Here is a 576,716-nt window from a genome sequence, read left to right on the forward strand (position 1 = left end):
TATCTTCTGCTAGCTTTTGAATTTGTTTGCTCTTGCTTCTCTAGTTCTTTTAATTGTGATGTTAGGGTGTTGATTTTAGATCTTTCCCACTTTCTCTTGTGGGCATTTAGTGCTATAAATTTCCCTCTAAACACTGCTTTAGCTGTGTCCCAGAGATTCTGGTTGTGTCTTTGTTCTCATTGGCTTCAAAGAACTTATTTATTTCTGCCTTAATTTCATTTTTTTACCCAGTAGTCATTCAGGAGCAGGTTGTTCAGTTTCCATGTAGTTGTGTGGTTTTGAGTGAGTTTCTTAATCCTGAGTTCTAATTTGATTGCACTGTGGTCTGAGAGACAGTTTGTTATGATTTCCATTCTTTTGCATTTGATGAAGAGTGTTTTACTTTCAATTATGTGGTCGATCTTAGAATAAGTGCTATGTGGTGCTGAGAAGAATGTATATTCTGTTGATTTGGAGTGGAGAGTTCTGTAGATGTCTATTAGGTCTGCTTGGTCCAGAGCTGAGTTCAATTACTGGATATCCTTGTTAATTTTCTGTCTCATTGATCTGTCCAATATTGACAGTGGGATATTAAAGTCTCCCACTATTATTGTGTGGGAGTCTAAATCTCTTTGTAGGTCTATAAGAACTTGCTTTATGTATCTGGGTGCTCCTGTGTTGGGTGCATATATATTTGGGATAGTTAGCTCTTCTTGTTGCATTGATCCCTTTACCATTATGTAATGCCCTTCTTTGTCTTGTTAGATCTTTGTTGGTTTAACGTCTGTTTTAACAGAGACTAGGATTACAACCCCTGCTTTTTTATTTTTGCTTTCCATTTGCTTGGTAAATCTTCCTCCATCCCTTTATTTAGAGCCTATGTGTGTCTTTGCATGTGAGATGACTTTCCTGAATATGTGTGTCTTTGCATGTGAGATGAATTTCCTGAATACAGCACACTGATGGGTCTTGACTCTTTATCCAATTTGCCAGTCTGTGCCTTTTAATTGGGGGCATTTAGCCCATTTACATTTAAGGTTAATACTGTTATGTGTGAATTTGATCCTGTCATTATGATGCTAGCTGGTTATTTTGCCCATTAGTTGATGCAGTTTCTTCATAGTGTCAATGGTCTTTACATTTTGCTTTGTTTTTGCAGTGGCTGGTACCATTTTTTCCTTTCCATATTTAGTGCTTCCTTCAGGAGCTCTTGTAAGGCAGGCCTGGTGGTGACAAAATCCCTTAGCATTTGCTTGTCTTTGAAGGATTTTATTTCTCCTTCCCTTATGAAGCTTAGTTTGGCTGGAAATGAAATTCTGGCTTGAAAATTCTTTTCTTTAAGAATGTTGAATATTGGTCCCCACTTTCTTCTGGCTTGTAGGCTTTCTTCTTTTATTTATTTATTTTTTTGAGGTGGAGTCCCGCTCTGTCGTCCAGGCTGGAGTGCAGTGGCGTGATCTCGGCTCACTGCAAACTCTGCCTCCCAGGTTCACGCCATTCTCCTTCCTCAGCCTTCCTAGTAGCTGGGACTACAGGCGCCCGCCACCACACCCAGCTAATTTTTTACATTTTTAGTAGAGACAGGATTTCACCACATTAGCCAGGATGGTCTCGATCTCCTGACCTGGTGATCTGCCTGCCTCCGCCTCCCAAAGTGCTGAGATTACAGGTGTGAGCCACCACACCCAGCCCTGGCTTGTAGGTTTTCTGCAGAGAGATCCGCTGTTAGTCTGATGAGCTTCCCTTTGTGGGTAACCCAACCTTTCTCTCTGGCTGCCCTTAACATGTTTTTCCTTCATTTCAACCTTGGTGAATCTGATGATTATGTGTCTTGGGGTTGCTCTTCTCTAGGAGTATCTTTGTGGTGTTCTCTGTATTTCCTGAATTTGAATATTGGCCTGTCTTGCTAGGTTGGGGAAGTTCTCCTGGATAATATCTTGAAATGTGTTTTCCAACTTGATTCCTTTATCCCCGTCACTTTCAGGTACACCAATCAAATGTAGGTATGGTCTTTTCACACAGTCCCATATTTCTTGGAGGCTTTGTTTGTTCCTTTAGATTCTTTTTTCTCTAATCTTGTCTTCATGTTTTATTTCATTGAGTTGATCTGCAATCTCTGATATCCTTTCATCCACTTGATTGATTTGGCTGTTGTTACTTGCATATGTTTCATGAAGGTCTCGTTCTGTGTTTTTCAGCTCCATCAGTTCACTTATGTTCTTCACTAAACTGTTTATTCTAGTTAGCAATTCCTCTAACCTTTTATCAAGGTCCTTAGCTTTCTTGCATTGTCTTAGAACATGCTCCTTTAGCTTGAAGGAATTTGTTATTACCTACCTTATGAAGCCTATTTCTGTCCATTTGTTCAACTCATTCTTCATCCAGTTTTGTTCTCTTGCTGGCAAGGAGTTGTGATCTTTTGGAGGAGAAGAGGTATTCTGGTTTTTGGCATGAATTTTCAGCCTTTTTGCTCTGGTTTTTCCTCATCTTCGTGGATTTATCTTCCTTTGGTCTCTGCCGTTGGTGACCTTCGGATGGAGTTTTTGCATGGTCGTCCTTTTTGTTGATGTTGATGCTATTGCTTTCTGTTTGTTAGTTTTCCTTCTAACAGTCAGGCTCCTCTGCTGCAGGTCTGCTGGAGTTTGCTGGGGTTCCACTCCTGACCCTGTTTGCCTAGGTATCACCAGCGGAGGCAGCAGAACAGAAAAGATTGCTGCCTGCTCCTTCCTCTGGAAGCTTTGTCCCAGAGGGGCACCCACCAAATGTCAGCTGGAGTTCTCCTCTATGACGTGTCTGTTGACCCCTGCTGGGAGGTGTCTTCCCGTCAGGAGGCACAGGGGTCAGGGACCCACTTAAGGAGGCAGTCTGTCGCTTAGCAGAGCTCCAGTGCTGTGCTGGGAGATCTGCTGCTCTCTTCAGAGCCAGCAAGCAGGAACATTTAAGTCTGCTGAAGCTGCAGCTACAGCCGCCCCTTTCCCCAGGTGCTCTGTCCCAGGGAGATGGGAGTTTTATCTATAAGCCCCTGACTGGGGCTGCTGTCTTTCTTTCAGAGATGCCCTACCCAGAGAGGAGGACTCTAGAGAAGCAGTCTGGCTACAGAGGCTTTGTGGAGCTGTGGTGGGCTCTGCCTAGTCTGAACTTCCTAGTGGCTTTGTTTACACTGTGAGGGGAAAACTGCCTACTTAAGCCTCAGTGATGGCAGACTCTCCTCCCCCAACCAAGCTGGAGCCTCCCAGGTTGATTTCAGACTGCTGTGCTAGCAGTGAGAATTTCAAGTCAGTGGATCTTAGCTTGCTGGGCTCTGTGGGGATGGGATCTGCTGAGCTAGACCACTTGGCTCGCTGGCTTCAGCCTCCTTTCCAGGGGAGTGAACAGTTCTGTCTCACTGGTGTTCCAGGTGCCACTGGGGTATGAAAAAAACCTCCTGCAGCTAGCTCAGTGTCTGCCCAAATGGCTGCCCAGTTTTGAAACCCAGGGCCCTGGTGGCGTAGGCACCAGAGGGAAGCTCCTTGTCTGCAGGCTGTGAAGACTGTGGGAAAAGTGTAGTGTCTGGGCCAGTGTGCTCCATTCTTCATGGCACAATCCTTCACAGCTTCCCTTGGCTAGGGGATGGAGTTCCCTGACCCTTTGTGCTTCCTGGGCGAGGCAACGCCCCACCCTGCTTCAGCTTGTTCTCCATGGGCTGCACCCACTGTCTAACCAGTCCCAATGAGATAAGCCAGGTACCTCAGTTGGAAATGCAGAAATCACCCACCTTCTGCATTGATCTCACTGGGAGCTGCAGACTGGAGCTGTTCCTATTTGGCCATCTTGTCCAGGAATGGTTCCACAACTGTATTTTGAAAGAGGAATTATTATTCTTAAATTATAGATGAGGAAATAAGACATCTGGTCTTAGATCTTAGATGACTGCACAGAGGTGAAGCTTTGGAAATGCAAATGGCAGATAAGAAAAAGCATGGGCTGAGCTGGTGTCATTCTTTAAATTCTGTCAAAAAGAAAAGAATTGGCAGGAATAAAGTTAAGAGCTGGCCTTCGTTCAGATGGCTGTTAGGGAGAATTCCCTCCCTTCCTCCAAATTCCATGGTGGAATGGTAACAGAGATTCTCAGGATGCCCAGGAGACCCAGGATATGGTGTGGTGGAGGGCGGGGTTAGGCAGCTAGAGCTCAGCATATGCCCACAGGAAGAGTGTTTATGTGGGGAAGGAGGAATGGCTGGGAGTTGATGGAGGGGAATTGCTGTTCTAACCTCCTACCTTCTCACTGGTTCCAGGACAGGGCCCAGCTCTGTTCATGAGAACAATTCCAGGGATACTCAAGTAGCCAAGCACTGGCAGCATTCTGGGTACCTCCTAGTACCAGTTGGTGGGCTCCTGGCCCCAGCCAGGGCAGTGTGAGACAGCTTTGCACACTCTTTGAACAGCTAACAAATAGCTCAGGGCCAATTTTTTGCTGGGTACAACTCAGCTACTAAAACTTTCCTGCTTCCTGACTTTTAAATAGTAATTTGCAGAGGGATAAGTAGGGATACACACAAGAAAAAAGAGCGTCTGATGAGGTTGCCACCAAAATATGCAGTCTTTTGCTCATACAATGTAGCCCAGGCATGATCTTTGTTGGTTCTGTTAGTTGAATTGTTACATTTGAACTTAGTATTGAAGTGTTTCACAAATATCATAAAACTCAGCAGGCCCAATAAATACCAGAGGAGAAGGTGTGGAATACACCAACACAAAGGGATGTTTTATTAGGATTAAAAAAAGTTAACTCAGAAAAAATAATTAAAAGTGGATATTTTTGGCATGACAGATACTTCGTGTGCTTATGGAAATGAACCATTGGACTGTTGCAATGATTCTGGAGGTCAGAGAAAATTGTGCAACATGCAAAGCATGCAGTATGGCAGCAATGACCAGGAAAATTTATGAATAAGAAAAGGACCAAATGGAGCTCAGGAGATGGGTGGGAGTTTTTGCAGGACTCAGCGAAATGGAATGGCTACATTCCGTGAGCCCATGGTAGTACGTTGGTTGAAAGACAATGTGAATGGAATAGCTCACCTGTTACATTTCTAGGATCTTCAGTATTTTTACAGTGTGTACAAACTGCTGTACTTCATAAAAAGAAAGTCTGATATAATGTGCAGGTAAGCAAGAAGAAGTATCTACTGATATATTTGTGAAAGGGTACTCTCACCTTCTTTTGGAAATATAAACTGAGGTTGCCGGTTAAACCATCATTGGTTAAGGATAACAAACATTTTGGAGACTAGTATATTCTTTGGGGGTTTTTTTGTGGGGGAGGGGTGGGGAGGGCTTGGGTCATGAGTTCTCAAACCTTAGGGACACATAAAGCATTCTCGGGGCCTGACTCAGGTAGAGGGATGCTGAGCTGTGATATGAGCCCTTTGTCACCTAGACCCCAACTCGAGTTTGAGAAGAACCAAGTATCATATTTACAAAGTGAACTTACAACCCAGAGTCTGGCCCTAATCCTGCACTTGCAGCTGGGACTTCAGGCAAGTTATCTACCTTTCTTTGACTCCTTTTAGTCAGCTATAAAATGGTACACTCCAAGGACATCGGAATCTGAAGAGAGCAGTGATGTTGCAAGGGTCTGTCCTTAGAGAAGGACGTTTGGGGAGCTGGTTCCACTCTGGGCGCCCCTGTTCTAGGTGGGGCTTGCTTTTTCTATTTGGCTCAGCCTCTTGGCACTGCCAATAAAGTTATGACTTTGTTCTTTTTATTTTTTTTGTACATGCCTGTGAATAAGACTTTCGTTCTCTCTGATTCATTTTTAAGAGACTCTGACCAAATTCAATAGGCATGTCTTAGTTATGATTTTGTTAATTACTTCTTACCATCTATCACTTGCATTACACATCTGATGGCCTTCATATTTCCAAGACAGCAATTACTTCAACAAATGGGTGGAAATAACCAGTTTTCTCCTTCTGCCTCTCATAGAAGTCATTTTCACTCACTTTTAGAGGAGGATTAATGAGGTCTAACTAATTTTCTTTTGCCAAAGTTACTATGATTAGCAGACTTTCCTCATTGAAGGAGTCCATGGATGATCTATAGCTTTCTACAAATGTATGAAGAACAAACTCATTGTTCCAGCCCATAGAGTGATTTGATTTCATTTATTTCTCAAGATCTGAGGTGGATTTTTTCTGAAGGAAAAGGGTAGATATTCCAAAAGTGGTTTAAAACCTTTAGATCCTTCAGAGTATTGGCTGACTCATGTTGATGGCTTGAACCAGCCTGGCATATTTCATAAACTACCAGAGGAAATTAACATGACAAGTTATTTTTTGGTGAAGAGCAAGACACATTGGCCTTTAATCAAATAGACAGCACTTTCATCTATGTTTTTGAGAGCTTCACATTACTTTAGCACAGCCTCTCAGTACAATAAGCAAATTACATTTTTCTATGCACGTAAACTCGAATACCAATGATGTGATTAGCAATTGCACTTCTTTTATATGTATATATATATATATATATATATTTTATTATACTTTAAGTTCTAGGGTACATGTGCACAACGTGCAGGTTTGTTACATATGTATACATGTGCCATGTTGGTGTGCTGCACCCATTAACTCATCATTTACATTAGGTATATCTCCTAATGCTATCCCTCCCCACTCCCCACCACCCTACAACAGGCCCTGGTGTGTGTGTGATGTTCCTCTTCCTGTGTCCAAGTGTTCCCATTGTTCAATTCCCACCTATGAGTGAGAACATGTGGTGTTTGGTTTTTTGGCCTTGCGATAGATTGCTGAGAATGACGGTTTCCAGCTTCATCCATGTCCCTACAAAGGACATGAACTCATCATTTTTTATGGCTTCATAGTATTCCAAGCAACTGCACTTCTAATTAGAACTTTAAGTCTGTGACAAGCACGGGTTTCTCCTTAACCTAAGAGAACGTTTCTATACTGTATTTTTAGCTTCTGAAATGCATTGAAACTAAATCTGCAATAGTGTGACTTGTGCCCACAATATAGCCCTTCCTTTTGGTGTTAATTTGAGAGTAGATCAAAGAGCCTATGTTAACACCGTCAATGCAGAAAAATGACAAGTCTCAATCATTTTAGGACATTTATTTGCCAAAGTTAAGGAGGCACATCGGGGAGACAGGTCTATTCCTTTCTCCGAAGATGATTTTGAGGGCTCCAAATTTAAAGGGGAAATGTGTGGCATATGAAGTACAGAGTTTTCAGGTAGGAGGGGGTAGGGAAAAATAGTCCTTCCTGCCTTTGTCTGGCTTAGTGAATCTGCATTTTTTTTTTTTTTTTTTTTTTTGAGATGGAATCTCGCTCTGTTGCCCAGGCTGGAATGTAGTGGCGCGATCTCAGCTCACTGCAACTTCTGCCTCCTGGGTTCAAGCGTGAATTTGCATTTTTTTTTTTTTTTTACATAAGATACCATGAACAAAATGGGTCAGGGAAACAATCAGATATGTATTTGTGTCTGGTGGGCCAGGGCGACTGCACCTGCAAAGGTAAGCTATCAATTTCTATTACCATAGTAAAATTTTAATAGAAACAAATTAGGGCAAATATCTTGCAGCTCACTGGAATTTCCTTGTAGACAAAATATGGCGGAGGCATGCAGCTTTTCATCTTGTAGCCATCTTATTTAGGAACCAAAAGGGGGAGGCAGGTTTGGCCACCCAGTTCCCAGCTCAACTTTTCCCTTTGGCTTAATGAGTTTGGGGAGTTTTTTCACAACACTTACATGCAGCCTATATCCACCTGCCGCTCTTGGCTGCAGTCTCTGTTCCCCAAATTCTCTAAGCCAATATCTTGTGAGGGCATTATTCAGCAGCAGCTTCAGGCCCACTGAGCCAGATCCTGTATTACCCATATAATCCCTGCATCTCGGCAGCTGAATGCCATGGCTAACCTGACCATTCTGGCCATGATGGACTGGAACAGAAATCAGATATTTATCCTATCACAAGCAGCTATGGGTGGAGAAAACTGAAATAAAGTTAGAGTAGCAACCAACAATCAGGCAGAACTTTGTGGGTGCTTGGGGAGCTGATTCTGCTCTTGCTGCCCCTGTTCTAGGTTTGTCTACTTGGCTCTGCCTCTTGGCACCTCCAGTGAGGTGCTTTTTTCTGGATTCTGTTCTTTCTTCTGGCTTCTAACTCTCTGCCTCGTCACTGCATGTGTGCCCTCTCCTGGCTTTCACTCTTGCTCAGCACCTTCTCAGTCCAGGGATGGCAGGTTGTAGCCACCTGCTGCCTCCTCCAGATTCATCCAACTTGGGTCCTGTTTTTGATGCAGTCCCTAAAGCACCAGCTGAAAGCCAAGGCAAACCCCCGGCAGCTCACCTCCTGTCCTGACCAGCTCTTGATGTGTGTTTTACTCAGATGGCTACATTCTAGTCTCTCTCTTTCCAGCCTCTTGGCAACATTTGCCTGGCCATGTGGTCCTTTTCCCTTATCCACATTCAGATTGTGCTCCACTGGATGGGAACACTCCCAAATCCCACCAGAGTTTGCAAGCTTGTTTTGGAAATCACTCAATGGTCCTTCATGCAATTCTTGCTGTCATGAGTCCTTGCCGTTTGGTCAGTCTCCTTAGTTTCCGTCCAGATTCAGCTGTATGTTTGTTTCTGCTGATGTATGATGTTCAGGTCTCTGGGTATCTCACTTGGGAAGGCATTCAAGATGTGACAAGTCTCATTATTCCAAGGCAGTGCCTCATGGCAATAGATTTCCACTGAAGATTGGCAATGATCAGTAACCAGAAGGTTCCCTCAGCATCTCCTTTCCTGAAAGGTCTTGTTCAGAGAAAGTATGTACACTTGAGGCAGAAAGTTAACATCAAACAGAGTGAGTTGGCCAACCCTCTCAGTTTGTTTTGCAGAGAAGTCAGGGCTTGATTTGATGGTTTTTCTGATATATCCAGAGAATAGGTAGGAGGATGAGCTGGAATGACTGACCAAAACAAATACCTTATGGATCATCTCACACCAATCCTACGTTTGTTTGTTTTGTTTTGTTTTGTTTTTTGAGACGGAGTCTCGCTCTGTTGTTCAGGTTGGAGTGCAGTGGCACGATCTCTGCTCACTGCAACCTCTGCCTCCAAGGTTCAAGCAATTCTCCTGCCTCAGCCTCCAGAGCAGCTGGGACTACAGGCACATGCCACCACACCCAGCTAATTATTGTATTTTTAGTAGAGATGTGGTTTCACTATGTTAGCCAGGCTGGTCTTGAACTCCTGACCTCGTGATCCACCTGCCCCAGTCTCCCAAAATGTTGGGATTACAGGCGTGAGCCACCGTACCCGGCCCAATCCTACATTTTATAGACTAGAAAGGTAAGGCTTAGAGAAGGTCTTTCCCAGAGTCTCAGAGTTGGTGGCAGAAATGAAACTAGAACTCTGGTGCCTGAGCTTTTTGTAAACAATGGCGGGAGGTCAGGGGGATACCTTGAAGGTCACCTCCAGGCATCATGCAAACTGGTGGCCTGTCCCCCGTCTAGGTGACACAAGAAAGGTAAGTTTTCAACTTATCTTCTTTATATGAGTATCAAGTGGAATGTCTAAAGAAATGTCAGAAAACTCACACTTTTCCTTCTTCCTGAAGCCCTGGTTTTGCCTGAATTCTACTTTCCCATCCTCCTTCTGTTCCTATCCTCTCCCACCGCAATCTAGAACCTTTGCTGAGCTACAACAGTTTTGCAGAAGCCAGCCCTCTCCTCCCTGCCAGGAAGGGGCCAGTCCTCTCCCCTACCCAGGAAGTAGAACTCACATAGTGCCTTAATATCGGGAACATTATCATCATTTGATATGCCAATGTGACAATGGGCGGTTTGCCAATCTTGTCATTTTAGAAGCAAATTGGCTTAAGTAATTACCTAAAACATCCCCTTCCAAGGGATGTTTTTTACTCCACATAGGAGACAATATCTGTCATTTCCAACTGTGAGAAACAGAAAATATTTTCCCTACTAAGTGAAATGAGGGATGTTTTTGAGGCCTTTGTGGGCCCTCTGTTTAAATAAAGCTCTTTTTTAACATAAAAATTCAGTGCACACTCACAGGATCTCAGTGTTTTCAAATATTCAATTTAAACTCCCTGTTATTTACATTCTCCATCCTAACAACCATTATTATACCAGAGTTTTCCCTGCAGTGAGCATTCATCCATTGCGGGGCTGGTGTTATTACCGGAGCAATTCTCTTCACTGTGCTGTGTTCCAAAGCCCTATCCCCATTGTTCCCTTTGTCCCATCCAGCACCAAGTGGGTGTTCTCCACAACAGCAGACAAAGATTTCACATTTTTCAATAGTGGGTAGATTTAAATGGAATTGATCGGAAGGGACGGGAGCCTGGAAGCCACCCCGGCACTGTGCTCGGGGATGGAGAAGGCTCCATTTCCCTTGCCCTGCTCCCAATTGCAGCTTCTGATGTGAGAAGAGACAGCCCCAGCCTCTTCTCTTTCTCATACAGACATTTGTTAGCATGCCTCCAACCAGGCTAAGGGATGCTGCCTCATTTTTCAAAGAACTCTCTGGCATGTACTGTTTCTCTCTGGCTCAGGGGCCAGGAGGTAGAAGAAGAACATTCTGTTTGGGCTGTACTCACAGAGGCCAGTGGTGATGACTGACTCCTATTAATGATTAGTGGCTACACATCTGTGGGTTTTTTTATTTTGTTTTTTTAATTTTGTTTTCAATTGATACATAATAGTTGTACATATTTATGGGATACAGTGTGGTGTTTTGATACACGTGTACATTGTGTAAAAATCAAATCAGGGTAATTAGCATATCCATCACCTCAAACATTTATAATTTCTTTGTGGTGAGAATATTTAACAGTCCCCTCTTCTAGCTATTTTGAAACATGCAATACAAAATTGTTAACCATAGTCACCTTAATGTGGATAGAACACCAGGACTTATTCCTCCTGTCTAGCTGTGACTGTGCACCCACTGACTAATCTTTCCCTATTCCCCCTTCCTCCGACCATCTCCATACTCTGGTAACCATCATTCTACTCTCTATTTCTATGAGGTTAAATTCTTTAAATTCCACATGTAAATGAGATCCTATGGGGTATTTTTGTTTCTGTGCCTGGCTTATTGCACATAACAAAACATCCTCTGGGTTCATCCATGTTGTTGCAAATGACAGAATTTCATTCTTTTTTATGGCTGAATAGTATTCCATTATGTACATATGGACATACCTCGGATATACTGTCAGTTCATTCCAGACCATCACAATAAAGCAAGTCACACTTGCTTTATTGGTTTCTTGGTTTCTGAGTGCATATAAAAGTTATGTTTGCACTATACTGTGGTCTATTAAGTGTGCCATAACATTATGTCTAAACAAATGTACATATCTTAATTAAAAATACTTCATTACTAAAAAATGCTGACACGAAGACACAAAGTGAGCACATGCTATTGGAAAAAAATGGTGCTGATAGACTTGCTCTACACAGGGTTGACACAAACCTTTAATTTATAAAAATCACAGTATCTGCAAAGTACAATAAAGTGAAGTGAAATACAATGAGGTATGCCTGTATATCACATGGTTTTTCATCCATTCATTCATTGATAGACATTTAGGTTGATTCCTTCTCTTGGCTACTGTGGATAGTGCTGCAGTAAATGGGGGTACAGGCATCTCTTTGACATATAATTTCAAATCCTTTGAGTATATAGTCAGTAATAGGATGGCTGGGTCATATTTCAAATCTTTTGAGTATATTATATAGTCAGTAATGGGATGGCTGGGTCATATGGTAATTCTATTTTTAATCTTTTGAGGATCCTACATACTGTTTACCATAATGGCTGTACTAATTTACATTCCTAGCAACAGTATATAAGCGTTCCCCTTTCTCCACATCCACACCAGCATTTGTTATTTTTTGTCTTTTTGATGATAGTCATTCTAACTACAGTGAGATGACATTTTATTGTGGTTTTGACTTGTATTTCCCTAGTATTTAATGGTATTGAACATTTTTTCATGTACTTGTTAGCCATCTGTAAGTCTTCTTTTAAGAGCTATCTATCCAGACATTGCGCCCTTTTTTTTTTTTTTTTTTTTTGAGACGGAGTCTTGCTCTGTTGCCTAGGCTGGAGTGCAGTGGCATGATCTCGGCTCACTGCAAGCTCCACCTCCTGGGTTCATGCCATTCTCCTGCCTCAGCCTCCCGAGTAGCTGGGACCACAGGCGCCCACCACCATGCCCAGCTAATTTTTTCTATTTTGTAGTAGAGACGGAGTTTCACTGTGTTAACCAGGATGGTCTCAATCTCCTCACCTCGTGATCCACCCGCCTCAGCCTCCCAAAGTGCTGGGATTACAGGTGCGAGCCACCATGCCTGGCCTGTGCCCATTTTTAAATTACATTGTTTTTCTGCTATTGAGTTGAGTTCTTTATATATTCTGAATATTAGCTTCTTGTTAGAGCATAGTTTGCAAATATTTTCTCCTATTTTGTAGGTTGTATTTTCACCTTCAGTAGTTGATTGTTTTATTTGCTGTGCAAAAGATTTTTAGTTTGATGTAATCCCATTTGTCAATGTTCACCTTTATGACTGTACTTTTGGGGTCTTATGCAAAAAATCTTTGCCTATACCAGTATCATGATGTGTTTCCTCTGTGTTTTCTTCTAATTGTTTTATCATTCCAGGCCCTATATTTAACTCTTTAATTTTGAGTTGATGTTTGTGTATTGTGAGAAAAAAGGGGTCTACCTTCATTATTCTGCATATGAATATCAAATTTTTCTAGCACTATTTATTAAAGACAATATTCTTTCTCTATTGTGTGTTTTTGGCATCTTTGTCAAAAATCAGTTGGCTGTAAGTGTGTGGATTTATTTCTGGGTTCTCTATTCTGTTGCATTGATCTATGTGTCTATTTTTATGCCAATTCCATGATGTTTTGATTACTATAGCTTTGTAGTATATTTTGAAGTCAGGTACTGACTTCATATTGCTGTGAAAAATGTCATTGGTATTGTGATAGGGATTGCATTGAATCTGTAGATTGCTTTGGGTAGTATGAACATTTTAACAATATTAATACTTTTAATCAATGAGTGTGGGCTATCGTTCCATTAAGTTGTGTCTTTTCAATTTCTTTTGCCAGTGTTTTATAGTTTTAGTGTAGAAATCTTTCATCTCCTTAGTTAAACTTACATCTATGTATTTTTTGTAACTATTGCAAATAGGATTGTTTTCTTGTTTCCTCCTTTAGATAGTTCGCTATTAAGGTATAAAATGCTACTGCTTTTTCTATGTCGATTTTGTATCCTGCAACTTTACTGAATTTGTGTATCAGTTTTGAATTTTTAGTGGAGTCTTTAGTGTTTATATATATATATATATATATATATATATATATATATATATATATTAGTGTTTTCTATATAGATATACAATATTATGTCATCTGCCAACGGGGACAATTTAACTTCTTTCTTTCCAATTTGGATGTCCTTTATTTCTCTTACCAAATTGCTCTGGCAAGGACTTCCAGTACTATCTTGAATAAGAGTAGTGAGGGTTGGCATCCTTGTCTTGTTTCAGATTTTAGAGAAAAAGATTTCAACATTTTTCCATTCAGTGTGATATTAGCTGTGGGTTTGTCATATATGACCTTAATTGTGTTGAGATACATTCCTTCTATGTCTAATTTGTTCAGCGTTTTATTGACACTTCATAACTATATATATTTATGGGGTACAGTGTGATATTTCAATACATCTATACATTGTGTAATCATCAAATGAGAATAATTAACACATCCATCATCTCATACATTTATCATTTCTTTGTGGTAAGAACATTCAGAATCCTCTTTTCCAGATATTTTGAAATATGCAATAAATTATTGTTAACTGTATTCACCCTGCTGTGCAACAGAACACCATAGCTACATGTGCATGGTTCTGACAACACTTAGGCTGCAGAATACTCTGTCACTGTGGCTGGGATGAGAACTTTCCTTCTGCTCCCTGTAACCTACATATTGATTTGATCTTGAAGTCAATGTTCTTTTTTTAAATTGTTTTAATTATTTAAATTGCTTTACATATTTGGTTACAGAACTAAGGCAACTCTGTCACTGTAAACTGAAACCAGGGACATATTGGACAATTGCACATCCGCAATAATGAAAAGTAAATGAGTCAGAAACCATATTATATGAGAGGCCAGTGGAGATGGCATCAGAGTAAAAGCTAAGGGCACAGGGTAAAATTCCAGAAACACCCTGGACACATTTGGAAGTTGATGCTAGTATAATATTCCAGACAAAATCATTGCAAATTTCATTTACTGATGCAGGCAGCATCAGTGCTATCCTCGTGTGCTCTTTTCAAATTCACTTTTCTGAGTTGTTTTAATTCACATTCTTAAATACTGAAATTAACTTAAAGCAGGCTGTACTACTTTGTTATACTGTATGGCAGTAAAAATGCACAGTCACTTTCTTTAATATTCCATTGATTTCAAATATACTAGGCAGTAACTGGGACCATTAGATCCATCTCCCCCTAGTTTTACCTTAAAAAGTTGGGGCTGGAGAAATAAAAGTAACTTGCTTTACAAAGTTCCAAGTTTCTCTACTGGGGGAACATGGCTAAAACCACTGTCTCCTAAATTTCAGTTCCCTTTTTGTGACTGCATTTTGATGCTCCCAATTCATAGGCAGAGTTTCAAATTACATTCATTTTTAATTCTGTGAACGATTTATTTAATCCATTCAGATACCTGAACCAATGAAGCTGGTTTTTTTTATAAAAAAGTGTGCAGACCATATAAACTCATGCTTCCATTGTTTTTCTCTACTTGTTGGACTGTCAGTATCCTGTCCACAGTTGATGAGAAGACTCCTAGCATGAAAAAGGTTGGAAGCTTAGTAATTGCTGGCATAAAAGAGCTAACCAGAACAGAACTCACCTCTGCAGGGGAAAATTAGTAGCACACCTTATCAAGATTGAGGGGGCTGGTGAAATAAACACAACTTCCATTTAGGGACCAGGCTCCAGGAAAAGGGACTTAGGAGTAGAGTGCTAGACAGAGCAGTCATCACTTGGGGCACATGTTGAGGACTGTACAAGGAGACCAAAGCCAGATACGTGAATACGTAGCAGTGTGAATAGCACAGGAACCCCAGGTTCTAGGTAGAAGGGCAACAGTATATTCCCAGACCTCTCTCATTGCCAAGCAGGGCTCTCATTGGCTCAGGGACTTCCTAAACCTATCATGCTTCGCACAGAACTAAGCAGAAATAAGTAGGCTCCAACCCACAGGAATTCACTGTCCACCCCCCATCATGAGGATTCTGTCTACACACCAACCACATGCCTGCTTCTCTGGTATTCATGACGTGAAGAACTCCTTGAATCACAGGGCAAATTTCTGAACAAAGACAGCATTCTAATCAGTCAACAGTAAAAAAAAAATCAGGGTGTCAAGCTGCAGACATATTTGGAAGACTGGGTTGTTGGAGCTTCATGTCCGTTTGTAGTGAGCCAGCCTTCTGGAATTTGGGGCTAACGTGTAGAAAGCTGATTTATGCAGTGAGTTAGGCTCAAACTCACTGAGTTTATGACTCAGCAATGTCTATCTGACATTTATTACCACTCAAACAGACTGGTGGTCATAAATCCAGCTTCATGTTTAGTTAAATGGCTCCTATCATGAGACAAAAGAACAAAGGGGAGACATCCACAGCTGTGTTATTCATCCTGCACCTCACTAAAGAACAGGAATGTCAAAATAAATAGGCCGTGCTGTAGTCGATTTATATTTATATGCATATATGCATGTATGCTGCATACAAATACTATATAAGAACTTATGTTGAACTCTGCTCTTCCTGTGGGAAAATGTTGCAAAGCAGCATGTCTTTTCCTTCTGTGCTGGAGTAAAATTGATCTCAGGCCCTCCTCGCCATCTGCTCCCAGACACCAAGAGATGGTAGCTTACATAAAGAGGTAGGAGAAGGGCTTGTAACTGGCCCATCTCCTTACTTGAATATTCTTCAGCCACATGCAAGGGTGAGGTCCTCATACTGATTAAAAGCCTGACTGGCTGATGGCAGAGAGGCATGAGGCTTGAGGGGTAGGAGGGGATGCTGGCAGAGATACATGAGTGAAGATGAGGGGAAGGAGAAAACAGGTGCCTTTTGGGAACTCACACTGACAACTTCTGGAATACTTTGAGTTTTGCCTTTCTGGGGAGCTATTTGCTACAAGAGTTATACTAGAGCTGATCCTCTCCTTCATAAGTTTCTATTTCATGGCATATTTTTAACAACTAGAATGTTCAAAATAAGGGAGACGGATAACACGGTCTCAAAGATCTCTTCCAGCTCTCCATTTAATGGTTCTGTATTAGACTGCACAGTTATTAGCTAGTTTGATGGTGGAGAAGAGAAGAAGAAATGCATGTAGTAAGTTTGCTTCCTCTTTACGACTCAAGAAGAAATTCTATTATCCCCACTTTAGATATTAGGTAACTGAAGCTTGCCCGAGATCTCAAGGCCAATGAATGGCAGAATCATATTCTAAATATAGGTTTTCAAACTCCTGTACCATTTCCTCTATAAGAACATTCTTTGAAACTTTATATTCAATAATTAATTACTTAATATGTAAATATATGATAAACATAATATAATGATCCTTTTACTACTTGTTATAAACTGGATAACTAGAGTTTAGCACAGAAATGGGTTTTATTATTGGTTTTTCCCTTTTAGGGGTACCCATCTCAATTCTCAGAGAAAGTTGGCTAAAGAAGATAATTTCAAAAGAAAAAGGATATATTTGCCTCAAATCGCAGCAATAAGTCAGAGAGTATCAGTCATTTCCTACAAGTGGGGGCTGTATTCCTTCTTGCACTGCACATCTACAGAGAAGAGACCCTAAAGTAACGAAGATGTGTTACTAAGTATAAATGGAGAAAGACTGAGTCAATTCCACATAAAGAAAGCTTCGCCATGCATAAGGAAGATGGGCAGTTTTTGAACTCACGAGTGACTAGAAAAATAAAAGCTCAAGCACTTAGTTCATTTACAATTCAACACTATCAAAGAAATAAATGGTTGATACAAATCCCCAGGGGGAACATCATTTTATTACACACCCCCATAGGTGGCTTTTAAAGGGTACTTGATTAGGTTTCATCACAATTAAACTCTCTACACCTAAAGGACACCAAAACATGGTAGCTTATATAAAGATGTAGGAGATGGGCTTGTAATTGGCCTTCAATTAAGTGGTAAAGAAGGGGATAATGAAGAAAGAAGCTTATAGACATATAACTAGTTGAACGTGGAAACCTGTTGGCTTTCAAAAAAATACATCTCCAAAATGGCAAATATCTTCCATATACCGATTGTATTGTCCTGTTACCAGTCACCTTTTTAATAGCAATGTGCTCTGGTTAAACCAAAGAGTGGTGGAAAAAAGGACTAAACACCCCAACGTTCTGAAAATGGGGTCCTTAGAGCCAATCAATATGAAAGCCACCAAGTGGATCTAACAAGTGACAAGAAGAATTGATTCACAAGAAGGATGACAAACTTAAACCATGTATGGATGGCCCTAAAGCCAACAGTGGATGCCCTCCGAATGGGGACAGCTGAGGGTAGGAGCTTTGGTTTCACGGCAGGGTGTGCTGACTCTGAGGCTCTGAGGATAGGGGCTGCTGTAGAATGCCTTCCTTGCATAGTGACTGTCCGTGATTCCATTATTCTCAAAATCAGCCAAAAATATTATAATTTTGAAAAATAGAGAAATATTCCGGCTTCTCTGCTTACACATATCTAGTATTAATGAGTTCCTTGGAACTAATATCAGGGAAACAAATCATATCCCCTGATTATGAGATTCTTAGAGACTATTTACAGTCAGAGTAGTGGATTAATGGGATATGAGGTTGACTCAACATGGTAATTCTTTGAATTATCAACAGTAAAATCATTAGCACTAATGTTATTCACCCTGATTAACACCCTATCCAACAATAAAGACAATTTCAAGAAATATGAGGATTTTAAAAAATTGATCTCAAAGTAGACCCCTTGGCCACTGACTTGGTAACCCCAAGGAAAACTCATATTGCTAATTTTGGATGGTCTTAGTGTCAGACACTTAATTGAGCAACAATTCAAGTGGAAAATGTGCTGAGAATTCTCAAAAGAGAGCTGTGAGTAAGGATACAAAAGGGAATCCATTATTGTGTGTACCTTTTCTCATTTTTCTTTAATTAAAAAAATAAAATGTACCAGTCAGATGTGCTACATCACACATTACCTCAACTCTCTGAAGTTGGAGCATCCCTACCTCTCACTGAACCTACTGACCCCCTGAAGGATGAGGGAACTTTAGCCTGGATTTCAAACAACCACCGTTAACTCAAGTTTGACACTGTACAGTAGTTTCACGGTATCCCAGAAACAATGTAAGCCGCTATGGGTGGCTGGTGGTGGGAGACAGGTAAAATTGGATTTTTTTCCCTTTGCTCATATAATCTGAAGACTATAGAATGTAGTTTTTAAAGGTCAGAACGAATTGCTAATTAAGTGGAGGCATTTGAAATTAGCAAATAAAATTGCTACTCAGAATAGTGACTAAGGAGTAATTAATCATAAGGGGAAAATGGAAGCGCAGTTCAGCCAGCAGTAAAATCATCTTTTAACTAGTTACCATAGAGCCTTCAGATGGTGTTACTAAGAAACTGTTAGATATTAATTTCATTCTTTTCTCTTTAGGCTATATCATTTAAAAAAATAGTACTCAACATTTTTCTATGAAGACACAAATCAAGTTGGTCTGCACAGTCTCTCTTGCAGGTATTTAGAAATATGTGGACTAGCTATGATTTCCCTTTACCTTTCACTCAACATTGGAATGAAGTAAGGATTACATTATCATAGTCTTCACTTTAAATCCAGTCTACTTTTTATATAACTCATTGATGAATCTTGGCATTTTAATTATTAGAACACAGAATTACTTAATATACTCCTCAAACCAATGCTGAGACTCCCTCCTTTCCTTCTTTTAAAATACTTTTTTAGTTTGTTTGTTTGTTTGTTTGTTTTGAGACAGAGTCTTGCTCTGTCACACAGGCTGAAGTACAATGGCGCAACCTCGGTTCACTGCAACCTCGGTTCACTGCAACCTCCGCATCCTGGATTCAAGCGATTCTCCTGCCTCTGCCTCTGGAGCAGCTGGGATTAAAGGCATGCACCACTACAGCCAGTTAGTTTTTGTATTTTTAGTGGAGATGGGGTTTCACCATGTTGATCATGCTAGTCTTGAACTCCTGACCTAAAGAGATCTGCCAGCCTCAGCCTCCCAAAGTACGGGGATTACAGGCGTGAGCCACTGCGCCCAGTCAAAAATGCCTTCTAAAAACATTTTGGTTTGGTTTCCAGGTGCTTTTTGTTTCCCTAGGTGCTATATCTGCCAGTCTTGGGTTAGATGCTCTCAACCCATGCTAGGATTCCATTTCACATCAAAATTTTTATATCTTAAATTTAAAGCCAAATTTACAAACATGAATATTACAATCAAATATTCAGACAGTTGATTTGACATGCACATCTTAAACTAGAAAACAAATTAAGGCAGGATTTATACAGAGATCCATATTTTTAAGCACTTGATATTTATTAATTAGCGAATCCACACCAGAATCCTATGAGGTAGCCTAGCTTGTCTTTATTATAAATAAATTAGGTAGAAGCCAGAAAAAAAAAAAAAAGGCTATCTCCACAATAATATGTTGATTGGACCCTCCTTATTCTGGTCACAAAAGAAAAACAGTTCCTCATATAAGTGGGTCAAGTGAACAATGAATATTTTGTTTGGATGGAATATAGAGAGAGTATAGTTATTTTATTACCTGGCAGTTTAAAAAGGTAATTTTCTTAGTGGGGCTTTAATATTCTGTGTTCACACTGACTTGTCAGAAATTTCCGACTCAAAATATCAGCTTTGGAAGAGTTAGAATGCCCCCACACTCCACCCCCAGCCCCAACCAGAAGGCTCAAATTTTCCTATGGGAGTTTTAGTATTTTTCATGTATCTTAAATTTTTCATCCTTTGGTCTGGTTGACCTAATAAACTCATGTCAATAAAAAAGTGTAAAGACTCTTTCAGTTCCAATTTATGCTTATATATGTCGTCTAACAGGCAAGTGAAACACAAATCCTATTTGTCTTTGTAGTCAAGCAATTGCGGATGAGAGTTTTATTACTACCTTTATCAGCCAAAGGAATCACTGTAGTCCCCTTTACTTAGCAGATTACTTTATGACTATATTTATTAGTTCACTGGGCTTGGAGACTAAATTTAATGAAGACTCATTAATTTGGGTTTCACTACCGTGGCGTTTGTGGCCTCTGGCACAGGTGCTAGCCTGAAGCTTACCTCTGTACTGACGGAGAAAAACTTTTTGCAAAGTAAATTAACTGCATGACCAAGACTATAGGAGTGTTTTATCTTCTTAAGAAGACAATTTCAACCACGTAACCACTAACCTTTTAAATACAAATAATTTTACTCTGATATAGTATAAGGAGTCCATTAAGCTTGTGTGTTATGTTAATTTTGAATAATTTTTCCCTCACTGCAGCAAAACTTTAAATGGGCAGTATTTGGTTAGTTTAGTTAACATTATTATAAAAACTCTGGAACAGTAAAAATACTTTAAATATTGATAATTTGAATAGCTTCACTCTTTCAAATATATGGGTTCTTTCCTAGGTCCTTTTAATTAACATTTTACAGAAAATCACTTGACTCATGTTCTCAGCTGGCCCGGAGTCTCTGCTGGGACCACGTGTCAGCAGCTCCGGGTGGACTGGACGTAAGACAGGGACACACCTGGGTCTGTGTGGGTCTCTTTCCTCTCCTTCAGAATTGATTTGGTTATTTGAAAACATTTACCTTCCATCCCACTCCCATCCACTCATAAAAAAATGGGAAGGTAAGATATGACTTAGCTGAACAAACACAACCACAGCAAACCAAACAGAAAAGACAACCACAAACAGCTAGCTTCCCAAGTAGGAATCTTTCCATTCCAGAATTCCCAAAATATAAACAACATTAGCAGCCCCTTCCTGCCTAAAACTAAATATGTCATCTCCAGGGTACACTAGAATGATAATTTCCACTATCTGCATGGGCAAAAATAAAGAAATTTGAAAACAAACAAACACACAAAACCTCTGGCAGGGTATTCACTTGCATTTGACAGGTTGCCAAGGAGCAATGGTATTTAGATGAGGAATTCTGAAATAATCTGATTATTATGGCCGGAAGATTATCTATAAAGGGTTTGGCATAGCCTCTCTGTAAAGTAAAAGAAATCTATGTTCATAGACTTTTCTATATTAGGTTATTTTAAATACACACACACACACACACACACACACACACACAGCACTTTAGGGCATAAGCTCACTCACTAAACCCAAACTGAAACAGTGTTTTGTTGTTGCTGCTGTTTTTACTCGGACAATGCTTATTTTACAGCGGAATTGACAAATAAAGCCTTATTTTACACATCCGAAGAAACACCATCACAGGAGGTTTGTAGGTCGGCTGTGTGCTTTCCAAAACAGCAAAATAGATTCTTCCCATCCAACCCCCTTTCCTCTTGTAGAGTAGGGTGTGGCTCGTGGGGCTTCGTCTCTCTGCAGGCACAGAAACTGGCAGACCTGGTCCCTCCTGAGCGGGCCCTGCTCAAGGGAATGGTGCCAGATTTTGAACACAGGTAAACAGGCTCCTTCATAACAACACTGTGCATTTCTGTGTCATTTTGTTTATTGCTCACTGAGTTGTTGCCACCTCAGCTCTTGGTGGAAAACAGTGGGTGTCCAGAAATTGCTGACACAAGAAGATGGATTGCCTATGGTCGTTAGGGACACAGGGCAGCCCCAGCCAGATCCCAGCTGGTCCATGCAGGGCATCGTCAGTAGAAGCTCAACGTCCCACTTCGTAACCAGGCTACAAGACACCAAGTCCGGTCACCATGGAAAAGAATTAAACCTAGAGAAAGAGCCTCATGATCTGCACTCAGACGCTCCCCATCAGAAAGGAACTGTTTTCTTTATCGGTCATGCTCTTTCCAGAGTGACTGAGTCTTGGCTCAGCAGTAGGACTTCAGTGAGAAACAGAAGAAATAGGGGACCCCGCCTAGCCCAAGGCCGCCATTTCTTCAGAATTTTCTCACTTCTTTCCAAACGATCAGTATCCCCCAATTAAAGCCCACAGTTCAGGCCAAACATCATAAAAAAAAATACTTGTTTATTTCCATCTCATTCTGGGGTTTATAATTCTTCTTTTGGATGCTTTTGGGGAAAAAAATTCACCAAGGTCAAGGGCTGTGAAGACGTTTTTGCCTAAGAAGATCATCATGCAGGCAGACTAATTCTTTTCCTAAGCTATTATTTGGCAACTTGCAAGGAGGACTTGGCTTAACCTTGAGAAACTGTTCTTTGAATGATCAGGAAAAAAGATGAGAATTCTTCCTTTATTTACTCCCTTCGTCTTCATTGTTCAGATGGTAAACCTGGCTCCTGTGCTTGGAGAACGGAGAAAACGACTGGTATTTATTTGTCCATTTGGTATTTTCCACTAATAGTGATCTGTTCCAGTTCTGTGCATGTCACCCTCAACTGTGTCCAACATGATGAGAAAAGAATGTATATTTCTGGATAGAGGTGGTTTACATCACACTCATTGAGGATTTAACAGAATAATTATGCTCTGAGGAAATCTAGAATAAATTGGAAATTTAAATTTTTCCACTTTCAGTTTGAATAATGCTCCAACTGTTTGCTATAGGATTATAATTTAGAACATGTGCTAAATATGTTATCAGGAAAGAATTTAAAAATCCATCCAAATATCATAACTTACCCCAAAATTAAAAAAAGGAAAAAGAAAAAAGAAACCTCATTCATTTCCAAAAATCAAGATCAGTCGTATGTGAATCTGTGAATCCTTATAAGAAATGTTTATTGTTCAAGAAAGAAGCCTCCTCTGGTGGTTGATAAGCAATTCTCCACGGCAGAGAAATGCTAATGTTTTGTTCTTATGTCTTGATTGATGCTTTCACTACTTATTCTTCAGGCTATAAGACAGAAGGAAACACAGTGTTACCTTCTTTCATAATTACAAATTCCAACACCTCTTTCTCCCCCCCACCCCCTGTCTCTCTTCTACTTCTCATATTACCTTAACCATCAAATTCAAATGCATCTGAATTTGTAAAGTTAATCTTTCAGGTTCTAAATAACCTGTATATATAAAATATCTCCATTACTAATGCCATCTCCACATACGTACAAGAAAATGTATAGCTCTACATTGTCAATCCAGACACTAAATTCATTCCAAATGTTTTTAAATAAAAATAATGAATTGATTTTTATTTATGGCATGCTGCATACACCCATCTTTAAGTTTCAGGTATAACTACATGCAGAACCCTCTTGTTGAAAGTGGAGAGCAACATTACAGTGGCTAAATTTCAAATTAATATAAGCCTCGTTGTCCACTCATTCAGAATTTTCTCTGTTAGAAGAATAGAAAAAAAAAATTGTTTCTGGGCCAGGTGCAGTGGCTCATGCCTGTAATCCCAACACTTTGGGAGGTAGAGGTGGGCAGATCACGAGGTCAGGATATCAAGACTATCCTGGCCAACATGGTGAAACCCCGTCTCTACTAAAAATACAAAAATTAGCTGGGCATGGTAGCATGCCTGTAGTCCCAGCTACTCAGGAGGCTGAAGCAGGAGAATCGCTTGAACCTGATGCAGTGAGCCGAGATCGTGCCACTGCACTCCAGCCTGGCAACAGAGGGAGACTCCATGTCAAAAAAAAAAAAAAAATTCTTTCTGGCCTTACTTGCAAAAAGTATTGATTTAATCAAATTGAGAGCCAATTTTTGAAGGATTTTTAGTTTTGTTTTTTTCTTTATGACAACAAGATACTACCTCTTACAACATGCCTACTACGAGTCATGAATTTTACATTTACTTTACATTTTAATTTAATCCACAGACCACTTTTACTATGTGTGCCATTTCCACCCCTTTTAAAGGTGAGAACACTGAGGTTTCACTTGGCTAAATTAATGGCACAAGATCAAACAGCTGTTAAGCAGTGGAACTTGAACCCTGGAAAAACTCATAAGCAGGAGGTGAGAGAGCTTGTTGACATCTTCTGCCGGGGATTTCTCGCATGCTGCTGAAGAAGTGCTCCAGCTGAAAGGAAGCTGCTGGAAAAGCATCTTCTAGTGGTGGCTGTTTCCCTTAAAGAATATTTTAGAGGGAAGGGTGGCAAAAGTGTTAGAGCAGGTTAGACTCTTTTCACAGGTTTTCCCATCTTCCTTCGCTAAGGTCCAAATGTCTCACTGGCAGTCTGGTAAATGAAAATTCAAAAGCTACAAAAGAAAATTCTATCACTCACCTAGAAACACAGAGCATATGTTGAAATTTCATTTTCCAAAAACAGTGCTGTCATAGAATATTCTTAGGATCTGAATAAGAATTTGAACATTGTTGGTATAATGTAGACTAAAAAAATTGAGACTATATGCATATTTTTAAAAATAGCTTTGAAATGTTTGAAATTTTGCCTTAGCATGACCCTGGTAGCTATAGCCACTTTTTAGTAGTTGTTATAAAAATTAAAATCCTGTTTTAGAATCTCATACTCTGCTACCATCCGGTCATGACCTAAAGAAATTCAACAGTCCTTGTCATCTTCAAAAATTAATGTGACATAAGGGTTGAAAGTTCTCACTGAGCAAATAAGTATAATTTCATTTTTATAAACTGCAAAGATGAACACTTTTGAGATTAAAAAGAGTTTGAAGGACAGCATCTTCACGTAACAGTAAGAAGACCAAATATTCACAGCTAAACAGTCTTTAGTCATGATTACATAGTTAGAGAAAATCAGATGAAAGGGTTTTTTTTTTAAACTTATAGTAAAAGTGGTATATTAAGAACTTAATCCCATAATGAGGAAAAATATCACATTCTTCCTTTTTATAGTCATTGTAATTATTCAGATCCTTTCTGAATACATAGAAATAATGACAAATTAAAATGTCTTTCAGTTCCCTATAGCTTTTGTAATTATTCATCCATTACTGTTATTTTTGCTGGAAAGGCTACTTCATATTTTAGTCAGCATCCCATTTGATACAAAAGAACACGGAAAATTTCACTGCTATTAATAAACACGCAGCCATCCAATCCAAGAAGAAAATTCTTTTTCATCTGAGAGATAAGCTGCATAATTCATGTATTTTCAGAAATTTCTTTAAATAGAAAATTGAAGAAAGGCATAGGGAAAAAAATTCATCACATAGCTTCCATTTGTGGCGAAGGGCAGTCTTTGTTCTCTGACAGCCTTAAATATGATTCCATCTGAAGAGAGAATTTCAATTGCGCCATATACATACCAGTCATAGTCAGATAGCTCATCTTCTTTTTGACATATATGAAACCACAAACATGATGAAAACATGGCCTCAGTTTCACATTTGCACATTTGCTACCTTTTTTTTTTTTTTTTTTTTTTTGAGACTGAGTCACGCTTTGTCGCCCAGGCTGGAGTGCAGTGGCACAATCTCAGCTCACTGCAACCTCTGCCTCCCAGGTTCAAGCAATTCTCCTGCTTCAGCCTCCCAAGTAGCTGGGATTACAGCCACGTGCTACCACACCTGGCTAATTTTTGTATTTTTAGTAGATACAGGGTTTTGCCATGTTGGCCATGCTGGTCTCAAACTCCTGACCTCAGGTGATCCACCCAACTCAGCCTCCCAAAGCGCTGGGATTACAGGTGTGAGCCACTGCGTCCGGCCCACATTTGCTACCTTTCTAAAACTAATGTAACTGAGTGTTAATAGGGACTTTTCATGGGGTCTCAGGAAGCAGTTAGAAAAATGTTGGGCAATTTGGAATGGGTACCTCTGCCTTCCCAAAAGAGAAGTGTCCCTGTCAGGGAATGTGGCGCGACATAGAACTTCTGTGATGTTCAGCCCCTATTGAAGTCTGGGCCACACGGGGCATGTGGCAGCCTTCTAGCACAAGCCAGATGAGAATCACATCTGTAGGAACAGCCATGTCCAAAAGCTTCCGCTTCTTCCACCACTAGTCTTTCCCCTTATTCTCATCCTGAAGGTCCAGGATAGGGGGATTCTCTGACCTGGTTTTGAGACAGAAATCTTAAGATAGACTAGTAACAACCATTGAAAATGGTCTCACCTTGGCCAGGTGTGGTGGCTCACGCCTGTAATCCCAGCACTTTGGGAGGCTGAGGCAGGCGGATCATGAGGTCAAGAGATCGAGACCATCCTGGCCAACATGGTGAAACCCTGTCTCTACTAAAAATACAAAAATTAGCTGGGCATGGTGGCATGCTCCTGTAGTCCTAGCTATTTGGGAGGCTGAGGCAGGAGAATTGCTTGAACCCAGGAGGCAGAAGTTGCAGTGAGCTGAGATTTTGCCACTGCACTCCAGCCTGGCGACTGAGCAAGACTCTGTCTCAAAAAAAAAAAAAAATGACCAGATATGTACACAATCTTCCTGAGATATTAACAATATGGAGGAAGAAAGAAGAAAGCACTTTGACCATGTGAGTTTGAAGGTGGTAGCTAGAGAAATATATAATGATTAATTGGTCCCACACTGAATGTAAACTGTTCAATAAGCCAGTGAAAAAACAGAGCAGAACATCCTTAGCCATGATGAAGCCTAATTTCTGATAGCCAGGTAGCAAGCTTATAGTGACAAGGAAAAGGCAGTCATGGGCCATGGTTTACATGAAATGATACGGCCAGAGTTTGTTAGGAGAGGAGGAGTCATGTCTAAGGCATTTTTCACAAAAATGTTGCTGAACAGTCATGACTTGGAACTTGTTCAGCCTATTGCCTGAGAACTGAATGACATCCAAGGACATAACACTTTGGGCCCATAAATTAAAATAGTGCATTGATAAACCAAATGAAGTTATATTTCCAAAATTGAACATTTCCTAATTTCTATTCTTGTATTTCCTAACTTGGCCAATAAATATTCAAGACAAAAGTGCAGCGTTTTCCCTGGCCAGTTCCTTTTTCTCCATCAGCCCATAATCAATCAATCCCAAATCTTATTGGTCTCCTACTTCTCTCTTAAATGTCCCATTTCCTCTGCATCCCCTGCCCCATGTCCTACTCCTGGTCTGTGGCATTGCACTAGTTTTCTATCTGGGATGTTTGCAGTCAGCTCTGCAGCCTCATCACACTGGTGTTGCAATGCCTCACTGGGTTCCCAGCACCTTCTGAGAAAATAAAAATGTCTTAATATGACACATAAAGGTCACTGTAATGTCACTGGCATCTTCTTCTCCATTCCTGTCTTTTACTCATTATTCCTTGCGATTACTCCACCTATCTGGATCACAGAAAATCAGGTGAGGCTCCTCTACGTGCTGGCTCTCACATGTTGCCATGGTTGGTGCAGGCAGTTCCTTCTGCTTGGAAACTCATCCCCCACCTCTCTGCTTGCCCAGCCTCTCCTATCCCCCTTGGTGGAAACCTGCTTCTTCCAGATCGTGTTTCCTGAATTTACCCTGACACAACAAAATGTATTTGGAATATTTTGAGCAACCACCTGGGAGTGGAGAACAAAACTTTAAGAAAATGCCCAAGCTACAGAAGGAAACTGCTGTGCTTAAGACAAGGGGCACAAGGTGTCTTGCTTCTGAAAAGGGTGAATGTCAGCGGGATGAGGGGGTTTGGAGAAAAAAAAAAAGAGAAGAGAAAGAGAATATGAGAGAAGGGGAAGAGGCCTAGAGAGAATAGAATCAGGAAGATGGCTTTGTTCTCTGCATGTTGATAGCTCTGTATGACAACCAAATCTTCAATACAGTCATCTAGACAAATAAAATACTTCCAAAGTGGTAATTTGTATTGGAAGCCTATGTAGTCTGATTGATATGGGGAGTGGGAAAAAGAAGCACTCAAATGTACAGGGGAGAAAGATGAAGAGAGATCATTAAGATGTTGGGAATCAAAAGTGGAGGCAGGACTTTGGACCCTAACAGGTTATAGACTTTTTTGGGTAGTCCTAAGCCCATTCAGGACGACTGAAAGTAGAATGGGGTTCAGTTGACACCTCTGAGATCTGATGAACATAACAATTTATCCAAAACCTTCTTGAAAAAAACAAATCACAAATGTTTTAACCCATGGAATAAAGAAATAATTTAAGAAAACTCAGGCTAATTCAGAGAAAAGTCAGGTATTGGGAACATTCAAGAAATTGGGAACATTCGAAAGTATAGCACTTTTAAAATGAATTCAACTCTTCTGCTTCCTAATACATATACACTAGCAAAATTGATAAGAACGATTTGTAATTGACTTACCAAAACACCTAAGAAAACAAGCCTCCTCTGCTTATATAGAATTTGCATTGTTTATATGCAAATGACCACTCCTGATGTGCTTCAGAACAGTTTATTCCCTTAAGAAGGCAAATATTCTCTTTATAATCTTGTTTACACTATTCATTTGCTTTGCAAAACGTTTTTCATAAAATCACAAATTAATGAAATGTTAGAGCCAGAAGGGATCCCAGAGATTATCTAGGGAGGTCGAACATCATCATTTTACAGATGAGGAAACTTGCTAGAACTCCTAATACACACACATCCTCCTCATTCCTGAGATCCACAACATCACAACCTGACCTCCATTATTTGGGTGACTCCATTCCCTTCTACTTTGGGGGTTCTGGCTACAGCTGAGGCAGAGCAAGGGGTCTGCAAAGTGCTAGGCTTTGGGCATCATCAGGACCCTGTAACCAAAAAATAAAATTCTAAGAAACCCTCCCCATAACCATTAGAATGGACTTCCTGCTCAGCCAGGGCTCTTTTAAAATTTAACCTAAGAAACTGTTTCAGGCCATGATGGGAAATAGGAGTCGGACTTGCCTCATTATACCTCTCCAGCATGAACATCAATACAGACTTTAAGTCTGATAAGAAACACTTTGCAACCTATTTTCTCGGGAGCCTACTATCTGAAGGCTTCCTCTGCAAATAAAAACTTGTGCCTCTGCAACCCTTTGTTTTAACCCAGACATTCCTTTCTGTTAATCCCAGGTCTTTAGACAAACTCAACCAATTGTCAACCAAAAAATGTTTACATTTACCTATAGCCTGGAAGCCTCCGAACCCCGCTTCTAGTTGTCCCACCTTTCTGGACTAAACCAATGTACTTTTTAAATGTATTTGATTGATGTCTCTTGCCTCCCTAAAATGTGTATAAAACCAAGCTACACCCCGACCACCTTAAGCACATGTTCTCAGGACCTCCTGAAGGCTGCATCGCGGGCCATAGTAACTCATATTTGGCTAAGAATACATCTATTTAAATATTTTACAGAGTTTAACTCTTTTTGTCGACGACAACATATTAGCCTCCTCATCTGAAGTGAGAGAGTTCAGTACCCCTCTTCTATTCACTTACAGAACTCGAAATCTGGTTAATCCTTGTTTGTTTCCAACCCCTAGCTCCTGCATTCTCTCCCCTAATCTTTCCTGACTCCCCTTTTCCTCTCGCCCCTTTCTAATTAGAACTTTCTTTTATTGTTTCCTTTATTGCATTTTTCTTTCTCTTTTTTTTTGTTTTTTGAGACAGAGTCTTCCTTTGTCATCCAGGCTGGAGTGGTGCAGTGGCACCATCTCAGCTCACTGCAACCTCTGCCTCCTGGGTTCGAGCGATTCTCCTGCCTCAGCTTCCCAAGTAGCTGGGATTACAGGCACCCGCCACCACACCTGGCTAATTTTTGTAGTTTTAGTACAGACGGGGGTTCACCATGTTAGCCAGGCTGGTCTTGATCTCCTGACCTCGTGATCCACCCGCCTTGGCCTCCCAAAGTGCTGGGATTACAGGGATGAGCCACCACAACCGGCCTTTTATTGCATTTTTCTAAGTGCTTTTCTTTATTGTTTCAGTAGCCATGTCACATTGCAATATTTTATGTACTGTCTGTGTCCTCTTCAAGGAAGCCTGGGGACTGTGTCTCTCTATTTGTGTATTTTCAATGCTTGCTACACATTAAAGGCCTGACACACATTAAAACATAATCTTTTGTAAATAAACACATGAGGAAAATCAGAAAAGGAATCACTTGGCACATTGGGAAGAAGCCTCACTCCCAGATCCTCACATTTCTCCTTGACTGTCCTATCCTGGGCAAGTCCATTCCCATCCTGCATTTTCAGATAAGAAAAACAATTAGGTGTTGAAAGCATCTATATCTCTATTCTTATCTCCTCCTACTATTCTTGTAATGTATTCAAAGGGCTTGTGATTGAAAGTTAGGTTTTAAGCTTGATTTTAAACTTCCATACCAATTGTTACTAGTTGGATGTTCATGTACATGGTTATTAATTTCATTTAGCCTCAGTTTATTCATCTATAAAACAAAGACATCGATAATATCTTCCTCCTAGGAATGTCATGAAGATTAAATGATATAATGTAGATGAATGTGACCAGTAACCACTAAACATTTAGAAATGCTTGTTTCCTTACTCTTAGTTACTTGAAAGAAAAATTTCTGATGTAGCTCTTGTACAATAGAGTTTGTCAGGTCTTTTTTCCAAGTTCTTGAGGTGGAGGTCTAAGCCCTTGGGATTTCCCAAATGATAGCAGTATCTTTGTAATTCATGGTGGAACTTGACAGCTTATGCTAATGAGGTGACTCATAGTGAGTCCCTAGATAGATTCAGGATGAAGTCTGGCCATGCTGGAAAGATAAACTGTGTGATCAGAGGGTTGAGGCCAAATAATAGTAGCCCAACCTTTAGGGAGGAGAGGCTGGACAATGAGTTCAGTCACATGACCAATACTTCAGTCATACCTAAGTAATGAAAGCATAATAAAACTCTGGACACCAAAGCTCAGTTGAGTGAACACATCAGCGTGATGAGGGAGTATTGTGTCTTGATAAGACAGCTGAGTGCAAAGAGGTTCCCAGGAAAACTCCAACCAGCCTGTGCACTGGGGTGGAGCCTCAGGAAGTTGGCACCCTTTGCAGTGGACAAGGAGCCTGGCCCCTCCTCTTCCTGTGTGGAACCTGGGATTCAAGCTGCGGGCAGGAAGTGCACCAGCAGGGACTCTGGCTTGTGAAGGGTCCCTCCTTCCCTTTTTTCCCTTTTCACCCAATAAAATCCTGTCTTACTCACCTTTTAAATTGTCTGCAAGCCTAAATTTTTGTGGCCATGTGACAAGGACCCCATCTTTAGCTGAACTAAAGAAAAGTCCCACAACCCTGATTTCACAAGAAGAGGACAAACAAGCTCCAAATTTGGGACCCTCCTAGACCTTCTTATATACATCTTGTCATTTGGTTGGTCCTGATTTGTAGCCTTCATAATAAAACTGTAATTGCAAGTCTAGCTCTCTCCCGAGTTCTGACATTCCTTCTAGGTATTAAACCTGAGGGAGTAATGGGAACCCCAAATTTGTAGCCAATTGGTCAGAAGTGCAGGCATCCTGGGACCCTCAGAGCTTGCAGCTGACATCTGAAGTGAGGGCGGTCTTGCTGAAGTCTGTGCCCTTAAGTTGTGAAGTCTGCACTAACTCTAGGTAGTTAGCGTCAGAATTGCATTGCAATATTGCAGTAGCAAACCTCTCTGATTCTGATTCTGTTTCTGTTTTTTAGTATACAGAGCTCAATCCCACTCCACGTTGGCAGGTACAGAGAGCATCCAAGATGCCAGGCCAGGAATTTCTCTGCAGGGGAGCATATGGCAGATGCAGTTCAATATGTGCCCAAGAGTGAGGTTTACTATCAAATGCCCAACTTCAAATTCCAGTTCTGGCACGTAGCAGCTCTGTAGCTCTTGCCTCAGTTTCCTGAACTATAAAATGGGTATAATATAATAACACACAGACCTCACAGGGCTGCTTTGAAGATTAAATGAATTAATATATGGAAGTATTACATACCTGGTACATATGGAGCAACAAATAAATGTGATCTATTATTTATTATTTATTATTATTTATTTGCTACATGAGCCTCGGTTTTAGGCTAAGTCAATTACTAAGTTATATAATTGGCAGAAACAGAGACAGGGGACTGAAGTCAGATATACCTTCTAGAAGCCAAGAGTAGCCCTGGTTTTACCTGTTCAAGGGCAAGCAAAGGATCATGGGACGTGGTGGGATGTGGCAAAAAGATGGTAGAAGTGGGGGAATGTTAATATTTGATTTCACAATTCTCCCCTCAACAAAGGGTATAATGGTCTAGTCTACACTGCCCACTTAGGTACCCAGTAGCCATGTGTGGCTATTTAAATATAAAATAATTAAAATTAAATACAATTTAAAATTCAGTTCCTCAGTCACACTAGCCACTTTCAAGTATTAGCAATCGAGTCTGGCCAGTGGCTACTGTGTTATAAAGTAGATACAAAACATGTCGCTCACCACGGAACATTCCACTGGACAGTTCTGGGCTAGTGTCACTGAAAGTGTCTGAAATCAGATATGTTTTGAAATGCAAATCAATCCACTGATTTTTCCCAAATAGAAAATAAAATGAAAAAAATAACAGGTGAATTTGAGAGAGAAACGAGCCACTGCTATGTTGTAATAATTTGTGTCTCTCTCTCAAACACTGCAGTGCCTCGAAGTGCAGGGAGCAGGGGAAGGGAAAATGTCGGACTCCCCTTTAGCTCATGAGCACGTCTCCTGGGGTACACATTCTGTGAAAATCTAGAGTCCCACAGTGCCAGCAATTACTACTATGTTCAGGTCAGCCACTGGCAGGAGTGGAAAGTTACTCTCCAAAGCTGGCCCTCGGGCAGAGTGGGACTGAAGGATGGAGAGGCAGAGCAGCAGGTGCAAGGGATGAGTTGGCAGAAGTATGTTTTGTTGGGGGGAGGAATGTGTGGTGGAGAGGCCGGAGGGGAGGGAAGGACTGGGAACAGAAGTGGTGAAGTTTGAAAAGAAGCACTGTATGTGGTAGGTTGCTGAGAAGGAGAATGGGAAGTAGTGTGGAATGGGATGCAGCCCTGCTTGCAGAAGGAACATGCCAGGCTGAGATGGAGAAAAAGAAGTTGGGAAGCTGATGGAGAAGACCAGGGAGGCTGTACTCATGTGTGGGCCACCGAGGGGTCAGGGAGGACCCTGGCTGGCCTATGAGCGGTAGAAAAAGCAGTAATATGATCATCCGATTTTTAATTTAATTTTGTTTTATTTATTTATTTATTTATTTATTTTTAGAGACAGGATCTCACTCTGTCACCCAGGCTGGAGTGCAGTGGTGTGATCATAGCTCACTGCAGTCTCAAACTCCTGGGCTCAAGTGATCCTCCCACCTCAGGCTCTGGAGTAGCTGGGACTACACGTACATGCCACCACTCCCAGCTAAGTGTTTTATTTTTTGTAGATACGGTGTGGCACTATGTTGCCCAGGCTGGTCTCCAACTCCTGGCCTCAACTGATCCACCCGCTTCTGCCTCTCAAAGTGCTGGAATTATACGCATGAACCAGTGTGCCTGACCTCATACAATTTTTATAACAAATTATTTGATAATAATTATACTATCGGGACAATGCTGAAACAACATTATGTAACAGAATAAGTGAACTGTGGAAAAGAATGAAATGATGATCAATCAACACAATGGATTTATCACTAAATGGCTGCATTGGAAATGTCACTTCATCTCCACAAGCCTCAATTTCTTCATCTATTCAATGAAGAATTGGACCAGGCCATTCCCTAAGTTCCTTTCACCTCCACCAGGCTGAATGCCTGTGGCCTGGCCAACGTCATTGCAGCAGAGATGGGCTCACGCCTCTAACGTCACTCAGCTCCAAGTTCAGCAGTTTCTGTCAGTCCTGTCTAAAATGAACACAAATTCCAAAATGACAAATCCACAGATAGAGTGAATTCTATGCTAACTTTTTTTTTTTCTCCTTCAGGCTCAGAGTTTACGTGCCATCCAGCACCCAGCTACAAACACAGCCAAACCTTTCAGCAGACGTCCATATCCATTACTGAAAGCTGTCAGCACATTCTGCAGACAGGGCCAAACTGTAACTTATAAACGTGCTGATAGGCCACGGAAGAGGATAGAGAAAGCCAGCACATGCTTGCGGAGGCTCTGGGAGACTGTGGTCTGGTGTGGCAACCCCCAGGGCATCCAGGTCTGGACGAATACAAAGCAAAGCCCATACTGCAAAGGCAGCGATGGGTGTAGCGTCTGCTGTAGTCAAACTCAATGTTGTAGAAACAGTTCAGCCACGTCTGGGAATTATCTTAGTCAAAATCCACCCTGATCCCCCACCCCAAATAACGATATCCTCCAAATTGTTCCAGCAGGACATCGAGGATATGGAATGGGACACAGTGCTGTGGAGTGTGGTCCTGCTGGTGCCACTCAGCACCGTCTAAATCATGGAACCTAGAGCAGATGACTTCACCTCTATGAGCCTCAGTTCCCTAATCTCTAAATTAAGAAGACACTGGCCGTATAGGCCTTTGGTGAGGAATAAATGAGTGAAAGGAAGCCCTTTATAAATGGTAAAGTAGTCGTAAAGCTATTCAGGTAGAAATCATTAGAATTATAACTTTATATCATCATATGACCTTACCACCCCTTAAAGACTATTTTATACATTTTAACTGAGATAAGGTAGAGGGAACAACATTAGCCAACCAAAGCATTATCGATGATTTGCTTATATGATGAATACTATCATCATGGACTTCCAAGTGTCCAGGGAATTGAATTTAATATATTGAAGCTACTGGAAACAAGACATGTCAAGCTGGGTGTTGGAAATTTCACCCTATGCAGTCAAAAACTGCAAAAAATGTTGAAGCCAGTGGTGGAGAGGGAAGGGCAGTCAGGGAAGGGGATGCCACAGGGAGGTGCACATGTGTGGGAGGGGCCAACTGAGTCTATTTTCAACCTCACAACTCTGCCCTGGCCAGCACTAATGAACTTAGTGATTGAGCTGGGATTTTCAAGCAAAGGGCTGAAGGTGCCATCTGGCTTTTTTGTGCTGCTTATAGTAAACTGTAAGAGTGATAAATTGAAGGAAGAATTGTTAAACATGAAGGAACCAAGACCTGATAATTTTGAAAAGTCTCAATCTCTCTGGACAGCAAAATATGCTAGAATTAAGAAATGGCTTTTGAGTACTTTCAGGAAAACATGGTATAGACATATAGCCACAGGTAAGACTACATAACTACTGGTTAAGACTTCAAAAAGATCAAAGGATCAGCGTGTTATTCTGTCTCACAAAGAGCCTTTTAAAGAGATGAAAGGTGTGTCTTACCGATTGTCTCAATGGAACAGTCGGACGACTAGGAAGCATCAAGACATGATCTCTCAGGCTTCTGAGCAGACCCCAAAGGTGGAGAAGGGCTTTTCTTGGAGAGAATTGTGGGTATAACTTTTTTTCTAGTACAGTAAACTCAAATAAGATTCACAGAAATCCCACAATATTTTTTAGTTAATGTCACCAGCAGAAACACTGTCGTTTTGTACCAAAAGTAGCAGAGACAGTGCAAAATGAAAAAAAAGGTTAGTAGACCCCAGGAATTCTAATGGGAAGTAGCAAGTCAAGTAAACTAATCAGTTACAAACAAGCTCTAGTTTTCATGAAAAAGGATGACTCAGAGGATGGACCAAGGTAGCAGCTTCTGAAATTGCCTTCAAAGGTCCCTGAATCCTGGGATCCATGTCCTGGTATAATCCCCTCTCCTTGAGTGTAGGCTGGGTCTGATGACCAGTTTCTAACAAATAGCATATGAATCGTATTATTATTTCCAAGATTAGGTTATAAAATACTGTGTTTTCCATCTTGTTCCTCTTTTGCCCTCTTGCTTGTTTACTGTGATCATTGTGAGTTGCTGTATGTTGTGAGCTTCTCATGCCTAGAGATGCCCCTGGCCTGGAGTTCAACAGGAACTGAGACCCTCATTCCAACAACCCACAAGGAACCAAATCTTTGTGGATTTTTTCAAGCAACTGCGCGAGTGAGGTTGAGAGCAGACTCCCCCCTAGTTGAGCCTTAAGATGATGATGGCCTTGATTGAAGCCTCAGGAGAAGCTCAGAACTAGAGACCAGAACCCAGTTACACTATGCTAGGCCATTCCTGAATTCTGGACCCATAGGAACTGTGAGATAATAAATGTTGTTGTTTGAAGCCACTAAGTTTTTGAGTGATTTGTTAAGCAACAATTGATAACTAATAGTCAGTGTTATGGTAGAATTATGCTCCCCCCAAAAATTATATGTTGAAGTCCTAACACTCAGTGTCTCAGAATGCAACCTTATTTGGAAATAATCATTGTAGATATAATTAGTTAAGATGAATGGTACTAGAGTAGGGTGACTCCTAACCCAATATGACTGGTGTCCTTATGAAAAGGACAAATTTGGGCATAGAAGAGCATGTACAAGAAGAAAGCCATGTGAAGACTGGAGTTCTGCTGCCACAAGCCAAAGGTCTACCAGAAGTCAGGAGAAAGGCCTCAACAGACCCTTCTCTTGCACCTTCAGAGGGAGCACAACCTTGCATATGCCTTGATCTTGAACTTCTAGCTTCCAGAATTGCGAGAGAATCCATTTCTGTTGTTTACGTCACTCATTTTTGGTACTTTGTTATGGCAGCCCTAGGAATTGAGACAGTCAATAAAAAGGAAGAAAGGTGTGATACCAAGCAGGAAAAAAGTAACCAAGGAACAATTTGCTCTAATCCTAGCAGTCCTCTGAAATGCTGACCCCCTCACCCTGAAGCCCAGTAAAAAAAAAAAAAAAAAGTCTATATGTTTATCCCTATTCAAACACCATCAGCATCAGGCTGTTCTGATCACAAAGGAAGTTACGGAGCCAGTGTAATGAGTGTCCCAGGTGGGCAGGTCTCTCCTTCACACAGCCCACAAAAGTAAGAGTAGCTGGAGGAAAACAACGCAAAGCAAACCACAAGGCACAGTAAAAAGAAAAGCAAATTTAAGAAAATCCACATGAATCTCATCTTCAATATGAATTTTCTTTTTAAAAAAGAGGAAGGAAAATTTGACTCCCTCCTGTGTAAATTAATTTACAGCACTAGCTGACCTATTTAAAGAAACCACAGGGTGAATCACTTGAACAAAAAAAAAAAAAAAAGAAAATCATCTTCAAATGCATCCCTTACATAACTCTAGGTTCTATGGAGACGTACCAGAGCTCAACTCTGAATGTGACTGAGTGGGATTCGAGGTGTTAGGATCCATCATTTCTCAAACTCTATGTTCACTTTCAATTAATAGACAAAAAGAAATTGATTATGGAAAATTTGGGGCTGAAAAACAGTCACTCTGATTAAAATTCATGCTGACTGCTCTCATCCAATGCAGGCAAGTCCTGGTGGGAAGAAAATCCTTTTTGTTGACTTTGTTAATACTCAAGAAGAAAGACAGAAGAAATGAATTACATTCCAATGGTCCTCACAGGAAAGTGCCAGTTCCTGAGGCAGCATAATTATCTGCTTCCAGCTGATGACCTTTCCTCCCTGGTGACAGACACAGAAAGGGAAGGGAGAAAGGCCCTCCAGAGCTCGGTGTGAGCTGCAAATGCCAGGAAATCACTCTGCTCCTAACCAGTTGCTGTAGAAATGTAGTTTATGTGTGGTACATAAAGCTGCGATGGATTGTGGCTCCTACTGCCTCTGCCAGTTCCTCTGAACATAGATTCAGACACATCCCACCACCAGCGCCTGATCTTAGTAGAGTAGATTTTTAGAAGAATTGAACATAAACACACACACTCACGCACACACACACAGCAAACTTTCATGGCAACAATATGGAAATGCAATCATGATAAAGAGTGACATTTCTTAAGGTGCATCATTTGCAATATTTTGATTAACTCCCATTTCGGAATGGCAAAGCAGCTTATGTTAATAAACATAGAACTCCAATTAGACATCTGTGCATGCAATCTAAATGGAACTCTTAGCGGGCTTGCGTGTGTCACCAGTTTTCCCACAGTCTGTGTGCGGGCAACCCAGCCTGGGAGCCAGGAAGAAGGTGTTCAGTGATCTCATGAACGGCTGCTGGGGTTAGCCTGCAAATCCCGCTGTTTTGTTGATGGTGTTTGTTTCCTCTCTAGACCTCTGACATGGGTCTCTCACAATCTGACTCCCTGATCTAAAATCCAGAGTTTTGAAAGCAGCAGCTCGCTGTTAAGAAGCCTCATCTTCATTCTATGAAAGCATTTCACTGTTTGGAAATGAAGGAAGCCACAGCATGAAGGATAGGGCGTGGACCTTGGGGCCAGACAGATTTGAATTTGAATTTTAACCTTGCAATTTATGAATCATGTGACTTGGGCAAATTACTTAAGCTTTCTCAGCCCAATCCCTTTACACATGAATGGGAATGTTAATATTTACCCCTCACACAGATTTAGAGCTGGGCACTCTTTTATTTTATTTTTTAAAAATTATACTTTAAGTTCTGGGTGCATGTGCAGAACGTGCAGGTTTGTTACCTTACACATGCCACGGTGGTTTGCTGCACCCATCAACCTGTCATCTACATTAGGTATTTCTCTTAATCACTTTTAATGTGCCGAAAATACAGCAGAAAATCAAAGTGGCAAAAACCCACACTTTATATTTAATATGGAGAGACTCACGATGAATGAAAATAAATACATTATATAGGACATTGGAAAATGATAAGGGCTGTGAAGAAAAACAAAGCAGGAGAAGTGTTATGAAGGATGCGGAAGCAGGAATTTGCAATTTTAAGTAGGGTGATCTGGGACGGCCTCACTGGGAAATGACCATTTGGCATGTGGTTGTCAGGGGAAGAGCTGGCAGAAGGACTAGCAAGTGCAAAGCTCTGAAGCCAGAGTTCCACGGAGGTCTTCAAGGGGCACCTAAGAAATCCATGTGGCTGGAGCCCAGGGAAGAAGGGTGAGAAGTTGGAAGGAATGCAAAGAGATAATCAAACATTTAGGTGTAGGAAGGACCCTTCAGGCCATGACACAAGATCACACTTTTATGCTGAACAAGATGGAAAACCATTTGTTTATTTTGAACCACAGAGTGGGTGGTTTGATCATTAAAGATTTAGTGCATTAAAAGAAGATTAAAAAAAAACAGAGAAGGAGGAGGAAGAAGAGGAAGGATATAAAGCATATAGCTATCTCCTGGCATAGATAGGTGATTTTTAAAATGCTATTTTGAAAGCTTCTTCACATTCCACAGAATCACAACAATCTTTCATTCTCTTCTTCATTCCCCCAAGACTGTGATTTATGCATAGAAGTTTTGTTGGAAATGTTTATGTTGCCTGAATTAATGTCATGAAATTTAAACAATAGAAATGAAATTTAAAGCCAAAGTATGTTATTTTCTTAGAGATTCTGATGATTTCTGTGGGTGAGTTCTGCATGGCTGAGTCAAGAAAGTCAGATAATGTCTCACCATCGCTCATAAGAGGTCCAGAGATAAGGGGGTTCTTGAACAATGTGTGCAGATTCACTCCACACATCTGCTTGAAATGCAGTAATAGAGTCTTAAAACAAAACAAAACAAAACAATAAAAGAGAGAAAGACAAAGACAGGAATGAGGCTGATAGAATTCTTTGTCCATTTGGTGAAAAACTTGTTTTGGAATCTTGTGATCTTGTAGGCATTACATCAATTTATGGCCGTTCTTCTCTTTACTGACTTCTGCTAAGCTGACAAAGGTCAAAGGAGATGCCAAGATTCAAGAGAAGCAAGCTAACCAATACCATTTGCTATGGTCTAAATGTCTGTACTCCCACCCACAGAATTCATATGTTGAAACGTAATCCCCAGCTGAATAATATTAAGAGGTGGAGCCTTTGGGAGGTGATGAGGTCATGAGGCCTCCACCCTCATGAATATGGAGGCCTTATAAACCAGGCTTAAAGGAACCCTTTTGCCCCTTCTGCCATGTAAGGACCCAACAAGAAGCTGCCATCTATAAGGAATGGGCCCTCACCAGACACTGAACCTGTTGCCACCTTGAACTTGGACTTCCCAGCCTCCAGAACCATGAGAGATACATTTCTGTTCTTTATAAATTACCCAGTCTGAGGTATTTTGTTATGGCAGCTAGAACAGACTAAGACACCCTCCCTTTACAAGATTTGAGGTTGTTGACTGACTCCACTAGGGGTGCTAAAAACAGCTCCTGAGAAAGAAAGGCTTACAACTCCCAAGTTTGCATTTCAAGCCTTGAATTATCTTTTGGCTGCTGGATAAATCAGTATCTGAGAGGCCTAAAATGCTTCACTGTCCAAATCTTAACTAGTTTTCCCCCAAACCAGTGTCGCTTCATGCAATCTTTTGATGAGAGAATGGCTCCTATCTAGTGTCCAAGCCAGAAACCAGGTAATCAGAGATTCCTCACACACAACTGGTGATCCAGTGATGTTAATTCTACTTTTCAAATACTTTTTTAGCTTCCACATTTCCACTGTCACTGCTATAGTTCAAAACATACTCTGTTCCAACTCATCTCCCTGCTTCTTATCACATCTTCTAATATGTCCACTAACTGATTTATTTGAAGGAAAAAAAAACTAATTGAGTCCTTCCCTACTTAAAATTTGCCAATTTCTCTTCATTGCCTAAATTCCTTAGATTTATACACTAGACTCTGATCTGACTACTGATCATATCAGAGTCTAATGTACTGAGAATTTCTTTGACATTATTTCTCAATATTCTCCCTTTTTGTCTTCTTGTTTCTCCAACCAAAGGGCACCTTATAATCCTGCCATATTGAGCTTGTCATTCTCCTAAAACTCACCAAACTGCTTTAAACAAATTCTTTGCCAATTTCCCTCTCAGCCTGGAGTATCAACTCAGGGTGACTGTGGTAGCCCTGAGAGTGTGTCTCACAGTACTTTCCCTATGGGGAGTAGTCAATCAAGGTTCCAACTCCTGAGTTGTGATGGGTTCTCTTGGGCCACTCCCAGACCATGAATGCAGCAGGGATTTTAAAGCAGACCCCTTCTGGAAACCAGAGGGCTCCTCTGAAGAGAAACATTGGCTCCACCTCCCAAAGGCCCTGCTTTCTGAGATTGCACAGTGTCCAGGATGCTTCCACCTGACCATCCTTCCCTCTGTCTTCCACTAAGGCTTAGAATAGTGGTCTAACAGCTCTCCCAGTTCCTCCTAGATCCTTCCACATTTCTCTCACAGGTGTTTTCCATAATAAAATTCCTGCATGTTTAATTCTGTCTTGGAATCTGCTTCTCAGAGGAACAGGTCACACACTAACACAATGACCATCTGTCAAGGCCTACTGATATGGTTTGGCTCTGTGTCTCCACCCAAATCTCACCTTGAATTGTAATCCTCATATTCCCCACATGTCAAGGGTGGGACCAGCTGAAGGTAATTGGATCATGAGGGTGGTTTCCCTCATGCTGTTCTCGTGACAGTGAGTGAGTCTCACGAGATCTGATGGTTTTATAAGCATCTGGCATTTCCCCTGCTTGGGGTCACTCCATCCTGCTGCCCTGTGAGGAAGGTGCCTGCTTCCCCTTTGCCTTCCACCATGATTGTAAGTTTCCTGAGGCCTCCCCAGCAATGCAGAATTATGAGTCAATTCAACCTCTTTCCTTTATAAATTACCCAGTTTCAAGTATTTCTTCACAGCAGCATGAGAACAGACTAATATACCTACTTTTTAGTCGACAGGTTTCTCCTCTGGAAAATAGCTTATTTCCTGCAGGTAAAACAATATATAATAGGAGAATATCATATAGACTTTAACTATATAACAGAACCACTAATATTAGGTTTGTACATTTTCATGTCCCTACTATATCCCACCTGAAATGCCATTGTATCTATTATGCTTCATTTGTTTATTATAGTGATGTTGTCTCATACAACATCTCTGTATCCACAAAAGTGAGCAGAGTGGCTGGCCTACAATCCATAATGGTTCTTTAGTGACTAGGAAAGTACTTAGCACATAGTAGATAATAAATACATGCTAAAAGAGTTAATGTTTATAGAATTAATGAATGAATTAATGTTTACTGAATACATGGATGAATGAATGGCACACAAGCCTGGGGGACAGGGGTAGAAATCAAAGAACCCAGAAAAACATAAGGGCAAAAGAGAAAATATTTTCTTTCCTTGAAGGAAGAACAGAAAATGAGTAAATTCTAATCAGTAAGGATCATGAGAAAGATATCACGTTGTTCTATTAAACTTTCAATTAAATATATCATCATCAATCAAGGCTTTAACATTTTGCAATTGTGTTATGCTTGACTACTGTAGTGGTTACATGGTTATTAGTTTTCATATAGTAGACGATGTATTAGTGTAGTCTGGATGATCAAGAAAGGTAGATGATTTGTGTTGGGGAAGATTCAACCATACCTCTGAGCGGGACAGATCTGAATTTGCAGGACAAACTCCAAAAAGAAAATCACCACTCTTACTTTAAGCATTGTTACAATAAACCTCTGTCGTCGAGACCAAGGTATTTTTCATGAAACAAGATGGGCTCGCTGCTTACCTAATACTAGTCTCTCACTTAGGTAGATGCTATATTTTAAGAAATGTGATTTAATCCATGATATATCTGCACTTGTAATTTCTCATTTTCAGAAATGAAAGTTGTGGCATGATAAAGTTTGAAAACTTAGATTCAAATCTCAGTTTTTCTCCTTGCAGTGAGACACATAAGCTCCCAGAGCACTAATTTCTTATCAAAGAAGAAGAGTACTAAAACTTCCCATACAGCGTGTGTGAGGATTGAATGAGATCATAAATGTGCACGCCTTAAGAACTGTGTCTGACACAAAATCGCTGCTCAACAAATGCCGGCTGAATCAGCAGCCAGGGCCATAATGGCATCTAATGCATTTTAAATGTCTGAGATGAATTTACAACATGGTATGTCTTCAGGATTAAAATCTACTTGGAAAGATTTCTCATAATAGCCCTCTCTTCTCTTGCTGGATCCATTTACTCTTTGGGCACTATTCCCAACTCCAGTTCTGAGTGAGCTCTCTTTTGCAGGTTTTGAGAAATGTACCCAATGTACACCCTTTAGGTCATCTTGCCACCAATCAAGCTGCTACTATTGCTTTTCACAGGGCTTAGTCCACCTTCAGGTCTCACAGTTAGCCCTCCCTAAACACACGCAGTCATAAAGCTATGCTCTGAGCACCAAATTCTGCATCTTTTCCCCAGTTGGTCCCCTTCCCTTATTCCTACTATCCAAGTCTTTATGTCCTCTCCCTCTTTCTCATACCAAACTCTGTGTACTGCAAAGGACTGGATAAGCCATTTGTGTTAAGGAGACTTCAATACATTTAACTAACATTTACTGAACTCCTACTTGTGCCAGGCATTGTGTTCTGTTTTGCCAGAGACATTATATTTTAAAGGAGACAGTGTATGAAAACACATATATAAACATAAGCCAAACTCTACTGGGAGAACTTGAGACCCAGGGAGATGAGTGGAGAAGGATGAGTCTCCTATATTAAGTGTGTCATCAGCACAGGCAACTACACACTCTGCAGATGACCAAAAGGCCACACGGGGCCTCTTTAACTTTGACTATAGCGCAATGTAGTAGTGTTAAAAATACATCCACAGATTATTTCACACTCTTCCCTTCAAGAGGAGGAGCCTAATCTTCACCCCACCTCCCGTCGCTGTGGCTGAACTTAACTTGCTTCTAACAAATAGAAAAAAATGTAGTAGCCACTTATGCCTAGTGTTCCATTATTGGAAAGCTAAGCACGTGGGAGTTATTTATATCCTGCTGCTCAAGGTCATCGCCAAGGACTGATTGTAAAAATTCAAAAAATTGTAACCTCAGGCATAAATGGGTTAAAGGTGTGTGACTTTGGAGATATGGTCATAAAATGAACTGTGTCCGCTCCTTATTCTTTCTCTTGGACTGGCCACCCTGGAAAATGTTAGCTTCCATCCTAGGAGGAAAGAGCCATGGAACAGAGGCCTCCTGCCCACAGCCGTGTGAGTGCAACACCTTGGAAGCAAATCCTGCAGCCCCACTCAAACCTTCAGATGACTGTAGCCCCAGACTACATTCTGACATCATTCCTGATTCACAGTAACTATGAGGCAATAAATATTTGTTGTTTCAAGCTACCGAGTTTTCGGGTAATTTCTTATACAGCCCTGGATGGCTAATAGAAAACTTGAACATTCTGATGTTTTGAAGTTCATTAAAAGTAGAGGGTGGCATACTGCATTTCAGCTAGCTTCTGAATTTCTTGTGCCATCAGCTTTGAGACCTAAAAATGCCAAAAAAATTTTTCAACACTATGGTTGACTGTCATCCCAGGATAGGAATGTCTATCTGGGCAACAGGTGGCTGTGAGGACCAAAATAGTCGCACCTGGCATCCAGACAGAATTTCATGCCTGATATCATTTCATCCTTACAATAATTCCACTGGAGAAGTAGGAAAAATTACTATTCTCCATTGTATAGATGATACTAAGTGATCACCTAAGGTTGCATAGATAATGAATGATATGGATGGCATGAGAATTCAGAATTCCTGAATTTCAAACCAACATGATTCCATCTCTATTACACTTTCTAGATCAATCTCTTCCTAAACCAAAGACTGTTAGATGATAGGGAGAGGAAAGAAAGAAATTTACCAATTATTCATTCTGTGCCAAGGAGCACACCAGGTACTTTATATTTATTTCATTTAATCATCACATCCAATGATACAGCTCTTGATAACATCAGTTTACAGATGAGGACTCTCAAGGGTGAAAGAAATTAACAAGAGCATTTTCATGGCCACTCATGCCACTTAAGGGTACAGGTATTATACATATACATGTCTTGTCATGTCATATCATATCATATCATAGCATATCAAAGTCACCACAGTCTGGTTTTAGTATTTCTGTCCCTTTTTAGTTTTTGTAGTTATAAGCTGACACGTTATAAGGTGACATTATCCCTAAATACTTTTTTGGGGGTCACTTAAAGTTTTTTGTGTTTGGGTAAAAAGCAAGGATAGAACAGATTTCAAATACAACCTCAATCAAACCACCACCTTCAAGATTACCACCAACTTCTGCTTCTGCTTTTGATAACTACAAACCAACCATTGTTTTTTTAAGACAAACAAAAATTAACTAAAGAGTTAATTAACTAAGTTAATTAGTTAATTAACTACTAATTGGTTAATTAACTAAGTACTTAATTAACTAAGTACTGGGAATACACTGCGAAAAAACTAGATATAAACTTCTGTCCTCACAGAATTTGTCTGAAAATGTTAAGCAATCATAAACATGTGGAAATCAAGCAAAAACCTTTGGGAAAAATGTCATTCTGTCTCATACCACTTTCTCATTCATCCCAGTTGGGTCATCAATAGCATTTTTATCTATGAATAAAATATTTAAAATATCCGTATTGGTCTTTCATCAACTACTTCTCAAATACTTCTTTTCTCATTTCTAAATTTAATTGATGCATAGTATTTTACATATTTATGGAGTATAAGTGATATATTGTTACACACATAGAATGTGTGAAGATCAAGCCAGCATATTTGGGATATCTATCACCTTGAGTATTTATCATTTCTATGTGTTGGTAATATTTAAAGTCCTCTATTCTAGCCACTTTGAAATAAACAACACATTGTTGCTAACTATAGTCACCTTACTGTTATCAGATACCAGAATTTATTTCTTCCATCTGACTGTATTTTGTGTCCATTAATCAATTTCTCTTAATTCCACCTCCTCACCTATACCCACACCCACACATCCTTCCCAGCCTCTGGTATCTATCATTCTACTCTCTATCTCCATGAGATTAACTTTTATACCTCCTACACATGAGTGAGAACATGTGATGTTTGCCTTTCTGTGCCTGGCTTATTTTACTTAACATAATGAGTTCCATCAATGTTGCTGCAAATGGCATGATTTCTTTCTTTTTATATGGCCAAATAATATTCCATTGTGTATATACTACATTTTCTTTATCCTTTCATCCATTGATGGACACTTAGGTTAATTCCATATATTTGCGATTGCGAATACTGCCACAATAAACATGTGAGTGCAGGTATCCCTTGGATATACTGATGTATTTTCCTTTGGATGAACACTCAGTAGTGAGATTTCTAGATCATATGGTAGTTCTATTTTTAGTTTACAAATACTTCTTAATCACCATCTCAGATATACTCCACAGTCTTCAAGATTAACAACCACCATCACGAAAATAGCAGGTAACATTTAGTAAAAGCTGGCTCAGGCTAAGCACTTGTCCTCAGATTTGTGATAATGATCTTCAATTCTCATAGTCCCATGAAACAGGAAGTGGAATTCCCATTTTGTAAATAAAGAAACTGAAACTCACAGAGGATAAGCTACTTTCTCAATGTCACACAGCTAATGAGTTGTAGTGGCAACACATAACTACAATGTCAGAGTCCATACTGTCTCTTTTACGGTCTCTACTCCTCTTGTGACTGATCATTCCTTCATCACTGATGAGATTGATCATTTACAGCATGAATTCCCCCAGCCTCCTTCACTAGATGAATAATAGACTATGGTCTCTTCTATTCTTCCCCAAATCTCAGAGTGGGTCCCTCCTCCTACTCACAGACAGGATTCTCCCATTCTATTTAACACTTAACACACTGCAATTTGTTTTCTCTCCCAACCACTCAACCGACTGCCTTGGCTAAGGTCATCAAAACAGCCCACTTCTAGACTATGCAGATGGTATTTGGACTTTATCTTACCATATTTCTCCTTTGCGTTTGACTGCCAATGGTCCCCCACCTTAAAACTCTGCCCTCTATTCTGAGATACCAGTCACATGGTTCTCCTACTTCTATAGCAATTCCTTTTTCATCTCCTTCCTCCCACACTTACATTTTGTTGTTTTTTAGGGTTTATCCTTGCTTGCCTCTCTCCTTACCCTATATCCTTTTTTCTACCTAGCACCCATGCTCATGGTTTTAACTACCGCTAGATGAGAATTCTCAAATCTTGTATTTCCACCCTTAACTTATTGTGTGCTTCTCCCAACACTCTTGTTCAGTTTTTTACTTAAAAAGTTCTTCTTAATAATTCATAGACTTCTCAAATTTAACATGAATACAATTCAACTCATGATTTTTCTCATTCTCTCAAACGAGCATTTCCTCCTTTATTGGAGTGATACCTCCATCATCAATCCAATTTTTCAATATGAAATCTGGGATTGTTTTATACAACTGTCTTTTACTCATCCCTCTCTCCAACTTAACAGTGTTGTTAATGTCTTAGATAAATCTCTTGTCCCGTTCTCCACCCAGTCCTACAACCACTCTCCTGAGTAAGAAGCACATCACATCCTGCCTGGACTACCTAAATAGTTTCTTAAATGTTATTTCTGTTCCTAGATTTTTCCTTCTTAAACCAACTTCCCACCTGCTGAATTAAAATCACTTCCATGTGACTGCACCACATGTAGAATACTTTAATTGATACAAAATATTTTACGTATCTATGGGGTACATGTGAGTATTTTGTTAGATGTGTAAAATGTGTAATGATCAGGTCAGAGTACTTGGGATATCTATCACCTTGAGTTTTTATCATTTCTATTTGTTAGGACTACTTAAGTCCTTTCTTCTAGCTGCTTTGAAATATAGAACACATTGTTGCTAACTGTAGTCACTCTCCTTTGCTAATGAGTATTAGGGCTTATTTGTTTTATCTAACTGGATGTTAGTACCCACTAAGCAACTCTCTTTAACCCCCACTCCCACCTACAAACTCTTCTCAGACACTGATACCTATCATTCTACCCTCTACCTCCATGAGATCAATTTTTTTTAGCTCCCATACATGAGTGAGAACATGAGGCATCAGTATTTCTGTGCCTGTCTGATCTCACTTAACATAATGACCTCAAGTTTCACCCAAAGGAAAAGAAATGTATATTTCAAAAGGATACCTGCACTCTCATGTTTATTGCAACACTATTTACAATAGCAATGATATGGAATCAACCTAAATGTCCATTGACCAATGAATATATGGTATATATACACAATAGAATACTCTTCAGCCATAAAAAGAATATAATAGTTAATTTAAAATACCATTTAGGTTCTTAATCTAGCTCCTACTCCTACTCTAGCTCCTACCTCCTGCTAATGTCTCAGGCTTATGTCTTTCCTCTCTGCATTCCAGGGTTTTTTCTAGTACTATTTTAAAGATTTGTAGTTCCCTGAAGATATCATGCAAGTGTCCGTCTTAAACATATAAATCAGCCTTTACTTATGGTCCTGAACCAACCTCTTTACTCTTCCTGTATATCTGTCCATTCTTCAACAACTCAAGTCAAGTACCAGCTCTTCAAGTTCTCCTCACAGGTGAGGTTGGTAGCCCCTCTTTTATATTCCCATAGCACTCTCTGCTTTTTCTTAACAAGGCATTTCCCACCTTATAATAACATCCCCTCTCTCTGGCTGTCTCTTCCCAACATTAGAGTGCAGTGCCTGCCCTCTGTGTGCTGGTCCCTTCTAAACCCTGGAGATGCAGCTGTGAACAAGACCCAGAAAAGCCATACACCTCTGCAGCTTTTACTCTATTTGTAAAAGAAGAGATAGATGATAGATGGATAGATGAATGGATGGATGGATAGACTGATTGATTGATAGATTGATATGATAAAAAGATGGGAATATAATGGGGGTTAACTGCTAGGTAGAGACAAAATAGGATGATGTGACAGAGAACACTGAGGTGAAATTTGAGCTGAGCTTGGGTTGACAAGAAGGGGCTAGTCATGTGATGACTGGGGGCAGTGCACATCAGAAAGCAATTCCACCTAGAGCAGGAAACGCCAGTTAGGCAGGAAAAAGTGTGGCTACCTGAAAATCAGAAAGAAGGCCGGCCAGGCTGCCATGGGTGTGGTGGGGAGGAGAGATTTGCCTGAGCCAAGGCAGGGAGGTAGGTTGATATTGGATTACACAGGGCTCTGGGAGCCAGCACGAAGAGTCCGAATCCTCTTCTGAGTACAATGGGAAGCTGTCAGTGGATTGCCAGCGGAGGGGACTATGATCTGGATGATATTTTCCAATGTTCACTCTGGCTGCTGTGAGGAATGGCACATAGAAAGGCAAATGTCCCCACAGGGAGCTAGTTAGGAAGCTGTCGTGGGCAGCCCATCAAAGAGAGAGACTGGAGGCTTGGACAAGGGACTAGCAGGGGAAAGGGAGAAAAGGGGGCAGATTTGAGGCGTGTGGAGGTGGAGTCACAGAACTGGCTTATGGACAGATGTGGAAATGGAGGGGAAGGAAGGAACTGCCATTATCTTCAAGATTTCTGCCTTGAGAAACTGGATAAAAATAGTGCTATTTAGAAATAAGGGGAGATTTGGGGAGAAGGAGGTAGAAGATCATTGGCTGACATCAAGTATTCTCTTTATGACCATGTGAAGTTTGAGATGCCTGCTGCACATCTAAATTGAGAGTCTTGAGTCCCATGTGAGAACTAAAAATAAAATCCTAAGGCCCCCAACTGACTGAACGGGCTCCCGCTTCTTGGCCGAGGGGACCCCAGAGATCCCAGCCACGACAGGATGAGAGGTCAGATATGCCTCATTAGGCCCACGCCCTTTTGTGTTTTAGACACGACAGCCAACCAACATAAGACTGACAGAACAGAGGGGCCATAAGACTGACAGAACAGACTCTTTGTGGCAATAAGATACCAAATCATAAACAGGACCTAAGGCCATGCCAGAAAAGGGTTAAGCCTCGCACCCCTGCACTTAAAGAATAAACTAATAAACTATGTTTTAACTGCCACAGGTTTGTCTTTTTCTTCAGCAGCTAACAAGCACTGGCTTTGAGACAAGCAGTGTTGAAACAATTGCAGCTCGCCCACCACCAGACACTGACTAACTGAGTCCTCCTGTTCTACAACCATAACTATAGCTTTGATTGCACAATAGAATGATTTCTGTAACTTTCTCCTGATAAAAGACCACTGACTGTGAACTGGTTCTGGCTGGCTTTACAGAGGCTGTGCACTGAGTGCCTTCATGTCCCTGCTTCACCTCTTCACATACAGGGCCTAATTATAATACTTAAATGTTAAGTCTCCACCTCAAAGCGAACATGGGACACATGTAACATGCATGTTTGTTCAGTATGCATGCATCATACTGAACCCCTTCATGAATATGCATTCCTCCTCCTAACATAACCTAACCCCTTCATGAATATTCATACCTCCTCCTATAACCTGTTAAATATGTGTACTTGGCCAACTTGTTTAGCACAAATCCTTGTGCCTCCCTCCCCTCCTGTGAACTGCCTGCTTTTTGGCCTCTGCTAGAGGCAATGCTTCCCAACCTGTCAGAATGCCCATCTTGTAGGTTGTAACCCTTTATAAAAAATAAAGTCTCCCTTCAAAATTTATAAATGATATAATTTTTCAGTTGACTCAGTGGATAGGGCAGAGTTGTAGATATAGAACTGAAGGCACACACACACAAATACACACAACCACACAAACAAACACAAAAACACACACACATGCGAATACACATAATTACAGAAACACACAGATATACACAACCACATAAGTACACACAAATACAAACACACGTTTGTGAAATTAGATTAGAGCTTTTCCTGAGTATGTTAATAGAAAAAAATAGATGACCCAGAAATAATCCCTATGGCCCCTTTGGGATCAAACTTATGCAATAATCTTCCTCAGGCAGAAACCGCAGAGGAGATACTGGGGCTGGGCAAAGACTCCATGTCAGGTGTAATTTTTGTGCATTTTTGCTCCCTGAGGTCTGTTCCACTCTCCCACTAATTCCTGTCCTAATGACAGTTTGTCCATGGCTTCCTGCCACTGTCAATACCTGTGCCTCTAATACACTTCTAGCTCAAGCTAGTCACACAGTGCCAAGTGATTTCCTTTTGAATTATCTTCCATAATCTTGTCAAACTTTATATATATATATATATATAAAATTTGACCAAGGGAAATTGTACATTTTATCTTAACTCATTGTCCTGAACAAATTATGTAAATAATAACACCGCCAATTATAGACAGTCTATTTTCCATTAAAGCTCTGTAGTAAATTCCTATGCCACAGTACCAGCAGAAATATATTTTTTCATTTTATTCATCAATGCTTTTTCTTGGAAAACAAATAATCATATCTTTCCCCTCAAAGTAATCTCAGAATGCAGATGAAGCTATGAATTCTCCAGGTGATATTTCAATGCTTTAGCCTCCTGGGTACAAGTCATCCTAGATATATATTAAACATTTACTGTGAAAGTTTTGAGATTCAAAATGGAGTCACTTGTGTCTTGTGTCACTTGTCAAACTCCGGCAAAATAAAGACAGAGAAGATCATGGTGGGAGGGCTGTCCTAATAGATTTGCCTGATAATATGAATGATCACAAGGACAGCCAGCCACTTATGCAAAAACACTTGCCTGACACACTATTTCACAAACTCAATCCAAAGAAACAGCTGCTATGACTTCGAGACTACAAGTTTTACCTAGAAATGCCCCCACTGTCACTCATCAGAGCTTGCCAGATCCTGAAAGACATCGCCAGCCAATGAACTTTCAAAATAACCTGTATAATCTACTCTTTCCCCAATTAAACCCTAACCTTTTCCTCTGTTCTCTGGACATGCAGGAGGCCACCCTGGTCTTTATGTATGTCTCGCATTGCAATCCTATTTCTTGTATATTAGTCCCCAAAAAACCCTTTTACTTAGTAGAGATTTACCTCTCCATATTTTCTATGTTGGCACTACACATATGATTCTAGAATATTTTCATTAAAATCATACAGTTCTGTTTAAAGAAAAGATCGTCTTTGATTTATAAGCTTTTCTGTGTACTGTGCAAAGAGACTTCTGTGCAAAGAGATTCAGTGTCATTTGTTAATAAAATAAGCTCATTTTTCTGACAAAAATGGAAACATCTTAAGTTACTATATCTTTAATTTTTTTTTTCAAAGAAGGACAAGAAAACTCAGCACTTTTAATGCTGTGGTCTTTCATTTGACATTTAACTATCCTGCTGTGTAGTGTTACTTGGCAGCTTTAGAGGGTACTCTGGTGGTTTTACAGTGTACTAACATGGCCAGCCTGCACAGCGTTTCTTATAATTCCCTTAGCTATATGTTTCTGGTTTTCACTCTCAGAAGGTCAGGGCTCACAGCTTCCACATGTAAGCACCAGGTTCTCCTGCAGAACTACCACTTTATTGAGGTTGAAGGTGGAGAGAACTAACTCGGGTTTCAGTCTGTCCTTAGAGGTCCCAGCTGGTGCTCAGGGTCTGAGTAGCACTTTCTCTTCCCCACCCAAAATCTCTCCTCCAACAGTCTGTCTTCCAGGCTCCAAGCACCAGCATTAGAGAGGGTGCTGAACCAGCTCTCACAAAGGCTCAGTGCAAGCTTGTTCAACCCCCAGCCCACAGGCTGCATGCGGCTCAGGATGGCTTTGAATGTGGCCCAATACAAATTCGTAAACTTTCTCAAAACATTATGAGAGTTTTTTGCAATTTTTTTAGCTCATCAGCTATCATTAGTGTTCGTGTATTTTATGTATGGCCCAAGACAATTTTTCTTCTTCCAATATGGCCCAGGGAAGCTAAAAGATTGGACACCCTTGGTAAGGTCTAATCCCTGTTATAAATCCATGTGTGAGTGTATGTCTGTGTGTAAGAGAGAAAAAGAGAGGGAGAGACAGACACACACCTCCTAGTGGTCTTGCTTCTCTGACTGAAGTCAGTCAGGTGCAATGCCTAGGGCACGGTTCTTTCTCTCTGCACCTTTCTCTACTTTGGACGATACGTCTTCTCCCTGGCTTTAACTTGTACCCATTTAGCTGACTTCAAAATGTCCATTCAAAGTCTGGTTCAAGTCTTCATATCAGGTCTGCTTTCCAAGAACCTGTAGGACATTCCTGCTCAGGCAAAACACCATTCCATCAAAAGCACTGTGTCTAAAACTTAACTCCCTCACTCCCGGCCAGATTCTGTCAGAATTTCTCCCATCTCCTAAGCTGAAGACAGGTAGGCACCTTAGGCCATCCTCTCAGAAATCCCATCATCAATGATTATCAGTGGTTCCTCAGAGTTCTAGGGATCAGCAGGGGCCAGGGAGGAAGTTCACTGGGTAGCACTTTTGACCCAACATGTCTAATTCCAAAAAAGACTACTTTTATGAAATTCCACCTGCTACTTATTTTAAAAGAGGGTTCTGCTGTTATAATTTGAGTTCTTATGCAAACCCCTTCCCCTATGCATAGCAAACAGCTACACATCACCCTCCATCCTCCTGGGTGCTGTCATCAATGGGGCTGCTGGGGCACTCTCCCTCATACAGGGGCACACTGGTAAGGAACTCCCCCTCTTTCTTTCTACCCCAGCCATTGTGGTAATCATGGTCTAGAAACTTCTACAAAACTCCCCAGGCAAACAATGACAACCCCTCCTGATTGACAAGCCATCTGTCAATCCTCTTTCTACTTGACTCTTTCTGGCATTTAATCAGTTTGTTCTACACCTTCCTTCTTGAAATGTTTTTTTCTCCCTTGACTTCTGAAGCACTAATCTGTCCTGTTCTCCTACTTAGAAAAGAAATACAAAATATATCATTATGAGAAAAAGTGTTGACTTCTCTTCCTTTGTCACGACGTGTGTGTGCACACATGTGTGCAGTGTAAACATATGTGTGTTTATTCCTCAAGTTCCTCTTACTGTACACACTCACCTTGAGTGAACTCATCTACTCCCATATCAGACACTTCAACCAGCTCCTGTGACCCTAAGCATCCTGAATCTGAATCTTCAGCCCTCATTTGTTTCTTGAACTCCAGAGCCATAAACCTCAATGCCCACCGGCATCTTCATCTGAATGTTCTTAGGCCCCTCAAACTCATTCCACCTCAAACTGAAATCATTCTCATTCCCCAGCCCAGGTTCATCTCATCCAGGCAGCTTTCTCTCATTACTCATGTCTGCATCATCTCTCCCTTCTCTCAAGTCCTTAAATGGTATATAAAGTCAGTCTCAAATATATTAGCATTTAAATGTTCTTTGATTATTTTCGTCTATTAATTTGGTCTCCTCAGTTAAACAATAGGTTTATTGCAGGCAGGAACCACACTGTTTGCTGGTGCTATATCCTTGCGGTATCTGACACTTAGCTAGACACAGAGTAAATACACAGAGCAGAACTGAATCTCTCTCAAGTATTAGGTCTCTAGCAAAAGTGGAACATGCTAGGAAACCATAAATATATCTGCTGTCTAAATCCAAAGGTAACAGATGCAATTCATCTTCTTTGAGCACTACTAGTAGAAGAAACAATTTTGAAATGAAAAAACAGATAAGAACATGAAATGTTCTGAACTAGACTTTAAAATTTGAATTACAATGATATCTTATGAAATTATTCCACATGCATGATTCTGCTTGACTTGATAAGGTATCTCTCTCCACCTCCAACTCTCTTTTTAGACCCATGAATTTTGTGACAGAGGGTAAAGGATATGATTTATTTGACCACAGTGGCTCTGTCCTTAAAGGCAGCTGTTCCTTGACTCTGAAAACTAGTCCAGAAACTGGGGTGATGCTGGTAGGCTGTGAGGGAGCAGGAGGGCCTCTTAGTTTCCTCCAGCCCCTACCCTTGCTCCCCATGGCAGGTCTCCTACAGGGGAAACCAATGAGTTTCCACCCAGTGGCTGAGGAAAGGGATGTCCTTTCACTTTCTCATCCCAGGCTCCCTCGGATTGTCAGAGACCACACATCTAATCTCCACCAGCCTTTTCTGAATAAATATGATCATGAAATTACTTATTTTTGGTCTGTCCTCCAAAAAGAGAAAATACGTGAATGAGGTCAAGTAGTTCCAGAATACTTGAAATATTTGCTTTATGAACACTAAGCTGGAGAACGCAAAGAAATCCTCATGGACAAACTTACCATGGTAAGGGAGTCCAGGAATGTGTTCATGTAGGAGACAATATTTAACTCACTGAGTTTTGTATTGATCACTTCTCTTTTTATAAGTCGAGAGTATATTGAAGCAGGTGTTATTTCTACAGGATTGCCCAACCCTGGACCCTAAAAGGCCAAGATTTTCATTGCTGATGCCAGCTTCCTCTTTCTGCCTTCTCTCCCCCTGTCAATGACACTCTATATTTCAGTCTCGGGCCACCCCCCTCTAAACTCACAGATAAGATTTTAGTATTTGTCATTTGCACATCTCACTGTGCAATTATCCCTGCCTGCAAAGTAGACAAAAGTAAAGTTTTCCTCTGTGGAAAAAATGTTGACAGTTACCTAGCAGGTGTGTATAGGGGAGAACATATCACTTTGAGAAAAGGAAGCAATTTATTGAAATCACATCATAAGGCAGGGCCACTGTTGCAGCCTGTTCCACTGTCTCATGGGAATGGAGAAATTACTCACATTAGTAGAGTACATTTTGGAATGATATTCATGATATTCATTGATTTTAGTCATTCAAATTATGTGTTGGCTTCAACCCTAATTAAACAGTTGAGAAAAGAAAGACCATTAATTGTTGAGCATCCATTGTGGGCACAGGATGAGATATTTTAATCAGAAGACACAGGAATAATCTTACTTCAAGGTTAAAAGAAAAATTACCTGCACGGATAGTAAAAAATCTGCTTTAGAACATTAAAGCAGTTCTTGTTAACAAAATCTGACATCCAGTCTTACTCTTTTATCTGTACACTGTCTTATTGGAGCTGCTCATTTGCTACCAATTCCTTAAATGACACTAGAGCAAGTGTTATTAGGGAGAAAGAATAATCAAAGTAATTTTCAACAGAGATTGGACAGATTGATGTCTCTAATCATCATTCTTTGATCACAAATGTCATTTGCTCTTAACATAAGTTTTAAACCCTGGTTTCTTCCCTTACTTAATAGCAATGAAATATTCTATCAGGTGTTACAAAATTCAAATCCTCATATATAAGTGATGAGGGCTTTTCAGAGAATGCCCAGAAAATATGAGTTTCTAAGTGACAAAAGTAATTTCCTTGGGTAAGTCCTTAGAAGTCAAAGCTTCTATATCAACTCATTCAACACAACAGCAAGTGCTGGTTTGGTGCCACCATCTTTTTTTTTTTTTTTTTTTTTTTGAGATGAAGTTTTGTTCTTGTTGCCCTGGCTGGAGTGCAGTGGGGCGATCACTGCAACCCCCGCCTCCCAGATTCAAGCAATTCTCCTGCCTAAGGCTCATGAGTAACTGGGGTTACAGACATCCGCCACCACGCCCAGCTAATTTTTTGTATTTTTAGTACAGATGGGATTTCACCATGTTGGCCAGGCTGGTCTCGAACTCCTGTCTTCAGGTGATCTACACTCCTCGGCCTACCAAAGTGCTGGGATTACATGTGTGAACCACCACGCCTGGTCATTGCCACCATCTTTTTCATATCTGACATCCCTCCTAGATCCTAAGCCTGCCTTCTTTCCCAACTCAGGTTCCAGGCTACCTTTTTTTTTTTTTTTAATAAGAGCTCCTCAGAGAACCTACATTGCCAGTGATAACTTGGGCTTGGAAGAACTGCAGGTCCATGTTGGTGCCCAGTCACCCAACACCACACTCCTGACAGCTGCTAATAGGACTCCAGGACCTTCACCACTGTGAAGGCCCCCAGCACTCTCTCCTGTGATTTCAATGAGTTCAAGAATTTGGGTGACTTTTCTGGAATCATAGCGCTTTAGGGTTTAGGCGTTTTAAAAATTACCTGAGCATTTTAAGGACAAGAAATCAATTTATTTACTTGTCATTTACTATGTGATTCAGAGCCTAGCACAGAGTGGGTGGGTCACTTAATAAATATTTGCTAAACTATTGACCAAATCAAGGAAAGTTCTGATGTTCCTCCGCCGTGACACACTATCTCACTGAAAACCTCCAGATCGTGAGTGAACCAGATTTCATCCACAGAAATAAACTCTCTAGATTCACTCCAGAAATATCACTTGCATGCTCCAAAAGGTTGACTAGTTATTTTATACTGGGTTTCTTTAGAGTAACTTGGAAATGAAAGCTGCCTCTCCAATGTGCACATAGAATGAAGAGCATTGCCCAGATCTTTTTTTAACTTGTGCTGATGTTTTCCGGACATGTGGGTGTGAGAGAACCTGACCTCCTTCCTATTACCTTTAGAAGGGGTGCAGCAGAGGGTGGTCATTCAATTTCCAGGCTGGGATGACTTTCTCAAATTACACTGTGACCTGATCTCTCCTTTCCATGGGAGGTGCATTTTTACTTTCAGGACTCTCACGGGATGTGGAATACAGAAATGATGACATCTGGTTCCAAGACTAAGAAATAGAAACCTGTATGACTTCCAAACCTTCTGGTATGGAGGATACTGAAAAATCTGAAGCTCCCCCCTACTCAGTTGCCTTGAATAGGAATTATACTGACCAAAAGCTAGATTTAAAATGAGAAACTTTAACATACCCAGTTAGACCCACCTACACAGAGACTTAAAGTGTCCATTCCAATACAGATACTAAGGGACAACTAGGTGCTAATTTAGTAAGCTATCTGGCCATGACATCTGAGTTATCTAGTAAGCTTATGTGATTTAGCAGTGGAAAGTTGTCAGAAAACAGAATGTATTATTTGAACTTTATCCATGTCCCAGGAAATAAAACCAGAGGTCTGAAACTCATCTATTTAAGGCATTTATAAGATCTTTTTGTTAGAATATAAATCAGTTCAGTGGTGATGGTTTTAGAAATCAAAAAGAGTAAAGTGCACATGTTATCCTGTTGGGTGTCTTTAGAAGGAAAGGCACTTACATAAGGAAGAGAAAAGACAGATATATCTCTGGAGAGTACAATAGCACCAGAGGCCGTAGATAGAACTTTGAACTAATTGTGTCCTAGAGCTTGAAATAACACCAACATTTCTGAAAGCGAACTTTATAGATTTTGATTTGTATTTGACTACTCGGCATGAAATGGACTGAGATTTTTCTGTTACTCTAAAAGCTAAAGAAAAATACATGGTTCCTATTTGCTGTTAAGGACTATTGCAGGTAATACATATTACTATTGATATTTATATAAGTTTATATTCTGAATGAGGTATAGATTCTGGTTACATCTGGCTATTCTTAACACAATATAGAATGGTCTAGATAACATTAACTCAAAAAAGAAGAAAAGCCAGGCATGGTGGCTCACTCCTGTAATCCCAGCACTCTGGGAGGCTCAAGCGGGCAGGTCACCTGAGGTCAGGAGTTCAAGACCAACCTCACCAACATGGTGAAACCCTGTCCCTACTAAAAATACAAAAATTAGCTACTCCAGAGGCTGAGGCAGGGGAATCACTTGAACCCCCCTGGGAGGCGGAGGTTGCAGTGAGCCAAGATCATGCCACTGCACTCCAGCCTGGGGGACAGAGCAAGACTGTCTCAAAAAAAAAAAAAAGAAAGAACAAAAAAAAACCCCAAAACTCTTTAAAATGTTTATCACTAAATAATTACCTAAATAACAGTGTTTAACACTTAAAGAGATGTCTCTGTCATGCATAGACATCATTTGTTTTTTGAAAAAATCCTTCCAACTCTGGAAAATATAGCATTTATCAAATGTCATCACTCAGATTTAATCAGTGAATATTGAGATTAGCCAGAATATACTATCAGTGGTAGCATAAAGATTCCTGAGTAGGCAGTGTATATATGTTTAATAATAAAATGAAAAATGCAAATGGGAAGAAAAATAACCTTCCTAAAATCAAAATGGTAAAGAAATTCCACGTAGAGAATCCCACAGACCACTGGGAGAATGATTTAGGAAATTCATCCAGGAAAATAGTTTCATTTATTTTATTTATTGTCAAGGTTAATACTCCATGGTCTCCAGAGAATAATGTGCTAATTGTACATGACTGACAAAATGAACTTGGTCATTTTGTCAAAGAGCTAGAGGAAGTGGGAGTCTGAGTGAGAAATTAGGGTGTAATGGCCACATATAATTGAGAGCATTCAGCAAACATTTCTTCCGAGAGTGCAGGACTGAATATCAAGCTTGAAACTGTTGTATAAAACGAGGCAGAAGACCACAAGAAACTCAGAATGAGAATCGTCTTTCGAGACCTTTCCTGGATCACTTCTTCTATCCCGCAGCTTCACTGAGATCCACTGGGGTTCTAAACCCTGAGCAGGCCGGAACTTTGTGAGAATCCAGAAACCCCAACCTTGGGCAAGAAACTAGCCATGCAAGGAAAAATTCTGGGCATTTTCATAATTTTGGGATAGAAGTATTGAGGGTTACACCTCAACATTCATCTACCCGTTCCTCGGGGCCCATTTAGTACTTATTATTATTATTGTTGTTGCTTTTGTTCTTAAAACTCAATCCTCACTATAGTCAGTTTGGGTAGGTACTTTTTATAACTATTACATTTCACAGATATGGAAACTAAGCCATAATGAGGTATTTAAGTATCTGTTCAAGGTCACAGAATTAGTAGATAGGTTCAGGACTGAACCCAGCCAGTCTCATTCCCAATACACATTACTGCACCCAGTCCACAATAACCTTTCTTGATGGCTCCAGGCAGATGCAGTTACTTCTTCCCCTGAATTCTACCCATGTTTTGCACCTCTTTTACTCACCATATCATATGTTGACGTTAACTGTAATCACTACTTGTTGCATCCCCTCAACTAGATTATTAATTGTTAAAAGGTACAATCATCTCTATAATCACTTTGCATTGCCCCTAGGGCCTGTTTTAATGTCCCAAACACAGTCAGTACTCAACGGATTTTGATTATGGGATTAAATTAAATGGGATGGGGGAGCTGATTTGTCCAATAATTCACACCACCACTCCAGCTACAAAATGAAAATCCCAGCCAAAATGAGCTCTTATCCTCCACCCCAAAGAGAAGTGATAAATAACTGATTCAGGAACACAATCAAGGACATGTCCATTCCCAACTTACCTTCTCTCCCTACTTCCCCAGCAAAATCTAATTAAATAAAGTGACATTTCTCATTTACTTAATTCAATTGCCGGGTATTCCACAATCCACAACTTCTAAGAGATCAGAGAAATGTTGGCTAAACTCAAAATTCTACTAAAGTTTTTGTAAAAATCAACGTCAGCTATAGATAGTTTACAAATGGACATATTTTAATTTCTTATAAAATTTGGTGAAATGTATGAGAAGGCACTACACTAACTTACAGAAGACCCAGAATGAGGGTAAGTCCAGCAGCCTGGGCTGCTCAGAGGAGAAGCCAGGATCTCCTTTAGAACCTTCTTGACTCCCTCTTACCCATCCCTGTTTGCCTGAGAAGTCATTAGAGTTTATGCTCTGTATTCATAGCAGGAAATAAAGTGAAAATAAGCTCCTTTCTTCACTTTCTCCCTGTAAAACCGACTTTATCCCTTCTGCCCCAAGTCATAGCCACCTGAACAGCCCTATTGCCTTTAACGTAAGAACAGGAAAAAGAGGCCTCCACAATGTTGTTCTTTGTAGTAGGCCTAGCTGGACCCAACTGCAGGGTGGGTCAGCTTCTAGGCCACCGTGCAGTAAAGAAGAAAGCACTGGAGAAAAAAGATTTTACAGACAACCTTCTGCCAGCTGGAAAATAGAAAAACACTAAAGAAACGTCGGTTAAACTTTAAGGTCATAATATTAGAGATTGTTGGAATTGATTGGAACCTTGACTACTCTGTATTCCAACCCCTCACATTTCAAATGAAGACAGTAAAACTCAGTGAGGGAACTTGTTTTGTTCAAATCCACAAAGGAAAAGAAAGAACTAATGACACGTGTAATTAATGTGAACAACTCTCAAAAACATTATGTTGAGCAGAAGCAGCCAGACAAAAAAGAAAGCATGCCATATTATTCCATTAAGTTCTAGAATAGACAAGACTAGACTACAGTGATAGAAATCAGATAATGGTTAGCTGTGATGGGGGTAGGAAATTGGGCAAAAAGGGGTCCAAGAGAACCTTTGGTGGTTATGAAAATGTTCTACATCTTGATTGGGCTGATGGTTGCATGGTGTAGATGACTGTCAAAACCCATCAAATTGTATAACTGAAATCTGTGCATAGCACTGTATTCAACTGCAGCTTAATCGGTTTATTTAAAAGTAACTTGTGGGGCCACGTGCAGTGGCTCATGCCTATAATTCCAGCACTGTGGGAGGTCGAGGCAGGAGGATTGCTTGAGACAAGGAGTTTGAGACCAGCCCGGGCCACACAGCAAAACCCCGTCTCTACTAAAAATACAAAAAGTTAGCCAGGTGTGCTGATGTGCGCCTGAAGTCCCAGCTACTCCAGAGGCTGAGGTGGGAGGATCATTTAAGTCCAGGAAGTGGAGGTTGCAGTGAGCTGAGATGGAACCACTGCACTCTAGCCTGGGCAACAGAGAGCAACCTTGTCTCCAAAACAACAAAGAACAACAACGACAGAAAACAAACAAACAAACAAACAAAAAAACCTTGTGAAGTTTTTAAAGCCACTCAGGATCTCAGGATTTGAGAGACAGGGCTGACCCTGGGACTCTGGCCATCTGCTTCCCAGGCCAGGTCTATAAGGCTCCACCACTCTCCTTCCAGTTCTTTTCTTTCTTGATGCAAATAAACTTCTCAGAACCACATCGGGTAATGACCTTGCACCCCTGGAGATTGGTACTGGAGGACTAATCTGAAGCAGCATCGTAAGAACATGAGAGGTATTCTGTGGGGTTCACAATTAAAGCTGAGACATTAAATCATCAGCTCGGAACCATTCTGGAGGCAATCATGACTCATGCAAATTTCAAGCAAGACAAAATAATGATTATAGGTCCCCCAAGAAGGAAGCAGGGAGGAAATGAATGAGCTAAACAATATTAAGTGTCATCGGTAATTCTAGAGGTGATATGAAAGAATGAACATGCTCCCCATTTAGTTCTTTTCAAGTCGGCAAAACACCTCATCTAGTCACATACTGTAATTATAATGTATCCCTAGGTACAGCCTGTATAGCAAAAGCATGCAAGTGCAACTTAGAAAAATAGAGCTGCTAAAATTGCCTATGTATTAGTGCTGTAGATATAGAGATACATATACAGTCTTTTTCGGCATCTCTGAAATTCTCTCTGAAAGCTACTGCCTTTTCCATGTGAGAAGTTAGAGCCTGTTTCTTCTGAGGCCTTCCTCATAGAATGGAGGGCTCTTAACAATAGTGGATTTCAATGTTCTACCAATTAAAGACAGGGCTAGGTAGAAAGCAGCCTTTGGCCCAAAGGCTGTGACACAGCCTCATTCCTGTCGTTGTCACAGTGATGCTGATTATCCAGATAGTCCTTAGCTAGAAAGACTTGATGACACACCACAAGTCTTACTTTCAGGGAGAAGAGCTATTTTTTACATTCAGAATTATAAAATGGGGCAAGCAAAGAATTAGCCATGGGTTCCAGATTTCACCCTTTATTCAGAGCTTTACTATCAGCTTACAAATGATTATCAGCTGAAGAGAAATAACTTTACATTCTTTGGAAAAGGATAGCTCTATTTTCAATATTTTCTTATGGCCTGTTATCTCAAAATTTTACTGGTGATACATATTTTGTATTTTTCAGAAAAAAATGCTTTCTCATGAAAAGCACAATATCGAAGTCTCAGGTTTCTTGGTTATTGGGTTTCTTGGTTAATATCAGTAAACTACATTGAAAATTCTACAAAGAATATTAATATGTTTAGCTTTTGAAATCCATGCATGACTTATGATTTGTTTGATTGTTTTCAAAGAGAACATCTTCTCAGGATTTTAAGCTGCTTTTATTCTTTTATTAAATATAGAAGGTTCTTTGTGGTTCATGTATCTTACAAAAGTGTCTTATTTATTACTGTGCGACCCTCAGCTAACTAACTAGTATGCTGAATGTGGGAAGCGAATTCCAAAATATTGAAAACAAAGATACTCCATCCCTGAAAATGAGTCTGAACATTCATTCAAGTACTTCCCAAATAAATGAGTATAATGGGGAAATAAATAATACGAGGCTTTTGTCATGAGGATTCATACCAGTTAGAAAAAAACCTCAGAGAAACAAATGGATATCACGTGTTAAGGCCTCTTCTCAAAGGAAGAAGCAGATTTAGAAATTACTACTAATTTTTGGTCAGTCTAATTTATTATCTTAGACACTTGTATCTCATTTTCAACCAACTGAAGTATCAAAGTAAGTAATGACAACTTTCATATCCTTTATTTCTAGGTAACATCATGTCCTGAGGCCTGGAGTGTTCCCTAAGCTCAAATTTAAGTATATTAATGGGGAATTGTTCATTAATCTATGGTACATACTCACAGTGCGTTTACATTTTATTTTAATCATTTGTACTAATTGACAAACTATATCCCCTGGAAGCTCTGAAAAGTCTACTAATAGGCAATTGCTTTAAATATTGCCATGAGCATTTGCATTTCCAAACCTTTAATCTCATCAGATAGTTAATATTTCTCCTGTTGTTTAACAATGGAGAGAAATTTGACTGCCATTATGCTGTTTACAGCTTTTGCCCCAAAATGTAAAAGACCGTGTCTGGTTACTACCAGCAAAGAGCAATCTGACAATTACAGTTTGATTAGTTATCATAATAGTAGTAGTAATAAAGGCATATGACCTGACTTTTGCCTCTGCTAACAATTACTTTTAGGGCCTTGGAAAAGTCATTTAACTTCTCTGAGACTCAATTTTCTAACCTATAACCTGAAGATAAGAACATCTGGCCAACTACAAGAATGCTGTGCATTTTAGATATGTTAGTACTTTCAGAACAATAAAATTTGTTGCTTTACTCCAGAGGCTCACAAGTTACACTCCAGTTATCCATGGTGGCATCATCTCTATCATCATCATCACCAGGGCAGGCATTGTAAGCAGTGGCTTAGTAAAATGTGTCTAAAGGGTTGCCTAAAATGTATCATAATGTGGGTAGTTTACAGCAGAAATTCATTCTCTCCATAAGAGAAGAATTAGTCACAACCTCTGGAGTCCAGAAGTGTGAAATCAAGGTGTCAGCTTCATCACTCTCTCTCCAAAGGCTCTAGGAGTGAATCCTTCCTTGACTCTTCCAGTTCCTGGTGATTCCTTGGTTTGTGGAAACATAACTCCAATTTCTGCCTTCATCTGCACTTAGCCTTCTTCTCTGTGTATCCAAATCTCCCTTTCCTTTCTCTTTTAAAGTCACCAGGCATTGGATTTAAGGCTTACTGTAGATTTCGGATGATTTCATCTTGAGAATCTTAACTGATAACATCTGCAAAGACCCTATTTACATATAAGGCCATATTCTGAGGCTCTGAGGGGATCCTGAATTTTGGAAAGACATTATTCAACCCACTATACATACAAAGTGCTAGCTCCAATAAAATGGCAAAGGCTATCTGGAAATCTGTTTTGAGAACAATTTTAAAGCTATAGTTAGGATGAGCTGGAAAGAGTGCCAGGATCATGAGCAAGGGCATGGAAAGTGGACCCATATTTGTTGTGTTCTTGTCATCACTAATCACTAATCCATGAAGGAACTTAAGATTGAGAAAAGATTTGTCAGTGTACAAGGCCACTGAGTGGCAAAGTCACAAGAGGATTAAAATCTCCTGACTCACAATTCAGTGCTCTTTACACCACACAGTTTAATAATCTTTTTTCTTACCAACACTTCTTTAGATATTATTAGTAAAAATATAAATCTGATACCTCTATAATCACTGGCACCTGAATACTTATGTTTATTTAATTGGTCAGATTGCAATAGTTAAGTACATTTGGCTGACTTACATTTTCAACTATGGTAGAGTTAAGTATTATCACACTAACCTTCCATCTGAAAACAAAATAAATTCTGGATATTATTAAATTTAAAGGAAAAAATATTTGAAATCCTTAAAAGCTTTGAAGAGTTAGTGTAGTTGATGTTGGTGTACACTAATATCAGAAAGGGTATACTTTAAGGAAAAAATAATACTAGGGAAAAAGAAAAACATTTGATAATGAATAAAAGTTGATACAAAGGGCCAAATGAATGGAAATAAATTTTTAAAATTTATATTTGTAAGTATCTAATAATATACTTTGACTATATAAAACCAAAAAATATACAGAAAAAGGGATACATAGGCAAATCCATATTTATAGTTAAAGGTTTTCAACGCCTGTTTCTCCTGGGTAGAATATGCAGACAGAATATAAGTAAGGAGACAACAGCAAGATGGCTGACTAGTGGTGCCTGGCATTTGTTCCTCCCACAAAAAAAGAACCAAAATAAAAAATAAACAACTAAAATTTGATTGGAGTGTCTGAAAGAGAGTGTTGATGTACAGCAAAAAATTGGCAAAATCCTTGTGGAGCACAAAAGTCCAGCATAGAGAGGGGAATGAGGCACCCACCTCTGCTACCCTGTCTTCTCCATCACGTTTGACTCAGAGCCAAGAAGGACTTTCCCATGTGGAGAAAAGATAGGCAGAAGTACCCTCGCCAGCCCACATTGTCACTGCAGACACCTGTAGTTCTTACTACAGGGGAATCCCAAAGTCCTCACAAGTCCTGAGCCCAGTTTGAGGAGATGCTTAGAATTCTTGTGGCTACATTACTCCAAAAGTAGGAGCCCACATTGTTTACTGATCATAACCCCATGATCTAAGCTGCTGCAGCATGGCATTATTTTGAAATCAAAGTCACTGCTGGAGTGTGACCTGTTCTGGGGAGCTGATAGCCACTGTGCCTTTCTAGACTTGGGACTCTGCTGTTGTTTCACCAAGCTCACATGAGTGGCTGCAACATGACCACCCTGGCTGCTCAAGGCTGAGGCTCAGAAATGGCCATGACTCTAATTTTGAGAGCAGGGAAGTCAACCCCAGGCTGTCCAAGCCAAACAGCTCAGCAAACCTGCCCCCAGATAGTCTTCCCTAGCACCACTGGCTGGAGAAACAGCCTGTCAGACATGTCCCTGAATTGCTGAGCCACTGTATGCTATGCGCCCAGCCAGAGAAACACAATTGTGGACCCACCCCAAGAAGATACAGCCCTGAGAAGCCCAAGCCACCAAACCCCTATGCCTTGGGCTAGAGAAACAGCTTGAAAGCTTCATCCCAAGAGAATCAGTCTCAGAGCCAGCTGACCCACCAAGTGTATGGCCATGTCCCCAGACTGAGAACCAGTTCACTAAGCTCACCTTCAGCAAAGCCACACCACTGCCCCCACAAACTCCCACAGCTGAGGCCACTGAGGCATTTACAACATCACTACTGTTAATTACAGCTGGAGAAACTATACAGAGACCATACTACTGTGTTTACCTAGAATCAAAGTCAGTACACTCTATTCTACTGAGACTCTGGGATCCATCTACAGGAAAAAGTCTTTTCTATGAAAGCTATTCCATAAAATTGGAAGAGGTGACTATTCTACTGAATGCACAGTTATCAATGTAGAGACATAAAAAACATGAAAAGTGAAGGAAACATGACACCTCCAAAGGATCATAATTCCTCAGTAATAAAGGCATAAAAAAGGAAATTACAAAATGCCAGAAAAGGAATTCAAAATAAAAATATTAAGGAAATTCAGTGAGATACAAGAGAATACAGATAGACAATTCAACAAAATTGGAAAAACAATTCATTATCAGAATGAGAAATTCAACAAAAAGTTAGATATCTCAAAAAAGATAACCAAACAAATCTTGGCAATGACAAATTCAATGAATAAAATAAAAAGTACCATCAAGAACATAAAAAAACCAGACTAGCTCAAGCAGAAGAAATAATTTCTAAGCTTGAATATACACCTTTTGAAATAACTTAGGCAGACAAAATAGAAAAATAATAAAGAATAAAAAAGATGAAGAAAGCCTGAAAACATATGGGAAACCATAACACAAATATTTGTGCTATGGGAGTTCAAGAAGGAGTAGAGATGGGAAAATGTGTAGAAAACTTATTTAGTGAAATAACAGCTAAAAATTTATCAAACCTACCGAGATACATAAACAACCACATAAACACAGCTCAAAAGTTCCCAAGTAGATTAAACCCAAAAAGGTCCTCCCTGAGGCATATTACGGTCAAACTGTCAAAAGTCAAAGACAAAGAGAGAATTCTAAAAACAACAAGAGAAAAGCATCAGGTCACATGTAAGGGAATCTCCATCAGACTAACAACCGATTTATTAGCAGAAACCTCACAGGCCAGGAGAGAATGGGATGACATATTTAAGGGCTGAAAGGAAAAAAAAAAAAAAACTGTCAGTCAAGAATACTATACCCTGGAAGGCTATTCTTCAGAAATGAAGTTCCCAAACAAGCAAAAACTGAAGAAATTAATCATCACCAGACCAGCCTTACAAAAAATGTTTAAGGAAGTCCTACATCTAGAAATAAAAGAAGAATAACTACCATTATAAAAATATGTGAAAGTATCTCACTGGTGGGACAGATAAACAAAAGAGAAAGGTAAAGGAATCAAACCTTATCACTACGAAAAACCACCAAACTGCAAAGATAAACAATAAATCCAAAACCTAAAAATATAACTACCATATGTTCCAGTAATTCCACTACTGGGTATGTATCCAAAGGAAAGAAAGTCAGTGTATTTAAGAAATGGTGGCTGGGTGTGGTGGCTCACACCTGTAATCCCAGCACTTTGGGAGGCTGAGGCGGGCAGATCACCTGAGGTCAGGAGTTCAAGACCAGCCTGGCCAACATGGTGAAACCCTGTATCTACTAAAAATACAAAAATTAGCCAGGCATTATGGTGGATGCCTGTAATCTCAGCTACCTGGGAGGCTGAGACAGGAGAATCGCTTGAACACAGGAGGCAGAAGTTGCAGTGAGCCGAGACTGTGCCATTGCACTCCAGCCTGGGGAACAAGAGTGAAACTCCATCTCAAAAAAGAAAAAAAAAAGATGTCTGTGCTCCCATTTCTGTTGTAGCAGTATTCACAAGAGCCAAAATATGGAATCAACCTAAGTGTCCATCAATAGATGAATGGATAGGGAAAATGTCATCTATATAAAGACATATAATACTATTTAGCCATTAAAAAGAATGAACTCTTTCTATTCATGGAAGCATGGATAAGCCAGGAGGACATTATGTTAAGTGAAATAGCCTGGCACAAAAAGAAGATCCACATCTTCTCACTCATATGAAAGCTAAAAGAGCTGATCTCATAGAAGTAGAGTCAAATCGTGGTTACTAGAGGCTGAGAAGAATAGTGGGAGAGGGGAGAGGAAAATATTGGTTAATAGATACAAAATTCCACCTAGATAAAAGAAACAAGTTTTAGTGTTCTACAAAAATGTATTGCATATTTGCAAATAGCTAGAAGAGAGGATTGTAAATGTTCTCAATATAAAGAAATGATAAATTTTTGAAGTGATGAATTTGCTAATTATAAATATATATCAAAATATCACACTAGGTCCCATAAATATGTACAATTATGTATCAATTATAAACAATAATAGATTTTAATTATTATTTAATTTAGTAATTAATTTTAACAATGAAATTATTAAATAATCAAATTTATTCTAGTATCCCAAAACAATAAATTCTTAGGAATAAATCTAAATAAAGATGTTTAAGACCTCTACAAAGAACTCTAGAAAACACTATTGAAAGAATTAAAGAAGATATAAACAAACGCTGGTATATACCATGATTATGGATTAGAAAACTCAGTATTTTGAAGGATTTTTTGAGGAAGTTGACAAGCTGATTTTAAAAATTATAGGGAAACGCAAAGAGGAAAGAACAGTGAAGACAGTCTTGAATAAGAAGATACAATTAGAAGATTTACACTATCAGATATCAAGACACTATAAAATTATAGGAAATAAGTAATGTGACATTAGCATAAAAAAAGAAATATAACACTGAGACAGAATATAGAGACAGACACACACGTACACATGTATGTAAATCACCTGATTTACAAAAAATGTCTATGATGGTCTTTTCAGTAAATAGTATTGGATTAATTGGTATCTGTATGGAAAAAAATCATGAAACTCAATCTCTCCCTCACACTATGCATAAAATTAACACTAGGTGGATCAAAGACCTATATTTGTAAGGAAAAACAACATAATATCATAGGAGATTATCTTATCGACCTCAGGATAAGCAGAGAATTCTTAAATAGCACTCAAAAAAATTTAACCATAAAAAAAGACTGATAAATTAGACTTCCTTAAAAATTAGACACTTCTACAACTTACTAAAAAAAAATTGATTTTTATAAACAGACAAAAGAATTGAACAAACATTTATCATTTATTCTCTCTCTCCTCTCTCTCTCTCTTTCAATCTCAATCTTGATCACAAGCATGCCCGCACATGATATGCAAATTAGGTCTAATGGCAGATAAAACAGGCATGTGAAACAGGACAGTGTAATTATTTTCTTCACAAAGAGAGCAGCTTTGTTCTTTTGAGTTAGAAATGAATAACATCTTATTTATAGGAAAGAAGGCAGCACTATAAGAGATGTTCCCTTCTGAAGTCTTGTGTATTTAAATCACTTCAAGGAAGTGGAACCCTCTTTTCAAAATGCACATACTACTCTCTATTGGCTCCCATTCCAAGCCTAAGTTCGTGTTAACTGAATGACATGGAGTAAGTGGAGACATAAGTCAGACACCACTGTGATCAGTGCTGGCTCTGCCATCTGCTTTCAGGGTGATAGTGGGCAAGTCACTTTACCTCTCTAAGCATTAGTTTTCTCATGTAAGATAACAGGTCAATAATATTAATATTTATCTCAAGGGTAGTTAAGGGAATTAAATGAGATAATAGATGTGAAAATACCTAGCACAGATTCTAGCCCATGAAGTTATATATGTACAGAATAGAGAAGAGAGACATTTTTCTGAATCTGGAGGTACTATCTGTATTAGTTATTTAAATAATTCATACCATTTAAAGTCATTGTTTATCTTTTTCTATGTATTGAGTGATGAATACATGCTCCCAAAAAGTTATCTTTTATTGTTGCAGGTATTTGTGTGTCTGTCTGCACATCAGATACAGGTTAATTCAAATGTGTATGGTGCCTGTAACAAAATGTTACTTAGAGAAATGATGAAAACAGCTTGGGGGGATGAGCAGTATCCGATAATTAATACAAGAACTCTAGTATTCCATAACAAATCAAGGAAAATCTTCTTTTTGAAGAATTATTCCAGTAAGAGTCCTCTGGGCGGACCAGAGTAATGCAAGCCATGGAACTGGCTTTGACTCACAAGGCAGAATATTGAGAAGAAAACTGAGAGTCAGTAACTAACTTTGGGTTTAAATTTTCTCACCTGAGCTAGACTCCCTGTGATGTACATCTTTGCAATATCTTTGCAAAACAATTTCTTTGCTTGTAATGCTCCATTTCATACTCCTGCTTAGAAAACTGTTACTCATCTTTTGAAATCACATATTCATTTAATCAAAAAAGTGTATAAAGACCCAATAACATATCTGATGCTGTGCTAGGAAACAAGGATATTGTGTTGAGCAAAATCAGACCATAACCTCATCCTTATGCACCAGCCTCTGCACTAGTGTCCCCTAAAGCTTGCCCTGGATTGCTCCCTCCCCCATGCTTAAAGCTCCGGGTGCACACGTGGCATTAGAGAACAATCTATGGGTTTACACAGCTGTTTCCTCAGCCTGGCAGGGGGAAGAGGAAGGACTCAATGTATTCATCTTTTTTTTTTTTTTTTTTTTGAGACGAAGTCCTGCTTTGTCACCCAGGCTGGAGTGCAGTGGCCTGATCTTGGTTCACTGCAATCTCCACCTCCCAGGTTCAAGAGATTCTCCTGCCTCAGCCTCCTGAGTAGCTAGGACTACAGGCACGTGCCACCACGCCTGGCTCATTTTTTGTATTTTTAGTAGAGACGGGGTTTCACCGTGTTGGCCAGGATGGTCTCTATCTGCTGACCTCCTGATCCGCCCACCTCAGCCTCCCAAAATGCTGGGACTACAGGCATGAGCCACCGCACCCGGCCTATTCATCTTTTCTTCCCTAGTGCACAGCTTGGAGTATGAGACATAGTGGGCTCTCGACAAATGTTTGTTAAATTAACATTCATAATTCATGAGGTCTTGATACAGTCCAATATGTTAAATGATCCTCCTAATGAATATTACAGAAATGAAAACAATTATGCTCAGGAAAATTACAACTTTTTGAGACATTCTTTGCTTTTTTCATATTTTATTAGCATTTTATTAACAGTCCTAGCAGCTGGTTTAAAAATGTCCAGTGGTTTTTAAAGAGCTGCATAGTATAAATATAGGTGAAATGGTGCCTGGTGAGACTTTCTCAGTTTAAAATTATGAGAATATTTGAAAAAAATGGAATAAGTTTCCATTCACTTGGAAATAGTGAATGTCATTGTATATAAATGTCATTGTATAATAGTGAATAGTCATTGTATATAAATGACTTAATATCCTGGGGGATTTGTTATGTTTCTATAATAATCAACAATATTCATCCAGAAAGGGAAAGTGGTAGAAGACATTCATAGAATTTGTCATCAAAGTTTGGTACATCCTACAAATAAGAATAATATTATTGATTTTAAAACACTTAGCATAGATTTTAATATGTCCTAATTTCATAAAAGTATGCTAAACTGTCCTTGAAAAAATGAAAAAAAGAGATTCTTATTACTCATGCCAAATAAAGGGAAGAAGCCATTCTTCAAGTAAGCATAAATATCATGTGAACTTTGAAGCAAAAGAGATGTAATTTCCACTCTACTTATTTAGAAATAGATGAAATGTTGAGCCTTTAGTCATCTTACTAAAAATTACATCGAAGAAACTGAAGAGTGAAAGCACAAAAGTACCTACTTGGTCTGGTGTTTAGATCCTTTCAGATGGGCATGATACTGTTCTATTGAGTTTAGGGAGACACTGCAGATGGTACATCTGTAATTGCGCCTCAGACCTGTGGACAACAGACAGACCTGGTTAGCTGCATCCAGTCGTCAACCACCTGAAATGAATCCTAGCATCTCCAGAAGTTCAGGGACACAGTGTCGGAGATAACTCCTGATCTACCCCACCAACACTTCAACCCTTCCTTGCAGAGCACAGCCAACAGGTCTCTTAGCAGAAGTGTAATTATGAATATGTTAGAAGCAGCTTATTTCATTTCTGGAAGGCTTAAATTATTAGAGCATCCTTCTTTGAATTGAGGTAAGGTGTTCCTGGGCATTTTATACTCAAACAGAGATGCATTCTATTTTTCTCTAGATCATATAGACATAATACACTGTCATCTCTGCAGTGAAATTTGAGACTCCAGAGAAAAACTCTATCCTAATTCCTTTCCACTCTACTCCAATGACAGCATTGAAAATTCAACTTTAGACATCACTCATTTAGGTGTTTCTTCTAGGATTATTTTATAAAATGTAAATACCAGGAGGAGAATAATACATCAATCTGGTTCATGTGAAGTCTTACGTTCCACCAGAATTTAGAAGGCAATCTATTCATTCACTTTTTCATTCATTTAATTAATTCACTAATACAGTATCAACTTTGGGCCAGGTACTAGGGATTCCAAGATGGATAAGATGCTCTTTGCTTTCAGAAGTTTAGTAAAAATCTTGACTGATCTAGAGCCAATTTATGTTAGAAAACAGCTTTAACCAAATAGCCTTAAACATTTGCCGCAGAGCTGAGACCCATAATGAAACATATTCCTTCAGCTAGTATGTCCCTTCAGAATAGAGAGAAAAGTAAAGTTGGTCATGATCTGAAACTTTGGATTTTAATTCTGACTCCGGTCATTTCTAGTTTTGTGATCTGGAGGAAGTCATGAAATTTCTAGCCTCAGTTTCTCCATCTACAAGACGAAGACAAGGCTGATCACATCACCAGGTGTTGTAAGAACTAGGTGAATAAGATATTACAATGGCCCGTAATCCCAATGATTTGGGAGGCCGAGGCAGGAGGATAGCTTAAAGCCAGGAGTTCAAGACCAACCTGAGCCACATGGCAATATCTGGTCTCAAAAAAAATATTTTTAAAAGTCAGGCATGGTGGCACACACCTGTAGTCCTAGCTACTCAGGAGGCTGAGAGCCCAGTTCAAGATCACAGTGAGGTATGACAGTGCTACTGCCTGCCTGGATGACAGCCTGGATGACAGAGTGAGGCCTTGTCTCAAAAAAAAAAAGTGACATATATATACAACAATGTTTAGCAAATGAGTACAAAATTCTGTTCTAGCATTGTAAATGCCAGGACTGAAAGCTGTAGCATTTGTTTTTATCAATGCATAGTATTTAATTTTAACAGGCAAAGTTATTCCTCTTTTCCTGAAAAGAAAATAATGCACTATGCTGGGATAGCTTTGCAACTTGCTACCTGGGTAACTTTATGCAAATTATTTGACCCTTCTGGACTTCTGTTTTCTTACAGTATTGTGGGGAGGGCTGAGTGAGATCTGGCATGTATGTGAGAGTGCCCAGCACATAACAAGTGATCAATACGGGCTTGCTATTTTTACTATTTTGAAGAGATGTTAACATGGAAACACTTTCTGTTTGAGTGTCCAGTTGAAGCCCTACTGGGAAGTCCTAGACACAGATGATAACTATACCCACATTACCAAAATGAGGTAAGAGAGCATCAGTGCAGAACGTCCAGGGGAAGTGGTCACGAACCCGTGCTGACCACTCACCACCAGTACGAAGAAGAGACTGAAGAAGAAAGAAAGAAATGGGTAGAGACTTTCTTAAGAGAGAGCTATATTGTACCGTGAGTTCCATGTGGGACCGTGGAGTTCTCCCTCACCTTAAGCCTGTGGAGAAGGGATTGCACAGAACTACCTAGAGGGCTTGAGGAGTACCTTCTTGTTGCTTGGGAAGTGGTAGATTGGACTCTGTCATCACCTGCAAGATCCAAATGGCTAGAGACTGTGGTTTGTTATCTTCCCTGGTGGCAAAGTATAAAAGGTGACAGAATTGGGCATGGCCTGTGTTCTCAGAGCTTGTCAGAAGAAAGGATATGTGAAAGCTTCTCACAGACTGTGTGTACCCTGTATGAAAGAAGCTGATTTGATGACTTCTTAGATACTACCCAAAAGGGCTGCCTGAAGTTGAGGGCAATGATACTTCAGCAAAAAGATGCTGAAAGTGTTCACCTGGCTAATCTAGGTGCTTAAAGTGATACCAGAGGAGCTACTTAGCCCGTATTAAGTAATGACAAGTCTGTGAAAAAGTCATGAAATTGTAAACCAAAAAGTATCTGAGACAGGTCTCAATCAATTTCAATTTAGATAGTTTATTTTGCCAAATTTAAGCACGCATCTCTGACACAGCCTCAGGAGGTCCTGAGGACATGTGCCCAAAGTGGTCAGGGTACAGCTTGCTCCTATGCATTTTAGGGAGCCACGAGGCATCAATCAATATGTGTAAGATGTACCTTGTTTGGTTTGGTAAGGTGGGACAACTTGAGGCGGGGACTTCCAGGTCATGAGTAGACAAGAGACAAAAGGCTGCATTCTTTTGAGTCCTTGATCGGCCTCCCACTAAATACAGAATTTAGTCTGGCTCAGCAAATGTGCATTTTTACATCAACAGTAGGGTAGAGGAAACAATCATATATGCATTTGTCTCAGGTGAGCCTCAGATGGATGACTTTGAATTCTGTCTGCCCTTTGTCCACGAGGAATTTCCTTGAAGGCAAATTGTGAGGGAGGTGTGTAGCTTTTGAAATTTGTAGCTATCATATTTAGGAAGAAAATGGGAGGCAGGTTTCCCAGCTTGACATTTCGCTTGGCTTAGTGATTTTGGGGTCCTGAGTTTATTTTCCTTTCACAAAAGCATCCTGAGGAGAATCAATTCGCACTTCCTGCCCAGTCAAGCAGTATCCATGCTAGCTTTGCACAGGACCTACCAAGTAAACTTCCATTTCCCTTGCTAGTCTTCCACCTGTGTCCCTCAGCCCTGGAGGAGCCAGAGCAATGTACTGAGGGCAAAGAAGAAAAGCAAAAGCTCCAGGCAGAACAAAGAGAGAAGCCTCCCACACCCTCTTTTCCCGTGTTAAGTGGACAGCGCCAAGCAGGACTGAGCTGGAGGAGGGGACAATTAACTTTTAATAAATTTTGGAAATATTTAAAAATTACTGCTCTATCATGGATGTATTAATTAAGGAATACAGAATTTATGTATTTACAAGTAGCAAAGGACTCTACTACTTAAAAATAAGTGAAAATTCGTGAAACTTGCCCTAGTTTCTATCTAAAAGTTTGGAAAAAATAACCCCACAAAGACAATTTGAATGAACTAATGGAGGAAAGAAATAAAGTTTTTTATTTTTTTTTGACATGGAGTCTCGCCCTGTCACCCAGGCTGGAGTGCGAGTGACATGATGTCAGCTCACTGCAACCTCCGCCTCCCGAGTTCAAGCAATTCTCCTGCCTCAGCCTCCCAAGTAGCTGGGATTACAGGCAAGTGTCACCATGCCCGGCTAATTTTTATATTTTTAGTAGAGACGGAGTTTCACCATGTTGGCCAGGCTGGTCTCAAACGCCAGATCTCAAGTGATCCACCCACCTTGGCCTCCCAAAGTGCTGGGATTACAGGCGTGAGCCACTGCACCAGGCCTAAAGTTACTTTCCGATTGCATCAAATCCAATGAGTCCTGCTCCCTGAATGTCAGTGTCCTTAGAACTGCCCACATCTACAATCTGAACAAAGAGTAGAGTTTCCTGGAGGCGTTCACATTATTATGGCCCAGTGAGCATTTCAGAGAGACCTCTTTGAAATGTATATAGTAAGCTAGGTGGGTTGGCATGAGAGCTAGCTTTGTTTTTGTTTTTGTTTCAATCACATAATCAGGTACTGACTCACCTGATTGTTCAATTAAGAGTCCATTTAATTATGAGAAAAGAACAATGAAACCACAAATATCTGGGATGTTCTTAGGAAGCAGCCTAAGAGACTGACAACTTTTCAGGTACAAACTGCCAGTTCAGAGATAAAACAGACAAATCTTGAAACCTATTTTCTCAAGCAGTGACTCCCAAACGTCAGAGTGTGGATGCATCCTCCAGTGATCATGATAAAATCTAGATTCCCAGGCAAAACTTCGGGAGATTCTGATACTCTAAGCTTTGGTTTGGGGCTTGGAAATGTACAAGAAGTTTCAGATCATAACCCCCAATCTCACCATACACCTGCACTTTACAAAGAATACTCCCATAAAAATCATACTCCTTTTGGGAACTTAAATTTGTCAGAACAATACTGGACCTTTAAAAAAAAAGCTATTCCATAAAAAAGTGCTATAGTTATACTGACTTTCCATTTCACAGGGATTCATGATTCAGTAAGATTATTACGGTCCCCAAACCCAGAGGCTATAACTTATCACTACCAGTGTGTGAGTTTTTAAATGCTTATCCAGGTCTGACCCATTCTCCTCTTCTAAGCATGGAATCAGAATACTAAAACCAGCTTCAGGGTTTATTTCTTCCAGAGTTCTCCATTAATCTTGTCATAATAAATATTAACTACTATTTATATGGGTCTTCTTCAGGCTACAGGCTAATCAAAGTTCTCATAACAAATAGAGGTTCAGCTTGCAATAGGCATAAATATTTATGTTTAAAAATGGGCATTTTTAAGAACTCCAACAAATCTAAAACATATTCTGATCTGTTGCTTTCCATAACAGTTCTCACGCTCTGCAGCCAGAGGCGTGGGCAGGAAATATTTGGCACTTTATTGCGATGCAAACTACAGGGATTATAAATTGGAAAGGCAGTGCATATAAACAAGAACAAAGACAGAGAAGGGGCAGAGGAGTCCTCCCCCACGCATGACACAGTGTCCTTGGTGGGAACTGTGCTTTATTAATGCACAGTTGAAATCCTAATTACTTTGGTATTATATGAGTCTTCTTTTCCTTAGAGAACCAGAACATCTTATTAAACCAAAAAATGCTAACTTCCTTGTTCAATTCATTTTCAGCGCAACACCATATTAAGAGTATCCTAAAATTTCTGCCGACCTAAAGGCTATTTCTGCAGGATTGCCTAATATGTGTTAGAAAAACATAGTTCCTACCTGCAAGGACCTGTCAGACAATCCAGTTGGAGACAGAAAACAGATATAGAAGTAGCAACAATTCAAGGTAGACCATTAAAAGTATTACAATGAGGATGAAGTGAAATGTTACAGGAGCTAGAGGAGAGGAGATTGTTTCTAACTCAGAGGATCTGGAAAAGCTCCTTGAAGATGCATCACTTTTGTATTTATATTTCCTAGCACAGTGTTTGTTAAACATATGGTCCTGGAGACTTCAGCAGCACATGACTACTCAATATGTCTTTTCAAGTCTAGCAAAGCTAGAAGTCCCTATGACTTCAATTGTATCCATTCTACATTAGAGACATATCATTGAGCCTTTATTACTGTGTGAGATATTTTGCTGAATGCTATGAATATGGGAGAGAATAAGACAGAGTACATTTTCTTATAGAGCTAATCAGGGAAAAAGACAAGAAACAAGTAAACAAATTAAAAAATATAATTAAAGGTTGTGAAAGTGTTGCACAGTATATAAGCAGGATCATGAGGAAGAAAGTAAGTGGGAAGAAGAGTGATTTGGGATAGTATGGTCAACAGAGTTCTCGGAGAAGTGTGAAATGGAACCAGACAATGCTGATTAGCCTGAGACGTGAAGAGGAGGGTAAAGAGCTATCCAGGGGTAGCAAGCAGCAAGCATAGAGGCCCAGAGTGGAAATGGGCCTGAACTGCTCAAGGAACAAAAAGTGATAAAAGAAAAAAAAAAAAGGAAAAACAAACAGAAAACACCTGTTCACTCAGAATTCTATTTCTAGCAAAAATTTCTGTCAAAATTGAAGGTAGGCTAAGAATATTCTCAAGGAACAAAAATAAAATGAATAGTTTGTCAGCAAACCAGTACTACAGAAATGCTATATAGAGGTCTTCTGGTGGAGGGGAAATGCAACCAGACTCAGACTATGGGGAAAAAAAAGAAAAATCTCAGAAATTATTAATATGTGGGTATCTATCTTTTAAAATTCCTCTTGATTTATTTGAAAGAAGCAAACAATTTAAGCAAAAATTAAAACACTGTATTGTGTATTATGCTGTTTATAATGTACAGGCATGTAAAATCTATGACAATAGCAGCACAAGAATGGCTCGGAGTAGAACAATATTGTTGAAAGACTATTATATTTTATATGAAATGGAGCAGTGATAATTTAAGGTTGTACACTGTAATCTCTTAGAGCAACAAATAAGCAAATACAAAGAAAGAAAGCTAAAAAATATAGAGAAAATAAAATGGAATAATAAAAAGTATTAGATTAAGCCAAAATAAGGCAGAAAAGAAGGAATAGCAAAACAGAAAATGGAAGAAACAAATAGAAAACAGATAGCAAAATTATGGAGCTAAAGTCAACCATATTAATATTTACATTACATATAAATGAATTAAATAGTCAAAAGGCCAAAACTATCAGACTAGACAAAAAGGAAGATCAAATATACACTGAATTCAAAGGATGCACTTCAAACACTTATAGGTTGAAAGTAAAAGGATAGAAAAAGACATCCTATGAAAATAAGTTCAAGAAAGTAGAAGTGTCTGTATTAATATTAGACAAAATAGATGTCATGACAAGATGTTTTTACCAGAGATTAAGAAAATATTTTATAATGATAAAAGAAGAAATTCATCAGGAGAACCTAATAGTTCTAAATACAATTTAGCCAATAACAAAGCTTAAGAGTGCCTTCCAATGCACATCAATAATAACATTGACTATATATTTAAATGTAAAAACCAAAACTATAAAAACATAAAAACAAGAAATATCTTCTAGAAAAATATAAAATAATATCTTCATGAAATTAGAACAGGCACAGATTTCTTAGGAAACAAAAAGTATTGACTCTTACAAAGTGACAAATTAGATTTTATAAAAAGCAAAAGCTTCTGTCTGTAAAAGAGACCATTAGGAAAACAAAAAGATAAGACAGTGCTGGGGGAAAAATATTTGTAACACATGTATCTGATACAGAACTTGTATCCAGAATATATAATTAACTCCTACAACTCAATAATAAAAATACAATCTAATTTTTTTAAAGGGCAAAATAATTTATTACATGTATCATAAAAGAAGACATAAAAATGACCAATAAGCACATGAAAAGTTTCTCAACATCATGTGTCATCAGGGAAATACAAATTAAAAGAACAATTAAATACTATTGCATACCCACCATGAATGCTAACATCAAATTAAAACAATACCAGATGTAAATGACCATATGGAACAACTAGAATTTGACACATTCTTGAGGGGATTGCAAAATGGAACAAATAATTTGGAAAATGGATTGATAGTACTTAATAAAGTTAAACATATATCTACCTTATGACAAGAAATGTCTAGCAGTAGAAATTCTACTCCTAGATATTTACCTAAAAGGAGCAAATACTTAGTGTTAAAAAAAGATTTTTACAAGAATGTTTCTAGCAACTTTATTCACAATAGCCAAAACCTCAAAACAACCCCAATGCCCATCAACACAAGAATTGATCGTAACACTCAAAGAAATATTTACATATGTTCTGCATTATAATGTTCACTAAAGCTGGAACTATTTTGAAAGATGATTAATAATACAAAGGTAGAAACAATAAGGTCTTTGTTTTTGTGTAATTTCTTTCTCTTCCACTTCTGATACATCCATTAATCAAACTGTCTTGTACATGGATTTGTTATCTTTGAGCAGAAGGAAAATAGCTAATACTGATATATGCCATATATAAGCACTGATGTGCTTACTTTACCCCATTTTCCCATTTACTCATTTACTCTTTGCAACACTCTGGGGTAGATACTATTGTTATACCGATTTAACAGAGAGGAAACTGAGGTATGCAGACTTACTCAAAACCATCTAGCTAGTGGGAGACAGAGTTGGGTTTTGAACCCACACATTCTGGCTGTAGAGTCTATACTCCTCCCACTGTGAATATTGCCTCCTATGACATGGACTAGAAGTAGAATCAAGGAAGTATGAAAAGCTCTTTCAATATCATCTGGTCTGGTATTCTCATATCTGCCCACCTGACAAGTGAGAATCATGTAGGAGTTGTTAAAAACACAAATTCTAGCCTTATCCTAGATGATTATGATTCAGTAAATCTACATTGGGACCTAGAAATCTATATATTTTTAAAGCTTAAAGGTTTGAAGAAACCATTGGTCCCTCCAGACTCCATAGGGTTTGTAGGAATTTGTTAAATCGTTGACAAGCAGAATTGATCTTTGTAACTGCGCTAATACCATTGGTGACATGAAACATCTTACACTTAGAGACCTTCCTTCCTTCTTCCTTCTTCCTTCTTCCTTTCCTTTCTTTCTTTCTTTCTTTCTTTCTTTCTTTTTCTTTCTTTCTTTCCTTTCTTTCTTTTCTTTTTCTTTGTCTTTCCTTTCTTTTTTATTTCCTTCCCTTCCTTTCTTCTTTCTTTCCTTTCTTCCTCTCTCTCCCGTCCTCTTCCCCTTCCCCTTCCCTTCCCTTCTCTTCCCTTCTTCCTCCCTCCCTCCCTCCCTCACTCCCTTCCTTCCTTCCTTCTTCCCTCCTTCCCTCCCTCCCTTCCTTCCTTCCTTCCTTCCTTCCTTCCTTCCTTCCTTCCTTCCTTCCTTCCCTCCCTTCCTTTTTAGATGAGGACTTGCTCTGCACCCAGGATAGAATACAGTGGCATGATTGTAGTTCACTGCAGCCTCGAACTCCAGGGCTCAAGCATGACTCCTCCCTCAGCCTCCTTAGTATTCTGCTGGGACCACAGGCATGCACTACCATGCCTTGCTAATTTTTTTTTATTTTTTATTTTTGTTGAAACAGAGTCTTTCTATGTTGTCCAGGCAGTTCTCAAACTCCTGGGCTCAAGCAATCCTTCCACCTTAGCCTCCCAAAGTGCTGGGATTACAGATGTGAGCCACCATATCTGGCCTAAATACTTTCTTAAATACAGCTGAATTCTATCCACTGGCCTAAATTCTGCTTGTGTGGGTCCCTAGCATAAGTGTATTCTCATCTCTTTAAATACATCAAATACTTGAGAGTTATCATCTCCCCTAAGGTTTTGTTTACCAGGCTGAAAATCAAACGGCTCTTTTACAGTGTTCTCATTGGAATATGCATTCAAGCTTCCTGCATCACCTCCAGGCCATTTTAGACAGCACGTCCTCTTTGTTGATAATTTTCTTAAACTACAACTGTCAAACTGAGGGCCAAGTCCCTACTATGGTCTCATCAGTGCAAAGTAGAGAAGGACAGTCACAGATCTTGTGCACTATTACTTCTATCAATACTTTTAAAGCTTTCAGTATAAGTGTGTGTGTGTGTGTGTGTGAGTCTTGAGACACGAATCAACAGTCATATTGAACCTGCTATCAATCAATTCCCTTAAGACTTTTCTACACACATTTCTGCTAAGCCACATCTTTATTTTCTCTTTCTGTTTGATTACTTAGATATTAACGTTTGTCCCCATTAGGTTCCATCTCAATGAGTTCTACCTATTCCTCTAGGGATAGCAAATATAATTCAGCTCATGTGTCAATTATGATTGGTTGGTTGTAACTGTCTAGAGTGCTCTGAAAACACTATGAGGCTTCACCCCAGCTGATAGGGAGAGGTTTCTATCATCTATTAGCCTCATCTGTTTGTGGTGAGGAGTGGGGTGCTAGTGGCTGACTCTTCATGTCTGTGTCTTTCAAGCTCCAGCCTATCAACATATATTGTAGAAAATTCAGGGCAAGGAAGGTGCTGGTGGACCAGGGAGTCATTAACACTTAGGTGGCGTCTAAAACCGCAGGGATGGTCAGATCATGTATGAAGGTGGTGTAGGTAAAGAGAAGGAAGTTCCAGAGTGTGAAAGAGCAGTTAGTACAGTGACACTTGGTGTGGAATCATTGCTAATCTGCTGTCTCACCTTCATGCATGGGGCAAGGCCAAGCCCATAGGTACCTCCAGCTCCCACTGCATCTCCACCCTCAAGGTTGCTGAATCCTGGGCCAGATGTGTGTGCAGGAACCAGGTGCAAGGACCCAATCTATCCTGCAGGTCGGTCACCCATGTGACTGAGGCTGGGGACACTAAGACAGAGTCACAGCCTCCAGTTTGTCCTCCTGGGCTCCAGTTTCCCCCTCCCCACCCCAGTACCATTTCTCTTTGCTCCTTCCTGCCTCACCTCCCTTATTCTTCTAGCAGGCCCATCAAAAGATGCAGAAAAAACAGCCTTACAAAGACTGCCTCACCAGCTCCCATAATTGCATGAGGTCTAATCCTTATCATAAAGGTCTTATTCTGTATCATTCGTAGTGGTTTATTCTTCTCATCAAACCCTGGTATGGAATTTGGTGGTATCAAGGAAGCCAAGAGAAGAAAGCTTTCCTAAGAGGATGAAAGGGTTGTTATTATCACAGTTAATCCTCAAAACCACCTTACGAATACTATGAGCTCTTTTTACAGATGAGAAAACCATGGTTCAAAGACATTAAAGTCAGAACTAGTAAGCAGAAAAGCCAGATCTGAAAATATTTATTTCCTATTTCAAAATTAATTACCTTAATTACTGCACTAGGTCTTTTATGGAAAAAAAAAAATAGAGGGAGGGAAAATAGAAGAACCCTGTTTCTTTTGTTTGTTTGTTTTAAAACACCTAATTTTGAAACTGTTATGTGAAATAGATGAAGCATGGCTGCTCTAGTTGAAATGGGGGGTAGGGGTGTGGAACATCAGTTAGTTTCCCATCAAATTTTAAGCACAGCTCTTAGGGTGTCCCAAGTAAGGAACCTCAGGGACAAACCCATTGGGAAATCACAACAGTTTGCCATGCCATTCCCATAAGGATAATATTAGGAATGGGGGCGCATCCAATCTTACACTTGCACAGTGAAAACAGCTCTTCCCTCTGAGTTCAATCTAAGAAAACTCACCAATATCAGGGTTTGACACAGCCCTAGTTAAAGAGCCTGTATTACTCTATTACTCCATACTACCGTCATTCCAAAGTACAGGATGTTTAAATGTTTAGCCTTCTGAATTCATCTCACTGCCTGCAGGCATGGACTGCAGGGTACCAAACAGTCGATTAAACAAAGAACACACAATTTCTAAAACAATTATTTCTCTATTTAAATAGTATATATGCAAAGCTTTGAAAATTTAATTGGGAAGCAAATGGCTTTGCATCTTCAAAAGTTGTTTCCAAACAAACGAAATCTAAAGCTAGGGAATAAATTTATTCTCAGTCATTAAAAGACAATTTTAGCCATATTGGATGCCTGACCCAAGAAAGGGCTGGAAAATTGTCACCCTACAGTGAAGATTCAGATGGGACACAGTAGATCATTCTAAATATTTAAAGAGCTTGTTTATTGGAAGATGGTTTAGATGTATTCTATACAGCAGAGGGAAGATGATAGATTTTAACATTTGAGCAAATCATCTTCAGACAACCTTGATTTTGGTCTTGGACGTGGTCACTATGGCAAACTGCAAGAAACCTAAGGAATTAAGCTGTTTTTTTGTTTTGTTTTTTGTGCTCTGAATTGAACGTTAAGAAAACATAAATAAATAGATCTACTCTGAAGCAATCTATTCCTTTGAAGTGTACTCAAAGTGACTTTTAACCACATATTAAATAACAATACATGGGAGAAATATCTTTTTGTTGGTCTGGGTTTTGATGTGATGCAAATGAAAATTCATAGATACGAAATGTGTTTTTTCTTTCCTTCCCATGCCGGTGCCATAGATCTCGTCGGATATAGGGAAGCACTAACACAGCAGGGCAATTTTTTATGTAAAGTGTTTTCATAAAATTCATTTTTTCTAGAACACAATTGTTAATTCAGCTTCCTTTATGCCTGAAGTGGATTGGGCTTCTAACATGGATTTGTGGATTATGGTATCAAGATACACAGTGGGTTGGATTAAAGCTCAAACAGTTGCTTGTTACTATCTGGGGTGGTAGAAAGCGGTATGTATGCAGGGCACAATGAACAAGTCTAGAGGCACGCTTCTTCCCTTCCCTCTGCTTTGCAGTGGCATCTCTTCCAGGCTATTTCTCATTTCTTCCCAAATGTTGGGGATTGTTGGCCTCTATGATTTCCCTGAGTAAGCATCAATAGTGATAGGTGACAACTGTCGAAGGATTGTGATACTTGCCTTTTAGCTACATCAGCTGAAAGTCCTAATGTGTCTTCACCAACCTCCACTTTAGAGCTTTACCTGCCACCTGGCCAATGAAAGGGCCCAGGGAAGTGGATGCAGCATTGGTGGTGATTTTCCAGACTCAACTAGGACTCGACGTTGAGTCGTTAAAAGAAGATGCTAATTGTCAATATCTCCTGTTAACATGTTTTATTAAAACCAGATTACACTCTTTCTCTCTTACCCTCTCTGCCATTCACATACAAGCCAGCTGTTGGGTACCTGCGTCTAATCTTCGGTGTCCTTCTAGCTCTTAGATCTTCATTCTCCCCTGCTTGGAGACACATCGCTTACAGCAGGTCTTTATCTTTTTTCAGCAGCCAGACTGCCAAATGTTGGGTTAAGTCCTGGTTGTCTGCTGCATCTCTGCAGTATTGGCCTTTTAAATTAGAAAGTCTTCAACACCAGAAGAAAACACCTTTAAAGATGAAATTTCAGGTGTGGCCAGTTAGGTTGGAGAGAGTTTCATAGACAGTGGCCCCCGAGGCACCAAAGCCAGATGGCTGCTTGCTTCTCCTTTCCCCTCCGCCAGCCTGACACTGACACCCTGACACCTGACAGCCCCACTGCCACTTTCATGGAAGATTTTCGTGGGACACATGACGGGGCCTCCCAGTTTAATACAGTTATCTCAGTGGCCTTATCTATTTATAGAAACATACCTGACCTCATTTGATTTACAAGGTAACAGAGAATAACAGAACTCACAAATTATAGATAAGAGAAAGTGTTGATATGTAGAAAACAAAAACATTCTATAAAGCCTAGAAATGACTCTAACTCAAAAATTTCCAAATATATTGAGGCCTGAAGAGACAGAAGAAATGAAGGAATAACATACCTACAGATCATTTTCATTGAGAGGAGCTCCCTAATTTCTCCTTTTTCATTCTATATGTGTTTGTAACCCTTATGTGTCTCTGTTTCCTAAAATGGAGATAATAATTGTACCTACTCAAAGAGTTAATATGAAAATTAAATGAGTTAATATAGGCAAACAACTTTGAAAAAGCCCAAACAGCTCAATCAGTGTAAACTATGATTATTTTTAATCAAGATGGTTCTTTGCTTTGGACAAAAATAAAGACCTAACTCGTGAGTGGGACATTTTGTAACAATTTAATATTCTGGAAGGAACACTCATTTTTGGCATCCTCAGGCATGTTCAAATTATTCTGGCAGGCTGCCTTCTCTACAGATGCTATTTATACCCATCTTTTTTGACAGGTCAAATGCTTCCTTATATACTAATCATCCTATATTTTCTTGGCATATATTTGAATGGAAAATTATCTCGAGTCTTCGTTCTTAAACATTTTTTGAAAACATGGAAGATACAACATTACACGAACATCTTCTAAGAAAGCTGTTGACACAGTGGATCTCAATATATTTTCCCTGCTTTGTTCTTAAATTGAGTGATTGAGGTTATTAAATGGGTAATTAGTTAAGTTCATAAACCAGATAAAAAGAAAAAGCAAAAGGATATATTGAAAATCGTGTAATTGCACGTTTTTTATTTTTAAGGAGAGCACTCCAGGATCCATCTGAAGCCTTGCTTTTCCTTTCTATCAACAACCTCTGCGAACAATGCCATTTGTGCTCTAGGGTTGTTTTGAACTCTGAGGAGGCAGTGGCTTTGGGGAGAGTAGCAATACCTTTCCAACTGTTCAGACTGATCTCCCAGTAGACTCTGATGCACCCAAATAGAAAAAGTATACACACATACATACACGTGTATAAATGTATACAAACACACACACATATATATATGTGTGTATATATGTATACACACCACACAGTGATATGTTGCTTTATGATAGGGATATGTTCTGAGAAATGCATGATAAGGGAATTTTGTTGTGTGAACATCAGAGTGTACTTACATAAACCTACATGGTATAGCTTACCTACACACTTAGGCTATAAGGTATGGCCTATTGCTCTTAGGCTACAAAAATATACAGATGCTACTGTAGTGAATTCTGTAGGCCATTATTATGCAATGGTAAGTATTTGTGTATCTAAACATACCTAAGCACAGAAAAGGTACAGTAAAAATATAGCATAAAAATAAGAATGGTACACTTGTATAGGGCACTTCTCATGAATGGAGCTTACAAGACTGGAAGTTGCTTAGGGTGAGTCAGTGACTGAGTGGTAAGTATTTATGTAAAAAGTACTATAAAACCGCAATGTAAGGCTGGGCACGGTGGCTCACTCCTGTAATCCCAGCACTTTGGGAGGCCGAGGCAGGCAGATCACCTAAGGTCAGGAGTTCAAGACCAGCCTGGTCAACATGGTGAAACCCCATCTCTACTAAAAATACAAAAATTAGCCAGGCATGGTGGTGGGCGCCTGTAATCCCAGCTACTAAGGAGGTTGAGGCAGGAGAATCACTTGAACCCAGGAGAGGGAGGTTGCAGTGTTGCAGTGAGCCAAGATCGTGCCATTGCAGTCCAGTCTGGGTGACAAGACCAAAACTCTGTCTCAAAAAAACAAAACAAAACAAAAAAAACCCCACAATATAAGATAAGAAATAGTACATTGTATGGGGCACCTACTGTAATTGAAGCTTGCAGGTCTAGAAGTTGCTCTGGGTGAGTCAGTAAGTGAGTGATGAGTGAATGGGAAGGCCTAGAACATAACTGTACACTACTGCAGACTTTATAAACACTGTACGCTTAGGCTACGCTAAATTTATAAAAACTATTTTTGCTTCAATAATAAATCAACTTCAGCTTACTTTAATTTTCTTCATAAACTTTATTTTTTGACTCTTTTGTAATAACAGCTTAAAACACAAATGCATTGCACAGCTGTACAAAAACATTTTATTTCCTTATATTCTTATTCTATAAGATTTTCTATTTTTGAAATTTTTGATTTTTAAAAAATTTATAAACTTTTTTTGTGAAAAATGAGGACATAAACACGCACATCAGCCTCGGCCTACATGAGGTCAGGATCATCAGGACATCACTAGGTGACAGGAATTTTTCAGCTCCATTATAATTTTGTGAGAACACCATCATATATGTGATTCATTGTTGACAAAACCTTGTTATGTGGTGCATGACTGTATATGTCTATATTCATTCAGTTCTCACTATTATCTACAGATTCATATTTGTGAATTTGTCTACTTGCTAAAATGTATTTGTAACCCCCAAATCAATAGAGTTGCCCATGTGCAAGTAGCCAGTTGAGGCTGAATGAGACAACCTCCGTCTCCCTGTTCCAACTCTCCCACAGAGAGGACGAAGGCCATAGGCACAGCATAGGGCAGTGCATAAAGTTCTAGCTCTGGGGCCAGTTGACTGGGATTTGAATCTCAACTCCGGCTCCTGCTAATAAGGTGGCTCCAGGCAACTCACTTATGGCTTCTGAGCCTCATTTTCTCTTTTGTAAATAAAGAAAATCCAGAATGAGTTGTTTTTAGGATTTAAGATTATAATCTATGTGAGATATGGGGATGGATGGATGGATGGATAAATAGATGTACATATTTCTTGTAGGAGCAATGTTTTCAGTATTGGCTTATTCAGTGTCTCAGGGCAAGATGACTATAGAAGATAACTACTATGAATAAGGAGAATTTAGTGCATGTATACACTCAATACGAAAGGTCAAGACAATGTGAGGACTTGCAGGCCACTTGATGACTTTGGCTTTTGATCAGAGTCATTGGACTGGAATATTATGAATAGGATTACTCTAACTCTTGTGTTGACAATTGTCTAGTGGAGGTGAGAAGAGCAGAAGGAGAGAGACTGGTGTGCAGGCCACTTGCAATAACTCAGATTGGAAAATTGGGCCTGGGCTTGCTGCTTCCCCTGTCTGATCCTGGATCTGTGTGGGGGTCGCCCTCAGCTCCTTCCGGGATTCCTTGAATGTCACCTTTGTGAAGCCTTTCTTGAGTGCTCCAGCTAAACTGCAAACCTCAACCCCAGGCCCTGTTTTATCTTATCCTTCTCCACAGCATTTAGCAATAGGTAATATATTACATATTTTACTTTTTAATTTTTTTCTGAAATGCTGCATTGAACCTAACATTCAAAAGGCAGATTTTTCTTTTGTCTTTTGGTAACTCATATCTCTGAGTTCAGAGGAGTGCTTGATACATATAGGTGCTCAAAAAATGTTTTCATGGATGAATAGATGAACAAATGAAATTATATAAACATTAAAAGGTAATGTGGATAAACTGAACTCTGAAGGAATGCTTAATCTTTAGAGAAGTATCCAAATGATTCTTTTTCTTTAACCTGGATGGAAAAATTTATCAAGCTATTATTTGAATTTCATGACAATTTAAAACCAATGCTTATGGATGAGAGAGGAACATTTAAGAGTAACTATAATGTGTCTCTTCATCCCATCAAGACAGTAATATGCCTTTTCCAAAAGGGGATGTTTGAAGGGGCAAAGACTATGTGCATTTTTAAAGCTCCCTGAATTTTTTTTATAGGATTATACCACAATTCAGAAAAAAGAGCACACTTAATTTAATGTTTCTTTTTCATACGTCAATATGTGAGTGATATGCTTTCTTTGAACATGAAAGTAATGCACAATGTGTATATATATATTTTGTTTGTTTGTTTGCTTTTTACTTTAAGTTCCAGGATACATGTGCAGAATGTGCAGGTTTGTTACATAGGTATGCATATGCCATGGTGGTTTACTGCACCTATCAATCCACCATCTAGGTTTAAGCCCCACATGCATTAGATATTTGTCCTAATGCTCTCGCTTCCCTCACCCCCACCCCCTGACAGGCCCCAGTGTGTGTTGTTCCCCACCCTGTGTCCCTGTATTCTCATTGTTCAACTGTCACTTATGAGTGAGAACATGTGGTGTTTGGTCTTCTGTTCCTGTGTTAGTTTGCTGAGAATGATGGTTTCCAGTTTCATCCATTTCCCTGCAAAGGACATGATCTCATTCTTTTTATATAGCTGCATAGTATTCCATGGTGTATGTGTGCCATATTTTCTTTATCCAATCTATCATTGATGGGTATTTGGGTTGGTTCCAAGTCTTTGCTCTTGTGAATAGTGCTGCAATAAACATACGTTGCACAATGTATATTTTTAAAGGGTATAATGAATTTATTTTGGAATTCTATGTCAACATGCATAAGAAAATAAATAAAATATTAGTCCTAGAATTCAATGAGATAAAGTCCCAACAGCTAGAAAGTACTTCCTTAATGTTCCAAATGCAGTTTTTAGATGTAGTTATCACCATAGATTTGGATTGTTACGGGGTTTTCCTGATCAGCCAGTACGAATGTCTGCTATTTAATGAATTATTACAATTTGGGGTGGTGGAGGAGGAGTTTGACTGCAAAATAGTTAATTCAATAAGAGAAATAGACACAGAAAAATCAATCATAAGTTTTAAATATAAGATTTTCTGAACTCTTAAATGCCTGACATTGACCTTTAGTCTAATGCCTGACATTGACCCCTATTCTAAAATACTTCACAATTGAAATCTTAAGGTACTACACATTCCCTTATTGTAATTTCTCTCTCCTCCATCTCTCTGTTTTCCTCATTACACTTTAGTCATCTAACACTCTGCCCTCCTATACTACTTGGTTATAGGCCCCTGGGGAATAAGAAATGTCTGATTCATTTATATAGTTCCAACATAGGATCTGACACATAGTAGGTATTCAATTTTGATCTATAATTTAGGTTAATTAGTAGGAATCTCATTGTCAAATACATCACACATATGTACACACACATACATATGTATACACAGCACATATATATGTGTGTGTGTATATATATGTGTGTGTGTGTGTAGACATAAACGTTTTTCCATACTGACTTCCAGAAAGTTGAAGAGCTATATTTCCCAGATAAAATTGGAAAACTTGACCAAAGAAGGGTTTTTTTAGTATTTAAGGGGTCTTCTCCATGAAAAGTTAAGTTTCTCCTCCCCTTGGTAAAAATAGAGGAACACATTACCTGATGAAATACCATCTTAAGGAAATGTCAGCTTCCCTTCAACCTGACAGCTAAAGTTTAACAAGAGCTGCGGAAGCAGATGGCCTTGCTGTCCTACGTGTGGCTTTCTTCCCCACGGCTATGCCTAAAGGCAGGTGGGAGAGTGGGCTGAAGACATCTGGATGGGAGACACACGAGGGAGGGGTCTGCCTGAACATATGCTGTGTAAGGAGAGTGGTGGGAGGCATAGGGGGGCCCCCGCCCCTCCTCCCAGTGAGTCCTCGGTCCCAGCACCGGTCCCTTCTGTTATCTTTCCTTACCACGCACAGTGCCTGAGTCACCCTTTGGGTTCCTTAGACTGATTATCTCCTTTCATCAAGCAGAGTGTGGGACTCCCCTTGGTCCTGATCTACTCGAGCTAGCACAGTCTCATGTGTTGCCATGCTTGCATGTCCCTGTTCGAACTAAAAACTGCTTCAAACAACAATGTCATCTCAAGACAGGCATCTTTCTATCTAACCCCACATGCAAGAGCGCTGCTCCCTGTGCTGCTCACTAAATGGCTGTTTAATTAAACATGTGTGTGTATACATGTATTGGGGCTATTTAGTGGACTGCAGAGGAGGGAGAAAGGTGTTTTTTTGTTTGTTTGTTTGTTTTTGCTTTACTTCCATAAACTGGATATCCCAATCTGCAACTTCTCCAACACCCATTATTCCTCCCAGGACAAAAGTCAACAGATAAGCAAAGCAAAATATCTCTTGCAATCAGATATTCTGTTATTCTGACCTCCATTCTGGCATGAGCCATGCTGACTCTACCAAGATAAAAATGGGCAAACTAAAGCATTCCTACACCACTTCATACAGGGTGTGGCCAGGCTCCTGCCTGGATTCCAGCCCACATAGCCTTCTTACTCCTTCTCTGCTGAGCCAACCTTCCCTTCACCACATGCTCAGCCTCGCCTTTGACAGTCTCTGGGCTGTCCTAATCTCAAGAAGAGGAAGTGAGGAAGTTCTAATTCTATGCCCCAGGACAGAGCAGTGAGTCACACTTGCTATAATCTGATCTTGCTAGGGTGTCACAGTCCTAATAACAGGCCTTCTGAAGGGCTCCAACGGTCTAGAGTGCCAAACTCCAGTTCCTCCATGAGTATGCAGATCAGATTCCTGACTTAGTCCTGATACCAGGGCCTTTGTCCAGGAGAAGCACTCATTTCCTCATGTCAGCCCACACTGCCATCCCCATCCCTTCCCAGCTGTCCACAGACAGACTAGCAAGCTGCTGCATCCTACTCTTAATTAATAGGAACCCACTGGGCAGAAAATAAGCAACTTTTGTCCCTCTAGCCCAATGGGTTAGGAAAAACATCTGCTGTTCCATCCACACCTGAACTCTTAACTGCCAGGCATATGTCATAGACTGATAGCAAGCAGTATAAGACTCACCTCCATCCCATCAACTTGAAAATGAGACTCACTTTTAGCACCCCATTGCTTGAATATTTTCAGCTGTTGAAAGAATACAATGTAAGAGATTCAAATAGAAATGAAAAACTTTATTCAGTTGATGCATCATCAGGAACACTGGAGACCAGGTGACTCCTGGTAGTGGAAACAGGGTCAGGATTTTACAGGGTAGGGGAAAGTCCAGTATGTGTCTTTGTAATTTTGACCTAGGCAGCATTTTTTTTTCCACTTTAACAGAAACTGCAGTCCAGGGTACTAATACCCATCAAAATAATCTTTTGAAATAAGTGATTTATTTTGGTTTAAAAGGTCTTCAAAGTTCACAGGTAAAGAGGCTGATAGCCAAAAGAAGGAAGGAAGGAAGGAGGAAAGAAAGGAAGGAAGGAAGGAAGGAAGGAAGGAAGGAAGGAAGGAAGGAAGGAAGGGAGGAAGAAAGGAAAGAAAGAAAGAAAGAAAGAAAGAGAGAAAGAAAGAAAGAGAAAGAGAAAGAAAGAGGGAGAAAGGGGAAGGGGGAGTGAGAAAGAAAGAAAGAAGAAAGAAAGAAAGAAAGAAAGAAAGAAAGAAAGAAAGAAAGAAAGAAAGAAAGAAAGAAAGAAAGAAAGAGAAAGAAAGAAAGAAAGAAAGAAAGAAAGAAAGAAAGAAAGAAAGAAAGAAAGAAAGAAAGAAAGAAAGAAAAGAAAGAAAGAAAGAAAGAAAGAGAAAGCAGGCAGGCAGGCAGGCAAAGGTAGAAGGCAAGGGAGAGACTAGGGACCCTATAAGGTGTGTTTTATTCCTCTTACATCGTCAATGCTTCTCAAAATATCTTTGGTACAGGCAACAGATGTTTTTGTTTTTATTGACTTTTAATTTTTTCAGTAGGGTTTTGGAGAACAGGTGGTGTTTGGTTACATGAATAAATTCTTTAGTGGTGGTTTCTGAAATTTTGGTGCACCCATCACCCAATAAGTGTACACTCTACCCAATGTGTATTCTCCTTCTCCCCCTTCTGCCCTTTCCCTTGAGTCTCCAAAGTACATTGTATCATTCTTATGCCTTTGTGTCCTCATAGCCTAGCTCTCACTTAGGAGTGAGAACATATGATGCTTGGTTTTCCATTCCTGAATTACTTCACTTAGAATAATGTCCTGCAATTCCATCCAGGTTGCGCGAATGCCATTATTTTGTTCGTTTTTATGGCTGAGTAGTATTATGTGTGTGTATACATATATATCACGTTTTCTTTATCCACTCGATTGATAGGCACTTGGGCTGGTTCCGTATTTTTGCAAGTGTGAATTGTGCTACTATAAACATGCATGTGCAAGAATCTTTTTCGTATAATAACTTCTTTTCCTCTGGGTAGATTCCCAAGTAGTGGGAATGCTGGCTGGATCAAATGGTAGATCTACTTTTAATTCTTTAAGGAATCTCCACACTGTTGCTCCATAATGGTTGTATTAGTTTACATTCACACCAAAGGGTGTAAAAGTGTTCCCTTTTCACCACATCCATGCCAATCACTATATTTTTTTTATTTTTTGATTATGGCCATTCTTACAGGAGTAAAGTGATATTGCTTTGTAGTTTTGATTTGCATTTCCCTGATAATTAGTGATGTTGAGCATTTTTCATATGTTTTTTGGCCATTTTTATGTCTTCTTTTGAGAATTGTCTATTTATGTCCTTAGCCCACTTTTTGATGATGGGATTATTTGGGGATTTTTGTGTTTTTGTTTTTGTTATGCTTTGTTTTGTTTTTTGCTGATTTGTTTGAGTTCCTTGTAGATTCTGGACATTAGTCCTTCGTCAGATGCATAGTGTGCGAAGATTTTCTCTCACTCTGTGGGTTGTCTGTTTACTCTGCTGATTATTTCTTTAGCTGTGCAGAAGTTTTTAGTTTAATTAAGTCCCATCCATTTATCTTTGTTTTTGTCACATTTGCTTTTGGGTTCTTGGTCATGAACTCTTTGTCCAAGCCAATGTCTGGAAGAGTTTATCTCATGTTATCTTCTAGAATTGTTATGGTTTCAGGTCTTAGATTTAAGTCTTTGATCCATCTTGAGTGAAATTTTGTACTACTCAAGTACAAAATTGTGAGAGATGAGGATCCAGTTTTATTCTTCCACACATGTCTTGCCAATTATCCCAGCACCATTTGTTGAATAGAGTGTCCTTTTCCCACTTCATGTTTTTGTTTGCTTTGGCAAAGATCAGTTGGCTGTGAATATTTGGCTTTATTTCTGAGTTCTCTATTCTGTTCCATTGGTCTATGTGCCTATTTTTACACCAGTACCATTCTGTTTTGGTGACCATAGTCTTATATTATACTTTGAAGTCAGGTAATGTGATGTCTCCAGATTTGTTCTTTTTGCTTAGTCTTGCTTTGGCTATGCGGACTCTTTTTTTGGTTCTGTATGAGTTTTAGGATTGCTTTTTCCAGTTCTGTGAAGAATGATGATGGTATTTTGAAGGAAATTACATTGAATTTGTAGATTGCTTTTGTCAGTAATGTCATTTTCACAATACTGATTCTACCTATTCGTGAGCATGGGATAGGTGTTTCCATTTGTTTGTGTTGTCTATAATTTCTTTCAGCAGTGTTTTGTTTGTTTATTTGTTTGTTTTGTTTTGTTTTGAGATGGAGTCTCACTCTGTTGCCCAGGCTGGAGTGCAGTGGTGCAATCTTGGCTCACTGCTAGCTCCACCTCCAGAGTTCACGCCATTCTCCTGCCTCAGCCTCCCAAGTAGCTGGGACTACAGGTGCCTGCCACCATGTCCAGCTAATTTTTTTTGTATTTTTAGTAGAGATGGGGTTTTACTGTGTTAGCCAGGATGGTCTCAATCTCCTGATCTCGTGATCTGCCCACCTTGGCCTCTCAATCAGCAGTGTTTTGTAGTTTTCCTTGTAGATGTCTTTCATCTCCTTGATTAGGTCTATTTCTAAGTATTTTAATTAATTTTTTTGCAGCTATTGTGAAAGGCATTGAGTTATTGATTTGATTCTCAGCTTGGTTGCTTTTGGCGTATAGCAGTGCTACTGATTTGTGTACATTGATTTTGTATCCTGAAACTTTACTGAATTCATTTATCAGATCTAGGAGCTTTTGGATGAGTCTTTAGGGTTTTCTAGGTATACAATCCTATCGTCAGTGAACAGTGACAGTTTGACTTCCTCTTTACTAATTTGGTTGCCCTTTATTTCTTTATCTTGTCTCACTGCTCTGGCTAGGACTTCTAGTACTATGTTAAATAGAAGTGGTGAAAGTGGGCATCCTTGTCTTGTTCCAGTTCCCAGGGAGAATGCTTTCAACTTTTCCCCATTCAGTATAATGTTGGCTGTGGGTTTGTCATGGACAACTTTTATTACCTTAAGGTATGTCCCTTCTATGCTGATTTTGCTGAGGGTTTTGATCATAAAGTGATGCTGGATTTTGTCAAATGCTTTTTCTGTATCTATTGAGATGATCATATGATTTTTGTTTTTACTTCTGTTTATCTGCTGTATCACATTTATTAGCTTGCATATGTCGAACCATCCCTGCATTCCAGGTATGAAACTCACTTGATCATGGTGGATAATTTTTTTGATATGCTGTTGGATTTGGTTAGCTGGTATTTTTTTGAGGATTTTTGCATCTATTTTCAACAGAGATATTAATCCGTAGTTTTTGTTGTTGTTGTTATGTCCTTTCTTGGCTTTGCTATCAGGGTGATACTGGCCTCATAGAACGATTTAGAAAGGATTTCCTCCTTCTCTATCTTTTGGAGTAGTGTCAGTAAGGTTGGTATCAATTCTTCTATGAATGTCTAATAGAATTCAGCTGTGAATCCATCTGGTCTTGGACATATCTTTGTTGGCTATTTGTTTATTACCACTTCAGGCTCACTGCTTGTCATTGGTCTGTTCAGAGTTTAATTTCTTACTTGTTTAATCTAGGAGGGCACATTTGTATGCATAAATGTGCTCATAGTAGCCCTGAATAATCTTTTGTATTTCTGTGGTATCAGTTGTGATATCTCCCGTTTTGTTTCTAATTAAGCTTATTTGGAACTTCTCTCTTATTTTCTTGGTTAATCTCACTAATGCTTTATCAATTTTGTCTTTTCAAACAACCAGCTTTTTGTTTCATTTATCTTTTGTATTGTTTTCCGTTTGTTTCAATTTCATTTAGTTCTGTGCTGACCTTTGTTATTTCTTTTCTTTGCTGGGTTTGGGTCTGGTTTGTTCTTGTTTCTCTAGTTCCTTGAGGTGTGACCTTAGATTGTCTATTTGTGCTCTTTCAGACTTTTTGATGTAGGCAGTTAATGCTAGAAACTTTCCTCTTAGCACCACTTTTGCTGTATCCCAGAGGTTTTGATATGTTGTGTCACTATTATCACTCAGTTTAAAAAATTATTTAATTTTTATCTTGATTTCATTGTGAACTCAATGATCATTCAGGAGCAGGCTATTTAATTTTCATGTATTTGTATGGTTTTGAGAGTTCCTTTTGGAATTAATTTCCAATTTTATTCCACAGTGGCCTGAGAGAGTACTTATAATTTTGATTTTCCTCAATTTATTTAGACTTGTATGGTGTATCTTGGAGAATGTTCCATGTGCTGATGAATAGAATGTATATTCTACAGTTGTTGGGTAGAATGTTCTGTAAATATCTGTTAAGTCCATTTGTTCTAGGGTATAGTTTAAATCCACTGTTTCTTTGTTGACTTTCTGTCTTGATAACCTGTCAAGTGCTGTCAGTGGAGTATTGAAATTTCCCATTATTATTGTGTTGCTGTCTATCTCATTTCTTAGATCTAGTAGTAATTGTTTTGTAGATTTAGGAGCTCCAGTGTTAGGTGCATATATAGCATACATATTAAGGATTGTGATATTTTCCTGTTGGACTAGTACTTTTATCATTATACAATGTCCCTCTTTGTCTTTTTAAACTGTTTTTGCTTTAAAGTCTGTTTTGTCTGATATAAGAATAACTACTTCTGTCACTTTTGGTGTCCATTTGCATGGAATATCTTTTTCCACCCCTTTACCTTCAGTTTATGTGAGTCCTTATGTGTGTTCGATTAGTCTCTTGAAGACAGTGGATACTTGGTTGGTGAATTCTTACTCATTCCACCATTCTGTATTTTTTAGTGGAGCATTTAGGCCATTTACATTCAACATTAGTATTGAGATGAGAGGTACTATTCTCTTCATCATGCTAGTTGTTTCCTGAATACTTTGTTTTTTCCTTTATTGTTTTATTGTTTTATAGGTCTTGTGAAATTTATGTTGTAAGGAGGTTCTATTCTGGTGTATTTTGAGGATTTCTTTCAAGATTTAAAGCTCCTTTTAGCAGTTCTTGTAGAGCTGGCTTGGTAGTGGTGAATTCTTTCAGTATTTGTTTGTCTGAAAAAAAATGTATCTCCTCTTCATTTATGAAGCTTAGTTTCACTGGATATAAAATTCTTGGCTGATAATTATTTTGTTTAAGGAGGCTAAAGATAGGACCCCAGTGCCTTCTGGCATGCAGGGTTTCTGCTGAAAAATCTGCTGTTAATCTATTAGGTTTTCCTTTACAGGTTACCTGATGTTTTTGCCTCATGGCTCTTAGGATTCTTTCATTCGTCTTGACTTTAGATAACCTGATGACTATGTGCCTAAGTGATTATCTTTTTGCAGTGAATTTCCCGGGTGTTGTTTGAGCTTCTTGTATTTGAATGTCTAGACCTCCAGCAAGGCCAGGGAAGTGTTCCTTGATTATTCCAGGGAATTGTTGCTTGATTATTCCCTCAAATATGTTTCCCAAACTTTTAGATTTCTCTTCTTCATAGGGAACACCAATAATTCTTATGTTTGGTCATCTAACATAATCCCAGACTTCTTGGAGGCTTTGTTCATTTTTTTAAAAATCCTTTTTTCTTTGTCTTTGTTGGATTGGGTTAATTTGAAAACTTTGTCTTCAAGCTCAGAAGTTCTTTCTTCTACTTGTTCAATTCTATTGTTGAGAGTTTCCAGTGTATTTTACATTTTTCCAACATGTCCTTTATTTCCAGAAGGTGTGATTGTTTTTTATTTATGCTTTCTATTTCTCTGAAGATTTTTTCTTTCATATCTTGTATCTTTTTTTTTTTTTTTTTTTTTTTTTGAGATGGAGTCTCACTCTGTTGCCCAGGCTGGAGTGCAGTGGCACGATCTCGGCTCACTGCAAGCTCCGCCTCCTGGGTTCACGCCATTCTCCTGCCTCAGCCTCCTGAGTAGCTGGGACTACAGGTGCCCGCCACCACCCCTGGCTAATTTTTTGTATTTTTAAATACACGGTGAGACGGGGTTTCACCGTGTTAGCCAGGATGGTCTCGATCTCCTGACCTCGTGATCTGCCCACTCAGCCTCCCAAAGTACTGGGATTACAGGCATGAGCCACGGTGCCTGGCCTATATCTTGTATCCTTTTTAAAATTATTTCTTTGAGTTGGTATTCACCTTTCTCTGGTGCCTCCCTGAGTATCTTAATAATTGACCTTCTGAATCATTTTTCTGGCAATTTGGAGATTTTTTTCTTGGCTTGGATCCAAGCCAAATGTGATTTCTTGGGGATGTTAAAGCACCTTGTTTAGTCATATTACCAGAATTGTTTTTCTGGTTCCTTCTCATTTGGGTAGACTATGTCCAAGGGAAGATCTCCAGTTCAAGGGGTGCTATTCAGATTCCTTTTGCCCACAGAGTGCTCCCTTGATGTGGTGCTCTCCCCATTCCCCTAGTGATGTGACTTTCTGAGAGCCAAACTGCAGTGATTGTTATTTCTCTCCTAGATCTAGTCACCCAGCAGAGCTACTGGGCTCTGGGCTAGTACTGGGGTGTGTCTGCAAAGAGTCCTGGGATGTGATTTCTCTTCAGGTCTCTCAGCCATGGATACCAGCACCCGCTCCAGTGGAGGCAGCAGGGGAGTGAAGTGGATTCTGTGGGGGTCCTTGGTTGTGTTTTTTTTTAATGTGTTGGTCTTATGTTGGTTGGCCTTCAGCCAGGAGGTGACTCTTTCAAGAGAGCATCAGTTGTGGTAGTATAGGGAGGATACAAGCTTGTCCTAGGGTTGTCTGGGTAAGTATTCAGGTTTCTCAGGCAGTGGGCAGGGCCATGAAGTTCCCAAGAGATTATGTCCTTTGTCTTTGGCTATCAGGGAGGGTAAAGAAAGACCATCAGATGGGGGCAGGATTAGGCATGTCTGAGCTCAGACTCTTCTTGGGCAAGCCTTGCTGTAGCTGCTGTTGGAGATGAGGTGTGTTTCTCAAGCCCATGGGAGTTATGTTCCTAGGGGAAATATGGCTGCCTCTGCTGCATCATCTAGGTCAATGGAAAATGGGGGAAAGCTGGCAGTGACAGGCCTCACTCAGCTTCCACACAGCCAGAAAGGCCAGTCTCATTCCCACTGTGGCCTCCCAACAGCATTGAGTTTATTTCCAGGCAGCTAGTGAGCAGGGCTGAGAATAAGTCCCATGCTACAAGCCTCCCTGCTGAGAAAGCAGGTGGGGTTTTCAGGTTTCATGCCTCCCCACCTGCCACGGTTTTTGTGCTGGTATCTTTGCTCCATCCCCCAGATTCTGTCCAGGAAACTTCGTGTTCAGTCAGAATTGTTACAGAGTTCGGCTGGAAGTTTCCTTCTCCCTGATGTCCTTCCTCAGCTCCACTGGCAGTCCTCCCCAAGGATCCCTGTGAGACAAAGTCAGAAATGGCCTCCCTGGGGACTGAGAGTGCCCACAGCGTTCTTTCTGCTGCTTCCTTTACCCCTATATTTCACTCGGCTCTCTCAATTTGTCTCAGCTCCAGGTAAGATTAAATCCTCCCATGATCTGGACCATCAGTTTCCCCAGTAAGGATGTGTGTTCAGGGGCAGACTTTCCCCCTTTCACACTTCAGGCACTCACAGTTTTACAGCTGTCTCACAGTGGCAAGTTGTTACCTTCAAAGGGTCTGTGGATTCTCTTGGCTTTCCTGGTATGTTCCTGCGGTAGTTCTTGGAGTGAAAATTCACAATGTGAGTGTCCACACACTGCTTTGTCTGTCCGAGTGGGAGCTGCAAGTTAGTCCTGCCTCCTATCTGCCATTTTCTGTCATCAGCAACTTTTAATTTTCAATACATTGCAGACCATACTTTAGCAAAATTCTATAAAAAGTAAATTAGTAGGAAAATATAATAAAAACAAAAGCTTATAAAATGTAAGACCCAAATTTTATCGTCAGATTCAACAGAATTAATATTACTCTATAAAGTATGGGAAAAAGTCTCTGAATGATTACTCTTGATGTCTGTACTTGTGTCTTTGCAGATGAGTGAAAATCAGTTCTCAGACCAGCATTGGTCTATGAGCTACTGTTTCAATCCACTGGAGTTTCTTCATTGCCTGCAGACTTCAAAAGCAGGCTCCCTCTACCCATTGTCCCCTGGTGCACTCCACCACTTCACCTTGAGCATCCTGAGGGCTGGCAGTATGTTTTTCTGGATAGCAACATGCTGACTAGTGCCTGAAGGCTCTCCATTTTCTCCCTTTCAATAAGAATTTACTTGTCAAACCCACAGTTAGGCTCTAATATTGGCCAAGCTGTCTTACCATCAGTCATTTGAACTTAGCCAAAGCCCATATATGCCTCATATGACAAAATAGTAAGGTAAGATTTTTTTTTTCTGGATTCTTCTCAATTTTCTTCTTACCTATTCTCACTTTCTTGATTTCTTGATGGAAAACTGATCCAGGGCTCTTTGCTGTATCACTGCTGTAAATTCTTATAGCTTTGAACCTTGGCTTTCCCCCAGTTTTAAGTTCTGTTGTTTACTTAGTTTCTTTTGAGGAGATACTCTGTGTTCCACCTGAGCCCACACAACCGCAGTGCAGCAAGGATGCAAGTCACAGAATTTGCTGTCAGTGAATGCACATTGCACCAGATTCAGGTCTCAGCCCTTTATTCTGTCCTGATATAAAACAGTGCCAAGGTAAGACAGCATCTTTGATCTTTACAATTGTTAGAAGATTAAATAAATGTCCTGCAATTGTAACAGATTCTAATTGGTGAATGCTACATAGTTTATTTCAATAATATAAACAAATAAAAATATCCTCTAATAATTCCAGTCTTTGAAAACAAACAAAACTACAAAGAATCCACAAATAGGTCCCCACTGATTACCAAATCCGGAATGTGAAAAGCTTTCGTTTATATAATACATCCAGGAAATAGATAAATCATTTGTAGAGACACCCATCAATCAACTTAAAGAAGACCCAAACAAATTTTTTGTATGCACAAAGAACACCTGGGTGTATACTTACCTTTTATCATAGATCAAACCAATAAAACTTTGCAAGCATATCATGCCTTAGGTAGACACAATATTACAAAGCAAATATGGGTTGTGTGAGGGAGCTATGCAGGGTTGGCAATTCATTCCATGAGGAGATATCCAAAGACAATCTAACAAAAATTTCCTAATCAAGTGGATGATCAACCAAATTCTATATATATATATATTTTCATTTCATTTGTCTGGGAAGCGTGATTGTCATGGAACCACTTAAGGGAAAATGAGTCATCTGCTTCATTTGGATGAAAGCAGGAACAATTTCTTTCATAAATAGCATGAATACAATTTAATTCGGTTATCTTCTCTGCTTGGGAAAAGTGCCGGGGTTTCACATAGAAATAGGCATTTGATGTTTGTACATTTGTCATGTTTTCCTTGAGACTGTAAAAAAAAAGAGATGATGCCTCATGCCCTCTTGATTCTTTGGGCATATCTTTGATTCCGATGTGCTCTATAAACAGCAAAAAGGGGAATAAGAGATAGGCCATAGAAAAAATGAAAAAAAAAAGGCTATATGTGAAACCTGGGGTAGTCCTAGACTAAATTTTCTCCTATTCTCAGACTTAAAAACCAGATTTGCCCTTTTGCATTTTTTTTTTTTTGGTTTGTCTTAGCTCATCACTACATAACTAATACACAATTATCATCTCCAAAAAGACCCGAGTGGCATCTGCGAGTTCTGAGAACAGTGGTCTGTGCTTAATTGAAAAGTTCCTTTTGCAAATGCAAAAGTTGTGGAAATTTCGCCTATTGAGAGTCACTTGAAAGTAGTTTTAATGGACTATGCAATAGCTTATTTGACTTTGCTCTTTCATTTTAGCATAAAAGCATAAGTATTCCATTCAAATGTGGAAAATCTATTCAGGGCAAAAATACAGGCCTAGCATATCAGCTACAGCATTATTTAGGTTGTGGTCCATTTAAACTACATCGATGTGTCATCATTAATTGTTTCTGCCTGGAACTTTTACATATTATCTGTAGAATATATCTGATATCAGAAACTCACTTTTTTTTTTTTTAAGATGGAGTCTCGCTCTGTCACCCAGTGGCGCGATCTCTGCTCACTGCAAGCTCCGCCTCCCAGGTTCACACCATTCTCCTGCCTCAGCCTCCCCAGCAGCTGGGAATATAGGCGCACGCCACCACGCCAGGCTAATTTTTTGTATTTTTAGTAGAGATGGGGTTTCACTGTGTTAGCCAGGATGGTCTCGATCTCCTGACCTGGTGATCCACCCACCTCAGCCTCCCAAAGTGCTGGGATTACAGGCGTGAGCCATCGCACCCAGCCAGAAACTCACATTTTAATTTATTGTCTGGTGCATGTAATCACATTTAGAAAAACATTACCCTGTCCTACATCATATCAATGTAGGATTTCCTTCTGGAGAAAATGTTTGTCTCATATTCATTATTCTGAACACTAGTAAGGGAGATCGGTAAAAATGAAAAGTAAAGTTTTGAATGTTCAAATAGTTTCTCAACAGAGGTGAAAAATAAATTTTACTATCATCTATTTTCATTTCACAGAAAAAATGTAGTACCAAACTGAAAGATTTAGGGTCTGGAAACTACAGAACTCATTTTCCATCAAGAATTTTTGTGATCAGACCCCCACTGTCATTGTTGAAAGGCTGGAGTAGTCCAGCACATGGGAGGAGCATGGGCATTGGGATGGGACAAACCTGAGACTCCAGTTGCAGCAGCATTACCTACTGTCATGACACTGAGGCCCATTTTCCTGCTTTGTAAGAATGAAGATAATACCTTTCACTTCACAGAGTTATACAGGATCAACAAAGGAGGCCATGTACATAAGGTACCCAGCACAGTTCATTATATATTATGAACACTCAATCAATGCTCATTCATATCCTCTGTCTTCTTTCTCTTAGAACTGTGTGCATGCTAAATCATATCTGCTACTGCTCTGGGGCAATAGTACAGACCCCAGGACCATTTTGTGTGTCAATACAAATAATGAGCAGGAAATGCAGGTTCTATGCCATATAAGCTACTAGTGACAACCACAGAAAATTTCTAAGTTGTCCATAGCACTGGCAACCCATCCAAATTTCCTTTATGGACCCTGGCTTCCCATGCACACACAGTATCCATTCCTTAAAAGTGTGTATTCCTCAAGTTCCTGTGCTTTGTTTGCTTTTCTTCTTGCTCTTATCTTGTCACTGATTTTTTCCACTCATAGACTTCTGTCATGACCTTGTGTTTATGATCTGAAGTCCATATGTTTGTCCCGGTTTTCCTGCTAAGTTCCAGACTCATATATCCAACGAATACCTGATATCTTCACCTGAGTGACCTCAAACTCAACATGACCAAAGCATCTGTGCTACCTCATTCTACTCAATCCCCTCCCCTACCTCCCTAAAAACATGTTCCTTATATTTTGTATACTTTATTCAATGGGTTTCTACCCAGTCATTCTCTGTATTTTGGTTTTTGTTTTTTTTTTTTTTTTTTGAGACGAAGTCTTGCTCTTGTCCCCCAGGCTGGAGTGCAATGACGTGATCTTGGCTCACTGCAACCTCCGCCTGCCAGGTTCAAGTGATTCTCCTGCCTCAGCCTCCTAAGTAGCTGGGATTACAGGTGCCCGCCACCAGGGCCGGCTAATTTTTGTATTTTTAGTAGACACGGGGTTTCACCATGTTGGCTAGGCTGGTCTCAAACTCCTGACCTCGTGATCCGCCCACCTCAGCCTCCCAAAGTGCTGAGATTACAGGTGTGAGCCACCGTGACCGGCCTCTATCCAGTCATTCTCTAAACTTGAAATCTTTCACCTACCCTTTCTTTCTTTCTTTCTTACTTTCTTTCTTTTTTTTTTTTTTTTTTTTGAGATGGAGTCTCACTCTGTCACTCAGGCTGGAGTACAGCAGTGGGATCTCAGCTCACTGAAACTTCCACCTCCTGGGTTCAAGCAATCCTCCTGACTCAGTCGTTTGAGTAGCTGGGATTACAGGTGCCTGCCACCATGCCCGGCTAATATTTTTTGTATTTTTAGTAGATGGGGTTTCACCATGTTGGTCTGGCTGTTCTCAAACTCCTGACTTCAAGTGATCTGCCCATCTCGGCCTCCTAAAGTGCTGGGATTGCAAGCGTGAGCCACCTTGCCCAGCCTCACCTGCCCATTCAAATTGGTGAAATACACTTTGCCCTTTGTCCAACATTTGTATATTTACTACTTTATTCAGGTTTGGATTTTCCTTCCCTCCTGTCTTCTTCCCAGCTCACACATGCTCCCTACTTCTTATCTGCTTCTGTATTAAATGTAAATCTTATCTGTCATCTTGGATTTCCTTAGCTAGCCTGCTTCATGGACTTAATGACACCACCAGAGGACAGTAAGTCACTTGCCCTGAAAGTGCCAGGCCAGGCGCATGCCCTGAGTTTCCAGCTCCTTCCACAGTTTCTGAACTTGAGGGAATCACTGCACTGGAGGGCGTGGAATTAGCATCCAAGCCAGCCTCCAAAGGACTTGGATGACTCAAGCTGGAAGTGTGGGAGAGTTGGCTTTCCATGTGGCCAATTTTGCCCCAAAGAAAATCATAAGGGCTGAGATAAGCCTGAACAAAAGAATGCCCCTGATTCCTCCCTCCTATGGGCTGCTTTGAAGCAACTGTCCTTGACATGGAGAGTCCATAAGTGTCCCACATACTGAGTGACAACCTTGCTGGGTCACCTTCTGTGTCATCTTGCAGCTCATCATGAAGCTGTAGCCAGCACAGTCATGGGTCACTTTTTATTGCTTTGCGTCTTTCTTTGAACCCCCTATGTTTTTTCCTCACTTTTGCTGCCCTGGGTTTGCACCTTGCAAAGGAAGTGTCAGCATTTTAATCTTTGCCTCAAGCTCTCTTTTCTAGGAAGCCCAGGACTAAGAACAATTCTAAAAAGGATTGAATGCAACGTTAAATAAAATCCTCTTTACAATAACATAAAATCCTTGGCTCATTTACCTTTTTCTTTTTCAAGTATGAAGGGAAAATAAAAAATAAATAGTTATTAGTTTAAAAGCTTGTCAGAAGAATGTATATTCTGTTGATTTGGGGTGGAGAGTTCTGTAGATGTCTATTAGGTCTGCTTGGTGCAGAGCTGAGTTCAATTCCTGGATATCCTTGTTAACTTTCTGTCTCGTTGATCTGTCTAATGTTGACAGTGGGGTGTTAAAGTCTCCCATTATTATTGTGTGGGAGTCTAAGTCTCTTTGTAAGTCTCCAAGCACTTGTTTTATGAATCTGGGTGCTCCTGTACTGGGTGCATATATATTTAGGATAGTTAGCTCTTCTTGTTGAATTGCTCCCTTTACCATTATGTAATGGCCTTGTTTGTCTCTTTTGATCTTTGTTTGTTTAAAGACTGTTTTATCAGAGACTAGGATTGCAACCCGTGCTGTTTTATGTTTTCCATTTGCTTGGTAGATCTTCCTCCATCCCTTTATTTTGAGCCTATGTGTGTCTCTGCACGTGAGATGGGTTTCCTGAATACAGCACACTGATGGGTCTTGACTCTTTATCCAATTTGCCAGTCTGTGTCTTTTAATTGGAGCATTTAGCCCATTTACATTTAAGGTTAATATTGTTATGTGTGAGTTTGATCCTGTCATTATGATGTTAGACGGTTATTTTGCTCTTTAGTTGATGCAGTTTCTTCCCAGCATTGATGGTCTTTACATTTTGGCATGTTTTTGCAGTGGCTGGTACCAGTTGTTCCTTTCCATGTTTAGTGTTTCCTTCAGGAGCTCTTTTAGGGCAGGCCTGGTGGTGACAAAATCTCTCAGCATTTGCTTGTCTGTAAAGTATTTTATTTCTCCTTCACTTATGAAGCTTAGTTTGGCTGGATATGAAATTCTGGGTTGAAAATTCTTTTCTTTAAGAATGTTGAATATTGGCCCCCACTCTCTTCTGGCTTGTAGAGTTTCTGCTGAGAGATCCACTGTTAGTCTGATGGGCTTCCCTTTGTGAGTAACCCGACCTTTCTCTCTGGCTGCCCTTAAGATTTTTTACCTCATTTCAACTTTGGTGAATCTGACAATTATGTGTCTTGGAGTTGCTCTTCTCGAGAAGTATCTTTGTGGCATTCTCCGTATTTCCTGAATTTGAATGTTGGCCTGACTTGCTATGTTAGGGAAGTTCTCCTGGATGATATCCTGCAGAGTGTTTTCCAACTTGGTTCCATTCTCCCCGTCACTGTCAAGTACACCAATCAGACATAGATTTGGTCTTTTCACATAATCCCATATTTCCTGGAGGCTTTCTTTGTTTCTTTTTACTCTTTTTTTCTCTAAACTTCTCTTCTCGCTTCATTTCATTCATTTGATCTTCAATCACTGATACCCTTTCTTCCAGTTGATCGAATCGGATACTGAAACTTGTGCATTCATCAAGTAGTTCTCGTGCCATGGTTTTCAGCTCCATCAGGTCATTTAAGGACTTCTCTACACTGATTATTCTAGTTAGCTATTCGTCTAATCTTTTTTCAATGTTTTTAGAAAGCAATGGCAACAAAAGCTAAAATTGACAAATGGGATCTAATTAAACTAAAGAGCTTCTGCACAGCAAAAGAAACTACCATCAGAGTGAACAGGCAACCTACAAAATGGGAGAAAATTTTTGCAATCTACTCATCTGAAAAAGGGCTAATATCCAGAATCTACAATGAACTCAAACAAATTTACAAGAAAAAAGCAAACAACCCCATCAAAAAGTGGGCAAAGGATATGAACAGACACTTTCCAAAAGAAGACATTTATGCAGTCAACAGACGCATGAAAAAATGCTCATCATCACTGGCCATCAGAGAAATGCAAATCAAAACCACAATGAGATACCATCTCACACCAGTTAGAATGGCGATCATTAAAAAGTCAGGAAACAACAGTGCTGGAGAGGATGTGGAGAAATAGGAACACTTTTACACTGTTGGTGGGACTGTAAACTAGTTCAACCATTGTGGAAGAGAGTGTGGTGATTCCTCAAGGATCTAGAACTAGAAATACCATTTGACCCAGCCATCCCATTACTGGGTATATACGCAAAGGATTATAAATCATGCTGCTATAAAGATACATGCACATGTATGTTTATTGTGGCACTATTTACAATAGCAAAGAATTGGAACCAACCCAAATGCCCATCAATGATAGACTGGATTAAGAAAATGTGGCACATATACACCATGGAATACTATGCAGCCATAAAAAAGGATGAGTTCATGTCCTTTGGAGGGACATGGATGAAGCTGGAAATCATCATTCTGAGCAAACTATCACAAGGACAGAAAACCAAACACTGCATGTTCTCACTCATATGTGGGAATTGAACAATGAGAACACTTGGACACAGGAAGGGGAACATCACACACCGGGGCCTGCCGTGGGTTGGGGGGAGGGAGGAGGGATAGCATTAGGAGATATACCTAATGCTAAATGACGAGTTAATGGGTGCAGCACACCAACATGGCACATGTACACATATGTAACAAGCCTGCATGTTGTGCACATGTACCCTAGAAATTAAAGTATAAAAAAAAAAAAAAAAGCTTGTTAGAGCAGAACTACAGTAATTTTACAAAACTTGGTTTTAGGTTTTCTAATAGCCAGAGTGAAGAAGGACACATAATCATTCTCACTCATGAAGAAATAATTGGAAGTAAATTTATCAAGAAAAAATATCTCAGCTATGACTAGACCCTGAGCTTTGAGAAGAATTTATCATGATGTCACAATGTGATATCGTGACATGGTGTGATGATGATCTTTACACAAGGGTCTTAAAGTAAAGTAAAGGATCATATTCTTTATATTATATATTGTTAACAAAAAGTGTAAAAATACAGAGTACTTCCCATGTAGCTTTTTCTTGCACTAGAATTTAGGGAAAGGCAAAAGCAAGATGTTGGAACGTTGGTTGCAACTTTGATGTACACAAGAAGTTTCTTAAAAATACACATTTCGGGGTCCCTCCAGACCTACCAATCAGTGCCCCAAGGCTAGGGCCTATGCAGGTATATTTTAGACAAGAAGAACCTAATGCACACCAAAGTTTGAACACTAGCAATTTCCAACAGTTTCACCTAAACGTAATACAGAAAGTTGTTGCAATTTTAGTAGCAGAGGCAGCTTCTAAGAGAGCATTCTAAACATCATCTTGGAATGCTGAAACGCTATGCAAGCAGACACAATCGTTTGGGTTTCAGGAAGCATAAAATATATATAAAGCTAAAATGAAATAGAAAATTATGGATCAGTTGAATATTCTTTGAGCAAATATCTGTAAATGCCCTCTTTGGTTACAATGCCCTAGTTAAATAAACAGCATAGAGCATGAAATGCAGGCTGCTTAAAAGTTGAAGCAGGGTCCCTGCATCAAAGCTTACAATAAAATCCAGAAGAAGAACCACATAACAAAAGATGATAGCATTTTACGAAGGGCAAGATGATGTACAATAAACTGTGCCCACAGAAACAAACGGTTTACTGAATATGCTCTCTGCTGAGGCAGCCCAAGATACATGCAATGTTTTGCTTTTTCAAAATGAAAAATTTCCTCCCACAGATAGTTTTGTTACAGACAATTGGTGTGAGATTGGAAATAAAATAAATAAGGCACACAGCACAGATCGGACCACTGGAATATTCTCTCAAATTCTACCACACTCTCTACCTTTAGAAGGTGTGATGGAAACTAGCTGGATGTATGAGTTGGACTCATCATTGCTTTCTGTACATTAATCTCTAGGCACCAGATTTCCACCACTGGTGTGCATGTTTTAACAAGGTAACCAACCCTAGGAAGAGCACCATCTTAATATGACTTTTCAGACTCAATATTTAGAGGAACTTTAAAATATCAGTCCACTTATAACAACGAGAAAACAAATTCTTTGTCCTGGCATGACCAGGACAAAACAACACGAGGCAGCCTGTTCTTCTGTAATGGGGTGTCCCAGAGGACCCACTGGTATTTATCTTCCACATCCCTGCTCTACAGAACTAAATGCTCACAAACAATTCTGTCAGAGGGGCTGGGGAAACAGTGAGTATTAATAATACTCCTTGACACCAGATATATTTCATGGTTTCTAACTGATGCTGCAGATTTAAAAAATACAACGGTGGTTTCAATATCTTTTAAGAGGACGCAGTTTGTATTGACAGAAAATCAGGTAGTATTTAGTACAAGGTTTTTAATCATCTTTTGATACCTTTAAATCCAAGCTACCAATTCATTTGTTTAATGTAAAAATTGAAACTATGTAGTCATTTTTATACAGTATACTACAGTTTTTCTACCACTAGAAAAAAAAAAAAAAGAAATGACTGGTTTCCCAGGTCAGATCCATACAGAAGATGGAAAGTGGGAGCAGAGCAAGGGTCTGGCTCCCTCACGACAGCACTGCAGGCACCTGAAAAGCACAGTTTCCTGCCCAACCCTCTCCTTGCTCCTGTTCAAATGGCATCTTGGTTTGGGTTTCCCCAGAAGCGATGGATTCAAGGAATCGAGTGCAAAAACTTTCTTCTAGAAGCAATTCCAGGAAACACTAATGGGGAGTGGGGAAATTAGACAGGTAAGTTTAAGTGTCTAGTGAAGGGTTTGCAGTCCATGAATAAAGCTGAATCATACTGGGAACTCTGGGAGCGAGTGTAAAGGAGTTAATGTTTTGGAGTAGTCCCACCTGAGAGGTGAGGGAGTGGGTCAGTAACCAATTCCTGACGCATCATTGGTGATTGGTTGCTAGGAGAAGGGGCAGGACTATTAATTCCCTGATGCTTTCAGCTGGCCACAGGGACATCAAAGTGGGCTCTAGTGACCAGAGAAAGCCCTCAGACAAAGAAACGTTGGTGGCCACAATGCTGAATTGAGTCCACGTGCACTAAAGGATTGTGGGTAGAAAATATGGGTGGAGCTCCAACAGGATCAGCCTCTTTTATGCCCATTCCAACTCTCTGCAGTCTGTCCAGCTCAGAAAGATGACTTGGAGATTTTTTTTTCATGTTTAAAAAATAATAATAAAGGCACAGATTCTTTGGATCTCTATACATGAGTAGGGCACACTTGGTGCCTTCATCAGATATGCTGTGCTGGGGTGGGATTCACACTGGAATCAGAGATTGTCTTTAAGGCGGACACTAATGGGGAAACCGTTGAGTCCGGATGGGAAATGCAGGAAAGGGCTCTGCACTGCACTGTTGGCAAGCAGGCAGAGAGCAGCGGCAGAACCTGATTCTCTGACACAGAACAGGGAGACAGGACAGGCATGCAGGGGCAAGGTCCAAGTAGGCAGGCACTGGAGAGCACCAGAGAGGGCAGCAGCATTTAGGGAAGAGCTCATGCCAGCCAGCAATTGTATTTCATCATTTCTTAGCATCAGCTATGCACCATGACATTTAAATCAGAGGCTCTGAAGGTGATTCAGGCTTTTCGACAATCCCCTGAGTAAGGAAGTGTGACCTGGGAAGAGAGTGTGAAGGGACCCGTGCAGACCAGGCCCACCATAAAGAGCCAAAATGCATGCCCTTTAACTGTGGGTCAATAATGTCTTTTTCAGACTTAAAGCACAACCCATTATCAGTGGCCCAAGACACTTCAATTTAGTTTCTTTGAGTGAATCACTTATAACAAGGAAAATGCACAGTAGAAACATTCAGCTCCATAAATGCAAGGATCTCAGCCAAATAAAATCTTAGCATTTGCAGAGTGCTTGACATGAAAAATAAATCTAGATTTTTCTCACTAGCCGTGTAGGGTTCTCAGAGATCCTGAAATAGGAGAGTATCTCAGCTTACTTAGGAATGCAGCAGGTTATTGCTATAGGGTATGCGTACTGACCACCTTGTAAGAATTTTACCTCTGCCACTGTGGATCCTGAAGAATCACAACAGAGGCTAACTATAATGTGAGAAATAAAAGTATGGGCATTTAGAACAACAGAGAGTTGATGCTGGAGCAAAGGTTGATGTGGGAAATGTCAGAAGACGCTTTCTTCCATCCTTCCCCAAAGCGCGGCAGGGCTAGTGACCTCAGGCCACAGGATAAGGACACAGTGAGATCATTTTTCCCCAGAGCTAGTGATCTGTTAACCTGATTAATATTACTTTTATTCCTCTGTAAAAGAACATTTTTGTAGCTGAGGATCATTCCTGAGGAATCCCATTTAATAGCAAACCAAATATTTTGTTCAAAGGGAAGAGAGACCATTGTCAGATTTTGAGATGCTCTCGATGTAAAAATTCGTCATATGTTATTATGACAGAAATTATCCAATTAACAATTCCTCACTCCCATCACTTGTTTTACAAATGTTATTATTAAGCTCTTGATCAGGTCATTTGGTTTCCTATTGCTGCTACTTGAGAAATTCCATAACAAATGGCCCTGGTAGGTTGTAATTCTGCAGTTACAGTGCTTAACACAACCTCTCTGAGAACTGGCTCAAAAATGTTGATGAAGATCTGTTTATATTTTAGTGGCATTCTCAGGCAAGCCTTGTTGTGGCTCAAGCTCCTTTCAAGTCTGTGCTTTACATTTATTTTTCAGCAGAAGCATTTGATTATATATCCCCTACTGCTTATTCATTTCCAATGCATCTTAGGAAACTAGTAAAGTCTTGATGGACTTATTTATATTCTAATATTAGCAACATTTCTGTTCCACAAAATTGAGGCTTGAGTTGCTTTATTAGAGAAGTGGCATCCACTATTTCTGGTCTCTGCCCTTCTAGCCTAACAAGAGTGAGTACCATGAAGAACATGGGCTCAGTGGAGGCAGAACACTGTAGTTAAAATCTCAGCCCTACCAGCGAGGGAGTGGATCATCTCGGGAAAGTTACTTAGTGCCAGACACAGTGCTGATGCAAGTGAAACAGGCCAGCACACAACAGGGCCACCTGTCCAGGAAAACTCACCAGGTGGGCAGATGGGAAGATGTTGAAATACTTAGGTGAGACCAGAACTTAGACCACTGAGGGATGACTACAGATGCAAGAGTCTGAAGACAATCCCCAACTAGTACTCAAATCTGGAGGAAATGACTGAGAGTAGGATACAGTTCCATCAGCTGGTGCTAATGAGCCCAAAATGATCATGTCTGAGCAGCTGATAATTTGCAAAGATCCAGGGGTTCTGAAATTGGAACAGATAATAAGGGCAGGGCAAAGCTGAGAGATGGTAGAAATGTGGGAGCAGGCAAGGCTGGGAATTTCAAGCGCAAGGTTAGAGTTGAAGGAACAAGTAACAATACTGACATGATTTGATATCATTAAGCTAACGGCACTGACTCCTGAGACCCTGCCTTGGGCATGCTTAGTATCACAATTTTTGGCTTTGAAGGTCGCTGGGAAATGGAGTGGGGAATCAGGAAAATATTGCACATTTCCTCTTTGGATTTTTCTCTTTGTGAAATGAATGACTTGGACCAGATCTGTGAGAGCCACTCAGGGTCTAAGATTTAATATTCTAGTGGTTCTTTGATACCATCTATGAATTGTTCAAGGCAAGTTAAATCACATTTAGAAAAAGCTTACCCACCTATGGTTTTCCTATTTCAGTTGTGGCAGAACTAACAGCAGTTATGGGGTGATGGAATTTATTAAAAAGGCACTATCAATATTGAGTCTTTCACTTAGTTTTAGTAAAAATAGGCATTCCATTTCAATTCACTATAAGAACATTTATTATATGCTTAATAGTAATAGTCAATTCCAAGTATTTTACATGTTTACATCACACATTCCCAATACATGAAAGCACAACGGAAAGTACAAGGGTATTTTTAATTGAAAAATGACCTGGTAATTCTTTTCACTAACCAATTACTATGGCTTATGTTTCATATGTTTAAATTATAAGATAAACAAAATAGCTTATTCCAGATATTTGGGGTTTATACTTTACTTGTATCTGCCCAAAGAGAACAGTAGAGAGCTTGAATATGTGTGGGTGGCTTGTGACTTAATGATACAGGAAAAGACCCTTGCCCCAAATGCCTGCCTTCTCCAACACTTAAGGGGAGGCCCCTCTGAGGCCAGGGTTTTGTATTTCCAAGAACCTGGCATAACACAGAGTTACGGAGAAAAAAGAACACTGGCAGAATTAGCTCTGCCCTAAACCATGTTACCAACTGGGTGAAGTTGCACAAATCTCTTCCCTTTTCTGGGTTTTATGTTTCATTTGCTAAAGAGGGGATTATCTTTGTTTGTTTGCACTGCTATCAAGGAATACCTGAGGCTAGGTAGTTTATAAAGAAAAGAGGTTTATTTGGCTCATCATTCTGCAGGCTGTGCAAGAACCATGGCATCAGCATCTGCTCCTGGTGAGGCCTCAGGAAGCTTCCACTCATGGCGGAAGAGGAAGGGGAGCTGGTGTGTCACATGGTGACAGCAAGATGCCAGGCTCTTTTTAAGAATCAATTCTCACTGGAACTAACAAGAGCAAGACCTTACTCATTACCATGAAGAGAGTACATGTCATTCATGAGGGATCCACCCCCATGACCCAAACACCTCCCACCAGGTCCAACCTCCAACACTGGGGATCAAATTTCAACATGAGATTTGGAGGGACAAATATCCAAAGTATATCAGGAATTTAAGGCCAACTCAAGTGTTGTGAGTCCAAAAGGTTAGATAGTAGTTACACTTCATTTGGCAAAGCTTTATCACCTCTTTCCTCCATGTCAGAGTCTGTATTAAGTACTGGGGACACCAAGACAAGAAAAAGTATTCAAGACATTAAGAAGGCTTCTGTCTTATTGGAGGAATAATAAGGACAGTGCAAAGCACTGAGCAAAATGAAGATGGAAAAATGGCAGCGTGGATGCTAAGAGGGCAGAGGGAAAGTCACTAGATGTAACAGAAGAAGCCCAGCTAGAGAATAACATGGTCATCCGAGTTCCTGGCTTCATGGCAGGCACTAGGATGATGTGGTGTAGAATATGGCACAGAATGCAGATTCTGGAGCCTACTCTAGGCAAACACTGTAAGCATTCTCCTTTGATTCTGGAAAACAAGAATAATATTTTCCTTGCAGGGTAAGTGTGAAGATTGAAAAGAGAGAATGCATGAGAAAATACTAGCAAATGCCCAGCAGAACTATGGTAGCTATATTCAGTTTTACTGATATCCAAGTTACTCACAAGAGAAGCCAAGAAGTGAGAAGACACATTTTGCAATTTCACCTTAGTTGGGCCTGCTTAGCCTTGCTGGAAGAAGTGGTGATCTCTAGCCTGTGAACCTCCAAGTCTGTCTTGCCTATGACTATCAGAAATGACCATGTGTACAAGAAACTGAATCAAACGTTCCAGCAACAACCAGAGGGTGAGAGTTCTCTTGGTTGTTGGAAATCTGTCACACAGGGCATGAGAGACAAAGTTATCCTAGAAACCACAGGGCCCCTGAAAGGCTACATAAGCCTAAGATGAAATAAAGGATCCCTTCCTTCTCCACAGAAATAGCAGAGTGTCCATCAGCCCCATTTAAGCCAATACAGTGCTGAATTGCCTTATTCTAGCAGAAGACACTTTCTGTGACTAGTGGCCCTTTGTCCCTGGATCCTACAGGCATTTGAAGCTTATGAGAAACATCAATTTTCTTGGCTTGCTTCACTGGTCTATACCTGTGGAGGAGTGCCTGGGCCTACTAATTCCAGGTCATACTGTTTTTCTTGCCTGTGCTTCTAGTATTCTGCAATTTCCTCTGCTGGTGAATTGCAAGGGTATGTGTATGTGTCTGCTATGGACTGGATTATGTGCCCCCAAAATTCATATGTTGAAGCCCTAAACCCCAATGCTAATGCAACTATATTTGGAGATAGTCTTTAGGAGGTAATTAAGGTCAAGTGAGATCGCAAGGGTAGAGCTTCAATCGGATAGAAATGGTGGCCCTATAAGATGACAAAAAGAGATTTCTCTCTCACTCTCTCTGCACACACACTGAGGAAAGATCATGTGAGGGTCAGCGAGAGGGCAGTGGTCTGCAACTAGGATGAGAACTCTCACCAGAACCAGACCCTGATGGCATGCTGATCTTTGGAATTCCAGCCTCCAGGACCGTCAGAAAATAAAGATCAGTTGTTTAAGCTACTCAGTCTATGTATTTTGCTACAGCAGCCCAAACTAAGATAATGTCCACCTTCCTTTCCAAATTATTAGCTCCTTAAGGATGGAAACAATAATTTGTTTGCCTTGTTGCTCCAGCCTATAGTGTCTGACACATCTTTAATCTTTAAGAAATATTTGTTAAATAAAGGAATATTTTGTTGGATGCTTAGTCATGACTATATTTCAAAGTGTTTCTAAATTCTTCCCAGATCTCAGTACATATCCTCTTCCTGCCTAGGACTAAAGGATTCCCTCTTAACTGGAAAACTTCAATATTCTACACAGTTGCTGAAGAGGTAAAGCAAAAAGAGCTGGTCAAGCCTAGTTTTCAGTCAGTCAGTCAACAAATACGTACTCTGCACTTCCCACAGCCAGGCACTGATCCAGCCACTGAGAATGCTGCCTTAAAGACAATGGACAGAGTTCATGCCCCAAGGAGCTTAGCATGTGATGGGTGGTGCCAGACATAAAACATGTCAAAATACTGGATAATTTCAAATAATGCTAAGGACTATGAAGAAGTGGAATTAAGGTGATGTGGTAAAAGGAGGGGGCAGTGCTCCTTATCCAGAGTGTTGAGAAGGCTCTCTGAAAAAGCGACATTTGAGTTGCAACCTGAACAATGAGCGGGTGGTAGCCATATGAAGGCCCGGGGAAGAAAATGCCAAGCACTGAGACTAACAAATCCCAAGGCTCTGAAAGAGAACAGCTTGATGCATCCAGAGGACAGCAAGAAAATCAGCAGCTGGAACTTAAAAAATGAGAGGAAGAACGGAGGGAAGGCAGTGAGGGACAGGGAGGCAGGAAGGAGCTAGATAGTGTGAGTCTTACACACCCTAAGAACCGGTTCCAATTCTATTCCAGTTATAATGGGAAGCCACTGGAGATATTTGAGTAGAGGCATGTGATCATCTAATTTATGCTTTAGAAATATGACTCTGTCAGGCAGGAGAGGAAGAATATTTAGGAGGCTGTGGCCACAGTCAGGGAGAAGGTTGAAGGGGCTTAGGGTGGTTGCGATAGAAGTGGTGAAAAATGGCCAAATTGTGGGTCTATTTGGGAGCAGAGAATACTGGGTTTATAGACTAAACGTGACATTAGAGGGAAAGAAAGGAACTGATCATCACTTACACAGCTTTGGGCAAAAGTAATTGTGCGGATGTGGTACCATTTACAGCAACAAGGTGGGAGGCAGGGCTGGGAGAGATGGGGAGGAGATCACTGACTCTGAGAAAGTTAAGGCTGAGATATTTAGTAGACACCAGGCACAGATGTAGAGCAAGGAGGTGGGTACCTCAGTCAAGCATTTAAGGGAGAGGTTGGAGCCAGGTGAGTAAATTTGTTAGTCATCTGCATAAAGACCAGACTGGGGGGCTGGGCGCGGTGGAATCATGCCTGTAATCCCAGCACTTTGGGAGGCCAAGGCAGGTGGATCACCTGAGGTCGGGAGTTTGAGATCAGCCTGGCCAACATGGAGAAACCCATCTCTACTAAAAATACAAAATCAGCCTGGTGTGGTGGCACATGCTTGTAATCCCAGCTACTCGGGAGGCTGAGGCAGGAGAATCGTTTGAACCCGGGAGGTGGAGGTTGCAGTGAGCTGAGATTGCGCCATTGCACTCCAGCCTGGGCAACAAGAGCAAAACTCTGCCTCAGAAAAAAAAAAAAAAAAAAGACTGGATTGGAAGTCTTGGGGGGTAAATAAGAGCATGAGGGAGATGTATACAAAGAAAAGAGCAGATGACTAAGGAGAAATCCCTGAGGCACTTCCTTCCCTGGAATCAAGTACGAAAGAGGAGCTGCCAAGGTGCCCCGGAAGTGCAGCTAGTGAGGAGAAAACCAGCTAAGTGTGGCATCTCAGAAACCAATAGGAAATAAGAGTGTTTCTAGCTTAGTAAGATGAGGGTTCTGACAACATAGGAATTCATGGTTCCACTCTCTAGAAACAGCAGCACTAGAAGAGACTTTAGACCTCATGCTTAAAGGAAGAAACCAATAAAGGAAAAATTCCTGAACATATAAAACTCTTCTGTGTTAGGGCCCAGGGCAGACTCTAGGCTGCTAACTGCCAGCCCCAGATTCTGGACCTGTCTCACCTGCCTCCATGCCATGGTCAGCAAACACGCACGATGTCTGGGGACTTAGCAATGTTGGTTAGTTAGGAATCTTTTTGTGATATCCCCCTGTAGCCATAACATTGAGAAACAGACTAGATCTTTATCCTGCTGGTGTGAAGTCAGGCCTCTGTGACCAAATAAAAATGTCCATGGATCTTTAGAGAAGGCAAAGCAACACTGGGATTGCTAATGTGAGATGTTGGATGGACAGGCACCAGTTATGATGGAGCTGGGGAGGGGGGCTGGAGGTGGCCATTGACAGCTGCACACAGAGAAGCTACAGTTTACTGAGTTTGGAGTTTGGGTAAAAGAAGGAGAGAATGGGAAGCTATGGGATTATACATTTGATGAACTAAATATCCAAACCCAAATTTAGGACATATGACTCTAAAGCTTCTCCTAATAACCCTGCTCTGAATGATCCACGCCCTTTATGGGTCTCCCTGATAATTCTGTTTGTAAAATTGCATGGCCATCATCTACCTTTGCTCATTCCCTCCCTGAACTGTGCCTGGCCTAGCAGATACTCAGCAAATGATTATTGAACCAATCAATATTCAGTCAACTAGTAGGTTGGGATATTTGAAGTCAGTTTGTCCTTGAAAATCTGAGATTTGTATTCAGGCTAAGAATGTTGCTGTGGAATGTTCTATTAGAGAGGCTGAGATTTTCAAGGGCACTAAGCACACTAAGAATGTATCATCACATTATATAACTGGAACATTTTAGAACCAAATATATCTGTAGCGTAGCCAGGCATGAGAATCTAATGCTTAAGCAAAAGATAAGTACACACACACAAACAGACACATACACACAAACACACACATACACACAAACGTGTATATACATATATGTGTTCATGTGCATATATATAAATATACACACACAGAGAAAATATTTACTGTTTTACTGTCTTTGTGGATGAAGAAAATATATGTATTCCTAAAATATTCAATAACATTTATTAACAATATCATAATTCAACCTATGATTTGAATTATAATTTTTCTACCATTTAAAATTTTTCAACCATGTATAAGCAGGGAATACAATTAAAACATCTTATGCCTGTGAGATTTAAATACTTTCTAGATGGTTTTTCATATTTGAGTTATTTCAGCTTGCTTATTCAGATTTTAAATCCATTGAGAGAAGTATCTTTTTTTCTTACATAGCAATGAACATTCCCTATGTTCAACAAATAGGTATATTAATAAGGCTTTCCAACTGATATAGCCCTATTTCTTAGAGAATCCTTTGAGGGGATGGGGCGGGAGGGAAAGATAAGTCCATAGCTGTGAAGGCAGGAGCCTGAGGGATTTAAGGCTTGAAGATCATGATTTTGTCTCTGTAGTGAGAGGGGAGGCCACCTGCTGCAAGGGAATGTGGTGGAGTTAGAAAGAGACTTCAAACAAGCTTTGAAATGTCTGCTCACAGAGAAGAGGAAAAAAGTGTTCTGTAGGGACACACAGAAGAGCTAGAGTCTAATTTAAGAGTTAAGGGAGGATTTTGTTAACTTATCAAGATTTTCTCCATTGGAGTCTCAACATCTCGATCATAGCATGCCTCACAGTTAAAGTCTGCCTGAGAGGGTATAAACTCAAGAGGGCTGGAGACCCAAGGGTACAAAGAAGAGATTTATTGAAGATAGAGAGACATATTGATGTCTAGGCTAAATAAGAAATGAGATGAAGACAGGAAAGCGTTAAGACGGTAATATATGGATCAAAGGACTAAAAAGATTGTTAACACTGAATAATATTTTGGAAGACTTACTGTGCACCAAGCATCGCGTTAAGCATTTAATATACATTCTTTCATTTTGTCTTCGTAATAACCTTATGAAGTGTGTGTTATGATTATCTCTATTCTAGGCTCAGAGAAGTTAAATAAATTATCCAAGGTCATACTGCTAATAACACAATGAAAATAGGAAGCCTCGGCCCTCCCATCCATTTTATTATAAGACCACATGGAGAATGGCTATTATGGAATTAAGAAACTTGTAAGTGTAGAAAGCTGTGGTCGAGGTGTGAAATTTTGTGTGGAAAGGAGGGAAGGAGGAATTGGTGGAGGGGTTGACAAGATGGTGTAAAGGTTGGTAGCTGGATGGCATCATCCTCTAAGGACATGATTACTAACTTGGAGCAGAGAGATGGAAATTCTGAAATGGCATAAAGTAGAAGGATTTTTACTTCCAACATCACTTCTGGGTCCTTTTAGGCTTAGACAGGATGAAAATAAGAAGTATCCACTAGAGAAAAATGCCAACATAGATCTCTACTATACAGAATCACTTCTATTAGAATCTAACTACATAGATGTAAAGAGACACCATACAATGGAAATGAAGATTGCGTTTCTATGAAACATCACATGTAGATATATTTAATGTTTGCTTGGGAAAATCCTGCCCTCGAGCTTTCTTTTCTTTTTTTTTTTTTAATGTCTTTATTCTTTGTTCATCCCTTCGCCCTCTTTATTTTCTTTTTGGGACTCCTAATAGTTTACTTAATGTTATACTTCCATGATTCGACCTCTATCTTATTTTTTCCCTTCTTTTATTTCCATCAGCCTCTTTTATTTCTGCATTTTAAGATAGTCCCTTACATGTATTTAGTGAGTAAAAAATTGATTTGTCCATTTTTAGTGCATCTGGATTTTTATTTCATAAAAGATATTGTTTTATTTTGAGGTTATTAATTTCAGGCTTTGTTTTTTACTTTCATCCCCTGGACATATTTTCTCATTTTCTTCTGAGTTTTTTTCCCCATGCCTTTCTTATTGGGAAATTTTTTTTTGACTTTGCCTGCAATGGAGTTTTTTTTTTAATTTTATTATTATTATACTTTAAGTTTTAGGGTACATGTGCACAACATGCAGGTTTGTTACATATGTATACATGTGCCATGTTGGTGTGCTGCACCCATTAACTCGTCATTTAGCATTACGTATATCTCCTAATGCTATCCCTCGCCCCTCCCCCCACCCCACAACAGGCCCCGGTGTGTGATGTTCCTCTTCCTGTGTCCAAGTGTTCTCATTGTTCAGTTCCCACCTATGAGTGAGAACATGCGGTGTTTGGTTTTTTGTCCTTGAGATAGTTTGCTGAGAATGATGGTTTCTAGTTTCATCCATGTCCCTACAAAGGACATGAACTCATCATTTTTTATGGCTGCATAGTATTCCATGGTGTATATGTGCCACATTTTCTTAATCCAGTCTATCGTTGTTGGACATTTAGGTTGGTTCCAAGTCTTTGCTATTGTGAGTAGTGCCGCTATAAACATACGTGTGCATGTGTCTTTATAGCAGCATGATTTATAATCCTTTAGGTATATATCCAGTAATGGGATGGCTGGGTCAAATGGTATTTCTAGTTGTAGATCCCTGAGGAATCGCCACACTGACTTTCACAATGGTTCCTTTTCAATTTTAATTCTATCTCCCCTCAGAAAACTTACTTTCAATCCCTATTCAGTAATTTTCTGCTCCACAGGGCAGGTTCTATATTACTTATGCTAGTTCCTCTACCTGAAATGTCCAACCCTCAACAGTATTTATCCAAATTCTCTCTTGTTTGGACCAAATTCCATCTTCTGCAAGTTTTCTTTTCTTCTTTAAACAGAAGTATGTGTTAACTGGTATAAGAAATCCACAGTACTTTTATTTGTATACTTCAAATGTCTCTCCTGCCTATAGACGTGTCCACAGTTAGAAAACAATAACTCACCTTCATTGGAAACACATTTCCCAGCAGGCTTAGAATTGGTGCGTTTAGTGGATTATCTTCTCTAGACCTCATATATATCCTATGTGGAAGATAGCTGCTATCAGTTCCACTTCATAAATGACGAAACTGAGGGTCAAAGAGGTCGCTTTACTTTCCTAAACTCACACAACCAAACCGTGGGGAACTTAGAATTTAAGCATGGACATCATCATGCTGACGATTAGTCTTGTGTTCAATCCTAGGAAGTGGGAAGTATTTGGCAGTGGTTGACTGGTGGGAAAATGGGAATACAAGTGGTATATGTATCATATGTACACAAACGAAAAGATACTGTAAGCTGTACCATATTACAACAGCATCGCTAAAACCCCAGTCACAGTTAATGCATACATGTGCACGAATTTATGCATACATGACATATGAGCACTCTATGTAACTCTGCACATTTGGACTTTAGTTTCTAAAGTGTATTGCGTAGCCATTATAGGGTGGTACTGGACAACAGAAACAAAATAAGAGCCACATGTGTAATTTTAAATTTTCTAGATGCCATAGTCAAAAGTAAAACAAAATAAGTAAAATTAATTTTAGTAATATGTTTTACCTAATGCATCCAGATACTATCACTTCAACATGTAATCAATATGAAAATATTAATTAGAAATGCACATTTTTTTTTCATGGCAAGTGTTGAAAATCTGGTGTGTCCTTTACACTTACGGTTTCTTTTCATTCAGACTAGCCACATTTCAAGTGCTCAATAGCAACATGTGGCTCTTGGCTATCATATTAGACCACACTGTAATGGAATATGAGAGGTGGGAGGTGGGAAGGCTTATAGGCATGATCTACTTTATTTTTTTGTTTGTTTGTTTGTTTATTTGACAGAGTCTCACTCTCTCGCCCAGGCTGGAGTGCTGAGGCGAGATTTCGGCTCACTGCAACCTCTGCAATTCTCTTGCCTCAGCCTCCCGAGTAGTTGGGACTACAGGTGCAAATTACCACATCCAGCTAATTTTTGTATTTTTAGTAGAGATGGAATTTCACCATGTTGGCCAGGCTGGTCTCAAACTCCTGACCTCAGGTGATCCACCCACCTCGGCCTCCCAAGGTGCTGGGATTACAAACGTGAGCCACCGCACCAGGCCAGAATTATCTACTTTGATGCCATTATTTTACAGAGTAGACACTAAGGCTTAGAAAAGCTGAGCAACTTGTTAAATTCTACTCAGTTCTAATGCGAGATATATGCAGTTCCCTGTTCTGGCCTGTTCCTGCCTATTGTTCCATGTTTTAATAGAGGGATCAGGAGATGGGGGAGATAGAAGTTAAATCACATTCTTTAATACTTTTTGACACAGAAGCAACATAATGGTACCATGTGATATCCACTCTCATTTTGCAAAACAGGAAATTGAGAAAGAGAAATGGAGTTAGGCATTTAGAGAGAGTTTTACGCTCTTAAGCCATTGGATGGGAAACCTGATTTCTGGTAGGAGAGCTATGCTGTAAAAGGTGTCTGAACACAAGACTAAGCTGGAATCTTACCCTGAGATATGGCAATCCATTTTTCAGTTCAAGATGAATCCTCCCACTTCAAATACTCAGACGAAACCTCTCAAGTCAATATTGCCCTGCAGACATCTTGTGCCTATGCATAAGAGCTAAGTGATTTCTTTCTCTGGAGCTAGGTTTCTGCTCAAATCCAGGTTTTTTTTCCAAGTGAAACAACCACAGGGAGCCTTTCCTGCCTGGTCCAACTGGTGAAACAGAGCCAAAAATGTTTGTGATTCTATTTATAGCTGTCTAGTGGTTGAACAGACTGGGCTGAGAATTCCTGGGGTGAAGTATTTGGTGCCTGAAGTCTGGAATGCCAGTTTTACACAGCTTGTTTTTAGATGCAAGGATTTCCATAAAAACAAGGCCAGGCACATAGAACTTTTTCAGGAGCAAAGGGCAAGAAAATGTTTTTAAAAAGGGGAATAATCCTAGCAAAATAGTTTTATAGATTTTTTTTTGGAAAGCCATGCCATTTTCTCCCCTCCTTATTACTAGTTGGTAATGTGCAAAACAATGCTATCTCAAAAATAAGAAAATAGTGAAAGAGAACATATGCCCCTGTTGTGGGTTAAATAGGGACTCCCAGAGGATATGTCCTTTCAGGACCTCAGATGTAATTAAAGTAGGGATCTTGAGGTGAGATCATCCTGGAGGAGGGTGGGCCCTAAATCCAAAGATTAACGTGTTTATGAAAGACTGAGACAAAGAGAAGAAGGCCCTGTAAAGCTGAGCACAGATTGGAGTTTTGTAGCTGTGAGCCAAGGAAAGCCAGGAGAAGCAAGGAAGGATGAGTCTCTAGAGCCTGCAGAGGGAGCACAGCCCTGCCAACACCTGGATTTCTGAAGTCTGCCCTACAAACTGTGAGATAATCAATTTCTTTTGTTTTAAGCTACGCAGCTGTGGCAGTTTGTTATGGCAACCTTAGCAAAAGAATGCAACCATGTGAAACCTCACCACCATAACTCATCAAAACTGTGATTCTCCTTTCTGTATTTCTCACATGTACACAGATGTGATGTAGTGGTGTTGTGGGTTAGATTTCATTTTAATTTCAGTTAAAGGAGAGGAAGATTACTACTTATTGAGCTTGTTCAATGTCCCAGATACAGCAAGGACTCACTGTCATGGACTTGTCCTCTTTTGCCTTTCTGTGGATGGTTTTCATCCTCCTTGTCCCAAGAATCTTCCAGGGCTGGGAGGGTAGGTTTGGATGACGAGAAGATTACAATTCATTACAGAAGAAATGCGAAGAAAAAATTAACATTAATTTTTTGACTTTCAAGACCTAATTGTACAGTAATGCTATAGCCATGGGAGCTCAGCTGTTGTCTAGAATGTAAATTTTTCAAAATCCCTTTGTTTTTCCTGTTATTAACCCCACATTCATCCCTCAAATCTACACTTTTGAGCTGACCAAAAACCAAGCCTGAGCAATTCAACTCATAGAGTTCTCCCAGGGCAGAAACACCTCTTCTGTCCCCGATAAGTGGGAAACCCATTAAGTGGGAAAGTGACACATGCGATGTGATGGCAGAGAGAGGATATGATGTAGGGAAAACAGGTATTTAACCACTGGGACCCTCGGCAGTGTGAAGTATTGAGGGACAAGGGGTGACCAGAAGATGGGGAGATATTTGGGCAGAAGTACAGTTAGTGAGGGTAGCACATAAAAGGTCTGTCCTCGCTCCATGGCCATCTCAGAGCTACCCTGCACCAACCTGGAATGTAACAACATCAAGGTAATGTGAGGCTAGTGTGAGCAAGCCATGAGGTTGAGCTTTTTCAAGCTTCCCTAATAGTGTAGAGAAGGACCAGAAGCATGTTTGAGTCTGACTGGGAGCTTCTCAAAGGGGACTGGCTAAGTGGGAATGAGATGATTCTATAGGAATAGCTTTAGGACAGCTCATCAGGCAAGGATAAATAGTTGTCACAGGCAGAGTCTCAAGATGTCCACTACATCTGCAGGGGCAGACGTGAGTCCATGTAAGCCAGGAGCACCATGAAGCTCTGCCCGTTTTCGGAAAGCAGCTTAGCTATGAGTTACCTCAGCGACAACTCCAAATGCCACCAGGAAATAGCAACCAGGCAGCTGAGTGACATCTCCTGGGAAGTCAGCAGTGATGAAGGACACACTGAGTCCAAGGACCTCCCCTGGACCCTGAGGTCACATGAACCACTGCTGTCCACATGCACCCAAGCACATTTTTGAAGAAGTGGTTGGGAAGGTAGAAATGAATGAAAAGTAAAGGGGCAAAAACATTATCTTAAAAAAAAGTTATGGAGAGGAGCAAAACAAAAGGTATGGGCAAATTGGCAAATATCTGGGAGATGGAGAATTCTCTAAAAGATTGTTTAAACATCAGACACAACGGAGCTTTAAACAGCACTGGACTGAATGAAGTTAATTTCTTCCTGGTCCACAAGTAGGTAGAGGTTCCTGAAAAAGACCTTGTAAGTCTAGACAAAGAACCTGATTCCTCTGTGTATCTAAGCATGATGTAAGTGAATCTGAGGCTTTTATTACTTCAGTTTGTCCCCATAAAAGAGCTAGAGAGAAATATTTTCTATTTGCACTCAACTCTAAAAAATCATTTTTTACAACACAGAACACTCCTATAACACCAATCCCACAGAAAGATTATTTCCACATCCTTTATTTCACCCAGAAATTTAAATGTAAGCCAAAGCAATAATGTCATGCATCAAGCAGTTATCCTACATGTAATTAAGAGGCTCCAGAAGTTTTAAGTCTATATGCAAGGAGCTGGGCAGGGAATGCGCGCTGTTTGCTGGTAGAGGTTTCCTTTCTTGAGGAATCATTTACCATGGTGATCTTAAGACCAATTACCTTCTTTGCACTGATGATACCTTATCACTTTACAAAAAAACAAGCAAACGCCAATAATCTCATACAACTCGCTTGTGTATAAAAGCGTCTAAAGAATGGAGCCATCCATACAGTTACAGAAAAGATACTGATGCGTGATTTATTTTGCAATCTAGCTTCCTGCAGACTCTGATGAGGCCATTACACACATGCCTTCAGCACCTTGCACTTCATTTGCAGTATATTAATTTGTACATATTTATAGGGGTTTTGTAGCAATATTTCTGGAATCCAATTATATGTCTCCATTCTGTCTCCCCATTTAGGTGATGAGAGATCTTTTTAAAGGCAAAGACAGCAATTTCCTGGGGATCTATGAGTACACTGTTCAACTACAGTACAGGTAACTGAATTCCAAAAAAATCTGGTAAACAACAGTGTTCCAGGTTTTGTCTCCCAAACCTGTACAAAGCAATTTCATTTGTGTGATTTCTGAGAGGATCACTTAGCCAAGGCATCGAAATATAAAAGATGGCTTAGGGAATGATTTTCAGTGAGTCTTAGTCATTGCTTCCGCTAGGGGCCTTAATACGAGTGGGTAGGATAACTAGGGGAAATTATGTCCTTGTTACCTTTTATCTGCCTCTCTGCCTCTCATTCTCTCCCTAACAATCCCCTGTTGCCTCTTAAGAACACCCCACCACACACAGACATACACTCACACCTCAAAGTGCTGTCACTTGCATCTTTGCAAAGAGCACCCCGACCCCACCATACGCAGATACACTCTCACACACATTTCAGTCCCAACCTCAGGCATACTTCTGTTCCAAGATGCCCAACCTCTGATGCAAGTAATCAAGACTTCTATTCCCTGGTATTAGAGGTACAATAAATATGTATTTTAAGTATTTCTCAGTGAGGGCGTGGTGGCAATGTCTCAGACAGAGCACCAGACTTAAACATAGAAGTCCGAGGTTTGAATTGCTGCTTTTTAATTTATTAATTCTGCACCTCTGAAAAATTACTCTACATCCGCAATGATCTTGTCTTTAACTTTGGTGTCACAGCCATGAAAAGGCCCCTAAAAAATATTTGCTATTGTAGGGTAAATGACTAATAGACATGGTCTTTGTGGATGTGATCTGAAAGGCAACATTTTAAAAGGACAGCTTTTAAAAGTCAAACTGTAACCTAATTAATAAAAGTTGGAGAGAGGAAAAGATTTCTGAGTTCTGGAACAGTTTGGGGGCCTCTATTACCACCTTCAAGAAAAAGTAGCAGTGGCTCAGATTCATTTCAAGGTTAGAGACGTTTGAGTAAGTTTCCTATCCGACTGTTGTAAGGTGTGTTGTGCAGAACTGTGAACAAGTCTAGCAATCAAAATTCAAGATATTCCCCCAAAGAGCCTGCAATGATTCATACATGCCTCTCAATATTCAATTGCTTTTTAATTCAGTGGACGTGAGAAAATGTCTTAGAAATGTGAGATTGCGTAAGCACACATACACATATACATACACACACACAGTGTGCAGCCCTTTTCATCTTGAGAAACTGGCTTGCACTCACAAAATGGACTGCAATTGAAAAACTGACTTCGCTGAGCAGTAGGGGTTGAAGTATGGCGCACAAAAGCTTTCAGTTTGGAAAAATCCACATCTCTGACATTGAGCCAAAGAGTTGCCTCAAGTTGTGCACATATCCATCATGTTTTTTAGCCAGTGCTCAATTTATTCTGACAAACCCAATCAACATAGCCTTTACAGTGGAGTTTTTTTGGTGTTCAGAAGGTCAGCTTCAAATGCCTCCACATTTCTACAGCTGCTTCCATTATTCTTTCAGGAAAACAAATAACAACTTAGAAAAGGAGGATAATGTGCTGTGCTGCTAGAGCCTCAGGGGCTATCAGAGGAGAGAAACAGGGTGACAATCACCACTGACAGAGCCTAGGAGAGCTTGTAATTAAAAGGTGGAGCTTTGAGTACCAAAGAGAAACCACTGACAATGGATCCTCTGCAGGGAAGAGTTTGTCTTAGACGATCAAGTAGCAGCCTAATGGGGAACATTTGGAGCATTGAGGAATCTTTAATCTTTAATGAGGGACTGGGGCCCCAGGATCAATTTTAATTCCACCAAATTCATGAGACACAATTGCCAACTTTTAAAATGAAAACTTTTTATCTTTTTAAAGAACACCTCCCTCCAGAGGGAGTCACAATACCTATTTCTGATCTGAGAGCTGCCGAATGCAAAACTAGGTATCTTTAAAAAGTAATTGCTTCTTTAGCTGAGACTTGAAGGTGTAGTTCCTGGGAAAAAATAATCACCTTGAAAAGTTCCAAAAAGAAGATGAGAGTCTGAGTCCTAAATATAAAAAATAATGAAATAGATTTTAAAAAAAAAAAAACTCTGTGATTCCCATTCCCATGTGGGCACACAGAAGTCCTGAAATGTCTTCTCTGTCTTGAAACCACATTTCTCAGTCAAATTGCAAACGTTAGAGAAGTGGTCCGAGGGAATGCCACAGTAATACAATCAAAATAAAATAACATAAAATTATTTTCAAATCATTCTCAGAATGGAAGCAATTTTAGAAACACAATAAAAGTCAACAGTTAACATGGGAATTGCTGAGCACCAAATCAGAATTATTGACAGTGAGGCTGACTCAAACTTGAAGAGGCTGACATCCCAGCAAATGTGGGATTTCTAAAGTCAAGTCTCTGAATCAACCCAGGTCTGGACAAAGTGACTTCAACCAAGGCATTAATAGGTAATTCCTTCAAGTTGTGCACCTACCACTCCTTGTCTCCCCAGAAAGAGAGAGAGGGAGATTAAGGGGATTCAATTAGATTAATTTTAGAAACATAAATTCCCCAATGCCATATTAAAATAGTTACTAGGTGGGTCTTTTGCTGCAATAGAAGCTACAGAATAGAAAGAGGCACTAAGGCAATTCAGACCATGATGACAACTTGGACAAATGACTGCATTTAAGAACACCTGGGAAAACCACACACGTGACTCAGGTGGAGCTGTCCTTCCTGGACCCACCTTGCTACTAAGCACTGATCCCTAGGAGGCTAGTGAGTACAATAGTATATAGCACGTGCTATATTTTAAGAGGTATTGGGAAGACTTTTATGCCAACCTACAAAATGGAATACTATTTAGTCTTTCAAAAGAAAGAAAAATGGTCATTTTCAACAACATGGATGAATCTAGAGAACATTATGCAAAGTGAACTAGGCCAGACACAGGGAGACAAATGCCACATGATGTCACTCATATGTGGAATCTCAAATAGTTGAATTCATAGCAAAAGAGAGTAGAATCGTGGTTATCAGAGGTCGAAGCAAGATCAGTAAATGGATAAAGAGGAGACGTTGGTCAAAGGGTACACCATTTCAGTTAGAGAGGAGGAAGAGGTTCTCGTGATCTATTGTACAATATAGTGACTATAGTTAATAATCATGTATTGTATATTTCAAAATGGTGAAAAGAGTAGATTTTGAATGTTCCCACCCCAAGGAAATGATAAATATGTGAGGTAATAGATATGCTAATTGGCCTGATTTGATCATTCCACAATGGGTGCATGTATCAAAACATCACCTTGTACTCCAAAATATATGCAATTATGATTTGTCAATTAAAGATAAAGTTAAAACAATAGACACATCTTACATTTGTCTTTAATTTATACTCATTTAATGAGAGATAGAGTCTTTCATTCCACAGTTCAAGTAAGGGTTAAAAGCCACCTCTGCTAGGAGAGGAAATCCACTGAGTCTCTTCTACAATAAAGCACCCATTTATCAGACTCTGAGACTATCTGTGTTTGTTATAAGGAACAGTGTTCAGAGAATCAATGGCAACCAAGAAGACAAGTACCACAAGAGTGACTCTGAGGCTGGAAAAGGAATCAGAGGAAACAAGTGCATTCATGAAAGTCAAATTTCACCCACTTCTCAATTTTACATCTGTCAGGCTGTGCCTGCATGTGAAGGCCTCAGAAAAAGTTTCTGATCCTATGGAGAAAATGGAACACAAACCAGAGGCTCTGCAATGATTATATCCACTATTTGGATTTCTTTTAAATAGAGAATCCTGTGTAAATGTACAAGGTAATAAGTATGGGGAATAAAAAAGGATAATGAAGAGAATGCACATTATAAATATTAAGTCAACAGAAAAGCTTTTGTGAGTTTACGATAGTTGCAATCAGTCTAATACATAACTGTTAAATGATGATACCATTATGGAATAAGTGTTCTTAGTCACAGTAGCCTTGCTGCACTCCCATACTACCCTCTGTGCTGGCGGACTGCAGGATGCCCCTCCAGCCAACCTTCGGCCAGGTCCATGGCCAGGTGTCTGACTCTGCTGCTTCTTGGGCTGACCTGGCAATGGGAGGGACATATGCTGCAGACAGGAGCCTGGAGAAACATGGACCGGCCACTCTTCAGAAGGAATTCTTGCATTCAGCTTTGCTGGTTTTTTTTAGCTTTTTAAATTTCTTATCTATCACTGCTTTGCACAATTTTTAATCTAGTTATGAAAATTGGGGATATAAAGACTGTGCTCCAGTAAAGTTTCCCAGGGGTTTTTGAATGAGATTGGAGATGGTCTGTGAAATGGCAAAGCCTGGCTGGGGCTGATGTGCCCAGGTAGACTCCGAGACCCTTAGCCAACATCGGGATCTCCAGCTACCTAGCGCTCCAGCCTAGTGGAGAGTCTTGAGCTTTGGAATTACTACGACTCTTGGCCATGAAGGATATTTTCCTAACAATTCTTCATAAAGTTAGAATAGAAAGACAAAAATCTCATTTTTCTTGGGGTCAAAGTAAAGTTGGATTTTTCCAAAATAACTTTTCTACAAAAAATAAAGGGGGCAGAAGGGAAAGTGGGTGACAGAAGGCAAGAACACACACACACACACACACACACTCAAGAACACGCACAATGAAGTTACAGAGAACCTGTATCTGAGTTCCTGCCTGCTGGCTCTAACCCTCATATCTTTAAGGGTGAATACATGTCTCAAACTAACAAAATTAAGTCCTTTTGTTACACACACACACACACACACACACACACACATTCTTTGTATATATTCTATTGTACATTATTATACAGTGGAAAGATCTAGGAGAGAACACAAAGTGTGGAGATAACTTTTTAAAAAGGGTAAAAAAACTAACCCAAATAACTCCCTTGTCTGGTCCTCTCTCATTCTATTATATCCATCTTTCTTTTTTAAACTTTTATGTATGTATTTATGTATGTATGTATTTTTTTGAGACATAGGTCTCACTCTGTCACCCTGTGCAGTGGTGAGATCATAGTTCACTGTAGCCTCAAACCCCTGGGTTCAAGTAATCCTCCCACCTCAGCCTCCTGGATAGCTTGGACTACAGGTGTGCATCACCAAGCCTGACTAAGTTTTCTTGTTTTTTGTAGAGATGAAGTCTCCCTAAGCTGTCCAGGCTGGTCTTGAATTCCTGGGCCCAAGCAATCCTCCTGCCTCAGCCTCCTAAAATGTTGAGATTACAGGTGTGAACCACAGAACTAGCCCCTTATATCTGTCTTAATGTTCTGGATGACTTTGCAGAGGATGTGAAGGCTAGAATGGTAGCTCAGCAGAATCCAATAGGTCCATTTATTTAGTGATACTTGAAAAGGCACAGTTGCCAGTGGCTCCATCTTGATTGCACAGAGGCACTCTCATGATTCCACAGGTCACCTCTCTGCATTGTTCTCATCACAAATGCAGCACAAGCAGTGTCTGCTAATGAACAGACTAACAAAAAACATTTTTTGATATCTAGGTTTGGTTTGCCAAGTAATTTTAAAGATGTATCAGAAACTTGCCTTGATAGTTCTGGAAAGTTCTGGGAAGATCTTGGGATAGTTCCAGAAAAAAGAAAAAAAGGTTTTTGTCAACTTAGCTCCCTTTACTTAAAAAAAAAGTATAGAGGCCAGGCATGGTGGCTCATGCCTGTAATCCCAGCACTTTGGGAGGTCGAGGTGGTGGATCACCTGAGGTCAGGAGTTCAAGAGCAGCCTAGCCAACATGGTGAAACTCCATCTCTACTAAAAATACAAAAATTAGCGGGCATGGTGGTGCATTCCTGTAGTCCCAGCTACTTGGGAGGCTGAGGAAGGAGAATTGCTTGAACCTGCAAGGTGGAAGTTGCAGTGGGCCGAGATTGCACCACTGCACTCCAGCCTGGTTGATGGGGGAGACTCCATCTCAAAAAAAAAAAAAGAAAGAAAAAAGAAAAAAAAAAGATAGACTATACAGCAGCAGCAACTACAATAGAACAGGGTTCACAGGACTTGCATAAGAATTCATCAACTTTACAAACCAAATTTCCTAAACAGTTAAAAGAATGACTAAAGCTAGCTTAATCACAGTAAGAATTATTTTGTAAATATGTGTCAAATATGTCCAATATCTCTAGAGATCTGTGTCAAGGCAGCAGATAAAATAATCTATCTGTGGATAAAAGTGTAGCAAAGGTGCTAACTGGGCACATTGCTAAATGAGCAAAATTACCGCTAAAAGCCTTTTAAAAGAAAAGAGAAGATGGCTGAGGCTTTGATGTCACAATATAATGGAAAAAAAAGTCAAACTTTATGTGGAAAAAACATTTACATTTATTTTGGTTAGGTGACTTTCCAAATCTTGTTAGACAAATGGGAATGAAAGAAAAGCTCAGATTTTTTTGCACACTTTAAACATCTCAAGAATTTGTACAGAAAAGAATTATTCTAAAAAACAGTGTTTTAGTGATTTTATTCTTTTATTTTTTAAGCTACTGTATTGAAGTAGGATTGGCATACTAAAAGCTATAAATATTTCATGTACACAACTTGATGCATTTGGAGATAAATGTACACCTTTGAAACCATCATCACAATCTGTGCTCTTACCCATTCATCACCTCTGTGTTTCCTCTGCCCTCTTTTTTTATTCTTATTATTTTAATTGTGATAAAAGCACTTAACATAAGATCTGCCTTCTTAGCAAATTTTTAAGTATACAATACAGTATTTTTAAGTATACAATACAGTATTTTTAAGTTTAGGCACTCTGCCTATTAGATCTCTAGGATTTATTAGTCAAAGGATATAAGGTTTCAGTTATTCTTTTTTTAAATGACTTTACAAATGTTGGGATCATGAACAAGCAGCCTGGGCAACAAAGCGAGAATCCGTCTAAAATAATGATAATAATAAAATAAATAAAAATAAAGTGAACTCATTTCCTCTCTCTAAAATGGCCTTATACTCTTTATTTGATTGAAATTTAAACTTTTAAAGATATTTAAACCTGAAAAAGTTGGCAGGTCATTAAGGTTGTCAAATTTACCAAATAAAAATACAGGATGCTCAATTAAATTTGAATTTTGGATAAATAACAAACAGATTTTTAGTATAAGTATGTCCCAAATACCTGCATACTTATTGTACGCAGGTTAAAAGAGTTGTTATCTGAAATTCAAATTCAATTAGTCATCTGGTACTTTATCTGTTAAACTTAGAGGCCATAAAAAAATTCATACCTGCACCAAATGGCGCACTGTTCTAGCGGGTGAACATTCAATAATATAGGGTATCCAACAAAAGTTATGCTAGGTTATCAAGGGCAAAGAGTAGGAAAAATAATTAAACATTTAGTCTTCCTAATCATTGTGGCTGAGAGGGACATCACACATACACAGTCAATGTGGCTATCAGGAGACTAGAGAAGCCAAATACTTCAGACCATTTGGCTGTCCCAGTTTTCTCACTGGGTCAAATAGGGTCATCCCTTTAAGACAATATATCATTAACTCTATCTAGTACCAAGGTAAAGATTGTTTTCAAACCTAATACACAGGTATGTTCTTCCTTCATAAGAACAACCTGGCAAAGTTGTGGCAAGTTTAGCCTCTTCCCTAGAAAAGCTATCTGCTAGAGGAGGGCTATTAATATTCTCTCCATTTCTCCATCCCCAGGATATGTGAGCTAAGTCAAGAGGATTGGAGGGAATGTGTACAATATACTACCAGATTTAGAGGAGGAGCACTGCCGTGCATATGCTCAGAAGGAGCAGAGATCATTTCCATTCTAGCAGCTCTGGAAACCTCACATATAAGCCATATTTCATGAGACCAAAATGACTGTCCCAGTTTCCCTAGGGAAGATATTTAAAAGATACCAAAGTTTTCTCTGAGTAAAAAAAGGGTATGAGGAGGCAAAGTCAAACCTTATCTACTTGTTCCTGTGTCAGATTCTTCATGAGTGTATAACTCTTGGGATGAAACTGGAGAAGTTTTGGAATTTGAAGATACCATGGAGGCCATGTTCTATTCTGAGCTATGAGGTGCAGGTGTAAATTCCTTCGCAGCTTTAGAATTCCTGTACATTTCTCCATGGCTGCCTTCCCAGTGTGTTTAACCAAGCACATGTCTGTGCCCACACACTAGATAAGAACTGATCCCAAGCAGTCGAGAAGCTTTCATCTGCCTTTTGTTTCCACGGTGGCAATGAAGAACAAAGAAAGCCGGGAACTATGCCTAACTATGAGTAACCACAGATGATCTTCAGTAACTGTTCTCATCTTTCCATTGTGGAGGAGATGTCTCATACTGAAGCATGCTTTGCCTACAAAAATAAATACATATTTGACACTTGGAAAACCATATTTCTTTAGAAATATGTCAGTGACCAGTACATCCTGAAGCTAGCATGGTGGGGAATATCCCATGGATAATTTATTGAGTCACTAAATAAATACTTCTTTAGCGCATATCAAGTGACAGATATTGTGCTAAATGTTAATCATACAATGATGAAACAAAGATACAAGGTCTCTGCCATCACAAACTCCGTCCAGAGGGAAGAGACAGTAAAATGATAATTACTGCCCATTGCGATGAGTGCTACAGTTGTACAGAGCCCGGTGGAGAGAGGAAGCGAGCCCAGCCTGGAAGCATTCTATAGAAAACTCCCCAAAAGATGCCCATTTAAGCAAAAAGTTGAAAATTGAGTAGAAATCTACAAAGTGAAGAGTGTGCGTCTGTGTGTTTGTGTGTGTGCAAAAAAAAAAAAAGGAGTAAGGTCAGTGTTCCAGGAAAAAAAAACTATGCAAAGGCTCATAAGAAATGAAAATAATTTTAGTAAGGATGCAGTTTAAACCAAGGTTGATAATTTTTAAGAGGTGAAGCTGGAGAGGAAAATAGAAACCAGAAACCAGATCCCAAAAACATTTCCAGCAATATTAAGTTTAAACTTTCTCCTGAGGACAATACTGAGATTATGAAGGTTTTTAAACCAGGGTAATGGCATAATGAGATTTGTATTTTATAAAAATCTCTATAGTTGCCAAGTAGAAAATAGGTTGAAGAGGGAAACCATTTAGGACACTCTAAGCTTATAGTAGAGAAATGGATAAGCTTAAAGGTATAGATGCCATTTTAAAAAAATATTTGAAGGGAAAGAATTTGATTAGATGGAATAAAAAAGAGAAAATCATTTAACCTAAGCAAGCAACCTAGCACCCAAATGTTGGTTTCTAATATCATTCTCCAGAAAAAAAGGACTGGAACTCCTTTCAGAAATGGTTATTTCTAGGACTGAGGCAGGAAATTTACAAAATGAGCCTTGAGCATCTTGTTGTGCTGGAAAATAAGGAAGTACAGAAAAAACCACACACACCCACACACACAGTGATTTGAGTATATCAAAGGCACATGGGAGCCAACAAAAAGAGTTCCCAATAGCAAAATCTAGAGCAATTTGAACAATAAAATAATCACAGTAGAATTAGATTATAGTATAAACTATAAAATAAATATATCCATGAGTTTATTCAAATATAAATGACTGAATAAACAAAGAGGATAGATAAACCTCACATGCAGAATTATTTTGAATAATTTATGTAGATACTCCACCCTCAAGGAGGTGAAATATAACTCCCCACTCCTTAAGGCTGGGGTGTGCATAATGAATTCCTTCCAAAGAGTACAGGATGACTAAGAGTGACCAAGATGATCAACAGCCAGGTGACCAAAGTCAACATCAGCAGCAATAAATCATGGTAATAGTATGCACACTTGATATGATGTGATGAAAATGGGACTTTCCCTCTGTGGTCTTTCTCTCAAAAACACATATCCCAGTCTAATCCTGAGAGAAACATCAGGAAAATTCCAGTCGAGGAGCATTCTCCAAAATATCTGACCAGTGCTTTCAAAACTATTAAATCGCCAACAACAAGGAAAGCCTATGAAACTGTCACAGCCAAGAGGAGGAGTCTAAAAATAGGTGATGAATAAATTTAATATAGTATTCTATATGGGATCCTGAAACAGAAAAAGGACACTCAGTAAAAATTAAGGAAATCTGAATAAACTATGGACTTTAGTTAATAATAATGTAAAATATTCTCTCATTAATTGTGACAAATGTGAGATGTTAATAACAGGAGAAGCTGGTTGTGGCATATATAAAAACTGTGCTATCTTCACCATGTTTCAGTAAATCTAAAACTATTCTAAAATAAAATGTTTATTTAGAAGATAAATAAGACATGGATAGGAATGAAAATTTTAAGTTATTGAGATAAGAAAGAACCTAACTTTACTAAGCAAGCAGTATTTGAGGGCAGAATTAAGGTTTTAGGAAAAACCATGACATAATCAATATTGTGTTTAAGGAAGTTTTGTTTGATGGATTAGAGAGAAGAATATATAAAACTAAATAGAACACACAGAAAATATAGGTCCATTGCAGTGATGGTCTTTATTTGAATAAACATTTGTAAAAATGGAGAAGAAAATATCTATAGAAGAGAAACTTTATGTCCAGCCATATTGTTGCCTGGGGAAAAGAATTCTTAGCCTAAAAACTGGAGCACCTTAGGATGAAAGTATTCAAGGAAATGCCTGATTGAGATATAACTGAAATGCTTCAAGTTTGGATGTAACATCTCCAACACTGGCTGAGATTCATACAGAGAGGTGAGCTAAATACAACTGAGTGATAATTCATGGCAGGTGCAATTTTCATATGAGATACAAATGCATTAAAACCAAAATTATCTTTGAATAAACTTAAATCATCCATAAAGTATAGTATTCACAGTTGTATGTATATAACCATATACAGTAATATGTATATATAATGTATATAGCAATGTAACAATAATACAACAAAGTGATACACAGATAATACACTTATTTACCACTAGAATCATAATCTCCTTATTGTGAGTTATTCACACCATAATAGATAAGCATCTCCTTTGTAATAATTTCACACAAAGAAGTGTCTCCATTATAAACTACTAATATATAGGTCCTAATATATATTATAAACCATTAATATATAGAAATCAGTGAGGACTGGTTTTGTTGTGTTTTCAATTTTATATATTCTGAAAATTTTTGCTTTTTAAGTGTTTAATTCACTTATAATTAATGTAACTACTAAGATGATTAAATTTAGGATTTCCATTTTCACTACTTGTTTTCTGTTTATCTCATCTATTTTTTGCTTCTCTGTTCCTCTCTTCGTGCTTTTTTTCATGTAATTTAATTTTTTAGACTATCATTTTTATTTATCAGTTACCTTTTTAGCTATATTTCTTTGTATTTCATGGTGGTTTCTCTAAGTATTATTGTAAACATACTTTAACTTTTTATTCTACTTAGAATTAATATTGTATCACTTTCCATAAAGTATAAAAACCTTACAGTCTTATTCTTTATGTGATAGTTGTCAATTTTATTAATATTTAATCAACTTTATAGTCGATTATATAGTTGACAGTGTAATTTATATTAACCAATTTAAAATAAGAAGTATCCATTTAATAAATTGTATTTATTGTTGTCAATTTAATTTAATTTGTCTAGAGGCAAATAAGGACATTTCATTATGATAATACAGTCAATTCATCAGCTATAAACATATATGTACCTAAGAATAGAGCCCCAAAAGTACATAAAGCAAAAGCTGATAGAATTTAAAGGAGAAATAGATCATTCAACTGTAATAGTTAGAGACTTCACTACTCCACTTTCAATATGGATAGAACGATTAGCAAAAGATCAACAAGAAATAAAAGGCTTGAACAACATGATAAACCAAGTAAACCTTAGAGACATCTGTAGAACACTTCACTCGTAAAAAACAGTATACATATTCTTCTCAAGTGCACATGAATCATTCTCTAGGACAAATCATATGTTTGGCCATAAAACATGTCTTAATAAATTGAAATGGATTAAAATCAGATAAGTATATTCTTTAACCATAATGGAACAAAATTAGAAATCAGTAAAAAAAAGAAATTTGAGAGTCTGGGGGGAGGAGCCAAGATGGCCTAATAGGAACAGCTCCGGTCTACAGCTCCCAGCGTGAGCGACGCAGAAGACGGGTGATTTCTGCATTTCCATCCGAGGTACCAGGTTCATCTCACTAGGGAGTGCCAGACAGTGGGCGCAGGTCAGTGGGTGCGCCCACCGTGCGTGAGCTGAAGCAGGGCGAGGCATTGCCTCACTTGGGAAGCGCAAAGGGTCAGGGAGTTCCCTTTCCGAGTCAAAGAAAGGGGTGACAGACAGCACCTGGAAAATCGGGTCACTCCCACCCGAATACTGCGCTTTTCTGACGGGCTTAAAACACGGCGCACCACAAGATTATATCCCGCACCTGGCTCGGAGGGTCCTACACCCACGGAGTCTAGCTGATTGCTAGCACAGCAGTCTGAGATCAAACTGCAAGGTGGCAGCGAGGCTGGGGGAGGGGCGCCCACCATTGCCCAGGCTTGATTAGGTAAACAAAGCAGCTGGGAAGCTCGAACTGGGTGGAGCCCACCACAGCTCAAGGAGGCCTGCCTGTCTCTGTAGGCTCCACCTCTGGGGGCAGGGCACAGACAAACAAAAAGACAGCAGTAACTTCTGCAGACTTAAATGTCCCTGTCTGACAGCTTTGAAGAGAGCAGTGGTTCTCCCAGCACGCAGCTGGAGATCTGAGAACGGACAGACTGCCTCCTCAAGTGGGACCCTGACCCCTGACCCCCGAGCAGCCTAACTGGGAGGCACCCCCAAGCAGGGGCACACTGACACCTCACACGCAGGGTATTCCAACAGACCTGCAGCTGAGGGTCCTGTCTGTTAGAAGGAAAACTAACAAACAGAAAGGACATCCACACCAAAAACCATCTGTACATCACCATCATCAAAGACCAAAAGTAGATAAAACCACAAAGATGGGGAAAAAACAGAACAGAAAAACTGGAAACTCTAAAAAGCAGAGTGCCTCTCCTCCGCCAAAGGAACGCAGTTCCTCACCAGCAACGGAACAAAGCTGGATGGAGAATGACTTTGACGAGCTGAGAGAAGGCGGCTTCAGACGATCAAATTACTCTGAGCTATGGGAGGACATTCAAACCAAAGGCAAAGAACTTGAAAACTTTGAAAAAAATTTAGAAGAACGTATAACTAGAATAACCAATACAGAGAAGTGCTTAAAGGAGCTGATGGAGCTGAAAACCAAGGCTCAAGAGCTACGTGAAGAATGCAGAAGCCTCAGGAGCCGATGCGATCAACTGGAAGAAAGGGTATCAGCAATGGAAGATGAAATGAATGAAATGAAGCGAGAAGGGAAGTTTAGAGAAAAAAGAATAAAAAGAAATGAGCAAAGCCTCCAAGAAATATGGGACTATGTGAAAAGACCAAATCTACGTCTGATTGGTGTACCGGAAAGTGATGGGGAGAATGGAACCAAGTTGGAAAACACGCTGCAGGATATTGTCCAGGAGAACTTCCCCAATCTAGCAAGGCAGGCCAACGTTCAGATTCAGGAAATACAGAGAACGCCACAAAGATTCTCCTCGAGAAGAGCAACTCCAAGACACATAATTGTCAGATTCACCAAAGTTGAAATGAAGGAAAAAATGTTAAGGGCAGCCAGAGAGAAAGGTCGGGTTACCCTCAAAGGGAAGCCCATCAGACTAACAGCAGATCTCTCGGCAGAAACCCTACAAGCCAGAAGAGAGTGGGGGCCAATATTCAACATTCTTAAAGAAAAGAATTTTCAACCCAGAATTTCATATCCAGCCAAACTAAGCTTCATAAGTGAAGGAGAAATAAAATACTTTACAGACAAGCAAATGCTGAGAGATTTTGTCACCACCAGGCCTGCCCTAAAACAGCTCCTGAAGGAAGCGCTAAATATGGAAAGGAACAACCGGTACCAGCTGCTGCAAAATCATGCCAAAATGTAAAGACCATCGAGACTAGGAAGAAACTGCATCAACTAACGAGCAAAATAACCAGCTAACATCATAATGACAGGATCAAATTCATATATAACAATATTAACTTTAAATGTAAATGGACTAAATGCTCCAATTAAAAGACACAGACTGGCAAATTGGATAAAGAGTCAAGACCCATCAGTGTGCTGTATTCAGGAAACCCAACTCACGTGCAGAGACACACATAGACTCAAAATAAAGGGATGGAGGAAGATCTACCAAGCAAACGGAAAACAAAAAAAGGCAGGGGTTGCAATCCTAGTCTCTGATAAAACAGACTTTAAACCAACAAAGATCAAAAGAGACAAAGAAGGCCATTACATAATGGTAAAGGGATCAATTCAACAAGAAGAGCTAACTATCATAAATATATATGCACCCAATACAAGAGCACCAAGATTCATAAAGCAAGTCCTGAGTGACCTACAAAGAGACTTAGACTCCCACACATTAAGAATGGGAGACTTTAACACCCCACTGTCAACATTAGACAGATCAACGAGACAGAAAGTCAACAAGGATACCGAGGAATTGAACTCAGCTCTGCACCAAGCAGACCTAATAGACATCTACAGAACTCTCCATCCCATATCAACAGAATATACATTTTTTTCAGCACCACACCACACCTATTCCAAAATTGACCACATACTTGGAAGTAAAGCTCTCCTCAGCAAATGTAAAAGAACAGAAATTATAACAAACTATCTCTCAGACCACAGTGCAATCAAACTAGAACTCAGGATTAATAATCTCACTCAAAACCGCTCAACTACATGGAAACTGAACAACCTGCTCCTGAATGACTACTGGGTACATAATGAAATGAAGGCAGAAATAAAGATGTTCTTTGAAACCAACGAGAACAAAGACACAACATACCAGAATCTCTGGGACGCATTCAAAGCAGTGTGTAGAGGGAAATTTATAGCACTAAATGCCCACAGGAGAAAGCAGGAAAGATCCAAAATTGACACCCTAACATCACAATTAAAAGAACTAGAAAAGCAAAAGCAAACACGTTCAAAAGCTAGAAGAAGGCAAGAAATAACTAAAATCAGAGCAGAACTGAAGGAAATAGAGACACAAAAAACCCTTCAAAAAGTTAATGAATCCAGGAGCTGGTTTTTTGAAGGGATCAACTAAATTGATAGACCGCTAGCAAGACTAATAAAGAAAAAAAGAGGGAAGAATCAAATAGACGCAATAAAAAATGATAAAGGGGATATCACCACCGATCCCACAGAAATACAAACTACCATCAGAGAATACTACAAACACGTCTATGCAAATAAACTAGAAAATCTAGAAGAAATGGATAAATTCCTCGACACATACACTCTCCCAAGACTAAACCAGGAAGAAGTTGAATCTCTGAATAGACCAATAACAGGATCTGAAATTGTGGCAATAATCAATAGCTTACCAACCAAAAAGAGTCCAGGACCAGATGGATTCACAGCTGAATTCTACCAGAGGTACAAGGAGGAACTGGTACCATTCCTTCTGAAATTATTCCAATCAATAGAAAAAGAGGGAATCCTCCCTAACTCATTTTATGAGGACAGCATCATTCTGATACCAAAACCAGGCAGAGACACAACAAAAAAAGAGAATTTTAGACCAATATCCTTGATGAACATTGATGCAAAAATCCTCAATAAAATACTGGCAAAACGAATCCAGCAGCACATCAAAAAGCTTATCCACCATGATCAAGTGGGCTTCATCCCTGGGATGCAAGGCTGGTTCAATATACACAAATCAATAAATGTAATCCAGCATATAAACAGAGCCAAAGACAAAAACCACATGATTATCTCAATAGATGCAGAAAAAACCTTTGACAAAATTCAACAACCCTTCAGGCTGAAAACTCTCAATAAATTAGGTATTGATGGGACGTATCTCAAAATAATAAGAGCTATCTATGACAAACCCACAGCCAATATCATACTGAATGGGCAAAAACTGGAAGCATTCCCTTTGAAAACTGGCACAAGACAGGGATGCCCTCTCTCACCACTCCTATTCAACATAGTGTTGGAAGTTCTGGACAGGGCAATTAGGCAGGAGAAGGAAATAAAGGGTATTCAGTTAGGAAAAGAGGAAGTCAAATTGTCCCTGTTTGCAGACGACATGATTGTATATCTAGAAAACCCCATTGTCTCAGCCCAAAATCTCCTTAAGCTGATAAGCAACTTCAGCCAAGTCTCAGGATACAAAATCAATGTACAAAAATCACAAGCATTCTTATACACCAACAACAGACAAACAGAGAGCCAAATCATGAGTGAACTCTCATTCACAATTGCTTTAAAGAGAATAAAATACCTAGGAATGCAACTTACAAGGGATGTGAAGGACCTCTTCAAGGAGAACTACAAACCACTGCTCAAGGAAATAAAAGAGGATACAAACAAATGGAAGAACATTCCATGCTCATGGGTAGGAAAAATCAATATCGTGAAAATGGCCATACTGCCCAAGGTAATTTACAGATTCAATGCCATCCCCATCAAGCTACCAATGCCTTTCTTCACAGAATTGGAAAAAACTACTTTAAAGTTCATATGGAACCAAAAAAGAGCCCGCATCGCCAAGTCAATCCTAAGCCAAAAGAACAAAGCTGGAGGCATCACACTACCTGACTTCAAACTATACTACAAGGCTACAGTAACCAAAACAGCATGTTTGGTACTGGTACCAAAACAGAGATATAGATCAATGGAACAGAACAGAGCCCTCAGAAATAACGCCGCATATCTACAACTATCTGATCTTTGACAAACCTGACAAAAACAAGCAATGGGGAAAGGATTCCCTATTTAATAAATGGTGCTGGGAAAACTGGCTAGCCATATGTAGAAAGCTGAAACTGGATCCCTTCCTTACACCTTATACAAAAATCAATTCAAGATGGATTAAAGACTTAAATGTTAGACCTAAAACCATAAAAACCCTAGAAGAAAACCTAGGCATTACCATTCAGGACATAGGCATGGGCAAGGACTTCATGTCTAAAACACCAAAAGCAATGACAACAAAAGCCAAAATTGACAAATGGGATCTAATTAAACTAAAGAGCTTCTGCACAGCAAAAGAAACTACCATCAGAGTGAACAGGCAACCTACAAAATGGGAGAAAATTTTTGCTACCTACTCATTTGACAAAGGGCTAATATCCAGAATCTTCAATGAACTCAAACAAATTTACAAGAAAAAAACAAACAACCCCATCAAAAAGTGGGTGAAGGACATGAACAGACAATTCTCAAAAGAAGACATTTATGCAGCCAAAAAACACATGAAAAAATGCTCATGATCACTGGCCATCAGAGAAATGCAAATCAAAACCACAATGAGATACCATCTCACAGCAGTTAGAATGGCAATCATTAAAAAGTCAGGAAACAACAGGTGCTGGAGAGGAAGTGGAGAAATAGGAACACTTTTACACTGTTGGTGGGACTGTAAACTAGTTCAACCACTGTGGAAGTCAGTGTGGCGATTCCTCACGGATCTAGAACTGGAAATACCATTTGACCCAGCCATCCCATTACTGGGTATATACCCAAATGACTATAAATCATGCTGCTATAAAGACACATGCACACGTATGTTTATAGCGGCATTATTCATGATAGCAAAGACTTGGAACCAACCCAAATGTCCAACAATGATAGACTGGATTAAGAAAATGTAGCACATATACACCATGGAATACTATGCAGCCATAAAAAATGATGAGTTCATGTCCTTTGTAGGGACATGGATGAAATTGGAAATCATCATTCTCAGTAAACTATCACAAGAACAAAAAACCAAACACCACATATTCTCACTCATAGGTGGGAATTGAACAATGAGATCACATGGACACAGGAAGGGGAATATCACACTCTGGGGACCGTTGTGGGGTGGGGGGAGGGGTGAGGGATAGCATTGGGAGATATACCTAATGTTAGATGACGAGTTAGTGGGTGCAGTGCACCAGCATGGCACATGTATACATATGTAACTAACCTGCACAATGTGCACATGTACACTAAAACTTAAAGTATAATAATAATAATAAAAAAGAAATTTGAGAAATCCAAAAATAAGTAGAAATTGAACCACACACTCTTAAATAACCAATAGATCAAGTTACAAATAAAAATGGACAGCAAAAAATATACTGAGATAAATGAAAATGAAAACGATATATCCAAACTTACAGGATGCAGCAAAAGGAGTACTTGAAGGGATATTTATAACTATAAATAAAACATTTAAAAACATAAGAAAGATCTCAATTCAATAACTAAACTTCTATCTTAAAAACTAGAAATAGAGCAAAATACTCAATGAAAAAACTCAATGAAAGCAGAAGGAAGGAAATAATACATTAGAATAGAAGAAGATGAAATAGATTATAGAAAAACAATAATGGAAGTCAACAAAACTGAAAGTTGATTATTTGAAAAGATCAACAAAACTGATAAATATCTAGCTAAATTGACAAGAAAGAGATAACTCACAAATTACTAAACTAAAAAATGAAAGAGAGGACATCACTAATGATCTTACTAATGATCTTACAGAAATAGAAAGGATTGTTAGTTAATACTATGGAAAATTGCATGCCAATAAATAAGACAACCTACTTAAAACAGATAAATTCATAGAAGAAAGAAACTACCAAAACTGACTCAGGAAAAAATAGAATGTGTGAGTAGACTTATAACAAGTAGAGACACTGACTTATAAATCAAAAATATTTCATACAAAAAAAGAGTCAGACTGGATGGCTTCATTGGTGAATTCTACTATTTTAAGAAAAGTTAACACCAATCCTTCACAAAGTCTTTCTAAAAACAGGAAAAGAGGAAATGCTTCCCAACTCACTCTATAAGTTGCTGTCATATAAATGAGCCAAAGATGGCCCCTGTATGTTGGCCCCGGGTTGGTTCCTCCTTCATAGCAGGCTGAGATCTGTTAGCACAAAATCCACCAGAACCAAATTCAAATTTTTTATGCATTCATTTGTATTAAATAGAGCCAGGTAAGCAGATTTTTGTCACATTGAGCCTGCCTGTTTTGCATAACCTGTGAAACTGTGCTCAACATCTGCTAGTCATAGGCAAAATAAATCTTGTAGCTATAAAAGATGCAAAGCCACCACTGCCTTCATGGCTCTCTAGCCCAGAGACTCCCTGCCATGCTGCTGAGCACCATTACCTATACAGTCAAGTCCCCTCTCTGATTATCTTCTCCTTTAGAAGTTTCCTGAACCTCCTCCTGTTCTGGATAGTGGTCCTCACACTGTAGCCTGTGAAATGCATGCAATGAGGCACTTCCCTTGCATACAAGCCTATCAAAGCATCACATACATAAAGCTCATGTGTGCTGCTGGTCATATCTTTTTCATTGTTTAACCCTGAAATTTCACAAATTCACTATAGGTCTGTATTACCCTGATACCAACACCATATAAAGTCATCACACAAAAAAAGAAAACTACAGACCAACATTTCTAATAAAAATAGACATCAAAATTCTCAACAAAATGCTAGCAAACTAAATCCAGAAACCTAAAAATGATAATGCACTATAACCAAGTGGAAGTTACACCAGGAATGCAAGGTTGGTTTAACGTATGAAAATCAATAAATGTAATTCATGGAATAAATTAAAGATAAAAATCGCCTGATCATCTCAATGGATAAAGAAAAGGCATTTGACACAGCACAACACCCTTTCATGCTGAAAACACTCAACAAACTGTAATAGAAAATTCCTCCTGATAAAGAGTATTTAAGAAAAAATCCACAGCTGACATCATACTTCATAGTGATAATTAAAAGCTTCCTCCCTAAGATCAGAAATAAGACAAGTATGCCCATGCTTGCCACTTCTATTCAAGATTGTGCTGGAGGCTCTGGCCAGTACCGTTAGGAAAGAAACTTAAATAAAAGGCATCCATATTGGAAAAGAAGTAGTAAAACTCTCTATTGGGAGATAACATGATGTTGTATTTAGAAAATCCTAAGGAATACCTACACACACACACACACACACACAGCACATAAAACCATTAGAGCTAGGAAATATGTTCTGCAAGGTTGCAAGATACAAGATTTATATTTAAAATACAATTATATTTCTACATATTTACAATGAGCAATCCAAAAATAAAATTAAGATAACAATTCCACTTGCAATTGTGTAAAAAAATTAGGAATAAGTTTAACAAAACACATGCAAGACTTACACACTGAAACCTATAACATATTGTTGAAAGAAAACCTAAATAAATGAAAAGTCATTTTGTGTTCATAAATTGGAAGGCTTAATATTGCTGAAATGGCAATATTCCTCAAAATTATCTACAGAGTCAACACAATCCCTACCAAAATCCTAGCTGCCTTTTTGGAGAAATTGACAATGTGGCTCTAAAATTCATATGAAAATTTAAAAAAACCCAAAACACCAAAAAAGTCTGGAAAAAAAAAAAGAACAAAATTGGAGAACTGACACTTTTTGAGTTTAAAACTTACTACAATGCTACAGTAATCAAGATTGTGCGGTGTTGCAGAAAAAAAAAAGACATATGAATTAATGGAATAGAATTGATAGGCCAGAAATAGACCCATACATTTATGGTCCATTGAGTTTCAGCAAAGGTGCCATGACAATGCAATAAGAGAAGTCTTTTCAACAAATGGTACCATTACAACTAAATTCCACATGCAAAAGAATAAAGTTGGATTCTTACTTCAAATCACATACAAAAATTAAGCCAAAATGAATCAAAGACATAAATGTAAGAAGTAAAACTATGAAACTCTTAGAATAAAATTTTGAGGTAAATCTTTGTGACAATTAGATTAGGCAATATTTCCTTCAATGTGATAAAAAAATGCAAACAACAACAACAGAAAATATATAGAAATGGAACTTAATTAAAATTTAAAATGTCTGTGCTTCAAATGCTATGGTTAAATTGAAAGATTGTCCACAGAATGAGAGACAAAATTGAAAATCATATATCTGATAAGAATCCAGTATCCAGACTACATAAAAATCTATTACAACTCAACAATAAAAGGCAAATAACTCAATTGAAGACCAAGTAAAGGATATGAATAGGTATTTCTCCCAGAAGAACTACAAATGTTCAATAAACACATGAAAAGACACAATCTCATTAGCCATCAGGAAAAAAGTAAATCAAAGCCACAGTGACTTACTATGTCATATTCTAGGATAGGCAGAATAAAGAAGGTAGATAATAAGTGTTGACAAAGATGTATACGAATTGGAACACTTATACATTGCTGGTGGGAATGTAAAATGGTGCAATCACTTTTGCAAACACTTTGCAATTACTTAATAAGTTAAATATAGGGTTATCATATGACCCAGCAATTCTACTCCTAGGCATATATTCAAGAGAACTGATAGCATATATCCACACAAAAACTTTTCCATGAATGTACCTAGCAGTATTATTCATAAGTCAAAGTATAGAAACAACTTAATGTCCACCAATGAATAAACAAAAAGTGTACCTACATAATAAAATATCATTAAATAATAAAAATGAATGATGTACTGATACATGCTACAAAATAAATGACCCTTAAACACATTATGCTAAATATCTGAAGTGAAGAATGTCGAGACTACCTTGATTTGATCATTACAGGCAGCATGCATATATCAAAAAAAACCTCTACCCCATAAATATGTACAACTATTATGTATCAATAAAAAAGGGACACAAAAGGCACATATTTTACATTTACATTTATATAAAATGTCCAAAATAGGCAAGCCCACAGAGATAAAACCTAGACTAGTGGTTGCTTGGGGCTATGGTGAGGGAATAATGGGAAATGGTGAAATACCCTAAAATTAATTTTGTTCACAGTTGCACAATCTCATGAATATACTAAAAACCAGTGAAATGTATACTTCAAAATGGTAAATGTTATGGTGTGTGAATTATGTCTCAGTATTTATTTATTATTTATTTACTTATTTTGAGACAGGTTCTGGCTCTCTCGCTCAAGCTGGAGTGCAATGATGCAATCTCGGCTCACTGCAACTTCTACCTCCCAGGCTCAAACCATCCTCCCACCTCAGTTTCCCAAGTAGCTGGGTATGTCTCAGTTTCTTAAAGGAGTCATAAAAATCGTATGTATTTTAAAGAAATTAAGAACAAAGAAAGCGTGTTATGCTAATACACGTATTTATCATTCCTGGTCATTTTCCATCCTTTTTGAAGATCTGATTTTTCTTCTGGTATTTCAGTATAGCCTGAAGAACTTCTTTCAGCATTTCCAGTACTACAGATGTGCTGGCAACAAATTCTTTAGTTTTTGTTGATTTAAAAATGTCATTATTACACCTTTATTCTTGAAGAATATTTTCACTGATTAACAGGCTTTTTTTTTTCTTGCAGTACTTTAAAGAGTTTCACTCAATCCTGGATTTAATTTTTTGTTTTAATGAGAAATCAGTTATCATTCATATTGTTGCTGACATCTATATAATGTGTAATTCTTCTCTGACTGCTTTCAAGATTTCCTCTTTCTCCTTGGTCTTCAGCAATTTGACCATTATGTACAGTAAGTTCTCACTTAATGTTGTCAATATGTTCTTAGAAATTGTGACTTTAATGAGACAATGTATAAAGAAATGATTTTTTTCTCATCAACAAAACAAAGTTGAACAAAATGATCTTCTTCAAGGACTTGCTGTAGGGCTTTCGCTTAAAGTCTCAGTTTCCAAGAACTTATTGAAGACGTTAAGTGAGGAATTAATGTATGTAATAATTTTAGGTGTAGTTTTCTTTATATTTATCTTACTTAGGATTCATGAGCTTCTTAAACATGCAAATGTGTTTCTTTCACATATGAAAGACTTTTGACATTGTCCCACACACAGTGTTTTAATTTTTAAAAATATTTTTCTCTGTGTTCTTGAGATTAGATAGTACCTATTTAATTTCAAGTTCACTCTCTTTAAATCCAATTCATGTTATAAACTCCATGTATATTTTTCACTTTGAATATTTTATTTTTCAGATTCTCTTGGCTCTTTTTGTTTCTATTGCTGATTAATGTTCTATTCCCTAACTCACTGTGAGTATACTTTCCTTTATATCCTTGAGCATAATTATAATAGCTACTTTTAAATCCTCGCATTCTATTAGCTGGATTATCTCAGTATTAGTCTCTATTGATTGCTTGTTCTCTTGAGCATGAGTCACATTTCCTAGTTCCTCCTATGCATATTAATGTAAGACTGCATCTGAATATTATGAATGATACATTGTATAAACTTTGGATTCTCTTATATTCCTCCAGAACATCGATTTTGAAAGCCGGCAGCAAACTTAGGTGAAGTCAAACTCCAAATTCTGTTCCCCTGTGATGTGTGTGTGGTAGCGGTGGTGTGGGAATTGGGATGGGGCATGGGGGGTTGGGAGGTGTGTGTGAAGCAGCTGAAATTGCTGCTCAGTACTTTTAGCTTGAGCTAAGATGTCTGGCGTTGGCTCCATTGGTACATTGTTTAGTTATCAAGGACAGGTTTAGGCAGCGTTAGACACATACACACACACACACACACACACACACACACACACACACACACACAAACACAAAACTCTGATTTTCCCCTTTCTTGAATTTTTGGCTTTACTTTCCAGTGCTATGGTTCCCCAGAGCTCTCTCCTTTGGTCTTCAAGCCAGTAAGACTGTGGGTTTTTACCTATATTCCAGCCAGCCAGCTTGCTGCTGACTGGATCAGCCCTGAGGAAAATAGCCACAAAAACTGGAAAACTCACTCAATGTTCTTTCCTTATTCCAAATGTTCACCTCCCTCCAGTTTCTGCCTGGTTTTGATTGCTCCCCATTGTCTTCAAGTAGATGATTTTTATATTTTCTCCAGAGTTTACAAATATTATCAGTAGAAGGGTTGGTCTGATTACTCTAGCATTAGTAGAAATGGATCCCCAAGACGTGGTTGCAGCAATGGTGACTTCCATTCGCATGGTAACCACACTTGGAAAATATGAGTGACAATTAGAAACAACATATATGATCAGGAATCATGGGTGGGTACATGAGTGTGTGCATGTGCTGCAGATGCCAAGACCACTGACGACTCCACTAAATAACCTTTACATCTAAAAGCTGAAAATATAAAACTCCTAAGTGTGCACTTTAAAGTGAAGGAGATTATGAAACGGAAACGAGATGAGGGCAGGAGTCAATAAATTTAGTAGACATTGCCCCTTGAGGGTAGAGAGCAAGTTTTAGGCATGAGGGAGTGCGTTGAGACACCTCCAAAGTTCCTCATATGTTGTTTTGCTTAGGGCCACAAGTCAACATACAGTTTGTCCAGACTCAAGCCAAATCATAATAAAAAGCTCTTTGCTATGAACATATAGCTGCCTTGAGTCCTTGCATTGCCCCTGGATGCAGAAGTCCAGGGGTGGTCAAACAGAATGGAGAGGGGACAAAATAAACCTTTTTTTGTGGTCCCAGGGTAGGGTCAGTGCATCATTAAACATAAGCTTGAACAATCTGATATTTCACGTATTCTGGAGGTGCAATTATTCACAATCGAAGTTCACAGACTCACAATTTATTGTTCCTCTGTGGTACAGACTGACCTAGAAGGAAACTAGATGGACTACAATGCTAAAAGAGATCACCTATCCCAACACCTTCGTTTCTGAGAGGAGACTGAGGCCCAGAGAGATGAAGCAACTCATCAAGGTCTCACAGTTACTTAGTAGGAAAAGCAGGACTCAGATTTAGGGCTTATGACCCTGAATCCACTACGCTGAACCTTACTGATTCACTAGGACTTTGTAAAACTATACTTCCTGCAGTAGGGTTTATATTGAGTGATAGATGCCTTTCTTTTACATATAACTGCAAAAGAAATCAGGACTCTTATTTACAAAACAGTAATCCTTGATAACTCACTGCAAATCATTTAACAGTTTGCCAGCGGGTATCTGTGAAAAGCTGTGCTACCATGCCACTGGCCCATTAGCTATTTCAGTAAACATATTATTTGTCATACTTTGTAAAAATAGGTTCCAAATTCAAGTTATTGCATATTTTTGTTTATTATTCGGGTCTAGGAACCCACTTATCTAATGTAGACATCATACTCACCTTCTAAATAAAAGATCTCTTTCGGTAAGTAACATTTCTATTGGCAGCAAACCACCAGCTGCAATATTTGTAAAGAAATCTTTAGTTGTGTATTTTTAAGTTGAAGTGGCTTTTTCAAGATTTTAAAGGAAGTTTTCCTATTCTTACAGTAAAGATATGCAAATCATCTGAAGATCTAAAAAGCATCCTTCAAATAATGTTAGATTGCTTGCATTACCTGCTAGCTTAGAAGTTTCCTGAAGGAAAGAACCATCCCTTTTTCATTATTGTATCTTCAGTACTGGGTATAGTGCCCGTTACATAATAACCACCTAATAGGCATTTGTTGAGTGACTCATGGATGGACAAATGAAGAGCTCTTTCTCTAAGGTGACTCCACTGTAGCAAAGCACCATAGAATTTAATTTCTCCATTTTCAGGTAGCAGTTTTGGTCCTGGGTATAGAGTCATACAAAGGTTTCAGATGCAATTTATCAGGACATCTGCTGTTTCCTCCCTTACCTCAACCTCAACTATAAAATCCCCATTTTCTTGGGGAAACATTTACATAAGATGATAATGGCCAGCAGCAGAATCTATTTGAAAAGCAAATTGTAGAGTACTGAATGAGCTCAGCTTTTGTTCATTTCTTTCTTTACCTTATCTCTATGCTTTTATATACACAAAACATACCAGACATCTTCAGGTAAAAAGCTCTTCACAGTATTTTATTTGCCTCGGAAATCACAATGATATGGACTTTTAAAAGAGAAAGCATGTCTTTTTTTAGATATCAGGACAATGGCATCTTGGTATTCCAGGGTTTATCACATGCCTGTTAAACAGTAGGTGCTTATTAAATATTACTCAAAATGAGACAGTAAACAGATACATCAATAAGTATGTTCTACTTGGAGTAAATCTGGCTTTTTGTTTTTTTGATACAGAGTCTTGCTCTGTTGCCCAGGCCAGAGTGCAGTGGCACAATCATGGCTCACTGCAACCTCCGCCTCCCAGGTTCAAGCGATTCTTTTGTCTCAGCCTCCTGACAAGCTGGGACTATAGACATGCACACTATACCCGGCTAATTTTTGTATTTTTTGTAGAAATGGGGTTTCACCATGTTGGCCAGGCTGGTCTTGAACTCTTGACCCCAGGCAATCCACCTGCCTTGCCCTGCCAAAGTGCTGGGATTACCGGCATCAGCCATCATGCCCAGCCGGTGTTTATTAAATATTAGTCAAAATGAGATAGTAAACAAATACGTCAATAGGTATGTTCTACTTTGAGTAAACCTGACATTTGTTTCTTATACCATAATCTCAGTTCACAATCACTTAGAGAATCCCATCTACTGGGATTAAGTCCATCTGCAGCAGCTTTAAAATAAAAGACACTTAAGGCTACTTTTTTCTATGGAGTTAAAGTTATAATTTTAGAAACAAACAAAATAGTTTCCCATTTGTTCTAGGACAGGTTTCTCCTGATTTTGCATCTTTTCACAAGGATCTCTTGTTTTGTCAAATGAATGTGGGCCACAAAAAAGCCCACAGCTTTTCAGAGGCAGCATAATGGATACGTCTTCCTAGAACCTTATGAAACCACTATGCTGAGCTCCTGCAAAATACTACACCCGTTCTTGAGCTTAAACTAAACAATAGAGATATTTAGTCAACACCCAGGAAGGGAGGGTCTTAGAGCACTGAGGAGAAAAATGAATTGGTTAGCAGTTTCACATGATATTGTCAGCTTCTTCAATGTAGACAAAATTGGTAACTAAAGAACAGGTTAATTTTTTTGTTTGTTTGTTTGTTTTGAGACAGAGTCTCACTCTGTCACCCAGGCTGGAGTGCAGTGGTGCAGTCATGACTCACTGTAATCTCTGCCTCACAGGCTCAAGTGATTCTCCCAGTTCAACCTCCTGTGTAGCTGGGACCACAGGTGTGCACCACCATGCTTGGCTAATTTTTTTTTTTATTTTTTATAGAGATGGGGCTTTACTATGTTGCCCAGGTTGCTCTCGAATTCCCGTGCTCAAGCAATCCTCCCACCTTGGCCTCCCAAATTGCTGGGATTCTAAGCATAAGCCACCACACCCGGCCCAGGTAAGTACTTTGGATATGAGTAGGGGTGTTTTGTTGTTGCTTTTGCCCTTTTCTTGGTCAACATCTAATAACAGAGAACAGTATTTCCATATTTCAAATATAGGGCTGTTTCCAATGTAGTAGCTGACTCTAATGTTTAAAATCCGGATAGGTTTCTAATTTCCTGCTTGAGTTTGCCCACAGTGCATAAATGGATGCAGTAGTGCAAAAATGATTTCATTTTAGAAGCCAAGCTCTCATCTCTTTTGGAACCTAGTCAGTGATGATGGAAGACTTAACCAAGCGTCTTTAGAGAGTGTTCCATTTATTAGCTTCATTAATAACAATAACAGGCAAAACCCATCCCAGCTGAAGGAAGAATGCCCCTATAGTATGTAAACACACGACTGAGAATGTTCATCAATTACATTTCTTGTTGGATTTGAGACTGAACAGAAATCTAAATTATTACTCATGTTACTCATTACATTTCTGTTTTTCCTATTGGAGTTCCCAATAGGAAACGTTGACCTTGTCAAGGTGTCTTTGAGAATTCTAATGTACAGGCTCATTTTCATTTTGCTAACTGGGAGAGCACTCTGAATAGTGCACCAAGAAATATATCTTTCACTCGTTCCACTTTTCCCCCTTGACCTCTGCCTTGGTCTCCTCCAGGCCCTCAGCAGGCCTCTGCATGAATTCGATTTGGTCTCCTGGCTTTCAGAATCTCCTCATTCCAATGATCACATCCTCTACTGACAAGTATTCATCTCTCTACTCAAAAACACATCAGTGGCCACCAAATACAGTTCCGCTTTGCCTGACATGCAAGGCCATTTACAATTTGGTTCCAATCTGTCTTCTCAGCCTTCTCTTACCTTCATCTAACCCAAGGTCCCATCTGACCTGAATGCTAGTTATGATCACCCTTCCCCATCTGGCCTGTAGTCATGCTGATCTCTCCGCTCTAGGGAAACTAGCCACCAACTTCTACATATCTCAATGCTAACTTCAAGTTGGAAGTCGTTTTTTTCTGTGTTCTCCATTCCCAAAGCATTGTGGTTGGAGGGCTCCCAAGCTTTTTTTTCACATTTTGTGTTACGTTTATTTCAATAAAGATATTATCTTCTCCCCCTCCCTTCCTCAGACTTCAAACCCTTTGAGATTAGAGGATGAGTCACATTCCCTTATAAATTCAAGCACAGGGCCTCTCACATAACAGGAACTTAGTGTGTTTGAATAAGTGAATGAATGAATGAATGACAAAATAAGAGAACCAAAATTATCTCTTCTATATCACACTATTTTCCCACTTCATTCCTACCCCAATAATATGACAGGAACATGAGCCATTTAAGCAGTTTAATTATCTAATCCAAAATGTGGGCTCTGAAGATCAGAGTGAGTCTACATAGAACAGCTGAGGTGTCAAAACACATTAAAAATAATAATGCAAAAATAACCAGGTGTAATCTAAGCTGAGTATTTTCTCTGGCACCTCTTCACTAACATTTAATTTAGAATTGTGTTCTATAATTATCGTATGTGTTTAAGGGTCCTATTTTCTGCTGATTCTTAACTAGATACAATACATACAGCTTTCAGAGATTGAAAATATTAGTATAAAGAGAACTAATGCTTTTATTTTAATTGATTAAATGTAATCAAAGTACATATTATTTGACACTAGTTTCTGTCAAGTATTCAGTACTTGAAAATGTTGAATCATCGGTTTGAGACCCATAATTCTGACTGTACCACAGACAGTGGAGAATGTGGAGTGTAGTTTTTCCACTGGGTGACAGGAGGGAGACCGATCCTCCAGGACTTCTATCAGCAACACCTTGTTTTGGGTACTGTGGGTGATATGAAGAAGTTCTAACAAATAGAATGTGTGGAAGTGGTGCTCAGAGACCTTCAAGTGTAATAGAAAGGGGAGCTTCCTCCAGATGCTGCCTTGGGTCACTCACTCTGTAGGAAGCCAGCGAACACAACACCAGTACATTCAAAACCCCAAGGAGAGGCCCACAAGGAGACAAAGGCCTCTCACCAATAAGCCAGGTGTGTGAGTGAGCTGCCTTTTCTCTCTTCTTCTACTTAGCTTTTTAAATGTACACACTGCTCTCTTGTTGGTGCATAGCTATTCAGATTTTGACAAAACCATAAAACCAGGTTGCCACCACCATGATCCAAGTATAATTTCCATTATGCTTCCAATACCCCATTATCATCCATCTGTCCTGCCCTCTGCAATGCCTGGCAACCACTAACCTATTACCCAGAATGCAATGAGCTGGCTTTAGGAGTAGACCCTCCAGCCTCGTTCAAGCTTTCAGATGACAGCAGCCCTGGTTGATGTCTCTGTTACAATATTATGAAGAACCTCAAGGCAGAATCACTGAGCCAAGCCACTCCCAAATCCCCTCATGGAAACTGTGAGAGATGAGAAGTGTCATTTGTCGTTGTAAGCCACTAAGTTTGGAGGTAATGATTGCACAGCAATAGTTGCATTGGTTACCTTATAAATCTTTTTTAAAATAATTATTGCTATTGATATTTACCTAGAATGTCTTTCCTTTGATTGGTCTTGGAGCAGACCCACAGCCTGAGTGCCCATGCACAGGTAACTTGGGTACCTGAAGGTAGAAAAGTGTCACCACATTGACATGACTAAGATGTCCACTGCCTGAGATGTGGACAAAGGCCATGCCAAGGTTAAGTGGAAGAAAATATGAAGCAGTTAATCCTCTGTCACTTGAAAGCTCACAGCAGAAATAATTCAAAACGTAAAGCCCTAGCCAGGCGTGGTGGTGGGCACCTGTAATTCCAACTACTCAGGAGTCTGAGGCAGGAGAATCACTTGAACCTGAGAGGTGGAGGTTGCAGTGAGCTGAGATTGCGCCACTGCACTCCAGGCTGGGTGACAGAGCAAGACTGTCTCAAAAAAACAAACAACAACAAAAAAACACACACACAAAAAAAACAAAAAATGTAAAGCCTCTCAACCACCAGGTTCTGCTTATCTTGTGGCAAATCTGTTTCTCTGTCGCACATACTACTTTCATGATTTGAAGTCCTAGATAAGCTGCCTGCATCCTCTTGCAATCCATCCCCATTTCCACACAGAGAGGCAGCAGCTGCATTACAGGGGGAGCTATTGTACATTCTAGGGGCCTCTCCAGCAGTATGTCTTCTCTTTCTAGAACTTTGCCTCTCTCACCCAGGCCCCCATGAATAGTGACTACAGTTCTTTGCATGGCTATGTTCACTCCAGCTGAGATGAAGTCATGAATGTGGGGGAAAGTCCTTTGTTAAAGGTACATAATGCGTGTTGCAAATAATCCATTCCCAGAAAACTCAGAGTTGGCTGTGCTTATTCTATACTTCAGTTCAAAGCAAGTTTTCTACACAAAAAATATTCAAGTCTCCCAAACTCAACTGTTTAAACAAAAGAGTTAATTACTCAGGATTCTGGGTGGTCAATGATGAATCACCAGAAATTGTGACACCCTCAGTGAGGAGCCATGGGTCTACCCTGAACTTAGAAGGGGACAGTCACTTCACGTCTCTGGGCCTCAGAATCATTCTCTGTAAAAAGAAGGGATATAATTCAATGATATTGACTGTCTTTTCCAGCACAGCTCAGCTTACGGTTCTTGGAAACATTATTAAATTTTTTAATGAATTCTTTTGTTCTGTGTCTTCAGATGAGAATTACAATAGAATAGTCTCGTTTCCTCTGCAACAATAAAATAACTGTGCATTTTTCCATCCTAAAGTATTTAAAAGAATAAATGATAAAGGTCTGCAAAATGAATATTCTATCTTAACCTAGCCATAATTTTATAATTTACATTGCCACTGTTTCTAAGTAAGAAACTGCCTTCTATCTGTGTTTTATACTGGCAAGAAGAATTTAATCTATAAAGAAAACCTCTAAAGTACTTTCAGACCATCGAAATTTATAATTCCATAACTCAATAACTTCCTTTGTTTTCTACATTACATTACATATTCAGGAAGATAAGACTTTTTTCTTATTAATTTAAAACTTGGAAGTAGAGACAGGTATCATCTTTTTCTGGAACAAATAACACTAGAGTTGAGTCAGCAATCAAGTTATGCATATTCATAACCATCTAGGCCAACCTCATTTATAATTCTTTGTTAATCTATAAAAATAATTTTATTTTTAAAAATTTGATTTGCTACTTGAAGCAAAGGCAAGAATAACACAATTTCACAGGGTTCCCAATGATTAATGTGAAAATTAAAAAAATACAAAAGGAGGAAATTATTTGCACTATTAAAGTATATACTAATAACAAGTAGAAAGTTATGTGGAAGTCACAGGAATCAAGGCCAATGAACAAAATTCAATTTCATTTTCTATATATCAGCAACACATAAAAATAAAACACACAAAATAAAGTTTCAAAACTACAATACAATGTATACTAGGGTTAAACAACACAAAATTTAGTTGACTTTCAAACGACACAAGTTTGAACCGCATGGGTCTATTTATACACACATTTTTTTCAATCAATATATCGGAAAAAATCTGGAGATTTGCAACAATATGAGAAAGCAGAGAACCACAAAGCCTAGAAATATCAAAAAATTAATAAAAATTAGGTATGTCATGAATGCCTAAAATATATGTAGATACTAGTCTATTTTATATTTACTATTATAAAATACACACAAATCTATTATTAAAAGTTGAAAGTTATCAAAACTTTCACATATATACACAGACTGCACGCATGGCGCCATTTGTAGTCAAAAGAAATGTAAAGAAATGTAAAGATGCAGTATTAAATCATAGCTGCATAAAGTTAAGGTAGTAAACACTGGCCCGCAATAATTTCTTTTTTTTTTATTTTTTTTATTTTTATTTTTTTCTTTGAGACAGAGTCTCGCTCTGTCGCCTAGGCTGGAGTGCAGTGGTGCAATCTCTGCTCACTGCAAGTTCTGCCTCCCAGGTTCACGCCATTCTCCTGACTCAGCCTCCCGAGTAGCTGGGACTATAGGCGCCCGCCACCACGCCCGGCTAATTTTTGTATTTTTAGTAGAGACAGGGTTTCACAGTGTTAATCAGGATGGTCTCAGTCTCCTGACCTCGTGATCCACCCACCTTGGCCTCCCAAAGTGCTGGGATTACAGGTGTGAGCCACCGTGCCCGGCCCTGTCCTGCAATAATTTCATAACCATCTCCTGTTGCAATGAGCGCAAGTATTGTGAGGATCCACTTACAATGCCATGTGATGCTAATCATCTCCACGTAAGCAGTTTGTCTCCCCAGTAAATTGTGTACTGCAGTAGAAAGTGATCTCTCGAGGTTCTCATGTGTTTTTCATCATGTTTAATGCAATGCTGGAAACCTTGAATAACACCATGGGATCTATACTAAGTGTAACTCGTGATGCTGGAAGTGCTCTTAAGAAGCACAGGAAACTCATGGCTACAAGAACAAGTTGAATGATTTGATATATATTATGGATGGAGATCTTCAGATTGGTTGCTTGCCACTTCAAGATAAATGAATCCAGCATAAGGTCCATTATTTAAAAAAAAAAAAAACAACAAAAAAAAAAACCAAGAAAAAGAAATTTATGAAGTTGTTGCTATAGCTACATCAGCAGGCATAAAAACCTTGAACTTTATGAGAAATACTTTTGCCCTCATATTGAAAATGCAGCTTTTATGTGAGTGCAGGATTGCTATAGGAAAGGCATACCTAATATGATTCGAGAAAAAGTGAATTCATTGTATGACAACTTAAAGCAAAAGGAAGGTGAAGGATCTAAAGCTGTAGAAGTTAATGCCAGCAAGGGAAGGTTCGATAATAGGAGGAGCAGCTTCTGCCAACAAAGAAGCAGCAGAAGAGTTCCCAGGCATCATTAAGAAAACTATTGAGGAGTGGCTGGGCGCAGTGGCTCATGTCTGCAATCCCAGCACTTTGGAAGTTTGAGGCAGGCGGATCACTTGAGGTCAGGATTGGAACCAGCCTGGCCAACATTGGGAAACCCCATCTCTACTAAAAATACAAAAATTAACCAGGCTTGGTGGCACGCACCTGTAGTCCCAGCTACTCCAGAGGCTGAGGCAGGAGAATTGCTTGAACCCAGGAGGCGGAGGTTGCAGTGAGCCAAGATAGCGCCACTGCACTCTAGCTTGGTGACAGAGCAAGACTTTGTCTCAAAAAAAAAAAAAAAAAAGAAAAGAAAAAAGAAAAAAAAAGAAAATAATCCTCCTGAATGGGCTTTTAATGCAGAAAAAATTGCCCTATTCTAGGGAAAAAAAATGCCACTAAGGACACTTATTAGTAAGGAAGAGAGGCAAGCACCAGGGTTTAAGGCAGGAAGGGATAGGCTAACTCTACTGTTTTGTGCAAATGCAGTCAGGTTTATGATCAGGACTGCCCTTATCTATAAAGCTGCTACCCACCTTCCCCACCAGCTTTGAAAGGAAAATATAAACACCAGCTGCCAGTCTTTTGGCTGTACAAGAAGCCCTGGACAACAACAACCATTTTTCTGTATTGGCTCCATCGATGCTTTGTCCCTGAAATTAGGAAGTACCTTGCCAGTAAGGAACTGCCTTTTAAAGTGTTTTTTTTTTTTTATATTGGACAATGCCCTTGACTACCCAGAACACCATAAATTCAACATTGAAGGTGTCAAAGTGGTTTACCCCTGACTAAACACAATGTATTTAATTTAGCCCATAGGTCAGGGGGGTCAGGAACTTTAAGGCTCATTACACACAGTACTCTATGGACAGGACTGTGGACACTATGGAAGAGAACTCTGATAGAGAAAACATTATGAAAGTTTGGAATCTAAGGCCTAACAGACACTACACCAGAGGAATTAACAGAAGACAACTTGATGGAAGTGAGTGCATCTGAGCCAGTGCCAGATGACGAGGAAGAAGACATTGAAGAAGCAGTGCCAGAAAACAAGTCGATGTTAGACAATCTGGCAGAAGGGGTCCAATGATTCAAGACTGCTTTTTGACTTCTTTTATGACATGGGCCCTTATATGATACAGATACTGAAATAAAAGCAAGCAATGGAAGGACTGGTACTGTAGAGAAACATTTTTAGAGAAATAAAAAAGCAAAAAAGTCAAATAAATGATGATGTATTTCATAAAGTTACACCGAGAGTGCCTGACTGTCTGCCTCTCCTTCCACCTTTTCCACCGCTTTTGCCTCTGCCACCCCTGAGTAGCAGAACCAACCCCTCCTCTTCATCCTACTCCACCTACTCAACATGAAGATGATGAGTACTTCCACTTAACATATAGTAAATATATTTTCTCTTCCTGATGATTTTCTTAATAACATTTTATTTATGTTACTTTATTGTAAAATTACAGTATAAAGTATGTATAACCCACAAAATATGTGTTAATCAACTATGTTATTGGTAAGGCTTCCAGTCAACAGTAGGCTATTAGTAGTTAAGTTTTTGAGGAGTCAAAAGTTATTTGCAGATTTTCAACCGTGTAGGGGGTTGGTGCCCCTGATCCTTGTGTTGTTCAAGAGTCAATTGTACTTGGCGACACATTTAACAAATGATGTGCAAAACCTTTACACTGAAAACTACAAAACATTGCCTATACAACCTAAACATAAATGAATAGAGAGATAGAGGATGTTCATGGATTGGAAGACTCGATACTTTGAAGAATTTAAATACATTATTCCCAAATTGGTCTATAGCCTGAATTCAATCCCATTCAACATTCCAACAAAGCTTTTATGCAAGATTGATTCTAAAATTTATATAGACATTTAAAGGATTTAGAACAGCCAAATAATCTCGAGAAAGAAGAAGAAAGTTGGAGAACTTGCACTACCTCATTTCGAGACTTCTAGAATGCTGAAAAATCATTACAGTGTGGTGCTGGTATAAAGACAAAGAGATCCATGGAACAGAATAAATTGTCCAGATATAGGCTCACACAATCAAAAGATGTTCAACAAAGGTCATTCACAGCAATTTGATGAGGAAAAGTAAATATTTTCTGCAACTTTCTGTAACAACTGTGTAAATATATAAAAATGAAATAAATTTTAACCTTTACTTCATACTGTACACAAAAATTAATTTCAGATACATCATAATCCTACATGTAAAAGTTAAAACTATGAAATTTGTAGAAGAAAACATACAAGAATATCTTGGTACAGGCAAAGATTTTTTTAGGTAAGACACAAAAAGCAATGATTATAAAAGAATAAAAAAGTTAAGTTAGCCTCCCAAAATTTAAAAATGCCTGCTCATTGAAGGGCTTAAGAAAATTAATAGCCAAGTCACAAACTAGGAGAAAATATTCATAATGCATATATTCAACAAAGAATGTGAATCCATAATACGTGAAAGCCTTCTACCTCATCTCAAATAAAAGGCAAAAAATAAATTTTTAAAAACAGATAAATGACATAAACAGACACTTCACAAAGGAAGATACACAAATGACCAATAAGCACATTTAAAAAGTACTTGACGGCAGGGTGTGGTGGCTCACACCTGTAATCCCAGCACTTTGGGAGGCCAAGGTGGGCAGATCATGAGGTCAAGAGATCAAGACCATCCTGACCAACATGGTGAAACCCCGTCTCTACTAAAAATACGAAAATTAGCTGGGCGTGGTGGCACTGCACCTGTAGTCTCAGCTACTTGGGAGGCTGAGGCAGGAGAATCTCTTGAACCTGGGAGGCAGAGGTTGCAGTGAGCTGAGATCATGCCACTGCACTCCAGCCTGGCAACAGAGCAAGACTCCATCTCAAAAAAAAAAAAAAAAGTACTTGACATCATTAGTCAATATGGAAATATGAATTAAAGGCATCATGAAATACCCTCCTATATGCACTAAAATGGCTAAAATTTAAAAGACTGACATGAGCAGATGTTGGTGAGGCTATGGAATTTTTATATGTTGGCTTTTTGAAGTGCAAAGTAACGCAACTATTTTAGATTTTGGCAGTTTCTTCTATAGTTAAAAATACATGCAACTTATGACCCAGCAATCCTATGCCTATTTACCAAGAGAAGTAAAACATATGTTGACCAAAAAAAAGTCTTGTGCCGTAATGTTCATGAAAGCTTTATCTAAAATAGCACCAAAATAATCCAAAGTTCATCAATGAATAGAGTGGATAGACAAACTGTGGTATTTTTGTGTATAGAATACTACTCAGTAATAAAAAAGGTACTACTTTGCTTTATATGCTATAAATGGATAAATTTCATAAACAATGTGTGATCCACAATAAGCCAGACACACAAGAAATACATATTTTATGATTCCACTTATATGGAGTTTTAGAACAAGCAAAACTAATCTATGATGAAAAAATGAGAAAAGTGGTTCTCTGGAATGGAGGGTTGGAGTTGACATGGGAATTTTCCCATGATGGAAAAGTTACGTATCTTAATAGGGCTGTGGGTTACACAGGTGTTTGCACTGTCAAAACTCATAGAACTGTAACATGTAATATCTCTGCATTTCACTATACATATAATATGCATCATTTTAAAAAATTAAAACAAAATTAGAAATAGTTTCTTATAAAAAATATTAAATCAGAATCCTTCTAGAAATGAAAATGATTGCCATGTTAAGAATGTAAGATTTCAGGTGATTTTGTTTTAGGGCATTCTCTGTTCATTCATTCATTCATTCAGAAACTATTGAGTAACTATTATGTGTCTGCCACTACTCTAGGTGTTTTGAACATATAAATGAGCAAACCAGACATAAATGCCTGCTTTTAAGATGCTAATAATCTATAAAGTAAGTAGAGAGAAAGAAAATACAAAAAAAAGTAAGTAAACAAGACAGTGTTTAAAAATGTGAGAAGTGCTATGAGAGAAAGAGAAAAAGCCTACCATCCTATTATATTGCTATATCGTGCTTCAGCTGCCTGATACCATTTTATTAAAGTCATGGATATGCCTATATTTATGGATTAGCATTTTTGCCTTTATTAATTGATTGATCATACATTAGAAGCATTCCAGGAATAGAGGGGTGTGTGTGTGGCCTGTGTGTGTGTGTTTCAAAGTGCTGGGTTACCATAGTTGCTTTATTCTTAAGCTTTTGCAATATTTAATGCTTGAATAAATATCTATCAGGATATCACCTGGAGCGTGTGGAAAGTTTGGTTTCAAGGACATTGTGCTCAATGCTAATCGCATTCCATGGGCTACTGAGTCACAGTCACATTGAGTTATCGAGTCAAAGCAGCCTTTTTGTCTTCTGTATGAAAGACAAGCTGCTCAAATGTTACAGAATTCAGACACCAAAGTCATTAAGATGTAGTTGTACATAAAAGATACAGCACTGATAATTCAAAATAGACAGGAAGAATGTGCTGTAGGAATAATTTTTCTTCAAGTCATAATAACTGGCACCAAACATAAAGTCCTATTTTTCTCCTTCACTGCCCAGCTGGGAAGGAGTCACTGAGACAACTTGTTATCTGCCAGTAACACAGGCATTGCAGTTAGGCCTTCAGCTATGGAGAGATCCTGCCTATTTTCTTTAACAAGACATAGACTGAAAACATATGAAATCCTCCATCAAAAAGCAGTAGTACCATTGACTCAAAAGCTTCTGCAATGAGCTTATCCAACATACTGAAATAGGAAGCACCAAGTTGCTTTTCTGTAGCTAGAACACATACACATAAATAAAGTGTTATTAATGTTTGCTCTTTTTTTGTTGTTTTTAATCAGGTCTTTTGGAAAAAATCAATCTCGAATCAAGCTCTATATACTTAGCCATGGATCTCCAACTTTAAATCTATGCTGCAGTATAAGATTCTTCCATGATGACTTCTTAGCTGTCTCTAGCTTGTTTCCTGACCTTTGCCCATGCGTATGTGATTCTGCTCACATGGAATGCCTTCTCACCTTCTAAAATGCCACCCACTTTTCTAGTTCCAAATCAAGTATATTCCCTTGGTGAGATCTTCTGCAACCAACATATTAAGAAGTGACCTGTCCCTCCTCTCAACTCATTGTAGCATGACCTTTTATATTACTTATTTTGTCTAGAAATGTTCCAAGTCATTTTCTGTTATAATTATCCCCCTTACAGGTTCACAGCCAGATTACGGTAATTAGAATTGTAGGCTCTGTATGCAGAACCCTGTTTAAACTGAGGTTGCCGTCTCCAAATTGATTTGCAAATGTTGTTATCTATAGCTTGCAGCCATTATGAATGACCTGCCCACAAAAGCTCATCAAACTTACACCAAATCTGAAGTATAGTATCAATAGCACCCCTTGCAGAATTATTTTTATTTTTCTGAGAAAAATGCATTTTCTCAGAAAATATAATATGCAATTTTGCTGTACTTCTATGCTGCCAACATCAAGCTGATCAAAAGTATGTAGGTGATCAAAAATGCTTAAATGGTTGCTGGTGATAAAATATTCTATTTAGTCCCACAAATTGGTTGATGGCTTCCTAAGGAATCCACAGAAGTAATCCTCACGCTATGTTTTCCAAATTCAGCAGCTTCTGTGAAACCTCACAGGAACTTCAAATGATACATGGTTTCTAGCTGTCAAGAAAACCCTGTCTGGGGCAGGGGCATGGTGCGGAGGAGACAGGTGTTGACTACATAGTGCCACACAGCACTGTCTTGCCGTGATTTCCCGGAGATTTTATTGAAGGGGCTTGGGCTTGCTTCAAGTCATTAAATTGAGTCAATTTGTTGCTTTGTTTTGGCTAAATTTATAAAAGCACAAAAGTTTAAGGTAAGATAATACTATTTGGCCTTTTTATCATCTTTTTTTTTTTTTTTTTTTTTTTTAAATTTTTGAGACAGAGTCTCACTCTGTTGCCCAGGCTGGAGTGCAATGGCAAAATCTCGGCTCACTGCAATTTCTGCCTCCTGGGTTCAAGCGATTCTCCTGCCTCAGCCTCCCAAGTAGCTGGGATTATAGGTGCGCACTGCCACACCTGGTTAATTTTTGTATTTTAATACAGACGGGGTTTCACCATATTGGCCAGGCCGGTGTTGAACTCCTGACCTCAGGCAATCTGCCCACCTCAGCCTCCCATTCAGCATCTTTTTTTTCTTTTTTAAACACTGCTACTCTACAAAAGCATTTGGTAAAGAAGGCAGTTAAAGATAAAGCAGAAGGAAAACAATCTGGTTCATGAATGTGCCTTTGGTCTGAAAAGCAGTCAATAAAAATATGAAAATAAACACTTTGAAACAAAGGAGATTATAAAAATTAAACTAAAGCAAGCCTTCTGCTCATTTCCTTTCTTGTCCATTTCTTTTGGGTGAGCCTCACTTTTTCCTTAATAATTAAAGCAAGAAGAAGAATCATTCCGATTTGTGAAAGCCGCATCTTTTCTCTGAAAGCCCAGTTTTGTGGCAGAAGTGAGAAGAGCTGCCCTTACCTCTCAGTTCCCCCATATCCAGGGTTGTCCCCAGTTGTTCTAACAAAGCAACTCTTGCCGCATTCTTTTTGTGTTTCTTGCCATCATAATGTTGCTGGGCCATCAGAGGGTTATTAAACCAGGCTGCACAGAGCCCACAGTATCTGTCTGAATCTCTTCTTTGATAGGGAGATGCGACCACCGGAGCAGTGTCCATCCGTGGGGGCTTAAGTGGGCTCAGGGGTGTTGCTGTGAAAGGAAACAACCAGAGAACCACAGCCACGTTAGTCCAACACTGAGTCCACTCTTCCTCAATACCCGAAGACCAAAAGTCTCCTGTTCACTCTAGAGCTTAAACATCCCCAAGAGTTCATTGACAGCAGGAAAATTAGCCCTGCCAGCTTTCATTTTTGAGTTGGGACACAAATAAAAATTCTTAATGTATTGAGATCAGAGTTTGCATGTCGTTATACCAAAATCTGATAATTCAAGAGACCATCCCTTAGGGGAATAATAAGATTTTTAAAAATAAATTCTCAGTTATTCCCACTGTGGCTCTCAGGAGCTATGGACAGTAGCTCTAAGTATTTGGCTGCCTGGAGTAGCTTTGAAAACACGGTTATTGAAGGCCTTTCCCACTCACTTTTAAAATGCATTCTGCTCTAACATTGGCATTTAGAGAAAAAAAATGTAGTAAAATACAGGGGACAAGCTCAATGAGCCAGGTAAAACTTGAGCAATAACTTAATTTTTCTAGCATCACTAATAATGCAATAAGCCTATTGTAATTGCCTTCAATTATTTTTGTGTGTGTATAACACTAAAAATAAATATTGGATAAAATGCAACTAAATAAATAAATTCTTAGAGGTAAGGGAGTGATCTATCAGTCAAAATAAAGCTAATACTTGAAGTAAACATTGGACAGTCATGACTTAAAAGATTCCGAATGAATGAATTGGACGTTTGTGTGCTATAAATGTAATTAACCAATAAATAAAGGATTTGGCTAAGTGGTAGAAACTGATCTTTTGGTGACATGGGTTGCATTAATTGAGGAAGTCATGCTAATTTTATTGTCAGCTGCTTCAGTTTATTGTAATAGGCTGTTTTCAACCTCTACCTGCTCACGTTGATGCTGAAATAACAATGTTTTTTTAAAAATCAAAAGAAAAATACTATAGATCAGGTGTACTTATCTAAACAGAATAGACATGTATCACTATTTTGAGATTGCATTGTTCCACCTATTAAATTAACACATTTTACTGTGAGCTTAGGATTATTTCTGGTCCAGAAAACAAACAAACAAAAAAGAGCCTAACTTGAAGGAGCTTACTAATGGAAAGTAAAAATAACTTTTCTATGTATTACAACATACAAGTTGCTTCCATCCTTACAAGGACTATGACTTGGCCTTTTATCCCATTTCTCAGATGAGAGATTGATTTCAGAAATGCCAGTGGCTTACTGAAGGTGAGATATCTAGTGATGGGAAAAACAGGACTAAAATGAAATCTGGAATTCCCAAAGCCAATGTTCCCTTCAATACTTTCCCAAGGATCCTTTTCATACTTCTTAATAAGCTAAGGGACTTTTTTTCTAGATCCATCATCTTTCTATTTCATATAGGATTTCATTAAATTTTGGAAAAAATATTCCGATCCAAATATTTTGGAGAAGAAATCAGTATGTAAATTCTCACATGGGCCATTAGTCCTAAAGCAGTATAGCAGCATCCTGTGTGTGTTCTTGGTCTCTGAGATGTAGGATGCAGCTGGCAAAACCACGAGCATTAGGGTTGTCGTTCCAAGGAAAAGCTGAGGTCCGAGACCTCAATAACAAGTTAAGGAACCAATTAACCAACACCCCAAGCTTTCAGGTAACTTTTAGGTGGACTTTTTTTTTGATTAAATAACTTATATAGAAACAAATACTTGTTAAGTGACATTTTAATTCAAGTAATGCCTGTATCATAACAGTATTTCTAAGAAGCTCTTTTTTCTTTATCCAGAGATTTCATTATATCGAGAAGTTTTAGCTAGTTTAGATTAAACTTAATGGTGTTATTTTTACAGGGACTCACAAACAGTACGCCCCTTAAAAGACTCATTGTGGGATTTGGTCATGTTATCACCATGTAGAAATAAAGCTCAAATGTGGGCCATTCCAGCAGCCACCCAGTATCATTCTGCTATGACTTAGAAATAAAAGCTACAAATATGCAGTTGACCTGGATGTGAAAAGATCTCTATCCACTTTTCTGAAGGTAATTGAATCTCACTTTCAAAGCTTCCCAAATCCTTATCAATTTCTGAGGATTTATAATTAGCTATTGTTTTTGATGGCAATGGAAAACATATCAAATGTCTACAATATGAATAAATGTTGACTCTTGAAGCATAATTTATTTTTCTTTAAAGTAAGCCCTATAAAACATTTTAGTCGATTTTATCAACTGATACCTTCTACACCATATCCTGGTAGGAGTGAGGCACAATAGAATATTCATCAAATAAGATAATCTTATCTTGCACATAAGAAAGTAATTTGATGTAGCTTCTCCCTCTGAATAATTCCACTATCTTGTGTATAGTCTGAAAGTTTAAAGGATTTTTTTTTTTTTTTTGCTTCTGTTGTAACTGTCTTCACTCATTTCAACCCAGCTTATATTCCTTTAGTGCCTATAAAAGCAGGCAAAGGCAGTAGCATAAAAACAGCCTTGAATCAAAGACAGAACTCTGGTTGGGTGGGACTCCACTATCAGTGAGCTGTGTGACCTTTGGCAAATTTCTAACGTCCCTGGTTTCCTCAAGGTAAAAATTCAGACACACCATCTCTTTTAAAATTAACATACTTTGCAGCTAACCCATAGGGTGTGGACAGAACAAATTGTGGAAGCTCTGTCCCTTCTACAGCTTTGATTCAATACCAAATATAGAAATTATGTGGGAGGAGAGCAGTTTCCAGGTTTTAATGATAAATCTGTGTGTGTACATGAACCCTAACACTTACATGCTTTGGCAGAGTGTATTATTCCAATAAAATGAATGAAGAATGGGGCAAAGATTATCTTTTGGTTTAAAAACATGCTTTAAAAAACACTTTAGTTGACATGTAGTTAATTTCTATTTTGATTTCATAGTTTGTTTTTATTCTAATTGCAAAAAATATTAACTAAATATTTACTTTACCTGCCCTTTATATAGATTCAACCAAAAGTCAATTAATCGAAACCAGTAATTTCAACATTAAACTCACCAGGCTTTAAAAGTTTCTGTGTCCAGACTGTGCCCCAGATCAATTGTATCAAAAACTCTGGGGGTGGGAAGCAAGCATCAGGATGTTTTTAAAACCTCCCTCCTCCCACAGCCTGATTCGTGTTTCCAAAGCATGGCCAATGTTGAGAACAAATGATCTAAATATTGCCACATTTTCTTTGAAAATAACTATAAAATGAAGCTTTCTTAGATCTTCACATAAAAGAAAGAAGCATAATACATCCAACAGCAATGGAGCTAGTTTTGCTGTAGGCAATAGCCAAAATGTCATATCATCCATGAGACAGAAAGAAATAATTACTTGCCTTTTTAAAACCCCAATTAATTTTCCCATTTCACCATAACATAAAAGAATCTCTAAAATAGTAGCTAACATTATAAATTAATATTGGTAAAGTTAGATGGAAATTCTGATTCCTTTCCCCATGAAGAAACTCAAGAGAACATTAAGCTATTATCCCACCAGCCTTTGCCCAAGGCCATGACCAGAATGGTGTGCTGACCTGTACCAGGCTCTCCACATAGCCGTGCACCTGTCCCACAAGATGCTACTGAATCCCATATGCTTTGTGGGGCCTTAACAACCTAAGCAAGAAGTAGTTCTCCCTCCTCTAAGCTTATAAAGCATTTACTCACTGCACAATTCATTTGGCATTTCTTAAATACCACCTTGTAACCTTAGCTGTGTGAATGCGCATCTGTGTGTATGTGTAAGGGAAATTGGAACAGAAGCTCCCATTAGACACTTTTGCATTGGCTCTCTTCTAGTACATTTTCACAATCCCTGTTTCAATTCATAAAAATGCAAAAACCCCCGAAACTCAAGTTTTTTCAGATTCATTTATTACCAAAACCTGACCTGAAGTCACATGAGATGATTTATAGTCTTTACATTTGGTATAAACATACATACATATTGCAATAGAATTATTAATATCTTTGGTCATGGACTGCTGTCCTATCTCCATATAAACACAGTGTATGGTATCTGTGCCTTATTATACATCCCAAATCCTACAATTTCTGATTTGCAAAATACAATCAGCCCCAAATATTTTCAACAAAAGATCATGGATCTATGGTTGATTCAGAGTCTATAAAATCAATGCAAGCCCTCTAAGGCTTGAGCTAATTGAAGCAAGTCAGTTTTCAACACTTGATTTCTAAGAATCACCTCATCATGGAATGAATTTCAACATCACTCTTAGTACCTTGTGCAAGATTTGTCAAGGAGTATGTTATCAGCTGCTGTCACCTGTTGGATATGTTGTCTTGAGTAATACTATAAAATAATATGTATATTCATCTTATATTTATTTATTCCATGCATAATAATCATAGTTGATTTAAGGATAAAAATATTTCTGCAGCTCCTGTGTGTGTCTCTATATTAGTCTGTTCTCACCCTACTAATAAAGACATACCTGAGACTGGGTAATTTACAAAGGAAAGAGGTTTAATTAACTCATAGTTCCACAGGGCTGGGGAGGCTTCAGGAAACTTACAATCATGGCAGAAGTGGAAGAAAACACGTCCTTCTTCACATGGCAGCAGGAAGGAGAAATGCCAAGCAAAGGACGGGAAGGCCCCTTATAAAGCCATCAGATCTTGTGAGAACTCACTCACTATCACTAGAACAACAGTGTGGGGGTAACCACCCTCATGATTCAATTACTTCCCACTGGGTCCCCCCTCCCACGACAAATGGAGATTATGAGAACTACAATTCAAGATGAGATTTGGGTGGGGACACAGCCAAACCATATCAGTCTCTATCAGAAAATTTCCTCATTCTGTAATTGTCTACATTGTCTAATTGTCTAACATATTCTACAACCTAACTCTTCATGGTGCCAGCACTTTGCATGCAACAGACACATAGTGTAAATTCCAAGCCTTTTGATGAATAAATGAATGAACGAATAAATAAAATGTTCTTTACACTATGAGAGACTAAAGAAATATGGTAACCAAGAGTTTTCTTGTTTCTTCCAGATTGTGTCATTTAGAGCTTAGGTAGCTAAGTCCTGTGCCAGTCAATATAAATATAAGCCAGTATCTGACAAGGCCCTGGTGGCTAAATTGCAGAAAGGTAACATGTCAAAGTGTACATACATATCACAGTCTCTCTCCTTCTTTTGGATTCAACTAAATATATTAAAAGCCATTATTCCCCCAAACTTATATTTTCTGGGGTGGCCTATATCTGTAAGTTGCAGAGAGTGCACATCCTTCTGAAAAATTTACTTTCAAACAGGAAACCTTTTACTCTGACTTGTTTATCCTGGCATCCAAACCCTAACTCCAGCTTTCAGTATGGCCCCAACCATCCTAGCTTTCCTGGGACTGAGAGGGTTTCCTAGGACCTGTGGTTTTTGGGGCTAAAACAAGGAAAGTCCTAGGCAAATTGAAATTGGTCACCCCAGCTTCGGAGGACAGACTGGATTTAACATCATCCTGGGAAATTAGTAAAGACTTTGGGAACAACTGTTCCAGAGATGAGAGCAGGTGTTTCAACCAAGAAGACAAGATCCACGGACAGATCTCAAAGCTCTGTCAGACCACCAGGTGGGCGTCATTAGCTGGGGAAGAGGGTGACACCGTCAGCAGTGAGATAGATTCCTACCTGCCTGTCTGCCTTCTAGGCCCTTCCAGTTTGCCAAGGAGCCACAGGGTTCTCTGCCATTCAAGCTGACAACATACACTCCTCTCTCTCTCTGTCTCTACATGTCTAATGTACACACACACACACACACACACACACACACATATACTTTCTCTCTCTCTCTACATCCCCCATCAAGCTCCCTCCCCAAGCCCCTGGCTCTTTATTTTCTTCCTTCCTTCTTTTCTCCTCTTTTATCTCCCTTTTCTCTCATGCTTAATGCTTTCTAGGCTTTAGGATAGTGAAGTTTAATTCATTCTCACAAGGGATGTGGGGGCTTTTGATATAGAGAAATAAAGCCAGAATTTATTCATTTTAAAGTATGTGGTTTCTCTCACCTAAGCCATTCTTATCCACAACAATAATTCTTCCCAGTTGTGTGATATTGTGCAGTTTACTATGTCTGTTCCTTGTGTTTTCTTAAGTTACTCAGAGATCTTGTCTGGTCAATAAGGCAGCTTGAAGCCCAGGGAGATGAACCCACTAGTGTAGAGTCCCTTGATTAATAAGCAGCAGAGGAAGTGGTAAAGACCAGATCTCTGGACTCTAAGACCAGCCCCATATTTCAATGTCAACTCGTTTCCAATAATGCCTACAGAGCAATAGGCCAAATAAACAAACAGATTAATTCTAGAATCAAAACACATTTCCTAGGCTTCAACATCTGCTCCCAGTGGGGATTATTTGGAAATGCGCATTTTTTCTAAAAAACACTTTTTCTGATTTCCAGTCCCTATGATAAACTGCCTTTATTTTTTTCCTACCCTAAATCAAATTAATGATAGCAGTATTTCTTCAGCAAATATCACTGTTTTTTTGCAAATGCTACCAACAGTAAAGTTAGATTAGATCATTCAGTGAGTGGCTTAAGAGGCAGCTGTCAGTGTCATTCTGTAGTGCTGTCACCACACAGTCCAGCCTCCTCTTCAGGGAAGCACCTCACCTCCGTGCCCACCACAAAGTCAGGCCTCATACTTAGATTTATTTTGCATCTCTGGCAGAGGCATGGGCCTTTTGTGTAGATAGTAGATGCTCAATGAACATGTGATAAATACATGAAGAAAAGTACTGGTGACTTTTAATATCAACTTGGGGGAATTTTCATGTTTTGATAAATATTATAGCTAAACATTAAATATTTGATAGTTTCATTAAACTTATTTTACAGGGTTAAAGAAACAAGTTAGATACTCTTAATAGATGATAGATTAAATAAATTTTAGTCATCTATACTCTGAAAGACATGCAGAAATAAAAAAAAAAGATATGTTTTAGAAAAGTATTTAGAGACCTGGGGACATGTTCAGAACAGGATGTAAACTAAAAGATGTGGTTTATATGTATAATATCAACAAAATCACTTATACACATAGCTGCAAAACTTTATATAACTATAACTACTACTATTACTATATATATGTATAAAACAATATAGACTAGAAGGCTATAGATAAAAATCTTAGTAATAGGTGTTTCTGAGTTGTGGAATATGGGTGATCTGCTTTGTACTCATGGATATATACTCCCCCATGTAGATGGAAGACATTTTTATTTTACCATTTATATATAGGCCACATTTAATGTTACCTTGTTTTACTACAAAGTCTAAAAAACACTGCTTAGGGACCTTGTGGTGCCACAACCCAGTCTTAAATCTCAGAAGATTTTATTTGCAATGCTTTATTATTAATTTATTGTAGACTTGAGGTAAAATGAGTTGGAGGAAGGCTGGCCCAGTCAGAATATAATGTGAAAGTACCAGCTTCCCTGATTTCTCTAAAAGATCCTGAGAAAAGCAGTTGTCCCACTGTTATCACAGATCCAAATATGGCTCTAATTGTTTAGATAAAAAGAAGTACCTGTCTTCTCACATGATATGTCTGGATGCGAATTCTGCTACCCAGCCCCATGAGATAGAAAAATCCACATGCTATTTATTTTATACCACAAAGGAAATTAAAAAGCACTATAATATATCCGATGTTTCAAAATACATGCCATTTCACATTTCCTGAGAATGAACAAAGATGAAGATGACTTAAGGGGACTGTCCAATTCAATTATGCATCAACCTTCTAAGTATAATCAGCCTATTAACAGAAGTTGCTTCTTTACCCACACTGCATTCATATATCGTCAGTCTTCGTTAAGAGAGTATTCATAGACCATTGAGTTTCATTAATATAGAATAATTCCCTCTAGTTTCAGTCACTTGAATAAGTTCTAAATATTGTAAGTATGCCTGGTTTCTGCAGAATTTTAATCTTTGAAAATAAGCCATTAAATAGAACTTTAGAGGGGATAAAAGTCCTTTTATGACTTTCTTGTGTTGCTTGGCAAAAGAATCCAAAGGCTGTAATATTGCACATTCTTTGCCTTGAAATCAAGAGGCCAGAATCTAAGGTCCATGAGGCAAGGATTTTTATCCTTTGTTTACTGATAGATTCCAGGTACCTAGAACTGGGCTTGGCACATAATAGGTGTTAAATAAACCCTTCCTGAATGAAGGGAGCAGCTTATTCTCCATAGTGTAACTTACATAAGAGAAGAAATCACTTCTCTTACATAAACTGCTGTACTTGAGGACATCCTGCAGGTATAACGATGAATGCCGGAATCAATGATAGCATCCACTCTGTCCAGACGGATCTGAAAATCAGTTATTTCCCTGTAGTATACTCATGGTATTAAATCTTCAAACACTACTCAGTCAAGGTGCTACACTCCCTGAGTTCATTATTAAAATCTCCGGTTATGGCCACAGTTCTCAAACTCTGTGCAGAGCTGTCCTGTGATGACACAATGAACTAAGTCATAGGAAATCTGTAAGGTATTTTAACATTTTGAGGAAAGCCTCATAACATCTGTTGGACACCACAGGGACCATTAGCTTAAGGTAGCTCACAGTTTCAACTTAGATGCTACATTCCTTTTGATTATTTTGATTTCTGTGAAACTGGGTTTTTGGATACTGCTGTGTATGACCAGTCAATCAAATCATTCACTGAGAAACAAGAAACACAGGTGGCAAGGTCCAATTTGGTTTTAAAGTTATGCAGTACTCACCAGGCAAACACATTCATTAGTGTAGTTATTTAAGAAGGAAACAAAAATGTTATGAATTTTTTTTCAATTTATGGGTATAATTATTTCAGACCAGGCACAGTGGCTCACGCTTGTAATTCCAGAACTTCAAGAGGCTGAAATGGGTGGATCACTAAAGCCCAGGAGTTTGGAACCATCCTGGGCAACATGGCAAAACCCAGTCTCTACAAAAAATACAAAAATTAGATGGGCATGGTGGCACGCGCCTGTAGTCCCAGCCACACAGGGAGGGGCTTAGATGGGAGGATTGCTTGATCCCATAAGGTCAAGGCTACAGTGAACCATATTTGTGCCACTGCATTCTAGCCTGGGACCAGAGGAGATCCCGTCTTAGAAAAAAAAAAAAATCAGATGGCTACTAAATTATTGGGACATAAGTACTGAAGTTGTTTTGACCTAGCTATTTAATAAACTTACGTATTAGGCATTTCTTTCGTCCTAAGGGAATAGCAAAAGAAAAAGAAAAGTACAGAGACATTAAGACTGTGGTAAAATTTCAGAAACTCTAAGAGTTATGACTTCACGCATTGCTTAGCAAGAATCAATGATCTGCTAACTGGGCACTGCTAGAAACCATGACGTCCTTTCATCGTAAACCTCAAACCCCACATTTAACATGGAGTTCCAAATGGACAACGTGGGCTTCCCTGACAGGAACTGGTTGAGCCACTGGCACTCCCAATGCCCACTGCAGGTGCCGCTCTTGGAGTACTGAGCTGGAGGCACCCCCTGGATCACAGGCAGTATCCTATAGGAGCTACAGGACTGGTGCACTGACACCTGGGAACTGAAACCAGCTTTGGTTCTTTTAATTCTACCAGTCTTCCCCAGACACCTAATCCATACCCCGTGCTCAGGGTTGGGGAATGATTTACTTATCCGGCAGCATTAGCTATTCAACTAGAGAGCCAGCTTCCTGGATCATTTCTTATATCCTTATGAATATTTATAGAGAATTCAAAGATGAGGAAAGTGATCAGTGCCAGAGGCGCAGCAGAGAGAAAGTGCAGGCTAAGTTTAGAGGAAGAGAGGCAAAGAGGGTGGCCTTTTGTCCTGGGCTAGAATAGAGCTGTGACTTTAGAATGAATTTACGGAAGTTGGTGCTGTTCCATTCTGTGAGTGGAATGCCTGTGTCTATAACCGCTCTTCAGCTACCACCCCCACCCCTGAAAAAAGGGACCTCATGGTTTCTCTATTGAACCTCCATTTTGAGTTGCCTTAAGCATATATCCCTAAAAATAACATTGGTCTTAATAACCTATGGTTTGCAAGCTATGAAAATTGGCTGCGTTTTGTATTTAAATGATGAATATTAGTTATGCATATATTTTGCATGTATCACTTTGAATTTAATCTAGAAATAAAGCACTTTATCTCAACTGCCATTTGGGAACTGCTGTTCTGAGTCAGTCTATGAAATCAAAAGCAACTCTAGAATTCTTGAGATCAGATGTAAGGTAGATGGGGCTACTCTGCTCCATCATGTCAAGTCCCTCCCATCACCAAGATTGAAAGAATTCAGAGTATTAAATGTAAAAGCAAGAAGGTACCCTAGTCCCTGAGGGCTTGAAGACCACACCCCTACACCACTGCTTCTCCAATTGAGCAATGAGGCTGATGAACAAAGGAGCACTGCAAAGGAGGAAGTCAGTTTTAGGGTACATAAGACTTGCAGACAAAAGTTGGAAAATCCTTAAGCAAATTCAGTCCCTAGGGGAGCAGAAGCCTACTTAGAGCCTGAATTATTCTGCTGTGTCACCCACAATTATTAATTTAACTATGGCTTGGTCAAAAATTGCATACTTCATTATTGCCATGCAGACACAGATGGAAGGGAGCACATGAGACAAAATATGAATGATTTATTTTGAGGGATTTTTTTTAGGACAAGTGTATCATTAATAGCCAGTGAGGATGTAGCTGCTTTAAAACCTGCTGCTCCAAGTGTGCACCACCCACCAAGACCATTCAAAGCACTAGGCAGCTGATTAAAGAAGCCCATCTCAGGCCCCAACCTCGACCACAGGATAAGAATCTGCATTTTGCAAGAGGCTTGAGTGACTCATATGCAAATTAAATTAGGAAAGCACTGGATTAGGTTCCTGTCAGAATCACCTTGGGGATGTTTAGACACTCAAAGACTCCAGACCCACTTAGGCCACTGAGCTCAGAATGGCTTGGGGTGGGGCCCAGCCACGATAGATGTTAAAGCTTTGCAGGTACCTCCAATGGGCAGACAGGACTGGGAACCCTCAGACTGGAGCAACAGCGTAGGGATGGGCTTCACTTGCACCTCAGCCATACCAAATATTCATATAGTCATGTTTCATTCATTCAACTATGTTCTGGCACTGTGCCCTGCCTTAGGTATAGAGAGCCATCCATGACCTCAAGGAGCTTAAAGTCTGAAATAGACATATTTTGAACTAATTTTACAGGACTATTTTATTAAGATGTATTAATTCTACAGAAGTCTATGTACTTAAAAAAAAAATCACAGGCGAGGCACGATGGCTCACACCTGTAATCCCAGCACTTTGGGAGGCTGAGGTGGGAAGATTGCTTGAAACCAGGAGTTCAAGACCAGCCTGGACAACATAGTGAGACTGCACCCCCAGCTAATTGGGAGGCTGAGGTAGGAGGAAATCTTGAGCCCAGGAATTCAAAGCTTGAGTAAGCTATGATCACTCCACTGTACTCCAACCTGGGTAACAGAGTGAGACCCCTGTCTCAACGAAAAAAAATTGAAAATTAGCCTGGCATAGTGATGCACGTCTGTAGTCCCTGCTACTCGGGAGTCTGAGGTGAGAGATTCCTTTGACCCCAGGAAGCTGCAGTGAGCCGTGGTTGTGCCACTGCATTCCAGCTTGGGCAACAGAGTGAGTCCCTGTCTCTACAAATTAAAAAAAAGTAATAACAATTTTTAAAAATCATAAGAGCAACAGGTACAAAGAAAATAATATCATGAAATATCATTTTGAAATAAAACCAAAACCAGTTTCAAATCACAACTCTGGTGGGTTATTTTACCTACAGTGAGAATGTTTCCTAAAATAAAATGGGGCCAGTGGTTCAATTTCACAACCTTGTTGTGAGGATTAAAAGTGTCTGTTTGACAAAAGTTACTTTGCAGGCATCTTGACCACAGAGAAAACTAAGACTAGAACCCAGAGCCCCTAACTGCTGCCCTGTGTTCTTTCCTCAATCCCACATTGCTGGGCTGTGAAGAACATGAGGCGGGAAAAGTGGTTGGTAAGAGTGAGTCAGAAAAGTTAGTGCAATGGTGGTGGCATGTTCCTGTAGCTGGTCGTAAGTTTGCTGACACTCCAGCAGTCAGAGATTCCTTCAAAGCTATCTACGATGTTTTACAGAATAATAGAAAGTATATATAAGAGGCAGAGAGATGATATGAGGAAGAAAAGTATATGATGCAGGATAAAGGATGTGGAATTACTTAGCCAGAAGACGGGGCACTGAAGTACAACTTAATGACACTTGAGACACATAGAAGGTGACAGAATTTGGGCTGATGGCCAGCTGTTTCCCAAAGCTGCTGAAAAATAGCTTTGAAACACAGAAGAGAGGGAGCTTAAGGGAGCTGATCCCTGATGTGAAGCCATGCTGACTGTCCCGGGGAGGGCGGTTCTGGGAGGTTGGTAGAATTAAGGATTATTAATACCTGATGGGGGAGGGAGAGATATTGGGTAAAGCATACCAGCCAATGAGAAAGAGTTAAATAGAATCTTATTGGAAACAGAAAACATGTTGGTGATTCAAGATTCATGAACTTCTAGGTAGAAGTCATTCTATACCCTACACTCTGGATGAAACATTTTTTTTAAAGCACAATTTTTGAATATTAAATCATCAGGTTTCATCAATTGTATGGACCTCTTTCTCTCTGACTTACTTTGACTACAAATAAAACCTCCCTTTGTATCAAAAAGGATGGACTAAATGTTCATTTACCACATATACTACAGTGAATCCTTCCCTCACCTTCTCATCAGCATTCTTGATATATTAGTTTTGCTAACTGAAAATGAAAGGCCAGGCATTAAGATTTCATCTGCTCTGCAGAGTGAAATGCAAAATGAAGATGCTAATGATTAGCAGTTTCCACTAATCAGGAAATAATCACAGCAAGAATTCACGGGTAGGCCTTCAACCCATCTCCTGCTTCTCAGTTAAGTGATCTCAACAAGTGGCAAGAGAGCAGCAATCCTTCCTTCAGATGACTGAGGACCCTTAGCTTCCAAAGACTTACTGATTTCTAAGTCTTGAGGATTGCACTCAGAATGCCCAGATCATCTCTTCAGCCAGTACCACGACCGAGACAAACTGCTGCCTCCAAAAAGAGTTGCAAAAACTTCATTGCTTAGTCCTTCAATGCAACTGAGCAACAACACCACCACCACAACAAATTTAATAAAATAAAATAGGCCGGGGGGCGGTGGCTCATGCCTGTAATCCCAGCACTTTGAGAGGCCCAGACAGGTGGATCACAAGGTCAGGAGTTCAAGACCAGCCTGACCAACATGGTGAAATCCCATCTCTACTAAAAATACAAAAATTAGCTGAGTGTATTGGCATGCACCTGTAATCCCAGCTGCTCGGGAGGCTGAGGCAGGAGAATTGCTTGAACCCAGGAAGCAGAGGTTGCAGAGAACTGAGATGGCACCACTGCACTCCAGCCTGGGTGACAGGGCAAGACTCCATCTCAAAAGTAAAAATAAAAATAAAAACAAAATAAAATAAAATAAACTTTGTTGGGCCCCTTTAATCTCCCATTTGCAATTCATGGTACCTCAAGATGGCCAAAATACACTTACAAACCTTAGGTGGATTTATGATTAGAGCCATAAACTACTGAGTGCTCAACAAACAATAGAAGAAAATCACTTAGCAGGAAATCCTACACAAGAGAAACAACTTCTCTGAAGGCTGGTAAAGTGAGGAAAATATATTAAATTTCATATTTCTGTTTTCAGTAAGTGAACATGCTAGGTGTCTGTGTCATGTGACAATTTACATAGCAGAGTAACCTATCGAGAAATTAGAAATTATTTTCTTATAGGCTCACTTCATTAAAATGAGAGGAAATTTTGCATTCCATTCCAAAAACGTAGCTAGGCTCTGAAGTCTGGTTTTCCCCACCTCTGGGAGAGGATGAGCAAATGGATTTGTGTTGAGTTGTCTGAGAGGCAAAGGGATCTGAATGTCAAAGAGGAGTATGCCTGGTGTCAAGAAAGTAATTGGCTTCTTGGGGACTAGGAAAAAAGGGAGTTGTAACTGTTGATAGAGACCGGAGCAGCTTAAAAACAGTGTGTCCAAGGTGGTGGGACCTCCCTAGGAATGCCTCCCATGGGTCCTTGGTCTTCTTTTCCATGGTCTAGGTTGAAACGGAGGAGACTTGGCCCATGAAGAAAACAGATGATTAAAATACACTTCTGAGGGAGCCCCAGGGCTGGACCTCCAGCTTGTGGACGCTGAGAACACAACAGCATCCTGGGTGAGATCATCAAGTAGCCAGAGTCCACAGGTGGAGACTTCTCTGAGCCCTGTGAGTGGCACTAAAGAGGGAGAGGGAGGATACTCCAGTGAATGGCTGGGGCCGGTCTTCTCACTAACCTTCAGGGTCAGAGAACAGAAGTAATTTACATGAATTTAGAAAATATTTTAAAATGTTATGTTAATCGCACTCAAATGCCATGCAGTAATTTGCACCTATTGCATCTGATTCTTAAAGAAACCAATCTGAGCATTAAGTGAGAATTTTGAGGCTGATATTTAAAATGTATAGATATTTCAAAGAATGGGAATATAGTTTGGGACATTTACTACCCATTATTTCAGGTGTGATGCTTACTTTATGAGTGTCTTCTCAATTTCATAGACTAGACACTTTTAGGGTTCTTATCTTTAATAGATGATTCAGGAGTTGTTGCCAGAAAATCTTCTGCTTGTAGTTTTTTTTTGAATAGTAATGTGTTTTGCGTATGGATTTCAAGTCCTGACCATGTCTCCTGTTGACAGTTTCAGAGTATGCACAGGAAATTGATTATTTTATTGTTCTACTATTTTCCTTTATAAAAGTATGTCAAAGAATATTTTCTGAAACAAAGGTATAACAACATCATAAAAGATGCTGAGATCATCAACTGTCTTATACCACTATGTGATCACTTAAAAGAGAAAATCGAGTTTACGGTATTGAAAAGGATTGTGAAAATCACCTAGGCAGTAGGCTCCTTGTTAAAATCTTTAGTTTTATCCAATCACTGATCTCTTGTTTCATTAGTCATCAACTATAAAACAAAAAACACAGCAGTCTTAATCTAATCATTGCCCCAAGCTTGCTATGACCCAGCGCAGAAAAATTATGGCCAAAAGAATTCAGCTTACCTCACATTGCTAATGGATTTAAATCCTACTCGCTGTAGGATAGGCATGGACTAACAGGCATGGTTTCTCCCACCAGTGACACCAGGGAAGCATTACTGCAAGAGAAGTGTCTTTGCTGTCAGCCACTTGTATCACCTTGGGTAAATGGTTTCACCCCTCTGGGCTTCAGTTTTCTCACAAGGTATCTGAGATGGCTAAAATAACGATCACTAAGCCCCTTCCAGCTCTGCAAATCTGTGAATCTATTACTTACATTTATGAGCTTAGAAAAGCCAAAACATCAACTGGAACAAATGCACTGATCTAGAGATGATGCCTCAGAACATGCCAGCTTTCCTAATTTAAAAGAAGATGCACCACTATTAAGATCTGCTTGTTTGACAAACTATTGTTTGCATCTATTAAAGCAAGCATCTAGACAGATTATGCCACACAAACCAAATAACCTGATTCAGATGAAATAACTGCTATGGTGTATGAAATCTTATATGCAAATATGAGGTGCTGATTGAACCTAGAGTGCATGTATTATTCAAAATTTGAATTTATGTAACTTTCAAGCAGATATAGACTACCCTGATCTTTACTTATTCAACAGAGAACTTAAATAAGCAATTCTGTGTCTGGCATGGAAATTTATGTAAAAGTTCTGAAGCTCTGTCTCTCTAATTTTCAACAGGAAATAAGGAAAAAAAGAAGAGAACCAATAAGATTTTAGAAGAGGAATATACAATAAACACACTTACAATACATGCAATGAATGAGATCATTGCTTATCCGTTGCTTTTCTTACATTGTTTACTGTTCCTGCAAATAAGAAATACTTGATTTAAAGTGTATAAATATCTGTCTTTGTTGCTACCAATCCACTTAGTGAGAGCCTTGGATTTTGAAATGTTCTATTCAGTAGACCAGCAAATACCAGTAAATCACTTTGCTCCTAGGAGAAATTCAGGGTTAGGTTCCTAGGAACTTGTGGTTACAAGGTTTTGATCAATCAATATACAACCTTGATGTATGTGTGTTTCTGCTTAAATGTGTCTGATTTAATATAAATGTTTGATTCATTAACTTTAAACTCACCACCAATGGCACTGTAACTCATGTCTGAGCAAAGCTTATTTTCTCAGTAAGGTTCATCACAGCCTTATTGTACTTAGGAATATTAGATAGCACTTCAGCACTGCTCTTGGGGGCCATTTTAAATGGCAAAGTCACCAACAAAAGACACAAAATGTGCAAAACACGTGACACTAAATAGACTGCAAAAAAAAAAAAAAAGAGAGAGAGACTTGTTTACAGAATGAGAGCTGAAACAAGAAGGCAGAATGTCACCGTGTTCAACCTCAGCTGGGAATGTGCACTTGGCATGACTCACATTTTTCACAATTCCACACATGTCTGGGAATAACCCCAAAAGTGCCAGGAGAATTAATTTGGAGTTACAAATAAATCACAGTGGATTCATAAATACAGAATCCTCAAACAATGAGGATCAGTTGTGTGTATGCTTACACTTGTATGTATTTACATACAATAATATATCCATTCCACACTGAATTGTGTGGCAGACACTATAGTAAGTATTTTACTTATATCTTCTGCCTTACTATAGTAATTCTGTAATGTGTTTCCGTCACTTTACCTTTAACAAATTGAGGGCTGAACAGTTAAAACCACCTGTGAATGTTCCCATGGATATAAGCAGAATTTAAAACTGGGTCTGACTTCACAGCCTCTGTTTGTGGCCTCTGGTATTTGGTATATCACCTATTTTACAAAGAAAGGAGTTTTGTAAGATCAAGCAAGTGGACAGGGATGATACATTCCTGTTAAATTGGAAAACCACTGTTTTTTACCATCATACTTGACTAAAATTTAAATAACCAAGGTAACTAAATTTGAAAATAAAACTATAGACACTTAACTGCCTATTATTATTCTAATGTATGCTTCCAATTTTTACACATCGAACAAGTATTAATTAAATACCTACTATGTGCCCAGAGGTACAGTCATGAACAGAGGCAGTAATAACTGTGGTCCCTGCAGAGCACACCTCAGAATGGTTCTCTATCCATCCAGCCTTGTTACTGAAGACACACATAACCCTAGGGCCACTTCAAACTCTGAAGGGTCAAAAATGAAAGAAAGGTTATTGCTAAATTTGATGTCATTACCTGTCAAACTAATGATGTCTGGGAATTATATGAAAGATTGCACTCATATCCATTTTTACTGTGAATGATAGATGTGTTCATAAAAGCTTATAACTGAAACAATAACTTTAAGGGATAATGTAGCCACCAGGATAGATTAGACTCTCCTGTAATACCATACAACCGCAAAGTATCACAATAAAGGCTTATTTCTTGTTCGTGCAAAGTCTAACGCAGTTGAATGGCTCTCTTCCATCTTGTAGCCAGGTCTTAACACACAATCAATTGCAAGTCTGGGGCAGATAAAAAGCAAATGGGTGTCTGATAAGCAAAGTCTCTGCTACAGACACAGATGAATGTTCTTATTAATGCTGGATAGAACCTAACCATTCCAATTATGCATAATCTTAAAAATCACTTTGATGAATGGTGGAAAATGGAGAATAACTATAGTTTAAGGATTTTCTTCCATACATCAGATTTCCTCTCATTCATATTTTCTCCAAAAGTAAGTTTCTAAAGAGAAGAGTTAAATGATGTTTTCTTCAGGATTTTGAATGAGATCTTGCTGATATGGATTTATCATAAAAAAAAAGAGGTTGGGGGCAGGCACAGAATCAGGGCCTATGATCTTTGCCAGCTGCCAGCAGTTAACTGGAGTTTGCTCATATACCGGGTTAGTGTCCCCTCAAATTTATGTCCCCCTAGAAGCTCAGAATGTCAATGTTTTTGGAAATAGGTTTTTTGCAACTGTAACTAGTTAAGCTAAAATGAGATCATATTGGATTAAAGTGTGCCCTAAACCCAATGACTGGGGTCTTTTTTCTTGTTTTCCCTAAGACAGGGTTTCACTCTGTCACCCAGGCTGGAGTGCAGTGGTGCAACCTCAGCTCACTGCAGCATCAACCTCCCAGGCTAAATCAATCCTCCCACCTCAGCCTCCCAAGGAGCTTGGACTATAGGCATGTGCCATCATGCCTGGCTAATTTTTATTTTTTTGTAGGGAAAGGGTCTCACTACATTGCCCAGGCTGGTATCAAATTCCTGGGCTCAAGCAATCCTCCAGCCTCAGCCTCCCAGAGTGTTGGAATTACAGGTATGAGCCTGCTCTCAGTCACATCCTTTTCATCAATCTCTATCCCAGGCACCTCCCCAGCTCCTGACTGGTGCACAGCCTGGGAAGACTGCTTCCATTTTATACAGACACTCACCCTAGCACCCGTTGTGAGTTTCTGTATAAAAAACCCTTTGCCTCCTTGATGCATGTTCCTCAAGATCATCCAGTCTCTAGATCAAGAGTCAAACTTTGTATGTAAAGAACCACATAGCAAATATTTTAGGCTTTGTGACCTGGATCATCCCTGTTATAACAACTCACTTCTGCCATTGCAGCATAAAAGCAGCCACAGACAATATGTAAATGAATGAGTGTTATTCCAGCGGCTCTGCCAAGCATTTCAGAAATTCTAGTAAACATGCACCCATCTGGAGAAGGCGACTCAAGTTGCAACTCATTCTGCAGGAGACCCAGAAGATGCTTGATCAAAGGGCAGCTGGAGGGGGTGGAAAGGTAGTGATTCACAGATCCCAACTGCTCACCCTCATCAGACGAAGTAGCTGGCAGAAGCAATGAGTTGTGGTTCAATTATTCCAACACAGAAATCACCCCAGTTCAAGAGCCTGTTATTCACGGGGGTGGGGGCAGCATACCTGAGCAAAATTGTTTCTCTTACATCTTGATTCAGTTGACTGGATTTTCTGTGTTCCTTTTTTTTTCCTTTTGTTTTTATTATAGAAGCAATTTCAAGCCAGCTTGGTTAATTAGGCAGAGCGGTTCCTAGAGGAGCACAAGGCAGCCACCACGTGGAAGGTGAAGCCCTGGAGAAGCTGCTGCTGGGTGTGGCTGCAGGCAGTAAGGGAGGATGGCCATCCGGACTCCATTCAGGGAGCTGTACTTGATAATTCAGGAGGCCATAGTGTGGGTTTTCTTTTCCAGTGCCTCCTGGTCTTTCTCCTGTACTTGCAGTAACTTGAGAACAAGCCTCCACCTTATACTCTAAGGCTAGAATTCAGGTTCCTGTTTTGTTTTCTACGCGTGGTCTCCAGCCCAGCATGCTTGTATTAAATGGTGGTGTCCTGCCATGGTCTTCTCAGCCTATCCTTTCCTAGAACCCAGGACTGCAGCAGGCCTTGCTACCATCTGCCAGGCTTTCCCAACACCGGCACACTGCTGGTTCATTTGCATGCTCCCTGGGCCCAGAGCCTCCGATGCTGGTGCCATCCTCCTATCAGGCCTTCAACCCTTAACCTGGGACACCCCCACAATGCCTACTTCTGCTGTTGGGACTCAAAACAATATCTCAAAATGAAGACCTGAGCAGCAGCCTCAGAAGTGAAGTTTTTCTCTGACATTCTCCTACCCTCCTGTCTCCCAGTCCCATTCTCCCCCAAGGATAGCCTGGAAACCTGCTTCTCCAAGGCAGATCTTAGAAACCAGAACCGCCTTTTCCCCAAAGCCAGCCATAAAACCTAAAAACTATTGATCTAACTTCCCCTCACTCCCCTCACCTTTCTGTGTAAAAACTGACCATAAAGAAATTATCTGTTTGACCTTGCTGGAGAGTAGGACATGAGACCCCCTTTCCAGAGAGGGTCCTGCCCCACACCCAGAAGGAAGGAGTGCTGCTCAGAGAGGCCAAGAAGAATCTAGACAGACAGGCTTTGCTAGGTGTCCCCACTCTGTCCAACAGCATTAGATCGTTCCCTTTTTGTGCAATCATATTTCTACAAGGCTGCCCTTACTTTGTTGAAGTAACCATAAAAATGGCCAATTTCTACTGCATTTGGGTCTTCATTCTGAAGGCGCTCGTGTACACACATTGCATACATTTGCATGTCTTTTCTCCTATTGACCAAACTGCCTCATGTCTGACTACTTGCTCCCTCTAGTAGGAGGCCTTGCTTTCTCTGCTCCCTGCCAACAGCTGGGTTGACACCAACCCAAGCCAGGAGCCAGTTTAGCTTCCTAGGCCCTCTGATCTGTCTGGTGCTGCCACTTTCCAAGATCCTTTCTGCTCAAAGCAGTGACAGAGGGGAATGGATGGGAGGGCAAGCTGCAGAAGGGGGTATAAGCTGGGTGTGAAGGGGGAGCTGGCGCAAGGCAGGCCCAACCTGAGCCATAGCTTTCGGTGCACCACACCCTATTCGTTCCCTTCTTGCCTATCCAGCAACCTGGTTTCTGCAACAGGGAGGGCTGAGCTAGTCCCATGAACAGCCAAGACTAAGCCATTAAGTAAAGGCTGTACTTCGCTTTTTCCTTTTCCTTTGGAATGTATTGATGATGGCTAACAAATTACACTCGAGTTCTATTTCCCAGATCTGAGGGTGTTTGAATTCAGGAAAACAATTGGATGCTTGGTTGTCTTGAAGCTGTATTTAAATTCACAAAGAACTGGTTTTGCCATGTGGCAATTTTTTTTTTTTTTTTTTTTTTTTTTTTTTTTTTTGCAGAAAGAATAACTCTCCCATTTGCTAATTGATGTGATAAGCAAACACACACCTTCTCCTCTTCCATCATTACCTCCAAAATTTAATTTAACAGTAATATTCTGCTTCAGCAGAGAGAACAAATGGACTGGTTATTAATTCATGGAAAACAGGTAAAAATTTTCCAGTGACTGTTTTTTTGAGGTGTCTATTTTAAGAGATTTGATGGGGAGTAGGTTACAAGGTGAATATGCAACATTTAAGGGAGCAAGAATCAGGAGTTTCAATTGACTGGCTGCTTGTCAAAGGCTGAAACACAACCTGTGCCCCCAAACATACTGAGCTTGTCTCCAGATTTCATGTGTTTTGCAACCTCATCCTATGCCTGAATGTCACAGCCACCTTTACAAAAACAATGTTGTTTAGTTAAACTAAATAGAAAAATACAGTAAAATGATTCCTTGTGATTCTCTAGGTAAAAGAATACATTTTTTCTTAAGAAAAACAGTGGTAAGGATAAAAGCCAAGCATTGTTTTAGGCTCTCTCCAGTTTGCAAAATGCCATTTACAAAATAATTACACCTACAGTTTATGCATGATTCATTAGACAGCAGATAAAATGTACTGCTAAATTTTAATCGCATGGAAAGAGTAGGCACCATGAAATACGCCCCCAACTTCTCTGGATTCTAACCTGTTTGGTCACATTTCTGCCACAACATAAATCTTGTCCAAATAGTTTATCTTGATTAAATTATAACAGTGTTTTAGTTTCATGATGTGATAGACCTCTGAAGAATTTATTTTAGTTAAGCAATTAGAAGGTCAAATCATCGGTTATCAATATTTAAGGTTTTACTTGTGAAAGTTAATAGGCTTGAATCACAGGATCTCCTGCAAGATGAATCACAGGATCCCCTGCAAAGATGATGAGAATGTCATCTCAGAAAAAAAAATAAATAAATCAGTTCTTGGCACACTAAAGTACTTTTAAAGATTATAGTTTTCCTTTCTTTTCCTCCCACTCTCCCCTGCCAAGGTAAAAAAAAGGATGATGTCCTGCATTATAGACATTGGTAGGGGACCTCTCTATTACACATGACACAGCATGCATGATCCACACTAATTGCAGACGGAATCTAGAAAACAGAATAGATATCACATCTTATATAATACACAGTAGGAATGATAGACAATGCACACAGCTCTTCAGCAGATGCAAGCTGCTGCATTACTTCATCGAAAGGAACTAGGGTGATAGAATGAGCACCTGAAATGGTATTTAGGGGTCTTAGGACAGCCAGGTCTGCTGAGGTCAGCCACTCATCCCTTTAGGCTTTGAATGACGTCTACCATTAGGCTCTGGTTCTGGCAACTGCGTCTGAAGGAGGAGCATGATCTGCAAGACAGGCCAGCACTTGGTTTTCAGGGTCTCCCCACGATCACTGTTCCTGCACGTACCTGTGGTCTTTAATGGGGTCTTCTCTCCTAGCAAGAGTTTTAACCTCTTGGCGTGGATTTTGCCTTGATAATGGGAATCGGCCACCACCGCTGAAGTGAATGACATGTTGCAGAGTGTGCAGCACTTGTTCTTATCCACCATGTCGGCATCACTTCCCTGCGCAGGGAGAAAGAAAGGCCACGTGTGAGAGAAACCCATTCCATTCTTTTACAAATGAGACTTACCCAGACGAACTAGTGTATTGAAATATCTAGTTTTTGTTCTGCAAGCTGTCTCTCTCTCTTTTTGCCTTGCTTTCTACTCTCTTCTTTTTTAAAAAATTTTTTTATTATACTTTAAGTTCTGGGATACATGTGCAGAAAGTGCAGGTTTGTTACATAGGTATACATGTGCCATGGTGGTTTGCTGCACCCACCAACCTGTCATCTACATTAGGTATTTCTCCTAATGCTATCCCTCCCCTAGCCCCCCCACCCCCTGACCGGCCCCGGTGCAATCTCTTTTTCTTCATGATAATCATCATCAAAACTTACTCAGTGACTGACTTTGACATACAGTTAGTAGCTATTAATGCCAGATACTGGGATTTCAGGACAAATTTGTAGAGATGAGTTATCCAAATAAAAACGGGGCCCACAATTAAGAGAGGGCACATTGAGCCTGGCATGGTGAAGGAAAGCAGTCTCTAATTGGACCCATTATACTCATTAAAGTCTGTAAAATATCAGAGTTCAGATAGCCTGAATTATTTAGCAGAAATTATCATTTGTTATTCCGCTCTGCTTTTGACCAATTTTAGCCTCACCAGGATACATGGCCATGATGTTCAAGATTTTTAGAGATTTCTTTAAGGAATTGAGTGTTTTTCATAATTAACTCGATTCTGTATCATAAAGCTATGATGACTGTGCTGGCTGGATTTTCTGGGAGAGTTTGTGTAATTTTCCTTTTTTTCAGGAAAGGTGATTCATTAAATGCTGCACAAAATGCTTAAATCCAGCTGGATTTTTATTCCTTTGTAATACTTAATGAAAATGAATCATAATTCAGAAAAAAATAAAACCTTGGTCAGACCATGTGACCTGCTATTGTGCTCGCAGGTCATCAATTACCTATACTTATGAAGGGAAGGAGTAATCCATTGCTTCCCCTCCTGCTTAGTTAGAAATGGAGGGCAGAACAGACTTTTAAATAAGAAGTTAATCTATTCCTTAATGGTGCAGCAATAGCCGAACATCTCTTTGTTAAAGAGCAAGCTGGAATGAGTATATGGCCCCACAATGGCCGCTTCTCTTATTCCTAGTGAGCCCAGACAGTACAATTTAAAATTGGATGGTGAGGAGGATGAGGGTGGCAACTGGTTGGAGGAAGGGAATTACATATTTTATCTGCATAGTAATAAGATGTCCAGACTGCTAGAGAGAGTGTTGCCTTGCAAATTATGTGGTAGTTAGGAAATGAATTCCTTCCTCCTTAAGACATTAGTCTGTAATATCTCTGATAATTAGCATTTCATCCTTGGAAGGAAGGGGTTGTGTGTGTGTCCCAGGAGCAGGAGGCTTGCCTGAAGTTCAGGGAGAGACTTCAAACATTGGGGCTGGGATGGAGGTTGTCAGTGAGTGGAAGGGACCACTGGAGAGAGGAGGGGCTTTCCCAATAGGTCCTCTCCTGCTAGGAAATCTAGTAGCCCTGAGGCTGTGCTCATTGGCAATACTCTCGCTGAGGGTTTAAAGCCAAAGTGCTTTCAGTTTTCTCCATAGAGAAAAAAACAAAATAGTACGAATACTTTTAGTTCTGTGTGGAATACTATGGAAATGAAATGGACCTGGAGGTAAGGGGCAGGGTTGGCTTCCTGGCTCCCCTGAGCTACCTACCTCCTCAGTCAAGCCTAGGAGACAGGATGGAAGCCAGGGAGATGGCATATACCAGGATCACCAGGAAGAGGCAAATCAGGGAGTTCCTGAAGGGTTCCAGCCCATTAAATGAGGAGTAGATTATGCAAGAGGAATGAGAGACCAAACTTGGTGCCTCTTTACTACATGCTGGAGGATATATATTTGTCTCACTTTTTAAAATTTGTGTACATTTGAGGGATACAAGTGCAGTTTTGTGACACAGATATATTGCAGAACGGTGAAGTCTGGGCTATTAGCGTAACAAAGAACTAAAAATAGAACTATCATGTGATCCAGAAATCCCACTAATGGGTATCTACCCAAAGGAAAAAAAAATCATTGTGTTAAAAAGATAACTTCACTCTTATGTTTATTGCAGCACTATTCACAATAGCAAATATATTGAATCAACATAAGTGTCCATCAATAGACGATTGGATAAAGAAAATGTAAATGCACACACACACACACACACACACACCATGGAATACTACTCAGCCATAAAAAAGAATGAAATCAAGTCTTACCCTTTTTTAAAAAGGAAGATTATCAGGGTGAAAGTGAGTGTTTGAATTATACCATTTTTTTAACTACTTACGCATGACATAGGTCAAAGCGTGTAATTTTTTAAAATTAGGAACAAGTTCATAAGCCAGAGCTTAATTCTCAGTCTTAGAATCTGTGTATCTGTTCATCTGTGCATTCTCTTTAGAATCTATGCATCTGTTCCACCACTTCCAGTGAAAACTCCAGCCATGCCTGGCCTTTCTCCCTGAAGCTCTAACTGGTAGAAATGCCTAAAGAAAGTCTAGAGGCCCAGACATAGAGGCCAGCATCACCATACAAAATGACTGAGAACTAGTTTCCAGGACAAAGAGTTGCCCTTAATGAATGAAAAATGGACTTATGGTATGTATTTACCCAACACATTTTTAAGGACCTACTAATTGTGTTAGGTGCTGTGGTAGATGAATATGACTCCATGCCCTGTTATCAAGGAGGCTGGCACCAGGAGAATTGGAGAAGTAGACAGAAAATAAGGGGAAGTATTATAATCAAAGAACTAGAGTCTCATATTGGACTCACATACTCCTAATTGTAAGATTAAAAAAAAAACATTAATGTAAATCAGGACTGTGTGGGTTTTCATCTTTAAGCCTTCTTAAAGGAAATGCTGGAATGCCCTTTTGAATCACTTCGTGTCTAATTCAGTCGTACCAGAATCTGTCTTCCTGGCTCATCACTTCCTTGAGGGGAAGCTGCTGCTTTTCTTTTTTTTTTTTTTTTTTTTTTTGGCTACAGAGTCTTGTTCTGTCACTCAGGCTGGAGTGCAGTGGTGCTATCGTAGCTCATTATAGCCTGGAACTCCTTAGGTTCAAGCAATCCTTTCACCTCAACCTCCAGAGTAGCTAGGATCACAGGCACATGCCACTACACCTGGATAATACTTTTTTATTGTTTGTAGAGAGAGAATGTCTACAACCTGTTTTCCGGGCTGGCCTCGAACTCCTAGGCTCAAGCAATGCTCTTGCTTTGGCCTCCCAAAGTGCTGGGATTGTAGGAGTGAGCCACTGTACCAGCCTGAAACTCCTTCTGGCTCCCTCTACTGTCTGGGAGAAGTGAGAACCAGCCTTTGGGTCTCCTGGGTGCCTTGTACATTCTTCTTCTACAGAACATGGAATTATTGCACTTACTTGTTTTCATATTTGTCTGCCTCATGAGATGGCAAAACTTCTTTAAGGTCTAGGAAACTGTCTCATTGATAGTGAGGAGCCAGCACCTAGCACCACATTTACCACACTGGAGGACCTTCAAGTGTGTACTGAATGAGTGGAGCAGAGGGTTCATTTGTGGGATTAGTAACTTGTATGACATAAAAGTCAAAAGAGGAGGCAGGTAACACAGGGAGGTCTATGGCAACCCACCATTTTTCCAACTGACAGAAAGATGGCCAGGTAAAGAACCAGAGGTGACAACAATTTATAAACCAACTTGAGGGTTCAGTAGGGAAATATGTTAGTTTCACAATGGTAGTTTTAATATATATTCCTAGATTTCTGCTCTCCTGAGCAATCTCATTATCATATAGAAAAATTAAAAATAATAGAAGAGGAAAACCAATTCTTATACAATAATGTATCATGGGATATAGGTATGCCATAGTTGTAAAAGAGGGACCAGGCAATTTTAGGTACCTGACAATAGAGGGGCTGTGAGGCCCTGAAAAGTTAGGCAGCCTTTCATGCCAACAGTACACACTTAGTGAGATACTTTACAAAAGGGGCCAGTTATTCACATAGTGCAATTCTAACTGCCACTAACACTAACTGCTCTAATGACGCTGGTGGATACACAACTATGCAGAATTTTTTTTTTTTTTTTTTTTTTTTTTTTTGAGATGGAGTCTCACTCTGCCTCCCAGGCTGGAGTGCAGTGTCACGATCTCGGCTCACTGCAACCTCCACCTCCTGGGTTCCAGTGATTCTCCCATCTCAGCCTCCTGAGTAGCTGGGATTACAGGTGCACACCCTATGCCTGGCTAATTTTTTGTATTTTTAGTAGAGATGGGGTTTCACCATGTTGGCCAAGCTAGTCTCGAACTCCTGACCTGAAGTGATCTGTCCACCTTGGCCTCCCAAAGTGCTGGGATTACAGGCATCAGCCACCACTGCCCAGCCCACTATGCAGAGTTTTAACTGCATATTCTTAGCCACCAAAATCCCAAATTAATGGCTCTTTGCAACTCTAGATTATATCATCTGCTATGGTTTGAATATGTTGGAAACTTAATCCCCAATGCAACAGTGTTGAGAGATGGGACCTTTAAGAAGGCTGAGCCCCCATGAATGGATTAATGCTGTTATGGAGAGAGGGGGTTTGTTATCAAGAGAGTGGGATTGCTGTAAAAGCAAGTTCAACCCTCACTTGCTTTCGGTCACCGTGTGATGCCCTCCACCATGTTATGACACAGCAAGAAAATCCTCACCAGATCCAACCCCTCAATCTTGGACTTCCCAGCTTCTAGAACCATGAGCTGAATACATTTATGTTCATTATGAATTACTCAGGCTGTGGTGTTCTGTTACAGTAGCACAAAAAGAATTAGGACATCACTTTCATTAGAGTATCTTGCTGCATCCAGAGCAAGGTTGATATATAGCCCGGGGTAGAAACTCCATACAGTTTGATTAATTGACCTCAATGAATATATTTAAAGTTTCTGGCTTAAAGATTATCTTTAAAATATGAGTTTCAAACTGGAGGCAAAAATTCAGTCAGACTGTTTAAATGCAACGTCCACATTGCTGAAAGAAATAAAAAGAATGTTTGTGGAGTAACCTAAGGCTGCTCAGTCAAAGCATTTTGCAAAGTTAAAAAGTTTTCAGAAGAATTCAATCAGGATGGAAAACCTCACTGACTGGCTAGAAATTTAATCCCCAAACACCTTTCCCTTTTGTTATAAAGATTTCTTTAATTTAATTCAGATGATTGTCCTCATTCTCTTTTGCTTTAGGTGAAGGTAGAAAGCCTAAGAGAGAGGCATGCACTTTCAGAATGGCAGAGTGAGGAGTTCGGTGAAACTCCTTATGGAGAAAACACACGAGTTAGCTAAGCTTCACTCAGGCATGCGTCATAGTGCTGCTGGCCTTGAGTTCAATGTGAAGCAATCACTACTACTTACATCCAGAAGGAGAGAGAGAAAATTCACTGGTCTGTATGTGAGACCACTCCAGAAAATGCTAAAGAAACACGCATAGAGAGTAATGGAGCGATGGAAAACAGTTGTCTAAATTTGTGAATTCCAGAGATAACAATCGATTAAAAAGCATAGTGGATAGCAGTGTTGTGAGGCTAAAAAGCAAAGAAATTTACTATATATATATATATTCAATAAGGTGTCTCTAAACAGAAACACACACAAAACAAGGTTACATATGGATGGATTGACAAAAATATTGTGACCAGAGGTCTCCCAGACCTAATCCTGAATTTTACTTAGAAGCAGTGGCTCAGCATTTGCTAATTCAGTGTTGATGACAACTTTATAGAACATAGCTACTGTGGAAAATGAGAACTGAATGTATTTCATTCAAGAGAAATAAAAATATATGTCCACATAAAAATTTTTACATGAGTTTTTATAGCCACATCATTCATAATAGCCCAAAGTGGAAACAGCCCAAATGTCTGCCAACTGCAGAGGGAGTAAATAAAATGTGGTATGTCCATACAATGGCATGGTATTTGCAACCAAAAGATTAAAGAACTGATACAGGCTACTGTATGGATGAATCTTGAAAACATTATGCTAAATAAAAGAAGCCAATCCATCACAAAAGACCACATAATGTATGACTCTGTTTATGTGATATTTCCAGAATAAGAAAATCTATAAATACAGAGAGTGAATTAGTGATTGTCTAGGAATCAGAGGGCAGTGGGGGAGCAGGGAGGAGGGAGATGGGAGGGGAAATGAGGAGTGATTGCTAATGGGTAAAGAGTTTCCAAGGTTACTGTAGATCTGGCAGTCACACGGCTCTGTGAATATACCTAAAACCCTTGAATTTTATACTTTAAAAATAGGTGAGTTTTGTGACATATGAATTGTATCTCAATATTCTGTTCTAGAGGAAAAGTCTAAAAGATTCATTTAAATGATTTCAAAAGCCCAAAGATATGTTGAAATTTGAAGCTTAAGGTGTTGTTTTTTCTCTTTTCCAGGCATCCTCTTCTTGTAGGTGAAACTCTTTCAGGAAGCGAATCATAATGAGGAGTATTTTGTTCATGATGGCTCCCATGTAGTATATGGAATTTCTTTGAGCACTGGCTAGACATTCTAAAATCCTGATCACTGGTGTTGATTTTGGCAAGACATTCTGTGGCTATAATGAAACTCCACTTGCAGCTGCTACTAAGCTATACCTGAAGGCAACAGTCATCTGATACCTTCTGCTAGACGCAGAAATAACTGCACCTCTCAGCACATACCCTGTAGTAAGATAGAATGTCCAATAAACGCCACTATTTCCAGTGTTATGCATGTTGCTCCTTATATTCTGGTACTTAACTTTGGAGAAAAGCAGAATGCAGAAAATGATGTCTCTTCTCTCCCACTTTACTGGGATCAGAAGGCCTGGAAGTCACATTTCCTGATTGACTACAGGGTCCTGGGTAACGTTATCTCCCACTGTTCTCTCTCATGCATCCCTTTCCACTCCATTTGGGTCAAGCTGTTCTCTCTCCTCCTGACCTGTTTAAGTCACATCCAGATATTAAGGTCCATTTTCTCCAAGAGTTATTTCAAGACGTCTGCAAATTTCATCCACATCTTCCTTCCTGACCTCTCCCAGTCCTTAACATCCTTGCCATACATTTTGATTTGGTCCTGCCCTTTAATTGCTTTATTAGCATTTTGTTTTTGTTTTAGAATTGTCTTTCTAAAAACATCTTAAAGGCAGGAAATTTATAAGAACTTTAGAAGTTATCCTCCCATCATAGCCAGTGCCTGACACAGGTCTGGATTTATAAAACAGACTTGATAAACATGAACTAAATAGTTGAACGACTTGACATGGCCATTCATTAACCATTTCTAATTTGGTCACTTAACTCTGTTTTCCACCTAATGTACTATCTCCCTCGTTTTCTTACCAATATGACTGCTTTGTCTTAGGAAAAGGCCAATTGGCATAAAGTGGCATCATACTCTGTACTGAAATGGATATAACTGCAATGACATGTTATTGTGTGAGTTTGTCCACATACAAAGGATGTGTCCTATGGCTAGAAGGTGGGTGATGTTCAGAGTCCCATGGGGAAGCTGTAGTGTCTACAGGAAGGATGGCATGAACTAGACAGATATATGCCCTGCTGTTTGGATACAAACTACACACTCTGTGGATGAAAACTCCCAATTTCCATAGTATTGGGGGAAATGGTAATTTTTGACAATAAAGGAAAGACAGAATGAAGATTTCTACTGAAGAGAGTTGAAGAATTTTGTTTGCCTTTGGAATTTGGATGGCTTTAGCTTGTTTTTTCAGTCATTGAAGAAATATTTAAACAGATGGTCACATTAGTTGCAAGACCCCAAAAGGGAGAAATTAGCCAGAGTTCCTGAGAGAGGACAACTATGTAAGTTAGATAAGCCCCACTAACCAAGAGAAGTGGCTAAGAAAATGCTGCAAATGAATAGAGGGGCCCGAGAGAGCAAAGGTGGGATGAGAGGCAGGTGGGAAGATCACAGCACTTATTTCACAGTCTAGAATTAGATGACTTAGATATTTAAATGTGCTTATTTACTATCTGTCTCTGACCACTATTCAATATTGTACACTCAGTATCTAGAGCAGCATCGTCCAATAGAAATACAGTACAAGCTGTAAATGAGGCCACATTTAAATATTCTAAATGACATATCTTTGAAAAAATGAACCACAAAATTAATTTCAAAAAACATTTTTTCAAATTTATTTTTTAATTGACAGATAAAATTCTATGCATTTGAAGCATATATACATTGTGGAATGGTTAAATCTAGTTAATTAACATATGTATTGCCTCACATAGCAATAATTTTTGTGGCAAGAGCACTTAACACCAACTGTCTTGGCATTTTTCAATAATATAATCTATTATCATTAGCTATAGTCACCATGCTGTACAATAGCTCTCTTAAACTTATTTCTTCTTTCCTTTCAGGAAGTATTCAACATAAAAATTATTAATGAGGTATTTTATATTCTTTTTCTCATACTAACACTTCCAAATCAAGTGTATATTTCACACTGATAGCACATCTCAATTCAGACTATCTGCATTTCAAGTGTTCAATAGCACTTTTGAGTGAGTGGCTACTGCATTAGACCATGTAGCTCCAGAACTGAGTATTTACTTATTTATTTATTTATTTATTATTGGTTGTTTTTTCTTTTGAGACAGAGTCTCGCTCTGTCACCCAGGCAACAGTGATGCGATCTCAGCTCACTGCGAACTCAGCCTCCCAGATTCAAGCGATTCTCCTGCCTCAGACTCCTGAGTAGCTGGGACTACAGAAATGTACCACCATGTCCAACTAATTTTTTGTATTTGTTTAGTAGAGACGGGGTTTCACCGTGTTAGACAGGATGGTCTCAATCTCCTGACCCCGTGATCCACCCACCTCAGCCTCCCAAAGTGCTGGGATTACAGGCGTGAGCCACTGCGCCCAGCCAGAACTAATTATTAAATATCAGTTGAACTTAAAAATGAATGAATAAATGAGGTGTCAGTGGATAAATACATAAATAAATTCCCAATTTTAACAGATCAAGAAAATGAAGCTCAGAGGGTTTAAATAAATTCTTCAATATGTCATCTTTTCAGAAAGTGGTGGGACTGATTTTTGAATTTTTGGCCGAATTCATGGACACACTGGCATCTTAGGTCAGTCTTCTTGTCAAAAACTCTCAACCACACTTTACTACCCCAAAATAAATTCCTTATCATGACATTTAAATTCCGCTAACATCTAACACTCAATACACTTTTCTAGTCTTTTCCTCCACGGGTGCTTTTCAGACATAATATGCTCCAAGCAAATTGATTTTTTTCAAGGTTAGGAACACCAAGCAGCCTGCCAAGAAAATGGCTCAGAATCCCAGCACTAAAATCCTCTGCTCCTCATCTCCCGGCTGCCTGTTTTTGTTGGATGCTGCAGGTAAGTGAAGATTCAGTCCCACTGAAAGGTTTCACTTTCGAATCAGGTGGGGAGCACACCTCTCCCCCACTAGACTAAGCTCCTTCCCTATCTATCTTTCTATCTCTGCCCTGGCACATAGTAACTTAAAAACTCATTGAATGATGAGTGTATGAAGAAAAACTAAACAGTTGATTCAACTCTCGCTCTCCTCCAGCTACGTTAAGGATATGTCTACCTGTCTTTGTTCACATGGTTCACTCCAACTAGAAATGCCCCGTCTCTCTATATGCAAGGGCCACTCAGATGCAGTCTCCTTCATTAGGCTTCCCCGGGACATCCCACCACAAAGACAGCTGATGCTTCCTCACTCCCACAGAACTTCCTTCAGGCCTGCCCCCCCACCCCCCCACCCCCATCTGACAGCACTAAGCATATATCTTATTGTCTCTCATTGAAACTCAATTATTTGGGCTGAAAAGGTGTCATCTCTAACCCCCAGCACAGTGTTTTATGTAATGTGGTACTAAAAAATAGAATATTAAGTTTAAAAGAGCAGATTCAGATTCAAAAGATACTTGATGAAGCTTTGGCTGTAAGTGTATTGGATATCACTTATAATTATTAAACATGAAATTCCTCCTCTGTCACATGGGGAGTAAAACCTACCCTATCTGCCTATTCATAAAAAGATAAAAGAATGCATTGTATGGAAACACACTTTGTAATCCAGAAAATACTATTCAAACATATTTGTATGTAAGTCAAATATCTTTGTGTGTGAGTATGTATATGTGTGTGTATACATACATATAAGTATATGTGTGTATATAAAGTATGTGTATGTATGTCTGTGTGTATATACATGTAATCAAATGGTTTAAAAGAATAGATACATATTATCTCATTTCATTTACTTCATGAAATTGACTTATATTTGATGTTTTTTCACTTATTTAGTGGTGTATATGTTCAATACCATTCTTTTCCTATTATATGTCTTGAGGGTAGAAACTCTGTTTTGTTCATAGCTATATCCTTGGTGTCTATAATAGGACCTGCCATAGACCATTTAATAAATATCTATCGATTGATGAAAACTACGTACATACAAAATAAAATGAGAGTTCTCAGAAAATGTTGGCAGCAGTGGTATCGTTTTTTTAAAATCTCTCTAAATTCCCAAATAAAAATAGAACTAGAAAGGCAAATAAAAAACTCACAGATAATATTTATTACAAAACTAGGTGACATGGTTGTTCTCATGAACCTCAAAAATAAGTGAATGGAAATAAACCAGTAATAGCACAAAATCTGCATGCTATCAGCATCTGTGCAGGGAAATAGAGTGAGGCAATGAGAGCTCTGCTGGACCTGGAGCCAGAGGAACCCTCAATAGCAGCAGGTATTCACAGAAAGCCTGGCAGCCCTGTGTGAGAACAGCAGCTGGCATCAGGAGCGCATGTCCCATCCCCACAGCAGATTATAAGAGAGGTCTGTGGAGAGCCTGGAGGGGCAGACACAGCCTAGACCTGCAAATTTTCTGTACAACCCACCAGAACTTTTTTCAGACCACAGCTTCATACTGAGGAGAAACTGCTGAGAGTAGAATTAAAACTGAGGACAAAAACAATGGAGACAAAGCAAAGGTTCAGACAAATGTGGGGGAGAGTGGAGCTAATACACTTCCGTAAACAAACCATTCTGTTCTTAAACACTATGCTACACTACACACACACACATACACACTCTTTCTCTCTCTCTCTCTCTCTCTCTCTCTCTCTCTCTCTCTCAAAGAAGCTCTGTTAAGTTAGGAAAGCAATCTTGATTTTTTTTTTTTTTTTTGAGAGTGAGTCTTGCTCTGTCACCCATGCTGCAGGGCAGTGAGTGGCGCAATCTCAGCTCACTGCAACCTCCGCCACCCAGGTTCAAGTGATTCTTCTGCATCAGCCTCCCGAGTAGCCGGAATCACAGGTGCGCACCACCGCGACAGCTAATTTTTGTATTTTTAGTAGAGATGGGCTTTCACCATGTTGGCCAGGCTAGTCTCGAGCCCTCAACCTCAGGTAATCCACCCACCTCGGCCTCCCAAAGTGCTGGGATTACAGGCATAATCCCAGCAAACAAACCAAAACAAAACAAACTATAAATTGAGAAAACTCTCCTACAATTAAAATTAAAGGAAGTATAAGCAGTCATCCTTCAGTATCCATGGGGAATTGGTTCCAGGACCCCCTACAGTTGTCAAAGTCTGCAAATGCTCAAGTCCTTGAAAGAAAATGTCAGCGTTTGCATATAACCTACATGCATCCTCCTGTAGACTTTAAATCATCCCTGCATTACTTATAGTACCTAAGAGAATATAAATGCTATGCTAATAGTTATACTGTATCTTTTATTTGTATTATTTTTATTGTTGTATTTTTTTTATTGTTGTATTATTTTTATTTCATTTTATCAAATATTTTTGACCTGCAGTTGGTTGAATCCATGAATGTGGAGCCCATGAATATGGAGGGCCAACTGTATTGAAAGAGCCTCATGTATACCCCTAAATGTCAACCCAAAACAATCAACACAAAAAAATTTTTCAGTAAAATTACTAAACCGTATAGAAAGATATTTTTAAATTACCTGAGCCTTTAAGAAAAAGATGGAAGGAAAACAAAATTAGATTATCATCAGACATTTCAACTGCAATGTTTTACTTCAAAAACAAATGATGTAACATATTTTAGACTTGCAAAATAATGTGTGACAAATTTTGTATATCCAGCAAAGCTGACATATAAGTATAAAGGACCCAGTGAGAAAACAGGCCAGAACTCAGGGAAGCTTGTTCTCATGAGCTGTCTCTGATGTGCCTACTAGAATGTAAGATTGATTTTAATAACCAAAATGACTATGGAGACATTGATATAAGAATTGGTGGTAGTTGAGCCGGGCGTGGTGGCTCATGCCTGTAATCCCAGGACTCTGGGAGGCTGAGGCTGGTAGATCACGAGGTCCGGAGTTTGAGACCAGTCTGGCCAACATAGTGAAACTCTGTCTCTACTAAAAATAAAAAAAATTAGCCGGGTGTGGTGGTGCTCGCCTGTAATCTCAGCTACTGGGAAGGCTGAGGCAGGAGAATCTCGTGAACCCCGGAGGTGGAGGTGGCAGTGAGCCGAGATCGTGCCATTGCACTCCAGCCTGGGCAACAGTCTGAGACCCAGTCTCAAAAAAAAAAAAAAAAAGAAACAACTGGTGGTAGTCTGAGATATATACATATAGATATATAAATAGATATAATTAAGATAAATAGAACCAATGGGGATAAAGTACAGTGTATAATGGCTGTGAACTCAGATACCATAGATACAGCATATTTAAAGATGGGGAGACACTGGGGAGAATATGTGCTGCAATAAAGAGATTTAATTTCTCAGTTAATTATACTGGTGCTGTAGCATCAATATTGTTATTCACGGGATATGCACAATATTATTGGATAAAGTATATCAATAATTATGGGATATTCTAATTCATCGTTTCCTGCGTCTTTGTGAACCAACATACTCAGTGTAGAAAAAGAGTGAGCAGATGGCATACAGGCGAGTATCAAACCCTGTAATTGTGATTTGAATTGGAAGTGTTAGTATAAACCCTTGAGATATCATATAAACATATATGTTTCTTAATTCTAACCAGTGAAGAGGGCTTAAAAACAATGACAAACTCTACAAAATTTCCCTAGCACTCAAAAACCCTAGCAATCTTGAAGTGCCATTGCCACAAAAAGAAACCCAGCCTTTTGTGGGGGGAAAAAAAAAAAGACTAATTCTAAGAAGTGTGCCACATGATCCTGGAATATCTTGCCATGCTAGACAACAAGAAAGCTAGGAATGACTACTACAGTCATGACACAAGGACTCAAAGGCAACCTTGAAGCAAATGAGACAATTGGATCTTTAAAAAGATCAAGACTTTTCTTTTTTTTTTGAGACACAGTCTCACTCTGCCTCCAGGCTGGAGTGCAGTGGCGCGATCTCGGCTCACTGCAACCTCCACCTCCCGGGTTCAAGCGATTCTCCTGCCTCAGCCTCCTGAGTAGCTGGGACTACAGGCACGTGCCACCACACCCAGATAAATTTTTTTTTGTATTTTTAGTAGAGACGGGGTTTCACCATGTTGGCTAGGATGGTCTCGATCTCTTGACCTCGTGATCCACCCAGTTTGGCCTCCCAAAGTACTGGGATTACAGGCATGAGCCACCGTGTGCGGCCAAGATTTTTCAAATAGCTCCAAATACATGAATTCATAGTAATATTTCCTAAAAACCTGTTTGTTCACCTTTGTAGAATGATAGGGAACCAGTTCTTTAATTAGACACTGATAAAAGAAAAGAATGAAGTATTTTTTTCTGCTTTTCCTAAAAGCACAGAGTATCAAACAATAAATGAGGAAAATCACTTGTTATAAAATTATTCCAATTAATCAATGAAAAAAATAGAAGAAAACAGCTTTGCAACCTCCAATGAATTAATGGATCTAGGCATTGGGCATCAACAGCTGCTAACATCACAAAAAGAGAGACAATCAGATATCATCTGCCTCTTAATGAAAGAACTCAACACCATTTATAGTCTTGCCAAATGTATCAACCCCAAATCCAATCAAGTCTCTGAAACCATCTGCCAATTTTCAGAGGACGGAAAGGACAGAGGAAAGTGTTGAATGGGGATCACAAGTACACAATCAGCAAAACCTATACTTTAGAAAACTCTTTAGGTCAAATGCCCCCAGGTTCTTTTATAGGTAAATGGTAAAGAATAAAAGATGAAAAAGAAACCTGCAGACTAAAATAGATGTAAAAAGTATGTCAAGATTTTAAAAATTGGGCAAGATTAAACTATGCTCATTAGAGGGGTACATTAGTGATAAAATTTTACAAAAACTCAAGAAAGTGATTCTGGAAAAGTCAGGATAGTGGTTACTTCTGTGGAAAAGAGAGAGTCAACCTTGGTAGGAGACAATGGGAAAAGCTTCTGGAATGATTGGCAAAGATCTATTTCACAACCTGGGTAGTGGTTATAATAGTGTTTACTTTAGGACTCATTAAGGGATACATCTGTTTTCTAAATTTTGTATGTGGGTTTTATTTTCTAATAAAAGGTTTATAAAAGATGAATTCCAGTTTAAAATGTACCTGGTTAGCAGCCCTAGATGTCTCCCTAACTATAACTTTTAAATATTGACGAAGATAGAAAAGGATGAAGCACACACTAAAAATTAATTTGATAGACCACCTGATGCCAGAATCTAAAGTGAATTTCTACCTGCTGTAAGGCATAAGGAGTTCAATTGAGATAAGCCATAAAACTCAAATCATAATAGGATTTCTCTCATAAGGCAGTCTTGAGAATTAAATGAGTTTGTATGTGGAAAGTACTTAGAATGGTGCCTAACCTAGAGAGCAAAAACTATATTTAAGAATAAGCTACTGTTTTTATTAAAAACCAACCAACCCAGAGTTGTGTCCCATAAAAGAGAAACCTCTGAAACAAAGATAAGACATGGAGGATATCTCCACTGTGTCCCCCAGACTCAGATTTGTACTAACAAAATCGCTGACCTGTTATCCTGTACCATGGGCTTCTGTTGTTTCCATTCTTTCTTTAGCACATGCTATCACATCAATAAATAAAACACACATTGTTTCGCCATCTTTCTACATCCATTCTGTGACATCCATGCCTACTTAGCAGTCAGGGTGGGGAAGGCAGTTAGTACATTGCATGCTGGTGAATGCAGCTCCCCACCTTACCCACAAACAGACAGGCTACATGGGCAGACAGGGAAGCTCCAATAGCGCCATATCCTGAAATCATGGTTTTCACAGAAGGCCCTGTCTCCTAATGTTGGGAAACCAGGTAGCAAGGAGCAGGAAAAGATGGCACCTGGAGGAACAGAGCTTTGCTAGCTGAAGAACTTCCAGAAATTGGGCATTGCCCCAGAAGCAGTGCATATCAAATCACATCTCATAATGGCACTAAAGAAAGGGACTAAAGAATTTGCTAATTGAATTAGCCAACAGCAATAATGTCTTCCCATATGTATTTGCAAAACTGATGCAAGTTTGAACACTGGAGGTTGGAACAAAATGATTCTGAATTTCTTCTTCAAGAAAAATACGGATACTAAATAATTAAGATAATTTTGAAAATCAAAAATGAGAAGTGGTTGTAGTCTGAAATGTGAAAAACATATTATAAAACTCTAATAATTTTTAAAGTGGGTTTCTGCTACAGAAAGGCACAAGTTAATAAAACAGTCAGAGCCAAAACAACAAAATAACACATTCAAATTAGTATGTAATAAAGGAAATGTCAAGTCAGGGAGGAAAAGGACATTATTCAATAAATGGAATTGAAGGACTGAATAACAATTTGGGGAAAATAATGAAACCATAAAGTCACTAGGAGAAATAAATAGAAATACTCATACAGTCTTAGGATGAGTTAAACTTTTTAAGCCTTACATTGAAAACAGTTCAAAACATAAAATATATGCATATCCTATTTCATATAAATGTTCTGTATATCAAGAAATAACACGAAGCCAAGATCAAGGTAAGGTAATGGTAGAAAAAAAAAACAACATGAAGGTATTTAAAAGCAAATGGCAAAAAAATATTAACCATACATATTTTTAAATGCTTAGCTATATAAAGAACACTTGCAAAGCGTTAAAAGAAAGCTAGTTAACACCCCACCAGTTAAGCAAACAACATAAACTAAAAATGGATAAAAAGAAATATACATATCCAGGCCAGGCGCAGTGGCTCTTGTCCCTAATCCCAGCACTTTGGGAGGCGGAGGCAGGTAGATCACTTGCAGTCAGGAGTTCGAGACCAGCCTGACCAACATGGTGAAACCCGGCGTCTACTAAAAACACAAAAATTAGCCTGGTGTGGTGGCAGGTCCCTGTAATCCCAGCTACTTGAGAGGCTGAGGCAGGAGAATCACTTGAACCCAGGAGGTGGAGGTTGCAGTGAGCCAAGATCCCACCACTGCACTCCAGCCTGGGCAACAAAAGGGAGACTCCATCTCAAAAACAAAACCAAAAAAAAAAAAAAAAAAGAAAAAGAAAAAGAAAAAAAGAAAAGAAAAGAAATATACATATCCAATTTTAAAAAATATAAAAAAGATCAATTTTACCAGTGACCTAAGGAACATAAAATTATTTAATGAGTTACCATTTTTTACTCATAAAAATTGGAATATTTTTGAAAAATAATGTCTTATTGTCAAAGGTGCAAAGAAATCAGCATTAGAAATCTCTGCTTAGAGAAACAGTCTTTTGGATAGTGATTTGAGAATGTGGATCAAACACCTTAAAGGTACACTCTTCTTGACCCAGAAAGTTAATTTCTGGAAATTTATTCTAGGAAAATTATCAGGATTTGAGCAAATACATACAAGGTTGATTGCTAAGGTGCCGATTATAACAGCAAAATAAGCAGAAACTTACAATACTGAAGTTAATAGAGGATAATATTTGAACAAACTGTTGTGTATTCATTATTAAATTCATGTTTAATTAACTGTGGTATAGTCATATATTGATACATTAGGAAAAAGCTATTATTGGAAACAGCTATTAAAAATCATGATATAGAAAAATATGCCATGGAATATGGAATATAATTTATGATGTATTGTTGAGCTCATTCATTTGACATCTTAAAGCAGCTTTTTATGGGGTGTCAACCCTCCACCAGGCACTGTCCTGGGGACAGTGCAGAATGCAATCCATTGATGCCTTTTGTCATGGAGTTTATATTCTAGCTGGAGAAGCTGACCATAGTTGACAAGTAAGTAAAATGTAGAATACATATTATGTTAGTTAGTCATGCTTTCTAAGGAGGAAAGAAATGAAATAAGTTTACAGGAAGAAGTGTGTGAAATAGTCCGGGGGCAGTGGCTCACGCCTGTAATCCCAGCACTTTGGGAGGCCAAGGCTGGCGGATCATGAGGTCAGGATATTGAGACCATCCTGGCCAACATGGTGAAATCCCATCTCTACTAAAAATACAAAAATTAGCCAGGCGTGGTGGCACGCACCTGCAATCCCAGCTACTTGGGAGGCTGAGGGAGGAGAATGGCTTGAACTCAGGAGTCGGAGGTTGCAGTGAGCCGAGATCGCTCCACTGCACTCCAGCCTGGCGACAGAGGGAGACTCTGTCTCAAAAAAAAAAAAAAAAAGTGTGTGAAATGTTAAAGGGGTCCAAGAAGACCTCGCTATGGAAGGGACTTTTGAATAAAGGCCAGAAAGAAGTGAGGAACTGGGGAACAGCATTCGAAGTAGAAGGAACAGTGAGTAGAGAGGCCTTGAGCATGAGGTGAGCAGCATGTGCACAGATTAGCAAAGGAAACCAGCCAAACGAGAGGAGAGGGAGTAAGAGGCGATGAGCTCAGGCAGTGATGGGGAAATGATAACTACCAAACAGAGCCTTATAGCTGATTATAAAGACATAGCTGGTACCCAGAGTGAGAGGCAAAGCCATAAAGAGGCAACAACAGCCATGATCTACATAGTACCCAGAAAGATTTGCACATGTGTGAAAGAGCAAGAGTAGAAACAAAACCTGAAAGGCAAGCCTCTAAATATTAAAAAGGTGATATATATATACATCTGATTATGCAAAATTATTTTTTTCTTTGTCCTTTATGAATTGTCTAAACATTCCACAGTAGGTGATACTTTTTTACTTTTAAAAAAGAAATCAAATTTTGAAAAATAATTATTTAGAGTAAGTAAACCCCTCATCCCACAATTTTATAGGGTTAACAGATGAAAGGGGAGAGAGAGTGTGTGCTTTACGAGATAAGATCTCCTTTCGCTCTTTGGAAGGAAGCCCAGACATGCATGGGGCAGATCTACAGAGATGTCTCTAGTTGGCACTGCCACCAGCGTGGCCCACCTCACTAATCTGGGTCCCTTCGTTCAGCAGGTTCCCCTGTGGGTCCATTTACATGCCATGTGGACTTCCAAACAACCTGCAACCCTGACAACAGCCAGGCCCTCCAAGTCATGGAGAAAAACTGCTAAGGCATCAACACGAATGTTTTCTGCCCAAGCCTATAAGCGCCTGTGGTTTTATAACTTTATCACCCCAAGTGCTACCTCAGGTCCTCAGTTCTGTAGAGAAGCCAATCAGAGACAGACACTTGTCCTCCAATTTCCACTGCTATCTTTATCACTCAGCACAGAGGAAAAGAAAAGGATCAGACCTAAAGAAAAGATATAACTTTAATGGAGGGCTTTATAGGGGAAAAGATTTCAAATCTCAACTGTATTCATGATACGCAGAAAAGAAAGTCTGGATTCTCAAAATGTGGTACCCGGATTTGCAGCATCAGTGTCACCTGAGAGCTTGCTGGACATGCAAATGCCCAGGGCCCCTCGCCAGACCTGCTGCATCAGAAATATGGGGAGGGGATCAAGCCCTCGGAGAGAGTCAGCCCCATGCTAAAGAATGCCACAAATCCACTACAGGAGGTGTTTCCTTGGACCCTTCCTCCCTTTACTTAAGAGAGAGTCAGTTTGGGCCAGGCACAGTGGCTCATGCCTGTAATCCCAGCAATTTGGGAGGCCGAGGCAGGCAGATCACCTGAGGTCAGGAGTATGAGATCAGCCTGGCCAAGATGGCGAAACCCCATCTCTACTAAAAATACAAAAATTAGCTGGGTGTGGTGGTGCATGCCTGTAATTCCAGCTACTTGGGAGGCTGAGGCAGGAGAATCGCTTGAACCTGGGAGGTGGAGGTTGTGGTGAACTGAGATCGTGCCACTGCACACCAGCCTGGGCGACAGAACGAGACTGTCTCAAAAATAAATAAAAATAAATAAGAGAGAGTCAGTTTGATTAGGGTCCAAATGTCTCGCCCTCTAGCAGGAGATCTTCATTACTACTCTGTGCTCCACGGAGGTTTCTAAAAGCAAGTCTCCTTGAGATATCAACAAAGACCTAGGCCTTTTTACTTTGTTAGCTGGTCAGACTGAGCTGGAGCTTTGTCATTAGCAGTTTCTCCAGGAAGCCCATGGGTATCACGTGGACCTGCCTTTTCTCCTCCTGTTCCCTGGACGCTAGCATACCTATCATTGTGAAACTGTGTCACTGGAAAGTTAATCTCTCTGGATATAAAACTCTGTCCTCCTATGAAAAGTTCTGAGCACTTGATTTTAACAAGGAGAAGAGCTGAAACATGTTGTATCTCGTCTATAATCCTGTAATTTTATCTTTGATTGCTCAGTAATACCATCTTTTCCCAGTAGGGTGAAGTCATCCTTTTGCTTATCAAACCTTGCACACAATGAAGGTCCTTAAGTCCCAATTTGAAGGACCCAGATGGAAAGTATTCTGAGATTTCCACTCACCATTTAATAAGTAGTTGGTCTCTGATACAGATTGTACAAAAAGGTCAAAACAAATCACATATTTATTAGCTTTTCTGTGTTAGTTCCATCAAGAAATATCTTCTAATATAAAATACTCAAAATAAAGCATTCAGGCAGGGTACAGTGGCTCACGCCTGTAATCCCAGCACTTTGGGAGGTCCAGGCAGGAGGATTGCTTGAGGCCAGGAGTTTGAGACCAGCCTTGGCAACACAGTGATACTCCATCTCTACAAAATAAGAATAAAAAATAACTAGCCAGGTGTGGTGGTGCATGCCTCTAGTCCCAGCTACTGGGTAGGCTGAGGCAAGAGGATCCCTTGAGCCCAGGAGTTCAAGGCTGCTGTGAGCTGTAATTATACCACTGCACTCCAGCCTGGGTGACAGAGCAAGACTCTGTCTCTAAAAAGCAAACAAAAAAATTAATTTAAAATCATAAATAAATAAAAACAAAATAAAGCATTCAGTAAAAATGTATATTTCTTGAAAAAATACATAAACTTAAAACTTCAAAGAATCTGTCAATAGGAACCTACTTTACTAAAGTTATGGTGACTCTGGATGGTGTTTCTTTTTATTTTTAATAAATTTTTAATTATGAATAATTTTAAATTTGCAGAAAGTACAGTAAGTTCCCACATACTGTTGTTCTCTGTTTCCCCTCCTGTTAACATCTTACATAACTGTGATACATTCATCAAAACTGAGAAATTAACTTTGATAGCTTACTATTAACAAAACTCCAGACTTTATACAGATTTCACTAGTTTTTCCACTCATGTTCTTTTTCTGTTTCAGGATCCAATCCAGGATACCACACTGCATTTAGCATTTTGTTTTTCAGTTCTCTTTTACTTCTTCCTGCCAACTTCTGGATTAGAACCTCGTATAGATAGCCACTTATAAATAGCTGTTAATTAACCAACACAGCATCCTGCACTTCATAACTGGTAGCAATTCTGCCCAAAAATAAAGCAATCCACAGGGCAGTGACCAGTCTGCGTCAGCAGTGTCACCAGCCTGCCATGGAGGTTAGGCTAGCTCTACTCAGACCCCAGCATCCTCTTAGGTAGGCCTGGGTTAGAGGAGGAAATCTGCTTTGGGCCCAAATGAACTGGACAATCTAGCCAAGCTTACTGATCCCATCCTTGAAGATAGAAGTAAGCCAGTTTGTTCTGTGGGAAACTCCTTATAACAATACTTGCAGGATGACTGGAGTGTCAAATGATTTAGGAAACTGCAATTATGATTTTTTTTTAAATTTCCAGTTTATTCAAAGGCAACAGTAGAAAGAAAGTCTGGGCAAAGGTGGAGGAAAAACATAAATCACCCATGACCCTTGGGTAGGATTCTCTGGAGAACAGCTACTGCACAATTACCTGCTCACCCAGCCTCCTTCTTCTTTCCCTCATCCAGTTCGTCTCCATGACAGTGACAGAGACACACACAGAGAGAAAAGCAAGCAAAAAAATTTGTAGCACAAAGTAAAATGTGCAAACAGCCCATCTAAACCATAGTTCTCATGCCTGCTCTATAGATAAGAGTTCTGGGGGCACAAGATAATGACTTCCAAAGTGGAAGCAATTATCTCTCATACTCTTGTGGATTCAAGTTCCAATTTCTGATGACATTCTTCCTCTAAATTTCTGACATATATACACTTTCCAAGGTTCCCCTGTGGCACTGACCTGGAATCCCAGGAATCCTTAGAAATGAGAGGAAACTAAATGATCAAGTCCAATTCTTGGAGGCAACTTCAAAATACTGCTCACTCAGATGAGAACCGGATGGGGCCTAGAAATCAGCCTGAGGGCTCCCTTTAAATGCATTACCCCAAACTGATGTTTTCTTCTCTCTCTTTTGGTAATTAAGAAGTTGACATATGAGTTGTTAAGACTTTGAGGCCAGGTGTGATGACTCATACCTGTAACCCCAGCACTTTGGGAGGCTGAGACGGCGAATTATGAGGTCAGGAGTTCAAGACCAGCCTGGCCAACATAGTAAAACCCTGTCTCTACTAAAAATACACAAAAAAATTACCCAGGCGTGGTGGCAGGTGCCTGTAGTCCCAGCTACTTGGGGGCTGAGGCAAGATAATTGCTTGAACCTTGGGGTCGGAGGTTGCAGTGAGCTGAGATCGTGCCATCCAACCTGGGTGTCACGCAAGATTCTGTCTCAAAACATAAATAAATAAATGAATAAATAAATAAATAAAATACTTTAATGAAGGTAAATTAGAGAAAGCAGGGAGAAATATTCAGCAACAGTGACTGACAGGCAGCGAGTTCGTGGAGAAGGCACTCAAGGCCCTTTTTTTGTTTTTTGTTTTTTGTTTTTTTTGAGACGGAGTCACCCAGGCTGGAGTGCAGTGGTGCAATCTCAACTCACTGCAACCTCCGCCTCCTGGGTTCAAGTGATTCTCGTGCCTCAGGCTACAGAGTAGCAGGGACTACAGGTGTCCACCACCACACCCTGCTAATTTTTGTATTTTTTAGTAGAGATGAGGTTTTGCCATGTTGGACAGGCTGGTCTTGAACTCCTGATCTCAGGTGATCTGCCCCCCCTCAGCCTCCCAAAGTGCTGGGATTACAGGCATGAGCCACCATGCCCAGCCCATTCAAAGCCTTTTAATGTGCTTGCTCTCCCTGGAGGCAAAGGGCACAGACCCCACACTCCTCAGCAGCCCATGCTTCTCCAAGGTGAGTCCTGTCTGGATGTTAAGATCTGTAGACAATTCCACCATGCCCTCTGCAGTAGGACCCAGTGACCATCTACTTCTCTGCCTCCCATGAACCTAGGTCAACAATGGACTTGCCTCTCCCTAATTGCAAAGTAATAATGAATGTCTGCAGCTGAACATTCTTATCAACTTTTGGGGCATGTTATTTAGTCTCAGAAATTTGTTTGAAAACATCAACATGGTCATGATTCATGATCTAAATAAAAGCAATTCCATTCAGGTGATTGTTGTCACTATTGATCTTATTAACCAGCACTATTATTGAGTATGAATGTAAAGGGTGTTAGCAGACCATTCAGAGTAGGTGTTCCCAACTTAATAAAATCTACACTTGGTTTTCTAGGACTCTTTATTGTGGCTCTGGATGAATGCAGGTATTAGTCTGTGGTCAGAAGGACTTGCATTATCCCCTCCTCCTTGCTGTAATCATCCATCTGACTTACAGGACAAGGCAGACAGGAAGTGTGGCATCAATGCCCAGCTAGATCACAGGCCAGATAAAATATCAGCATGCCTGGGTAGAATCTTTTTTTTTTTTTTTTTTTTTTGAGATGGAGTCTTGCTCTGTCACCCAGGCTGGAGTGCAGTGGCATGATTTTGGCTCACTGCAACCTCTGCCTTCTGGATTCAAGCAATTCTCCTGCCTCAGCCTCCCAAGTAGCTAAGATTACAGGTACCCACACCATGATCAGCTAATTTTTGTATTTCTCTAGAGACTGGGTTTCACCATGTTAGCCAGGCTGGTCTTGAACTCCTGACCTCAAGTAATCCGCCCACCTCAGCCTCCCAAAATGCTGGGATTACAGGCATGAGCCACCATGCCCAGCCCGATAGACTCTTTTAGAAGCCCTGTTTCCTTTTAGCACAATCTGAGTAAGGTGGGAGGGAGGGAAGGGGGGGAAATAGAGGCTCAGAGGCAGAGTAGTCAATGTCATGAGAAAGCTATTTTTTGTTTGTTTGTTTATTTGTGTTTTGTTTGTTTGTTTGTTTTTTATTATACTTTAAGTTTTAGGGTACATGTGCACATTGTGCAGGTTAGTTACATATGTATACATGTGCCATGCTGGTGCACTGCACCCACTAACTCGTCATCTAGCATTAGGTATATCTCCCAATGCTATCCCTCCCCCCTCCCCCCACCCCACCACAGTCCCTAGAGTGTGATATTCCCCTTCCTGTGTCCATGTGATCTCATTGTTCAATTCCCACCTATGAGTGAGAATATGGAGTGTTTGGTTTTTTGTTCTTGCGATAGTTTACTGAGAATGATGATTTCCAATTTCATCCATGTCCCTACAAAGGACATGAACTCATCATTTTTTATGGCTGCATAGTATTCCATGGTGTATATGTGCCACATTTTCTTAATCCAGTCTATCATTGTTGGACATTTGGGTTGGTTCCAAGTCTTTGCTATTGTGAATAATGCCTCAATAAACATACGTGTGCATGTGTCTTTATAGCAGCATGATTTATAGTCATTTGGGTATATACCCAGTAATGGGATGGCTGGGTCAAATGGTATTTCTAGTTCTAGATGCCTGAGGAATCGCCACACTGATTTCCACAATGGTTGAACTAGTTTACAGTCCCACCAACAGTGTAAAAGTGTTCCTATTTCTCCACATCCTCTCCAGCACCTGTTGTTTCCTGACTTTTTAATGATCGCCATTCTAACTGGTGTGAGATGGTATCTCATAGTGGTTTTGATTTGCATTTCCCTGATGGCCAGTGATGATGAGCATTTTTTCATGTGTTTTTTGGCTGCATAAATGTCTTCTTTTGAGAAGTGTCTGTTCATGTCCTTCGCCCACTTTTTGATGGGGTTGTTTGTTTTTTTCTTGTAAATTTGTTTGAGTTCATTGTAGATTCTGGATATACAACTATCTGATCTTTGACAAACCTGAGAAAAACAAGCAATGGGGAAAGGATTCCCTATTTAATAAATTGTGCTGGGAAAACTGGCTAGCCATATGTAGGAAGCTGAAACTGGATCCCTTCCTTACACCTTATACAAAAATCAATTCAAGATAGATTAAAGATTTAAATGTTAGACCTAAAACCATAAAAACCCTAGAAGAAAACCTAGGCATTGCCATTCAGGACATAGGCATGGGCAAGGACTTCATGTCTAAAACACCAAAAGCAATGGCAACAAAAGCCAAAATTGACAAATGGGATCTAATTAAACTAAAGAGCTTCTGCACAGCAAAAGAAACTACCATCAGAGTGAACAGGCAACCTACAAAATGGGAGAAAATTTTCGCAACCTACTCATCTGACAAAGGGCTATTTTTAAGCTTTAAGGTGACACTGAGGGTGGAGGTTTCCTACACCTTATATAGCTTTGTCTTAAAGCCAGGCCATGCGACTGTAATTTAGAGCTATTAGCCAGAAGCATCTTAGTAGGGAGGGAATTTGTATTTATAACCAGATAAGTACTGTATACAATTGGATCACACACATCTTAAAGCCACTTCCCCAGCTTTATTATGCTTGTAATGATTTTTTTGTAGACTCTCTGCATTTCTTTACAAAGAGCCCTAAGTGTGTCCTTAAGTAAATTGCCATCAAATATGATAAAGTCACATTCACATTACTCTCAAAAAGCCTAATATTCCTGCTCTTTTTTCTTTGATGCATAAAAATAAAACTATCTAATGAAATCCCAAAGGAAAAAGCTGCACATACACCACCAACAAACACCCTCCCTGCTCACAGTCAGGAGGAGGAACCTGCGGGGATTGTAGCAGGCTGCACGAAGCACCTCCAGAATGGTTTGACTCTACCGGGAGAAGGAGACAGAGGTGGAATCAGACACCGGGTGATAAGTGCTCACATACATCTCCACCTGTGAGCGTCCACATGCATACTCAGAAGTTAGTCCTCAACATCACCAACATACAAATTCTCAACACAAGAATGGCTCATGTACAAGAAAAGGTTTTCCAAAGCATGTGAGGCCCCTACCCACTGGGACCATGCCATTTCTTCCCACCCCATTGTAACTGGAATTGCATCTTCACTTGGGGAGAAGACAGGGATGTGAAAATGTCTTCTCAATGCAGCAACAGAGGTGTCACTTGTTTTAAAAGTGAGAAACTAACCAGTGCTTAGAACTGTAACCCCCAGAGCATTGCCTATGAATACCAAGGACCTAGAAATCTCCTCAGGCAGGGAAGAAAGGGATAGGAGAATGAGTATCTACATTTAGAGCCCAAAATATACCTTCTAATAGAAATCATGCTCTAAAGATTGGGTAGGACTGGGCACGGTGGCTCACGCCTGTAATCCCAACACTTTGGGAGGCCAAGGTGGGCAGATCACCTGAGGTCAGGAGTTTGACACCAGCCTGGCCTACATGGTGAAACCCCGTCTCTACCAAAAATACAAAAATTAGCTCGGCATGGTGGCAGGCACCTGTAATCCCAGCTGCTGGGGAAGCTGAGGCAGGAGAATCGCTTAAACCCCAGAAACAGAGGTTGCAGTGAGCTGAGATTGCACCACTGCACTCCAGCCTGGGTGACACAGCAAGATTCCATCTCAAAAAAAAAAAAAAAAAAAAAAAGATTGGGTATTAATTAAATTAAAAGAAAGCCAAAAGTTTAATTCTCTAAATTAATTCTAAATTAATGAGGATTGGTGGAATCTAACCAGATTTAGGAATCTAACCAGATTTTATATTATTCCTGTGGGGTAAAACTGTTTCATACTCTAGGTAACATATTTATAAATCAACCATTGGAACACAATACATTTGTCCTTTGGTGACTAATGAGGAGGGCCAGGGGATAGATTTTTGCCCTTTGTCTTGGAGAAAGGTGCTGCTGGTGGAGAGGGGGACTGTGTCCCCTGCCCCTGTGTGGGTAGTGAGAGCCAGCAGAGAGCTGCCACTTCCTGAAAATGCCACATGTGAAAATGCACCCTGGTTCCACCCTCCTGAGTCCCTATGTGCAAAATTGCTTCCCCAAGTCTTCCTGGTACACATCCCTTCACTTGCTCCCAGCCAAGGCTCTTCCCCAAAGATCCAGATAAGCAACTCTGCTTAGTTTATGTGAGGTTTTTTTTTTCTTTTCTTGTCCTTTGGGCTTGTTCTTCCCACTGCACTTAGATTTCTCTGCACAAAAGACGTTCCCCAGTGTTCTCATTGTTTTCAGTTCTCTGTCCAGCAAAGCAGCCCTGGGATAAGAACCACAAGAAAAGGGGTAGGTAGACCTCATTCTGGGACTTTACTTGGTAATAAAATCCAAAATTGGATGGGGAAAAAGGGATGGCAACACCATTGGAAAAGCCAGATGTGGTCTCTATGGTGGACCAAAGTCACATAGGAAGTCCAGATGTGAAATCATTCTCTAAGCTGTCAGATTTGGAGCTTATTGGCTTTCGGTTCAGTAGTGTGTTCTGACAGCCTTGCAAAGAACGTTTGACTTTGTTTCAACCTGTTTTATAAATAAGTACATCATTGGACAATGTCTGAAGATGACATCTAGCTTTTCAGTGGTCTGACTCATACTTACAGATATGTATTGATCATCTACTATATGCCAGGCATTGAGGAGACAATGATGAATAATTCCAATCTTCAGAAGTTTGCAGTGAAAGAAGGAGAATGACACATCACTGGGTCAGTCAACCTCAATGCACTGTGATGGGATCTACAGTAGACAAGGGGAAGCACAGAAGAGACAATAACTTTCCCTAAGAGCACTGGGGCCTTCACAGAGGAAGAAGCATTTGAACTGAGTCTTGAAGGATGCATAGGACTTGGCCAAGCCTATGTGAGATGTGGAGATGAGAAAGGAGATGGCATCATCTGGAAAAGGGAAAGAAATGCAGAGCAGGAGATGAAGTGGATAGGGAGGCAGGATCCAGGCCAAAAGAAGGTTCCAGACCTAGCTGGGATGATACCTTTAGCTCCCCACACTCACTGCAGAATATTTTTACTAACTGAAGGATTGGAACTCAGCATTATACTTCTTGTTTAACCTGTCTATATTTTCCATTAATAGTGCTAAAATTATGACTCCTTTTCCATCACTACATGACTTGCAAGTAAACCACTTTGCTATGGAACGCCTGCCTACTTAGTTGCAAACTGCGGGAAGTGCCATCAGGAGGGAAGTCATCAAAAATTCCTAGGCATTAGAGTTGTGCTTCCTGAGACACCTGTAAGTGTGTTTATTCCTGCTAAGTCATCTGGCATCAACTTAAAAGCATAGGTTTTTCAATTAATTGTAAAGTGGCAGTCAGGCTGTGGGGAGTGACTGGATGAAAGAGTTAGAGGGATTCAGGTCTCCTCCATTCCCCAAAAGGCAGAAAGGACCTAATTAGAAACAAAGCTAATGTAACGTCTTTCCTGAGGGGCCTTCCTCAGGGGGGATATCTTTTGTTCTATTTTCATTTTTGTATGTATTAGTATTAATCAGAGTCCACTAAAGTCCTGGATAAAAATGTCTCGAGATGGCATGTATTCATGTGAAGCATGTATACTTCTGTTTGGAATGGGCTTCAAAGCCCAATGTTGCTTGAAAACAAAATGCTTAGTCTAAGATGCATGTGCTTTGCGGATCCTCTGCAGCTGTCACAGAGGAATCAAGTGATTCGCTGGGATGCTTTCACTCTGGGGCTTATGTACACTAAATATCTCCTTTAAAGTCATGATTTCCAGGAGGCTGAGGCAGGAGAATCGCTTGAACCTGGGGGGCAGAGGTTGCAATGAGCCAAGATCGTGCCACTGCACTCCAGCCTGGTGTCAGAGTGAGACTCTGCCTCAAAAAAAAGAAAAAAAGAAAAAACAATCATGATTTCATGTCAGCCTACTTTCAGAGACAGCATTGCATTTAAAGAAACAGGGGAATGAGAAGTAAGAGATGGGCTTTGTAAAACTGATAATAGTATTCTAAAGATGTGCTGTGCACATTTGCATAATTTTTATCATCGGACCAGCTAAGCCAGGATGCTCCAATTTCCATTCTGCTTTTCCTATCTTACTTATTTCTCAACAGATACTCATCACTGGCATTTTCCTAAATCAATCATACCTGATTTCCATTACCCCTTGTTGTTTTTGACAGAGGTTTATTAGATCTCAGAGTATGCTGGCTAAATATGACAGGCTGGCACTTTCAGAATTAAAGACTTTTCCATTTCCCTAATTAGAACAGCATCCTTGCACAGACTGCCCAGATGCACCTGCCTTTATGCAAACTCTGAAGTCGGAACATGTTGCCTTTTATTTGGTCAAAGATATTTTGTGTTAAAACAGACAGATCAGAGTAAACCTGGTTCAAATGCATTTTTCTCATTCATTTGGTGGCATCAAGATCGTGGGCTTTTCTAGACAAATAGTTTCAGAGGAGTGTAGCCAAACATTGGTTATTCAGTAACTGATTAAGTAGAATGTCTATGATGTAAATCTCTTGTTCTCAATTTTCTCTCTCCTGACTTTTGGCCTTTCTGCCGCCTTACTGCAAAATGGTTATTCTACCAGAGGGCAGATAATGCAAGAAAAAGGAGGGAAAGTGGAGCCAGGTAAGTAATCTCATAGCTGTTCCGTGTCCCCATCAACCTAGATTAGCTATAGTTGGACTGAATGTAATTTAGGTCAGAAGTCAGCAAACCACACAACCCAAACCATAGTCAGCAAACCCACAACACAAACCTAGCCCACTGCCTGCTTTTTGTGAAAATAGTTTTATTGGCACACAGCCATGCTCACTCACTTATGTAGTCTCAGTGGCTGCTTTTGTACTATAACAGCAGAGTTGAGGAGTGGCAACAGAAACAATATGGCCGGCAGAGTCTAAAATACTTACTTTCTGGCTCTTCACAGAAGAACTTTGCCAACTCTCTTGGGGGCTTGGGCTAATGCGTTCCGCTTCTTAGAGCATAGTTTGACTAAGGTAAAGGTCTCACATCCTCTAGTTCATAAGCCTGGATTTCATACTGGCCACACACAGGAACATTGTAAATGTTAAAACCACCCTAAGTCATCGGAGAGGTACAAGAAGATATTTCGGAAGGATACTTTCAAGTACAAGTACAAGAAAACCCTAAACCAACTGGCTTGAGGAAATTATTTTCTCATACAACAAAGGGAGAGGGAATTTAGCTCTGGAGTCCTTTTAGTTAGTGGTTTGGAGGTCTAATAAACACTCAGGTTCTTTTTTATCTCTTTGGCTGCTATCTTTGGCCTGCCTGGTTTGTGCTTCTGCCTAACTCTCCATATAGTCCTGTGATGGCTGCCAGAGTTCTCGTCATCTCAGGCAGATACAACAGTGTCCACAAGCAACAGAACAATCATATTCCCTCGTGTCTATTTCTAAGGTTGAGGAAAATCATTCCTGGAACTTCCACTCCCCACCTCAGTTGGCTTCTGCATTTCAGTAGCCAGAATAGCACCACCGATCCATGGATTAAACCAATGACTGACAAGGAGGCAAAGGCCACAGCTTAATCCAACCACGATGCCACCCGTGGTGCTAAGTGGATGTATTTCTCCCGTGAAGCTTATAGATTAGCTGAAATGAGTGGATACTTGAACAAAATTGGAGATCTGCCAGAAGGAAAAAGGAGAAGAGGGTGGATATTGAGTAGGCAGCCAAGAATGTCTACTACAGAGTGGCATGAATCCCATTTCCTTATCAGAAGAATAATTCAAAAGGTGTGTCCAATTAGAGATGAACAAGTTATAATCCATGTATAAAGTATAGAACTTTTATATACAGTAGAGAACACCTTCTATTTTAGACATGAAATAATTTTATGAACTATCACTATGAACATTTTATCTCTCTCGATCTTAAGAGGTTAAGACAAGATAAAAATCCCTTCAAGGTCTGAGATACAAAAACCATTATTAATTCAAAACCTAAAATAAAGGAATGTTAAGTATTTGAATAACATTTTATTTATTTTTTATAAGCTGAATTTTTATGCAAAGAATATGAGCTAGCCTTTAAAAAATAATGAAATACCAAAAGCAAAAATAGGTAGTTATGGGATTAGTGCTAGGAAATAAAGATAGAAAAATATTAAAGACAAGGGGAGCATGCAGAAACGCAAATCATATGTTCCTGGAGAGTTAAGAGCTGCCTAAGAATTACTCTCTGTGATTTGAAACAAGAAGGGAAACACACGAAATTATAAAACTGACAATGTCCTTAAGATAAAATTACAATAATGGTTTAGAGGAAGCATAGCTTTGCTTGATATTAAAACTTAAGATAAATTTCACTCACATTTCCTCATAAATATTATTCTTAGCATCAAGGATTTAAAGTCTGGTATATTAGTTAAAGTGATGCTAACCACTGAAACAAACAAACTCTAATACTTCCGTACCTTAACACAGTATAAATTTTTTTCTTGTTCATGTAACATCCTGTGCTGGTGGCAAAAATGTTTCCATCTTGTGGGTCCATACTGCATTCAGCTATAGCAGTTTCCCAACCTGAGCATCACTGGTATTTCAGAACATGTGATGCTTTGTTGTGGAGGGCCATTGTGTGCCATTGTAGGATGCTGAGAAGCATCACTGACCACTACTAACTAAACACCAGAAGCACAACAATCAAAAATGCCTCCTACTGCTGCCAAATGTCTCCTGGGAGACAAAATTGCCTCTGGTTGAGAACCACTGAGTTGGAGGATGGGGAAAGAGAGAGTCAGGAAGGCACATCTGGTTTCATTAAAATGTAATTTACACATGCACACACAAATGCTTGGATCTTAAGTGCTGAGTTCAATGAGTTTTGACAACTGTTACACCTGTGTAATAACCATTCAGAACAAGACGCCAACCATTTTTTTTTCTACCTAGAATGTTGTCTAGTGCTCATGTGTAGTCAACCCGCCATTCCCCGCAGGCAACCACTTCCTGATTTTTCTCACCATAGACTAGTTTTGTCTATTACTGGACTTCATACGAATCGAATTATACAGTATGGTCTCTTTTGTGTTTGGCTTCTAGCACACAATGTTTTGAAACTTATCCATGTTTTGCCAGAATCAGTAGTTCTTTCCTTCCCATTGAGGAACAGTATTCTAATGCATGAATACATCATGAATTTGTTTCTTTGTTCAACCGTTTTACATTTTCTTTTTAAACAGTTTGACCTAAAAGCGATGCATTTCACTTCTGTTCACATTCCACTGGTAAGAACTAGTATCATGACCCATCTAATTGTAAGGAGGGCTAGGACATGATGTCTTTAGTAGGGAAGACACTTGTCAGCAACAATTCTGTACTCTAGGAGGTACGGTACAAATCTTTTGGAGGACAGTTAATTATCTCTGTCATATCAAGTATCCAAATGGGAGGTCTGTGTATTGTGCTGACCTTTAAGCTAGAAGAGCTAAGTAAAACTGTGGGGGTATTCATGCTACATATATAGTACATTTTGAAATCCAGTCTAAAGCATTATTATTCATTTACACATTTTACTGTTAACCATGTTAAACAGCAAAGCAACATCATATTTCAAGTAGTTATACACATGTTCTAAGTAGATACTAAATAATCAACCAATATCCAAAGCAACAAATAATTTTTAGTTAATGCATATTAGTGCTTTCTTTGTATACTTCTTTCTTTCTTTCTTTTTTTTTTTTTTTTGAGAAGGAGTCTCGCTCTGTCACCAGGCTGGAGTGCAGTGGCACAATCTTGGCCCACTACAACCTCCACCTCCCGGGTTCAAGTAAATGATTCTCCTGCCTCAGCCTCCTGAGTAACTGAGACTACAGGCACGTGCCACCACACCCAGCTAATCTTTGTATTTTGAGGAGAGATGGAGTTTCACCACGTTGGCAAGGATGGTCTCAATCTCTTGACCTTGTGATCCGCCTGCCTTGGCCTCCCAAAGTGCTGGGATTACAGGCCCGCTTGAGCATATATTTCTTTCTTGAAGCCTCAGTATTTAAAAAAACAAAATTATTTGGCATTGATTAAAACATGGTTGATCAGGCATAAACAATATATTTGAGTAACCATAATTATGTTTAAAATCTGCAGACCTGTGATTCACAGAAGGCTTCACTTGAATTTCATATGTGAGTACATTATGTTTTAATCTAAACTAAAAAGAAAACAGATAATCCATAATAATAGAAATGTAAATGAAACATTTATCACAATTATCCATGAATGGAAGCCCATAGTCATGAATTCATGAGTATTTTTACAGTAAAATTTTTCCCAGTCCCTTTAAATGTTGGCACCCTAAAAACACATTGTGAAAACAGTCATCTTTCCTGCTTCAATAATGCTGAAAGATGAAAGAGACCAGCATTCTTTGCTTTACTTTTACTAATGATTTCACATATATGAGAACATGATAAAAATACATAACAGGAAAACTGTGATTGAAGATGAATTGATTTAAATCTATCCCTCATTTGGAAATATGAGCATGTCTGTTGGGATTCCAACATACAAAAATAGAAATGTTATTTATAAATGTGCATGAATGTGCCATCCTATGATGATCCTTTTTTATTTGCCCAATCTAACACATTCACAATACTTTATTCCTCTAAAATACTTAATTTGTACTCATTCTATGTTCTGTGTATGCAGGTTCTTAAGGTGTTCCCAACCCATGTTGCCCCAAAGGATTCAGATCTAAGTGTGTGTCTGAGTGGGATTGACATAGCCTGGTGGGGATTTCAGAAGGCTCTAAGGAAACCCCAGGGAAACAACTCCCCTCAAAGAAGGGCAAACAAATCTGGCTCAAAGAAAAAGAGCCCAAGAAAGGATTCTGGGAAGATCATGGGAGTAGGAAATTCCTGGAATCTGTTTCCCCATCAAGAAAGCAGTCACACTTATGGACTCTATCTAATGTAACTGTTTTGGAACTCTGGAGTCCATTGAAGGCTTGCAACTTCCAAGAGAAGGCTTGAACAGTAAACTGCAGTGAATTTCAGTCAATTTCAGCTCCTTGCACAGTAGCAGCTACTCATCTCCCAGCCACAGCCCCATAGCAGGATACTGTGTATGGGTTCCTGGAGCAACCTACACAGATTTGCAGGAGCCAGGGTGGGCAAAAAGAACCCTGGCCTTCAAATATCAAGGATCTGCACCCTAATCACTGATCACTGCTTCTGATCACAGAGGTGCAAAGAGCTGGGGGGACACTATTGTTGCACCTCCCCATTTGTTGCAAGCCCCACTTCCCCTGGTTGGAGGGCGTTCCAGGGGATTTATAGGACTGGTACCCATTCCCTTCCCCTGTATTTTTCTTTTTTGGGAGCCAGCCAGGAAAGACTGGAACATTCCAAAGTAACTGCATATGGGCGGGGGAGGGGGGAATTAGAAAATGACTGCACATGCCCAGTAAAAGGCACAGGCTCAGAAAAGACCTGAGAAGACTTTAAATTCATACTTCAGGTTGATCCTTGGCACAGAGACAGCCTACAATGATCAGACAGAGAGAGAGAGAAACAGACAAAAACAATAACAAGAAACAGCAAACCTAAGGGAAGAAGAAGAATCATTTCCAGAGTTACTACCTTATTAGACTCAAATTATCAACAAAAAGGAAAAAAGTCACAAGACATACAAAGAAACAGAGAAGTACATTCCATTCAAAGGAAAAACAGTAAATCAGTAAATCAGCAGAAACTGCCCCTGAAGAGCACCTGATGGCAAATCTATGAGACAAACACTTGAAAACAGCTGTCGTAAAGCTGATCAAAGACTACAGGGAAGACACGGAAAAAGTCAAGAAAATGATTTATGAATAAAGTCGAAATAAGAATTAGAGATATTCGCACACACACGTTCACAGCAGCTTGACTCACAACAGCTAACAGGTGGAAGCAATTCAGTGTCCATGGATGGATGATTGGATAAACAAAATGTGATGTATACATATAATGGAATAGTATCTAGCCTTTAAAAAGAAGGAATTTCTGACAAATGCTGAAACATGGATGAAACTTGTGGACATTATGCTAAGTGAAACAAGTCACTCATGAAAAGGCAAATACTGTGCGATTCCACTTACATGAGGTACCTACGGGAGTCAGAGACAGGAAGTAGAATGGTGATTGCCAGGGGCTGGGAGGAGGGGAATCAGGGAGGTATTGTTTAATGGGTATAGAGTTTCATTTTTATCAGATGGAGAGAGTTCTAGAGACAGACAGTGATGATGTTTGCACAACACTGTGAATGTATTTAATACCAATGAACTGTATGCTTAAAATGCCTAAGACGGTAAATTTTATGTATACATGTTTTACCCCAATTTTTAAAAATTGGGAAAAAAAGAAAAAAAGACAAAGGGACCTTAGAAGAGTGCCTACAACGGGAAGGTCAGACCCTGCAGCAGGTACTGGCAGGCAGTCAGCTCCAGCAAGAAAGAGATGTCAGCCTAGGCACACACTTGGCACCAGACAGAGCTGGAGCCAGCACAATGAGGTGCCAGGGCCTGCAGCCTTAGGAACCCAAGTAGAAAAGAGGCATCTGGCATCTGTACAGTTGGGCAGCAGTGAGCAGGGCCCAAGCCATTGGGCTGGATTCATATCCAGGACTCTTCTCCCTGGTAGGAACAGGCACCTGCTCCAGAGTGGCAGCTAAATTACCAAGATGCCACAGGGGCAGAGGAGGAAGGACAGTCTATAGCTATCCAAAATATCCACAGGTCCATGAGGGCAGGATAAGCCTTGGAGCAAGCATGACTGATACTGGTGTCCAACGTTATGGGGTAGGCCTTCATCATCTCTTCCCAAAAAGGCCCTGAGGCCTGGATGCCCCAGTGGCCTCAACTGTGGGAAGAAGAAAAAGGCAGACACTGGGAACCAGGGACATCTGGCAGACCTGGGCTGAGCAAGACCTCCTTTTTTTTTTTTTTTTTTTTTTTTTTTTGAGTTGGGGGTTTAGCACTGTTGCTCAGGCTGGAATGCAGTGGCATGATCATAGCTTACTGCATCTTCGAACTCCTGGGCTCAAGCGACCCTCTCACCTCACCCTGCCAAGTAGCTGGGTTGACAGGCACAGGCCACCACACCAAGCTAATTTTTAATTTTCATTATCTTAGAGGTCTTGCTATGTTGCCCAGGCTGGTCTTGAAATCCTGGCCTCAAGCAATCCTGCCTCCTGAGTAGCTGGGCTTACAAGCAAAACCCAACATGTTTGGCTGACCTCCATACTTTTAACTTAAAAATCTGAGCACAGTTAAAGGGAGCTGACATCCTTTTTTAAGAGCCCTGAATTCATCTTTGCAAGCAGACAATTATCGCAGGGGGTTCAGTGACTAGAACAGACCCATTCTTGGTCTTTCATTAAGTTTGTCATTGTCTTTGCAAAAATCAAAAATCTGGTATATTTCATTTCCAAGCTTAAAATGCCTTGAAACTCTATTATGTTCTACATTTTAAAAAGTCAGAGAGAGGGTAACTGCATCTAATTTGCAATGCATGCCTAGTCACAATGTTAACTCACAGGACTTGTGTTAATATTATTATATACTTCAAAGTGAATCTTGTGTATTCTACAGAATTAACTAGAGTTGTTTGGGGGCCTGTTAACAAGTTGCTGAAATGCAGAAGCTTTTGGATTTGTTGAGCAGTCATAGCCTATTACAAGTTGTGTCAAGACAATTTCAGGGACAGGCCAACGAGAATCGCTGTTCTTGGTGGAGCCTTAGGCACTGCTTTCAGATTTCATTAAGAATGACATATGCAGGGATTTCAGATAACTATTATAGGTGGGATCCAGTTTAAGAAATACTGGTTGTGAAAGGCAGCCTTAGAACAGGTCTAAATTAGCAGGAATGAAGAGTTTTCTATTACTCAACAACTCTCGTTCATTCATTCAACAAATGTTTCCTGAGCCTTGCCATGAATCCCCATGGTATTCCAGGAATACTCTGAGTAAGACACATCCTTGCCCTGAAGGTGCTGACACCTTGGAGGTAGATATTAATAATTAGCTACATCCAGAAGTGATCTGTAAAAACAAGATACTATGTACACTAAAATGGTGGAGACACTATTTCCAGCAAGAAATTCAAGGAGAGTTCCACAAGGAAGGTAGTTCCTAGGTAAGACTCAAAGATAGCAGGATTTTAACCATTAGTGGTTGCAAGTAGGAAAGATGAACAATGCTTAACAGAATGAGGATAGCAAGCTACAAGGAATGCGCTGGACATGGCAGTTATTTCTCAATAGGCACACGTTTGGCATTTTAGATGGGACTAGTCTTACTTACGAAATATTGCTCTCCAAATTTCAGGACATTTGGCATGGCTGGCCTCTCCTGCTAAGTACCTGTAACACCCCACTGCAACAATAAAAAACACCCTGGCACATTATTAAATGGCACTTAAGAGGAGTTACAAGCCCCAGTTTTAAGATGCAGTGTGTGAAATATGTAATGTATCATCGGCACCTGCGTGTGAACCACAATTGACTTCGTGAGACTTTACAAAATAAAAGAAAACAAAGTCTGGAAGATTTGGGTGTAAATTTAGACGATTTCCTTGTGAAGAGACTGCCCTGTGCCCTAGGTGAAAGATTCTGGAGATGGAAAAGTACAACCGAGCGGAGAGAGAGAGAGTAGAAGTAGCCTGTCGGCATGCTCTAACATTCTGGAAGACTCTGGTAATCACCCGTCTCTCATTAGAAAACATTCCCCAGTCTGTTCTCCCAACTCTCTGTAGAAACCATCTCCAGGTTTAAAATGAATGTCAAAGGGAAAGTAGGAGTCACCTTACATTTAACAGCAACTATTCCAGAACACCACCATCCCATAATATGACTTAAGGCTGTTTTCAAGGTTACTGGAGGCCAATCTTGAAAATCTCCTAAAGAAAAAATTATATGATTGGAATTGTCCAAAATTTAAAAAAATCTCTAAAGACATTAATACAGAAATTAAATATTTTGCAATAATGCCCTCTTGCTTGAAATAAAATAAAATTAGAATCTACTGGGACCTAAAGATTACAGAGCCTGTTGAGTTTGCTGTTTGCTATTTCAGACTCTTTGTTGTGGGAACGCCTATGTCTAGATGACTAAAATGGCTGGTGTGAGACACAGCTGACTCAGCTTTTTACTGACTGAGCATGTGACAGTTTGAATTGCCCACCAAATCTGATGCTCTAGGCAGAAACTCTGCCTTATCATTGCTCAGAACTCCAAATTTAATATATAAAATCAAAACAGTCAACTTGTATAAATGAAGCAATAAGGAGGAATCTTTGGTGGTAATACATCTGCAAAGTAAGACATGAGATACCCATTACTTAAGCACAGTGCTTAGCATATATTTGGAGTTTAATAAGTATTTGTTGAATAAAGGAATAAAAGACATGACTTTAGTCACATAGGAAATTTAAATTATATTATACTCAATATTTTCTCTTTATAGGACAAGACAATGTTCTATACGTTTTGTAAGGATTTCCATCCTTATAAAAAGAGCACTATTCAGTTTTTGTGCTCATAGAGTCATAGTCAGTTATCTGAAAAACATACTTACTTAGAATAGTCCATTTTCAGACAGTGCCAGATTTTTTTAAAAGCATTACTAAAATAAAGGATATGAGTTAGAAACTGGATCTAAAAAATATTTGAGAGCTGGTTTCAGGAATTTAACCCATCATAAAGCTTGAGGAAACAGGTTTTGTGTTATAGCCACTTTTTCAACTCTCCTCTCAGAAGGGACATTCCTATAGCTGGCAATCACAATTTGCTAAGCATGGTGTTCAGTGTATTCAATAGTCTCTGTAAAGCAGTGAGTTCAGTGTCTCACTATTAAGACACTGTAAACAAAGACATATGGACGTTTAACCGCAGGACCCATCACAACACTCAGAGTCCCAGAACAGCATGTCTGGATGGGCGCTCGGGAAGCATCTTCCTTTTCCAGAGAAAGAAAGAGGCACGGGGAGTGGGAGTGACTTGTCCCAGGGCACACAGTAAATTGGTAGCTGAGATGAAGCTGGAAATTAGATCTTTCAAATTCAGTCTTCTTAGAAGCTAAGAATCCAAGATGGATTATTTAGGAATGCAGATAAGACAAGTAAATGTCTCAGTAGATGCAGTAATGCCACAGTGCAGAGCGGGAGAAACACTGTATAAAGTCAACCAATGCTATTCAGACCTACAGCCCATCAGTGGGGATCAGGAAGACTCTGACCAACCTCACCTTATCTCCTAGGAATCTTTCAACCACAATAGCCTCAGGAACATGGAGAAGGACTGAGTCCAGGCAAACACATCAAGCTGGTAAAAATGATGACAACTCCTCTAACCTTTCCTGACTGCTGCAAACAGCTCACCAGGAAAATGTACAGGAGGTGGAGGAGGGACCCTGTTGGCCACATTATACCAATATCAAGGAACAAATGTCAGTCAGGCAATGGCAGATATTACCCAGAACTCTTGCTTTCCTGGAATGCTATTTTTACATCTTTCAGCAGTAAGGTCTAGCTCACAGTCTCAAGTGGCATCTCATGATTCTCATTCATTCAGTGAATATTTACAGAACACCCACTATAAGAAAAGTACCATATAAGCACTTGGAGGTACAAAATGAAGAGGCATCATGGCTGCCCAGAAGGCACACAGAGCCCAACTAAAGAAAGCAGAAAAACCAGTCACCAAAATTCTTGGAAGCATTGCACAAATACATAACAAAAGGAGTTAAGGGAGGCAGTCCACAAGAATAAGGAGTGATTGGAGGTAATAGTATGAGCAGAGGAAGGCTCGTGAAGTAATGGGTTTTGCAATTGAGAACAGTCCTCTGGCAGTCTGTGAGGATGGGCAGGAGTGAAGCAAAGCAGGATGTGAAAACCAGTGAGGGACGGGTGGAAGAAAGAGATGAGGGGCTAAGCAGCTAACAACAGAGACGAGGTACTCATGGACTGAAAATAGGGGTAAAAGTGAGATAGACTCCAGCCTAGCTGACTGGGCAGGCTTCATTGACCAAGATTGGAAATACAGGGAATAGAGGTAGCTCTGACTGGACATAAGCAGTGCCTAAGCAACTTCCAGATGGAAAGATCTATAAAGCATTTGGGCACAGAGGTCCAGAAGTAAGCAGGAGGTCTGAAGGTCAACAGGCTGGGTGGTGATTGAAGCCACTGCAGCAAATAAAACAACACAGAGAGCACATTTAGAGCAGGCTTGTCCAACCCATGGCTCAGGACAGCTTTGAATGTGGCCCAACACAAATTTGTAAACTTTCTTAAAACATTATGAGATTTTTTTTGCGATTTTTTTTTTTAGCTCGTCAGCTATCATTAGTGTTACTGTAGTTTATGTGTGGTCCAAGACAACTCTTCTTCTTCCAATGTGACCCAAGGAAACCAAAAGATTGGACACCCCCGATTTAAGGAGAAGAGGGATGGGAGGCAAGGATGAGATCTCTGGGTGGGTCAGAATTTGAAAGAAGAGCAATGGAAGGCAAGCCAGCCACAGAGAATGAAGTGGTCAGAAATAGAAGGAAAAGGAGGAGGAAGAAAAGTCACTGAATCCAAGAGGAAAAAAATAAAGTGTTGTTTTAAATAATACTTGAATAATTGTTGGTATCATATGCTCAAGAGCAGGTGAGAAAAGAACTAAAAAGGCCTACTGGCACGGTCATTAGCAAGTCATCAGTAACCTTGGCCAATGTTTCAGAGGTGCCCGTAGCCATGTGAGCGGGACGTAAATGAGATGAGAAGCCTGCGTAAACTTGCTCAAGGAGAGGAAGTGGAGTTGAGAGGAAGTCTGATTATGTATACATATAGCGGAAAATCGCATAAAATATCAGGTCTGAATTTTCAAATCATATGAGGCAAGTTATTTAATCTGTCTTATCCTTTGCTTATTTTTTTTTTTTAATGAAGAGGATAATAGTACCTACATCAAAGAGTTCCATGAAGCAATGCATGGGAAGCACTGAGCCTAGAGTCTGGTCCACTGCAGGCACTTGGTCATGTTAGTGATTAATATGACTGCCATTGTTCTTATTACAGCTAAGATATTGAGGATGCTGGCAAAAGACTGGTCTAAGGGAGAGCTGCGAAAAGAGAAGCAAAGAAGTCAGTATTGGATGGGTTGGAAAGAAAAGCAGGAAGGGACGGGGGATATGGATGAGGTAAAGAATGAGTCCCAAGAATCAGGAGTTGGAGAATTAGACGAGTAGGAGGTTCTGACTAGAAGTTTATATATTGCATTTTAATACAGAAGAGGTACCAGGTGTTAACAAAGGAATAAGAGTCGAACTGGGGAGTTGGATTGCAGTGGAGACAAAGAGAATTCATGCATTATTAAGAAACAAACATTTCTTGAGAAAATGACTCTGCTTTGTTTGGGAAGCTGGAGACACGCCTTGAACAAAGTTCAGACCCTGCCACAGAGCTCTGAGGTTAGAAGGCAGGATACCTTGTCCCCATGGGAGGTGAAAGTTGTGCAAGGCGGTGGCTGGACAGCAGGAAGGCTATTAACTCAGGGATCAAAGAGCATAAAGGCTAAAACAGCTTACAGCAAAAGGAGAACTATCAGGATGATATCTGTGGATAAAATGAATCTTAAAGTACAGGGGATGGTTTTGCACTGAGTAAAAGCATGCAAGCAGCAAGGAAGAAGTAGGAATGTGCTAACACTGCCTGTTGTCCCCCCAGCAAGGGGCAGCCAATAGCCTCCACTCCTACAGATGGCGGCAGGAAAGTCCTTGCGCGAAGAGAGGTAACCAAGTGTTCAGTTACTGAGAGGAGGTGGAGGATGTGCTCTGTGAAAAGGTTGAGTATAAAAGGCTGTGGCCCCTGTCAACATTTAATCTGTTAGACACTGGCACAAGCGTCTAGGTGCTTTCCAGGACCTATAAAACAGACTTTAAAAAAATGGCTCCAAAATATGAAAAGAAAATCACAAAAATTGCTATTGCTAAATGTTTAATTAAATGTACACAAAACGTATCGTGTGTCAACTTCATTAATCGTGAAATTTAGTGCTCATAAAAGTTTCATTACATTTAGAAAACAATTTGTATGTTAGATTTTCCCTCTTTACTAGAACCCCTGAGTAAGCACACTGGTTGTCAAGAAATTGCATTCAGTTGTAAATTAAATTAGTTTCTCAAAACCAAGGATTTAAAAAACAAAATTAAATAATTTTTTCAAGTTTTTATAATGAAAATGCATTTAATGTGGAACGTGGGTGGATGTTAATACATTTGATACAGCATTTGAGAAGCTTCCAGGAGCCTCCGAAAAGCTCTTAACTCAGTCACATGGGCAAAAGAATACCCAAAAGGAGTCACGGCAACAGAAGAAACCTTAGCTTCTCATCAAGGAGCAAATTAGACCCTTCTCGTAACTTTAACGCTGTTTCCAGCTCAGGGATTCTTAACCTGTGGGTGCCTTGGATGCCCTTAGCAGCCTGTTGAAGCCTAAAGACCCCTTTTCAAAATAACATATTTCTTTTGAAATCTCCCCCTCCTGAGAGAAGAGAATATTAAAGTGTGTAAGACACTGATAGTAGATGACAAGCTTGATTCTGGAAATTCTTTAATTTGGGATTGTAAAAGGTAATACAGTGATCTATTTGAGTTCCAGCAGTACAACTGACACAGGAAGAAAAGAGCTGACATAAGCTACTTACTCACTATGTGCCCACTTAAACTCTTTACCTATCAGGGTTTTTGTTTGTTTGTTTGTTTTACTTTAAGTTCTGGGATACATGTGCAGAACGTGCAGGTTTGTTACATAGGTATACCTGTGCCGTGGTGTTCTGCTGCACCCATCAACCCTTCGTGTAGGTTTTAAGCCCAGCATGCATTAGGTGTTTGTCCTAATGCTCTCCCTCCCTTTGCCTCCCACCCGCCGACAGGCCCCGGTGTATGATATTCCCTCCCTGTGTCCACATGTTCTCATTATTCAGCTCCCACTTATGAGTGAGAACATGCGGTGTTTGGTTGTCTGTTCCTGTGTTAGTTTGCTGACAATGATGGTTTCCAGCTTCATCCATGTCCCTGAAAAGACATGAACTCATTCTTTTTATGGCTGTTTAGTATTCCATGGTGTATATGTTGCCACATTTTCTTTATCCAGTCTACCATTGATGGGCGTTTGGGTTGGTTCCAAGTCTTTGCTATTGTAAATAGTGCTGCAATAAACATTCATGTGCATGTGTCTTTAGAGTAGAATGATTTATAATCCTTTGGGTATACACCCAGTAATGGCATTGCTGGGTCAAATGGTATTTCTGGTATTTCTTGAGGAATTGCCACACTGTCTTCCACAATGGTTGAACTAATTTACACTCCCACCAACATACAAAAGTGTTCCTATTTCTCCAAATCTTCTCCAGCATCTGTTGCTTCCTGCCTTTTTAATGATTGCCATTCTAACTGACATGAGATGGTATCTCATTGTGGTTTTGATTTGCACAAAATAACATTTTTAAATGCATAAAGCAAAACGCACAGGGTCACGATCTATTGAAATGCAACCATCAAAATATGTAATGCTTGTGTGATAAAAGATACAATAACAATATGCTTCTTTATAAAATAACAAAATCTAGTTTCAATTCATAGTAGTGATATTTTAAGATATCTTCAACAACAGTAATGTGATTTTAAAATATCGGTTTTTATTGGTGTCAGAAACTGCTAGCATTACTGTTAGTTGTTACTCACATTTATAATTGAAAGAAATACTAACTTTCAAGAGATTGGTGCATATAAAGATGCAATTTTTCCCATCTAAGTTCACAGACCTCTAGGACTGTGCACACAGCAGTTTATGGAGCCTTGTGAAAAATCTGTGTGCTCTAACTCCTTACACATAAAACGAACGAACTGGGGGCTGGTGTTGAAGGACTGAGATGCTGCAGCAGAAATGTGTGAACTGATTTTATAGGAACCTCAAATTCAAAGGTGTTCCCTCCAATTTTCATTTCCTCCCTCTAATCTACTTTATACATTCTTGAAGAATCTATTTCAGTGGGTGTTACCTCCTTTAGCAAAAATTCATTTGAACAGCACTAACCTTTGATAAATGCGCACACACACACACACACACACACACACACGCACACACAGCTATCTCAAAGTTAGAAGACAATTTCACAAACTTGGAAATAAACACAAAGAATAAAATGTAAAAGTCAATAATTAAAGAGAAATAACAATGGAAAATTTGGAAAAGGTTGTGAAGGTTTAAAAAAGACATTGGCCGGGCATGGTGGCTCATGTCTGTAATCCTAGCACTTTGGGAGGCCGAGGAGGGTGGATCACCTGAGGTCAGGAGTCCAAGACTAGCCCTGCTAACATGGCGAAACTCCATCTCTACTAAAAAAATACAAAGATTAGCCAGGCGTGGTGGCATGCACCTATAATCCAAGCTACTGGGGAGGCTGAGGTAGGAGAATCGCTTGAACCTAGGGGGCAGAGGTTGCAGTGAGCCTAAATTGCGCTACTTCACTCCAGTCTGGACGAAAGAGCGGAAGTCTGTCTCAAAAAAAAAAAAAAAGACATAAACGTAGGAAACGATGATCTTGCTAGTGATTAAATCTGTATTAATGAAAGAAATTGCATTTTTGCCTATCAAATTTATAAAGATTAAAAAGATTGGTAATATCCAGTATTATTATATTAACAATATCATTTGTGAAGATGAGGTAAAGTGGAGACTTTCATATATCGGTGCTGGGAATATCAATGACTCCCATCTTTCTGCAGGGCAGCAAGGGCAGCCTGGCTACACAGCTCAAAGGCTGTGAAATGTGCATTGCATTGAATTGTGGCAATGACAAGTGTCGGACTGTCTCTAGGTAAGTTCCTGTACCAGTGGACAAAAATAATAGCGAAAAGTTGGAAACAACATAAATTTTCAATTGTAAGAGATTGGTTAAATATATTAGAAAATATCCATCAATATAACACCAAACAAGAAAGCATTAAAAATAAAACATATGTATTGAAATAGAAATCTGACTAAACTATTTTAGTATATAAAAAGTAGAATACCCAGGTATGATGGCTTACGCCTGTAATCCCAATACTTTGAGAGGCTGAGGCGGGCAGATCACTTGAGGCCAGGAGTTTGAGACCAGCCTGGACAACATGGCAAAACTCTGTCTCTACTAAAAATACAAAAAAAAACAAAAAACAAAAAACCAAGCTGGGTGTGGTTGCACCTGACTGTAGTCCCCAGCTACTCAAGAGGCTAAGGTGGGATCTCAGGAGGTAGAGGTTGCAGTGAGCCGTGATCATACCACCGCACTCCAGCCTGGGTGACAGAGTGAGACCCTGTCTCGAAAAAAAAGTAGAATACAGAATATTACTGATAATGTAACCCCAATTCTGCCTAAAAAACCATATATATATAATATGGAAATATAGTTTCTATGTGTGGTTTATATATATAAATATATATCACTTGTATATAAATATATGTGTATAAATATATATATATATTTGCAGATATATAAAAGTAAAGAAATCTGAAAGGATCAATCTATATCCCACTGTTAACAGTGATGTGTCTTAGGAGAGGGATTTTAATTTTCAACTAAAATAAATAAACAATATTTAAAAAACAATAATTGGGGGCCAGTGTTGAAGGACTGAGATGCTGCAGCAGAAATGTACAAACTGATTTTATAGGGACCTCAAATTCAAAGGTGCCTCCCTCCAATTTTCATTTCCTCCCTCTAATCTACTTCATACATTCTTGAAGAATCTATTTCAGTGGGTGTTATCTCCTTTAGCAAAAATTCATGTGAACAGCAACAACCTTTGATAAATGTGCACGCATGCACACACACACACACACACACACACACACACACACACACACACAAACAGCCGTCTCAAAGTTAGAAGACAATTTCACAAACTGGGGAAAAAGCACAAAGAATAAAATGTAGAAGTCAATAATTAAGGAGAAATAACAATGGAAAATTTGGAAAAGGTTGTGAAAGCTTAAAAAAGACATTGTCCCAGCACGGTGGCTAATGCCTGTAATCCTAGCACTTTGGGAGGCTGAGGCAAGTGGGTCACCTGAGGTCAGGAGTTCAAGACCAGCCTGGCCAACATGGTGAAACCCCATCTCTACTAAAAAAAAAAATACAAAAATTATCCAGGCATGGTGGCAGGCACCTATAATCCCAGCTACAATATTAAGAAACAATCATTGTACATCATTTTGTAATCAGAAAAGAAAATAAATACATTTATTTATTTTCTGTGTTGGCCAAAGGCTGACCTCTCTGAAAGAAGCCTTTGAATAATTGAGGTCTTTCCCTACTCAGGAAGAATTTAGGGCTTTAAAACATTTATTTGATTGCATCGTTTCAGTGAACACCTGAGAGCAGTGACCTGGGATGACAGCTGAACAGGGAGCTTCCTTCCTGATTATTCTCTAATGGACTCAAGAAATCGGGAGGAGCCCCAGACAGCGGATTGGAGGTTCTCCTGCCTGAGTTGTCCACCAAACACTTCCCCAGGGCCAGGATGTCAGCTTCGCAAGGGACGTTCTGCACTGACAGAGGTCTGGCTAAAACCCAGGGGCTGTTCTCTCATTCGGTCCTTCATTTATTCATCCTACACTCACTGAGTGCCTACAACGCACAAGGACTTGAAGCATGAGTGACGCAGGAGGACCACAGCGGACTAATAGAATCCCATTGGTCCTGGCTCCTCACAGAGAGTTGGAAGCCCTGGGTACACAGGACACACACATACACCGCAAAACAGAATTGGGATAGCGGCATGGGCAGGGAGCGGCCGATTCCGGCGTGAAGCCACAGATCATGGTGGTCATGGGGACTGGGGCACGGGGAAGGAGCGGCCGATTCTGGAGCCACAGATCATGGTGGTAATGGGGACAGGGGCACGGAGAAGGAGCGGCTGATTCTGGCTGTGGAGCCACAGATCACGGTGGCCTTCGTGGTACAGGTGCTGTTTGAGCAGATCCGTGAGTGAGGAATGGGCTTCTCCAGAAAAAGGAAGAGGAGAGCATATGTCCATTTCTGGAAGGGTGAACAGCTTTGAAAAAATATGGCTAGAATGAATGCTCCCAGGAGCAAGGAGTATCAGGTTTGACATGATTATGGTTCACCTCAGTGAATGCCCAGCACTGAGCCCAGAAAGATAGAGACTAGAATGAGATAACACAGGCCTGTGAAGGGCCTCTTTATGACAAGTCCCCTCCGTGGGACCTTGGATTCTCCAACCCTACCTGTTAAGATGTTTCTTCCTCCTGGGAAGCAGAAGAGACTGCTTCACAGATCATGACTACTGTCTTGGATTCTTAATCCAGATGAATCCAGGGAGTCCGTGTCCCTAGCCAGCAGAAGTCAAAGGCCAGTCTGCTCCTGCTAGGGGTGAAGATGGGGTAGGGAGATGGAGCCGAGGCCAGGTGGCAAGACACATCTGCAGGTGTCCAGCTGGCTTAGTCATCACGCTGGCTTCCTTTTATATTTCTAGAAAATATTAGGAACACCCTGCTCTTCAGCATCTTAAATAAGGGCATCTTAAATAAATATTAAGAAATGTGATAATATTTACCCAAGGGCTCACCATTTCTGTCCTAAGCAAAAGAATACATCAAGCTGAAGCCTTCACTCCACTTCCAGCACCCTCCTCACTGCAGCCTCCTGGAGCTGCTCAGCCGTAACCCACAGAGTTCCTCCCCATTGAATGATTAAGCAACACCCACCCCAGGTATTAGGTTCTTTTGGGTAGTTTGAGACTTGCATCTTCACAAAGAGGCATAAAATGATAGACCCCCACCTTCGGCTAGGAATGAAGAAAGAGTAAAATGTTTTAGCTGGTCTCTTCTCTTGCTATCCTGCAATTTTCAACTAATGTCAAACAAAAATAACAAGTAAGGCAGGCAAGCTCTAGTTCGGCAGCCCTTAGAAGGACAATAGGTGCTTTGAGAAATTTAGGCTTTAGGAGAAAATGCACCAGCAAAGATGTATAGAGAGGATGGGCCCAAGTTCAGATCCTTACATAAGAAAGGCAATTCTGTTAGCACAATTTCTAGGCTGAATAGAAGAAAACAGACTTGGAACAAGGGTCAGGAGGCAGAGGCATGAAGCCAAGGGGGAGTTGATAAAAGCGTGATCTCACTCTGAAACCACAGGAAGGGACAAAGATGAAGCCAGCAGTGGCAGGCAGGGCCGACTCACAGCATCCGGATGTGGTGAGCTAGCAGGTCAAATATAATTCAATCGTTTCTAGCCTGGGTGAAGGGAAGAAGGGAAGAAGTTGGTGTTATTAATCAAATTCTAAAAGGAAATTTAAAAGAGGAAGCAGGTTTGGAGAGAAAGGAAAGATAAGTCCTCTGAGGTGTGATTACTCTAGACTGAAAGCACCCCAAAGTCTACAATTGTGTGACCCTAGGGTTCTATTTCGAAGGTATTTAAAAGCAAACTACAAGCAAGTAATTCAAGTAAAAGAGGCAGGTTCAGAACATCCTCCCCACACTCAGAAAACTGCATTTTCCAGAACAGAGACAGTTTTATTGTTGTTTCAGGTGTAGTTCTCTGAGCAAAACAATAGACTTAGGCTTATCAATCCTTTACACCTTAGTATAAATGAGTTTACAAGGTCCTTTCCCAAGCCAAGGATCTGGAAATAGGGTGAAGATCCTGTTAGAAATTCAAGCACGATGGCTCTGAGAGAGAATAAGTGCCGAAAGAGGACGGCAGATGGCACATTCCTTAACTTAGGACAATGTTCAGAGCCAGATCTGCCAGGCAATATTCCCCCATTTCCAGCCAGAGGATGGATTTCTCCTACGCCTATCTCTAAGATCATCAAAATCACTGTGAAGGTAAGAAAATAGGGACATTTGGTGTTTTATATTGCTCATCACTCAATTCCTCTCTTGAGGAAACAAAAATGGTCCACTCAATATATATGTTATTGAACATACAGTAATAAAATGCACATGATTTTTATTTCATCCTCTAGAACTAATTTGTTAGTACTCAGCTAAGCATCCCTTAGCTTCCCTGACACAACACACTCCTAGTTTTCCTCCTACCTGCCTGTTTCTTCCAGATCTCCTTGGTGGTCTCACCATCTTCGCAGCCAGTAGGTTTCCCGGCTCACTTTTCTTCTCTCCTCAAGCTTTCTTGGTAGACGTTCTCAACTGCAGAGCTCACACACAAATTTAACTCTTCCACCCAAATCTCTCCTCTGAGCTCCGCAGAGGAACTGCCACTCCTGGTTAACATCTCTTTCTTTCTTCCCACCTTCCTTCCCTCCTTCCCTCCTTCCCTCCCTCCCTCCCTCCCTCCCTCCCTCCCTCCCTCCCTCCCTTCCTTCCTTTCTTTCTTTCTTTTCTTTCTTTCTCCCTTCCTTTCCTTTCCTTTCCTTTCCTTTCCTTTCCTTTCCTTTCCTTTCCTTCCCTTTCTTTCCTTTCTTTCTCTTTTTTTTTTGACAGTCTCGCTCTCTTGCCGAGGCTGGAGTGCAATGGCGCAATCTCAACTCACTGCAACCTCTGCCTCCTGGGTTCAAGCAATTCTCCTGCCTCAGCTTCCCAAGTAGTTAGGACTATAAGCGCATATCACCACACCCAGTTAATTTTTGTATTTTTAGTAGAGACAGGTTTCACCATGCTGGCCAGGCTGGTCTCAAACTCCTGACCTCTGCCCACCTTGGCCTCCCAAAGTGCTGGGATTACAGGCATGAGCCACCATGCCCGGCCCAGTTTTACTACTAATAGTGCCCTTTCACTTTTAGAAGTGTCATGTTTGGATGATAAATGATATTGTCACTCCTTCCCTAAAAACCGCACATGGTCTGGCTCCTACCATATTGGTCATGCTAGCCTTTTCTATGACGACATCCTGCTTTGTTCTGCACTAGCCTCACTTGCCTTCTTTCCGTTTCTCCCCAAACTTTCATAATGCTGTCCCTCTTCCTGGAATGCTCTTCCTTAACCTTCTTACCCAGTAAAAGCCTGTGCACCCTTCAGATGCCACTCAGAATCACTGCTGCAGAAAAATTCCCTCATTCCGAGGCTGGTGATCTCTCCCCACGTGCTCTCCCAGGGACCGTGACCCTTCATCCATAGCACTTATGAGAGCTGCCACTTTCAATGGAGGGCAGGGACCCTTCCCGGCTGTGCTCACTACTTATGCTATGCCAGAATACGCACGAAACTTGGATTAATGGTTTATAAAAATGGATAATGATTTCATGATAAAATAAAAGAATTACTTGAAATTATCAACAATCCACTGATCCGTTTGGTTTATTAAATCATGGTATTGGTTTCCAAGGAGCTTTTAAATCACATGCTATTAAAATTAGAAAGGAACAATTGATCATTTATTGCAGAGGAGGAAATAATGCAGGGAAGTTACATGACTCGCCCATGATCTCCCAGCCTTTCTGGAAGTCCAAGTGAAATGCACACAGGAGTATAGATTTCTATTTTATTTCTAGGTGGCAAGACTCCATTGAAAAGCCATATAAACCCTTCCAGGCTCAGATATTCCTTGGTTATGATTCGGTTTTACTTTTCCCTCGATAGCACTCTATTTCTTCCCTTTCTCCCTCCCTTCTTTCTCTTTCCCCTTTTTTTTGCATCATCAGCCATGATAGCAGAAAACTCATGCCCAGGAGTATGTCATAAAGCATACAGAAAAAAAAACAACACATAAAAATGCAAAGTATGTATGGTAAGAGAGGTGGGAGGAGGGACACACTGAAGATCCCTAATTCTTGGTGTTCAAGACATTGCAGGCCACAATTCCATCTTGAATTTTTTCATCCCCCATTACAGTAAGGGATATAATAGATAATGAGAGACCAAACAAACTAATTTGTTAATTCTAGGATGTGACATCATGACCATTCATTTCTGGGGTTGCTAATGCCAACCAGTGACCTTCTAGGATTACATACAGATGAAATGTGAAGAGGAAATTTAATAAGAAAAGGTCAATCATCACTCAATGTACCAATGAAACAAGATTTTTTTCTTTTACAATAAAATATCAAAAATTTTAAACGACCAACATTGTGTCTTATGATACATACTCAGTGCTTATAGACAAAGCTATAATGACTATCTAAAATTATATGGAGGATAATATTTGCTGAGCTCTGGAGTATTTAAAGTCATAAACACTCTTTTAAAGGTCAGCTGTAAAACCGAGATAATAACTTTGAAGGAAAATGCCTTTTTCCATCAGGAATTCACAATAAAAATAATCTTTTCCACATGATTTTTCTTTTAACTATGCTTGGCACAAAGACAAAACTAATAGATGAATTATACGTGATTACAAAACTATTTTGCTATACGGAGTCACAGATCAAAAGGAATGGTTCCTGTTGCAGGCAGGTAATGGCCTTGTACCATGTTCAGTCACATATGCTGCTGTAGAGCATTTCAATGGGGCTTTGAGAATGACATGCTCAAATAGCTGCATTTTTAATATCTATTAAAGTCACTGTGCCATGACTGAATAACACCACCCATAAGCAGAAAGGAGGGGAATACAACCAGCTGCTCCATGCACACAGTTCAGGGCTGTGTGTGCTGTCATCTAGAGCTGTTCAAAATATCTTAACTCTCTTCTGGCTAGACTTAAATATTGGGGCTGGATCACAGCCAAGTAATGACAAGTTGTGTTCCTCCAAGCAAAGCCCCAATGTGCAAATGCCAACACCATATTTTTTTACTCTTTGTATTCGTTTAGCTTCTTTAAAACAAGAATGGTATTGAACACAGTAATATTTTCTCTCTGTTTTTCTAATTCATTGACAATTACTTAGGGCTTTTATTTTTTTTTAAGAAATGCATCTCTAAGCAGAACTTGATCTTGGAATACAGACCCACTAGCTCATTCTAATCAGTCTTTTTTTGTTGATTTCTCTTACTCCCTATCAGATATGGTTTGGTTGTGTCCCCATCTAAATCTCAACTTGAACTGTGGCTCCCACAATTCCCATGCATTGTGGGAGGGACCCAGTGGGAGATAATAATTATGGAGGCTGTTTCCCCAGTGCTGTTCTTGTGGAAGCGCATAAGTCTCATGAGATCTGATGCTTTTATAAGGGGTAACCCCTTTCACTTGATTCTCACTGTCTCTTGTCTGCCACCATGTAAGACGTGCCCTTCATCTTCTACCATGATTGTGAGGCCTCCCCAGCCATATAGAACTGTGAGTCCATTAAACCTCTTCCCTTTATAAATTACCCAGTCTTGGGTATGTCTTTATTAGCAGCATGAGAACAGACTAATACACTATCAAATATCCAATCAGAAAGAGGTTCAGGATCATCTGGTCCACTGGAAAGGAGAAGGAGGTAATAGTTAATGAGCACCTGTCTCTCACCACATCCTGTACTCCTTGCTTTAAGCTTAGATTATCATATTTATTCTTTAAAATTTTTAGATGAAGAAACTAAACCTAATAAAAATTAAGGAAATTGACTGAGGTCATTCAGCTAGCAGGAACTGGAGGCCCAACTTGACCCCAGGGGAGTTTTCAAAGCCTATGACCTCTCTTTTACATGATGCTGAATTAGTGGCATCACATTATCTGACCCCTCAGATTTTCAACAAGTCTGCAAGCCACCAACTCTCAGCAGGCACCTGGGAAAAAAGAACAAAGTTAGGATGACCCTGTGAACACTGTTCCACCCACTGCAGGCTTTGAGGGGAAGAATTCCTTGAGCTACTCTCACAAAAAATGTTCTACAGGAACCTGGGACTACTAAGGTCACTTATGCATGAAATGGTTGAGGCAGGAGTGAGTGAAAGTTATGTTCTTAAAAATAAAGAAATGCAATGCATCAAAGGCGGCCACAGGGAGGTGACAAGATAAAAAAGGTGCTAGATTTAGGTGACCTCACTTTTGATCTTATCTCTACTTCCACTGCCCTCTGCCCCTTCCTTAGATCATTTGCAAAATGCACACAGCAATGCTTACATGATAGAATTTTCTGAAAATTATGTAAGATAATATATGCAGATTTCCCAATGCAGCCTGTGACACAGGGCAGGTGCACAGTAGGGGTTTGCCAGACGTAAGTCCAAAAAGACAATTTACTGCAAATTAGTAGAACTCAGTACATCACTCCTATTTTTAAATGTATTTTCTGCAAGGTTTTCTGGTGTTGATCAGGAGACATTCATCATTGTCTCAGCATGACCTGCACCAAATCCAGGTCACATGAAGTTATAAATGTATCTTGTATTTTAATGTCACAACCCTTGGCTGATTCTAAGGCAAAAAGAAAAAATATATATATATATTCTTAATACATGAACCTAAACAAAGCCAAACAGTCACAAGCCAGAATGTAGTGAAGGAAACAGACTTCTTCGTTCTGCAAGAATAATATTTTAGGCATGGGGAATGCCCAGAGGTTACTAAAGAGAAGCAGAATGGTCACAGGGGGTCACCTAATAGGAAGACAGCAAGCGTGATTTATGAGAGCCATATGAGAGTGAAGACTCACGGTGCTATGTAGGACAAAGGAAGGCAAAGAGGCGAGATCCTCCCAGATCCCTCCCTGTATCCCAGCAAGAGATGAAGACAAATGGACCCAGACATAGAAGGAAAGGAATTTTATTAAAAGCGAATGATACAAATTTTCAGGAAAGAGTTGAGATTCATGAGAAAAATAAACTTATGTTTTGTGGGACTCTAGCATGTTAACCAAAGAAATCCATCTATCAGGGGAAAAATGGGGTCAGGAAAGATATACTGGAGAATCAGACACCTGAAAAAAAGAAACAGAGCAGAAAGGAAAGAGAATACTGAAGAACCCAGCTGCCACACCCAGGTGGGCCATCAGACCATGTCTGGAGATTCCTGGCCACCCCAGTGGGGCCCCCCAAAAACAAACACCAGCATTGGAAATTAACCTTGCAGAACTGAAGTTAGAGAGCGATTGTGATATAAAATAATCACTCTCTTTTGCAGTCTGTTGCCACCAGAATTCTTTTATTCAAACTACCCTAAACAAAAATAGATTTGGGCTCATTTTCAAGGGCCCATTTAGTGTGTCAAAGGAAAGACACTGCTAAAGGATGTGGTGTATAATCTTCCATGACAAAGGGTCATGCAATATGTATGATCAATCCTTTCACCCCTGAGGCACAGCCATAATGTCTTCCAGATAAGAACTTCCTGAGGAACACACTCCTTCTCTCTTATGGCTGAAATATGGATTGAATCTGGGAAGGACATTGACCTCTGCTAGCTGCAAATCAACTTTATTAAGCCACTCTTGCATTGCTATAAATAAATACCTGAGACTGGGTAATTTATAAGAAAACAGATTTAACTGGCTCACGGTTCTACAGGCTTTACAGGAAGCATGGTGCCAGCATCTGCTTCTGGTGAGGCCTCGGGAAGCTTCCAATCATGGCAGAAGGGGAAGTAGGTGTCTCACATGGCAGGAGTGGGAGCAAGAGATGTGGGGAGTAGGTGCCACACACTTAACAATCAGATATCATAAGAACTCACTCACTCTCATGAGGACTGCACCAAGGGGATGGTGCAGTCCTCATGATAAACCATGAATTAGATAAACCATTCTAAACCACCCACAAGAAATCCATCCCCATGATCCGATCGCCTCCCACCAGGTCCCACTTCCGACACTGGGAATTACATTTCAACCTGAGATCTGGGTGGGGCAAATAACCAAACTATAACATCAACCCCTGAACTAACGGGCCTGATGTGAAATAAGGTCAAGCTTAGGGCAGCGATGACCAAGAGAGACAGCCAGTAAGAGGGCGGTTACAGAAGAAGAGGATGACTTCGATAGGTGTATAATGAAAACCAGATGCAATTCTGTTGCTCTGTAAGACTTTCTATACAAATGACAGGTTTTAATTAAAATAATTTTTAAAATTATAATTGTTTCAAAGAAAAAGAATAGGGCAGTATTATGAAAATATGAACATCAACCCCCCCTGTGCAAAATGCTGAGGATGCAAAGATGTATAAGGGAAGACCCCTGTCCTCCTAAAGTCTAACGCTGTGATCTCTGGGTCTTCCCATCTCTGCCTTTTAAATTTAAGGAAGAACAGGGTGGACCCTCCAGGAGTTACTGAGACTGAGATCCCAAGACCACACCTGAGTTCTACCAGCTGTTTAAGTAACCCCAGTCCTCCTACTGGAAGCACATATCAGATCACTGCTGACTTCCTCATTCCCCCAGGAAGCCATCCAGACAACCTTCTGCTGCCCTACTTTGTGACACCAGGGTGCCCTCTCACTTGGCACCTATCTGGAACCCAGCCCCCTCTCCTGGCTTTGGGCATCAGCACAATTGCAGGGTGCCTCTAGCCTGTGTCCCTGTGTCCCTCTGCCACTGGGCTTGCCCTGACTTCTCCTCCTTCCCCCTACTCCTCTTGTCATCAGAGAAGGAGAAAGTCTTGGCTTAAAGGAAGCTCTGAGAACAAGAGTTTGCCCAGTCCCTTCTACCAGGCTGCCCACTACCCCCTTGGCTGGAAGCAAACTGCATCTTCATGCAACTTCACTCCTGCTCCACGTGAAGAACCTGGAATAACCTGGAGAAAGGGTTTTTCCTCACATCCTCCCTGCTTCTCAGGTCCTCCCACTCTCTGCAGTCATGGACTTAAAGATCAGCATCCCTGTGACCGCGGGACGGGACAGCAACGTTCCAATTCTCAGCCTGGAAGTCATTTGGAAACCTCCTTTGGTCTTACACTAATTATCCCATTCATCTATTTTTACCTACTCAGGTATCCTCCAAATCTATCAATGTCTCATTTTTCACTTCTGCCATCAGCCACACTGATTCAGTGGACTCTTGCAAGGCTGACACTCGACAGCTCCCCTCAGCTCTTCTTACCTGAGTCCACTCTGCATCTCCCATCACTACCTGCTTCTGTCTCCAGACACCAGCCGTGCTCATGCTGGCTGTCTTCTTCTTTTTTTTTAATTTTACTTTAAGTTCTGGGATACATATGCAGAACGTGCAGGTTTGTTACATAGGTATAAATGTGCCATAGTGGTTTGCTGCACCTATCAACCCGTCATCTAGGTTTTAAGCCCTGTATGCATTAGGTATTTGTCCTAATGCTCTCCCTCCCCTTGCCCCCCACCCCCCAACAGGCCCCGGTGTGTGGTGTGTGACTTTCCCCTCCCTGTGTCCATGTGTTCTCATTGTTCAACTCCCAATTACGAGTGAGAACATGCAGTGTTTGTTTTTCTGTTCCTGTGTTAGTTTGCTGAGAATGATGGTTTCCAGCTTCATCCATTTCCCTGCAAAGAACATGAACTCATTCTTTTTTATGACTTCCTTCTTACTCCTTCCAAAGACCATGTTCTCTCAGACCTTAGGGCCTTTGCACATCCTACTTACTCTACCTGGAATTATCACACCACACTCTTCCCCACCATCACTGCAAAACATATATCTCTGTGCTTAGTTAATCACTAATCAACTTCCAGACACAGCTCAAGCATCACGTATTCAGGAAAGCCCTTCTCTGATTCCAAAGACCTTGTGGAGTTCTTTATTCTAAGCTTTCCACTATGTTTCTTTATTTAAATATTTGTACGATTTTTAAAAATTAACATCCATTCCCCCCCACCACTATCCTTGTAAGTTCTGTAAACAGAAACTGCATCTGTTTCATTCACTGTTAAATTCCCAGCAATCAGCACACTGCCTGACTCTTGGTAGGCAAGCAATTAATATTTTCTGAATGAAAAAATAAATGATTGAAGATCACAGGATAATACAGACCTCAGGTTCTAGAGCCAAACAGTATTGAGTTTGAATCTTGGCTGTATCACCTACAAGGTGTGTAACTTTGGATAAGATTCTTGACTTAAGCTCCTTCCACATGTTTTTCACCAGAGGTGACAAAGATTCTTACTCATATTTATAAAGTTCACATGAAATTTCTATCAAGTATTTAGCATAGGGCCTGACACATTAAATAGGTTTAGGCTGGGCACAGTGGCTCACGCTTGTAATCCCAGTGTTTTGGGAGACCGAGGTGGGCAGAGATAGAGACCATCCTGGCCAACATGGTGAAACTCCATCTCTACTAAAAATACAAAAATTAGCTGGGCATGGTGGCACACGCCTGTAGTCTCAGCTACTCGGGAGGCTGAGGAAGGAGAATTGATTGAACCCGGGAGGCAGAGGCTGCAGTGCGCCGAGATCACGCCACTGCACTCCAGCCTGGCAACAGAGCAAGACTCCATCTCAAAAAAAAAAAAGAAAAAAGGTTTAACAAATGGCATGCAAACAAACAAGAGAGTATATGCAATGATATGTTAACAATAAAACAGTGGAGTTAGAGTACAGGAGGGGGCTACCAGGCTTTCCAATGATCAAAGACCCATGGCACTATCTCCACCAGGGAAAACAATTATTTCCACAGCTGTCTTTCCAATGAATCCTTCTTTCCTCTCCTCTGTATCAGATTCTAGGCATAAGTTATAACTATGATATATATCTCAGTATAAATGAGTTTCAGAAGCAGAGTCCCAAGCTAGAGAATTGGTCTCAGGCCGAGAAAATCATGTGTAGCTGAAGCAATATGCCATATGTTTCCACCAATGACGAGTTCTACTATTTTTTTTCATTTAAATTATTATTTGTGTATTTGTACCTGTATAACAAAAAATTTTTATTCCACCTGGGGGTATAGTTTGGTGAGGTGATTTGTATTGACAAGAAAGAACATATTAAATCTGGGCTGTCCTAGAAGACTCAGGAATTTGGGTTACCATAATTTGGCTTGGAGGACAGATGGCATAAAACGACCAGGTGGGCTGACTGTTGCCTGTAATCCTAGCACTTTGAGAGGCCAAGACGGGAAGAATCGTTTGAGGCCAGAGGTTCGAGACCAGCCTGGGCAACATAGTGAGACCTTGTATCAACTAAAAAATTTTTAAAAATTTAAAAATTAGCTGGTTGCCGTGATGCATGCCTGTGGTCTGCGTAATTTGGAGACTCAGGTGGGAGGATCACTTGAGATCATGAGCTATGATTATGCTATTGCATTCCATCCAGCCTGAGCAACAGAGAGTGACCCTATCTTGAAAGAAGGAAAAGAAAGAAAAGAAGGAAAGAGAGAGAAAAGAAAAGAAGAAAGAAACAGAAATAAGCTGTCCTCATTGTTTCCACATCATATGTTCACAAATTTCAAACTTTTCTCTGAAAAGAAACAAAGCCAAATAGCAACAATGCAAATGGAAACTCGGGGGTTTGAAATGATGCTTCTCTCTTAGGTGAAACTCTAACAGCCACAAACTGAAAGTCTGATAAGGAAGAGAAGAAAGGCACCTTTAGAGTTTCAATGGGCAGCAAACATCTTCTGTAAAGGGTCACAGTAAATATCTTAGGCCTTCTGGGATATACCATCCCTGTTGCAACTACTCAATTCTCCCCTTGTGGCATGAAAGCAGCTGTGGATAACATGTAAAGGGATGTGTGTGGCTGTGTTCCAATAAGATTTTCTATTTATGAATATTAATATTTGAATTTCCTGTAATTTTTTTTGAGACAGGGTCCCACTCTGTCACCCAGGCTGGAGTGCAATGGCCCGATCTCGGCTCACTGCAACCTCCGCCTCCCGGGTTCAAGCAATTCTCCCACCTCAGCCTCCCGGGAAGCTGGGACTACAGGCATGCACCACCATGCCCGGCTAATTTTTGTATTTTTTGTAGAGACAGGGTTTCTCCATGTTGTCCACTCTGGTCTCAAACACCTGGACTCAAGCAATCTGCCCGCCTTGGCCTCCCAAAATGCTGGGATTAAGGGTGCGAACCACTGCACCCAGCCTGAATTTCATGTAATTTTTATGAGCCATGATATACCCTTCTTCTTTTGATTTTTTTCAAACATTAAAAATTTTTAAAATAATTCCTAGCTTACAGACCACACAAAAACAGGCAGTGGCTGAATTTGGCCAGTGGTTATTTTCTGACTTCTGACTTGAGCCAGTGTGGCACATAAATACTAAATCGCATCTATTGATTTTCTAATTGCCCTTCAGGTCTTCCAGGTGGGAACAGCAGGCCTGTCCTAACTGGACTATAGAAGTTGCAAATTACCCTGAAGAGACCCAAATGAAGGGAACCCATACACATTGATCCTCTCCTTGGGACCTTAAACATTATTGCTTCACTCTCCTCCCACCAGGGGTACTTTGAGTGGGGGAAGATAAAAAGCATCTGGATGCTTAAAGTTATTCTCATGCCTCTGGCATACAGAGCAGACTCTCAAACATCAAGTTCTGTGTATTTGTCTTAAAAAACACAAAGAAAAGTCCAAAGTCTGTGTTCCATTCTGCCACCAGGCTTGTGGAGAAAGGTGCTCCAGGAGACTGTAGGTGCTGGCAGCCCCGGGCAGTGTAGACGAATACAGCTTCCATGGAGAAACACAGCAACACTTATCAAAATTATAAATGCACACATGTTTTCACCCAGCAATTTCATGTCTAGGAAATGTTCTTTTATATATATATATATATATATATATATATATACACACTTGTATACCTGAAAAAGAGATACACACATTTATTCATCATGGCATTCTTTGTAATAGCAAGTGATAGGAAAAACCCAAATATCCGTAAGTAGGGGACTACATAAATTATGGGATATCTTTACAATGAAATACTCAGCATCTGTTCGGGTTTATGTTTGTAAGTGTGTGTGTGTGTGTGTGTGTGTGTGTGTGTGTGTGTGTGTGTACTGGATTCTTATTATTTGTGGTAGTTCTGTTCTATAAAGTTGCTATGAACACTGAATTAGCAAATACTGAACCATTGCTCTTAAATACAAGATTAGCTTCCTGTGAGCCTCTGTCTATAACATTTTCAACTGATCAATATGTAACCTCATTTTACGTACGTTTCTGTTAAAAGACACATTATTTGATATACATTGGTGATCTGTTAGCACTGAGCTCACGGCCAGCATTAGCCGTGAAGCAATGTCACTCAGCCTGAAGCACTGTCACTCAGCACTGTCACTCAGCCTGAAGGAAGCTTATTTAATGCATGTCTTTTCTCCCTGAGGCACCTTACAGCCCTCTCGTGTTTTGGAACGCAGGGCAGCACTTCAGTGTTGCGTTTGGAGGCCATTTTAAACAGTGAAATCGACAACAAAAAGCACAGAAAGGTAACAAGCATGGCTCCAAACAGACCGTGAGAAGGACACTTGTTCATAGTATGGAAGCCGAAGCAGGAAGGCAGAGTCTTACTTGGTTTGACCTCAGCTGGAAACATGCACTTTGGGTGACTCAAACTTTTCACTACCCTGCCCATGGCTGTGAATGACTACAAATGTGTGCCAGTACTGATGGGAGGTTACAAGTAAAGTTCAATGAGTAGGCGAATCTGCTCATATGGAATCCACAAATAATGAGCATCCACTGTACACACATACACACACGCATGCACACAAACACCCTTTACCTCATGTCAAATGACCTCCAAGATGTGTAAAAATACAAAAAATTAGCCGGGCATGATGGCACGTGCCTGTAGTCCCAACTACTTGGGAGGCTGAGGCAGGAGAATCACTGGAACCTGGAGGGCGGAGGTTGCAGTAAGCCAAGATTGTGCCACTGCACTCCAGGCTGGGCAACAGAGCAAGACCCCATCTCAAAAAAAAAAAAAGAAAAAAGAAAAGGTAAAATGGTACATATACTGTACCATACTTTATGTAAAATATAGGAAAATAATATCTTTATTTATGTATCCATCAAATATCCTTGGAAGGGCAATGAATTACCTCTTGCGATGGTTAATATTGGGTGTCAACTTGATTGGATTGAAGGATGCAAAGTATTGTTCCTGGGTGTGTCTGTGAGGTGTTGCCAAAGGAGGTTAACATTTGAGTCAGTGGACTGGGAGAGGCAGACCCACCCTCAGTCTGGGTGGGCACCATCTAATCAAGGCTGCCAGTGTGGCCAGAATAAAAGCAGACAAAAGAAAATGAGAAGACTAGACTGGCTGAGTCTCCCAGCCTAGTCTTTCTCCCATGCTGGATCCTTCCTGCCCTAGAACATCAGACTCCAAGTTCTTCAGCTTTGGGACTCCTGGACCTTCGACCACAGACTGAAGGCTGCACTGTTGGCTTCTCTACTTTTGAGGTCTCGGGACTTGGACTGGCTTCTTTTTTCCTCAGCTTGCAGGCGGCCTATTGTTGGATCTCACCTTGTGATCGTGTGAGTCAATATTCCTTAATAAGCTCCTGTTTATATATACATCTATCCTATTAGTTCTGTCCCTCTAGAGAACCCTAATACTCCTCTGAACAACTGAAGGACAGAAATGGCAGGAAGACTTCATTGTATTCCCTTTCTCTTCTTGTCATGAAGCCAGTCCCTCCACAGTCACCACTCCACATCAGTCGTAAGAGAAAGTTGGTAGACTCAGTGAAATGACAATCTGTAAGGTTTTTTCATTAGTCACCATGACTCTTTTCAAATGTATGTTATCATTATCCCTTTCAAAAAATAAACAGAGCAACAATTCCTGTGTTGACGTATTAAAGAACTATGGCACGGTCATCACCAGATTTTAGTTATTAAGGACCCTTAACCATTCCTTCCCTGAATATAGATTTTCTGTAAATGACAATGTCTAATTTAAAATTCTGTCTGTGGTCTTTTCCATTTGTGTGAACAGCACACAAAAAAATTACTTATTATGAAAAAAATACTAAATAGAAAGAAGAAGAAAAGCTGAATACCTGGTGGTCTCTAGAAGGAAGCAAAGAAAAATGGATCTTGGGAATAAATAGGATTTTGACCCTTCAGAGTTGGATGGTGACAGTGCTCCCTAGCATAAGCGTGCAGCAAAGCAGAGACACAGACTTGCTAATGCCACAGAGAGAACTGTCTCTACTGGTTAAAGACAGAACAACGGAAAGGACACTAGACATTCAAAGAAAATGAAACAGAGAATCAGTAATGCTTTCTAATCACCTACTGGAGAAAAGAAACATGCATAACGCTATTGCAATCATAATTGTATTACATCAGCCCTTTGGAATGGTATCTGAGAAAAGCCAGTCTAGGCCAGGTGCAGTGGATCACGCCTGTAATCCTAGCCCTTTGGAGGCTGAGGTGGGCAGATCATGAGGTCAGGAGTTCGAGACCAGCCTGACCAACATCATCAAACCCCGTCTCTACTAAAATTACAAAAATTGGCAGGGCATGGAGGTGCGGGCCTGTAATCCCAGATACTCAGGAGGCTGAGGCAGGAGAATCACTTGAACCTGGGAGGTGGAGGTTGCAGTGAGCCGAGGCTGGGCCACTGCACGCCAGCCTAGGCAACAGAGAGAGACTCCATCTCAAAAAAAAAAAAAAAAAAAAAGGGAAAAGCCAGTCTAGAATCTATGGTTGCTAAATTCCTATATTGAAGACCTAATCCCCAGTGCGATCATATGTAAAGGTCATAAGATAGTATTACCTTTGAGAGATGACTAGCTCATGGGAGTGGAGCCCTCATGAATGGGATTAGTACCCTCACAAAAAGAGACACAAAGAGGTGATCTCTCTTGCTATCCCATATGCCACCTGAACTGCCATAAGATGTTCATCTGCAAAGCAGGATGAGAACCCTCGCCAGAAACTGAATCGGCTGACAACTTGATCTCAGACTCCCCAGAACTGTGAGAATTACCTTTCTGACGTTTAAGCCACCTAGGCTATGGGATTTTGTTATAGCAGCACAGGCCAACTAAAACAAGGGTCGACTGTCTTGGTCGCGCCCCACCCACATGACAATGTTGAACTTCAGCTGAAGTCCTGGAAAAACATGAGCTCCTGCTTCTGGAAAACAGGAATAGTTTCTTTTAAATCTCCCATCCTTTTCTGTTCCAGGAAAGAGCTTGCTGCAAAGACCAACCTTTCCCCAAAAGACATAGATAAGATGTGTGGATGATCATCTTATTTACCTATTGACAAGGCCAGACACAAACTCTCCCAATTCCCATTCTTCAGCTCATAAATAATTAACTGAACTATCTGTCCCCACTAACAAATCTGGACAAAATGCCCACTAACGCAGCCTGACCAAACTTTGGTCAGTCTTCTCTGCTTTCCCACGGTCCCTGAACTTTGTCCCACTCTTATGCTTGTGCGAGCACTGAGAGCTTATGCAAGAATGCAGACAAGACACCACTACTGCCAACAGCCTTTCCCTATAATCGACTGACTACATATGCAGAGAAACGTTCCTGTTTAGTTGCTCACTCACAGCACCTACTCCCTTGACTCTCCAACACCCAGCTCCTTCTAGCCGTGCTTTACTTCTCCAAGTGGTTGGGACATTCCCCCTATTGCAATAGACTTCCATATATGATCAGTCCTTACCTAAGTGCTGATTTTTTTCTTTTATTTGACCCTTTGGAAACATCTGTAAGTTGGCATACACTTGCTTCTGCAAATCTTTCACCTGCCCTCAGGAACCGAGCCCCTCCTACTGGCCAACCCAGTCTCCATCCCTCCCCAAACATACCCCAGGCTCTAGCCCTGCTTCGCAGCACCCTCACCAGAACCAGATTGGGGGTAGGAGAGCTAAGCAGCATCTTGGGTCACCTAACTAAAAACAGTACAAAATCTGCAATGAAAGAAGTCAGAAAAAACAAAATTCCTGTTAAGCCAAGTTTCCACTCACTAACTCTGAATGGTTCTTGCTTCTGGCAAAGCTGACTTTTTTCATGGTCGAGGCAACATTCTGACCGCAAAGATCTCTCTCTCTCTCTCTCTGTCACAGTCTCTCTCTCTCTCTCTCTCTCTCTCTCTGTCATGCTCTCTCTCTCTCTGTCGCGGTCTCTCTCTCTTTCTCTCTCTCTCTCTCTCGTGCTTTTGCACCATGCACCTGCAAGTTGCACAGAGCTACAGCAGATTTTATCACCAACCTGGGGCTTGGCCAACGTAGAATTGACAGCTATGGTCAGCTACAATCCTGAACCCGATACTGCATGTGGTTTCCTAAAAATGAAGGATTTGTGTTACCTACATTATAAACCTTTAATTGTCCTCCCAAGAAATTGCTAGTTCGGAAATTAACAAAAGGAAGCTGAAGAAGAGAAAAGAAGGAAGAAAGAAAGGTGAGGGTGGGCTGGGGCAGTGGGGCAGGGGGGGATAATTTGCTATAACAAAAGGCAATAAAGGGAAATTTTAAACATATGTCATATAGTACTTCATAATTATATCCACAAACATAATCTCTATCTTGGCCAAATGTGTGTAACTATAGCTATCCACAAGAGATCCAATTCCAAACAAGTTTTAATGTTATAACTGGGTTATGGACTTGATTCCTTATTTTGAATATAAAACAACATATGTATTGCTAATTTTTCAAAGGGGCTTTCTAAATAAATATTGAATGAAAGTCAGTTTGAAGGGCCCCTGCAAGTCTCTGCCTAACCAGGTCTCCCACAGGCCTTCCTCATTGTTCCCTCTAAGGCTTTGCACAGCAGGCAGCTCCACCAAGAACAGGCGCCCCGTCATGGTACAAATCTTCCAGAGCCTTCTAAAGCTTTTGCCTTGGGGAAGCCATTGTTAAGCACTCCAGCTTCCATCAAAAAATCACTTCTCTGATCATCAACTTCATTAGAGGCAGGGCCACACAAATTAGCCCTTGATTGTTTTTAAATTGCTTTCTGTATGACTTTTCTCTCCAACTACCTGATGAACTCCATATTTCATTTTTTTCTGTGTCCTTTACAGCATGCGGCTCTGTACTCTGTACATAGTAGAAGCTCAGTAGAAATTGGCTGATTGATTAATTATGAAAGGGCCCATAGATCAGGAGATACTCCACAAGAAAGAAGAAAAAATTCCACGACAGAATACTTGACACACACTTTACAATTTATCATGCACCTTCACAAACATGACTTTATCTTGAGTCCCTTAACAACTCTGAGAGACAGTCAGGACAGCAATTATATTGCTTGATTATAACCATGGTAATTGAGTTTTAGAAAGTCTAAAGCAAAGTTGTGAAACTCATGCGTAGCAGAACTGGGGATAGAATCTCCACTTCTAACTCTCAGTGCTGGGTACTATTTAAGCTGGAAGCCAAACACACAGCACTTGTTGGTAAACGCATCTGTCTTTGAGAACTGACCACGAAGTCAACAGCAGACCACTTGAGAAGACAAGGGGACATTTGACAAAGTAAATGTCAACGTTACGCACAATGTCCCACCATCCCAACCTCGACTCCTGCCTCTGCCATAGTACTAAGTGAATAATGTCCCCCTCCAAATTCATATCAACCTAGGACATGCAATGTTATTTGGAAATGGGGTCTTGCACATGTACGTAGTTAAGAAGATGTCATGTTGGATTATATTGGGCCATAAATCCAGTTATTGGTGTCCTTATAAGAAGGAGAGAGAACACACAGAGATACACACAGAGAAGAAGGCCAGGTGTGGTGGTTCATGCCTGTAATACCAACACTTTGAGAAGCTGAGGTGGGAGGATCACTCAAAGCCAGGAGTTCAAGACCAACCAGGGAAACAGCAAGATCCCATCTCTACAAATTTTTTTTTTTAAATTAGCCAGGTATGGTGGTGCATGCCTGCAATCCCACCTACTTGGGAGGCTAAGTCTGGAGGATCCCTTGAGCCTGGGAGTTCGAGGCTGCAATGAGCTATAATCATGCCACTGCATTCCAGCCTGGGAAACAGAGCAAGACCCCATCTCTAAAAATAAAAAAAACAAAAATGAAAAGATAGAAGAGGCAGAGGTTTTTGTGGTACAGTTTCAAATCCAGCAACCACCAGCATCTATGAGATAGGCAAGGAAGAGGTTCTCAGTCAGACTTTCCAGAGGAAGGCCCTGCCCATGCCTCAATTTCACACTTATAGCCACCAGAACTGCCAGAGAATAAATGCTCTTTGTTGAAGCCACCCAGTTTGTGGCAATTTGTTACAGCAGCCTTAGGTAGTCAACAGTGCTAGAACTTCATACTCAAGAAATGCCTCTGAGTTTGTTTCCCTGAAGACATTACCAATGCTGACTGCACACTCAAAAGGGCCTTTTCCCACTCTTTTTTATTTAGCTCACCCAAATCTATCCTTTAAGAAGTGGTTCAGTGTCACTTTCCCCAGGAAAACTTATCTAGCCCCATCGTATCAGGAGAGGCCAGGGACCCTTCACCATGCCCAGGCATATGTCTATGGTAGCACTTATCATGCTGCATTGAGATACAGGGTCTACACATCTGACTTCCCCACTAGATCCTGATCTGTGTTGGGGAAGGTGTCCATGTCCCCCAGCGCTTTGCAGATGCTCGTTATCGTCTTACGATGGGATGTTGTGGAGCTAGTTTACAGTATCAGAGTAGATCTCCTTTTGTTTTCTACTTTTCCAGCCATGTCTCTGTCAAGTACTAGCTGGGTGATCACAGTCAATTACTTAATCTCTCTGTTTGCTTCTCTGCTAAGTGGGGACAGTGACAACTCCTGCCTTCTCCAGGGCTTGTGAAGATGAAAGATCACTCATATATATAAAGCATTTAGAACACGTGTGGAAAGTGCATGATAAAAGCCAGCCACTATTTTTACCCTGCCCAGAACAACAATGCTCCCTGGCTCCAGACCCCATAACAGTTACAAGGCCAAAAAATAAGACACCACTTCAAGATATGTGGGAAAAGACTAGGAATAGCATTTAGGGAAGCAGGATTTTAATCTCAGGTCTGACCACTTTGGTCAAGTCATGGTACTTCTTTATTTTCACCTTTGTAATAAGAAGGGTTTAGATTAGATTGATTCTTCCCCATCTAGACTCTAGGATGTTTAGGGACTTGTAAAAGTGACACTCAGCTTCTCAAGCTATGCAGAATATTTCAGATCTGAAGGAAAGCATGTATATTAAGAGTAGTAACACTGATGACACTAACCAAATGCCAAGCTTCTCTATGTTTAGAGGGAATTATCTTAACCCCACATAAAAATACTGTTTACTTAAAACTGACTTGCGATTTTGGTCAGCAGTTACTTACATTTTGCAAAAATCAAAGTATCACACACACAAAAAAAAAACCCAGGTAAAACTAAATCACCTTTTTTACTTAAAAATGCTGTTTCCCATACAGATCATTTTTTCCCAAAGCATCTGACCCACGGGTCTGAAGATAATAAAAGGGTGAAAAACGGAGACTCTCAATGGACTGCGTGAACACTGAAGTCCTTTCTGTCTCTAACGCTGGAGGGATTACTGAAAATTTCTCTAAGGCAATTGACCATAACAATTTATTTCTCACTTAATTTTACTCTGTGGCCCCAAGGGAAAAATGTCTTCCAGGGGGAAAAAAAATGTAAGATCCGAGTAAGGATTCTAAAGATAAAAGCATGTGAAGAGAAAATTTAAACAGCTGACAATGTCAAAACAGAAGATAGAAATGAATTTGGGTGTTTAAAACAACAACAGCAAAAGCCAAATGGCCTGAAGTAGAAATGGCAACAATAGACCTTAGAAGTATAATAGGCCCTTCACTGCGTTTGTAAGTAAATTTCGAGTTCCTATGAATGGGGTGGGAGCAGGGTTCATACATGGTCAGGGTGTGGGAAATCAGGAACACATTTTCTCTGTTTACAAAGCCATACGCTGGGGGTATTCAGGGCAGATGTGAATGCTCTTCTCAATCAGTTAACACTGGGATGCAAACCTCTCACAGCCCCTGGGAGCACAGAATCTGAGTAGGAAGTGAGGTGAGTAGAATAAAGTGTTATTATATCCTTCTGAGAATACAGCGTGCTAGTGGAGAGAGTATCAGTAATAATAATACATGCAGAAAGTGCTTTGAAAACAAAATGCTAAATAAATATGACTTATGTCAGTTGGGCCTTATGAAAAATCTATACCTTCGATATTATTATTATTATTATTTTTAGAGACAGTGTCTCACTCTGTTGCCCAGACTGGAGTGCAGTGGCACAATCATAGCTCACTGCAGCCTCTGATTCCTAAACTCAAGCAATCCTCCAGCCTCAGCCTCCTGAGGAGCGGGGTCTATAGGTATGTACCACCATGCCTGGCTAATTAAAAAAAAAAAATTGTAGACACAGGGTCTCACTATCTTGTCCAAGCTGGTTTTGAACTCCTGGCCTTAAGTGTTCCTCTTGCCAGCATCCCAAAGTTCCGGGTTTACAGGTGTGAGCCACTGCACCCACTCACCCAGAACAGCAGTCATCCCTGGCCCCGGACCCAGCAATGGCTTCAATGCCCAAAAATAAGACACCATTTCTTATTCTCCAGACAACGTCTTTATATATTCAGTCTCTCAATTCTTAGGTATAAGCCTGTACAAAAGAAAGTTGATTCATATAATTACCAATATACACTCTTAAAGCCCCTGAGAAGTATTGGGGGTGACTTCCACGCTGTGTCCAATAGATCAAAATGCATAGCGGAAAGTATATATTCACCTACAAATGTACACACAGTGTAACAAAAGCATCAACTATCACTCTCAAAAAGTAAGACGATTTTATTGCTTTTTCTGTTTACTGGTTTGCTTTTATATTATGCTCAATAAATTATAGAAAAATGATTTGATAAATAAATCATTGGTAGATCAAGGTTTTTCAAAACCCAGGAAACAGCAGAGAAAAAAGGTTTCCACGGGGACTTTGATAAAGAATGCAAACAGATGCTTCTTGCTCTGAAATCCAAACATCTTTCCCACTGTAAACTGTCCTTGCGGTTATTGGCAGCACCGGAGCTTGATTAAAGGGGATTGTGCACCTGACCAGAGTGGCAAGGACCATCTTGAGCCTGTACAACTACAACACTAGCTTGAGTGCAGTCATCTCTGTTTTTTTGCCACTTTAAGCTAATTGTCAAGTGGCTGTGAACCCCATTGTCTCTGACCATTAGCATAAGACACTAAATGGCTATTATATGAAAGGATTCAGATCTGATTGCTGGATAATTTCAAGAAGTAAAAAACGAATTCTATTCTTTCTGCTAATAGATACTCTCCCAATGGGAAGCACGATTCCAGTAGCCATAGAGTTCGGAGGTTACATAAAAGCTGGTGTAGGCCAACTCTCCCATGGCTTAATAAGTTTTTCTGAGAGGAATGTGCCTACGAAATTGGTATCCTCCTCCCTCCCTCCTGCGGCCTCCATCTGGTAAAATCCATTCATGTCCCCAAGCTCCAGCTCAAATGCCAACTCTTCAGGAGCACCTTCCCTGACCAGAGCCCCTTGGCATGATCCGCTTGCCTTTTGTCTCCATGTTTCTTTGTGCAGGATGTTAATAAACACTTATGCTGTGATATTATAGCTACTCTTTATACAATGTCAATCTCCCATACTACATTATGAATTTCTTTAAGGCAACACTGCGTCTTATTTAGCTGTTTTGTCAGTGCCTGCATGTGATGCTTGGCAAGTCACAGTACGCCTCCTATCTACCACTTCATTTAATGTTCACCATAGTCCAGTGAGGAAAGTAAAATATGATGATTATGGCCTGCCTGACTGAGAAAACTGGGCCTTCAAGAGATCAATTATTTGCCCAGGGTCCTAACGCTAAGGGCTAAAAAAAAACTAGACTCAGTCCCGGCTCTTAGCAGCTTGCAAAGTTTTCAAGACATCTTTTGCTTCCAATAAGCTCTAAAGGCTGCTTCAACAAGGCAGTAAAGACAGATCTGCAGTGTTCCAGATTAGTCTGTGTATGAACAGCTCATTTTGTGACACCAAGAGGCATGCTTAGAATTTGTTAAAAACACCAGCCTTGATGCTCACAACCTCTGCTCATAGGCAGTTCTCTTGCTCCCTCTTTTTATCCCCTGTGAAAAATACACAAGTGAAGGTTTTGTAAAGTTTCTTCAGTGATCATGTATTAATTTTTAATGAGAAAAGAAAACCGTCATCTACATGGCAGCAGAAAGAAAACAAGATCACAAGCACACGGATGGTGTGGGGTATAAATTCTACGCCTGCAGCCTCCTCTTAACTCAAAGGGCGAGGAATTTCTGTGTTTAATCCACAGTGTTTATTAGGAGGAGCCTCTGCAGCTGGTGGATATGAATATTCTACTCATTAGGAAAAGTAACCCCTGCTGGGAGGAAGGAATATTTATTTCATCAGCCTTTGCCTTGGCCTGGCTGAAATAAGCCCTTTGCTCTGACTTGACTCCCTCAAAGCGACTTTATAATTGTCACTTGTCTTCCCAAGCAAATGTTCCTTCAGAGGGAGGGATCAAGAAGCCTGGGTATTTTTATTTGCAAAATATGCACACTCTTCATTATAAATTAACAAACAAGACATTCTGTTTTATACACCAGAGGAAAAATAAAGTATGTAGAAAGTGAAGTATCTAATATTTCTGACAGATTTGCCCCTGAGGTCCTGTCTTCTTAATACTTCATCATGTTGTGGTCCTGCCTCCCCTTACCCAGCCTTGCTCTCTGCCCCACAACCTCTGTGTATTCTCACTGTTTATGGTCCCAGTGCAATGTCATCAAAAACTCCTCCAATACTATATGGGCAAGTTCTGGCAGGAAAATAAAAAAACCTCGATATATATCATAGTACCTGTAATATTTAGTGAGAACTATTTCTACTCACTCAGCTTTTCTATGAATCTGGACTAGACTACAATTCCTACACCTGCAAAGTTCTCAGTACACAGAACAAATCATCTGAGGATATCACGTGGTACCAGATACTCACATTTTCTGACCGGAGCCTCTTGGCAGGACACCCTCCATCCCTGGGGTGAAGCATGTAATACAGTCGGACTTTGCTTGCATGTTTTCGACTCTGGGAAGGAAAAGCATAAGCAGATACTGTAAAAGATAAGCCATTTCAAACCCTTTGAAACCTAGCCAGTGCCCGCAAATGCAAAAAGAAATGTATTTTCAGTAGAAGACACTTCTGCATACTCCTGTGAGGGATGTAGGATGTAGTTTCAGATAGGTTAAGTGGCTTGCCCCAAGTTCTAAAGCCAATGTAATTTCAGGATGAGAAAACACAGTAATGAAGAAGGTGAAGGCATTGAAATCATGTAGCCTAGGGTGGATAATATACTATATTTAATTTTCCTCAAAAATAAAAACAAATAAGCAAAGGAAATAACATAAGCATTAATTGTGATAAGAAGAGGCACAGTGATCTCTCTCACTACTGCTGCCCTGCCCTCAGGGTCTGGGGACAATGCCTCCTTGGGAGCCTGGTGCACCTCACCCCCAATAGAAGCCTTTTCTCATGGCTCTCCCACACACAGACTTCATTAATAAGCTATCAAAAGGGATGGGATTCTCTAAGGTCAGATATCATGAGCAAACTAAAGAGAATTGTATGTCAGTCTGCGGACTGACCACAGCCTAAGCTACCTGCCAGCAGATGATGCAGTTGAGCAAATAAAGACTCATTTTCTTTGGAATTAGCAGGATTGTTGATTTCTGGCTATACTGACTGGTCCATGCCCAGCATGGAGAAACTGATGCCTTCTTTGTTCCCTATTTCCTCTTCTTTGCTCAACTGAGAGTTTCATCCCGGATTCCCATCACGTTTAAAGAATACAGTCAGAACTTCAAGTTTCTACCTGAGGCAGGATGGCGGAGTGAAAAGAACACTAAGAGTCATCACACATTCAGAATCTGGGTTCCAGCTCTACCACTTCCTAGCTGTGTGATATTAGGCCAGTCTCTTATTGGAATGTGTTTATATCAGAATGAGTCACATTTTCTCCATGTACAAAATGAATACCACAACATTTGCTAGGGTGTCATAAGAATCAAATGAGACATTGCATATGAAAAATTGCAATCTGCATAATATTAAACATTTTTCACTGTTGACTGCATCACCTCTCGAATCTATTGTTCCCTAATTCCAATCCCCCTTCCCTTTCCTTTACTCAGAGGTTATTTCCTGCTTTTCCAGGCTTTTGTTCCACTATGACTTTATTTACAGTTGCATCCTAGCCCATCTCCTGGATGGTGGTTTACTTTTATGAATCAGCCATGAAGGCAAAGTGATTTTCAGAGAACACATAGAAAGTTGCATCTTGTTTACAGGATAGATTGTAAATCCTTCCTGTCCATTTTCCTCATTCATCACTTTCTTAATTCCTATATTCTGTCTAGAGCAACAAAAGACCAAGCTTCTAGACAATCCCTGAACACTTTTAAGGCCTTTAAATGGGTTTAAAAGTGCCAATGAAACATGAAAAATTTTTACAAATGTGTAAAAGTACTGAAATGTGACTTAGAAATATATTGTCAACACTTATAGCACCATTTCTAGGTTACATAGTAGGTTTTAATCAAAGGTCATCTGGAGTTTTTTTTGTTTGTTTGTTTGTTTATTTTTGTCTAGAAGATTTTTTAAGAGAAACAGACATGTAGATGTATGTCAGATGAGTCAACATTATTTTGCGGCTTCTACATGTTTTTGAAAATGACAATGCAGGCTTATATTTTTCTCTTTGCAAATAAATTTGCAGCTTACTAACATCTGTACATATTTTCTGCCATTTTGCTGAGGGTATTTTAGAGGTAAGGAAGGAGTCATGGTTATATTGGGACTACTACTACAGTCAAAAGAATAAAAAGGAACATTTAACCTGCAAGATGCTGAATGTGGACAGAGCCTGAGCTGGTGATAAAGCACGCAGACGATAATGGGTGGAAAAATAAGTGGGAACAATGTGAGCTCAAATGTGGCTGAAGTGGATTTTCAATTTTACATTTGTTACCATAGAGGAACTTCTTTTCACATTCCCTGCATTATCAATCTCCTAAAGCTCTGGATTTCCAGAGAATGAAATTATGGCAAAACTGGAAATCTCATCATGCGGCCTGGTTTGTGGCTGTTTTTTTTTTTTCCTCTTAATCTAAAGTATTCCATTTCTTTTAAAAAGACCTTCTAGTAAAGGCAGAGTTCACTGAGTTATTTAATTACAGCTAGACAAACTAGTCAGAACCCATTGGCTGAAAAGGAAAGGAAAATAAATGCCAAGCTCTGATATGAAGCCATTAGTGATGTGAGATGTTGGGATTTGAGGCTTATTAGTGATTTTGATCAGTACAGGCCTGTTTTCCTCCCTCGGGGCCCCCCACCTCCAGTTTTGGCAGGAAAAGGAATGGCTACACCTCAGGCAGTGCCCTTGCCTAGGGTTTCCGGTGAGGAAAATCAGAGCTTTGGCAAATACCACCTGATTCTGGAATGATGGCGGAGGCATCCTAGTTCATTATTTAGCAGCATTCCTTTTCCCTGGGCACCGTTTTTCCCTCTCTTTGCTTTCCCCAAGGTGCCTGGACCAGATTCACTGCTTTCCCTGCCCACAACTTCCAGCAGGAAGTGAAAATCTGCAGACTTCTCAGGGGGAGGAGTGTGGAGTCACATTCCCAATTGGCCTGACTCAAATCCAAAGCTGCTTCCAAATTACGTTGGTTGACAAAGGGAAAGAGGTTCCCTGCAGATCGTTCCTGGGGTTTCTACAGCTTGCCCTGCCTCCAACCTAGGCCTGTGGCACCTGAGGATGGAGACCTGCCAGGGAGCCCCCTCCTTCCTTCCTCCCTCCCTCCTTCCCTCCCTCCCTCCCTTTCTTCCTCCCTTTCTTTCTTTCTCTCTCATTTTTTTTTTTTTTTTGTGACAGAGTCTCGTTCTGTCGCCCAGGCTGGAGTGCAATGGCACAATCTCAGCTCACTGCAACCTCCACCTCCCAGGTTCAAGCAATTATCCTGCCTCAGCCTCCCCAGTAGCTGGGATTATAGGAGCGTGCCACCACGCCTGGCTAGTTTTTGTATTTGTAGTAGAGACAGGGTTTCACCATGTTGGCCAGGCTGGTCTCTAACTCATGGCCTCAAGTGAGCCGCCCACCTCAGCCATCCTTTCCTTTCTTCCTGGCTTTCTCACCCCTCTCTCTAAATGAGACTCTGAGACACTTACAGTGTCTTCCTCTAACTGGCTCCTCTCTACCCTGTACCTACTGGAAATTCTATGAGATTTGGCACAGTAATCTCACTCCTTTCAATTTATTCTAAAAAACAAACAAATGAACAAAAACTTTCCTACAACAAGAAAGTTAAAATTAATTGAAACAAAGATATCCATTGCCGCATTACCTAAATAGGAACAAAAAATTAGGGAGACAATTGCAGATTTAACAACAGAAGGCTGATAAAGCAGCCGTGGCATGCCCTGTGTTAAAGGGAGAATTGCGGGGGGGAAGAAACTTTATATATATACACACACACTCACATATATATAAAGGTTTTTAAATGTATATTATATATATACATATATATGTACCTACATATATAATGAATGTTGAAAGAAAAATGCTAAACTCAAAACTGCACAGATACTATGATTACAATTACACAAAAGTGCTTAAGTAGATAATACAGGTAGAAAAGAAAAAGAAAAAAAACCCATGATTCATTAGGATATGGGGAGTATGACTGGTTTTTATTTTTTATTTTTATAACAAATTTGCCTATAACATAAATATAATAATAATAATTTTGCAATGCTTAAGCCATTTTGATTTCACATTGTGTATACTTTTTACCCACAATTATTGTAATTAGTAAAAAGCATCACTGATCAGAAATGCTGTTAATGTATACTGGTATAATTGTCCACATTTTCATCAACCCTTGTTAATGTCTTATTAACATTCAAAATGCATTTCTGTTTCATTGGAGTACTTGGTATTAGATGAGCCTTCTTAACCCAAGAGCAATATATGCTACTTCCAATTTTAAAACTTCATTTTAGTACATACATATGCCAGGGTACATAAGTGTCACTTTCACTTTCTGTGTATAAATAGAGACTAGAGGATGGGTAGGCCTAAGCTATACGCACAACTACACTGTGAAGGACTGGAGGAAAAGCTACATCTGAAACTGGCTCTTACGTCATCCAAATAAACACAAGCAAAAACACATCCTTATTACTTTTTCCCAAGATTTATTAGTACCAAAATTTCCACTGCTTTTAAGAGTCTGAAAAGACAGGCAAACTGCCAAGTGAAAAGAACTTTAAGGAGAACACTTAATACCCACTTGTTAAATGTATATATTACAGAGTTTCAGGGGGAAAAAAAGAACCATTACATTAAGGGAAAAGACATGAAAAAGAATTAACAATCTCTTCCAATTACACTGAGAGTCAATCCCAGGCTCTTTTTTGCATTAATATTTGCATTTTGAGCAAAACTCATTTATTTCATTCAAACCACATCAACTTTAAGCTTCCCAGATCAACCAGAAATTACCAACTCTTCCATTTTAATTAAAGCCTTTACCCCCGATCCTAGGCATTGTGCGGGGACAGACCTATCTGAAGATTAGTTTCTTTTGCTGAAACAATCTCTTGGCACTCAAGGAAATAGTCTAAAATGGAAATTCAGGCCAGCCTTCTCTTTGGGGGAATAAAGAACAAGACAAACCTCTATTTCAGATGTATTGCTGTGAAAGAAGGAGGTGAAACACATAGAAATAGAATGGCTTTTTGCCTCACCTAAATAACCATCTTCCATTATCACACATGCCTCAAAAAAATTCACAACTCAAATTTGCTTCCAGCAGGGCTACTGATTTCTGGTATCATAAAACGTGGCGATAACAAAGCAACCTTGTATTTGCATAATGCTTCAGGCAGTCTTCAAAGTCCTTCCACCTTCATCATCTTATTTCATCCCCGAATCACAGTTGTGAGGCTGGCAGGAGAGGTGTTATCTCAAATAAGCTTTAAGATCCATTTCTGATTTCCTAGATAAGTCTTCCACCATCTTATTTCATCAGAAGGATCTAATTATACCTCTTCTAGAAACCAGCTAAAATAAGCCGAGGACCTCAATAAAACAGGAAAACCTGGAACAAAGAGTGATTCTCACATGCCACCACATTTGAGGTCATTCCGGGGAGAAGAGGAGCCAATAGGGAAGGGACAGCAAACACCAAACATCTAGAACACGGGTTCCTGCAAAACAACCGGCTGATGCGAGATGAGGGACTCCATCACACAGGATGAAATGAAAGGGCATCCTGGCAAAACCCCAGGAAGCATCCCTTCACTGAGGGTCCCAGGGATGAGCCCTGGAAAAGGTGCAGCATGGTCTCACTAGGAGGCAGGGTCAAATGCAGACAAGACAAATAGAAAACCACAAGTGCTGGGGATTCCCTCTAACGAATGGAACTCTTTTCCAAATGGATGTATCTTCTCTTATTTGTCAGGGGAAGAACATTGGGCACAGAAACTCCGTGTACCTAGAATGAATGATGGGTCAACTAAAACTCTAGGAAGAGAAAGCTGGTCCCTAAAGGAAGGCTTCTCCAACATAGGGAAGGAAGAAGTCAAACTCCTCTGCTGGAAGACCCCGAGGTGCCAGGTCCCAGACCTCCTGCCCAGGCCACTGGGCTACTGAAATGGTCTTTAACTGAGTCCTAGTGCTAAAATCAAATCAGAAGATTCTAAAAGGCTTTAGGTAGATGTTGGAAAGATCCAAGGCCAATCACACATAGCAGGGAAACATGGCTGGCTTTAATAACCTTCTGCTCTGCCAAAGATTGGTGGCATCTATAAAAAAAAAACTGTGAAAAAAATATGAAAGAAGGTTTTGAGAAACTATCAAGGAAATTAAGCAATTGTTTGCAAAATATTTACTACAATAAGTAGAAGTTTTAAATGGCACTTTTTTGTCATTTAATTCAAGAAAATATCAACAGGGTAAAAGCTGAAAGATGAGATAAGACAACAGATTGAGATAAGGTATTAGGGTCTGAGTTAATACAGAATGGAAATTCAAAACATCATAGCTTTATCTTGAAGGTCTTTCACTTTAATAGCAGAATCAACACAGGAGATCTATGTAGAAGTCAAGATAGAGACAATTTCTAGAATGCTTAGAATAAAAAGTAAAATGAGAAAAAAAAAGAAACTAAAGATCTTATATATGAAAAAACAGAACAAATATAATATGGCTTTAATGGCAGAATAAACAGACAAATACATGGAATATAATAAAAAGTCCCAAAATAGAGTCAATAATTTGGGACTAAAAGAAAACTAGGAAAATATATTTAACCTTGTGATGGGAAAGTTTTCTAAGCAAAGAAAGAAAAAAATGCAGGACTGATGGACCTGGCTACAAATTTGAAATACGTATGTGTAAGAAGAAAACCACAAAGTAGGAAAAATATTTGCAGCATGTAAAAGAAAATGGCTTTACTATCTTTGAGATCAGAAGTGTCCTCACAAATTTATTCAGAAAGAAACAACATTAAAATAGACAAAGGATAGAAATAGGAATTGTAGAAATACTAATAGTTAAAAGACTTACAAAAAGAAATTCATCCAAGTGCTACCTTACAACTGTTTAATTTAAAAAATGTGTTTCTTTCTCCCATCAAATTGGCAAGGATTTACAAAATATATATATCCATATTGGTGAAGATGCAGAAAAAGCTAGCACTTGTGTACATAGATAATAGGCATGTAAATTGATACAAGCTTCCTGGATGGAAATTTTGTAATATATATCCAAAGCAAAAACTTGTTTGAGTCAACAATCCTACTTCTTTGAATTTATTCTAAGGAAGCAATCAGAGACATGTATTTCCATTTATTTATAGTAGTAAACATGGGAAAATAAGTTAAATGCCCTAAAACAAGAGGGATAAATATTGTAATATATCCATATAATAGATACCAAAGAGCCACTGGCAAGCATAATGATAATATTCAATGACATAGAAATATATATATATAATAAATATTAAAAGGCAGTTTCTAATCAGAATATAAATTTTTAAACAAAAACGTATATGCATCTGTATGCATATACAAGGCAAAGATCTAGGAAGAAATGTACAAAAGGATTAGCATTGTTTATATGGATTACAAGTGACTTTAAGTTTTCTTATTAATGCTTTTTTGAAATTTTAGATTACTTAGAAGATCAAATCATTCCAATAATCAGATGGAAAAATCATCATTTTAAAGATTCATTCTAACACTGATGATTTATCATTCTAATAGTCCTACCTTAAGATGAGGAATATATGTCCCAGAAAGACCAAGAGATTTTCTCAAGGTCCCACAACTTACAAGTTTTCAGTGAACAGAGATTATATCTGTTGGTTTCACTGTTGTATCCCCAAAATCTATCACAATGCCTGACACATGGCCGGTGCTCAATAAAGATTTGTCATTTCAGTGATTGAGCATGTGAAGGAAAGAATAAGTTAACCTCGGAACAAGAACCCAAGACCCTTGAAGAATTAAGACCATTGTGTAAAAGTGTCGTGTACATTTGAAACATGTTGTTACAGATCCCGTTGCGTTCCAAAAATGAAATTGAAAGACTCACACATCTACTTCCATCTCTAAACTCCATGGCTGCAGTACAGGTCAGAGAGGAGCAAGGGAGCCCACAGACCAGAGATAGTCCTAAGCGGCATTGCCCACAGGCATTTGACAGAGTGCACGGTGGAGGAAACGTCTCAGCAGGTGAGCTGATGAAGACTGCAGTTGAAGCATAAGCTCTGAAGAAACTGAGGGTTTGCTGCAACTGGTGCAAAAGTGGAGATTCAGGGTGGCAGCTGTCTTGCTGCAGAGTCCACAGCTCAAACAGAGGCAGTGTGTTGAGGAAGAGAGGTTTGGGACAAGGCAGAATTAACTCCTCTACTGTTTCCAAGAGTCAGGGATCCACTAGATACTAGCTTGGTAAAGTGTCCTTAGACCTGTGATCAGATATGCAGGCTTCTGTGGCTGAAGGTGCCATGCCTTAGCTTTTAATTATAGGATCGTGGACATTTGTTTTATTCTGGACTGAATTGTGTTGCAGCCCTCATGCCCAATGTGACTGTATCTGGAAGCAGGGTCTGTCAGGAGGTAATTAAGGTTAGGTGAAGTCACAAGGGTGGGGCCCTAACTGATAGGACCGGTGTCTTTATATGAAGGGGAAGAGACATCAGAGATTGTGCTCTCTGTCCATGTGCACAGAGAAAAGGCCATGTGAGGATACAGCAAGAAGGCGGCTGTCTACACGCCAGGAGAGAGCCATCGCCAGAAACCGACCCTGCTGCCACCTTGATCATGGACTTCTAGCCTCCAAAACAGCAAAAAAATAAATATCTGTTGGTTAAGCCCCCAAATCTGGTATCTTGTTATGACACAGCCTAGGCTGACTAATACATATGCCATCCATCTACACTAGATGTTCTCCTGGGGTCTTTCTTCTTCTACACAGCAATCCGTTCAATTTCCAAAAGCAAAAAGGGTAGTCCCAATGTTTCTAGAATTAGGTCACTTCGTTTCTTCCAAAATATGTTTAAAACAGCATTTAAAGTGAGGAACACTTACCATAAAAAGTATTAGGAAAAAGCAAATTTTTGCTGGAGAAAAAAATCATGTACGGTGGGATGTGCAGTGCCTGTGATTGTGGAATCATGTTTGTAATTATCTACGTGGCTGTCTGCCTACACAAGTGACTACATCAACGTGTTACAATTTTAAATAAAAGTCCTGCAACTCAAAAAATTAAATTACCACCAAAGCCTGGAGGAACAGTTTTCTGTGGTGTTCAGTACAGAGCTAAATATGTCTCTATGATGTCTGTGCATTTTAAACAGAGTCACATGAGAAATAAAAGAACACAGGCTCATCTAGGCTTCTCTTTTGCAGTTTGGGGAAAAAAGCACTATTTCCCCAGAAAGCCCTTGAAGAGAAGTTAAAGGTAGGGATAAGAGAAAAAATAAAGCCAATGTGATCAGTATTAAAGTCAGAGAAGACTGGGTAATGTGAAGTAACAAAGTTAACAAATCCTTCTGAAATGTGGAATCTTAAACAACATGAGCCAATCCTGAGCTACAGTTTCTGATGTCTCAGGTTTCTTCTATAAAATTTGTGGCTGGACTAAGAACCTGTGTGGAGTCCAAAAATTAACCCCACTACTGGCAAGAGCAAGGACTAGTGTGATAGCCACCGATTTCTTTCTTTTTTTTTTTTTTGTAAAGTCATGAGTTTATTGCGTATGTAACAAAATGAACCTGACCTCCTGGGTCCAGCCTGCTGTACAATCACTGTTTGTTTTGTGTTTCCAGCTGGTTCCATAACCACATTAAATAGAACTAGTATTTCATTAAATACTTTTGATTTTGACATAAAACAGAACAACAGTGTACAACTTTCACAAAATAAATCAGTGATGAAAACAATGGGAAGGATAACAGGGATAGCAGCAATACTTAAAAACAAGATATTACAAAATAAATTTAAAAATACATTATAAAGTGGTTGAGAAACAAAAATAAACAAATTTTTAAAATCCACACTATGTTTTGGGAAGGTTGCCGTGCAGCACACACCTGGCTGCAGATGGGCGGGGAGAGGGGACATTTTGTCTGCAGAAGGCCTTTCCTGACATCTCAGACTGAGTGACAACCTAATCTGAATTCAGACCATAAGGCTGAACAAGCTTAGGGGTTGCAATTCGATCTGGTGGGAGATTCTCTTTTCTTGAGAGAGCCCTTTTCCTGTTGCCCCGGGCCTCCCAGGCAGCCTCAGCTCTTCCTACCGAAAGCACTGGTGGAGTGGTGTTAGCTACATCCCTGAGTGTTGGCCGATGGCCACTGGTGAGGGCAAGCCTGAAAAGCAGGGCCCCTGAAGCATCTGGGCAGAGGGGCGGAGGGCATGGCTGGATCACCTGGGATCACTGAGAGGGGCCACAGAGAGATCACATGTGAATGGATAGCCACTGATTTCGAGTGAGGTTTAGTCTGTGGGAAAAAACAACGGACAAGTGTCCCCACCCTTATGTGAATGACAAGGCAGGCAGGGCAGTCTCTCAGACAACCCCAATAAGGTCAACAGCTGCAACAAGGCTCCCAGGAGCTCCCCCAACATACTCTGATCACCTCATTATTCTGTATAACATTTTTATATTAGATTATCTTTTTACCCTATTACTTTATACTTTGTAGCATGTATCATTAATTATTCTCAAATTGAACTCGGTTATTCTGAGTGAATCTTCCATTTCTCTTGATCCAACCCCACAACACACCTTTAAATATTCTGCACAGGGCTGTTGCTCTTTAAATACTCGTTAACTATTTAAGTAGCTAGGTAAATCGGATTACAGTAAACACAACTTAAACAAAACTCGCTTTAAACAGAGCAATAATAGAAGAAAAAGTTGGATTAACTAAACAAACAAAATTGTAGAGTATTTGCTGAACAAAGAGATTCTCCATCTCTCATCAAATTATATTTTAAAAGTCAAATTCCTAGGGTGCACTTAAAATGTGACTTTATTTTTGAAGATTTTGTATCCACATTATTTTCAAAAAATACTTCTAGGAATACATAACATTTATAACCTGAAAAAAGTGATCAGCGAATTCTATAAAGAACATTTCTCAGTGTAAAATAATGTGCACAGAACAGCCTATCTGTTGCTCCCATCTCTACACTAATGTTGCCCTCCCCACCCTTGAGTCAGTTTTTTGCACAGAAAATTACTCAGTGGAAGTGGGGCAGGGATGAAAATTCTCTCACCAGTGCAGCTGGGGCCAGCTATAATACTGTAGAAAAATAGGTAAGCAGCTTTGTTTCACCTAATGACGGGAAAACAGAAATTTTTTCTTTTGAATCCCATCTTTCTGAGTCCCCAAACAGAGTTAAGTACTCCAAAGCATATTTGATTATTCCACCAGTATTTGTTTTATTTAATCCAACTTTACAGGCCTTAGGGGAAGAAGGAACATGCTGCCAGCTGCAATTCCATTATCACCTGCAGCTCAACCCCCACCTGCTTTTCAATTTTTCTATTTGCTTACTCAAAGACCCAGATTTTAGTCTGTTTGCAGGTTGCTTTCAATTGATGGCATGATGAAAGAAAAACAGGGAATTTCTGAAATACGTAATCCATCATCTCTAGCCAGGTGGTTGAGTAGAGGATTTTTTGAGTTGCAGGACTTTTATTTTAAATTGTAATGCATCCTCAACTCAACCACCTGGCTAGAGAAGCTGGATTATATATTTTGGAAATATATTATCTGTATTTAATCAATACTAATATGGTTTGGCTGTGTCACCACCCAAATTTCATCTTGAATTGTGGCTCCCATAATTCCCATAATTCATGTTGTGGGAGGGACCTGGTGGGAGATAATTGAATCATGGGTGCAGTTTCCCCAAATACTGTTCTCATGGTAGTGAATAAGTCTCACAAGATCTGATGGTTTAATAAGTGGAAACCTCTCTTGCTTGGCTTTCATTCTCTCTTGCCTGCCACCATGTAAGACATGCTTTTTGCCTTCCACCATGATTGCGAGGCCTCCCCAACCACGTAGAACCTCTTTTTCTTTATAAATTACCCAGTCTCAGGAATGTCTTTATCAGCAGGGTGAAAACTGAACTAATGCAAGTACCCACCCACCAAGAAACGCCCAGAGCTCTATGTCATGCCTCTCCCTCAACTAGAGGGACCAGAGAGAAGCCAGAGAGAAACACAGGCAGAGGTTTACATTTCTAGAGGTGAGGGCACGCAAAGCACCCACTCCTGGGGAGAGCTGAGAGGGGACTGCCGGAGGTCAAACTGCAAGAGTCCTTTCCTTTCCATTCTCTCTCAGTTTGATCCTTGGATCACCTATTCAGAATCACAGGGAGTTTTTTTAAAAGGCAGTTTCGTGACTGAATAATAAGAATTACTAGGGATAGAGTTTGGGGCATTAGATGTTTCACCAGCTCCCCCAGTGCTTCCTAGGAAAATGGATTTTTAAAAATTGCGGCTTTCCTTTCCTCTCTTTTCAACTCTCCCATCTCTCCCTGGTGGCTGCCAAGCCCAGATTGGCAGGAAAAGAAACCAGACTGAGTGAGCTGTCTTCTGGCTTCAGCTGGATAGCACCTCAGTGAGAGGCAAAATCAGGGAGAAATAGTCTCAAGGCCAACCCGCCGGCAACCTGAAAACAGCAGGCTGAGAGGTGTGGAGCATGAAGGAAGCCCACTTTTGGCAGGGGCACTGCTCTAATGCCTTCCAGCTCTCAAGCTCTTCAACTGCCAGTTTTCATTTCTCAGAATCTTATCTTTCCCTCCCCTCCCAACTTTTTTTTCTCCTCTTCCTAACCACCTTCACAACCTTGCCCTTTAGCTATCCGAACACCCTACTGAAACTCAGTACAGATGCTCCTTGACTCACGATGGGATTTCTCCCCATAAGCCTGCGGTAAACTGAAATTGAAATGCATCACCTAAATCGAAATGCATTTGACACACCTAACCTACCCGACACCATAGCTTAGCCTGGCCTACCTTACACATGCTCAGAACACTTACATTAGCCTACAGCTGGCAAAAATCATCTACCACAAAGCCTGTTTTATAATATAGTGTTGACGATCTCATGTGAATTATTAAATACTGTACTGAAGTATGGCTTCTACAGAAGGTGTATCGTTTTCTCATAAAGTCGAACAATTGTTAAGTTGAAACATTGTAAGTTTGGGACTGTCTGCACTTCCAGAAAGAACCATTATCTTTCCTCCTATATCAAATCCCTTGCTCAATGTTCCTGTTTTAGTCCGGAGCACCGACATTCTTGTAGGCAACGGGCACAAAACCAAGTGAAACAAAAATATTGGAATATATGAACCAAGACTTTTAAATAAGAAAGATAAGTATATTTAAGAAGTTGAGAAGATATTACCAATATGAAGCAAAAACATGAAATCATAAAAAATATAAAGCAGACATATTAGGTAGTAGGAATATATACCATGGCCAAGTAAGATTTATTGGTTTAATAGATGAAAACCCATTAATGTAATGTACCACATTTATAGAAGGAAAGGCAAAAACCCTAAGATCATCTCAATAGAGCCAGAAAAAGCTTTGAACAAAATCTAACACCCTCTCATGACAAAAACACTCAACAACTAGGAATAGCAATGAAGTTTCCCAACCTGATAGGGCCATCTGTGAAAAACCCTACCAGCAAACTTCATGGTGGATCAGAAGCTTTCCCCCTAAGATGAGGAGCAAGACAAGAACATCCCCTTTTGCCACTTCCATTTGACACTGTAGTGGAGGTTCACAACAGGACAATTAAGCAACAAATTGTGGGGGTGAGGGAGGTGAGGGAAGCATCTAAACTGGAAAGAAGAAATAAAACTCTCTCTACTTGCAGATGACATAATCCTAACTGATCCACCAAAAATTACAATTAAGAAACGAATTCAGCCAGGCTGCAAGAAGCAAGATCAAAATACAAAAACCAATTGCATTTCTAAACACTAACAATTAACAATCTAAAAATGAAATTAAACAACTTCATTTCCAATAGCATAAAAAAAAACTACTTAGGAACAAGCTGATTCTAAAACTCACGTGGACTCAGATTAGCCAAAACAATCTTGCAATGAACAAAGTTGGAGAGCTCACACTCCCCAGTTCAAAACTTACTAAAAAGCTATAGTAATCAAGACAGGGTGGTACCGGCATAAAGATGGATATATAGATCAATGGAATAGAATTAAGAATCCATAAATAAGGCCGGGCGCGGTGGCTCACGCCTGTAATCCCAGCACTTTGGGAGGCCGAGGCGGGCGGATCACGAGGTCAGGAGTTCGAGACCATCCCGGCTAAAACGGTGAAACCCCGTCTCTACTAAAAATACAAAAAATTAGCCGGGCGTAGTGGCGGGCGCCTGTAGTCCCAGCTACTTGGGAGGCTGAGGCAGGAGAATGGCGTGAACCCGGGAGGCGGAGCTTGCAGTGAGCCGAGATCCCGCCACTGCACTCCAGCCTGGGCAACAGAGCGAGACTCCGTCTCAAAAAAAAAAAAAAAAAAAAAAAAAAAAAAGAAAAGAATCCATAAATAAATCCTTCCATTGGTGGTTAATGGATTTTTGACAACCATGCCAGCACAATTCAACAAATAATGATGGGACAATTAAATATATGCAAAACAGTGGAGTTGGACTCCTACCTCCTACCATATACAGAAGTTAACTCAAAATGTATTGTAGGCCTTGAAGTAACAGCCAAAACTATAAAAGCCTTTGAATATTTGTAACCTTGAGTTAAACAATGGCTTCTTAGATGTGACACCAAAAGCACATGTGACAAGAAAAATAAATAAATTGGATGTCATCAAAATTTTTAAATGTTGTGCTTCAAAGACACCGGTGGCTCACACCTGTAATCCCAGCATTTTGGGAGGCTGAGGTGGGTGGATCTCGAGGTCAGGAGTTCAAGACCAGCCTGGCCAATATGGTGAAACCCCGCCTCTACTAAAAAGATAAAAATTAGCTGGGCATGGTGGTGGGTGCCTGTAGTCCCAGCTGCTTGGAAGGCTGAGGCAGGAGAATCACTTGAACCCAGGAGGCAGAGGTTGCAGTGAGCCGAGATCATGCCACTGCATTCCAGCCTGGTGATAGAGCAAGACTCCGTCTCGAAAACAAGCAAACAAACAAACAAACAAACAAACAAAAACAAAAAGAAAGTGAAAAGACAACACACAGAATGGGAGAAATATTTTCAAATCATGTATCTGTTAAGGGACTTTTATCCCAAATGTGTAAACAATTTTTTCGACTTAATTATAAAAAGACAAATATCTCAATTAAAATCATGGGCAAAGGACTTAGTTAAAGAAAACCAGAGCTGGGCAGATGTTAAAGTGGTAAAGATAGATTTCATTCAAAAACTATTGCAAGAAGGGAAGAAATGCTCCAGCATGGAACTGGACTTGATTCCAAATACAATCAGAACAAGGGATTTATAGTCAAGGTGCGAGTTGTGAGGCTTGAGGGGAGGTATTGGTTCTCCAGAAGAGATATACAAATGGTCAATAAGTTGATGAAAAGATACTCACCATCACTGGTCATTGGTAAAATATTCACCATCATTGGTCACTGGAAAAATAGGTCCTTGGAATATCACTTCACACATGCTAAGGTGGCCATCAGAAAGACAGACAATAACAAGTGTTCCCCAAGGAAGTGGAGAAATTGAGACCTTACACACTCCTGGTGGGAACATAAAATGGTGTGGCCAGTTTGGCAAACAGTTTGGCAGTTCATGAAGAAGTGAGAGTTACCATATGACTCTGAAATTTCACTCATAGGTGTACGCTCATGAGAATTGAAAAACATATTCACACAAAAACTTGTCCATGACTGTAGTAGCATTATTCATAATAATCAGTATGTGGAAATAATTCATATATCCATCAACTGATGAATGGATTTTAAAACTGCAGTATATCCTATGATAAATATCATTCAGCTATAGAAAGGAATGAAACTCTCACACATGCTACAACATGGATATGCCTTGAAATATTACACTACGTGACAGAAGTCAGAAACAAGGGGCACACATGATATGATTCTACACATAAAAATATCCAGAATAAGCAAATCTACAGAGACTGAAAATAGATTAATGGTTGCTAGGGGCTTTACAAAGGGGAGAATAGGCACAGACTTTGTTTAATACTACTAACCTATGCTGCTAGTGAGTTTAGGGGTTTTGGAGGATGTGGTGTAAATGTTCTGGAAGCAGTGGTGGTGATCCATGCAAAACTCCACCAAATAACCATCACCAAACTATACACTTAAAATGGTAAACTTCATAGTATTTATATCAAAATAAAGCTGTTATTTAAAAATTAAAGTTATAAAAACTACTATAAATAACTACATAAACATAAGAGATGCATATCTAGGAAACATGATAAAAAATCCCAAGAATAAAAAAGAACTTGAAAAAAATCTCAAGTATTAAAGAAATTGAGGCCAGGCACAGTGGCTCACGCTTGTAATCCCAGCACTTTGGAAGGCCGAGGTGGGCGGATCACCTGAGGTCAGGAGTTTGAGACCAGCCCGGCCAACATGGTGAAACCCTGTCTCTACTAAAAATAAAAAAATTAGCTGGGCGTGGTGGCAGGTGCCTGTAATCCCAGCTACTTGGGAGGTTGAGGCAGGAGAATTGCTTGAACCCGTAAGGCGGAGGTTGCAGTGAGCAGAGAAGGCACCACTGCACTCCAGCCCTGGCAACAAGAGCGAAACTCCATCTCAAAAAATAATAATAACTGAAATGATCACCAACCACTTCCTCTCTTCTCTACCACCACCACCACCACCACCACTAACACCACCAACAATATTTTTTAGAGGTTCAAATGCCCAGATCATTTTATGAGGTTGATAGGTCCATTGCTTTTAAATGTTGATGCCAAAACCCTTAAGTAAAACTGAATACAACATTGTGTTTTTTAAAATAATATATCATGATCAATCATGGATTAATTAGTAATGCAAACATAGCACAACATGAAAAAATCAATATTATTCACCACATTAATAGACTAACAGAAGAAAAACTGCATATCTAAATCAATGCGGAAAAATCATTTGACAAAATCCGGCACCTATTTATAATATTTTAAAAATTCAAGTAGCTAGGGAAAGATAGGGCTGTTCTTCTCTCCATACAGGTTATATGAAAAATCGATAACAACCATTATACTTAATACGGAAATATTGATAGCATTCTTTTAAAGACTAGAAACAAGAAAAATATGGCCACTATCACTACTGCTGCCGAATATAGCACTGGAGTTCCCTGCCAAGAAAGAAAGAGATCTAAGAATAGGAAGGGAAGAGCTAAAACGTATTGTTTGCAAATAATAACAAACATTTATCCAGAATCCATACATAGACCCTTAAAACTCAGAGTTCCATCAGTTTGATGGACGTGAAGACACACTGCCCCGATCCCCATTCAACGGAGAATCATTACCCCTGCTCCCGGGGTTTGACAAACCCCAGCCTTTTCAGGGATCCCCTGAGCTGCAGAGAGCTGCCTTGCCTAAGGTCAAATCCATCCCAGGATGTGACGATAAAAGTACATAAGTCAGTAAATAATAAGAGAGGTGGCTTGCATAGACTGAGTTGAAAAACATATTATGAACTTTTAACATTCTGCATTCTCAGGTTAAATAATATTTAACTTGTACAAGTACACACTGTATAGAGCCAGGATTTGAACCCAGGCTTTCTGACTTCAGAGACTAAAGTCTTAACTCCAGTGCTGGACTGCAGGATATGTTTTCCTCGCACCCAAGATCACGCATTGCATATTGATGCTTCTAAGCGTTTGCTGATTCTCACCCCAGTTCCTGGGATACACATATGCCTCCCTTTGATATACTAGACTATGTATATGTAAACAGACCCTTCAATGTCTATTGCAAGACTGACCCGTCTCTGAAATCTTCTCCTGTATCTCCAGAACACTAATTTCATCCTATACTGACCTCTCACAGCTCTCATTGTCTTGGCCACATAGTTTAGCCCTTTCTGATTTTCATTTCGGCAATTCATAAAAGACAGATTAATAACTGCCCAGCTTGTCTCATGTGGTTCCAAACCACAACCCTTTGGCAAAGAACAATGCATGTTAGATCTTCTATATTCTAACAAGGTACAATGTACTGTAGGTGTCCAAAAAACGCTCCTTGGTTTGAAATGATTACCTCTGGTATATTAATTAGTCTCACTGTCTCAGACTGAAGTTAAAGCAAAGGAAACAGAAGTGTCTGTCAAACTCAGTTCTGCTTGTCTTTCTCAAACACATGGTCAGGATTCTATAATTTCTTCCTGACCCTCATCATTTTTGACAATCTAATTTTGATTCAGTCTCTTCACAAAAGTCAGCCTACAGATAAATATGCACATATAAAGTTAGTCCAAAACTACTGACAAGTGTTTAACCAATGTAATCATGCATTCAGGCTGGACATTTTCTCATCCAGGGAAAATAATAAAGTCTTCATCCTAACGTTATTGGGCACCACATTATGCAGTACCATGCATAACCCTTTCCCTCCCACCATCTGCTCTTAGCTAGATTTCAAATAAGCCTGGCCCACTTTTTTTTTACCTGCTAAATAATTTGCTGTTTCATAGAAATGTACTAAGATTCTGAAAACTGGTTAATAAGGGTGGAAAACGATGACCATTATTTTTTTTTAAAGGAGAGAGGGTTTAGCTGCCTTCAGCTCCTTGACAGCCCACTGCAGTTGTTTCTGACTTCCATGACAAAACACAGCAGCCAAGGGGAGGCTGTGGCTGTGGATTCCTTTCTTCCTTGCTGAATTAGGAAGCCAGAAGAAATTTGTGCCTTAAACACAACCATCTGTTCTCTTCTGCACAGCCCTTTCTTCTGGACTTCAACAAGGGGGTGATGTGTTGATTCTAAGTCACATTTCAATCCAATTTCTGGTATTTCTAATCTTACTCCTCTCTGCTGAGAGTGAATTTACAAAATTGGGCCAAAGTGAGAAAGGAAATTGACAAAGGTTTGAGTCCTATTAATATTCGTAGGCTTTTTTTACTAGATTAAACCAATTCTACCAAAAAAAGAAAAACAAGTTATGCTATATTTCAGCTATGAGAAAAGTTGAATGGTTATGAATTATAGAAGGTAAATAGTACACAGAAGTACATGACATTCATTCATTCATTCATTCATTCTTCAAACCTCTGATGCATACCGTACACAAACAAGGGTCAAAATATACCTCCTTAAGTAATCTGGAATGTGAAGTATTTTGGTTGAGTTATTGCTACCAAAACAAAGAACAGCCAGCATGCACGTTCTGGTTATTCTCTTGTGAAATCTCAGCATCTCCTTCTGTGAACATCCATTCATTAACCATCCTCATTCAGTCCTTGTGCCTCCCAACTTACGGGTCAGAATTCACACAGCCACCTTCTTCAGTGTGACATCTTCTTTTGGCTTAGTATGTCTAATGAAATTCCCCTTCCTCAAGAATTCTGGACCCTAGGATAGATGGGAACAAACAGACTGTGCTTACAGAAGAAAATTGGGATTGCATTTCACTGAAGGCTGTTCTAGGCCCACAAAGAGTAACTAGAATGTAATTTTGGATTCAGTTAACAAGATTAAAACAGAACAGACAGAGTCTGTCTCTGAATATAAAGATAGGTAACATTCCAAAACTGGTTTCACCCGAGAAATTTTTTCAATAAACACCAAGAGTGGTACATAAATTAATTGTAAAATGCTGACTAATATATGTTTCCTTAACTGTAAAATGTAAAGATAGAATATGAGAATTTCAAGTGTCCCAATCAATTTTAACACTCCGTATTCATTATATGGAGACTTTGAAATGCCATCCCAAATTTACAGCACTAAATGCTTATAATAGAAAAGAAGAAAGATCTGAAATCAATGACCTCAGCTTGCACCTTATAAAACTAGAAAAAGAACAGTACGGCAGTCTTCTTTTATAGAATAGGTTCCCAGACCCGCAGTGGGTGCCTGAAACTACAGATAGTGCCAATCCCCATCGCTGTCAATCAGAACATGTTCTGTCCATGTCATCCATCAATAAATTTAATGCCTTTCCATCTTAACTAAGCACTTATCACACACTGTGGTCATAACTTTTGTAGTTTGAAATGAGACAGCAAAAGTAACACAAATTTCTTTTTCTTCACAATTTCATGGATGGAAGATTTATTCTTGTGTAAATCTTAGCAACCTCAGCATACAATTTTTGTCCTTATTAAGTTGAGAACTTTCATGTTTTCACTTAAAGGAAACACTTTACAGCTTCTCTTTGGCATATCTGAGTTGCCAGCAACACTACTTTTGTGCTTTGGAGCCATTATTAAGTCAAGTAAGGGTGACTTGGACACAAGCATGGTGAGGCCTCATTAGTGGATCTGACAACCCGTGTGGTCTACAAGTGTGACTCACAGGCAGAGAGCACCCACAGTGCAGAGACACTGGGCAAAGGGAGGATTCACAGCCAGGGCGGGATGAACCTGGATGGTGTGAGGTTTCATGTGCTGCTCAGGAAAGAATGCAACTTAAACCTTATGAATTGTTCATTTCTAGAATTTTCCTTGTAATGTTTTCAGACCATGGTTGGCTGAGGGTAATTGAAACTGTGGAAAGCAAAACTATGGATAAGGAGGACTACTATAAATTAATCCTCATGAAAGCAGAAGAAAGGAAAAAATATAAGTATTATAGTGGAAATCAAGAAAACAAAAATAGAAATACAAAAGAGAAAATCAATGAAAGCAAAAGCTGGTTGTCTGAGATCAGTAAAACTGATAAATCTCTACTCAGACCAATGGGGAAACAAATAGAGAAAAGACACTAATCATGAATATCAGGAATGAGAGATAAAAAAACATGACTCCTTCTACATATATTAAAATAATAATCAGGTAATATTATAAATGACTCTGCCAATTAATTCTACAACTTAGATGAAATGAGCAAATTACCTGAAAAAACAAACTACCAAAGCTTAAGAATAAATAGGCTGGGCACGGTGGCTCACGCCTGTAATCCCAGCATTTTGGGAGGCCGGGGCAGGCGGATCACGAGGTCAGGAGATCGAGATCATCCTGGCTAACATGGCGAAACCCTGTCTCTACTAAAAAATACCAAAAATTAGCCGGGCGTGGTGGCGGGTGCCTGTAGTCCCAGCTACTCGGGAGGCTGAGGCAGAAGAATGGCGTGAACCCAGTAGGCAGAGCTTGCAGTGAGCTGAGATTGCACCACTGCACAATCTCAGCTGGGTGACAGAAATTAAATTTGTGGTTAAAATCTTTTCACAAAGGAAACATCACATTTGGATGGTTTCACTAAGAAATTCTACCAAACATTAACAAAAAAAACACCAATTGTACACCAACTCTTCCCAAAATTGAAAAAGAGGGAATACTTTCCAACTCATTCTGATGCCAGTATTATTCTGATATCAAAAACAAGGACATTACAAGGAAAAAAAAAAACACAAACTGATATCATTCATGAACATAGATATAAGAATTCTTAACAAATTTTTAGCAAATCAAATATAAGGACATATACAATGAATAATACATCATGACCAAAGGATATTTGTCCCAGGAATCCAAGGTAGATTTAACATTTAAAAATCAATTAATAGAATTTATCATACCTACAGAAAGAGAGAGAGGAAGGGAGGGAGGGAGGGAGGAAGGGAGGGAGGGAGGAAGGAAAAGAGGAAGGGAGGGAGGGAGGGAAGGAAGGAAGGAGAAGGGAAGGGAAGGGAAGGGAGGGAAGGGAGTGAGGGAGGGAGGAGAGAGGGAAGGCGAAGAAGGGAGAAGAAAATTCACATCAACATTGCAACTGTGGAATAGATGCCAAAAAAAAAGGGTGTGAGAAACTCAAACATAAATTGATTTAAAAAGGAAAACTTTCAGCAAACTAGGAATAGCAGGAAACTTCCTCACCCCTGTAAAAGGCACCTATGAAAACTTACGGCTAGCGTTGTACTTAATGGTGAAAGACTGAATGTTTTTTCCAAGATGAATTAGGCAAACGTGTCTACTGTCACCCTTTCTATATGCAATATTGTACTGGGAAGTTCTAGCCAGCATGATAAGGCAAGAAAAAGAAATTCAGTGCATCAAAATTGCAAAATGAAAGACTGAATATGCAAATGGACAATGGTCAGACCATATATAAAAACAAAAATTAGATAACACAACAGGGTGACTAGAGTCAATAATAATTTATTATACATTTTAAAATAACTAGGAGAGTATAATTGGACTGTTTGTAACACAAAGAAAAGACAAATTCATGAGGGGATGAAGACCCCATTTACCCTGATGTAATTACTATGCATTGTATACCTGTATCAAAATATCTCATGTACCCCATAAATATACATACCTACTGTGTACCCACAAAAATTAAAAATTAAAAACAAATAGTACTCTGACCCACAAACTGTAGCAATCAGCCTGGGAAGCCAACCTACTATCTGCAGTAATGAGTCCAGGAAGGCAAACTACTGTGTAGCAGACAGCCCATAAAGCCAAACAATAACTCCTGTAGCAATCAGCACAGAACAGCCAGAATATAATGAGTAATTGACAGCTTTTCTCATATTGCTCCCACTTCCAACTTAGAACCAACTGGAAAAAAAGCCAAATATCCACCCCAAACCAGTCATGTACACTGCCCCACTTCTAGTTAACCCACCTAAAGCTTCCCCATGCCAATACCTCCAGTCAAGGCATACATGATTCCCTCTCTTTTCCACCATGAAGCTTCCCCACTCCCCTGCCTGCCTTTGAGTCTCTGTTAAACACAAATGATTGTGGCTGACTCTCTTGCTATAGCAAGCTCTGAATAAATACGCTTTGTTTGTTTTCATTTGGATGGTCTTCATTTATTTCCACAAAATAAAGAAAAAAAACTGTTTTTATTCTTAAACAACATGATTGTAGCAGTAGAAAATACAGAATCTATTTTAAAAGCTTCTAGATCTAATTGGTAGGCTAACAATGGTTTTAAAAGCTTCTAGATCTAATCAATAGGTTAGCAATGTTTCAGGATACAAGATTGATATCTAAAACCAATTGCATTGCTACATACTAGCAACACAAAATTAGAAATTGATATTTTTAAAAAGATGGATCTCATTCTGTCACCCAGAATGAATGCAGTGGTGTGATCATAGAGAATTTAAATTTTAAAGAATAACATTTATAATTTAATTGTTTAAATACCATTTATAATACTATCAGAAATATGAAATATTTGGGGATAAATCTGACAAAATATGTGCAAGACCTATACACTAAAAAATACAAAACATTGTTGAGAAAAATTGAAAACAAAAAAATTGAGAGATATATTAATACTATGGATTAAAGACTTGATATTGTTAAGATGTCAATTATCTGACAAGTTACTTACAGATTCCATGCAATTCCAATGAAAACCTCTGTAGCCATTTTTTGTAGAATTTGACAAACAGATTCTACAATGCATTTGAACATGCAAAGCACTTAGAATTGCCAAAACAACTGTGAAAGCAAAGAACAGAGATAGAGAACTTACACTACCTGCTTCAAGATTATCAAAAAGCTATGGTAATCAAGACAGTGTGGTATTACTATCAATATACACCAACAGATTAATGAAAACAGAACACAGTGGCCAGAAAGAGATTCACATTTATATGGTCAATTGATTTTGAAAAAGAAGCAAAGGTAATTCAATGGAGAAAGGCGGCTCTTTCCAATAAAAGATGCTGAAGCAACTGGATATCCATAAGCAAAAGAATTAACTTTGATCTATATCAGCACCATATTAAAAATTAACTCAAGATGGATTATAAATCTAACTGTGTAACCTAAAATAATAAAACTTCTAGAAAAAATATCCAGAACCCACTCAGGGAACAGATGTTCAGAAGGGACTGGAGGAGCATGGGATGGCATCCAGAGAGTGCAGGGGAGCACAGATGTGACCAGGTTCCAAAATCATGATGGAATAAGAGGTAACATGGAAGCGCTCCTAGGAGCTCCAAAGTACTTAAGCCTGGGAAATCCCGCTTCCAAAGCAGAGGGTTATAGTTTGAAAACAGATAACCACAGAAACTACACTGAGAGAGTAATGTACAATTTACAAAGTGATTTCATGTATACTATCAATAGCCCATCTCCTCTGATCCTCCAAAAACCCTAAGGCTCAGAGAGGCTGAGCAACCAGCCAAGGTCACACAGGTCCTTCGCCCTGGCTCATGGCTGAGTTGGGCCATCTTCTGCTCATGTAGTTCCCCACACCCACATCCAGCATTCTGCAATATAAGCTTGTTGAGGGCAGGGAATAGTCCGAATTGCTCACTGCTAGATCTCCAGAACTCAGAACATAGATTTTTTTAAATAATAGCTATTGACCAACTACGGACTCTAAGACCAGCACACTTTTCACTACACTGAGCAGCATATTCTGCCATGTTTTGTCTTAGCCTGAGAAATCGAAGCTCTCCCTTATAGCCCACAGACAAGGAAGCTATAGGAGGCCAGCCCTGTGCCCTGGTGTCCACTGGCTTGTCAATAAATTGGATAGCTATGAGCACCAGCTAACTTCATCAGGAGGGCCGCTGCACAGCAGAGGGGCCATAACTCCATGTCCGGGTGGGTTGCTTCAAAATCCACCAGTGTTGCTATCCACCCACAGCATGCAATGAGTTCACCTCTTTCTGGGATTAAAAAGACTAAAACTAGCTATGGGGTTGAAACTAGTCTGACTGGACTTTGAGGCAGAAAATACTTTTACATTAATTTTGTATTTCCTTACCTACAAAAAAATCCTATGTTTCACTTTCAATATTCTACATTTCTGTATGTGAGCTATATACTGTGAGCATATGCTGTGTTGAACCATATGAAACTACTATTTTTGTATGTGAAAAAAGGATTAAATATTGGCAATTTCATATGGTTCAACCTTATTTCTTTTATAAACTGACAAAAGTCTTGTTTTATTTTTAAAAAGGAGACTATAAATAGTTATATATTCCCTGAACTGGCCACTTTCCCCTCTCAAGTTCACTAATACTAATATAATGATAAGATTAAAAATCTTGCCATTAGCAACCAAGATATCCTTCAATAGATTAGTAGGTAAACCATGGCACATCCATACAATGGAATAGTATTCAGGAAGGAAGGAAGGAAGGAAGGAAGGAAGGAAGGAAGGAAGGAAGGAAGGAAGGAAGGGACAGAGGGAGGGAGGGAGGGAAGGGGAGGAGAGGGGAGGGGAGGGAGGAAAGGAAGGAAAGGAATGAAAGGAAGGGAGGGAGGAAGTGAAGGAAGGAAGGAAGGAAAGGGGAGGGGAGGGGAGGGGAGATGAGGAGAGGGGAGGGGAGGGGAGAGGAGGAGAGGGGAGGGGAGGGGAGGAGGTGGGGAGGGGAGGAGGGGAAGGGTAGGGGACTGGAGGGGAAGAGAGGGGAGGAAAAGAAAATAACTAAGCAATCAGGCCATGAAAAGACATAAAGAAAACTTAAATGCATATTACTAAGTACTAGAAGTCAATCTGAAGAGGCTGCATCCTATATGATACTAGCTATATAATGTTCTAAATAATGGAAAACTATGGACATGGCAAAAAGATCAGTGGTTGCCTGAGGGGTGTGGGGATGGTGAATAGGCAGAGCACACAGGATTTTTCAGCTGGGGAAACTGCTCTGTATGATACTGTGATGGTGGATACATATTATGTACTTGTCAACACTCATCAAAGATATAACACAAAGAGTGAGCCCTGAGCGCAACAGTGGGCTTTGGGTGATAATGATGTGTCCATGTGGGCTCATTAATTGCAGCAAATGTGCCATACTAATGCAAGATATTAATAACAGAGAGAAACCGTGGTGAGAGGGGGGTACATGGGTACTTTCGCTCAATTTTTTGTAAACCTAAAACTGAGCACAAAAATAAGTCTGTGAATTTAAAAATACAGAAACAAAAAACAAACAAACAAACAAAACCCTACTTTGCCTTTCATTGCCAGGTAAGAAGACTGAAGGACAGTTGAGAGAAGGCACAGAATAGGCCGTGTGCCCCTGGAGGGGGAATGCCATCTTTCGCTGTCCACACAAGGAGGAAGACAAGTTCCAGAGCCACGCTCCATCGATTTTCCAATCGGGCAAGGGCTGACCTTTCTTTCCTAATAGCATGATTTAACAACAGCCTTGAAATCCTTTTGCGAATTTGCTGCTTCCTTTCAAGCGTTACAAATTTTCCATTTGGGGGTGTTTCTAAAGCTCTCGTGATGTTTAATCTCATCTCCAAGTCATGCCGAAAAGTCCAACGCTTGCGAACATTTCCAAGTAAAATGAATTGCTCATGACAAGTAATGTCCCCAATGTTTTCAAACCTGCTGGTCTGTGAGGACCAGAGCCACTGATTTGTATCTATGTCGTTTGTCTAAGCCCTGAAGTTTCTCAAGGTTGAGGGGTCCCCTGAGGTGTGACATCTGTAATTACAATCCATCTGAATTCCTCTTGTCACCTTCTTCAGGAAAAGTGTGACGGACTCGCCCCTCCTTGGGATCTCTTAGTAGAAGCACATATTTGTGTATTTTCTGCCCCAGATCTGTACACTCCTCAAGGACATATGCAAGCTCCCTTCTGTGGAAAACAAAGCATGTTTATTTCTCCCCACCCGCTGGTATTCTCATTCAGTTAAGCAGAATGTCCACTTTCACCAAAGAGAATTTCCCTTGCAATTAGTTCTTTGCCAGCTGCCTTAGGAGACATCAAAAGGCAATTTTTTTAATGTTTTTTTTGGAAATTTTTGAACTCAAACATAAATATCATTTAATCAAATGCACTGATGCATTAGTGTTGATGCATAATGTGGTGCAGAACTCGGATAACAAGCCTCACTTTCTTACAGGGTAAGATGCTTTTAGGAAGAACTGACTTCATGCACATGGATGAGAAATAGCTTGTTGGCACCATAAGCTACAGAGACTCCATGGGCATTTGGAGGCATCAGAATCTCCCCTGACTCAGACATGGAGTTACCCAACACACCATATAGCACTATGTGTCTTGGTTCTGACTACTCATTGAAACCTAGGGCACCCAGAAAGGAAACACACTACATTGCATTTCACAAAGTCTTTCTCCAGCCAGATGACTCCAGGCACTCTCTACAGAATAGCCCACAGTCCTGCTTCTCTATCAGCCTTCTTCCGGGGGAGTTTACTTGGGCTTGGTGTTGCCTCCCTGTCTTAGGGATGGGGGAAAGACAACTACAGAAGAAATGAAGCCCAACAGCAGAGCACGTGGCCTGGTGCAGGAAACCGCAGGGCAGCGTGGTCTGGGTTTTAGCTCATTGATGCTGTGAGACACACACAGTCCCGCTGCCTTTCTAACTCTCCTTTCCCCAGTGGACACAGGTATTCCCAGGTCAGGCATGTCCCTCCCCTGTGGATCAGTTTTCTCCTCTCTGGGTCTTTGTCTCAGCTGGGGACACAAACGGCCAGCTGTCATCGTCAAGGGGTTGTGCTTTTGTGTGGCAATGATTGCGTTCATGTGAAGACAAGGGCTTACAGGTGGCGGGGGAGGGTGGGCATTGGGCAAAAGTGGCAAATGGAATCTCATTTTCCTGACAGCAGAGGAGGACTAGATGGCCCTGGAAGCTCAGAAGAGGGAGGGTGACAGATGCAGAAACACTCTGTCTTAGCTTAGGAACCTAAGACAAAGCCTCAGAAGTCCTCTCTGCACCTTTATTTCTCCACTTACCAATGTCTCATCAGCAATGCTATTCTATGATCCTGGCATTATGGTATAACTCCCCAGACCCTAGTCTAATCACACATCTACTCTGGACTTAGCCCTTACCTTGAAAGCCCTAACCTTGAGTCCATGTTTATAGCCAAGCATCCGATCATTGCAGCTGATTTGGGGGCAAACCTCCAAGAACAGTTGTGGCCAATGGTTTGCACACTCACGTGAAACACCCATGCAAAGAGGCCCTGGCACACCTGACTCCTAAAGACACAAATACAAACCTCACGAGGTCTGTCCATCAGGCAGCCAAGGACACGAATTAAAAGCTGTACTGGATCCTTATGAATACCATGATCACCAGACCATGAGACTGTTTTTTAGTGCAATTTCTGGCCAACATAGTTAAGTCCAGAATTTACAGTTACAGAAATTCAATTCAGAGCCTAGGCTGTCCCTAGGCTGAGAGGAGAATTTAGTATGACACCTGCTTCCTCCCTGGGGGCTCCTTTTATGTTTTGACTGGCTGTACTGATGCATCAGTTGGGAAACTGCTCTCATCAGTGGAGTGGAGTATTGATTTAAAGGTCTGAGACTCAGGAACTCAGGATATAAACTTTCAATCCCCAGATTTATTTTATACTATCCGTTGCATTAATGTTGCATATAAAAATTTCTCCATACTTTATAATCAACATTTTCCGTTCTGCAAATTGCAAACCGATGACATTCTTGAGCATCCAAAGGGATGTTTTATATTCCATTCACTACCACCACAAGCATCATAGCATTTAGCCAAGACACTGCCTAGACCAGTTTTGGTCCCTTCCTGTTACAAAATGAACCTGAAAAGCAAAAGAAGTGCTTAAAATATACCATCACAGCTTCTTAATTTTCCACACTTTCTTCTTTGTTCTTCTTTCCCACTTTCTTCTCACTCAGAGTCTTCAATAGCAACTCTGGTGTGTGAAGAGATAGAGAATAGCAACTCTGGTCTGTGAAGCCCCTCCTCAGAACAACCCAGCTCTCCCCCTCTGGCTGACTCTCAGGGGCTGACGCAGCTACAAAGAAAGGGGACGTTTCCGCTCCATATTTAACCGGCCTTGAAAGCCTGTATATCAACAGATACCCAGTGTGCATCCACAGCGCCCATGCACCTAACAGCAGGCTCCAAGAGGCTCCCCAGGGAGAGGAAACCGGCCCCACCGTTGTCTGCTCTGCTTAAACATGACACTCACCTCAAGGCATATCGCCTGCCATGCCACATTTTCCTTCCCAATAAATGACCCTGGCATGATTTACTCAGATCAGTACTGAAAAATGAAAACAAAAAAACATTGATATTTCATGTCAGGGTGCTTCTTTTTGTGTATTTAGCAGAGGAGGAGAAAAGCACTTGAGGAAGGAACAGAGCAAGTGCTGAAGTCAGCAACTCGCCAAGTGGCTGTCTGCTAACCAGAACCCTTGAATCTCACCCAGCTCTTTATCACTGTCTCTGTGGTATTTAAAGAAAAGAAAGAAAGAAAGAAAAACTTTCAAAACTGCAGACCTACAGTTCTCCCTTAAATGCACTACTTAGAATGATATCTCTTTCCCTCCCCGGCTCCGCCCCGCACAGCTGCTGCAGAGACTGGAGAGGTGAAGGTGCCTGGAATTGCAAGTCTGAAACATTTTTCACAGTATTCCCTTTTGCTTCTTCATCAGATCTAGTCTGGAATTCTTTCCCCTTTCAGTCAGAGGTCACCTTGTTTTCTCTCTTTCTTCTGAGTGTCAGGGAAACTGCAAGAAGTCCCAGAACAGAAAGCCACCTGCTGTGCTCGGAGATCTCATCTCCTTCCCAGGGCAGGATCCATGCAGCACAAGGCCTTCCAGCCCCATAACTGGCTAACTGGCCCCTCCTTAGCCAGTTCGCCTGATCTTCACCTCCAGGGGCCACAGGCAGGGAATCGCCCCTGGTTAGCTTTCCAGACTCACTCCCCTCACTCTGTGCTCCAGCAAAGCTACACTGCACACCATTTCCATGCACTCAGAGCTCTGAGCTTTTGTGCCATCCACCTGGAGTGTCCTTTTCCCCTTGTCTAACCACTGAACCCTCATTCACTCTGCAGATCCCACCTCCCAGTGCCTCTGTGAATCCGGGCCTGTCCACCACACCACATCCTACTCCACTAGCCACTAACACCAAAAAAAGCACCAGCACCTGTCTGAGCAGTGTGCCTCTGCCGGTGCACTTAGGGCCACTTGAGTGATATGACACTTGTGCCTCACACATTAATCTCTGGCCTCAAGGAGCTCCATGCCATTACCCAGACAGTGCCGACATTACTGCCCATCCTGCGTGCTGGGCCCCAGGCTCAGTGCTTGGCACATTCTAAGAGCCCAATACATCCTTACTGAATTAAAGAGATCACAATTGAACTCAACTGCATTGTCACCTGTCCTTTAACCTCAGACAGTGAAGGGGAGGGGGAGTGAGTGACAAGACTAAGGACGGTGGTATTTGGAGAATTTGCAAAATAACAGGGCCCAGATATTGTAGCTGTGCACATTACAGGACTTCCATGAGCTACAATTTCCTCTAAGGAACAGCATGCAAAATTGAGATATCTACCACTTGACAGGTCATCGGAAGAAAGAAATGACAGGATGCACAGAAAGATTGGTACAGCACTCGGTCCTCAGTAAATGGAAATGTTGCCACCAGTAAGCTTATCAGGCAGGGGATCTGTCGACAGGTCACAGTCTCCTCACCTGCAGCATCCCCCATTTTGAGGTAGCTGTGTTGAACATTAGAACATGCACTAGGACAGGCAGCCTTTGGATATGGGGCAAGACCTTGAATTCCAAGTCAGAACCCTCTAAGGAGTGAGCCAGGCAATTAAGCCAGGGCACTGAGGGGCTGGCAGGTAAGGCAAGGTCCTAGGGAGGCAGTATCAGGTGTCCATGCCCTTCACTCTTCTCCAGGGTCTTCACTGCTCCACCAGGCACAGCCCAGCTTCCTAGCAGGGGAAGCAAGAGGGCACAGTATGTCGCCAAAGAACTGGGTGCAGGGGGAACCTCTACTTCAGGCTAAGCGGTCAGGCTCCTCACTGGCTTTTTCCTGCATCTCCTTGTGATCTAGGAAAGTCTTCAAAGAACTGGAAATCCACACACAAACCAGAGCAGATATGCTCAGGGTCCTGATCTGCAAGTTAATGATCTGCACACATCTCGGAAAGAACTTTCTGATGTTCTCTTCCTCCTCCCCTGGCAAACATTTATCAAGCTCCACAGTAGAATGTGTTCTTGCTGACTGGCATCGCTCTGTTCCAAGGTCCCAATGCCAGGCTCTTTAATGTATGACAACCCACAGCAGGCAGGACATCTTATTTTTCAAGCCCCGCTTGTAGGTTTTATGAGAAAAGACGTTGCTGAAAAGCAGAAAAGAACACTAGAAACCAATAAATACCTCTTACTCCCTGACTGATTCCACTGTGAAGAGCTGCCTTGACTTTCCATATGCTGCATAAATCCACCCCACTTTAGAGCCACAGAGGTCCCTGCTGATGCTCCTGGTAGTCCTGATCACTTTCAACTTCTGTTGGCTCTGACAGAAGAAAACTTCATTGACAAAGTGGATAATTCTTACCTGCTTTCCCAGAGCAGCACTCGGCTGAGATTAATTTCCCTCTGCCTTTATTGCTATTGCTACTATTTCTCAACATTACTTCCTAAGGCTTCGACCTAGATCGACACAGGGTTCTATCAGTAAATAAAACGATGGTTAAACCTGAAGGCAGTTTTAGCAGCATACAGACTTTCCTCCACCTCTCTTCTCTACTCCAAGTTTTTGAACTGTGTTTCTAGCCATTGGAAGGGGCTTTTTTCAGGCCAGTCCCCTCAATTGGGACATATTCCCAGCTGGCCTTACCTTTAGCATCCTGCCTAGCTTCTCTCTTGCTGTGTCTGTCTGTGTGTCCATTTCCATCTTGATAAATAGATAGAAGGATAGATGGCTGGCTGGCTGGCTGGTTGGCTGGCTGGCTGGCTGGATGGATGGATGGATGGATGGATTAATAGAGAGAGAGAGAGACAGAGAGAAGGATAGATGGCTGGCTGGCTGGCTGGATGGATGGATGAATAGAGAGAGAGAGAGACAGAGAGAAGGATAGATGGGTGGATGGATGGATGGATGGATAGATAGATGGATGGATGGAGACAGATAGAGAGAGAGGGAGACAGATAGAGAGAAAGAGAGACAGATAGATATCCAAAACTATATTTAGATATCAATGATGTTTAGATAGTTTAAAACTGTTTCTGTTCCTGTCTGTCCGTCTCTCTCACTCTTTCCCTTTCCGTTCTGATATGTGTAGACAGAGACAGACAAAAGCAAAGACAGAAAAAGAAAGACTAAGGTTTTTTCTTTATTCCAAATTTAAAGATTTGTGCCTCTTTACATTGGAGTTTTATCCTGAGGGCTCTGAGGGCTCTCTGAAGGGTTTTCCATTTGAATGCACAAAATAAAGGCAGATATTTTAAAAATTTAAAACAATTTTTAAAATGTAAAGGAAAATAAAAAAGGTCAGAAACTCAGATCTGCATAAAGTCAGGAAGAGCATGGTTGAGGGTAAAATAAAAGAATTTTTTTTCTAATTGATCTAACAGATAACAATTTGTTCAAAATAATAATAGCAACAATGTATTCAATTGTATAAGTATGTATAAGTGAAATGAATGAAAGCAATAAAACAAGGTAAAGGAGAAAGGGATTAGGACCATTTTGATATTATGAGATACACCAACCATGAAGGGGTATAGTGCTATTTGAAAGTAGACTTGGATTAGTTGTAAGTGAATATTATGAACTGTAGTCCAGGCAATAAAAAGAGTAAAAAATAAGAATAACTAATGTGTTAATAAAGGAGAGAAAATGGAATCATATAAAATGCTCAATAGAAACCAGTGCAAAATAAAAACAGAAACAAAAAGCAAGGGCAACAGATAGAGAACAGTAACAAATATATTAGATATTAATCTAACTACAGTCATTTGCTGCATGGCAGCATTTGAGTCAACGATGGACCACACGCCCAAGAAAAGTTATCAAGGATAAAAAGAGGTATTATGTAATGATAAAGGGCTAATTCTCCAAGAAGACATAACAATCCTTAAAGTGTATAGACCTAATAACAAGGCGTCAAAACACATGAGGTAAAAACTGATAGAACTTCAAGGAGAAATAAACGAAGCTCTTACTATGCTTGGGCACTTCACCACATCTCTATCCAAAATGGACAAAGCCAAAAAGCAGAAACTAATAAGAAAGAACATAAACACAACACCATTAATCAATGGAATATAATGGATATCTATAGACTATCTCATCCAACAACAGCAGAATACACATTCTCAAACTTATTTAGGACATGCATCAAAATAAGCCACATTCTGGCTTTAAAACACCCCTTAACAAATTTAAAATAATAAAAATCATAATAGAAATAATAGAAATCACTATCAGTTCTCAAACCACAGTGGAATTAACCTGGAAATCAATAACAGAAAGATAGTTTAAAAATCCCAAAATACTTGGAGATTAAACAATACACTTCTGAATAACACATGGGTCAAAAAAAACTCAAGAAACACTTTAAGATATTTTGAACCAAATGAGAATAAAAACACAACTTAAAATTTGTGAGATGCAGTAAAGCAGTGTTTAAAGCAAAATTCATGGCATTGAATGCATACATCAGAAAAGAGGAAAAAATTAAAATCAATCACATAAGGTTTTAACTCAGAAAACTAGAAAGAGAAGAAAAAAATTAAATTCAAAGCAAGCAGATGAAAATAAATAAAATTAGAAACAGAAAATTATAGAGAAAATTATCACAACCAAATGCTCATTCTTCGAAAACATGAATAAAATCAATAAGCCTCAAGCAAAGCTAAGAACAAAAAAGAGATGACACAAATTACTAATATCAGAAATTAAAAAGGGAACATTACTACAGGTCTCATGAACATTAAGGCAATAATTTAAAAATGCCATGAAAAATTCTATGTCCAAAAATTTAATAACCTAGATGAAATGGGACCAATTTCTTAAAAGACACGATCTGACAAAAGTCACACAAGAAGAAATAGATAATGTTAATAGGCCTATATATATTAGAGAAATTGAATTAATAATGGCCTTCCAAAACAGAAAGCACCAGACGTAAATGGGTTCACTAATGACTTCTACCAAATATTTTAGGAAAAATTATACCAATTCTCTATGGTGTCTTTCAGATGATACTTTCTTTAAAAAAAAAAATATATATATATATATATATACATATATATATTCGGTGGGGTGCGGTGGCTCACGCCTGTAATCCCAGCACTCTGGGAGGCTGAGGCAGGCAGATCATCTGAGGTCAGGAGTTCGAGTCAAGCGTGGCCAACATGCTGAAACCCTGTCTCTACTAAAAAATACAAAAAATTAACTGGGTGAGGTGGTGCACACCTGTAATCCCAGCTACTCAGGAGGCTGAGGAAGGAGAATCACTTGAATCCAGGAGGCAGAGGTGGCAGTGGGCTGAGATCGCACCATTGAACTCCAGCCTGGGCAACAAGAGCGAAACTCTGTCTTAAAAAAATAATAATAACAATTTCAATAATTCCATAAGCTGCTTTTTAACTCCTTCTATGAGGCCAGCATTACTCTAGTACCAAAATCAGAAAACAGTATTATAAGAAAAAGAAAACTACAGACCAATATCTCCTATGAACATAGATGCAAAATTTTCCAACAAAATATTAGCAAATTAAATCCAACAATGTACAAAATAAAGGATACACCACAACCAAGTGAGATTTGAAGTATGCTAGACTGGTTCAACATTTAAAAATCAATTAATGTAATCCGTTGCATCAACGGGCTAAAGAGAAAAAAAAATCGCATGATCTATTAAAAGATGCAGAAAAAACATTTGACAAAATCCAACACCCATTCATGTTATGAACTTTCAGTAAAATAGGAATAGAGAAACATTTTCTCAATATTATAAAGAACATCTACAAGAAACCTTCAGCTAACATCATACATAACAGTGAGGAATTCAAATCTTTCTTGCTAAGATCAGAAAAAGACAAGAATGTCTCCTCTCACCACTGCTTTTCAGCATCGTACTGAAAGTCCTAGCTAATGCAATAAGGAAAGAAAAGGAAATAAAAGGTATACCTTTTGGGAAGAAAGAAATAAAACTATCCTTCTTCACAAATGACATGATTGTTTTTATAAAAGATCTCAAAGAATCAACAAAATGGCCCCTAGAATTCATAGGTGATTATAGCAAAGTCACAGAATACAAGGCTAGTATATAAAAGTCTATTATTTTTCTATAACCAACAGCAAGTGAAATTTGAAATCAAAATGCAATACTATGAATGTTAGCACACAAAAACTTATTTATAAATATAATAAAATATGTATAAGATCTATATAAGAAAAACTGTACAATTTTGATGAAGAAAATCAAAGATGAACTAAATAAATAGAGAGATATTCCATGTTCATGGATAGAAAGACTCAAGATTGTCAAGGCATCAGTTCTTCCCAATTTATTCTATAGATTCAATTCAATCCCAATCAAAATCTGAAAAAGTTATTTTGTGGATAACTTTGAATCAATTTAGAAATTGATTCTACAGTTTAGACAGAGAGGCAAAAAACCAAAATAGCCAACTTAATATTGAAAAAGAAGAACAGTCAGAGGACTGACACTACGTGACTTCAAGATTTGCTACAAATCTACAGTAATAAAGACAGTTTGGTATTGGTGAAAGAATAGACAAATTGACCAATGGAACAAAATCAAAAGCCCAGAAATAGACCCACATAAATAGAGTCAATTGATCTTTGACAAATGAGCAAAGGCAACACAATGAAGAAAAGAGTATGTTCAACAAATGGTGCTAGAACAACTGGACATCCACATACACAACAAAAATGAATCTAGACATAGACCTTACATTCTCCACAAAAAGGAACACAAAATGAGCCACAGACCTAAATTTAAAATATACAACTATGAAATTTCTAGAAGATAATACAGGAAAATATCTAGATGACCTTGGGACCAGTGATAATTTTTTAGTTGCAACACTGTAGGCATGATCTATAAAAGAAAAAATTGACAAGCTGGGCTTTAATAAAATTAAAAATTTCTATTGTGTGAAAAACATTGTTGAGAAAATGAAAAGGCAGCCAAAGATTGAGATAAAATATTTGCAAAATATTTCTGCTTCTGTCTTAATTCCCTACCCAAAAGATAAAGGACTGTTATCCAAAATATGCAAAGAACTCTTAAAACTCAACAAGAACACAACCCCACTAAAAAATGGGCCAAAGACCTTAAGAGACACCTCACCAAAGAAGGTACACAGGTGGCAAATAAGCATATGAAAAGATGCTCCATATCAGAAGTCATCAGGGAACTGCAAATTAAAATAACAATGAGATACCACTACATATTACAATGGCCAAAATCCAGAACACTGACAATAGTATTGGATGTGGAGCATCAGGAGCTCTCATCATTGCTGGTGGAGATGTAAAATGGTACAGCCACTTTGGAAGACAATTTGGCAGTTTCTTACAAAACTAACCATACTCCTTCCATATAATCCAGAAATCACACTCGTTGGTATATAGCCAAAGGAGTGAAAAACTTGTGCCCACAAAAAAAGCCTGCACACGAATATTTATAGCAACTTTATTCATAATTGCCAAAACTTGGAAGCAACCAAGAGGCCCTTCAGTAGATGAAGGTATAAGCTGTGGGACATCCAAACAATGGACTATTATTCATCACTAAAAAGAAATGAACTATCAACCCATGAAAAGACATGAAGGAAACTTAAATGCAGCTTGCATTTACTACATTTAAGAAGCTAATCTGAAAAGGCTGCATAATGTATGATTCCAACTATATGACATTCTAGAAAAGGCAAAACTAAGGACACAGTAAAAAGATCAGTGGTTGCCAGGAATTAGTGGGGAGCAAGGGATGAACAGACAGAACACAATGGATTCTTAGGGAAATACAGTTACTCTGTATGATACTATAATCCTAGACACAAATCATTATACATTTGTCCAAACCCATAGAATATATAACACCAAAAGTGAACCCTGAGGTAAACTATGGACTCTGAGTGATAATGATGTAAGTCAATGTAGGTTCATTACTTTTAACAATGCACCTCTATGGTGGGTGATGTTGATAATAGGGGAGGCTGTGCATGTGTGGGGCAGGGGATACATGAGAAATCTTTATACCTTTCAGTCAATGTTGCTGTGAACTAAAACTGTCCTAAAAAAAAGGAAGTCCATTTTGAAAACAGAACCACAACATATCTGGGAAATGGATAAATCAGTCAATCTATCTATCTAATGATCATCTTCATAATCTTAATTGTTGGTTGACTGACTTTGGAGATTATTGGCACAAAAGCAATTTTAAAATATTAAGACCAGGCCAGGAGCGGTGGCTTACTCCTGTAATCCCAGCACTTTGGGAGGCCAAAGTGGGCAGATCACCTGAGTCGGGAGTTTGAGACCAGCCTGAACAACATGGAGAAACCAGGTCTCTCTGCTAAAAATACAAAATTAGCTGGGTGTGGTGGCGCATACCTATAATCCCAGCTACTTGGGAGGCTGAGGCAGGAAAATTGCTTGAACCCGGGAGGTGGAGGTTGCAGTGAGCCGAGATCGGGCCATTGCACTCCAGCCTGGGTGACAGAGTGAGACTCTGTCTTAAAAAAATAATAATAATAAAATAAAATATTACGACCAAAAAGGAGTAACTGAGTAGTAGGCTCAGATATACTATAATATCGTTTAAACCAATATTTCTCAAGTGTAAGCAAAAAAAAAAAATTCTAGAGCTTCTGCACAGCAAAACAAACTACCATCAGAGTGAACAGGCAACCTACAAAATGGGAGAAAATTTTCGCAACCTACTCATCTGACAAAGGGCTAATATCCAGAATCTACAATGAACTCAAACAAATTTACAAGAAAAAAACAAACAACCCCATCAAAAAGTGGGCGAAGGACATGACTCAAAAGAAGACATTTATGCAGCCAAAAAACACATGAAAAAATGCTCACCATCACTGGCCATCAGAGAAATGCAAATCAAAACCACAATGAGATACCATCTCACACCAGTTAGAATGGCAATCATTAAAAAGTCAGGAAACAACAGGTGCTGGAGAGGATGTGGAGAAATAGGAACACTTTTACACTGTTGGTGGGACTGTAAACTAGTTCAACCATTGTGGAAGTCAGTGTGGCAATTCCTCAGGGATCTAGAACTAGAAATACCATTTGACCCAGCCATCCCATTACTGGGTATATACCCAAAGGACTGTAAATCATGCTGCTATAAAGACACATGCACACGTATGTTTATTGAGGCATTATTCACAATAGCAAAGACTTGGAACCAACCCAAATGTCCAACAAAGATAGACTGGATTAAGAAAATTTGGCACATATACACCATGGAATACTATGCAGCCATAAAAAATGATGAGTTCATGTCCTTTGTAGGGACATGGATGAAATCGGAAATCATCATTCTCAGTAAACTATCGCAAGAACAAAAAACCAAACACCGCATATTCTCACTCATAGGTGGGAATTGAACAATGAGAACACATGGACACAGGAAGGGGAACATCACACTCTGGGGACTGTTGTGGGGTGGGGGGAGGGGGGAGGGATGGCATTGGGAGATATACCTAATGCGAGATGACGAGTTAGTGGGTGCAGTGCACCAGCATGGCACATGTATACACATGTAACTAACCTGCACATTGCGCACATGTACCCTAAAACTTAAAGTATAATTAAAAAAAAAAGTTTTCACAAGAACAAAATTCTCAAAGATCTGATGAACCTTGTCTGAGAAAAAATAACAATAATCTCATCTTATTCTAGAAAAAATATATCTTAATTGTTATCACGAAAAAGGGGAACATTTCATCTTTATACCTGGTAAAATACGTGCATTAAGAATTATTTAAAAACCAAAACGGTAAAGGTCTAAAAGAATTTGTAGAATGTCAAAGTTATACCCAGTTTGAGAAACAGCATTTGCAACTTTTTGCATGTGGGCAGTTCGATCCACAGTGTGAATACTCACTGGGGCACTTGGAGTTTCAAACGTCTAAACCTCTATGGAAGCAAACACCTAGCATCACATCATAGTTTTCCTTTGTTTCTTTCTCTTTTTCTTTCTTTTTAATTAAGGCCATTAGCAATGACTTTATTTCTTAATGACATGGATGTGCAGCTCCTCATGATCACACATATGAAAAATGTCCAAATACAGAAAAGCAATGCTTCCTAAAGTTTGGCTTTGGGCAGCCTTCATTCTCAGACATGTGCTGCCATAAACAGAGCTTTGCTCTGTATACGAAACAACCACATTTCGTTTTTAATTATTAAATATATTATGTATACAGAGCTACTCTACCAAAAAACACAGGCAGTTCTTTATATTATTTTCACATTTCATTGAATAGAGAATAAGTCAAGTTGTATTTTCTTTCTCACCAAGTCATCCTAAATCTCTGTGATGGACGGCACATATTTATGCATCTGTATTGCTACATACATCCTTCTCATTTGTGTGGATGTCATTTCTGCTTCTGTCTTAATTCCCTACCGAAAATGAGTGCAAGATTTTTGATGTGTTTTTTTAAAATCTAGAATCCCCATAGAGGAGAAAATAGAAGCTATTATGGTACATTTACACAGTGTAGATGTTCAAAAATATGTTGGGATAATAAATGCAGGCACACATCACAGTTGTTTATCACCAGGCTCCAAACTTAGAAGAAAACGCTCAGAAATAGCTGCAAGTCACCCACCTTTAGGATCTTATGCTATTTGGCTGACCTAAATATAAGAACATTAACCAGTGTATCTTTCTGTGTACCACTGTCAGAAAAACAAGCAGAAGGAACTTGCAGTTTCCCAGAGTGAATATGCCCAGAGAGCAAGATAAAACTCTCTTGGGCAGGGGGAGGTAGTGGGGTGAGGACAAAAAAAAAAAAAAAAAAGTCAGCCGGGCACAGTGGCTTATGCCTGTTATCTCAGCACTTTGGGAGGCTAAGGCAGGTGGATCACCTGAGGTCAGGAGTTCAAAACCAGCTTGGTCAACATGGCAAAACCTCGTCTCTGCTAAAAATACAAAAATTAGCCGGGCATGGTGGTGGAAGCCTGTAGTCCCAGATACTCAGGAGGCTGAGGCAGGAGAATCTCTAAGAACACCAGGAGGAGAAGGTTGCAGTGAGCTGAGATTGTGCCACTGTACTCCAGCCTGGGTGACAGAGCGAGACTCTGTCTCAAACAAAACAAAACAAAAGTCCCTCTTGAATTCTGGAGTCAAATCTAAGTGGCTATGGATGATCTAAGTGTTCCAAGTCCTCAAAGATGAAAGAAATAACCCTGGATCTTACAAGCCGGCATGGCTCTTTATTTTTATGAAACAGACTATGTACCTCTCTGCCACATTCACATTTTAGCTACAGGATTGCTTTTCTGAGCAAACACATTTTGGTCTTTCAGGTGCTAATACAGTAAATATTATCTCATATTCCTTCACTGAGAAAACATTTCATGAAAAATTCTAAATGCCATAGAGGCACAGTGACTTCATTAATTTCAAAACTTTGTTTCCTCCTCAACAGGATTAGAAAATTGATTAGTCCATAATTAGCATCACCAATATCAATTATCTCAGCAATGCCAAGGAATTCCAAAGACATTTAGGTTCTTAAAATACTAGAGGCAAGGCATACTGTGCTTTTTCAGTGCCTTCAGCAAATTCAGCATTTGATTTTTATAATTATTTCTTCAAACATGGTCTTGCCTTCCCAGTGCACATAGTGTCAAAGAAAACTGACTTGATTAATTCTGTGCACAGTGACACAATCAGATTGAAACACTTTTTAAACTAGGAAAAATGCATTATCATATAGCTTATTATTATATGGATTTTGATAGGGTACAGGTCAAATTATGTCTCTGGATCATCATAATTATATAGATTGAAAAGCAGACACGAGGCAATAACAGCCCACAGGGCAGAGGTTAAACAGGTCACTAGCAAAATAAAAAGGATACACTATAATACTTTCCTTTCCCTTCATTTAAGAAAATAATTTTTTTTCTTTAGATCAAAGGAAACTACTATGAGAACACCTGAAACAATAAAGGTTTCAATAAAGAATGTTACAGCACTTTGCAAAGAAAATGTGGTAATGAAAATGCAGCTTAAGGGTGAATTTGGAAAAAAAAAAGACAGCATATTTTGGCTTTTTATTACAGGATATTTAAGAGACAGCTTGGCAATAAATGTTAACATCTTTCTAACGGTTGACAATGCAGTAGTATAAAGCTGAAAACTCACCTTGACTTATTGACACAGCTAGTTTTAAGTTACATTGCTCATTCCCAGAGGAACTGCACCACACTGCAAAAAAAAAAAAAGTGCTGAGCTTCACTCAATAAATGGAGGTAGGTGTGAGCTCCCGTTACATGGTCACATTAGACATCTTCACTCAGGGGAGGTAACAAGAAAGAGAGGGAAAGAGCAGGCAAATCAGTGAAGAGGAAGAAAAAAAAAAGAAATGTGAAGAAGGAAAAAGAGGATGTCAGAGAAAATCTCCAATAAGATGCCAACTATCCTGGATGCCAACTAATGTTAAAAACTCGCCTCTGGTAAGATGCTTATCCTGGATGCCAACTATTTAAAAAAAAAAAAAAACTATTCCCGAACTCTTTCTATGTTGAGACACAGAAAGGATAAAAAGTAATTAAAGGCATTTGGTAGAATGATTTACTTTCCTTTGGGTATATACCCAGTACTAGGACTGCTGGGTCGATTATTCTGTCAAAAAGACACATACACTAGTATGTTCACTGCAGCACTATTTACAAAAGCAAAGACATGGAATCAACCTAAGTACCCATCAATGGTGCATTGGATAAAGGAAGTGTGGTACATACACAGCATGGAAAGCCATAAAAAAGAAAAAATTGTGTCCTTTGCAGAAACATGAATGTTGCTGAAGGCCATAATCTTAAATAAATTAATGCAGGAACAGAAAACCAAATACTTCATGTTTTCACTTATAAGTGGGAGCTAAACACTGAGTACACATGGACATAAAGATGGGAACAATGGACATAAAGATGGGATCAACAGACACTGCTGACTACTGGAGAAGGAGGGAGAGGGTCATGGGTTGAAAACCTACCTGTTGGGTTCTATGCTCACTACCTGGGTGATGGGATCCATACCCTGGACCACAGTATCATGCAATATACTCATGTAACAAACCTGTACATGTATCCTCAGAATCTCAAATACATCTTGATATTATTTATAAAAAAAGAAAAGAAATTAAAGGCATGGCTTTTGTTCTCAACATGATTACAATTTAGTTAAAAGACTAATGATTAAACCTTGACAAAATAATGGAAAGAAAAAACATAGTTTTAAGAATCAAATCACACAACAATTATGTGTGTTCTCATGGTTTATATGTTTATTAAGTTACCTTTCTCTGAAATTTTAATATAGAAATTGGTTTAAAATTGAATAGATAGATAGATACCCCTGCTTTAAGATAAGATGACTTGATACTATAAAAATATTGTTGCTGGGTGCAGTGGACCACACCTGTAATCCTAGCACCTTGAGAGGCTGAGGTGGGCAGATCATTTGAGGTCAGGAGTTCAAGACCAGCCTGGCCAACATGGTGAAACCCCATCTCTACTAAAAATACAAAAATTAGCTGAGCATGGTGGCGGGCACCTGTAATTCCAGCTACTTGGGAGGCTAAGGCACAAGAATTACTTGAACCAGGAGGCAGAGGTTGCAGTGAGCCAAGATCACACCACTGCACTCCAGCCTGTGTGACAAGAGCTAAACTCCGTCTTAAAACAAACAAACAAACAAACAAAATATATATATACACACACATGCACAAACATGCACACACATACATATATATGTGTATATGTATGTATATAATATATATGCATGTGTGTGTATGTATATATTCATTGTCTTTAAATTAATTCTTAAACTTGAAGAAATTCCAATCAAGATTTCCAATGGATTTGCGGACTTCTTCAAGTATTCACATGGATTCAAAAGCATACACTAAACAAATAGCTAAGTCAACTCTACAATAAAAGAAGATAGATACGTGATTTGTCCCTCTCAGATATTAAAGCACAGTAACTAAATACAGTAAAGACTGACCAAGATCAAGAAAATTAAATTCATAAAGCAGAAGAAAAGGATCTGATTCAGACTCATGCACATGTGGGAATTAACACACAGCAAAGTGATACCCCAAATTACAAGGAAAGAACGAATTGTAAATGGTGGTAGGAAAACTGGCTCACCACATGGAAGAAAATCAAAATGGATTTCTACCTTATGCAATATTTAAAGGTAAGCTCCAAACAGAGTTAAAAATATGAATATGAAAAATGGAAGTGTCAGATTAATTATAGTATACTTAATATTTTTTGATCTAATAGTGGAAAGGGCTTCTTAAACAAACTGTAGAGCAAAATGTTTACTAAATTGATCACATAAAATGGAAAAGCTTAAAAGTAACAAAGGGCACCATGAGCAGATATAACAGGAAGATGACAGAATGGGAGAAGATAGTTACAATGTATAAATTCAACAAGGAATATAGGAGGAAATAAAAAGAATACAAGTACACCAATAAAAAAATGGGCAAACGATACGAATAGAAATCATTTAAAAATGAAATCATTTAAAAAGTATGTTTAAAAGTTGTTCAAGCTTTATAATAATTAAGAAAATACAATTTAAAATAACAATAATATATATCAAATATTGACTAGATTAGGAAAAAACGTGAAAGCTGAATAAAGCCAATGATTGGCAGATATGTAGAGATCTGGGAACCCTCATGTACAATTGGTTGGAGAGTAGAGCAAGGCTGAGTCCAATTCAGTAATAATATACCTTACGGTGGCTGTATATTCATCTGTTCCATGAAAGGGTTGAATGTACTAAGTGGCCCCCAAATGCTGAAGGAGCCAAAAAAGAACAGGGGAGACAAATTCAGTTTGGAGGTAAAGTGTGTTTTACTGGAGGAACTTACAGACAGAAGCCTGGTCTTGGGTGGTTGTAAGACGAGTGGATCTTCACAACTGTGACCCCCAGACCCAGGGCTGGGTATATTTCCATAGGGAAAGGGGATACATGATCTGTGCAAGACAATTAAAGGCATCCTCCGGAACAGGCAAATGTCACAGCCTGTAATGTGTGCCATAACATCAAGGTTGACAGCACTACACACAGGAGATAAAATAGCAATCAGGAGGCATTCACAAGACTGGGGTAATCGGAAGCCAACGTAGTGGATTAGCATCTAAGCTGGAGTCACTTTTGTCTCCACACGGTCTCAGAGAAAACCCCCAAGTTTCCTTAGGGAATCTGTTAAGATGTTTGTCACAGCATTGCTTGTGCTAGTAAGGCATTGGAGGCAAACTAACTACCCATCCCTGAAGGAATGGGAAAGTTAAAAGGTAATAGATGCTCATTATGGAGTATTAGACAGCAGTTAGAAGCCATAGATTACATGTAAATGCAGGAACATGGATGGCTTTTGGAAACATACTGCCAAATGAATAGCAAGATAAGAATGAGATTCACACCCCAATGTCATATAATAACATGTTAAAAATACATGCCGGACCAGGCACAGTGGCTCATGCCTGTAATCCCAGCACTTCGGGAGGCTGAGCTGGGCAGATCACCTGAGGTCAGGAGTTCGAGACCAGCCTGGTCAACATGATGAAATCCCGTCTCTACTAAAAATACAAAAATTAGCCAGGCGTGGTGGTGCGCACCTGTAATCCCAGCTACTCAGGAGGCTGAGGCAGGAGAATTGCTTGAATTTGGGCGGCAGAGGTTGCAGTGAACTGAGATTGCACCACTGCATTCCAGCCTGGGTGACAGAGTGAGACTCCATCTCTAAAAACAAAATAAAATAAAAATACATGCCTACATACACTGTGCCTGATGATATCCTCCCAAAGAGTACACAATGGAAAGAGAAGGACTGGAGTGACTTTGAAGTGGAGAAACCTGACAGTCACTCCCTCAGCCAGGTGATCAAGGTCAACACCAACATTGATAAGTCATGTCGATAGCACGTACTCTTGATGTGACATAATGAGAAGGACACTTTAACCTCTGTGGTCTTACTCTCCAAGGACACATAACTCCAATCTCATTATAAGAGAAACATCAAACGTATCTCGGCTGAGGGCCATCCTACCAAATACTTGACCAGTAATCTTCAATATTGTCAAGGTCATCCAAAACGAGGAAAACCTGAGAAACTGTTATAGTCTAGAGCAGCCTACAGAGACATGATGCAAAATATAACATGGAATCCTGGGTGGGACCCTGGGACAGAAAATGACACGACAGAGAAACTAAGGAAATATGAACAAAGATTGGACTTGACACTTTAAAATATAGGATATAGGTCAGGTGCGGTGGCTCATGCCTGTAATCCCAGCACTTTGGGAGGCCGAGGCGGGCGGATCACCTGAGGTCAGGAGTTTGAGACCAGCCTGGCCAACATAGTGAAACCCTGTCTCTATTAAAAATACAAAAAATTAGCTGGGCGTGGTGGCAGGTGCCTGTAATCCTGGCTACTCAGGAGGCTGAGGCAGGAGAATCACTTGGAACCTGGGAGGTGAAGGTTGCAGTGAGCCGAGATTGTGCCACTGCACTCCAGCCTGGGCGACAAGAGCAAAACTCCATCTCAAAAATTAAATTAAATTAAATTAAATTAAATTAAATTAAATTAAATTAAATTAAAAAATAAAAATATATATATGCTATATAATAGTAATAATGTATTAATACTGGTTCATTAGCTGTGACAAATGTACCATAGCAATGTAAGATGTTAACAATAGGGGAAACAAAGTATGTCTGGGTACACAAAAATATTCCATACTTTATAACCTTCTTGTAAATCTAAAACTATTCTAAAATTTAAAAATTATGTAAAAAAAATCCATGCCCACAAAGCCATGCACACTTTAAAGAACATATATAAATAAAAGTCATATCAAACCTCATGAATTAGTTGCCCATGAGGGCATAGGGAGGGGATGGGTATGAGAAAAGGGGTAAAAACAAAGAAGATCCCCAACCTCATGTTACAGAAGAAGAAATTAAAATCAGGAAGGGTAAAGTGATTTAGCTAAGGCTGTTCATACAACATAGGCTTTCTGACCCTGAGTACAGCAAAAGCTGTTTTCATAGCTAAGACCTGCTCTGCCTGCTCTGAGGATAAACTAAGAGTGAATTCACTCCAGGGGTAGAAGAAGGAAAATTCAGTAGATGAATCCAAAGGAAGCATGAACCTTTCCATGAAGTGGGAAAGGAAGATGTGGCTTTGGGTCTTTAAAGCAAGTGACGGCTTGCCAAAGGGCTCGCCATAAGGTTATACACGGGAGCTGGCTTTAGGGCCAGAGACCCGGTGAGTCAGACAAAAGGTATTACCTAGGGCCAAACCTGAAGAAGCTAAATTTCCAGAAGACGTATTGACAAGTTGATAGCTTCATGGAATTAATGAAAAACATCAATGGGAAGGATTTCTCGGACCAGAAGGCAGGGAAATTTCCCAAATCAGAACAAAGTTGGGGAATGGCATAGCCAGGCCTGTAGAGAGGCTCAGAAGAGGAATATTTGGCAGAGATAGAAAACAGTTTTGTTCTCTTTTTCCTATTTTCTTAATAAAACTTAAAAACTTTAAAAGGACTCTAAAAGCCTTTCCTGCAATTGGAATAGTGACAGCAAAGGTGATCCCAGAGGTCGGGGAGCAGGGGGCTGGGGACGGGGTGGAGAGGAGTCATGGGAGCAGAGATGCCAAGATGGCCTGGGCACCTCCTGAACAGGTGCAGTTACGCATTCGTAGGATCCTCTGAGAAAGTGATAGCATTTGAAGTTAGAAAAGTTCCACTCAAAATTAAATCATCTTAGTATAGAAGACTGAGGAAACTAATTAAATTCTCAAATCACAGCAAACAAGAAGAGCACACTGTTCTCAGCACCTCCAAGTATCAGAAGAGATTTAGGCAAAGACACATGGTTTTGCTCCACACTCAAGCCCACCTACTTTGGGGATTCCCCATCCTGTTAATATCTTTTTGAAACAATAAACAAGCCCAGTTGGCGGAATTACTTGGGGGTCAGGAATGCATATGTTTTCAAGTGAACACTGGGAATAGAAAAGCTGAAAGAAAAATTGTCACAGTCAATAACCAATCATTACAGGTCGAGATCTGAAAAGCAACTGATATGTGCATCACTACACAAGTATTCACAAGGAGAAAGTCTTTTTCTACCAGAGTTTTATCAAGGCTACCAAGGGTTATCAGGCAATTCAATAGTGCTTTACAAGTTATGATACAATCATAAAATGAAAATCTATGCCACAATTAAGACAAATGAAACTAAGATTATAGCATGTTACCATTTCTGAAAAAGATATAAAAGGAAAAATTAAGCTGCATCTATATGCATAGAATATTTCAAAGAAAATTGGAAAGTGGTTTCATCTGAGAATTAGGTAGCTAAGAAATAGGAATAGGTGGGAGACTTTTCACATACTATACTTTTCATAGTTTTTGAATTGTGAATTTGCTGCCTCTGCAAAAAAATGAATGAATAAAATGTTAAAATAACAAATATTCACATATTTATACTCAACCATTTTGCTCAAAGACTTCAAGAACAAATACCAAAATATATCTACATCTAATACAATCAGATAAAATAAATGAGTGATACATATTTAAAATAAAACAGGAGAGGCCAGGCTTGGCAGCTCATGCCTGTAATCCCAGCACTTTGGGAGGCCAAGGCAGGCAGATCACTTGAGGTCAGGAGTTCAAAACCAGCCTGGCCAACATGGTGAAACCCTGTCGCTATTAAAAATACAAAAATTAGCCGGGTGTGGTGCTGCGTGCCTGTAATCCCAGCTACTCGAGTGGCTGATGCAGGAGAATCTCTTGAATCCAGGAGGTGGAGGTTGCAGTGAGCTGAGATCATGCAAATGCACTCCAGTGTGGGCAACAGAGCAAGACTCCATCCAAAAATAAAAATAAAATAAAATAAAACAGGGGAAATAAAATAACAATCAGAGGTAAGTCAAGCACAAGAAATGTGTACACAGCACCCTGTTTGGTTGCTGGATGTGACCATGAATTTGGTGTCAAAAGCAAATCAAAAAACAGAGTCAAGGGTCTACACTGAGCTGCCACTCAAAAGAGGAATGGCTTTTCTTGTAGAGGAGAGCAAAGGAAAATTTCTCTCAAACATCCATCTAAATAAGACTCTGGGATACCACAGGCAGTGCCCTCAACCACAGGGCACAGCTGAGGAGACCCCCAGGAGAATCCTGTCCTTCCATCTCCACGCAGAAGGTGGGATGGTTCGGGCTATTTAGCAGTGAGGCACAGAGCTCAGGACCTAGGAGACAGCTGGCCCCAAAAGGTAGGCACAAGAGAAATGCTATAGGTCAGACATGCCACTTGGCACACAGGCTCCAAGTTCCAACTGGAAAACCTCTTGTGTTTGATCAACTAAGTCAGGGGAAATGAAGAGAAAAGTCTAAGTCAATAGCTTGTTATTCTTTTGCCTTTTAGACAAACAGCACATTGTTTGCTTCCATTACCTCCCCGGCACTGTAATAAAATGGGCATCAGCTTCACGGCAGCTCCCAAACACTCGGTTTCAACAGTTGTTTCATTCATTTGCCAAAACCACTCCCTTTGGGAATCACAGTCTTTCCTCTCCTTCTCTTTCTTTTTCACCCCAGCATCCCCAGTGCAGGTCCTAATCACCACATTTCCTCCAGCATCACAGATACACAGTGCACAGAGACAATACTACGTGTTCACCAAACCAGTTTCATTTTCCTCCTGGGCATCCGGCAAAGTGACATGCCCCAGCCTCTCTACAGTAAGAAGAAAACATGCGATTGAGTTCTGGTCCATGGAACCTGGGAGATATGATATTGCCACTTCCAGGGCTGTCCCCTAAAATGTCCTGTGCAGTCACCCACAATCCCCATCAGTTCCCCAGATACCAGTTGGATTTTGATACTCAGGGCAACGTCAGAAGCCTCTGCCAGCCCGAGTTCTAAATAATTTTGTGGCCCAAAATCCCCCTCCACTAACATATAATGACTATAATGTAAGGAAGAAAGAATTTTTTTTTTATTTCTAAGATGCTGAAAGTGTTTGTTGCCAGAATTAGCCTGCCTTGTCTAACGTAGATATTGGGGTTATCCTTAAACAAACAAACAAAAAAACCCTAAAAATATGACATTGGCTTGGCAGGTGGGTAGTAAATGGGGATGGTTAGGATATTGTAGATCTAGGTTATATGGTAGCAAAATACTGGCAAAACTTGCCAACAATACTCTGGAAGGCACACTACCTGCCTACGGAGCTTACAGTTGTAGGAAAACCAGAAGGTTCTATTCTAGGACTTCTAGGACATGGATAGAGTTCTAGAAGAATTGGAAGAGGATGAAGAATACTTTGATATATGTTATTTTGTTACTATATTCATTACTAATTGTCTATTTTAGTGTTTGGTCAAGTTTTTCAAGAAAAAGAAGTCAGAATGCAACTGACCCATTAGCAGATAGAAGTCATATGAAAGAGACAATCCATAAATTTGGGACATAGAGAATTGGAAAGACCATTTGCCAATTGCTTCTAGACATCCAACCATGAGAGACGGCATTTTTAAACACATTGAGTGTTGGAGACCCAGGGAAACTTCTCAGTTGAGCATGTGACTCAGGCCTTTGGCAAAAATCAAATGAAGGGCATAGCCTTTCCACTTGCTTTTTTAAGATAATCTTAAGATACCCACCATTAAATTGGAAAAAAGAAAGACAATGCTTCCTCACATGGGTAAGGAAGCATTAAAATAAACAAGCAGTCTTGAAATTGTATCTAGGAGAGAATTGTTTTGTTACTGATACATGGAACTTTCTAAAAAATAAATCGGAAGCCTTTTTACATTATTAAAAGAATAATATTACTAAAGACATTATGACACTAAATTAGAAACACTTCTAATATTCTGCAAGCCTTAAATCAGTCTCAGGAAGGAAGTAGACTATGAATGCTGGCAGTCCCTAGGAGGAGAGAAGACCCAAGATCCATTTCTGATGTGGCCAGGAGAATAATGGACAGGAAAGAACTCCAGGGGTCAGTGCCAGGGGTCATTGGGAAAAATGAAAAAGAAAAGTCCCTCCTGCAGAGGAAGATCAGATTCTATTCTGGGAACTTGCCCCACTTTATGGAAAGGGAAAAGTCACAGTGTCGCCCTGCAGGATACTAGCTTTGCTGTGGACCAGCGATTTCTCTTTGTCTTCATTCTTCTTTTTTCTGGTTGAGAAATGTCACTGTTATCGTCACCATTGAAAAGTGTAGGGGAAAGCAGTAGTATTTCTCTTTTGCTCATAGGTCACTGGACCAAGGGGAGCCACATTCCCACTCAACAGGGAGGCCCACTCCTGGAGATCCTGAAATGTGAGCTGAATACAGTGATTGGGAAGAACTTGAGGTCACTCCTGTTAAGAGGGGATGTGTGTGTTCTATGTCAGGGAAAGAATGAGATGGATAGTTGGTGGCCAGAAGGGCAGACCATGATAGAGATGATGCTATGTGTTTGTTAAATCCATTTCCTTTTACCCACACATTTAAATTGCATTTTCCAACTTCTCCTGCAGGTAGGTGGGCTATGTGACTGAGTGCTAGCCAATGGGATATGGTCTGACTCCTAAAATCCACTAAGTGACATCAACGGCTGTCTGCAAATGAGAACTCAGGCTACAGAGCATACCCTACCCGTGTCCTCTTAATCAATGAGCATGAAGCACATCATCTAACAACTGCTCTTAGCCGTGTGCATATTGCCTGAGTTGGGTGTGCTCTTCAGCCTATTGTCTACTTCGTTATAGCCTCTTACCAGCAATTCACTTTGTGTTCCAGTGAACTATTTTGACTAACAATGACTGATAAAAGGTAAGATGCCCATGCTGGCCCTGCTGGAATAAAACAAAAGGAAAATATAAAAGTAGTTAGAAATCTTACAGAAGATTAAGAATCTTCAATAAAATGGACAAGGAAACAGAAGTTGAACATTAACAGGCAATCAGGGATAAGCCACCACACCACCAATCATCCAAAAAGATCTTCCATATGGAATAATTGTATTTATCATATCAGAAGTATTATCTGTGTAGTAAGTCCTAGGATATTACGAAGATATTACCCTGGACAAATGTACCAATAACTGTACTAACATCATCTGGGAGAAATTAAGCACTCATGATGCCAAGACGTTCAAAAATACTGAAACAGTGATTCTCAATGTGTAGTGCAAAGAAGGCATCCTCCCAGGCATCCTGCCATAAAGACTTTTCCTAGTCTTTACCCAGTTAGCACTTGCATCTCCTTGAACACTTCACCTGCATTACCCAGGGTAGGTGTGGGCCTAGCAGGCCCCGACAGTACTCAAGTCCGGTTGGGGCAGTGCTGGGTGGTGCTGACAGGCTACAGTCACACCGCCTGATCTAAAACCCACAACTCTCACGCATCAGAAGGAAGTCATTTAGCCCGCATGCTTACTTCGGGCTATTAGAAAAAAGAAAAAGCAAAGGTAACAAGAAGAAGGTATGAGAGTCTATGGGAGAAAAGGCAACAAAGGCATTAGCAGCTCTGGAAAGTCATGAAACTTTAATCAGCACATTTTAAGAATCTTAATTTTCACCTTTTTATCACTACCCACAGGACACTTACACCTGATCTCCAACCTGACTTACAGAAGCTAGAAAATGCCCTTCCAGCTATTCCCCTGGATTAAATAGAAGCTAGCCAAGGCCAAAGTTCTGTCGGAAGTCAATCAGAACAGCAGAAACAGAAAAAATATACATGTTTTGGCATGTCTCTGTAGGTCCAATATGCCTGCTGCTACCATGATGAGAGAACAATACTAGATTCTGCCATTCCCAGGTGGGCTAAAAGGGCTCTTTCACCAGTACTGATATTCACCAAGATTCAGAGATGTTTGAAAACTTTCCCACTGGCTTGAAGAAATGCCTTTGCCATAACTATAAAACTATCACCCATAACCCATATCTTGACATTGGGGTCTCAAGTACAGACCAATGCTCAATGTATTAATACATCATCCCTTCTTCTGGTGCAGACACCTAGGCCTTCATCAAAATTGTCCCACCCCTCCCCTCCTCCAGTCTCCCCCACCTTCAGCCCCTAGCCTGTGCATCCCCTGTCAGTGTCAGTAAATGACAGCCAGGAGCAAAGCTCTACAGGGGGGAGCACGGGAGGTATGGCAAGAATGCACAAAAACACTCAGCACATGGCTCCCACCTGCCCTCAGGAAGCTTGCAGTCCTCTTGGGAGGGACGAGGATGCCTAACCACTGATTTCATGAGACATGTGGCACAGCAACACAAGGGTTATTAGGGTTCACAGGAAGGGACAAGCAACTGGGCTGGTGCATGTATGGCTGGCTTGATGGGATCTGCCCAGCAAGAGTTCTTCCCGCTCTCTTAGGTCTACTCAGTACCTTCTTCCTTTGGCTGTGTGTGTGTTTATGAATTCCTTTATTAATATATATGTGTATATTCTAAATATATATTTTAATACATAGAGAACATATAGCAAATATATATGTTTTTATATGTTCATATATATATATGGAGAGAGAAAGTCCTTACTTAACATCATCCATAGGTTCTTGGAAACTGAACCTTTAAGTGAAACCAGGTCTAGAAGGTCCTCAAGTAACATCATTTCATTCAATGTAATTTCAGTATAACATTGATGAGGAAAAAAATTGGTTCCATTATACACCATTTCACTTAAAATCATAGTTTACAAAAACCCATGCATAACATTATGGACTTTCCATGTGTGTGTATATGCGAATATGTGTGTGTGTGTGTGTGTGTGTGTGTGGGCGGGTGTGTATGTGTGTGTTTATGTGTGCATTTGTGTATGTGTGTGTACGTGTGCGCATATATGTGAGTATTGGTGTGTGTCTGTAGATGTGTATTTATGTGTGTATGTGTGTGCGGGTGTGGGTCTTTATGTGTGTATATGTGTATGTGTGTGTTTATGTGTGTGTTTGTGTGTGTCTACGTGTGTGGGTGTGTAGAGGTGTTTGTGTGTATGTGTGTGAAAGTGTGTGTATAGTGTGTGCTTATGTGTGTATTTGTGTGTGGGGTGTCTGGGGGTGTATGTGTGTTTATGTGTATGTGTGTATATGTGTGTATGTGTGTATTGGTGTGTATATGCATGTGTTTATGTGTGCATTTGTGTGTGTATGTGTGTGAGTGTGTTTTGGTGTTTATGTGTGTATCTGTATGTGGGAGTGCATGTGTGTGTATGTGTGTGTATGTGTGTGGGAGTGTCTCGGGCATGTGTGTGTTTACGTGTATGTGTGTCTATGTGTGTGTGTCTATGTATATGTTTATGTGTGTATGGGTACGTGTGTATGTCTGTGTATGTTTATGTGTGCATTTGTGCATATGCATGTGTATATGTGTTTATGGGTGTGTCTGTGTGTGTATATATGTGTGGGTGTGTGTATGTGTATGTTTATGTGTGTATGTGTGTATGTTTATGTGTGTTTGTGTGTTTATGTGTGCATGTGTATGTGTTTATGTGTGTGTTTGTGTGTATGTGTGTGGGTGTGTGTAGGAAGTGGGGGGCATATATGTGTGTGTCTGTGTGTATGTGTGTATGTGTATGTGTGTTTATGTGTGTGTATGTGTATATGTGTTTATGGGTGCGTGTGTATGTGTATGTATGTGTGGGTGTGTGTGTGTTGGTGGTTTGGGGATGGGTGTGTGTGTATGTGTATGGGGGGAGTGTGTATGTGTGTACACACACATATATCATCTTTCTGCCCTGTACTTTTTTCTTTTTCCTACGTTGCAGAAAACCACTCCTTCATTCATACAAGCAACTCTTTCCCTTTGCAGGAAATTATTCTTTAGCCACTTGAAACTGCAGCAAACCACACAAATGGCCTCCCTGGGAAACTGTTTTTTTACCCCCGTAACGCTTAGGCCCTTTCCTTTGAAAGCTTTCTCTTCCTTCTGTGTCTGTGTCTACTTGTTCTGTTGACTCAGACTATTCGTCCAGTGAATAGAGACAACATCTAATTATATTTCCTACTGAAATGTTAATGTGTTCTTAACGCTTAGCAAGAAAAATAAAAATGCCTCTATGTTCCCTATTTTTTTTCACCTGAGGACTTCATATGCAAAAATAGATTTTTAAAGCATAGCATGTAAAGGTTTGGTTGGTTAGACATATATTAGGTTTTTCTGTCCTCTCGTGCAAAGGTTCAGCCTTTTAAATGGGGTGTGCAGCTATTAGGCATTAACCCATCTGTTTTGTTTTGCTCTCCTACTTTGGAAGATTAACACACTCGTCTCACAGCAAAAGTCATACCAAAAGCCATTCTCTTCCCCAACAATATGCCCTGACCACCACCAACTATCTATCATTTAGAAATATTCAGTTATAGAGTTATGCTGCCAAATGCTTAAGAGCCTCACAGATTCCAAACTCTTCTTTCCTTGATATCCTGACCCCATCCTTTCCTAACACAATGATGCCAGGGTAGCCCTCTCAATACTCCTTAAAGATAGATACCAAGATTTTTCTCATTCCACTCGCCCCTAAACTTAACCCATTTGTGGAGGCATGGATAAATCATGACATTCTCCAACAAGTCTTTCTTGGCCATAATAGCTCTAAATGATGCTTCCCTCTTTTAAAGTGTAATATGCAAATATCTACGAAGTTAACAGCACGATGTAATGTACAACAGGACGCCAAGTGGGCAAAAGAACTAACACTTTCTTTGTATCAAATTCCGTCAGTAGCTCCTTAAAAGCAGACAGCAGAATTCTACAGATCATGTGCTTGGAATCATACAGGTATTTTTGCCACACTGAACTATCGGTGACTTTTTCTCTCGATGAAGTTTATGAGCTTCTCAGGGACAAGGATCATTTCTCATATAGGTTCAGAATCCCCTGCAATAACTAACTCTAATATTGCTGGATATACAGAAAATACGCAGTGGATTCTCACTGATTTGCCCCATAAGGAAGCTGAGAAAACTATCAGGTTGAACTGAAAAATGAAATCATACTAAAACAATAAATCAGTAATAGGGCATGGAGACTAAGTGTGACAGCAATTTCAATGAATTGAATGGAATTTCGATCTCCTAGAGACCCACTCCATAAGTCACTGCAGCAGGGAAGGTGTCTCTGGAGAGAAGAGGCAGATTGATAGAAACAGAATATCAGTTTTCAAATGGCCTTAGAGATCATCTGATGCAAGCCATCTTCTTAGAGAAAAAGAAAGTGCTGGAGAAACCTCAACCAAAGCTGGGGAGGCCGGAAATTGATATAAGGTATCCTCAGTCCTGACTGTGCCCTTTTCACATGCTCAGCAGCTTTGCGGCAAGAATGCACAGCTCTTTCTCACTGTAGGAAGGGCCTTACCTCTGCCTGGAAGAAGGGAGGGAAATATCATTCAGAGTTCCCATCCACAATTAATGGGAATGCATTTAATGTTATCTCGATGATGTGTAACACTGTTAATTGCAGATCTGTTGTAATTGCTTTATTTTCTCTATGTCATCTAGCTACATCCAACAAACACTAACACATTCTCTAAACAATTAGATTGTGCAACAGCGAGGGTACAGTATGTTAACAGGAAAACGTGCAAAATATGCAATCAAATAACTAAACACTTCATTGAGCAGCTGAATTTTTTTCTTCCTTTAAACAATTTTTCATTGTTTTCAATGTTCTGACGTTACTTTTCTAGTCAGGCAGTGTGGGGCAGGGTCACCAGTGCAGTTTTTTCACACACCCACCCCCTCCACGAACCCTCACTGAACACCTGTCATGGGCAGGCACTATTCCAGCAATTACGAAAGATCAAATGAATAAAACTCTGTTTCTGTCCTCATGAATCTAGTAAGATGATTACAAATGAACACAAAAAGTCTAATAAAGGAAGAACATAAAGTACTAATGGGAGGCTATGGAATTTCAGAGCAGGGACAAATTCCCCCATTTCCTTAACTGGGGAAAACATACTAATAAAAAAATCTGGCCGGACACGGTGGCTCGCACCTATAACCTCAGCACTTTGGGAGGCCAAGGTGAGCAGATAATGAGGTCAGGAGATCGAGACCATCCTGGCTAACACGGTAAAACCCTGTCTCTACTAAAAATACAAAAAAATTAGCCAGGTGTGGTGTCACGCGCCTGTAGTCCCAGCTACTGGGGAGGCTGAGGCAGGAGAATCACTTGAACCCTAGAGGAGGAGGTTGCAGTGAGCTGAGATCGTGCCACCACACTCCAGCCTGGGTGACAGAGTGAGACTCCATCACACACAAATATACATATATATACACATATACATATACACACACACACACGTGTGTGTGTGTGCGTGTGTGTTTATGAAGCCATAGCCACAGAAATTTGGAAGTCCTTAATTTCAAACGATGGACTTTTTTAGATAATTCTTTAAAGCTCAAATTGATTTCTAACACTTGGTTGCCTTTTAACAATGACTATACGAATTTTTTCACAGGTGCTGATTTTAAAAGTTTTCATCAAACATTTGCTTTCATCAAAACATTGCTGCAAAGGAATTAATGATGAATAAGCATATAACTTTGCATATTTGATAGACTTCACAGCTTCCAAAGCATTTTCACAGGTACAATTTCGATAGATCTCATTTGGTCACCACAAAATCCTGAGGAGTATGCAGGGCCCATTGACTGTCTTTCTGGGTGCGTATGTGTGTGTGTTATTATAGTTATTTTTATTGTGCACAGAGGAATCTGAGGCCCAGAGGAGTTTGAGGAATGATAGTGACAACTGGCATTTGTCAGACTTGTCAGACAAAAAGAAAATTGCTGGATAAGCCTTCCAATATAAAATTACTTACAAGTTCTTACACTTGGAAACTCATGTTCTTAGCAAGACCCAGTCTCTACTAAAAATAAAAGTAAAAAATTAGCTGAGTGCAGTGGCATGTGCCTGTAGTCCCAGCTGCTCAGGAGGCTGAGGTGGGAGGATCGCTTGAGCCCAGGAGGTGGAGGCTGCAGTGAGCTATGCTCGTGCCACAGCACTCCAGCCTGGATGACTGAGTGAGACCCTGTCTCAAAAAGAAAGAAGAAAGAAAGAAAGTAAGAAAGAAAAGAAAAGAAAGAAATTCATGTTCCTACTAGTATATGTTCTTTTGAAAGCAGAACATGCCCTAGTAGCTCTCAGCATCTTGGGATGCCGCAGCACTCCAGCCTGGATGACTGAGTGAGACGCTATCTCAGAAAGAAAGAAAGGAAGAAAAAAAGAAAGGAAGAAGGGAAGGAAGGAAGGGAAGGAAAGGAAAGAAAGAAAGCAAAGAAAAATAAAGAAAGAAAGAAAAGAAAGAATGAAAGAAAGAAAGAAAGAAGAAAGAAAGAAAAGAAAAAAAGAAAGAAAGAAAAGAAAGAAAGAAAATAAAGAAATTCATGTTCCTACTAGTATATGTTCTTTTGAAAACAGAACATGCCCTAGTAGCTCTCAGCATCCTGGGATCTCCCAGTTCTCTTTACTCAATCCACAGCACCTCATTTCTTCCTCATCCTCGGACACAGGCCAACCTCTCTCCTCTCATCCTCTGCTCCCAATAGAGGATCAAAAAGTGGTCTGTTGCTCCCCGATTCTAAACAGCCAGTGCCACTAATTTATGACTTTGAAGAGTATTTGCACTTTAAGACTTGGTTATAACTCTGCAGAAGGCATCTTGATTGTGATAAGCACATGTTGGGTATTGGCCATCAGGTGGAAGAAATTTTCAGGGAGGAAGTGGCCCACGGCTGCTTCATTACTTGCTGCTGTCTTTCCCTACAGTGTTTAACAAAGGTCTTCTGAGCTTATCTTTGGGGTCATAGGTGGAGACAGGAGCTGGCACAATGCATTGCACCCTGGATCCCTGAAAGGAACTTTGTGGATGCACAGTGACAGATTTAACAAGTAGAGAAAGCCCAAGCAGAGTCTCCAGGGGCTGAGATACAAATTTTAAAAAAAGGATCTGGGAAGCAGCCAGAGTCTGACAATGACATCCCCAACCCTCACTCCCAACCCCACACATATACACTTGTCCTGGCCTTGACCTCAGACTGTACAGGCTCAAGTCCTGTGGTTCTTCAAATGTGCCCCAAGTCCAGAAGGAGGATCCTGGAGTCCTACAACAATGACCCGGGCTGCTCCCTCCTACATTTGCAAACAGAGTGGGAAACGCTGTCCTTACCTCGTAGTGGGCCACACGCTGCGATTCGGAGATCAGCTGTGCACTGCACACCTTGCAGTAACTGTCTGTGAATAAATCCTGATCAATATCGGAGGACTTCATCAGGCTACAAGAGAATCAACAGAAAAGAAAAATGAGTCCACTGCTTTGATGTTTATGCAAGATATTAACCGTATGAAAAGCCAGGATCACAGTAACAGGTCTGACAATGGTGACAGAGGGGTGGATCTCCCTACACTCTTGACGTTATCATATCGATTAACCATAATATGTGCATAGGTTATAGTTTTCTCACAAATGCCCAACAGAGTTGCTTTACCCTAAAAAATAGAAATCCAGCTATAGTTTTTCTGTTGAACAAGCCAGACTTATATCTAATGCCTTGTCAAGAGTTTATGTGAGGGCAGGGCACCGTGGCTCACGCCTGTAGTCCCAGTGTTTTGGGAGGCCGAGGTGGGAGCATCACTTGAGGCCAAGAGTTTGAGACCAGCATGGGCAACATAGAGAGATTCTGTCTCTACAAAACTAAAAATTCTTAAAAAGGATTTATGTGAGATATTTTTGCATGTTATATATATTTATATGTTAATTAAATGTTGTAAGCACCTAATATATCCAACAATAGAAAGTGGGTTAAATGAACTTTGATATATCATCACACTAGAAAACTATGTGGCTTCCAAATCCAAATTCAGATAAATTATTCTTTCAGGGAACATTAGGAAAAGGTTTACCATTAACAAAAGAGATTTTTAAGTACATATAGCATTATACAAAATTTGTTTTAAAATATGTATAGATGCATTAAAAAACATTCCAGGAAATTATAACATAATTTTAATAGCACTTATCTTTGGGAAATGACAGAAAATTGCTTTTGCAATTTTCTTCATTTTTAAATTTTTCTTCAACAATCACATATTACTTTTGTAGTCAAGGAAGAAGTTAGCTTTGTCTAGAGCCTTTAAGCGGTATAAAATCTAGTTTAGAGTTAAATAGTTGCACTTAGAAAATTAAAAAATACAATCAGACTAAACTATAACTTTCCTTGTAACCCCATACTTTGCAACACGGGGAGACCTCACTATTCAAGCTGACTCTTCTCCATTTAGGGTGGTTGAATTCATAAAGGCCACCTCCACCACCGCACACCACAAATGATCCCACAAAGTAAATAAACATATTCTCAAATTCCAAACCCGGAATCAAAATGCAGCCAAGGATCTCAAGCTTCTGAAAGCGATCTGTCGGAAACGGATCTTATGGCAGCTGAAGGATCTCATGTTACCACCCTGGAAACACACCCCAGTGCATCCGATTCCTTCACCCAGCCCACAAACTCCACTTGTTTCACCTCCTACCCGTCAAGCAAGAAGTAAAGACCATGGCAGACAGCATGCTGTATGAAGAGGCAAAAGAATCTCAGACAACAGCAATATGGTAGGCACTTTGGACTTTATCTTATTTCACCACCATCATCTTACCTATAAGACAGTCCAAAGTTACATTGCTAGTCATTTGCATAGCCAAAAATATGGCCTCGCTTGCATGATTCCAATTTCCACAAGCTAGATCCATCCTAGGTCTGATGCTACCACATGGCATTGGATGAGTCACTCAATGCTCCATACCTCAGTTTCCCCCATATAAAAATTGAGATAATAATATTTACCATGCCTTCTAAGAAAGTGATAGTGAAGATCACAGGGAGAAATATATGAGAAAGTGCTATATCAACCGTAAAACTCTCTGCATTTGAAAGGGATCAGTAGTATATTTTTAATAACATCCTGATGTTGGCAAGATGTTGGCCAAGTCCTGAACAATGCAACAGTGAACTGTGTAAAGTAAAGTGAACTGTGGTTCACTTTAGGTGATTTTTGAAATGATCTAAATAACCAGACCACATTCATAAAGTATCTGCCTGAAATAAAAGGATGTCTGCCTCAAGTACTCCAATCTCACGTTCTGTCCTTGGCCCTGGCTCTAGTGGCTCATTCAGGGCATTTGTCTTCAGCAATTCAAAAGGATTCACAGTTTCTGCTCCTAAGAGACAATAATGCCTGTGGTTTTTCAATGCCCCCAGCAAGCAATAGTTATGCCAGGTACCACTGTGTCTCATGGTTGATATGGGCCTGTTATTTCAAAAAGGACCACACCTGGCAGGTGGCCCAATTGGCCTGGAGTCTAGCACCTGCTGTGCCTGCAGGTTCACCTCCTCCCCCACAAGGCAACCTGTTCCAGAGAGGGCAGAAGCTCTAGTTGTTAAGTTTTTCTTAGGTTGAATTAAAATCTGTCCCACCGTAGTTTTCATTCAGTGATTCTGTCATTAGGTACAACATGGCACCACACCAGTCTCCATTTTTTCATGAGATATCCTCCCTTGAGTGTCTGAAGATAACACTCTTCTATCTACTTCCAAGTCCTACCCAGCCTCATCATCTTGCCCTGAGTCTATTTCATTATAGTCCATCTTCAAAAGCAAGACCAAGAACAGAATGCGGGCACTCCGGAGATGGTCTACATGAGGCAAAGGATTGCCAATTCCAGTGCCAACCCACAATATCATAGTCATTTGTAATGGTCTCCATTCATGTCCCAGAATGTAAATGAAGAAAAGATGTTTTGATGATGAAGAACTGGAGTACAACATTTTGAAATGTCTAATGGGAAAAGAAAACTTACTAAGGTATATTTTTTAAGCCAAGCTCCTATAAGTGGTTGTGTTTAAATATTATCATGTTCCCTGCTATTTCTAATGAAGAAGCACACAAAAATAGATTCACGGATGACCTGGTTAATAGGAATCTCCAAACTCACTGCACACTCCTTCCTCATTATACAACCAACTGCAAAAATCAAACACTGTGAAAGGATATTCAAGGTACGTGTCGGACCAAGCAGGCCCGTAGGAGTCTGAGTCTCGGTAAAGCAGCTGTGCAACAGAAATAGCTTTAAAGGCAGAATATAAAATGTGTATACTAAAAAAAATTCAAGGGAAGAGAAAATATCTTGGCTTTTTCCACTGTTTTATATAAGAATATTGATTTGAACAAGTCCATATGCAATTTTTTAAAAGGCAATAAGGACCCCTCTGAAATCGATGACACCTGAGTGGAATATCTGAACAAGTCACATTCCAGTGGGAGGCAATTAGTGGACAAGTGTCAGCCTGTTTTGTACATGAGGGCTTTCCCTCCAGAAAAAGAGAGCGCAGTCCATGTAGGTCACTTTAGACAACCAGAGGGTCCGATTTATCATGCAGAGACTGGAATTCCCAAGAAGGGAGGATGTCACTTGCTCCCCTCCCCTGGTTTGTTTAGAAGAGGATTTTAGCTTCACTGGCCTTCACTGTCTTCACCAAGACAGCTGGTAAGAAAAAGGAAAAAAAAAAAAAATTTCCAGTTTTTTAGCCTTGTCCATGGTCCTGAGGAGCCCACGCGCTACTCCAGCAACTGGAGTAGAGACAGAGCCACTGATCACTTACTGGTCAGTCCAATCTGTCCCATCAGATCCAGTGTCTAGTGACCTCCCCCTGGAAACATTCGTATTGTGCTGTGCCATGAGGCCTTGGGACATTCTGAGGAGGGATACAAGAGTAGGGGAAGACAGGAATTTGATTTCCTGGGTCTGAAACAGATCTGAAAGAAAGCACCATCTGTACTCCCAGGCCCAGCACATTGCAAAGGCACATTGCAAAGGCAGGCACATTGCCAAGCAACCACTGGAGGATCTAAATGACCTCTCATCACTCTCCAGTACTCACAGAGGTTGGCACTATCTGCAATGGAGGTAAGAGGCCTCCACCCGATGTGGACGCAGTACTAGAGCAGGGAGTCTGGTCACATTTTCACGTGCTGTCCGGGGGTCTGAGTTCCTACAGATCCATGTGTATAGCAGTGATGGTGTGAGGCTCAGAGGTGCATCTAGGTATCAGGAATAAAGGAAGCATCAAGGAGGAGTGCTTTTATTGATTCTATAATGGTTTGGGGAAATCTAGCATGAGTGAGGCTCAGGGATAACAGAGGCACAACCCCTGTCTTCCAAATCTTGCTGAGCTACTGAGTAAGAAGAGACATACACACACCAACACCTAAGGCACAGGCAACTAATTCCAACAGAACTTGGGGGATGGAAAGTGATATAGGATTTGAGAAGACAGAAAGGATTATCAAGAATCTCTTCAAGAAAGTTCTACTAGGGTTGAAAATTTGAGGATGGATAGGATTAGAGTGGAGAGAAATGAGTTCCAACTCAGAAGCTAATTCTTTTCCCTGGCACAGAGAAAAATCTTACTACCACTAAGCATGAGAAGATAATAGGAGGGGCATAGGTGGGGTTAATTTGGAATAATTTAACATAAGGGGGAAGGCAGAAAAATGCAAGGAAGAGAATCTCAAAACCTAGATGGAAGAAAAAGAGGCTGGGGGAGAAGAGCCAGGTCCCGAAATGTTTCTTAAGGCGCAAGAAATGGCCTTTTTCAGGATCCTCAGAGGCAGATATGAAACCTTCCTTTCTGCTTCTTTCTGCTTCTCAAGAACAGATTGAAGGAATGAATGCAGGCTAAAATTCCAGAGAGACCTGGGGCTTCATGGAAAAGAGTCATATTCTTTTTAAATTTTTATTTTAGGTTCAGGGGGTACAGGTGCTTGTTTGTTACATATGTATACTGCATAATGGTGGGGACAGTACAGCTATCCTTCAAATATTAAACATTATACCCACTAGGTAATGGTATAACCCTCACCCCCTCTTCCACTCTTTCCCGCTTTTGGAGCCCCCAGTGTCCTTCTCTCCACCTTTATGTCTACGTGTACCCATTGTTTAGCTCCCACTTATAAGTGAGAGCATGCAATATTTGATTTTCTGCTTCTGAGTTAGTTCACTTAAAATGGTGTCCTCTACCTCTACCCTTATTGCTGCAAAGGACACTATTTCATTCTTTTTGTGGTTGTGTGGTATTCCATGGTATATATGTACCAGATTTTCTTTATCCAATCAACCATTGGTGGACACTTAAGTTAGCTGCATGACTTTGCTATTGTAAATAGTGCTGCAATGAACATGTAAGTGCAGGTGTCTTTTGGGGTATCTGTGTGGAGGAAACAAAAGCATTATGTTAAAAAGATTAATATTCTTCATTCCATTCCATTTCTGATGGTGCTGAAATAACTTCTGACTCAGAGAGCCCAAAACCCATGCAGGGCTCTTCAGAGGGAAAGACATTGGTTCAAATCCAGGTGTGGTTGCTTGCCAACTAGGTTGTTCAGCAACTTACACAGCCTCACTGAGCCCTGGTTTCCTTAGTTGTAAAATAGGAGGAAAATTCTCACAGGGTTATTGTGAGGATTAGAAATAATGTAGATAAACCATCTAGCACAGACTGTGGCATAGCAGAGACACGCAAAAAGGGGATATTACCATCATTACCATTAATATTATTAATTTTGTATTATCGTTATTCTTATTTTCAAAGGAATGCTGTAAATATTTAAGAAGAGAAATAAATAGAACCACATGAAGATAACATAGTCGGTGCATTGAAATCATAGCTTTTATTGCTATTATAGTCTTTCTCTTTTGTATCAACAATACCATCCACAAAGATGGCTCGTTTCCACTGAAATGCAGCTGCCCACTCCTCCTGCCAGCTGAAACTCAGGCCTGTGAAGACCCCGTACTGCATAAACATTTAAAAATCTATTTTTGTTGTCACAAGGTGCTGACCCTGACGGACGGAGAAGTTTGATGAGAACTTTGTCTTACCCTCTCGTCCTCCCACAAGTGCTCACCTCCCATGACCTGCTTCCCAGGGGGATGCAAAGGGAGAAGCATGTCATTCAAAATATGGCAGAGGGCCAGGGACTCCAGCAAACAGAACCCACAGCACTCACCGTGGCAGTCCCCAGGCGGCCGCAGCCATCAGGGCCCCAGGGTGGCATCTCCTCCAGCCCAGTCCCTTGAGGAGAGAAGCTCTTGGCTTGGTGTTCCCCACCAGGTGAGCATCCTTCTGTTACAGATTTGGGCTATTTCCCTACAAAGCTTCTCTAGAAGATCTAATAACCTACTTTCCACCCATACTATCCCTCACTGGCCCTTTAAAGATAGAATTTAAGACTCATGGACACTTCAACTGAAGAGCAGCTCTTGCCTTTAAGGTAGGATTTCTGAATTTCCAAACTGCCACTCCGTGTGACTGTGCAAGCTCTCCAGTATCGGGCATTGTGACTACTCTAACAATGATCCCAACAGGACCTGGCCCCTTGTGAGAGCTCCTGACCCAGAAGGAATAAAGATTTCACTGAAGTACTTCCCCTGAGCCAGGCCTTGTGCTGAGGGCTTTATATAAATCATCCGATTTAATTCCCTCAAAGAGCTGTGTAGACTTGTCAGCTTCATTGTCTAAATGAGAAGACTCAGGGTTAGCAATTAAGTAACTCACCCAGAGGTCACTCAGCTCCTAAGGGGCGCTCAGTTTTCCAAGCCAGGGCTGACCCCTGTGCCCACGGCCTTCACCCCTACTCTGGGCCTCTGTCCTCAGCACTGGGCATGCCCTTCAGTTTGTCCCCTGCCACCTCCAGCTCGCGACCACCATAAAAATTCATAAAAGGAAAGCCAAGGACAGACATTCAGTGCAGAATTAATATGCTGGGGCCTGAAGAGCCTCGACTGTCCAGGTAGAGCCTTGGAAGCTGTTTCTGACCTCAGTGCTCAGACTCTCTTTTCTGTGTTTGCCTGAACTGAGCTGGGATGGGCTAACATCTGCCTGGACATTCTAGTTCTGCTTCTGCCTGCACAACCACAATTCTGCACCTCTGCAACCTTACTCACCCTCAGTAGATCCATGACCTACTGCTGCCCTCCAACGTGGCCTGACACCTCGAAAAGCCGCTGTGCCCTCTGCCGAGTCCTGCTGGCCCTTCTCCAGCCAGTCTGGGACCTTCCACCAGATGATGCCCCCTGCTCACCCATGCCACCACCAAACAGCCTGGCCCCGAGCCCAGCTGCCCTTGGCAGTGCTGACCAGCTCACCAGCTCCCAGAACCCAAGGCAGAGAGGCTGAACTTTTCTCTCCTTCAATTTTGACAAACTCCACAGCCGACTAAAAATGCTACCAATTAAGATGAACTATGACCTGGTTATGAATGTGAAACAGACAGGAGGCCTTCCGCTGTTGTTTAAACTCAGCCAATTTTAAAATTATTCCTCTCAAAAAAGCAATTGAACTTGTTTCTACTTTGATTTATTAAAACAAAGGAGAGGGGCTAAGACTCTGCTCAGAAGGGAGGGAAGTATGGGAGTGAGGGCTGACTGGTTTCCATACTTGGTTTGCCCTTTTGTTATAATTTTGAGTTTTTATTCCCTGAACCTTAAACCCATATTTGGTACTTTGGTGGCTGTTGCCTGACATTTGCTCCCTTTCCCCTGCCACTGTCCTTCTGTGGAAAGAAAAAACTCTTTGCTCTCTAGGCTGTCTACCAACAATGGGAAAAAGATTCAGGAGGCAAGCGGGTGGTTTTCGTGATCATCTCTGCCATGCCTGCCAGTGCAGGAGCCTCAGAGGATGGGCTGGAAGCAGGGTCTGTCCTGTCCCCATCACACCTCTCTCCATGTGAAGGTGGTAATGCAGTGCTGGTTGCCGTGGCAGCAAAGCAGATTTAGAGGGGAAAAAAAAACAGAAACAAGAAAAGTACTCTAGAAATGAAATCATCTGGCTGGCCGTGGTGGCTCACACCTGTAATCCCAGCACTATGAGAGGCCGAGGTGGGCAGATTATGAGGTCAGGAGTTCGAGACCAGCCTGATCAACATGGTGAAACCCCATCTCTATTAAAAATACAAAAATTAGCCAGGTGTGGTGGTGCGTGCCTGTAATCCCAGCTACTCTGGAGGCTGAGGCAGGAGAATCACTTGAACCCGGCAGGCAGAGGTTGCAGTGAACCGAGATCATACCACTACACTCCAGCAAAAAAAAAAAAAAAAAAGACATGAAATCATCATGGTCTTCCATAAAATCATGCCAGAGAAAGGGAACAGCAGGCAGCTAGGGTGCAGCGCAGGGGAAGACGTCTGACCCCCACTCCCGGGACCACCGGCTCCAGCACACACTTTTCTTTCATTCACACACCACCTGGGTCGACAGGCAGGAGAATCCCCCATGCAGCATCTGAGAGCAGGGTGAAGGTCAAGTACACAGCCAGCTTGAAGGACCTTTTCAATTCCCTGTTCCTCAGGATAAGGATCTTTCTTCTGGTTTGAGGCTGTCTTTCCCATTCCTGATGTTGCTCAGATAAAGGAATCTGGCAGTCTAGGTAGCTTACCGTACATCACCCAGATGCAGGTGCAAGCTCTGCTTTCCAGCCTGAGCTTTGTTTAAAAAGAGAGAGAGGCAGAGGGAGAGAAAACTCCCCACACCACTGCCTTCTCCTGCCTGGCGTTGCCAGGAGCTGCATCGCTGACTCACACCACTTGAATAATTGCCTTTTAATGGCACCATTTTCTTCACTTATAAAACCAGGTTCTTTGATTCCTGACTCAGAGGCATCGGCCACTGCTGGGCACATGCACCTCACCCCAGCCGCGGGCCGTGGAACCAGAGCTGTCAGTCTCACATGGCACAGGCTGGCCTGATGACATCTGGGAAGCAGAGCAGCAAAGGCAGCCCCAGCCTGCAGGGCGGTTCTCTGGTCCAACCTCCAAGGGCAGGCACATGCAACTGATTCTTTGCCACCTCTCCCCTCTCTGATCCCTTGTCCTTTGTCTGCTTGGACAAGTCTGAATTGTAGACTCCAGGGGGCATGAGCAGAGCAGGTGCTGACCAGCCCAGCCCAAGGCTTCAGATTTTCACTGTAAATTCTATGCAAATCCCACAGATTTTCTATGTGATTCACCAAATGGCCTCTGCTTAAGTCCTGGACATACAACATCACTTGGATTCTCTCTTTATTCATGAAACGAATTTTTACTGAGCATTTACTATACGGCTGGTGCTGCTCTAAGCACTCAGTCTGCAGCAGGGAACAAGGTTCTGATCTCACGGGAAAGGTTCACATTCTGGGATCCAGCACACACCACCCTCCATAAACACAGACAGACTTCCCACCTGCTTCAACACATAAATAGAATATTCATGCCAGCTGGAAGACAATGGCTCTGGCAGGCCCACGTGTCATCCTTCTGGAACATCTCCTTACCCTGTAGGTCCTTGCTAAGGCTCCAGTACTGTACCTTTGCCTCCACCTAACAGGGAGACCAGGGATCTGAGTACCAGAGGCAGGTGGGGACTAGCAGAGACTCTGCAAGGCAAGAGCCATTCTATCTGGCTTTCCAAAGGTACCCTGCAGTGGCAGCTTTGGGGAGAGCCCAAGGTGTCAGGCGGTAATGCACAGCAAGCCCAAATGCACCCAGCTGATGGGTCCGGGCAGCATGATGGAGCGCAGATGTCAGGGAAAGCGTGGATGTTTTTGTAGAACACTAATGGATAAACTCCAGCACCTTCTCCAGTCACAGCGGGCCCAAAGCATCTGCTTTCTCTTTCTGCACTTTCAGAGGGATGAAAGTGAGTGACAGGTGGAGAGCTTGGATTTTCAACTAGTTTGCCACTTCAAGTCAGACCAAAAACAGAGCCCATATCATGGGGGAAAGCCAGAGGCAGAGAGAAACAGAAAAGATCACTAGCCTGCAAAGAGAAGCAGGGAGAGGAGGAGAAAATATGAGGGAATAAAACATGCTCCTTATGTTTCCTGTCGCTCATTCCATCACACCAAAGGGCTGTGCACCCAGGCAGAAAAGCCACTCACATTTTAAAGAATAGGCTCCTACCCTCCCCTCACTCAACGGAGAAAAGCCTACGTGGGTCCCCCCACTTTGCTATGTATTGGCTACCTGAGTGAAGCAAGTACCTGCTCCAGACAGGTGGATTTTCTTAACAAGCTGAACGACTACAGGACCCTTCCTTTCAATGTGAATACATGCCTTCAAAAATACAGTTTCTAAATAAGTATTCCATTACTGTAACTTGTTTACATGATTTATCTTCACAAGACTGCCCCTATGAAACCAGACAGATTGAGGGCAGATTTAAATGCAGCAATGGCATTCAGGGCCCAGGGAAGCAGAGTTCTGCACCTGTATTCAACTGCAGAGGAAGGCACCGACGAGACAGACCAAGCTGCTGCAGGGAAAACTATTATTTTTATTTGAATCCATACTCTGAGGTTGCTGCAAGTGCTGTCAGTCAGCCAGCAGACATTCTAGTTCCCTTCTCCTCTACCGCATATTAACTTGACTGGGCTTCTCCAAGGAATTCTAACTGCTCGGTGCTGATTTGTCTCCTGACCTTCCTAAACTCAGTGAAAATGTAGAGTCCATGTAAAAGTATGTAGAGTGGCCAAGACAGGAAGATACAGGAATTTAAATGTTGCAAAGGCAGAGGAAGGGACTCACTATCCAGTTTCTCCCTACAAATCTCTACACAGCAGCCTCCCCCGTCCATGAAATCTTTCCGTTAGAACTTCCTTTCAGATTTCAGAGCTGGTTTGACATCTTGTGACACCCCCTACTTTGGGATGCAGTAAGAAATCGGGAAAATAATGATTGGTTTGGGAATTCAGCCACCATGGGAAATTAACCATAGAAAGGTTATTGTATGTGTATTAGGATCATCAACAAACAATGGGGAGATTGTTGAAACTTAAAATATCTGGCCACATCAAGAGTTGAAGAAGGTGTGAAAATGTATACAGGAATTTGTATACATTTTCACAGGAGGATAAGCTGAAAGTTAAGCATCATCTCATCAAGCTGAACAACCCAGCAACTGCACTCCTAATTTCAGGCAAGAAAAAATCTTGCTCACGTACAACACAAGGTATGTAAGAGATGATGATAGTAGCATTGTTCAAATAGCAAAGCCTGTAATCAGCCCAAAAGCACACCTACAGGAGAGTGGATGAATAAACTGAGGTACAGTCACAGCAACAAACCAGAATACAGACGAATCATAGCAATCTAATATTTACATGAAGAATTTGAATCAGAAGATCACATCTACAAGATCCTTTTTATAAAGTCAAAAACAACTGAAATGAAAATATAGACATCTTGGGCATACATGTAGAAAAGATACAACTCTAAAAATGTTTGGCAGAGAAATGAGGACAAGATTCAGGATGATGATTGCCTTAGGTTGGGGAGACAGAAGGGATGAGAGAGAAACACATGGACAGATGTAAGCGGTTGCCAGATCTCAGCTTTGCTTTAGAAGATGTTGTACGGGTGCTCATTCTGTTATTAACGACGGTAACTGATGTTAGTGATAGTGAGATGATGATGATCGGTAGATAAATAGATAGAAACATAGGTAGATAGAAACTAGATAGATGATGGATTGATTGACAGAAATATAGATACATACATAGACAAATAATGGCTGGATAGATACCATGTACACAATAATGATGAGAGACGATTTTCTAGAAATGAATCTTCCACACCCTCTGCAATAGAGACATTGTTTTTTTCCTTTCTCCTGGCCACAAAAGATCAGACTGAATTTCTCAGCCTCCTTTGCAGTTACTGCACCACATAATTGAGTTCTGGCTGATGAAATGTGCACAAAAATGATGGACACAGTTCCAGGCCTGGCCCTTAAAAACCTGCTGTTTGATCTAACCTCCTCTCCTTCTGCAGGCTGGACGTTGCAGTCCTGCTCAACTTTGGAAGCCACATGGTAAAGAAGGCAGGGTCTCTGAAAGTCTTGGTTCCTGGATGACTGTGTGGAGCAGAACTCCCTTTCCCCAACCCCTGGTGCCCACTGGACTTTTGTGTCAATGGGAACTAAACCTCTAAGGCACTAAGCCACTATGATTCCAGGATTTATCCAGCATGACCTTAACTAACTCTACTTGAACCTGAGTCACTTGGCATGGCTGGGGAAAAAGAATACACAAAGTGCACTTTTTACCCAGTGAAACCTCTTATGTGCTTTGTAGGGGAGCATTGGAAAAAGCCAGAGATATTCAAGGGTCTGAGAGTCCAGAGACCAAACCTAATCTCTTGTCTCTCCAGCTCAGCTCTCTGGGTCATGGCACTAAACAGTGCAGACCTCACTGAGAATGCTCATTCAGGTCAGTACCGCTCGATTTCTCATTTGAACAGAGTGTGGCTTCTGGGGGCTAAAATCAAGCAACTCGTGGGAAAGCAGAGTATCATCGCAGGACAAGGCGTGTGTCCTGGTACACGGGCTGGGAGCATCTTTACAGATGAGCCAACCAGGAGGATGTTCTCAGGTACCAGTGGCACCTGCCAAGAAGTCTGCTCTGTTTCTCTCTGGTTTGGAACAGACCCATGCTCCTCACCCCTGGCACATTGGTGTTGGTGCCTTGCAGAATCTGCTTTGCCATCTTGTGAGGGGCAAACGGAGCAGATGGCCCTGACCACTGGGATGCCAGGTAATGATCAAGTGCCACACATCGAAGTCGCAGGGTCTTGTCACCTCGCCAGAGATGACAGACAGCTGGGCCATCTGGCAACAGCCCTGATGCTGGGGAGGAGGCACACATCTCATCACTCCACCGCTTAATGTAGTTACACTGTCAAATTCTTCCCTCAAATCCGTTCTTCACGCCTTTTAGCTGAGGTGAGCAGCAGTTGGCCAGTTTCCAGGAAATGAGACTGCATTGATATAGATTCATTCCCTGGCTGGGAAGTTCCTGGCTCTGGGGAAAGCACGGAAGCATCACTGTGAGCTGGTGATGCCCCTCTTTTGTTTATTTTTTTATTTCCTGAGACAGGGTCTTGCTCTCTTACCCAGCCTGGAGTGCAGTGGCATGATCATGGCTCACTGTAGCCTCAACCTCCTGGGCTCAAGCAAACCTCCTGCCTCAGCTTCCAGAGTAGCTGGGACTACAAGTGTGTGCCACCATGCCCAGCTAACTTTTTGATTTTTTTAAGATGGGGTCTCACTATATTGCCCAGGCTGGGGGTGATACCCTTCTAATGCACTCCTCACTCTCCTCGTCAGCTCTGCTTAAGCCTGGCAGTGAACTATTGGTGTCTTCAACCATCCTGCCCACCTACCATGGCCAGACTGACTCTCAGTCAATGCCACCAGCCCTGCCCCTCCTAACACCCTCTCACGCTTGCCAGGTGGGGGAAAGAAGACCAGCATCAGGGAAGAGCTGGAAGGAAACAAAAGACATGAACAGTTAGGTGGACAGTGAAGGAAGGATTTGGAAGGTGAAGAGGCCAAAATAAAGGGGCGGGACATGAAGGCAATTGGAACTGAGTGGCTTAGAGAGAATGAGGTCACATTAATGATGGAGATAAGAATGAAAACATCACAGCACCAGAAAGGGCCATAAGGACCATCTAATCTCACCCTTTCACATTCCCAAATAATATGGAAAAGACACCCTGGAAAGTGATGAAACTTATCCAAATGTACCCTGTACATAAAAGGCAAAATGGAGATCTCTAACTCCTGAAATAATGTTCTTTCCCTGCAGCTCACTGCCTCTTCCAGAATATTTACTACCTTCCTTTGAAGAATCACCTTGGGCAGGCAGAAACCAAAAACACCTTTTTAAGCTTTGGAGAAACAAGCCCTCTGTGACTCTGACCAGCAGAAGCAATGGTGCAGAGATGCCTAAAAAGACCACCTTCCAGGTCAGATCCCCAGAGGCTGGCGAGACGAAAGCAAGGGCCAGCGACAGGCAGCTGTGCTCAGGTGTGCCTTGCCTCTTCTGCCACCCTCCAGAAACTTACAAGTAAGCATTTTGTCTAGAATGGCAAAGCCCAGAGGTTTGTGAGACGTGAAGATGTTAAGGTCAAATTGGAAAGTACATTTAAGTACAGATTCCACCTCAAACTGAGTGCTAGCTACAATCCCACCACCAGGTATCTACCCAAAGGAAAAGAAATCAATATACCAAAAAGATACCTGCACTTGTATGTTTATTACAGCACTAGTCATGACAGTGAATCGACCTAAATGTCCATCAATGAATGAATTGGTAAAGAAAATGTGGTTTACCATAGAATACTATGCAGTCATAAAAAGAATGAAATCACACCTTTTGCAGCAACATGAATGGATTGGAGGTCGATATCTTAAGTGAAACATGCCAGGCACAGAAAGTCAAAAGCCAGGCGTGTTCTCACTCATAAGTAGGTGCTAAAAAATGTATAACACATGGACATAGAGTGTGGAGTGAAAGACAATGAAGTCTTGGAAGAGTGAGGGGGTGGATGATGAGAAATTAGTTAATGAATGATGGCTAACCTAAAAGCTCTGATGTTACCACTATGCATTCTATGCATGTAACAAAACTGTGCATGTACCCCATACATTTGTATGAATTTTAAAAGGCAATTCCTGTTATAAGCAGTAATTCCTATTTCCCACCAAACAAAACTAAGTGGTGATCCTCCCAAGTCAGTGGGCTGTGAGATGCCTACTGATGGAGTGGCCTGGACTCACATTAAAATAAGTACTTGGAAATCTTGTGGTGGACAAGGGAGATGCATGGCTGAGGTGCCCTTTCAAGGAAGAAATGCTTGCCTCTATTTGCTGAGAATACAGTTGGCACTCAGCCTTCAGCAGCCTGTCCCTTCAGGAACGGCTTGCTTCAGAGAGCCATGCCCCCAAAATCACACTCCTCCGGGGCACCCATGGCTACTAACTGACAGCTGCAAAGGTGAAAAAGCCCAGTCAGTGCAACACAACATGGACCAACCCTGATGGGCCTTTTCAGCTCCACGACTCCCCATGCAGTTGGCTGAGGCTACTATACCTGCACCAAAGCCCAGTTTCTCCCTCTTTCCAATCCTGCTTCTGCTCCTCCCTCCACAGATATCCCTCCCAAGAGCCACCCGGTAGGCACCCTGAGCACTAAACTCTGCAAAGTCTCTTCCCTGGCAAACCCTGACTGTGGCATTTCTTCTCACTCACCTCCCCATGAAGCAGAGCTCACACAGCCCTACTGTGGACCTCACCTCATTAGACATTGGCAACCTGCTACCTCCGTTAGTCAGAGAGCAGATCCATTCCCAAAGATTCAGAACTCCTCCAGGAGTCCAGAAACGTATTGTCTGAGTAGCATTTATGCAGTACTAGGCAAGGCATTGTTTCTGGTGATGCTGTATTCTGAGATAGGTTCAATACTGCTTAATCATATGCAAAAGAGAGAAATAAGCTAGTGCCGAATTCTGGTTCCCATTCTTTTGATCTCAGTCCCCAATGTAGTTACAGTTACTATAGTACCATCTGACTTGAACCGATGATTCTAAGTTCCATAATGTCAAAGAAGTCATATTTCAATAACACTTCCTACCCACTGCTAAAAATATTGTTTCTTCCCACACAGCCATTCCTAATGAGATATTACAAGCCACCTGGCACCCGGGGGAGTTCTTCGGCTAATTTTCTGTGGAGCCCCACATAATGGAAACTGTGTACAATAGAACCCTGTTGGATGCTGGCGTCAGGGGCAAAAAGAAGAGCAACATCACAGGCTACTTAGTCCTATAGGAACAACGGTCCTTGGCAACGTCATTCGATCTGCAGCATGACTCCAGGGTGAAACGTAGTAGAGTCTAAAGTGTTTTGCGGTGAACTCTCCAAATGAGGAGCTGGCCCCAGTGGCGGTTGCACTCTCCCCAGGACCTCAGCCTACCCCTCAGTTTCTGATAAGAGCCAGTTTGAAACCTGAGTAACTGCTAACTCCTACTGGATGTAAATGCATCTGGGACCAGGCAAGGCCTCCAGCTCAGCTGCACGACCAACCAATCCCAGCCACTCCAGAGGCCGCCCCCCTGCCACCAACAAATGTGCCTGCTCCCTGTCCCTTCCACGTCTTGTTAAATGCTAGACTGTGTTCTCTCCTCTGCATCTGTCATGTGCTAAGCATTGCCTCTCTGAGACATCCCCCTACTCCTCTTACCCAAGCTGGGTCAGTGCCCCCTCCCCAGGCTCCCAGGCTCCCTGTGCACCCCCATAGGTGTGCACGCCCGACAGGTGTCGTACACCCCTGCAATGCTGTGCTTGGCTGCCTGCTCTTCCTCTAGACTGTGAGCCCTTAGAGGCAAAAAGTATCTCTCTTCTCTGTACTCAGCACCCAGCACCATTCTAAGCACTTTAGCCCGATAATAATAAACTGATAAAATAACAAGATAAAATGCACTGGGAATGGAGTAATAAAAGTAAAATGCACTAGTGTAATCTATTGCTTCCCAGTAGAACTCCCTGTTTCTATTTTGGGTCTTACCCTGAACATTGTTAAGAAGAGTCCAGAGGGTGGTCCTAAAGAGATCACCTGCAGGATGCGCTTCTGCACTCTCCTGGGGCAGAACAGTCTCCAGGAAGAGCCTGGCAGCACGTGCCCACAGGTGTAGACATTCCAGTGTCTAGAGCCAAGGGAGGAGCTCCACTTTCTGATTAGAAAATGATGCCTCTGTGATCAGAAACAGGTCTGGGTAGAAAGTATTAGGTCTTCCCTCCCCCAAGCCCCACAAGGCCCTCCTATAGGTGAGGCACCTGAACCTGTAGGTGATGCTAAGAAAAAGAAGCAAGTGTGGCTCCTGGGGGCAGCAATGGTGGTCCCCCAAGGGACTAAGCAAGTGCATCAACTGTCCCTCTGCCCACCAAGTGCACCTCTGTTCTGAGCTATACCCTCCCATGGCCTCATCCACTATTCAGACCACAGTGAACTTGCAGAAACAGGGCAGCGATTCAAGCCCACGTTTCCGGACTCCAAATCCGGGGGTCTTTCCAGAGCTTTTAAATCAAATTGTTGGCTTAGCATTTCCTTCAAGGGTCTTGTAATCCTTATTAAAGCACTCCAGTTATCTTCCAGTTATCTTTCTTTCTTTTCAATTGCTGAAAGGAGAAATAATTTGTGGCTCTGACAGAATTCCGGATTTCACAGTCAGAAAAGTCAAAGCCGATTGCAGGCTGCAGTCCACCCAGCCTTGCACAGTGCCTGCCTGCACTCTTCCACTTGATTTGGGGGTCAAGAGAAAGCAGTGATTTACAAGTCATCCTCACCTGCCAGTGACATAGAAAGTCCATGAACAACTAGGCACTTCTCATCACTTAATTCCACTTTGAATTTCTGCAAGAAGAAGGTAATAATGATGGAGCTGTGACATGGCTGGTCCTTGTCTGGTCTTTAGTCAACCAGAGTCCTACAGGATATTATAAAATACATTTAGTTTTTAAGATGGAGTTTCACTCTTGTTGCCAAGGCTGGAGTGCAATGGCGCGATCTCTGCTTACTGCAATCTCCGCCCCCGAGGTTCAAGCAATTCTCCTGCCTCAGCCTCCGGAGTAGCTGGGATTACAGGTGCCCACCACCATGCCTGGCTAATTTTTTGTATTTTTAGTAGAGATGGGGTTTCGCCATGTTGGCTAGGCTGGTCTCGAACTCCAGACCTCAGGTGATCTACCCACCTCAGCCTCCCAAAGTGCTGGGATTACAGGCATAAGCCACTGTCCCCGGCCTAAAACACATTTTTTAAATGACTTCTCCAAAGCATCTGTAGCTCTGAAATGCAAGCCCCTGACAGAGAGGCAAGGCCAAGAAGCAATTTTGGTTTCCTTCTACCCATCTCTTCTAAATGGAGCAAAACTGTATCAAAGTCTCTCATTGCTAGGACCTTGTTTATAAATATGAATCAAGTCCTTCATTCTAACACATTTCATTTGGGCAACCTCTCCAGTCACTGCTCGACCCCACAGCCCCATGACAAAGGCCCCAGATGTACAACTGACCAAGAGCTGGCTGGATCAGAGACCCAGCAGGAGCTCATGGGGCCCTGTGTCCAGCTCACTCCTAGGTGGCGTTTGTATGTTGCAAGATGGGTCAGAACTGGAATGGAGCTGAGGAAGAGACCCATAAGATCCTGCTTTTACAGGGGACAGAATGCTTCCCAGGAGAGTGGACACTTCCTCTTCCCACTGGACTAAAATCTCTTCTCTGGTCTTTCTAAAGCAGCAGCAGCAAGCCCTAATATTTTGGGCTTTTATCTCCAGGTTCTTAGCACTTTTCCAGCCTTCAATACTCACAGTGGTTACTCCACAGAAGTGCAATATTGACTCAACAGCTGCTAGCTCTAGGATCTCAAGGAGACTCAAGAATCACACCTGAGACTGCTCCTTGTCCACTCTCTGCAGAATGTGTGCATGCAAGTCATCACTACATCCTGGTGGCATGAGATGGCAGAAGCTATCAGAGAAATGAAAATCAGTTGAGTGGGTTTGATGCCAGCCTTGAGTTTTGGCTGATTGGGCAATTGGGGCATGACTGGAAAATAAATCCAGCAAGAAAGTGCACACATTTTTAAGATCAGTCCCTTCTATCTTTCCCCTCAATTTTATAGGCTATGTACACAGTGCACCTAGAAAACGGAGACTCACATAACTGGAAATGGAACAATTCAGCAAAAGTCCAACTGATAGACCCTGGGCTTCTTCTTTAGCCCAGCCTGGAGCACTCTGGAAAGTGCCCAATGATTCCACCAGCCGACCTAACCGCTGAAGAGTGACAGGAGAAGAGAATATTGTTTTTTTCTAAAGAAAGGAGGTAAATAAAATAATAATTTACCACATGTGATAGGTAATTTTATGTGTCAACTTGACTGGGCTAAGGGATGCCCAGAGAGCTGGTAAAACAGTATTTCTGGGTATGTCAATGATGGCGTTCCCAGAAGAGATTAGTGTTTGAATTGCGTAGACTGAGCAGAGATCACCTCCACCAATGAGGATGGGCATCACCCAATTGTTGAGGGCTAGAATGGGACAAAAAGGCAGAGAAGGGTGAGTTTGCTCTTTCTCTCCTTGAGCTGAGACATCCATCTTCTCTGGCCCCTGGGATATGGGTGCTCCAGATTGTCAGTCCTTCAGATTCAAGCTGAATTACATGACTAGCTTTCCTGGTTCTCCAGCTTGCAAATGTCAGAATGCAGGCCTTCCCTTGGCCTCCATTATCATGTGAGCTGATTCCTGAAATAAATCTCATATATGTATATATACTCTTTCTCTCTCCTCTCTCTCTCCTCTCTCTCTGCATGCTCTCTCTCATTCTGTGTGTGTGTGTGTGTGTGTGTGTGTGTGTGTGTGTGTGTTCTGTTTTTCTGGAGATCCCTGGCTAATACACCTTGCATTAGCAATAAACTTTCCAGCATTCCAAAGTGATCCCACATTCATCATATTTTAAACTCACCTGGGGTAGTAAAAGTGTCTTTCTTACATCTGGCAGATGAAGAAACTGAGGCCTCAAGAAATTAAGTGACTTGCATAATGTCACATGGACTGTGACAGAATCAGGGTAAGAACTCAGGCACCTATTGATTGCATTGGTGTGAGCTCAAATAATAAGATTCTTCCAGCAAGGATGGTCCACTGGGTGACCTCACGACCATAAACTGCACATACTCATGCACCAGAAAGACAAAAGCAAGATACTGAATTCCCTGGTCCACCAAAGATTCAGTTCCCGTTAACATGACTGCAGGTGCCGAGCGAGTCTCTGGGTAGAATATCAATCACCAATAAATATCGCATCTACAGCTCTTACAACTTCACCTTTCAGTGAGCTCAGTTCCTCCACTTTCATGCAACTTGGATCTCCTCCTGAATGAAGTGTGTGGATGCCCTGGGTCTGTTCCCAGATCAATATGGCCAAACAGCTCCAAAAAGAAAAAAAATTTAGGCATCTTCATTATTATTTTCAAAAGCCTTGCTTCTCTAGAGAAAACACTCTTATTTCAAGATTTGACAGTCTGTTGATTGCCCACAGAAGAGGACAAAAAGTTAGAAGTTATTAATGGGTATCTCCAGGCAATTAAAAACACGCTGCCCTCAGATTCTGGTCTCTCCCAGACACCGTGTGCCAGTTGACAATTTTTCTGCTTCTGAAAAATAATGCGGCTTTTGCTGAAGTTGGTAAAATGGTCTATCAATAGGCAGATTATAGCAGCCTTCTGAAAAAAAAAATAACAGTGTCCTGTAATCTAACTACAGGCAAGACAGGGGCTTATGTTCAGGCAAGATAGTCCTGACACAGTGAGAACCCCAAGAGACCACTGGGAAGACACAGTGAAAACCTGTGTTTGCTGTCCCAAGGAATTGCAAAAAAAAAAAAATTTTTAGAAGCCTGCTATGAAATGTTTCAACCTCACTAGTTCAATACACTTAGTAGTTAAAAAAAAAAAAAAAAAAAAAGAGAGAGAGACTAAGGGTGGAGGGGGCAGGGAGGGTGAAAAATGTACTTAACAATGATAGAGCCAAGCATCAATTAGGAGCGGCCCCAAAAGACAACAAGATGTCAAGAGGAGAACCAGCCAACTGACAGATGGCCCTCCAGCAGAGAGGAAGCAGGACTTCTCCTAATCTGTGAATCCTGGAATTCGAAGGTTTGGACTTCAGCCTCTTTCAAACTCCAGAGAGAGCATCTCTACCACAGCCTTCCCAAGGTATTAGGAGAGACAGCAGCTGGATCTGTCAAACTTTCACTAAACAGTCTGCAAACCAGCCAGCCCCAGCTGAGACCGGGAGATAGCAACTATTTGTACACCTTCTTCCAAACGCACCACCCCCCTCCCTACCAAAATAAATAAATAAATATACTTGGCGGTGTTTCTTTTCTTATATATAACCTTTTACATCTCTCTCTCTCCCTGATCCATGATCCATTCCACCATGGCCCCTATCATCCCACTCAACCCAATCCCCAGCCCACAAGGAAGCCAGATTCTCCCATTTCCATAAATTCTTCTGGGACACACAGGGAGAGCAAAGGCGCAGAGCTCAGGGCTGGGACAGCAGAGCTCTGGTCCGCAGAGGGAGAGGGTGTCCTGGGCAAGGCTGAAGCTGCCGCGGAGCTGCCTGGCTCTGGATTCCATAATTAAAGTCACTGGGTGTTTGATCACCTCCTCGATGCAGAGTAATTAAAATCATTGCGCTGTTTGTTTTTCATTTCCTTTGATAAATGGTGAAAACTGCTAACGAGCCACGGCAGCGTCGTTCCACCTCACTCCCCCTTGGCGTCCCCGTTTCCAGGAGCATCCTGCATCTTTCCAGGTTGAGACTGACTCAGGAACTGCAGGAGCAGGGCTGGGCATTGCCAAAGAGTGGGGACTTGGCAGGGCAGACCCGCACAGCTGCTGCAAACGTGTATGAGGCTCACCTCTCAGAGAGAGCTGCTACCGTCCGTTCCAATGTTTAACGGCAGGAGGAGTTCAGGTAGGTCATCATTTTATAGGGAACACTAAAAGCATAATTCAGGCTGTTCTGTATGGCTTTTAAACACACACACCCTTCCCAATCCCTTATAAAAAAGGAGTGGGGAATGCCAGGCACAGTGGCTCATGCCTGTAATCCTAGCACTTTGGGAGGCCAAGGCGGGCAGATCATTTGAGGTCAGGAGTTCGAGACCAGCCTAGCCAACATGGTGAAATCCCATCTCTACTATAAATAGAAAAACTAGCAGTATGGTGGCATGTGCCTGTAATCCCAGCTACTCAGGAGGCTAGGCAGGAGAATCGCTTGAACCAGGGAGGCACAGGTTGCAGTGAGTCAAGATTGTGCCACTGCACTCCAGCCTGGGCAATAGAGAAAGATTCCATCTAAAAAAACAAACAAACAAAAAAAAAAAACTGGGGGAAATCCAGTCACCTTGGAGAAAATAGCCTCTGTAAGTTTCAGCCTCTCCCTCTAAAAAATGCGTAGAGTCATATTTGCCGTTGATTACACTAAGATGTTAATGAGAATTAAACAACGTGTTACCCAGGAAAGCGCTCCTCAAACCACAATGTCTACATGATGTCAGGAAGTTGCTGGCATTGTTCTTGCCTCCTTGCAACTCAAGAGTGGAGAAGCAGAGAGCTTGGCTGTTTCCCAAAGCAACTTAAGCCTCCCTAGTTTCAGCCAGGTGCGCTGAGGAAGAACAGGGAAGGGGAGGACGTGGGAAGGCAATGGGCGTTCCTGGGAAATTTCCGCTTCTTCCTCTGCAGCATGTCAGGTATGCTCTGAGACCTCATTATCATGGCCCTTAGGCTTGAGGCAGCCAGCAGAGCTTGCAGATCACAGACTGCTTTCCCAAGGAACTCCTTCCCCCCTAAATTTCACGTTCCCTATAATTGGGCTGTGAGGGAAATGAAGGCACCTGCAGAGGTGACTTCTGTCCCAGGAGTCTTCCCTGGCATCCCCTCTCTGTGGCAGCTGAAGTCCGTCCACCAGTGCAAGCCAGCCCTGCTTAATCAAACCGATGTCTGCAGGGCTCCAACAGAAAACCCTGAGGTCAGCCTTTCTTTGCCTCCAGAGAGTGCTAACCTACCCACAGATTACGTGAAATCATTTTGAAAGCACACATGATGTGTCCTCTAATTTTAAGTTCCAGGCTGTTTCTCAGACCCACAGGGACCAGGCTGCCTTCTGGCAGTGGGCAATGTTGTAAATGAGGAGCGGTTTATCTGCTGGAACACTAGATTTTGTCTCCCCTTCTGTCTACCTGCTCCTTGTGTCATCCACTGTCCTGGGAAAAAGATGTTAATAACCCAAACAAAGGAAAACGAAACCCAACAGCCTAGAGAAACAAAAGGAGAGGGCTTCCAATGGTGGAAAGTAATAACTGTTGAAGAGAAATGATTGTCCCAAAGCAACACCAGCCCATAAGAAAGAACACAAGCCTATGGGTGACACATCTGCCCTCGATGTGGAAGTCAGACTTTCCACTGTAGGACTCCACCCGTTGTCCATCACATCTGATTTTTAGTGTGATGATTCTCAGGAACACAATAAAATGTTTGAATTAAGGATTCTACCAACACCATCACTGAAAAAACATAGTGATTTTCTTCTGTTGTTTGGAAGAATCTGAACCTCTTGGAGAAAAGTGGGAGGTGGCCTGGGCATGAGTCAGGCAGCTGTACATGATTGAGGAGGAAAAAGCACAGGCTCTGGGGACACAGGCAGCAAGCTGTGAATGCTGACTTCACCATTCACTAGTCATATAACTTTGGGGAAATCATTTAATCTCCAAGCCTCAGTTGACTCATCTGTAAAACAGGGATAATAATAACCACATCATCACACTGTTACAAGGAGAAAAAAATATAAAAAGTACCCAATGGTTCTTGGTGCATAGTAGGAATTAAATAAATGGTCGCTACTATTATATTTATTACTACCAGTACTATTACTCTTGGTAATACCAGTACTGTTACTCAGGAATTGGGGGTGGTTGTATAATTCTTTATTCATTTCCTTCTTTAATTCAAAAATCCGTCCATTGTGGTTCCTGGTTCCACAAAAACAAAGTCGGCACCTACATCATTCCAGCCACCCCCAAATGACCTGCTTTGGAAATGACTCCAGACTCAGCAGCAAGGAGCTCTCCAAGGTCCCCTGCAGGTCACCGCTCTGTGTCCTGACAGATGGCGAGCCATGCGGGAGGACAAGCTGCTGTCAGGCTGGAGGTGCCGTCCCATCCCATGCCATCCCATCCCATGCTGGCATCAGAAGTTCCCGGGTCAGGCCTGCACAGCTGCCTAGAGACAGCCAGGAACCTAGCCTGCAAATCTAGGAACAAAGCTGGGGGCCAAGGGGCGTGGGAGGAATTGACAAAGCCTGTTAGCCTCTTCCCTGGCTCTGCACTGGCCTCAGGCCACTCTCAACACACAATTGCCCTGTTTTCATCATCTTCTAACCAAACAAACACAGCCAGGCACTCCACAGAAAAACAGGCTTCCCTTCTGCCTTTCTGAGTCCTTTCATTATTTACTCGTAACATATTTATAAGTAATGACATTTCCCCACCCACCTCTCTCCCACAGATCCAGGAAGAAAGAGTAACTTAAAATGCTAGAAGCCTCCCAAGAGAAAGAGATAAAAGATGTTCTATTTAAATCTCTTGGGTCCCAAAAACTTGCAAAATGATTTCCCAGGGATGCCACCTGTCCCCTGAAGAACACACACCTGCCTGGATTCTCAGATGTTCTCTTGTTCCTCCGTCACCCACAACATATCCCCAAGAAAAGGGTGGGGAGAGAAGACAACTTACCCAGATGGCATCACTCACTCTGTTCTCTCCATGTCCACAGCACCAAGACGGGAGAGAGGGATCAACATGATCTTTTATTATGTGCGTGTGTGTGTCTCATTCATGAGGATCTCCTTCCGTGTCTAGATCAGTGGTTGGCACAGAGTAGATATGTGACCACTATCTGCTCAATTACATAGCAGTTTATGTGCCTGGATATCTAAAGGGGCTCAAACCTCACTTGAGCCCAAAGAGTTCAACCAAATGCCATCAGCAAGTGTGCTGCCCCGGAGGCTTCCCCACCTAGTACCTGGCACAACCATTCACCCCGCTGCTCAGAATGGAAACCTGGGATCGCTCCTCATCCACTCCCTTTTCTTCCCACCCATCTGATCTATGAGCAGGACATGTCGCTTCGACCTCTGCAGTCCATGCTGAATCTGACAGTATGTTACCGTCCTCAGGCAGCACACCCAAGTCCTAAGCTGCCACTGTCTCTCACCTGGAGGACACCTGCCCTTCCTGCCTTCATCCAGACATCTCACAATCCATTCTTCATGCGGTCAATCAGAACCCGGCCCTCCCTTGCTTCAAGCCTGGAAATGCTACCTAGGCAATGAAAATAAACTCCAAGGCCCTCCGCTGGCCTGTGAGCCCCACCCAATCTGCACCCTGCTAGCCTCCCCCGCCACTCACTGCCCTCCTTCCACACTAGCCTTCCCCTCATCGACTGTGGAGCAAGCACAGATGAGGAATGTCCCTACAGCGAGCCCCCATCTGCACGGCCCAGGACTCCCCTGCCAACATCATTCTACTCTCCTTTCTCTGCTTCACAGGGCGGATCACTGCAGACAGTCATGGAAAGTCTCTGTTTATGTGTTTTTGTCTAACTTCCGCCCCCCAAAATGTAAGCTTTGTGGGGTAGAGATCTCTTCTATCTTATGGATAGCTGTATCCCCACTGACAGGCACACAATAGGCACTTGGAAAACATTTGTGGGCTGGCTAAATGAAGTGCTTTATCTAGAGCTGTCTCCAGTCCCTGAGTTCTTTCTCACTAAATTTAGTTTCTCACACTCGTGCATTTACAGATCACGTGGGGTGGGATTAAACTCCCCAGAGACATTACGTAAACCCTCACCTTATGCCTCTCCTTACAGTCCGGCAGTTACACATGTAAACATTCTCCTCATACAGAATATTCTAGGTCAGCACTTCTCAAGTTTTTTATTCTCAGAACGCTTTTATGCACTTAAAAATCATTGAGATTTCAAAAGGGCTTTTGTCTATGTGCGGCATATCTATCATTATTTACTGTGTTCAAAGTTAAAACTGAGAAATGTTTAAAATCTTTATTAACTCATTTTAAAATAAAAATAAACCATTACATGTTAATATATGTAATATATGTCTATAAGTTAACTATATTTTGGCCAGACATGGTGGCTTACATCTGTAATCCCAGCACTTTGGGAGACCGCGGTAGGCAGATCACGTGAGGTCAGGATTTCGAGACCAGCCTGGCCAACATGGTGAAACCCTGTCTCTGCTAAAAATATAAAACTTAGCTGGGTGTGGTGGCACATTGCCCGTAATCCCAGCTACTAGGGAGGCTAAGGCTGGAGAATCGCTTGAACCCAGGAGGCGGAGATTGCAGTGAGCCAAGATTGCACCATTGCTCTCCAGCCTGAGTGATAAGAGCGAAATTACATCTCAATAAAAGGAAACAAACAAACAAAAAAAAACTTAACTATATTTTAAATGCAATGTAGTATCCTAGGTTGAATCCTGGAACACATAAAGGATATATAATAGAAAAACTAATTCAAATAAAATCTACTGTCTAGTTAATAGTTGTGTACTAATGTTAATTTCCTAGTTTTCACAAGTGTACCATAGTCAGGTAAGATGTTAACACTGGGGAAAACCGAGTGAAGGGTTTATAAATACTCTTTGAACTATGCTTGCAACATTTTATTTTTAATTTTTAATTGACACATAATAATTGCACATATGTATGGAGTACCTAGTGACACTGTGATACATACAATGTACAGTGACCAGATCAGGGTAATTACCATACATACATATCTCAAACATTTATCATTTCTTTGTGTTGGGAACATTTAATGTCCTCCCTTATAGCTGTTTGAAGCTATACAATATATTATTGCTAACTATAGTCTTCCTATAGTTGTAGGATGTTAAATCAACAGAACTTCCTATAGAACACCCTATAGAACACCAGAATTTGTTCCTCCTATCTAGCTGCAATTTTTTATTTATTTTATTTTATTTTTTGAGATGGGGTCTCACTCTGTTGCCCAGGCTGGAGTGGAGTGGCAAAATCTCGGCTCACTGCAGCCTCCGCCTCCAGGGTTCAAGTGATTTTCATGCCTCAGCCTCCCAAGTAGCTGGGACTACAGGCGCCTGACTAATTTTTGTGTTTTTTGGTAGAGACGGGGTTTCATCATGTTGGCCAGGCTAGTCTTGAACTCCTGACCTCAAGTGATCCACTTGCCTTGGCCTCCCAAAATGCTGGGATTACAGGCCTAGCTATAATTTTGTGTCCTTTAACAAATCTCTCCCTATCCCCCAGCCCCACTGCCCCTCCCAGCCTCTAGTACCCTCTGTTCTACTTTATATTTCTATGATATTAACTTTTGTTGAGCTTCCTGCAACTTTACTTTAAATATAAAATTATTTTAAAATAAAAGGTTCATTTTAAAAAGCTGTATTTTTAGAAAAATTATGAGAAGAGGGACATGGTTTTTACATTTTTGCAAATCCCTTGTATGTCTGCCTTATTAAACGATAGCTGGATTTTCTCATCTGCATCTCTATTCAATCTGTTGTGATATACTGTCTTAGTTGAAGTATGTGAAGAGAATCCAGCTTCACACAGATATATAGTTGGAAAAGGGAAGCTTTAATAGCCTTATCAGGTAGTTATGAATGTTTTTTGTTTGTTTTTTCACCAAAACTTGACAAGGGATAGCTCCTTAAAGGTTACTTGCAATAGGCAATATGAAACCATACCAATGAACTTTTTGTACTCCATTGTAAAACTTCTTTTGGTGTATCTTGCACTTCAGAGAGATCCTTTACCCACCCATGATTTTGTAACATCATGCATTGGTAAAACTGTTCAGAGTTATGTAGATCTTCCAAATGTTGATACATTTCATTATATAATACCCAAAAAGAACACTCATTAATATCAACCATTTCATCAGAAAAGCCTTTAAGATTTGGGAAGCTGTCAAGTTCATCATGATGGAATTTTCCAAACTTTAACACAATTCTAATTTTTGCTTGAGTGATTGAATTTTATCACGGGCAAAAAAAAATGTGGTCAGTTATGTTCCTTGAAATGGCAGGCTCATTTCATGCCATTTTAAGAAAACGCCTCCCAAATATTTAAGTCTGAATAGCCATGGTTTGTCTACCAGTCATTTTTTTTCAGGTAAAAATGACATCCCATGAAAATGGCTCTAGGTCATTTCACAACTCAAACAATTGCATTAAGTGTTTTCCCCAAGACAATCTTTGTACTTTGGTAGGAGGCAGAAGTCCTTTATGTATGCTTCTCATTTTGCAACTCAGAATATTAAAAAGATGTGTTTTCAAGGTTGACATTTAATACAATTAATAATTTGTGGGCTGGGCGCAGTGGCTCACGCCTGTAATCCCAGCACTTTGGGAGGCCGAGCCAGGTGAACCATGAGGTCAGGAGTTCGAGACCAGCCTGGCCAACATGTGAAACCCCATCTCTACTAAAAATACAAAAAACTTAGCTGGGTGTGGTGGCAGGCACCTGTAATACCAGCTGCTCAGGAGGTTATGGCAGGAGAATCTCTTGAACCCAGGAGGAAGAGGTTGCAGTGAGCCAATATTTTGCCACTGCACTCCAGCCCGAGTGACAGTGCAAGACTCCGTCTCAAAAAAATAAATAAATAAAATAAATAATTTCTACCACTTCAGCAAGGACATTCCTAAGTAAAACTGGCAGTCTTTGTTTGTTTTTGGTTTCTTTTTACTGTGGGTGTGAGGCAGTTGCACTGATTTTCAGTGATTTGGTGCCATTGTCTTGATTTGGATGAAGGCACCCAGTTTCACCCATTTTGCTTTTACCTCATCAGTCTAAGCTTCAACACAGTGAAAAAGGCAAATAATGTTTTAACATCGTTAAGCAAGTAGTTTTGACCCGAGAGAACCTGTGAAAGTGTCTGTATTTGTCTGTATGATGCTATAAAGGAATACCTGTGGCTGGGTAATTTATAAAGAAAAGAGGTTGATTTGGCTCATGTTTCTGCAGGCTGTACAGGAAGCATGGTGCCAGCATCTGCTTCTAGTGAGGCTTCAGGACACTTTTACTCATGGAAGAAGGTGAAGGGGGAGCAGTGAGTCACGTGACCAGAGAAGGAGCAAGACAGAGAGGAGGAGGAGCCAGTCTCTTTTTAACAAACAGATTTCATGTTAACTCATTACCATGAAGAGAGTGCCCCCATGACCCAAACACTTCCCACCAGGCGCCACCTCCAATACCAGAGATCATATTTCAACACCAGATTTGGAAGGGACGCATAGTAAACTATATCAGAGTCTTAGGAAACCTGAGTGGTCTACGGACCTTATGTTCTGAACCACCATTCTGGATGACTTTCCAGTGAGATACTCCAAAATGAAAACATGTATTGAGCACTGACTTTATGTAGACACAATTTGAAATTCCTATAGAGAGTGAAGCTAGGACAGCTCAAAGGAAATGAAGACCAAAATACTTCCCTTTAAAATATAGTTATGCAAATAGCAGATTGGTAAAACAGCTCCGAGGAATATAAGAGAACCTCAGTGATGACAAAATGGAGGTTGTGGTAAGAATTCTAAGTACTGAAAGCATGCAGACTGTGGACCTCAGGGAGTCCAATGCATCAGGCAGAAGGGATTCCAGGAGTCCAGTCTTTCGGCAGAGTTAGCTCAGGCTTGTGGGTTTCTTCTTCCACCTCACTCCTGAGAATGGTCCCCTGACCTAAGAGGATCCCAAAGACCAAGGTCTCAGCCCACAGCCTGCAGGTGGAGCTGGCATGGATAAGGCAAAAGGATGGCAGGGAGGACAGGTGCACACAGCTCCTGGCAGTTAAAACAGTACGGAAGGGAAAGGCAAAAGCCCCTGCCTGGGTACTGGTAGTGGTCAATTTCTGCATTTGGAAAAGAAAGGAGGAGAAATACTGCGAGATACCCTAAAGGGCTAATTACAAAAGGACTAATTATTTTTTAAAGGACTCAATTTTTTAAAGGGCTAATTATTGTTTTCACACACACACACACACGCAGAAAAACAACAAAAATTGATTTAATGAAAGATCAAAATCCAAGGACAGGTAGGGCATTTTTGAGATGAAGTTTATGCCAAATGCATACTGTACACCAACAATATCTGAAACTCCCACAGCTAATTTGAACACAGTGGCATTCACGGGTTTTTGCAATCCCCCGCTGTTTGTGTTCATTTCAAATGACACTAGACTTCAAAAATTGGCCACCTGCCCACTTAACTTAGGCTCTTTGTAAACGGTGTGTCCAGACCAGGAGCCATTTGAGCCTGTATTATTTTTCTGACAAGCTGTGGTTTTACCCTGCAGAGCTAGAACATCCTGCATCCTAACGGAGCCCACTGGAGCCCATCAGAGGTGGTTATGGGCTTTTCTGCTGCCTGCTTTTGGCCCTAGTGCCAAATGACTCAAAACCCCTCTGGCTCTCTGTTGCTAGGCTCAGATGATTCCAAGCAGAGGGCCCAAGACATCTTTAACAGAGATAAAAACTGTCTCTCTCCACAAAACTCCACAGGTTCTGTAGGAGTAGAGAACCAAAGTGTTCCACTAGGTAGCCAATGCCCCTGGATCGAATCCAAACCAGGTCTCATGGAAACTGGGGCATTTTCCCAAGCAGAATTGACCAGTGACAAATCTTGGTGACAGTAAAATTTGTCCTTCAGTCCTACACAAGACCTACAGGTAGCTCTGTTCCACCAGCATTTGGTGTTGTCATTCTGTTCACCAAAACTTTTTTTTTTTTTTTTGAGACAGGGTTGCTCTGTTACCCAGGCTGGAGTACAGTAGTGTGATCATGGCTCACTGCAGCCTCAACTTCCTGGGCTCAAGCAATCTTCTCACTTCAGCCTCCTGAGTAGCTGGGACTACAGGTGCATGCAACCATCCCTAGCTACTTTTTATTTTTTATTTTTTTATTTTTTTTGTAGAGATGGGGTCTCGCTATGTTGCCCAGGCTGGTCTCCAACTCCTGAGCTCAAGCGATCCACCCACCTCGACCTCCCAAAGTGCTGGGATTACCGGCATGAGCAACTACACCCAGCCACCACCACAACTTTTTAAAGTGGGATCCAATTTAGTTATCCCTGCCACAAGACCCTCCCCCCGGTAGGGAATAGTACATGGGCCCCAGTAAATCTTGGTTCACACAGGCCCACAGGACAGGCAGAGGGGATGTACAATGAAGTTTAAATCATGCGGCTACTGATCTCTGCATTTGTGTTTGTCTTAACTCTCTAAACAGATGGCGAGCTTTTCTAATGGGGAACCATTAGGAAAGATGTGAGCGCCAAAGGAATTTAGAGATACTAAGTAGAGGAGAAAGAGTGCACTGCTAGATTTGGTGTCCTGAGAAGGTTTCATGGAGGAAGTGGAATTCAGGGGTCAGCGCAAAGATGGAAAGGGTTGGAAAAAGAAAGCAAAAGGAAGAGAGAACTCCAGGTAAGGGAGGACAGCATGGGCAAAGATGTGGACAGAGAAATTTGCACAGGATGGTCTGTGTACCACTTGGCAGGAGTACAGGTTAAAGCATGGAGGTAAATGGAGCTAATGTGAGAAAAGTAGCTTGAGGCCATAATATAAAGGAAATTGAATGTCAGACATCTGGGCACTGCAGAATCAAAGGTGATTATGACTACAGGCAGGTGGTAGCATAAAGCCAGGAGACATCAACCCTGAAGACCTCTTGAAGGATGAATCCTGGAGCATGTTGTCATAAAGGATGTCATATTTCCCCAGGTGACATTGGGAGATGGGTGGGCATCCCCTTTCCAGGGACAGGGAAGAGCATTTTGCATTCAGGGGCTGGAAGGGAAGGTGAAGGAGATGTGGGATGCTCTACACATGGCTGGCACCAGGTCAGGGAGATCTGGTCAGTAGGTGGTTTCCAGCATAGACTCCAAAGAGCACAGGAGCCCCGTGGATGAACCCCAGAGTCTGCCACTGGAAAGGGATTGCAAATGGGGATGGGGGAGAAGCTGGCCTCATCCATTTTTTAACCAGGCAAGCTCTGCTGTGAAGAAAGTGTTCTCCACTAAAGTCATAAATAATTAAAGGTTTGAAAATCCTGCTATTGGTGTTAGTTATTACAGATTTTCAGCAGCAAAAGATCGAGATGATCAGGAAGCTACCTGGGCAATACCAGGAGCCTGGTTACCTGGAGGGAGGGAGGCAAGTGAAGAGACCACTGCCTAGTTCAGACAAGTTGATAAAGACTGGGTTACAAAAAAGTATATAAGACTGGGTTACAACTGTAGGCCAAAAAAAGGAAAGAAAAACATGGATCTATAGTCCCAGCTACTCAGGAGGCTGAGGCAGAAGGATCGTTTGAGTCAGGAGGTGAAGGCTGCAGTGAGCTATGGTCATGCCTGAGAATAGCCGCTGCACTCCAGCCCAGGCAACATAGCAAGACCCTGTCTCTTAAAAAAAAAAACAAAAACAAACAGAAAAGATGGGTCTAAGAGACAATGTCAAGAAATGATTCTCTGGGACTTGATGGTTAATTTTACATGAAGGACCACAATGGAATTCCACTACACATTTGTTAGAATGATTGCAATTAAAAAGGCTGACAATACATAGTGCTGGGGAGGAGGCAGAGTCCCTTGAACTCTCATGCACTGTAGGTGAAAGGAAAAAATGTTTCATCCACTTTGGAAAACTGTTTAGAAACTTTTTGCTAATATGAAATATATATCTACCCTATCACTCAAGGATTTCACTTCTAGAAGTTTATCCAAGAGAAATAAAAACATATGTCCCCAAAAAGGCTCATATAAGAATATACATTGAAACTTTGCAAAAAAACTGGAAATATCCCATATGCACATCAACAGAACATGAATAACCACACTTTGGTATATGTATACACTGGAACAATTAAAAAATCAGCAACACAAGGAATGAACTACAAATATAAGGGACAATCTCAAAAAACATTATTATTGAAGCAAAAGAAGCCAGACATTACAATGTGCATACTGTATGATCCATTTATATGAAGTTGAAGGGCAGACGAGACCACCCTATAGGAGAGAAATAAGAACAATGATTGCCTCTGGGGAATGGGAGTTATTGACCAGAAAGGGGTGATGGAAAGGTTGTATATTTTATTTGGGTGGAGGGAATACAAGGTAAACATTTGTCAAAGCTCACTGAGCTCTACACTTAAGATCTATGCGTTTTATCGTATGCTTTAAAATAGACCTCAATACTTTTTTCACACGAGAAGACATGAAAACGGGAATGTCAAAGTGACTCAAGAGCTCCAACAGACAGACCGGAAGAAGAGATTTGCCACTAATGAAACAGGGAAATCAATGGGGGTGAGGCGGTGCTCATTTTCACCTTTTATGAAACACTCTTTATATTTTGCAACATTGTTTTTGTCTTTTGCCTCCTATTAGACCACAAGCTCCCTGAAGTCCCCTTAGTACAAGGCCATGTGCAAAACAGATCCTCAGTAACTGGAAGCTGGCTTGGAATTGAGATCTGGTGGTAATTTTCCTCTTCCTTCTGGATCCTAAGATTGACAGGTTTAATAAGCAAGTATATGGATGCATTAATGAATAATGTCAGGCTAAAGTGCTACACTGGCTGAGAAGATGGCTTCATTTCTTTGGGTCTTAGAGAGATTCAATGCCTTGACCCAGAGGAATGACTAACTGGAAAAATTTTAGGCTCCACGGAAGATCAGTCACAGAGCTAGGGTGAAAAAAGGTTCCCATACCCCTCGGTTCACAGGGCTCATTCCGCCAATGAAGAGCCCACCTCAGTCTTCAAGGTACTAGCAAGGTCCTCTCATTAGAGATTTCTTCTCCCTACTCCTCTCCTCTTCTCCACCGTGCTCATCTTCCTGCCCCTGGTCCTCCATATCAACATGATCAAATACAGGAAATCTGTCCATGCTCATTTGTACACGGGTCTTTGCCATTCCCTGGGAGACAAAAGGGGACCCTGCAGAACAGCCATGTTTACGATCCATGGTGAAGCATGTCCTGTCATCCTCTCAACATTAGGATGCACTTTGTTTGCACCTAACTAAACTGAGGAGACTCCAGAAACCCAAGGAAAGCCTCTGCCATCACCCTTGAGGAGCAAATAAACACTATGTAAATGCTGTTTCTTCCCCAGCTGGACCAGGGCTGCTGGCGCCTGCCTTTCCGGTCCTGACCTCAGCAACTTCAGAAGGATTGTGTGTTCCTGGGAAATTAGATTTATGCAAAATACCCAGTGAAGTCCTGTGCCTTCAAGGTGCCGTGATTCCCCCTGCCTCAGAAGCTGCAGAGGAGCCATCCCAGGTAGCTCTCCCTTGCAGGAATGCTGTCCCCACCCTTGTCAGCTGGTGACGAGGCTGCTCAGGTGACACAAATTCACAAAATGAAAGGCAATGCTCCTTCCTTTGCTTCTGCCCTTTTTCCATCCTCCTCCCCTGACAGGAGTGCATGTATGGAAACCCAAATCTTCAATCCCTCAAAATCCCTGCCGGTGGCAGTAGAAGTGTCTAGCAACGCACACACACACACACATGCACACACACACACACCCCTTAAGGATTCTGAGTTAATTATCGGACAAGGGGAATTACAGGCCCAGCTATTGCCTTCAGTGGGCTTTTAACATAAGCAAGACAACCCCAATTAAGGACAGAAGCTCCAGGTAAGAGGCAGTTTCTCCTCTACAAGTCTATACATGTCCCATCAAATGTCAAAGCAAATGCTGTGTGTGCACGTGAGAGATGCACTAATTGCCAATGGGCGGTGGAGAATGTAAATTACCCTGCAGTATAACCAAGCTTCTAAAAGAGCCCTTGATGACTATGAGCAGCCAAGTTAGGTCATGAGGGGTGAGTGGAAAAAAAAAAGGCAGGAGAGGTCACAGAAGTTCCTGTTTTGGTGTAATGAGATCAGAAGAGCAATTTCTGCAGCACCTCCTGGATCTACTTTCCAGTCTTACTACCCAAGCAACTTTAAAATAGAGAGAAAGATGTCGAGGTTAGGCTGAAGGAAGAGATTGTTAACTCTATTGAATGAAAAGTAACAAATTTGTATGTAATATGGTCTAGAAAAGGATTCCGTGTGGCCAGACCCATTAAGGACTAATCCCAGCTCTGAGAGCTGTGCCTGGAGCAAGACATAGATCTTTTCAGCCTCAGTTTCCACATCTGAAAATATGGAGAATAATATTTGCTTATATAGAGTCAGCGTTCAGTAATGACACCTGCCACAAAAGGCTGTTTTGTAGATATCTCCCAATTAAAAAGAAAATGATGATGGTTCTCATGGCTTTTACAGCCTGAGGGGAGGTTGGGACCACGAGATGAGCAGAGGCCAAGCTGGGACCATGAGATGAGCAGAGGTCAGGCTGGACCCAGATAGGATCCAGTATTTATCAAGGTCATTGCCACACTCTGTCCGCAGGATTTACAGGCATAATTAACATATTGATTAAAACAGACAATTTTTCACTTCATTTATCCAATATCATCTTAGGTCCTTCAGAGAATATAATATTCCTTTTCACCATGATATTGTTACATTGGACAACAGCAATATTCCTTCCTATGAGCTTCCAGGCCCACACATGAAGCTCTGTGAAGAGCCACAGGGTGAGAATAGCACCCAGCCATAGATCTGTGCGTTTGCCACCTTGGACCTTAGGATAATAGCTCCCAAATCTTTTCAGTCTATGGAGAATTTTGGCAGAGAACACAGACCACATACTACATGTCTCTCACTTGACTGGGAAGAGCTTCTGGCTTTACCCAAAATGGTCCACAGATGTTCATGAGCGACCCCTTGTCTGTTTGAAATGGGAGAAGCAGCAAGCATGGCTCTGCCTGGTCGTCCTGGAGTCTGCAGTCTGGAGGTGGAGAGCTACATGCAGTGCAATCGGACCAATGACTGACCAGGGGAAGCACCTGGCCCTATGTGAGCCCTTAGGAGGCTGTTGCACCCACCATCGGGAAGGCCAAGAAAAGCTTCCCAGGAGAAGTGGTGGGAGACAGACCCAAAAAAGGAGCAGATCTCAAGGTCATTGTCACTTCCTCAAGGAAGCCTGTGCTGACCACCCCTCCTAATCTAAATTCAGAGCTTCTGACACTCTCTTACAGTCCCTGTTCTTTCTCTTACTGATCATTATTGGTATTTACATATTAATAGTTCATGCTTCCTCCTCGATTAGTCTGAAACTCTGCTAGGGCCAGGGGGGACCCTGTCTCTTTTGTTTAGCAGCACTTGGTCCAGTACCTGGCACATGCTAAGTGCTCGGTAGGTATGAATTAGATGAATCATGACTGAGAAAACTCTCCTGAAAGAACAGCCTGTGCACAGCTACAACCATCTGATCTTTGACAAACCTGACAAAAACAAGCAATGGGGAAAGATTCCCTGTTCAATAAATGGTGCTGGGAAAACTGGCTAGCCATATGTAGAAAGCTGAAACTGGATCCCTTCCTTACACCTTATACAAAAATTAATTCAAGATGGATTAAAGACTTAAATGTTAGACCTAAAACCATAAAAACCCTAGAAGAAAACCTAGGCAGTACCATTCAGGACATAGGCATGGGCAAGGACTTCGTGTCTAAAACACCAAAAGCAATGGCAACAAAAGCCAAAATTGACAAATGGCATCCAATTAAAGAGCTTCTGCACAGCAAAAGAAACTACCATCAGAGTGAACAGGCAGCCTACAGAATGGGAGAAAGTTTTTGCAATCTACTCATCTGACAAAGAGCTAATATCCAGAATCTACAAAGGACTCAAACAAATTTACAAGAAAAAAACAAACAACCCCATCAACAAGTGGGCAAAGGATATGAACAGACACTTCTCAGAAGAAGACATTTATGCAGCCAAAAAGCACATGAAAAAATGCTCATCATCACTGGCCATCAGAGAAATGCAAATCAAAACCACAATGAGATACCATCTCACACCAGTTAGAATGGCAATCATTAAAAAGTCAGGAAACAACAGGTGCTGGAGAGGATGTGGAGAAATAGGAACACTTTTATACTGTTGGTGGGACTGTAAACTAGTTCAACCATTGTGGAAGACAGTCTGGCAATTCCTCCAGGATCTAGAACTAGAAATACCGTAAGACCCAGCCATCCCATTACTGGGTATATACCCAAAGGATTATAAATCATGCTGCTATAAAGACACACGCACACGTATGTTTATTGCGGCACTATACACAATAGCAAAGACTTGGAACCAACCCAAATGTCCATCAATGATAGACTGGATTAAGAAAATTTGGCACATATACACCATGGAATACTATGCAGCCATAAAAAAGGATGAGTTCATGTCCTTTGTAGGGACATGGATGAAGCTGGAAACCATCATTCTCAGCAAATTATCGCAAGGACAAAAAACCAAACACCGCATATTCTCACTCATAGGTGGGAACTGAACAATGAGATCACTTGGACACAGGAAGGGGAATATCACACTCTGGGGACTGTGGTGGGGTCGGGGGAGGGGGGAGGGATAGCATTGGGAGATATACCTAATGCTAGACGACACGTTAGTGGGTGCAGCACACCAGCATGGCACATGTATACATATGTAACTAACCTGCACAATGTGCACATGTACCCTAAAACTTAGAGTATAATAAAAAAAAAAAATTAAAAAAAAAAAAAAAAGAAAATTTGGCACATATACACCATGGAATACTATGCAGCCATAAAAAAGGATGAGTTCATGTCCTTTGTAGGGACATGGATGAAGCTGGAAACCATCATTCTCAGCAAATTATTGCAAGGACAAAAAACCAAACACCGCATGTTCTCACTCATAGGTGGGAATTGAACAATGAGAACACTTGGACACAGGAAGGGGAACATCACACACTGGGGCCTGTCATGCGGTGGGGGGAGGGGGAGGGCTAGCATTAGGAGATATACCTAATGTAAATGATGAGTTAATGGGTGCAGCACACTGTCATGGCACATGTATACATATGTAACAAACCTGCACATTGTGCACATGTACCCTAGAACTTAAAATATAATTTAAAAAAAAAAGAAAGAAAGAAAGAAAGAACAGCCTGTGCAAAGGACTAATGGTTGGAAGCAGGTGATGCAGCCAGTGCAAAGAAAAATCCATTCTGGTGAAGCAGAGGTCATCTGAGGGTGAGGAGAGTGGCAAGACCGGAGGCTGGAATAGCAAGCAGTGAGCAAGCCACGCAGCACCATGGAAGCCTTGTTGAAAGGGTCTGGGTGTGATCCCAAGGATGGCGCGGACCTCAGAAGAGCTTTAAGTAGGGGAGTGAGGTGATCTGATTTGTATTACTGTTGCTACAATGTGGAAAATGCTCAGAAAGGAGAAAAAAAAAACTGGTAAAAGCATGTAGATTAAACCATGTGAAGGATTATGGAGGGCTGTTCCAGAAATGGAGGAGAATTTGGAGAAGTGGAGGTACAAAGGAAATCAGTATGAAGTGGAATCTGCATGTCTTAGGCATCCTTTGATGAGGTAGCTAAAGGGAGAAGGAGAATCAAGAACTACCCTCTGGCACGTGGTGTGAACGGTGGTGCCTTTCACTGGGGCAGAGAAGAACACAAGAGGAGGTGGAAGTGGAGGCTGTGAGAAGAGCTGTAGATGATGGGTTCAGTTCACAACCAGCTAAGTTGAAAGTTCCTATGCAGCTTCCAGTAGAAATGTCCAGTACTAATTGCTTGGACCACAGCAAAGCAGCTCATAGCAAGATCTAGACAAGGGGTAGAGAGTTTTAAAAATCCATATGAGGACAGTCATTGATGAGGGGAATACACAAAATTACCCTCAAAATTAATTAGAATAGTTAACTTTCATGAGATACCAATTATGGAAGACCTTGTGAAAATCATTATGTCAGAAACCAAAGTAAAGCCATCTATCACCACTACTCATGCTCTACTATTCATATTTTACACACACAAGTTTATTACAACACTTACCTATATCAAAATAATTATCACACATTATTTCAATTAGATCATAAAGTCCTAGAAAATGGGAATGTACTTTTGTCCATATTTATCTCTGTATCTCCTGTGCCTCACATGGTGTCCAACATAGGGAAGGTACTCAGTCACCATGTGCACTGCATGGAATCTGATTCCCGGATTAAATAACTTTCTTAATTCTTTTCCCAATTAATGAATGCACCTGACCTGTGCTTGGATGGACGTAAACCAGAGGTGGGTGTTCCCGGGTTCAGGAAATCTGGCCCATTTCATCTTGGAGCAGAAAGAAAGGCATTTGCCAATCTGCCTGAGCCACGAAAATCAGCAGGAAATGACCTCGCCTGGGATTCCTCTTTCCTTGAGAGTTTCCTGTTCTCCTCTTACTATGCTGGATGTACACCCTCAGATCTGATATTAATATGTCACTAGAACTTTGCATAAATGAAAGCATTTTTATTTTAAAAGCAGTTGGAGAGAAGTTGAGAAAAGTGGGTCTCTAATGCTGGGGTGTCACGCAAGATGGTCTGAGGATGACAGGTGACCAGGATGGCACACCTCAGGTCCTCCCTATGTAGGTGGGAAAAGATGATTCTGGCAGCTAATGCAATGTGGTAGCAGGGACAAAAAAGTGAGGCATCACACATACCCTGTGTGGCCTGGGTACTCACCCCAGTTGTGGCAGTGATGAGCTGGTGATGACATCATGACCCCAGGTCATAAAGGTGCCACAGTGTCTCCATTTTAAATTCTTTGTCTCAGTGATGACAGTTGGGTTGTGACCTACCCCAGTGACTGGTATTTTTATGCACTGTGATGGTATAACTTTAAGTTCAGCAAAAACATAGAGAGAGCCTCTAGCATGTGAGGAGATGGCTGTAAAAAGTCTAGCAAATTATATTTCCCAAAACCTGAACTATATGTCATAACATTTCAAAAATTGAAAATGTACTGAAGCTGATTTGGATATAAAATTCCAATATTTATGAGGTACGAAGTTCCTAAAAATATAAAATTCAGAAAGCTTTTATTGAAATGCTTACTGAAATTCTTCCTCTATTTAGGAAGTCAGCTTTTTAAATAAAAGGGTGACATTGCACACAGCCCAGAATTTTACTCAATGAATTCTGTGCAAGGTCAAGCAAAAATGTGAAATTAAATCTTACTGGCAAATTTTGATGCAAGATTCCCTTTAAACGTACGCTTTTTGCACGGACATATCTCAGCAAAAGTGAGGGCTGAAAGAATCAACCTTTTGCTGCATTCACACATTCTCAACGGCTTGTAGCAAGAGTGACAAATGCCACTTATTCTCTCGCTTCGGAGTATCACACAATGTTTTGCCTTACAAAGTCCAAGACAAAAAGGAAGACATGAAAGCAAAATACAAGGTGCAAATACAAGCCACGACTGATATCCCTCTGAAAATGTCACCTTCCAGAAAAAAGAAATCTTCCCCGAATTCGGCCTGCATCACCACTGCAGCCTGTGCTAGGCCGTGCAGATCTGGGCCATGGAGAGGAGTTGGAAATGACCAATGGCAGAGGGATCTTCCAGGCAGGATGTGGCTTCAGCCTCTGGGAAACCCTATGAGTGAGCCCAGGCCTCTCTGCTCCAGAACCCTCAGAGGATGGACAATGACCATCAACATCCATCTGCCATCTGTGCCATGCTGCACAGCCAGCTGGGGGATTGAAATACACGGTCTGCTCTCCCCAGCAACCGTGGTGGGAGGGATTATGCCTTTTATATTCTACTGGCACTCAGAAGAAAACTGGAATTTAGAATGTTGGTTACCTGCAATCACACAGCCTCAGTTTCTAAAGCTGGGACTCGAACCCGGACTTTTAGACTCCGTCTTCTGCTGTTTTCACTGTACTACGCAGAATGTGGAGAAGTTTGGGCCCTAAGGGACATTCTTTCTTCCCCCCGCCATTTGCTAAACAGCAATCTGATCGTCCCAACCAATTTTTAGATTTTAGAAGGCCAAACCAACTAACTTTCCAGCTGCTCAAAAGAAAAGAGAGCTACGATGCAAGCGACTGGATTCGACAAAGCCTCGGCCCCAGGAGTGCCCTCTGTGTGCCAAGTGCCAAACAAGCTTAGTGCTTCTGAATGTCTCCTGGCTGAAAGCAGGGATCAACAATTCTGTTTAACAGCCTTCCTAGAACAAGGCATTCCGAAAATACACTATCACCAACCCTGACCTTCAAGGGCCCCTAGAAAGAAAGTGATTCCTTAAAGTTCTTTCACTTGAATTTGTATCTATCACTAAACCAGGGATGATGGCTGCAGCTGCACTCCTTTGCTTTAGTTCTATATCTTGTCTTTCTGGTTTTAAGAATTGGTGGGCACAAGAGGACTTAGGGCTATGGGCACAAGGGTTCTGCACACAATGCTGGTGCCCCAGGGCTGGCACTGGGACGCCCCAAATGCCACATTGTGAGCAGAAACATTTCCGCTAATAGCTGGTGAATGTGCGTTCTGAGCCCACTGGCACCCCAGGCACGTTTCCAACAAACAATGTGGCACACATAGGAATTCATCCAAACCAAGCAAAAATCACTTAGCTTAATAACGCTGCCCTGATTTAATTTTAACTTTTCATAAAGCATGAAAGATGAGTGGGGTGTGCTTGGTGTTTTATAGATTACTGATGAGACTGGGCTCACATCTGGCTGTTTTATCTTTTTTTCCCCCTAAGTTCCTAAAAGAAGAGGGTTAGGAAAGGAAGTTGATGAATAATTAAGAGGAGGGCAACACCTGCAAAATGTGCAACCAAATGCAAGAGGGAGTTTTTGCTTCTCTCTGGTGTGTAAATAGCTGGCAAGCACCCGGGGAGTCCTCGAGTAAGAAATTCAGTGCTGTGTATGTGGATATCCAACAGGATACACATATAAACATGCATACACACACATGCATATGCATGCATGCATGCAACATGTGAACATATTTATACACATACATATGGCATACAAATCCCCCTAATCTACATTTAGACAGCACTCGGAGGGCACAGTGAGCTCAATGGCTAGCCACAGAATGACTAAGATCTGCAAGAGCTAGACTGGTATAGATGCTCTAACTAAGTCATCCTTAACTCTTCTCTTTCTTCTTCTCTAACTTCAAAATGTATCCATCTCTTTTCACCATCTCTACAGCCTCCACCATTGGAAGGCAACATCGCCTCTAGCCGATGTTATTGCAATGGATTTCCCCCTAGACCTTCTGCACCTGCATCTTACCCCTTAGGCAGGGGTGTGCAATCTTTTGGCTTTCTTGGGCCACATTGGAAGAATTGTCTTGGGGCACACAAAAAATACACTAACACTAATGGTAGCTGATGAGCTAAAAGAAATATATATATATCATAATATTCTAAGAAAGTTTAAGCATTTGTGTTGGGCCACATTCTAAGCCATCTGGGCCACGTGCAGCTGGTGGGTTGCAGGTTGGACAAGCTTGCCGTAGCGTCTGTTTTCAAAGTGATCCTGGTGAACATAAGTCAGATTATGATTCCTTTGCTCAGGCCTCCCCAGTGGCTTCTCAGTTTTCTCAGAGTAAAAGCCAAAATCCTTGGAGTAGCTGCAGGGTCCTGCATGATCTGCACCCTCCACCCTCTGCCTCTTCGTCCAAACCATTAACTCTCTGTCCTCATTCCTCCACTCCAGCCATACCAGCCTCCTTGCTGCCTCTCACATACAGCAGCACAGTCTGCCTTGAGGCCACTGGATTTGGCATTTCCTGTCCCTGGAAGTCTCCTTCTCAGATGTTCACACAGCTCAATCTCTTTCACTTCCTTTGAGTCTTTGTTCAGTTGCCACCTAACCACCATCTGTAGGATTCCATTCCTCTTCTGCAAACCTTTCCCCAGACTTCCCAATCCCTCTTCTTACTCTGTTATTTTCCCACTCTGCATTTATTATCTTATAAAATACTATAGAATGCAGTAAACCACCATGGCACACATTTGCTTATGTAACAAACCTGCATGGCCTGCACATGTATCCCAGAACCTAAAATAAAATATAAAAAAAAAAAATTAAAGGATTTGCCTAATTATTTTTCTGGTTGTCTCCACTTAGCAGACTGTAAGTTCCATGATGGCAAGGATTTCTGTCCTTAACTGTACCCCAGAGGCAAGAATATATTAGCACAAATATATTAACAAATACATTATGGACATATATATGATATATAAATAACACATATCCATAATATATTTGTTGAGTGCAGAATGAACAAATGTTTTGCTCTGGTTTGCAAGTGTATTTACATGGAAAAAAAGCCATTTAGGTTTCCATTTATAAATCTCCTGTATTCAAAATAATAAAATTAGACAAAATCAAGAGGACCACAGGATATCAGGAGACAGAGTGCTGTGCGGGCCACAGCAGCTTGGAAACCTACATTATATAAGGAAAACAAGCCATTCTCCTCTGTGCCTGCAGCTCCTTGCAGCTCCAGGACTCTGCCTGCAGGAGCAGCTAAGCCCTGCTACAGAACCACAGGGGAGGAAGTAAACCTGGCACCCCACCTATGTCTGCACTGTCTGAGGGCTTATCCCAGCAGTTTCTCAGGATACAACATCTCACTACCCTAGGACCAGGGTCAAGAAAGTCCACCCACCACAGACTGCACTTGGGCACCAAGGAGGGCTCAGTGGCAGCCAATACAAGAAAACAATAGGAAAGAAAATGAGTGGGTTGGAATTATTAAGGCAGAAGAGGGTCCAAGGTCACCTGACCTGTCTACTCTCTTCTCCCATCTTCAAGCAAAGATTATCACAAATCCCCCCTGTTCCTAAAGCTGACTGGGTGATCTCTAATGCTGCATTCTTGCCTTAACAGGCTTTTGAGAAGTGCCTGCCCGTGCCTCTCCACTGCCTGGCTGCCACCAAAAGCAGGCACACCAGCCAGCCTCCCTGACTTCAACTCCACTTGTCTAGTTCATACTGCACACCCCCGCCAGAAGATTCACAATCTTTAAACACCATCACTGCATGTGGTGTCCCTATTTTAAAATCGGCAGTATTGCCCATTATACCAAACTGCAGTGCCCCTTCCTGATCTCACAGTCCTGCAGGGATGGGCTGCATTTTCTCTACCTGTCCAACCCTGTTTGCTATGAATCCCCCAACCTGAGCCCACTGGTTTAGACGCTGTTCTTCATTCCCTCACATTTCCCATGTCTGGGCTTGTTTTCTCTTCTATTCACTTATGTTTGTATTACTCCCTTTACCTGGAAAGCCCACCCTTTAGACATATAAATATGAGCCATGCTTCTAGAAGATCCAGACAACCTTCATCTTCATCAAGAAACTCTACTTATCTTATGAAACTTTACACCACCTCGAGTCTGCATAACACCACTGTCTTATAGAATATTAGTTGAGATCCCCAGTGAACATTTACCAATTGGCTGGTGTCTATTTCCCTTACACTGATATCTAAGGGGATTTTTGTTTTGTTTTGTTTTTGTTTTTTGCCCACAAGAAAGGAACATAATGCTGGGCTTTGGTGTCGGACAGATCTAGACTAAAACCTCCAGCCTGCCAGGCACTATGGCTGGATTTGGCTAACACATGTAATTTCTCTCAGTCTCAACTGCATTATCTAGAAAAGAAGAATAAGAATATCTACATCACAAGATTATTAGAAGAACAAAAGGAGAAAAGGAGATAATCTTGAAGCTCTATTAGGGCAGGGATTTTACCACGTCCACCTGAGTGCCCAGGACAGTAACTGACACTTAGTCCTTCACAATCACGAGAAAATGTGAGTGAATCATGTGCATACAATTCCTCGAACAATACCCAGTGTTATATCCTCAAAAAGCAGCTATTCCTGACGTCTTATTCTTAGGCAACTGAAGAACGATGCATGACCACTCAGTGAAGAGTTCCACACACCTGAGCACCATTAGCAGGGCACCGATCCGCCTTCTCTCCTCCTGGCTGAGACAGCATGGACTTCTGGGTTCTTTCTTACTGTGCTTGTCCCCTGATCTTTTCTTTACCATCCTTAGGCATGTTTCCAATTTTCCACATGTTGGGGCTCAGGACACACCACCCCAAAATATGATAGCAGGAGACCAGAATATGCCACCCCAAAATACACTTCTATAGCATATTTTGGGCTGGTTATTCTAGGAAACTGCAGACACAGGAGTAGCTCTGAAAAGATGTCCTTTTGTAAAATAAATGTACACCTATAAAGGAAATCTGATGAGTGAATGTATCTGTACCAGGAAAAGGGCTGCTCCAGACAACTTTTATTCCCTAAGAGACTTTTTACCTGCACAGCAAGACAGCCTTTGTTCATCATGCATTTCCTCCCCTCGCCCTCCAGTGGCTGGTTGTGGCCTCCCCTGGAGGCTCTGGCCCCTCTTCCTTTCTGTAGCCCAGGACTCTGTATCAGCTTCAATCATCTGACCCTTCCTCAAGTCTCATATTTGGTGGGACTCCCATGTGTATGCATGTAATTAAAATGTTTTTTCTCCTGTTAATCTGTCTTACGTCAGTTTAATTTGTAGCCCAACTAAAGAACCTGGGAGGGCAGAGAGAAGCCATTTTTCCCTCCCCTATACACACAGCTTAAAAATTAAGAAGTCTGATTAATTCTAGAAGAGAAGATTATCCTTCCCTAGAAGTGAATTATTTATTCCAGTTGCATCTTTCTTGTGTTGCTAAAGCCCTCAGTATGTTTCTTTCCTTACGTGTCCTATGTCCTCGTACAAGACTGAGAATGGATTCATAGAGCCCAAGAATATTTCTGGCACCAACATGTCCTTCAAACACCAGGCACATGATAGAGGCTGAAAAACATAATTGCTGAGTAACTGAATAAAAAGAGGCAATTGACTCAATAAAGCCATTTTATAACTGTGGACCTTAACAATTCAAGGCAGAAATGGGTCTGCATTGAGATTTTGCAAATAAAGCAGAGATTCCCTTACCAGGCTAAAGAAGAGGATGCTGGAGCCACAATGTCAGCAGCTGTTGTGTCCTGGGTCACTTGCCCATTTTGCACAGTGGTATGAGTGCATGTACATCACTCTTCTCTCTCTTTACCAGCTCCCTTATTTGTAAAGCAAGCCCCATAACCTCTTCAGTGACCTTCAAGGGAAGTTGCTTGACGAATGAGACCATTCACTTGAGACATTCTCCATCCCCAAAGGAAAGGGCTACTCTATGGGAAGATACATGACTCCACTGCCCACTCATTCAGGTAAAGACAGAGCTTGTGCCTTCCTGCCCCACAGAGACATCAGGCACTAGTTTCTCTTTTACAAGAGTTGCTACAACATTTGCTTAAATATGCTACAGAGCAAATAAAGAGGCCCAAGAAGAGAAGATTAGTACAATTCTATGAGTGCACAATGTCCAAAGACTCCTTTCCACTTTTCATTTCACCTTCCCCTCCTCTCCCTATAAAGCTAAATCTTTCTTTTCTCTTTCCTCCCTACTCCATCCCTACCCACTCTCAAGTCCAAAGGGATGTGGAGAAAATAGACACAATAAGGCTGAACTTCAGGCACCAGAAAAAAAGACAGCCATGTTTCTCTAACTTCATATCCAGAAATACCAAAAGCATAAAGTTGCAATATACAAGGAATTCTCAAAATCTCCACTGAGCTGCAGAGAAGGCTGGGGCAGAAGGGAGGCAAGGGAGTAGTGGGAAAAGGCAGGGAAAAAAGAGATTCCCAACCAGGACATGGAGCAATGAAGGGTACCATTGCCAATAGTGAGTTTGGTCTTCCCAAGAGGAATAAGACAACCCACCCGCTAGCTAGCCCAGGACAGCACTGAGGTGTGGACTCATCCTTCATTGACAGCATGCACAATTTCCCTTTCAGCACTTCCTCTGCAGGGAAGTCTGTCTCTTCCACCACGTGGCTCATTCCCTCATGCTCTTTTCTCCTCTATAAAAATGCGCTCTCAGGAAAGGATTTGACAAACTACCTCCTGATGAGTTAAAATGAGTTTCCACTCCTAAATATACTGGTTTTTCAGCTCAGATTAAAGCTTAATGTGAAAGAAATTCATCTCAAATTTTAGACTTTCAGGGAAAAACAGGGGACTTGATTTCAAAGTAGAAGAGGATATCTGAAATCAGGGCCAACTGACAAATTCAGAAGTTCTGGCAGCTGCAGCCATCAGCCACAGGGGAGGGAGTTTCTGCTTGGAAGTGGGGAGCACCTTCCAGGACCTCTGAGGTTGCACTGACTGAGGAGCTGCTCAAGCAGCTTCTCCACTCCCATCACATCCACCGTATTCACAAGTGTACATAGTCACACACATGTGCATGCACACACGCACACACTGAGCAGGCAAGCCTCTGCTCCAGGCAGAAACAGTATCCCACAAGGAAGAAGTCTGAAGGGGGCATCCCACAGAGCACCACCAAAAGCTGCCCAGCCCTCCAGGTGCCAGCGGAAACATCCTTCCTTCAGACACAAGTCATGTCACAGGATGTGGCTGTTGCTAAGTAACAGTGACTCCCCCTCCCTGTAGGCCTCGGGGGCCCCAGTACCCCCCCCAACCCTGGAGAAGGAGAGTAAACAAGCTGGGAAATGCCACCAGTGTGCTCTCAAAGCTCCTGTCCTGGGCAGGCAGGCACCTGTCCTCTCTGCCTTAGTGAGCTGTTGGGGGTAAGGGGTGGGCCTTAGGGGGCCAGGGGGATTGCCAAGGGTGGCACAGTGGATCAAAGGTGCTGGTGACAGCAGAGTACTCCTTCCAGCAGTCCCTCACTCCACACCCCCTCAGATAATGCCCGAAGTAAGCTGTCTGCAACATTCTGGGTGCTTAGAATTATAAGACAATTATCAAAAAGACAACACTGGATTTGAACTCGGGGGGATGGTTGATGCCAATTGGGGTAGGGGGTGGAGGGGCCCAAAGGAGATTTTGCTTGTCTTTAGTTTTTGTTTTTAGTTTTTGTCAGCTGTTTTGGAATTTAAAGGGAAAGAAGTGCTATTCCACACAGCCCTTAACAAAACACAGACCACTAGAGCCGTCAGCAGGGTTCAGTCAGCTCAACCCTCTGTGGACCAGCACAGCAGAAACCATGGCCTCCAGGATTCTAAATAATCAGGGCTTGTCAGTACCAATAAGCCTCAGTCTCTGAAGCCCCAAGAGGTTAAAAAAAAATTATCCATGCAAGGTGACAGAGAGATTTAGATGAAGAATCCTTGGGAGGAACAAAGGGGGCAACTGCAGCTTTGAGGGATGTGTTGCCTTCAGCCCATCTGAGAAGCCCCCTGTGTCACCTGATTGGCAACCCAAGTCCCAAATCAGCATTCCTTGGATGCACTGCCACATGTGCACAGAAAAGATAATGCTAATGTTGCTTCCTATTTGTTTTTCTGGCTACAAAAATGCCCACTTATCAGGATTTAATGGCTCTCAGAAATAAAGCTATTTTAAAACATTATACAAAATGCAAATGAGTCACCGAAAGCTGTTGCCATGACCTTTCCTGTGGCAGGGCAGATGTTTCCAAATCAACGACAGCCTTCTGTGATGGCCCCACTCAGTGCAGGGATTCCTTGACTTGGCCGTGGAATGCTCATCCCTCACCCTGGCTTTGGGGAGTGAAAGACCCCAAAATGGTGCATGGGTCCCTTGTTTTACAGAGGAGTCTCTGTGACCTTACTAGGCAAGATGGCTTCTCCTTCAAGAGGTTGATTCCTCAGTCTACCCATCTCTGATGACAAAGCTAGGTCATCCAGCAACAAAGGAGCCCCCACACCTGCCTGCCATGCTCTGCCCATGGAAGATCTAGATTCACAGGATCTGGTCAAACAAGGTCACCCCACAAAGTAGTCCCAGAGGATCTTAAAATGGTTTCACTTCATCAGCGGTTAGGACATGTGACCTTTTGGAGAACGTCCGTCCTCCTCACTATTTTTAACTTCTATTGTTTTTGATGATGTAAATTCCATTCAGACAACCTGAGCTTTCCACCCTGGGATGCTGGTGAGAGGGGGTGAGGACCTTAATTAACATTAACAGAGTAAGCCCAGCGTGCGTGATCCTGTTCAACTCTCACCACAATCCTACTGCTCCCATTTGAGATTAGGGAAAAGGGAAGATGATGAGTGACTCTGTGGGATTTGAGCTGCATTTTCTCCTATCAGAGGTCCTTTCCGCCAGGAACACACACTCAAGCACACACTCATCTTGCTGCTTCTTTTCTGTAACTTCCGCCCCAGACACTACTCCCTATAAAACACTCAGACCTGTTGTCAGCCTCTTTCATGGCTTAAGTTCTGAGCACTCAGCACCCCAGTGAATGCCTGCTGTGCCCAGTGCTCCTCCAGAGGCAGAACTGGTGCCACCCAGTATTGCACCCACACTGGCCACACCCGTCACGTCCAGCTGTGGAGATCAGCACTGGGCATTCTTTTGCAGAGAAGAACCTCCTGGCAAGAGTTAACTTTGGGGCTCACCTGAAGATGGTGGGTGGTGGCTATTTAGTGGGTTCTGAAGAAAGTGTTTGTTTTGGTTAACAAATGGATATAATGTATACTGGGAGTAAATGTCAGCATTCACCTTAACCCTTTCCTACTTCCCCAATGGAATGATCCACCTGCCTCGAATCTCACAGTTGGGTCTCTGGCACACCCAGAGAAGAGCAGTCCCTAAACTACACACATGCATCTTTCCCTTGCTTCCCCTTCTCTCTCACCCACAGGTGAAAATTATGAAAATTCTGCTTTATACTTAGAATGTGTTTCTCTGTAGCCCTCTCAGGGCAGGTAAGCATACCCAATTTAAGCACAATTTATTGATGGTTACACTTTTGCACCTGGATGGTTTCTGGCTATTGGAATTTATTTTAGTAGTTTTATCTGAACAGTGGCCCAAGCCCTTTCCTAATTATAACTCTTGGTCTGAGCTGATTGGACTGCAGCAGGCGTGGTTTCGGACATGGCTTATTTTAGTAAACAACATCAAAGAAGGCAGTGATGGCTGGATTCAGAATTCAATGGAAGAAAAATGCCTCTCCCTCTTCCAATTTTCCTACTGATTTCCAGTCTGTAGCACATGGCGCACTCCAGAATGTCAGGGAAGGGCAGGTGAAAGCCCCCCCAAAATGCACATATGCTGGCCAGTCCTCCACGGGCTGTATTTGTTGGTACCTCACCCAGGAACTGTCCAATATAACCCCTGCAACATCTGGAGAAGGCATTCAGACATCCAGGGACAAAGCTAGATGCTTGCCTCTCTGTCTATTCCTGGCCTTCAGAGTTCTAGCTCTCCCTGGTGGATCTCTGGCTTCCTCCTGGGCAAACATAATTGACCCCTTGAGTCCCTGCCCACGTGTCCCCTCCCATAGTACACATACAAACTCTTGTCCAGATGTGTGTGCTCAAATCAAATGTACCACTGGACTGCATCTTGCCTTTACCCAGGACCAACCCCCCAGGTGTGGTGACTGCAGGTTTAAGACAAGCGCATGTTGAGGGGGAGACAACAGACGAGCTGATAAGCTTGTTGTTGTTACAGGGGAATTGGTTGAAAAGAAAGAGTTAATAAGCATGGGTGCAAAAGGAACTGACAGTCAATACAGCATATTGGTGCTTGCAGCCACCCCCCTACCATCTTGGCAACAAAAATACCAGTTATTGCCTACAGGATTTCCAAATTGGAAAGAACAGTGGGAAAGCAGGCTAGAGTGTGTGTGGGGTGTGGTATCTTCATGGGCCATGGGGGTGGTGGGTGTGTGAACTGACAGAGTCAGCGCTTCAGCCCCAGGGCACCGCCAAGCCCAGGATGGAAGCTGAAATGCAACTGAGGTCATGCTACTCCCCCAGGAAGTACAAGTTCTGCCCACAGTGCCCGGGCCGGTCAGGCAGTAAGACGATGGAGGAGGTCATTGGTCCGCCCTTCTGTGCATCCATCTGGCCCAGGACCCAACCCCCCTGAGACTTTCCTTGTAGGTGTCCACGATTGTGTTGAATTAGAAGAGCTCTGTACCAAGGGGAGGCCAACAAGTGATGTGGGAATGGGAAAGACGACGGATATGTCATGGCCTTGAAAATGGCTATTAACCCACTAGACCAAGGGTGGCGACAGGCTGTTCTCCACCAGCACCACAGAAGAGGAAATGGGCTTAGCTATAGTAAAGGGATTGGGCTTGTAGAATTAAATCTGAAAATAATGTGAATTGTGGAACTCACTCCTTAGTGAAAGCAGGGGGAAAGAAATACAGTTGACCTTTGAACAGGTTTGAACTGCAATGACCCGCTTATTTTCTTATTTTCTTCTGTCCCTGCCCCTCCTGAGACAGCAAGACCAACCCCTCCTATGCCTCCTCAACACGAAGACAATGAAGATGAAGACCTTTATGATAATCCCTTCACTTAATGAATAGTAAATATAAATAGTATATACATTTTCTTTTTCTTATGATCTTTTGTTTGTTTTTGAGACAGGGTTTCACTCTGTGGCCCAGGCTGGAATGCTTTGTGGCATGATCATAGCTCCATAGCCTCCTGGGCTCAAGTGATCCTCCTACCTCAGCTTCCCCAGTAGATGCAACTATAGGCAGGCGCCACCATGCCTGGATACTTTTTTAAAACATTTTTGTAGAGATGAGGTCTCGCTGTGTTGCTCAGACTGGTCTCGAGCTCCTGGGCTCAAGAAATCCTACCACCTCAGCCTCCAAAGTGCTGGGGTTATAGGCATGAGCCACTGCACCCGGCCTGCTTATGATCTTCTTCATAGTATTTTCTTTTCTCTAGCTTACTTTATAATAAGAAAACAGTATATAATACACAGAACATACAAAATATGTGTGATTTGACTGTTGATGTTATTGGTAAGGCTTCTGATCAGTAGTAGGCTATTAGTAGTTAAGTTTCTGGGAAGTCAAAATTTATTCATGTATTTTCGACTGTGCAAGGGGTTGGCACCCTTAACCCCTTCATTGTTCACAGATGGACTGTATTACGAATCTGGCAGCCTGGGATGGTTTAAGGAAAGTTATTCCCAGAGGGAGAAGCATTACCTAAAAGACTCTTGTTACAGGGTGAATTGTATCCTCTCTGAATTCACATGTTAATATCCTAGCCTCCACTCCTTCAGAATGCAACTTTATTTAGAAAGAAGGTCTTGACCCAGGTGTCAAATTAAAACGAGACCATTAGGGTGGGCTGTAATCTAAAATGACTCATGTTCTTATAAAAATGGAAATCTGGACACAGTGACAGACACGCATAGAGGGAAGATGCGATGAAGACCCACAGGGAGGAGATGGCCGTCTACAAGCCAAGAACAGTGGTCAGGGGCAGATCCTTCCCTCACAGCCCTCAGAAGAACCCAGCCCTGCAGGCACCTTGACCTTGAACTTCCAGCCTTCAGAACTGGAGACAATAAATTTCTGTTGTTGAAACACCCTGGTATGCGGTACTTCATTACGACTGCACTAGTAACTAATACAATAGTTAACGATCCTCTGTGTGGCTGTGAAGTCCCCAGGAATACATGAAAGGTATCTTCTTATGTTTCATCCCCAGGAAGGCTGGAACGATTGGCTGCTGAAAAAGGTGCCCTCTTGCTGAACTCTGCCCTCTGAAGACAGGAGCTAATTTAATTCAGCACCATGCCTGGACATAGTACGTACTTAGGCAAGTCATTTTGTTCTCCACTGTTGAAAAGCTTTTTAACTCCTTTTTTATTTAAATGCTAAAAAAATGAAAGAAACAAAACCACAGATGTGTTTGAACACATTCAAAATTTTTACTTCTGTTTAGACATGGAACTATAAACATATGCGTGTGTGTGTGTGTAGAGGGAAACAGAGACAGAGAGAGACGGAGTAGGGAGACAGAGAAAGACGGAGAGAGTTTTCTCCCAAGACTTTCAGTGGGTGGCAGAGAAAAAAATCAGCATCACACCAGCATTATAGCTGCTGTTTGGAACTATTTATAGAGCTGGCCACGGTCATGTCAGATCTTTAAAAGAAGCAAAACACCTGGGCGCATTCCAAAAGCAGGGAGAGGGAACCCAAGTCCCGACACACTGAACAGTGGAAAGCTGCATCCATACAGAAGTCATAATTTACATTTGCTAAACCAAACCTGGAGCCTCCGAGGATTTTAGGGAGCTCATTCTGGCACCCAGAGTAATGAAAGAATAACACAATAGCCACTGAATTTTCAAGCCTTAAAAAAGCTCTACAATGAATGAATGAATGGCTTCCAATGGCAGAAAACATATAGCGGCTCCTCAGCAAAGGGCCTCCAAGTGGCCAGTGGTCAACCGTCAATCATGAAAGCCAGTATCATTGAACGGAAGTCGAGGGGTGGCCTGAAACATTTCAGAAGGGGCAAAGTTAGGGCCAAAACCTGTCCCCCCAGTCCTCACTTGAAGTCAGGTGGCTCCCCCTCCTTGCCCCATCTCACAGATGATGGTGTTAAGAATGAATTAAACAAAAATATTTAAACTTATAGAACACTGGGGACATCTGCACTAAAAGAAAAAAAACACTATTTCTACAATATTTCACAGATCTAAAGCAAGTGTGTCCTATTTTCAGTAAAACCAATACATTTAAAAATTCTGATTTGAAACCAGATATATCAGAAGTAAGTTGTCCAACTTAGAAAAATGGGTTCACTCCACACAGGCCAAGGCCTCTATTTTATACTCAGCAGGGAATGTCTAGCACATAGCCCAAGACCTGACATGCTACATATCCTCAAAATATATTTGTTGTATAAGAAAATTATCTCTGTTAAGTAGCCCGTTCCCCTGGTGCACTCAATGTACCACAGAATTTACAAACATTTCCTTCCCATGGCACCGTTCTCGCCACGCAAGGTGCGGCAGGTGAGAGAAACCAGAGATGCAGCTCTGGCCTCGGAGGCCTGTTTCCTGGGAGATGCCCCCTCCTCTGGGCCCATCGTCTCTGCTGAGTGTTTTTCCAGCATCCCAGGCATCTCCAGCCCCATGTTCTATTAGCATTGAGTGGGCAGGGCTGCTTTTTTGTTTTAAGAAACTGCTTCCTGGCTTTCCAATGACAATTCTAAAGAAGAGAGGGCAGCTGATTTCCATTCTGGCTGTGGCTTTGCTACTGACTAGCACTTGGGGAGTCTACCCTGTCTGTGGCTTCCTGGAAGCTAATGAAGTTCAGGGCAGCATGCAAACGAGGACAGGCAATGCACTGTGCCTGATGCTGTCTCCACAGCACACCCATGTCTACCTCTTTGTTCCAAAATATTTGTTTCAGCCGAGTATGGTGGTGCGTACCTACAATCCCAACACTTTGGGAGGCCAAGACAGGAGGATCACCTGACCCTAGGAGTTCAAGACCATCCTGAGCAACGTGGCCAGACCCGAGCTCTACAAAAAATTTAAAAAATTAGCCAGGCATGGTGGCTCTCACCTGTAGTCCCAGCTACTCAGGAGGCTGAGGCAGAGGGAGCCCTTGAACCCAGGACTTCCAGTCTGCAGTGAGCTGTGATCACACCACTGCACTCCAGCCTGGGCAACAAAGTGAGACCCTGTCTCTTAAAAAATAAAAATGAAATAAACGTTTGTTTCCATCCCCAAAACATTTGTTATTTCCATGTGAATCAGGGAGGAGTAAAAAACGGTTCCACACAAAGCCTTCTGATGGGCTTCTAGGAAATCCATGCCAGGACGGATCCATAGTAAAACACTCACTTCCTAAAAAGGGGAACGACTCAGAGGCAACTGGGTCTCATTTTCTTTCTGTAATTTTTATTATTTGTGTTATAAAAATGAATAAAGACTCACTGTAAAATATTTGAAAACCGCAAAAAAATATATAAAGAAGAAAACAAAAATCATCAATCATCTTACCATCCAGAGAGAATCTCTATTAGCATTTTGGCGTATTTTATTTACATTTATGCACATAGACATATTCCATTAGCCAGTTTGAAGATATTTCACTTTCAGCTTTATGAGCATTGTCTCACATCATTAACCTGCTTCAAATAATTGTATATGGTAGCCTAATACTCCATTGTATGGACGTACCGAACTAGTTTACTTAACTAGTTCTCCACTGCTGGGGAGGTTGATTCCAGTTTTTCAGGAAGATAGATAGTACTGCAGTGAATGATTTTGTGCACGCATATTTCCCCACATTTCTGATTATTTCCCTAGGATAGGATCCTAGAACTAAATCAAAAGGTGCAGAAATCCGGCCAGGCATGGTGGCCCACACCTATAATCCCAGCACTTTGGAAGGCCAAGACGGGTGGATTACCTGAGGTCAGGAGTTCAAGACCAGCCTGGCCCACATGGTGAAACCCCATTTCTACTAAAAATACAAAAAATTAGCCGAGCGTCGTGGCACATGCCTGTAATCCCAGCTACTCGGGAGGCTGAGGCAGGAGAATCACTCGAACCTGGGAGGCAGAGGTTGCAGTGAACTGAGATCATGACATTGCACTCCAGCTTGGGCAACAAGAGCGAAACTCCATCTCAAAAAAAAAAAAAAAGTACAGAAATCCTAAAAAATCACGCTTTCCAGAAAGAGGGCACCAATTAAAGTTCCTTACTGTATCTCTGTGACACTGAGCAATGTCATCTTTAACCTTCAATAATTTTATAGCTGGAAAATGGCAACTCATTTCCATTCTAATTAACATTTTTATTATTGTTATTGTTGGAATTCTTATTGGTGATAAGTGCTTGCCTTGAATCATCTCCCTTCACCACAAAATGCCTATGAGGTAGGCCATGTTGTCCTCATTCTGAGAGGAAGAAACGAGGTACAACCAAGTAACTTGCAGAAGGCCAAACCTCTAACTTCAGAGCCGGGACTCCACGCTTGGCTCCAAAGCTACCCACCTGACTATGATACTATGCTAATTACTCAGGGAGTTAAACATCCTTCCATGTATTTTTAGCTGTTATATTTCTCTTTCTCTGAACTATAGTAAATTTATTTTCTGTGTGGAAAACACCCCCCAGAATGTTGAATGTTTTCACACTCTACGCTTGTGCCGAGATTCACACATCACCCCCTAACTCCTCCTCAGCTCAGCCCAACCCAAACAACCGCCCAACTCCCCACACCATTAAGTATGACACAGCGTCTTCCCTGTAGGTTAAGAAACATTTAAACTGGTTTCGTCTAACCTCTCTTGAGACTACTTAGAATGTTCTGGAATTTATGTAAGCCTTGATTGAAAAATACCAGTTCACTGGCTGGGCATGGTTGCTGATGCACTGTAATCTCAGTGCTTTGAGAGGCCGAACTGGGAGGATCGTTTGAGGCCAGGAGTTCAAGATCAGCCTGAGTAACATAGCGAGTCCCCATCTCTACAAAAATTTGTAGAAACAAAAAAATATTAGCCACGCATGGTGGTGCACACCTGTGGTCCTGGCTACTGAGGAGGCTGAGGCAGGAGAATCACCTGAGCCCAGGAGGTAGAGGTTTCAGTGAGCTGTGAGACACCACTGCACTCCAGCCTGGGCAACAGAGCAAGACTCTGTCAAAAGAAAGAAAGAGAGAGAGAAAGAAAGGAAGAAAAAGAAGAAAGAGAGAAAGAAAGAAAGAAAGAAAGAAAGAAAGAAAGAAAGAAAGAAAGAAAGAAAGAAAGAAAGAAAGAGGAAGGAAGGAAGGGGAGAGAGAGAGACAGAAAGAAAGAAAGAAAGAAAGAAAGAAAGAAAGAAAGAAAGAAAGAAAGAAAGAAAGAAAGAAAGAAAGAAAAGAAAAGAAAAGAGAGAGAGAAAGAAAGAATAATATCAGTTCCTTGTCAAAGCAGCAATACTTAGGAGCAACTGTATGGGGACTGATAACATGGATCAGCTTGAAAAAACAGCTCTCCCCAAAGCCCATGGTATCAGAACACCCATTCTTTTCCTTGTAGGAGGTGCAGCGCGAAGTTGATTGTATTTTTTCCATACAGAGATGGGAATAGCTCGGCCCAACAGTTCCCAAGACAATGTAGTGTTTAAGTGCACAGTCAGGCCAGCCACTCTCCATCACCGCCACTCCTCAGAAGCCTGAGGACACATGCCACCACCTCCCCCATGTAGCGCGCAGAATCACCTGGAAGGATGAGAGCCCCAGAAAGCCTGCCCAGGGCCTAATTAGAGGACACCCTTTCACCCAACATCAATCCCTGCACCAACAGCTGAAGGAAAGGTGAGGAGGGAGGGCATTTCTTTCCTTTGAAATCACCTGCTTGTCCAGGAGTTCATGCCTCAGAAAAGTTCTGCAGAATCATAAACCAGCCTTGTGGCCGCCTCGGAGCTCATTCTGCAACTCACAGCTGATCGTTCACTTGATTCAGCTCAGGTTAGAGAGATCGATAGGGTTTTCCCACAAATCACTTGATTAGTATGAGAAATCTATGTTTCTGCTCTTCCAAGCATTGCAGGAATTTTGGGTTCCCTTTAAATCTGTCTCAATATTATGGTTCTAGAAGCTTTCAGAGTTTCCTTTCCAGGATTTATTTTTCTGAAGGTGCTACCCTGGCAACGCTACCTTGTTCCTCTCCGGTGTCTTTCTTCCAAAGAACGCAAAAACCCTGGCCGGCAATATTTGGAAGGAAGTGCTGGAGCTGTGAAAGTCGGACACAGGTATTGTAGCTTTCTTACTTACCAACCCAGAAGCTCTGCAGCAAGCAGCAGCACAGGTTACCCATGACCTGGCCACCCCAGCCCCCTGGCCTGGCACACCGGGAGAGAGAACCCCTACATGCCTGCTGCCACCACCACCACCAGCAGCGGCTTTTATCACTTGCCATAAATCCTGGAACACTTTGTATGTTACAGGCAATACGCTAGACGCTTGGCACCTGCACTCCATCTAATCCCCCCCCATGAGACAGGTACCAGGTGTTTCAGAGCTGGGGACAGTGGGACTTTGAGCAGCCTCCTGGACTATTTGAGAGAAATCTGTGGAGTTACCTTGGATTAGATCAACTTCGGTTCGCTATAGCTCTGTGCTCCCACGTTCTCTATTTCATCCCAAAAAGACCACCGGGAGTCAGATGTGAAGAAAAGATGTGTGAGTTCTCTTCCCTGCTTAATCCTGAGCCACAAACTCCTTATTGCCGTTATCACTCTGGCACTCAACCTTGCCGTCTAAGTGAACCCAGTGTGCTGGACCCTTTGCAACAGGAAGAGTTCCCTCTCAGAGAAATTGACAGACCCAGGGCCAATTGCACATCATGAGGCCAAAGCCATTCCGGGCTGTGCTGATGGTGCACTGACATAAACAGGTCCCTTGGCACCCTTGCTGAGGCTCCCTGAGCAAATGCTGTGTGTCCCTTCAGCCTCAGTTCCCACCCTCAGTCCTGGGCAGAGCAGTCTCCACAAAAAGTCATTCTCCAGGTATGTGACCTTGGACGGTTCTCTTTTCCAAAACCCCAAGGCAGTTTCCTTCCTGACAAGTCACATGTTCCCTAGTCTGTTTTCCTATTTCTTTTCCTGTAGACATGGAAATAGAACCATTAGGTGTTCCATTTCGTCATGGTTCACACCAGCATTTCCCTCTTCCCGGACTACCTGGAATGTCGAACCCCTCTCCAGGAAGTCTCTTCCTCTCCTTGCCTCCCCTTCTCCCTCCTGGATGTCTGAGAGGAAGACAGCAAAGGATTCAGCTCCCACCTTCTGAGATCCACCCTCCCATTCAAATCACACAACCGTAGGTAAGTCCCTTCTCTCTCCAAGACAGTTTCTTAAGGTAAAAGTTAGAGAAGGTGGCCTTCCTCTCACTGCCTCCTCCCTCATAGGAAGATACTTTTAAAAACAAAGCAAGAGATCTCGAAAGCAAAAAGCTTTAGGAGGAGAGAAAAAAGTGCCCTGATCTCCCCTAACTCCCCCTGAGCCCAGGCCAATGGACTCTTTATTGCCACCTGTCTGACTTCTGAGGAGGGTTATTACTCACTCTGGGCAACAACTCTTGTTTCTTTTCAATTCAATCCTACGAGAGCTACCTCCGCAGCAGCTCCAGGCCTGTAGGAATCTATGAGACTGTTTTTGAGGATCTCGATCCATGCCCTCATCCTGGCCTTATTAATTCAGTCATAACTCTCCAGAGCTCACAGAGCCCCTTTCGCAGTGAAAAGCTCAAGTGATAGCATCGGCAGAAACCTTTTAATTTTGATTTAGAGACGCAGCACAACTCTCTGTCATTGTCTGGCATCCCTCTCGCTCTGTGTGCAGGGAGCATTTGTCTCCACCACCCGCTGGACTGAGGTCCTCGCTGTCCTGTCTCGAAGCTTGTGATCCACCATGCTACTCTCTGAGAAAAATGAAGGCATCCAAGAGGGTCCCCCACCCCGCCTCACCCACCCCATCACATGGCCTCTGGCTACGGACTCCTCTTCCCCTGAGAGCTGTCCAAGAGGCCAGGCCTCACTCCCTCACCCACTCAAGGCCATTCTCACCTCCGCCCCCACCCATCATCTTTGTACCCTGCCCACTGGCCCATTTCCATCCAATACAAACATCCCGCTACTTTTCCCATTTTTAAATAACCAACACTAGCTTTCACCCCATGTATCCCTAGAGTTGACATTTCATTTTTTTTTTTTGCACAGCTTTACAGCTCCACTCCTCCATGAAGCTGTTTGCATGCACTATCTCCAATGCCTCTCCTTGAACTCACTCCAAAGAGCCTCTCACCTCATCCTCAACCAAAGTGCTTTCATCAGCTCATCCACGGCCTCTACACTGCTCACGTGCAATTTTCAGTCCTCATCTTACTTCTTATGCCAGCAGGATTTGACCCAGCAGATCACTACTTTCTTCTGCAAAAATGCTTTGCTTAGTTTCTGAAGCAACCTCCTCTCCTGGTCCACCCCAATCTCCAGGCTGCTCCTGCTTCAGTCCCCATTGCTGGTTCCTCTCCAGTGTTCTGGATCCAAGGTCAGCAAACCTATGGCCTATGGGTGGGTTTCCGGCTTTGTAAATAAAGTTTTATTGGAATACAGCCATGCTCCTTCATTTATATGTCCTCTATGGCTGCTTCCGTGCTGCAGCAGCAATGCTGAGTAGCTGCAGTAAACACTGTGCAGTCTGCAAAGCCTAAAATATCTACTATCTGGCTCTTTAAGAAAGAGTTTGCAAACCCCATCCTAGATCTATAAATACTGCCATTCTCAGGATCCGCCTTTCTACGTCCTGTCTGTCTACACTCACTCCCTAGGTGATCTCACAGACACCATGAAACTCTGATCACTCCCAGGGTTGTCTAGCTTAGAGCTCGTCTCTGAACTCCAGACCAAAACACAACTATCTAGTGGGCATTTCACTAGAGCTCCAGCAACCCCCAAAACAAACTCGTTTCCTCCCTCTCTACTCCTCACAATTTCTAATTTGCTCCTTCTACAGTCTTTCCCACCATCTCAGGCCAAAAGCCTTGGAATCATCCTCGAACCCTCTAGTCTCTCAAACCCCACCTTCAACCCATCAGCAAATCCTGCCAGCTCTCCCTTCAAAGTACATCCAGGATCTGCCCTCTCCCTCTCCCTCCCCGCTGTTACCATCCGACCCGAGCCATCTCCCTTCTTGCCAGGACCAGTGCCTCCGAGGGCGCCTCTGCCTCCACAGAGCCCCACTCCACTGTACTGTCAACATAGCAACCAGAGTAACCTATTTATTCATTTTTTACATTTTTATTTATTCATGTATTTATTTTAAGACGAGTCTTGCTCTGTCACCCAGGCTGGAGTGCAGTGGCACAGTCATAGCTCACTGCAGCCTCGAACTCCTGGCCTCAAGTGATCCTCCTGAGCAATCGTTTTAAATCATGGACTGTGTTACTCCTCAGCTCAAAAATCCCAGTGGTTCAAGGAAGCACACCCTGTCCTCGCTGCTATTCCTGGCACCCCAAGTGTCTCCAGCTTCAGGGTCTTCTTGGGCTGGACTGCTCGTCCCCCAAATACCCACGGGGACCATCCCTCGCTGCCTTCAGGTCTCTGCCTAAGTGGCATGTATAAGTGAGACCCTCTCACTCCCTGTTCCCCTTGTGGGGCTTCACGTTTCTCCCTTGCACTCATTGGCCCTTCCACAGGTTTGCTTATGTGTTTGCCGTCCATCTCCCCCACTTGAATCTAAGCTCTGAGAGGCTGGGAACTGGGTCAGTTTTGTCCATTCTGAATCCTCTAAGTTTAGAAGTGTACCTACCAATTCCCAACATTCTGAGCACTGAATAAAAGAACACATAACATGTCAAAAGCTCATATCTCCTATTAAGGAAACTGAAGGATGGGAAAGAGAAGCACATTGTTTGCCTCATGGAGAAATCAAAGAACAGAGCCATGGCTCAGAGCTCACACAGCCCCAGAGCCAGGGTGTCCCTTGCTAAAGAGACTGAAGCCAAACAGTCCCCAGAGACAAAGGGGACAGATCAGGGAATGCCCTGCTGGCATCCTTCTTCAGGCCCCTGGGGATCAGAAGGGGCAAATGCAGAAGCAGCTTCTCTGGAGGCAGACAGAGCAATGCCCCAAATGCTTCCTTCCCTCGCTCCTCCAGGCCTCCAGAGTCACGCAGCTTGGAGTCCTGGCTGCAGCCCAGGAAGGGTGAGTGGACGGTGCAGCACAGCAGACGGCGCACAGGCTTGGAGTCGCCCACTCAGGACAAGTGTCACCTTGGTGAGTCTTGGTTTTCTCATCTGTAAAACCAGGGTGATGACCAAATGCTTAAACATCTGAAAACAGTGGGCAGGCAGCCTTAGGTTCTATTTCTTTCTTTCTGGTTTGTGTCTTATCACACCAAAAGTCTACCTCTAACTTTAAAAGAGATTACGCACAGGCTTGTTGCTGTGCCATGAGCTGCTCCCGAATTTCTGAACATCCCTCCTGGGTTCTCCAACAACTCCCCACTCTGCTCCCTTTTTTTTCCTTTTTATTTTTCTTGATGTCTCATAACTTCTCCTTTCTCTTCCCACATTCCGAAAATCCTCCTATCCTAACCTTGCTACATGAATGGTAACTGCTTGAACACTTGTGATTGGAATGACTGATTTAAAAAGCCCAGTTTTGAGGTAGGGCGCAGTGGCTCACGCCTATAATCCCAGCACTTTGGGAGGCCAAGGCGGGCAGAACACGAGGTCAGGAGATCGAGACCAACCTGGCTAACATGGTGAAACCCCGTCTCTACTAAAAATACAAAAAATTAACCTGGCGTGGTGGCGGGCGCCTGTAGTCCCAGCTACTTGGGAGGCTGAGGTGGGAGAATGGCGTGAACCCAGGAGGCGGAGCTTGCAGTGAGTGGAGATCATGCCACTGCACTCCAGCCTGGGTGACAGAGCAAGACTCCGTCTCAAAAAAAAAAAAAAAAAAAGCCGGTTTTGGCCAGGCACGGTGGCTCACGCCTGTAATCCTGTAATCCCAACACTTTGGGAGCCTGAGGAGGGTGGATCACCTGAGGTTGGGAGTTCAAGACCAGCCTGGCCAACATGGTGAAACCCCATCTCTACTAAAAATACAAAAATTAGCCAGGCATCATGGTGGGCACCTGTAATCCCAGCTACTCGGGAGGCTGAGACAAGAGAATTGCTTGAACCCAGGAGGCAGAGGTTGCAGTGAGCTGAGATTGTACCACTGCACTCCAGCCTGAGCGACATAGCGAGACTTCATCTCAGAAAAAAAAAAAAAAAGTATGTTTTCTGATTTGTAAAATAGTGGTTTGGTATAGGAAATTTGGAAAATACAAAAAAAAAGTTTAAAGAAATCAGAAGTCATGTGTTTCCCAAAGCATGGTAAGAACTGGCAGGCGAGCAACCCTCCCAGTCTTCCTTTCTCTCTTCCTGCAACCCCGCAGAGCAATTGCATTCTCAACAGGAACAAAACCCAGAGACACGGCAGAGGGGAAAGAACAGGTATGAGACCCCTCAACCCACTTCCCCTGCCTCTCGGCTCCCCCTCCCTTCGGTCCTCTCACAGCCATGTTATTGCAGGTGTAATAAACAGGAGAGACTTCTGAGACAGATCCTGGAATGCTGGGGCACCTCTGGCCATTGTCCCCTCCCATCCCCTTGTGGAGCCAATCTGCCCCTGAGGAGCCACACAAAGTTCACGCCAGGTCTCAGCTCCAGATCTCCACTTGTCCCCAGCACACCCCTCCTGCCTCCCATGAGGCCCTCATCCTTCAATGCTCAGGGCTTGGGACCCTCTGCCTCCATGAATCCTGTGAGTCCGTGTTCACCCTCAGCACTATCCACTTTTCTCAGCACCTACACTCTACCTCAGCTGAATACACCCTTGGACCCAAAGTCATCTCTTACTCTTAACTCCTTCAGCATAGGCCAGGGCCGAACAGAGTGCTACTCCACACCCCTCCTTCTCCAGAAACATCAGGTAGGCCAGCAGGAAGCCCTTCTCCATGACAGGTAGGGCTGTATTTGCAGACAGAAAATCTAGCTCATTCCATGCCTGGCTATTATGCCTGCTGCCCTTACAAACTAAGGAGAGTGGCTTTGCCTTTCCAAGTATCGATTTCCCCCTCTGCAAAATGGGGATGCCAGCACCTTCCCCACCCACCTCTGAGGCTTGTAAATACAAAACACCACACAATGAGTTATTATTAAAATAAACAGAGCAGCAAACAGCCATGCAGCCTACACCACTCCTCTTTGTCATGCCCTACCTTCAGGCAGGCCTGTCCACTTTTCCCAATTAGCCTGTGAACGGTCCAAAGGCATGCCCATCAGAGCCGTCACCTGCACTGCTTAGAGAAGGTGCCCCAGAGCCCCCAGGTGGCCCTGGCACCCATCACAGAGCCAGCCAACTGTGACTTTCACCCCGTGGAGACTGTCTCAGGCTGCCCAGAGTTTATGCAACAAAGGAAACCACAGCAGGGAGCAAACACATTCTGGAAAAGCATTAACAAATGCGACACTCCATCAGGAGGAGACCCAGAGGGCCACCTCGGGGGGGCCCGCAGTACCCAAAGTCCCTGCTGTAAATGGAATAGCTGCCACACATGCATTTGGTCTTAATTAATAAGTGGATTAAGCCAAAGGCATGGCTTCTGGGAAGGAAGGATGACAGGAAGGAAGGGTGGCTTCACACCTTCTTGCAGAAATCTACCACTCACTTCTAGAGCACATGGAACCCCCAGAGTAGCCCACTCTGAAAAGAGCATGGTGTGGGGCAGTAAAGTTTCTTGTTTTCATACCTAACAAAACCACTCACTGACTTTGTGACCCTGACCAAGACAGCCTTTTGCTCGGAGCCTCAACTTCTCTGCTTGTGAAATGAGCAGATATATGTGATGCACCCCTTGAAATGCTAAGACAGGCCTGACCACTGCAGGTGACAGGGCCCGGAGGTGGGAATGCAGCGAAGAGGAAGGAACAAGGATATTCCCTGCACAGGGATCTTGCACACTTCACACCTGGCTGCAGCAGAGGTCCAGCCCTTACTGACAAAGCAGGCGGCACTTGCCGCATTTCACGTGAGCGTTTATCTTCTCCCACCAAATGGACTCAGGATGCAGGCATTTCACATCTTAGTGAACAGCATCGCACCCAGCTTTGCTACATGGATAGTCACTGCTTGAACATTTGTGGTTGGAATGACTGATTTAGAAAGCATGTTGTCTAATTTGTAAAATAACATGTTTACTGGAGGAAATTTGGATAGCACAAAAAAGTTTAAAGAAATCAAAAGTCATATGTTTCCCAAAATGCAGTGATAACCACCATGAAAATTTTGATAATATAATATTCTGCTCTAGTTCTCAGGACTACATACACCTTTTGTTTTAATTGCAATTATACTCTATTTACTTTTAAGTCTTTACTTGCTTAATATATATTATTAGCATTTTCCCATATTCTTATGTATTATTCAATGTAATTTTAATAGTTTTCTTGATTTCCATTTTATGGAGGAACCATAATATATTTAATTAATGCCTCCATGCAATGTTTGCTGTAATGAATAATGCTGAAAGGAATATTCTTAATTAGAACTATTTTGCACATCTCTAACTATTTCCTTAGGATAAATTCCTAGAAGAGGAATTGCTGACTGGTTCAAAGAGTATATTTTTTTGAGACACATCTCCTATGTTTCCAAATTATCTCATTTCACATATCCACCAGCTAAGTCTAAAAATGTCCATTTCCCAGCAACACTGGATATTACATTATCATTTTTAATTTCTGCTAATCTGTTAAATGGATAACGATAACTTGTTTTAATTTCACATTTTTGTTATTAGTGAGGAGAGACACTTTTCTTTTACATATTTTTCTTACTTCTTTTGTTATGTGAACTGTCTATTCCCATTCTTTGCTCACTTCTCTATCAGGGAAAGGCTGATTTTTAAAAACACTTTTTGAAAAAGAGAATGAATCCACAAACCCCTTGAAAGATCCCATTCCCCACGTCTCACGAACACCTCCACTGAAGCATTAATTTAAATGTCCAGTGTGGATCCTTCTCCTATAGTTTAAACCCATTTCCTCCCATCCCATCTTCAGAGGGAACACTGCTCTCTCTTTCACCTAACACTATGACCTTTCTTTGTCACCTGTCAGCTTCTCCTCCCGGGGATGAATAATTCCTCTTCATTTTTCCCTGATCTAGTGTAACTTATGAAGTCAAAGTATCGGCTTCTGATGCTGCCCTCCTCCCCCTCCCCATTGCCACTGTCTTCCTGCGGGCCCTCGCCATTTCTCACCTGGACAGCAGCAAATTACTTCTGAACTGGCCTCTCCCCTTTGCGCCCCTCTCAAACCTCACCTCCACTCTTCATTTCACAACTGCTGGACCATTTTTCCTAGATGCAAATGTGAGCATGTCATTTCCTGCCTGACAGTTTTCTGCTCCTTCATGTGGCAGTGGCCCCTCCCTCCCTACCTGGTGGGCACCCACAACCCTACCTCCCCTTGCCCCCAAAACATGCCTCGTATGGGCAGATTCAGCAACATCCACATCTCACTGACACATTGTGCCAATCATGCGCTGGATGGAGTTTTGCTACCGTGGCTCCCTCTTTCTTACCCTCCTCCCATCCACCTGATGGTACCTATTCAAGCCTCAGGTCCCATTCAGGTGTTCCTCACTCCCAGCGGCTCCTCTGCCCACCCCAAATAAGGAGAATCATGGTGTACCCTACACCCAGATGCACTCTATCCACCTAATACACCTGACTATATTCCAGTAATGTCTGCGGCATCAAAATCGAGGGCGGGGGCTGGATGCGGCAGTGTGTGCTTGTAATCCCAGAGCTTTGGGAGCTAAGGTGGGAGGATTGCTTGAGGCCAGGAGTTCGAGGCTACAGTAAACCATAATTGCACCATTGCACTCCAGCCTGGGCAACAGAGTGGGGAGAGGAGAGGAGAGGAGAGGAGAGGAGAGGAGAGGAGAAGACTTGAGAGGAGAGCAAGGGGGAAGGGGGAGGGGGGAGGGGGAAGGGGAAATTGAAGACAGTGTGGTGATCTCAGTGAACATCATTGTGAGTGGTAAGGACACATGGTGGTCACCACGTTGGCCACCCTGCCTGGTGTATCCCTTGGGTTCTCTCCATGGGCCATGTGGGCTGCTCTGCCCTCTGCAGATGGGCACTGTGGTCCCTGGGTTTCCTCCCTTTCTGGGCTGACGCACCGCTCTTCCCGCATCTGCACCTTCCCAAGCTTGAGCCTGTCTCACACCCTGGGCTCCCTGCCTGGCCCACCAGCCCCTGGCGTTCCCTGGGCCCTCTGCCCCTGAGGCTTCTCCACGCCTTGTCTCAGCCAATCCCTGGAAGGGCACCCTGCCCTGCTGCCTGAGGGGCTGATGGTCTCGCTGGGCCAGTTCCTGCAGGAGAAAAAACCCCTCTTCCTTCTGGTAGATCCCCTAGTGCCTACCTCCGTGCTGGGCACAAAGGCCCAGGATGCCTTTGTTAGCACAGGGACACCCTGGCCAGCCAGGGGCATGGAAGGGTCGCGCCTCCCCACACTCACTGCCGACCCTGAGCTGTCCTCTTGATGCCTAGCTCATCACTAACTGGGGTGCTTTCTTCTTTCTTCTCAGGGCTACACACAGAATGGTTTTATTTTGTGGTGCTCAGTTCACCAATTTATCTTGCTTCCTACTTGGCTCAAACCAACACAAAGCAAAACCCTCCACAGCTGGTCACGGCCTCATTCTCAAAACTGTGAGACTTCCCAACTTCACTGACAGCCTGCCTTTGGGTCCGGAGCTAGGCCACCACGTGTGTGGCGGTGTGCACTCTCCACTGGGCCACCACTCCACCCTCCCTGAACGCCCTCACATGGTATGTTTCATCCCGTTCCGTAAGGTAACAGGTGATGTGTCTTACCCAGAGTGATCCCATGCTATGGGCCCATCTTATTTCATTTATCCAGGGAGAAGTTTGCAGAGATATCTAAAGTCTTTCTTCCCTTCATAAGATTCAGATTAAGTATCTCATTGCTCCCATGTCTCTCTTCTCATCCTCTTCTGGTCTACCCATCCCCTCCTCTCAGCTCTGGTTTCTAGAACACATTCCCGCCACCCTGGCCTCACAGCCACACTCAGGAGCCCCCCCAGGGATGGGTCAGCAGCCCCTCCCAGCCACTCAGCCAGAACTAAAGAGTCATCGGCATAAACAGGGAAGCTGGAGTGGAGTGCATGGTGTTAGTAACAGGCACTCAATAAATATTGCTTAACCACAGGTGTTCCTGTCTTTGCCATTTGATTACAGAGAAATTAGGAGCCTAGAGAAAGCAAATGGTCTATTCAATTTGGAAACAAGAAGAAAATGAACTACAAAGCAAATAACACTGACTTGGGACATGGAGGACCTGGATTCTGGTCCTCCCTCTGCTATCAGCTCGCTGTGTGACAACGCCAAGGCCTGTTACCTCTCTGGGCATCATCTGCCACATCTGGAAGTGAAAGATTAGACTTGATGAATGATTCCCATGCAATAGACAGAATCTGCCAGTCCAGGTGGCAGCTGGTGCAGGGCAGGGGAAGGGTCTCTAGGCTCAGGGAAATAGGTAAGGGTTCTCATCAGCAGAGGGCACAGATGCCTGCACTCCATGGCCCTTGCCTTTCCCTCCTCACAGATCTGTGGCTCCTGCCTCAGCTAAAAGCCCCTGCTTATCCGTTTCCTAAAGATCATCACAGAGGCTCAACAACCTTCCCTTTTTAACATCTCTTGCTGATGGAAAATTCTTCCTCATACCTAATCTAAGTCCATCTGCTGCAATTTCTGTCTATTTTCTCTAGTTCAATCCTTGCTGGAGATGGAGAACAGCTGGTCGCCATCCTCCATATAACATCCCCTCCTAAACCAAAATCAGTTATTACATCAGCCCTCATCCTGTGCTTCTTCTGTTACAACATCTTCCGAGCTGCCCTCATGGATTCCAGCTCTGAAAGCATCGCTGATCACCATGGCCCGCACGAGAGGATGCTCTGCAGGCTCCGAGAGCTTCCAGAGCTGTAGCATCTGCAGTGGGATGTAGGGCTCTGTGGCAAAATCAAGAGAGAAGGTTGGAGCGGAAAGGAGCCTGTGAGAACGTAGTCCTGACCTCTGGCTCTATATCTAAGGGGACTAAAAGTCAGAAAAGGCACATAAGCACATGCCCAAGTTCAAATCTGAGGGATCTAGCTCAAGTGCCAGAGCCCAGATAGTAAGATCACAAAGCCCTGGGACACTGCAGCATGTTTTCAGCATGGGTCAGAGCAGGACCAGCCAGAGCTAAAAAGCGAAGGCCGCCGTTTCCCACTCTGCTCCCCATCCAAACTCAGTCTGCCTCTGCCCAATCCCACTAGCAGGTGCCTGGAATTTGACTGTGCACATCTTTTGTTTTCTTTCCAACTTTTTAATTTTACGTCCGGGGGTACATGTGCAGGTTTGTTATAATGGATAAATTACACGTGGCAGGGGTTTGGTGTACAGATAGATTATTTCATCACCCAGGTAGTAAGCATAGTACCTGATAGGCAGGTTTTTGATTCTTACCCTCGTCCCACCCTCCACCCTCAGGTAGGCCCCTATTGTTCCCCTCTTCATGTCCATGTGTACTCAATGCTTAGCTCCCACTTATAAGTGAGAACATACACACATCTTTGATTTCCTTTAAGAATGTAAATACCTCTGTAAGTAGCAACACTATTAACTGTTCACACCTTAGTATGAATGAGTAGATTTGATCCTTTCCAACTATTAACAGATTTAGGGGTGAGAACAAAGAGCAAAGAAACTGAGAGCACAGCAGGCAAATTTCCCTGCATGCTAATGTTTCCAAGGTCAGCTCTGCGCATGGGGCTGCAGCAGGCGCAGGCCTCAGGACAGTGGCACAGTGAGGGCTTGCGGCTGGTGGGACTCTCCAGGTGTCAGACAGGACTGTGCTTCGAAGCATCTGCCCTGTCTGCCTCATGCAGGTCAGCTGCACCACTCCAGGTGCTCTGGTGAGGTCTGCATAGAACTGAACTTGGGGACAGGATTACCTCATTGCTCCCCTAGGGTAGGCTCCTATCACATTCCACAATTCCTGATGTCCCCTGGTTAACTGTTTCAGGAGTGAGGTGCACAAAACATCTACAATTAGATCTCCACCCTGGGGCCCCCTGAAATGACAGGAAGGAAGAAACAAAAAGTAACCAGGAAAGAGAGGTAACCCTACATGTAGGGTGAATGGAGGAAGGGAGGAAGGGGCACGAGCATGGGAAGGAGAGTGAGTAGGATGAATGATTTAGTCATAATTTGGGCTATGAAATTTTCCTAAATGAAAGATGAAGAGGGAAAATAGCAGAGTGTGGTGAATACATTTCAGGGTCTAGGTTTCAAAACAGCCTTCACCCCACCTTGAATACATGGAAATAGCGTGCTCCAACCTCTTCAACTTTCTGAGGTGTTCCAGAGTGTTTCAAATCTCCAGACACACCTTCCCCTAGGACAGGAAGGGAATTCACACATCCACAGAAAAAAAAAACAAGACATTGTAAAAGCGTTTACCAAAACAGCGAACACAATAGGCGTGCTTATTAGATTTCCCCAAAAGCACAAAATTAAATTTTAAAGCAGAAGGCAAAAAGGCTCTTCTCTGATAAAAATTTTAATATGTTTTCAGTCTTATTTCAGGGGACAATTTTCTTTAACAGAAAAATCAGCACAAAATGACAAGATCAAAGTAGGTTGGCAAAAGATTACTTACTGATATGTTTATGATGAAAAGGGATAACAGAAGGATGACAGGGATGGAGGGACAGAGGGGTAAGGAGAGGACTTTTATTTGCCAGGTAACTCACGCAGGGCTTGGAAAAGCAGAAAGACACAACCCCTTCCCACCATAGTGGTTAAAAGAGAGAGAGATCCAGTTTGGCCAATTGGGAAGAGGAGAAAACGCTGGGTCTGTGGATAGTGCTTATCCAGGGTCCTGGCCAAAGCCATCATGTTTGATGAAATGACAAGTAACACATTTAATTTCCTAGGCATTCATCGGTCCTTGCATACACAAACAGGCACGCAGCTTCACAAGGAGTTAATTAGCCTAACACCAGCAATTAGATTCTCCAAACTGGATCGCAGCAGAGGCGCTGGGTCCTGGGTTTCACACCTCACCCCATCCAAGGTGAAGCTGTAATGAGGGTGTTTTGCACTTTGTCAATTATTTTTCAGCTCCTAGGATCCTTTTTTGGTCTAAAGTTGTTATTTTAATGATCTCTGTTCCGAATGGGGAAATACAAGAAAGAGGATTGAGGAGGAGGCAGAGGGAAGGAAAGCGAGCGCTCCAGCGTGTCCCACTTGTACTTTCCAAGGCCCCCTCCGCCCCCTCCCCCCACACTGCCTCTTCCCTCTGTGCATGACTCACCCTTCAGGAGCTGTTTCAAATGCCTTACTTTTAATGTTTCCTATCACGATAGAAATCCAACAGATTGGCATCAATTAAAGGGAACCCCCAGTTTTGCAATCCTCAAACTCAAAAGCATTTTCTGGTTTCCTTACTGCCTTCATGAAAACCAAGGTGCTCTCATGCAAGATCCCCCACGTGCTGGGGGCTGCCCCTCCTGGGCTCCCTGGGGGTCACGTGCCCTGGAGAGGCCACAGAGGACGACGTCCATGACTAACCATGCCCACCGGCTGGGAAAAGTTCAGCTTCCGCTCCAGGCCCCCCAAACACAAAAAGATTATAATTGGCAGGGCTGCAAAATTGTTTTGTTTACTGTCAGATAGGAAGTACAGAAGAGAACGCTGATGGTATTTTGACACCCCCCCCAAAAAAAAAGTGGGCAGGCATTTTTTTAACCATTGTGAATAGAGTTTCAATAATCACAGTTCCCACCCAAAATAGCTGCCTACAGGAGGTGGAGGAGAATCTGTTGTGGTGGTTAAAGAAAATAAGAATTAAAAAGTGGAAGGGATTTGTGGAGCTGGAGAATCAAGACTGTCATCTGCATCTCCGTGGAAGGGTGCCCTGAGGAAGAGGTGTCACTGGAGAATCCCTCCCAGAACATGCAGTCTTGTCAGGACTGGGAATCGAACTCCCCAGCTGCGGGTTTAACGGAAATCAGAGGGATGAAAATCATCTAAACTCTTCAATGCCCCTAGGACTTGGAAGATCACCCCCAGACTATCAGCTTCAGAGTATCCCGCAGGTAGGCAGCGCAACTGGTGAAGTGCGGTGGGCACACAAGCAGAAGCTGCCTTCGCAGAAGAGGAAGAAAGTTCGAGACCAAGCACATCGCCTGCTTCCCCATGGGTCCCTGCTTCCTAGTGACTCACCTACCTAATATCTCCCTTTAGCAGAAGCCAAAGGCGGAGGAGGCAGGGGGAGAAAGGAGTTTCCCAAGGGTCTCAGAGCAAGAGAGGCCCCTGAGGTCTCGCGATTTAGAATGCTCAAGGGTGCTTCTGGGCTGAACCAGCTGCCTGCCGGGGTGAGCTGTTTTACTTCAAGAGCAGTTAGCAGAAGCAGTGTGGATGGTGACTTCAGCACCACCTCTGCCACAAATGCACCTGTGCACCAAAACAACCTGCGCACCTACACGGAGCCACCCCCTCCACCAGCCTCCACCTCCCAGAGCTGCGGGGATGCTCCGGGCCAGGCACCCCTTCTGGGGACAAGGGTGTAAGCTTCACATGGTACCAAACCGAACTCTCTATCCCGTTTTTTGGCTTTTTCTTTTTTTTTTTTTTTCAGGATACCCCAAGCCTGGAAAGTCTTCCAGAGTTTTCGGGAGCTAATTAATTATGTGATTTCCTCTCCTCTGAGAACTGTTTTGCTGGCGTGTCACCAAGTTGTCACGTAGGTGCCCACCAGGTCAAACAGAATAGACCATCCTCACCCACCCACCCCGGGGAATGTCTCCTTCCACCAAATAAAATGAACTGAGACAGGCAGGAAGGAGGCAGAAGTTTGAGGAAGGACTCCAGTTGAAGGTCACAATAGTTTGGGGAAGGCAGATCAAGGTAATACGAAGGGGACAGACCCTATAGCGGAAAACACAAACAACCAATCACGTTTCTCTCGGAACCAGCCTATCCATGATGGGTGCACCAGGAAACAGCACACCCTGGGATCCAACTTCTTTCACCCAGCACACCCGAATCTCCACCCCAGCCCTGCAGACACCCTAGCCTGAGACCAGACCTATTTAGACAGACCTGAGCGCAGCTAATTAGGAGTAGTAAACAAGCCCATTTCTTGCCAGCGCAGAAGTTTCCCAAATTGTCCGCTTGTTTTCCTCCCAACAAAAGACAGTGATTTCCCACCTTTATCACATTCCCTCCCAGAAACTTTTCTTTCTGCAATCCCTCCACCTAGGCTAAACTGCAAAGCCACTGGCAATGGAGACGCAGGCGCTGCACCCCCGGGACGCAGGCAGAGGTACCTTTTCCGCGAGGCAGAGGGGCCGCCGGTGCCCAGAGGCCAGCTGCCCTGCCGAGCAGTAGAGCGAAGCTGTGGGCTGGAGCACGCTGAGGATTACACGTTCCTGTCTCTGCGACCAGACCTTTCGGCAGCTCGGACCAACTGTGCTAGCGATGCACTTAGCAATTATCTGCTGGCTCCGACGCCCCGCCCTCTGCTCTTGCGATTGGCTCTCCAGTCCCGGGCAGGACTGCATTGGTTTCAGCCGACCTCACTCATTGCTTTGGCTCCTACTATTATCTAAGCCATCAAAGGAAATAATTCCATGTTTCATTGACAACCTGTAAGGCTCTCCTCCAGCCCAATGTGGGGGCAGGACCGGGAGGCCAGTGGAGAGAGGGGAGAGGAGTAGGAAAATGTGGGGGAGCGGGGTGGGGGAAGGAGGTGGAGGGGAGAGGAAAAGAAGGAGAAACTGTGGGGGGGTAGGAGGGTAGGAGGGAGAGAGAGAGAGAGATGGAGCTATCAAGCAATCAGATTCTTGCTCTAGCATTTTAACTTCCACAAAACAGAGCCCATAGCAACAATTTTCTGGCTTTATTTTCCCCCTAACTGGTAAATGTTGCTGAGGGCAGAGAGAATAATAACTATGGGGTGTCTGCCGGCATGAGACAGACTCTAGAAAGCCGAGCAAGGTTGAGGGCTGAAGGGATGGAGTAATGCTTTTCACAGGGCCACCCTGGAGGACATGTGAAGGACATGGCAGATTGCTTGGGGAGCATAGTAGGTGCATACCTGGAGTTTATCTATCAGTACTTTATCTCACAGTCCCCCTCATCCCCCAACCTGAGGAGACAATTTTCCTTTGCACCCTGTCCAAAGAGTCTCAGAAGAGCTATTCTTAAAATCCATAAAACTCTGGAGTTTCTCACTGTTCTCACTGGGAGGTCCAGAAAGCCGAGCATTCTAGAGTGAATGATTCTGCTGGGACCCTCACTTTGGTTTATTCTGACATGGCTTAAATTAATCGCTTAGACTTTCATCAACAACCTACGCACGTGAAGAGAGAACATACCCATCAAAGGGTGGGGACAGCTTAAACACTTTTCCTTGTTCACCAAGAAATCATAAAGTCTCACCCTAGTTAAAATGGCTTTTATCCAAAAGACAGGCAATAACAAATGCTGGCAAGGATGTGAAGAAAAGAGAATGAACCCTCCTACATTGCTGGTGAGAATGTGAATTAATGCAGCCACTATGGAGAACAGTATTGGGGTTTGTCAGAAAACTAAATATAGAGCTACCATCTGATCCAGCAATCCCACTGCTAGGTATATACCCCCAAAAAAGAAATCAGTATCTTGAAGAGATTCCTGCACTGCCATGTTTATTGCAGCTCTGTTCACAATAGACAAGATCTGGAAGCAATGTAAGTGTCCATCAACAGATAAATTAGATGAAGAAAATGTGGTACATATGCGTAGTGGAGTACTATTCAGCCATAAAAAGGAATGAGATCCTGTCATTTACAACACCATGGATGGAACTGGAGGACATTCTGTTAAATGAAATAAAACAGGCATGGAAAGACAAACTTCACATGTTTTCATTCATTTGTGAGAGCTAAAAATTAAAACAATTGAACTCATGGACAGAGAGAATAGAATGATGGTTACCAGAGGCTAGGAAGGGGCGGGGGTGGAATGGTTACTAGGTACAAAAATAGAGTTAGATAGAATGAATAGGATCTGGTATTTGACAGCACAACAGGGTTATTACAGTCAGCAAAACATATTGTACATTTTAAAATAACTGAAAGAGTACAATTGGATTGTTTGTAACAAAAGGAAATGCTAAATGCTTGAGGTGCCAGATACCCCATTTACCCTAATGTGATTATTACACATTGCATGCCTGTATCAAAATATCTCGTGTACCCCATAAATATATACACCCACTATGTTCCCATAAAATTAAAAATTTTTAAAAATTAAGAAGAAATCATAAAGCACAAATTTTGACCTTCCCCTCTCCTTAATGTATTTGTCACCATATGGAAAAGACATCACTTGGCAGCTAAATTTTCTTAACTAGGTAAAATATTTATTATTAATGTTTCTAAAATGAAAGAGCTTTTATAAATCAATAAGTACAAGACCTATAACCCAATTCAAAAATGGCAAAGGACAAAATGGGCTGAATTTTTTAAGAGAGAATTATAAAAGCGTCTTTTAAAGAAAGCTTTTAAAATATCAAATTTCAGATGATCCAGAAACTAACCCTTCAGCCTTCTTATCCTAGGATCTCCATGTCTTTGGTGAGGCTCTGGTCCCAGTCCTGCCCTGGCCTCCCCTGGGGCCTTGAATGGCTGTAGTCCTTATCTTCAGCTGCGTCCTCTGCAGCAAATGGCAGGTGCCCCACTGCCTTGTATGGTGACTTTCTATTTCATGCATACATGCCTGGCTTCCCTAAATACATTTCAAGCCCTGTAAAGACAGAGATGGTATCATGCATATTTTTATCACTCCACAGATAGCACCTAGCACTCAATAAGTGGGCTGACTACTAAAACCCAATTCAAAGCATCCAGGGTGCACAGCCCTAAGCCTCATGCGACCCTCATTCCACTGCAACTACTCTTCCAGCAGAGCAGAGTGTGGAGGGGGCCCACTCTGGAGTCCAAGAGCTAAAAATTCAGGACTAACCACTGTGAAATGCCTGTGAAATGCGGCAGCTCCAGAGTCACTCGAAGCTCTCTGTGTTCTCTCTGGAAAATGAGGCAGGTCTTCACCCAGTACCTTCCTCCTCCCTCAAGCATTTGAAGGAAATGAAAGGATGTGGGATGCACATTTTACTTGTGAGGCATGACCTCAAAAAATGAAGTCCTTTCCATAATGGCTTTCCAAATATCAGCATGAGTAGGAGACAGTGACCGTATATTAGGAATTCAAAACTAGGGCAAGGGATGTAGCAAAATATTTGTTTTCTATTTCATTCCTTTGTCTAGGTGAAATCACACAAAGGCACAATAATGAAACTAAACTTAGCTATACATTTGAAATTGACACTGTCCTAGAAAATCTGGTGTGTTCAGTCATGGTGTAAAAACCATAAATAACACTTTTATTATTTAAGCAGTATGATTTTTACTTTCGAGTGAAAGTAGGCTTCAGCTTTGTGCCTTCATACTATCTCTTTTTCCACCCCCCTTAAGAAAATAAGAGAAATAAACTAAATTATAAGAACTCTCTTGAGTATCTATCAAAGGTTTAGTTGTCCCTGAAGGAAAGGGAAAACATTTCAAGTGATTTTCTAAAATGCTTTGTCTAAAACAGCATGTCCTTACATGTACTTTTTGCCTTTTGAAGATGAGAGAGAGAGAAAGAAAGAGAGCAAGCCTCAAACAGTTGTTTATGTCAGTGTCTTTTAAACTGCCTGGTCATAAAATATCCTCTTTGAGAGAAGGATTCTCCCTTTGTGTCCCATAGATCAACTGCTTAATTCTGAGAGTTAGAGAATGAATATTAAATATGCAGATTCCACTGGTACTTGCATTTGTATTAAATATCAGCTCCATACAATTTAAATTCACTGGGGTATGAAATGTACCAAATTCCATGTTGTGGGCCATACTCGGCAAAGCAGTCCATTTTGATTTAACAGTTTCAGGACATTAATGGTGGGAAAGACTTTTGGGGGTTCCTGTTCCATTTTGAGTAATTAGGGAAAGAATGTGGGTTTCTTTATTAAAACACAAATTAGACAGCAGCCGCCGGAACCTCCATCATTCTTGTGGGTAACCACTTGCTACAACAAATGACCATGACCTACCGTGGGAGGCTGGAGAAATCTTGCATTTACTTGTCCGTGTATGCCATTTTCTCAGTTATCATTTATTTATGCCAAATTCTGTTTCTAAAAGGGAGAAGAGGAGAATAAATCTAGGCAATGCCAAGAAAGAGGAAAATGTGTGAAAACAAGAGGAAAACAAAGGGGGTGACTTTCAACACTACATCTTTGCTTATTGACTTCAGCCCTACAATACCATTTCAATGAAAACATAATATTAGCAGGATTTCTTGAACCTAGCATTGGAAGAATGAAAGGTTGTTCAGAAAACTTCTCCCAGCACAGTCTCCTAAGTAGAGAAACTTGGAAGAACATTTTCATAGCTTTCTGTTCTAGCTGATAGCTGTTGTGAAATCAAACTCCCTCCCCCTCCACCCACACCCCCACTCCCACCATGAAAATCAAACCTGTGGAGCCAGTGACATTTTGACAAAGCGTAAGAGGAGACTGTGGCTGCCAGGAGGGTGTCAGTCAACATGAACCATTCTTAATGATTTCATTAATTATTAATGAGTCTTTAGAAAGTTGGTATTAGAATATACAGGCTTCATGAGGTTTGAAAACAGTAAGGATATTTTATTATTTAACATACCCTGATGAATAAAGCAGGTGATTTTGTTTCTTTAAATCACAATCACATTTATTAGTGAGCCAGAGTTGTAAATAATCTGAAAAAGAGAAAGAGGAAGACAGAGACAGGGACAGATGGAGAGGTAGAGAGAGACTTGCAAAGCTAGATTGCCCACCTAAATTCTGTTTTACTTCAGTTAAATTCTTCATAAGAAATATGCAGCTGAAAGATGTCATGAAATATTATCCAGCGATGCAACAATTGACAGGGGTAGGGGAGCTGAATTAAGAAGGTCAGCTTGCCTTCTGTGAGGCTGGCAGGCCATGTGTAGTGTGAAGCACCCTTCTAGAATAAAGGTCTGCACACATGGAGACAGCTGTTGGACCCCTGCCAGACAGGACCCACGTTCTAACATAGCTGCTTTCTTGAAAGAACCCATTGAACATGTGTTTACAACACCTGCCACACACCATTTCCTCATTTATAAAGCAGAGTGATCATTGTTTCTAAGGCTGTTGAGAGAATGATGGCAAATAAACCTACAAAAGAAGACGCAGATGTCCTGCCCTTGATGTTAAGCCTAGTGACAATAGCAGGAATGTCTTGGCATGGGTCAATATTCTTGTGATGCATAGCCACTTGGCTGTCCTAGACCAGATGTTACATCCGCTCTTGGGGTGGGACCTGAAGATGCTCAGAGGGGCAGGAAAGCTGCTCTGGACATAGGGGCACAGCTGCGGGAAATTGTTGCCTAAGGAAATTCTCAAACTGTTCCACTGATTTATGCTGCTCTGTAAGAGAGGACCTGCGAATGTGAAGGTGTCATCCAAGTGATCTGCCACAAGCCAGAATTTCTTCAAATGTGCATGCTTTATTATTCAAATCATGTGGACTTTCTATTCTACTCCAAAATGTATCAACTTTGATATATGAGTTAAAGAAATGATTTGGGCTCGGTGCAGTGGCTCACACCTGTAATCCCAGCACTTTGGGAGGCCGAGGGACCAGCCTGGCCAACATGGTGAAGTCCCGTCTCTACAAAAAATATAAAAATTAGCCTGGCGTGATGGCACACACCTGTAGTCCCAGCTACTCAGGAGGCTGAGGCAGGAGAATCCCTTGAACCCAGAAGCCGGAGGTTGCAGTGAGACGAGATCACTCCATTGCACTACAGCCTGGGTGACAGAGCAAGACTCCAACCAAAAAAATAAATAAATAAAAATTTCTTGTTTCCATGGCGCAGACCCTTCCAGCCCCTTCCTTATGCAAATGTGCGTGCAGGCACACACCTATGTGGACACGCTGCGCACATTCTTCGCTGCTGCCTGCTTTGATCGGTCTGTGGTCCCCTTCATTCCATTTTGCTATATTTTGACTCAGTTAGTACCCAGACCTGAATTGACCAGCCGAGACTCCACCACTGCACTCCAGCCTGGGCAACAGAGTGAGACTCTGTCTCAATCAATCAATTAATCAATAGATTTGCCCCAAATATTTGTGTAGCACTGACTTTCCAGAAACACACTCCGTATTGAAGGAGGCTGGGGTTTAAGCATCCCAAGCCTAAAGCCCCTAGTTTGCCCTCAGCCTGGCTTCCGGAGATGGGTGAGATCTGTCTCCATCCTATCTGCCTAGCCTTATTCTACTCTCATCTTCATGTAACCCAATTTAATCACAGCCTTCCCATGAATCTGCACATTCTGACCTCCTGACCTTCGCATAGCTGCCTCAGTTTCTCCCTCCCACCTTGCCTTCTCGTGTGAGATTGCAGTCATCCTTGAAGGCCCAGCCCACATCTCCCCTTCCCTCACTACTCCTGTCTGCCCAGCCCTTTCAATTGTACCCTGCACCACAGAGTTTAAAATGAATCACATTCTTGTTTGTATTTTCATTATTGTTTCCATAGGAACCACCCCCACCCCCCACCCCTGCAATCCACAATGATGCCCACAGCAGTTAGAATTCTCCTAGACAAACATGTATAGAAATCCCAGCACTGGAGAGTTGATGAGAAAGTGGGCAGATCGGCTCTATTCACAGCTGGGGGAAACTGACCACTTTAACAAAAGGAAGAATGCTCAGGTAACATCTAGCCCAAAGGTCGCTCAGGAATGTTCAAAGCACTCAGGAGAGAGTGAAGTATCCCATCTTTGGGACACACAAGTCCCACTCAGCATCCATTGAAAGCGCAGCACCAAAAGCATTGAGATGGTGGCAGGACCTCATTTTCCCTCTTCTCTATTCCCTTACTCTTTCTCCAGCACAGAAGAAGCCTTGGTAAGTAGGGCCTGGGCAGTTGTGCTTTAGCAAAGACTGCATGTACATTACCCAGGAAAAGTATTAATGACAAACACAAGCAAGGAGACACTGGTCTGCCGTATTTGGAGGAAGCACTTTCTATCTCAGTGTTGCAGGGCAGGTATATTTGCCCCCTTTGAAATAAACGAGGAGTCCTGGGGGTGGGTGAGGTTGGGGTAGAAAAACTGAAGGGAGGTGAGAAATGAATTGAAGTGGAAGGCAAGAAAGGGAAGGAACTCCTGGTTGCTCAACAGAAGTGGTTACTGTTAAGATGGAACGAGTTGGTCACTGTTAAGATGGACAGGTGATTGATGGAAAAAGCAAACCAACATTTTTGAAGACTCCTCTGTACTCCTCATGTTCAGGACGGGCTCATACTAGAAGTCTTCTCTGACCAGTGATGAGCTGTACCTCTTTCCAATCACTGCAGCACAGCCAACTGGTTACATTATAAGGTGACTGGGGAAAATAATTGATATTATGGTGATACCCAAAATTATTAAGGAAAAATGAGATTATTCTAATGTATAGTCACTTCAAGACAGCATCACGTGTTTAGAAAAGACAGATCTCAAGAATAACTCTTTCTACAAGAGTTTACTATACAATAGTTGCCTTCAATAGAAGGTAGCTACAATAGAAACTACCTTAATCATCTATTTACTTCAAAGTTTAAAAAATACAAAATGCTTAGGACAAATACCTAATGCATGAAGGGCTTAAAACCTAGATGACAGGTTGATAGGTGCAGCAAACCACCATGGCACATGTGTACCTATGTAACAAACCTGCACATTCTGCACATGTATCCCAGAACTTAAAGTAAAATTAAAAAAAAATACAAAATGTTGTGAAGTGGAAATTAACTACACATCCCAGTCACGGGCTTTGGTTACCTAAATGTTTAGTTTGGTTTAGACTTAGAGAAAAACACTTTTATTCCTCCCATTCAGATCTGCTTAGAAGCACTCCCCAGCATCTGAACCATCTCTTCCAAGCTATTCCCCCAGAAGACAGGAAGACTGGGCGGTTTCCTCTGTAACAGCTCCCAGAACTGCAGCTTCCAGTGGTTTCTCCCCACCATTGCCCCTCTTGGTTTGCTGGTAGAGTGCTGAGCCTTTTATTCTATGTCTTTGCCAAAGGTTTTGAACAACCTTTCTCAAACAGGAGCTAATAAGATTCTGATAGGTTCTCCCCATTTCCCTCTCTCCACCAAACAAAAAACAAAACCTCTTTTCTTCTTCTTAATGAGAGTTGCTTCTATTTCAACAGCTAGTTTATAAGAAATGAGGTCTCACTGTGACGCCCAGGCTGGACCTCTCAGCTCAAGCGATCCTCCCATCTCATTAGCTCCCAAGTAGCTTGGACTATAGGTGCAGGCCACCACATGGCTATTTTTTAAAATTTTTTGTAGAGATGGGCTCTTGCTATGTTGACCAGGGTAGACTTGAACTCTTGGGCTCAGGGGATCTGCACACCTTGGTCTCCCAAAGTGCTGGGGTTATAGGTCTGAGCCACAAACACTTTTTTTTTTTACTTCACTTTATCATCATAAAAAGGGGGAGGAGGGGCTGTTTTAAACAAGGTCTCTTCCCACGTGTAAAAAGTAGGGAATGCCCAATTATGACCAACTGCCCTGGAGACCAGGGCAGGGGGGCGGGTTTTAAGCTGCAGCAGATGACAGATGGGCTGGCTATAAAGAGGCGATCTTGGATCCTAGACTGGAAGGCAGTGCCAGCCCCTCCGCAAATCTTAGGAAACAGGAAGACCCTCTCCTCCTGTTGGAATGCTGTCAAAGAGTGTTCCTGCAGGCGAGGCTTCCATGTCCCCTGGAGATACCCTCTCATCTTTCTTCCCTTCCTTATACTTCCTACTTTCCTTTTCAATTTCCCACATTAGACCCTCATGACAGATATTCCTAAAGGTAACTTCTTTCTCTTACAAATCAGTCTATGCTGATTTTTGAGCCAGTGAGAAGAAAGGGGACATGAAAATCTCATCTCTAGTCTTACTGGAGGGAATGCATCTCCACCTCTTCACCTAGATTTCCTAGGGGGGAAAAACAGAACAGCAAATACTTAATTTTTTTTAAAGATTTTAGGCTAAAAGTTATTTATGAGACCAGTATGACATACAGTCATAGCATAATGACTACAGAACACATTACTGATTTTTCTCAGGAGTTGGGTTGTGGGGGATTATTCTCAGGTAACCTCAGCAAATGACTCCTTAGTGCTGAAATTCATTAAAATTACTCCCATTTCTAATCAGGGTGGGTTGTCTGAGGGGGGCCAAGGATCAAGAAAGTGACAGATGGGAAAGAAAAGAATGACGGTGCCAACATTTCGGCTTAAATCCTCTTAACATCAGTTTTACAAAATGTCTGAGTGACGGAGTTTCAGAATCCAACTCTGCCTTTTAGCTATTAAAGAACTGTTAAGAAGGGCTTAGACTTCCAGAGGAAAGCTTTGAAATTGACACAAGCTCCTTAAAAAAGTCTCCACAGCCCAAGATACTGAAGGGCTGGAAAAGGACAGAGCTGCCAACATATTTAGAGCCACTGCTGTGCTTAGGGCTGGCCTTGAATCTTTTTTCCAACTTCTGAGGCACTGCTAGGCTTCTGTGATTTACAGGGTCTAGGAACCAGTGTTCTCTTCATGATTCTTCCTCCTTGGTGCCACTGAGGGTGGCATTTGTGTAAAGAAATATGGTTCTTCTGCCCTCGTAGTGGGCATAGTGGAATGGCCTGGTCTGCAGGAATAAGAGCACAAATGTGGATTCATGAGTGGAAGTTTTAATAAAGTTTATAGTCAGTTCCACAGGAAGTCCTAGCTGGAATTCACCATCCCGACTGGTTAAGAAAATATTTTCTGAGGTTATGAAGTAATCACAGATCTTCTTGGAGACTGGGCTTGGAAAATATGTCTGGACTCCTCATCCTGATGCTGAAGGTCTTGAGTGGTAGATAAACAAAAGTTCGTCAGAGTCCTGGCCAATAGAACATTCTGAGTCCCAAGAAGATCAGCAAAAAGTGTTTTTCAAGAGGTATGAGGGGCTGGGCCTGGTGGCTCATGCCTGTAATCCCAGCACTTTGGGAGACCAACGCAGACAGATTACCTGAGGTCAGGAGTTTGCGACCAGCCTGACCAACATGGTGAAACCCTGTGTCTACTAAAAATACAAAAATTAGCCGGGCATGGTGGTTGGCACCTATAATCCCAGCTACTTGGGAGGCTGAGGCAGGAGAATCATTTGAACCTGGGAGAGGAAAGTTGCAGTGAGCCAAGATTGTGCCACTGCACTCCAGCCTGGGCAATAGAGTGGCATGCAGTCTCAAAAAAAAAAAAAAAAAAAAAAAAAGGGACACATGAGGATGTAAGTGGGAGGATCTAAGCAAGCAGCTTCTTGATGTGACCAGAGCACAGGGGCTGGTGCACACTAGGGCTCCATAAATATTAATATTTATTGAAGAATGAATGAATGAATGAAAGAATTGTATCATTGACTTAAACCTTGGCCCATGTAGCATGACCTTTCATTTCCAAGTATGTTCCCAGGAAGGATTTTCTTTCTTGACTTCACATTTAAAGACTAGGAATGTCTCCTAAACATCACATCTTTGTAAGTTTCTATACACACAAGCAACTCTACACAAAGCTACCCTCAACTTTTCCAACTTATCTCCTCAAACATCTCCACCAAATGTTGAAGGGTCCCTAACCTAGCCTGCAACTACCTCAGGATGGTGGGATATATGTCATTAACAGAAGACCTGCTTAATGTTTTAACTTGAGTTGCTCTGGGAGATGTACTTCACCTCATCGCTGCTTGTTTATTTCTGATCACTGCTAAGGCCACTGGTGTTTATGAGAGATTAGTGAAGAGTTCTAGTTTTAGAGAAGAGTTCTGAGATATATGAGTGTGCTTGCATTCATCGTCTCAAACTACCGTTACAAAATACCACAGACCAAGTGCAGACTGAGTGGCTTAAACAAAGGAAACTTATTTTTGCACAGCTCTCGAGGCTGAAAGTCCTAGATCAAAGTCTCTCAGGGTCAGGCTCTGTTGAGGGCTCTTTTCCCAGCTCACACATGGCAGTTTTCTGGCTGTGTCCTCACATGGAGGGAGGAGAGGAAGCTCTTTGGTGTCTCTTCTTATGAGGACACTAATCTCGTTGATTAGTTGGTGTTTCTTCATATTAGGACACTAATCCTGTGGAATCAGGGTGGGCCCTATCCTTATGGCTTCGTTTAACCTTAACCACTTCCATAAAGGCCCTATTTCCAAATATAGTCACGTGGACAGGTGAGATAGGGCTTCCAACATAAATATGGGTAGGGGAGGGATACAATTTACTCCATGGGAGTGTTCCCTCACCTCATTAAAATAGTTTGAGTATAGGCCAGGCATGGTGGCTCATGCCTGTAATCCCAGCACTTTGGGAGGCTGAGGTGGGCAGATCGCCTGAGGCCAGGAGTTCGAGACCAGCCTAGCCAACATGGAGAAACCCTATCTCTACTAAAAATACAAAATTAGCCTGGCGTGGTGGCACATGCTTGTAATCCCAGCTACTTGGGTGACTGAGGCAGGATAATTGCTTGAACCTGGGAGGCGGAGGTTGCAGTGAGCAGAGATTGTGCCCTTGGACTCCAGCCTGGGCAACAAGAGTGAAACTCCATCTCAAAAAAAAAATTATATATGTAATTCTCCATGGAGATGAAAAAACGGAAAGGATGAGATTCCAACATCTTTTACCTTCCAAATTGTGATTGTTCGTGGTTTCCGTAAACTGCCTTTTCTTTCCTTTTATTTTGCCTCTCCTTTTTCTTGTCACTGTTGTTGCCATTAAGTTCACTAATTTTCTTTATTTTTTTTGAGATGGGAGTCTCGCTCTGTCACCCAGGCTGGAGTGCAGTGGCGCGATCTCGGCTCACTGCAAGCTCTGCCTCCTGGGTTCACACCATTCTCCTGCCTCAGCCTCCCGAGTGGGACTACAGGAGCCCGCCGCCACGCCCGGCTAATGTTTTGTTTTGTTTTGTTTTGTTTTGTTTTGTTGTTTTGTTTTTGTATTTTTAGTAGAGACGGGGCTTCACCATGTTCGTCAGGACGGTCTCAAACTCCTGAACTTGTGATCCGCCCGCCTCGGCCTCTTAAAGTGCTGGGATTACAGGCGTGAGCCACCGCGCCGGCCCGAGTTCACTAATTTTCAACGTTTGAACATTAAAAACAAAGCATGGTACATAAGCCTGACTGTAGGTTACAATAGATGGTATCCTACACTATTGGCAGCCTCCCCTCCTGCCTGCTATATTCCTGCCTTTCAGAGCCTCCAACTGTATCTTCAGTCTTTAGAGCCCCCTCCAGAATCCCGGTCTGCACACTTCTCCTTAAATTCCTCCTCCTGTTCCTGGCATGCTCTGTCATTCCAAGTCCTACAGCCTGTTCCCCCTTGTTGCATGAACAGACACACTCTGAAGGCAGAGAGATCTCTTCCACTGGGAGATCTCTGGAGGAGGGTCTTATACAAAGTGGTGCTCAATAAATGCTTCAAGGAAGAATGACACTTCTAACATAATTGCCGTTTTCGTAGCATAGCAGGATGGAAGAAAAGACTAGTGTACCGATATTTGGCTCATTCTTTTTCATCTGGCAAGTGCTGGATCAGGAGTCAGCAGATCTGGCGTTAATTCTCACATATGTCCTTTTCTACCCAGAGCTTCTCTAAGCTTCAGCTTCCATGACTTTAAAAGGTAATCAGCACCTATCTTACAACACTATTAAGGAGGGTTACTACATTAGATAATGTAGCTAAATTCATCAACACAGTGCTAGACATACCATAATTCTCAATAAATGTATTTTGAATTTGAATAATGTTACATGAGAGTAATGCATTACTTCCTGTTAATTTATATATGGAAGAGTGCCAAACCATTCACTGCTTTTCAGGTGAACTCTCCTTCACTGAAGTACATTACTACGAAGTATATTATAGTTTCTTCTTTATGAATTTTAAAATAATTCCTCTTAAGACTGTTACTTGAAAGGACTTTTGGAGGCCAAAGATGATAGTGATTTTTTATTTGTTAGGTATTACTTAGTGAAAAAATTATCAATCCTTTTAAACATGAACATTAATTCAAAAGAGACCATTCGGAAACGAGGTATGGGGGACATTAAACAATAAATACAACTCAGTTCTTTTAACACTTATCGAACTCATGTTAATCTGACCTGATTTTATTCTCCCAAATATTAGAGTAGAAAATTCTTTCAAATGAGTTTATAAATTACTTTTCTACTCAAGAATCTTTAAGATCTGGATACTGACTTGAGCATTATAGGGACATGTGTCAGTTTAGCACAAATAGTTTTTAAAATACTATGTAATAGAAACTATTTAATACAACTAGTGTTTTGAAGAAAACTCCTTAAGAATGCATTAATAAACAAGAATGCCTTGAAAACTTTTATTAATAATCAAAATAAAATAAAAATAAATATACTACAAATTAGAGACAACAAAATACGCCTAGAGTAAATTAATGTTTAATTAAAATAACACCAGAAATTAATAAATTTGGAAACTAAAACTGGAAGAATGAATTCCTAAATTATGACGCTTTGACTAAAGCAGACACTGAAATTAATAAATTGCTAACTCACCCAATCAAGTAAAAGAGAGAAGTACAATTATTCAACATAAGAGAAAATAAAATGGAAATAACCTCAAATATGTGATGTTTTAAAATATGCATACATTGTGGAATGGCTAAATTGAACTAATCAGCATATGCATTCCCTCATGCAAGCATTTTTTTTTTGTCATGAGAACACTTATTTACCTACTCTCCTAGTGATTTTCAAGTATTCAATACATCGTTATTAACTATAGTTACCATGTTGTACACTAGATCTCTTGAACTTCTTCCTCCTAACCGAAATTTTGTATACGTTGACCAACATTTCTCCAACCACCAACCAGCAATTCTTCTTGATAAAAATTTTTAATGATATAGGAATAAAAGGTTACTTAATAGAAAATGTAGAACTCACATATGTATATTTGTGTATATCCATGTATAGAGATCACCACAAAAGCCAGATAAATGTAGAAATATAGCAACTATTCTCATTCACATCAGAAACAAAATAGGTATATCTATTGCAACCGTTTTTACTTAACATTGTTCTGGAGACATCAGCCTATATAATTATATGAAAGAAAAAAGAGGTATGGATTTGGGGAGAAAAGAAGTACAGCTATTATTATCTGCACATAATATTATTGTATACTTGGAAAGCATAAGAGAATAGTTACAAGAGTACAAATAAGAAAATTGATAAAGATGACTGGGTATGTAATTAATATATCAAACTAAATACTTTTCATATAAACAAAAATAGAAATTGTTTGGGAGATATAATGAAAGTATAGTAACAATAAAGTAAAATACCTAGAAAATATATTAAAAATGTGTAACATCTATGTAATTAAAACTTCAAAATGCAATTGACAGACATAAAAGAACAATTTAATGAATAAAATGAGTGCCATGTGCTTGAAGAGAAATATGCAGCATCATAAAGGTGTCAATTATCCCTAAATTCATCTTAAAAGTAATGTAACCCACAGTGTTTGGGGAGGAAGAGGGACAAAGTGACAAACTGATTTTATTTTTCATAATAAACAAATAAGCAAGAAGAGTGAGAAATTTTTTTTAAGTAGAACCCCAACAACTATTAAAATACGTTGTAAACTATAGGAGTTAAAATAACGTAGTGTTTCTTGACTAAACAGACCAATTAATGGCTTCAAATAGAAAGGGCAGAAGTAGACGCAAATTCATGTAATAAAGATAGCATTTCAAATGAGTAAACGTGGATTGTTTTATAAATAATATTGGAACAGCTGTTTAAACACCTGCAAAAATAAAGCTATATTCTTTAGTGCATATTTTACATAAAATAAAGTTTAGATATATTAAAAGTTGAAATACAATAATGGAACTATTAAAAGTACTCAAAGTATACCGTAAGAAGATTTCATATTATAGTTTTTAAAGTGTCTAAGTATGACACAAAATCCAAACACAAATAAAGAGAAAGGTCCACATATTTGATCACAACAATAAAAAAAGCTTCTGCAAAGTTAATGGGGTGTGGGATCAGAAGACAAGTAACAAAAGGGATAAAATATTTACGCGTTATTGTGGCCTTGTAGTATAGTTTGAAGTCAGGTAGCGTGATGCCTCCAGCTTTGTTCTTTTGGTTTAGGATTGACTTGGCGATGTGGGCTCTTCTTTGGTTCCATATGAACTTTAGCTTTTTCCAATTCTGTGAAGAAAGTCATTGGTAGCTTGATGGGGATGGCATTGAATCTATAAATTACCTGGGGCAGTATGGCCATTTTCACGATATTGATTCTTCCTACCCATGAACATGGAATTTTCTTCCATTTGTTTGTATCCTCTTTTATTTCATTGAGCAGTGGTTTGTAGTTCTCTTTGAAGAGGTCCTTCACATCCCTTGTAAGTTGGATTCCTAGGTATTTTATTCTCTTTGAAGCAATTGTGAATGGGAGTTCGCTCATGATTTGGCTCTCTGTCTGTTATTAGTGTATAAGAAAGCTTGTAATTTTTGTACATTGATTTTGTATCCTGAGACTTTGCTGAAGTTGCTTATCAGCTTAAGGAGATTTGTGGAAGTCACTGTGGCGATTCCTCAGGGATCTAGAACTGGAAATACCATTTGACCCAGCCATCCCATTACTGGGTATATACCCAAAGGATTATAAATCATGCTGCTATAAAGACACATGCACACGTATGTTTATAGTAGCACTATTCACAATAGCAAAGACTTGGAACCAACCTAAATGTCCAACAACGATAGACTGGATTAAGAAAATGTGGCACATATACACCATGGAATAATATGCAGCCATAAAAAATGATGAGTTCATGTCCTCTGTAGGGACATGGATGAAACTGGAAACCGTCATTCTCAGCAAACTATCTCAAGGACAAAAAACCAAACACTGCATGTTCTCACTCATAGGTGGGAATTGAACAATGAGAACACATGGACACAGGAAGGGGAACATCACACACTGGGGACTGTTGTGGGGTGGGGGGAGGGGGGAGGGATAGCATTAGGAGATATACCCAATGCTAAATGACGAGTTAATGGGTGCAGCACACCAACATGGCACATGTATACATATGTAACAAACCTGCACGTTGTGCACATGTACCCTAAAACTTAAAGTATAATAATAATAGAATAAAAATAAAAATAAAATATTTACACTTAATAGAGCAGATAAACAGCTGATTTCTATGATTTATGAAGATTTCTTATAAATCAGTAAGGGAAAAGACCAGTAACCAGCAGGAAAATGAGCAAAAGAAACAGCATATTTTTTCCTGTGAAAACTCTTAAACATATAAAAAAATACTCAACTCCAAATGCAGATTTTAAAAAAATACAGTCAGATTTTTTCACCCATCACAATTTCACTTAGCCTAAACATTTAAAAAGATAAACAGCTTGATAATGCTGTATGTTGGCTGTAGTGTGGGCAAACAGGCCCTCCATATTTTGCTAGTGGTATAGAAAGTTGGCAATATCGAAAAAATGTAAGACATGTCCCCTTTGTCCCCATGATTTCATTTCTAGGAATTTATATTACAGTTATATTCCCACATGTGTGAAATGATGTATGTACAAAGATATTTATCACAGCATTGTTTGAAATAGCAAAAAAGAGGACATGACCCAAATGTATTAAATAAATTATAGTACTTCCAGACAATGCAAGACTATGCAGCCATTTAAGAAGAAAAGAAGCCATTCAGTAGAGCCTGATATGTCAGCAGTCCCTAAGGTGCATTGCTAAATAATAAAAGCAAGGTGAAGAATGCCATGAATAGAGTGTTAACAGCTGTGTAAGAACAGAAAAAGAAAGAGCAGTGCGCATTTGCAAATGTGCATGTGCATGCCTGGAATACCTTGGAAGGGCACGTGAGGCTCATCAGCAGTGGGTGAGACCCACCAGGAAGGGGTGCTGCCCAGTTGGAGCCAGGGTGAGATCCAGATGCTTTCCTAAGTCTAGAGCTTTTGTAACTTTCTGATTTTGTATCATCTGTACATATTGTTTTAAAGAACAAAACACTGGGCACAGTGGCTCACGCCTGTAATCCCATCACTTTGGGAGGCTGAGGGAGGAGGATCACTCGAGTCCAGGAGTTCGAGAGCAGCCTGGGCAAGATGGTGAGATCCCCATCTCTACAAAAAAAAATATAAAATTTAGTTGGTTATGGTGGTGCATGCCTGTGGTCCCAGCTACTCAGGAGGCTGAGGTGGGAAAATTGCTTGTGCCTGAGAGGTGGAGGCTGCAATGAGCCAAGATCGCACCACTGCACTCCAGCCTGGGTGAACCTGTCTCAAAAATAAATAAATAAATAAAATAACGTTTAAAGTCCTTGACTTTATTCTTTTCTTTAACGAGACCTTACTGTTTACATCTAATCAAAAAAAGAGTGTTCAACATAGGGAGAAAGTAAGGTTTTGAAGTCAAATACTATTAAAGAGGAATGGTCATAAACTAGGAAAGCAAATGTTCTCCACCTTTTCCGTTTTCTCATCCGCACATCCACACAACTACTCAAAAATAATATTTACTGAAAAAGACATGATTTTAATCTTTTTATGGCTGAATAGTATTCTGCTGTGTATACATACTACATTTCCTTTATCCAATCATCCTTTGATGAATGCTTAGGTCAGTTCCCTGACTTTGCTGTTGTGAATAGTGCTGCAATAAACCTGGAAGTGCAGGTATCCCTTTGATACAATGACTTCTTTTCCTTTGGGTCGATACCCAGTAGTGGGATTGCTGGGTCGAATGGTAGTTCTATTTTCAGTTCCTTGAGAAATCTCCATACTGTTTTCAATGGAGGTTGGGCTAATTTACATTCCCACCAACAGTGTATAAGCATTCCCTTTTCTCCACTTGCTCACCAAAGTCTGTTATTTTTTGTCTTTTTAGTAATAGCCATTCTGACTGGTTGCCTTTTGCAGTAGCACGAATGTAACTGGAGGCCATTATCTTAAGTAAAACAGCTCAGAAACAGAAAGTCAAATACCATATGTTCTCACTAATGAGAAGTAGCTAAATGATGGGTACACATGGGCATAGAGTGTGGAATAACAGACACTGGAGATGAGAAAGGGTAGGGTGGTGAGGGGGACGTGGAGATGGGAAGTTACCTAATAGGTACAATGTGCATTATTCGGGTGACGGTTACCCTGAAAGCCCAGACTTCACAGCTAGTCAATATGTCCATGTATTCGTAACCCTTAAACTTATACAAATAAAAAAATATTTAATGGGTTTTATGCACAACAACTATATCTCTGTGTGCATAGGGAGGTCACCCCTACTCTTCCAGCCTCAGTTCCTGCACTTTTATAATGAGATCTTTGGAGCAGATATTCTCCAATGTCCCTTTTAGCTCCAGAATTCTATAAAACATCACTTTGATCTTTCCCTAAGGTCACTTTATTAACTTACTTCAACATTAGCCCACAAATTGGGGTTTACCAGCTGCTTAGTATTGCTTGAAGCTTCCTCTTCATTTAAATAAAATGGTTCCCTTACCAACCTTTCTCTTAAAGCCAAGTTTATGATACAAACATATTCAATTTATGTGTTCCTTTTTTAGTTCCCAAAGCTTGTATTTATATACACCCCAATTTAAACCATTTTCTGTTCTCTAAAAGACAGTATTCTTTCTTGTTCAAACTATGCCTAACCAAATATGGTAATCTTTATGGCTAAGCTGGAGGTATAATGTGTTTTCCTCTCATAGGATTTTTTAAAAGACAAGACAGTGCTCAGGAAAGAACGTTCCATTTGCTGTTAACTTCAGAGATTTGCAGAAGAGTCCTCTGCCCTGCTTTTCTGAAAGGCACCTGGGGTTCAGGACAAGCTTCTCTTGTAGACCCGGGTGCATTGCTTGCCAGAGAGATCTCTGAAAGGTGGTTCTGCTTTCCAGGGAACTATTTAGCCAATATGCATTACCCAGCTCCTCAACCTTTTTATGATTCCTGCCTGATGCTGCCTTTTGGTGATTTCTGGTAAAGCATCAGCACCTTATCATCTGCTTTAGTGACCAGCTTGGGAGAGTAACGTTAAGTCACGACCAGAATATGTCTTGGTGGAGCATGAACAAAGCATAGATTTTTTGTGGGGGAAAAAAGGTGTTACTTAGTTTCAAATTGCCATTCAATGATTTGTTAGTAGATTTAGTGACATTGTATACATTTCTCAGGCTGTTAGACTCTCTATTTTTTAATCCATAAAATAAGAGTAATAATAGCTACCTTACAAGGTTTTTGTGAAGATTATAAGAAACACATAAAATGTATAATATATATAATAATATAACATGAAACATTACGTATAGTATGTATCATAAGTTATCTTTTTTATTGTTTGTTTTTGTTTTTATTTTTTGAGATAGAGTCTCACTCTGTGGCCCAGGCTGGAGTGCAGTGGCACGATCTTGGCTCACTGCAACCTCCATCTCCCAGGTTCAAGCGATTCTCCTGCCTCAGCCTCCTGAGTAGCTGGGACTGCAGGTGCCCGCCACCGCACCCAGCTAATTTTTGTATTTATAGTAGAGACGGGGTTTCACCATGTTGGCCAGGCTGGTCTCAAGCTCCTGACCTCAAGTAATCCACCCACCTCGACCTCCCAAAGTGCTGAGATTACAGGCATGAGCCACCGTGCCGGGCCAATATGTATCATAAGTTATCTATTACATAATATATATTAGTGTCGGGACTAAAATCACAAGATTCTACACTTGACCACTCTGCACCTCTGTTCCCATTCAGTAAAATAGGCATTGTAATAGGTCCTAACTTAACAGTGTTATTGGAAGGGTTAAGTGAGTGAACACATATAAAGCATTTACATACTAGCTGGCAAAAAGCTCCACAAATATTGTCGCCATATGGCAAGGTCCCCTTTATGACATCAGCCCTCGATTCATGATGGGCATTGTGTCATTCATTTCCTCAGCGATGATCAAGAATCACAGATGCAGATGTCTGGTGGCATTTCAGGGGTGCTACAGGAATGGAGCCCCTGCAATATGCCGAGAAGAAACAACGTGTAGCCTGCAAGATCCTCATCTTTCAGAGAGAGCAACAGGAGCGTGGTCTCTTCCTGCTCTCTCAGCTGAGATGGTCTCAATGCCTGGCCTCTTATTTTCAAAATATGGTGTGGGCCTCCTTTAGAGAAGAGGAGGTACTGATGGTTATTGAACCAAACTGGGGCTCACTGGCCTTGTGCAGCAAAGCCAAACACTGATGCTGGCCCTGCAGGGAGAGAAAGCGAGGCATTTATTACAGGGCAGCAAGCAAGGAGGATCGGGCAGCTCATGCTTAAGACTAGAGCTCTCAGATGGGTTACAGGTAAGGGCTTTGAAAGGCAGGGAGGCAGAGGGTACAGGCAAAGTCCTAAGTCAGTACTTGGAGGCTATACATTGGTTTGACCCAAAAACAGACCTCGAAGCGAGGGCAGGTCATAGGTGGATGCAAAGCTTTTCTGGTTCACAATTGGTTAAGGAATCAAAGTTTTGTCTAAAAATTTGGGATCAGCAGAAAAACAATGTTAGCTCTGGCTCCTGGGTGTGACCTCCTCCAGGCCCCTTAGGAAGAAATTTAGAACGCAGAACAGCGGTCAGAGCTCAGTCCTTAGTTTCTCCTTATCTGAGGTCTGTGTGTCAGCAGATCTATTGAGAAGGGGGTCCCGGTTTGTGAAAAACAACCCAGGGACATATGCTAAGATGTTACCTTCAGTTTCCATAGGGAACCAAACATCTCCTGCCTCCCACGTCCTTGGCTGCTGCCTTAGGCTGCTATTACCTTATTGTTTATCTAGTTGCTGATTTACTTCTCGAGGCTAGCTGGGTGCCTGGAATTTCCCTTGAAGGAACTCTAGATTTTTCTTTATTTCCATGCTTGGGGGACCCCACAGGTCCCTAAGGCGGGGCTTGGGGGGTGGGGGTCCTTGCTCTGTCTCACAATGTAATAGGGTGATGAAGGTGCTGGACTCAGATGGGAAGACACAGGTTCCAGCAGCAAGGCAGATACTTGACTAATGCCTGGCTCTCTGCCTCCTCACCTGTTTAATGACAGTTTATTTTCAGGGTAAATACAAAACACAATTCCCCAACAATCTTACTTTTGGATGTAATTTTCAGATCTTCTCCTGGGAGTGGGACAGGGGAGCAAGAGAAAATAAAAAGAACAGAGAGTGGGGAGGGGCAAAGATGTCAATGAGAGCTTCACAGAGGATCTTTCTTCTGGGCACAAGAAAAGAATCACATCCATCCTGGGGAAACTCCTGTGAAGTTCATTCAAACTGCAGTATTGCCTAATCAGCATCTCTGAAAAAAACACAGTGGAAGGACCCCCAGGCACACATTAGAGTGTCCAGGCTTCATGGCTGCGGCACCTGCACGTTTGAGAGCAAACAGCTCACTCCAAAGCATTGACTCAGCAGCCACAGCAATGGGCATTCTGCTTAAAAAGAAAAACACCTGTTTGTATATAGCAGTCATGCTGTGTCAAGAAGGGGAAGATGAACAGGAGCAGAGGTGGGCAGAGCGTGTTGCCGAGTGGTCCCCAGCACACAGCTCCAGATGTGGCCAGGAGCTCTTTACTGCCTAAAAGTTTTAGAGCATTTGGGGAAGGCTTTTCAACTCAATTAGCATTTAATAGTCCTGATGTTCAATCTCAGGGATCAGCTGTGAAGTTACTAAAGCCATTGCCATGAGGCTAGAGTAGCCAGTTGTGTTTGAAATGTCAACGCCTTTCCCCTGACACTACCTTCTCCCTCCTGGCAGTCCCGCCCAACTTGAGGTCCTGATATTTAGTAACATTTCCCAAGGGCAGGTGGTCATCCTTCAGTCTTGAAAGCAGGGCCCTTGAAGAAGCCATGGAGTCAACTCAAGCTTTACTCTGTACCTGGGAAAGCAAGCCAATGTCAGAGAGTCGAGAGCAGGCTGGGGACCTGGGCACCACAAATGGGTGAATCCCAAAACAAGGGAGCGCCTTCTCCCATGAGGTCAGGGGGTTCTAACTGACCTAGTTGTCTAGCTAACGAAATGAGCAAACTCCCAAAAAGCACTGAAAGTAGTTGCCTCTATATGATGGGATTATGGTTGAAATTTGTTTCCTTTTTTTATGTTTTCAGTATTTTCTGAATTCCTTACATTGAGAATAAGTTATTTTATAAACAGAACAAATTGCACATCATTTATATACTAAAACCCACATAATCCTTTTCCAGCTGAACACCTCCCGAGCAGATGGCATCAGAGAGAAGCTGGATGTTTTTCCTCAAATGGATTAAGAAAGCAGAAGCTTCTGCCAGGGGTAACAATGCCACTTGTGGGCACCACTGATTTTTAAAGCACTCCACATTCATTAGCTCATGGAGCCTTCGCAGCATCCCTGGAAGGCAAGATGTTGGTAGGTATTATTCCCATTTCAGAGAGGAGAAACAGGGTCAGAGAGCCACCTCATTCTGTCATCAAAAGGGTCACTACTGAAATCTGGAGCACTCACTTGGAGCTCAAGTTTCCCTGGACCAGAGCTGCATGGCACTAGGACATTTCTCATCTGCAACACACACCCATGCCCACAAACCCTTGTATACATAAGCCCACAGCTTGCATGCGCCCAGCCATCTGAGTCTGGGACTTTCGTAGGAGTCAAAATGGAATTGTGCAACTCCAACCATGATGCTGGATGCTCCTCTCTGCCTCACCTTGTTTTCCTTCCAAGGTGGGGAAAGTGTGGTGGTCAGTAGAACTGGGGCTTTCTCATCTTTGGATGGTCAGCGGCAAAGACCCTGGGTGAGCCGCCCGGCCATGAGCTGTTCATTGCATCTGTCACATAACATTTCTATAAGACTGTGTGTCTTATAGAATCAGGAGCTCAGGCTCGTATCTGGACAAATAAGAGAATGCCTCCCCACGATAGCCCTCTTCTCTGTAGGCTGTATCTTTTTCTAATCACTTTGGCAGGTGAAAGTGTTTTTTTCCTCTAAATGAGTCAGATGGGCTGGGAATGTGTAACTTGGAAAAGAAGATGCTCTCATACCTGTACATAAAAAAGACAGACTGCCAGTTACCTCAGCCTTACCACCTGTGCTGGGCACCCGTTCAGAGCTCCTGAATGATTCCATTAGTGGGGAACTCTTAGTTGATAGGTATGAATTAGTTAACTAATAAAACTCTATGCTATGCCAGCCAAAGACTAATTAATAGTGTCTCAAAAGACATGTATTTTGCTCATTTTTAAATTTTTGTGCAGATGGGGTTCTTTTCAACTCTGACCCGAGTTAGAAGTTATTTTTCTCACCTAAATGCTCAGAATATAAATCTCAGCCTCAAGAGAATGTGAGCAACAGATCAGACACAAACAGACCCAAGAAAGAGAAAAAAGGAGAGAGCTAGAAAACCGAATCAAGAGGCAAAAAACACATTTTGCAGAGAGCATTAAGGGCAAACCAGTATTTCAATGTCATTGAAGGTAACATTACTTAAAACAGAGCTATGAGCTACTATAACTACAGGGACTGGAAGTCTCTGTAATTAGTAAATATGTTGCATGCATCACCCCAACATAGAATCACCTGAGATAAGTAGGGGGATGAGATACTAAAGATCAACAGAGCCTGAATTTTGAATGAGGGGAACTCTGAACTAGGCAAGAATGGAGATTATTACACAGGACACAAGGCTTAAAGTCCAGCCATCCTTGTGAAAAAGAACAGAAGGTTAACACTAGAACTTTCGTAAAAATAACTTAGGTTTTTTTCAATTAATCCTTTTGTTATCTTGGTAAAAAGTGGGGAGGAGGCCGGGTGCAGTGGCTCACACCTGTAACCCCAGCACTTTGGGAGGTCGAGGCAGGAGGATCATTTGAGGTCAGGAGTTCAAGACCAGCCTGGCCAACATGGCAAAACCCCGTCTCTACTAAAAATACAAAAAAATTAGCTGGGCGTGGTAGCACGTGCCTGTAATCCCAGCTACTCGGGAGGCTGAAGCAGGAGAATCACTTGAACCAGGGAGACAGAGATTGCAGTGATCCGAGATCGTGCCACTGCACTCCAGCCTGGGTGACAGAGCAAGACTTAGTCTCGAAAAAAACAGTGAGGAGGAACAACTTTAGTAATTGTTATGATCAATATCTGGACTAGGTGTGTCTCATTGGCAACTGCAGATAATGATATCATAAACCATCCACTGAGTATCATAATACGCTGGTCACTGTGCAGGATGCTTTAAAAATATTGAAGTGGATCTTCTCAGCATCATGTGACATAGGCATGATGACTTCCAACTTACAGAACGGTACACTGGGGCTCAGAGAGAAGATGTGATTCACTATTGTAAACAAAATACAGAAAAATGCAAAGGAAAAAAATGCCCCTGTAATAATATACCTGCTGTTTTTTGATAACTTTTTCTCTACTTGTATTATCAAATGTCAACAAAATTGAAATGCTTCATCCAGCATCTTGTGCCCTGCTTTTTCACTGTTTCCTTCCATCATTAAATATTCTTTGAGAAAATCTTTTTTTTTTTTTTGAGATGGAGTCTTGTTCTGTTGCCCAGGCTGGAGTGCAGTGGCACGATCTCAGCTCACTGCAACCTCTGCCTCCCAATTTAAAGCAATTCTCCTGCCTCAGCCTCCTGAGTAGCTGGGACTACAGGTGCATGCCACCACCCTCTGCTAATTTTTTCTATTTTTAGTAGAGACGAGGTTTCACCATGTTCGCCAGGATGGTCTTAATCTCCTGACCTCGTGATCCGCCAGCCTTGGCCTCCCAAAGTGCTGGAATTACAGGCGTGAGCCACCGCGCCCAGCCCTGAGAAAACCATTTTTAATGAATAAATTGTTTTCCATTCTTTAGTTGTATCATCAGTTATTTAACCAACCTCCTATGTGGGACATTTGGGTAGCTTCTGATATTTTTTCCATTACACTAATGGCTGAGATGAATATTCTTGAACATAAATCTTGTACATAAATTTGATTATTGCCTAGGATAAAGTCCTAAAACTAAAATTACTGGCTCAAAGTGTATGAACACTTCAAGGCTGTTCATATATAAATTGCCAAATAACCAACCCTCCAGAAAGCTTGCACCAATGTATATCCCCATCAGCAGCAGTGGGTGAGGGGTGAGAACACCCATTTCTCCACATCCTCGGCAGTAAATTTCCACCAATGAGATAAGCAAAAACTTTCCATGTTTATAACTTGCATTTCTTTGGTGGCTGTGGGGTCCACGTCTTTCCTTGTTTGTTGGGCATCAGCTTCGGCTGTATTGTGAATGTCCTATCATATTCTTCCTGTTTGTCCATCACTATGATTGGGGATGCTGGAATTTAGGACCCCAAGGAGGCTCTGCCTGACCTTTTCAGCACTTAGCGTTGTTCCACTTGTGGTGAGGATGAGGCAGAGTCCATTCTCCATGAAAGAAAGACAGTTGCTCCCTCGATACTTAGCAAATGTCATTCCTATCAGCAACTGACCTGAAGCTGGAGGCGGTGGCTAATCCATTGAATCATGGTGGCGCTGTGGGCATTGTCAGGTCCCTAGTTTAGAAACGCACCAGGAGCCAGGGCTGGAACTTTAGGACTAAAGGACTCTGCAAAACGTGTGATGTCTCAGAGACATGACCTTCCTCCTGCCTCCACTTGAGGACTGAATCAGGCTGTGTTGCATGGAGCACAGCTGTGCCTCTGTTCTCCCAGGATGGGGCCTGAAAGCCCAGCATGGTAGCAGAGTCCCTGCAGCTGGTGAAGATACCCTCTGGGTGACCCTGAGGCACAGTAGGAGGAGAGAAGGGTGGCAGTCCTCACACTTCTGGAGAGGGAGCAGTTCTCCTGGAAAGGCTGCAGCAGCCGCTGGAGGAATGAACACAAACCACACAGCCGCCTGCCATGAACTTGATCTCAGTGGTTGGAATTCATCCCTCTTTTCTGCAATTCCTCCACCTTTGCCTTTCCCATGCCTTTCTCCATTGGGAAGCAGTCTGGTCTAGCTTGAAAGTCAGTGGACCAAGTTTGGAGCACCCAGGACAGGTTAAACCCCTTTTAGCTGTTATGAGTGAATGAACAATGACACAATTCCTTTCTAGTATTTTTCATGGTATTTTGAAACAATGTATGCAGCTGCTTCCTTCATACAACCACAGACTCTTATTTTGTTTGTTCGTTTGTTTGTTTGTTTGTTTGTTTGTTTGAGACAGGGTCTCGCTCTGTTGCCCCAGCTGGAATGCAGTGGCACGATCTCGGCTCACTGCAACTTCTGCCTCCCAGTTTCAAGCAATTCCCCTGCCTCAGCCTCCTGAGTAGCTGAGTACAGGTGCACCCCACCACACAACTGCAGACTCTTTGAAAACATTTATGCCACTCCTTGTATGCCTGGCACATAGTAGGATAAATGCTTCTTGAAGGCATGAATGAGCCAAAGCATATTTCCACCACAGAAACCCGTACTTGAGCTCATCTTTGTAGCAGCTCTTCCCTTAGGAGCCATGTAGAATGCAGCAGGACTCTCAACCTTTCCCCATTGCCACTCGTGCTAGACGGAGCATTCCTCATCGTATTGCTCTGCGTGGGCTGGGGGCAGCCAGATTAAGGCTGTGTGACAGCTGCCCCCTCCCCACCCCAGGACTCGCAGAATAGCGAAATGTCTGTCTCCCCAGCTTGATGCTGCTGGGAACAACACTTCCCGGAAAAGGAGAAAGATCTAACTACTGTATACCTGTGTACACCTTTGTTTATGTTATACAGATAATGACAAGCTCTGTTGGAACAAAGTCACCTTAAATTCACACAACTCTTGGTGCCAGACCCTGACAGCAGCTGAAGTGGGTGTTTGCAATAGTCACCTGCCTCAAACCAAAGCCTAGTCTGAATCAGAAATACATTCTGTAGCAAGAAATAGGTTGTTGTCACACTTTAATTGCGTGTTTTGTTGAGGGGGTGGGTAGCGCCCCAGAGCTTAAGTACTCTGGGAAGAAGCCCCACAGCACCCGTGGAGCAGAACAGAGGGCAGGTGGCTGGTGGGTCTCTGGGGCAGGACCTCCAGTTCTCATCCCCACTGGCAGCAAAGCGGCCTCCAATCAGTGGGACAGAGACCTCAGCCTCCCGGTGTGCTCCAGCACTTCTGGACACCCAGAGAGCTCTAGCCTTACTGAATAATTGAATTTCCCATCGGAAAGAGGCTCGGCTCTCTCCTCACACAAACATTAGGGCTTCTGAATATTTCAGGATTTCTGGGTTGGGTAGGGTCACTCGCTTGCCCCTTTGGATAATATAAAGCCAACGTCAGTGGCTTTGGGCACAGCCTTGTACAGAACCGCAAAGACAGAAAGTCTCTGCGTGTGCCCTTCCTCCCCTCTGTGCCATTTTCTGCTGTATTCAATTACCTGTCTGCTTTGTGAGCAGTGATTGAGCACCTGCTGCGAGTGAGGTTCTGTGGTCTCCACCAAGAAGAGCCGGCTCAGGGAGGAGGTTGTGAAAAGACGGGTGCCGGGATTCTTGCCTGGGCCTGCCTGCTGTCAGTAATAGACTGCTCCCTGCTGTGTTGATGGGCCTCCATGAATGCGACCACTCAGGCGCCCTACCCTCGTCTTCCTGGGTCCTTTGTTTTTCAGGATTTAAAAATTTAAAAAAAATTTTTTTGGTAGAGATGGGGGGGTCTCACTATGTTGCCCAGGTGGGTCTTGAACTCTTAGCCTCCAGCAATTCTTCCATCTCAGCCTCCCAGAGCACTAAGATCACAGGCACGAGCCTTTGCGCCCAGCCTGGGGCTTTTGCTATTGGCTTCCACACAGCCCCATTAACACTGGGGAAGCCTGTGGGACCACTTTTTCTTCAGGCTGTTACTGGGGCCCGAGAAAGCTCAGATTAGTGCAAAGCAAGCTCTGTAAATATCTCGCATCACCAAGTTTGATAATTTCACCTTCTCCCTAACTCCATCCATATGCCCCCCAACACATACATTTGTTTTCCCCAGGAAGAGCCTCCAAGACAATGTTGAAAAGTTGGCCCTGCAGCCAGCTTCAGCAGGGCAGTCCTGCATAGCTGCCACTTCTACCGAGGACCACCCTCTCCAGGTTCCACGCAAGCTCATGGTGGCTGCTCCAGCCCAGCAGACCCACTTCCTGGGAGTCATCACCCACTTGCATCTTACTGTGGCTCTTCTTCTGTGTCCCCCAGTCATCTGCCTACACAGAGAGAGCACAGCCACTGAAGCCTGAGACTCACGAAAGACGCCTGTGCTTTGAGGGGCTGCAGGGGGCTGCTTCCCAGGCAAACTTCATTGCAGAATTCTGATGTCCCTGTCTGCTTCCCACTCAGGGAGTTAATGGGACTCCACAACAGGACTCCCAGAAGTTCTCCCTGCCTGCATGTGATGGTAAATTTCATGTGTCACCTTGACTGGGCTGAGGGATGCCCAGGTAGCTGGTAAAATGTTATTTCTGGGTATGTCTGTGAGGGTGTTTCTGAATGAGATTAGCATTTGAATCAGTAGGTTGAGTAAAGAAGATCCAATCCCTTGAGAGCCCTGTAGAACAAAAAGGCAAGGGAAGAGCAGATTACTCTTTCTCTTCTTGAACTGAAAGTTCCATCTTCTCCTCCCTGCCACGTTGGTACTCCTGGTTTCCGGACCTTCAGATTCCAGGACTTACAAAGTCTGCCACCCAATCCAGTTCTCAGGCCTCCAGACTGGACTGGGAAGCACGCCAGCAGCCAACCTGGTTCTCGAATCTTTGGACTCAGACTGAATTACAGCACCAGCTTCCCCAGCTTTTCAGCATGCGGATGACAGATCGCAGGACTATTCAGCCTCCATGATCATATCAGCCAATTCCCACAATACATCCCCTCATATATATATACGTATATATGTATGATATGTACATATACCTCTATGTCAGATATAGAACTCCTATCGGTTCTGTTCCTCTGAAGCACCCTGACTAATGTACTGGCCTCTCTAGTGCTGGTTCCATCAGAGAGGATCATGTAGACTCCCTGTCTCACCTGCTGCAGTCACCTATTTAGAGAACTACCGCTCACATCCCCCTGGAAGACACAGACTAAACCTCCTGGGACAAGGCCTGGAGAGAGGGGCTCTGCACATGGTCAAAGCACATCCCTCTCTCCCTCCCTGCCCCTAAGTTTGGAGAGTAGGACTCAGACCATGACTCAACAGCAAAACTCATGTTGCCTCATCTCTCAAACCACCAAATGATATGAGGTGAGGGATGTATGTGAGCCTGTAAAGATCCCTACTTCCTCTCCAATCGGTTTCGTGGCTCTGCAGATACTTCTTAAACAGTCACCCTCACTTCCTTGGCGTCAGGTACACACACCAGGGACCCCCAAGGCATGGTTTCTTCATTCTTACTACCCTCAGTTCCACTCCAGCTACAGTGTTAGCTGATAGCAGGAAATCTCAGGAATTTCCAAGGGCTCATTTTTGTAGAGACAGGCTGGAGTGCAGTGTGCAATCATAGTTCACTGCAGCCTCCAACTCCTGGACTCAAGCAATCCTCCCACTTAAGCCTCCTGATTAGTTGGGACTACAGGCATGTAGTCCCATTTGCCATGGGACCACATTTATCATGCCTGGCTAATTTTTATTTTTTTTTTGTAAAAATGGAGTCCCCCTATATTGTCCAGGCTGGTTTCCTACTCCTGGTCTCAAACTATCCTCCTTCCTTGGCTTCCCAAAGTTCTGGGATGATAAACATGAGGCACCATGCCTGGCTTTCCAAGGGCTCTTGAATATAGAAAAATCTCTAAGAGTCAAAGTGATTGTATCGGTCCATTTACATGCTGCTGATAAAGAACATACCGGAGACTGAACAATGTACCAAAGAAAGAGGTTTATTGGACTTACAGTTCCACGTGGCTGGGGAGGACTCACAACCTTGGTGGAAAGTGAAAGGCATGTCACACATGGCAGTGGCAAGAGAGAGAATGAGAGCCAAGAGAAACGGGTTTCCCCTTATTAAGCCATTGGATCTCGTGAGACTTATTCACTATCACGAGAACAGCACAGGAGAGACCTACCCCCATAATTGAATCACCTGCCACCGGGTTCCTCCCACGACATGTGGGAATTGTGGGAGTTACAATTCAAGATGAGATTTGGGCGGGGACACAGTCAAACCATACCATTGACTTAGCTCTAGTGATAAAATTATAGGTAGCCCTATTTATGGCTAGAGAACTTATGAAGCATTCCCTTACATCTCACCGCATGGACAGCTGACTCTAGCTGAAACGCCCCCATCTGAAATGCCACACTAGGCTGACTCTAACTGACCAGTTTGGTTCTCTTAAGGGTGCTTTCAATATTGTGAATCTTGCTGTCTCTCCTGGCTAAAGATATAGCCTTAACAATAAAGCTACACCCAGACCATCAGGCTATCACACCCATTGATCTACATCTTCCTCCCTTCTTCCTTCCCACTTTGGAAGCTATAGCAATTCCCACTTTAAAGTGCAATCACCAGCCTCTAAATAATTAATCTTGTGTCAATAGGAGGGCATGCAATCTCCACACACACCTATGGTGGTCGATCTGCCCAGTGAAGGGGAGAAGCAAGTTTTTCCTATGGGGTTTCCTTGGAGCTTCAGAGACTGAAGTTTAGGGAATGATGGGAAATTTAGGGAATGTATGTGTTTGGAAGTGACAAGGGGAGACTTCTTCTGTAGGGGAGGAGGTAGGGAGCCCCTCAGTGCTATTCCTAGGTAGCAAGTTGTAGTAACAATTGGCATCACACCCCATCACCACCATGAAACATTAATATACCAAAATTATCTCCATACCCCTTTCCCATCATTAAAATTTTAATATTTAACTTTGTGTACTGTTCTTACAGAAGAGTGCTGAGTGATAGATTTGAAATTGGACCCCTGACATCATGAATAGCAGAAGTTAATATCTAATGCAGCCAAAATGCTGCACAGCTTCCTGGAACCCTTAGCACCAAAGACCACCATGCACTGAGGAGCCACCTGCAGCTCTCCACACCATGAAGTGCATATGTACCCCTCCTCTCCGCATCTCGCATGACCCAGCCCATGGTGCTAAACTGACTGAGCAAGAAGCATCCAGAGCCTCTTCTGCTGGACGCATGGAACACACTCTCAAGAGATGCAGCCCAAAATAGGACTCTATGGTCAATGAAATGGAATGGGAAATGCTGCACCGTGTATCCCCTTTCTAAGGATCCATGATGTTTATTGTTGTTGTTGTTGTTAGTGAAACCTTTTAAACAACCTTCAGGAAAATCATCCCTGTTTTTCGCAAACTTTCTAACCTTTCCCCATGAAGAATTTTTTTTTTTTTTCATGAAATGGAATTTCACTCTTCTCGCCCAGGCTAGAGTGCTCACTGCAACCTCTGCCTCCTGGGTTCAAGCAATTCTCCTGCTTCAGCCTCCTCAGCAGCTGGGATTACAGGCGCCCACCCCCACACCCGGCTAATTTTTTTGTATTTTTAGTAGAGACTGGGTTTCGCCATGTTGGCCAGGCTGGTCTGGAGCTCCTGATCTCAGGTGATCCGCCCGTCTCAGCCACCCAAAGTGCTGAGATTACAGGGGTGAGCCACCGTGCCCGGCACATAGTGACATTTTTATTAGTGTCTTGCAGACTTGCACTCCACAAAACACACTTGGAAAAGGCTTTTCCAGAATGGTATAGGATGGTGTCTGCGACCATAGTTCTTCTGCAAATGTAGCAGTGAACTCTGCATGACTGTTTCTAGCACGTTTAATTAAAGCCAAGGGCATGATTCTCAAAATGCAATCCAAGGAAGGTAATTATGTAAGAAAACAAATGAATATCTTTCAAGAAATTTGCCTTCTGATGGTCTGCTAAGATCACAGGTCTCAGAGTGCTTACAGGGGTGGATGGGATGTGGGACTTTGGACAGTCACCCCTAGATGGCACTTCTCTCACCACATAATGTGGGTACTAAATGGGCAACAATTCTAGGTGAAACTCTCAGAAGAAAAACAAGAGCACCGTTATCTTACATTGATAATTGAGGATAGGATCCAGATGCCTTGGAAACCAGAAAAGCAAATGGCGCAGATGCCATATGAGAAGTATGATCCATCTTCCTATCTGAATGGTGGTCTCCACCCTCCTCAAGGATAGGAGGCACGAAATGGTTCGGCTGCAGCCACACCAGGCTTTGGCAAGAGGTGGAAGCCATGTTTAGCCCTCCTGACTCTCCTCATTGTCACCCCATTCAGTTATTACTCACCCTACCAACTACCCAAAGACCTCAGCTTTGCTCGAATATTTTGAACTGAGTTATAGGCTGGCTGTTTTAATATGTCAGAATTATTTTATTGCCTGTTTTGTCTTCTTTTTCACAAATATTTAGTGCAGAGCTTTTAGATGCATATACTGCATGCTGATGAAGTCTGGGTTTTCAGTGTACCCATCATCCAAACAGTGAACATGGTACTCAATAGGTAATTTTTCAGTCTTCACTCCATTGTTTTGTTTTTATTAAATTGATGGAAGTCTGAAGCCATGAGTAATCGGGAGCTAGAAAGGAGAGAGAAGGAAAACAGACAAAATGTGGGTGAGGTACACCCTCCTGCACACTTGCTATTTTTGCTTAAAACTATTTTTTCCAGTAGTCGAACCATAAATATTGGGATGATTATGATGATGGTGGTGGCTGGGTTTTAACTGAGTTCCTGCTCTGTGCTATGTACATGCCTGTCTTTAGCATGTTTTCTAAATTCCCCTGCTGGCTCCTTCTCATTTTTCTGACTTCTAAACACTGGAGTATTCCACAGACCTTTTCTCTTCTCTATCCTAATGCATTCCTTATGATCTCATGCAGTCCCAAGATCTAAAAAATTACTTACAAATTGGTGATTCCCAACTTTATATCCCAGCCCCAGTCTCTCCCCTAGGCTCAGACTCTCACATCCACCTGCCTACTCAACACCTCCATTTGGATGTTTAATAGGCACCTGCAACTTAACATGCCTCAAGCCAAACGTTTGATCTCAGCCCCCGCCACAATGGAAACAGTCTCCTTCCAGCAGATTCTTCATCTTGGTTCATGACAACTCCATTTTACTAGCTGCTCAGGACAAAGCCTTGAAGGCATTCTTTGTGTCTCACAATACACACACTCCACATCCATCCATCAGGAAGTCTTTTAGCTTCTAAATGCCAAATATATCCAGATCCTGACTATTTCTTAACACCATCACTACTTCCATAATCCAAGCTATCACCATCTCTCACCTGAAGATGCAGCAGCCTCCCAACTGGTCTTCCTCCTTCCCCAACAGCAGTCTTAAAATCTCCTTTCCACTCAGCAGCCAGAGTGATGCTTCTAAAATGTATGTCAAGCCATGTTATTTCTCTGCTCAAAGCCTCCAATGACTGTCCATTTCCCTTAAAGTAATTATGCAAGGCCCACATGACCTGACTTCCCTGTACACACACACACACACACACACACACACACACACACACACACAATCTCTCTACCCTCTTCTCTACTTTCTCCTCATTCCCTCTACTCTAGACACACAGAGTGTCCTAGTCCATTCTGGTTGCTATAACAGAATACCATGTTTGGGAGGCTGAGGCAGGTGGATCACGAAGTCAAGAGATCAAGACCATCCTGGCCAATATGGTGAAACCCCATCTCTACTAAAAATACAAAAATTAGCTGGGTGTGGTGGTGCTTGCCTGTAGTCCCAGCTACTCGGGAGACTGAGGCAGGAGAATTGCTTGAACCTGGGAGGTGGAGGTTGCAGTGAGCCAAGATCGCACCACTGCATTCCAGCCTGGTGACAGAGTGAGACTCTGTCTCAAAAAAACAAACAAAACAAAACAAAACAAAAGAATACCAAAGAATACCATGGACCGGGTGGCATATGAACAAAAAAGTTATTTCTTTTATTTATTTCTGGAGGCTGGGAAGTCCAAGATTAAGGTTTCTGTAGATTCAGTGTCTGGTGAGGGCCTGCCTTCGGGTTCATAGATGGTTGGCTTTTCACTGTAACTGTACAGGGCAGAAGGGGCAAGGGATCTCTCTGGAGTTTCCTTTATAAGGGCACTAATCCTATTCCTAGTCACCCCCCAAAAGCCCCGCCTCTTCATGTCATCACCTGGAGAGTTGGGATTTCCCTGCATGCGTCTGAGAGGACATAAACCTCTGGTCCTCACACTGAGGGTGTCCATGCTCTCTGAACACACCAGGCGCTCTTCCACTTGGCATCTTTGACCTTGCTCTTGCCTGTGCCTGGACATCTACATGGAACCTCACTTTCTTCCAGTTTCTGTTCAAGTATCACCCATCAGAGATAATTTCCTTGCCCATTCTTAAAAGATAAAAAAAAACCCTTCCCATGAACACACACACACACATCACTGTCACTCTCAATCTACTTATCCTGTTTATTTTTCTTCATAGTATTATTACCACCTGATACATCATATATTTATTTATTGAGTTTTTCACCCTCTCACATTAGAATATAAACATGCTATGGCCAGGTATGGTGACTCATCCCTGTAACCCCAATACTTTGGGAGGCCAAGGTGGGAGAATCATTTGAGCCCAGAGATTGAGACCATCCTGGGCAACATAGGGAGACTCTACAAAAAATAAAACAAAATAATTAGCCAGGCATGGTGGCACACCTGTAGTCCCAGCTGCTTGGAAGGCTGAGGTAGGAGGATTGATTGAGCCTGGCAGTTGGAGGCTGCAGTGAGCTATGGTAGCACCACTGCTCTCCAGCCTGGACAACAGAGTAAGACCCTGCCTCAAAAACAAACAAACAAAAATCCTAAGAGGAGAGACTTTATATTTTGTTCACTGCTTTACTTTTAGCACCTAGAATACACTTCAGTGTGGATTTACATATATTCATATTGTTCATTAAATAAATGAGTGCAGGTATCATGCTCCAGCTTTACAAATGAAGACGCAGAAACTCTAGAAGTGAATCACCTGCCAAACACCAGGAAGTGGTGGAGCCAGGATTTGAACCTACGTTTCTCAGGCCCCACAGGCACAGCCCTTTCCACTGTACCCTTATCCAGTCCCCATCGGGCCCCGCATGCACCATGCTCACAATAATAAGACACCCCGTGCCCACCTCCCTTCTCTTGCCTTTGGGAACAAGCAGCTGTCAGGGCTGCTGTGGGAAATGGAGAAGCAGGTGCCACAGGCAGAGGAGAAGGCCCGGCTGTTTGAGGTTGTGTGTGTGCCGTGCACCCTGCCTCCTCGGTCTCTCGTCATCAGACCAGGAATATCTGCAGCTGGCATGGATTCCAGAACCACACCCCCACCCTCGCCGCCCGCCGCCCCCGCAAGAGGAAAAGCAGGCGCTCAGAGGAGTCTGGGCTTCCCACAGCCCTTCCGCAGCACCTCCTGTGGGCCTGCTCGCCATGCACGCTGTTCAGGCTTCTGTATTAATTATGAGACGTGGAAAAGAGCAGGAAATCCATCTCCCTAATGCAACTCAGCTTACGACGTTTTCCACCTCAGCGATTCCATCCCTGCACTGCCAGCTCGGCGGTCCCATGAGATTCCCCATGCCTTCCGTGAGAGCAGAGCGCCCTGGGCATGGCCTGTGCCCAGAGGTGCAGGCCGCAGCAGGAACGCCCCTGATTGAGAGCTGCACCAGGCCCACCCCAGCAGCCCCCACGTGGCTGCCCCCGAGGCTGGGGCTGGGAAGAAGTAAGGGCAGCGGGGAGAAGGCTCTTGAGAAGCTTGCTAGGGCCTCCTGCAGTCTCCCCGAGGAGCACGGGCTTTCCTCAGGTCTCTCCCAAGAGCAGCAGCCGACCCGCTCTGCACACTCAGGATCAGCCCCGGAGAAGTCAAGCTGCTTCCCTTGTTCTCTGCCTCCCAGGCTCTTCCCTGAGGCCACGGGAGATTTCATCAGAAGAATATCAGTCTATTGATATGGGTGCCGGCAGCCTTTCTCAACAGAATACCAAAGCTACAGCTCCTCTGTCCCCTGGCTGCCTCCGGGACTCTCCCGTCCTTGCCTCTGTTGACTGAGCTGTGGGCTGAGCTTTAATGTTTCAGGGCCTTCACTTGGTGGACGAGGGTGTATGTCCGAGAGACAAGGAGAAGGGAAAGAAACACAGTCAGGCCTCCAGCAGCGCAGCCATGGTTGCTACTTAGGATACTTCATTCCTCCCCCTTCCCGCACGGTTCCATACCCCGAGGAGACTCAACTCGCGCGTCCGGCTGTCTTCCGTGTCACACACCGATCTGAGCGCCTGGGGAAGGTTGACAGCCTGGGCCCTGGCACCACTGCTGCTACTGCGACTGCAGATTCCATCATAGCATCTCTTCTGATGCCTCCCCTCTCCTCCATCAGCCACTGCCCGTGTGCTGCCCCACTTGTAAGCCCGTGAGTCCTAAATGATTCTGCAGGATAGTAAATGGTGTTATGTGTAGGAGGAGATTTGAAGGGTAAGCGGGACTGTAACACAAAATAGAAAAAGCTGAGTTTGGTAAAGACGAGTGGGTTCTTTACAGCAGAACTTCTCAGAGCCTTTAAATATACATGCAGATTGTGAATTCCCCAGAGGAAAATAGAGTAGTCATGTTCCCCTAACTTATTTTACAAGAGAGTGCGTTTTTCAAGGCACTTTTCGTTGAATAGGGCTTCTGAGCCCTATTTCATGAAACATCACTGCAGGCACTTGGCAGCCACCGACAACACAAAAATTGGCAGGAGGCATGGGGGGGACTGGGAAACGCTGGTAGCATCTCCCTTCTGGTGAGACAGAGAATCCCGCATTCAGAAGAGCAAGACACCGGGCCCTTACAGCCCCCCTTCCAACACCGGTCTACCCTCTTGAAGGAGTTGCATGCGTGTGTGTGTGTACCTGTGTATGTGCCTGTGTATGCATGTGTGTGTGCATGTGTGTGTAGACAGAAAGAACGAGGGAGATGAAGGATGCACGCTGCTCATGAGGGTGTGTGACGTGGGCACCAGAGAGGACAGAGAACAGCAAAAAGAGGGGAGAGGAGCTGGAGAAACAGCAGAGGAGGCAGTGACTTTCTGAGAGGTACCTGGAAACGCCCCCCACTCTCCCTTCACATCCTAAGTCCTTTAGAAGAGTGGGGAGAGGAAATCAGAAGAGAGCAGAAGGAAATGATTGAAGGTTTCTCCTAAAGTTAAACAGTTTTCTTCCTTCATTCTGTAAAGCGAGTGTGAGGAACGGAAGGAAGCATTTCCACACTTTTTTGTTCCTCTCCGCCTTTACTGACCGTCTAGCATGGGTCTAGTCTTGAGTCAGGTCCTGCGAGGAATGAAAGTATGGACCTAGTTGCTGCTTTCAAAGAGCTGGCAACGTTGTTGGAATGACAAGACCACACAAGGGAGAACAATTAGAGAACAAGAAGAGACTTAATCAAGAACAGAAAGGGAGGGTGCTGACTGCTAGCAGAGGGAAGGCAGTGTGCACGGAGGTGGGAGGAAGGGCGTCTCAGAGGACACCAAGGAAGACGCTAGGAAGAGAAGGCATTCCCTGTGGAATCACATCACAGAGGCTCCCTCAGGGCCTCCATCTGTCCAAAGCAAGGTCGTTGGGAGTGGGCCACATCCACCTGGAGGCAGCAGCGTATGGTGAGAAAACAGGAACAGAGCTGGGCAGCTCTGCTGGGTCATCTTGGGCCTTAGCAGGAGGTTGGAGGGACAGTGACGGCTTAGGCCACATCCCCTACAGGCACCCTTGGGCCTAGTAGGCAGAGGGGCTACGGCCATGTATTGGTAGCACAAGGCGATGGTCAGAAGGTCAACCATGTGACCCTCATCTCTTTTCCATCTGCCTAATGGGAATGTTATGGAATGAATTGTGCCTCCTACCCCAAAGCATATATGTTGAAGTCTTAACCCCCAGTAACTGTGAATGTCACTTTATTTAGAGATAGGGTCTCCAAGTTAAAATGAGGTCATTACGGTGAGTCCTAATCCAATGACAGCCATTGTTCTCATAAGAGGAGTTTAGAACACAGATACATGCAGAGGAAAGACCCCGTGAAGACACGGGGAGAAGACGGCCATCTGCAAGCCAAACAGAGAGGTCTCAAAAGAAACCGACCCTGCAGGTCGGTTTCCTTGATCCCGGACCTCCAGCCTCCAGAACTGTAGGAAAATGTCTACTGTTTCAGTTCCCAACACTATAGTGCTTTTTTATGGAGAGGGATCGAATGCCAGGCAGAGGGGGGTGGAGTAAGGTGGTGTAGACAACAAAAGAGAAGGCAGTAGGGGCTGAGAGCCCACTTAGACCAAATAGTTCAGGCTTCTAGGATGCAGTGTACTCATTTTTAAAATGTAGGGAAGGATTTCTTACCCCATGTGGCCTCCATAAGAATGAAATGAACAAAATGACACCAGAGAAGCTCTGCCTGCGCTCAAGGAGGGGCGGTCTCCCACTGTCCCTGGTCCTGGAGGGAGGGTGGAGGCCAACACAGACAGACTGGAGTCCCGTTTCACACAAGGAGACACCACAGTTTGTTGGCAGCATGTTTGCCTGGATGCCATATTTCTCAAACGGTGGTTTAGCACAAATTAAATCATTCCTGACTCAGGAAAGATGTGGTCTTGAAGCCGGGAGTAGAGTGTGAGGCAGTCTCAGCAGTGAAGACCCCAGGGGAGTGGGAGCAGGGGGTCAAGTGGTTATCAGGGCTCTGGGACTGCCAAGGACGACAAAGCAAGTGGAGACTCTGAGCAGTTATTGATGCTTGGGACATGAAGACGAAAGGAGGAGACCAGAAGTTAAAAGGAGTTGCCAGGAAAAAAAAAAAAGAAACTGAAAAATGTCACTTTCATGAAAACTGAAAGAGGAAAGAGTTTATTTAAGGAGTGGGAGTTTTAAATCCTACAGAGACAACAGAGAGAATGAGAATGAGAGCAAGAAAGGCTGAGAGGCTGCCATCAGAAGTCATTCAGGGCTGGGCACAGTGGTTCATGCCTGTAATCCCAGCACTTCGGGAGGCTGAGGCAGGAAAGATCACTTGAGCCCAGGAGTTGGAGACCAGCCTGGGCAACATAGGGAGACCATGTCTCTAAAAAATAAAAAGAAGGAAGGAAAGAAGGAAGGAAAGAAGGAAGGAAGGAAGGAAGGAAGGAAAGAAGGAAGGAAAGAAGGAAGGAAGGAAGGAAGGAAGGAAGGAAGGAAGGAAGGAAGGAAGGAAGGAAGGAAGGAAGGGAGGGAGGAAGGGAGGGAGGGGAAAGGAAGGAAGGGAGAGAAAGAAAAGAAGAGAAAAGAAAAGAAAAGAAGCCACAACTGGGACCCACGGGGAGGCAGCTTCTGGCAGGTAGGGAGTCAGGAGGAACCTACTTGGGCTTGGAGAGTCCATGACCATGCATTAGTAGAGGCTGAGAGAACTGACCTCATTTTGAAGGAGGGTGGCTTAGGTGTTACTGAACAAAAGAAAGCGTTGTTTCAGGGGAGATGTGAGCCTTTGTATTGGTGAGAAGGAGAAGAGCTAGTAGCTTGAGAGGGAGCGAACCCAAAAAGAAAAAAGATGGCAGCCAAGGTAAAGTCCCAAGGTAGAAAAGAAGGGATGGAATCTGACTTGTGCAGGAAAGGAGCCCTTCATTCTCTGCACACAAGGAAAGGAAGATACATGTAGTGGGCGAGGAAGGAAATCCTGAAGGAGACATCACAGAAGCAGAAGCAGCCTCCACCTTTTAGATTCAGTCAGAAGGCTGGGTCATTTCCTGAGGGCTGGGGTGGGACGAAGCAGTGGAGACTCTGAGGAGAGTGAAGTGTTTTAACAAGGTTGCTATGGGAAAGGCAAAAGGGACATGAGGAATAAATTTCCTGACTTAGTATCCTGATTTGGGTGCAAATAGTATTTAAGAGGTGGTCCCCAGAAGTGTGGTGAAGAATAGAGAACTGAGTCAGGCAAGGGAGGAAAGCTACTCAAGGGAACTTTATTGGGTTGAGTGCTGCTCTAGGACCTGGAGTTCACTCCCTCTTGGAGACTCTTGTGAAACTGGGCAAAACACACCTCAGAGTTGTCTCACCAAGGGACCAGAAGGCCAGGGTACTTATGCAGCCACTTTCTCCCCTCACAGTTGAAAGTGCCCCCTGGTGGTGTTAAATTCCTTGCACTTCAGGCCTCCCCAGTGCTCCTATGGCCAGAGAAATCCCTCAGGCAGACACCTGGAGCTGATGAAAGAAGCTGTGGTAGTCAGAATTCTAAAGGTGGCTCCATGATACCCCTCCCAGTGCACACATCATGTATAATCCATCCATCCCCCTGAGTGTGGCCTGGACCATGACTGTGATGGGATAGCTTTCCTGTGATTTTGTTATATGGCAGGAGAAATAAGGTTTGTAATCAGTTGACTTTGAGTTCACCAAAAGGAAGACTACCCTGGGCAGTGCTGACCTCATCAGATGAGCTGAGAAAGAGACAAGAAGCAGCAGTAGACACTTTCCTGGAGGTGTGACATGGAGCAGGCCACAGGGCAAGGTCCTGAGGGCAGTCTGTGGGAGCTTAGAGTGACCCCAGCCAACAGCCAGCAGGCAAATGGGAACCTCACTCTTAAAACAGGAAACTGGGTTCTGCCAATTACAAGAAAGTGTGGAAGAGGACCCCAGGCCTGAGATGAGATTGCAATCCCAGGTGACATTGTGACATCAGCCTGAGACCCTGAGCAGGCGACCCAGCTAAGTCATCCAGAATCCTCACTGACCCACAGAAGCTATGAGGTAATCCATGTGTATTGTTTTAACCTGCTACATGTGTGTCATTTGTTGTGCAGCAATGAAAAATGAATCCAGGCCAGGCACGGTGGCTCATGCCTGTAACCCCAGCACTTTGGGAGGCGGAGGCAGGTGGATCACCTGAGGTCAAGGGTTCGAGACCAGCCTGGCCAACATGGTAAAACCCGTCTCTACTAAAAATACAAAAAATTGGCTGGGCGTGGTGTCAGGCACCTGTAATACCAGCTAATTGGGAGGCTGAGGCAGGAGAATTACTTGAAGCTGGGAGGCAGAGGTTGCAGTGAGCCAAGATAGCGCCACTGCACTCTTGCCTGGGCGACAGGAGGGAAACTCCATCAAGAAAGAAAGAAAGTAGAGAAAAGAAAGAAAGAAAGGAAGGAAGGAAGGAAGGAAGGAAGGAAGGAAGGAAGGAAGGAAGGAAGGAGGGAGGGAGGGAGGGAGGGAGGGAGGGAGGGAGGGAGGGAGGGAAGGAAGGAAAACAAAAACAAATCCAGAAGCCACAAGTGTCCCCCAAAGCTAAAGGTGACGTTCAAGATGGATGAAGCATGGCAGCTTCCTTCCTCATCCTGAGGACATCATTAGGCCCAGAGCTTCAAATCCAAATTCCAGCAGAGGAAGAGGCAGAGGCAGGGAAAGTCCCCTCTCTTCCGGCCCTGCAGGGATCAGCCAGTCTGTTTGGAGGATGCTAACACTATGTGCTGGGCCACTGGGCTGTGTGGCCTGGAGGCTAGAGCAGGCAGGCAATCAGAGCTGGAGGCCCTGCAGGCTTGTTGATGCCGAGGTTCTGGGACTGCCATGGTTTCCAGGCACCAGGCGGGTAATTTGCTTCTGCATCACTCCTAGAGTTCTCCCATTACATTTTGGAGCCTCAGGCATCATGATGAAGAGCATGGAGTTTACTCTCCTCTTTGCAGATAGACATGCTGCATTTTCCTCCTAGAACACAGATTGTCCCCTATGCAGCTTGGGTTGCTCTGCCGTCACCTTTCCTGCTCCTCAGCAAAGTAGAAGGTAAAGCCGACAAAGGCGATTTTTACAACCACACCAAGAAAAGGTACTTTAAACTCGATACAACTCCACATTTAGATGTCTGGGATCCCCTGCATGGCTAGATTCTGGGCTTAATCAGTTTGAAGTGCAGCACTGAACACATTATCATGGACTTTTCTCACCTAATTGAGACTGCTGCTCTTAATGCAAAAGTTCTGAGGAAGATTAACAGTCAGAAGGTTAGCCAGAGGCATTATACTTTATCAGACTGTGCCTTAAGGTGGCCATAACAAAGTTCAGATGTGTCTGAGTCTGTTTTAAAGTTAATAAATTAAATTGCATTGGTTCATCTAAGGATGAACACATATTTGGGGAAGAATCCATAATCATCAAATTCACAAGGGACTGGGTAGTAATCCCTCAATGGGAGATGTGTGCTCAGCAGGATGGCCCATTCAGGTCATCGCCCAGGTTTAATTTTTGGTAGGTAGGTTCTGCCCTAAAATAAAATTAAATATCTTGCTCAGCAAATACCTTCTGAGTTTTTACTTATGCACAAGGTGCCATGCCAGATGCTGTGGTGAGGGCAGCGATAAGTTATACATGGGTCATGCCCTCGAGAAGCTTCCCTGCACATAAATACAACACGGATGAGAACGTGCTATAGGAAGATGCAGATGACTTGCTAAGGGAGCGCAGAAGAGGGAAAGATCCTTCCAGCAGGGAGTGTGGGGAGTAGGGAGAGAATCAGAACCTCCCTTTGTTCTTGGCAGCATTCAAGCTGAGTCTGGAATGAAGTGTAAAGGTTTGTAAGGAATATGATACAGGGGGGCCATTCCAAGGAGAACATAGGTGAGCAAAGACATGGAGGTTGGAAAATGAGGAAGTCTTGTGTGCAGTGGAGGGAAGACGTGCTAGAACTATGAAGGAGTACCAGATTCGGCCTCACAGTCACCAAACAAATGGAGCATAGAACTCTTTTTTCTTTCTTTCTTTCTTTCTTTTGAGACGGAGTCTCACTCTGCCACTGAGGCTGGAGTGCAGTGGCGCAATCTCGGCTTACTGCAACCTCCACCTCCCAGGTTCAAGAAATTCTCCTGCCTCAGCCTCCAGAGTGGCTAGGATTACAGATGAGTGCCACCATATCCAGCTAATTTTTGTATTTTTAGTAGAGACGGGGTTTCACCATGTTGACCAGGCTGGTTTCAAATGGCTAGCCTCAAGTGATCCTCCCACCTTGGCCTCCCAAACTGCTGGGATTACAGGCATGAGTCACCTCACCCAGAGAGAGCAGAGAACTTTTAAGGGAAGTGTCCATGGAGAAATGAAACCTTGATGAAGTTGCTTTTTCCAGGGTGTAGAGCCTTCTGTCTACATAATCTGTTCTAGCCACTTGAAATTGCATCTTCCATGGGTAAACCAAAAAGTATTTGAGACAGGTCTCAATCAATTTAGAGGTTTCTTTCGCCAAGGTTGAAGACCAGGACCTGTGACACAGACTCAGAGGGTCCTGAGAACACGTGCCCAAGGTAGTTGGGTTGCAGCTTGGTTTTATACATTTTAGGGAGACATAAGTTACAGGAAAATATATAAATTAGTACATGCAATGTATACATTGGTGTGGCCAAGAAAGGTGGGACATCTTGAAGCAGGGGGACTTCCTGGTTACAGGTGGATTCAAAGATTTCCTGATTGACAATTGGTTGAAAGAGTGAAGCTCTGCCTGAAAAGTTGAAGTCAGCTTGAGTTAAGGTAAGAGGGGTTGTGGAAGCCAAGGTTCTTGTCAGGTAGATGAAGCCTCCAGGTAGCAGGCTTCAGAAAGATGTGAATATCTCTTATTGGACCTTAAAAAGTGTCAGACTCTCCAGAAAGGATCTAGTAAGGGAAGGAGATTCTCTGCAGACTGTAAATTTCCCCCACAAGAGAAAGCTTTGCAAGGCCATTTCAAAATATGTCAAAGAAATATATTTGGGGGTAAAATACTTTTATTTCCTTCACGGCCTGCTATCTGTCATGTGATGCTGTACCAGAGTCAGGTTAAAATTCGGTATCCTATTGCTACAGAGTCTGCTTCATCAGTCTTAAGATCTCTGTTATGCTGTTAATGCTGGTAAGTTGAGTCTCAACTCCAAAGGAGGGAGGCTATGATGAGCATGTCTGATCCCCACTTTCCATCATGGCTGTTTTTTTGTTTTGTTTTGTTTTGTTTTGTTTTGTTTTGTTTTGTTTTTGAGATGGAGTTTCACTCTTACTGCCCAGGCTGGAGTGCAATGGCGCAATCTCCGCTCACTGCAACCTCCACCTCCCAGGTTCATTCTCCTGATTCTCCTGCCTCAGCCTCCTGAGTAGCTGGGATTACAGGTGCCTGCCACCATACCCAGCTAATTTTTTGTATTTTTAGTAGAGACGGGGTTTCACCATGTTGGTCAGGCTGGTCTCAAACTCTTGACCTCAGGTGATCCACCCGCCTCAGCCTCCCAAAGTGCTGGGATTACAGGCATGGGCCACCATGCCTGCCTCCCCCCACAACCATTATGGCTTTAACTAGTTTTTTAGGTTTCTTTGGGATCCCATTGGCCAACAGGGGGGTCCATTCAGTCTGTCAGAGGCCTTAGAATTTTATTTTTGGTCTACACATGTATTGTGGGAACTCCCTGACATGCCTCAGCCTGCTCTGTTTGGGTCCCTTGTTCTTTTTTTCTTTTTCTTTTTCTTTTTTTTATGGAGTTTCTCATGACCCAGGCTGGAGTGCAGTGGTGCAATCTCAGCTCACTGCAGCATCCACCTCCCGGGTTCAAGTGATTCTCCTGCCTCAGCCTCTCAAGTAGCTGGGATTACAAGATTACAGGTTCCCGTACCACGCCCAGCTAATTTTCATATTTTCAGTGGAGACGGGGTTTCACCATGTTGGCCAGGCTGGTCTCAAACTCCTGACCTCAGGGGATCCGCCCGCCTCAGCTCCCAAAGTGCTGGGAGGGTCCCTTGTTCTTTATCAGTCATTCAAGTCTTCTGCCATTTTGTGACATGGTGATGGTGTCTTACAGCCCATTAGACTGTAGTTTATCTCTCATGAGTTACTCTGTGCATCAGAGGCCTCTGACAGCCTTCTATAGAGCACCCTTGACTCTGCAGTAAGGGCCAAGGGACCCTCTAGTCTTCTCAGCAACATAGAGACAAATTATTCCTCAGAGTGGATATTCTTCTCAGGTGGCTGTCCTCCTCTGCCTCTGGCAGGATTTAATTTGCTTCCATTGCAGAGGGTGGCACTTCCTTGCCTCTATCCTCAGGGTGAAGTCGACCTGGGCTTCCATACGCCCCACTGACTGCAGGGGTGCTGGAGCGAAGACAGGCCTTGGGTGAACTAAATGTGGCAATCTGGCTTCTGGGGCCAGTCAAGGAAGGTCCTGTGAGTCTGTACCTCACAGAGCCAGAAATAAGAAATGGCAGAGGATATGTCCACATCACTAATGTCCAGAGTTCCAGAAAGGGCCCACAATCAAACAGAACCAGCTTCAAATCCCAGCTCTACACTTAACAACTGTGTCACTCGGCATGCAACTTATTCCAAGCCTCAGTCTTCTTCTGCTTAAAGCAGGGAAAAAGATTGTGCTTACCTCCCAGGGTTGTTATACAGACTAGCAGATGAAGTCTGTTTGGCAGCCAGTGGCAGCCAGCCTGACCTGTTAATGAAGCTCGATTGATGTTAGCCATCACGAATGTAAACCAAGGACGCATGCTTGGGCAATATCAGAAAACTTGCAGCTGGTGAGAGGAGCAACAGTCTATACCCCTAAGCAGGCAAACAGACCTGGATCAATTGCCAGCAAGCTGATCTCTTTGTTTCTGAGGTGATGGCCTTGTTTCCTTCCTGTCCCTCCCTCATTCTTGCAATTGACTGTGCTGTGTGATTAGGCAGTACCCACAGCAGTCAGAGAGCCCAAAGAACTCTCCGATGCTCCATGTAGCTTTCCAATTGATAACTTCTGCACTGGTGACCTGCCCTGGGGCCAGTGAGACCCAAGCTCTTGGCCACCTGAGGCACAGAGAGGAAAGATACTCGGTTCAACTGTGATTGGTGGTGTTTGAAATGCTTGTCCCCCAGTGCCATAAAGAAATAGCACTTGAACGTAAATTTAATTTACTCAGCAAGGCTATTTTTATACTTTCTGCAGAAAGGGTACACTTGCCAGCAGTTTTGCCACGAGAGTACACTGAACAAAGGAGTCAGGGTCATTTATATCCTTGATGCATCCACCCTATTGCTGTGTCCAGTTTTCATTGGCTGGAACGGGACCTTACATTTTGTATTTGTCCTGATTGGCTAGCAACTTAGAACTTTTTAAAAGAGGCAAAGGTAGAAGAGAACAAAGGAAGGAGGAAGTAACTTGTGGAATGCTGAGAAAGGTAAAAACACCTTTAAATAAGGAAGAGGAACAGACTATGACCTACTGCTTGCTTGGACCAGTATAAGTATGCTAGGGCAAATATTTAGGCTAAACTGTGGGAGCTAAGAACATAAAGTACATTGATTTCTTTATCAAGGCTAGCAGATATTTAAGAATGTTAGCACAGGTCTTTGAATAAATTTTGCTTCTAAGAGAAGTTACTATTTATTCCTAATTAAATGGGGAGGAAAGTCTTTGAAGAGGAACTTTTACTTTATTTTTTACAATGGTAAAATGCACGATGGAAGCTTGGGCTTGTAAACTTCCAGAGACAGCGGAAACAGGGATGCACTGGTGAAAGCTCCAACCAGCTTGTGTAAGTTTATTTAAGAATTATGCTAGCCATTTAACATCCTGTTTGTAGCTTGAAATTGGCCAGGGGGAGATTGTTGACACCACAGAAATCAGCAAACTTTACAAATCAAGGTCCTCCGCTTCCATCCCTGTAAAACATTTATCAACACACCCCTAGGCGGGCCCTTTCTCACATCCCTCGCCTGCCTCACTTACTCTTAACTATTGCCCTCACACTACCTACCCCACCCCCAGACAGCCCAGCAAAATCTTAAGCAGTTCAGAAATAAACTGCCAGAGACAGCCAATGAGAAACAGCTTGAGCTGCAGCGAGAGTGCCCTTGAGAGCGGATGCTGAGACTCCAGAGCCTGGTCTCTCCTTCTCTCTGCTCCTCAGAAGGGAGTTAGTCGGCAGATATTCAGGTACAAGAACTCTTTGCTGCCTGTTAGAGTTGAAAGATCTCCGTGCCAGTTCTCTGAGGGGCAGGTGGATGAAAGAGGAAAACCCCATAGGGTCACAGGGAATTCTCAATGTCAACCCAAAGCACAGAAGTGCCCATAGAGGGGGCTCATGAGGACAAGCCTGTGAGGCACACAGAAAAGAAAAATAATTGTCAGCAAGGACCAGTGAGTTTAGCAGAGGCCAAGTCTGTCTTTCCCCTTGCAGGAGCTGAGGGGAAGCCAGGAAAGCGGCGGCCTCAAGGCTGAGAGGGGATGCACTCCCCACCCCCACCACATGGACAGCTTCAACCTGCGACCTCAGGGCTCCCCAGAGCAGCAGCAACCCTAACCCCTGAGAGGAGCCCCACCCTCCACCGGGGACATGCACCTCTGTCTCCTTCCTCTGTCCCCAGAAAGGAGCTCTTCCCACTGCAAGTGAAGGGGAAGCCGCTCCCTGAACACCATCCTTGTGTGTATCTAGCGCTTTTGCTCCTATAGTATTTAAGATCCGCATCAACTTTTTTATCCATCTCATCCCTCACTTCTCAGGCAAGTTTGGAGACCTTACCCTTTACGTTCTCCTTCTCCTTCGGGTGGTTGGAGACCGCGGTAAAGCATCGGGTACCTCCTGTACCTCAAGGGTTTTGCTGCTCCCTGCTCAAAAGCCAGAGTCTGCCATATGGCCTGCCAGCTCCTCTGTCACACTTTCTGAGCTGTTCAGAGTCTAATCACACCTTTAATATCCAGCCTTACGTCCAGCAGCTTCTCCTTCACCTGAGCTTTCTGCTCACTGTTCTGCAAACACAAGGCTTCTCCCTCCCACCCTGCTGGGCTCCTGCTGTTTCTGCAACCTGGATGACTCTTTCCTTCCTTTAATGCATCAAGAAATGCCTCTTCATCCAAACTCAGGCCAGATTCTCTATCTTCCAGGCAGCCATGTGTCCCCTAATCTAACCCCCACATCTTCTCCCTTCTGTCTCTATTCTACTTTGACCAGTAACTTATGACTTAGGTCTTAGCTCTTCTTTAAATGTTCTCCCCAGCTGAATGGCAAGCTCCCTAAAGACAGACTCTGCATCTGAATACTGTTCTCTGTGTTCTCCACAGTGCTTAGCATAACACTGGTATCCATTAGGTGCTTAATAAATACCTTGCTTGGTTGGAATTATTAGGGGCTTCTGTCTATAATATTGAGTCTTTTTCTTACTGGGTCCTATCTCAGCTATAGTAATAGTGTTTGCAAGACATTCTTATCACTGAGTAATACATGGATACATTAATTGTATTCATAACAATAATTGCTCCAATTTATTGAACAGCTATTCTGTGCTCAAAACAGCAAAGCATTTTACAAGCATTATCTAATTTACCTCTAAGGTCAGAACTATCATAATCCCCATTTCACACATGAGGAAACTGAGAAACAAAGAGGATGTGACTTCTCCAAGCAAACAGGCCAGAGCTCAAGGTCTTCAACGTTGCGTTATTCTGCTGTTGCCAGGAGCCCTGCACACATTCTGTGGAGAACAGTCTAAAGTGCAGTGAATAGCATTAGCCACCAACTGTTCATGCAAATCAGCATGGCAAAATAGGCGAATTTCCAGCTAACTAGGTGAAATGAGCATAAGCATTTATACCTACTCTCCCGAAATAGTAGTAATATCATAAGAAAGTAATAAAAGAGGAGTAAATCTACAAAGACAATGAGAAGAGAATAATTTATAGCAGCAGAGAGACAGCAGCAAGATTCCAGAAGTCAAATGGCGGGCGAAAGAGCGGTGCACCCCCACACAGGCCAGGGAGGCTGGGCAGCTCGCCGCTCACTGCAGGACCCTGGGAGGCCCAGAATGAAAGCATTGAGTTCCGAGGGAAAGTGGGGCAAGAGAAGAGACTAAAAAGAGACCTGTCTGAAAGCTTTCATACAGAGTAGTCAGGCTCCTAAATCCCCTCCCCATACGCTGCACAGCCAAGGAATGGCCCTTCCTTGGCCCTGCAGGGTGAACCTCAGAAAAGGGCCCCTGAGGCCCACAGGCAGACATGGGCCAGCTGCCAGGCTGAAGAGAGGGGCTGAATGATCTCTGTCTACAGAACAAAGACACCTTCATCCTCCTTCACTCCTCACCATCCTCTTCCAGCCCCAGTCCCCAAATGCCAGTGGCCAGACAGGAGATGGGAAAATATTCAAGAAACAGAATTCTATGCTAACAAACAGAAAGTCCTGAGTATATGTACAGATACAGTTGAGTGTCTCTCAAGGGAAAAGTCAGTTTTCAGCCCCACCACCCTACCGTGAAGTCCAGAATCAGTGCCCTGTTGCAATCAGAGAGCCTCACATCAACCCTTGAGTCCTTAATAATTTCAAAATGTAAACAGACAGCAAAGTATCAACAGATTTTTTTAAGGAAAGAATCTAATATGAAGATCAAAACAAATTATTTTTTAAATCAGGAAGCAGAGATTATACGAAGAACAGACAAGAAGCTCCAAAGACTATCAATATCTTTAGAGAGATACAAAAAAGAAATGACACCATGAAATGAGAACAGAGGGCCCCAATAGCAAAATGGGAGCAATTAGAGAATAAGAAACTCTATTAAAAAATGAAATAATAAAATTATGAACATCAAACATTGTTTAATCAATAAAAGAGTTCATAAAGTCAAGGAACTATTCCAGAAAATACTTTAAAAATGGAAGAAGTAGAAGGGGAGGAGGAAGAGGAGGAACAAACAGATGAGCTATGGAGAGGCAAGGAGGAAAATTCAATGAGCAATTCAGGGAGACCAAGAGTTAACTAATAGAAGTCCCATAGAGAAGAGAAAAAAATGAATAAGATGATACTAACAAAGAAATAATATGGAAAAATTCCTATCTGGGCAGATTAAAAGGGCCTATTTAATAACCAATGCAATGAATTTTAAAAGGTTCACAGCAAAGAACCTTAACATGAAACTTTACAACATGTGGATAAAAATAATAATCAAAATAAAGTAGGAAAGAGAGGAAGGAAGGAAAGAAGGAAGGAAGGGAGGAAGGAAGGAAGGTAGGTTACATGCAATGAACTAGGGATATGAATGACATTGGATTTCTCAAGAATTTCATCAGATGTTAGAAGGCTGTGGGACAATTTCTTTAAAGTTCTGAGGGGAAAAATAACTTTTAGTTCAGAATTAAATACTTAAACTGTCAACCAAATTTGAAGGTAGATTTGCTTCTATCTCTCATGCACTATTTTCTAGAAGCTACCAGAAGATGAGTTGCAGCAATAAACACGTGCATACATACCAATAAACAGATAGATGGGGGGAGTGAGCCAAGAAAGAAGAAGACTGGATGCAGGAAATGAGTGACACATCAGAGAAACGGGAGAGAAGTCCCAGAAGGACAGCCATGTCCCATGTGCCATAACTAGAGAAGGGACAGAAAAACAGAAAGCTTCAGGGGGAAGATATCCAGGAAAAAAAGGAGAACTCATAATAATAACTTTTAGAAACCCTAGTGGTTCTGCTTCTCTGATAAAATTCTTACCTATGCTAAACTAAGCACATGAAAAGCATGTCTAGCTCCAGGAAAAACAAAACAAAAGTTTATACAAGAAAAAAATTTGTACATTGGATGGGTTAGCAGTCAACAATATTTTCATAAGCCAAATAATTGAATAATCAACTATTAACTTATCCAAAGCATGTGCTATAACTGTACTGAGAAGATTGAAAGGGAAGTATATGCCTGCAGGTGGGAAGAATAAGAATGCTGAATCCTTATCCAAGTTTATTCCCACCTCTGGGCCTTTGCACTAGCAGGTGCCTCTGCCTAGAACTCCCTTCCCCAGAGAGGACGAGGCCCACTCACTCATCTCATTCAAGTCCCTGTTTAAATGTCTCTTCTTTTGTCCAATGTATCAGCAATAATGATCCCCCAAACTGTAGCACTCTTATCATCCTACTCTGCTTTATTTTTCTTCAAAACATTTTCTAACAGATACATGTAACTTATAGACTATTGCTTGCCACCTTGGAGATTTTTAATAAATACTAGTTGAATAAAGTCATGAATGAATTACCATGACAGAAAATCAATAATTAATGTCTGTCTTAGCTTGAGTTTCTCCTGAAGCAGACCCAGAGACAAGAATTAATGCAAAATCTTATTTGAAGGGATTGCCAGGGCCTGAGGGAGAGAGGGAATGGGGAGTTATTGTTTAATGGACACTGAGTTTCAGTTGGAGATGATGAAAAGTGCTGGAGATGGATGTTGGTGATGGTTGCACAACAATGTACTTAATGCCACCCAACTGTACACTTAAAATGATTAAGATGATAAATGTTCTGTGCATTTTACTACAATAAAAGGTATTTTTAAAAAGCTTACTTGGGAGATACAGAAAACACCATAGAGGAGTGGAGAGAGTGACAGGAAGGGAAGCCACCAATAATGGTGCATGATCAACCAGAAACCCCTTGAGCAGACTATGTCTCAATCCCTCAGAGAAGCTCCGGAGAATGGTGCAGCACCTGCCTGAGTTAGCCCACCACAAGGGCGAGGGAGTGGGGGGATTTATACACCAAGCCCTGCTAGGTTGGATCTGCTTTTGAGGAAATTGCCTGACATTTCATGCCTGCTCCTGTGCACAGGTGAGCAGTCTTTGAAGAAAATTCTCCGGCAAAGAGATGAAGATATTGCCAGCTAGAAGTAGGCAAGCCGCACTGAGGGATAAGGTCCAAGGGACCAGGTGGGACCCTGGCAGGTCAACTGCAATGCCTAAAACTGATGACCCAAAGGATTGTGGTGAGCATATGTTACTTAGAAACATGGAGTTCAATACCTCAAGACCCAGCTGGAAGAGTTCACAGCAGTTGCATTTAGGGAGCAGGACTGAGGAATGGGAAAGGGATGACTACATTTTGTTATAATTTTGTCCTAATGTTTCAAAGTATTATTTCACTTTACCAGGATAAAGTGGTATATAATTTGGATAAATTACCAGGAAATCATCCCATGCTGACTTGATTCTAATTTTTCATGGGAAAATATTATAAAATGATTAACCAGCCCTGTGGAAAAAGGAACTCAGTGAATGTTAATTGAAGAGAACTGAAACCAAACACCTTGGAAGCCAGTAATCAGTTGTATTCAATTCTAAAAGCTTTTGTTAAGCTCCTTCTGTATTCTAGACATGGTGCCTCATGTTGCAAGATGAAGAGATAAGAACCTTGTAATGAGTTGAATAGTGTCCTCCCAAAATTCATATGTACACAAAACCTCGGAAGGTGACATTATTTGAAAATGGAGTCTTTGCATTTGTAACTAGTTAAGATGAGGTTGCCATGGATTAAGGTGGCCCCTAAATTCGATGACTGGTATCTGTATGAGAAGGCCATGTGAAGACACAGAAAGAAGGTGGAGGCAGAGATGGAAGTGATGCATTACAAGTCATAAAACACCAAGGATTGTCAGCAACCACTAAAGCATGGGAGAAAGGCAAGGAATGAGTCCTTCCCTAGAGCCTTCAAAGGGAGCACGGCCCTGCAGATGCCTTGATTTTAGACTTTTGGCCTCTAAAACAGTGAGGGAATAAGTTTCTGTTGTGTTAAGCCACAAGTTTTTGGTAATTTTTTATGTCAGTCCTGGCAAACTAACATAACCCTGTTCTTACAAGTTTGAGTCTGGGGAGGAAGTGGCCTTGGACCAAGGAGATGTGTCCTTCCCCCTCTGTTTCTCCTCTCTGCTGGTCAGAAGGCAAACCTAACAGGCTGAGCTAGAATAGCCATTGTGGACCAGGAAGTGGAAGCTGTGCATTAAGGGAAGTGGATCAACAAGGTAAGCCCCCCATCTCCCTGGGCCAGGGAAGCCATGTTGACCAGGCACTGCCGACTTGCACATGACTTCTATGTGGAAATAAGCACTGACACTGTATAAGCTACTGTCTTTTTTGATTTGCTGTCACTTACTGCTGAATATAATCCTAATTCAGATCTGGAGTCAGATTCATAAATGAAAATACAAAATTCAGTGTGGTCAATAACATGGTGGAAACAAGCCATGATCACAAAGAAATGAAAGATCAACTTAACCTGGGAGATTAGGGAAGGCTTCTCAGGAAAGGCAACAGTAGCCAGATTTAAGAGCATGAGAAGGAGATTGCCAGGCAGCCTGGATATGGGATGATAGGTAGGCATTTCAAAGAGGGAACCCACTTACCGACACGGACGGGGAGTGAGAGTGCAGTGCTTGGGACCACGTGCATGGAGAAAGCAGAAGGTGAGAGGAAGTTAATGATGAAGAGGGAGGCAAAGGCAGGGTGATAAAGTCTTAGAATGCATCTTATGTCGTGAAGAAGAGCCATAAACAGGTGTGCAACACGGACGCAGTGTTAGCAATTAGCATTTTAAAAAGAACACTTAGGCTTGCAAGGAACAACAAAAGAGTCAAAAAGATCAGGTAAAAGGCATTGCAGCAGTTGCTCAGTTTGATGATGACAAGGGTCAAAATGAGTGCAAACCCATCTACCTTTCGATATATTTTACAAAACTGAAATAAAAATGCAAGGCAAACTAGTTGGTCAATTGTCATTTGTGTCATTTCCAAAATGACACTGGTGTCTATGTGTCATTTCCAAAGTATTCTTTGAATAATAAAACCAACACTTTCTCTAGCAAAAAAAAAAAAAAAAAAAAAGGAAAAAGGAAAAAAAAAAGACTAGGTGCGATGGCTCATGCCTGTAATCCTAGCACTTTGGGACGCCGAGGTGGGTGGATTGCTTGAGCCCAGAAATTCGAGACCAGCCTGGGCAACATGGTGAGACCCCATCTCTACTAAAAATACAAAAACTGAGGTGGGTGGAGCACCTGAGCCTGGGGAAATCGAGGCTGCAGTGAGCCATGATCATGCCACTGCACTCCAGTCTGGATGAGAGTGACACCCCATAAAAAAAAAAAAAAAAAAAAAAGTGCAGAGGCACTGGGGACATACAGGAAGAAACAAATGTATTTATTTATTTATTTGGAGATGGGGTCTCATTCCGCACCGCTACAGGCTAGCCTGGAAGACAGAGCAAGACCTTGTCTCTACATAAATAAATAAATAAATAAATAAGTAAATAGGAAGTCAAATTTATTGGCTATGGGATATGAGAGAGTGGAGTCCAGGATGACTTCACTTTTCTGGCGTGGAGTATGAGCAGACAAATCATTACCTAGCACGTTGAAATACATGGCGGAAGGAGCAGGTTCAGAGGTGAATGACAGAACGTTAATCATCAGTTCACCTCCAAACTCATCCTTGTGAAATCTGAAAACCACTGCTCCCTTTCTGGAGGGGTCCCCACCAGGCTCTACCAACAGGGGCCGCTAGAGGGTAACGGAAGGCTGGAGGAGGAGAGGACGCACCTTTCCCCTCCAGGGTGCCAGCAATGGTTCATTCTCCAGGCAGCAGCAGAAGATGCTGAAGTTTCAGCCCCAAGAATCAGCCCCCTGTATCCCTTCAGAAATAGCAGCACCAGCCGGTCAGGGTCCCTCCTCAGAGGCCTGACTCCCAGCTCTGTGGCTTCTGCTGAGTTTTCACCCCCAGCTGGCTGTGCCCTCTGCAGAGTCTGAGTCTCAGCTCTCCTCAGCTCTGCTCAAACTTTCTGGGTTCCATTAGCAGCAATCTCTTCCTTCATTCCCCCTGCGGTGCTGCAGTAAATGCTTCCTCTGGTTATCTGAGTGCTTATTCTCTGCTTTTCCATTCATTCTAATAAATACTACATCTTGACTGGTATAGTTGCTAGTACCCAGGTGGTCTCAGGAAATAGACTTTCCCCAAAGATGGGATTCTGTGATTGGTTTGCTCGCTTCTCTGGGTCTCCTGGGAAGCATCCATGTGGAGCCACCCAGGAGGAGTCTGGAGTTGGGAAGGGAAGTGCAGCTGGAGATGAATATCTGTGCACCCTCAGCATATGGGTCATATTAATCCCTCGGGAAGTGTAGGAAGTGAGAAGAGAAAGGGCTGAAGGTGGAGCCCTTAGGAACCCCAAGTTTAGGGGGCAGATAGAAGAACCCATGGTTGGGGGCAGAATACGACACAATGATCTGAAAATCAGGAGAAACACCGTTAAAGCACAATGTTTCCTCCCCCAAGAGAGGAAAGTTTTGGGAAGGAAGCGGCTTATACAAAAGCTAAGATAATGACTAAAAAGCCGACAGTGGACTCAGCAGTACAGCCACTCACGACGTTGATGAGGGTCCTTCTAGGGGAGTGGGGGAGACAGAGGTCATGGGAGAAGCATGAGGAATAAATAGAAATAAGCCAAGGTAATCAGACTATCAGCTAGAGGGCCAGAGAGTGTTTCTATTTTTACATGAGGGAGACTTGAGCCCCTTTATCAGCTGTGAGAAGGCTCCAATAGAAAGTGAGATTGAGGTGCAGAGACGGGAGGTGGAAAAAATGAGGTGAGCTGGGAGTACACAGAAGGATGAGCCTGCAGAAGACTCATCTTCTCTGAGGCTACTCGTTCAGACAGCAAGTATTTCAGCTTCTAAGATGTAATGTACACTGTTCTAGATCCTGGGGATAGCAGTAAATAAAAAGAGATAAAAATCAGAGGCTAGAAGTGCGGTATCAAAGAGGGGCTTAGGGTGTGAAATCTACAGCAAAATTCCATCCGATTTCTTGGGGAGGGAGGCAGTAGGTTTAGGCAGCTGGCTCTGGCTTTATCTACTTTTTCCCTGAAGTGGCTGGCAGGTTGTATTCTGAACAAGGTAGGGATACTACCCATTCCCTGTGACTTGATGGTTGCTCCCCAAGTCAAGGATGTTTCACTTACCTTGAGGTCACCTACCTTAGAAAGAGAAGCAGAGAGTGTAACTTGCTTGCTCCAATCCCCTTGGTATCGCGCGGGGTTCCACAGCCTGTGGAGATGGTGCTGGCTATTCTTGTGATTTTATAACGCATGCCAGCTTTCTTTCTTCAGATTTCCAGCCATGGGGTCTAGTGGACTCTCCCTCCCACTAGATGCTGTCAATGTAATCCTAACTGATGGTTGTAAATACTAAGATGACACCCCCAGCCATGTCTTCAAGGAAGGCAACAACTAAAGCATGGATTTAAAGGCCAAAAGGAGTATTAGAAGACTCATGCATCACTGGCTGTCAGGATTTCGAGGCTGTATTATTAGAATAACCCTTCACTCCTTCTGTGGCTCCAATCCCTCCCCCTTGCAATCCATTTGCCACACGTTCCATGTGCCACGTACAAACCTGGCATGAGAGACTCGGTCCCTGCCCGCCTCTCCAGCAGGCTCCCTCGGGAACACCTGCTACATGGGTATGCTGATTTCTGGCTGAAGTATTCCTTTCCTTCGTTCTTTGGCCAATTTTTACTCAACCTTTAAAACTTAACCCAAGTGTCACCCTCCCTAGTGATCATAATAATAGAACGTATCCCTAATTGATCCTCTCTACTTTAGGCTGGGCACATTGCAAACAAATCTTCAATCCTGGCAACAATTTTGCCTGACAAATATGGAAGCAGGACTGAATGAAACTTTATCTCTCACCAACCACTTAGAGAAATCTAGCGTTAAATAAAACACGGGTCCTAGCATCAGAATCACTTGGGGACTTGTTAAACTGCAGATTCCTGGATCCCACACATGTCCACAGATCACAGATTCCTTGACTGATTTGGTCATGGACTTGTTATATTTGTCAAAGTAGGAAGTTTGGAAATTTTAACTCAGGGCCAGAAAGGAAGGGAGTGTTCAAAGCATTATAAAGCCAGCGTTATTTGTTCATAAGAAATAAAATCAAAGCTACAATTTTAACAGGCATAAACGTTAGTCCCTCAAGTTGTGTGTAAGAAATACCAATTTCTTTATTCTCTTTAAAATCTAAGTTTAAAGCTCATCTCTCTGGGATGACAACAAAGTCCCTCTCAGTTTTTTCTCCCACCCCATCCCTCAGCCAGCTGAGGTCCATGTGGTACCCAGGAAACAGAACAGCCCCCAATTCCCATGGTGAGTGCTGTCATCCACGTTGTCCTTAGTTGCAGGAGACCCTTGAAGATTGGTGTCTTCCCCTTCCACAGGTCGTTGAGGCATGGGAATCTTTGCTGAGGCTGAAAATGCCCCTGTCTTCTGAGATGCTGCCCTTCCCCCAGGGAGCTGCCAGGGCTGGAGGTGCAGGTTCCTGCTGCTTGCATTTCCTCCAATCATGTCCCCTTCCCCAGTCACAGAGAAGGCTGTATGTTCTCTCTCCTCCATCAAAAGCTCTCCTTTCTCTCCCTTACCTATCCACATATAATCTACATAATGAGCTTAGGCCTCGGAGAAAACAAAAGTCTGGGACAAAATCCTAGTGGGAGATGTCCAGCGTCCAGAGTTCACCCTTCCCTCCCTCCTCTGGAGATCTGCCAGACACTGAGACCAGAGTGTACTGTCACGCATCAGCAGACGGGTGGAGGAGAAGAGATGTGGACTACCTCGCAATGCCAGCGACCACAGGCCTTGCAAGACATAAGGAGAAACTGAAAAAAAAAATTCTTGAAAATGTATGATTTCTATAGAGAAGGGTGACAGATCCCATGATAAAAGAAGAGAAGAAAGAAATAAAGGGTAAGGATTCTGGAACGAGAAAAGGATGGAGGAATCCATATCATGCAAAGAATGGCTATAAATAACATCAGAAAGCAAACAATCAAGAGAAAACTAAGCAAAACACTTAAGTGCTTGATGGAAGAAGAAACACAAATAACCCATTAGGATGTAAAAAAAAATACTCAACAGGATAATGCAAATTAACCCCATAGTGGGGTGCTCATGCACATGCACCATACCGGCCAAAACGTAAAACTCTGGTCATATCAAATGTTGGCAAGAATGCAGAGAAATGAGAATTCTTTTACATTCCTTATAGAAGCAGAAATTGTTACAACTACCTGGAAAACAATTTGACATTCTTTAGGAAATCTGAAGATGTGAATAGGTATAACCCAGCAATTTCATTTTGACGCGTTTAGAGCAGGTACTTAGCGTGTGGTCCATGAACTCCTCGGAGTCCCTGAGACCCTCTAGGAGGTTCCACAAGTCAAAACTATGTTCGTTATCACACTTAGACATAATTTGCTTTTTTCATTCTGTTTACATTACACTATCATGTACGCACAGAAAAAAAAAATTGCCAGTATTACTTAAGAATGTCCTTGAGGCAAGAAAAGGTACTAACTTTATTAAATCTCAATATATTTTTTTTCTGAGACAAAGTCTCACTCTGTTTCCCAGGCTGGAGTGCAGTGGCGCGATCTTGGCTCACTGCAACCCCCATCTCCCGAGTTCAAGAGATTCCCCTGCCTCAGCCTCTCGAGTAGCTGGGATTACAGGTGCTTGCCACCATGCCTGGCTAATTTTTGTATTTTTTAGTAGAGACGGGTTTTCACCATGTTGGTCAGGGTGGTCTTGAACTTCTGACCTCACATGATCCGCCTGCCTCAGCCTCCCAAAGTGCTGGGATTACAGGCATGAGCCACCACACCCAGCCTAAATCTCAACTCTAGATAAACATCTTTTTAACATTCTATGTGATGAAAGGGGAAATATACCTGAAACACCTCAGCTGCATATTGAAGCATGAAGTGTGTCTCTCAAAAGCCCTTGTGCCATTGTTTGAATTCTGAGCTGAACTAACCATTGTTTCCAAAGAACACCATTTTTATTTGAAACAAATACTAACAGAAAAACCATATCTATTCAGACTTGACTATCTGACCAACAATTCATCAAAATGGATGAAGTGAGTCTATCACTTTAGGGAAAACTAACATTATTTGTTATTTTTTATTGTCAATGATAAAATTCAATCTTTCAAGCAAAACTTGGAATTTTGAAAAACTTCCCAAAATGTAAAGGCTTTTCTGATGAGATCAGTGGTGATATTAATGAATGCAAACTTTCGGTGTCTTATAAGAAAATGTATCAGTATTTGTGATATCTGCATAAGTCAGTGAACATCCAAATGACACATTCATGATTTTACAAAATAATACATGAATAAAATTTCCACACAAAGGGCAAGAAAGAGCAATAATTTTAATGTAACAGAGGACGGAAAGGTCATTGATACGGTTTCAGATTCCATATTGCAACTAATCTTTAAGAAATTACCATTGGCCAAATTTAGGTATAGTGCCAAAGAAGAAGATTCACAATTATCTGAAAAGGTTCATAAAATACCATTACCTTTTCCAACTACATGTTTGAGTGAGGCCAAATTTTTTTCACATACTTCAACCAAAATAATATGTAACAGTTTGAACATAGAGGCACATATGAAGATCTAGCTGCCTTCTGTTGAAGAGATTTTCAAAAATGTAAAACAATACCCTCTTCATAAATTTTTCTTATTTTGAAAAACAGAATTCTTTTTTATGAAAATATGTTATTTATATCAACATATAATGGGCTTATTGCTATAATTTTTAATTTATTAATTATTTTTTGAACTACAAATAAAAATTATATATATTTATTGCATAAGACATTATATCTTGAAATAAGTATACATTCTAGAATGGCTATAGTTAATTAACATATGCATTACCTCACACACTTATCATTTCTTGTGGTGAGAACGCTTAAAATCTACTCTCAGCAATTTTTTTTTTTTTTTTTTTTTTTTTTGTCACCCAGGCTAGAGTGCAGTGGCGCGATCTTGGCTCACTGCAACCTCCACCCCCTGGGTTCAAGTGATTCTCCTGCTTCAGCCTCCTGAGTAGCTGGGATTACTGGCACCCATCACCATATCCATCTAATTTTTGTATTTTCATAGAGATGGAGTTTCACTATGTTGGCCAGGCTGGTCTTGAACTCCTGACCTCAGGTGATCCACCCACCTCAGCCTCCCAAAGTGCTGGAATTACAGGCGTAAGCCAGTGTGCCTGGCCTACTCTCAGCAATTTTAAAGAACACATTTTTATTAACGATAGTTACCACATTGTACAATAGAACTCTTAAACTTATTGCTCCTATCTAAATGAAATTTTTTATCCTTTGACTATCTCTCTACTTCGATAACTTTAGCTTTTTTAGATTCCACATGTAAGTGAGGTCATATAGTATTTATCTTTCTGTGCCTGGCTTATTTTACTTAAACATAATGTCCTTAAGGTTCATCCATGTCATTGCAAATAATAAGATTTTTCTCTTTCTATAAGGCTGAGTGGTATTCCACTGTGTCTGTAATACAACATTTTCTTTATTCATCATTGATGGACACATCAGTTGATTCCATATCTTAGCTATTGTGAATAGTGTTGCAATACACATGGGAGCACAGATATCTTTTCAACATACTGACTTCATTGCCTTTGGGTGTATATTCAGTTGTAGGATTGCTGGATCATATGGTATTTCTATTTTTAACTTTTGGAGGAACCTCCACACTGTTTTCCACGAGATGGTTGTACTAACTGACATTCCCACCAACAGAGTGCAAGGGTTGCCTTTTCTTCACATCCTTGTCAGAACTTATCTTTAATCTTTTTGACAATATCCATTCTAACAGCTGTGATGTGATATCTCATTGTAGTTTTAATTTTCATTTCCCTGATGATAAGTGATGTTGAGCATGTTATTATATACCTGTAGGCTGTTTGTATGTCTTCTTTTGAGAAATGTCTGCTTAGATCCTTGCCCTTTTTTTAATCAGGTTGTTTTCTTGCTGTTGAGTTGTTTGAGTTCCTCATGTATTTTGGATATTAACACTTTATCAGATGTATGGTTTGCAAATATTTTCTTTCTCATTTCATAGGCTGTCTCCTCACTTGGTTGATTGTCTTCTTGGCAATGCAAAAGGTTTTTAGTTTTGTGTCATTCCATTTGTCTAATTTCACTTTTGTTGCCTATGATTGGGGGTCATATAAAAATATCGTTGCTCAAACCAATGTCATGAAGCTTTCTCCTATGTTTTCTTCTAGTAGTTTTACAGTTTAGGTCTTAAGTTTAGGTTTTTTGTTCATCTTGAGTTGGTTTTTGCATGTAGTATCAGATAAGAGTCCAATTTCATTCTTCAGCATGTAGATACCCAGTTCTCCCAGCATACCACTGCTATTTTAAATGAATATATAAATACCTTTAAATGTTCTCAATTTTAATTTTTAATAAAACAAATATAAGTATATACAAACTGTATAATTAAAAACTCTTTAGAGTTCTCAATAATTTTTTTAAATGAAAAGTGTCCTGAGGTAAAACAATTTAAGAAGCCCTATTGTAGAAAAAACCTTTCTCATGAGCAGCATGAAAAATATACAAGAATATTTATAGCAGTACTGTTAGTAATAGCAAAAACTGGAAACCATTCAGCACCAGTATGATAAATGGAATACGGTATATTCATACAATGGAATACCATATATCAGTGAAAATTAATGATCTAAAACATGCACAACAACAAGGATGAATTTCACTAATATAATGTCAAAGGGAATAAAAGAAAGCAGAAGGAGAATACATCCAGTATGATTACATTTCTATACAACTTAAAAGTAATCAAAGCTAAAAACAGAAAAAAAATCAAATCTAAATAATCTACTTTTAGTTATGCAAAGGACTGAGACAAGCAATGGAATGATAGACACAAAATTCAGCATAAAGTTGACCTCTGAAGAATGAACCTCAGGAATGGATTGGGAAATGGTGTGTTGGGAACTTCAAAGATAATGCTTCATTTTATTTACTGGGAGTAAGTACATGGCTACTTGTTCTACTTTTATCCTTCATACTATACACATATTTTATAAATATTTTATATCTAACCAGTTTTTGTCAAAACAATAAAAATTATATAGACAAATAAAGCTCACACAAAACTAAGTCCACTTTTGAAAATGAAGACTAAAGTAGAAAGACTTGCCCTACTAAATATATTATAAAACCATACTGATAAAAACAATATGGCATATGCAAGGACAAAAACAGTCCAAAGTAGCAAAGACTAAAAATAAGACTACCATATCATCCAGCAATCCCATTGCTAGGTATATACCCAAAAGAAAGGAAATCAGTATATTGAAGAGATAGCTGCACTCCCATGTGTATTGCAGCACTATTCATAATACCAAGGTTTAGAAACAACTTAAGTGTCTGTCAATATATAAATGGATAAAGAAAATGTGGTACGTATACACAATAGAGTGCTATTTAGCCATGAAAACAGAATGAGATCCTGTCATTTGCAATGACATGGATAGAACTGGAGAATATTATGTTAAGTGAAATAATCCAGACATGGAAAGACAAATTTTGCATGTTTGCACTTATTTGTGGAAGCTAAAATTTAAAACAATTGAACTCAGGCCAGGCACAGTGGCTCACATCTGTAATCCAGCACTTTGGGAGGCCAAGGCGGGCGGATCACAAGGTCAGGGGTTGGAGACCAGCCTGGCCAATATGGTGAAACCCAGTCTCTACTAAAAATAAAAAATAAAAAAAATTAGCCGAGCGTGGTGGCGCGTACCTGTAGTCCTTGCTACTCAAGAGGTTGAGGCAGGAAAATCGCTTGAACCTGGGAGGCAGAGTTTGCAGTGAGCCGAGATTGCACCACTGCACTCCAGCCTGGGTGACAGAGCAAGACTCCATCTCAAAAAACAAATACATAAAATAAATAAATAAAACAATTGAACTCATGGAGATAGAGAGTAGAATGATGGATGTACTCCTTACAGAGGCTTGGAAGAATAGTGAGGTTGGCGAGTGAGCACAGTTAATGAGTACAAAAATATAGTTAGAATGAATAAGATCTAGTATTTGATTGCACAACAAGGTGACTGCAGTCAGTAATAATTTATTGTACATTTTAAAATAACTAAAAGTATAATTGGATTGTTTGTAACACAAAGAAAGGATAAATGCATGAGGGTATGGATACCCCATTTACCCTGATGTGATTATTACACATTAAATGCCTGTATCAAAATGTCTCATGTACCCCATAAATATATACACTTGCTATGTACCCACAAAAATTAAAAATTAAGAAAAAAAAAAACAGTCCAAAGCCAGGCATGGTGGCTCAAGCCTGTAATCCCTGCACTTTGAGAGGCTGAAGCATGAGGATCACTTGAGGCCACGAGTTCAGGGCAAACCTGGACAACATAGGGAGGCCCTATCTCTACAAAAAAATTAAAAAACTAGCCAGGCATGATGGCATATATCTATAGTTCCAGCTACTCTGGAGGCTGAGGTGAGAGGATCACTAAGTCCAGGAGGCTGAGGCTGCAGTGAGCCATGATCATGCTGCTGCACTCCAGCCTGGGTGGCAGAGCAAGACTCCTCTGCAAAAAAAAGGTAAAATTTAAAAAATAACAATCTAAAAGAAGAAAAGAAAACTATGATAGAGCCCTTGTATGTATGGGGCTGAAACCCACAAATTAAACTGAAACAGATTATTAATATATGGTGTTGGGAAAATTGTCTTACTAGATTAAGAAAAATAGAAGATGGCTTCATAGCTGAATTCTGCAAACATTTAAAGAAGAACTAATACCAATTCTTCTAAATTCTTCCAAAAAGTTAAAGGAGTGAGCACTTGGAAACTCTTATTTTATTTTATTTTATTTTATTTTATTTATTTTATTTTATTTTTTGTGACGGAGTCTCACTCTGTTGCCAGGCTGGAGTGCAGTGGCCCAATCTCAGTTCACTGCAACCTCTGCCTCCTGGGTTCAAGTGATTCTCCTGCCTCAGCCTCCTGAGTAGCTGGGACTACAAGCACCTGCCACCATGCCCGGATAATTTTTGTATTTTTATTAGAGACAGGGTTTCACTATATTGGCCAGGCTGGTCTCAAACTCCTGACCTTGTGATCAGCCCACCTCGGCCTCCCAAAATGCTGGGATTACAGGCATGAGCCCCTCTGCCCAGCCCTCGAAACTCATTTAATGAGGCCAACATTATCCTAATATGAAAGCCAGAGAAAGACACTACAAGGAAAGAAAACTACAGGCCAATATTACTGATGCATATAGATGTAAAAGTCCTCAAAAAATAAACTAGCAAACTTTGTTTACCAGCACATTAAAAGGATCATTCACCATAATCAAGTGCAATTTATCCTTGGGATGCAAGGTTAGGATGTGCAAATTAATAAATGCGATTCACCATATTAACAGAATGATCAGTCAAAATTCAATATTCTTTCATGACAAAAAAAAACTCAATAAATTAAGTATAACAAGAATATTTCTCAACACAATGCAGGCCATATATGACAATCCTCCAGCTAATGTCATACCCAGTGGTGAAAAGCATCATCAAGACAAGGATGCCCACAAGACAGTCTCACTACTGCTGCTCAACATATTACTGGAAGTCCTAGCAAGAGCAATTGGGCAAAAGAAAGAAATAAAAGGAATCCAAATGGAGAAGAATGAAGTGAAATCATCCCTGTTTTCTGAAGACATAATTTTGTATATAGAAAATCCTAAAGACTCCACCAAAAACTGCTAGAACTTATAAACAAATTCAGTAAAGTTGAAGGACACGAAATTTAGTAATAAATATCAGTGGCATTTCTACACACTACAACAAGCTGCCTGAAAAATAAATTAAGAAAACAATCCCGTTTACAATTGTATCCAAAAAATTTTAACCAATGAAGTCAACAATCTATATATGTAAAACTATAACCTTCAATAAAAAGAAATAGGAGATGACACTAATAAATGGAAAGATAGCTCATGTTCATGGATTGGAAGAGTTTGCATAATTAAGTGTTCATACTCCCCCAAACAATCTTCAGATTCCATATAATTCCTATTAAAATTCATTCTTCACAGAAATAGAAAAAAAAATCCTAAAATTTGTGTTGGGACCACAAAATATTCCAAATAACCAAATCAAGCTTGACTAAACAAACCAACAAAAACAAAGCTAGAAACATCACACTACAGAATTTCATCTATTAGAAAGCCACAGTAATCAAAATAGCATGAAACCGGCATAAAAACAGATATATCAACGAATGGAATAGAATAGGAAGCACAGAAACTCACACAGTCAACTGATTTTTGACAAAGGTGCCAAGAACACACAATGTGGAAAGAAAAATGTCTTCAATAAGTGGGCAAATGAATATCAATAGACAAAAGAATAAAAATGGACCCTATCTAACCTCTTATAAGAATCAACTTAAAATGGTTTAAAGTCTTAAACTTAAGACCTGAAACTATGAAACTACTAGAAGAACACATAGGGGGAAACCTCCATGACATTGGTCTGGACAGTGACTTCTTGAATATGACCCCAAAAGCACAGTCAATAAAAGCAAAAATATATAAATGGGATTGTTTCAAATGAAAAAGCTTCTGCACTGCAAAGGAAAAAAGTAATAGAGTGAAGAGACAACCTACAGATTGGAAAAAAGTATTTGCAAATTACACATCAGATAAGGGGCTAAAATCCAAAAAACACAAGAAACTCAGAGTACTCATTAATAAGAAAACAAATAACCCTATTTTTAAAATGGGCAAACAACTTGTATAGACATTTCTCAAAAGAAGACATAGAAATGGCCAACAGATAAATAAAAACATGATTAACATCTCTAATCATCAGAGAAATGCAAATTAAAATCACAATGAGTACCACCTTACACCTGTTACACTGGTTATTATCAAAAAGATGAAAAATAACAAGTGTTAGTGAGAATATGAAAAGAAAGGAACACTTATATGCTGTTGGTGGTATTGTAAATTAATTACCATATGATCTAGCAATCCCACTAATGGATGTATACCCAAAGGTACTGTAATAAGTATATCAAGAGATGTCTGCACTCCCATGTTCATTGCAGCATTATTCACAACAGCCAAGTTATGAAAACCTAAATGTCCATCAATGGATTAATAATTTTTAAATGTGCTATAGATACATGCAATATAATTCTTTTCAGCCTTAGAAAAACAGAAAATTCTGTCATTGGCAAAACGTGAATGAACTTAGAAGCATTATGTTGAGTGAAATAGGCCACGCACAGAAAGGGAAATACTGTATGACACTTACATGTGCAATCTAAAACAGTTGAACTCATACAAGTAGAGAGTAGAATGGTGGTTTCAAGGGCTGGCAGGGTGAGGGTGGGATGGGGAAAGAGCAGACGTGGGTCAACAGGTACAACGTTTCAGTTAGATACATATAAAAAGTTCTGGTGATCTACTATTGCATAGCATGGTGACTATGGCCAATAATAGTGTGTTGATTTCAAAATAGCTAATAAAAAATTTTAAATGTTTTCAAATATTAGCCAGGCACAATGGCAGGTGCCTGTAATCCCAGCTACTCGGGAGGTTGAGGCAGGAGAATAGCTTGAACCTGGGCGGCAGAGGTTGCAGTGAGCAGAGAGCATGCCACTGTACTCCAGCCTGGGCGACAGAATGAGACTCCATCTCAAAAAAAAAAAAAAGAAATCAAATGATGAATATTTGAGATGAAGGATATGCTAATTGGCTTGATTTGATTATTCCCCAATGTATAAATGTGTCAAAACACCACATTGTACCTCATAAATATATGCATATATTATGTGTCAATGAAAATAAAATAAAACTTTAAAAAAAGACAGAGATATAGAAATGGATCCTTACCTACCTCAGCATCTCACAAAGGACTCCAGATGAATTAAATATCTAAATATGAAAGATAAATATTTACATCTTATTTATAACTTAGGGCTAGAAAAGAACTGCATAGACGAAACCCAAAAAACACAAACCATAAGGTAAAAATTAATGGATTTTATAATCCATTATAAAACTGCTGGATGCACGATATCAAACAGTCATGCAATAAAAGTTGGCTGACAAATAGGAGAATGGGAGAAGATATTTACAACATCTGAAACTGGGAAGGGACCAATATCAAGAATCTTCAAGGAACTCCCACAAATCAAAAAGTCAACAAGAAAAATTGAGAAGATCAAAAGAAAATGGTCAGTGTAAACAAAGCCGCCAGGAAGTTCAGACTGGGCAAAGCCCACTGCAGTGCCACAAAGCCAGGGTAGCCAGACTGACTCTCTAGATTCCTCCTCTCTGGGCAGGGCACCTCTGAAAGAAAGGCAGCAGGCCCAATCAAGGGCTTACAGATAAAACTCCCACCTCCCTGGGACAGAGCACCTGAGGGAGGGGGTGGCTGTGGGCGCAGCTTCAGCATACTTAAATGTTCCTGCCTGCCAGCTCTGAAGAGAGCAGTGGATCTCCCAGCATAGCCCTGGAGCTCCGCTAAGGGACAGGCTGCCTCCTCAACTGGGTCCCTGACCCTGGAGCCTCCTGATGGGGAGACACCTCCCAGCTGGGGTCAACAGACACCTCATACAGGAGAGCTCCAACTGGCATCTGGTACGAAGCTTCCAGAGGAAGGAGCAGGTAGCAATCTTTGCTGTTCTGAAGCCTCCACTGGTGATACCCAGGCAAACAGGGTCTGGAGTGGACCCCCAGCAAACTCCAGCAGACCTGCAGAAGAGGGGCCTGACTGTTAGAAGGAAAACTAACAAACAGAAAGCAATAGCATCAACATCAAAAAAAAAGGATGACCAAGCAAAAACTCCATCTGAAGGCCACCAACAGCAAAGACCAAAAGTAGATAAATCCATGAAGAGGAGGAAAAACCAGTGCAAACAATCTGAAAATGCTAAAAACAAGAATGCTTCTTCTCTTCCAAAGGATCACAACTCATCGCCAGCAAGGGAACAAAACCAGATGGAGAATGAGTTTGACGAACTGACAGAAGTAGGCTTCAGAAGGTGGGTAATAACAAACTCCTCTGAGCTAAAGGAGCATGTTCTAACCCAATGCAAGGAAGATTAGAACCTTAATAAAAGGTTAGAGGAATTGCTAACTAGAATAACCAGTTTAGAGGAGGACATAATTGACCTGATGGAGCTGAAAAATACAGCACAAGAACTTCATGAAGCATACACAAGTATCAATAGCCGAACCGATCAAGTGGAAGAAAGGATATCAGAGATTGAAGATCAACTTAATGAAATAAAGCATGAAGACAAGCTTAGAGAAAACAGAATGGAAAGGAATGAACAAACCTCCAAGAAATATGGGACTATGTGAAAAGACAAAACCTACGTTTCACTGGTGTACCTGAAAGTGACAGGGAGGATGGAACCAAGTTGGAAAACATACTTCAGGATATTTTCCAAGAAAACTTCCCCAACCAAGCAAGACAGGCCAACATTCAAATTCAGGAAATACAGAGAACACCACAAAGATAATCCTCAAGAAGAGCAACCCCAAGACACATAATCATCAGATTCACCAAAGTTGAAATGAAGGAAAAAATGTTAAGGGCAGCCAGAGAGAAAGGTCGGGTTACCCACAAAGGGAAGCCCATCAGACTAACAGAAAATCTCTCTGCAGGAACCTTACAAGCCAGAAGAGAGTGGGGACCAATATTCAACATTCTTAAAGAAAAGAATTTTCAATCCAGAATGTAAAGACCATCGACACTATGAAGAAACTGCATCAACTAATGGGCAAAATAACCAGCTAGCATCATACTGAGAGGACCAAATTTACACATAACAATATTAACCTTAAATGTAAATGGGCTAAATCCCCCAGTTAAAAGGCACAGACTGGCAAATTGGATAGTCAAGACCCATCAGTGTGCTGTATTCGGGAGACTCATTTCACGTGCAAAGACACACATAGGCTGAAAATAAAGGGATGGAGGAATGTTTACAGGCAAATGGAAAGCAAAAAAAAGCAAGGGTTGCAATCCTAGTCTCTGATAAAACAGACTTTAAACCAACAAAGATCAAAGAATACAAAGAAAGGCATTACATAATAGTAAAGGGATTAATGCAAGAAGAAGAGCTAACTATCCTAAATATATATGCACCCAACACAGGAGCACCCAGATTCATAAAGCAAGTTCTTAGAGAACTACAAAGAGACTTAGACTCCCACACAATAATAGTTGGAGACTTTAACACCCCACTGTCAATATTAGACAGATCAACGAGACAGAAAATTCACAAGGATATTCAGGACTTGACTCTGCTCTGGACCAAGCAGACCTAATAGATATCTACAGAACTTTCCACACCAAATCAACAAAATATACATTCTTCTCAGCACCACATGGCTCTTATTCTAAAATCAACCACATAATTGAAAGTAAAACACTCCTCAGCAAATGCAATAGAATGGAAATTATAACAAACAGTCTCTCAGACCACAGTACTATCAAATTAGAATTCAAGATTAAGAAACTCACTCAAAACTGCAAAATTACATGAAAACTGAACAACATGCTCCTGAATGACTACTGGGTAAATAACGAAATCAATGCAGAAATAAGTAAGTTATTTGAAACCAATGAGAACAAAGACACAACATCCGAGAATCTCTGGGACACAGCTAAAGCAGTGTTTAGAGGGAAATTTAGAGCACTAAATGCCCACAGGAGAAAGCAGGAAAGATCTAAAATCAACACCCTAACATCGCAATTAAAGAACTAGAGAAGCAAGAGCAAACAAATTCAAAAAGCTAGCAGAAGACAGGAAATAACTAAGATCAGAGCAGACCTGAAGGAGACAGAAACACAAAAACCCTTCAAAAAATCAATGAATTCAGGAGCTGGCTTTTGAGAAGATTAACAAAAAAGATAGACTGGTAGCCAGACTAATAATGAAGAAAAGAGAGAAGAATCAAATAGACACAATAAAAACTGATAAAGGGAATATCACCATTAATCACACAGAAATACAAACTACCATCAGAGAATACTATAAACACCTCTATGCAAATAAAATAGGAAATCTAGAAGAAATGGATAAATTCCTGGACACATACATACAAACTCCCAAGACTAAACCAGGAAGAAGGCGAATCCCTGAATAGACAAAAAGCAAGTTCTGAAATTGAGGCAGTAATTAATAGCCTGCCAACCAAAAAAAGCCCAGGACCAGATGGATTCACAGGCGAATTCTACCAGAAGTACGAAAAGGAGCTGGTACCATTCCTTCTGAAACTACTCCAAACAATAGAAAAAGAGGGACTCCTCCCTAACTCATCTTATGAGGCCAGCATCATCCTGATACCAAAGCCTGGCACGGACAACACAAAAAAAGAAAACTTCAGGCCAATATACCTGATGAACATTGATGCGAAAATCCTCAATAAAATACTGGCAAACTGAATCCAGCAGCACATCAAAAAGCTTATCCACCATGCTCAAGTCGGCTTCATCCCTGGGATGCAAGGCTGGTTCAACATACACAAATCAATAAATGTAATCCATCACATAAACAGAACCAATGACAAAAACCACATGATTATCTCAATAGATGCAGAAAAGAGCTTTGAAAAAATTCGACACTCTTTCATACTAAAAAACACTCAATAAACTAGGTATTGATGGAACATATCTCAAAATAATAAGAACTATTTATGACAAACCTATAGCCAATATCATACTGAATGGGCAAAAGCTGGAAGCATTCCCTTTGAAAACTGGCACAAGAAAAGGATGCCCTCTCTCACCACTCCTATTCGACATAGTATTGGAAGTTCTGGCCAGGGCAATCAGGCAAGAGAAAGAAATAAAGAATATTCAAACAGGAAGAGAAGAAGTCAAATTGTCTCTGTTTGCAGATGATATTAATGTATATGTAGAAATCTCCATCATCTAAGCCCAAAATCTCCTTAAGCTGATAAGCAACTTCAGCAAAGTCTCAGGATACAAAATCAATGAGCAAAAATCACAAGCATTCCTATACACCAATAATAGACAGAGAGCCAAATCATGAGCAAACTCCCATTCACAATTGCTGCAAAGAGAATAAAATACCTAGGAATACAACTTACAAGGGAAGTGAAGGACCTCTTCAAGAAGAACTACAAACCACTGCTCAAGGAAATAAAAGAGGACAAAACAAATGGAAAAACATTCCACACTCATGAATAGGAAGAATCAATATTGTGAAAATGTCCATACTACCCAAAGTAATTTATAGATTCAGTGCTATTCCCATCAAGTTACCATTGACTTCTTCACAGAATTAGAAAAAAAGAAACTACTTTAAGTTTCATATGGAACCAAAAAAGAGCCTATATAGCCAAGACAATCCTAAGCAAAAAGAACAAAGCTGGAGGCATCACGCTACCTGAATTCAAACTATACTACAAGGCTACAGTAACCAAAAGAGCATGGTACTGATACCAAAACAGTTATATAGACAAATGGAACAGAACAGAGGCCTCAAAAATAACACCACACATCTACAACTCTCAGATCTTTGACAAAACTGATAAAAACAAGCAATGGGGAAATGATTTCCTATTTAATAAATGGTGTTGGGAAAACTGGCTAGCCATATGCAGGAAACTGAAACTGGACCCCTTCCTTACACCTTATACAAAAATTAACTCAAGATGGATTAAAGGCTTAAAGGTAAGACCTAAAGTCATAAAAACCCTAGAAGAAAACCTAGGCAATACCATTCAGGACATAGGCATGGGCAAAGACTTTATGACTAAAACACCAAAAGCAATGGCAACAAAAGCCAAAATTGACAAATGGGATATAATTAAACTGAAAAGCTTCTGCATAGCAAAAAAAACTATCTTCAGAGTGAACAGGCAACCTACAGAGTGGGAGAACATTTTTGCAATCTATTCATGTGACAAAGGGCTAATATCCAGAATCTACGAGGAACTTAAATAAATTTGCAAGAAAAAAAACAACCCCATCAAAAAGTGGGTGAAGGATATGAACAGATGCTTTTAAAAGAAGACATTTATGCAGCCAACAAACATATGAAAAAATGCTCATCATCACTGGTCATTAGAGAAATGCAAATCAAAACCACAATGAGATACCACCTCATGCCAGTTAGAATGGCGATCATTAAAAAGTCAGGAAACAAGGGATGCTGGAGAGGATGTGGAGAAATAGGAACGCTTTTACACTGTTGATGGGAGTGTAAATTAGTTCAACCATTGTGGAAGATAGTTTGGCAATTCCTCAAGGATCTAGAACCAGAAATACCATTTGACCCAGCAATCCCATTACTGGATATATACCAAAGGATTATCAATCATTCTACTATAAAGACACATGCACACGTATGTTTACTGCAGCACTATTCACAATAGCAAAGACTTGGAACCAACCCAAATGCCCATCAATGATAGACTGGATAAAGAAAATGTGGCACATATACACCATAGAATACTATGCAGCCATAAGAAGGAATGAGTTCATGTCCTTTGCAGGGACATGGATGAAGCTGGAAACCACCATTCTCAGCAAACTAACACAGGACCAGAAAACCAAACACTGCATGTTCTCACTCATAATTGGTAGTTAAACAATGAGAACATAAGGGCACAGGGAGGGGAACATCACACAACACCGGGTACTGTTGGGGAGTGAGGGGCAAGGGGAGGGAGGGATACCATTAGGAGAAATATCTAATGTAGATGACGGGTTGATGCGTGCAGCAAACCACTATGGCGCATGTGTACCTATGTAACAAACCTGTACATTCTGCACATGTACCCCAGAACTTAAAGTATAATTTAAAAAAAAGAAAATGGTCAATAACTATGAATAGTCATTTCACAGAAGCGAAATCTCAAAAGTACAAGAAGCACTAAAGAGATGCTCAAATTGATTAGTAATTAGAGAAAAATGTATTAAGCAACAATGCTCTATCTTAACGTCTGTCAGCTTGGCAAAAACTTAGAACCCTGGATAACGCGAGTGATTTTTGAGGCTGTGAGAATGTGGGAGTCCTGGCGCAGTGGTGGTAAGGGTGCAGAGAGGTGCAGCCAGTTTTAGGAATCATTCTGTAATAACTCAGAAGAAACATTTAGTTACTCTCTCTGGCCTAAAAATTCTGCTCCTGGGTAGGTATAGTAGAGAAATTCTTCCATAGGTTCCAAAGGGACTCATATGAGGCTGTTTATTGCAGTATTGGTTGTGCTGGAGGGAGGATAAAAGGCAACCTGAGCGTCCTTTCTAGAGGGGAAGGCATAGAATACATGTGGTCGGTGCACAAGGTGTAATGCTCTGCAGCAGTTAGAAGCAAGAGACCAGAAGTACACAGACCAACATGAAGAGAGGCTACAAATATATTGCTGTACTAAAACAAAGAAATAACAATTCCATTTATGTACATTAGAATACTTCCACACACTGTTGTAGAAAAAAACAGGTTCTTGTCACACAACCAGGAAAGATTCAGCTCACAGACACTTTGAAGGGTGAGGGGAAATGGAATTTACTGGGCAAAAAGGAAAATAACTCAGCAAAGCGAGAGGTGTTTCTGTTAACAGACCCCCACCTCACAGATTGAATTCCAGGTCACTACCCAGGAACAGGAGAGGCCAGGCTCCTCCCCTCCTGCAAATGGCGAGAACGTCCTGAGGCTCCACCCCGTCCTCCCAGTGCTCAGGCTGGTGGGAGATTCTCCGGGACCTTCCACCTTATCTTCTTCCTGCACCTATCAACACTATATATAATACATATTCTACAGCAACACAAACCATGATGAAAGAATACATATCAGGTAGCTTAGAAAGATCTTCTAAGAGAGGGAAGTAAAAGGAAATGAGAATTTAAAAGTCATAAATAACAAAGCACAGCAATAAGAAAGGAGCCTTCCAGAAATAAATGATAAGATGCCCTGAAACAAATACCACGATTAACTAAATCTTCTGCACCTAAAGTAAGAAGAAAAAAAAAAGAGCAAGAGTTTGAAAATCATAGTGTGACTGCCTGGGGCATTCCCTGAATGCTTGGCCCAGAGGTCTCTCCCGCTGGCACATGGAGAAGAGGCAGAGGAGCTCCTCCAGAGGAACCATCTCTGAATCTCCACCTCTGTCTACTTTTCTATGAAAAGCTGCTTAAACTTTCATAGGGTCTAATAAGCATTTGGATGGGAACAAAAGGAGAAAGATGTCAGATTAGTCAGGATTCTCTAGAGAAACAGAACCACCAGGATATATGTATATAATATGTATTATATATAGTGTGTGTGTTTACAAGGAAACTTTAAAAAGTTTATGGAAAATGCTTATATGAAAACACTATGTCTGCATGGATTTTAATTTTTTATACCAAAATAAACTTGTACTAACTTGTTATAATATGTCTGAACAGGACCTAGTTTGAGGCACTAAGAAGGATGAGACACCAGTTTGAAAATAGCCCCTAATGGAGCAATATGAATTCTACTAAAATTGAACCAAGAAAAAACATCAAATTGATAGTGAAGCTTCAGTGGAAAAATGGTGAAATCATTGATGCTTTACAAAAAAAATGTATGCGGAGAGTTCCCCAAAGAAATCAGGAATTGCATGTGGATAAATCATTTTAAGAAGTGACAGGACGATGTTGAAGATGAAGCTTGAAGCAGCAGACTATTCACATCAATTTGAAAGGAAAAAATTTATCTTGTTTATGTTCTAATTGAAGAGGACTCATGGTTAACAGCAGAAACAATAGCCAGCACCGTAGACATTTCAACTGCTTCAGTTCACACAATTCTCTGAATAATTAAAGTTGAGCAAACTTTCCTCTTGATGGGTGCCAAAGCTGTTGCACCAAGATCAGTTGCAGACAGCAGCAGAGCTTTCGATGGAAATTTTAGACAAGTGGGATCAAGATCCTCAACCATTGCTTCAGAGAACTGTAGCAGGAGATGAAACATGGCCTTACCAGTATGATCCTGAAGACAAAGAGCAAGCAAAGCAATGGCTACTGAGAGGTGGCTGTGGTCCAGCCAAAGCAAAAGCAGACCGGCCAAGAGCAAGGAACATGGCAACAGTGTCTTGGCATGCTGAAGGCATTTTGCCTGTTGACTTTCTGCAGGGCTTGCAAGTCACAGTGGCTCATGCCTGTAATCCCAGCACTTTGGGAGGCTGAGGCAGGGAGATCACTTGAGGCCAGGAGTTCAAAACCAGCCTGGGCAATAAAATAAGGCTTCATTGCTACAAAAAAAATTTAAAAGTTAGCCAGGCATGCTGGCACACTCCTGTAGTCCCACCTACATAGGAGTCTGAGGTAGGAGGATTGCTTGGGCTTAGGAGTTGGAGGCTGCAGTGAGCTGTGATAAGTGCCACTACAATTCAGCCTGAGTGACAGAACGAGACCCTGTCTCAAAAAACAAACCAAAAAAAACAACTTTCAGGAGGGCCAAAGAATGGTAACATCCACTTATTGCAAGAGAGTTTTGAGAACGTTAGCCAAAACTTTAACAGAAAAACACCCAGGAAAGCTTCGCCAGATAGTCCTTCGCCACGGCAATGCTCTTGCTCATTCCTTTCAATAAACAAGGAGTTTCAATGGGAGATTATTAGGCATCCACCTTAGAGTACTGATTTGGATCCTTCTTTCTTCTTTTTGTTTCCTAATCTTTAAAAATCTGTAAAAGACAGGCATTTTTCTTCAGTTAATTATGTACAAAAAAGACTGCATTGACATGGTTACATTCCCAGGACCCTCAGTTCTTTAGGGATGGACTAAACGGCTGGTATCATCACTTTCAAAAGTGTCTTGACCTTAATGGAGCTTATGTTGAGAAACTAAGTTTATATTTTTAGTCTTATATTATAATTCATTTTTACATAAACTCTTTGAAGTCCCCTAGTGTGTGTGTGTGTGTCTGTGTGTGTGTGTGTGTGTTTGCACGTAGAAACAGAGGAAGATGCATTGGATCTATATATATAGAGAAAGAGACATAATCAAGGAATTGGTTCCCACAATTGCGGGGGCTCACAAGTCTGAAATTCACAGGGCAGACTGGAAACTCTTGGGTAGGAGTTGATGCTGCAGTGTGGAGGCAGAATTTCCTCTTTCTTAGGAAAACCTCAGTTTTGCTTTCATTGGATGAGGCCCACCCACATTATGAAGGACAATCTCCTCTACTTAAAGTCAACTGATTGTCCAAGTTAACCCCATCTATAAAATACCTTTGCAACCCCTAGATTAGTGTTTGGCTTAATAATGAGATACTATAGAAGTCAATTTGAAACATAAAACCGACCATCACAGACTGTATCCAGAAGGGATACAGATCCAGAATAGTCATCGACAACAAATTCATTATGGAAAATTGAGAGTCTAGGCCTATCTACCCACAAATAGCACCCAGACAGGTCAATGATTTCACCTCTTGTCCCTCCTGGTCTACCACTTCCCCTTCTTACTCATTCTAGAGCTATGCCTTGCCACACAGGATTTTGTATTATCATCTTAATTTTACAAATGAGGAGGTGTTCAGAATGGTTAAATATCTGAGTAGCTGACCCCAGGCCACTCACTGGTGCTGATATTTTAGCTCCAGTCGGCCTGACCTCTTCCAAGAGAGCAAGCCCACTTTCAAACAATATAGACTTCCTACACCCCTTCTTCTAACCTGTTAGTTGCCTCTCCTTTGAGCTCTCATGATAGCCCATGAAAATCTGAAACCTAACTCTTACCTCTTTATAATTGTCTATTCAATTCCCTGTCTCCCCCACTGAAATCCAAACTCCTGGTCCTCCCTCTGTGTGCATTGCCTCATCTGATTCTGACATATACATGGTATGAGACACACTTGCTCAGTGTTCCCATTTCCAGAAAAGACTGTAAAAAGCAAGAGGTGAAGGGCCTCAGTGTTCACATTTCCATAAGCACCTGCTCTCTCCGGCCATAGCTTATAGATCCCAGCATAGACACCTGACCCAAGCTGGGTCAGCCAAATCATCTTGTGAGAATCTGAAACTTGAATGGAAGGACACAGTAGTGACAGACAATAAAGAGAGCTGGCTTCCTGGCAGCATCTGAGAGAGTTAGCTCTATAAATCCTGTCGCTTGAGACATCAAAGCTGCCCCATCCCTGCCTTCCTGAGGCTTAGTTATTCAGCAATTCTTTCAATTCAGTCCCCTGAAATCATTAGGGTAAAGGTTAAACTGCTAAAACAAAGGGCCCCCAAATGTAATGGCTCAAACAAACTCCATGTTTATTTATTGCAAATAACAGTCCATCGGGACTGCTCGGTTCCATGCAGTCATTTATCGGCCCTGACCGCCAGCAGCTCTGCCTCCTTCAACACTAAGTGCCTGTCAGAGCAGCTGGGGCTGAAATGATTCCAGCCAGAAACAAGGAGGGGAAAAGATGCAGAAGTGAACCTGCAAAGTCTTTGGGGCAAGGCCTGGAAGTGACACCTAAAACTTCTGCTCATGCTCCCTGGCAGGAACTTGAACATCAGCCACACCTAGCTGCACGAGTGGGGCTGGGCCATGTCCTTGGCTGGGCAGCCACACCCTGCTTCAACTCCGTTGCTATGGAAGAAGGAAGAACAGCTTTGGCTGATGCCAGCAGTCTCCAGCTATGAGACATTTCGAATGAATCTCCCCTCCACCCACCAAATAGTTAAAGTCTATTTCTGTTGCTTACAATCAAAAGAGACTTAGTTAACACAGCAGATGCCCTACACTCCTGATGAACAGAGAGCTCATTGACTGATCATTTAGAATACATCTGTATTTTGGGGACTGGCAGTTCTACACCTGGGGTAGGAGGAATCTGATGGTGTCAGAGATCGACAGAAATGAATTGTAATCCTTCTGGGGCCAGGAAAGAACAGAACTCTTTAGAGTTTCATCAAATCAAGGCCTGGTTCTCAGATGCTGGGGAGACTCTGACCTACAAGGAAAGGCTGCTCTTGGGGACACAGATTCAGGTGGAAGGCGACTCATGCTGAAGCCTTATCAAACTTGCCCAGTACCATCCACAGAGTGGACCATGTGAGGACCCAGCGGCACGCTCAGCGGTCCCACTGTCCCACAGGAATGTCCACATGTAGCTAAGGTATTGGTGCTGGGGCTGTCTCTTTGGAAAGAATCCAAACAGTTCTAAAAGGTAGGTCAGTGCCTAGGTACCCATGAGCACTGCCCTCCCCCAGACCAGCCCTAACTCCTACAGACACAGAGCCCTGAAAAACGCTTCCTTGTGCTTTGAGTACTTTTTTTTTTTTTTTGATACAGAGTCTCTCTCTGTCACCCAGGCCTGAGTTCAGTGGCTCAATCTTGGCTCAATGAAACCTCCACCTCCCAGGTTCAAGCAATTCTCCTGCCTCAGCCTCCCAAGTAGCTGGGATTACAGATGCATGCCACCACACCAGGCTAATTTTTGTATTTTTAGTAAAGATGGGGTTTCACCATGTTGGCCAGGCTGGTCTCAAACTCCTGACCTCAAGTGATCTGCCCACCTTGGCCTCCCAAAGTGCTGGGATTACAGGCATGAGCCATCGTGCCCGGCCCTCCTTGTGCTCTCGAAATGGAGGTTTCCACAGTCATCTGGTGAGCTATTAAGCTGCTTGTGTTAGCTGTTCTTATGTTGCTATAAAGAAATACCTGAGGCTGGGTAATTTATAAAGAAAAGAGGTTTAATTGGCTCACAGTTCTGCATGCTGTACAAGCATGGCGGTGGCACCTGCTTGGCTTCTGGAAAGGCCTCTGGGAGTTTGTACTCATGACAGAAGGTGAAAAGGGAGCCACCACCTCACATGGTGAAAGCGAGAGCAAAAGAGTGTGAGTCGGTGGGCTAGGGGGTGCCAAACACATTTAAACAAGCAGATCGCGCCAGAATTCACTCACTATCATGGAAACAGCACAAAGCCATGGGGGATTTGCCTCCATGACCCAAACACCTACCACTGGACCCCACCTCCAACACTGGGGATTATATTTCAACATGAGATTTGGGCAGGGAAAAATATCCAAACTATATCACTGCCCCCAACTATGACTGAACCCTCCAGGTGCCGAGGGACCCAGAACCCAAGAAGCCTGGGTGGGTCCAGGGATAAACCAATGGTGGCCACATGCCCAGAGGGGCTGCCAGCCTCCTGCTCCCCTCGGGGTCACCGCCTCCTGCCCCTCACTAGCTCCCTTTTGGAAGAAGCACCAGGTAGCTCCTGTCTATGACAAAGGGGGTTGTTCATAGCTCAAATAGTATGGAAGGGGAATTTTCTTAAATTACATACAAGAAAATGAGAAGGAAAAGTTCCATGTGGCCAAAGGAATGTGACTCTGTGGGGAGGTGAGAGGACATTGAAAGGCTTGCTTACTAATTTTCCAGATGTGCATTGCATTTTCTCATTCATCTGTGTTTTCACCTACAGGATCTCATTTGATTCTCAAAGCAACCCTGTGAGGTCAGCCAGGCAGGTGTTTTGATTCCATTATATGAATGAGAAAACCGAAAGTTTTTAATATTATGTTATATTATATTATATTCTTATATTTCTTATGTCAATTTCTTAACTCCAAGCCTGATGACTTTCCCTTTGGAAATAAGACATCGTTGTGAGCACTTACTACATCCTAGGTGTTCTGCCTTCCCTTAAGCTATTGTGTCCAAGCCTCACATCATCTAAGTCAACTGAATGAGGGAAGTGCTCTTATTATTCCCATTTGACAGGTGAGAAGACAGACTCAGAAACACTGGGAGGAAGATTTCCCACAAACTGATATAAAATCTGAATTTCACAACATTATAATATCTTAAGGCTACTTGATTTCCAGAGGTGATCAAATTTCACCTGTCTTGAGCCAAAAATGCTCATAGGGATTCAAGAAGATTCACCACCTCCCCTGGCTACTCCACAAGGCCCCTCACAGATTCTAAATTTTAATTTCAGGAACCTCTATCTTTGATAGAGACACAACTATTAAAACCTGGAAAATCCCCCCAAAATTAGTCTTTAACAAGGGACTCCAGATTGACCCAAACCACATTCTTCCCAGGTCTACTCAGCAACTCAGGGACACTGTGCACATTTTGCACTAACAAGAATTCCATAACTCTAAATTAAGTTTAAGGTAAGACAAAGCATGGATCGATTGCTTTCCAAGTGGGATGCTCTCTCCTGGCATCCAGTGATCTCTGCAAGAGGCCCCTGCTTGTGCTTCAACAATGGCAGGAGTGCCAAATTCCAGGTGTATTTCCTGGGACTCAAGCCACATATCCAAGGATTCTCAAACCTGTGAGTGGATTGAGAGCAAACCTCAGGTGGCACATATTCCATTTCCCTTCAGAGAAGTCTAAGTGCTCCTGTCTGAAACCAGGCAGTTCCTTCTGAGCACCTCTTTCAAATAAATCCCTGGTCCCAGTGAACATTAGCCCAGGGTGAATCATTGTCAAGTACCCCAGCCAGGAGAGCACTTTCTATCTTGGAAAGGGAATAAAAAAAAAAATCTCAAAGATAATAAGAGCTGCCTAAGAAGATGTTTGTTCATTTAGTCCTGCCAGTCATGAGCTTCATTTGTCAGGGTTTTCAATTAGATCCCATCACACACAGTCCCCTCTCCAGTCAGCCCCAGACAACTTTTGTTTGCATTACACGGATGAATAAGGATGGACCTTTGCAGGCTTTCTTACCCTCTCTGCCTCCTGCCCTGCCTTTTTCCAGCATGCTGGAATCCTTCTCCCTTACCTGACCATAAAACCTAATTGCTCTTTGTCAAACATCTACCTTGCTTTTCTTTCTTTCTTTTTTAAACAGAGACAGGGTCTCGCTGTGTTGGCCAGGCTGATCTTGAACTACTGGCCTCAAGCAATATTCCTGCCTCACCCTCTCAAAGTGTGGGCATTACAGGTGTGAGCCTCCATGCCCGGCCTATGTTGCTTTTCCATGTGACTTTTTTTATAGTGCTGAAAAGAATTTCAATGTCCAAAATAAAACCCCAATTTTTGGAATGCTATTAACAGGGATGTGACACTGTCAACACTCTTGCTGGTAATAACACTGCAATCCCCCTTTTAAGTTTTGCTATTTATGACTGACGCAGAAAAGATGCAGTTTCAGTGTGGATTCCAGTGTGGTTCTGTGTGCCAAACTCATTGGCTGTCCCCTGAAATGCCCACAGTTGAGAGAGCCAATGTGCTGTGTGCCGAAGATTGCAGCAGCTGGGGAATTTGCTCTTGAAAAACTTCGCTGAAGAATTTAGTACAACGGTGAAGCAATGTTTTGGTTTTGTCACTGTTCAAAATTTGGCAGGACTTAGAGGCTGGAATGTGAAGTTATGGAGATATCATGTAAGATAAATTTCCAACCATGATATCTTTTTTTTTTTTTTTTTTTGAGATGGAGTCTCGCTCTGTCACCCAGGCTGAAGTGAAGTGGTGTGATCTCGGCTCACTGCAAACTCCGCTTCCTGGGTTCAAGCAATTCTCCTGCCTCAGCCTCCCAAGTAGCTGGGATTCTGCCACCATGCCGAGCTAATTTTTGTATTTTCAGTAAAGACAGGGTTTCACCATGTGGCCAGGCTGGTCTCGAACTCCTGACGTCAGGTGATCCACCCACCTTGGCCTCCCAAAGTGCTGGGATTATAAGCATGAGCCACTGTGCCTGGCCCATGATACCCATTTCTTGACCATCAGCTGAACAATCCACTTTTGATAATGCCAAATCCACAAGCCCTACATGTCACTTTCACTATGATATCCCTTACAACCTGCAATTCAGAAAAAAAAGTACTGACCTTCAACTTAGTTTCACATGGGGTCTGGGTTTTCTTCCCATTCTACCTGCTGATCATTTATAGGAAAGTGGGTAAATCACTTGACCACATTTCAGTGACCCATACGGCTGGAGCAGGACAAAATGAAGGACGGCAAGGTTAGAGGGGCAAGAAACATGATGTACATGTAGTCAGTTTTTGAGCTCTTTAAATATCTTGTAAAATATCTGACCTTGCAGACGGTAGAGGATCTTGCAATTTAATGCAAATCTGTAAATGCTTTTTAAAGAGAAGAATTCTTCTTGCACCATTATTAATTACCTTGAAAATAATGATTCCTAAATTTAGAGCCAATATATTGAGTTTTTTTTTTCCAAGTGGGTTACCAGTAAACATCTTTGGCTTACACCATATTGGGAACAGATGGCTGGATGTCAGACAAAAGGCCTGGACTGAGGTCAGAAGAGCTGCATTCAAGTCCCAGCTCTGCCACTCTCAAGCCGCGCGGGCTTGAAAGCGTCTTTTTCCTTCCCTTGACCTTGTTTGCCTCAGATGTAGGAAAGCGAGGCGAGGCTATCCATGCTTATAAGGTGTACGGCTTTTAGCGGTGCTGGGTTTTGAGTGCGGACTGTAGTGGACACTCTGGATCCCGTCACTGCCCCTATCTGTGCACTCCACATCTAACAGCCTGCATCTGGGGCTCACTTCTCAGGGCTGCCCTTGGACTACCAGAGCCATTTTGTACTCAAGCCCAAAGAACTGAAGTGTCCAGGAGTTTATACCCTCTCTCTTCTTAGCTGAAACCTAATTTGGGGGTGTTCAGCTCCCTTCCCCATGTCGGGACAAACTCAGAAGTAATTCCTCCCACAGAGCTCCACTATAGGGTCAGGCTGAGGCTGACACCCTCACCCAGCCTCTTCTTTCCCTATCCAGCTGTCTCACTCTTTTTTTAGTTTCTCCTGGGAAAATTTCTTTAATAAATCCTTGATCTGTTTCTGGGGAACCTGACATAATCACACATTTTCATAGGCAGAGCAAAACAATAATAATAATAGTAGAAGAGCTTTCTTCATCTGAGGTGCTATGTTACTGAAAAGTAAAGAGATTTGTACCTGAAACAAATAGACACAGACTCACAGCACCTAAGAGTCACTGAATCTCTCTGACTGGTGGATGAGATGTTCTTGTCAAGAATCTCATCTAATTTAAAACTCCACTTTCAAAGTGGTCCTGAAAAGACATCTGTGTGTCTTGAGCTTGGTAATCCCAACAAATGGGGGTGGTCGTAAGACATGGTGCATTGGGGTTGAAGTCTGCAGGTTAATCCAGGACAGAAACCGCAGAGAAGGAACAGTGCTCAAAGCCAACCTTCAATGTTGGCTGCATGAACAAAGGGACGTAGCCATGAAGCAGAGTATTACCTGGTTCCTTAACCAAATGCCCAGGCCCAGAGATGCGTTGAGTGTCAAATGGCCTTTCCCTCCTTTGTAGCCTGCACTGCCCTTCCATCTTCCTAGTTCCTTCCTTCCCTCCTGAACAAGTGTGAACAACTATGTGTCAAACATCAGTGAGGCCCAGTGGATATGAAGACCCTGTTCACAAGGGTCTATGGTCCAGGTAGGACCAGCAAGAATGTGCAATGGTGTATTAACCATGGTGTTTTCAATATCTCTGCAAATTATAAGGAGGCTACTGGCTATATCTAGAAAGCTAAAAATGTTCTCCTAGAGAAGTGGACGTTCGAGGTGAGATTTGAAAAATTCCGGCAGGGGACAGGATGCAGGCAGGAAGAGTGGGGCATTCCCTACAGAGGATCCTAAGAGCAAAAGCCAGAAACAGGAAGCTGCAGGAGCTGCCCCGAGGGTGACTCACTGTGGCCACAGTGAGCACCTGTTGGGGAGACAAGGTAGGAAGAAAGATATCAGTTAAGATCGGAGAGGGGCCAGGAGCGGTGACTTACACCTGAAACCCCAACACTCTGGGAGGCTGAGGCAGGAGGATTGCTTGAGCCCAGGAGTTCAAGACCAGCTTGGGTAACATAGCAAGACTCAGTCTCTACAAAAAGTAAAAATAAAAATAATTAGCTGGGCGGGCAGCATGTGCTTGTAGTTCCAGCTACTGGGGAGGCTGAGGCAGGAGGATTGCTTGAACCCAGGAGCTCTAGGCTACAAGGAACCATGGTCAGCCACTATACTTCATCTGGGGTGACAGAGCAAGACCCTGTCCCTATTGAAAAAAAGAAGAAAAAAAAGGAAAAAAGATTGGAAAAGGAAGCTACAGAGGAAACAACATAATATCCTTCCATGCACGGTAAGGAGTTTGAGCTTTATCCCGTGGGCAGGGAGGAGGGATGGATGGGAATGTCCTTCAAATACCTCCAAGGTCACTCATCTGGCTCCTCATCCCTCAGCCCCCAAACCCAGAAATGGTGGGTGCTCAGGGGGCTGCATACCTTTCCTGGAACTCCCTATTCTTGCCCCACCAATGACACCAGGGGAAGAGTCTGTGAATTTAAACCAGCTTTCAGCTCTGCTGCAGGGCCTTGAAGTTGCTTAATGAATAGGAACGCGATAACCTGTTCTCCACAAAAGGAGGAATTAAGAACTCATTTATATCAGTGACAGGGTAGAAAGAAAACAGCAATCTTACTCTGGCCAGATAATGGAGATACCAACCCCTGCTTTATGGAGTCTTAATTAGATCTCCTCGGTCCTCTTGTTTTTATTTCATGTTTGCCTTTTTAAAAAATTAAGGAAGAACAGCCATGATCTCCCACAACGCGAGTGCATATTTTATGGACAGGACATGGGTAATGAGACTGTGTTCTAACAATTCACGGGGGGTGGGTGAGTAGGGAGGGGAAGGTGGAATTTGTTTTGCCAACGGCACATGAATAATCACTTCTCATAATGAACTCTCATTCTAAAAGCACCACGAGCTACCTAAGGATGAGAAGGACCTGCTGCAGGAATCTCAACCAGAGTGGTTTCCAGGGTGAGGCGGGGAACAAAGGCAGGGAGAACCAGAACCACAATAAACGGTCATGAGAAGAAATTTCATGGGGGTCATTTTCACATTTCATGGCTTTTCCTTTTTGGAGCAAAAATGTGACCAACTCAGGAAATTTAGGAGTGAGACACTGTGATGTTGTGATCTGATGGATGGATGGATAGATAGATGGATGGATGGATAGATGGATGGATGGATAGATAGATAGATAGAATTGATAGGTAGATTGGTAGGTAGGTAGGTAGATAGCTGTAGATTTTCATCTACAGTTCCTGGCTCATAATCCCCATGGCCCTTGTTACAGTCTTTTGCTATAATGTTGGCTGTGTTAGGCCTCAAGAAACAGAATCTCCTGACCTTTCCTGGCCTCCTTTCACCTGTCCCAGGCAGGACTCGAATCTTCCCTCACCTTTCTGATTGTGGGTCTTAAGAGTCCCACCCCAGAGAAGGCCCTGTCCTATATCGTGGGGAAAGGAATGCTGACACCATGAAGATTCCATAGAAACCCAAGAGGACTGAGTTAGGAGCTTTCAAATGGCTGAACACGTGGAGGTTCCTGGGGGTGGGGCCCAGGGAAGGCAGGGAGGCTCCGCAACCCTTCCCCCATGCCTCACCCCACACACCTCTTCATCTGTATTTCTCATAATATCCTTTATAATAAACAGATAAGTGTTTCCCTGAGTTCTCTGAGCCACTCCAGCAAATTTGTCAACCCAAAGAGGGAGTCCTGGGCACCCCAGCTTGAAGCTGGTTGGTCAGAAATTCCGGAGGTCTGGGCTTGCGAGCGGTGTCTGGGGTGGGAGGGCATTCTTGGGGACTGAGCCCCCACACTGTGGTGTCTGACACTCTCTCTAGGTAGACAGTGTTGGAGTTGAATTTGAGGAAGCCCAGCTGGTAGCCACCACTTGGTGTGTGTGGGAAAAACCTGCACCTTTGGTCACAGAAGTCTTCTGTGTTGATGATTGTTGTTGGTGTGAAAGTAGAGGAGAAACTCAGTTTGAAAGGTTTTTTCAAAACAGGCACCCAAAAGGGAGCAAGGTGGAAGAGGTAAGTGCCATGCCCGGAACAGATGTCAGCACCAGGAGGCTTGAGTCTGGGTCCTAGCTCTGCTGTTGACTGGCTTGTGACACTGGGCAAGTTAGTTTCTCCGTCGGAGATTTGGTTTATTTGCCAGTAAAACACAACAAAATTAGATCCAGTGATCCCCTGGCCCCACCCAATTCCCTCAGGCTTTGAGAGTGAGAGAAAAAGTTAACACTCCGGGCAGGCGCAGTGGCTCAAGCCTGTAATCCCAGTGCTTTGGGAGGCTGAGGTGAGTGGATCATCCGAGGTCAGGAGTTTGAGACCAGCCTGGCCAACATGATGAGACCCCACCTCTACTAAAAATACAAAAATTAGCTGGGTGTGGTGGTGCATGCCTGTAGTCCCAGCTACTTGAGAGGTAAGGCAGGAGAATTGGACGAACCCAGGAGGCAGAGGTTGCAGTGAGCCACAATCGCACCACTGCACTCCAGCCTGGCGACAGAGCAAGATTCCATCTAAAAAAAAAAAAGTTAACACCCCAGAGTCAATCTAGAGGCGAGGAGGGAGCCCTAGCCCAAGGTGGAAAAAGCATTTCCCCTGAAGGGCTCCACTGGCTTCAGGTGACATCAAAGTAAAGTCAAGAGATTTCACCTAAACTCTCAAAGACATGTAAGCCAGCCTGGACAAGAGTTCTGCAAATCCCTCCCAGGAGAAATCTAACACTGTAAAGTTGGTTTTGTGCCAGGGAGACTCTAAATAGCAGTTTCAGTTGAGTTTCAGTTTTCTGAAAACAAGCTTGGTGGACTGCTATTCCTCATCAATCCACCCAAGATAAGTACTCACATCTTCCTTCTTGGGCAGCTCCACTCTCTTCGCTCATTGCTCTCCACTGGTTTCCGTGTGCACCTTCTCCATTTCCATGGGTGTGTGGCTGTGCCAGGGCCATTCGGAGCCAGAGTCCAGCCCAGGCAGCAGACACCACGGCAATAAGACACACAGACGTCAGGATCTGTGGGATTCAGCAAATAGAAAACAAGGCCAGAAAAATAGAGACAAAAATCAAATTGCTGGGCATGGTGGCTCATGCCTGTAATCCCAGCACTTTGGGAGGCCGAGGCTGGTGGATCACGAGGTCAGGAGATCGAAACCATCCTGGCTAACATGGGGAAACTCCATCTCTACCAAAAATACAAAAAATTAGCTGGGCGTGGTGGCGGGCACCTGTAGTCCCAGCTACTCGGGAGGCTGAGGCAGGAGAATGGTGTGAACCTGGGAGGCAGAGCTTGCAGTGAGCCAAGATCGTGCCACTGCACTCCAGCCTGGGTGACAAAGCGAGACTCTGTATCACAAAAAAAAAAAAAAAAAAAAAAAAAAAATTCAAGTCATCTTGTCAGAGACGTAAGCTTCCAGATGTTTCCAGAAGGAAATAGCAAACCGCAGCTGGTGGGCCAAATCCAGTCCATTGCACACTTTGCAAATACAATTTTATTGGAAAACAGCCACACCCATACATTCATGTATTGTCTGTGGCTGCTTTTGCACTAAAACAGCAGAACAGAGTAGCTGCAACAGGAACCATAAGGCTCATAAAACTCAAATGATTTACTGCCTGGCCCTTTACAGAAACGCTTGCCGACTGGTGGCTTTGAGTGTGATCCAGCATGCGTAAGCAGCTGACCTGCTTTATATAGAGTGGTGGACGCTCCCGGTCTCCCTCCTTGACCCCCAGGCAGAGCTTCCTTCAGGAGGCTGGCACTCTGATCAGGGCAAGTCCAGGCAAAGCAGCAGCCCCAGGCCTCCTCCCCACCCCGACCCCACCCCCGGGAATGGAGAGAATGCCCTACTTCCTCCCAGATCCACTGGAGGCCAGGAAGATGATGGCAAAGGAGAAAGCCACCAGGCCTCTTCAGGAGGAAGGACTGCCAGTGAAGCTCTCCCCTGCACTGTGGACAGGGCTCTAGCTCCACTGCTGTGGAAGAATTGGCCCCTTTCCTTTTCTCCATCACTCCCATTGTGCCTGCTCTTTCCCAGGCCTGGCCAGGAGAGGACTTCCGCATCCCTGGGCCTTATTTTAGAAGTCACCCCATGCTCAGCCACCATCTCGGGCATGACCCTTCCCGAAGACAGGACTTTTGTCAGCCCGTCATCTTGTTTGATCAACATAGGCACTTGAATTCTCAAAGAAGCCACATTGATCATGCACTTGCTAAATGGCTGCTAAGCGCCCACCGTGTGCTGGCTGCTGTGCTCAGCACGAGGGAAAGAAAGAGGTAGGACTTAGGCTCTGACTCCAAGCCTGCTGCCCACAGTCCACCATCCTGCAGCCCCCATCAAATGTCCTGCTGATCCTCCTCAAGCGGGAGTGTCAGAAATCCCTGATCCCAGACCATGCGATCTATTTAGGATTTTAATTTATGACTATTGTAACTGACTATTGGTAAATTACAACTCTCCTATTGCCAAAAGACTTAAAAGTGGATAGTAAATCTGTTAAGAAATTACATACCTATATTTACATATTTTCATATTTTTAAAAAGAGCAGATACAGAATCAGCTGCATTGGTTCAAATGTGTGTGAGGGCAACCTCAGGTTTTGGGACATCCTCAGAGATTTGTGGAGAGGAACCCTGATGAGAGCTGCAGAGGCTGTGATGCAGCTCATGGGCATGAATATTCCTGTCCATGAAGGAGTCTGCTCACCAAGCCAGCTCCCATGCAGGCAGAGTGAGGGGGCATAAGTCTCAATGGAATAAGCATTTGGGCAGGCACAGAGCAGAGGGGAAAGGAGAGAGACTGCTATGTGTTAGGTGGTGGAGACACAGTCAGGATGGGAAGGCTGTTGCCCAGCCTGAGCTATGAATGTTGATTATTTATTTATTTATTTATTTATTTATTTATTTTAGAAATAAGAACCAAATGACAGCCTCCTGATCCTCTCCAGAAAGGTGCCCAAGGTGAGATCTGGATATCCAGGGATTCATCCAGGGACGTGAAGATGAGCCCAGCAAAGGTATGAGAAAGTTTCTCTCTTAGGGAGCTCTTCTTTCTGGCCAGGCCCTAATTGTAATTTACGGAATGTTTCTTTCATAAAAAGAGAAGTCACTGACTGAAATAGCTGCTTTTGCTTGCAAGTCTCTGTGAGAATTCTCCAAGGTCTCTTTCCCTTTCTTTGCCCTCTGGGAGCACAGATCAAGTACGCACTAGAAGAATCTATTTGAAGCACTCCCTTCAGCAGGTTAACCAGTTGTTGCATTAGAAATATACCTATAGCAGCAAAACAAAATGTTTGGATTGGGTCTGATGTGATTATTTATTCCAGGAACAAGTCATATGTATGATTCTCACCATTTTAATAATGGGTTGACATCATTTCTGGCTAAATGGGGATTATCCAGCCATTAACTAAAGCTAAGCCGGTGGCTTCCATAGAGGGGCCTTTTCCTCCTGCAGCCTGGGCTCCAGGGAGGAACACCTGGACCTGGCTGCAGGTGCGTGAGCTTCCAGATGGAAACAGACTCTGTCTCTGCATACGAAAAACTCCCTTTACCCATGCTTTTCCTCTGCTCTCACACCAGAAGAACAATCATCAACGCAGAGGAAGATTCCTGAGACTAAATGTGGGGGCAGGGGGTGTTTCCACACACACCAAGCAGTGGACACAAGTTGGGGTCCTCTAATCCAGTTTTGACGCTGTCTACTCAGAGGTAGCATCAGATCCCACAGGCTAGGGGCTCAATTGCCAAGACTGCCCACCCCTCCCTGCTCGCAAGTCCAGGCTTCCGGAACTCCTGGCCAACCTGTTTCGAGTTGGGGTTCCCATGACTCCCTCACTGGGTTGGATTCATTTGCTGGAGTGGCTCACAGAACTCAGGGAGACACTTACTTACATTTACCAGTTTATTATAAAGGATTTTGCAAAGGATACTGATGGAGAGACATGAGGGTGAGGTGTGGGGAAAGGGGTGCAGGGCCTCCATGCCCTCCCTGGGCATCACCGTCCAGGAACCTCATATGTTGGGAAGCTTTCCTAACTCAATCCTCCTGGGTTTTTATGAAAGCTTCATGTCATCAGCGTTCCTTCCCTCGGGGTATATAGGATGGAGGCTTCTCAGGGGAGCACCTTAAGACCCACAGTCAGAAAGGCAGGGAAGAGTGAATTCTGCCTTGGGGCAGGTGAAAGGAGGGCAGGAGAGAGGTTCTGTTTCCTGAGGCCTAACACAGCCGCCATTACAACAAAAGACTCTAACAAGAGATGTGGGAGTTATTGATCGGGAACAGGGGGTGAAAACCCATATATAGGTTAGATAGGTGATACAGATGCAGATGATGATACAGAGACAGAGACAGATATAGAGATATCATAACATCACATGCTCAAAGAGGTCCTGTGCTCTCTCAGCCCCCCAGGCCTCTGCCTGTGCTATTCCTTCTGCCTGAGGGTCCCCTCCTGACTCCCCCGTTTCTCCACACTTTGCCTGGCTTAGGACCCACGCCTTCATTCACAGCTCAGACCTCAGCTCCTCTCCGAGCTCTTCCTGGCCTCCTACAGACAGAGGGATGGGCACACTCTTCTGGACTGGACTGGCCCTTGCCCAAGTCCCCATTAGAGCCTGTAGGTGATTTCTCCCACCAGACCAAGTGGCCCAAGGATGCTGGATCACATCTGTCTTCACATCTTCAACAGGGACATTAGGCAATCAGAAATAAGAGATTTGAGCCCTAGCCGGCAGACACCTCTTGCATCTGTGGTCACAGGTCTGGGGTTCCTTGCAGGGAAGCCTCCTGGAGCAGGATGGCTGGCAGATCCCTGGGGGTATGTCCCGGGCAGAGCCCAGTCAGGTACACAAGATAGAATCAGGGAAGGCTGCAGTCCTGGGAATGACTTTCCCCAGGCATGCACTGTCTTCTCCTCATCCTCTCCGCCATTCCACATCATTGCCCCCTTATCTCTCTGCACCCAGATCCCAACAGAGTTAGAATCTGCACCGCAGATCAGGAGCTACTGCTTCCAGTTCCCAACAGAGGGGCTAACTCAGAATCTCAACAACTGTCAGAGCCAGAAAGGCTGAAAGATCACCTGGTCCAGGGCTTCCAGCTGTGTTCAGCAGGATGGGGTGGGATAGGATCCTCGGAGTGGGATGGAGATGCCCCTCGAGCCACCTAGTGTGCACATCTGAGGGGAGGTTCTCAATCAGGGGTCTCTGGACCACTTCAACCTCTCCCCTTTTGAGAGCAGTTTTACTTTTGATTTGATCTGTAATAGCCATAAAGTTGCCTTCCACATGAAATAACTTTTTAAAAAATTATTAGAGATAAATAAAACAAGACAGAAAACCTCGAGGACTAGAATAAGAAAGTGATTTGTCCAAGGTCATAAGATGAGTAAACATCACATCCAGGACTAAACTTAGTAATTTCACCCCCCTGCACACTATCCTGTCCCATCAGCCACACTCTGGTAGCAACAACACTGTTTCCAAACCCATTCACACTTCCAGATTCTGGTCAAAGCAAAGTTTCTAGGCAAACACCCAGAGGCATAAGCAGATGATGGCAGTTTTGTCTCCATGTTTAAGTGGAGCTGACTCTACAGATGAATCCTCCGCATCCAAACATGTGATCACTTAACCACACTGCTGCTCAAGACCCGAGATGTTCTTAACTCTGCAGTCATAGGGAGAATGAGCCAGTGATCTGGGCAGGGCCTGTCTGGAGTGAAGAAGGGGCAGGCAGTTACCCAGGGAGTCAAGGCACTGAAGGTCACCTGGGTCCCATCTACCCCTGGCCATCACCTTCTGGTGTGACACAGAGCCCCCAGTGCCATGGTCCAATGAGGAATCCATCAGAGCTGTACAGGCAGAGCTGGGCTGATGGCCAAGAGATGGCTCTTAAGAAGGGGCCCAGTGTCCTTGCAGTGGGACAGAAGGAGCTCCTGTTGGTCTGAACATCCAATGATTATGAAAGGAGGGAGTAAGAAGGGCAGGGAAACACAAATTCAAATGCAGTCTGAAACCTGGCATCAAGTGACCATGGTGTTATGATTCCACAGAACTTTACTTAGCAGCTGCCAGACCTAGGAACACTGTCCCCAAGGTTTCACACTTCTATCCAAAACTAACAAATCCTGTGACTATATAAGCCAGGCCCAACATTGTAATGTAGATAGTAGTCTTATCTTTATTTTACAGATGAAGAAACTGAGGCCTAAAAATGTAGGCAGAGTCACTCAGATAGAGCAAACCTAGTTGATGTTCCTTGGGAATGCAGAGAGACACAGCAGAGAACCTGCTGCCATATCACCATCTACTCAATAAAGAGGAACTTTCTGGTGATAGGGATTGGGAATAGGAGGCTGTTGGATTAGAATTTTGAGCCAGGCAACTGTGGCAGGTACTAGGTTGGAAATTGTCCCACCCTATGAAACCGCTTTCACCACACATTCAATCCTTTCATAAAGGGTTACCGGCCACCCACCATTGACGCCAGGCACTCTCCTAGAAATCGGCTGCACAGCAATGAGCACATCTGCCATGGTCTATGCGTTCACAGAGAAAAGTCTGGAAGCTTTGTCCTGTGCCTCACACTAGCGACACTCCTAGAGCAGACCTCCAGCTCCCATGTCACGCATGACTAGGGTCTCAACAGTGCATCACAATTTCATTTTACTCCCTGCATCTCAATTCTCCCTGAATCCTCTTGCACTCAGACTCCTCTGAGCTCAGTTTGCTGTGTATGTCCCCCTGTGACCCACTAGACCTGAGGCTCTGCCCCACTTCCCTGGGCCGCCCTGACCAGCAGCTGATGGCAAACATGCAGCATGGACCAGACCCACCCAGCCTTGCACCCCATAAGAAGTGCTTTTTGATGTTAGCTGCAGCAGGACCCACACCCCATCCACGTGGGGCTGGCTAATGAAGAAAGGTTATCAAATAGCCAGGACCTACCCACACCCCCGGAGGGACTGAGGTGTTAATATCACTGACCAGTTGTATTCATTCGATCATTCATTCATCAGCAACAAATATTTGTTGATGATGACTATGAGCACTGTTCTAGGTGCTTATTCATCTCTGAGTAAAATAGACAAAGATCTCTGCCTTGCAGAGTTTCAACCTAGCGAAAAGAGAAAGGAAACAATAGACATAATAAATACACACAAGCATGAGAAAACAGTGATAAGAACTATTGAAAAAAAGAAAAGGTAATGCAGGATAAGGAGCATAGGGGGCGCTATGAATGGGGTGGTCAGGGCAGAGCTGATGAAAAGGAATTGAACACACATCTTAAGAAGGTGAGGGGGAGTCCAAGAAGGTACCTGGAGAAGAATGTTCCAGGCAGAGGGAGCAAGAGGAGCAGAGGCCCTCAGCCTGTTTGCAGAGGAGCGGCCGGGCCAGTGTGGTGGAGTGAGCAGGGGAGGGAAGGCAGGAGTAAGAATAACCAAGAGTCAGATTTCCATGTAAGACCCAGTAAGCTATTGCTCATATTCCATTCTTTTACCCTGGGGCCATCAGAGCCATCAGGTTTTGACTTGTGAAGTGATATGACATAAAAGCCGTTGCCCTATAGGGCACAAGGGTCAATAATGATGGTGGCCTGGGCCAGGCGGGTAGCAGTGGAGATGCTGAGAAATTGATTAGCATCTGACTTATTTTGAAGGTACAGCCAGTAGAATTCCCTAATAGATTGATAGCTTAAAGAAAGGGAGGAGTCAATGTTAACATTCAGACTTTTGGCCTGTAAAATTAAATAATTCAAACTTAAAGTGGTTGGAACTTATTTTGAGCCTTGAGAGGAATGTGGCTATGTGGCCTGGGCCCCACAGCGTGAAGTTGCAACTTCTGCTTTTTCCCGTAAAAGATTAGAGAAGGTCTTGTGGCACCAGAGATAAGACCCCCTCAGATCATCACCCCTCCTCACAGAATGTTAAAGCATTCCTTGGAATGTAGCAAGCTGTAACCAATCAAATTGCTATGACATTGTACTGACCTTGCCCGGGAGATATTGCAACCCTTTTCAATCTCTCTGTCTCCGCCTGTGTAAGTGAAACCATAACTTCACTCTGGAATGCTGACCCATTTTCTTGGAGTCTGTGTTTCGCATATGGCTATCCTTAAGATTGGCACTCTAATAAACTATATAGTTCATCCTATTTTCTGAATCTCATTATTTAAGATTGACAGGCCAGAGCAACTGTAAGGATGGAGTTACCATAAAGAGAGATGGGAAAGGCAGCCAGTGGCACAAGTTTGAAGTGGGAAGACGACAGTGAAGCTTTGTTCACGTAGAGTTTGCCACATTTGTGGGCTACCAAACGAAAACGTGAGAAAGCAATGGAGATATGAGTGTGGGGTCTAACAAAGGGGCGTGAGGCCTGGAGAAGGAGGTTGGGAGTCATTGATGTAGAGACTATCATTAAAGCCACTCTACACGTAAGATCACTCAATAATAGGTGAGCGTATTGGAGAAGAGGAGAGGTCTACAAGCTGCACCTCAGGGAGGAACTAGCAAAGGAGCCCTTGAGGGAGAGAGGAGTGAGGTAAGAGGAGCAGCCAGCGAGTGTGCTGTCCTGGAAAGAGAAAAAAGTGCATCCTGGAGGAGGAGGCCATCAGCTGGGTCAAGTGCTGCTGACAGGTGCTGGAAATTGAGAACTGAGAATTGACCACCGGATTTAACTATGTAGAGGTCACTGGTGACATGAAGAGCCATTTCAGCAGAACTGTGGAGGCGTGTCAGCCTGACTGGAGAGGGTTCCAGTGGGAGGAAAGAAGTTTTGTTGCAAATACAAGCAAAGATTTGGAGGGAAATCTAGTAGAAGTGGGATCAACACACATTTGTTTTTATTGTCTTTTTTTATCTTTTTATTTTATTTCTTAATTTTTTATGGTTTTTTTGTCAATCTTGCTCCTTCTCTACTTTTTTTTAAAAAGTGAGAAAAATAACAGCATGTTTGTTTGCCAATTGAAATAATCTGGGGTAATCGTTCATGAGGGGGAGAGAGGGGAGCATTTCTGGGGCCCTGAGCAGGGTTCCTCACTACATGGGCGTGCACAGGAGTGGGGACAGCTCCTCCATGGTGACAGGCTGGAGGCCGCGAGGGACAGATGTGGTGGCCAGCAGAGTCTTTGGAAGTTTCCTTCCAGCTGCTTCAATTTTCCCATTGAAATAGGATGTGAGAGGAGTTTGGCTGTGTGAGGAGAGAGGAAAATTTTCTTAGACATGTAGAAAACAAGGAAAGTGACTCAATCAGGAAAATATAGCAGGATTGCCTGGAGATGGTGAGGTCCATTGAAGTTCAGAGGTTGTGATTGTCGAATGGGACCAGTTCTCACGATGTGTCTTTTTTTCCCACCTTGAGAAAAGGGTAGGAGCTCTCCACTGCTTGGGGTGGGGGCACCTGAGGCTGGATTTCCTGAGACTCCCTGGGCCTTCGGGTGTCAAAATTTTCATTGCTACTGCCAGGCATTTTAGGGGCCAAAAATAAAAACCAACTGATGCTGTCACATTGGACCTGCCTAGCTTCTGAATCCCTGTTACTCATTCTCTTGGGTTGAGGATTTGAAAGCAACAGGCTTGGAATTCAAGGAGCTACGTTTGCATCCCTAGGCACAGCACTGTGAGAAAAGGGGCCCTCTATTAGCATTACTCCACAGAAATGGCTTCTGAGGAAAGCCCGTGGAAGCAATATTTGGCAGGGCTCCTCGATCCATACTTCAGCCGGGAGTAACTGGCTCATGCCCAGCCAGGAGCCCAAATCCCCAACTCCTGCGGCTGTGCCTCTCTGTTAGTGCAGAGTGGCTGGTTTCCCTGCCTTTACTGTTGGCTTCCAGGCAGATTTCCTCCCAGCTGTCTCCTCCCCTATTTGTGTAATTGACATGAGTCATTTGGGTGATTTCTGCCTTTAATCTGAGAGGGCCTCTGTGGTCATCTGTGTTGCACAGCTCAAAAATTCCAGGAACAGAACCTCTCCTGTTAGATTTCTGTTAGTGCACAGTGGGTTGTGATCAGGTGAGCGGGTGCCAGGGACCATGACAATGGCATGAGGGGGACAGGCAGCAGTTGTGAGGGAACTCTGTCATCTTCATTGTACACCTGTTTATCTGCAAGCTCATTGCCTTCGTGTGAGGTTTCAAATCACTATCATGACTGCAAATTGACTTAAGAATTTAAAACATAAAACACAAAGAGTGAGAAAAGTGCTCACCAAAATATTGTTTTAATGGTAATTATAAGAGTTTTCTGATGTGTGACGTGTTTCGTTGCCTTTTCTAATGTCTTTTTGGCTGGAAGTAAAGAAAGGCTCAGAAGCAGAGACTCCCAGCATCTCCTTAATTTTCTATCTCCTCTGAAATATGACTCCTCTGTATTTTTGTTTAGGAAGCATTTCTAGGAACAATTTTCAGCAATTAGGAAGGAAGCAACCCGCAGAGCCCTGGCGTCAGGACTCAGGGAAAATATCCTGAGGTCTGGATGAGAGCAGGCACCTGCAACTGTGTGAGCTGGGCAGCGCTCGCTGACACAGAATCTATCCAGACCCTGTTCCTGAACCTCACTTTACAAACACAAAGGAATGATAGAAAAGCCATTCCCAGTTTTCCGAATTACTGAAAACAAGGCAATATCGAAATATTAACTACAAACAGTGAAGAAAACAATTGTATGGAAGGCTTTCTGCCTGTATCTACCTACATTCAAAAGTTGTTTCTTTCACCTCTCCCTGCCACATCCTCCCCGGAGTTCTAACGTTATTATTATGGCTGGTCCATGGTAACGAGCTATTAAAAGGGTTAAAGCTTTATTTGTTTGAGTTTCTTTTCCTATATAGAAAAAGCAATAAACATTACCAGGAATGTATCCTGAGCACACATTCTCTCTAATGCATTAACAAAAGCAATCAATATAAATGACATTTGTCAAGGAACCTAATTCTGTGAACCCACGCCATTCAGGTGCTCCTTTTCCAGGCAAAACCTGCCACCATGTGGAAGACGGTGGCATTGCAGCCCCTTGTCCAAAAATCTCGCTTCCACAAGGACAAAGGGACGTTCTGAGCCAAAACACAAAGTCAAAACACAGCAAAGGGCTCCTCAAAACGATGATCAGCAAGAAACCATTCTCTGTCTACTTTCTCAGCTTGCACCATCAAAGGGATATCAAGAATTCGCCGTTTACTTCGGTTGAAAAATCAAGTCCCGGGCTCAGAGTCCCCCTGCCCTAGATAATTCCTCTTGATAAAAGAACCATAGATTATCAGAAGGGAACTTACAGATTACCCGGTTCCTTCTTCTTCTTCTTTTTTTTTTTTTTTTAACAAACAAAAGGGAAAGGAAAAGCAACAGGATGGTGGGGATGTTTACCACTTCTTGTGCTGTGTTCTCTCTATATATAAGTAATAGACAAAGGAGGTAACGTCTCCGGAGACCCTATCTGGAAGGTAGCAGGGTAGTTCCCTCTGTAGGGGGGCTCTGCCACTGCTGCGATCACCTCCAAGCCCCCTTTCAGATCAGCTAGGAGAGGCACCATAGACAGGCCAGAGTTGTCTCTGAGGAAATGAGGGATGGGCCAGCACAGGCCGTGCAGGACGGAACCCGAGTCCCAAGTGAAAAAGCTGAGGGAAAGGTTCTGCAGGGAACCTGCAGGAAATATGGGAGAACCCTGTGAGGTCAAGTGGACACACTTCTGCACATGCCTCCCGACCACCTGGCTTGGTGGTCCACTTTTGGGGTGGCTGGCACTCTTCCTGCAGTACAAAGAATCAGGGTGGTGGCCCCGAGACAGCCCTGGTGGATGAGGATCAGATGAAAGAGACACAGTCCCGCTCCTGGTTTCTCAGAGCACCCTCAATTTCCTCTCCTACAGCGCATGCCAGTGAGAATTATACTTATCTGTTGCTTCCCCATTTGCCCCCGTAGATTATGTGCCTCTTAAAGGAAGGAACTGTATCTCTTCCATCTCTGCATCCTTAGAGCCTAACACAGACCCTGATAAATAACAGGCACCTAATAAATGTTAAATAAAAGGGAAAAAAAAAAGACAGAGGGAGGAAGGACAAAAGGCCCGAGGGAGGGAGGGAAGCCGAGACTAGACTTATGACTGCTGCAGGAACGTTGCTGATGAATGCAGCAGACCCTCAGGTGATTAATTTTAGAAAGTGTTTGTCCCCAGACACATGACAACAGTTCACCCCACGCTGCTTTCCTTGCCAATCAGCAAGGCAAAACCTCAGGACACTTTCTCTTCCCTGACATAACACCCCTGGTAGGCTGGGCTTTTGTGGTGATTTTGTTCTTTTAATTTTTAACATTATTTTCTAAAAATTTCAAATCTACCAAAAAAAAGAAAAGAAGAGAATAGAAAGGCCAGGCACTGACACACCTGTAATCTCAGCACTTTGTGAGGCTGAGGTGATAGGATAGCTTGAGGCCAGGAGTTCGAGACCAGCCTGGGCAACATGGCAAGACTTCATCTCTACACACTAAGTACAAAAAGTAGCCAGGCATGATGGCACACACTACTCAGGAGGCTGAGGTGAGAGGATCACTTGAGCCCGGGAGGTCAAGGCTGCAGTGAGCTGAGATCATGCCACTGCACTCCAGAACAGGAAACAGAGAAAGACTCCGTCTCAAAAACAAAAAAAAAAATGCAAGACCACCAGCATGTCATTCATGGAAATCCACCCTTTTATTAGGATCAAGTTTATCCTTCCTGTATTTCTTCTTTGCAAAAATTAGCAAATGTACACACACACACACACACACACACGATTTAGTTTCCCCGTGTTTCTTACACAAAAGTTAATAAAACATATGCAACTTTCACATTTTTCTTTTTTCTGCTAATGATATATCTTGAAGAAGACTCGGTGTTCTTTCAGAGAAATCTTCCTCATTTCCATGATGGTGTCAACAGTCTCCCATTATGTGGATAAGCCACAGTTTACTCAACCAGTCTCCTATGGATTGGCTTTTAGTTCATTTCCAACAGTTTGTCATTACAAATAATTCCAGTAATAAATAACTTTATGCGTAGCAGATTGTTTTAAACGTGTGATGAGTAAAGATACATTTTCAGAGAGAATTCTTAGAAGTGGGGTTGCTGGTCAAACTGTAAATGCTATTTTCTGTTTGCTGTTTTCCAATTTCCCGTCCTAGGACCTGTCCTATTTCGCAGGCTCATCAGCCCTGTATGACAGGGCCGGTTTCCCCACAGCCTTGCCAAAGGAGTGCTTTTAAAAAATCTTTCGCATGTTTGCCAAATCCATAGGTGAGAAATGATATCCCCACGCAGTTTTAATTTGCATTCTTCTTTTTACCGTGAAGTTGTATATCTTTTATAAGCTTAGAGGTCACTTATTTATGATTTTTGTGAACTCTTTGTTCATTATTTTTCTCATTTTTCTATCGGGATTTTAATCTTTTATTTCCCTCAATTTCTTTTTTTTCTTTTTCTTTTTTTTTTCGTGTGTGTGTGTGAGAGAGAGAGAAAAAAAAAAAGAGAAAGAGAGAGAGGTTCGTACTCTGTTGCCCAGGCTGGAGTGCAATGATGCAACCACTGCTCACTGCAGCCTGGAACTCCTGCACTCAAGCAACTCTGCCACCTCAGCCTCCTGAGTAGCTGGGACTACATGTATGTGCCACCACACCCAGCTAACTTTTGTATTTTTCGTAGAGATGGTGTCTTGCTATGTTGCCCAAGCTGGTCTGCTAGCCTCAAGTGATCCTCCCCGCTCAACCTCCCAAAGGGTTGGGATTAGAGGCATAAGCCATCATCCCTGTCCATATGATCCATTTTGAGCTAATTTTTGTCGATGGTGTAAGTAAGGGGTCCAACTTTATTCTTCTGCATGTGGATACCCAATTGCCCTAACCCCGTTTGTTTAAAACACTGTTCTTTCCCCCGCTGAATTATCTTAGCATCCTTGTCAAAACTCAATTGACTATAAATTTATGGATTTATTTCTGAGTCCTCAGTTATTTTCTACTAGTCTATGTTTGTCTTTATGCAAGTACTACACTATGGATTACTGTAGTTTTGTATAAGTTTAGAAATTTGGATGCGAGTCTTCCAACTATGTTCTTCTTTTTCAAAATTGTTTTGGCTACTCTGGGTTCCTTGCATATCCATATGAACACGAGGATCACTTCATTAATTTCTGCAAAGAAGCCAGTGTATTTTGAGAGGTATGTGTTGAATCTGTAGATCAATTTAGGTAGTATTGCTATCTTAGCAATATTAAGTTTTCCAATCCACAAACACAGGATATCTTTCTGTTTAATTTCTTTTTTCTTTTTTTTTTTTTTTTTTTGTTTTGAGACAGAATCTTGCTGTGTCCCCCAGGCTGGAGTGCAGTGGCGCAATCTCAGCTCACTGCAAGCTCCGCCTCCCGGGTTCACACCATTCTCCTGCCTCTGCCTCCCAAGTAGTTGGGACTACAGGCGCCCGCCACCATGCCTCGCTAATTTTTGTTGTATTTTTAGTAGAGACGGGGTTTCACCTGTGTTAGCCAGGATGGGCTCAATCTCCTTACCTCGTGATCTGCCTGCCTCTGCCTCCCAAAGTGCTGGGATTACAGGTGTGAGCCACCATGCCCAGACTTCTATTTAATTTCTTTTAAGAATACTTCCTGATTTTCAATGTACAAGCCTTACACACCTTTTGTAAATTTGTTTCTAAGTATTTTATTATTTTCAATGCAACTGTAAATGAAATAGCTGCCTTAATTTCATTTTCAGATTGTTCACGGTCGGTGTATATAAATACAATTGATTTTTGTATGCTCATGTTATTAGTTTTCTATTGCTGCTGTACAAATTACCACTAACTTGGGGCTTTAAATAATGCAAATGTATTATCTGACAGTTCTACAGGTCAAGGGTCCAATATGGTCTCATCGGTGGCAGAAGGGCTACATTTCTCTCTGGAGGCTGTCAGGGAGAAACTCTTGTTTTACCTTTTTCAGTCTCTGGATTCTTGGTTTATGGTCCCTTCCTCCCTCCACATAAGGTCACACCTTGCCATGTTCCATCACTCTGACCTCCTCCACTGCCTCCATCCTCCACTTGGAAGGACCCTCATCTCTACATTGGATCTCCTGATAATCCAAGGCAATCTCCCTATGTTAAAAATCATCTGATTAGCAGTCTTAATTCAACTCTGCAACCTTCAATCCCCTTGGACATGTAACCTGACATATTCACAGGTTCTGAGATTAGGTCATGGACATCTCTGGGACTGGGGGAGCATCATTCTGCCTATGACATTGATCTTGCATCCTGAAACACTGATGAACACATTTATTAGTGCTAATATTTTTTGTGTATTCCTTAGAAATTTTTGTACAAGATCATATCATCTATAAATAGGTTAGTTTTACTTCTTTTTTTTCAATCTGGATAGATTTTATTTCTTTTTCTTGCCTAATAGCTTTGGCTAGAATTTTCATTACAATATTCAAAAGAGGTGATGAGAGTAGACATCTTTGTCTTGTTCCTGATCATAGGAGAAAAGCATTCCATCTTTCACCTTCAAGTATGAGATGAGGTGTGGTTTTTATACAGATGGCCTTTATTTGGTTGTGAAAGTTCCCTCCGTTTCCTAGTTCATTGAGTATTTTCATCCTGAAAATGTGTTGAATTTTGTGAAATAATTTTTCTGTGTCTATTGAGGTGATCAGTGGGATTTGTTCTTTATTCAATATTGATTTATCATTTTCTGTCATGTTTTTGTCTGGTTACAGTTTCAGGATAATACTGGCCTCATTAAATGAGTTGGAAAGAGTTCTCTCCTCTTTTATTTCTTGGAAGACTTTGTGAATGATTGGTGTCAATTTTTAAAAAAATGTTAGGTAGAATTTTCCAGTAATGCCACCTTGACTTGGACTTTTCTTTGCAAGAAGTTTTTAAATTACCAATTCAATCACTTTATTTGTTATAGGTATGTTTGATTCTGTATTCTTTTTTAGGTTAGTTTTGGTCATTTTTGTATTTCTAGAAATTTGTTCATTTACTTCTGGATTATCTAATTTGTTGGCAACAGTTTTTCAAACTGTTTGTATGTAATATTTTTTATTTCTGTAATGTTGATGGTGATGTTCCTTATTTTTTTTATTTTTTAGAAATTCTACAATTTTGATTTGTAGTTCCCACTTTGTCCTAAATGTGCTTGTATATAAAGTTCTTTGTTTGTTTGTTTGTTTGTTTGTTTGTTTTAATTGGCAGGCAGAAGGCTCTTCTACACTTTTGATTTTGTTATTCAATTTTGTGGCATTGTGATTAGAGTATGTTATTTATGTTAGTTCTACTTCGTGGTATTTATTGAGGTTTACTTGTGATTTAATATATAGCCAATCCTTGTGAATGTTCTATGTATGCTTGAGAAGAATGTGTATTTCTATGAGTGGTGTCAAGTTTGATGTAGAGCTGTTAGGTCCACCTTATTAAGTTATATCATACCTCAGCTAACATTGTGTCCACATGGTCTGTCTTGGACTAAATGTTAAAGTCTCATGCCAATAGCATGCTTCTATTTCTCCCTGTGTCTCTTGTTGCTGCTTTAAGGGGTTAGTTGCTCTGTTATTTGGGTAGGTATTCAGGACTGACATATCTTTATTGTAAATTGTAGCCTTTAGCATTTTACAGTATACAATTTTTGTTTGTTATTGTGTTGCTGTTCTGCAAGGTTTTTGAGACTAAATTCTACCTTGTCTGATATCAGAATCTCTTGTATCTGTTTTCTGCAAATGCATTTACTCATCTCTATTTTTAGCCTTTCTGAATCACATTATTTCAGGTATGCTTCTTTTATATGGTTGATTTTTGTGTTATGAGCCAGTCAGAATTTTTTTTTTTTTTTCCTGAGGCAAGGTCTATCTCTGTCACCCAGGCTGGAGTGCAGTGGCCCAATCTTGGCTCACTGCAGCCTTGACCTACCTGGCTCAAGTGATCCTCCTGCTTCAGCCTCCAAAGTAGCTGGGGCTGCAGGTGCACACCACTACACCCGGCTAATTTTTGTTTTATTTTTAGCAGAGACAAAGTCTCGCTATGTTGCCCAGGCTCGTTTCCAACTCCTAAGCTCAACTAATCCTCCTGCCTCAGCCTCCCAGAGTGCTAGGATTACAGGCATGAGCCACTGCACCTGGCCTGGAAATTCTTTTTCTTTTAGTAGAGAACATTAATTCATTATATTTATTAACATAGGCAACATGTTTCATCTCAACTTTGACGTATTTTTAATCATTTATTTACTGGTGCATTTTGTTCTATTTACTCTTTTTGTTTTTCTTTCTTTATGTGGTATGTTTCTTTCATTGTTTTAAATTACTAGGGAAGAGTGGAGTTTTGAAGGTTTGTGTTTTTGTTCTACCATATTCCCCTATACTAATATCATTTCTAACCAATTTATTTCCTTTTCCTTATTTATTTTTCTACTGTTTGGTTTGTCAGCTTCAAAGGGTATTATTTGACACCTACCTATTAGCATCTAGAAATCAATGAGCTTATTTCCCTTTCCTCTTTCTCTTCACATTTTTAGTTAAATTATTACTTTATTAGAACTCATAATATTTAGTGTTCTTCTATTCTTACAAATTTATTTATTACAATATTGCTCTTCTATTGTCTTGCCTCTCTTTTGAAGTTAAGAATGCTGACGCCAGCACAATTTTCTTTTCTTTGTAAATGGCTTGGAGGATTGTATTGAGCACTTAAAGGATTTTTTCCTTTGTCTTTAAAGTCAGATTGTTTTATTAAGACTGTTGAGAACATATCAACAGATCTTTGAAATATGAAAATTGTCTTTATTTTCAGAAAGAGTTTTTGTGCCATAGCTTTACATAAATATTAGTTGTTGTTGCTGTTCTTCTATCTCCTTAGTCTGACTCCTCTATTTCAATTACATGTAAGTGAGATTTTCTTTGCCTATTTATTTATAGCTGTTATTGTCTTTGTGATCCCATTTTTACCTCTTATTTTAATTTTATTTTTGTTCTCTTGGGTATTTTCATTCCTTTCTTCAATTTCCCTGTTTTATTTTCAAGTGAATCCATTCTCTCAATGAATCTTGTGATGAAGTTTTTATTTCTGAGATGGTTCTTACTTATCTTTTCTGATAGCAATCCATCATTCATTTCACAAATTTCTGGCTTTTGTCATTTTTGTCTTTAAATTTTTGTCGAGTTAGTCACTTTGCCTTTAGTTTTCTGATCCAAGATATTTGCTTCCAATCTGAGAATTATTCGCAAAGAAGGCGTAGATTGGATGAGGTGTTACTTACGCTTTCCCCTAGTTTGTGGTGGTTTTGATGGGGAGGGTAGCGTTCATTGTCGTTTCCCATTTTCATCTCACGGTGGCTCTGTATGGAAGTTGTCCTTTGTGCTGCGTTCCTCTAGCGGGTCTAATATTTTCCTGGGTCAGCAATAACAGATGTAGGTGGGCAGGAGGATTTAGGGGACTACATTTCTTAGTTCAAGATTCCACTCATCTTTCACTATAATAAGATGCAGTTTGTTGCTTTTGTTTTAGTACAAATGTCTTTTATGGGGAATGATTGGGTGTGTATTTTGATCCTGTGGTGCTCTTTTGTTTCCATAGAAACTTTAATTTATGTCTCTGGATTCCTTCTTTCTCTTTCCCATTAAGCCTCCAAAGAACACCTGCCCTCTCTGAGTTACCAGCCAGAACTGGCGCTTTCCTGAGACCGCCACCTCCGGTCCACTACGTGTTTATGCTTCTGCAGCTGCCTCCTCCTCCTCCTCCTCTTCTCCTCCTCCTCCTCTTCTTCTCCTTCTTCCTTCCTCCTCCTCTTCTTCTTCCTCCTCCTCCTTCTTCTTCTTCTTCCTTTCTTCCTCCTTCTTCCTTCTTCTTCTTCTTCCTTCTTTTTAATTAAAATAGAGACAGGGTCTTGCTAGATTACCCAGGCTGGTCTTGAACTCCTGAGCCCAAGTGATACTCCTGCCTCAGCCTCCCAAAGAGTTGGGATTACAGACATGAGCCACTGCCCTGAGAATACTTTTTCCTTTTGATCCTTCAGTAGCTTTTTGTCAGGTTCACACAGCTCACACTTGTTTTCATTTTCCCCACTCATACTCAGAGTGACCTCACTTTTTTTTGTTTTGTTTTGTTTTGTTTTGAGACAGGGTCTCACTGTGTTGCCCAGGCTGGAGTGAAGTCGTCTGATCTCAGTTCACTGCAGCCTCTGTCTCCAGGGCTCAAGCAATTCTCATGCCTCAGCCTCCCAAGTAGCTGGGATTACAGGTGCACACCACCAAACCGGCTAATTTTTGTGTTTTTAGTAGAGACGGGGTTTTGCCATGTTTCCCAGCTTGGTCTCAAACTTCTGGGCTCAGGCTATCTGCTTGCCTCGGCCTCCCAAAGTGCTGGTATTACAGGCATGAGCCACCGTGCCTGGCCGGTTCTCTCATTTCCTAAGAGTAATTTCATCTGAGCTCCTTCCCTGCTGGGGCCCGGGTGCCCTTCCCTCTGCTCTGCAGTGCCCATCTGACTCCACTGTGGGGAGGGTGCCAGCGCTGGCGCTATTGTTTCAGATGTCTGTCCCTTAATTACACCCGCACTGAAGCTTGCAGTGTTCGCTGTCGTCTAGTAATGTTGTAGACATGGGTTATAGATACTATGACTTGCTCTCTTTGTTGCTCTATATGGTTTTTGCAGAACATATGGAGAGATTAAAATTTTGGCAGCCACTATGATCCTAAAAGAACTTGGAGGTTCCTCCAACTGCCTTTTTTTAAGTTAACCTTGAAACATTTTTTGTATTTGTATAAATTTAAGGGGTACAAGTGCATTTTTATTCCATGGATATCTTGCATGGAGGTGATGTCTGGGCTGTTAGTGTAGCCATCACTCAAATAGTGCATATTCCACCTATTAAGTAATTTCTCATCCCTCACCCCCCAACTCTTCTGAGTCTAAACGTCTGTCATCCTACAGTCTATCCATGTGTACATGCTATTTAGCGCCCACTCATTAATGAGAACAGGCAGTATCTGACTTTCTGTTTCTAGTTGTTTCACTTAAGATAATGGCCTTCAGTTTTGAGGGCCACATTGCTGCAGAAGACTTGATTTCATTCTTTTTTAGAGCTGAATAGTATTCCGTGGTGTATATATACGTTTTCGTTATCCAATCATTTGTTGATGGACACATAAGTGGATTCCGTGACTTTGCTATTGTGAGCAGTGCTGCAATAAACATATGGGTGCAGGTATCTTTTTGATTTAGTGATTTCTTTTCCTTTGGGTAGATACCCAGTAGAGGGATTGCTGAATCGACTGACTCTCAAGATTCCTTTTTACCTCTTCAAACTTTTTCTGGATTTTCTTAACTTGGCCTCACTCATAAAAATGTGTTGAATGGTTAAAAAATGGAAGCTACATAAAGTGATTGGACTCAGCCATCCCCTAACCTAGGAAGTAGCTGAGAGACATTTTCTGTTTTCAGAACACTTGGAGGGTCCAGAGATCGCATAGGAAGCCCACATCCCCATGTCCTCTTTTTCCTATGTCTTCTTCTGTCCCCCAGTCCCCCCAAAATAATCCTTTACCTCATCACTATAAGGCAGGGCAGGTTCTATTTACATTGGAGTCCAGTGAGAAAATGTACCACATATAAAATAGTATACTGAGAGTGAGGTCAGAAGATGTAGAGGCCAGCTCCGTTTCTCCCTAACCCCACCTCATCACATGCCCATAGGGAACAACTTACCTTTCTGAACTCAAAATTGTCACTATCACAAATGTAAATGAACTCACTGTCTTTCATTTATGCGGCTTACGTATGAAGCTGGGGTAATTATCTTGCAAAGCTATTTTGAAATATAAGCATGCCTGAAAAAGTAGAAAATGCCATAAAAATATGAAGTTTTTTTTATACAAGCCAGAGACAAACATAGATACCATCCTACCAGGAATTTCAGTAGGATTTGTGGCCAACCCAGATGTAGAGGCCTCTAGACCTTGGCAGTGGAACAAGAGAAGGTGAGGGAATGAGAAAATAATAACCTTTGCTATTGACGTGAACATCATCTGTGAATATCCTGCAAGTACCATAGAGGGGTTTATATTGAGTTTGAATTGCAAAATCCTGAAATAGGTTCATAATAGTTTCCTCCGGCAACAGACAGTTTTGTACTAGGCTATCTGGGGACCAAAGTGAGAGCAAAGGCAGATGCCCTTGGCATCTCTAAGAAGATTTTATTGTTTCTCCCTCCCATCTTTATTTACTGTGAGAGTAGAAAATAGGAATTGGAAAAGTCTCAGCCTCTTCTTTGGTTCTTGGCTTGCTAACCCTTTTCTGAGCTTCAAAACAAATGAGCAACTAGAGTTGCTTTTTATGGAATTCTGAGAAAGAAGTTCTAAAAACCGCTCACGCTCCAGGAGGTGGCTTGAGGATTTTACCCACTCATTTGTTTATGATGTGATTTGCAAAGTGGCCATCAGAAGCCTCTAGCCCTGCCCTCCCTACATGTCTTAAGATCACCAGAGAAGACTCTAGAACCCCTGTACTCTAGAACCACTGACCTAACAGTTATTAGTTAAGAGTCCCAGGGGAAATAAACCAGCTCCCAATTTATGCTTCATACTTTGAACAAGTCCCCTTTTCTACCATCATCTTAGGGGACTTCGAGGTGAGGATGCATGCTCTGTGTCACATATATAGTGAGATACACTATGTGTATGGTGCTATAGGCTACATGTAAGGTGCGGTACAGTACATGTATAGAATGCTATACTAAATGTGCCAATCTAGCAGACATTGTTAGTTATCCATCAATTATCCATTTCCCCCTCCTCCTTTCTAAAAGAGTCCTATTTTGTTTCAGTATCTGCCCTGAGTGGTTCAGGAGAAGGAGACCCCATTCCCAAGGCCAGCCTGACTATTCTGAGCCAATGTTGCTTCATGCCATTCCTCCTGGCCCTGACTGGCTTAACAATAGACAGATGACTTAATTCTGGCCAAGAATACATGACAGGAAGTATGCCAGGGTGCTCCTGAGAAGGACCTCTCACCCTCAAGAATGAGACAAAGGAATAAGCACCCCTTTTTTGTTATGCTTGGAGGCAAGGCCTGGAATGGAATGTCCCCAGCGACCATGCCCCAGACTGAGAGTGAAACCAGAGGAGCCCAGAGAACCACAGCGAGGCCCTGCCCCGTGCGCCATGCCTGGCTCTGTCTCATCCCAGGCCCCTTGTTATGTGGAAGAATGCATTTTATTTTGTTTAAGTTATTAAGTCAGAATTCTATGTTCCTGCAATACAATAGTGTGAGTCACATAAACAACTTCTACTTTAAAATTTTCACACACAATAATTCAGACCCACAAAGGATATTTCCACATCCTCACAAAACCCCAAGCATAAAAATGGTTTTATGGAAGGAGAAAAGGGTAGTTTGGATGGACTGAAGATTTTCTCCACAACCCTTTATACAATAAGGTATGCAAATTTTATATGAAAATAAGTGTTCCCGGCTGGGGGTGGTGGCTCACGCCTGTAATTCCAGCACTTTGGAAGACCAAGACAGGAGTATTGCTTGAGCCCAGGAGCTCTAGACCAGCCTGGGCAACGTGGCAAATCCCTGGTATGTGGCGTGTGCCTGTGATCCCAGTTACTTGGGAGGCTGAGGTGGGGCCCTCTTCAGATGAGTCTGGGAGGTCGAGACTGCAGTGAGACAAGATCATGTCACTGCAATCTAGCCTGGGGGACAGAGTGAGACCCTGTCTCAGAAAAAAAAAAAAAAAAAAAAAAACCACAGTGCTCTCCTCTCACTAGGTTATATGCTTAACATTTTAATAGAAGCCTTGGCTTAAAAGAGCGTCCTCTGAGTGTATCACATTTCAACTCCAAGAAAGCAGAAGCTATACCTTTGACTTGTTCTATAGACTGGCTTCTGAAAAAAGGCTAGACACTAACAGAAGCTATGCAGCCCTTGCCTAGCCCCTGGTGAAAGGGAAATGAAAGTGAGTCTTCATCACAGGCCATTTGGAGTGCCTTTTCTCAAACAGTCACTCAGAGTTTGTCACCAGAACCTAGTATTCCAAACAGCCAACCCAAAGCTATCATCTTGTCAAAGATGAAAATAAGCCAAGACTTCAGGGGTGTTTGACTCCCCAGAATGTCACCAGGAAACCTGTTAATAAAGTAAAAGCCACTGTATTTCTAGGCATTGCCATAAGAGAGAACACTGCCATGACAGAGTCTCAGAAGGGGGCGGAGAGAAGTGAGATATTTTTGTGGCTTTGATGTCTCAGCTCAAGTGGTTAAATTGGGTCATTCAAGGCAGGGGACTGACTGGGAAGATTTGTGATAAAAGACTTTAGATGCAGCAGCCACAGCAAAGCAAGAACCCTGAAGCAGGTCCTGATAAGTAAAATTCGATTTAATAAGTGCTGTTGTCTAAATGTTTGTGTCCCCACACAATTCATATGTTAAACCCTAATCACCAATGTGATGGTGTTAGGAGAGGGAGCCTTTGGGAGGTGGTTAGGTCATGAGGGAGGGGCCCTCTTCAATGAGAGGAGTGCCCTTATAGGAAGAAACGTAAGACAGCAGCTGTGCCCCTTCTACCACGTGAGATTACAGGTAGGGGCACCATCTTTGTTCCAGGAAGAGGGCTCACCAGGCACCGAATCTGCCGGCACCTTGATCTTGGACTTCCCAGCCTCCAAAACTGTGACAAATACATTTCTGTTGTTTATAAGCCACCCAGTCTACGGTATTCTGTTACAGCAGCCGGAACAAACCAAGACAGTAAGTGAGCCATTTCCCCAGGTGAACGGACAGTTGTCTCCAATAACTGAAGTGTAGGGGCTTCCTGAAAAGAGCACTGAGGTTGTCTACAGGTTTGTAGTGTATGTCCTGGGAAATTTTTCTTGTAACAGATACCTGAGTCATGTTGTCACAAGCGATCTCAGCATTGCCACAGAACATCCTGTGTCTCAGGAAGCAAGAGAGAGGACTCAAACTCAGTGGCAACAGGAGAAAACACATATGCATGTGATCACATTGACTGACATATCCTCCTGCATTCTGTCCAAAAGGTGGCTTTGTTTTCTTTTGTTTTGTTTTTAAGGATGACTTTTGCGTGGCTCTTTAATGAATTCTAACTATATGTAAGACTCAATGCTAAGTGTTTTGTACTAAAACCTGCTCATGCCTATGTGATCTTAGGCAAGTCACAATTTCTTGGAGCCTTCATTTCCTCAGCTAGAAAATATTAATAATGGGCCAGGCACAGTGGCTCATGCCTGTAATCCCAGCACTTTGGGAGGCCAAGGTGGGAGGATCACTTGAGGTCAGGAATTTGAGATTAGCCTGGCCAACATAGCAAAACCACATCTCCACTAATATATATATATGTATGTACAAAAATTAACTTAGCACGGTGGTGCATGCCTGTAGTCCCAGCTACTTGGGAGGCTGAGGCAGGAGAATCACTTGAATCTGGGAGGCGGAGGTTGCAGTGAGCTGAGATCGTGCCACTGCACTCCAGCCTGGGCAATAGAGCAAGACTCCATTTCAAAAAAAAAAGAAAAAAAAAGAAAATGTGAATAATGCATTTTGGAGTTGATATATGGGTTAAACTACCCATCTTCCTGAAGAGAGTACTGAGCACCCATCTCAAAAAAAAAAAAAAAAAAAAAAAAAAAAAAAAGACAGAGAGAGAGAAAATGTGAATGATGCATCTTGGAGGTGGTATATGGGCTAAACTACCTGATAAATACAAAATGAACCAAATGAACCAAGCATGGTACCTGGAATTGCTCAATAAATTACTTTCTTTCTCTTTCTGCAAGGGAGATTTTGAAAGTTTTGGAGAGGCAAGGCTAATAATTGAAAAGTTAACAGCAAATGTGAGACTCCACAAGACAACAAATCCAAGTGGGTCAAGTAGGCATGACGGGTAATCCACCGTGGAGGTCGTAGGGTGCCCACTGCTGACTTGAGAGACAGTCTTGGTGTTCTCTTCCAGTTCCTATTGAAAAGAGACCAAAATAGCATTTGCTTCCATCCCAAAACTCTCAGGAAAGACAAAAAACAAAAAAACAAAAAAAAAAAACTCATTGAATGAAATGTGAGTCAGGTGTCCCTGGAGGAGTAAACCCCAGGTAAAGATGGTGATAAAGCTGTGGGGAGAGGGTGAGGCTTGTATAAAATATTTTTGTGGACACTCTAGGCAGTGGGGAGAAAACATCCAATGTGAGACCAGCAATGGGTTTGAAATGAAGAAGGCCAGCTTATGCAGTATAACCATTTCCCAGCACTGGTAAGTATTCATTAAGTAAATGCTACTAAATAATTTAATCCTTACAAAAACACTATTGTAGCAGATAATAATATATTTGTCCCTTTTACAGAAGACAAAACTGAGCCAATGTCAGAAACAGGATTCCACCTTAAGGCATCTAATACCAGAACCTGTGTGTTTTTTTTTTTTTTTTTAGACAGGGTCTCCTCTGTCACCCAAGCTGGAGTGCAGTGGCTCTATCTTGGCTCACTGAAACTTCTGCCTTCCGGGCTCAAGGGATCCTCCTACCTCAGCCTCCTGAGTAGCTGGAACTACCAGCACGTGCCACTGTGCCCAGTTAATTTTTGGTAGAGAGGGAGTCTCACCATGTTGCTCAGGCTGGTTTCCCATTCCTGGACTCAAGCAATCCTCCCGCTTCAGCCTACCAATATGCTGGGATTACAGACATAAGCCACCGGACCCAGCTGAGAACCTGTGTTCTTAACCTTGATATTCATCGGCATATTAATGAACTACATATTTTTCAGTAAAGAGTTCATATATGAGTTTCTTTTTCAGAGATCAGGGAAAAAAAGGTCATATAGATGAACACATAGATAGGTAGTTGAACTTGTCTTACACACTTGTGTTTACCCCCTAATAAAAGAGTTTACTGATACGGCAATATTAAATTCTTTGGAGCAAATGTGGGTATCAAGATGGCTTCTAGATATGTTTCTAAAATGCCACACCCATAGGCGGCTATCACAAAAGGACACTGTCTACTACATGTCTATTTCCATAAAGAAGACAGAAGGATAAATAAGGCACGACCCCTTCTCTGTCAAAACTGAGAATCTAGTGGAAGAAATCCAACATATGTACAGGACCAGGCCCTTGGTAACTACTTGCACAATTGCACAGCACAGATTGCCAGGAGCCTAGGAATCAAGGGAGAGCTGGAACAGCCAGGAGAACTTCAAGCAAGAAGTGAAAACTGCAAGATGTTCAGAATTTGAGACTGCACAGGAAATAAGAGAGGTGTACTGGTATGGGGAACAAGAGTAGAGGGTTTGCTAACAGCAAGGAGGTGTCTAATTTAAGGAGGAGGGGGCTCATGTGTGGGGCTGTTGGCGAGGGCACAATGATAGACTCAGAGGAAGTCTACCCTAAAGTGTCCTGGGACCAGCGGCCTCTGATGTAGCCCCTCTCTAAATGCCCACAAAGACACAGAGGAAGACGAAAACTGAAAAAAACAGTGAACACTAGAACTGATGGCTAATCTATTTCCACAGTCTGGTAGAAATTTCCACTGACTATAAAGCAGGTGGAACTGAACTGAAAAACTCTCCATCCACCTGATGTTGGCAGTAACAGAGCAATCTTATCTTTCTTAAAGAAGGTGGTTGAATTCCTCACCTCTATCCCATCACCTGGCCCCTGGCTAGAAAAACACCACACCACCAATTAGCTCTGTATTTATTGCACCAAGCTTTTTTGATGCATACATTACCTCTTTCTATATCCAGTCAAGGGCTATAGCATCCAGAAATCATATCAGTAGTAGGAAGAGGCCCTTGAAAGTGGATATGCTGGGAGATATGACCCCCTCAAAGAAAGCATTAAAGGAGAAGCTGGAGGCTTAATGCTCACCTGGGTCATGCATCCTTACAAACGGAGTGTATGTGTGTGTAACGGGGAGTGTGTATGATCTCTGGGCCATAGAAATAAGAGAAATTTTCTCTCATTCTAGGGGAGTAACACTGAAGGAAAGCCTGCAAACACTGTGAAATTTGATGCCCAAAATACAGTTTAACCAGTGCGTATTATAGACAGAGTGGGGCCAACAACAATCTACAAAGCTCATCAGGATAGGTTTATCCCTCTTGTTCGAGTGAAAAAGATGAAAAATACTGGCAAGATATCTAAGTAGGGAAAAATGCTGAGATCAAGGAAAATAGAACTGATGATTTTTTAAAATCCTCTAAAATTATTTGCTATTTCAACTGAATGAAAATCCTTAGAAAATTAATTTAGTATTTATAAGAGGGAAAGAACAGATTCTGACAAAAGAATGACAGAATTATCTAAATGAGGTGAAGATTTCAAGGAAACGAAAAATGCAAGATCAGGATTAAATGTAGGCAGTGAAGAGCAGAAAAGCCATTGGGAAAGGGGCTGAAAGAGTTACTTGTAAAACAAACCTAAAGAACACCCCAAAATTTAAATACAGAGAACCAAGAACTTCTTTTAAAATTAAACCTAAGATTGTGAATCTAGAGGAAAGGAAAGGAAATTCTCGCCTGAGAAGCACGAGCTTGCAAATGTGCTCGCTGTAGTTCCTGCTCCTCCTTGGATTTGTTTGGTGCCTCTGGCCCCAAGGATGCTTGGCCACTTGCTCATCTCCTGACCCCATCACTGCCTCACGTCCCAAGAGGCGAGCGCCACTCCTCCGTTGGTAAGAGTAGGCCAGGCCTCCACAGATCACTGTGACTGAAGCCAGGCAGCTCTCAGCAGCCAGGCCAGATCCCATCTGACCCCAGAGGCCCTGATCCTCCTTCCTGCACTTCTGAACCCCAATGGCACACCCTGATTCAGGGGACTGGGTGTGGCTTCCCCAGTGGCTGCTGGAAGAGGCAGCACATCAGGACCTGGAAAGGAGAGAAAGTTAACACCCAAGGAGGAACTCCGAGCAATGAAAGGCAAGAGACTGTAAGGAGCAACAGATCGATTTCTCTCTCATTCTGCACCCAATGATGGTTCCAAGGTGCAGCGGTACCGCAGCAACTCTGGAAGACGTGCTCATAACCAAGGGAAGAGTGGTGGTTCTAAGGTGCAGTGGTCCCATGGCACCTCTGGAAGACACACTTATAATCAAGGAATGAGAAGCTACAGCCAGCTCTGTCACTCGCCAACTTATATTTGCTTTCTTTCTCTTCTTGCCTTGCCCTCAGCCTTGCCTTCCTGGGATCATACTTTCCATGAGGCTTTAGCATATAAGCTTTATCTCAGGCTCTGTTTTCTAGAAAACCCAGACAAGGACAAAGACCATGCAGATAAAAGGTTTCACAACAAGGATTAGTGAAAAGAGAGTTTATATAAAAGACAGATGTTTGATTTGTAATTTTTATGCAAATATTAGATAAAGAAAAGGTAAGACAAGATTTCAGTCCGGGAAAAAAAATAAGCGTTTTTAAAAACGTTATGTAAATTGAGGAAAACCCCTTGACTTCATATTTCTCTACAAAAATAAATGCCGAAAGACAGTCTAGCCACTTATACAGACTCCTAAGGGAGAACTTTGTGTCCACAGAATTTTTCAATAGCCCCTGTGTTTTTCACATGTGACTTTTCAGATATTCAGATATATATCTCATATGTATATTTCCTTATATGTTTATTGACAACTAAACTGATGATTCAGTCTAGCCAACCAATAAATGAATTAATATTCACCAATAAATATTTTAACCAATAAATTTTTGCCAATAAACATTCATTTACTGGTGAAAACGAAATTTAGGTGAAAAGGGATTGGCATTCTTTTGTTATCATCGAAAGACCAACTAAAGCAAGATTAGAGAGGCAGCATGGAGAGAAGGCCATATTTGCAAAAAAAAAAAAAAAAAAAAGAATATAGAAAGGAAGGGAGGCTGTTCTATTTGTAGTTTCAACATACGATATGCAGATGGTCTCTTACAATGGTTTGACAAGAGTTTTTGACTTTACAATAGTATGAAAACAATATGCGTTCAATAGAAACTGTACTTGCCTTTTTTTGCGGGGAGAGGGAGACAGGGTCTGGCTCTGTTGCCCAGGCTGGAGTGCAGTGGCACAATCTTGGCTCACTGCAACCTCTGCCTTCTGGACTCAAGTGATCTTCCCACCTCAGCCTCCCAAGTAGCTGGGACTACAGGCGCATGCCACCACACCTGGCTAATTTTTGTATTTTTTATAAAGATGGGGTTTTTCCATGTTGTCCAGGCTCGTCTCCAACTCCCGAGCTCAAGCAATGTGCCCCCCAATGGCATCCCAAAGTGCTGGAATTACAGGCATGAGCCACCACACCCTGCTATACTTTGAATTTTGAATTTTGATCTTTTCCTGGGCTAGCAATATGCTGTAAGATACCCTCATGACACTGGGTAGCAGCAGCAAGCTGGAGCTCTCAGCCAGCCATGCTATCACAAAGATGAACCACTAATACTATGCCTTACAGTGTACTGTATTCATTCAATCACATGAGCCATTTGTGGAATCCTGATAAGATAAGGTAGCAAGGAGGGAACCCCAGGGTAGGGGGGAGCAATTGTTCTGAGAGACAGCTAACCACAAACTACTCCTTAGCACAACATCCTGTTCCCAAATACCTTGCTCTTCATGTAGCCCTAGCACCATAGCCTTATCTGCTTGTAGCCTCTCCAGCATGACCCTATAAACCTTCCCTCCAGCCTCTGCCTCTATGCAGACAGCCCCTTCTCTGCTGTGCTATCCATTGCACTCTGGCAACATATCTTTATACTTTCTCTTATAAATCTGCCTTTCTTTACCCATGACTGTTGGTAAATTCTTTTACTGACTGCAAGGCTGGGCCCAGTCAATCACACCTGCAACAATATTTATTATAAAATGGGCTTTGTGTTAGAAGATTTTGCTCACCTGTAGTCTAATGCAAGTGTTCTGAGAACATGTAAGGTCATCTGGGCTAAGATATGACACTCAGAAGATTAGTTGAGTCAAATGCATGTTTGACCTATGACATTTTCAATTTACAATGGGTATATTGAGACGTAATCCCATCATGAGTTGAAGAACTTCTGTATATTTATGAATCTGTGAAATCTTAGTAGCACAACAGTCTTGGCATAGAAAGTAATCTATATAAAACATTAAAGAAGAGAAGGAACTGTACATGTTTCTCAAAAGGAGAAATGAGGCCTTTTTTTAACTTTTAAGTTCAGGGGTACGTGTGCAGGTTTGTTATCCAGGTAAACTAATGTCATGGGGATTTGTTGTACAGATTATTTCATTACCTAGGTACTAAGCATAGTACTCTAGTTATTTTTTCTGCTCCTCTCCCTCTTCCCACCCAACCACCTTCAAGTAGGCCCACCTTCAAGTCTGCTGTTCCTCTCTTTGTTTCTGTGTGCTCTCATCATTTAGCTCCCACTTATACGTGAGAACATGTGGTATTTGATTTTTGTTCCTGCATTAGTATGCTAAGGATAATGGTCATCAGCTCTGTCCATGCTCCTGCAAAGAATATGAGCTCATTCTTTTTTATGGCTGCATAGTATTCCATGATGAATGTGTACCACATTTTCTTTATCCAGTCTGCTACCAATGGGCATTAAGGTTCATTTCATGTCTTTGCTATTACGAATAGTGCTGCAATGAACAGACATATGCATGTGTCTTTATAACAGAATGATTTATATTCCTTTGGATATATACCTAGTAATAGGATTGCTGGGTCAAATGGTAGTTCTGTTTTTAGATCTTTGAAGAATCGCCACACTGTCTTCCACAATGGTTGAACTAAGTTACACTCTCACCAGCAGTGTATAAGTGTTCCTCACCAGCATCTGTTATTTTCTGACTTTTTAGTAATAGCCATTCTGACTGGTGTGAGATGGTATCTCACTGTGGTTTTGATTTGCATTTCTGTAATGATCAGTGATGTTGAGCATTTTTTTTTCTAAAATATTTTATTTATTTATTTATTTATTTATTTATTTATTTATTTTTTTAGTATTTATTGATCATTCTTGGGTGTTTCTCAGAGAGGGGGATTTGGCAGGGTCATAGGACAATAGTGGAGGGAAGGTCAGCAGATAAACAAGTGAACAAGGGTCTCTGGTTTTCCTAGGCAGAGGACCCTGCGGCCTTCCGCAGTGTTTGTGTCCCCGGGTACTTGAGATTAGGGAGTGGTGATGACTCTTAATGAGCATGCTGCCTTCAAGCATCTGTTTAACAAAGCACATCTTGCACCGCCCTTAATCCATTTAACCCTGAGTGGACACAGCACATGTTTCAGAGAGCACGGGGCTGGGGGTAAGGTTATAGATTAACAGCATCCCAAGGCAGAAGAATTTTTCTTAGTACAGAACAAAATGGAGTCTCCTACGTCTACTTCCCTCTACACAGACACAGCAACAATCTGATTTCTCTATCTTTTCCCCACATTTCCCCCTTTTCTATTCTACAAAACCGCCATCATCATCATGGCCCGTTCTCAATGAGCTGTTGGGTACACCTCCCAGACGGGGTGGCTGCCAGGCAGAGGGGCTCCTCACCTCCCAGATGGGGTCGCGGCCAGGCAGAGGTGCTCCTAACATCCCAGACGGGGTGGCGGGGCAGAGGCACTTCCCACATCTCAGACGATGGGCGGCCGGGCAGAGACGCTCCTCACTTCCTAGATGGGATGGCGGCCGGGAAGAGGCGCTTCTCACTTCCCAGACTGGGCGGCCGGGCAGAGGGGCTTCTCACATCCCAGACGATGGGCGGCCAGGCAGAGATGCTCCTCACTTCCCAGATGGGGTGGCGGCCGCGATGTTGAGCATTTTTTCATACGCTTGTTGGCTGCATGTACATATTCTTTTGGAAAGCGTCTGTTCATGTCTTTTGCCCACTTTTTAATGGGGTTGTTTGTTTCCTGTAAATTTGTTAAAGTTCCTTATAGATGCTGGATATTAGAGCTTTGTCAGACACATAGTTTGCAAAAATTTTCTCCCATTCTCTAGGTTGTCTGGTACTTTGTTGATAGTTTCTTTTGCTATGAAGAAGCTCTTAAGTTTAATTAGATTCCATTTGTCAATTTTTGCTTTTGTTGCAAATGCTTTTGGCATCCCCCTCATGAAATCTTTGCCAGTTCCTATGTCCAGAATGGTGTTGCTTAGGTTGTCTTCTGAGTTTTTGTAGTTTGGGGTTTTACATTTAAGTCTTTAATCTTCTTGAGTTTATTTTTTTGTATGGCGTAAGGAAGGGGTCCAGTTTCAATCTTCTGCATAATGGCTAGCCAATTATTCCAGCACCATTTATTGAGTAGGGAGTTCTTTCTCCATTGCTTCTTTGTGTCAGCTTTATCTAAGATCAGATGGTTATAGATATGTGGCCCTATTTCTGAGCTCTGTACTCTGTTCCACTGGAGACCTTTCTTTTTTAAAGGTAGAGAAATGCTGTGTAAGAGAGAGAATAGAAACCAGGAGTCAAATGACACAAGACTGACTCCATGCTCTACTGCTAATTGTATATGTTTGGGCATGTTGTCTAGCAGAATGAGCATTCATTTCTTTATTTTTAAAATCAAGATAATAATTAAACCTACCTCGCAGGTTTATTGCAAGCACAAATTAAATAATGGGTGCTAAAAGCTTTCACAAAATGCTATAGAAATGTAAGAAATTATTATTAATAGAGATTTGTACCTACAAGTTCTCTACCAGAAACTCCTAATAGACTGTTTTTTCTAGGAATGTCCCTGTTGTTACAGCATTTTGTCTTGTCTCTATCTATGAACAAAGAATATGAAGATGAAAAATAAATATCCCTTTCTGATCTTAAAACAGTTCTGGATGTAGCTAAATAAAACCAGCTAGAACTAACAACAAATATTTTCCTGATAGACATAAAATAGCAACTCTTTGGACTGGTTTGCAGGTTATCTGAAGCCTAACCCACCCTATTTTTGCAAACTTATTTTTTATTCATTTCCTATATGAACCACTAAATTCAGTCCTCCTGTCAACCCTCTCCATAGACGCATCCTTACTGACACGGTGGGACTCATTGCAGATGCCACTGCAGCCTGTGATCACCTACCCCTGTTGCCTCATGACAGCTGCAGCAGCTCACAGTTGTCTGTGGTGGCCTTTGCTGCCATTGCCATTGCTGGCTTCAAGAGTCAAGAGTCCATGAGCTTCCTGCTCCTGTTAACTGGGACAGCAGAATCTCACAGTGACTTCTCTCTGTCTTTCACATTTTCATCTCTTGCCAGTAGATGTCTTAGAAATGTAGTTTTCAGACTTCCAGCCCCTGGAATCTAGAAGAGATTACTAAAGACCATAAATGAAGCCCAAAATGTTTCAGTCCAATACCAACGACCAAGTGTTAAAATTAACATTTGACTAATGTCAAAATAGTGCTCTCATAGAATGAACTTATGAGATATAGAGTTGGCCTGGAACAGTGTTCAAAAAATTAATTATTACATTCTTATTATGAGAAGTTTTAGTAGTAAATCTTAAAAGTTTAATATTATGCTGCAGAAACAATAATAGTTTGTAAATTGGTGTTCACTTTCAATCAAGGCTGGTGAAAGAAGAAGCTGGATATTTGGGAGTATCTTATTTTGCTGTCACATTTTAATCTTTTCTAAATACTTTTCACAATTTGTATTATGTTTGGGTCAAAGATAATTAATCATAATAATCATAGTATATGACTTTAGAGTTTCCATTTCATGAAACTTTGGGTTTACAAAGATGGCAATCTGTCTGGCTTCTCCTTCACAAAATGTGAAAGAATCCCAAATGGTACTTTGTCTTAAAAGAATTCGTGGCCCCCATGAAATTAAGTGACAAATATTGATAGAGTTTTTCAAGGTCCTTAAATGTCGTGAATGACACCAATCAATTATATAAAGATTGGAATATCATATAATATCATAGCTATGATTCTGTGTTGTATTATTACTTAAATGCTTATAAGCATTGGTTGCCTCAAAAAATATGTAAGCATCCTTCATAGTTATCCATCTAACGTACTATCCCTTAAATTTGTATAATGATCAACATATTTCTTTGTTTATTTAAAAGTTTGAAAGTACTTGATAATTTTCATATCAAATGAACAGCTTTTCATAAGTGATTAATTATTGCAGCATTTGACTGATAGAATACAATGTCAACATATAAAGGACATAAAGAGATTTTGTACTCCAGGTTACATCTATAGTGCTTTTTGTGAAAGTGAATGTTCACACATTAATAATAAATTGAAGTCATATGCCAAGTTAATATGAATAACATTCAGTGTGTTGTTGATCTGTGTGATCTCACAGTCATTGATTGCACACAAGTTCAGAGATGGCAGAAATGACACTGCAGTCAGCATGGAGCTCTTCGACTTTCCAAAGTTCCCAGTCAAAGCCAAACAACAGATTTTTGGAAGAATATCAAGGCAGAAGCCAAACTTTGATGTATCATAAGCTATGAATGAGTTTTATTTTCTGTTTCAGTTCTTTTACTCAAAAACCTCATTTGAGCACATACTTGCCTAGAATTGGCCATACCAAACGAGAGCAGCTTGTTGATGAAGTAAGGGCAATTTCTTCTCCTAAAGAAAAGCGAGGTTCCATAGGAAGAACCTGGCTTCATTTCCAATCCATCAGGCAACTTCCTGACTGTCCTCAGATCTTTTACACGCACCACTGGCAGCCACAGAATATAAGATATCTAAGCTTCCAGATCACTTGCTCAAGTTTTCAAGCCAGGAAAACTTTCTTGGTAGAATATGCAAACAGCAAGTGTAAAAGACTAAGTGATGTGTCTCTGAAAAACCTCTTGTGAAAATGCCTAAATGTCTCCAAAGATGTTTTCTGTTCCTTTTCTTCTCTTCCCACCATTCACTTAAAAAATTCTCCTTTTAATCACAAGAAGTAATTTGGGGGAAAGCATTTCTCAGAGACATCCACAGAGGAAGGCAAAAGAGGATGTTTTAGATCTGCGGCAGAGAAGCAGTTGAAGTTTATGACCATCACCATCTCATGTGTACTTGAGGTTTCATATTCTTCCAGTTTCACTCTGAGAGGACCCTCTACTCTCCTGATCTGAGACTGATTAGACATTGACCCATCCTGACCTTGAAGCTGAGCCAAGGGACTTCCTTGAATGGGTATGAAGCCAAAGACTAATTCCACCGAATATCCTTCCTTGCCTGGCAGGTCACTCCATGAGGACATCAAAAGCACATTGAGTAAGAAAAGGAAGTCACTAGAGGTTTGGATGGGAGAAGACAGTGAGCTAAATTGCCTTAGTTGGCCAATTGGCCTGTAAGTGAAATCCAGCCAGCTGCCTGGTTTTTTTGTTTGTTTATTTGTTTGTTTTGTATTGATTTTTGGATTTATTGTACTTTAAGTTCTGGGATACATGTGCACAATGTGCAGGTTTGTTAAATAGTATACATGTGGCATAGTGGTTTGCTGCACCCATCAGCCCATCATCTATATTAGGTATTTCTCCTAATGCTATCCCTCCCATAGCACCCCACCCCCCAACAGGCCATGGTGTACGGTGTTCCCCTGCCTGTGTCCATGTGTTCTCATTGTTCACTTCCCACTTATGAGTGAGGACATGCGGTGTTTGGTTTTCTCTTCCTGTGTTAGTTTGCTGAGAATGATGATTTCCAGCTTCATCCATGTCCCTGCAAAGGACATGAACTCAACCTATTTATGGCTGCATAGTATTCTCTGGTGTATATGTGCCACATTTTCTTTATCCAGTCTATCATTGATGGGCATTTGGGTTGGTTCCAAGTCTTTGCTATTGTGAATAGTGCCACAATAAACATGCATGTGCATGTGTCTTTATAGTAGGGTGATATATAGTCCTTTGGGTATATACCCAGTGAGGGGATTGCTGGGTCAAATGGTATTTCTAGTTCTAGATCCCTGAGGAATCACCACACTGTCTTCCACAATGGTTGAACTAATTTACACTCCCACCAACAGTGTAAAAGTGTTCCTAGTTCTCTACATTCTCTCCAGCATTTGTTGTTTCCTGACTTTTTAATGATAGCCACTCTAACTGGCCTGAGATGGTATCTCATTGTGGTTTTGATTTGCATTTCTCTAATGACCAGTGATGATGAGCTTTTTTCATATGTTTGTTGGCCACATAAACGTCTTCTTTTGAGAAGTGTCTGTTCATATCCTTTGCCCACTTTTTGATGGGGTTGTTTGTTTTTCTTGTAAATTTCTTTAAGTTCTTTGTAGATTCTGGATATTAGCCCCTTGTCAGATGAATAGATTACAAAAATTTTCTCCCATTCTGTAGGTTGCCTGTTCACTCTGATGATGGCTTCTTTTGCTGTGCAGAAGCTCTTTAGTTTAATCAGATTCAATTTGTCAATTTTGGCTTTTGTTGTCATTGCTTTTGGTGTTTTAGTCATGAAGTCTTGGCCCATGCCTATGTCTAGAATGGTATTACCTAGGTTTTCTTCTAGGGTTTTTATGGCTTTAGGTCTTATGTTTAAGTATTTAAACCATCTTGAGTTAATTTTTGTATAAGGTGTAAGGAAGAGGTCCAGTTTCAGCTTTCTGCATATGGCTAGCCAGTTTTCCCAACACCATTTATTCAATAGGGAATCCTTTCCCCATTGCTTCTTTTTGCCAGGTTTGTCAAAGATCAGATGGTTGTAGATGTGTGGCATTATTTCTAAGGCCTCTGTTCTGTTCCATTGGTCTATAAGTCTGTTTTGCTACCAATACCATGCTCTTTTGGCTAACTGTAGACTTGTAGTATAGTTTGAAATCAGGTAGCATGATGCCTCCAGCTTCACTCTTTTTGCTTAGGATTGTCTTGGCTATATGGGCTCTTTTTTGGTTCCATATGAAATTTAAAGTTGTTTTTTCTAATTCTGTGAAGAAAGTCACTGGTAGCTTGATTGGGATAGCATTGAATCTATAAATTACTTTGAGTAGTATGTCCATTTTCACAATATTGATTCTTCTTATTCATGAGCATGGAATGTTTTTCCATTTGTTTGCGTCCTCTCTTATTTCCTTGAGCAGTGGTTTGTAGTTCTCCTTGAAGAGGTCCTTCACATCCTTTGTCAGTTTTATCCCTAGGTATTTTATTCTCTTTGTAGCAGTTGTGAAAGGGAGTTCACTCGTGATTTGACTGTTTGTCTATTATTGCTGTATAGGAATGCTTGTGATTTTTGCACATTGATTTTGTATTCTGAGACTTTGCTGAAGTTGCTTATCAGCTTAAGGAGAATTTGGACTGAGACGATGGGGTTTTCTAAATATACAATCATGTCATCTGCAAACAAAGACAATATGACTTCCTCTCTTCCTATTTGAATACCCTATTTGAATTCTTTCCTTTGCCTGATTGCCCTGGCCAGAACTTACAATACTATGTTGAATAGGAGTGGTGAGAGAGGGCATCCTTGTCTTGTGCTGATTTTCAAAGGAAATGCTTCCAGCCTTTGTGCATTCAGTATGATACTGGCTGTGGGTTTGTCATAAATAGCTCTTATTTTGAGATACGTTCCATCAATATCTAGTTTATTGAGAGTTTTTAGCATGAAGGCGTGTTGAATTTTATCAAAGGCCTGTTCTCCAGCTATTGAGATAATCATGTGTTTTTTGTCATTGGTTCTGTTTATGTGATGGATTACATTTATTGATTTGCATATGTTGAACCAGCCTTGCATCCCAGGGATGAAGCTGACTTGATTGTGGTAGATAAGCTTTTTGATGTGCTTCTGGATTCAGTTTGCCAGTATTTTATTGAGGATTTTCGCATCGATGTTCATCAGGTATATTGGCCTGAAATTTTCTTTTTTTGTTGTGTTTCTGCCAGGTTTTGATATCAGGATGATGCTGGCCTCATGAAATGAGTCAGGGAGGAGTCCCTCTTCTTCTATTGTTTGGAATAGTTTCAGAAGGAATGGTACCAGCTCCTGTTTGTACTTCTGGCAGAATTCATCTGTGAATCCTTCTGGTCCTGGGCTTTTTTTGTTTGGTAGGCTATTAATCACTGCCTCAATTTCAGAACTTGTTATTGGTCTATTCAGGGATTTGTCTTCTTCCTGGTTTAGTAGTGGGAAGGTGTATGTTTCCAGGAATTTATCAATGTCTTCTAGATTTTTCTGGTTTATTTGCATAGAGGTGTTTATGGTATTCTCTGATGGTAGTTTGTATTTCTGTGGGATCAGTGGTGATATCCCCTGTATCATTTTTTATTGTGTCTATTTGATTCTTCTCTCTTTTCTTCTTTATTAGTCTGGCTAGCAGTCTATCTATTTTGTTAATCTTTTCAAAAAACCAGCTGATGGATTCATTGATTTTTTTGAAGGATTTTTTGTGTCTCTATCCCCTTCAGTTCCACTCTGATCTTAGTTATTTCTTGTCTTCTGTCAGCTTTTGAATTTGTTTGCTCTTGCTTCTCTAGTTCTTTTAATTGTGATGTTAGGGTGTCAATTTCAGATCTTTCCCACTTTCTCCTGTGGGCATTTAGTTTTATAAATTTCCCTCTAAACACTGCTTTAGCTGTGTCCCAGAGATTCTGGTATGTTGTGTCTTTGTTCTCATTGGTTTCAAAGAACTTACTTATTTCTGCCTTAATTTTGTTATTTACCCAGTATTCATTCAGGAGCAGGTTGTTCAGTTTCCACGTAGTTGTGCAGTTTTGAATGAGTTTTTTAATCCCGAGTTCTAATTTGATTGCAGCTGCCTCTTTTTATATGCCCTTTGAACTAAGAATAGTTTTCTTTTGTCCACTTTTAATGGCTGAAAAGTTGTAAATGGTTAAAAAAGAATATTTTATAATGCAAAAATTGTATAAGATTTACATTGTATGTATTGGTTATTTACAACAAATAAACATCCCCAGGGACAAATAGCCCAATTTTCAAACCAAAGAATCAATCAGTGATTTATTTCCAATATACAGAACCCAGATGCTTGGGAAAATCTCAGTCTTCATAAGCGATCTGAGTATTCATCCACACATCAAGAACTAATGAATAAATACGTCCTGTAATTATAAATGAATCAAGTATAAGTGCTGTAGTGACTTATAAAAGAAACTCACTTTAGGGGTTTACCTTTTTTTGTCATTGTGCTTCTTTTTTTCAATCTGCTGTTTCCATCAACTGTAATGGGAATTACATCACCCTTCGGGATGGCCTCCTGCTGCAGTGACTGGAAATCATGGCTGTGGCATTTAGTCTGACAATGGAACAAATGTTTGCAGCTGGTACTCGCCAAATAAATCCAGGGCATCTGAGCACTTGATTCAGAGCCCCTCCAGTTCTACAGTCTTTCCAATTGAATTATCTAGCTCTATCTGTGTATAGCTACAAGAAATGAGTAGAGTGAGAGTTTATTTTGTGTCCCATCCAGAAGTTTATTCTAGAAACAGATTATATTTTGAGTCAACTATGAAGTGGCTACTCGCTAAGATAAGCTTTCTATTTGCTGACAATGATTGGCTGCCTCAAGCTGCCTTGAGCTCCCAGTCACTGGAAACTTTTTTTTTTTTTTTTAAGGCTGGATATAACCATTTATCGCAGTCCCTGCAGATGGGATTTTTACCCTGGGCGGCAGATTACCTCTAAATTCTGATAACCTTTAAGGTCCCCTCTGATTCAAAATCTATTATTCTTAGATAAGGCCCAGGAGCATTTTTCTGAGACTGCCCCAGAAAAAAATTTAATAACTCCAGGCACACAATGACTCTTGTTCATCATTTACCTGTTACTGCCACCTGCCTCCCTTGCTTTCCATTAAGTTTGCAAAGAGTAGAAGATCTGGCTTCTGGGCTGCAATTTAATACGTGTGCAAAAGTAATATCAGAATCCTGCCATTAATAGGGCTGTACTCCAAGGAACAGGGCATGCTTTATTAGTTCCTCATCAATTAAGCAAGGGAAACCTTCAGGCTTCAAAACGAACTGTGTCTCAGTGGCGACAGAGAGAGATGATTTTGTCTACAAGACGGAAATCCACAGGGGACAATGAATGCCTCTGTTCCACATGGGGAAAGGGTGGGGGTCATATCCGCCCTCAGCAGCTATTTTCAGTGACAGAGAAAAATCCCCTCCTGAGGGAGGGCGTGACAAACAAGGTGACTGGGGGCTTTCTCAAACTCCACATTGTTCCATACCAAGATTCCAAGATACCAAGGTACTCTGTAGGAACACACATGGGGAATCCCAAACAAAGGAAACTTTTTCCTATGACAATATTTTTTCTTTAAAAAAAGTCATGGGCTGGGCATAGTGGCTCACTCCTATAATCCCAGCACTTTGGGAGGCCAAAGCAGTCGGATCACTTGAGGTCAGGAGTTTGAGACCAGCCTAGCCAATATGGTGAAACCCCGTCTCTAATAAAAATACAAAAATTAGCCAGGCATGGTGGTGGGCACCTATAATCCAGCTACTCGGGAGGCTGAGGCAGGAGAATTGCTTGAACCCAGGAGGCAGAGGTTGCCATGAGCTGAGATCGTACCACTGCACTCCAGCCTGGGTGACAGAGCAAGATTCCCTCTTAAAGAAAAAAAAAAGTCATGGATAGTAGTGACATCTATGTCTCAACATACCAGTGCAGAAAGAGTTCAGAACTTCAAGGTATACCAGGTGGGGCACACAGGGATGGAAGGAGATGATGGCTATCAGGTGTTATTATGGGACATAGTGAGAGGCAAGGACTGTAAAGTGGTAATGCTAGAAAATTAGGCTGATGCCCAGTCATGGAGGCCCTTGTGTGCCCAGTTACATGCTCCTGCAGGTGTTAAAGAGCCAGTAAAGGATTATATAAAGGGAAGTGATGTAGACGCAGCTCTGTCCACCACATACTGAGGGGACAGACTGGGATGCTCCACAGGCTTCGGAAGCCAAGGAAACAAGCTTTAATTGGAGATATTAGTTTGGGCATCATTAGGGTATAAGTAGATGATAAAGTCTGAGTGTTTGTCTCCTCCAAATCTCATGTTGAAATGTGATCCCCAGTGTTGGAGGTGGGGCCTAGTGGTGGCTGTTCAGGTCATGGGTGCGGATCCCTCATGAATGGCTTGGTGGGGTCCTCAAGATAATGAGTGGGTTCTTGTTCTGTGAGTCCCCGTGAGAACTGACTGTTGGGAGAAACCTGGCACCTCCTCCTGCTGCTCCCATCTCTCTTGCTCCCTTTCCTACCCTGTGACATGCCTACTCCCCCTTCTCCTTCCAACAAGATTGGAAGCTTTTTGAAGCCTCACCAGAAGCAGATGCTGATGCCACACTTCTTGCACAGCCTGCAGAACCATAACGCAAATCAACGTCTTTTATTATTTTTTAAAATGTATCTATTTTTGATGGACATTTAGGTTGGTTCCAAGTGTTTGCAATTGTGAATAGTGCCACAATAAACATACGTGTGCATGTGTCTTTATAGCAGCATGATTTACATCCTTTGAGTATATACCCAGTAATGGGATGGCTGGGTCAAATGGTATTTCTAGTTCTAGATCCTTGAGGAATCGCCACACTGTCTTCCACAATGGTTGAACCAGTTTACAGTCCCACCAACATTGTAAAAGTATTTCTATTTCTCCACATCCTCTCCAGCACCTGCTATTTCCTGACTTTTTAATGATTGCCATTCTAACTGGTGTGAGATGGTATCTCATTGTGGTTTTGATTTGCATTTCTCTGATGGCCAGTGATGATGAGCATTTTTTCATGTGTCTATTGGCTGCATAAATGTCTTCTTTTGAGAAGTGTCTGTTCATGTCCTTAGCCCACTTTTAGATGGGGTTGTTTGTTTTTTTCTTGTAAATTTGTTTGAGTTCTTTGTAGATTCTGGATATTAGTCCTTTGTCAGATGAGTGACAATAAGAACACATGGACACAGGAAGGGGAACATCACACATCAGGGCCTGCCGGGGGTTGGGGGAGTGGGGAGGGATAACATTAGGAGATATACCTAATGTATATGACGAGTTAATGGGTGCAGCACACCAACATGGCACATGTATACATATGTAACGAACCTGCACGTTATGCACATGTACCCTAGAATTTAAAGTAAAATTTAAAAAAAATTATCTATTTTTGAGACACAGTCTCACTCTATTGCCAAGGCTGGAGTGTTGGAGTGTAGTGGTGGGATCACAGCTCACTGCAACCTCTGCCTCCCAGGTTCAAGTGATCCTCCTGCCTCAGCCTCCCAAGTAGCTGGGATTACAGGTGTGCACCATCATGCCTGGCTATTTTTAAGTTTATTTTTGTGGAGACAAGGTTTCACTATATTATCCAGCCTGCCTCTTTTCTTTGTAAATCACCCAGTCTCAGTATTTCTTTACAGCCATGCAAAATGAACTAAGGCAGTAGGTGACAAGGTCATGGAAAGTACGAAACCACCCAAAGGAACAGAAAATATGACAAGTATGAAGAAAATCAGGAACTTGTGTGTGAGATCAGAAAGCAACACATGAATCCATACAAGAACGACCAGGAGAGTCGGGAGAGCAAGGGGGCCCGGAGAGAGACACCATCAAAGCACCGTAGAGTGCCACCTTCTTCCATCTGAGCACTGCTTCCTGTCTGGGGGATGGGGAAGGAGGTACTTACATGCAGGCAAATCTGAATCAAGGGTGAACTCTCCTTGGATATCAATTTTATTCTTGGAACTAAAGAAAAGAACAGGCATACGGAGATACAGGATGATAAAGTGGACACGGCCCTGGTCTTGGTGCCAAAAGGTTGAGTTCTGATTTCTGTCCATTCTGTGTGACCTTGGGAAGGGCACTTTACTCTTCGCAGCCTTTATTGTCTTATCTGGAAATTAAGGGTGTTGTTTGGTATGTTCTCTGCTCACAACTCAAAAGTCATTTCTATTAGGAGATGAAGTTGACCATTGTCTCCCCAGCCAAGTCGAACCAACAATCACCATCCTTCCCAATGCCAGAAATATATCTAATTTAATGCAAGTGGCAAGCTATTTCAAAAAATGTCACGTTTCCTTTTCTACCTTAAACCTGCCATAACGTACAGGCCCCAGGTCATATCTGGCTCTAATATGAAAATCATAAGCTCTGTTCCTTCTGATCAACAGGAGGAACATTCCTCTTGGACTACTCTAAAAGTCATCACAGAACATTCTTAAAAGTCTTGAATGAATCATTACATTCAAGCTTCTACAAGCTCATTTTGGGAAATGCAGTATTTCAGGGCACAGAGGGACAATTTTACATGCACCTTAAGTGGGGACTTGTTGACATTCACCCATCCTCTGCCAGGAGCATTGTTCTACTGTGCAGCAAGAACAAAGTCCCAGTCCACATTATGAGATATTCTTGTCCAAAGCCCCAGACACACACATCTCAAGTTACTGCAGCCCAAATCTCTACGTTCCAAGATACTCCTGGCCAGAGAAAAGGTAAAACAATAGTTCTTGGGGGAGAAAAAAAGGCCTCTTATTATAAAGACAATCCTTATAAAGAAATCTTGGCTGGGCATGGTGGCTCATGCCTGTAATTCCAGCACTTTGGGAGGCAGAGGTGGACAGATTCCCTTAGGTCAGGAGTTCAAGACCAGCCTTGCCAACATGGCAAAACCCAGTCTCTGCTAAAAATAAAAATAAAAAAAAATAGCCAGTCATGGTGGCATGCAACTGTGGTCCCAGCTACTCAGGAGGCTGAGGCAGGTGGATCGCTTGAGCCTGGGAGGGCGAGGCTGCCATGAGCTGTGATTGCATCATTCCATCCCAGCATGGGTGACAGAGTAAGACCTTGTCTCAAAAAAAAAACAAAGGCAAGAAAGCAAGACAGAAAGGAAGGAAGGAAGGAAGGAGGGAAGGAGGGAGGGAGGGAGGGAAGGAAGGAAGGAAGGAAAGAAGGAAGGGAAGGAGGGAAAGAGGGTGGGAGGGAGGGAAAAAAGAAAGAGAGAGAGAGAAAGAAAAAGAAAGAAGAAAGAAAGGAAAGAAAGAGAGAAAGAAAGGAGAGAAAGAAAAAGAAAGAAAGAAAGAAAGAAAGAAAGAAAGAAAGAAAGAAAGAAAGAAAGAAAGAAAGAAAGAAAGAAAGAAGGAAAAGAAAGGAAGGAAGGAAGGAAGGATGGTGGGAGGGAGGGAAGGAAGGAAGGAAGGAAGGAAGGAAGGAAGGAAAGAAGGAAGGAAGGGAAATCTCTGACCCCTTGCTTAGGAAAAGAAACCTCTGACCCCTTGCCTAAGTGACTAAGCTATCCCTGCGTAAAGGTGTATAAAGGACCAAATGTGGCTTGACGGTCACAGCGCTGAGACTTGAGTGCTTGCCATCACCTCTCCATGCATCCTGACCATCAGTGAAGGCAGAATCGGTTTTAAAATATTCAAGACGTGGTCCCTAGTACTACAATAGTACCAGCGCATAAAACCGAGGTGTGTCAGTGATTCATTCTATGCCTGTAGCGGATAATATACGGAGTAGCCAGCTGAAGAACTGTGCTTGTCTCTAAAGAGTTCAACAGCAGGCATCACCAGCCCAGCCCACCATTAGTCCTGATACGGTGCTGTCATCTCCATTTCCTGGAACGTTTGAAAAGTCCAGGGACCTCCTTCCTCTCTTTCCATCTGGAAACCATGTCACTGAGACTAGTGTCAGGAGAAAGTGTAGCAAATCGCAGCAGAAAGAGACCAGATAGACGACAACATCTGTGAATTGGGATGAGCCAAACCCCAGTGCCGCTGTGTCCCCACTTTAAGACTGGAGCAGCCAGATTCCCTCTGCCCCCACTGTTCCACGCTGTCACCCCCACCCCCAGTGTCACCCTAGTCACTCGCACCCCTCTCCAAACTACAAACCCATACCTGATTGCCTCTGCCTGCCAACCACTGCTACACACCTCAGCGGTGAAACCCATCCTCACATCACAGCCCCTTCCAGAAACCGCTGAATTCTAAGAAGGCTGAGTGTCTGACATCCCTCAGGGAGTACCAGGCCTCCAACCCCAACTGCCAGACCCCACGTCTCTGCTTTCATCCAAGTCCACACATAGAAGTCCATTCAGTCTTTTATTCTCTATGCTTATCATGGGCTGCGCTGCCTCTCCCAAACCTAACCACCCCCAAGTCTTGCCATGGTCCAGTCTGTAATTCCCAGCCCTTCATTACTCCATTCTCTCATAGTTCTGGGCCCACATCTCCTGTCTGTGTCTCTCCCTCAGACTGTTCTCTGAGCTCTAGACGGCAGGTGCAGTGCTCGCAGACTTGTGCATCTGAGCAGCCTGCAAACATGACCCAAACCAGCACAGCCCGAGCAAGCTCGATGTCTGTGCCCTGACGTCTGCTCTTCCTAGGCGGTCACGGTCTCAACGAACAGCACTGTCATCACTAAGGATAACATTGAGAGTCATCCCTGACGCCTCGCTCCTTCCTGCTCTCAGCCCACTACATCTGATCCATCTGGAATCTTCTCCCTTCTACCTCCTGCACCTCTCAAACCCATTCACCTTAACTCCACTGCCCACAAATCAAGTCAGACCACCCTCCCTCACCTGGATGACTGTCATTGCCTGTTCATTAACCTTCCCGTGTTCATATTGTCCTCTCTATTTATTCTTCATCCTGAAAAGCAATCTTTATTTATTTATTTATTTATTTATTTATTTATTTGAAATGGAGTCTTGCTCTTGTCGCCCAGGCTGGAGTTCAATGGTGCAGTCTCGGCTCACTGCAACCTCTGCCTCCCAGGTTCAAGTGATTCTTCTGCCTCAGCCTCCCAAGTAGCTGGGATTACAGGTACCCACCACCAGCTAATTTTTGTATTTTTAGTAGAGACGGGGTTTCACCATGTTAGCCAGGCTGGTCTCAAACTCCTGACCTCAGGTGATCTGCTTGCCTCAGCCTCCCAAAGTGCTGGGATTACAGGTGTCAGCCCCCATGCTCGGCCTGCAATCTTCTTTTAAAAAATCAAGTCATCTTTCTGTTTAAATCCCATTAATAGCTTCCCACATCCTTTGGGCTGAGTCCAAATCCTTCCTGTGGCCTCATGTATCCTCAGCCTTCTCTGCCTGCCTCCCCTGCCTCACCCTTCCCCACTCCCTCTCTCACTCTGTGCTCCAGCAACGCCTGCTTTTTGCAATGCCTCTTGAATTTTCAACCGAAACATCGATTTCATAAGGAGTCTGGTCCTATACTTCATTTTATGATGCAAGCCCCACATCACCTCTGTCTCTAGCACCTAGAACCGCTGAAGGCAAGTGGTAAGCATGTCCTGAATGAATGCTTGCAGGAACAAATGAAGAAATCACCATTTCCTAGACCTTTCCTCTTTCCAGAAAAGTTTGCTTTCTAATGAGAATTGCATTTTCCAAAGTCAGTTTTCCCTGAATGGCCTGGCCTATGAAGACTTTATAGTTAAGGTGGCTACTTGTTATCCAAGTAAAAGTGACTGTTAAAAATAGTTAAAATGATGTGGGGTTCTTCTTTGCTTTTTTTTTTTTTTGGTTTTTTGGTTTTTTGTTTTAAGATGGAGTCTAGCTTTGTTAGCCAGGCTGGAGTGCAGTGGCATGATCTCGGCTCACTGCAGCCTCCGCTTCCCAGGTTCAAGTGATTCTCCTGCCTGAGCCTCCTGAGTAGCTGGGATTACAGGCCTGTGCCACCACACCCAGCTAATTTTTGTATTTTTAGTAAAGACAGGGTTTCATCATGTTGGTCAGGCTTGTCTCAAACTCCTGACCTCAAGTGATAGGCCTGCCTCAGGCTCCCAAAGTGCTGGGATTACAGGCATGAGCCACTTCGCCCATCCAAAATGATATATTTTTGAATATATATTTATTGACTGACATTGATTGTAGTATATTGGTAGACCAATAAAGTAGTTCTATTTGAAGATAAAATAATTCATAAAAGTAATTTCAAAAGGAAAAAGCCTCCATTGCAAAAATTAAACATTTTTTAAAACTATTGCAAAATTAGAAATACTTCTTTAAAAGTTTAAATAATGAAAATTTATACACTAAAACCAAAACAAATTATTGATATTGATTATCCAAACATTGGAGAATAATGATAGCAGAATTTCTATCTTGTATTATATATATTATATATAAAATATTTATTATATAACATATAATATAATATAAACTACATAACAATATATATTATATTATATATCCTAATATAATAACCTAATACATTATAATATACTATGCATCCCGTATAATTATGAAGGAATTCACGTATTTAGATCAGTTTGTAAGATGCATTTGTCTCAAACACCACAACATTGATTTTTTTAATCATTTCTTTCAAAATGTTCTTATTTTTAATTCTTTCATAAAATTGCCTACAATTATCTTCAAAGCTGCATTTTATGGTTAACAATATGAAATTGTTGACACATTCAATTGACCCTTTTCTGTAAACCACAATAATTTTATTTTAGAAAACATAGTCTGTAGAAGCGAATTCTGCTATGTGGAGAATAGTCTGAAATTTAATTTTTTTTACATTAAAATGTGCAAACCGGTGGGGTGCAGTGGCTGCAGTGTCTCACGCCTGTAATCCCAGCATTTGGGGAGGCCCAGGCAGGCAGATCACTTGAGGCCAGGAGTTCAAGACCAGCCTGGCCAACATGGCGAAACCCCATCTCTACTAAAAATACAAAAATTAGCTGGACATGGTGGTGGACACCTGTAATTCCAGCTACTCGGGAGACTAAGGCACGAGAATTGCTTGAACCTTGGAGGTGGAGGTTTCAGTGAGCCAAGATCACACCACTGCACTCTAGCCTGGAGAATAGAGTGAGACTCTGTCTCAAAAAAAGAAAAAAAGTATAAATATTTTAGCCCAAATCTTTTCACGGATAGCATTTTTTGTTGCCTCCACTCATAATAGCTCTCTTTGACAAATACTTTAATAAGACAAGGCATCAGAAAAATTGCCGGATCCTTTTGAACGTTCAGCTGTACTTAGATTGATGCAATGTTGTAGGTCTTCATTTCATTTCATTTTAGTACTAAATATATATTTTTCAGTTGAACCAAAGTGAAATCACAGAATGTCAAAATTAACTCCTGTTCACCATTTGCATTTGCATTGTTTAATTTATTCAATTCTCCCCTACTTTTATGAGGATAAACTTCAATGGTTTTCTGCTCGCAAACTTTGTTTTCGTTAATGGCAATACTACAATTGGCTGAAAGTTTCAAAATCTAAAGATTGTTGGTGTTCTGTTTATTGAATACTTTTATAAAGATTTTCAACACATTTTGAATAAAATGTAAATAAAAACTAAAGGACTCGTTTCCAAAAAATGTCAAAATCAACACAGAGCTTGGTTCACAAAGGCCCAGAAATTTCTAAAATCCGACCAGTGATAAGTAGCAAGAAAGAGAGCCCCAAACGCCATGCCAAACTTGTTATTTAATTCAACAATAACTTCATTAAGATAATTTCATAGTTTATTCTGTGTGTATCTGAAAACCTTCATAGATTGTGGCAACTGTGGCTTCTGTTTTAATTGGTAGAGTATCAGAGCATGTTTGGACACAAGTATGAATTTTCAGTGTACCAATTCCAAGTATATTTCTGCTCCACATCATTTTTTTTTGAGTAAGAACATTAGTTTTACCAAAATACGGTGTTCTGCCAGATTTTGTTTTTATTATCACTGTAAAAACTATAATTTTATCTTCAATGTGGAACTTTATAACTACATTTACAATAGTATTCACAACAATGTTCAGATGCTGAATTTGAGGAAACTTCCAGAAGCTTTACTTTGATGAATTGGACAAAAAAAAAAATCTATTATTGCAAGCAACTGATTTTTCTACTTGGAGCATCTGATTACACTTTATAAAGCTGGCATCACCTAACTGCATGATGAGTTTTTCTGCTAATGACACACATCAGTAGCTATGATTTTATTTTTTGTTTGTACCCAGGAAAACTTGGAATTGAAAATGAGTGAAATTAATTTAGAAGATATAGATGATATAAATAAATACATAGGTATAAATGAAAAGTCATACTTCTCAGAGTAATCTTAAAACATACTTTCTGCCACTGCCTACAATCTTCTTAAAATAACTACCATAGTAACTTTTGAAATACATGTGGCTGTTCCTTTATCAGATTTGAGACAGCTGGTACTGATACCTCTGTGGTCCTCATAGTGCACAGCAAATGTTAACAAACATTATCATTTTGTACATATTATATGTCTATCATCAATGTTCTTACAAAACAGAAATTTAGTACTTTATTTTTATTAAATTTAATACTTTATTTTATTAAATATGTGCTTGTCTTAGCTCATTTTTGCAAATAAGTTTAGGGCAAGCTTGTCTAACCCACACCCAAGACTTTGAATGCAGCTCAAACAAATTTGTAAACTTTCTTAAAACATTATGAGATTTTGAGAGGATTCTTTTCTTTTTCTTTTTCTTTTTCTTTTTCTTTCTTTTTTTTTTCTTTTTCTCATCAGCTATTGTTAGTGTTGGCGTATTTTATGTGTGGCCCAAGACAATTCTTCTTCCAATGTGGCCCAGAAAAGCCAAAAGACTGGACACCTCTGGTTTAGGGCAAGATAAAAATGCATTTCAAAAAATTTAAGTAGCAGGGTGCAGTGGTTCATGCCTGTAATCCCAACACTTTGGGAGGCTAAGGCGGGTGGATTGCTTGAGGTCAGGAGTTTGAGACCAGCCTGGCCAACATGGCAAAACCCCATCTCTACTAAAAGTACAAAAATTAGCCAGGTGTGGTGGGGCAGGCATCTGGTCCCAGCTACTCAGGAGGTTGAGGCAGGAGAATTGCTTAAACTTGGGAGACAGAGGTTTCAGTGAGCCAAGATCATGCCACTGCACTCCAGCCTGGGTGACAGAGTGAGACTGTCTCAAAAATAAAATAAAATAAATAAATAAATAAAAATAAGTAAATAGCAATATATTACACCATACAATAAATGAAGGCCTCCAGGTGCATTTTAGTGGAACTGTTAATAATAACAGCTCAGTGCTTGCTTCAGCAGCACATACACTAAAATTGGAATGATACAGAAAAGATTAGCATGGGCCCTGCATGAGGATGATGTGCAAATTCGTGAAGTGTTCCATATTTTTACTTTAAATTTCATATGTAACCAAAAATGAGCCTGCATAGCCAAGACAATCCTAATCAAAAAGAACAAAGCTGGAGGCATCCTGCTACCTGACTTCGAACTATGCTACAAGGCTACAGTAGCCAAAAGAGCATGGTACTGGTACCAAAACAGATTTATAGACCAATGGAACAGAACAGAGGCCTTAGAAATAACACCACATATCTACAACCATCTGATCTTTGACAAACCTGGCAAAAAGAAGCAATGGGGAAAGGATTCCCTATTGAATAAATGGTGTTGGGAAAACTGGCTAGCCATATGCAGAAAGCTGAAACTGGACCTCTTCCTTACACCTTATACAAAAATTAACTCAAGATGGATTAAATACTTAAACATAAGACCTAAAACTATAAAAACCCTAGAAGAAAACCTAGGTAATACCATTCTAGACATAGGCATGGGCCAAGACTTCATGACTAAAACACCAAAAGCAATGACAACAAAAGCCAAAATTGACAAATTGAATCTGATTAAACTAAAGAGCTTCTGCACAGCAAAAGAAGCTATCATCAGAGTGAACAGGCAACCTACAGAATGGGAGAAAATTTTTGCAATCTATTCATCTGACAAGGGGCTAATATCCAGAATCTACAAAGAACTTAAAGAAATTTACAAGAAAAACAAACAACCCCATCAAAAAGTGGGCAAAGGATATGAACAGACACTTCTCAAAGAAGACGTTTATGTGGCCAACAAACATATGAAAAAAGCTCATCATCACTGGTCATTAGAGAAATGCAAATCAAAACCACAATGAGATACCATCTCAGGCCAGTTAGAGTGGCTATCATTAAAAAGTCAGGAAACAACAAATGCTGGAGAGAATGTAGAGAACTAGGAACACTTTTACACTGTTGGTGGGAGTGTAAATTAGTTCAACCATTGTGGAAGACAGTGTGGTGATTCCTCAGGGATCTAGAACTAGAAATACCATTTGACCCAGCAATCCCCTCACTGGGTATATACCCAAAGGACTATATATCACCCTACTATAAAGACACATGCACATGCATGTTTATTGTGGCACTATTCACAATAGCAAAGACTTGGAACCAACCCAAATGCCCATCAATGATAGACTGGATAAAGAAAATGTGGCACATATACACCAGAGAATACTATGCAGCCATAAATAGGTTGAGTTCATGTCCTTTGCAGGGACATGGATGAAGCTGGAAATCATCATTCTCAGCAAACTAACACAGGAAGAGAAAACCAAACACCGCATGTCCTCACTCATAAGTGGGAAGTGAACAGTGAGAACACATGGACACAGGGAGGGGAACATCACACACCAGGGCCTGTCACAGGGCAGGGGGGCTAGGGGAAGGATAGCGTTAGGAGAAATACCTAATGTAGATAACAGGTTGATGGGTGCAGCAAACCACCATGGCACGTGTATACCTATGTAACACAGCTGCACGTTCTGCACATGTACCCCAGAACTTAAAGTATAATTTAAAAAGAAAAAAAGAAAAACAAAACCCTCCAAATGCCATTGTCAGAGGTTCTGTTCTCCTCTTACTGCAGGAGCCTGCAGGACAGCAAACGGCAGTCTCTTCCAAAATGTTCCAATCAACCCCTAAGTAGACACTCTAGGACTTTATAACATTTTAAACAAGGCCACTCACCTATCTTTTGCCTGACTTAAAATTTCTCTGAGATATTACATTGACCAAACTGTTAATAAACATGCATACATATTAAAAAATAATAATAACACTTCATTTTATTAGTTTTTTTTGTTTGTTTTCAGACAGGATCTTACTCTGTTGCCCAAGCTCAAGTGTAGTGGCACAATCACAGTTCACTGCAGCCTCAACTTTCCGGACTCAAGCAATCCTCCCCGCTCAGCCTCCAGAGTAGCTGGGACTATAGGCATGTGCCACCACATCTGGCTAACGGGATTTTGCATTTTTAATAGAGATGGGGTCTTGCTATCTTGCTCAGGCTGATCTCAAACTCTTGGGCTCAGGTGATCCACTCACCTCAGCCTCCCAAAGTGCTGAGATTACAGGTGTCAGCCACCATGCCTGGCCAATATCTCATTTTAAAATGAAGAATCTAAGACATGTTTAAATCAAACTGGCTGCTAAGGCAATGGGCACAAACTAACTCAGTCCCAGGCAAACCAATATATGTGCCTCCTATATTCTTCCCTGGCACGAGATTTTTATCTATTTCCCATTCCTGTATAGGGGTAAAATGTGATAAAAATTTGGAAAATTCGCTGGGCACAGTGGCTCACTCCTGTAATCCCAGCACTTTGGGAAGCCAAGGTGGGTGAATCATTTGAGGCCAGGAGTTCAAGACCAGCCTGACCAACAAGGTGAAACGCTGTTTCTACTAAAAATACAAAAATTAGCCAGGTGTGGTGGCAGACACCTGTAATCCCAGCTACTGGGGAGGCTGAGGCAGGAGAATTGCTTGAACCTGGGAGGCGGAGATTGCAGTGAGCCGAGATCATGCTGCTGCACTCTAGCCTGGGTGACAGAGTGAGACTTCATCTCAAAAAAAAAAAAAAAAAAAAAACCATTGTTCCAAAACCTGCATAAATATCTTCTTCCACTAAGCATTTCTCCTGAAGCAATGCTTTAGTAGAGTTTTACTAACAAAAGTAACGCGTATCTTGTAATCCACTTACAGACCCTCTGGCATCAGCAAAGTCAGATGCCATCTCTGCAGAAGCTGCCAACCTCCCTTGTTTTTCCCTCAAAGGGGAAGTCAAGAAATTCAGTTGTTGCCAGCAAGATAAACCCACGTTTCAAACTACCTTTAGTCAAAACTCATTAGTGCAAACCTGACTGATCCAAAATTCACAATAGTCTCTTTATGCTGGACTGAAATTAAGGTTTGCTATTGTTATTAAACAGGGAACAAAGGGGAAATTGGATGCTGAACAATGGATAAGGATACTTTCTATTCAGGAAAGCATTTCCTGATAGGTTCTCTAAGACAAGGGCAGCCTCCTCATTTCCACTGTTTCCTCTGACAACAGTGTTTATACCTCATGGGTGTCTGAAAAACAAAAAGCAGAAGTTGACTGTGAATTTTTTTTACTACAGATATGCAATCGATAGAAACCAATCAATCTTTCTACTTCTCAAATGAGGATGGTTTGTACAGTTTGTAGACTTTCTCAGCTGTTCTTTCTTTAGCCAAGAGGTGGCAATACTGTAAGAGCACTAGAATCTGCTATTAGCAGAGCCACTAATGTGCTTTGTGGCCTTCGATGACAGCATGTACCTCTCTGCGCCATTGTGCCAGCGTTCCAGGCTCTGAGGGGATGCAGTTTCACGTCAGTAGAGGCAAGGGGACCAAGTGAGAACATGCAGTTATTTGCTGCCAGCATCCTCTGCCCAGCCATCAGTTCCTTGAAGGCAGAGCCCAATTGCCTCCTTCTTGTCTTTATCGAGTTACCAAGCACAGATAGTGCCTGGTGCCCAGCAGAGACTCAGCAAACAATTCTTCAATTGAGTTCATCACTGCATTCCAAAGGGCCAGGGTGCCACAGCAATGACTGTGTGCTATTTGAATAGATTTGGACCTCATTTTGCCCTCTAAATCTAGTAAACCCTTTTTCCCAAGAATGACAAATTAAATTAAGTTAAATAGCACAAGCATTTTCAGACACAATAATCTAGACAGGATGTACACAGCATGCCAGCATGCACAACAAATCTTATTTCTTCCTTTTTTTTTTTAATGAAGATGGGGGTCTTGTTTTGTTTTGTTTTGTTTTGTTTTGTTTGAGACAGAGTCTTGCTCTGTTGCCCAGGCTGGAGTGCAGTGGCAAGATCTTGGCTCACTGCAACCTCCGCCTCCCAGGTTCATGTGATTCTCCCACCTCGGCCTCCGGAGTAGCTGAGGTTACAGGTGCGCACCACCTTACCCAGCTAATTTTTGTATTTTTTTTGTAGAGACAGGGTTTCACCATGTTGGTCAGGCTGGTCTCAAACTCCTGACCTCAAGTAATCCACCCACCTCAGCCTCCCAGAGTGCTGGGATTACAGATGTGAGCCACTGCACCAGGTCAGGGTCTTGCTTTATTGCTCAGGCTGGTCTCAAACTCCACAGTTCAAGTGATCCTCCTGCCTCTGCCTCTCAAAGTGCTGGGATTACAGGTGTGAGCCCACTGTGCCCAGCCTTGGGACAGAGTTTTTCTTGTCTTTTTAGCTGCAGCAGCTGGGCCCTGCCCACAGGGCTATAGCTTAAATTGTTCTTATTAAAAATCACAATTTTTGGTGAGCTCTCACATACATTATCTAAGATTATGATAAATGCTATTATTGCCCATATCGTCCTCAAATTCTTGCTGAATTTAACAGACCTGCCCAGAAAGTGTGCTGACAACATAGTCACAGTAAAACAACACAGCTTCTCAAAGGCGAGCTGGTAAACAGCAGCCAGAATGCAAACCCAAGGCCATCTGGGGGACGCTCTTCACAACCAGGCTGTCCTGTTCCCACATCAACACTTCAAGGTTGGACTTGTGGTCCTAGCCATGCAGGGGGTGAGAAAAACTGAAAATAAAGATAGAGTGGAGAAAAACTCAAGTGCTGAACTTTGAGCAATTGCAGTCAGAAGGATTTGGAATTCTCTATAATTAGTATTGCTAGCTGCAAGGAAATGGATTTGTGATTGCTTTTTGGAACTAATCTGGTAAATGTGTATTAAATTGGCAAAGGGTAATGGTTGGTATCCCTGGGGAAATGGGAGTCCAGTCAACTGGAAACAAGAGGGTGAGCTGAGATGCAGAGGCACCCGAGCACTTATCCTGCTTTCTCCATTAGATGAAAGAACCAAGGGAGCTCAATGTTTGCAAACTTTTCTCTATAATAGTGGTTCCTGCTGGAATAGCTGGAGAAGCTTAGAAACTATTGATACCTGGACCCTACCCCAAAAAATATTGATTTCACTGATGTGGAGTACAGCTTGGGTACCCAGGTTGGCTTATTTTTCTTTTGTTTTTTAAATCTTATTTATTTTTGAATAGGGAATACATGCATATAGCATACAATTAGAAATGTACACAAGGACAATACAATGCAATAAATGATATATGATGTTGAGCATTTTTTCATGTGCATAATTGCCAAATGTATATCTTCTTTCATGAAATATATCTGTTCAGATATTTTGCCCTTTTTTTTTTTTTCCTAACAGAGACAAGGTCTCCCTACGTTGCCCCAGATTGGTCTTATATTCCTGAGGTGAAGTGATCCTCCTACTTCTGCCTTCCAAAGTGCTGGGATTAAGGCATGAGCCACCATGTCCTTCCACTTTTGCTCATATTTTTAGTTGGGTTGTTTGTTTTCCTTCTTTAAAAATTTTTTTATTTCCATAGGTTACTGGGGAACAGGTGGTGTTTGGTTACATAAGTAAGTTCTTCAGCGGTGATTTGTGAGATTTTAATGTACCCATCACCCAGTTCGTAGTTTTTATTCCCCACCCCTTCCCACCCTTTTCCTCTGAGTCCCTAAACTCCATTGTGTCATTCTTATGCCTCTGCATCCTCCTAGCTTAGCTCCCACTTATGAGTGAGAACATTCGATGTTCAGTTTTCCATTCCTGAGTTACTTCACTTAGAATAATAGTCTCCAGTCTCATCCAGGTTGCTGTGAATGCCATTAATTCATTCTATTTTATGGCTGAGTAGTATTCCATAGTCTATATATACCACAGCTTCTTTATCCACTCATTGATTGATGGGCATTTGGGTTGGTTCCACATTTTTGCAATTGCGAATTGTGCTGCTATAAACATGCGTATGCAAGTATCTTTTTCGTATACTGACGTCTTTTCCTCTGGGTAGATACCCAATAGTGGGATTGCTGGATGAAATGGTAGTTCTACTTTTAGTTTTTAAAGAAATCTCCATACTGTTTTCCATAGTGGTTGTACTAGTTTACATTCCCACCAGCAGTGTAGAAGTGTTCCTGGTTCACCACATCCATGCCAACATCTATTTTTTTTTTTTTGATTATGGCCATGCTTGCAGGAGTAAGGTGGTAATCACTGTGGTTTTGATTTGCATTTCCCCCATGGTTAGTGATGTTGAGTATTTTTTTCATATGTTTGTTGACCACTTGTATATCTTCTTTTGAGAATTGTCCATTCATATCCTTAGCCCACTTTTTGATGGATTGTTTGTCTTCTTCTTGCTAATTTGAGTTTATTGTAGATTCTGGATATTCATCCTTTATCAGATGTATAGATTGTGAAGATTTTCTCCCACTCTGTGGGTTGTCTGTTTATTCTGCTGACTGTTCCTTTTGCCATGAAAAAGCTCTTTAGTTTAAGTCCCAGCTATTTATCTTTGTTTTTATTGCATTTGCTTTTTGGGTTCTTGGCCATGAAATCCTTGCCTAAGCCAATGTCCAGAAGGGTTTTTCCGATGTTATCTTCCAGAATTTTTAGATTTTCAGATCTTAGATTTAAGTCTTTGATCCATCTTGAGGTAATTTTTGCATAAGATGAGTGATGAGGATCCCGTTTCATTTTTCTACATGTGGCTTGCCAATTATCCTACCACCATTTGTTGAATAGGGTATTTCCCCCACTTTATGTTTTTGTTTGCTTTGGCAAAGATCAGTTCACTGTAAGAATTTGGGTTTATTTCTGGGTTCTCTACTACGTTCCATTGGTCTGTGTGCCTATTTTTATACCAATACCATGCTGTTTTGGTGACTGTGGCCTCATAGTATAGTTTGAAATTAGGTAATGTGATGCCTCCAGATTTGTCCTTTTTGCTTAGTTTGCTTTGGCTATGTGGGCTCTTTTCTGGTTCCATATGAATTTTAAGATTGCTTTTTCTAGTTCTGTGAAGAATGATGGTAGTATTGTGATGGGAATTGCAGTGACTTTGTAGATTGCTTTTGGCAGTATGGTCATTTTCACAATATTGATTCTACCCATCCATGAGTATGGGATGTGTTTCCATTTGTCTGTGTCATCTATGATTTCTTTCAGCAGTGTTTTATAGTTTACCTTGTAAAGTTCTTTCACCTCCTTGGTTAGGTATATTCCTAAGTATTTTATATTTTATTTTGCAGCTACTGTAAAAGGAGTTGAGTTCTTGATTTGATTCTCAGCTTGATTGCTGTTGGTGTATAGGAGAGCTGCTGATTTGTGTACATTAATTTTGTGTCCAGAAACTTTGCTGAATTCTTTTATCAGTTCTAGCAGCTTTTTGGATGAGTCTTTAGGGTTTTCTAGGGATACAATCATATCATCAGCAAACAGCAAGAGTTTGACTTCCTCTTTATAGATATGGATGCCATTTATTTCTTTCTTTTGTCTGATTGCTCTGTCTAGGACTTCCAGTACTATGATGAAGACAATTGGTGACAGTGGGCATCCTTGTCTTGCTCCAGTTCTCAGGGGAAATGCTTTCAACTTTTCCCCATATAGTTCAATGTTGGCTGTGGGTTTGTCATAGATGTCTTTTATTACATTGAGGTATGTCCCTCGTATGCTGATTTTGCTGAGAGCTTTAATCATAAAGGAATGCTGGATTTTGTCAAATGCTTTTTCTGCATCTATTGAGATGATCATATGATTTTTGTTTTTAATTCCATTTATGTGGTGTATCACATTTATTGACTTGCTTATGTTAACCCATCCCTGCATCCCTGGTATGAAACCCACTTGATCATGGTGGGTTATCTTTTTGGTATGTTGTTGGATTCAGTTAGCTATTATTTTTTGAGGATTTTTGCATCTGTGTTCATCAGGGGTATTGGTCTGTAGTTTTCTTTTTTGTTATGTCCTTCCCTGGTGTTGGTATTAAGGTGGTACCGGCTTTATAGAATAATTTAGAGAGAATTCCCTCTTTATCTTGTGGAATAGTGTCAATAAGATTGGTATCAATTCTTCTTTGAATGTCTGGTATAATTCAGCTATGAATCTATCTGGTCCTGAACTTTTTTGTTGGTAATTTTTTGATTACCATTTCAATCTTGCTGCTTGTTATTGGTCTGTTCAGAGTATCTAATTCTTCCCGATTTAAGCTAGGAGGATTGTATCTTTCCAGGAATTTATCCATCTCCTCTAGGTTTTCTAGTTTATGTGTGTAAAGGTGTTTGTAGTAGTCTTGAATGATCTTTTGTATTTCTATGATGTAGTTGTAATATCTCCTGTTTCGTTTCTGATTGAATTTATTTGGATCTTCTCTCTTCTTGGTTAATCTTTCTAATGGTCTATCAATTTTATTTATCTTCTCAAAGAACCAGCTTTTTCTTTCATTTATCTTTTGTATTGTTTTTTTGTTTCAGTTTCATTTAGTCCTGCTCTGATCTTTCTTCTGCTGGGTTTGAGTTTGGTTTGTTCTTGTTTCTCTAGTTCCTTGAGGTATGACCTTAGATTGTCTGTTTGTGCTCTTTCAGACTTTTTGATGTAGGCATTTAATGCTATGAACTTTCCTCTTAGTGTTGCCTTTGCTGTATCTCAGAGATTTTGATAGGTTGTGTCACTATTGTCATTCATTTCAAAGAATTTTTTAATTCCCATCTTGATCTCTTTGTTGACCCAGTGATCATTCAGGAGCAGGTTATTTAATTTCCATGTATTTGCATGGTTTCAAAGGTTCCTTTTGGAGTTGATTTTCAATTTCATTCCACTGTAGTCTGAGAGAGTGCTTAATATAATTTCAATTTTCTTAAATTTATGGAGGCTTGTTGGGTGGCCTATCATCAGTCTGTCTTGGAGAAAGCTCCATGCACTGATGAATAGAATGTATATTCTGCGGTTGTTGGGTAGAATGTTCTGTAAATATCTGTTAGGTCCATTTGCTCTAGGGTATACCTTAAATCTATTGTTTCTTTGTTGACTTTCTGTCTTGATGACCTGTCTAGTGCTGTCAGTGGAGTACTGAAGTCCCCCACTACTATTATGTTGCTGTCTATCTCATTTCTTAGGTCTAGTAGGAATTGTTTTATAAATTTGTGAGCTCCAGTGTTAGGTGCATATTATGGGATTGTGATATTTTCCTGTTGAACAAGGCATTTTATCATTATATAATGTCCCTCTTTGTCTTTTTTAACTGCTGTTGCTTTAAAGTTTTTTTGTCTGATATAAGAATAGCTACTACTGCTCACTTTTGGTATCCATTTGCATGAAATATGTTTTTCCACCCCTTTACCTTAAGTTTATGTGAGTCCTTATGTGTTATAGGTGAGTCTCTTGAAGGCAGCAGGTGTTATCCATTCTGCAATTCTACATCTTTTAAGTGGAGCATTTAGGCTATTTACATTCAATATTAGTACTGAGATGTGAGACATGATTCCATTCATCATGCTGTTTCCTGTATACCTCAGTGTTTTTTTTTTTTTAATTCTAGTTTTGTTTCATAGGTCCTGTGAGATGTGTGCTTCAAGGAGGTTCTGTTTTGATGTGTTCCCAGGATTTGCTTCAAGATTTAGAGCTCCTTTTAGCAGTTCTTATAATGCTGGCTTGGTAGTGACAAATTCTCTCAGCATTTGTTTGTCTGAAAGAGACTGTATCTTTCCTTCATTTATGAAGCTTAGTTTCACTGGATACAAAATTCTTGGCTGATAATTGTTTTGTTTGAGGAAGCTGAAAATAGAGCCCCAATCCCTTCTAGCTTCTAAGGTTTCTGCTGACAAATCTGCTGTTAATCTAATAGGTTTTCCTTTGTAGGTTACCTGGTGCTTTTGCCTCACAGCTCTTCAGATTCTTTCCTTTGTCTTAACTTTAGATAACCTGATGGCAATGTAACTAGGCAATGATCTTTTTGTAATTAATTTCCCAGGTGTTCTTTGAGCTTCTTGTATTTGGATGTCTAGGTCTCTAGTAAGGCTGGTGAAGTTTTTCTCAATTCTTCCCCCAAATATGTTTTCCAAACTTTTATATTCATCTTCTTCCTCTGGTATATTGATTGTTCTTAGGTTTGATTTTTTAACATAATTCCTTACTTCTTAGTGGCTTTGTTCATATTTTCATGTTCTTTTTTCTTTGTCTCTGTTGGATTGGGTTAATTCAAAGACCTTGTCTTTGAGCTCTGAAGTTTTTCTTCTGCTTATTCAATTCTGTTGCTGAGACTTTCCAGAGCATTTTGCATTTCAATAAGTATATCCATTGTTTCCTGAAGTTTTAATTGTTTTTTTTTTGCTACCTATTTCACTGAAGATTTCTTCCCCTTATTTCTTGTATCATTTTTTTGAGTTCCTTAAATTGGGCTTTGCCTCTCTCTGGTGCCTCCTTGCTTAGCTTAATAACTACCTTCTGAATTCTTTTTCAGGTAAATCAGGGATTTCTTCTTGGTTTGGATCCATTGCTGGTGAGCTAGAGTGATTTTTTGGGGGTTGTTAAAGAACCTCATTTTGTCATATTTCCAGAGTTGGTTTTCTGGTTTCTTCTCATTTGGGTAGGGTCTGTCAGAGGGAAGGTTTAGGGCTTAAGGCTGTTGTTCAGATCCTTTTGTCCCATGGGGTGTTCCCTCAATGTAGTACTCTCTCCCTTTTCCTAGGGATGTGGCTTCCTGAAAGCCGAACTGTAGTAATTGCTATCTCTCTTCTGGATCTAGCCACCCAGCAGGTCTACAGGCTCTGGGCTGGTACCTGCGGTTGTCTGCACAGAGTCCTGTGATGTGAACCATCTGTGGATTTCTCAGCCATGGATACCAGCACCTGCTCCAGCGGAGGTGGCCGGCGGGTGAAAGGGACTCTGTGAGAGTCCATAGTTTTGGTTGTTTAATGCACTATTTTTGTGCTGGTTGGCCTCCTGCTGGGAGATAGTGCACTTCACTGAAGAGAATCAGGCAGTGGGCGGGGCCCCAGAACTCCCAAGAGTATATGCCCTTCTTCTTCAGCTACTAGGGTGGGTAGGGAAGGACCATCAGGTGAGGGCAGGGCTAGGCGTTTCTAAGCTCAGGCTTTCCTTGGGTGGGTCTTGCTGCAGCTGCTGTGGGGACCGTGGGTGTGTTTCCCAGGTCAATGGAGTTATATTCCCAGGAGGATTATGACTGCCTCTGTTGTGTCATGCAGATTGTTAGGGAAGTGGGGGAAAGCGGCAGTTGCAGGCCTCACCCAGCTCTCATGCAACCCAAAAGGCCAGTCTCACTGCCACCATGCCCCTTCCAACAGCACCGAGTCTGTTTCCAGGCAGTGGGTGAGCAGGGCTGAGAACTTGCCCCAGACTAGCAGCCTCCCAGCTGTGAAAGCAAGTAGGGCTTTCATGCTTCCCTGCATGTGAAGTCTGCACACCAGATTCACGGCCTCCCCTGAGTTCTGGCCAGGAGACTTCTCTTTGGTTGGAATTGTTACATAGTTCAGCTGGCGGTTTACTTCTCCCCGTGGCCTTTTCCCAGTACCTCTGGCAGCCCTCCCCAGGTACCCCTGTGAGGCAAGGCAGAAACAGTTTCCTAGGGGACCCAGAGAGCCCACAGAGCCTTTCCTGATGCTTCCTCTACCCCTGTATTTTGCTCTGCTCTCTAAACTGACTCAGCTCCTGGTAAGGTCAGAATCTTCTTCCATGATCTAGACCTTCAGGCTCCCCAGTGAGTGCATGTGTTCAGGGGTGAACAATCCCCCTTTCCCAATTCCACAGTTTGGGCACTAACAGTATTCGGGGTGTCCCCTGGGTCTTGCAGGAGTAATCTTCTTCCTTCAGAGGGTGTGTGGGTTCCCTTGCTGTTCCTGGTTTATTGCTGCAGGATTTCTGGAGCAAAAGTTCATGATGTGAGACTCCACATGCTGCTCTGTCTGAGTGGGAGCTGCAACCTATTTCTGCCTCCCATCCCCCATGATCCTTTGGTTGTTTTCTTACTGCTGAGTTTTTCTAGCTTCTATCTCAGTCACTCACTTATCCAGGAGGCAACTTACAGAGATCATTTTAAAATAGACAAGAAATAATATATATTTATATATAAAGTGAAAGTATGGAATGCACTGTTCTGCACTTTGCTTTGCTATGTTATCTATATAGCCTGAGTCTGCTTGTTTTTTAAAACATTTCCCCTATTATTAATATGTTGCATTAGTGAGGTACATGTGCTACAACTGATGTGCCAATATTTACAGGTTATTATTAACTAAAGTCCATAGTTTACATTAGGGTTCACTTTGTGTTATGCATTCTATGGGTTTTGACAAATATACTAATGACATGTATCCACCATTACAGTGTTACACAGAATAGTTTCACTGCCTTAAAAGTCTCCTGTGCTCCACCTATTCTTCTTTCCTTCCTTTCTTCCCCAACTCCAAGCACTGATCTCTTTACTGTCTCCAGAAGTTTACCTTTTCCAAATGTCACATAGTTAGAATAGTATACTATGTAGCTTTTTCAGATAGGTTTCTTTCACTTAGAAATACACACTTAAATTCCTCCATGTCTTTTTGTGGCTTGACAGCCTATTTATTTTTATCATTGAGCAATATTCCATTGTATGGATGTATGAAAATTTATTTAGCCATTCATCTATGAAACATCGTGGTTGCTTCCAAGTTTTGGCAATCTCAACTTATTTGGGTAAATACAATGGAGCATGATTGCTGAATCATATTATTAAGAGAATGCTTTGTTTTGTAAGAAACTGCCAGCCTGTCTTCCAAAGTGTCTGTGTGTCCGGAGTTTGTTCCTTCTGGTGGGTTTGTGGTCTCACTGACTTCAAGAATGAAGCCGTGGACCTTCGTGGTGAGTATTACAGCCCTTAAAGATGGCACAGACCCAAAGACTGAGCAACAGCAAGATTTATTGTGAAGAGCAAAAGAACAAAGTTTCCACAGTGTGGAAGGGGACCTGAGCGGGTTGCCACTGCTGGCTGGGATGGTCAGCTTTTATTCCCTTATTTCTCCCCACCCATGTCCTGCTGATTGGTCCTTTTTACAGCGTGCTGATTGGTCCATTTTACAGGATGTTGATTGGTCCATTTTACAGAGCACTGATTGGTCCATTTTACAAACCTCTAGCTAGCTACAGAACACTGATTGATGCGTTTTTACAGAGCACTGATTGGTGCATTTTACAAACCTCTAGCTAGCTACAGAGTGCTGATTGGTGCATTTTACAATCCTCTTGTAAGACCTAAAAGTTCTCCAAGTCCCAGAAGTCTGGGTTCTCCGACCCAGAAGTCCAGCTGGCTTCACTTCTCAGCTGCACCATTTTGCATTCCCACCAGTGATGAAGGAGAGCTCCTATTGCTCCACATGCTTGACAGCATTTAGTGTTGTCAGTGTTTTGGATTTTAGCCATTCTAATAGGTACGTAGTGGTGTCTCATTGCTGTTTTAATTTTAAAATCCCTAATGACATATGACATTGAGCATCTTTTTATATGCTTATTTGCCATCTGTATATCTTATTTGGTGAGATGTTTGTTCAGATATTTTGCTCATTTTTTAGTTGGGTTATTTTTCTTATTGCTGAGTTTTAAGAGGTATTTGTGTATTTTGGATATAAGCCCTTTAAGAGACACATGTTTTGTAAATATTTTCTTCTAGGCTGTGACTTATCGTTTCTTTCTTGGAACAGTATCTTTCCCCTGAACAGAAGTTTTTAATTTTACTGATATCCAACTTATCAATGTCTTTATTTCATGAGTCATGTATTTGGTGTTGTATTTAAAAGTCATCACCAAATCCAATGTCACCTAGATTTTTTCCTATGTTATCTCCTAGGAGTTTTATAGCTTTTTATTTAGAACTGTGATTTATTTTAGTTAATATTTGTGAAAGGCATAAGATATATAGGAATTTTCTGAATGGTATAGACTCTATATGAGTCTAGATTTTTGCATGGGGATGTCCAATTTTTCCAGCCCCGCTTATTGAAAAGATACCCCTTCTTGATTAAACTGCATTTGCTCCTTTGCCAAGCATTTATTGATTATATATACACCTAGAATCCTGGGTATCTGGGGATTTTAACCTCCTACCTCTAGGTGATCCTAACATGCAGCCAGCTTTGGGAACCAGTGCTTAGAGGAAAGTGCATGGATGCTTATAGAAGCTCCTCTGGTAAGATAATAGAAACCCAGCAGGCAGCAGCTTAGCAAGAATACACCTGCTTTATCCATTCTGGAAGGTCCTACCTGCAGGAAAATTGTCATCAGCAGTTGCATGTTCTGTTAGAATCCCAGCTCCAAGAAAGCCACCCCAAGACACGTTGCTGCTGCTTCTGCATGAACCGCTTCCCTACCTTCAAGGGGAAGATGCCTAACTAAAGAAAGTAGGAATTCATAGCAGGTAGATGTGCCTGTAGCCTCCTCCCTCCAATCCCTAAATCATCTGAGATGCTGCAGAGGGATGAGTGTGGCCAGGTGTTCTGGCATGAAGCAGAAGATGAGGCCAAAATGAGAATGGTAGAAGGAAAGGATTCAAACTCTCTCATTTTGGAGAAAGCCCCCATGGCTGGTTCTGATTAAGAGTTTCGCAAATCACTCCTTCATAAGAACAAAATATAGGAGCAAGGCCATGGCAGGTAGAAGAAATCTGGGCTTGAATATTGTGGCTTAGGAAGATAAGCAGGAAGAATAGGGCTGGGAAAACAAGTCCACATCAGTTCTGGTAGCAGAGTTGAGGTCTGCAGCTGGAGGCCTGGCACAGCCCCTGGGTCACCGAGATGGGAATGAGATCGCACAAGAGGGAGAGAGCCATGGCCAGGAACCAGGTGGCAACCTGGGCCAGAACAGAACCTGGGTGAGAAGAAATAAAAAGGGTCTGTCCCTAGTGCCTGCATGCCATCTGCTCTCAAAAGACATTGGGGACATAATAAGTAAACAAATGAAGGAGTGCTGCAGATTCAATCCCTTTAAATCACCCTTTCTGTGGTCAGTATAATAATAGCTCTTTTTTATGGATTTCACATTCTGTTCTAGGTGGTCACCTTATTAGGTAAATACTGTTCCCATGTGTTATAGATTGAATGGTGCCCCTCAAAAAGATACATTGCAGTCCTCATCCCCAATACTTCCAAGGGTGACCTTATTCAGAAATAGGACCTTTGCAGAGATAACGCAGTTAAAATGAGGTCATTGGATCAGACCCTCATCCAACATGGCTGGTGTCCTTATAAAAAGTGGAAATTTGGACACAGAGGCAGGGACACAGCGGGAAGGTGATGTGAAAACTCGCAGAGAGAAGACAACCACGTAACTGGAGTGACACAGCTCAAGCCACAGAACACCACAGATGGCCGCCAGCCCCAGAAGCAAGAAGAGGCAAGAAGGAGCTTCCCCAGATGCTCCAGAGGAGGTGCAGCCCTGCTGTCACCTTGCTTTCAGACTCCCAGCCTCCAGAACTGTGAGAGAATAAATAGCTGTTTTGCTGAGCCACCCAATTTCTGGTACTCTCTTACAGCAGCCCCAGGAAGCAAATATACCTGTCAAGGTGAAGCCATCAAGGTGCCAGGCTATTATGTAAATGGCCCAGATTCCTACAGCTGGGAAATGAGTACATTGCTATTTGGACCATGCTCTTATTTCTCCAAATCTTTGTTTCAGTCTACTATGCAGTCATGTTGAAAGTCTTCAGAAAAAAAATTATTCTAGGAAAGAAGTGACTTGCCTCTGCAAACTCCATGAGCTAGCCAAAACACTGTGAGTGCCCAAAGTGTGAGGGGAGAAAGTCTGCCTCCAAACACACATCCACACTGGGGAAACCTGAAAAATCCAAATCATGGAAGAAGGATTTAAACTTACCTAGAGCTGAAACAAATTTCGAGAGCCAAGCGAAATATAAAAGTAGAAGCAGTAGAAAGAGCCCTGTAGGCACTCCCAGTCCCCAGAGAAGCCCAAGGGAGGCATTTCTGGCTTTATCTCATAGGAGTCTTTGGGGAGGTCAGCCAGTGGAATTGAAGAAGGGCCACAGGAAGAAGAAGAGTTCTAGCTGAATCTCGTAATAATTTTGACTGAGCATGAATTTTTTCCTGGACAGAATCTGGGAAGGAGCAATAAACAGAAATTGCAGATATGACCACAGAAGCCATGGCAGACAGGGAGGGGTGAAGCCTGAAAGCCCTGCTTGCTTTCTCAGTGGAGAGGCTTGTAACCTGAAGCAAGATCTCAGCCCCGTGCACCAGAGGTCTGGATATAAATTCAGCTCTGTTGCTATTGAAGGAGCATGGTGGAAGTGAGACTGGCCCTGCTGGCTGCATGGGAGCTGGGTGAGGCCTGTCACTGCCAGCTTTCCCCCACTTCCCTGGCAACCTGTTTGAAGAAGCAAAGGCAGCCATGATTCCCCTTGGAACATCACTTGATTAGCCTGAGAACCAACCCCCCCATCTCCCACAGTGACTGCAGCAAGCCCTGCCCCAAGAGAGTCTGAGCTCAGACACGTCTAACACTGCCCCTACCTGATGGTATTTCTCTACCTGCCCTGGTAGCTGAAGACAAAAGACATAAACACATGGGAGCTCTATGGCTCTGCCCATCACCTGAGAAACCCAAATACTCCTGGATAGGAGACTGTAGGGCAAGCTTATAGCCCCACTATACTACAGCAGCTGATGCTGTTTTGAAAGCTTCACCTCCTGGCAGGAGGCCAACCAACTCAAGCCACTACAGGAACTCATGAAAGAATAACCCTGCTCCAAGGAAGGAGAAAACAACAGCTAATTTCACTGCCTGTAATATCCTGGCTAATCAGAGATACAGAGTCTGTCCACATGACAACTTCACTGCTAGCATAAGCAGCATTCGAGAAAACCAGTGCACTAAACAAACCTACAACCAAGGATTCTCAGAGTCCCCTTCACTCCCCTGCTACCTTCACTGGAGCAGGTGCTTATATCCACAGCTGAGAGACCTGAAGACAGATCATATAACAGGACTATTTGCAGACACTACCCAGTATCAGCCCAGAGCCCGGTAGCTCTGCTGGGTGACAAGGCTCAGAAGAGCAGTAGCAATCACTGTAGTCTGGCTCTCAGGAAGCCCCATCCATAGGGGAAGGGGGAAAGCACCATATCAAGGGAGCACCCCTTGGGACAAAAGAATCTGAATTGCAGCCCTTGATTCCCAGATCTTCCCTCTGACATAGCCTACCCAAATGAGAAGGAACCAGAAAAGCAATTCTAGTAATACAACAAAACAAGGCTCTTTAACACCCCCAAAATATCACATGAGTTCACCAGCAATGGATCTAAACCAAGAAGAAATATCTGAATTGCCAGGAAAAGAATTCAGAAGGTTGATTGATTATTAAGCTACTCAAGGAGGTACCAGAGAAAGGTGCAAACCAACCTAAAAAATTAAAAACATAATGCATGATATGCACAAAAACATTTCCAGAGAAGTAGATATCATAAATAAAAAACAATGAAACCTTCTGGAAATGAAAGACACACTTAGGGAAATGCAAAATAGGATTGAACAAGTAGAAGAAAGAACTTTACAGCTCAAAGACAAAGCTTTAGAATTATCCCAATCCAACAAAGATAAAGAAAAAAAGAATTTAAAGAAATTAACAAAGCCTCCAAAAAGTTTGGGATTATGTTTAATGACCAAACCTAAGAACAATTTCTGTTCCGTGGAAGAAGAGAAATCTAAACGTTTGGAAAACTTATTTGAGAGAATCATCAAGGAAAACTTCCCTGGCCTTGTGAGTGATCTAGACATCTGAACACAAGAAGTTCAAAAAACACCTAGGAAATTCATTGCAAAAATATCATGACCTAGGCACATAGTCATCAGGTTGTCTAAAGTGAAGACAAAGGAAAGAATCTGAAGAGCTATGAAGCAAAAGCATTAGATAACCTACAAAGGAAAATCTATCAGATTAACAGCAGATTTGTCAGCAGAAACCCTATAAGCTAGAAGGGATTGGGGTCCTATCTTTTGCCCTCTTAAACAAAGCAATTATCAGCCAAGAATTTTGTATCCAGTGAAACTAAGCTTCATAAATGAAGGAAAGATAAAGCTTTTTTCAGACAAACAAATGCTGAGAGAATTTGCCACTCCCAAGCCAGCATTATGAGAACTGCTATAAGGAGTTGGAAATCTTGAGACAAAACCTCAAAATACATGAAAACAAAACCTCCTTGAAGCATAAATCTCACAGGACCTATAAAACAATAATACAATTTTTAAAAACAGGTATTCAGGAAACAACTGGAATGATGAATAGAATAGTGGCTCACATAGTCTATACTAACGTTGAATGTAAATAGCCTAAATCCTTCACCTCCACTTAAAAGATGTAGAATTGCAGAATGAATAAGAATTCACCAACCAAGTATCTGCTGTCTTCAAGAGACTCACCTAACACATAAGGACTCACATAAACTTAAAGTAAAGGGGTGGAAAAAGATATTTCATGCAAATGGACACCAAAAGTGAGCAGAAGTGGCTATTTTTATATCAGACAAAACAGACTTTAAAGCAGCAACAGTTAAAAAAAAAAAGGGACATTATCTAATGATAAAAAGACTAGTCCAACAGGAAAATATCACAATCCTATATATGCACCTAACACTGGAGCTCCAAAATTTATAAAAACAATTACTACTAACGTAAGAAATTAAATAGATGGCACCACAATAATAGTGGGGAACTTTAATACTCCACTGACAGCACTAGACAGGCCATCAAGACAGAAGGTCAACAAAGAAACAATGGACTTAAACTATATCCTAGAACAAATGGACTTAACAGATATTCACAGAACATGCTACTCAACAATTGCAGAATGTACATTCTATTCATCAGCACATGGAACATTTTCCAAGATAGACCACATGATAGGCCACAAAACAAGCCTCAATAAATTCAAGAAAATCAAAATTATATCAAGTACTCTTTCAGACCACAGTGGAATAAAGTTAGAAACCAACTCCAACCCTCAAAGTCATGCAAATACGTGGAAATTAACTAATCTGCTCTGAATGATCTTTGGGTCAACAATGAAATCAAGACGGAAGTTAAAAAAGTACTTGAACTCAACGATAATAGTGACACAACTTATCAAAACCTCTGGGATATAGTAAAAGCAGTGCTAAGAGGAAAGTTCATAGCATTAAATGCCTACATCAAAAAGTTTTAAGAGCACAAACAGACAATCTAAGGAATCTCAAAGAACTAGAGAAACAAGAACAAACCAACCCAAACCCACCAGAAGAAAAGAAATAACAAAGATCAGAGCAAAATTAAATGAAATTGAAACAAAAAAATACAAAAGATAAATGAAACAAAAAGCTGGTTCTTTGAAAAGATAAACAAAATTGATAGACCATTAGTGAGATAAACCAAAAAAAGGAGAGAGAAGATCCAAGTAAGCTCAATTAGAAATGAAATGGGAAATATTACAATTCATGCCACAGAAACGCAAAATATCATTCAAGGCTACTGTGAACACCTTTATGCACACAAACTAGAAAACCTAGAGGAGATGGATAAATTCCTGTAAATATACAACCCTCCTAGATTAAACCAGGAAGAAACAGAAAGTCTCAACAGACCAATAACAAGCAGTGAGATAGAAGTGGTCATTTAAAAAAATTACCAACAAATAAAGTTCAGGACCAGGTGGATTCACAGCTGAATTCTATCAGACATTCAAAGAAGAATTGGTACCAATCCTACTGAAACTACACCAAAAGATGGAGAAAGACGAGATCCTCTCTAAATCACTCTATGAAGCCAGTATCATCTTAATGCCAACACCAGGAAAGAACATAACAAAAAAAGAAAACTACAGACCAATATCCCTGATGAACATAGATCCAAAAATCCTCAACAAAATACTAGCTAACCAAATCTAGCAGCATATCAAAAAGGTAATCCACCATGATCATGTGGATTTCATACCAGAGATTCAGGATGGTTTAACATGGGCAAGTCAATAAATGTGATACACTACAGAAACAGAATTAAAAACAAAAATATAATCATCTCCATAGATGCAGAAAAAGTGTTTGACAAAATCCAGCATCCCTTTATGATTAAAACCCTCAGCAAAATCGGTGTAGAAGGGATATACCTTAACGTAATAAAAGCCATCTATGACAAATCCACAGCCAACATTACACTGAATGGAGAAAAGTTGAAAGCATACTACCTGAGAACTGGAACAAGACAAGGATGCCCACTTCCAACACTTCCATTCAACATAGTACTGGAAGTCCTAGCCAGAGCAATCAGACAAGAGAAAGAAATAAAAGGCATCCAAATTAGTAAGAGGAAGTCAAACCACCAGCCTGTAATCCCAGCACTTTGGGAAGCCAAGGGTAGTGGATCACCTGAGGTCAGAAGTTCAAGATCCGCCTGGCCAACATGGTGAAACCCCATCTCTACTAAAAATACAAAAAAATTAGCTGGGCATGGTGGTGGGCATCTGTAACCCCAGCTACTCCGGGGGCTGAGAGAGGAGAACTGCTTGAACCTGGGAGGCGGAGGTTGTAGTGAGCCGAGATCATGCCATGCACTCCAGCCTGGGCGATAGAGTAAGACTCCATCTCAAAAATAAATAAATAAATAAATAAATAAATAAATAGAGATTTTAGGTAGGACATTTGACCCAACTTCATTTTTGTGAAAGGTGCAGAATCTGTGATAATTCCAAAGGAGTATTCTCTTAAGACAAGGTCAAAATATGGTTAATGTCAGAATTCTATCTCTTTCACCCAGGCTGGGGTGCAGCGGCACAATCTCATCTCATTGCAACCTCTGCCTCCCGGGTTCAAGTGATTTTCCTGCCTCAGTCTGCTGAGTAGCTGGGATTACAGGCATGCACCATCCCGCCCAGCTAATTTTTGTATTTTTTTGTAGAGACAGGGTTTCACCATGTTGGCCAGGCTGGTCTCAAACTCCTGGCCTCAAGTGATCCGCCCATCTCGGCCTCTGCCCATCTCGACCTCCCAAAGTGCTGGGATTACAAGAGTGAGCCACTGCACCCAGCCAGTAATGTCAGAATTTTAAAACTTGGTAAACAATTTTTCTGCCAAAACACCAGCCTCCAGGGCCACCCCAAGGGGACTAACATGACGTTTGGGTCCAGCAGTAGGACTGAGTCCAGGCACTGCCCCGAAGTGATGAGAAAGGGTCACATCTGAAGAGTTTGCCCAAGGTGTCAAAGATGCTCTCCTTTTACCAAAACATTCGTCAGGCTCTGTTTGACTAGGCCTGACCTTGAGCTTCCCTCTCTGTCCTTGTAGAATCCAATTAGAGCAAGAATCCTGCTAAGTCAGTTTAGTGAAAATCCCCCACCCTAGATATCTCACTACCCTCAATATTTTATCACCTTGACCTTCCTTTGGCAATAATCCTATCAAGTCAGTTTAGCCAGAAATCCCCTTTACCCTTGAGGTTTCTTCTTACTAATTTCCCACCCACTGACCTCCTCCCTGTCCCTTGGCTGTAAAGGCCCAATTGTCCTTGTTGGAATGGGAGTCAAGTCTTGTCTCTATCCCTCACTGCAAGACCACATTGTAGTGGTCCCATCACTGTGGTCCCTCTTGAATAAAGTCTGCCTTAATGTCTCTACCAAATGGCCAATATTTTTTTCTTCTTTTTGCTTTAGTTTCAGTTTTTTGTTTTTTGTTTTTTTTGAGATGGAGTTTCACTCTTGTCACCCAGGCTGGAGTGCAATGGCACGATCTCGGCTCACTGCAACCTCCACCTCCTGGGTTCAAGTGATTCTTCTGCCTCAGCCCCCCAAGTAGTTGGGATTACAGACATGAGGCACCACGCCCAGCTAATTTTTGTAATATTAGTAGAGACGAGGTTTCACCATGTTGTTCAGGCAAGTCTCGAACTCCTGACTTCAGGTGATCTGCCCCTTTGGCCTCCCAAAGTGCTGGGATTACAGGCGTGAGCCACCACACCTGGCCCACTTTTGGTTTTTACAGAGATGAGGTCTTGCTGAATTCCCCAGGCTGGTCTCAATCTCCTGGCTTCAAGCAATCCTCCCATCTTGGCATGGTGGCTCACACCTATAATCCCTGCACTTTGGGAGACCAAAGTGGGAGGATCACTTGAAGCCAGGTGTTCAAGACCAGCCAGGGCAACATAGTGAGACCTCGTCTCTATGAGGAGATTTTTAAAAATTTTTTTTAAATTTTTTAAACTTAGCCAGGCATGGTGGTGCATGCCTATAGTCCCAGCAACTTGGGAGGCTGAGGAGGGAGGATAGCTAGATCCCAGGAGTTGGAGGCTGCAGTGAGCTATGATGGCATCACTCTACTCCAGCCCAGGCAACAGAACAAGATTCTATCTAAAAAAAAAAAAAAAAAAAAAAAAAATTCCTTTCATTTTTTGCAAATATAGAAAGAAAGAGCGGGATGAAATGGGAATGAGCCAAGGTAGAGTAAAGCTACACTGGGGCCCTGAAAGAGCAGGGTCAGGAGGGAGGCCAGGAGAGCCAAGAGTTTCTGCCAATGGCTCTGTGGGATGCTGAAGCTGGCTTTAATACCATGCCAGCACTGATCAGCTGCCCTTGAGCAGTGATCCAGACAGCCACTTCCTCACTATCTGAGAGAACTTCCCTCCAACAAAGGCTGTAAGCACCTCCTCACATCTCTGTCCCTGCCCACCCCTGTCTTCTCTGCAGAAGAGAACAGCACATAGCAGGCATGCACATAGCAAGCATTCACTGAATGAATGATTGTGTGGAATTTGCAGACTAGTTAAAATGCAATCACAACAGCACCAAAGTAGCATTGTCTTCCCAGGCAATGTTCCTTTTCATTTACTTTAAGCTATGAATAGACAACCACTGTATCAAGGATAAAATCATGAAAAGCAAGCACATGTGTAGAACTTATTGACTGAGTAAAACAGAACCTATTGAAAGTGGCATGTTGACAAGTATACATAATTGTTACCATATTGCAGGTAAATAAGCTTAAATGGTCAGTCATTCTCATAAATGACCTCTGTTAATAATATTCTTACCCAGAAAAGCAAATTTTAGAGTTTTATTCTTTTGCTAGTTCTGCAGTATTTATAACTGATATCAATGTCAACTCTCTTCCCTATATTTCCCAGCTGTCATTTAATCAAATATCCTTAGAATGTTGAAGTTGAGCTAGAAACTCAGAGGTGTTCAATGTGAGCCTCCACTTAACAGAGAAAATCTTTTTACAGTATCCTTCACCAACACCCCCATACACACAGAGAGAGACAGAGAGAGAGAGCTTTAATCAGATGCCTCCAGCTCGCTACCTCCAAGCTAGGTGCCCTAGGAACTCTAGAGCCTTGACATCAGAAACTCCAAGCCTAGGGCTGAGTCGCCTGCCCAGAGGTCAAGGTCACACACAAGAAGAGGAAATGAAGGTGAAGAGCATTGGCACAGGAAAATTCCTGGGCATGTGAGAATTTTGGATTCAAGAAATAAAATGAGATGAGTTAGAACTGGAGGGAGGAGGAGGGAGAAGGAAAAGAAATGACCTGGTCCCCTACTGTTTCTTTTAACTCCATCCTGCTGTACATCTAAAGCAGATTTACTTTCCCAGCCAGTTTCTGCAACAATGAGTCAGTGGCCAGGAGAAATCTGTCTCCACCTCCCTAAAAATACTAACTTGCTATTGCCAGATGTTGCTCTAACCAGAGACAGAGCACTCCCAGACCCCAGTGACAGATAGAAGTCTTTTATGGGCAAATACCTAGAAGGCAGAACTTATTGGTGTGAATGAGTTTCTGTCAATGTGTAAAAAAGATCAGGTATTTTTCTGTTTGGACAGAGAATCAGCCAGATGGCAAATAATTTAGGCAAGAGCAAAAGAAAAAGAAAGAATAAGTTGTGCAGAGGGAAGTACAGACATAGGACTGTTCTGATCCGGGCTTTTCCTGATGATTGATCCTATTTCCAGCTGCAACGTGCATTGTATTTTTCTATGAGTTTGCTTTTTTTTTTTTTTTTTTTTTTTAGAAGAGTCTAGCTCTGTCACCAGGCTGCAGTGCAATGGCGCGCGATCTCAATTCACTGCAACCTCCGCCGCCCGGTTTCAAGCGATTCTCCTGCCTCAGCCTTCCGAGTAGCTGGGACTACAGGCACAGGCGACCATGCCCAGCTAATTTTTGCATTTTAGTACAGACGGGGTTTCACCACGTTGGCCAGTATGGCCTCAATCTCCTGACCTTGTGATCTGTCTGCTTCGGCCTCCCAAAATGCTGGGATTACAGGTATGAGCCACTGCGTCCAGCCAAAAATAACCTAGCTAGATTACTTGTTTTCTTTCCTAAGCCACCTGACCCTGTAGGTCTATCTGATGTCTGTCTTATCGTGTGCCTCACATTGTATTGGGGAGTATTAATGGCCTCCTTCACTAAACCACAAACTCCCTGAGGGTAGACAGCGTCTGGACCTAATATCTCTCTTTAAGATAATTGGGGTGTAGAGCACAATGGGCAGAGGGACCAGTGATGGGGGTCCCCAAGACTACCCTCAGGTTCAGGGACACTTCAGAAAAATTTGCAGAATTCAGAAAAGCTATTATACACATGGTTATAGTTCTTGACAGCAAAAAGACACAGAGACCAATCAGCAGAGATAAAGAGCACATTAGTCAGGCCAAGCAAGGTGGCTCGCGCCTATAATCCCACCATTTTGGGAGGCCGAGGCTGGATGATTGCTTAAGCCCAGGAGTTCAAAAGCTTGGGCAACATAGTGAGACCCTGTCTCTAAAAAAAAAAAAAAAAAAACACATCAGGCAGAGGCCAGGAGAAGAAAGACCAACTGTCTTCTTCTCATTCTAGATGTCCTCTCCTCTTCTCATGGGTTATACAGGCAGCACCTGTCATTCTCCCAGCAATGAGGTGTGATGCCAACCTGAGAAGCTCGCTTGAGCCTCAATGTCCAGGATTTTTATTGGTAGTCAGTCACACGGGCATAGAGCACCCACATGGCTCACCCTAGTTTCTCAATCTCCAGCCACTCCAGATGTCAACTAGATACTGTGTCACCCAAGTCCCCCACCATAAATCACATTGCCAGCATGAACTACCTGGGTGGCTCAAGGTCCCAGGTAAACAGAAACACTTTCATCAGGCATGACACTCAAAGGGCTTAGAGGTGATCTCCCAGGAGCAGTCAAGGGCCAGCCCTTTCTTTGTTAAGTGCAGGGTTTGAACACCCCAGACCTGCTGTGTCAACCCTTTATTGTGCAGGATCAAAGGAAGATAAACTGCACCATAGGTGCATGTGCTTACCAATCAAAGGGGTTTCTAAGCAAGTCTTGCCTAGTACTAAGCCAATTTAGCCAATCTCTCAATTTCAATGAGAATCAATTCTGGCTAAGGATGGAATCCATGTAAATAGGAACAGATAATTTGCTAGTGTTAAACTTTTAAAACATTCTATTTAAGAAATAAGCAGGCTGGGTGCAGTGGCACACGCCTGCAATCCCAGCACTTTGGGAAGCCAAGGCAGGTGGATCATGAGGAGTTCAAGACCAGTCTGGCCAAGATGGTGAAACCCCATATCTACTAAAAATACAAAAATTATCCAGTCATGGTGGCGGGTGCCTGTAATCGCAGCCACTCAGGAGGCCGAGGCAGGAGAATCTTTTGAACCTGGGAGGTGGAGGTTGCAGTGAGCTGAGATCACACCACTGTACTTCAGCCTGGGCAACAGAGTGAGACTCCGTCAAAAAAGAAAGAAAGAGAAAGAGAAAGAAAAGAAAAGAAGAGAAAAGAAAAGAAAAGAAAGAAAAGAAAAGAAAAGAAAAGAAAAGAAAAGAATGAAGCATATGCTGCAAAACGATGTCTTTCACCTTAAGGCAAACTTTAAAAAGAGATGAGGGCTTACATTTCAATATGGTGGACACACTAATGCTTTCTCTAAAAGCAGTGGGACTCTGCTGTAACAAAAGATTGGAAGTATAAAATGGGGCCAGGTGTGGTGGTTCATGCCTGTAATCCCAGCACTTTGGGAGGCCAAGGCAGGCAGATCGCTTGAGTTTAGGAGTTTGAGACCAGCCTGAGCAACACGGTGAAACCCTGTCTCTATAAAAAATACAAAAATTAGCTGGATGTGGTAGCATGCACCTATAGTCCTACCTACTTGGGAGGCTGAGGTAGGAAGATGGATTAAGCCCAGGAGGTGGAGATTGCAGTGAGCTGAGATTGGACCACTGCACTTAAGCCTGGGTGACAGAGCCAGACCCTGTCTGAAAAAATAAATAAATAGAATATGTATATATATATATATAAACTTTTATTTTTTTTAAAAAAAAAAGGAACTATAAAATAGAATACACCTATGTCAAAAAGGGAATATAAAATGTCTCTGAGGCCAGGCATGTAGCTCATGCCTATAATCCCAACACTTAGGGAGGATGAGGAGGGCGAATCACCTCAGGTCGGGAGTTTGAGACCAGCCTGACCTACGTGGAGAAACCCCGTCTCTACTGAAAATACAGAATTAGCCAGGCCTGGTGGTGCATGCCTGTAGTCTCAGCTACTCGAGAGACTGAGGCAGGAGAATCGCTTGAACGTGGGAGACAGAGGTTGCGGTGAGCCGAGATCGTGCCGCTGCACTCCAGCCTAGGCAGCAAGAGCAAAACTCCGCCTCAAAAAAAAAAAAGTCTCTGAAAGGAAGTGGATGGGAGTCAGGTGATGGACAAAATAGGCTAGCAAAGATTTGGCCTAGTTGAGCAGTTCTCAAAGTGTGGGCTAGAACCCCAGAGGTCCACTAGATCTTTTTGGAGGATTCATAAGTCATTATTATATTTTCATAATAATACTAATATATCATCAGCCTTTTTCACTTTGTTGACATTTGCGCTAATGGTACAAAAGCAATGGTGGGTGAATTTCATGTGCTTTCCATGAATCCAGACAGTGGCACCAGACTGTACTAGTAGGCATTGTGTTATTCATTCCCATGTACAATCCGGAAAAAAATCAATTTCACTTAAGAATCTTGTAACAGTTTTTAACTTGTTGAAACAGCAAAATTAATAATTTTATTAATTTAATCTTTATGTTTTGGTGTAGAAGAATATCCACAATTAACAACAAAAAAGGCTATTAAAATACACCACTCTTTCCCAGCTACGTATCTGGGTGAAGCCAAATTTTCTCTCTATACTCCAACCAAAACAACATATCTTTGAAGAGTGACTGCAGAAGTAGACATGAAAATCCAGAAGCCTTTTATTAACCTAGATATTAAAGAGATTTGCAAAATGTAAAACAGCGCCACTCTTCTCACTAAATTGTTTTGTTTTGCTTTGTTTTGGAAACTGGAGTTATTTTTCAGGGGGGAAAAAACTACTTTTTTCCCAACCAGCATGTAATGATTCTATTATTGTTAATTGAAACTAAATGAATACATAACTTTTTTGTAATTTCTTAGTTTTAATTTCTGATGTAGTCAATATTGGTAGATATAACCCAGATAAATAAAATCTCATTGGGGTCCTCAAACATTTTTAAGAAGGTAAAGCTGCCAGGCATGGTGGCTCACACCTGTAATCCCAGCACTTTGGGAGGCCAAGGCGGTTGGATCACCTGAGGTCAGGAGTTTGAGACCAGCCTGGCCAACGTGACAAAACCCCGTCTCTATTAAAAATACAAAAATTAGCCGGGCATGGTGGCACGCACCTGTAATCTCAGCTACTCAGGAGGCTGAGGCAGGAGAATCACTTGAACCCGGGAGATGGAGGTTGCAGTGAGCCAAGATTGCACCACTGCACTCCAGCCTGGGGAAAGAGGGAAACTGCCTCAAAAAAATAAATAAATAAAAGAAAGGAAGGTAACGTGTCCAGAGACCAAAACATTTGAGAGCCACTGGCCTAGGCCATGCTTAGAGAAATATGCAGTCTGTCTGACAGCCTTGGAGGCTTTGAAGGCTGAGTCCACTAAGATAACAAAGGGTGACACTGAGAAATGGACCTGAAAGCCTGGGATAATCTGTGTGTCAGTATGGGGGACAATTGTGTCTCTGCTCCTACTCCTTTCCCCACAAAGCACAGGAGTGCACCTTTCTAGGGTAAGTAACTGTCTAACTTTGCCCAGGACAGTCTTGTTTCAGCACTGAATTTCCCATGTCCTGAGAAATCTTTCCTGAATGTAAAAGGTCCCTTTTTTTTTTTTTTTTAAATCATGAGTGGAGAAATTGGGAGAAAAGTACAGAAGCCCAAAAAATAGGAGCTGCAAGTGATACTGCTTTTAGTGTCAAACAGATATGGCCCATATTACTCACCTTCCAAAGACACTATCACTGTCATCTCCCCTGACCACTGATGCTGCTAACAGCAATCTGTAGTTCACAGTACTGGATCATCCATTGTTAGCTCACTCTGAGTGATGTGACTTCAGAGTGCAAGTTAAGTGCGTTGTAATTTTTTCTTTGTCTGTGTAGTAACTGTTGAGCTTTGTATTAAAATACTGCTATTTTAGTTTTTTACATTGTGAATACTGTGAACATGTTTTCTAAGAGTTCAGGTCATCAAAATGAGAATGACTACAACACTAACACCAGCATGACCCAGATATCATCAGACAAAAAGGCAAAACAACTGTGCTATGTTAGTATCAGTTGGAAGGACACAGGTAACTGGATTAGGAAGGTAAATAATCAACACAAAGCATGCTGCACAATATGCCAGAAAGAATCTGGGATTGGGCACAGTAGAAAAGTAGATGTGGAAGCACCTATGGACACCACTTCTCAAAAGTCTGGGATGAGACAGGCAAGTACTTCTCAATCAACCAACTTTCCTTGTTTTCTGTTTTTGGATTTTTTTGGAGAAAGCATCTCCCTCTGTCACCCAGGCTGGAGTGCAGTGGCATGGACACAGCTCACTGCAGCCTCGGCCTCCCTTACACAAGCGACCCTCCCACCTCAGCCTCCTGAGTAGCTAGGAGCACAGGTGTGCACCATCACAATGGCTAAGTATTTTAAATTATTTTTTTGTAGAGATAGGGTCTTGCCATGTTGCCCAGGCGGGTCTCGAACTCCTGGGCTCAAGAAATCCTCCTGCCTCGGCCTCCCAAAGTGCTGGGATTACAGGCGTGAACCACCATGCCTGGCCAATCAAAAGTTTTTGTTTCCCAAAAAGACAGCAATGCTCAGTTAGAAGTAGTGGCTGCTGAATTACCTTGGGTATTCCACACAAACACACATTATCGTATCCTTCCCCTGATTGCTCTATGAAATTGAGTAAAGTAATAAAGTCACATTTTCTGATTCAGAAAACGCAACGAAAATGCCCTGTGGGCAAACAAAAGAGAAAATTGTGATAAATTCTGTGGTAGTCCATGGCCTGTTAGGAACCAGGCAGCACAGCAGGTAGTGAGTGACAGCAAGCGAACAAAGCTTCATCTGTATTTACAGCTGCTCCCTATTGCTCACATCACTGCCTGAGCTGTGCCTCCTGTCAGATCAGCAGCAGCATTGGATTCCCATAGGAGCACAAACCCTATTGTGAACTGTGCACGCAAGGGATCTAGGTTTCATGCTCCTTTGAGAATCTAATGCCTGATGATCTGTCACTGTTTTCCATCACCCCTGGATAGGACCATCTAGTTGCAGAAGAACAAGCTCAGGGTTCCTACTGATTCTACATTATGATGAGTTGTATAATTTTCTCATTATATATTACAATAAAATAATAATAGAAAAAAAGTGCACAATAAATGTAATACACTTGAATCATCCTGAAACTATCCCCACCCTCCAGTCCCTGGAAAAATTGCCTTCTACAAAACCGGTACCTAGTGCCAAAAAGGTTAGGGACCGCTGCCATAGCACTCATTCCATAAATCTGACCAGTGATTATGCTTTTTATGGTATATCAAGTGAAGCACTGAATCGCAGCAACAAAAAATACTCCCCCTAACTCTTAGGTACTTTGAATTTAAGAATGCAGTGTCAAATCATCTTGATCAACAGTCTTGCCCAAATAAAACTAGACTTTGCTCATCTATCTGCATAATTGGCAAACTGTACAAATCTAAATTTTAGCAAATCCTACTCAGTCTACAAACTTGTTACCAAAGAAAATGAAAATATCTGGAAGGACATGGTGGCTCATGCCTGTAATCCCAGCACTTTAGGAGGCCGAGGCGGGTGGATCACCTGAAGTTGGGAGTTTGAGACCAGCCTGACCAACATGGAGAAACCCCGTCTCTACTAAAAAAACAAAATTAGCCGGGTGTGGCAGCACATGCCTGTAGTCCCAGCTAGTCGGGAGGCTACAGCTAGAGAGTCGCTTGAACCCGGGAGGCAGAGGTTGTGGTGAGCTAGATCGCATCATTGCACTCCAGCCTGGGCAACAGAGTGAGATAAGAAAGAAAGAAAGAAAGAAAGAAAGAAAGAAAGAAAGAAAGAAAGAAAGAAAGAGAGAGAGAGAGAGAGAGAGAGAGAGAGAGAGAGAGAGAGAGAGAGAGAAAGGGAGGGAGGGAGGGAGGAAGGAAGGAAGGAAGGAAGGAAGGAAGGAAGGGGAAAGGGAGGGAGGGAGGGAGGGAAGGGAGGGGAGGAAGGAAGGAAGGGAAAGAAAGAAAGAAAAAGAAAGAAAGAAAAAGAAAGAAAGAAAGAGAAAGAAGGGAGGGAGGGAGGGAAGGAGGGAAGGAGGAAGGAAGGAAAATGAAAATATGAGCTGGGCACAGTGGCTCATGCATGTAATCCCAGCACTTTGGGAGGCCAAGGCAGGAGGATCACCTGAGGTCAGGAGTTCGAGACCAGCCTGACCAACACGGAGAAACCCCGTCTCTACTAAAAATATTAAAATTAGCCAGGTGTGGTGGCACATGCCTATAATCCCAGCTGCTTGGGAGGCTGAGGCCGGAGAATTGCCTGAACCTGAGAGGCAGAGGTTGCAGTGAGCTGAGATCACACCACTGCACTCCAGCCTGGTCAACAGAGTGAGACTCTGTCTCAAAAAAAAAAAAAAAAAAAAAGAAAGAAATAGAATGAAAATATCTTACCTGTTAAATGTCCACCATACCGTGTACATTAACACTGCCCAAAAAAAGGGAGGATATGATTTGCTTACCTGTGATACTGAGGTTTTCGTAATGAAAGTCTTTGATTCCTTTTCAGTTTCTTTGAAACGTACAGAAGCACTTAATGAGATTTTTAACGTTATAAAAATAGAGGTGTCTTACTGCCTGGTAGGATGATTACCTTGTTGCTGGCCATAGGAAACATGTTAAAGGATGGCTTGCCATAAAATTGCCGTTTCTAAATATAGGACAAGAAGAATGTCCTTCTCTGTTTGGAAATATGTTGGAGATGAGAATGAGAAAAGGATTATAGTAAAACAGATTTATATGCTCTTTCTCCAAAATAGTGTTACGGTCTGTGAAGAGGTCGAAAGGATGAACTGACTGTACCTGATGTTTGAAGTCACATGTAGGTTGCAATAAAAAGTCAAATAGCGGCCGGGCGCGGTGGCTCACGCCTGTAATCCCAGCACTTTGGGAGGCCGAGGCGGGCGGATCACGAGGTCAGGAGATCGAGACCATCCCGGTTAAAACGGTGAAACCCCGTCTCTACTAAAAATACAAAAAATTAGCCGGGCGTAGTGGCGGGCGCCTGTAGTCCCAGCTACTTGGGAGGCTGAGGCAGGAGAATGGCGTGAACCCGGGAGGCGGAGCTTGCAGTGAGCCGAGATCCCGCCACTGCACTCCAGCCTGGGCGACAGAGCGAGACTCCGTCTCAAAAAAAAAAAAAAAAAAAAAAAAGTCAAATAGCAAAAAACAAAACACAAAACTCATTGTTTTGGAAATAAGACTACTTCTGTGCTCAAAAATTTGTTACCAGGAGAGAGCAGCCAAGTTAAATAAGACTTTTTCATTTCTTTACTAAAACTACAACTTATTTGGAATCCAGCTTTAATTTCACAAGTTCAAAATTACTTCTGTGCTTTAAAACCATTTTCCTTGAGAAATAGAGATTTAACTTATAATGACATCAGATGTGATTCAGGGTCTGTAAAAATGGTGGACATTTTAGACATGGATAACATAGATTATGAATTTATAGATATAAAAGATCCAGTTGACAAACAGATGGTTTACTATCCTATAGATACAAAGTGAGTGGGTGGTTTTGGTGAGGTGGAAACTAATTATTAAAAGTCTAAAAACCTGCTATTTCTAGTAATTAAAATCCTAACCATCATATGGCCAAATGCCTTTTTTGAGAGGATAATTAGCCTGATGTTATCACATTGGCCTGACACCAGGAATCAATATAATGTGGACTTGATAAGAGAAGAGCTGCAAGTGGGTGAATTTTATTTTGATTGTGTTCAGTTTTACTACTACATGAAAGAAAAAAAATGCTATTCCAAAAGCTGCTATCAGGCTGGGCGCGGTGGCTCACGCCTGTAATCCCAGCACTTTGGGAGGCCGAGGTGGGTAGATCACTTGAGGTCAGGATATTGAGACCAGCCTGGCCAACATGGTGCAACCCCGTCTCTATTAAAAATACAAAAATTAGCTGGGTGTGGTGGCGGGAGCCTGTAATCACAGCTACTAGGGAGGCTGAGGAGGGAGAATTGCTTGAACACGGGGGGGCAGAGATTGCAGTGTCCTGAAATCACACCACTGCACTCCAGCCTGGGTGATAGAGCAAGACTCTGTCTCAAATAAATAAAAATATAAATAAACAAACAAACAAACAAATAAATAAAAGCTGCAATCGGCCTAAAGAAGGATTATTGGAGAAGGAAACAGAAAGAGTAAAAATATCCAAATATATCATTGCTATTTTCTATTAAATATATATAAAAACTGGGGTTTTTGTCTAAGATTTGCTTTTGTTTGTTTGTTTTGTTTTGTACTACTGCGTTGCATGTTGGGTCTCTTAAATATTGATCACCCAAATTTTTCCACCAATACTGTGCTATCCAGATCTTCTCTAGATAAATCAGATAACTCGAGCGGAAAGTGAGGTTTTTTGTTGGAATATTGGTGACCCAGAATAAGGCCTTCTTCATTCAAGCATGGAGGAGGAGGAGCCCCCGTTGGACAGTTCATGCCCCTTTCACTCAGCTCATGCAAATCCTGCCAGTTAAAGATCCCTGCTGGCCCCATACAGTTTCAGGTCAGAATCTTTCCTGAAAGGAGAGTCCTCACCAGAAAACAGCTACTTACCTAGCTCTCAAGGAAACCCAGCTGGCTACACAGTCCTTTTACCTTAAATGTGAACAGACTACCAGAGGTCACCAGGAAAATGAACAGAATCAAATATCTTCATTCCAAACAAAATTTTAAAAGAGGGGGTGGCAAAAAGAACCATAAGAAATAGAAATAACTTAGGAAGCAAGGGAAAAATTTTAAAGTACCCTCTTCAAAAAGGTATTTTACATCCCTAAAGAATAGGAACATGCCACACACAAAAATAAATAAATAATTTTTTTTAAGCCAGATACAGTGCACTTCTGTAATCCCAGCTACTTGGGAGGCTGAGGCAGAAGAATTGCTTGAACTCAAGCATTTGTGTCTAGCCTAGGCAACATGGTGAGACCCCATCTCCAAAAAATAATATGATAATAAGACACTTTAGAGATTCAAAGTATGTTTGATAGCACACTATCAGGTACCAGCGACCAAAGTTAAATAAACTTCTTAAAACATAGAGTAAAAAAAGAAATTTTAATAAGAATCTAGGGACATAGGGATTGATCCAAGAGAGCCATGTAACAAATGTCCCAGAAAGAGAGTACAGAGAGAGTCTGAGAAACCATCAAAAAATAAAATAAGGCCAGGAGCAGTGGCTCACACCTGTAATCCCAGCACTTTGGGAGGCCGAGGCAGGTGGATCACCTGAGGTCAGAAATTCAAGACCAGACTGGCCAACATGGTAAAACCCCGTCTCTACTAAAAATACAAAAAAATTAGCCGGGCGTAATGGTAGGTGCCTGTAATCCCAGCTACTTGGGAGGCTGAGGCAGGAGAATCACTTGAACCCGGGAGGCAGAGGTTGCAGTGAGCCGAGACCATGCCACTGCACTCCAGCCAGGGTGAAATAGCAAGACTCCATCTCAAAGAAAAAAAATAGGCCTGGTGAGGTGGCTCACGCTTGTAATCCCAGAACTTTGGGAGGCCAAGGTGGGAAGATCACAAGGTCAGGAGATGGAGACCATCCTGGCTAATAAAGTGAAACCCCATCTCTACTAAAAATATAAAAAATTAGCCAGGCATGGTGGCACACGCCTGTAGTCCCAGCTACTCGGGAGGCTAAGGCAGGAGAATCGCTTGAACCCAGGAGGCAGAGGTTGCAGTGAGCCGAGATCATGCCACGGCACTCCAGCATGGGTGACAGAGCGAGACACCGTCTCTAAATAAATAAATAATAGTCTTCTCCAGATGAAGGGAAAGATTCTTCAGATTGAAGAGACCTACTGAGGATAAACTCAATAAATGAAAAAGACCTAGCCCAATCCTCCTAAAATTATAGAACATCAAGGACAAAAAGAACATCCTAAGGTCTTTTACTGAGGAAAAAGAAATTACGTACAAAGAAACACAAATCAGACTAGGATCAGACTTTCTCTTCAGCAACGTTGGTGGCCAGAAACTATGTGAACAACGCCTTCCAATGTCTAATGGAAATCATTTCAATTCTAAAATTGTATCATCCAAGAAATAAGTGACCAATTGCAATTAGATGATAAAGATGATTTGAGATGTGCAAGGACTCAGGAGGTTTATATCCTATGCACACCTTACTACAAACTTCTAGGAGGTCTCCAGGAGAAAAGAAGGGAGGGTAAGAAAGTGAGGATGGGGATTCAATAAAATAAAATATATTATCATGAACTTAGAGAAAACTTAGGAAGTAGCAAAAAAAAAAAGAAGAAAAAAAAAGAAAGAAAGAAAAGAAAATTAGAAACTTTAGGGGGAAAATCTAAATACAAACAAAGTCCAAAAAAAGAGACAAAATAAATTAGGAGATAACATGAAGCAACAGTAAAGTGTAAGGAAAATAAACCATGGATGGCTTTAGGAACATTCTTTTTTGAATGACAATGGAATCTGTGGGTAGGAACATATCTCCTTCCCGAGGATCCACTTGTCATTCAATGGAGACACATCACTTGCCCTAAATTTAGTAGCCTTCACCTAGTCATAATAATTTAAGAGCTGCTTATTGCTTTTGAACTTTTAGAATCAACTTGAACTGTGGTAGCAAGAGAGAAAGTCAATGTGAACAACCTGAAGGTGGTAAAAATACATGCAAATGACAGCATTGGGAGTCAAAATGAGTCAAGGAAAGGGTAGAAATCCTGATACCTTATAGAAAGTGGGCAGTAAAGAGACGGTATTTAAAGTTGCTAAAATAAGAAGTACATTACTCAAAGTTGTAAAGCTAATCAGTAAAAGAACTAAAAATAATAGCACAAATATCAAACAATAGAAAGTGGCTGGAGAAAAAAAGGTGGAGGGTAAACCCCCTGGTGTATCCCAGTGAGATTAACAGCCCACCAAAGTGGCATGAAAGTTACTTCAAACTGAAAACATCTAAGCCCTCAGCAGCCCCCAAAAGATACATGATCCATACTTAAGCAGAGCCTCCTGAAAATACAGATGCCGTTGACCCCCCTCCAAAGGAATTTCCTGTTTGGGAGAAGACTGACCCTCAGCAGTGATAAGTGCAAATTCAGCTGCCTGCCAGCATCACAAAGACCAATGGAACCTTCCTTCTTCTCCCACTGAAGCCCTAAACCATCCCTTCTTTGTTAGGTTGGTATGTAAAGCTCTATCTCTGGCCTTTCAGTGAGTTCTTAACTACTGAATACTCCCACAATGCATAATGGACTTTTCTCCTTTTATTCTGTCTCTTCTCAGTTAATTCATAGATCATCAACCAGCCAGACCTAAAGAAAAGTTTTTCTTTTTTTCTTGTTCTATTAGAGACGAGGTCTTGCTCTGTCACCCAGGCTGGAGTGCAGTGGTACAATCATAGCTCACTACTGCCTCAAACTCCTGGGTTCAAGTGATCCTCCCACCTCAGACTCCTACAGGTGTGCATCACCACAACTGACTAATTTTTAAATTTTTTGTAGAAACAGGATCTCACTGTATTGCCCAGGCTGGCCTCAAGCTCCTGGCCTCAGATGTCTTCCCTCCTTGGCCTCCCAAAGCACTGGAATTATAGGCATGAGCCACTGTGCCCAGCCTCATGGCTGAAAGTTTTTGAATGAAAGCCATACACTCTCTATTTGCATTTGTCTGTATCTTTATGTATGTATATATGTGTGCATATGCATGTTACGTATATGTGATATTTTCCTATCTGCAGATGCTATTGGCAAATTGATTTATAAATCCCATGATATAGCTCTATTCTAATTCACTTAGAGGAAAATAAGCACTTATATAAATAAAATATTCCTAAAACACCCAGAAGTATAGAAACTAATTCAAATGCTTTTCAAGTTCATGTAATTTTGACAACGAAGAATAGCCTGATATTCTAAGTTTACTAAAAACTGGTATATATTCAGGGTTGTCAGCCTTAAATATAATGCAGTCATATATTTTTCTTCTACCTGTATTTGCAAATCAAATATGCTAATATTATATATAGTAGATGTTTAACATAATAAAACTTATAGATTTGAATTTAAACAAATGGAGTCATTATTGTAACAAATTATATTTAAACAATTTTAATCATGTTTTATGTCTGCCTACAGATAGTTTCCAAAATCTTTTTGGTGACTTGCAACCTTACTGTTATGATAGGTAATATATATTCATTAAAAATCTAAATAATTTCAGGCCAGGTGCCGTGGCTCATGCCTGTAATCTCAGCACTTTGGGAGGCCGAGGCAAGCAGATCACCTGAGGTCAGGAGTTCGAGACCAGCCTGACCAACATGGAGAAACCCCATCTCTACTAAAAATACAAAATTAGCTGGGCATGGTGGCGCATGCCTGTAATCCCAGCTACTCGGGAGGCTGAGGCAGGAGTATCACTTGAACCAGGGAGGCAGAGGTCACAGTGATCCAAACCGCACCACTGCACTCCAGCCTGGGCAACAAGAACAAAACACCGTCCCCAGACGCACACACACAAAATAATAATAATAATAATAATTGAAAAATTTCTAAGTAAGAAACTACTGAAATATTTATTAGTAAGTAAACATAATTTAAGTGTATATACTTTTGGCTTCCTAGTCTTACAAAGAGACTAAAAATATCTGGGTCTCTCTCTCTCTTTTTTTTTTCTTTTGAGACAGTTTCACTCCGTTGCCCAGGCTGGAGTGCAGTGTTGTGATCTTGGCTCACTTCCACACCGCCCTCCAGGGTTCAAGCTATTCTCCTGCCTCAGCCTCCCAAGTAGCTGGGACTATAGGCACATGCCACCATGCCTGGCTAATTTTTGTATTTTTCGTAGAGACGGGGTTTCACCATGTTGGCCAGGCTGGCCTTGAACTCCTGACCTCAGGTGATCCTCCTGCCTCGGCCTCCCAAAGTGCCAGGATTACAGGTGTGAGCCACCACGCCTGGCCTGGGTCTCTTTATAAACATGTCATTAATATTTTGCCACCTTGGAAAATTTTCTTTTTACTATAAAGAAGCATATACCTCTAGAAATTATGAGATGATATATTCATAAAATGTGCTAATCTGCTACGAAATGCCAGCATATGACAAACAATTCACAACTGTCTACTCCTTAGTTTTCTCTGCAAAATAAAGGTTACAAATAGATAAAAATTATAATGTGTAAATGAAACTACTAGAAATAAGGGTAAAGAGAAACAAGTTTGAGGCCAGGCTCAGTGGCCATGGTGAAACTCCGTCTCAGTGGCTCATACCTGTAATCCCAGCACTTTGGGAGGACGAGGAGAGAAGATCACCTGAGGTCAGGAGTTCGAGACCAGCCTGGCCAACGTGGTGAAACCCCATCTCTACTAAAAATACAAAATTAGCTGTGCGTGGTGACCCACAGCTGTAATCCCAGCTACTTGGGAGGATAAGGTAGGAGAATTGCTTGAACCCAGGAGGCGGAGGTTGCAGTAAGCCAAGATCGCCCCATTGCACTCCAGCCTGGGCAACAAGAGGAAAACTCCATCTCAAAAAGACAAAACAAACAAACAAAACAATTTTGTATGTTATGCAAAGGATACAAAGGATGTAAGATGGGTTTTTTTGTTAAGGGAAAAAGAGTATTTTTTCCTAACGCGGTTGTATAGTGGTTATTTAAATGTTGTTCTAGAATGAGAAAGAGAAAAGTGTACAACTGAATGGATATAACAAGCTGTAAAAGGTCCATGGAAAAGAGAAAGAGAATCTTATCTCACGTGGTCAAACTTGTCAAGATGAAATGGATTTACTTATAAGGTATTAGAATGAGCCTTAATGTCAACAGTGCACTGATGCAAAATTAGAATTTGGTTTTCTCTCTCTTAAAAGTGACAACATTGGCTGGGCGCAGTGGCTCAGGCCTGTAATCCCAGCACGTTGGGAGGCCGAGGTGGGCAGATCACGAGGTCAGGAGATCAAGACCATCCTGGCTAACATGGTGAAACCTCTTCTCTACTAAATATACAAAAAATTAGCCTGGCGTGGTGGGGGGCGCCTGTAGTCCCAGCTACTCGGGAGGCTGAGGCAGGAGAATGGCTTGAACCCGGGAGGCGGAGCTTGCAGTGAGCCAAGATGGCGCCACTCACTGCACTCCAGCCTGAGGGACAGAGCGAGACTCTGTCTCAAAAAAAAAAAAAAAAAAAAATGACAACATGGCCCAGGCATGGTGGCTCATGTCTGTAATCCCAGCACTTTGGGAGGCCGAAGCAGGTGGATCACCTGAGGTCGGGAGTTTGAGACCAGCCTGGCCAAAAGGATGAAACCCCGTCTCTACTAAAAATACAAAAAATTAGCCAGGCATGGTAGTGGGCGCCTGTAATCCCAGCTACTCAGGAGGCTCAGGGAGGAGAATCACTTGAAACTGGGAGGCAGAGGTTGCAGTGAGCCAAGATCGTGCCACTGCACCCCAGCCTGGGCAACAAGAGTGAAACTATGTCTCAAAAAAAAAAAAAATGACAACATATTTTTGAATTATTGGTCTGCTTCTAATAAAAGGTCATAGTAGGTTTTTCTTTACTTTTTAAATAATCCATCTAGGAAACAGATTCTGTGTTTCATCAGAATAATTTGTTGTGTTATCTTTATCATCTCCTCAATTATTTAAGAGAAGTGAGTTTTCTTCCTTTTAAAAGCTAGGCTTTGGGGCTGGGTACAGTGGCTCACATCTGTAATCCCAGCACTTTGGGAGGACAAGGTGGGAGGGTTGCTTGAGGCCAGGAGTTTGAGGTTACAGTGAGTCATAATCACAATACTTCACTACAGCCTGGGCAACAGATAAAAAATAAAAATAAAAATCTAAGCTTTGTTTTTTTGTTTTTAAATCATGTTACCTTCTATAGTTACCTTTAAAATATTTTATTGTCACTTTGGTTAGATATTATTTCATGGTGACCTATGATCAAGTGTTTAAACCTTTTGACATTTTGACAACTTATGATATATTGCCTTCCCAAAACCAAATCCTAAATGAAATCTGTAATTCAAACTGACTTAGATTTCTCAGAGGCCTCCTGGAAAATCTCAAAGGATTTGTTCTTTTACCTTCTAAAAACAGGAATGTTCAAAAATCATTAGTTTTTTTGATGTGTCAAATTACATGAAAATCTTTGTTAAATAGAAGTGATAATCTTCTTTGTGTTATATTTGCATGAGAAATAATTATTAATATAAATATTTCAGGAAAGTTATAAAATACCAAGAAATATATTAAATTTTTTGCCACCCATGATAATTCTTAATGCTGCTTTGGCTGATAGTAGAAAATAATGATGTAATTTTTGACAAAAAGAGTCAAACTCTGTAAAATATTTGAAAAGATTTATTCTGAGCCAAATATGAGTGACCATGGTCCATGACACAGCCTTCAGGAGGGCCTGAGAACATGTGCCCAAGGTGGCTAGGGTGCAGCTTGGTTTCATACATTTTAGGGAGGCATGAGACATCAATCAAATACATTTAAGAAATACATTGGTTTGGTCCAGAAAGGAAGGACAACTCGAAGCAGAGGTCGGGGGAGGCCTCCAGGCTACAGGTAAATTTAAACATTTTCTGGTTGACCATTGGTTGAATTTGTCTAAAGACCTGGGATTGATAGAAAGGAAATGTTCAGGTTAAGATAAAAGTTTGTGGAGACCAAGGTTCCTTTGAAGTCTTATAGTGGCTGCCCTTAGAGGCAATAGATGACAAATGTTTCCTATTCAGATCTGAGCCATTTCACAGTGTGTATAGAATCAGGTATGACCAGTTTTATGGAACTAAGGTTGACTTATGGAGCCACTATTCATAAAGTTCTCTGGCAAATATCAGCATGGTATGTGGCTTGCCGCATTCCCAGCATTCCAAGTGAGTAAGGAAAGCCACTTCCTGGCAGGCCAAAAACCGCCCCATGGTTTTTGGTGTATGAAAAAATAAAAATAGGCCAGGCACAGTGGCTCACGCCTATAATCCCCATACTTTGGGAGGCCAAGGCAGGTGGATCACCTGAGATCAGGAGTTCAAGACCAGCCTGGCCCACGCGGCGAAACCCTGTCTCTACTAAAAATATAAAAATTAGCAGGGCATGGTGTTGGGCACCTGTAATCCCAGCTACTCAGGAGGCTGAGGCAGGAGAATCGCTTGAACCAGGGAGGCGGAGGTTGCAGTGAGCCAAAATCACGCCATTGCGCTCCAGCCTGGGTGACAAGAGTGAAACTCTGTCTCAAAAAAAAAAAAAAAAAAAAAAAAAGGAAGAAAAAGAAAAGAAAAGAAGAAGGAAAAATAAAAATAAAGAAGCTTAAGATATTTTGTGCATCTTGAAAATGGAGGAGCGGGGCGTGATTGCTCATGCCTGTTATCCCAGCACTTAGGGAAACCAAGGCGATTGTATTACCTGAGGGCAGGGGTTTGAAACCAGCCCAGTCAACGTGTTGAAACCCTGTCTCTACTAAAAATACAAAAATTAGCTGCGTGTGGTGGCATGCACCTGTAGTCTCAGCTACTCGGGAGGCGAAGGCAGGAGAATTGCTTGAACCTGGGAGGCAGGTGTTGTAGTGAGCAGAGATCAAGCCATCACACTCCAGCCTAGGTGACAGAGTGAGATTCCATCTCAAAAAAACAAACAAACAAACAAACAAATAAAAGCAAAAGAGAAATGAGAAATTCACCCAAATCTATAGGTACAGCATGTAAAGTCTAATGTTGAGTTCTTGGTTTGGCTTCATGGCCCCAATAGGCTTTTAAAATCTAATGTGAGATTCCTTATAACAGTTGCTACAAAACAAACTTTAATAGACCTATGTAGTCAATTACTATTCTTGCTGCACTTAGGTAAATAATCAGGCCACAATGAGATAAGACTTATTTTGTAAACAAGAATAATACTACTTTAATTATCTGATCAGAGAAGGAGGTGACTGTGTAGAGATTTTATGCTGCCATAGAAAACTGTAACACATTCTTATGGGTTATCAGATTCTAGTCCTGTTCGTTATTTTTAAAGTGTTATTATCTAACTGTGTATTGGACTGCACCATGCCCCTTGCATACTTTGTCAGACCTCACCAGTTCTCCATTCTTCTATCTTCCTTCAATTTCTGGTCACCACCCTCCAAATTAACATTTCCAAATGTTCTCCTACCCTCTTGACTTGGCATCACTAAATACTGGGATCTGACTACACAGATCTTTATTTGGGACCCTAGCTTTTCTTGTAGCTGCCCCTTTCCACAAAGGATCTGTAAAAGTCCTGCAAGCTGAAGCTGGTTGGCTTGATAAAAACTTCAAAGGACTCATCACAGCAGATCACATATGGGATGTCATCACCAAAGACATTCAAATTACAAACTGGAAAATCCACTGGATTGACATTGCCATTCTCATTCCACTGTCTATAAATATTGCAAACCCAATGTTTAATTTCTGGACTCAGAAATTTCATCTTTTTTTTCATTCATTCATCTTTTTCTTTTGTTTTCTCCCTCTATGTTCTTCTTTCTCTTTGACAATTGATTATCTCACAACTTCTAGCCCAAGCCTTCTGTCTACAGTAATCAGCCCAGCTTCTTGTTTGTGAAATTTCTGAGGAAGTTTCAAGTGTTATAAATAAAGGGATTATCAGCCTGCCAATGTGGCATAAAAATTACTATAAACTGAAAACATTTGAACAATCAGCAGCCATGGATAAAAACATTATCTAAACTTAAAGAGAGCCTCCAGAAAATACAGCTGCCATTGACCACCACCCACCCCAAAAGGAGTTTCCTGTTTGGGAGAAGTTTGACCCTTTTGGGAGAAGACTGGGGGAAGTGTGAATTCAGCTGCTCATTAGCATGAAAAAGACCAATAGAACCTTTCATGCTTTCTCACTAAAGCCCTAGCCCCTTTCTTCTTTTTTGTTAAGCCAGTATGTAAACTTTTATCTGTGGCTATTCAGTGAGTTACTCATTACTGAGTACTCCCACATGCATAATACATCTTCTCCTGTTAATCTGTCTATTGTGAGTCTTGACTAGTCAGACCTAAGTGGATAGAGGAAAAGTCTCTTTCCCAACATCAATAATTATTGTCTAAAAGAGACTAGTCAAGAAATAGGGAGGTATATCATAAGCATATTGTCTATAGTTATAAAGATAACCAGTAGAAGACCTCAAAAACATATTTAAGAGATTTTTTTGAGGAAATGGGAATGGGGTTTGAGAAGACAGAGGAGGGACAGTTCACATGTTTTTCATCATAAACTCTTCCCTAGTATCTGATTTCTTGATATGCATATATTACTTTGATAAAAAGAAAATGGAAGGAGTGAAATGCAGAAGATAAACTAAAAATAAAATTCTAAGCCCCCCAACTGACTGGATGAATCGCCTCTTGGCCTAGGGGATCCCAGAAGAAACTTGAAAACTGAGTTCTCAGCCATGACAGGATGGAAGGTCGGTCAGACACAACTAGTTACCCCTTCTCCCTCACTAACTTTCTTTTTCTTTTTTCTTTTTTTTTTTTTTTTCAGATGGAGTCTTGCTCTGTTGCCCAGGCTAGAGTACAGTAGTGCAATCTCAACTCACTGCAAACTCCGCCTCCTGGGTTCAAGCAATTCTCCTGCCTCAGCCTCCCAAGTAGCTGGGATTACAGGTGCATGCCACCACATCCAGCTAATTTTTGTATTTTTAGTAGAGATGGGTTTCACCATGTTGGCCAGGCTGGTCTCGAACTCCTGACTTCATGATCTGCCCTACCACTGATACCAACCAGGCACCTGACACTGCCCCTCCCTTTTGCAGTTTCCACAAAACAACCAACCAGAACTCCTTTTTGAAAAGAGACCACCAACCATGAAGATGTTCTGCCCAGTCTACAGGGAATGCACAGTGAGGGTTTTTGTGTCCTCTGCTTCACCTTTTGATGTCAGAGGGCCAAAAACTCCACCCTCAGGTCGTGCTAACACCACCATTTTTGGAACATGAGTCCTGTGGAGATGTGTGAAGCTCCATTGTGCTTATGCATGTTTCTCCTTTCATAAATATTCATGACTCCTCCCATATCTTATTGAATATGTATGTTCAGCCAACCTGCTCAGCATGAATTCCTGATCCCTTTGCTCCTCCCTTGAAATGCCTGTTTCTGGCTTCTGACTGGAGGCTACGCTTCCCAGCATGTCAGAATGGCCACCCTGCAGGTTGCAACCCTTTAAGAGAAATAAAGCTCTTTTTTCCAACTGTATGAACCTTGTCATTCTTCAGGTGACAAGAGGAAATGTGCAGCTGTACATGAAAAAGGTGTTCATATCTTCATATGCAGTCATGTGTCACCTGACATTTCAGGCAGTGATCGATCTACTGATGTCTTGATGATCTTGACCCTGCATAGGCCTAGGCTAATGTGTGTGTCTGTCTTAGTTTTTACCAAAAATCTTTCAAAGTTTTTAAAATTTCATAAATAGAAAAAAGCTTACAGAATAAGGAAATAAAGAAAGAAAATATTTGTGTACAGTGGTACAATGTGTTTGTGTTATATGCTGTTATTGCAAAAAAAGTCATAATGTTTAAAAAATAAAATGTTTATTGTTAAAAACTTACAGTAAGCTAAGGTTAATTTATTATTGAAGAAAAATACCTTTTATAAACTTAGTGAAGCCTAAGTGTACAGTGTTTATAAAATCTATAGTAGTGTACAGTAAAATCCTGGGCCCTCACATTCACTCAACCCTCACTCACTGACTCACTCAGAGCAACTTCCATTCCTGCAAGCTTCATTCACGGTAAGTGCCCTGCATAGATGTACCTTTTTAAAAATCTTTTTTTTTTTGAGACAGAGTCTTGCTCTGTTTCCCAGGCTGGAGTGCAGGGGTGCAATCTTGGCTCACTGCAACTTCTGCCTCCAGAGTTCAAGCAATTCTGATGCCTCAGCCTCCTGAGTAGCTAAGATTACAGACGTGCATCACCACGCCTGGCTATTTTTTGTATTTTCAGTAGACAGTGTTTCGCCCTGTTGCCCAAGCTGGTCTCAAACTCCTGGCCTCATGTGATTTGCCCACCTCAGCCTCCCAAAGTGCTTGGATTACAGGCGTGAGCCACCGCACCCGATCTAAAAATCTTTTATACCACATTTTACTGTACCTTTTCTATGTGTAGGTAAGTTTAGATACACAAATACTTATGACTGTGTTCCAGTTGCCCACAGTGTTCAATGCAGTAACATGCAATACAGGTTTGTAGCCCTGAAGAAATAGGCTATATCATATAGCCTAGGTGAGTAATAGGCTATATACCATCTAGACAAAATGATAAAATCGCTTAATGATGCATTTCTCAAGATGTACCCCATTAAGCGATGCATAACTGTATTTCATCTGGCAGTTTGCTCCTCACTATTCCCAGCCCTTCAATGAACTTTCCATAAAACTCTAAGCACAAGAAATTTACATCCCAAGGGACTCACATCTGGGCAAGTGTCCCAACAGAGTATGGGGTAGATGTGGAAATTGATTAAGATTTCAAACTCCAGCCCAAATGTTAAGTGCATATTCAATTGCAAATGTGCCTGCTTTGCATTCCCTCAGGCACTAGTGTGGTATTCATGTGCTAATCAGAACTCACCAAAACAATGTTGTTCATCAGTAACTAAAATCTGTACAAATTGTTAATGCAGAGAAACTTTCAAGGAGCCAAAAGGGAACATACTTCAAAGTGAAGAAGCAGCTTCTAGTTAATTATGAAAAATGCAATTCCCCACCTCCTCCTCATGTATGCCTTTCTTTGGACTATTGAAGGATTTGTGCACAAGATAAACCTGGGCTTGCAAAGCTTCACCTCCACACAAATTTCCCAGGGCTGTGTTAGCCTCTGTGGCTTTGTTGAACTGTGGGCACTGCCCAATTTCATACACTTGGGCTTTTTTAAAAGAAAATCCAGAAACTTAAGGATCTATCCCCAGAAGTTTACAAATATTCTAGTTCTCAGTACCCTTAGTATCTCAGTAATTTTTTTTTACAGCATCTTAGACCGAAAGAAGTACCTAACAATTTGGTTATTTAAGTAGTTGGTTCCCAAACCACTCAGTACATCTTTATGTTCTAATAACTTAATCACAATTTGCAAAAATAATACTCATAAGTTGAAAGAAAGATAATATTTCATTCTTAACCGCGGCTATGTACTCCTGGGATGTGTGGCTGACACTGCCCAGCTTTCAGACCTTGGAATCGGATGGGACACCTTCACCCTCATTTCCTGTTTCCCATTGATTTTTCACATAGTCCTTTTTTACTGCAGCAACAGAAAACACAACCTTTCAATGATATGATACCACCAAAATGAATTCGTGTACTCAAGCTGGTAACTCATGATGTATCTGACAGATGTCAAGTTTCTCCCAAATTTCACAATTTCCCACAGTGCTCCTGTTGCTGGTGGGCCAGTTAAGGTTCTTGACTTCACCACATAGAAGAATTTGAGAGTGAGTCCGAAGTGAAAATAGGTAAAGAAGTTTATTGCAAAGCGCAAGTACAGTTTGATAGCTGGATCACAGCAGGCTGCTCAAGCATGAGCCTGCACTGTCTGGCTCTGAGGAACTTGCGTTTGTGAGAGATTTACATGATTATTCATAAAAGGACAGGAAGGGCTGTTGTGATTAAGTATGTTGTGGGTGGTTTCTTAGGCTTACATGCACAGTGGCTGTATATGCTAGCCCATACATCACATGTCTCATTAGCATTTTAATTCTCCACCCAAGGATGTGTTTTTTACTATTATAATGAGTGTCGGTCAGTCCAAGGAAACTAATCATGGGTTTCTGCGTTTGTACAAGTTTGGGGATTTTCACTTCTTTTTCTTTACCTCCTTGCTGCAGGATCTTCTAACCAGGAGCCCAGGATGCGTTGTGCACTGATGGGCAGTTTGTTCTCTCCATCTATTTGGCAAGTTTGTTCCCCTTTAAGGGAGGCTGTGATCACCCTACCTAACCTACTTCACTCCTACCAGTTCATTGTGATGCCTGAGATGGGTGGGCACATAGTTTAGGAAGAACTTTTTTTCTTTTAATCTTATAACCGTAAGTTCATAAGGAAAGAACTTTTATCTAAGGCATTCGAATCCTTTTAAATTATCAGGCCCAGAGAGGCATTAAAATGAGACAGCAATCACATCCTACCTTCCCCCTTTTTGAAGCTGTGTATTCGTTTACTGAAATTGCTTGATATTATCACAACAGCATTATCAGGCTATTATAAATTAACCTAATAATGCCATACTGAACTCTATAACACACATTCTAGAGCTTAACAATGTATAGCCAATGAGTAACTTGCATTATTTTAATGTAAATTATTGGTAAACAACTCAGGAACTGCTTCATCTTTCCCTTTAACAATCCATTTGTAACTGCTGCTGAACAGAGTGCATATCCAGAGCAACTGGAATCTGTGATCCCTGGTTGCAATCCTCAAGCTTGGCCCAATAAACCCTCTACTTACATTCCTTTTTGCCTCAGCTTCTTTCTTTCAGGTTGGCACAGAGCTACTCTGTGGTCATACTCAGGTTTTTGGAAAGTTAAATAGATCGTGTCAAGTGGCAGATGATGGGAATTTGGGGACTTCATCTTAATACCAAGTAATCAGGAATTTCCAGAAATCTATACATCTAAATTTTAATGTTATCAGTAGAAGATTGTTATAGCAAAAACTCCTGGATTTAAAATACCTCTTGCGGCCAGGCACGGTGGTTCATGCCTGTAATCCCAGCACTTTGGGAGGCCGAGGAGGGCAGATCACCTGAGATCAGGAGTTTCAGTCCAGCCTGGCCAACATGGTGAAACCCTGTCTCTACTAAAAATACAAACATTAGCCTGAGATGGTGGTGCATGTCTGTAATCTAGCTACTTGGGAGGCTGAGGCAGGAGAATCACTTGAATCCAGAAGGCAGAGGTTGCAGTGAGCCGAGATTGTGCCACTGCATTCCAGCCTAAGCAGCAGAGTGAGACTCCATCTCAAAAAATAAAAAAAAATTAAAAAATAAAGTACTTCTTGCTCTAGAAAATAATGCATATGTAAATATCAAAGAACATATAAACTAGGAGGCATGACAGAGAAAAGATAGCTCAACTCCTCCATTTAAAAATAGAGGGCCCAGCCAGGCACGGTGGCTCACACCTGTAATCCCAGCAGTTTGGGAGGCCGAGGCAGGCGGATCACGAGGTCAGGAGAGTGAGACCATCCTGGCTAACATGGTGAAATCCCGTCTCTACTAAAATACAAAAAATTAGCCAGGTGTGGTGGTGGGCACCTGTAGTCCCAGCTACTTGGGAGGCTGAGGCAGGAGAATGGCGTGAAACTGGGAGACGGCAATTGCAGTAAGCCAAGATCATGCCACTGCACTCCAGCCTGGGCAACAGAGCAAGACTCCGTCTCAGAAAAAAACAAACAAACAAAAAAAATAGAGGGCCGGGAGGTGGCTCACAGCTGTAATCCCAGTGCGAGACCAGCCTGAGCAACAAAGCAAGACCCTATCTCCTCAAAAACAAAAACCAACAAAAGAAAGAAAGAAAGAAAGACAATTTTAAAAAATTCAACTGGTTAGATAGATGGAAAAAAAAAAGTAATTTTTTTTTTTGAGACAGGGTCTCACTCTGTTGTCCAGGTAAGAGTGCAGTGGCACAATCTTGGCTCACTGCAAACTCTGCCTCCCAGGTTCAAGCCATTCTCATGCCTCAGGCCCCCTAGTAGCTGGGACTAAGGTGTGCACCACCATGCCTGGCTAATTTTTGTATTTTTAGTAGACACAAAGTTTTACCATGCTGGCCAGGCTAGTCTTGAGCTCCTGGCCTCAAGTGATCCACCCAGCTTGGCCTCCCAAGTGCTGGGATTACAGGCAAAAGAAAATTTTAAAACGAGAATAACTAACATTGTTTAGCTCTTATATACGTCGGTCACTATTCTAAGTACTTTACTACTGTCAATGAAAAGAATTGAACTCTATAAAGTATTTGAAGAGGTTTATTCTGAGCCAAATACCAGTGACCATGGCCTGTGACACAGCCTTCAGGAGGTCCTGAGTACCTGTGCCCAAGGTGGTTGGGGCGCAGCTTGGTCTTACACATTTTAGAGAGGCATGAGACATCAATCAAATACATTTAAGAAATACATTGGTTTGATCCAGAAAGGTGGGACAACTCAAACCAAGTTGGTGGGGGTGGGGTGTTCCAGGTTACAGGTGAATTTAAAATTTTCTGGTTGACAATTAGTTGAATATGTCTAAAGACCTGAGGTTGGTAGAAAGGGAATGTTCAGGTTAAGATAAAGATTGTGGAGACCAAAGTTCTTTGAAGTCTTATAGTGGCTGCCCTTGGAGACAATAGATGACAAATGTTTCCTATTCAGATCTTAGTTAATCTCTTTAGGATTGGGAGGGTCCAGAAGAAAAAGATCTAGCTTTGTTAATAGAGATTCTTTACAGATGCAAATTCTACCCCCAAAGAACAGCTTTGCAGGGCCGTCTCAAAATACGGCAAAGAAACATGTTGTGGGATAAAATATTTTGATTTTCTTCCTTGTCTCATAATGTTATGCCAGAGTCAGGTTGGAAAGTGAGTCATGGTATACAGGGCTAAATAAAACCCATCTGATGAGAATTTATGATTGGTAGGGCATGACTCCCCAGACCACTTAGATAGGAATTTGGGCCAGATAAAAAATCAGAGTTTAGTCCTGACTACATTAACTCATTAATTCACATTGCAACCTCATGAAATGCTATAATTGTTCTTATTTTACATACGAGTAAACTAAGACACAAAAAGCCTAAAATATTTGCCCAGAAACACACAACCAGCAAGTGGAGGAACAGGCATCAAACTCCAGCCCATCTGGCCCCAAAGCGCAAGTTCTTCTTCAAATGGAAAACAGAGCCTGAGAAGATTTTTCTCTAAATATTTAATTCAGTCCTTAATAATTTACAAAGTGCTTTATTATTTATTTATTTATTGAGACTGAGTTCACTCTTGTTGCCCAGGCTGGAGTGCAATGGGGCGATCTCAGCTCACTGTAACTTCCGCCACCCGGGTTCAAGCCATGCTCCTGCCCCAGCCTCCCAAGTAGCAGGGATTACAGGTGTGCGCCACCACCCCCAGCTAATTATTGTATTTTTAGTAGAGATGGGGTTTCACTGTGTTGGCCAGGCTGGTCTGGAACTCCTGACCTCAGATGATCCACCTGCCTCGGCCTCTCAGAATGCTGGGATTACAGGCGTGAGCCACAGTGCCCAACCCAAAAAGTGCTTTAAATCAATTATTTCTCCTTTGAGAATTACAAAACTGCAAAGTGTGTAGGAAAAATATTATATCCAAATTCCAAGTGAGGAAAAGGAGGTTGAGCAGGGTCGGAGTCAAGGTCAAGTTGCTAGTGAGCATAAGGCAAGCCCAGATTCTCGCCTTCAAGTCTAGGGATCTGGCCACTTGGACTGCATTTGGGTGATTTAAAAAAATACTTTGTCTACAATAATGCAAGTGATTTCTTGAAGAAATATGGAAAGACAACTGCTGTCCAGTATTCTTCAGAAAAAATGATGACAGCTTCAAATCATTTTGCCATGTGCTAGGCATCCTGCCAAGCATTTTATCGCCTTATTCTGCTCTGCAGCCTTACAATGTTGATGCTTTTCCTCATTTTACAGATAAGGAAACTGAGGCTCAGAGGACCTGAGTCACTCTGCCAGCATAATTCAGCTCATGAAAAACTGGTTGGCCAACTGTCAAAAGCCTGTGTTAGCTTAACCACTGTGCAGGTTTTACAAAACTCAATGTGTGGAATATGCTTTAATTCTAGGAACGAAAAAGAATTTTCACCACCAATCTCTGTTTTCTGAAAACATTTATCTTACTTGCTGTAAAATACAATTGTGACATTGTAATCATTGTTTCCCTTATTTGGAAGTCATTGGAACCAACTGGAAGGATAACATGAAGAGGTCAAGAGACACAGTCTTCATTTAATTTGGCTTCCTGTGTAAGCAGAGCAGTGGGATTTAAAAAGACAAAATGTCATCAAGAACTACATTTGCTGAGACAGTAAGTAAGGAAAAGAAAAGGTGGGGAACACCATTAAACCCCTGTGGCTCACCACAGGCTCTTGATTCCACATTTCCCCACATTCCCCACCAGATGAGCATTTTCCTGGTTTCTAGATGAGGAAACTGAGGTTGATGTGCTTAAGAACTGGTAGCCTACCCATAATGTCATGGTTTGGGGGCGAGAGTCTAATGCTCAAACCTGAGCTCTTCTGACAAACTTTCCAGACCAAAGAAACTCAGAATGTAAGCATTGGAAAGTGATGATTTGTGCAAATCCATGAATCAACAAAGAGGAGAAATATTTTACAACAATGTTTAAATAGTCCGTAAAAGATTTATAATAAACCATTCCTTTGAAGATCTTCTTTCATAAAGAAAGAGATGTAGACAAACTGACCAAGGATACTCAGAGGCAAGTTGACCAGGTTAGAGAGGGGCATTCTCCTTGTATTGCCCAAGAAGCCAATCCTTTTTATTTTTTTAACATCACTTTGATCAAAAAGCAAAGAGAAGCCAGGCACGGTGGCTCATGCCTGTAATCCTAGCCCTGTGGGAGGCTGAGGTGGGTGGATCACCTGAGGTCAGGAGTTTGAGACCAGCCTGACCAACATGGTATAACCCCATTTCTACTAAAAATACAAAAATCAGCTGGGCGCAGTGGCACATGCCTGTAATCCCAGCTACCTGGGAAGCTGAGGCAAGATAATCACTTGAACCTGGGAGGTGGAGACTGCAGTGAGCCGAGATTACACCACTGTACCCCAGCCTCGGCAACAGAGTGAGACTCCATCTCAAAAAAAAAAAAAAAAAAAAAAAGCAAAGAGGCCTGGAACAGTGGCTCATGTCTGTAATCCCAGCACTTTGCACTTTGGGAGGTCAAGTTGGGAGGATCCCTTAAGCCCAGGAGTTGGAGACCAGACTGGGCAACATAGCGAGATTCCATCTCTGCAAAAACTATATAAAAATTAGCCAGGCATGATGGCACATTCCTGCAGTCCCAAGCACTTAGGAGGCTGAGGCAGGGGGATCACTTGCATCCAGGAATTTGAAGCTGCAGTGAGCTATGATTGCACCACTGCACTCCAGTCTGGGCAACAGAATGAGACACAGTCTATAGAAAAAAGAAAGAAAGACAAAAAAGCCAAAGAAACCTTTTTCTTGTTCATGAATGGTTTCCAAATATAGTGCTTAGATTAGAAAAATGGAAAAGAAAAAAACCCTCAACTATAACTACATTAAGTATGAAACTCGAAGTCAAAAATAGTTTTAAATTCTTGCAAAGAATTATTACAAAGCATTGCTTTATAAAAAGATAAGTTCCAGAGGAGTATTACAAATACCAAAGGGTGCATTTCTATAATTTGTCAAAGGCATATCTCATGCCTTTCTTGGTATTTGCCAGTACAGCGCATGAACTCTTGATGTTTTTCTCCAAGGGAAGTCGATATACATGTGTTTAAATACATTTAACTCCAACAGTGCCATGCAGGCACACACATGAAGAACATGCAGGTTCCAATGCATGTGGACTGATTCGGCACCTACAAAAGAGAAATATGAAGTGTTCCGTGATGACACTACATTAGCAGGAAAACAAAAGTGGGTATTTTTGGTCCTTTCTGTCTTTTCAAATTAGTATCTACAGCATATGGCAGTGGTTAGAATAAATGAGTGAATGCATGCCATGTGCTTACAGTTGCAAGCATATAAAAAGTCCTTCACGTTGGGAGGCTGAGGGGGGCAGATGACCTGAGGTCAGGAGTTCGAGACCAGCCTGGTTAACATGGAAAAACCCCATCTCTATTAAAAATACAAAAAATTAACCGGATGTGGTGGCAGGCGCCTGTAATCCCAGCTACTTGGGAGGCTGAGGCATGAGAATCACTTGGACTTAGGAGGCGGAGGCTGCAGTGAGCCCAGATCGCACCACTGCACTCCAGCCTGGGCAGCAGAGTGAAATTACATCTCAAAAAAAAAAAAAAGCACTTCAAATTAACGCTGCCCATTACTATTACTATTATTATTGTCATGTTTACACCCACTGGCCTACATTGGCATTCTGATGAGACTCGCAGGTGATGGTTTGCAATGACAGGGAGTCATGAGAAGTACGCTCTGCTTGGGTTTGGTTTCCCTGTGACTGCCGCCAAGGGAGCCTCTTGAGATAGAAACAACTATTAGACCAGACTCGTTTTCAGTTATTAGAATGTCATGTCAGAGTTGCAGTTGTTAGAACACACCATTCAAATGGCTGAGGATTAAATCTGATGTCAGCATTTGGTTTATTAAG

General features: G+C 41.4%; 1 protein-coding gene, 3 long non-coding RNA genes and 1 pseudogene across 11 annotated transcripts, besides 8 other annotated features; 3 read left to right on the top strand and 2 right to left on the bottom strand.

Moving 5' to 3' along the window:
• Window positions 1-21,494: 21,494 nt before the first annotated feature.
• Window positions 21,495-388,731, bottom strand: ZMAT4 (zinc finger matrin-type 4). Of its 7 annotated transcripts, none has more exons than NM_024645.3 (7): window positions 388,588-388,731; window positions 316,480-316,585; window positions 258,546-258,635; window positions 188,150-188,306; window positions 165,609-165,836; window positions 72,070-72,166; window positions 21,495-23,143 (listed from the first exon to the last, which is right to left on the bottom strand). In NM_024645.3, exons 2-7 carry the CDS (start codon window positions 316,579-316,581, stop codon window positions 23,128-23,130), a joined length of 690 nt encoding a protein of 229 aa, NP_078921.1. In that variant the 5' UTR covers window positions 316,582-316,585; window positions 388,588-388,731; the 3' UTR covers window positions 21,495-23,127. The 7 variants fall into 7 exon arrangements, with proteins under 7 accessions (NP_078921.1, NP_001129203.1, XP_024303043.1 ...); XM_024447275.2 differs by lacking the exons at window positions 21,495-23,143; window positions 72,070-72,166; window positions 388,588-388,731 and adding exons at window positions 132,248-134,259; window positions 277,594-277,687; window positions 299,414-299,476 and having other exon boundaries at window positions 316,480-316,569; NM_001135731.2 differs by lacking the exon at window positions 165,609-165,836.
• Window positions 37,549-38,050: an enhancer, noted in NCBI's record as "H3K27ac-H3K4me1 hESC enhancer chr8:40404163-40404664 (GRCh37/hg19 assembly coordinates)". NCBI's record gives its function as "activates a minimal SCP1, AML or CMV promoter by ChIP-STARR-seq in naive H9 embryonic stem cells {active_cell/tissue: H9 hESC(naive)}" and the evidence as "EXISTENCE:reporter gene assay evidence [ECO:0000049][PMID:30033119]".
• Window positions 119,781-134,194, top strand: LOC107986938 (uncharacterized). 2 transcript variants are annotated; one of them, XR_007060896.1, is made up of 3 exons: window positions 119,781-123,634; window positions 125,928-126,004; window positions 134,082-134,194. It is a non-coding gene; the product is annotated as an uncharacterized LOC107986938 (long non-coding RNA). The 2 variants fall into 2 exon arrangements; XR_001745882.2 differs by lacking the exon at window positions 134,082-134,194 and adding an exon at window positions 133,611-133,665.
• Window positions 225,349-226,548: an enhancer, noted in NCBI's record as "MED14-independent group 3 enhancer chr8:40591963-40593162 (GRCh37/hg19 assembly coordinates)". NCBI's record gives its function as "activates an origin of replication core promoter dependent on BRD2, BRD4, P300/CBP and CDK7 cofactors, and independent of MED14, by STARR-seq in HCT116 cells {active_cell/tissue: HCT116}" and the evidence as "EXISTENCE:reporter gene assay evidence [ECO:0000049][PMID:35650434]".
• Window positions 294,262-294,763: an enhancer, noted in NCBI's record as "NANOG hESC enhancer chr8:40660876-40661377 (GRCh37/hg19 assembly coordinates)". NCBI's record gives its function as "activates a minimal SCP1, AML or CMV promoter by ChIP-STARR-seq in primed H9 embryonic stem cells {active_cell/tissue: H9 hESC(primed)}" and the evidence as "EXISTENCE:reporter gene assay evidence [ECO:0000049][PMID:30033119]".
• Window positions 324,590-325,090: an enhancer, noted in NCBI's record as "H3K4me1 hESC enhancer chr8:40691204-40691704 (GRCh37/hg19 assembly coordinates)". NCBI's record gives its function as "activates a minimal SCP1, AML or CMV promoter by ChIP-STARR-seq in primed H9 embryonic stem cells {active_cell/tissue: H9 hESC(primed)}" and the evidence as "EXISTENCE:reporter gene assay evidence [ECO:0000049][PMID:30033119]".
• Window positions 388,732-394,943: 6,212 nt separating the features above from the next.
• Window positions 394,944-419,606, top strand: LOC105379389 (uncharacterized). Its single transcript, XR_949703.3, has 3 exons — window positions 394,944-395,259; window positions 416,404-416,805; window positions 419,285-419,606. It is a non-coding gene; the product is annotated as an uncharacterized LOC105379389 (long non-coding RNA).
• Window positions 419,607-420,772: 1,166 nt separating this feature from the next.
• On the bottom strand, window positions 420,773-424,813 carry LOC105379390 (uncharacterized). The gene is made up of 3 exons (XR_949704.2): window positions 424,623-424,813; window positions 421,683-421,773; window positions 420,773-420,965 (listed from the first exon to the last, which is right to left on the bottom strand). It is a non-coding gene; the product is annotated as an uncharacterized LOC105379390 (long non-coding RNA).
• Window positions 503,282-503,482: a silencer, noted in NCBI's record as "peak7001 fragment used in MPRA reporter construct". NCBI's record gives its function as "represses an SCP1 promoter by STARR-seq MPRAs in K562 erythroleukemia cells {active_cell/tissue: K562}" and the evidence as "EXISTENCE:reporter gene assay evidence [ECO:0000049][PMID:32103011]".
• On the top strand, window positions 523,797-523,903 carry RNU6-356P (RNA, U6 small nuclear 356, pseudogene; annotated as a pseudogene).
• Window positions 548,724-549,225: an enhancer, noted in NCBI's record as "NANOG hESC enhancer chr8:40915338-40915839 (GRCh37/hg19 assembly coordinates)". NCBI's record gives its function as "activates a minimal SCP1, AML or CMV promoter by ChIP-STARR-seq in naive H9 embryonic stem cells {active_cell/tissue: H9 hESC(naive)}" and the evidence as "EXISTENCE:reporter gene assay evidence [ECO:0000049][PMID:30033119]".
• Window positions 563,903-564,426: an enhancer, noted in NCBI's record as "NANOG-H3K27ac-H3K4me1 hESC enhancer chr8:40930517-40931040 (GRCh37/hg19 assembly coordinates)". NCBI's record gives its function as "activates a minimal SCP1, AML or CMV promoter by ChIP-STARR-seq in primed H9 embryonic stem cells {active_cell/tissue: H9 hESC(primed)}" and the evidence as "EXISTENCE:reporter gene assay evidence [ECO:0000049][PMID:30033119]".
• Window positions 565,943-566,826: an enhancer, noted in NCBI's record as "OCT4-NANOG-H3K27ac hESC enhancer chr8:40932557-40933440 (GRCh37/hg19 assembly coordinates)". NCBI's record gives its function as "activates a minimal SCP1, AML or CMV promoter by ChIP-STARR-seq in primed H9 embryonic stem cells {active_cell/tissue: H9 hESC(primed)}" and the evidence as "EXISTENCE:reporter gene assay evidence [ECO:0000049][PMID:30033119]".

The sequence above is a fragment of the Homo sapiens genome, chromosome 8 (assembly GCF_000001405.40).
Source record: "Homo sapiens chromosome 8, GRCh38.p14 Primary Assembly".
Classification (NCBI taxonomy): Eukaryota; Metazoa; Chordata; class Mammalia; order Primates; family Hominidae; genus Homo; species Homo sapiens.

What these genes read in the sequence shown, in the direction of transcription:
- ZMAT4 (XM_017013836.3), bottom strand. Translation starts at nt 316,581, where the DNA reads ATGAAGTCCTCCGATATTGATCAGGATTTATTCACAGACAGTTACTGC. An exon ending in AGCGTGTGGCCCACTACGAG is followed by an intron (nt 258,636 to 316,479) that starts GTAAGGACAGCG and finishes TTTCCTTCCCAG; the next exon opens with AGTCGAAAACATGCAAGCAA. An exon ending in GGATATGGGGGAACTGAGAG is followed by an intron (nt 134,260 to 165,608) that starts GTAAGGGCAGCT and finishes TTATTTTTGTAG; the next exon opens with GCAAAGCATGCTTCAGTATG.